This window comes from Microtus pennsylvanicus, chromosome 22, assembly GCF_037038515.1.
Source record: "Microtus pennsylvanicus isolate mMicPen1 chromosome 22, mMicPen1.hap1, whole genome shotgun sequence".
NCBI classification, from domain to species: Eukaryota; Metazoa; Chordata; class Mammalia; order Rodentia; family Cricetidae; genus Microtus; species Microtus pennsylvanicus.
In genome coordinates, this window is record NC_134600.1 from 35524868 (window position 1) to 36040212 (window position 515345).

Genomic DNA, 515345 nt, shown 5'->3' on the forward strand with positions numbered 1-515345 from the left:
CTCCTTATGAAGGTTACAGGACACCTATGTAACACTTTCAGATGTAACATTCTCCTTATGAAGGCTACAGGACACTAATGTAACACTTTCAGATGTAACATTCTCCTTATGAAGGCTACAGGATACCTAGGCAGGTCTATTCTTGTGCTCTGATGAATGGTTTCGGGGAATGGACCACCTAGAACTCTCCTAGAGGGTGTGGTAAGTTAGTGCTCACTCGCCCATGTTTCTCTCCCTTGCTGCAGTTTACCAGAGAACTGAAGAGTATCCCTACCGCCCCACCAAACTCCAACTTACAGAATTTTGTACTACACATTTAAAAATTGCTTGTTCTAATGATTAACACAATAGACTAGGAACAGGATAAAATGCCTGCTATTCATGGTACATGTCTGTGAATGGTAAACACTGAGACTCCGAAGTCCTGACCCATGGAGTCATCAGGCTACTGACCTGGTTTGCTTGTATTGGTCTCACATAGAGACAGCAAAGAAAGCACATTCTTTTCCTTAATTTAATCAATATTTTTTCTTGATATTGACTGATTAAATCCCTATAGATAATACTCATAAAAATTTCTGCCTAATGTATACACACAAACAAGATATAAAAAGTTGGTGCATTGAATTATATTACTGAAAGTAGATTCATTATAACAAAAATCTGTAGAAAAACATGACTTATCTGTATATTTTATGATGTAATTATTTGACCTTCCTTGAACTGAGAATTTCAAGGACTCTAAAAGCCAGAGGAAAATCGGCTTAGTTTTACTGAAGGCTTTCTAAGGCTGTTTTAAAAATCAGGCATGGACTCAGTGCTCAAGGCGATTATTTTTTAGTGAGTCAGAGCAGGTTTGTGGCCACTGACATCAATACTATGCCAAGCACACTGCTTTCACTAGGCTTGACATAGCAAAGACCACAAGCAGTCTTCAGTCTTGTCTTTGAACAAGGCTGATGATTCTCAGAGCTGCCATATAAGTACATATATAAACTTACCTTTAATGGGCAATGCTTCCCAACAATTACCCCTTAATTATAATTTGAAACCATCTTCAGCACTTTACTAATAGAGGTGGGAATGGCAGGTACGACATTGTCTCATATCTTCTTTCCTAGTTCATAAAATGCCCATGCAGTTTGTCACTTCTGCAGTAGATGGCAGTGTTTCAAGACTTCCGCCTTTTGCAACTAGGATGACTGGATGATTATCTGAAGCCCGGCTATTTATATCACATATAGATTAATCTGGATACACCAGGCAGGCTTTGCTTTCTTTACCTGTTACTTACGTTTGCTGGCTTCATGTGTGTTTGAGAGTTGCCAGATATTAGAGAGGAGTTCATGAGAGACTTGAGAGCTGGGAAGGTCAAGCTTCGTGAGACTAACAGGGTCCAGAAAGCATAGAATAATAGAACTCAGGCATCACTGTGTTTTTAAAAGAACCCAATACTGAAAAACAGTACAATACAAATTAAATTTAATTTAAGTACTGGATATTTATTAGACCCCTAAAAGGCGAACTTATCCTACTTATTGAAAGGTAATTCTAACACTCAGCTTTGCACTAAAAATCTCTAAGGCATGTTTTTAGCTGAGTATTGTGTGTAACTGGTCATATTTTATTTATTTTCATTGATTCCAATAGATAAATGTGCCCCTCCTTTCTTCATTTGCACTTAAAAGCAATAAAATACTTTTTTAAAAAACAAATCTTTCCTTATTTATTTATTTATTATGTATACAATATTCTGTCTGTGTGTATGCCTGCAGCCCAGAAGAGGACACCAGACCCCACCATAGATGGCTGTGAGCCGCCATGTGGTTGTTGGGAACTGAACTCAGGACCCTTGGAAGAGCGGGTAATGCTCTCAACCTCTGAGCCATCTCTCCAGCCCCCTGAAATACTTTTCTTTTACCACCATGTCTGTTTTCTAAAGCACATAGCTATAATAAAAAAAAATAAATTTTACATTGTTTCCATAAATATTTGAAAGGCTCTATAAAGGAGGGAAACTTTCTGCATGTTTGTAGTAAACCAGCATGCCTCTCAATTAGACATTAGTTGTTTATTTTGGCAGAGGAAGTTTCTTTTATCATTTAAGGATTCAAACATGTATGTAGCATGTTATGATCAACTCCACCCCCATTTCCTCCCTCCCACCAATTAAGTATTTTGTGGAATCCATCTTTCTCAAATCTGGCATTTTATTCTTCTAGTACTGCCTGCATGCACAATAATAAACATTTGGTAAGGATCCCAAGTGGGGAATTCTGCAAAATGCTTTATTCAGACTCGAATTTTTTTCCTGGTTTAAAATCAGTTCCTATGTAGGCTCTTGATACTTCTTCCTACTGATTTGGGAGATCTCTGCTTCCTAAATTGTCCTTTCTACTTTTATTTCAAGCTCTTGCTCATTGGTATCTCATCCTTGAAATACTCACCTTGCCAATGTTAAATAACAATTAAAAATAAAAGCCCATTTCTTGATATATAATCTCAGTTTGGTTGTTGTCTATATTGAGCTTTGACTGTTATAACAAAAGGTCACACACTGGAGGTCCACATTTTTGTAACATCAGTTTTGTCTGCCTGCGTGTGTGTGTGTGTGTGTGTGTGTGTGTGTGTGTGTGTGTGTGTGTGTGTGTGTGGCGGGGGAGCGGCATAAATATGCATGTGTCATACTGTGTGTATACAACTTAGGGGAATTGGCTCTCTCCTTCCACCATTTGGATTCCAATGACTGAACTGGGGTTTTCAGGCTGGGCAGCAGGCTCTCTACCAGCTCAGGTGTCTCTCAATCTCTGACTGAATGGTTTAAATAAAAGAATCTCCAGAGCTCTGGAGTCCAGAGGCCTGAGACCCACCTCACAGCTTGATTTGTTTCTGATGAAGACACACTTCCTTGCTTGTTGATTCCCTTTCCTTTTTAAAATTAGATTATTCAAGACATGGCCTCATTATAATAGATCTCCTACTGCCTTCAAACTCTTGATCCCTTGTGTCAGACTCCCAAATGTATGAGCCACCACTTCTGACTCAATCTTTTGTTTTATTTAAGTTAATTTTATTTTTAACTGATGTATAAAAACAGAGAACCTATATATACTACATGACAGGAATGCTTCAGTGTGAATAATCATTGTGTCATTTGGCTGAGCATGCCTATGCCTTCAAAAATTGATTATTTCTTTATAGCAAATACATTTTTAAAAAAATGCCTCCTCTTTTAGCTCTTTGAGATGTATCATGTGCAAGCATTATTTGGTCACCCCATCTTGCAATAGCACACCAGAACTTTTTACTCAGGTCTAAATACAACTTAGCCCCGGCTGGGCAGCCAGCAACCTCGTTCTCATTCTGTAAGGTCAGCACTCCTACCACAATCGTTCTGTGATCATGGACTGATTTAACTTTAATTTTCTCACTAACCTTCTGCCTCTGAATACCATGGCACAGTAGCTTAGGCCTTCAGCATGGTGTTGGAGTTGGGAGAGGCATAAATGTTAAGGTCACAACATTACCTCTGTTTTTCTTCCCCTGGAGGTTTGCAGATAATAATTTGGAATAAAAATAACTTTCACAGATACTATTTCTCAACTCTCATTTCCTCATAACCCTCCACATGGGTCGGTGTGTTTATGAATTTCTAATCACCAATGTCCTTGTATTTGTCAAGGTTGCAGTCTGGGGTTCTTATCTTTTTTGGCCACTCAAGCGTCCAGCGCTGCTCAACATTTTATTCTGTCTTGGTATCTTTTTCTGACTTCTAGAAATGATGCTGTCTGTTTTCCTTCCTTCCTCCCTCCCTCTCTGTTTCTTGCTCTCTCTTTCTATCTCCTCATTCTAAATATTGTTTCTCTCAGTCTCTTCTTAGTCTTCCTCCTTCTTAATCTTCCTCTGAGGTCAAGAGTCTGTCCTCAGAGATCCTTTTTTAATCTATGCCCTTGACTTCAAGTCAGGTCTTGGGACTGCACACAGGATGTTGCAGTAGCCATTTCTTATCTCTGAGATGCAAAGAAATGCCTTCCCTTCCTGGACATCCCTATCAACTGCCTGCTAGTCCAATATTTCCTCAGATGGAACTGAAGTTAGCCCATTCTTGATTCACTTCTTTTCTTATTAATGGCAATACAAAAAAAAAATCTGTAGTCTCCCACTCTGTAGGAAAACTACTCAATTGTATATTTTTTGCTGTTGCTGTTTTGTTTTGATTGGAAACAAAGTCTGTCTCTAGAGCTCAGACTGGCCTGGAACTCACTTCAAACTCCATGCAAGTCTCTAAATCATGATATTCCTCCTGCATCTACCTCCCAAATGTTGGGTTTACAGGCATAAACCACTATGTATGTTTTAAGATACCTGTAATGGGTGTTCGTAGTTTCCCCTACACTAAACAATGTTTGCTTTCTGACAGTTTTAGTTAAATATAATTTACAGTATATTCCAATAATAACTGAATACTTCACTATTTATCGGTCTTTTTTAGAATGTGGTGTTAATGAAAAAAAAAACAAAAACAAAAAAAGAAAAATGTGATGTTAAAACAGCAATGTACCATATTTTAGATCTATACTCCTTAGCCTAAAAGTCAAGACACTATTGGTCTCATGACTATGATACTCAGCTGTGCATGTCATGCCCCCACTGTGTTAGGTATGTAGGTAGTGTGTATTCATGATTGCTTACAATGGTCAAGTAATGTCCAAAATACAGCATCTCAAAGCACTTTTCTCTGTGTTGTGATCCTTACAATCTTTCTGCTTTCTTTTATTTTCCAAAAACAGATTGATGACCTGTGAGATGTTTCAGGTCATAGTCATTTAGTCATAATGCTTAAAGCTCACTCACGTGAAGGGTTCTCCTGAATGCTAAATGGCCTTCTTCCAGGTCATACTTCTAAGGAATGTTTTTAAATGATAAATACGGGAACCACCTCTTATTTGTATTACATTTCACCATTGGGTGGGAAGCTAATATTATAGTTTATGTTGAGATATTGAATTGTAGCAATGTAAATATTTCACAATTATCTTCTGTTGCATGAGTCAATATTCTTAATTATAACATTTGAAATAGAAAAGCTTTTAATTTCTGGAACTTTGCTAAAGATTTTGTTTGTTTATTTCTACTGGGTAATAAACCAAGTGTCCCAGACATAAAACCAATGGTAGACAAATACGCTACCACTGACCATCTCCAGCTCCAAACTCTTGAACTGGATGAAATAAAGGGTTTTTTTTTCCCCACATTACTGAAGGGGCCATCCCATCACAATGTGGTGTGGGAAGTCCTTTCTGTATATGTGTTGCTTTTATTGGTTAATAAAGAAGCTGCTTTCAGCCAATGGCTTAACAGAATATAGCCAGTCTGGAAGAGATAAATATAGAGAAAGAAGGCTGAGTCAGTGAGAACACGTATAGCCACCATTGGGGACAGATGCCTCTGTTGGTGCCTGCTAAAAGTTTGCCAGTAAGCCACAACCTCATGGTGATGCACAGATTAGTGGAGATGGGTTAGTTTAAGATATAAGAGCTAGCTAGCAATATGCTTAAGCTATTGGCCAAACAATATTGCAAATAATATAGTTTTTGAGTGATTGTTTCAGGTTGTAGTGGCTGGGAAATGAATGAGCAGCCTTCCCAAAGAGATTGGTGCCCAAATGACAGGGGCACCACGTGGCCAGGGTGATTGTATGCCTGTTCAGGATTAAAAGGAAAGTAGCTGAAAGCGTGCCTGCCACTCAACACCTCCGCCTGAGCAAGCTGGCCTGATCTTGTCTGCTAGGAGTGCACAGGCAGAAGAGCATGGTATATTCCTGCCACATAGACAGACCTATTTCCAGGCTACATAGTACACTGCATGACAGATTTATATATATGTATGTATGTATGAGAGAGAGAGAGAGAGAGAGAGAGAGAGAGAGAGAGAGAGAGAGAGAGAAAGAGTAGACAGGGTGAGTGAGAAAATATATAGCCCCCTTTGGGGACAGATGCCTCTGCTGGAGTCTGCCAAAACTTTGCCCATCGCCTACGACCTTTTGGTGGTACACAGGTAAATGCAAATGGGTTAGTGTAAGATACAAGAGATAGCTAGCAATATGCTTAATCTATTGGCCAAAAAGTATTGCAAGTGATATAGTTTCTGAGCCATTACTTCATGTCTAAGCAGCAGGGAAATGAATGAGCAGCTTCCCCCAACAACAACACCGTGTCTTAAGAATCTCTCAGGGAGTGGACTGGCCCACATGATGTCACTCTTGGCACCAACCGTGGTTGCATGATCTCCTATGACTCACCATTATTGTTGTCCCATCAACAATCTACCCATGAGGCTGTTATGGAAAAAAAATTTCATCAAATACTTATTTAAAACCCAGTGCCACCAATATAAATATATAGTGTTTCCATGTTCCACCAGACTCTGTTTAATACAAAAAGTGTATTTTAATATAACCACTCTTTATTGAACTCAATTTTGTATCCAATCACCATTACAGTTCCCAATGAATATTCTATTTTATTGTATGTTCCGCATTTTCTCCTTTATCTTGATTTTCAGATAAATTATAGTTTATTTTTCTCTTCTCTTTCCATTTTCCTTTGTAGGTGTATTGTAATAGGCTAGGCCACTGGCTAAGATGATTTCTTTGATAGGAATAATTTTCTTCTGGAGTACTGCGCTGATTTTTGTACAGTTTTTTTTTCTTTTGGTATAGTTCTTCAGCATGGTTCATGATATGATGAGAAACTTTCTATAGTCAAATTGACAAAGATTCCTCTTGTGTTAATCTTACTACCATGTTACTTGAGTGTCCCCATGATCAACACCCAGAAACAGCTGCAGCTGAACTGTCTTAAACAACAAAGTATATGTTAGCCCCTGGTTTACAACTGTGAAAACTTTGACCCCCGTGAAATAAATTTCAAATGGTAGTCAACAAGCAGGGATGAATTTTACATTTTGCAGGAGTTTTATCCTTTTTCTTAGTCAGATTTTATATAACGATGTACCAGAATCTAAACTAGAGTATCTGAGTATAAAGGGGTGCTTGCTCAGAACAGACAGTGGAAACTCTGGGCCAGGCCCTTGGACAGATGAAAAGAGAAATAAAGATACCATCTGCCCTACAACATTGGTATATGTAGCAATTTATCTGACCAGTTATTTTATTTTGGGGTTGACAGTCATATAAATTAGAAGGGCCCGACAGAAGGAATAATAAAATATGTCCAGGAGGGAGAAAATTGAAGTTACTTTTCGATGTCTAAGAGAAAGAATCAGATGGCAGATACTCCTTTCATGAATTAGAGATCCCTGCTCTTTAGGCCCTGTACTGAAATTCTCCTTTTGTTCTACACAGCAGTGGGTGTAATGACCTGGTGGGTAGTGCTGTGAGCCACAGCAGCTGAAGTTGTTGCTATGAACCCGAGGGGAAAAAAATTAAGCCTCACACAAGATCACTTCGGGTAAGACAATCAAGTTGTAGTTCTCAGTGAGGCTGGTTGAGACAGAACGATATTGGTTTTCCTGATAAGTAGCCTTGCTGAAGCTCAAGAGATGACCTACAGCCCCTAACAATGGTTCGATTACACTATGGTATATGATAAGCCACTGGTGATTCCCTGTGCAAGCTTGTTCCTCAATCTTACTGAGGAATGAACACCTAAGAGATATGGAAATCATCTTTCTTTTTTAAAAATGAAACTCAAGTCATAAAAAAATGCAGCATTTCATCTTGGAAAATCAAATTAAACCTTTAACATCGACATGTTAGAGGCGTGTCACATGAATAAGACTGCCCGAAGAGGAAGCAGATACACCTCTCTCAGTTTCTCAGTTGTAAAACCAAAAGCAAGAGGGCCATATAAATATTAGAATAGATTTTTTATGATACAGCAAGTACCCATGGTTATTACAATGTCTAAGCAAGGTGAGCAACTTGAACTACAGCACATTCTTATGGGAATAACTGGGAAGTTTATGTTCGGTTCATTCATTATTGGTAATAAGACAAACTCAAGATGCTGGTATTTCTGTGGCTCTCACAAAATAGTCTATTCAGATATGTGTAGGCTTTCCTAGGGTTGTAGGGAGACAGTGTGTACACAAATATACTCCTCTCCATTCATTTATACTGGCAGATTTTCAAAGGGAATTGAAACCAGAAAGAGGCATGAAACCCATTATGTAAATAAACAAGTCCAGTTTTCAGTGAAGTTGGCTTTCTGTCAGGGAATTGTCAAGTTGCCAAAAGCAAGTGAATGAATGATTTACTAAAACACTTGGTTCCACTTACAGAAAAGTGCATGGTCTTAGATCCCTCAATATACAACTGCAAGCTAGTCTTGGAATGTGCTATGCTGGGGAATATTATTTTAAGATGTGTGACTTTTGTTTATACAGCATTTGCTTAACTCTGTGAAGCTGTGATTTTTTTTTTTGGCCTGTCTTAAACATCTGATCATTTAATAAAGACCTTAATGGCCAATAGTGAGGCAGGAGCAAGGGTAGGCGGGACTGGCAGGCAGAGAGGATAAATAGAAGGAGAAATGAGAAAGAAGGAGAGGCAAGAGAACAAGGAGAGGAGGACGTCAGGGGCCAGTCACCCAGTCACCCAACCAACCATGGAGTAAGAGTGAAAGCAAGACCTAAAGAAGTAAGAAAAGGAAAATACGCAGAGGCAATAGGTAGTTGGCATAATTTAAGAAAAGCTGGCTAGAAACAAGCCAAGCTAAGGCCAGGTATTTATAATTAAGAATAAGCCTCTGTGTTTGATTTATGTTGGGGCCTGGGTGGTGGGCCCCTTAAAAAAAGCCAAAAGAATAAAACGTCACACAACAGTGTTATCCATTACTACACAGGCAAGCAAGTTTAATTGGGTAGAGAGTTGCAGGTGCCACACACATTAGAGAACTCTGTATTGGCAGAATCAGGATTTGGAATATGGAGATCCTTTAATCTTAAACTTGGTGATGAAAATGCTTATCGTTTGGCCTGTCTCACAGAGTGACAAGAGCAGAAAGTGCTGGCTCAGCTTAAGAATTTTTACTGTCAAGCCAGGAGGTGGTGGCAAATGTTTTTAATTTCAGCACTTGGGAGGCAGAGGCAGGAGGATCTCTATGAGATTGAAGCCAGCCTGGTCTACGAAGTAAGTTCCAGGACAGCCAGAGCCATCTCAAAAAAACAAAACAAGAACAACCAAGTTTTTCATTCTCTTCACACAAAAGCGGTAGCTTATTGGAAAAGAGCACCAGGAACCATAAAGTGAGTGGCAATTAGAAGATTTTAGTGTTTAGTAAAGATAGATCATGTGGCAAGGAACATGGTTCAACCTCTCCAAAGAGCAGCTTCTGTCGCGTACACTGGATCAAAAGAACATTCTCAGCCAGAGCTAGATACAGGCATGGAGGATACAGCAACTGCAGAAGCCAGCGGCACTACTGTAAACATTTGTGTTTAGATGCTGGTGCCTATAATGTGTTCCTTAAACTTATAAAGAGGTGGATTTCAAGAGGTATGTGTGTTTACGGTGACGTTACAGGAATATTTTATCTTTAAGCAATCTGTAGACTATTGCTTTTTAAAATAAGCTCATATTCTCAGCAAAGATCCATGTTTGTTCTGGGGAAAGCTGAATTTACATTGGGAGTTTGTTCAAAATACAAGACCACATGGTAGATGATGAGGGAAAAATAGATCGAGATGTTCTATAACTCCCAAAGTTATGGAAATGGAAATCAACCTCTTTGCTCCTCAAAATTATAAAAGAAAGAGTATATATATACATATAAATATATATATATTTGTATATAAATATGTATTCAGCAATGTCCCAGCATTTGCTATTAATTTTACCTTAACCCACTTGCATATTGAATAGCCATTACAGTCCTTCAAGATTTATGCAACACTTACAGCAGTATGATTTATTTACAAAGAGCTTCTTTGATGTTCTTTTTTTAAGACAGCCCAATGAAGTTGTATGTCTTCCATCCAAATACTGTTTAATTTAAATTACAAATTCAGGCCTGCAGATGAATGCGAACACTCAGTTGCATTTCCCTTGGGTTTGAGACATGTATAGATCCCATGTCAACTGACCGCTTAAGAATCCCCATAGCTGTCTTCCTCATTACCATGGTTCACTGAAGGCTGAGATGCTATGGTACTTCTCTACCATAGCATCTGTCCAGGTCCAGACATTATTCCATCAACTATGCCCCAGTTTTGCTCTAGAGCAGTGGTTCTCAACCTGTGGGTTGTCACTCCTTTGGGGAGAGGTTATATATCCGATATCCTGTATATCAGCTATTATATTACAATTTAGAACAGTAGCAAAATTACAATTATGAAGCAGCAGCAAGATAATTTCATGGTTGTGGTCACCACAGCATGAGGAAGTGTGTTAAAGGGCCACAGCATTACGAAGGTTGAGAGCTGCTGCTCTAGAGTATTCTACCCCTCTCACTGGGCACAGGCTTGTTGGGTAGAATAATTAAGACATCCTGCAATTCCTTAGCAAAAAGGATATCCTGATGTCCGTGGGGTAACTCAGCCTAGGCCACCAGAGACTAACATGAACCAAGACATGATGGATCTGGACTAGTACGGTGATAGCCCTTTGAAGAACACTGATATCCTCACTGTACACTCTTACTTCAGTCTGTAAATCAACCAATCATTACTGCTCTCTCTCTTCCTTCCTTGACACCTTCTTTTTTGTATGTATGGGTGTTTTGCCTGCATGGATGTCTATGTACTATGTGCATACCAGGTCATCACTGAAGTCAGAAGACTGTAGTTGCCTGCATTTGGGAGCTGCCATGGGTGGGGGCAGTGAACTGAACTTGGGTCCTCTGCACGAGCAGCTTAGTTGCTGAGCTGCCATTCAAGCCACTCCAGCCCTTCTTTATTCTTTTCCTGATTAAGTTACTATTTTACTCTCACTTTGTAAACCAAGAGCCCCAACAGCTGTGTTGTGCCTCAGGGCCTGTAGAACCTTTCTTTCTGGAAAATCTGCCTCAAGGACTGCTGGAATGGCTGGCAGATAGCACAGTGGCAGAGCCAATTCTGCTCATCTCTCCTTGGGGCTGAGTGGGATGGTGAGTGTCACTGTCCCAGACCTCCCCCCTGGCCACCAGAGAGAAACACATTGAGTCTGTAGTCTGTCAATGCAGGATCTCGTTTTATTGTATCAGGCAGGAACTTATATAGGGTTGTGATGGGGTGGGAGTCTTGGGACAGGGTGAGGAGGAGAGGGGAAACAAGGGCCAATAATATTTTACCATGTTAGCAGTGGCTGGGCAGAGGCAGTCTTAGATTGGATCATGCTGAGTCATTCATATGCTGAAGTTATGGCCAAAGACAGGTCCTCAAACTTGAGCTAGGCTCAGGAAGTTACACTGGGCTTCACTTCCTGTCCCATGAGGCCCAACAAAGGCCAACACTCTCTACTCTCTCTTAGGTCTTCATCTCTTGATGGACGGCCTGAGGACAGAATGAGATCCTTCAGAAGAATACAGTAAGGACAGGAATCAGGATGAATGAAGAGCTTCATAGCAGATGTTTAATACTTTAAGGAACATGTATTCTTTTCTCCCAAGACGGACTTCTTTAAACCTCTGAACTCCTGACATACCAAAATTAGATCCGACCTCATCAGTAATTCAAATAAGATGTTCATCAGGGACCATCAGCAATTCAAATAAGCACCTGGCACAATACCAACGGACCACATGCCCCTGCTGCTTTCAGAAGTAATCCCTACTTAATTTATTCCAGCAACGTGACTGTGTGATGGTCAGGCTTGGGTGAGAGCTACCCTATCAGAGATGGTCTGGAACCACCTTTGTGTCCCCTTTAAAGCTTTCTCCTTCCCTACTTTCCTTCCTATACTCCCTTGCTTATTAAATTCTTTCTTTTCTTACCCTCTAGACTGTAGGCTTGGGGAGTGGAGCTGATGTGAAGCTGTTTGTTCAGAGATTGTTTTTCCTTAATCTTTCAGTTGGTTTATTCTTTACCATCAGACTCATTGCTGTCCAGCATGTTCTCTGGGGATATCAGAGCACAATAAAACTTCGCCATACTTCAAGAGTATGTGAATCACTGCAAAACCTAAAGAACATTCTTTAAACTTAAGAGATCAAAACCCATTAGTGGGTTGTGAAACCAATGTAGTAATTGTATTCAGAATTTTGAGAGTGGGCCACACTGCTGAGGAGGACAACATTCGGGTGCCCAGGTCCAGCAGAATGATGGAAAATCCCTTTAGTATCTATTGGTTGATTCCTCAGATAATTGTTACCAAGATGATACTGTTAACATACTTTCTGAAGGAGAGTTTTGGCATGATGGGCTCTAAATTCACCTCAAGGTTATGTAATTTTTAAGAATATCTGTATCATTTTTTATTCAAACTCCCCCACTATAGCCTTCTCCACCTCTCCAAGGGCTCAGCAGCCCTTTGATGTTATTTTAGGGTTTACTTCTTTGACTAGTGACTAAACTGCACTTTTCACAGTATTTTCTTCCTGGTAGAAAAATTGTCCTAAGTAATTTTCTGTCCTTAAAATGATTCAATGCTCTATGTACCAACCCTCAATTCTTCTTTCAAAGGCCCCACAGCTAATGGGACAAATTAATCCTTGGTTTTCTTTCTTCTTGATTCCCTTTAGCTAGTCTTCCCTTTCCTTACATTGCCTTTATTGAGTGCCAACCTCCCAGAATTCATCAGCCTTGCATCCTACAGGACACACTGCCTCTCGTCTACCCACAAACACTGTAGTAACCAAAGTGCCATCCTTTCTGTATTTAAAGCGCAGCTGCTGTCTTTTCTCCGCTCCCAGTTTCCTGAATAGACTGTTTGTATTATTCCCACGGTCTCCAGTTTCCTGACATAGACTGTTTGTATTATTCCCATGGTCTCCAGTTTCCTGACATAGACTGTTTGTATTATTCCCACGGTCTCCAGTTTCCTGACATAGACTGTTTGTATTATTCCCACGGTCTCCAGTTTCCTGACATAGACTGTTTGTATTATTCCCACTGTCTCCAGTTTCCTGACATAGACTGTTTGTATTATTCCCACTGTCTCCAGTTTCCTGACATAGACTGTTTGTATTATTCCCACTGTCTCCAGTTTCCTGACATAGACTGTTTGTATTATTCCCACTGTCTCCAGTTTCCTGACATAGACTGTTTGTATTATTCCCACTGTCTCCAGTTTCCTGACATAGACTGTTTGTATTATTCCCACTGTCTCCAGTTTCCTGACATAGACTGTTTGTATTATTCCCACTGTCTCCAATTTCCTGACATAGACTGTTTGTATTATGCCCATGGTCTCCAGTTTCCTGACATAGACCATTTGTGTTATTCCCCACTGTCTCCTTGATTTAGAATATAACCCATGGGTGCCTGTAAGATCACATGACAGTTTAGAAATTCTTTCAAGACATAAATGTACAGTTCAAGGGATCTTGAATTTTACCAGGGAGACTTTCGATAGAAGAATGTTTGGTATTCCCAACCTGTCTCCATTTTCTGTTTTTGTTTGTTTGTTTGTTTTGTTTTTTTTTATCTTACCACTTACCTTTCTGGGGAAGGTCTGACCTCTTGTGGGAAAACCTTGTGTAGTGTCTCTTTACGAGAAGCCTGAATCCCAATCTGCACAGCAGGTGTTAAGAACATACTCACTGACTGACTGTATTGTTAATTGAAGTCTCTTGGTTTTGTAAAGAAGAGCACTAATATGAACCCTTTATTGTTTTATTAGTCTCAATTTTTCCAAAATATCTTGTAAGAAAAGTATATCCCCCAAACATCTTTCCAAAATGTAATTATTGTGTTTTGATATTTATATGAATCTCTTTATCCAAATAGACTTGAAAGCATTTTGCAAGCAGGTTTAGACCTATGTAGTACGTTCAAGTCAATTAAAGTAAAATTCAATTAAAAAACAGCCACCTCCAAAGCAGGGCTCCGAGGCTGTTTAGCGGCTCACAGCATCACCTCACAGCAGTACAACTTAAGCAGCAGTTGACGAGCAAAAATGAAGAATTCAATTTTCTTTTTAAGCCACAAGAGCAACAGAGAGAAGCAGAATGTAATTATCCAAATTAGAACTTTGCTGTGACACGGAGGTCACCATCTCTGCTATTCATGGAAGGGCCGAGGGATATTTATTGATCGTAGGCAGCCAAGACTGCTGCTTTATGTCTCTGCTGATGGACAATCCCCTCAGGCACGCAGCCTCTAAATACTATAGCAACAAAAATTTACAACGTAGCAAAAATGTTCCTCAGGGCTTCTCAGATGCAGCCCTCATCCCTCATGCTCCTGACTTAGGCTTGAGAGGACTTGTCTATCTACCCAGTGACAAAAGTAGAAGAGAGTGTGAAGGATGTCTCTCATAGTGTATCTTTTAGTCCAGGGCAGCAGGAATCTTACAGTTATTTAATCTGATCCTGAATCTAAATGCTCAGCAAACCTTCTGACCACGTCATTCTTTGATGTTTGTATTCATGGCTCCCAAAGACTAAGGGATACCCAAGACAAAAGCAGTTTCTTTAGGGGTGGAGATGCTGTAGCTACCCAATAGAAAGCAGCTGTACCAAGTCATAAATGAAAAGAAATAACTCCATCACTATACCAAAACATGCTTATGTGGATAACTGAATATGCCTTTCTGCTCTCCTGCTGTGAGCTTCCTCTGTATTCTCAAGCTGGCTCGATCATCCTATACATGCGGACTGTATGCCTATTATATCATTTTAAAATTTAAACAGTAGATTAGGTCTCCAGACAGAGATGAAAATAGGAAAGCTAGGGTTCAGTTTATGCTGAGCTGAAATATCGTTTTACTCACAGCTGCTCTCATCTGATAGAATTCTAAAATTAGAAACACATTAACGGATTTATCTCCGGGTCAAATTTCTTGATCAGTTTGCCATCACAATGTTATTATTTAATTTCATTCCTTTCGGTAATGACTGATTACAAATAACTTTCTGATACAAACAGAATTGAAAACGACCCTGGTCCTCCACGCTGATAAAAAGCACATCTCCGAAGCCTGAAGAAGAGAAGATCCAGGAATTTCTTCTAGAGATACTGTTTATGCCTAAATCACAGCCTGTTCAGATGTCACTATAACCATTTTACAAGATAGAAATCCAATAAAGGATTTCTTGATATAACGGTGCAGTCTCACTCATAGGATGGAGATCGCAGGGATTAAATACAAAGTTAGAGTGTTTCCTCTTCTGTCAGAAAAATAAGTCTTCATCAAGAGGATTATAGAGACCTGTACATTAGCACATTTATTATATACTCACTAGGTGAACAGACATGCCGAGTGCTAGGCAGACATGAACAGGAACATGATCATCTCTACATTCCTAATATCTCTGGGTGGAAGAAAACAGGAAAGAGCTAAAACTCAGCAGAGGGGAGGGCTGTAGAGATGTTCGGATACATGATGTAATTAGGGCTTCTTTTGAAATGTTACCAGCCTGTTGGATGATGTTTTACTCTTTTGTCTTTTGGGGAAACCCACCACCCAGCTACCAAATAAATCACTTCTGGAGGCTTATTCATAGTTATGAATGCCTGGCCTTAGCTTGTCTTGTTTCTTCTCTTTTTAATTAATCTTTAATTAACCTTTAGCCTCTAGACTTTTATCTTTATTTCTGCATACCTTCTTTACTTCTTTCTCTGTGTCTTGCTATGTAACTGGATAGCTGGCCCCTGATGTTCTCCTCTTCTTATTCTCTTGCTCATCTGTTCTTCTGCTTCGTCGTTACTCCTAGTATTTATTCTCTCTGCCTGCCAGCCCCACCTATCCTTGCTCCTGCCTTGCTGTTGGCTGCTCAGCTCTTTATTAGACCATCAGGTGTTTTAGACAGGCAAAGGATCACAGTTTCACAGAGTTAAACAAATGCAGCATAAATAAAAGCAACACACCTTAAAATAATATTCCCCAACACCAGCCCTTCGGGAGCAAAGTTTTAAACAGAGTTTAGAGATATCAAATCTGCAAGAACATAAGGAATAATAGAACCAAAAATGTAAATACCTTTCAGACAGTAAAAGCAGAATCATCACTAGTCGCATAGAGAAGATACTAAATTTGGAGAATGTGGTAGGGGCATTCATAGCTCATAAAACTGAGTGTTCTCCTGTAATCTAACCCACTTCCTCCCTTCAACAATGGCTCCTGTTCAGAATCTATCCCCTGCTTCTGAGCACTGGGTATCCTCACGCATCTCTCCATCTTTCTTTTTCTTTTCATAGCAACATTTTTTGGGAAGGAGTTGACTAAATCGATTGCTCAACTATTGCCCCAAGAATTACCAACTTAGTACCACATTATTGCCTTCTCTTCAGATGTTGCCAATCTCCACTCTTCTCTCTCAATCCCATTGCTGTGGGGTCTATCCTGATAGCTTCCTCCATCTTGAAGCTCTATCTCCTGCTTCTGGGGCACCAACTCCTTCAGATCTCCATCTTACATGACTCATGGTCCACTTCTTTCTCTACCGACCCAGCACTTTGAGTTTCCTTTTTTTTTTTTGCCTAGGATTCCATCATCATCCTCTTTGGTTATTTACTCAGGACACTATGGGAAGTAGAAATAGGGTAGGGTTGGGACAAGCACTTTGGTTTACTTGTTGGTTTTACTTCTTCTTAACAGTGTGACCCCAGACGCCTTCTCTGGCCCTCTGCTTCCTTGTCCTCAATAAGATAAGGCTGATTTAGTATAACTCCTCATAAGAAATGAATGTGAGGCCATAAGTTTAGAGATGCTCTCAGGCTTGCTACAAGGCATGTGCTTATCAAATGCTCACTCTTCCTTACTTCTCACCTTTGTGTTGAAAGTGCCTTAATTCACATCTCTAGCTCAACCCTTATCCTGTTTCTATGAAAACATAGCATCCCTCAAGTCCTGTAAGTCACCCAGGAAATAAACCTTGTCCTTACTATCACCAGGGGTCTCATTGTCCTAGAATAGTTTAAATCAACTGCCTCCTGAATTTTCTGCCTTCTTCATGGTAGTTTGGGCTGTCTCAATCTATTCTCTATAATTTTTATTAGTCTTCTAATTAGTGGGTCTGCCTCCAGTCATTTCCCTTCCCACCTCCATCCCGTCTTCCTCTGTAGCTATCACTGGTGCATCCTCAGTACTGGAGAGCCTTCTCTGCTCCCCGCTGTGTAGAGAGCAAAGCTCTCAGCATGCTCCCCTCACTCTGGTGACTCACCTTTTCTCCATCTTCCTTTCGTAAAAGACTTGCGTAGCAATCTGCTGGTAAATTTCTAGCTCACCTGTCTTAGCATTCACCCCACCTTGCACACAGATTTCTTTGTCGAGTGTACTTTATTTATCTTGTTCATTCCTTAGCTCACAGCTCGTACACTTCCGTTTCCATGGAGAATTTCCCAGCATTTCTCCTCATCATTATCCCATGTCTGTCTTTTACGTATTCTTAAAATGTCAACACATCTTTACTGGATAACAAATTAGTTATCTACGACTCCATAACAAATCACCCACAAACTTAATGGCTTGAACAAACATTTATCCAAGTGTGACAACTCCCAAAGGTCATGAGTTTATGGAGCTTATCTAGTTCTCACTGGCTAAATTAAGGCGTTTTCAGCCCTGTAGCCAACTTTAGATTTCACTGGGGAAATCTGTCTTCACACTCACTCAGGGTGTCAAAATTGACTTGCTGTCGGGGACTTGGGCTGAGAGACTCGTGGCCTTCTTGACACATTAAATTCCTTCATCTTCACCAGATTAGATCAGACTGTGAAAGTCTGTTTCATCAGAGAACGCAGGTGGAAGAGGGATGGGGTGAGGAGGAACAAAAAACTTAGTTTATTTGGATTGCATCAACAAAAATACCATAAACTAGGTGATTTCAGTAAGTAGTGATTGGTCATAGTTTTAGAGGCTGGAAACTCTAGTTCTTGCTCATAGTTTTAAAAGCTGGAAACAGGTCAGAATGCTGGCATGGTTAGCATCTTGGACAGGGTCCTACCCAACCCCCAGGCCTTTTTTGGATAGTCTTCTTATATCTACACCGAACATACAGCAAAGAAAACAAAGTTAAATTTATGTTTCCTATAAGGACATTAATCCCATTTCCGTGGGCTACATCCTCATAGCCCGATAGCTTCTTAAGGACTCACCTCCTAATACCACATAATATTCGGGACTGAGATTCTAAAACATGAAAATTAGTGGGGAAACATAAAAATTGAGCAGCAAGATGGATAATACAATCATTAATAACCTGATCCCAAAAATTATAACCTCTCATTTTTTAAAAAAAAAACTGGAATTTGTTTTTCTTGACATTAATGAACCCTCAGCTTATTGAAAGAAAAGAGATGAACATAAATGAGTACTCTTAATAGAGCCACAACAGAACATAATCCAAGCATACTGACTAGAAAGGTACTATTTTCCTGATATAATAAGGAATCTGGGGCCAGGTTATTGCTTCCCTTGGCTCTGTGACACTAAATCAGAAGGCCGGTTGTATTTCTTCCTCTTTGTTTGTCTTTTTTCCAACCCCATGGTGACAACTCCACTTCCTGATACTCTCTTTGTTTTAAGGCAAGAAGAAAGAAATAGCACATTTCTTTCTTGTCAGTTTTTCATCTCCTGGGGTTGGATGGGTGCCTGACCCTGCTAAGATCAAGAGATGCCACCTTCCCCCTGAATAAGTTCTCTTATCAAGGACCAAGGTGGCTCTTGGGGAGGCTAAGATGACTAAGAAACTGGTAGGCAGAGAACTCTCAAGTATGTCAGTGTCTAAATCCCCAGAACCTATACATACACTTCCTTATCATGGCAAGAAGTCTTTGTAGATGCTATTAAATTACCAATGTTGAGATGGGAAATTACCTTGTACTTTTCAAAGGCGTTCGGTATAAAAAAAAACTTTATAAATGAAAGGGGAGGCAAGATAGATAAAATCAAAGAGAGAAGCAGGGACAGATATTGGAACACTGTGATGGCTGGCTTTGAAGATGAAAGGGGGTCAAGAGCCTAGGAATGCTGAAAATTCTGGAAACTGAAACAGACAAGAAAATCGGTCCTTCCCTGGACTTCTAGATGGCATGCAAGCAAGCTTGTTAACACTTTGATTTTTGTTTAAGTTTTCAGTTTTTCTGTGACCAGATACCCCAGAAAATAACTCAAAAAAGAGAAATTATTTCTTTCAGCTCTTGTTTTCAGAGGGTTTGACCCATGGTCAGTTAGTTCTGATTTGGGGCCCACAGTGAGTTATAATATAACAGTGGTGTGATGTGAGACGGGAAGTAGGAAAGAGGAAGGAATTTTCAAGCACTGAGGATTTTCCTCAGTGACCTATGTTCTGGAGCTGGGCTCCCCCACTTAAAGTTTCAGAACCTCCTGGCATAGACCTAACAGCTGGGGACCAAGCCTTCAATGCATGAACCTGTGGGGGTAGTTCATATTCAACCCCCAGACAACTCTAGTCCAGTAAGAGTCATGTTACAAGTTTCTCCTTCATAATTACAAGGCAAATTGTGCTGCTCTGAGCCACCAAGTTTGTGCTAGCTTGTGGTTGAAGCACCAGGGAAGCAAAGCAAGTTGGGAAGATGGAGTTCCAAATCTTCTAATTTCTCTTTTCACCTGGTCCCTGGGGATTGCTTCTGCCGTAGTACCAACCCTCAACAAACCAGCACCTTTGAAGGCAAGACTATTTTCCTTTCTTTTGTGAAATTTAAGCTGGATTTATTTTTAGCTGGCTTATAAAAGCATAAGAATTGTGCGTATCAACATGGTAGCATGTGATGCTTCAAAACATGTTTCTCCTGTGCGGATATTAAAACCAGGTTAAACTTACCTATGTCCTCAAAAGTTGTCAGTTTGTATGCTGAGTTTTAAGTTCTTTTTAATCTCCCTTTTGTGGCCTAGAGCAGCAGACACACAAACATTTTCAAGCAGACAGAGAACCAGATTTAAGTGTGGTAAGTTAGATATATCATGGTATAGTGTATACATTATTGTGTGCATATATTCTTTTTCATGGATAACACACATAATGAGAGCTGGGGAGTGGGGGGCAGCACAGACGATGAAGAAAGGAAAAGCACATAGGCTCTTAGGTTCCTGAGTCATGTTTTAACAGAGCAATCAACAAGATCAGAGACATTTATGTTCAGATCATTAGGTGTTTCACTAGGCTGAACTAACACAGAGGGATTTAAAATGCTGACTGCATGACAAATATTGCTGTGTTAAACAAATTACAGGTAGTTTCTATGGACTGGAGGCATATTAATGGCCTCCAGTTTTCAGGGGCCAGTTCTTTGAAAAAAGAATTACTAAAGTGGTGAGTTCATTCCTTCAAGTATCAGGCTGCCTAGAAACTACTGGCTTTCGGAACTGTTATTAATAGCAATTTTTAAAAAGAACTGTAACCCTTAGCACTACCGAGCCTGAAATCTCAAAGTCTGACTTCCATCTGCTGTGCATTTAATTCATTTACTGAAACCACTTTCATTTTGCTGAAAATCTAGAATAATTACAATTAAAGGAAATAACCCTCTAATTATTTCTAAAGAGCGTGATCATAGACTCACATTGCTTCTGATTTTATTACTCTGAAAGAACATTTGGCTAACCCAATTTTAATTGGATGTTAGTGGGTCAGGAGGAGAAGTTTTTAAAAAGCTTTATGTAACACGAACAGAAACTTTTACTACTTTTGAAGAATGGTTTTGATTTTTTATTTTTGAGCTCAGACACTGAAAGAATTTGGCTTGGGTTTTTTTTTTCTTCTCTGTCTTCAGCTTTTTAAACTTTTTTACAGGTGTGTATCCCACATTTGGATATAGATTATACAATTGTCACTTCTAGTCATGAAAGATCCAATTTCATATCACCTCGGGAATGCTTTCTTTAGACCACGAGACTTCTAAACCATGGACATGAAAACTTCCCACTGTTTACAGCTCAGAGTGTAAGATCCTAGGCACTGTACTCTGGCCTGCTGCAAAGTTATTTGCTGAATGGTTACACTTTTTTGTGTCTCATGTTTCTTGTCTATAACGTAGAAAGCTATGATAATTCAAATAGAGTATTTGTCATATGGTTGTCGTTACTTTTAAATGCATTGATAAAGTCCTTAACACATCTATCTATAGTGGCTTTATAGCAAGAAGCTAACTCTTATCATAATCTATGGCTGTTTTGAATGGCGTTCTGGTTATTTGTGAAAAATAAATGTGGTTTTTCTCATTAAATCATGGAATATTTGTGCTGGGATGAGAATCTTAAAAATCAAATGATCTTATCTAATCAAGCTCACTCTACAATCTGTTTTTCAAACTTGATACAGTAATTATTCAAAAATGCCAATGTGGTGAATGATTCATCATCCACAGAATGAACACCAGTCTGCTATTATCTGATTTTGACTCTAGCTATTCCCTCCCCAACATGAGCCATTGTCTTAGTTAGAGTTTCTGTTGTTGTGAAGAGACACCATGACCATGGCAAATCTTACAAAGAAAAACATTTAGTAGTGGTTGACATAGACAAGAATTATGGGTTAATGAAGGATGAAAGAGTTAGTCAGAAGTCTGAGCTAATAGGCCAACCATTTTATGATTAATGTAGACCTCTGTGTGTTTCTTTGGGACTGAACGGCTGTGGGACTTGGCAAAACAGAAATCTGTCAACACTGTCAGCCCAAAATTCCTTCATGGTTTCCATTTCAAATTTCTGGGTGAGCGCACGCTGACTTTGTTCAGTAATGGCCTGTGATGTAAGCAGAAACAACCCCTTCCTCCCTAGTGATGACCTAGGTATGATGTGTAATCAGAAACAGTCCCTTCCTCCCCAGTGGTGGCCTGTGATGTAAGTGGAAGCAACCCTCGTTTCTTCCTTAAACACTCAGTGATGGCCTGGGATGTGTAAGTGGAGACAAATTCTTTCCTCCCTAAGCTCTTTTGATCAGAGTTCTTTACCGTAGCAAGACAGGGAAACTTTGATGAAGAGAAGTATATACCCCCAGTTCTTGGCTGTTGTGAGAAAGAGAGTAGAGTTGTTCACCTGCCTCTATCAATGCTCTAAGAGACTTACGTGAAGACAGCTTTTCTCTCTGTGAGACTGAAGAGGTGGTCTCAGAGCTTTCAGTTTCTGGTGAGTGCATTGAAACACTCATTGGCACAGTTCTCAACATCTACTTTTGCAAAAAGGAAATGGTGCCTACCCAGCATTCTGAACGTTCCAGACAACGTTCGTATTCATCCTCTTATCTTCAGCCCTCTTCATCTCAGGTATATCTTCTCCAGCCTGCCCAGCCTTTGTAATCCCAGGGCTAACTTCTTTACCCCTCTCTTCTTTAGCATCCAGTAGTTCAGGATGCTACTTTCCAACATGGCCTTTCCACTCCTCTAACACCCAAGCCACCTGAAGCTCTATCTCATTACTTTGTTGGGAGGCCTTGATGATCAGTGGTCTCAGATATAACTCCATGACAGACCATCTACCATGGCAGGTGTTAGTGATACTGAAGCCACAGCCAGGCTGAGTTAGCAGATTTGAGGGTCTGGAGGGAAAGGTAGACACAAACAAACAACTCAACTTGTAAAGAAGTTGAAGAAAACAGAGGAATCGACCCAACACACCGTAGGTAAACTTTTGAAAACTTTTGAGTAGAACAGTGACTTGATTAAAGCAGGAACTCATGACAACAATATCCCAAACATGGAACGAATAGAACATGACAAAGTTCTGGCCCTAGATGACAGAAAAAAAAAACCAGGCATGAAGTAAAAGGATCATGAACCAAAATGGCAGCTATGGCAATTGGAATGATGAAATAGTAAGACACATTAAAAATAAAAAATGATTGGAAACATCTTGGTCACATTAGAATCTGGACTCATGGAAAGAGAAAGGTATCTGTCAGAGCTGAATCTACCCTTGAATGATAGAAAAAGAGTTGTCTCTTTCAGGCAACTCAGAAATGGACAGAGGGAGCGGGGAAGAAACCGGAGACATTTAGGATGCAGAAGAGTGAATATGATTTGGCTGTATCTAATGTGAGCTGATGGTAGGTGAGCATATTGGAGTTGTCCCTTACCACTTGTAAATGTGAAATTAGAGACTCGGATGAGCATTCAACAAAACTCTAAAACTTTAAACCTGGAAAGAATTTCTTTTAAGAGACCAATTAGAACCCATTCAGGTGCTTCAGTGAAGGGTGACAGCGGCGATTTTCAGGAAGTCCTGGAGTGTTTGTGAAGTTTACGCTTGAGTGATATTTGGAGATGTTAACGCATACCTCTCCCATAGCATTTTCCTCTCCATTTCCTTCTATTAACTCAGCAGCAGATTCTGTGCTTCATTGTCTGTGAGAGAGAACAAAAGGCAGGAAAAATGCCCTTCTGGGCAATCATTAGGCTCTAGTATCACTACAGCACATGCCCACTGGAAGAGGTATAAGGAAAAGACAATGGATTTCAAGAGGCAAAAAGGAAAGAGGCCCCTTCCAGTAAAACAGAGCTCCAAAATTCTGGAGTAGAAAAAAAAAAATGTCCTTTAGTGCCTCAGAGAAGAGACAGCCAAATCTCTCTCACACAAAAAAAAATTGCTACAAGCAGGGTGTTCCACCATGACTGTACATCAGATGGAGCTGGTTTTTTTTTTTTTTTTTTTTTTTTTTTGGTTTTTTGAGACAGGGTTTCTCTGTGGCTTTGCAGCCTGTCCTGGAACTAGCTCTGTAGACCAGGCTGGTCTCGAACTCACAGAGTTCTCTGTCTGTGTTCTGCCTTCTGCTTGTGGGTTGAGAGGTGAGCTCTCAGCTGTTTCTGTTGCCATGTGTTAGCCATCACGGACTCTGACCTCTGAAACCATAAGCTCAATTCAATGTTTTACTTCTAAGTTTCCTGGTCACAGTGTTTTATCACAACATCAAAATAAATAATGCAGCCTCCAAATATTTTGGGGTGGAATTATTTGGGTTGTCCACAGTAATACACATTCCTCCAACAGCTTCTCTAGATGGTTTGTAGGGTAGCCAGGTTCACTTGCTTAGAGCAGTGTTTCTCAACATTGTCAGTGTTAATATTTGGGTGAGTAATTGTTTGTTTGGCATTAGGAGCTGAAAATGGGAAAAATGCCTGTTTGCATTCATATTTCAGCAAAATTTTTGGCCTCTAACCACCGGATTCTAGAAACTTCTCACTTTTAATTGCAGCACTAAAAAAAATGCCAAGCATGCCTTGAGGAGGGCCTGGACACAAAATTCCTCCAATTATAAAGAAGTGGTCTAGATAAACCATAGGGTTAAAATTTGCTGGCTTTTGTCCTATATGACAAAGAAGCAGCTGAGAGTGTTTGAGCTTTGAAAATGAGAGAAAATGTCTGAACACGGTGATTACATAAACCATGACTGACAATCCTCCTCTGTACTTCTCAAACTTGAGGTCACGCACTCTGACGGCTTTTGAGGTCTCAGTACCCTTTAAGGGTAAAGGTATGATGTATGAGGGAGGGTCTGTGGGGAAGTTCCTCGGTAGCTGTTGGAACTTCCTGCGAGCATAGTGGTGTGGGCCTTAGAATTAAGAATGAAAGCTTAAGAGGGGCAGAAGACTGGCATTTCTTACATAACTGTGTATGAAGCCTGGTGTTCAAGCGTTATACATGCTCATATTGTTTCACCCCATGTTATCAGAAATGCATTCTAAAATGCACCCCATGCATGTCCTTATGAATTATGTAGTAGAAGACCAAAGTGTATCGACTGAAAGAGAAACAGAGTAAAAAGTTCAGAGGTGACATACGAATTTTGATGTTAGATACTTGAAATGACATTGTAAAATAAGTTTGAGGGAGATTTGTAGGCTTCTGCAGTAGCTACAGCAACCCACTTTGTCTTTCTGGGAACATTTATATTCTCCCAATGCCTAGAAGGTCAATAACTTCAGGTGGAGGGTTTGAAGTTCAAGTAGACAACTGGTTGAGGTATTCACTTTCCTTTGAACAGAACAGTTGTTTTATGCAAAATTCATAACTTGGACATAAATATCTAACTCAAATGAAAAATATCTATTCATTCATCTTTGGCTTTTATAAGTGGATGTGTTATTCCAGTTGCATTGATAACTTACTATAATTCAATAAAATCCTAAGAGTTTCCTTGATAAGGGGTGAGAACTATACTTCTCTGTGGATATAAAGACAAAAATTTAGAATGTAGTTAGAGATTTTACTGGTCTAGTAAAATGGTGGTTCTAGGCTCTTCTCAAAGATTCATGATGGCCCTAGGTCTGGGTATTTGGCCACTGGGAGTTTCCAGTACAGGATGGAGGACATTACACAAATCTACTAACAATCAAAATGCAGAACTGTGGAGCCCAGTTCCAAGGGACACATCTGCAAAAGAAATCCCACACCCGAGGCTAGGGGAACCTTATGAAAGAGAGGGCAGAAGATTGCACAAGCCACATAATCAGGGAATTCATGCGAGATTGCATCTTCTAGTAGTGTCAGGAGCTACACTGAAAGTCTCACTGCTTAAGTCCGGTCTGAACAAGTTCAACAGCAATAGATGAGCCAAAGCGGGTAGATGCAAGCCGAGAGGCCCCAATCCTACACACACACACACACACACACACACACACACACACACACACACACACACACGAAACCTAGGAATGCTAAGAGTAGAAAGAATAGTGTTCTTCAGGGAAGAGCACACCAACTGGTCATCCAATGCAAAATGGTTAGCCCTGAAAACGTACATACAAGTAACATCATACAGATTGAGCAAAGAAATATACATGTATCTATGTATATGATTGCAACAACAATTAATAAAAAAGAGGCCATGAATTTGAAAGAGAGCAAGGAGGAATATAAGAGAAGAATATAAGTAAGAATACAAAACCCTTTGGGAGTATAGGGTTTGTTTGATTACAGTATAATCCAAGGTATGAACTCAAATATACAAGAGATGATGCAGAGGCCATGGAGGAGTGCTGCTTCCTGACTTACTCCCCATCGCTTGCTCAGATGATTTTCCTGTAAAACTCAGAGCCATTAGCCCAGGAATGGTATTACCCTCCCACATCAACCACTAATTAAGAAAATGCCCTACAACATCGCCTACAGCCCAAGCTTCTGGAAGCATTTTCTCAATTGTTAATTTGACATGAAACTAGCCAGAAAACCCTTAAATTGACTCCACAACATTGTCTCCTGACCTCCACTGGAGAGTCATGGCTTGTATGCCTCTCTCCCCACATCATGGGTATACAAATATATCCACAATAATGAATAAACCAACAAATAAACCGACAAACAATTGAAAACTCATGGGTTTCCATGTCTAGGACATGATGCCCCATGCCCTCCTTCAAAGCATAGAATGGTTTCTGTGGCGGTCTTCTACAGACCTAGCATCATGTGATGATTCTTCAAGCTGTGATGCTTGAATCCTTCCAAGGACTTACGGCTTTTGAAGTGAAATCTCTCTATCCCTTTCTGTTTGAGGATCAGATGTAAGCACTCAGCTACTGCTCCAGTGCCATGCTATGATATAGACATGAATAATTTGCATTAGTATAGATTTTGCTTTATTGATAGAGATTTACGGTCAATTTTGTTATATGTATAAATGTTTCTGATGTAACTTTTACTTGATAACTGTTTTGTTATATGTAATTTTGCTATGTTAAAGTTAAAGCCTTTTTTTGTTTAAACCGAAAAAGGGGAAATGATGGAGGAAGGTCATTGGTTAAAATAAAAGCTGCCCGGATAGCTTTACCCGAAATAATTACACGGACACTGTATTCATTTAAACACTGCTTGGCTCATTTCTACCTAGCATCTTCTAGGCTAACTCTCCCACCTGGACTAGCCCATTTCTTATCATCTGTATAGCACCGGTCTTACCGGGAAGATTCTAGCCTAAGTCCATCCTGGGTCGGAGTGTCTTCCCTGGAGCAGGTAGCATGGCGTCTCTCTCTGAGGTGTCTGCTCCGGAGAGGAGAGCTGTCGAGTCTCACCTCACTTCCTCTTCCTCCCGGCATTCTGTTCTGTTTACTCCTCCCACCTATCTCCTAACCAATGAGAGCCAAGCAGCTTCTTTTATTTTAACCAATGACCTTCCTCCATCAATGCTAGCTGGCTGCCACCGTACTCCCTGCCATGATGATCATGGACTTCAAATCTCTAGAATCACCAGCTCAAGTCATCCTTTCTTCTATGTTGCCTTGTTCGTGGTGTCTAGTTGCAAGATATTTGGTTACACAGTGTAGAGATAAGCCACTGTGATTGGTTCAACAAGCTAAATGGCCAATATCTAGGCAGGAGGAGGCATAGGCATGACTTCTAAAACAGAAAGAGTTCTGGGAAGAAGAAAAGGGGCGTCACCACTGGATGCAGACAAAACAGGACACGCAGGAGCAGAGGTAAAAGCCACGAGTCACATGAGAGCCCATAGATCAATAGAAATGGGTTAATTTAAGTTATAAGAACTAGTTTGAAACATACCTAAGCTGAGGCTGAACTTTTATAATTAATAATAAGTTTCTGTATCATTATTTGATTGCTAGCAGTCCTGTGAAAAAGTACTACTACAGCATCTCTTCACAGCAGTAGAAAAGTATTTAGGATAAGGTGATATCTGAAAAATTCTAAAGACAAGCAAGGACGTCATATCTATAGAAATCTAAAGTACTGTTAGCTATAGGAAGAGTGAGGCCTGCTGCGAATTGTGAATTGTATTGCTCACGTGAAGAAGTTTTGTTTGATTTCTTTCACTGTACACATCTAAATAGGTATCATGTTTTCCACCAGTTTTTCACAAGCAGAAATCTCTCAGTAGTCATAGGAACTGAACTCGAGGAGTGGCATTTGTGGCAAGTATCAGAGGAGGTGACTTTTAGTGAGGTGGGAAGGCCTGTAGTCCCTCCTTCCAGTCTCCACATCCAGGTCTTTACTCTGCCACTCAGATAGGTAACCTTGCCCTCCATACTGGATCTTAAAAAACGAGAAAGTTTTGATCTGGGCCATGCTACAGTTTGTTGATTTTGCTGTAATATTTCAGAACCAACCAATATTATGATCAGTTCAACCAAAACCCAGCATAAATTTAAATTAGAAGCACCATAATTATTTTTCTGTGTTAAAAAAAACCTGAATTACACAAACTAAAGAATCTGATTCCAACACAGCTAAGATGATTATTCATGCCATGTAGTTTTCTGGGCCATGAGTCTTAAATATAAGAAGTAAAAAAAAAAACCCTGCAAAAGTCAGTGACAGAGTTTAAATGAAAAATACACTATTTTTTGAACGATAGTTTATGGCTCATGAGAGCCTGGAGTTGCCATGGCAACAGTAATACAGGAAAATAAGCCTCTAGTATCTCTCTCTCTCTCTCTCTCTCTCTCTCTCTCTCTCTCTCTCTCTCTCTCTCCTCTTTCCTAGTCTTGGCACTCAGTAATAGAAAATGGTTTCAGATGATGTTTAAAAGCTATAATGTTCACAAATTAGTCTCAGTTAACACATACAGAAACCTTGAGTTTCTAAACAAATGATAGGTTGATGGATGTTAAGAGGATAAAGACATCTTTGGTGATTGTACAACAGATCCAGATTCCATAAAAATAAAATAATACAGTATATGCCTGATTTTACTAGTGGCCTTTCCTCATCAAGCCTGAATGTCATCATGTGCAATACCATCTTTGAATTCTGAACCATCATCATGATACTTCTCTAAAGTATTATGTCACTACAGTCACAGTGTGTACTGGACAATAATTGGGAAGTATAATATACTAATAAGAACGGTGGATCAAAATAGGATCTGATCAAATTCAAATTCCAGCTCTGTTCTGTTTATTTAATAGTCCAAGTTTCAATTGTATAAGCTATAAAATAGAGAGAAGTATAATATCTGATATAAAGTTGCTACAAATTATAAATAAGATATGAATTTAAAAGTACTTCACATAGCACCTAGTATATATTAGACACTCCAAATAGTAATTTATTAATATTATAATCTATATACTGCCCATGGCCTGTGATCATAGATATCTCAAGTAATTTTTGAAAACAGAAAAATTAGAGTTCTCACTATTATAATTTCCAGGCACTTTATTCCACTTGTGTTTCTAGTTTAATTAGTATATTTTAGTTCTCAGTTAGTATTTGGAGACTGTAACCATTTCTAGAATGTTAAAAGTTATTTACAATGTGTTTCTTGTTTACTTAGGTATTATTATATCCTTCTGGGGTCTTTGATGGAGTTAAAGACTAGATAGTTATAATTTTCCTTAGTTATGATAAAAGATAAATTAAATACAAAACTTTAGACTCACAAAGATAGGATATATGATAGAGTATTTTCCTTAATTTGTCAAATGTAAATGGACTAAATATTATAACTATAATTCTTGCTTAAAACTGTTTTGTTTATGTAATTTTGCTATGTTGAAGTTAAAGCCTTCCTCTTTAATTATACAGAAAAGGGGAGATGATATAGGATATCCTTCTGTATATGTTTATTTTATTGGTTAATAAATAAAACTGTTTTGGACAATGCCTTATCAGAGTAAAGTCAGGAGGTAAATCTGAGCAGAGATATATATTTAGAGAGTAGGTGGAGTCAATCAGATGACAGCTAGTTGCCAAGGAAACAAGACATATAGAAAATGAGGTAAAACCATGGTCATGTGGCAATACATAGACTAATAGAAATGGGTTAATTTAAGATGTAAGAGCTAGCTAGAAATATGCCTGAGCCATCAGCCAAACAGTGTTGTGATTAATATAGTTTCTGTGTGATTTTTCAGGTCTGGGTGGCCAGGAAATGAAATGCAGACTCTGACTATCATAACCAAAAACCACTATGCCTTCCTCCACTTAGTCCTCTATAGGTTTTATCCTGCTTCTGCCTAGAGCCCAATTTCATTCACAGTCAAAATTGGCAGGCTCTGAATGCTGAAGTGCAGCTCAATCTCTGTTTTGGCTTCAGTTTAGTAAGTCAGATAAATAGAGTATATTATTATGGAAGTCTAGGAATATAAAAACAGGAGATTGAGAAAGAGGTGCTCAGAAGCTCAGTCAATAACAAGAGTATATGATAACCCCCAAAGAACTTGTTGAAAGTGCAAACAAAACCTGGAAAGGTCTGAGTAGAGATAGGATTGTGTCTACTTATTCAGAAAAGTGAATAAATGTCTTTCTTAGTTGCCCTGGTACTCTACTTGGTCCCTGGTCTCTCAGAGTACCACTGAGATGGATATGAAGAACTGAAGATGTTCTCTTGATCCTAAAGTATACACCTGTTGCCTTAGCTTGTAGACTGGAGCCAAGTTGCTTGCTCTTTTTCTCCCCTGAGTTGAAAGACTGATAAACACAGAGGAAATCTGTATATAAAGAATAGATTTCCTCCAAGTGAACATATTTGTGTATCTTCTCCTTGGATTAAGAAATAAAATACAGCCGGGCAGTGGTGGCACACGCCTTTAATCCCAGCACGCGGGAGGCAGAGGCAGGCGGATCTCTGTGAGTTCGAGGCCAGCCTGGTCTACAAGAGCTAGTTCCGGGACAGGCACCAAAGCTACAGAGAAACCCTGTCTCGAAAAAAAAAAAAAAAAAAAAAAAAAAAAGAAAAGAAAATACAGTCAATACCATGGAAACCACTTTGTCCTTTTGTAGACATAACTACTTTCAATGTCAATCATTTTCTTATCTATTATTGATCAATTTAGCCTCTTAACTTTATTAGGATAATTATTATAACATGTATTCCTATTAACTTTCTACTGAACAACAATATGCTTGTGAGGGGCTAGAGAGGTGGCCCTGTGGTTAGGAGTGTGTACTACTTTTGTGGATGACCCATGTTTGAGCCTGAACAATCATATTAGAAGCCTCAGAACATTGCCAAGACATGTAAGATGGTTTAAAATTTTTCCTGACTCTGAAAATGATCTGCCAACCAGAGTTGGTTGCTCCAAATTTGCAAATGAGACTTTGGGTGATTTGTCTCTGTCATTCATTGCACATTTTGGAAGTTGCTTGATTGCATGTCCTGTTCACTCACGTAATATTATTTCCTTTCTCAGGTCTTTGATGGGGTTGAAGAATAGGTAGTCATAGTTACTTTCCTCTCATGACTTAGCCAAGCCATTTCTAATACAAGACTCAGACATTTTAGGATAGGATAACTATTAAAACATTTAGCATGTGTTTCTTGCTTGATATTGTTAATGCTGGTTGTAATTCTAACTTTTTACTTGATATTTGTCCTTATTGTATGTATATAGCTTTGTATTAGGTTTAGAAAAGTCTTATTTAGACAAAAGTGGGAGTTGTTGTGGTAATTCCTTCAGCCAATAGTCAATTGTTGACAATACCAGTCAACATGGGTGTGGTCTCTTGTACGACAAATGCAGACAAATGCAGGCGTAAGGCTTGGGTGTCCCCTCTCTCTCTCAGCTGCTGGGTTTGATTCCTGTTCCTTGCTAATGGACTGTGATTTGTTATTCTACCCTTAAATATTTTAACCTTTTATTATACTCAATTCTGACCTAGTGTAGTATTACACTATTGTGTCCATCTACAGTAAAGGAAATATACTACATTGTTTTCCTTTTTACCTCACTAGGAAGTAATTCTTGTGATCACATTTAAGTACTTCACCATATAGATAGACCTGAAGTTTTATTAACCGATTCTCTTTTTAGAGAATTGCTTTTGCAAAGTGTGAGTTCTCTGAAATTGGTTGAAAATTCTATGTTACTATTCAATGCTCTAAATATTTAATTAGTGATATCACAGTTCCTCAAGCTATACTCCAATTTATCAACGTCCTTTTGGGTCCAGCCCAAGGTCACTTTTAGAGTTCAGACAGGATACTACAGCAAGTGAAAGGAACTGTTTTCTTAGGATATCTAGGGTGAATGAATTCTCTCATACACATGCTGTTCTGAACAAGTCTTTTTATTCTTCTGCCTTTATTTTAATTCTCCTGTCCTAAATCTAATTCCTCCTAGCTTCTTCTTCTCTAGCCTAAAAACTCTTCTTATAAGAGCCTTAAAGCAATAAAAAAAAATTACAAGAGTTACCTCTCACTGGTCAAAAGCACATTCCTAGAGTAAACAAAAAAGACTTAAGCCACTGTCATGGAGACACAAGTTTCCAAGTTTAAAGGAGTAAGACATTGACCAGACCAGGGTGGGGGGCATAGTCCCCAGAGACAAACTTTGAGTCATAGGTCTACTGCCAGCAGACTGACAAGCAAAGGATTGTGCTTTTCTTAGGGCTCTTTATGTAGCAATCTAGGTTGGATATTTGGGACTCTGACCTTGGGTATAGGTGCAAAGTTTTAAACTTATGATCAATGTATAAAAAGCTTCTAGTCTAGTTTGAACTTGCTCTAAGATGATTGTGAGATCATTATGTATAGTCAATCTGAACAAAAAGAAAACAAAACAGGCTTTTATGTGTCTGTAATCCTTGTGGGACAAATAGATCTAGTTATGAAGCATGTCCTAGCATATACTCTATATATCAAAATCATGCAGTTTAATGGACAGTCATCTTCCTGATCATCCACAGATATATGTGCCCATAAGATTGAGACATAATCATGAGATTGCATATATGTGCCACATGAGATTATACAATACAATGCAGGTATTGGGGAGACAAAAAGCTGCTTAGCAAAAGTGAGCCACAGTTTCTAGATGATCCTGCATGCCTTTCCTAGACTGGATTAACCTCCATCAAAGAGACACTCATCTGATGGGTTGATATCTTTATTATCAATTGCCATATGGTGCATATTTCCACAGCTTCCAACACAAATTAACTGAGAGAGTTGTCTTCTGGCAAGTGAATTTGTCATAAAATTACAACAAACATGAAGACACCAATAGAGGGAGAAAAGAAAGTAGAGGGTTTAACAAGATGAAAGATTTAAAACTTTTAAACTTACTTGCTTGTTTTGAAGTAGTCTCACCATTTCTTGAACTAAAGGTCATGCAAATATTGACCATTGACAATCTGCAGTGAAATTGTCAGTAATGAGCCATAAGTTGGTAGGGTTTTTTTCTCTTAGGTCTTTGGTCTTTTGGGGGCCAGCCACCCAGCTCCCATATAAATACATGTGTCAAACACAAGGGCACCCTCATATGTAAGAGAAACATTACTAAAGTTTAGATCACACATTAAGCCCCACACACTGATAGTGGGAGACTTCAGCACTTCACTCTCACCACTGAACAGGTCTGACAGACAGAATCTTTACAGAGAAATAAGAGAACTAACAGATTTTGTGACTCAAAGGGACTTAACAGACATTTATAGAACACTTCACCCAAATATAAAAAATATGTACCTAAAACAGTGACATCTTAGAATTTGCACGCAAATGGATGGAACTTAAAAAAAAAATCCTGAGTGTAGTAATCCAGATAGACAAATATGGTATGTACTTATTCATTAGTGGATATTAGATGTAAAGCAAAGGATAACCAGCTTCTAGTCCATGATCCCAAAGAAGCTAGGTAACAAGGAGAACCCTAAGAGAAACATACAAGGATTCCCTTGGGAAAAGGAAGCAGACAAGATCTCCTGAGAAAATTAGGAGGGGGAGAGAAGAGAGGATGGAAAGGAATGGGAAAGGGAGAAGGGGAAGAAGGGGTGAACATGAGGAAACAGGATGCTCAAGAAGTGGGTAGGACAGTGAGGGCGAGAAAGGGAAGGGATATCTGGATTGAGCGAGTCATTAAAGGGCACTAGGGAAATTGCCAGGAATCTACAAGGATAACCCCAGCTAAGACTCAAGGTAACAGTGGAGAGGATGCCTAAACTGGTCTTCCCCTGTAATCAGATTGATGACTACCTTAATTGTCATCATAGAACCTTCAACCAGCAATTAATGGAAGCAGATGCAGAGCTGTACAGCCAAGCACTGGATCAAGCTAGCAGCGACCAGCCCAAGAGAGGGAGGAGCGATAATATGAGCAAAGCGGTCAAGACCATGATAGAAACAGCTGACCTGAGCTACTGAGAGCTCACTGACTCTGGACTGATAGCGGGGGAACCTGCATAGGACCAAACTAGGCTCACTGAGTGTGTGGAACAGTTGTGAGGCTTGGGTAGTCTGTGGAACCACTGTCAGTGCGACCAGGATTTATCCTTAGTACTTGAACTGGCATCCAGGAGCACATTCTCTTTGGAGGGATACATTGCTCAGCATAGATATGGGGGGGTCTTGCCTTGAAGTAAAGTGTCAGACTTTGTTGATTCCCCATGGGAAGCCTTACCCATTCTGAGGAGTTGTTAATGGGTGGGGTGGGGGGAAATGTGGAGCAGAAAAAAAAACATACTGAGTGATATAATACAGACCCCTGAAAGAAAAATATAATATCTACTAACTCATAAGTGACTTTCAGACATAAAACAAAGAAAAACCAGCCTACGGTCCACAACCCCAGAGAATCTAGACAACAAAGAGGACCCTAAGAGAGACATTCAGGGATCTACATAGGAAGGAGAAAAAGACAAGATCTTCTGAATAAATTGGGAGCATGGGAGACATGAAAGAAGGTAGAAGGGGAGCAGGGAAGGGAGGGGAGTAGAAAAAAATATATAGCTCAATAAAAACAAAAAAAATCAAACAGATGCAACCATACAACATATGGTTATTTGTACCTGTCTCACTGTGCATACTGTTTTTAAGGCTTATCAGTTCTGCAACATGCAACAGTATCCCATTCCTTTTTTATGAATATTTTAAAAAAGCTAGATTCACATTCAAAAATGTAAATACCATGTCTTTAAAATGGGGTTTGGGGTATAAAATCTTTGAAGAATTCTCTGATAATTTTTGAAGTGGCAATGCACTACTTCACAAGGTTTATTCATTTGTGTTCTGTGTGTCTGAGTCCCAAATTCAGAACCAGCATTCTGAGGAGGATATTTTGCAATACAGCTAGTCTTCCCGAAAGGGCTGTCATGCCTCTGTTTGGGTGGAGTCGAGGCTGCTAGTGAGCAACCTTAATTTCCCCGTGTCCTTCCCTGGCGTGCTACTACCACACACATGTGCCTCTGCATTAGCATTAGGGGTGTTTTGTTGAATTTTCTGTTTTCCTCTGTATGATGTAGTAGTAAAAATCTCAGAATGAGAAAAATATTGAGAAGAGGGGTTCTCAACATAGAGCTAATTAGTAAAATGCCTTTCCCAATAGAATACCCTTCCCAATACCGCTAGTTTGTGCTTTTAATGAGGATATCAATGAAAAACGATTACTCACAGAGCTGAGAAACTCTACGCATGAAATGCAAATGGATTTAGGTCAGTGCTTCTTAAGCTGAGACCCACCTGGCACATGACGCTGCCAGGAGCCTACTGCAGTCTAGACATTAGAGTATTCTTGAAGCCAAAAACCTGTGCCAACTCACCAATGACCAAATTCAGTGACAAATGAGTCATGAGATAATCTTTATGACTATGATAGTTTCGAATGTTAATGTGGACCATTAGTGTAAGTGAATAAATAATTATGCAATAAAAAGGTGATACTTTGAATGCTAACAGTTATACTTTGTAACTATTTATCCAAATTTCATTAGTTTGGTAGCTAGACTTAATTTACCTTACACGTTTTGGCGATGGATGATAATTTCACAAATAGATAAGAGATATAAATACTAGTTTAATTTTAATTTGTAAGCAGTTTCGTTGATGTACAATTTGTCGTAAAATTAAACTGTTCTAAATGTGTAGCTTAGTGATACCTTAGCAAATGTGCACAGTTATAGAAACATTCTTGCACACTGGTTTTACAATAGAAGGGCCCTGTTGTGCCCCTCGAAGTCAATCTGTGCTCTGGCTCCAGGCATTCATTGATCCACTTTCTCTACAGGTTTTCCTAATTTCAGAAATGCCATAGAGCCCAGTCATAAAATTTGATTCTGGCATTGTTAACGTAGCACAATGCTTTGTTTGAACCACACTTTTATCATTTTCTTTTTGTTCTGGACCAATTGCATTGCACTCACGGATCAAGCACATTTTGTTTAACTATTTGCAAATGATGGATATTTTATATTGTTTTCCCTTGGCAGTTGGAAAATCTCTCTTTCCAGTTTAATGTATTTGGTTTATTCACTTCCTTGGAAAATCTGTAAACATTTTTTTGCTAATAAATATATATATTTTAGAGCTCAACTTTTTATTTTGGGATAATCATATATTCACATTAAATCATACAGAATAATATGCAGAGATTCATGGGTATCATTTACTCAGTTTCTTCTTTTCCAAAACTATAGTATTGCAGTAGAGCTGGGTGCAGACATTGATGCAGTCACCACACAGAATAGACCCACCAGTGCTAGGACATCTTTCATTTCACTCTTTTGTGGTCATTGCCACTGTCCTCCAAGCCTCACCACTTATTGGCCCTTGATAGCTTTTGGTTGATTATACATTTCTGTAATTTTGTTATTTCAATATTGTTGTTCTTAACAACACATCATCTACTAGGAGTGACTTTTTCATTCAGCATAAATAGAGATCCATCCAGGTTCTTCCTTGTAAGAATAGATGCGTGTGTGTGTGTATGTGTGCATGTGTGTGCGTGTGTACATATGCATGTATGTACATGTATATGTGTGCACATATGTGGATGTGTGCCTGTGTGTTACATGCATACATACACGTGTATACCTTTATGTCCCTTTTCTACATAGGAAAATTTCTGTTGATCCATCTTCCAGTTCATGATGTCTTCTTATACTACATCAAACCTTCAATTAAATACATCTGGTGAATTGTCATTTTATTTATTGGACCTTTTATCAATTACAGAATTTCTGTGGGTTTTGGGAGGGGTTTCATTTTCTCTACAGAGATTTTCTATTTGCTGAATGGGAGTTGCCACATTTTCGTTTTAAGCATGGTTTCTTTTATTTTTGAAAATATATCCTAAAATGCTGTTTCAGTTTTGCCTCAGAAAGTGATCTCAGTCTACTCAGAATCACTTCATATAGAATGAATTTTTTCTCCCAATGAAAGGTAACACATTCCTGATATTGGTGTTTGTCTCATAATGTTTTGTTGAAAAACTGAACGTTTTAAATAAGAAATGATAGTAACTCTAGAGTCTAATTTTCTCTCTTAAAGATTTTTTCCCCCAGAAAATTGATTGAACTTTAACCGATGGTGTGTGGTTGCTAATGTCTGTGCTCATTTTTATGAAGTTATTATTCTTATATTTTAGCCTGGCTTTTAAAGACTACGAGTCTTCATACCCTAGTGCTCAGGCAATTGTTTGTGCTCAAATATATCAAACGCATGAGCGCACTATCCTCTGACATCCTTGGGCATTTCCTTAAGTCCTCTTCAGTTTTTGTTTTGTTAAACCACCAAGCCCTCTTTTGTTTTCCGTTCTCAGATGGTCAGAGATATGCGGATGCTTGGCTAGCACTGAGCTCACAACTGAAGGCAATGACTCCCGTGTCCTTAAATCTTTCAGTAACCAATAGTTCAGCAGAGAGAAGTAGGGCCCCCTGAGCCTGTTAGGAAGGATGCTAGTTTAGGAAAGTACTGGCTGTAGGTTCTCCTCCAATATCCACAGCTTCACGAACACTCCTGGAAATTCTTAGGAAAACACATTCTTTTGTCACTTTGAAACTAAATTCTATTTAAAAGAATAAATTATCATTCCAGCGGAGAATTTGGATTTTGGACGTTCACCTCTGTCTTTCCTCCTTAAAATCCAGCGCCCCTGGCTCATCCCCAACTCAGGAGCACCTGCTGCACCCTTTCCTCCCTGCTTCCCCTATTTTCAGTGGATCAGACAGACCCCCCCAAACTTTCTTCTCCCTACTCCTTGATTTATCCCAGCCTCCAACTTCAGTACACACTCCCTGGGAACTTACAAGCCAAGGCTGCCAGAGAAGCAAGCAGGCCAGCCTCAAATCCTCACTCTCTCCCTTCTCCTCCATATCCAGTTTCTCAAGTTTCATCCCAAGATCTGTAGCTGATGACCTATTGTGGCCTTCCCTCATTCTCTGATGCTGTTCTCAGGGAACTGAGCAGATTTTGGGGTAATACCCTGCTGCTTACCACCTGTGGACTATCTAGGGACCCCTCTTCTAGCCCAAACCCATTCCTAAGTGTCAGTTCCCAATACTCAATATACTTAGAAACACACATGCCCTCCACAGACTGACCACAAGGACCTACTGCAGAAGGCAACATCTGTAGGAATCATTGAGGAAATCGAGCTGGAACTTTTATAGACCGTCACCCTTGCATTCTAGTTTCTTTGGTAGAGGAAGGTGCTCTGCAAGCCACCAGAGGAGAAGCATATCAGCTCAGCCACAGTGATCTACAGTGGGGTCCTGCTTGCGAGACAAGCATGCGCCATGGTGACACAAATCTTGTGGAGCCACCAAACAATATTCGATATGACTTCAGGCCCACTCCACAAGTTGCAACCCACAACCATCTCTTTTTTGGTGACCAAGAACCTGAGACTAGACAGTCCAGGAACCTAGAGTAAAACCAAAATACTACTGCTTTAAAAAAAGGAGCAATAAAATAATTCCTATTGGCATTCTGCTATACTCATAGATCAGTGCCTTCCTTAGCCATCATCAGAGAGACTTCCTCCTACAGCAAAGGGGAACAAATACAGAGACCTGATGGGCAGAGCTATCCGGCGCTTAAAAGAAATCTCACACTGGCTCAGAACTGAGAGATGGACAGTTATTTATTCAGGGGGAAAACTTACAAAACCAGGATTCTCTGCTTGAACGATGGATGAAGATCCGATCCAAAGCAAGCAGAACAAGCGAACGGGAACCAGGGGGATGAGAGAAGGGAGCTGGACGCGCTTCCGCATCCGGGTAAATAGTCTATGAGGCCATGGCCCAGTAGGCAGGTAGTTACTAGCTATAAACCTTCCCGCGGCAGAGAGCCACAGTCAGACTTTCCACAGAGAAACGAGAGACCTTGGAATACTCAGCCCTAAACAGGAGGTCTCCATCAAATCCCTCTCCTGAGGGCTCAGGGAACACTGAGATACAGGAGTTAGAGAGAATGTAAGAGCCTGAGTGGATGGGGACACCAAGAAACCAAGACCAAATCACCATGACCGGTGCACATAGGAACTCACAGAGCCCGAGGCAGCATGCACGGGGTCTACACAGGTCTGTACCACATGGGGCAGGCCCTGGAGCTCAAAGACGAAGCAGACGCATGTCCCCATCCTTAACGCAGAAGCTATCTCAATTGATAACCACTTGTAAATGAAATTTGAATTTTTGTTCAATAGAGTCTTACTGGAGACACAAACTACTCTTAACGTTATAAAACTAAGTCCACGGCATCATGGGAGCTCCCAGTATCTTAATGTCATGTCAAGGTTTTTTAATTTTTTAGTTTTATCTTAATCTTTATTCATATGGCTTTTCCTCTTTTTACACTACATGTCCTTCACACAGATATTATGGCTTCCAGTTGAGAGTTTTTATGTAGGAACACCCGAATGAGTGGGTTTCTGCATCTATGTCTGGTTCCCATGGTGTTTCCTGGACTTTTTCCCATTTGTTCATTTGTTTTACCCTATTTTGATGTATTAGCTTTTGTTTCATGTTATATTATGCTATTTTTATTTTATGATGATCCCTTAGAAGCCTGTTTTCTGATGAGAGGCAGAAAGGGGGGCTCAATCTTGGGTAGGGAAAATGGGGAAGGACTCTGAGGAGTAGACAGAGGAGAAACCATAATTAAATGTATTATGTGAGAAAAAAAACAAGCTAATTTCCTTTTTTAACTTTCTTTTCATTTATTCTTTCGTCCTTCACACCATGGCTCCCCATCATGTCTCACAATATTATTCTTCCCCCTCCCCTCCCCTCCCCAAAATAAAACAAAATAAGATTTAGAAGAAGAAAGCACAGGGAGGAAGAGAATCTCATTTTGGCAGCGGCAGTGTGACGTAGTGAGTCACACAGTAGCCCGTACATTTTTACATGCAGACTTTTGATGTGAGATTCCCCTTTGTATGCTGTGAATATCATTGGTTAATAAAGAAACTGCGTTGGCCTGCTGATAGGGCAGAACTTGGGTAGATGGGGAAAACTAAACTGAATGCTGGGAGAAAGGAGACAGAGTCAGAGAGAAGCCATGGGGCTGCCGCAGGAGACAGATGCCCTGAAACTTTGCTGGTTGGCCACAACCTCGTGGTGATGCACAGATTAATGGAGATAGGTTAAATTAAGATGTAACAGCAAGCCAATAAGAAGCTAGAGCTAATGGGCCAAACAGTGATTTAAATAATATAGTTTCTGTGTGGTTATTTTGGGTCTGAGCAGCTGGGAACCAACAAGTGGCCTTCCTGCAACAGACATTCATCCCAAAGAATCATTGTTCTGGTTCGTGGCCCCTGGTCTCTGCTATACCATTGATGCTGGGCCCTTACTAGGACTCTTCCTGGATATCCCGTTGCTGCCCTGTGTTGTGGAGATCTTTCAGCTCTGGGTTCGAAGGACCAACTCTCAACCCCCCATGCTCTAGAGGATCACAGATGGGGTGGATTTGGGGGTGGACCAACACATAACCCTGGTTCTGGGCCTGGATCGATGCATGGTTGACCAGTCTGCCAGCTCTCCTATCTTCATCACTAGGGTAAGCTCTCCAGCATTTCCCTGGCTTGTTCACCCCTCGCCATGATAAGGAACAGGCAGAGCCATTTCTCCCTCGTCTCCTCAGGGTTGGTCTCCCATACCTACATCTTCAGGGCCAGTTCTCTGTATTGCCCATGCAAGGTATAGGGGCCTCTTTCTCTAGTGCTGCAGCTGATGGGGGACAGGGACAGCTCTCCCGATCTTATGACCTCAGGCCCTGCTCTCCCCCCTGTCTCAGATGAGGGAGGACGATCTCTCCTCTGCCCCTACTACCACAAGACAGCTGACTGACTTATGGGATAGCTCTCCCATGCTCACCACTTCAGGGCTGATTCTTCCACACTTCCACCAACAGGGTCAGCTCTACTGTGCTGCCCAGGTGAGATGTGGGTCCACTTTCTGTAGGGCAAAAGCTGGTAAGGGGGGAGGGTCAGCTCTCTTGCCCACCACAGGTGGCAGAGGCAAGAGGATAAGAATTCCTTCCTTCCCCATCACCATCACATGACAGATTTGGGGGTGTGGCCAGCTCTCCCACAGGCAGGGCTCTCATCAGCAACTCTGCCAACAGGGTCACCTCTACTGTGCTGTCCAGGTGAGGAACAGAGCCTGCTCTCAGCTTCTCTGAGAGTTGCAGATGGTAAGGGGGAGGAGGAACAGCTCCTTCCTCTATGGCAGGTGGTGAGCGAGGGTAAAAGGGGGGTATCCCCCACACATACACGTTGCCCACACTGCTGTATGACAGATGAATGAATAACGGGGGCATCTTTCCCTTGCTCACAACTTCGGGGCTGTCTCACTGCATCTGCACCAACAGGGTTGACTTTATCGTGCTGCCTAGGTATTTAGGTCTTGATCTCAAGTATTGCAACTGGTAGGGGGCAGGAGCAGCTCCCAACCTGATGCAGGTGGGAGCTAATTTCAATAAAAAGAAAAATAAATTTATTCTTAACAGGCCTAATCATACAGCATGATGAGTATTGCCTTTTTTTCATTGAAAACCCCACTAAGGGGCACTTTCTCCTCATTCAGGTAGGCTATAATGACTAGTTGAAATGAAATAATCACAAGAGGGAAATCCCACATCACCAGCACACAGAGGGGAATCCACAACAATCAGGCCCCTTTATCTGCAGATTCATCTCACCTGGTATCTTAGTTATGGTTTCTATTGCTACAACGAAACACTATGAAAGAAAAAAGAAGTTGGGGAGGAAAGGGTTAGCTCACACTTCCACATTGCTGTTCATCAAGAAGGAAATCAGGACAGGAACTCAAACAGGGCAGGAACCTGGAGGCAGGAGCTGATGCAGAGGCCATGAGGGAGAGTGGCTTACTGGTTTGCTTCACATGGCTTGCTCAGCCCACCTTCTTATAGGAACTCAGGAGGACCAGCTGCCCAGGGATGGCACCACCCACCATGGGCTGGATTGATCCCTAATTGAGAAAATGCCTTACGGTTGGATTTCACAAAGGCATTTCCTCAGCTGAGGCTCTCTCCTCTCCGATGACTCTTGCTTGTGTCAAGTTGACATGAAACCAGTCAGTACACCTGGCTCTCAATTTTATCTTGATTTTTGAAAGTGCTGAAACATTCAGGCCATCTGATTACCTCTGGCAGACCAGGGATTGATTAACTAACTAAGTGGTAGTTCTTGATTTCTAAAATCTTACAAAAACCTGAATGTCTGAGGAGAGAGGGGAGGTCCTTCGGGGGTGAGAAGAGCTTAGCTGTTAGAATCTTCGTATTCCGAAGTGAGATCTAATAATGACCTCAGACATAACTCTAAAAATCAACTAAACAACAGAATTTAGAAATCCTCTCTTTTTCTATTATCTTACTCACAAGCAATGGCTCATCTGGAAATTCTAAACATCCATGGCTTGCAAAATTACATCTATGCAATTTCAGAAAAGACTTTCAATTTTGAATACAATGTCTACTTTGTCATAGTCTGATAAACCTTCTTTAGATTTTTTTCCTATTTTTTCAAATGCTAGATTGTTTCTCTCCTTTAAAATTTGTTAAAGAAGTCATCTTAGTCTTTGTAAAATAGAATTTTACTGTAGTGAGGAATCGTAGACTCATCTTCTCTCCTTTCTTCTTCACCAAATTCCAGAGAAGAGAAATGGAGCCCTTAAGAGCCTGGACTTCTAGTGGCAAGGAAAAGATAGTTAAGTCTAGGTCCCAAGGTTGTACCACCCAGTGCTATATCAGATGAGTTCAATGCAAGCATTAGTTCTTCATCTCACTTAGGACCTTAGGAGTGTTACACAACCCAATGATTGTTCAGTTTCTTTATATTTTATAGTCCCAAGTAGTACACACTGAACAGAGTGTGAAGATGGAGTTTCACTACTGATCCTATATGGCAGTAAGAGAAAAGGATTTTCAGTAGTGAGATTTGAGATTTGAGCATTCAAGTGTTTCTAATTCTATGCTGTCAACGACAGACTTCTACTAGTTACTTAGCACTTATGAATCATGTTATAATTTCAAAATACCTTTTCTATCAATAGCAACTTCGTAGCATGAATCAGACTAGTTTTTTTTTTATTTCCTCCTCTCCAAACAGCTGTCTTGGTCCCACAGAATGATTGCAGAGTTTCACATATGTTTAGCTGTTCGAACTTTTGAAGTCTATCTATATCACTTGTTCTCAACCTATGGGTGGCAACCCTTTGGGAGTCAAATGATGTCAGATAGCCGGCATAATGATATTTATATTATGATCCATAACAGTAACAAAATCAAGGTTATGGAGTAGCAACAAAATAATCTTATGGTTGGGGTCACCATAACAGGAGGAACTGTACTGAGGGGTCGCAGGTTGAGAGCCACTGACCTATAGGATGCAAGTCAAAAATTTTGCATGAAGGATGGGATCGGTCTTACCTTTGGAATTCCTGGTGGCAAAGGACAAGATTGGAGGGCTAGTAGCAAGGGAGTCTGAGGCATGGTGGAGAACTTCCTCTCTAAAGGCATAGCCTCCAATAGAATTTAGTGTGCTAGCTTATCCCTAGTTCTTAGAGCCTTGGAGAACCCTACTTCAGTCTGAAAATGTGCTGTAGTACAAGGCACTGTGGAAACGGAAGGTCTATTGACATGGTCCATTTCACGCCTTCCTGATCTTAACCTGAAGGAGGAAATGATGAATTCTTGGGGGAGCACAAGCACACTTTAACAGCCTGCTAACTCAGGGTTCTTCTTCTCATTGGTTATTGACAAGAGCAGACACCGCTGAATGCGCCTTCTGGTATAAGGATTCTGAGCACGAACCCAGAAGCAATTCCAAACCTGGACTAAGAATAAGGCTTTCCTTTGGCATGACTCAAATAGAAAAGCTCTTTGACTCACAACCTTTGAGTTGGAGTCACACGCCAGTCTTTTCTTTGTCACGCAAAGGCAATGTAAGCACCGAGATAAAACCAGACTCTTTGATTCTCCGCTTTCTCTCCTCAGCGACCTCCAAACTCAACCCCCACCCCAGGAACAGTAAGTTTTTCTTAAGGCATTGATTTCAAAGAAAGAGCACTTTATATAAGCAAGTTTAGGGATTCGAGGGCTTGGAAGAGGCACTAAAAATTACTGTCAGTTCTTGCCTTGAAACTCTCTCGCCATGGTACACAGTGCTTGCCAACTGGCCCTATAGATCTCATTACCTTCCTCTTTCCTTATCTTCCTTCCAAATTAAAATGCTAATTTAGCAACAGGCATAGGCAATTTCAGAATGAAATCTAACCGTCATTCTGACCCTTCACTGCCAACAATACACTGAAGATATGTCCCCTTGACTTAGATCTTTGAAGACATAGAGTGTTACATTGGGCTGGTGCGCATTTAGATTACCATCTCTCCTAAATTGCTTTGGTGTTTTAAAGGCTTTCTGAGTATTTGCAGCAACACCTGATAGGGATTCTGGCTCACCTCAGTCAACAATCCCCCGATCTGTTCAATGATGCTCTCGTTTCAAAATCCTGATGGATCTTGAACTGTAATGCCTCAACTCCATACCTATAGGAGACCTCAGTCACACTTCCAGATGGTTCACAGGTGCAGGAGAAGCCTGTTCCTGATCTTGTGTGGCCTTTACCCTAAGCCCTCTCCTTTTCCCGCCTCCACACAAATGCAAACCTTCAGGGTATCAGACAAAGAGCATAACCAGTCTCTATTACTTAGGCTTTGGGCCCGTTTTCATTGAAGGCCATTTACATAGTCCAGACTTCAGGATGGAAGTCTAAGGGGGCATTCTTCCTTTTGCTCAAAGAGTTAAGCAAGCACAGGGCTTAAAATGATTTCTAACAAAACACATTTCTGTTATTGAGCATTCTGGGTTCACAAAAGGAACCAAAAATTAAGCAATGGCAACAGAGAAACTCGTTTTGATAGATAGGACTGTTAAAAATTGCAACGGCAATGCTGGAGAAAGCAAATAAAACAAGGAAACGGTAAAAAGTTCACACCAGCTACCACAAGGCATTTGCAGACGATTAAGGAAAGTTAACCTGAAACAACCATCTCGTTAACTGGAACCTTGGGTTGTGGGGGAGGTGGGAATATTTCCACCGCTAAGATACCCATTGCCATCCTCTATATCTTTAGCACACACTGGCTGCCAATGAATATTTGTGCGATGAATGGAACACCTGCCAAACTCTCCGATGTTTCCAAACAAACTCTAAAATGCTGTAACAATCACTTCTGTGCACGCAGGCCCCATCTATTGCAAGCTCTGCGGATGAGAAATAGCTTGACTTAAGGTGAAGCGTGGGACTTCAGTTGACCATAGTTCGTTTGGTTGCACAGTGGGAAAGTGGGAAGGGAAACAGCTCCTTAGAAACAGAAGGTCAGCCTGCAGGCTTGACTTCTACATTATTGCTTGACAGGTTTCTACCCAACTTCTCCGTCCCCATCTGTGGATCTGAGGTACCCTAACAGTTAGCCAGGGGCAATTCTGTGGTTTTGACAGGGAAGCCCCTCCCTAGGGCGCCACGTCCACCTCCCTTTCTCGCCCGCACCTGCCATGCTGCCTCTTTCTTCTCTGACAAGAAGCAGAGGTCAAAGCTCTTTCCTGTGTGGTGATGGAAAGCTCCCAGGACTAGCCTCCTCCTGGATCCAGGGAATGCCTCTAGGATTCCTGTGGGCGCGCTCGCCCCCTTGATTCTCACAACTCCATAGCCGCTACTCTGGCTCTTGCCTGACACTTAAGAAGCATCTCAGGGTAGCCACCTTTGCGCCCCGGGGCACCAGCAGCTCCCGCTGGATAGGGAATCAGAGGCGGGAAAGGGAATGGGGGGCTTGAGGACTTCCTGGCTTCAGCTGCAGCAGCTGCAGCAGCGGGCAGAGGGGTGGAGGGTACTGAGCAGGGCTGGAGTCGGGGCCAGGAGGGAGGGAGGGAAGGCGGCGGGGAGTGTATGTGTGTGTGTCGGGGGGGGGGGGGGGGGAGGAAGGGGGGTGTTGAGGCTGTGCCAGGCGAGCCGGAGGGGTGCTCCGCGCTCCCCCGCCCTCCTTCCGGGAGCGAGGATGCAGACTCTAGAACTGGTGCTGCTGGGCTGAGGAGGAGGCAGGGGAGTTGCCACGCGAGTGTGTCTCCTGCGCGCCCAGAGGCGGGGGGAGGCGGAGGACCAGGAGGCGGAGGAGGAGGGGGAGAATGCCTGGAGCTGCCGCCGCCGCCGCCGCCGCGATGCTCCCGGCTCAGGAGGCTGCCAAGCTGTACCACACCAACTATGTGCGGAACTCGCGGGCCATCGGCGTGCTGTGGGCCATCTTCACCATCTGCTTTGCCATCGTCAACGTGGTGTGCTTCATCCAGCCCTACTGGATCGGCGACGGCGTGGACACCCCGCAAGCCGGCTATTTCGGGCTCTTTCACTACTGCATCGGCAACGGCTTCTCCCGGGAGCTGACCTGCAGGGGCAGCTTCACGGACTTCTCCACGCTGCCCTCGGGCGCCTTCAAAGCCGCCTCGTTCTTCATCGGCCTCTCCATGATGCTCATCATCGCCTGCATCGTTTGCTTTACCCTCTTCTTCTTCTGCAACACAGCCACCGTGTACAAGATCTGTGCTTGGATGCAGCTCACCTCCGGTGAGTGCGCGCTCACCTCCGCGGAGGCGGGGGACCCCTGGGTGTCCTAGCTCGGGAGGGGTTGGAGTGGGAGGGACCGCTCCCTGAGCTCTGCAGTCCGGACAACTTAATCCTCTCTCAGGCTGAGGGGTGTGGAAGGAGGAACCCCCGGGTTCCTCAGCCTTGGCACGGGTGCCAGGTCCCCAGGCTTTTCCGAACCTCCGGAGTGCTAGGGACGCCACCCAGAGGGACGCCCTGGAGGCTGAGCCCTTGTTGGGCAGAGTCCGCTCAGAACTAAAGATGGGATTGGGGGGCGGAGAAGTCGCCGCTTAGAGACAAGCTGTGTGTGTGTGTGTGTGTGTGTGTGTGTGTGTGTGTGTGTGTGTGTGTGTGTGACTAGGAAAGACTGGTACAAGCGTGTGAAAAGCGGATTTAGAGATGCTGTAGTCGAAGGATCAAGCCAGTCTGTTTAGTCCTTCCTGGGATTATTTCTGTCTTTGCTTCAGGATGTGTGTGTGAGGGGGGCGTGTAAAATTGTCTTGGGCAACCATAAATATTTTATCATCCATCTGGTGATGAGTAAAATCTAATTTTGCTAAGTCCGCCCCCCCCCCTCGGGTTTTCTTTAAAATAAAAAATGTAGCTTAGAGTGTTCCTTAGCAGTTCTTCAAAGCCACACCCCCAGAGTCTCCTTGTCAGCCAAGGTCCTTCCATCTTATCTCTAAACAGATTGGGAGGTCTTGAGGGAGTCGGGATTTCTCAAGATCTCATTTGGGGGAAGCCCTGTTGGGAAAGTGGATATGGGGAAAGGCGGTTCTTCAGCATGGCAGCACTCCTATCCATACAGGGTAGATTGTTGCCAACTGAGCAATAGGAAGTCCCCGTCTCCCCCAGCATCAAAGTTACTTTCAATCAAGAAATAATTATGAGTCCATTTTCTGGTGGCTTCGAAGAGTGCTGAACACACTGGTCTTCTGACACCTCCCTTGCTGCCACTGTATCTGCCTCCTCTTCTGAAATCCTTGAGTTCCTGACACATTGCTGAAATCCTTTGGATTGGAGGGACCTTGAAGGTCTCTGGCGGTTAAACGTCTTCATTTATGTGTTATTATTGTTTAAGTCACTGAGTTTTAAGATATTGTTTCTTCTATAGTGGAAGTCTCCCAGGAGAGGGGGGATTTAACCACTGAGTTCATCACAAACTGTGTGAGGAAAGAGTTAAAGGTGCTGGGCCATGCTAAAGTTGCTGTTATTTTGCGAGACTATTGCAGAGCCTGGCCTCGGTGCTCCTAAGAACTGGGATCACAGGCACTGTGTGTGTTTCCGGAAAGGTTCATAATCTTGTTAATTTCGTAGAAGAAGTGAAGCCTATGTGAGCCTAACGCATATTGGAGTGTCAGTTTTAGCTTTGTCTTGCTAATTTTGCTTTTAGTGTGAAAGCATGTGTGTGAAAAGCGAGGGATGAGCGTGCTGTCTTCTTCCTGTATGTAAATGAGGGTATTTGCCTTTTACCCCTCTACCTCCCCAACCTGAACGAATTGCTTGCTCTGTGTCTTTTTACTTTGTTAATTTGAGGGGTGTTTCAGAAGCAGAATGACTGAGATTTTCAGTAGACTCAGATATTCTACCTGTTCGCGATACTTTCCTCTGCTTTGACTTCAAAAAGAACAGTGCAAACAGGATGCATATGTTGACTTGACCCTACACTGCTAATTTTAATTCTTCTAAGTTAAATGACCTATTTAGACTAGTGATTCAAATTAGATTACTTCTCAGACCTCTGTAAGGTCTGAGAGTAGTTTTGTGGTACTTCTGCAAAAACACATAGTTAAAAGCTTTATTTTGGTGGAGTTTTATATTCTAAAACTACATTTTTAAATAAAAATAAAGAAAGAAAGCTATCTTTTGAGGGAAATCATCACTTTCAAAGTTAGCATACACTTCATTGTAGCCTTTTCCTTTTTCCTGAAACAGATTACGTAGAACATAATAAACGCTGGAGCAATGAAACATGATGTTAGGTATGCAGACACTTGTCAAAAATGTACTATTTTGATTTCCATTCCATTAAAATGTGATGATAGTGTTTGTACTGCAGTACATATGAGGGAATTTTCTCCATCCGGAGAATTTAGGATCCTTACAAGGTATGTTTTAAAAACCCTCTGAAATCTGTTATTTTACTCCTAGTTTCATTTATTAACTAACTATATTAATAAAATGATGGCTTATGACAAGAGATCAATTAAGAATCAAATCAGGTATATCTACAAATTTTAAAGGAATGAGATCTAAAAGATATTTATGAGGAATGCTATATTCAACATGGATTTTAGTTTTTATTAATTTGGGGGATGCAAGAAATGTAACATAGTATATGATGTACCAAACATTCTCTGGAAGTGATGATGTACTTTGGATGTCTTCTTTTTTAGTACTCTTTAATGTTCATAAAATTTTCATATTTATAATTTAATTACCCAGAATAATCTAAAGGAACATTTTCTAAATATGAAAGGTGAGGAAGTATTTTATTATTGGATACTCTTTAACCTTAATTTGAAGCTAAATAACGTGTGTGTGTGTGCGCGCGCGCTCGGGCATGCACAGGTGTGAGGTTATCTAATTATTTTTAACATGGTAGCATCGTAAGTCAAGTAAAGTATCAAGTCCTAAATGGGGTGATACATTAAGATGATGAATGTAGGTTGTTTTGTAACAATATGATATCAAGAATTTTTAATGAGCCTGGTGCAGTCATGTATGCCTTTAACCCAGTGCACAAGAGGCAGAGGCAAGTGAATCTCTGTAAGTATGAGGCCATCCTGGACTACATAGTATTTCCAGGACAGTTAGATCTATGAAGAGAAACCCTGTACCTCTGTCTTGGAGGCCAGCCTCCAGCAGCACAGGGCTTTGATAGGAATCCACTATCTGGGGGGTAGTTAGGGGGAAAGGCACTCACACAGGCTCTTGATGTGTTCCTTCTTTATTCTTTTTATTCTCTCTCTATCTCATGTTGTTATACAGCTTTTATACCCCAACAGAATCTTCCAGGCAGTACCAGAGTCAAAACAGCTGCATTCCATTTTTCAAGTGAATGATTATAGGGAAATCATGTTTTTCATCTCCCTCACATTATTAAACATTTTATGTATTACAGGTGAAAAACAAAGTATCCCAAGAACCCACATATATTCATACCCAAGCAACTTGTTATAGATTAACCATGTGGCAAGCAAGGTGTTCTTGTCAGATCTTTTACTGGGAAGCTGCATTTTGCAGTTACAAAGAAAGGGCCAATGACTTTATTACTTACCTTGAAAAGTAATCTTATAAGGAATCACAAACCTAAATGTTTATATAGGAAAAAGAATCAGTCAGCTCTGCTTTAAATCTTTAGGGTACATTTCCATTCATTAATAGTTTTAAATCAGGAGTTTGAGGGTAGAAGTGGGTATAAGGAATTAATTACATCACCCTTGGTCATCAACCAAAGCTAGCAAGGGCAGTATGTCAGCCAGTAGTAATTGGGCTGCTGTGCTCTTATACCCCAACCTTAAAGAGGTCTTCATTCAACTGTGTGCCTTTTTAAAACTTTAGATTGCCTTCTTGGGAATTTTGCCTCATAATTATTTAACAAAAACATCTTAGTCTAACTTTGTTATTTTCAAAGCTTTGTTTCAGCTGCGATGCACTCTGAGACCCATGAACACATCTTGCAGAATTAAGGTTAAAAGAATTTAAACTAGCTGGGCTACTGGGACTCAAATGTTAGTCATTAACTTGAGCTCCAATCCATGCAGTGCCTTAGGCAAGACTCACAAACCCTGGCTGTGAAACATATCCTTGTGTTTATTTTTATTCATCAAAACTCTGTGAAGTCTATCATTATTATTATCAAATTAGGCAGCACAGCTTAGGGAGGGGTCATCTTGATAATCCACAGGTAAAAATGTCTAGTAGAACAGGATGTTTCCAAGAGATAAACGCACTATATTACAAGCAGTGGAGATCTCCCCATGTCCACTCACACCATGCTAGATACTAGAGAAAGAGAGCCATAGCAAACATGTAAAGGCACACAGAAGCAAAAGACATTCCCGGGTCTACAGTCTCGTGGCCTTGCCTAAACCAGATTGTCTCATCAGAAGATTCCCTTCTGGTGTGCTGACACCTGAAACTTCAATTGAAACTCACTTCTCATTTGGCATGGCCAACAGCAACCCTGTCCCAAAACTAATCCCAGCAATCGGAAGGCAGAGGCAGGTGGATCTCTGTAAGTATGAGGCCAGCTTGGACTATATATTAAGTTCCAGGACAGTCATATCTGTGAAGAGAGACTCTGTCTCAAAAAAAAACAAGCAAACCAAAAAACCCCCAAACAAACAAAACAAAACAAAATGAAGAAGAGGAGGAGAAGGAGGAGGAGGAGGAGGAGGAGGAGGAGGAGGAGGAGGAGGAGGAGGGAGAAAGAAGGAGGAGGAAGAGAAGGGGAACTTTTTAGAAACTAATATGTCACTCTGCCTTTGGGAGTAAACACACACACACACGGACTATGCCTAGTATAGAGACTTGGGGAATAAAATAATGAATGGGATAAATAATGATGCAAACCTTTCTCATATCTTCAGACAGAAAACTCTTTGAAAGGAAAAGATAAACTTTTTTCTTTTGTGATTTCTGTAACACAAAGGGAAAATGCATCTGTAATTGTCAGGTGAGCTAATGAAGGCCCATTCCTTCCTTAAGTCAACAGCAAAGGGAACTTGACTACTCAAACACTTCATTCTCTATCACTGTCTCTCTGAAGAAATGTTCCAATCTCCAGGATTACATAATATCCCAATATTCCCAAGGTCCAGGAATAGCCAAACCCTACAGAGATGTTTTATTTGCTTGACTTACTCATTGTAGATCTTAAGTTGTTTCTAGAAATTACATGGCCAAGGAGATATTTTCTTTTTCATCGGTTAAGATATGGTAGAATTTAAGGCTTTGTCTCTGCTCCAGACTTCTTGGTGGAAGAGAGCTAACAAGGAAGTGTTCACTTTTATCTGTGAGTTGGAGGGGATCTTACACAGATTAGGTTTCTTATTCAGGAGGTAATAGAACAGAAGTGGATTTCATCTCAGGAGCCCATCCTCGGCTCCTGAGTGTGCCAGGAAGGAGGGGCGCCACAGAGGCAAGGCTATACAGTGAGGGCAGAGTACTGGTTTGCTTGCTCAGTGTCTCCCAGCATCTTTGTCTTAGTTTCCTCATAAGTTCTTTTAGCCAACTAACTTTCTTCATTTACTTAGAGTCACCAAAGGTCATTGCTATGGCTCTAAGTCTTTTATGCAGAACCTTTGCAGTGTTAAGCCATCCCCTCTCATGACACCCTGCTCTTTTCCATGAGCATTTGATATTACAGATTGCTCATGTGTTTATTAAAGGTCTGTTGTCCCCAAAACACTGATAGTTGGACCTCACGTTTTTCTTTATATGATAAAGAGGTCAAGAACATACATGTATGTTGGGGTTAAAAGATGCACTGTGCAAGTTCAGTGCTGGTGCTATTTTGTGAGCCCAGAAACTGCTTTCTATGCCTGAGTTGTTAGCCAGCAAATGGTTCTAATTACTTCGGGACATTTGTGCAGTGAAATGAACTAATGTATATATCGGGATCTGGGTCATGGTAAAACAAAATGAATACAAGACAACACTATGTGATGGTTAGGAGTGGTTGTTGTCATCTTACCAAGGTGCATAGTAGTATTATATAAATGGCACATAATATATATATATATATATATATATTCAATAAATTTCTGTTGAGCTAATTAGTAAAGAGAAAAAATGATTATCATATTGAAGAAATATGGAAGGAGTGTTAGATTTCTCATGTCCTGCCATGAGAAGGAAATAGCTGTGAGAGTCATAAGATTATCTTTGTGGTTCAGTTTTACTGAAGAAACACTTTCCTGTTCTTTGATGGCTATGGTTGTGACATGTTGGCCTGTTTCGTGATGAGATTTTTTCCGAATGGAGGGTTCTCTGATGTTCAAGTAATGATCTTTATTACAACACTAAGAAACAATCAATCATATCTCAGTCTCCAATGTATTTTTTTCTATTACCATTTAGTCTCTCACAAAGAAAAGACATCAGTAAAAACAACACCAACAAATAATGCTATTCAGAATGGTGCTTTGATGTGAGAACCACGAGTTTTGGCTGTCTTTGAAGAGTGGGACCTGTTCCAGGTTTTATTTTATTTTTTTAAATTTATTTTTTAATGAACTTCAGGGACATTCAGTACCAGAACAGAGAGTGTTTTCCAGGATTTTGGGTTTCTTCATTCAGGGCACTGGTGCAGATTTATTCACACTGACCTCCCAGAGAGCTTGTAGTGTCTGCTCAGAAGCGGTGTGTGCAGAGCTGGGAAGGGGAAGCTCCCAAGAGGGAACAAGCTTGGTGTCTACTCAAGTGCAAACTCAGTGTTCAGGACAATAAAAAAAAAACTATTTTTAGGAAGAAAGTTCTTACGTCAAGGAGAAGCCAACCTATCCTACACTATGTCAGGAAATACTTCGAGGGGAAGCTAATCCACCCTTTATCCAGTGTCTGAACTACCCCTAAACAAGCATCTTTCCCCACCAGACCATTGAAAATGTCCCTGCAGGTGCAGAGGGAAGGGTGTGTGGGGGTAGTGAAGGGTGTGTGGGGGTAGTGAAGGGTGTTTTCATTTCCTAACAGCATTGTACATAATGAGTTGTCAATTTAAAAAATTAATACACTTTCAAAGATCTTTCTATTCACCACCCCAAACAGGCAAGGAAATTATTTGAAATAATTTTAGAAACTGTTTCTTTTTCTTATATGTAGCATGACAAGGAAAGTGACAATTGAAGTGATGTTGTAAAATATGTTAGTGTAAATGACAAAACAAACAATTTTGCTAACGACAGGGTTTTAAGTGAAGATCTGAGAAACCTAACAGGACCCATATAAGCCATATGACAGACGTCTGTTATGAGTTCCATGCTCTTGGCACAAAACTGCATATTAGTTTTTATATAATAAAAATGTCAGCAATATGTTATTTATTCAAAAATAATTAATAAATATACTGAAAGCCTAACTAGAGTGTAGAGTAATAGAAGCTTCCTGTTAAAATACCTATCTAGCAGTTGCTTTTTGTAATGATGCTATGACCGAGGAAAGAGTCCAGATAGCCTGGTCAGCATTTATACTGCACCTACCTCAGGAATCTTTCAAAGTAAACAAACTTTTAAATGAAAAAAAAAACAGACACAGAATCTATGGCTGGTATGGTGGTACATGACTCAGACCACTTCTTAGTGTGTGTAAAGAGATAAGTGTGTGGAGAGAGAACTTGGAACACTTTGGCATGAAGCAACGAACACTCCAGGAGAATTCCAATTTGAGGGATTAATGGTATGATAATTAGAGCACTTTTAAAGTATAATTTCCATAATACAGTTGAACTTTGGGGGTCAGCACCATCTTTAATTAATGTGAGTTTTCCTTATCATAATGAGTCAACGAGAATTTTTATTTGACATGGGGACAGACAGAAAGGCTGACCTTTACTTTTAATAATAACAGGCAAGATATTAATGCTGACAGAAAGAGACTGCTTCAGATACAAATCGTAGATAAACTATTTAATGACTTAAAGACAGTGCTGTTATGAAAGTCACTGGAGCGTTTAGAAACTCAATAAGAACAACCCTCAACATCCTGGATGTTCACAGATGTAACATCATAATTAAACACAATTTGACATCATCACTGTGGCTCTGTTCTGTGATGTGCCAATGGCCCAGCATCTGACCATTAAAAGTTTTGATCACCCTAGGTGTCATCTTGATCATCTTTCTCATCTTTCCTGCTGAGATAAAATAGGAAAATGAGTGACTTATAAGAGGAAGGGCTTTATTTTTATTCCAGCAGAGACACAAACTCTGACCTCTTCCTAAAAGACTAAAGAAGGCAGACATTTTCTTAAAGATTATTTTTGTGTATATTCCTGCACACACATGTATGTTTACGTGTGTGTGTGCACGTGCCTGTGTGCGGCTCACATGCACGATCAAACCTATGGAGGTAGGAGAAGGTATCAGATACCTTGGAGCTGGACTTACAGGTGAGGATGAGCTGTCTGACATGGGTACCAAAAGCTGAACTTAAGTTATCTGGAAGAGCAGCAAGTGTTCTTAACCACCGAGTCATCTCTCTGGCATGAGAGGACACACTTTTCTGAAATAGATTTGCTGGTATGGAATTGGCCATAATCAATTTTGGCATCTTTCTTAGCCTAATGAAATCAAGACCTGTAATAGCAAAGAGGCTGCCTATGTATGTGTACAAAAGGAAGAAAGATACTGAAGATTAGTTTGAGTGAAGCTATTTATAGTAAGGGACTGTGGGCTGCGTTCCCGGTGCCCGGCTGCCCAGCCACTGGCTAGCTTTACCCGAAATAATTACACAGAAACTGTATTCACTTAAACACTGCTTGGCCCATTAGTTCTAGCCTCTTATTGGCTAATTCTCACATCTTGATTAACCCATTTCTATTAATGTGTTTAGCACCACGAGGTGGTGGCCAGAAAAAGGGGAAATGATGTAGGAGGGTCATCTGCCTTTTAATAGGGCAGAAAATTAGGTGGGCGGAGTAGACAGAACAGAATGTGGGAAGAAGGGAAGTGAATCAGATGCCATAGCTCGCCTCTTCAAGATGGACGTAGGCTAGACTCTTTCCTGGTAAGCCACCACCATGTTATGGTACACAGATTAAGAGGCTACAGATAATGGGCCAGGCAGTGTTTAAAAGAATACAGTTTCTGTGTAATTATTATGGGGCTAAGCTAGACGTGCGGAAGCTGGGTAGAATGCAGCCCGCTGTTCCTCACTACAGAAGTTAGTTTCCCAACTATCTATGATTTTGAGATTATGATTTATCAATGAATGGGCTAGTGGATGAGTAAGTAAGGATAGTAGAAATAGTTATATATTTGAAAAGTGCCCTTAACTCAGAAGTGGGCGTGCAGAATTTAACTAGTCAAGAGAATTCTTCCCATTATGTGCCCTATTAGAAAACAATATCCAAGAGTAATTGAAAGAGAGCCAAGGACTCTTGATTTAAAGGTATTTTGCAAACAGTCTGGGTGTAGAAAGAATGTTCTACATGGTTCTTAGTTGCTTTCAAAGAAAACAAAAATGGGGAGCTAAAAAAACTGAGATAGGAAATGTGTGTTACATTGACAGGAGATCCAATATTCAACAAATAGGAGAATTGATCAAGCTGTGGTGAACAACAGGGACATAGACAAAGGAAACCAAAGATTGGTGAACTGTCAGCAAAACAGGAAGGACGAGGCTCGAGATCCAATGGCCTATGGGATCTAACAACATCAGAGGCCTGTTAAGTTTGGCTTCTCAATGACTCAAAAAGACCTTGCACAGAAGAGAAAGTGGGAATGTACAATACAGAGCTGTGTGCAAGCGAGTGCTATTTATCAAGACATGTGGCTTTGCCCCTTGCACAGGGAGCTATGATAAACTGGAAGATCAAGCTGTCCAAGAGCAGAGATGGTCAGACTTCTTGTGCGGTGATGGAAATGCTGAATATCAAAGCAAGCCAATATAAGAAATGAAAACGTCTCTCTGGGATATAACTAGGTGCTCTTATATAGTCCTAGCTTATAAAGTCTTGGTAGACAATTGAAAAATTAAATTGATTTCTGTAATGTCTCCAAAGGGGAACTCAGAGAGTATTCAGATGAGTATATTTATAATACATTACAGAATATGTACAGTTATACTAGATTGATTTAATCAGTACAAGATTATCAATCACTGGTGATATTGTGAGCCTATGCATTTATTAACTTAGTTTTAACAAGATGATTAAACTTTTTAACCACTTATATTACAAAAACCTTCATAAAGAAAGGAATTCTGTACTTATTGTTTTAAAAGTCATAGATAGTGACCATTGGATGGTTATAACATCTGTTTAATAGATTAATGATCAGTGCTGACACTGGATTAAAACAGAATAAAAATTGCAGATAATAAGGGTCTTATAAAATGTATTTAAAATATTTACATGAGTACACATATATGTTTGCACTAGGCTGTACTGTGAAATGTAATGCTAACTGTTAGCTATCATCATCTTTCAAGACACTTCCAGGCACTTAGCCCATCTAAATATGTCTTCATTTTCTTGGGTTTATTTTTCTTAGGCTTATACAACTGTATAAGATCTCATAAGATTATGGAATATTTCAAAGTGTTATAGACATGAAAAATATATTACCCGCTGTTCATGTTTTGCCGTGCTTTTACCAAGAAATCAAATACAGGGAAAACTTCAAATGTAGGGTGAAATTAAAGCAGAACAAAACCAGGGAGCAACCTTAGCCGGGTGGATAAGTAGCAGAGCCAGGGCTTCACAATCTAAGAGACCGAACAGAAACATTTATCTTTTGTGTTCTCAGGGCTATTGAACTAATGCCCATGAGACACCAGACACTGAAAGAACCCTACAGTAGGCTTTGGGAAGCTTAGCCGTCCATGCTACTCTGATGTTAGTGCTATGGCTGAAGAGCTCAGACCTGGAGGAGTCTTTAGTAACCACAGAATTTAGTGTGCAGAAACAATTGCAATCACAATGTCTCCCCTAGCAGTGACAATTATGTCACATGTGTGACTAATCTACCCTGTTCTGAGGATTAAGGGAGAAAAGAGTGGATACATTGTACAGCATTGTAAAAATCATTGTGGTTCCTGGACTGAGTTCCGCACATTGCTAAAAAAGCACATTGAGTTAGGAGTTTAACTTGGTGTTAACAGGTGTAGTCACTGCCCCTTTTATTTGTCTGGAGTAACAACTCAAAGAAGGAGGAAACTATTTTTGTAACTTTGACTGCAGACTCTTGGAAAGGGGAGCTGTGTTTAAACCTTGTGGGGAGCATTTTTTTTTAACTGTTCAAGACCCAAGCACTTAGGTTCTCATATGAAGCTTTTCCAACTGATAAATACTTGTCACCATTATCAAGTCAAAATCGAATGCTTCTGTCTCTAATGGCATCATTTAACGAAAATATTTTAGAAGTAGAAAGCTTTTTGTTCTGTGCTATTTTTAATATAGTCATGATATAGGAAAACTGGGTTTTTCATTATTGTGTCTTATTTTTTCTAAGCAAAGAAGAAAAGATGGCCGAAAAGATCCAGTTATTTATAAACATGTTAATTCCTTGTATTTGTTTTGCTTTTTAAAAAGTAGGCTAGTTTTTCTTATTGATGTCTCTATTTTAATTTTAACCATCAGGTTATTGTGAAGTGAGTATGTAAGTTTGCTATGACTACGTGTCTGACTGTGATCCAAAGGATGGATGAACCACGGGAAAGTGAACGCTCTGTGCCTTACATAATGTCGAGATCCCTTGTGTAGGGACTATCCAGTGCTGTTGTTGACAAGGGAGTTGACCAAATAGGCCTGCTCTATCAACTCCATCAGATTTGACTTCTGGGGATGCCAGCAAGCACTGTTAAGGTGTCTTCCCTGTCCTTTCTAACTTCCAGTGAGAGGAGCTTACACAGGAGCTGGGCCAGCGTCCACGCAGCCCTAGTGCACAGGACTGAGGTCCCCTCTACTGACCACAGGATGGTCTCTAGGGGGAGCTCCATACCCGTCATCTCCTGTGTTTCAGAACTTTGCCATTCACAGGGTCATGTCCCGGGGGCACAATTTCTATTTGAAGTTATTCTCAAGATAACACTTGGGAGGATGGAGAGTGCAGAGTAACACGTGAAAGTTGAGAAAGAAAAGGAAAAAATTAATCAGATTATGTGCAGTAATAGAGGAAGTTTCTTCCTCTGAATACATCCCTTTAGATATTATTTTAGTTCCTTACTTTGGTGTTAAAATTCAGAGAAACTAGTTTCTCTGAAGTATTGGAACTTTGAGTTAACTGTTGTGACTTCCTGTTGACTATCTCTTTAAAGGTGTCCTTGGCAAAACCTTCCCCCTTCAGAACATTTGGCAAGACACTGCGTTAATGAATTCAGAACTACAATGCTCCAACCAGCCATTTAGTGTAAGTGGCCATAAGCTGGGCACTATGTTTGGATCTCTGCAGTAACCTTGACAGTGTTTTAGAAACTTAGAAAATAGAGGTTGAAATTCCATTTCCTAAGAAAAATTCAAGGCTTTCAAATTAAAAATAAATATTTTTCAGTAACACAGACCATGGGTCTTAGTCACAGGCAAAAAGAAAAAAAGATGCTTGCTTCACACATCCAAAATGAAACACTAATCATCTGATTTAACTACTGGCATTTATCTACTTATTACACTTTAATTTCTTAAGCAAGAGAAAATGAATGAGTTCTGTTCTCTCCTCTGGATGCAACTCAGAGAAGGCATAAATTCTATCCTGTTTTCCCTGCCCCAAAGCAGTTCCTGAATATTATCTCATTCCTGTTTTATCTCTTTGAGAACCTGGAGAGACAATTCTTTAGATGAAACCACCAAAAAGCACTCTTTCTGCACAATGCCAGGCCTTTCTTTTCCATCTCCTACTGGGAGAGTTCTTCTTGATCCTCTTCAGTATCCCCCTCGTTAGCCCTGGATGCCCTACCATAACCCCAGAGCCCCCCAGAACATCTACACCTGAACAAACCAAACTGAAAATCTGAAACCGCATGGATGTTCCAGCTGTGCATAGCACACCAGCACAGCAGTGGGAAACTTACTTTGTTGGGGAGGGGACAGGATTGAATGTGTAGGACACAGGGAGGAACTCTGCGGTCAGTGTAAGTCCTTGACAAGCACAGCTTTCCTTTGACTATTAAATAATTGAGTTTTTAAAATGAAGCAGCTCTAAAAAAAAAAAAACAACCTATAGATTACAAAGTAGACCTCTCAGTGCTGAAACTTTAATTGCAATAGATTTATTGAGAACACTGAATGAGGTTAAAATGCAGTTCTTCATCTCTAAGTCTATGCTAACAATAACAATTATTGCATTGGGTATTTATTCCCCAAATGTTGCCCATGTTTGCTGTAGAAATATGACTTTTAGGAAATCAAACGTGGGCTTAACATCATGAGAGGGTCTTAAGTTTTCTTTTGTAGATATGTTATTTAGCTTGCCCATCATTTTTGCTTTGGTTAGCATTTAATAAAATACTTGTTTCAGTTCATCAGCAAACACATTATGAAAAATGTGCTATCCATTTGTGTATAAGCACACATGTGGATGCATTTGCACACACATGCACACTCATGTTTGCTCTTGGTTATCTGTGTGTTTTTGTGTTAGCGTGTGGTTTTTGTTGGGCATCTTATGTAGGGCTTCACATTTGCTGGGAAGGGCTCTGCCTCTAAGCTGTATTATACTAGGGCTTTTATGTGTATGTTTTTTGTTGTTGTTGACTTTGTGTGTAGAATGGTGGTGCTGGGAATTGTAGTTCTTAACTCACACATACTAATCCAGTGCTCTACCACTGAGCTATGTTGCCAGCTTGTATGTGTAAGGAAGAACAAAGTGATCATTTTTCTACCTGCTAATCACTGTCTACTTTCTCCAATTTTGTGCTATTAAAACTCTAAGATGTCCTTTTATCACTACTACGCTTGCTCATAAAAAATTTTTGAATTTTATCTGTTTTTAAGGGAAATTATTTTAATATTTTAGTACTCACTATGACATATGCCATATATTTTTATTGTTACCGATGGCTATTTATTAGATTAAATGACTTCTTATATATTTCTTTGTTGAACAGAAATTGTGTATGTTGAACTTCATTGAATATATTTTCTGCTTTTATTGAGATGATTATGTTGCTTTATTTAATAGGTTCTGATGAGATGAGTCAAAAGGTTTTCTTTTGGAGGGGGCAGTTTCAAGACAAGGTTTCTTTGTAGCGTTGGAGCCTGTCCTGGAACTAGCTCTTGTAGACCAGTCTGGGCTGGAACTCACAGAGATCTGCCTGTCTCTGCTTCCCAAGTGCTGGGATTAAAGGTGTGTGCCCGGCTGACACTAGGTTTTTCAATGCTGAAGTGATCATAGATTTAAAAGTCAAATTCACTTTATTGTAAGAAATTCAGTGGCTAATGACTGACTATTTTTAAAGTGTCTCCCCAGGTAAAGTTGCTCTTTTTCTGCGTTTGTCAGACCGTCTTTATTTAGTATGAATGTCAAGGTTATACAAGACTCGCGGCTAAGGAATCTTTCTCTTCCTTCTTTGAAGGGACATTTGTGTGACCAGAGCAATCTGCCCTTGAATGTTTGAATACAGGTTTCATGAAGCTGTTTGGGCCACTGTTTCTTTGTTGTGAGGTTTCCAACCACTGCTCACATTTCTCCCATGGTTACAGAATCATTCAGACTTCTTAAATTTCATCTTATACAAATACATGTTTGTAAAATGTACAGATTTGTTTACATTTTCAAATGGATTGGTATAAAGCTTTCACAATCTAATCATCAGAAAGCCTGCGATGACTGTGTCTGGATTGTGTTTACCTCACTTTGTGCCAAGACTTGTTTGATTTCTCTCCTTGACACAATCAACTTCAACTTTCTTCTTCATTGCATTCTCTTTTATGACAATAGTTTTTGCTTCGGATTTTTTCTTTTCTTTTTCTGAACTTCCTTTGGATTTTGCCTCTAGTACCTTTTATGACTTCTTAATTTTGTTATTAAAGCGATTAACTGTGTAGTTCCTTCAATTTTTTTATTAGAGGAATAAAAAGACTCAGCTGCTTACCAGCTGTAATATTTGAGGAGGCCATCATAGAAATGTCCAGGGGTGGGGACTACACCCACGATGTCTCAAGAGCTTGGCTACCTGAACGAAACCTGAGCAAGGATGACACCAACAGGCTTGTTAATATGAACGGGAAATCTCACAGGGCTCCAGCCCTACATGAAGAACTACAGGTCAACTAAATAATGCAGAGAGCGGGAGAAAATAGTCATTTGAAAAGAAGAACCCTCCAGTTGATTGTCCAATATCAAATGGTCGACCCTGAAATCACATACAGATGAGTAAGTTTATACAGACCAAAAAAATAGAAATTGAGGAAAAGAGATCAAGAATTTGAGTACTTGTGAGGGGTTGAGGGGTCAAGGGGAAAATGATGTGATTATATTTTAATCTCAAAATATAATTTAAAATTAAGCTTTTATATGTATGGGTGTTTTGTCTGGATGTATGCCTATGCACCATGTACGTACCCACTTAAGCTAGAGGAGGATGTCAGATCCACTAGAACTGGAGTTACAGATGGGTGTGACCTGCCATGCGGATGCTGGGAATTTGATCCAGATCCTCTGGATGAGCAGAGGGCTTTAAACTGCTGAGTCATCTCTCCCGTCCCTAAACATTTTGACTAGGAATTATATAAAGTCATTTCAAGCAGAACATAAAGTAAAAGTGATATTTATAAAACCATTTATAAATGCATTAGTGGCATTATTTAGATAAATTAGACACGTTTACTATTAAATATGTGCCCACCATATTTAACACTGAGTGTATTCTGTACTTACGTCATGCAGAGTAAATACAATGCAAATTTTTACAGAGTTGTACATGAGTGCTCCCAAATATCATTCCATTTACGTGCTTCTTGTTGTAATATGATTTTCTATAAGAAAAAGTTGTGACAAACTCTTGACCATTAATAATCACTTATTAAGTTAATGTTAGCTTTAATGCTCAATTACCTCTCTAGAGTTAAAAACATTTCCCATTTCCCCTCTTATTCCTCATAATTTATCACATTAAAAAATAAAATTTGAATTTTTTTCCCTAGAAGCCTTCGATATTCTGTTTGACAGAAATTTGGGGCAATCATCTAGCCAAACTGCTTCCCAAAATACAAGCCCTGTGGCTTCTTGCACTTAGGGGAGTACTATGGCTGCAAAAACTCCAAACAATGGCACACAGCTCCCTGTTTGTGCCATTGCTGTAAGCAGAAAGAATGGGAGATAAGGGATGAAGCACAAACCAATTATAATATATGACGTCACTAGTCAGAACCACGAGGCTCCCATGGCCAATCAGCACCCTCCTTTTCTAAGATAAACTTTATTTTTAGTGTCATATGGGTAAGATATAGCAAATTTTTTGATTTACCACAAAAAATATCAAGTGAAATCAGAGAAAAACCACATCTGGGTTATCAGTCCTTCCTTCCTTCCTTCTTTCCTTCCTTCCTTCCTTCCTTCCTTCCTTCCTTCCTTCCTTCCTTCCTTCCTCCATTCACCCCTGTTTGATGCATATGTGTTATTAGATAGGTGGGAGGATTAAAACACTGCCTGATCTTTATGGTCTCTTTTTTTCCTCCTATTGTAAAGAATTTTGTTTTACTGAGAGAAATGTGGAGGCAGCCATCCGTGTTCATAAGTGAATAAGCTCTGATGCCACAGCACCTGGGCTGTGTGGTGGCTCTAGCTTCCTTTGCAAGCTCATTGTCTAAGTTTGGACCATTTTCTTTGTCTCTGCCTCAGTTTCTTCCTTTCCAAAGTGAAGATAAAAGTAGTGGCCATCCTGTGTTTGTCGCACATGAACTAGGGAAATGTCAACCGTCGTTATCACCGTCTCTATAATTGGCATGTTCACCATCACCCCAGGAAGGCAGTCCCAGAAGATTGTGATGCCAAAGCATCCTCTAGTTTGGTGTTCCACAAACTCCAGGTGACCTCAGGATTGTTTTTCATTTTTATTTTGAAAAGAAAATATTTTTTCTTAATCTTGTGTTCACTCTGGATTTATTCATTTAGTGACTGTGTTATAGTACTTTTAAAAATTGAATGAGGCCATTGCATTCCATTCTAGCCATTTAGGGGGTTTTGATGGTGATAATAGAAGACAGGAGGTGTGACTATCCGCCGGGTAGCTCCCCTCTTTGTCTTCTTTTGGAGTTGGAGTCCGTAACCACTGGGGCTCAGACAGGAAGTGCAGTCGTCAGAAATGGCAGTTCCTTGTGACTTTAATATTGTGGCCTCTCAAGGAGGGGATTTTGTGCCTGTTGAACAGGCCATTGTAACATTTAACAGTCAAGAATGCTTGTTTTTCAAAGTTTGCCTTACCTTCCCAAGTATGGAACATGCTACAGTCCAAAGCTAATCCCAAAACCTTTGCTTAGAGAAAAGGGCAACATAGTGGACTATCCCACAGACTCTGCAGCAGATCTTATGTTTGGAGGAGGTAAACCATGAGAAAGTAAGTCCTGTCTTCTTATTGTACTGTGTGTGTGTGTGTGTGTGTGTGTGTGTGTGTGTGTGTGTGTGTGTGTGTAGGGGGCACAGGTGTGCCATAGCACACATATAGGAATGAGGACCACTTGCAGGAGTTGGCTCATTGCTTCTACCATGTGGGGCCCAGTGATCAAACTTGACCTGGCAACAAATGCCTTGACCCTGAGGCATCCTGCAGGCTCCATAGCTCTATTTTCTTACTTAATGTTTCTAAATGATGAACCATGAAGCAGACTCAATTATGTTTTAACATTTTGTGTGCATGAATATGGAACGCTGTGTATGCTAAATGAACCACCTTAATCAGAAAAAAAAATGAGCTGGGAATAGGTATTTGTGTTAAAAATCAGATACGGTGTGTACGTTTGACCTTAATACAGAAAACCATTATAGAACCAAGTAAGCATTGATACATTTGAGCATAAACCTTGTCTTTGGATAGATGATTTTCCGGTAGAGATTCTTTTCTTAGCGTTCAGCCCAAGAGCCATCAAATCTGAGAGCTAAGAAGTGCAGGATGATCTAAAGGACAAAAGTAAAGGACAAAAAGGGCACAGAGTGTACAGTCTAAGGCACGGAGCAGATGCGACTATCCTGTGACCCAAGCGGCAGTGCCATTGAGCAGTCCCTCTGCCCCTGCTGCATCTGCAGACATTTATGTAATGGCTGTGGGAGAAGGGCTGATCAAGTACAGTGAAGCCAGGAGCCAAAGCACCTTGCGCTCACCGACCCCCTCTTTTTCCTCTGGCTTTCCTCTTCCTCCTCCTGCTGCCATTTTTCCCTCTCTTCTCCATCCCCCTTCTCTCCATCTCCCTCTTTTCCCTCTTGCTTTATCTTCTTAATGTGATTTGAAGTTCAAGTTTTTAGAAGACAAAGTAAAACAAAACCCAAAGGCAGTCAAAGTTTATAAACGAAAGAGAAAAAAAATTCTCTACAGTAAGGAAAGAGCATTCTGCTTAGACGTTAACCAAAAGATGACACAAAATCATAAAAATGTTAAGGGACCCTCAAAATAACATCAGTTTGTTGCTGCTTGGGGCAGTCATAAAATATAGCCATTGGGGGGCTTTGTAATCATTTTATTATACATTATTTGACTTTCTCACTGTTGTGAATTTTTAAAACAAAATATAATTTATAAATAAGAAGAGTGTATAGCATCTTGGGTATCCTTTTTAAAATTCTGTTTTATTCTATGTGTATGGGTGTTCTGCCTGCATGTGTGTCTGTGTATCATGTTCATGCCTGATACCCACAAAGGGCAGAAAAGGGTGACAGAGCCTCTGGAACCAGACTTGCAGGTGGCTATGAGCCACCATGTTGATGATGAGAGCTGATCCCTGGTCCTTTAGGACAAGCAGCCAGTATTCTCAACCACTGAGTCATCTCTCCTGTCCCGCTAGTGCAGTTTTAAGGTGACTATTGAAAGCTACAGAAAAATGTGGGGAAATAAATGCTTTTCTGTATAAAGCCTGGCATACAAGGCTGCCCTTTTATGATATTACACGAAGTGTTTTCATAATTTCTTTAAAAAGATAACCATTGTGTTTGATTTTGAAATGCTTTTTGCAGTGTCTGGCTACCGTACTGACTTCTTTATAATCAAAAAGCAGAATTATAGTCAATGCAAATTCCAACTTGTTGACCCATCTCCCTAAATTTCTCTTATATTTTCCCTGATTTCCAACTTATCACATGTTTGACGTAATCTTAGTTTTTGGCAGTGCTTATGTTTCTGGATGGTCTATTATATGTTAGATTAACATTATTATCACATCTAAGGAACTCAGTGTTACTGCAAACTAACTCTTTTTACCCTCCATAGTATGATTAGTGAGGCTCATGTTATACAAAGTACCCCCGGGTTTTACACATTGTCTGATTGGTTCCTAACAACATTATGAGGTACTATTATTACTCCCTTTCCACTGAAAAGGAAATACAGACATAGAGCGATTAAGACATGTTTCTCGGCATCGCTCAGCTAGATTGTGTTCTTGAGTACGGTATCATTAGGGACACGTGGCTGCTTTAAATTAATCCAAATGAAATTGAATTAAAAAATTCAAATTTATAGTTGCCCAGCCAACACTTGAAGTCCTCCATTGGTCCTTGTGGCGAATGTTGAGTAGTGTTGAACAGAATATCTCCATCTTTGCAGGAATTTCCATTGCACACAATTGTAGGAGAAATAGCAGAGCTGGGCTTGCGCCCAGTACCCTCTTTTACTCATAACTGAGGTATTACCTGTATGGAAAGTCTACACACTGATGTTAACTCACAGGATAAAAGGTAATTGGTTGGACAGAGAGTGGGTGAGAACTTTCTTTCTTCTTCCAGTTTACAAGCATTCATGGAGTGCATCGATGCTGCTGATACCGAAATGGACCCAAATCATTGGTTTTCTGACCTCACAGAGCTTGGATTTTACCCAGGATAGACTGACATCAACAAATCACCAATCATGCAATCTCTAAAGAAGTGACTCACCCCACAGAGAAAGGCGGTTAGAGTGTTATGTTAGGAAGCGCCAAGGCAAAGGTCTCCTTGATGAGACACAATGGGCCCAATTCACAGTCTCCGGTAGCAGAGATCAGTGAATCCAGTACCACAAAAATGGTAGGCGTGAAAGGATTGCCTCTCCTTTCTGACTGCAGACATATTCTGCTTGGGCTTCCTCTCTCTTCCTTGGTCTACCGTCATTTTTTATTTCAAAGCCTAGTACACCTCCATTGGCAACAATTGGTTCATTAATAAATATCAGTTTTGTAGTTTTCCAACTTGGTAACACAGTGTAAACATTGCCTCTTCCTGTGACTAAGCCTGACTTGAGATTGCAGAAAAGTCTCTCTTAAGGCTCCATCCAACAAATAGTGAAAAGCCTGTCAGGTCAGAGGTGACTGTATGCAAGGAGATGCAGATAAGTTTATTTTTAGAAGAAAAACAAGATGAAAATAAACCACCACTGTTGCAAGCAGTTCACTTGTTTGTTCCTAGCTGCTCAGCCCCCCGAAATAATCACACAGAAACTGTATTATTTAAATCACTGCTTGGCCTGTTAGCTCTCGCTTCTCATTTGCTAACTCTTACATCTTAATTTAACCCATTTCCATTAATCTGTGCATCACCACAAGGTCGTGGCCTACCGGCAAAGTTTTAGCACGTCTGTCTCTGGCATCAGCTCCATGGTATCTCTCTGCCTCTGCCTCCTTTCTCCCAGCATTCAGTTTAGTTTTTTCCTGCCTAGTTCTGTTCCCCTATAGCTCTGCTATAGGCCCAAATCAGTACCTTTATTAACCAATGATATTCACAGCATACAGAGGAGAATCCCACATCACACCACATTGTCTAAAAACACTCTGTGGAATTTAGTTTGTGGTTGTGAAGACTTTGAAGAAACAGAATCCTAAGATTTGGAGCTAAGTTAAAAGTTTTCAATATGACGACACATTGACACCCACAGAGATAAAGTCACCCTTTCATTTGCCAAGCATTATGAAAGATTGATGCTTAGGGTAGTCCTTAGAATACTGTATTGTGGACTTCCTTCCTGGCCATCACTGCTCAGTTTACACATTAGTCCAAGTCTGTGCTTCTGGCTCTATTTGTTGCTTTTGAAAAGAGAAAAATACATTGCTATATGTATAATATTATACTGATGGTCCAATATTTTACAAATAAAATGTTTTTGCACATAAGGTTTATAGAATAGAATCATGTATATTATAAGTATAGTGGTATTTTAATTGTTTAATAAATAAAGCTTACCTGAAGATGAGAAGGTAAAACTAAGCCATTAGATGCCAGGCAGTGGTCTCATACACCTTTAATCCCAGGATGTGAGAGACAGAGGCAAATAGATTTCTGTGAGTTCAAGGCCATCCTGGGCTATACAAGATCAATGCAGAAATAGATCCAGGTGGTGGTGGCTCACACCTTTAATCCCAGCACTAGAGAGGAATATGAGCCAAGATGAGACAGGAACTCATGCTATTTCAGTCTGAGGATTTCTTAGAGGTAAGAGCTCTCTAGTGGCTTGGCTGCTTTGCTTTTCTGATCTTCAGGTTGAACCACAATATCTATCTCTGGGTTTTATTATTCATGCTACAAATGGCACCTAAATGTTTGGCAAGAATTTCCACATAAAGCCTAAAAAAGCTTAAAAAAAGATTCAAGACAGACAAGAACAGAGTCAAGCTCAGCTTCTTAGTAACCATCTTTACTAGGTAGACACTGTTTGCTGGAAGCAAGCAGAGGCATGGATCCTTTGAGAAAGGCTTCCTGACTCGGCATTGGCAGCAGAAACCTCATGGGGGCACTTTTAAAAGACTCTGCTCCAAACAATTAAATGGTGTTTATGAGCAGCCTACATCAGGCTTCTTGGTGGTGGCATGGACCTAGAAACTCCACAGAGTTGTGGCCTAAATATGACTCCTTCCAGTACCTCTACCATGAAACTAGGCTCTTAGAAAGCTAAGGAATGGGCAGAACCACCCACCAAAGCCACGCTTTAATTCTAGCCATGCAGTTTAGCAGATTAAAGATTCATGTGGTCAGAAAAAGATTGAGATATATTGTAAAGACAGATTCAGATGGAAAAAAATCTTTCAAACAGTTTACAGTGTGTTTAAAAATATGCCCAAACTTGGGAGAGAAAAGAAAAAGGATAGAGAAAGTCTTTTAAAATATGAAATAGAGTAAGAAAAAAAAGGAGCAACAGATGCTAAAAGATGATGTGGGATTCCCCTCCGTATGCTATAAAAATGTTTTGCTACCATTGGTTAAAAAGGAAGTTGCTTTGGCCTGTAGCAGGGAAAAATATAGGTAGGCAAGGAAACTAAACTGAAACCAGGGAAAAAGAAGGTAGAGTCAGGTAGAAGGAGAAAAATGCTAGAATCTTACTGGTAAAACACAACCTCATGGCGATACACAGATTAATAGAAATTAACCTTAATTTAAGATGTAAGAACTAGGTAGGAATACACCTAAGCCACTGTCCAAACACTGTTGTAATTAATATAGTTTCTGTGTGATTATTCAGGCCTGGGAAACCAGGGACGAAAACACAGTCTCCACTTACAAAAAGACATTTGGTTATAAATGCTGCTGGATTAATCCAACCACCTTGACTTCAAAATTTAAGTCTTTAAACTTTGGAGAAGAGGTTTTGTTTCCACAGGAAATGAGAGGCTGTGGATTCATTCTGGGTTAAGAAAAATAAGGTTTGATCAAGGAAGACCCCCTGAAAAATCTCCAGTGGGAACAGATGGCCCAGATGAACCAACATTTCAGAGCACCTCTCTTGCAATTTCCTCTGGGTTCTACATCCAGAACTCAGGACAGCTGATTGAAATGATCCAGCCTCACAGAATACTCCAGTCAGGACTTGCCCATAATCCTAAATTTTCATCAGGTCCCCATAGGATTAGCAGTGCCCCCAATCAGCAGGGGGTCGCCTAAAAAACTATACCCACATTCCTTCCAAAAATGGATTACGGATGTTTGTCTTTGTTTAGAATGCTGGTTGCAAGTCATTAGGGATAATGGTCAAAAAAAAAAAAAAAGCTAAACAATGGAAATTTTATTCAGGGTTCTTCTTCTTTTGAAAAGAAAGAAAAGGAGAAATGATATTGCAATGCTCTTGTATATTATAAAGAATTGTCACCCGTATTGGTTTAATAAGATGCTGATTGGCCAGTAGCCAGTCAGGAGGGATAGGCAGGGCAATCAGAAAAGGAGAATTCTGGGAAGAGGAAAGGCAGAGACATAGTAGTCATGCAGAAGCAGGGGAAGCAAGATAAGAATGCCTCACTGAGAAAAGGTACCAAGCCACATGACTAAACATAGATAAGAATTATGAGCTAATTTAAGTTGTAAGAGATAGTTAATAATCAACTTGAGTTAATAGGTAAACAGTTTATAATTAATATAAGCCTCTGTGAGTTTCTTTGGGACTGAACAGGACCAGATGGGACAGAAGCTTCTGTCAACAGATAAGAACTTCAGAATTATTAGCTTTTATCATTTTTACTTTCAATGGTCTAATCTTTTATCTGCTTCGTTGAAGTATGTCTCTCCTGAACACACCATGCTCTCCCTCACTTTCTGTCTTCAAGCCCCATCTCTATCCTGCACAGCTCAAATACTGTGAGCATCTCATTTAGTGAGCACAGTTTCTTGTCCTGATACTCCCACTTCACTCTGCCAACTGGAGTTCCTGACACCACCTCCAAAGAAAATCAGTTTTACAACATTGCAGTAGGTGTACTGAAATTTCCTCTTCTCCACAAGCATTTTATACTTCATGGAAAGGACTCAAGTCAAAGGATAGTCAGTCTTTTTCTCCAGGGCCCTGAGGTTTCTCTATTCTTGCCCCTTAGTTTGGGAAAGATTTTGTGGGCCCTATTTCCAAGACTCAAGCCAAGCTTTCTGGGACCAGCAAGCATAGGATCCACATAGATGTAGTCATGCATTTTTGGCTTCTCTAACAGTAACAGTCAGGTTTCCCAATTCTACTTAAAAACGGTCCAGAAAAACAAAAAAACCTGGCAACTGAGAATAAGTATATATCCAACCGCACTGGGCAAGTGCCTGATTTTAGTGGGGAGCCTGCGGCAATTACCCAGAAAGGCAATTTTTCCTCTGCAGGCCTGGATGGCTGGCTCACAGGAGCCCTAAAGGAGTGAAATTCAGAAACTGAATTTTGTTTGGGATACTTTTGTGAGGAAGCATTAAATCCCAGAAATTGTCGTGAAACCAAGTATTTTGTCCATCTTATACTGTTTTAAAAAATAACACACCATGGACTAACCTGTGAAGGAAGAAATTTAGCCACTAATGGAGGATGGGCTTCATATCTCAAAACCACTCGTATTCATAGGCAGTTGCACAGAACAGACGTCATACAGGTATACCATGCTGCTGTGCTCTGACATCAGGTAAAAAGAGACTGGGGGTGCCGTGTGCAAGAGCTTGCCACTTCCTAAAAGTCCTTGATACTCTGTCCTTAAATCATATTAGTTCTTTTATTTATGCTTCTTTAGACTTTGGCTCAGGTCTGCGTTCCTGAAAGATGATAAGCCATTCATTTATATGTTACTAATGACATCAGATTCTGGATGCAAGAAATATTTGCTTATTTAGAGTAAGATAAAGAAAAGTCATTTCTGTACCTGAATCTGAATGGTGGCACTTTCTTTTTTCCATCAATGCTCTCAGTAGAGGCAAACACGTGATACCATGTGATTTTTATTTTTATAAATCTGCAGTACAATCTGAAATCAGGCACAGTGATACCTTAGTAGTTTTTTTATTATTCAGGATTGTTTTAGTGATTTATGAGTTTTTTGTTTTTCCACATGAAGTTCAGAATTGTCCTTTCAAGATCTGTAAAGAATAGTGATAGAATTTTGGTGGGGATTACATTGAATCTGGAGATTGCTTTTGGTAGGATGGCCATGTTTACTATGTCAATCCTATCAATCCATGAGTGTGGGAGAGCTTTTCATATTCTGATATATTCTTTAATTTCTTTCTTCAAAGACTTGCAGTTTTTATCAAATAGGTCTTTCCGTTGCTGGGTCACAGTTATTCCAAGATATTTTATATTATCTGAGGCTATTGTGCAAACTTCCCTGATTTCTTTCTCAGTTCATTTGTCATTTATAAATAGGAAAAGTACTGATTTTTGAGAATTTATTATTTATTCAGCCTTTGATGAAAATATTTATCAATTGTAGGAGTTCCCTGGTGGAATTTTTTTGGGTTACTTATGTATATGATAATATCATCTGCAAATAATGATACTTTGACTTCTTTTTTTCCAATTTGTGTCCCCTTGATCACCTTCAGCCTTATTGCTCTAGTTAAACTTCAAGTACAACCTTGTCTTATTTCTGAGTTTAATGGAACTGCTTTGAGTTTCTCTCAATTTAATTTGTTGTTGACTATAGGCCTGCTATAGTTTATATTATGTTGAGGTATGTTCATTGTATCTCTAATCTCTCTACAAATTTTATTATAAAAGGGTGTTGAATTTTATTAGAGGCCTTTTCTGCATCTAATGAGATAATCGTGTGCTTTTGTTTATTCAGTTTGTTTATGTGGTGAAGCACATTGACAGGTTTTCCTATATTCAACCATCTCTGCATCTCTGAAATGAAGCCTACTTGATCATGAGGGATAATCCTTTTAATGTGTTCTTGGATTTAGTTTGCATGTATTTTATTGAGTTACTTTTGCATCTCTGCTCATAAAGGAAATTGGTCTTTAACTTTTTTCTTTGTTGAGTTTTAACATGGTTTGGGTATAAGGATAATGGTGGCCTCATAAAATAAATTGAACAATGTTCCTTCTGTTTCTATTTTGTGGAATAATTTAAGGAGTGTTGGTGTTTACTCTTCTTTAGAAGTCTGATAAAACTCTCTGCTTAAACCATCTGGCCCTGGGCTTTTTGTTGTTGTTGTTGTCGAGAGACTTTTAGTAACTGCTTCTATTTCACTAGTGATAATAGGTCTATTTAAATTATTCATCCAATCTTGATTTAACTTTCATAAGAGGTATCTTTTGAAAAAGGGTTATGTCATTATTATTCTCTGGATTTCCTCAGCATCTGTTGTTCATTACCCTTTTCATTTTGATTTTGTTAATTTAGATATTCTTTCTCTGACTTTTAGTTTGTTTGGATAAGGGTTTGTCTATCTTTTTAAATTTCTGAAAGAACAAACTCTTTGTTTTATTGATTTTTTGTATTTTTCTTTTGTTTGAATTTTATTCATTTCAGCCTTCAGTTTGATTATTTCCTGCCATCCACTCCTCTTAGGTGTCCTTACTTCTTTTTGTTCTAGATTTTTCAGATGCACTGTTAATCTGCTAGCGTATGTAGGCTCTTAGTGCTATGAACTTTCTAACACCACTCTCATTGGATCCCACAAATTTGGGTATGTTGTATATTTATTTTCAAGAAATTCCATAAAGTCTTTAATTTCTTTCCTCATTTCTGTCTTGACCCATTTTTCCATTCAGCAGAGAGTTGTTCGGTTTCCTTGAGTTTGTAAGTTTTCTGTTCTTTCTGCTTTTGTTGATATTCACCTTTAATCTGTGGTGCTCTGATAAGATGCATGTAGTTACTTCTTTTTTTTTTCTGTTCAACAAATTTATTTTTAAATTTCATTTTTGTGTCTTAAAAGAGTAAATCATCAAACCCACCCCCATTCCTTTCCCCTCTGATTCACTCCTCAAAGTCTCCCACCAATATTCCTTCCTAGCTGAGTCTGCTTAGTGCTGTCAGTGTGTGCATGGACCATCTACTGGAGCATGAGTAGCCTCTCAGGGGCCACATCTCTTAAGTAAATGGACTCGCCAACTTCCAGCAGCTATCAGTGGCTATTGGCTCCTCAGCTAAGGAAGCTAATGATGGCTTCCTGACTGCCTCTGCACTCCATGCTGGGGTTTTGTCTGGCTTTATCTTATGCAGATTTTGTATGTGCTGTCACAATGACTGTGACTTCATGTATGCAATAGGACTGTCGTGTTCAGAAAATATTATTTCACTGTAGATATCCATGACATCTAGCTCTTACAATCTTTCCACTTCTTTTCCACTATGATCCCTGAACTGTGGGAGAAGAGGGAATAATACAGATATACCCATTAGAGCTGACCACACTATTTTCTTCTCTGCATGTTAACCACTTGTAGGTCTCTGCATTAATACCCATCTACTGCAAAAAGAAGCTTCTCTGTTGAAGGCTGAGAAGTGAACTAATCTATGGGCATAAAGATAAGAACTTAGGAGGTGGTTTGTTACTGTTGACTTAACAAACAGTAGTAAGTTCTCCCCCAGCTACAGGTTCTTGACCTAGTTCACAGTACCAAGCATGGATTTCATCTTACTGAGCTGACTTAAATGCAGCTGGGAAGTGGTGGGTTAATTGTATAATATTCAGAATCACAAGCTTCTTTAAACAGAAACTTGGAACGCAAAATTGTAATTTAGAGTCAGTTTTAAGTATTGTAAAGGTTTAAGTATTATAAATAGCTTAATAACTTGATTAAAGACATCAATGAAAGTACGTTAGGATATAGCTTTTACAAGAGAAAGGAACATATACTATAGCAAAGGCATGAAAACAATACATGATTGCCACTTGCAGCCATACTCCGAACTTGCTCAGTCCAGCCAAGACAAGATGAAAACAAATTCTTCCTTGTTTCTTTTTACTTTCTGGTGCTGTATTGAACCTGCCTCTGATGGTACACCGGAGAAAATTTAACCCATGATTTTGGTAAGGGTCCACATGAGAAATAAATGGTGGAAAGGAATAACCAGGGATGGGAAGTCAATATATATATAGGCCTAGAATCATTCTTTCTTGATCTTGCCTCCTTCTCTTTCTGACATTTCCAAGTATATCTACTTTGTGATTGTGGTGGTCAGAAATCTCTTAGCTTTAACACATCTAGGACTAGGGAGAGCAGACAGAAGATCAAAGAATTACATTAAAAGAACCAAATTCTCACCTTGGAAGATTAAAATTCACTCCAACAAATGATCTTCCAAATGATGCTGTGCTGATCCTATAGGACCCATGGATGAGGTATCCCCTCTGCAGTGTTACAGGGATGAGATTCTCCCACTCCGTGGATGAGGTAACCCTTCTGTAGTGCGACAGGATGAGACTCTCCCTCCCCACCAGTGAGGTATCCTCTCTGTAGTGTGATGGGGATGACATTGTCGCATCCAACAGATGAGGTGTCCCCTCTGCAGTGTAATAGGACAAAACTCTCCCTCTCTGTGGATAGTGGAAATCAAGCCTAGTATGCCAAGCAGTAATTCAAGGGAAAGACTCCACATTTATTTTGGGGATTTGCGGTGAACTATTGAGTGCCTTGGTTTTAAAGTGGACTTTAAAGAATGAGCTGTTGGAGCGCACAACACTGTCTGCGCTCTATGCGCTACCATACAGTTCGCGAGCTTCGGGCAAGGGGCTGGAGATTGAAACATACAGAGCCACACAGACAGAGACAGAGAGACAGGGGCACGGACCTCTAGTCACTGGTAAGAAGCCCTTTATTCAATAGCACCATGGAGGCTTGTATACCCAACCGTCAAGTGGGCCAGCAGGTGAAAACCTTATCCTCTGATCCTCAAGGCCAAGGCAACACGTGCTCGTGAAGCAGAGCTGGTAAACGACTTTGACACACACGTGGGGTTTTATTTTCCCAACACTTTTGCCAATAATTATTACATTATAAAATCAATGCTAAGAACAGAGAGTAACATGTCCAACTATCAAGAGACAGACCTTGCTTCAAACCCTCATGCTTTTCTCTCTTCATTGTTCCATGTGACAAGACTTGACAAGGGTGGTCAGCCACAAGGGGACTGGGCAGGTCACCTTGGGAAGTTAGCAGCAACAAGCCACGTCTAGTGTTTCCTGCTGTCTTACTCAGCTCAAGGATCACCTCCTCTTCGGATCCTAGCATTTTTGCTTATGTACAGCAGTTAGCTATGCACCCCTGTGCTCACTGTGTTCTATGTGCCTGTGGTCACACTTCCCATGCCTTATTGTGGCTAACACTGAATCTTAATGAGTCCAACAGGCAAAGACAACCAGGGGCATTTCAGAGGAATCTGCGTAGGTAATGGGGAGGCCAGGCAGGTGATGGGGAAACCAGGAGGGGGATGGGGAGGCCAGGCGGGCTATGTGGAGGTCAGATGGGTGGTCTGGAGGACAGGTAGGTGATGTGAAGGCCAGGTGGGTGATGGGGAGGCCAACCAGGTAATGTGGAGGCCAGGTGGGTGATGTGGAGGCCAGGTGGGTGATGTGGAGGCCAGGCGGGTGATGTGGAGGCCAGGTGGGTGATGTGGAGGTGGGGTGGGTTATGTGGAGGCCAGGTGGGTGGTCTGGAGGCAAGGTGGGTCATGTGAAGGCCACGTAGATGACTGGAGGCCAGGCGGGTGATCTGGAAGCCAGGTGGTTGCTAATTGGACTTAAGGATGAACTTCCTGTTTCTTTCTTCGCTTTAGGATAGACTTGATATACATGTGGATCAACAGGCATCTTGGTGCAAAAGCCCAAATTTCCCAGCCATTGTGTTTTCTATGTTAGCCAAACTGAAACTGGGTGGTTATTTTTTCTGAGAAAATGCTTTGTGTGAGTGTGTGTGTATGCATGTGTATATTTATAATATTTACATATTTATTTCCCAAAATGCAAGCAAAGAATTGAGAGGAAGACACTGGGGGAGAGTGAGATATAAGGGGATCTTGGCTGTAAAGGTTGAACAGCCCCCACTTCAGCATTTAAGGGATCAACAAATGACAGGCTAAATTCCCCTCACAACCTGTTTTTGCAAGTTCTTATATAAACTAAGCTGTGAACGATTTGTACATTTTTTAATTATCAAAAAAACGTCAAAAGAAAGATATTTCACGGAATTCAGAAATGAGGTATTCGCACAGCTGCTGAGGTGTGCCCTTCACTTAGTGCATTGCCTATCCTTGCTTCTCAGTCTCAGAAATGAAACTGTGCAGTTGCTGCAAAGGCAAGATGCCTACACAGCCTCTAACACTCTGGTTCCTCACAGAGAAAGCTGGCAAGCGCTGCTCTAAACAATGGTAGCCTCCCCCTTTGAGGCTGGTGAGAAAGCAAAGGGATTTGTTTCCATTGTTTCAGGATCCTCCAGGCAGCGTGTATTGATTACATTTATAGATTCCTGTTGAATTTTGCAGTTTCTTTCATCTGTGTTGGTTGAATAATTGTACCTTGTAAAGGCGTATTCTAAGTACTTTCTGGAAAAATCTCTCATGATTGATTTTTGTGAAGAAGTTTTAAATTTTAAATGGCCCCTGGCTTTTCCATCTCTGAGAGAACTTGAGGGGAAGAACACAGTGGTCAATAGTGGCCCCAGTTCTATGGTCCCTCATGGTTGCCCTGACGACTGATGAGGTAATAATGTACAGGGCAGCTTGTTGGGAAAGGGCTCTCCATAGTAGAAGACAACATTATCAGTAACACATCTTTGATCTCTGACTCACAAAATAATAGGTTTCCACAAAAATAATTTAGTCTTGATGATTAAATGCATGTTTGTTATGGGACCAAAGTAGTAAGAGGTTTGGAGCAAGGTAATCAAGAGATAATGAAAGACATCATTGTAGTTCCAAGATGTAACAGTCTATTTTTTAAAAAAGACAAATAAGATTTGACTCCATAAGCTCAAATGGAATTATTTTTCAGAAATCACTTGGGGGCCCCTCTTCTAAAGGGTTGGTCCTACACTGCCCATCAGCTAAGTTCTCTGGCAGTTAGAACATAAGAGGTCTAGAAGTGATCTTGGGTTTTGGCCTCTGCCAGACAGATGTGATCATTCCTGGGCATGTCCCTGGACTCTGGTGAGGGCTCTCCTCAGGACACATGCTGGGGCAGGGACTTTGATGTTTTTATTTTCTTTGGGAGAGGCTCCGCAGAGGAATACTTGAGTGAGCAAGGTAGGAAGGAGATGGAAGAAGAAAGCCAGGAAAGGGTGGGTTCCTTGGCTGGGTAACCTGTGTGCAAATCAGGCTCCATCTGCTGGGAATCCTGTGAGACACTGTGAGAAGATAATCCTCAGACTACCCTTGCTGTGGAAGCTGGCATTCATTAACTCACCCTATGATCTAAATAATCACTGTCAGGTTTTGCATCATGCATTGTACTAGGAACTCTACCTAATAAGTTTGTTTCATCAAAATAATGAAGACAGATATCTTTACTCACATTTTATACACAGGAAATGGAAGATGTTGGTACAACTTGAAGTATGTTATTAGTTCCATAAATGTTAGTCCTATGATATAGATACAGGTTGTTGTAGCAGAAAAGACATTGCTATTTCCTCTGTGCTATATATGGATGTGGTTTCCTCTTCATCAGACAATGGTTCAGACTTTTAAACGTTACTAATTTGTAATGTTGGCATATGGGTTAAAGTCACAATATTCAACTGCAGTAGTGAGTAACCTCAGAGCTATGCGGTTCAATCACCATTTCCTTCTCTCATTAGATAACGATGTAGGTGTCAAGATTGCTTTTTGTGGGTATAAATCTCTACTGAGAATCTGGGCTTAATGGACAGCTGTTGTCTGATGGTTTCCAGCTGCAGGAAGAGATAAGTTTGCAAGAACCAACCTTGAATTCATGTGGTCTTGGTAATGAATACTTGAGTAACCTCAGTTCAAACAACACTGTCACCTGGAGCAGTATCACCCCATCTGAGAGACAAGGACTCAATAATGCTTTAATCCATGGGTAACCTAATACTTCTGTTCACTTTTCATTAGAAAGGCACAAAGGAGCGAATATTGGTGAACAGGAACAGAGTCTCTCAGAGTAGGCTAGACTTAATGCGTTTTTACCAACTTCCTCCTCTTCCTGTAAATAGGTTAACAAGTTTCAACTAGAAAGCAAATCATCATAGCATGGAATATATTTCATTCAAATGTTGACTTTGCTGTGTAGCCTCATGGAATAGCCAGTGCTGTGGGTACAGCTTCTTCATTTGGGTATTAGAAATTGAATAAAAGGAGAATGATACCTAAAAAGGCCCACCTCATAATCAGCCTCCCAAAGCTCATCTTTTTTTTTTTAATTTAACATAATTTCCTTATTGAATTTTTAGGAATTTCACATCATGCACCCTAATTCTGCTGATCTCCCAGTCCCTCCATACCCAATGGTTGGGAGGTCCTTCTGTATATGAGGTCCTTCTGTATTTGTGTTGTTTTTATTGGTTAATGAATAAATAAGCTATTTTGATCAGTGGCTTAGCAGAATAAAGCTAGGCAGGGAAAACTAACCTGAATGCTAGGAGAAAAAAGGTGAAGTCAGGGAGATGCCATGTAGCCACCAGAGGGGAAAGACGTGAGCTGCCAGAGGGAGCCTTGCCTGTAAGCTACAGCCACATGACAATATATAGATTAATAGAAATGGGTTAAGTTAAGATGTAAGAGATAGCCAATAAGAAGCTAGAGCTGATAGACCAAGCAATGATTCAAATAATATAGTTTCTGAGTGGTTATTTTGGGGTTGAGTAGCCAGGAACAAGCAAGTAGCCACCAACAACACTCCCTTACCCCTGCAGCACCCTTATTAAAGAAAATTTTAAGAAATCAAAACAAAACAAAAATGAACAAACAAACAAAAAACCCTCTTTGTTTCTCCATCTTTCTGGCCTCTCCAACACCTCTTCCTTTGTTCTGGTGGGGAGCTTCAGTGTGTGTCTTGCAGTATATCCCCCCCCCTTTTTTTTGGACAATCAGCTTTACTTGAAAATGTTCATTATACTGAGTCATTGGTCTGGAACAAGGTCTCTAGTTTTTGATAAACCATCATCCCTGAATCTTCACCAAAATTCCTCTTGGCTATCCCACAGCCACCTTTATTCATAGAGATCCTGCAGGTATCTGTGCACAGGATCAGTCCCTTCATGAGCTCTAGCAGGTTTTAGATGGGATAGATGTTAGGGTGGGCCAACCCTAGGTGCAGCTGAGGGCCTTGGTGATAGCTGAGTTGGTCCATGTCACTGGGTCACCCCCTCAGGCAAGGGACAGAGCCAGATCCCTTATGGTCATGTCATCAGGGTCAGTTCTCCCTCACCGATGGTGAGGAGTGGGGCCAGCTATGTTGGGTCCAGTGAAAGGTGGAGCCATACCTGATTTCATCACACATGGTTCCTACAGTCCTGTAAAGTGATAGAGGCCACAGACATCAACACAGACCCCAGATGTAGCAGGACCTCAGAACCACACAGACCCCTCAGCAGCAGCTTGGGCCTGGGCGACATTCTGACTCTGGGTAGAAGCACCTTATAATCTTTGGTGGCAACACAGACCTCAGACTTCAACACAGACCCTGGCTGCAGTAGGACCATGGATCCAGACATGGTCCTCGGCAATAGCTGTCCAGATGTCACCATTACCACAGGTGGCAATGCAGGCCACTCAGATCAGCACAGCCCCTGTGGTAGTGTGGCCCTCAGACACCAACATGGCCCCAGAACTCATTTATCCACATGGCCTTTGATGGCAACGGGAACCTCAGATGTCATCATAGACCTGGCTGCAGTAGGGCCACGAAAGTTCATCTTAAGATTTAGCCATTTCTTGTATGGTGTGAGAGACCGAGCAAAAAACACACAATTATTACCCTAAGAGTTCATCTTGAATGCATAGTAAGAGCTTCTGGCCCTAGGCCCGGACTGAGGATAGTAACAACCTGGTGGTAGGAGTAATCTCATGGGTGGTTGTCCTTTGCAGCTGAAGGTCCAGCTGAATAAACAACCAAGAGTGTGTGTGAAGGGAGGATTAACTATTAACACACACATTTCAAATTGGAACTGCAAGAGGAAATGTGGCTTTGATTAATTAACAACAAATCTGGTAACGAATATCTGATATCAGATTTTAAATTTCATTCAGTCTTTTTCACCAGAACACTCCTTCCTCTCAGGGGTGAGTTTGGGGGACAGAGATTGGTGTACTGTGGTCAGGAGGGGTCAGGTTGTTAGGAGGTGAAGTCTAGTTGTTTCCTTGTGTCTTCTTCGATCTAATGTGAACCATATAACCCCGGGCATGTCATTTAAGCACACTTCCTTCATCTTTAAGAGGAAGTAGAAGACTCTAGATCTAAAAATAGCAACGAACAACTTTTAAAGATTATTTTTCAATTCAGAGACATAGAAAGATGGAGCAATTTTGGTTTTAGGTTATAAGAGACTCAAGAGTATTTGGACTTTAAGAAAAGAAGCCATTACCAGGAAGTACTAAAGATCCAGATGAAGTGTGGGATGCTTGGAGTCCTCTTGTTCCATGCTGCAGTTGTTAAGTTTTATCTAATTTTACCTTTACTGCATGATTAGGGATGACACATTTGATTGCCAGAGAGAAGCATTTAGGGACTGTGTTCCGAAGGCTTTATGTATCCTAAACATCAATATCACCCCTGTGCTTACAGACTGGGGCTCAGACATTGTTTCATTTGTAAGCTGGGGGAGTATCTTTTTTAGTCTCCTATTTTCAAATTATAAAATTGCTATGTTCAGCTAGGAACTTAGTATAATGTGCACACAAAAGATTAGGATTCAGCTTTTTCCGTTGCCTGGTATTGACATTGGTCAGATAAAATGGGCTGCCATGGCTTTGGGGTGTGCCTTACAAGGTGAGAAATGGATAAGATGGGGAGACTGGTTCTTTGTTGGTCATGACCACTGGGAAGAGAGGACCTGGAAATTGTCAGCACAGTACATATGTTTTCTGACTTGAAGTCTGGAGCTACTTATGCAGTAATAGGTATAAAAGATATGGGTATTTTGGTTTATTTGGCTGTGTTTCAGGAGTGTCCAAACAAATTAAATTTTGAGTTGCATAACTTAAAGGTGAAAATGGCTATTAAAAAAGACTTGCTAAGGCTTTAGGAAGGGAGAAGTATTTCACAGTGAATTTTGAGTTATTATTTTATCTGAAGGCACAAGGTGAAAATGAAGTCACTGCTCTGGGTCATTGCCTGGAAGGAACTGGGTCCCCAGACTTACCCTCCTCCACTTTTCAGTGTTAAGCCTTAGCCCAGAGCACTTAGAAATTTGCCAGAGTAAATGTTTGGCTGTCACGTCTTGCCCATAAGCCCAGTCCTCCTTGCACTGAGCACTGGGTCCTCTTGATGTATTTTCTATCTACAGAGAGAAGTACTGAACTAATTGGGCTCATTAGCCTTGAGATATGTGATATAACTTGAAGGTATCCTCAGCAGGCAGCCTTTGCTAGGAATCCGATACTTGGTTTTCTCAGTATGAAGTTTGGATTTGAATAACATTTCCTTGTGAATTAATTTCTGCCTGGTCTTTTCTTTGTGGTTATTGCAGTAGTGATAGGAACATTAATTTGAGATTCACTGTACAAACAAAATGTTTAAAGGAGGAGTTCAGGGGAAAGGAAAGAGAGGACCTACATATTTCAGTTTGTGGTTTTTAATACTGATTTTTGTTCCAGCGAGAAACTTCAGAACCTTGGACAAGGCAGTATGTTTGTAAATGCCCATCATCTGAACTTGGGGGGCCTTTTATATATTTTTCATGTTAGTTTTTATCAGCTATATAATTCACAGTTGTTTTCTCATAAGCAGTAGTTATACCTTTCACTAATTCTTTAAGCAGAGAGGATTTTAACTCAATGATTATCACGTTGCTATTCATGTCAACCATCTATTGGAAAACTGAAACATGAAGGATTCAGAAGTGTCGGGAGCTAGCCACTGCAGGAAGAGCTAAAGATCACTGCAGGAAGAGCTAAAGATCTAAGCATGGAGGGTCAGAAAGTAGGGGCTGAATGACAAAACTCAGGGTCTTGTACCCGGTTCTGACACTAGTCCACTGGCGAGGGGAAGCGTCCAACTGCCAAAGGCATCTCGGGGGTGGGTGAGACTGCTTTTGGAAAGGACTGTGGAGCGGTCAGTTGCTGCTCCTGGTGCTGACGGTCACTGATGGAGAAGAGCCTGAGGTCTGATGAAAAAGTCAATTCCGTTTCCTCCTGAACGTTTAAAAGAGCTTCCCCTGCTCTCCATTGATAAAGTATAACCAGAACTGGTGGCAAAGCAGAAATGTGACATTTGGTCCCAGGTCAACCACCAAAAATCTGAGTACAAGGGAAGAGAATTTGAAGTGAGAGACATTAGCCTAATTACAGGACAGGCAGATACGATGGTACCCTGCTTTAAAGATGAGAGACATTAGCCTAATTACAGTACAGGCAGATACGATGGTACCCCGCTTTAAAGATGAGGAAGTTAAGGCACCAAAAATTGTGTAATGTTTCCAGTATGTTAGCACATATAGTAGACGGAAGCTGAAGTCTGAACACACAGGTCTGGACACAGGGTTTGTTTTCTTACCTGCCATACTATTCTGCCTCTCTGGCCAAGCATAGGCTGAAACAAACATACAATTTGTAATTAATGGCATTTCCTGCTCTGTACTCTTGGATTGCCTACGGTGGTCATGTGATGTTACTTAAAAAGTGGCAGGGGCTACCACTGAGTTCTTGAGAACCTAGACAAATTCTAGAGTTGGAGCTATCCTAATCCTTAAAGAGGACCCAGACAGGGAACTCTTGCTTCAGGCTTCAAGGGAATCAACCCAGTTGGTTGACTCCAGCTTTATTTTATATTAAATGGGGCAGTTATCTACCTCCCTAAGGCTGTGACCCTAATACAGGTCCCCATGTTGTGGGGACCCCAGCCATAGAATGATTTTGTTGCCACTTCATAACTGTAATTTTGCTGCTGTTATAAATTGTAATGTAAACATCCAATATGTGACCCACAGGTTAAAACTTTAATTCCCATTTTTACCTCCTTACAACATTAGAAACTTGCCTGTAAAGGGCCACGTTTCTTCTCTGGTGGTCGGCTTTGTATGGGAATCATTTGAGCATGGCTCTGTCTTAGGGTGAGCTGCATGCCACTGCATGGATCTGGGGTTTTGTTGTTTGTTCCTTTTCCTGGCTACAGTGCTTTTAGTTCTAAATCTCTGAGTTTCACAGTATGGTTGGCTGTTTTCGTTTTGGATGTGAACTCGATGTTCTTATTGCTTAACTTGCAAATTCTGGAAGAGTGATATTGCCATGATTTTCCACAACTGAGAAGCAAGGCAAATTTGGAATTTTTTTTCTAGATGAGTCACCGTGTGAAAACTGCACATTGGTAATCAGGTCAGTCGGTTGTGTGGTACTCCGGTGCTTAGAATTGTGTAGTGACATTTTATAATATTTATAGCAGCATGGGTAAATAATTTGGCATAGACAAACAGTGACAGGATACAGTGAGCTGTCTCAGCTGTGTGCACAGCACACCAGTGTCCCCTCTTTTACAAATACAAGTGTATGGGATTTTTTTTCTTGATATATTTATCCAAACCAACTGTTCAAAATCAGAATTATCTCACCGCAGATAGAAAACACCAGGCAGGATAAAACTTTTGGAGAGAGGATTGTTAATGACTAATGAAGTAGCATTTCTTTCCGGTGGAAGTTACAGTCTATTTAAGAGCAACCTAGAACTTATGGAGCCATCATCCCTTTGGTGACAGTTTGTTAATATTCTTAACAGAAATTACAAACAGCATAGGAACCTTGTAAACATGTATAGCTTTATATGTGAATTTTAAAAAATTGCACAAATGCAGCCAGAATGGCTGCTACCTAAATATGTCTGTTTTCTTGTAGTTGGAGGTGTCCTATGTCAAACCATAACTAAAAATTCTATCACCTAGCAGCAGGGATGATCATGAGGAAGCTATTTTCTCATGTATATTTTGACTTTTAGACTTGTCCCTTCCTGATCAGAGAACCTGTGAAATCGAAATTCAGGGTCACAGTTCTAAATATATGGTGTGATTTGAGACCACGAGAAGCAAGTGATCTAATTTTCACTTTTAAGGATAAGCATATTTCTGGATCCATCATCAGTGGTTTCTGTTTGCAGCATGTTATACACACCCTGATGTATCTAAGATCACCTGGTTATGATTGGTATTGATGTGGGATTTGGTCTACAAGCTTGGCATGGTTTCTGATACATTGAGGAGGCAATGTTTTCCAACCATTTTAGGGCCAGGACCAGACAGTTTTAACACAGAATTCTACCAGATATTCAAAGAAGAACGAATACCAATACTCCTAAAATTATTCCACAAAATAGAAACAGAAGGAACATTGCCAAATTCTTTCTTTGAGACCACAGTCACCCCAATACCCAAACCACACAAAGACTCAACAACAACAACAAAAAAAAGAGAATTGCAGACCAATTTTATGCATGAACATTGATGCAAAACTACTCAATGAAATACTGGCAAACTGAATCCAAGAACACATCAAAAAGATCATCCACCATGGCCAAGTAGGCTTCATCCCAGAGATGTAGGGATAGTTCAACATGCAAAAATCTGTCCGTATAATACATCATATAAACAAAATGAAAGAAAAGAAAAACACATATGATCATCTCATTAGATGCAGGAAAAGCCTTTGAAAAAATCTAATCTTCATGATGAAAGTCTTGGAGAGATCAGGGATACAAGAAACACACATAAATATAATAAAAGCAAGCCCACAGCCAACATCAAATTAAGTAGAGAGAAGCTCAAAGCAAGCCCACTAAAATCAGGAACAAAACAAGGCTGTCCAATATTTCCATATCTATTCATTATAGTAATTGAAGTTCTAGCTAGAGCAATAAGACAACTAAAGGAAATGAAAGGGACACAAATTGGAAAGGAAGACACATATGGAACATGGAACATTGTTTTTGAATATTCAGTGATCTAGTAGAATGACAGAAGAATGTTTTGGTCCCATCAGTCTTCCAGAGTGTATTTATAAATACATGATATTCTCCTAATAATAACTGTAAACCTCATTTTGAATTAAGTTCACAATGAATCTCATCTATAGAAATAATAATTTGGAGAATCACATCGTACTAAACATTGTGCATGGTAGAATTTGGGGTGTTTCACAAGCTATCTGTAAAGTTAAATCTGTTTAGTAGAACGGACATCTGTATGGAATGACCCAGAAAAAGTTGGGCTTGTTGAAAAGTAATGAAAATAAAGTCAAACTAAAAGGCTCAAAATCACATGTGCGTATATTTCCTACTTGCTAGCAGCTGACAGAAGAATGACATCTTAACATTTAGATTTGCAAAACTTGACCCTAAAAATAAAGATTTATAAAAACACCGTGAGAACCTCACAGATCCTGCCCCCCATCTTTCAGTAAACAGTGGGTTTCTGAAGGCTGGAGGTGTCAGGATTTCTTTCTAGGAAAACCATTACTATAGTTCCCTGGCATTATCTGTTGCCTTACCTTACCTTAATCACAGGCATCTGCCTTTGTTTTCTGTACCAAACTATTTCACATTCATACATTCCCCACATCATTGTTTTAAGTACTCCGGCATCACCTGTGCTACCACCTAAATATCTGAATTCTGAGTGCCCACATACCTCTTAATATTTGGGCTAAGGATCTCCATCTTTAAGCATATCAAGATATTCTCATGAAAACTAACGTTTGGGAGGTATAGTTTGATGATGTAACGGAGTCGCAACTTTTAAAAAAAAATGAACTATTGGCATTTGATGCGGGGAGGGACACGCACAGTGCTATTGGTGGTGGGATGTCAGGGCAGCACAAAGTCCTGCATTCATCAGTTTGTTCAAGCATTCCACACACTTTGAGAGGACTGGTATGTGCCAAGCTCTGTTCGGGTTTCTGGGGAGTGATCAAGAAGATGGAAGCCCTGTCCTCACCAAGTTTATATTTGACTATGAAAGACTCATTAAGCACAACAAAAATTAATTACTTTCAGGTAGTTATCATTTTAATGAACAAAACCTAAGAAGGATTTCACACAGAGTTTTGTAATGTGTCATAAGAGCCATGAGCCCAAAAGAAGGTGGACGTCAATCATTCATCTTCCCAATAGGGGAAAATTCCCCTTCCTATTCTTCTGATAATATACTCTATACTTTTCATAGAACGTTGGTTTTCTTGGTGAAAGTTGGACTGAAATTGCAAATGGAATCCCGACCAAGATCACTCTAGGAAAGCATTTGTCAAAATATATTCCTTGGGTGGAGACCAAGAAGCAAATAAAGTTGTTGAATTATCTGCTGGCTCTGGGAAAGGAAGGAGGCCTTGGCCAACACTCTTCCTTATCCTTGCCAAAATATACTGGCAAATCACATTGACAATAATATTTATACATCTAAGATTTATCGCATGACTCTTTCCTTGAAAGTCCCAAGAGTCTTTCTGAGAAGGTCAGCGCCGTTGGGCTGCAGACTCCCTTGATTAGGACTTTAAAATTCTGATATGCAATGTACCCTGAAGCTTAGCCTTCTTGTTGGAATTTTTGCTTGGTAAGGACAAAAAGGTAACGTCTCAAATTGGCTGCATTTTCCTGAATATCTGGACAGTCTCCAGTTCCCAGTTCAGTTAGGGCTACAGGAAGGTTGAAAATAGTCCTGCTGTTGTGGACGGCAGAGGAGTGGACCGCATCCTGACAACTTGTAAAGTTTCATACTTTGTTTAATCACAGGACAGGGGGAGAGAATGTGCTGACTCACTCGCAATCACCACAGGTGTCTGGTTTAAAGATGACCAAGGAGGGGAGGGTGCTGGAGAAAGCCGAATTCCTCACAAAACACGCTGGCCTGGGAAAATGGGTTTTCCTCTTATTCATCATCGGAAGGGGGTTGACTTCTATTCTTTACAATGAAAGGGGAAACCAGACTTGGATGTGTCGCAAAGGCCTACTTGAGCAAGGAGAAAAGAGCGAGCTGAAGGAAAGCAGCATTTTCAACCGAGTCTCGTTATTATATTCTCTGTATTCTTTGGGATAGACTTTGAAAGAAACGACAAAAGCCTCGCTGTTTGGAGTACTTAAAACCATCTACACCTGTGAAGAATTAGGTCACCATTTTGTACCGATGTTGCCAGCACAGTGATTCCTTTGCAGCCCACTTTCCTTAGGCCAGATTACCACAGAAACCTCTCAGCTCTGCGGAACTCCTAAGAAGGTTGAATCTGCACATTTCCAAAATAAATAATGTTTTCTAAGTTTCCCTGTGCTTTCTCAACACGCATGGCCTTTGTTTGCCTTTCAACTAGAAATTTAGAGCTCACTTGCTTGTGGTTTCTTATTAAAAAAAAAAAACCCATCTGGGAAAAATAAAATATGTGTAGTTCTGCAATAGAATTTAGAATTATCCCAGCTGACAAATTCTTTTACCTTAATTTTTTAAAATTAACTCTAAAGAGGTGTGATTTATACACAAGGAAATGCCCCCATTTCATGCATGCGGATCACAGGTTTTGAGAAAGCAACGCATCTCTAGACACCATCATGATCAAGATGCAGAACATTTGTGGCATATTTAAAACATCTTGTCCTTTTACATCCCACCACCAACTCTAGGAAATCACCCATTCTCTGTCATAAATGAGTTTACTCTCCTCAGAGCCTCATAAGTGAAATGCACAGCATAAAGCATCAAGCCTCTTTTTTAGAACATGCTTTTCCCATGTGCTTTTGTGCTCTTTTCTTCTTTATTACCGAACAGCATTCCATTGGAGGGGTTCACCATATATGTCATTTTCAGATTTTATCTATTATGAATAAAACTGCTGGTCGCATTCCCTGTACAAACCTTTGTGTGGGCACATGTTTTCACCGTTCTTGGGCAAATACAGAGGAGGAGAATTCGTCGGACATATGGTAAAACGTTTTTTAGCTTTTAAGAAACTGCCACATTGTTTTCTAAAGTGACTGCACAGCTTTGCATTCCAACAAGTAGCAGAGACGAGCTGCACTTCCTCTGCATCTTTGAACACTAACTTGCTATTGCCTGTGCTTTGATGGGGCCGTTTGGTGATTATACAGTGCTATTTGATTGCTTTAATTTGCATTTCCCTGATAACTAATGATGTTAAGTATCTTTTCATGTGTTTAACAGTTTGGTGTGAAGCTTCCCGTGTCTTTAATACAGTCTTTGATAGATACGTAGGTCTGGAACGTTTTTCTCCCAGTCTAGATCCATTGAAAAAAATGGATATTTAAAAGCAAACTCAGTTTGCTACTTTTTTCCCCTTTGAAAATAACTCCCCTGTCACATAATATACCAAATACAGTTTCTCCACCTTCTATTCCTCCCACTTCCTCCCTACTTCCCCTCCCATCTGGATCCCTTTTTCTCTCCCATTAGAAAACAAATAGGTTTATAATGGATAATAATAAAACAAAATGGAATAAGATAAAAATAATACATTGGAATTGGAGAAAACAACAGAAAGAAAAGAGCCCAAGAAAAGGCACATGAAATAGGTGGAGATGTAGAGACCCACACTCAGGAATCCCATTAAAACACTGAAGAGAAAGTCATACCATGTACACAAAGGACTTGCAAGGTGTTCTTGGAAGAGCCTATCAGAATGGCATTAGAAGTCATTTTAATGGCTGGATTTGTTTTTGTTTTGTTTTGGTTGGTTGGTTTGGTTTTACCCTTATCTCTGGGCTATCTCTACTTTGGTTATTGCTCACCCAAGCAGTGTTTGATATGGGCTCCATCTTGTGGAATGGACCTTAAGTTACATCAGACATTGGTTGGTTATTCCACAGGCTTTGTGCTATCATTGCCTTTGCATATCTTCCAGGCAGAACATCATTGTGGATCACAGGATTTGTGGCTGGGTTGGAGCTTCTGTTTCTCCTTTGGTAGCATACAGAGTGACATCCTGTAACAAAGACTCTAGACTGTGGGGGTGAAGGCACCTGTGCAACCTCTCCGTAGTACAGGTGTTGTCTTCAGCCAGGGGCCCTTGTTGTGAGTTTGTGGAGAGCGACCTATAGCCGTGCCAATGGCCTGGGTTGCTTGGAGGTTCTCTGGCACCCTTTGACCAACCACTCAGTTAGATGTAACCCAATCCTGAAAGCATTATTTAGTGACAGGAAATGGCCAGTTGGGGCTCTTTCTTCACTGTTAGCTGGAGATTTCATTTAGGCCCCCCTTATATAAGTATATATTTTGGTAAGCTTCTACTATATCAGGTTTGCATACTATCCCTCAAATGAACTTTAATATTAGCTGTCTCTTCCTGTATTCCCTCTCTCATACCCCTCTTCTCTCCTCCTCTATACTTGATCCTCCCAGTTCAGGTGCCCCCATTCATCCACAATTATTCTATTCTATTTCGTTTCCCTGGGAAACTTTGTCCCCTACCCACAGATTGGTTTGCAGATTGTTTATCATTTACTTAACAGTTAACATTCACATAAAAGCAAATATAAGCCATGTTTGTTTTTCTGGGTCTCTGATATCTCATTTGGGATTTCTTTTCTAGTTTCATTCATTTAACTGTGAATTTAATAATGTCAGTTTTAATGACTGAGTAATATTTCATAGTATAAAAGTATCCTTTCATTCATTGAGGGACATCTATTTGTTTTCAGTTTTGACAACTATAAATAGAGCAGAAGGAACATGATGGAGTAAGTGTCTCTGTGTTAGGAAGGAGCATCCTTTGTGTATATACCCAAGAGTGGTATAGCTGGATATTAGGGTAGATCCAGTTTCATCTTCCTGAGGAATCTCCACACTCTCTTCCATAGTGGTTGTACCAGTTTGAACTCCCACCAGCAATGGAAGAGTGTTTTCCTTACTCCACAAACTCACCCATGAGCTGTTACTTGTATTGTTGATCTTACCCATTCTAACTGGTATATGATAACATCTCAGAGTAGTTTTGATTTGCATTTCTGTGATGACTAAGGCTCTTGGGCATGTCTTTAAATGTTTCTTAGCCTTTGAGTTTCCTCTTCTGAGAATTCCCTGTTTAGATCTGTAATTCATTTTTTAGTTGGATTATTTTTTCATGATTTCTAGCCTGTTGAGTACTCTATATACTTTATATATTAGCCATCTATTGGATATGCAGTCGGTAAAAATTCTTTTCCCATTCTGCAGGCTGCTGCTTTGTCCTAATGACAGTGATTTTTGCTGTGCAGAAGCTTTTCAGTTTCATGAGGTCCCATTTATTGATTGTCGATCTTAGTGCCTGATTATTCAATTAAGAAAGTCTTTTCCTATGCCAATGAGTACAGGGCTATTCCTCACTTTCTCTTCTATCAGGTTTAGTGAATCTGGTTTTATGTTGGTGTGATTAATTCATTTGGAGTTGACTTTTGTGCAGGGTGATAAGTATGGATTTATTTGCACTCTGCTACACGCAGACATTCAATTTAACCAGCGCCATTTTTTAAGGATGCTGTCTTTTTTCCATTATGTATTTCCTGCTTCTTAAAAAAAAAAGCCAGTTGATTTACGTGTGGTTCTTCAGTTCTACTCCATTGATCAATGTGTATACTTTTGTGCCAATACCATGTGGCTTTTATTACCATACCTCTGTAGTACAACTTGAAAACAGAGCTGCAGCTCTTTTTTTATTTAGGGAATTGTTTTAGTTATCCTGGGTTTTGTGTGTTTTCATGTTGTTGTAATGAGGCCGCTTGTTTGTTTCCTGGCTGTCCAGACTCCTGAAATAATCACACAGAAACTATATTATTTAAAACACTGCCTGGCCTATTAGCTCTAACTTCTTATTGGCTAACTCTTAAATCTTAATTTAACCCATCTCCATTAATATGTACAACACCATGAGGTCGTGACCTACCGGCAAGGTTTCAATCTGTCTGTCTCCAGCAGCAGCTCCATGGCTTCTCTCTGACTCTGCCTCCTTTCTCCCAGCATTCAGTTGTTTTCCCCACCTGCCTAAGTTCTGCCCTATCAACAGACCAAGGAAGCTTCTTTATTAACCAATGGTACTCACCACATACAGAGGGGAATCCCACATCACCATGTAAAGCTACAAATTGTCCTTTCAAGATCTGTAAAGAATAGTGATGGAATTTTGATGGGTATTACATTGAACCTGCAGATTGCTTTTGATAGAATGGACACTTTTACTTTGTGATCCTACCAATCCATGATTGTGGGAGATTTTTTCCATCTTCTGGTATCTTCTTCAATTTCTTTCTTCAAACACTTGCAGTTTTTATCATATAGGTCTTTCACCTGCTTGGTTAGGGTTATCCCAAGATATCTTATATTATCTGATGTTATTGTGAAGGTTTTGTTTCCCTGATTTTTTTCTCATTCCATTTGCTATTTGTGTATTGTAATGTTACTTATTTTGTGAGTTAATTATTTACCAGCCTCTTTGCTGTATGTGTTAAGATATCATCTGCAAATAAAGATTGGAAGGATGACTTCTTCCCTTCCAATTTGTGTCCCCTTGATCACTTTCAGTTGTCTTGTTACTTTAGCTCAGACTTCAAGTAATATATTGAATAGGTAGGGAGAGAGTAGACAGCCTTGTCTTATTCCTGAGATTAGTGGAATTGCTTTGAGCTTCTCTCCACTTAAGTTGATGTTGCCTATGAGGTTACTGGTCCGGTGCCCCCAAGATAAACTACTTTTCCCTCTCTAGACCAGTGTGGAGAATGGGAATAATTGACACACAGTTCACACAGCAATACTGGAAGGGAATCTCAGGGTTCATTTAAATCCTGAAGATCACCAGTGTTTATTATTCAAGCACCTTTCATTCCCCCAAAGTAAACTGAGGTAGAAGTTCATTAGCATCCTGTTTCTGGGGTAGCAGGACTAAAGTCACATAGGCAGCTCTGTCAGTAGCTTGGAATTGACACCTCTTCTCAGGTGATCTACATAATTACAAAGAAAGGAGCAGCAGATTCTGAGCTTTTGTTAGGGTAGCTGCAGCCTGTCTGGAAGGGTATGTGACTACTTCAGGTACTAACTATGGACTGAGCCTGACTGTCACACCATGTAGAAATATGGGCCTACTTTTACTGTAAACTGCCTTTATTAGGTTGTGGTGTGTCTCTTGTATCCCTATTCTCTCCAGTACTTTTTATCATGAAGGGGTGTTGGATTTTGCCAGAGATCTTTCCTAAATCCTTTAAGTCTTTCTTTATTTTTGTTTCCAAATAATTTTGTTTCCAAAATTATTATGCAGTGTGTTTCTCTTCAGTTATGAAACAGGAACCAATCACAAAAAGTGGATGTGTTTATATTTTATAAACACAGAAATTCTGAGGGAAATGGGGTCAAGCAATGTGAATATATAAACTTGGCTGTCCTCTGCTATGTCTAATCCAAGAGGGCCACAGTAAGGTAAGGATGGATATCTAGATTGTCTATATTGATCGATCAGCAGACCTTAGACAGGGTCAACCTGACAAATTAGCCTCCCAGGGAATTAAAAACAATTATTGGGGAAGAGCTCACATTTCTTGGGCCTTAGTCAGTGAAAATTGGTTTAAGTCAGAATAAACTAATTGCCAGCATTTGGGTGATCCCCTCATAAGTTTGTAACCTGCCTTTATATTTCTGGTAGTTTCTTGAACATTTCCTTTATTCTATTAGACCAGTAAACAATCTTCTTAAACATAATGATACATCTGAGAGAAACACTGAAGTGCTTCTCTTTTTCATGTCTTGGATATGACACATATTTTAATTGTACCAAGCTGGCTTCAAGGAATAAGAACATCTAAAAGGAAGAGCAGTCTAACAAATGTATTTGATAATGGGCTTCTTTGTGGGTGCACCAAGTAATTGTCCTAAGGCAATATCTAATAAGGCAGAGAGCCCCGAAACCATCTGAGTAGGAGCCACAAAGTTTAGAAATATTTAGACCCATTCTGTCATAGTCTATTTCCATCTGTCGTATAACATACTCCTATTAGGAATATGTTGCTTAACCTCACAGATTCTAAAAATCGAACTTTGTCTTTCCACTACTGCCTACTATTTAGAGTTATGCAATGCTGACAACATAATTGTATCTCTTATAAGCCTTAAGTTTCTCAACTACAAAATGGGAATATTACAGAAGCTAACTCACAAAGTCTTATGAAGATTCATTGAGATAACTCATCTTCCCAGCACATTGTGAATCCATAGTATGCGTTACTTTAAAATTCTATGTCAGATGGAAACAAGGGGAAATGATAACCCAGCACATGGCAGATAAAATATTTATAGATACAAATTAAAAAATTAAATATACAGACATCACCTTTCCAGGATTCAAATCAGATCTTAAGCTGCAGTTGGGAAGATGCTGAATGTTTTAGTAAAGTTAATGGGAACAGCTAGCATCTACACATATTCTGTTTAATATATTTAGATTTCAAAAGCAGAATTCTCACAGACATTTAGTAAGGCGGGGGCTCATTCACAGGTTCCTACGAAGCAAGGGCTACATTAGTCTTAGCTCCCCACAAGCTGGGAGCCATGAGGATGCTAGAAGAACCCTTAAGGATGAGGAACTGCTAATCCCTAAGCTCCAGAGTGGATCAGAAAGACATCTCCAGATCTGGAAGACCTTATATAACATGCCATTTGTAAACAAAGCTAAAAATTTACTTACATGCCTTCTCTAGCCCAGACAGAAATGAACAGCATCAAGAGAACGCAGGGAAGGGGACATCATAGTATGGAAGAAATTGTTATAAGATTGAAATCAGTTCTGTATCCTTAATATATAACTCTTGGACATTGTTTACCAGAGAGAATAAAACTATATTAGTTATTCCTAACAAAGGAAACAAATTCTGGTTTAGTATTTAGAAAGATAATTCTAAAGTAATAAATTTAAAGTACCATTTCACTCCTTCTGATAGCTAGTATCATAGTTTCAGTGTGTTTTTAAAGAAGAGAAATAATTAGAAAAGTTAGAATTTGAAATCAAATTATACCTTCCATATTGCACAGAAATAGAAAAAGGTATAATGTATATTAGGAGAGTTTAAGTCATATAAATTATATTTCAATAAAAGTGAGTTTTAAATTTTATTTTTTATTTACGTGTGTGTGTGTCCATGCCTATGAAGGTCAGAAGTGGTTGTCAGATTACCTGGAGCTGGAGTTATAGATATCTGTGAGCCATTCTTTTGGTGCTTGGACCAGTTCTATGATCTAACAGTAAGTTCTCTTATCTCCTGAGCCATATTTCCATCTTCTAAAGATGTTTTGTTTTGTTTTAAGTACAGAGAAAAGAAATATAATCCATGTTACAGAAGAAGTCCGTGCTCTTGACTACTGTGCCATTGCTGCCTTGTCTTGGGGACACGAATGTTGATCCTTTGCAGGAGTTGTGTGTCCTAGGTATGAGAATTCCTAGGAGTCCTTTAATAACTGCACCTCTTTCTTCCTTCCCTCCTGTGAATTATGCACGTTTTAGTGTCTGCTGGTGGAGACCGCTGTGCAACACCCTCCCTCTGAGATGGTGACTTCCAGCAATACAGAGAAAGACCATAGGCAATGTCTTGGGCCAAAGGAATATCAGCGACTCCTTCCTGTTCTCCTTAAATGTTACGCTCATCTTGTTAATCACCAGTAAGCTGATTTTTAACAAGATGCGTGCATGCTACTTGGCTCCTCTCAGCATATTTCTCTTAGTCATAGATTTCAACGAACCTGCATTTCAACATGGGCAGATTGACAGTTTTTGCTCAGCAATATTGGCATTGCGTCAGCAATCACTGAGTCCACAGCACCTGGCTGCTCCTTCAAAGTGTTGCAGTGAAAGAAACCGTCTTCTCTGCTAAGAAGCAATATATTCTCTGTGTAACAGTCCTGGCTGTCCTGGAACTCGCTTTGCACCGCAGACTACCACTGAACTCTGAGATCTACCTGCCTCTGCCTATAGTGCTGAGATTAAAGGCCTGGGCTGCCATGGGGAGCAGCATTTTTAATTTGCTTTATTTCTAGATAGTGAGGACTTTGCTGTTTCTTGATGCCTTTTTAAATGGTGTTTGTGAGTTGGTTGAAAGCATCAAAGACAGCCTGAGGACCCAAACTGTTGTCACATTAGTAAAGCTTTCAGCGTATCCACTTGGATTAGTTTGACCAAGAGTGAGCCCGAGGTTGAGACCTCTACTTGGCTTCCTAAATCTCCCATCTGTCTGTAGTTTATGGCTCTTGGTCAATCTGAAGGCTCTGTGACCTATTCTGATTGCCAGAGTGTTGTTTCTAACAGGGGGTTTGCTCTATATTTTTTGGACAACCCAGAAATTGTGGCATAGGAAATGAATGGGAGATACATTACAGAAATCTTTAACAGAGTTTTACGAGGGAATAAAGTTGCTGACCTCAAAGCACTGAGAACTACAAACATACCACTATCAAGCAATATCCATATAGTTTCCAGCATTTAAGGAGGATATTTGTTGTATACATTGCTTTTGACCTGCTTGCTGCTTTCACCAAATGGTTGCCTTAGCAAGCATACCTACACACATACGTTGCTGTCTGGGTCAGAGGATAGAATAATACATAATTTAAGATTACAGCAACGCCTTAGCTTAGGTTGTAAAGAAGGCCGGTTACATAGGAAATCCAGGGCAAATCGGTTGGTTACAGTGTTCTCTTAAAGGGAGGCTGAACGACCAGGCTAAGCACACAGAAAGACATCAGGCTAACTCATAAGGGATCTCCACATGTATTGTTCACATGGTAGTGAGGTCCAGAAGTTTCTGTCTCTTTGAATGTAAGAGTTACTTTTGCACAAATGCCTCACCACACACTTGAAGTCCAAAAGTAAGAAACCAGAAATCCTTGTCCTTCTTTAAACAGAAGGTAGGAAAGGCTACAGATTATAGAAAAGCTGTGGTGCCTTCCTCTCCCTTCTTTGTCTTGCTAGGAGGGAGAGGAGAGGGTCTTACAAACACGCATTAAAGGCGACTTCTGATTCTTGGTGGTCAGCAGAGATTCCATCTTGTACGCCTCCTGAGTTAACCACCGGCAGCTGACCTTGAGCAACAGCTGCATTTCGGAGAAAAGCGTGGCTTGTGAAGCCCCGGCTGCCTGAGTGCTATCGATCGACTTTTGTCTGTTTCACCTGCAACCTGCACTGGTGGAAGAAGTGAAAATGAGGAAAATGTTGACTAATTGGAGCAGAGTGGTCGGGAGAATAAGATAATAAAGGACTATGGTGATGGCTGGGGAAAGGAAAAGCAATTGCTAAGGAGCGTTGGCGGTGGGAGCAGGAAAAGGCATGCCAGAAATTGCTGTGAATTCCAGAGAGTGGGGAGGGGAAATAAAAGATTTCAGAATTAAAGGGAGCTACAAGAATATTGACTGGGAAACAGGAAAATGGGAGGATCTGGAGTGTTTTTGTGTCATCTGGGTATAAGATGTCACATAGCTAGTTTAACAAAAATGTACAAATATAAAAGGTGGTACCATGGCCTGAGTACTGAGATGACCCCAAAAAAGACATCTGGCTGATTTGAGGGGTTTGCAATCAAAGGTTTCAAAATACATTCACCAAAAGGTTCTGCCCGGGACCAGTCTGTACACATACAGACACCAGCAAAGGTTGTGTCCAGGATCAGCCTGTACACATAAAGACTTCAACAAGAACAACCCTGGTCAGATTCACCCAAGCCCTACAGGATGGAGACACTGCCTTATAAACAAGGAGCAATTGAAGAAATGAAAGTTCAGCCGTGTTTTTTTTTTTTTTATTGAGAAAAGGAAAAAAAAGTTTCCCCCTCCTCCCAGCCTCCCATTTCCCTCCCCCTCCTTCCACCCTTCTCCCCCTCCCCCCACTCCTCTCCCCCTCCCTCTCCAGTCCAACGAGCAGTCAGGGTTCCCTGTCCTGTGGAAAGTCCAAGGTCCTCCCCCCTCCGTCCATGTCTAGGAAGGTGAACATCCAAACTGGCTAGGCTCCCACAAAGCCAGAACATGAAGTAGGATCAAAACCCAGTGCCATTGTCCTTGGCTTCTCATCATTCCTCATTGTTCGCCATGATCAGAGAGTCAGGTTTTATCCCATGCTTTTTCAGTCATAGTCCAGCTGGCAAACAAAAAGCTGGTTCCTGGAGAAAATCAACAAGATTGATAAACCCCTATCCAAACTAATCAAATGGCAGAGAGAGAGAATATGCAAATTAATAGGATCAGAAATGAAAAGGGGGACATAACCACAGACACAGAGGAAATTCAGAGAATCGTTAGATCTTACTACAAAAGCCTGTATGCCACAAAACTGGAAAATGTAAAAGAAATGGACACTTTTTTAGATAAATACCATATACCAAAGTTAAACCAGGACAAAGTGAACGACCTAAATAGACCTGTTAGTCGCGAAGAATTAGAAGCTGTTATCAAAAACCTCCCTACCAAAAAAAGCCCAGGACTAGATGGTCTCAATGCCGAATTCTATCAGCCATGGTTTATAATGAGGAATCCTAATGTTCACTGTTCTGCCTGGGTCACGGGAGCCCCCCAAACAAGACCACCGTAGACCCGGTATCTGAGGCAAACACAGTCAGTGTGCAAAGAGTGGGAAGAAGATGGGCGCCCAGCTTTTAAAAACTGCCTAGTGTGGTGGCGACACTTGGGAGGCAGGGACAGGCAGATCTCTGTGAGTTTGAGGCCAGCCTGGTCCACAGAGCAAATTCCAGGACAGGTTCTAAAAGATTCCAAACCTACAGAGAAACCCTGTGTCAAAACATACACACACACACACACACACACACACACACACACGCGCGCGCGCGCGCACGAAGATGGCTAAAAATTCAGGAATTGAAAAGTCTGAAAACAGAAATTAAAATTTTACTAGAGAGACTTAAAAGCAGATTTGAGCAAGCAGAAGAAAAAGCCAGTAACACTAAAGATAGCTAAGTCATGATTAGCACAACAAAAGGATAAGTCGGCACAACAAAAAGGAAAAAAAAGAATAAAAATAAGGAATACCCTGCACAGTGGTACCCTGGAGGCCTCTGAGTATCACCGAGTACATCACAGTATCCACAGTGGTGCCCCGGAGGCCTCTGAGTATCACTGAGTATATTAGACTATGCATGGTGGTAACTTGGAGGCCTCTGAATATTGTCAAGTACACCAGAATTTTCATGGTAGTATACTAGGAGAAGAGGGGTGCGTGAAGAGAGAAAGAGACAGAAGGGGATTTGAAAAATACCAGCTAGAACTTTTTATAATTAGATGAAAGCCATAGATCTAAACACACAAGAAAAACAAACTAAGTTCATATGCTCTGCCTAGACACACAATAGAGCTATTGGAGAAAAGGGGACCTTAACGTGTCAAGAGAAGTCGGCCTAGTGTATATGAGGGAGCTCTAGTAAATCAGCTGTCTTTTCTGCAGAAACTCTTAAGGCAGAAAGGATGGGACATTCAAGGTGCCAAAGAAAAAAGAAGGCCGTGCCAGCTTTCATAAATTCCCTTAACAACAGAAAAGACGTGGGAAACTCCAAGCCACTCAATAAGACCAGTCTCAAGTTGATAGAAAAACCAAAAGAAAAGTCAAGAATGGCAAGAACGGCACAGCATTCTTTATAAACATAGACACAAAACAATCAAAAAAAGACTAGCAAACTGAGTAGTCACATACCAAATGATCATATAAACCATTCATCTCAGAAATGTGAAGTTTGATAGACATCAGAATATCTACATGCTATGTACCATATTCAAAGAAAATCAACAACAAATGTCATAACTGCATCAATAAACACAGGAAAAGCATTTGATAAAGTATGATCCCCATTTATCACAAACACACGCGCACACACACATGTGTGTGTCAAATTAATGCAAAAGAATTTCCTCAAACTTGATAAATGAAACCTATAAAAGTTTATTGATGGGACTAGAGAGATGGCTCAGTGATTAGGAGCATTGGCTGCTCTTCCAGAGGTTCTGAGTTCAATTCCCAGAAACCACATGGTGGCTCACAACCCTCTGTAATGAGATCTGGTGCATTCTTCTTGTCTGCCCTCAGACATACATGCAGGCAGAACACTGTATACATAATAAATAAATATGCTCATAATAAATAAATATGTTCATACGCTCTACCTAGACACACAGTAGAGCTATTTACTGGTGACGTCACCCTCAATCTGGGAAGACTCTAAAGCAAGGTGAGAGTGTCCAGCCCCAGTTAATGCTATTCAGCCCTGCCCTGGAGGCTCTGAGGCGCAGTTAATCAAGACATACAATAGAAGGCATCAAAGTTGGTCAGACAGAAACACAACTGCTTATTTACAGATGATATGTTTTTATACATAAAAATCACAAAGAATCCACACTGAAAAGGAAAAACAGTCATCAAAAATAATGAAGTTTTTCGGTGTGTAGGCTACAAAATCAGTAATAAATAATGAACTGGATTTCTGTATGAAAATAAAATCAGGAAAATAATTCTATTGGAAATAGAGAAAAGGAACTGTAAGGTTGACGCATTGAAAAACTGCAAAATATTGTTGAAAGAACTAAAAGACAACATTAAAGCTCGGTACAATCCTCATGATAAGTTTAGCTAGCTTCCTTGCGGAAACTGGCAAGATAGTCCTGACATTTCCATGACCCCCCCCCCCAAAAAAATGGAGTTGAAGAACATACACTTCCCCATTTCAAAACTTACGGCAGAACTGTGTTTTCCTGATGGTATGGTATTGTATAAGGATTTACTTACAGGTCAGCAGACAGAACTGAGAATCCAAATGTATGTCTTTGCCCAACAGAGTTTTCCACCACTGCCCAGATTATTCAATAGGGAAAAGTTGTCTTTTATAAAGTGCATTCACATGTAAGAGGAAGAAATTGTGACACACGCCTCACACTGTCTACCCACGCTGAATTGCTATCAGACATAGATATAATTGCCAGAATTTAAAGTTTTGAATTATAGAAGGAAATGCTACTAAATATTCCTGATTGAAAATCAGTAATAAAGTTATAAACTTAAGTAAGAGAATGTTTTTAATATAATGTCAAAAATACAAACAACAAAAGAGAGAAATTAGATCTCACCAAAGTTAAAATGTGCGTGCCTCAAAGGATATCAATAAGAAAATGAAAAGATAACTTAAAAAATGAGATGAATATCGTGCATTTCTAACAATGTCCTGTGGAATACTATCTGTAATTTTATTATGTTCTTCAAATTCTCAGACCAGCAAATCCAGAAAAATAATCTCAGAAAATTATCAACGATAAACATTGTGATAGAATTTCAATAATTTTAAATTTCTTTTTATACTCTAAAAGTTTTTCTTGAGATATTTTATAACACTCAAAAGTAACTAAATAATTTCTAAAAAGAGAAAAGAAACCCTCTGTGGACAAATTTTAAACTACTGTTAGCTTTCCGGTTCACATTCATCTTTATCTGAATTAATTTTTGTAAAGATATACTTTAATGTAATTGATTCTATATTTTCCTTTTTAATTATGCTGGATAGCCTTATGAGGCTATTGAGATAGTTAGTTATAATCACTAGCTGTAATTTCCCAAGGATCAACATTGCCATATGTTATAACTTGTTCATGCCCAACGAGCTTATGTTAGTCCCACAATTACCCACAGTTACATGCCTCATTGCCATGAATGGCACAAAATAAGGGGGATCCTAAATATCTGATTCACAGAAAAGCTTGTAATTACCAAGCATTGGATAGCTTGCTAAAATAACAAGACTTGATGTAACATAATTAATGGGAAGGATTTGTAATTCATTGAACTTTTCTCTGAATGCCTGTACCTGCAGGCAGTTGAAAAGCTCAGCCTGTGGTCTGTCATCCCAGAGAAGTCTGGTTGTCATTGTGGTGCTCCTCATCAGTTTTCCAAATCCCAAGGGCACAGTCTGTGCACTCTTTCCCAGTTTGACACTTACTGTCACTTGTAGCATTATAAGGAAAAAGGTATATATATTTTTCTGAATCTGACAGCCAGTGTCTTTGCCACTTACACTCAGACCGCATTCTCTCTTACCACAAGGCACTCTCCCCAGTTCTTATGTCCTTGGTTTTTGGAAGGATGCGTTGGCTGACAGGAAAAGCGGTGGGAGGCATCGTGGGAGTAATTGCGCAACAAGTGGAAGAAAATACATTTCTTCCCACAGAGACACTGCCTTTCTTCTGTGCCGTTCTGTGCCTGTGAGTTCCCCAAAATCCAATACTTTATGCAAATAAACTTTCTTAGCTTGGATTTTTCCAGGATATCAGAGTTCATATAATGGATGAAGTCATAATGACATTTATTTTTACTTTCTAACATTTTATGCTGTTAACTGGCTTTAGATTTCACCGCACTCTCAGAAATAAAGCCTTGCCCTTGTCTACTGTGCAGCAGTAGAGTTCGGAGAAAAGAAATGGCAGGTATAGACAAGCCTCAGCCCAGGAGGAGATGTGTGGAGGAACATCATGTCCCAGGTGCAAGAAGGCAGGTGGAGCCTGAGGAAACTCACTGGAGCCTCACCCTGCCTCCTCCTTTTTATCCTTTTCTGTCTGTAGAGAGCTTATCCTGATCTTATGCTCACATCTAGAGAACCATGGTCTTTCTCGGCATTCACAGACCAGGATGACCGGAGGAGGCATGCTCCTGACCTCCAGGGTCCGTGTCTCCAGCTCATGCTTACAGAGTAAGGGGGAAATGGTGTAACAGCCAGAAAGGAAGCTGGATGCGATGCCAGCCAAAGAGTGTGTCTTTTTCAAAAGGAAGTCACAACAGACTGTGATGGAAGGGTGGAAATCTGCACACGAGCGTTCCCTCAGAAAAGTAGCATAAGAGATGGAAAACAACAGATAGGGAGCCTTAATCTCACTTGTCTTTTAGAACAAGAAACTAATAAAACAAGTAAATACATACTATTTTAATTTTAGTTTAATTTAATCTCTATCATCATCTACCTGTCTGTCTATCATCTACCCATCTACCCCTAATTTTGGCCTTTCCTATTTGTCTACAGCTTTCTTTTAACATAAAGATCACAGCTACACAGCGTTCACCTAGGTTTATGAGCAGTTGGGTGTAGCATGAACTGATGGCATCAGTGTGTCTACCTTGTCTTGGATAAGGGTCACAGCACACTTTCCACGTGAGATGGGGCCACCTCTGGGGTTCTCTGGCCAGCTTCTGATTCAGCAAGGAACTCTACCTCAAAAAATACCGTAACAAGGGGTCATCGCACTGTTCTCTACAGAGTATGACTGTTCTCTACAGAGTGACCGGGATAGCACAGGGTTTGATTGATGAAAACTGAGCTCCTCATTCACAAACTTTAAGCACAGGAGGACATTGTTATTCAAGGCCTCTTCCCGATATTTATGCAAAATAACTTTATAAAAACACATGTGATTACTTGCAGAAAATAAAAACTGAGATAAAATACTATTTTGTGAATTTTACAAAAACTAGTCTTGTAAATAACAACTGAAATTTTTGTTTTTATAAAGCTTATTTATTTTTTAAAAAACAATCTTTTCTCATCTTACATATCAATCCCCATTTCCACACTGCCTCCACCTTTCCCCCACCCCACTCCTCTCCACTCCTTAGTGCGGGGAAGGTTTCCCATAGGCAGTCATCAAAGTTTAGCACATCCTTTTAAGGCAGGACCAAGGCTCTCCCCACTATATCTAGGCTGAGCAAGGTATCCCTCCTTAGAAAACAGGCTCCAAACAGCCAGTTCAAGCCATAGAGATAAATCCTGGTCTCACTGTCTGTGGCTCCATTGACTGCCCCAGTCATACAACTGTCACCCACATTCAGAAGGCCTAGTTTGTGGTCTTATGCTGGCTCCCCACATGTCAGTCCAGAGTCAGTGAGCATCCATTAGCTCAGGTAAGCTGTTTCAGAGGCTATCCCCATCATTATTCAATGTTAGTCTTGTAAACGACGACTGAATTTTTTTTTAAAAAAGTGTTTCAGTCCTTGTTTACACAAAATGAAAGCAGTCAAATCAACTTTAGTAGTGTTCATAAGACCAGGAAGTAATTTAAAAATTACCAAAATAAGAAGGACAAAGACTAACAGAGAGAGGAGGAAAATATGAGCATAACCTTTTGCATGACTTGGGATTTGAGAAATAAAAGCAGAAATTCTAAACTAAAATTTAATTTAAGGAAAGAAATGGTTCCCAATGCTAGATAACATTTCAAAAATTCAATTTACGAAAGAATATCGAGACTATACCAGCCAAGACAAAATAGATTTATTCTGAAAACAGCAAGAAAACATATTCATTATTGCTGCTATTTGGTAGCTCAACTGTGAACTTATTAAGGGAAATGGCTCAGAATATTAAAAAATGAATCCAAAGAAGAAAGACAATAATAAAAGCTATTAAGAGAGCAATAGAAATTCTGAGTAAAGATTGAAGTAGCAAAGAAAGCTCAACTTTGCTATACAGTCATCCTGGTAGTCACAATGATGCTCAAAAAGGACCAAGTAGGTATGAAACCCTGAGAAGGAAAAGGAGCTATCCAGCATTAGGCCACATGGGGGTAACTAACATTTACATAAGAAACTAAAAACGTGATCAGGAAAGATTCTAATCAATAAGTATTTTAGATGATGACTTATGCTCATTCATTGATCCGTGCATTGTCTATGCTACAACAGCTTAATTTAAGGATTATGGTCGAGATTATATCAGTCGGAAGTAAAATACATATGGTGCCAAACCCTGCTCTACACAAGTAAAAGCATTCCACCCCACTGTGGACAGAAGGATATTTAGTATCTTAGTCACCATGTTCAATCTTTAAATGGTTATCTTTCTAGAATCACTTGTAGGCATATCTGAGCTTTCCACACCTTTGTGGAAATATATATGTAATATAAAAGCAAATATTTGCATTTAATTAAGTGTCTCTGGGGCTAGAACTTTAGCCAAGTGAAGCAATGTTTTTCAATGCTTACATGATTCACTAAAGATCAATAATGACTTCAAGAAAAATCCATTTTTATTGGAGTAGAGTTTTTGAAAAATGGCAGGCATATTTTAGAGGCAATAATCTGAGAGGCAACATCTGGCTTCCAAACCAGTCAGTGAGTTTCAACTCAGACTCACAGCATTCAATCTTACTAGTCACTTCTCCACCCATCAGAGGGACCAGAGCTGAAGCAAATCTGTGCAAGTTCAATAGGGTCATTCTGCCTCCCTACCTGCTGTCCCTGTCATCCAAAACTATCATTTCTCCTCTGTGTATTCTTATTCATTAACGATGTACTACTGAGTGGAAATAAAACTGTTTTCAGTGCTGACTTAGTAATACATTTAATATTTACTTTGTCCAGTGACTGTCAAAGTACACTAAAATACAGATATTCCTGAGAGAATAGCATTTAATATGCAGATATATGCTTGGCATCTCAGCTATTTTACATAAATTTTCTCTTTTCACCCTTCCAATAATCCGGTGAGGCAGATACTATGATGACATGTGGGTTTTTTTATTTCTTTTTTTTAATTTAATTTATTTATTTATTAAAGATTTCTGCCTCCTCCCCTCCACCGCCTCCCATTTCCCTCCCCCTCCCCCAGTCAAGTCCTCCTCCCTCATCAGCTCGAAGAGCAATCAGGGTTCCCTGATGTGTGGGAAGTCCAAGGACCACCCATCTCCATCCAGGTCTAGTAAGGTGAGCATCCAAACTGCCTAGGCTCCCACAAAGCCAGTATGTTTTTTAAACCAAGGCAAAAGGGAAAAGATAAACTATCCCAAATCACATAGTAATAATGGTGGGCTCAGAATTCATATTCATACATGAGTCTATGTTTAATCATGACATCACACTGCTTCTCAGTCATTATCTTCCTGATAATCTTAAAATTATAAATTTTGATTTTAGAACTTTAGAACAAAGCATAACAAAGTATGAGTGTGTTGGAGAATATTGGCATTTAATACATATGTATAAATTGTTTATTTTGTGTTAAATAACACTTAGGGGCATTCTATTCCTATAACCCTGTTTAATTCTTATAATGGTGTTAAATACAGATTTGGTGGTCTTATTTTGTAAACCAGGAAATGGAAGCTGTAAGAGGTTATAGAATTTTCCTGTGTTAAACAGGCAAGATGTAGCTGCTAGAGTTCCTATTCAGAATAAATTGTTTCTGAATATATCTGCTCAAGAGACTCCTCTTTCCTGAATCATCCCCTAGACAGATCTCACAGCCTTTCACAAGAGTGCTGTCAAGTTGTCGTCACTCAGGCTAGTGGAGAGCTTTCCATTAATAACCCAGCTGCTCTGAGCCGGATCTCTGCTGGTTCAGGACATCCTGGTGAGCTGGGACATGGATGAGTGGAGCTGTAATTGTGCTGCAAGTGTGTTTCTATTTGTCTGCAATAGACAAGGAGTCTAAAAAGCATGGGTCTGGACCAGTGAGTATCTTTTCAGGGAACAGAACAAGCAACTGTGAGCTACAGGCTGGATTGAAAATGCTTGGGGAATAGTCTCGGAGCCTACATTAGCAGCTGTCATCCAAGAAAAGGTCAAAGAGTTAACTAATATACATTGCCTATCTAGTATGTGTGTTGAGAAATTATATAATTTATATAATTACTCAAAAATCACCCTATTTTGTTAAGATATGAATTAATGTTCTCAAAAGATGAATTGCGGGCCAATAGTTCCATGGTAAGACACAGATCCGGGTCTTCTGGCTCCAGAGCCCATGACTGTACTGAACAACTTTTCTTCTACAGAAAACCTTGGGTATAAGGAGAAAATGCAGATGTCAATGTCACTACACAAGAGTGGCTCTTTTCAAATTTCCTTGAATACTGACTACAAAATAAAATGAAGACAGTAGCTATTCATTGATCTTGTGGCCAAAGGCAGTGTCCTAAGATAGGTAGAATTAAAAAAAAAATAAGAGCTTCATTCTGCTTTGCAAAATTTGTAATCAAAGAACATCCCAGGGCACGTTTGTTTTTTTTTTTTTTTTTTTGGAGCCTTGCGGTTGGTGTTTGGTTTGGTTACGAGGCAGAAAGGAGCATAAAGCACAAGGTAGGAGTTGAGTTTCTACTTGGTTCATTACTGGTTGCTTGACCTTGGGTATTCTTGGGACAGCTCAAAGCACAGCTGTTCTGTTGTTCCATGGTGGTTACCTGACTTTCCTTGAAGACTGTGAGGTTGAATGAGTGAGAAGAATGGTTGCCAAAGTTCGTGGTACTGTTTCAGTGAAGAAGTGTATGGCAGGCTCCGGTCACGTATGGCAGATCTCAGCTGTGTTCTACTGGGCAAGCAGCTCTGACAATCTGATAAAAAGACTGTGTCAGGAATTGCCAACCACATACTATCTCAAAGATAACCTGATATCCATTTTCTTTAGGGAATTCATCAAGCTTGACTTTCAAATATTTCAACTCGCCTAATGCATTAGAAAGACCACATGAACCCAAACTAGAAGTTCCTGTTTCTATTTTTCATTAACCAGTTATGTGACTTGAACAAATGAAGTTTGCTGTGTTTCTTTTTTACTCATTGAAGAGTGTGTCTTTGTTATCCATTGGAATTGTTATGATGATCTTTTGACAATGTAAAATAATAAATTTGAAAATAGATTATATGACAATACAAATATAAATCTGTTAATAATTAAAAGGAACTGTAGCCCACACATCAAAATGTTTTACTATTCAATGACTCCACTAAGCCATCTTTGAGTTACAGTATATTTCATTAGTTGTTCAAATAAGTTAATTGACAAAAACTTAAATGTGCATAAATAGTAAATTATTTGCCATATTGAAGAGAAAATGTGCGTTAATGTTCTAACATCATATTGACCTATGTGGGTCATATAAAGATAATCAGCTAAATAATCAGCTGGGTTTTAATAACTCCAAAAGGTAGTAGCTAAAAAGAATATTAGTAAATATGCAAATTAAAACGTGAGAATGGGTTGGCAAAGCAATGTCTAATGCTGACGTATTCTGAGTGGGTCAATGTGATTAGGAGTGGTTTTCAGAAAGGCAATTCATTTCCTGAATTGCTCATAAAAACCAGAGTGCTATAGAATTCAATCAAAAATTACTTTAACTGCAAAAATACTTACATGATTTAAATACCATGGAATTAAAGAAGACATATCCCTTGTGCCTCCATGAAAACAGGCTTTTCTCTAAACAGATTAGGTTTCACAGTGGGTGTTTTAACTAAGTTAATATGGGCTTAATTTGATCTAATACATTAAAACTCTGTTTTCATTTTTGTTCATAATCTGTTGGTTCTGATATGTTAGCCTCTTGATTTATTACTTGTAAGTTCATTTCTAGGTTCTAGTAGCATTTTTAAAGATTTATTTTATTGTTATCTATGTGTGTGTCCATGGCAGTGTCTAATTCCCCAGAACCGGAGTTGCAGGTGGTTATGAGTTGCCCAGCAAGAATGTTGGGAACAGAACATGAATCCTCTAGAAGAGCAACAGGTCCTCTCTTAATCACTGGGCTATCTCTACAGCCACCTCGAGTAGTTTTTGTTTTGTGTTGCTTTATGCTTGTAATTGTCATATTGTTTACTCTTGATATATGAGAGTATCTTGAAGTCTTTTTTTAAAACAGCAGGCTAGTTGAGCTGGGTATATTGCAGTAGAACAACTAAAGGGTTTATTCGTATAGCTACTTGACTAAAAAATGCCAAAAAAAAACATTCTACACTTGTAGAGTTTTAAATCCTAATATTTGTTAAAATTATCTTTGACATACGGGCACCCTTTCTGAAAGGACCTTTCTTACTTTGCACTTAAAATCACCCATTTTTCATAATGGGAAAAGCTACCCAAATTCACCCTCAGGAAATAGAATCGCTCTTTATACTCCTTTAGTGTTTGTGAATTTGTTCTAGTGTCATTCTGAAGATCCTCAGCCCATCAGCAGCACAGCATACGTGAAGCTCAAACAAGGATGGCATGGGTAGTAGCCAAAGAAATAGGCTCGTTCAGAAGTTATATTGCAATTCAACGGCTAAACACTTGGTTTGGAACCACTCATTTAAATTGTTAGCAACGTGTAGAACTGGGTTTGCTAACTCCAGAGATCAGACAAGGCAAGGAAAAATAAAACTCAATGTGCTTCAGAAGGTGTAACTATAGTTCTTTGTGCAAATCTGTATGATTTTGTGTTCTCTAAGCAAGAACAGAATAAGGACATCAGCATACCTTTAGGCGTAAAGGGAAAAAGCTTTCTCGTTTTACTGCCTCTCTTTTTACACGTCACCAAATGTCATTTAGGTAAGACTCGGTCTGTTCTCCCTTCCATATTAGTGAGTGTGGTTCAGAAAGGACTTAGCACAGATTTAAGTTGTCTATGATGTCGTTTATGTTTACTATAGTGTTCACTGATCTTTATAACCGCCCTCTGAGGAGGCACGGTGGTCTGCACTTACAGGTGAGGAGTCTGTGGTAAAGGCAGCCAGAGAATGTGCTCTTCATCAGTCCCCTAACTTACCTTCATGTGGAATCACCTTGCTATTTTGTGAAGATTGTCACCAAGAGGGGAAAATGGAAACAGAAAGTGTTCACTCATTAAAACTAAGCCTTGATAATGCCCAAATACCAAGCAGTAAAGTCATAGTATACATTATAGAAATCATGCTCAGAATCAGCCATTGCCATTCATTTCCAGTCAAGAGGCACATCTTTAATCCCAGCACTTGGGAGGCAGAGGCAGGTACTCTGTGAGTTCGAGGCCAGCCTGGTCTAGTTCCAGGATAGGCACCAAAGCTACAGAGAGAAACCCTGTCTCTAAAAAATAAACAAACAAATAACAAAAGAAAACAAACAAACAAACAAAACATTCAATGGCATACTGTACAGAAACAAGACAAAGAATGGTTTAGGACAGCTAGTGTAGCACTCCAATGCTTCTCTTATTGCAGAAGGATCTACTCCAGTTCAAGAGAAATTCAGGAGCTCACAGGACTTGAAACAGAAAGAGAGTGCCCACATTTTTTTAGAAAAAGATTTGTTTGGGAAGAAAACAAAGACAAAGAAGGATGCTTTTAAAAAGTGGAATCACAAAATTGGGAAGAAAGATGGTGGAACAGAGCCTCACAATGGAGAGTGATGGATCTATATCCTTTGCCACAGCATCTCAGCCAGAAGACTCCAAACATGAAGGTCGTGCCTGACAATCCAAGGGGACGTCAGTACCAAATGGTAGGGAGATATGTGGCAGCTGGGAACTCTGGCAGAAGCAGATCCCTTCTGATTAGGGCCAGCTTCTAGCATGGAGCCCCCACAGCTCAGACTGCTTGCTCTGTTGAGCATCGATGCTGCCTGCAGCTTACAAGCACAGCAGTCCTCTTGGGGCGGCTGTGTGCTGCTTGCCCTAAGGGATGGGGGGATGCAATGGAGCTGCCTCTGCCTGGAGGCAACACACACAAACATGGAGCTTAACTAGCCTCAAGCAGCAGACATGGGGGGGGGTGAAGAGGTGCATTGTAGCCAGGAGCTTGCATGAAACCTAACCCCCAGATGTCTTGTTTAGATGCAACATCACCCTGATGTTGGGCAACAGCAGGATTTCCAAGACAAGTCTTGGGAACAGTTCAGTTTTTATGGTGCTTTTGAGAAACCAGAAAGTTTGAACCAGACCAATGACTCTGCAATGAACATTTGCATGTAAAGCTGTTTGGGGAAATGATATACACGCTGTGTGACCCACTGCAGTCTCCAGTGTCACTATGACAAGTGAATGTGGGATGGAGAGGTAGGACAGATGGAGGAACAGAGTGGTGTAGTAATAGGAGCGGGCCGTGTTCCTGTCACCCGGCTCCTGGCCGCCAGCTAGCTTATGTCCTGAAATAATTACATGGAAACTGTATTTTTTTAAACACTGTTTGGCCCATTAGTTTTAATCTCTTATTGGCTAGCTCTTATATATAGATCTAACCCATTTTTAATATTCTGTGTAGCACCTCGAGGTGGCTTACCAGGGAAGATCTTAACCTGTGTCTGTGTCTGGTCGGAGAATCATGGCGACTGTCTGACTTGGCCTTTTATTTTCTTTCAGCATTTTGTTCTGTCTACTCTACCTATCTAAGCTGTTGTTCTATCAAAAGGGCCAAGGCAGTTTCTTTATTTAACCAATGAAATTAACACAAAACAGAAGACTCTCCCCCAGGGGAAATGATGGAGGTGGGTCTTGTATCTATCTGTTGCTTTCATTGGTTAATTAATAAAAAAAAAAACTGCTTGGCCTGATAGGACAGAAAATTAGGTAGGCGGAGTAAACAAAACAAAATGCTAAAAAAAAAAAAGCCAAGGCAGGCAGTCGCCATGATAATCCCACCCGACACAGCCACAGGTAAAGATCTTCCCTGGTAAGCCACCTCGTGGGCTACACAAAATATTAAAAATGGGTTAGATCAATATGTAAAAACTAGCCAATAAGAGGCTAAAACTAATGGGCCAGACAGTGTTTAAAAAAATACAGTTTCCATGTAATTATTTCTGGTATAAAGCTAGCCGTGTGGAGCTGGGCGGGAACGCAGCCCACCGTAGCTCCTATTACTACAGAGTATTGAGTGAGCAGTAGAGAGAGGTGGAAATACAGACCCAACAGTGGTGGACAAGGGAACAAGCCATTGCTGAGTTTAGCTGGCAGGGCAGTGTGCAGCAGCTGCACTGACTCAGCCCCGGAACATGCTGCCCAGCTGCATGGTCACCCTGGTTCTAAGCAATGATAGAACATTCAAGATAAAGAGCAGTTCATTTTCTGAATTAGATCTCAAAAGACCTCTGTGGTCTTCTGCCCCAGGCCATGTTGAAACCTGAGGTGCATATGGATGTCTGCGGTCTGGGGTGCCCATGGAGACCCTGTGGATGTCTGAGGCCTGAACTACTGCCGAGTACCATGTTGGGGTCTGATGTCCTGCTGCGGGCAAGGCGTTGTTGATGTCTGTGTCCTATGTTTCCACCTAAGACTGTGGGATGTTCATGGTCTGTGCTGCTCTGCTACCAAGGGCCATGTTGGTGTGAGTAGGGCAGGCTAACACCAGAGACCACCACCATATCAGTGCCCATAGCCTGTGTTGTCCTGGAGGTCATGTTGATGTCCTTGGTATGCTGCCACCAAGGGCAATAATGGTGTCTGTGGCCTGTGTTTGGTAGAAGGCCATGTTGATGTCTGCGGTCTTTACTGAGACCATGTTGAAGTCTGTAGTGTGTACTGAAGCTGGAGACCATGTGTCTATAATGAATAGAGCAGCAATAAACATCTATGAGTGAATGTATATGTATGTTTAAAATGTGTATATACATGTATATTCATATATGTGTACACACACACACACACACGAATATAGACCTCTTTGGGAATGTGCCCAGGAGTTGTATATCCAGATCATATGGTGTATTTATTTCTGGGTTTTTGAGGGAAGCCTACACTGATTTTCATACTGGCTGCATAAATTTACACTCCCTCCAACAGAGAATAAGTGTGCAATGTTCCCCACACCCAGGCCTACATTTGTTGTCACTCTGGTTTGTTGTTTGTTTGTAGACGGAGACTAGTTGTTAATTCCCTGGCTGCCCAGACCTGAATGATGACATAGAAACTATATTAATTACAACACTGTTTGGCCAAAAGCTCATGCATGTTTCTAGATAAAGTCTTATATCTTGAATTAACACATTTCTATTACTCTTGGTGTCACCATGAGGCTGTGGCCTACCAGTAAGATTCCAGCAGGTGTCTTTCTCATTCAGCAGCTACTTGATATCACCCTGATGCTGCCTGCTCTCTCTCTCTCTCTCTATCCCTTCTAGCCTGGTTATATTCTGCCCTGCCATAGGCCAAATCAGCTTTGTTCATTAACCAATAAAAGCAAATCACATACAGAAGGACTTCCCACATCCTCTTCCCTTTTCTGTCTAAATAAAAAGGAAGGTTTTAACTTTAACATAGTAAAATTACATATACAAAACAGTTATCAAGCATGAATTATAGTTACAATATTTAGTCCATTTACATTTGGCAAATTATGGAAATACTCTATCATCTATCCTATCTCTGTGAGTCTAAAATTTTATATCTAATTTATCTTTTATAATTATAACTGTCCTTCTTCAATGTCATCAAACACTCCAGAAGGATATTTTACCTAAGTAAACAGGAAGTACATTGTAAGCAACTTCCAAAACTCTAGAATTGACAGAGACATATCACTACCTGGACAGTCACCCAAAGTTTTTTGTTACGTTAGGGCATCCATCTTCAGTCAAAAGGCCCATAGTATCTGGCAGGCTTTTTCATGAAGCAGGAAATTTGAAGATCTGTTTTCTCTCATACTGACAAAGTTTGTCAGTCACTTTCTTCTGTGTCCTTCAGAATGTCTGGCAGACTCACAAAGTAGGAATCCTGAAGGACTGTCTCACCTTTATGCAAGTTCAGCAGTCATTTTTCTGTGGGTCCTGCATGTCCAGTTCATACAGCATCACATTATGCAATCCAGGCAAGAGCAGTTTCTTGTCCAAATGTCTAGCAAACTCCATAAGGAGTCTCTTCAGTGTCCATCATCCTCTTTAAATAGATTGGTGTTGCCAGGAGCAGATGTGTCTCATTGTCATTAAAAGTCATAAGTTCCTAAAACATTTTAAATGCCATATTCTGTTAGTCTTGAAGAACATCTATTCATCTGAAATATATCTCTGTGCATCTAAAATGCCTAACTAACATGACTACAACCTTGATTATTACAGATGACTACCTATTAACCTATATTTCTTAATTGTACATTACATTTTTGAATGAGATACACAAACACAATGCCTTAATCAAGAACAGAGATATACATAAAACAAAATTGACCTTAAATTTCTATCAATAAACCAAGATCCATACCAATGCAAAGTATTCATCTCTATAGCATATCACCATTTAAATTTAGATAAATATTTATAAACAACTGTTTAGGGAGTTTGGGCATTGTTCTCTAGACTACTTCCTGCTGATTGGGGATGCTGTCAATCTGGTCTTTTATGGGATATCCTGTGTGGTAGGTCCATCTCAGCCAGCAGTCCTGAAGCTGTGATGGATGTTGTACCATCTGGACCATTGCTTCAGGTGGTCTCATTTGATCAAACCGTATTAGCCATTAAGGAATTCACAGATTTCTATCCTCTGTGAAAACAAAAGCAGAACCTCTTTTTCAAAGCAACATAGCCTTAGACTCATATTTTGAAGTCAAGATACCTTAAAAATGTTGGTTTAGCTTAGCAGCCCATACAATGAAATGTCTCTCTGTACTTAGCTCATTCACAGTCAAACATTCCAAAAACCACAATAATATACATAAGCCAGACTCTCTGTGTACTTCCCATCTTTGTGTGGCTTATTTTTTCTCTATTACTTTTTAATATTTGTTTTACTATCTTTACTCCTTTAATCTATGACCATTTGTACTCTGCCCCTTTAAAGACTTTGCTTTCTTTTTTAAAACTATTTCTTTTTATAACTGTCTATACTTTTTTTCTTCTCTCTCCCAAGCCTATGTACAATTTTAAACACATTATGACCCCTTCAGGGGTTTATTTCTGTCTGAATCTGTCTTTATTGCGTATCCGACTAGAAGCACTTTAAAATGGTAAGCAATGTGATTGCAGTGACCCTGGATGCTGGCTCCACCTCTCTCAGCTTTTCAACATGGTAGAGATACCTTTACAGTCAGCTCTGGGACACTCATGACCTCAGTTCTGGGAAGCACCAATGAGCACACAAACCCTTTTTGTCTGAGTAAAAGCTGAATCTGTTACGCAGCATACTGTGTGGCCTGGAAATATTTCTGTGTATGGTGGTGGAAAACCACCATGCTTCCCTGCCTGTGCACACCCAGCAAACCTGATCCAACTGCTTGCCCACGTAGAGGTGCTGAGCAGCAGGCAGACTCTCACTTCCCTCATAACCTCAGGTAGACATACAAGTACCCAGACCCAAAGTGAATGGCAGGTCAAGTGTGTTAGCCCAATGTTGGGCACCATTTTTTATTTGGAGGTAGTTTATTCTTTCCCAGCTGCCCAGACATTAATAATCACACAGAAACTATATTAATTACCATACTGCTTGGTCTATTAGCTCAGGATTTTTATTAGCTAATGCTTGTATCTTAAATTAATCTATTTCTATTAATCTGTGTATCTGCATGAGGCTGTGGCTTACTAGCAAGAGTCTGGCGTCTGTCTCCTTTGTCAGCTACCTGGCTTCTCCCTGACTCTGGCTACTCTCTATATCTCTTCCAGCCTGGTTATATTTTGCCCTGCCATAGGTCAAAGCAGCTTTACTCCATTAACCAATAAAAGCAACACATATACAGAAGGACATTTCATATTATTTGTTTGTTCATTCTTGATCTTAGTCATACTGGCTGGGATAAGATGAAATCCCAAAACAGTTTTAATTTGTATTTTAAGGATTTTATTTTCAGATACTCCTCAAAATTTTTTCCTAAATATTGTTTGGCTCATTTTATCCCTAGAATGGCCCTGATGGAGCTTGGAGCATTGATGTTCCTATATGCCCATGTGTTAAAGTCTAGGACCCTAGAACCTTTGCAGGTGGTAGAGCCTGTAGGAAGAAATGGGGCCTAAAAGGAGTTCTTCAAGTCACTGGGAATGTACCTCTGATGGAGATTTTGAGATTCTCCTTTTTTGTTTTATTCTCTGCCATGAGGTGAGGAAACTTAACTGTGAATTATAAACTCTGTCATTTATATACAGGAATACAGCTAATCATTGTTTTTTAGCAAACAGAGTCATTATTTATGATCCTTACATATTCTTGTAAGAGTCAAACAACTGATTAAACTTCCTAGATATAGAATGACCTGAGAGTTTTGTTAACCTTTTGCAGAAACTGTACCTCCTCTTTCCACTTGACCACCTGGCCAGACTACTTTGTTTTCAGCAGAAAATATGACTTAACATGTGAGTCTCTCATACAGCAGAAAATACAGGCTTCTCAATAAATATTATGTTATAATTGAGACCAAACATTTAATATTAATCCCGTCACCTCTTCAAAATGTCACACTGTATTTCCTGCCATTTCAGTGAAAGAGAAGCGCACCACACAGAAGAGTTCTTTTCCCTTTGAAACCTAAACATTGGCATTTGCTGTGAATAGCAGGGAGTCAAAGTCCTGTGGAAAATGAGTTGGTCAGTCACACATAAGAAACAGTGTTATAATTAGAATTCCCCTTTGCTTTTTAACAAACATGCAGTGTTTCAGGGATAAGAAGTTGTGGTTGAGTTGTTCAAGATCTCCACAAGAGCAGTTTCAGTGTGCACTCCTAAATGTGCTCTAGAAAAGGAGAATATTGCTAGGCTTTTCCTAGAGTTTCTTCAGAGCTGCTATATTCTGAGCACCACATGATCATGTCCAGATCTGAGGCCAGGGAATTCTGAAGTGAAACACAGCTGTCCTGATATTTTTAAGAAAATTGTTAGGGAGACACTATGTGCAATCAGTAAGATTGTTCTCTTTCTTACTCTGTTTCAGAAGACAGAAACAATTTGTAAATGCGGAGTTGGTGTTCAGAATATAAATTGGCTAGAGAATCTGTTTACACTGTTAGATTTATGCATAAACCGTAGATGCAGAAACAAGGTCTTATTGACCTCAGCAGCTAAGCAGTGATCCAAAACAGGCTCATTGCATTCAATTTCATGCTGCCACCCAGCAGTCTTACCATTTCAATTTTGAGGGTTGAATCTCTTACTGATTTAAAAAAAAAACGTTGAGAAATATGGATTATATCTCCCTCTAGAAACTTTAGCCAGCACTTAAATGGGTGTGGATCTAATGTTTAATGCTGGCATTGCTTAGAATGTAATGGTAGTTAGCATTTGTTTGTTTGTTTTTTTCATGGTCATCCTGAGAAGAAAATAAATTGCCCTGTATTACACTGCTAGTAAATGTTATCACCAATTAGCATATAATTGAGATCATGCTGGAACCAGTAAGTACACAAATGGATTTAAGAGCATGAAGAAAAATCATCAATTGATGTCCATCTGAGCAGAGCAAAGGATGGGGAAATAAAAACAGTAGGATGAGAAAATGAATTTTTTTAAGCCTCCCTGAAGGACACCTGCTTTTTCAAAGAATGGTTGATCATTTAACTGCTCAACGAGTACCTGCCCGCTGAGCATGTTCAGTTTGTGATTGATGCCTCTGCCCGGTACTAACAGCAGAAAGTATTCAGATGTAATTTTTTCCTTGAGAGCTTGGATAAGTGGCTGGAACTCTTAACCACACTATCAATGATGCTTGATTCTTTTTCTTTCTTACACCAAAATATTACATGAATCCTCTGTCTTGAAATACCAGTTTTCACACTCCTTTTAAGAAAATTACCACCAGTCATAAAATATCCTCCAACTTCTAGTTTGTGTTTTCATTTGCTGTAACAGCTGTTTTTATGCTTCTCAAGGCTGCGTAACATTTCTGGTTGAAAGAAATGGAGATATATTCAGTGTAAGTAGGAAAACTTATAACAAATTAGATTCACTTCTAGCATTTCTGTGAGGGCAAACAAACATGCCAGAGCATGAAGACTGTGAACATCCCACCACTGTCCCCAAGACCAAACAGTGACATTGCATCCTGCAGTGGACTTAGGGGCCCAGGTCAGTAGATACCATCTGCTATGCATTACATTTGGGTACAACATAAAGAACGTTGAAGCCCCAACACCAACATCTAAGAAGGTGACCTCGTTTGAAATTAGATGCAGATGAAACCATTCTTTATTTGAGTAGGTAGTTCTTCTTTCCTTTGATTTGTTTTGTGTGTATAAATGTTTTGTCTGTTGATATGCCTGTGCACTAAATGCCTGGTACCCAGGGAAGTGGTGAGACTCCATGTACGTGTTGGGGATTGAGCCTGTGTCTCTTGTAAGAACAAGTGCTCTGAACCATGGAGTCAACTCTCTACTCCCAGACTCATGCTGTCGGAGCTCCTTCCACTCCTTCAGCCAACAGCCTTTAAGATAGCAGTCCACTTGGGTGTGGTCTCTTATACTATAAATTCAGCTGTAAAGCATGCACTCATTTTCTTGCTTCCTGCTCTCATGTCTGGCTGCTAGACTCTGTTCCTGTTCCCCGTTCGTGTAGAGGATTATGATTTAGGAGAGAGATCTGTAAGTCTTCCCTAAATAAATACCCCTTTATTATATGTAATTCTGAACTAGTGTGGGATTATCTTGGCCCAATATTAACTAGTATTCTCTTACGAAGTAGAGAGAGCTGTGCATGGTGGCACATATCTTTTATCACTCAGTAGGCAGGGGCAGGCAGATCTCTACGAGTTTGAGGTCAGCCTGGTCTACATAATGAGTTTGAGGACAACAGAGACAAAACGTAGAGAGATAGTCTTTAGCCAAGAAAGTCCGAAGAATGCTGGCAAATACCAGAATCTAGAAGAGTCAGGAGATGAAGTCTTTCCTACGGGTCTCAAAAAACAATAGTTCTCTTAAAGCTTGACTGTGCTCATCTATGCAACACAACTGGATGGCAACAAACCTGTGTTGTTTAAGCCACTGAGTTTGTAGGAACTCATTAAGGTGACCAAAGGAAATGAATATCTGACCTACTACCATATTACTTACTCCAACCACTATAAAGAGAAACTTTCCCTGGCCCCTCCTTCTGAGTCATCAGTACTCCCGTGAAAGTGTGGAGAATCATTTGAATGGTGAATCTGATGTACATGTCTCTGTCCCAGCTGAAAAAAAAGGCTGGGGAGGAAGGATATGGCATTTTATAAAGTTTATAAGATAGGTAATTTTCATAGATGAGGAGGAGGCTCACATGCTGGACAAACAAAAGGAGTCGTACATGTCCAATAAATTCAGTGTTGAACTTATTAATGTAGGAGCCTGCCATGATAAGCTAAATATGAACAGATCACCCAAAGGAAGTTCTTTACTTCCAACAATTATTACCTGCCAGAGTAGGATTCAGCCATCGATAAATTTAATGGAGGCCTGAGTCTCAGTAGTTTATCCTGAAGCAATACCTGGTTGCAGAAAGAACCAAAAACTGAGATTACCTGAGCACCACCCAAGATCAGACCATCCAAAGGAAATGCCTAATGTTCCAACCGTTGTAGGTAGGATCACCTGCCAGCACACTCACCAAGATACTCCTAGACAAATGTCAGCCAATCAGGGGTCCTGAACCTCAGAAACCCCTCACCCCCACTTTTACTACTATAAAAACCCAACTCTAACTGAGCTCAGGGCTCTCCATTTATTTATTTATGCTGGACACGTGGAGAGACCGAGTTTGCAAACTTGCATAAAATAAAGGCTCTTTGCTTTTACATATAGGACTCAATGTTCTTGTTGGCGTTTGGGGAACTTCACGGATTTGGGCATAACAATGAACATTAAGAGAGGCATAAAAATCCATTGCATTAATATCACAATTAATGCTGTTTTCTATTTTTAAGGCATTTAATGAACAAATTGGTTTTGTATTGTATGGTGACATATATAGACCTGCAAATTTAACCCTTCACGGACTTATTAAGCTATGACTCATGTTTCAACCCAACTATTACAGCCTTTATACTTCCAGCTTCCTGTTCACAGAATTCCAAATATTTTGTGCAGGTTACAATTTTCCAGAAAGCCCATGTGAGTCATGCTCAAACCACCATAACCCCTGTGTCAGGTGACTTTTTAAAGTCTATTTGTAATTTGATGGATTAAATAAGTATAAAATTGTACCATTTGGGTTTATTTGATTGACATTTGTTTGATTTTTAGAAGAAAATACTATTTTTCCAACAGTGGTTCATAACATTCATTTTCTTGTTCTGTTTTGTTTGAGAGTCTCACTGTGTCCTAAAGTAGACAAAATTAACCAAGTATTTCTGGCTATCTTTAAAGGCACTAAGTCACCATTACCATTGATGCCAAAGATCAATAAAGAAAATGAAACATCCAAGAAAATAATCCTGGTGAAAGATTTTGTCCCTTCAAAATAGTTTCCTAAGTTACATTAACTGAGAAGCTATCTGAGGCAGTTCCATCCTCAGGCATGACTAATATGTAGTAGCCCATGGTGAGAACGTTGATGAATTCAACAAAATCAATGCTAACCTTCCATTGCTATCTTTTATTTTATTAGTATTTTCTATCGTTCTGCTTAAGAACGTGCAATCAAAGCTCCATTATGTCAATATTTCTTGAAGACAAGAGGCTGTACAAAGAACATCAGATAATCTATGAATCAAGGGCTTTACATCAAGTGAAGAAACAGAAAGTTTGCAGAGAACTGAGATACAATGAGATCAGCTTCCTAAAAGTAAGGGAGGTTTGTGAGAATTTAGGAGAAGAATTAAGCTACTTTAGAGGCTGTTGGATGCAGAAGACTCACATAGCCTTCAAGGAAAAGTATGATTTCAAGGAACAGAAATAGAGCAGAGTTATTCCAAAAAGCAGAAAAAGCATGAAAAAAAGGACAGATCGAGAAGCATGAATTGTGTTCACAGAGCTGTGAGTGTTCATAGTTATATTCTAAAGAAGTGAGCCCTTCTGGTGTGTCAGGGCTGTGCTAACCCTGTGTGTTCATTGTCGACAGCTGGAAGCAGGCCTGGAAAACAGGAACCATGTGATTTCACTTCATTGGTAAGAAAATAGGCTGCAAGAGGTCACACACTTTACCCAAACTCATAGAGCTCAAAGTGGTAGAGTTTACAGTTTGAATATTATTCAGATGTGAGGAAATTGTCTGATACATTAAAACTGGCAGATCTAATATTGTTGCAGTTTAAGTAACAACTTGAATGTTAAACAAGGAAAAGGATAATTGAAATCTATCGATAGTGCTTAGCTGTTGGGGCAAGAAAATTGAAGTTCATTTAGTTGAGGCAGTGGTGCATTTGTGTTGTTAGCAGAAGAAGGGCAAATTCAAAGGACTTCTTTGGAAGAATAATCTAATTTTGCATTGGAAAGAGACACTGGTGCCATGCTAAGGTAGAAAGAATCTGGAATCAACAAATCAAAGAAAGTTAGCTGACTTTGGCTATTTCAAAGAAATATATCCAGAATTTATTGTCCATGAGAAATTGAGAGAAGGAAATAAAAGGTATATTTTCCATCTTAGATTGGATGGGTAAGAATTGTGCCATGATATGAATAGTATTAGAGTAAATTAAAGGAGATTATAACGTTGATTTTAGACATGAATTTTGAAATTTGAATCAAATATCCTAAGGAACCAAGAGAAAAATGAAGCTAACATTGATTTGATATTCTCCTAAGTGGAGATAATAGTTTAAGTCTTAGATACATGCATATCCAAAGACAAAAGGATGAGATGGAACCTGCAAATGGGAAGGGAACTGGGCAGGGAGTTATACAAAGGTGTAGTATTGTGTTCCAGTGGTTTACTGGTGTAAGACTGAAAGAAGGGACCCAGAAATGATTAATTCTGTCCCAGACAAATGTATTCCCATCTGTAGATGACAAGTGTGAAATAATATACCAAAGGATCAAAGCAAGGGAGAGGAACAGTTCACTCCTTAAAGCTTTGGCTCTAACACCACAAATTCCATGAGGCCAGGACCAGGTCTGTGGATGACTCTTGCCTTCCTCAGCTGGATTAGCTAAGCAGCCTAGAGCCAATACAAAGTAGAGGCGTTTGTGTGGTCTTTTAAGACTGACAGTCAGGTGATCCTAGTGATTCTGTTATACAGAAGGTAGAGGGCCAGAAAGCTGCAGGGGGATCCTATCCATAGGACCCTATCTATAGGCATAGTGGTAGACATAGCAACCTTCCCTCCTCTCATTGGAGGAATGAGAAACTGGGATATAGAAAGGCTATAACTGTCGACTAGTTGCTTTTGCTTTATTATGAGAAGAATTTATGGAATAATGATGATTTATTGTGATGTACAGTTTCAGAGGGTCTCAATCAATTATGGCAGGGAAGGCTTGGCAGAATTTGTGGCAGCAAGATTGTGTGGTGGAGTTTCTTGGCATCATCACAGACCAGGAAGCAGACAGTAGTTAGAAGGAGAGATTGGGCAGTAACCTCCAAAGTTGAACATCTGCTGACTTACTTCTGTTGGTCATGCTCTAAAGGCTCCACATGCTCCCAAAACAGTGCCAGTGGACCAAGTGCTGAAATGCAACCACGTTTGGAGACATTGAGATTTAACCAAAGTAACTGTCGACTGCCCTGCATTGAAATAAGAGTCAGGATGGATAGGAAGGTGGGCAACAAGGAATATTATTTAAAGAAGGAGTTGGAAAGAAAGGTGGCTATAGGTTCTAAATTCATTGTAAAGGTGAAAATGGAGAATGCCAATTTTAATTAGGTTATAGTCTTTAGGCTGTGATGACTTTACACAGGGTGAGTCTAGTAGAGTAGTAAACTTAGAGCCAGTCAATAAGATCAAAGATGAAACAGAAGGCAAAGCGATTGGTATAGATTACACTCTTTGATGACTTGGGTTAAAAGTAATTAGAAATATGTGCCAAACTTCATGGGCATATTGAGCCTGAGAAGTTTATAGTTTCTGGTGTGGGAGTCCCTTCTGTGTGCTGTGATTACCATTAATGAATAAAGTAACTGCATTGGCCTGTTGATAGGGCAGAACTTAGGTAGGTGGGGAGGACTGGACTGAATGCTGGGTGAAAGAGGGTGGAGTCAAAGGGACTCCATTGGGCCAATACCAGAGTCAGACATGCTGAAACTTTGCTGATAAGCCACTGCCACGTGGTGATACACAGATTAATGGAGATGGGTCAAATTGTTATGTAAGAGTTAGCCAATAAGAAGTTAGAGCTAATGGACCAAGCAGTGATTTAATTAATATAGCTTCCATGTGGTTCTTTTGGTTTTGCGCATCTGGGATGAACTAGCGTATTTTTCCTCCTACAAGTTTCTGTAATTCATTTATTGGAAGATAAAGAAACTGAGAGGAAAGGATGCAGTCAAGCTAGTATAGTTATCCACGCAGAAGAGGAAAATCACAGATTCAATGAAGAAAGAACCTGAAGGTCAAGAGATAGGATGGTATTAAGAAATACTCCATCACCAAATTTTTCAAAAAAGAAGAAATGCTGAAACAGGATAAACATAACTATAACCTGGAAGGGCAGCTCTATTCCTATTAAAGGGGGAAAGGTAAGACAGACAGATTGAGAGTAACACAGACAAAAGGTTCTTGCCAGATGAGGAAATTTATGGCAAAAAGTTTTTTGTCATATTGCCACTGAATTTTAGAAGATGGTGCATAACAATTCAAGGTCCGAATGAACTCATTGGAATAGAGGAAATGGGTTCAAAGTGTGCTCTATGATTGATCATCCCATGGGATGGGAGAATGTCTTTGAGAAAGCCCTGAAGATGATTTTACTCATAGAATATTGAGCGGAGGAATTGAAGCCCTCTGTGGGTGCTGGAAAGCCTTAGCAAGGAGAGAAAGAGATGACTACAGCTGTCACCACTGAAAACTACTTACAGATCAGTAAATGGAAAGAAAAATAAATAGAAGAAGAAAGAATAAGAATAGTTTGCCAAAGTAGAAAGAAATGAATAGGGAATGACTGTAAAAGTCTGACGGTTTGTGTCTTTCTTTGCTTCCAAATTAATACATTGAACTGTTTGACTCCAATGTGATAGTTTTAGGAGGCGGAACCGTAAGAAGTGATTAAGTCATAAGAACAGGACCCTTCAAATAAGATTTAAACTCACCAAAACCTAACCATGCTTCCTCCTACAACAGACATCCAAGCTTCAGAACCGAGAGAAATGCTTCTGTTGTTTATACTCCGCCCACTCTATGGTTTCCACTGTAGCTTTAACCAACTAAAATGACTGTTTTGGCCGTCTTCTTAGCCATCTACCCCCAAGGAAATTACATCAGAGTGTGCACGGTTTATAGCAATCAGCTTACTTTGATTAACTTCTTTTACACAATGGCTACGTGTGAGTTCTGGTACTTTACTGTTTGAACTCAAGTCCCAGGCTTACTGTGCACAATCTTTGTTATAGAGGCAAGCATTCTTATTGTCCCTCAGCTGCAGATGCTTTATCTGTACAACAGGTATTAGTAATATAATCCCGACTTTGTCACTAATGGAGACCAAGTACATTTCATCAAGAAGGGTCATGGGATGACAGCTAGTACCCTTTTGCTAAATATTCTTAATTATGGCAATGATGATGCTAGTAATGTAATATATTGGAAATTCACAGGTGAATAAGATAAAGTGTGTATTCTCAAGGAACTCACAGGGTGTTATGATGGATGTTAATACATTTGAGAAAACTAACACAAAATAAAATTTACTATTTGAAAATTAGTTACTGTTTCTCATACAATATCTTAGACAGAGGGAACAAATTAAATAAGAAAGTAAAGAGATGTCCTGCCTTCATGGAACTCGGAGTCTAGTGAAAGAAGAGAAAAAATAAGGGATAAAGAAAGTAGGTGTAGTCTCTCCAGTGGTGATACCTGTTAGGACAAGAATAGAGACCAGCTATGAAATGAAGGAATGCTTGCCCAGATGGTGAGGTGGAGGGATGTGTGTTGAATAGAGCCATTCACATAAGCCCCTGAATAAGATGCTTGGTTATGAAGTCATCAGAAGAACTGCCGTAGCAACACAGAGGTGACGCAGCCAATGTTTCCTTGACATGGACTGGCCAACTTCTTCAGGCTTCCCAGACCTGCTAACAGAATTAAAAAGAGACAGCAGCCAATAAAAAAAATTCCACAAAAAAAGAAGAAAAAAACTAGAATGTGGAGAGAATGGCCAATGTAGGGCTTTAGCTTTTTTTTTTTTTTAAAGAAAGGAGCTATTGTGTTCCCTAACACACTCTCCTAAAACAAAACCTCATTTTAAAAAAAAAATTGGCAAAAATCACAAACAACAACAAAAAGGAACTGGTGTTTTGGATAAGAAATCAATATTTTTTTATATTCAGTGTCTTAAAACCATGGTTGCTTTACCAAGTGTGTGATATGTCAGTGTCATGCAGAAATTGGCTTTCTGATTGAGTCATCTTTTTATAGACACTTTCTGTGCAAGAGAGAGCAGAGCCCCAGTTGGCTCAAGGATCTTTTGCTGGGGAATCAGAGGGCTGTCTGTAGTAATTCACAAGAGTGTTACTGTGTGAGGCGCAGAAAGAAGAAAGGCTTTCCACTGAGGTACAGAGGGGCTCTTATGGGATCTGTTCTACAACTAGGCAGCTTTGAAATTTGTTTCAAAATGTTCCCGGATTTCTATCACAGAGACGGTGGAATAGGAAGACCACAGAAGGCCTACAAAAGATGATTAACTGAATATGCATACTGTGTCCCCACCCCCACATACAATATATCCAAATATTGCTTTATCCAGAAACGTTAACCAACCAGACCATTTTTAGTTGTTACATTTTTAGTTGTTCAGCTGGCTGGAGGAGGGGACAGAGAAGCTGCTGACCTATCTAAAATACACAGGGCTACCCCCTGCAAGAATTATCAGGTCCCCAAAAGTTCATTTTTCTGAGGTTAAGAAATGCTATGTATTGCACAGAATTGTATTTACAAAAAGAGAGGTACAAACATAGAGTAGGTAAGAGACAGAGAAAACTGGTACAAACAGTAGATAACAGTTCCCTTAAGGCACTGAAGGTCTTAAGGAAAAGCAATGCTTTTAACCTGGTAGAAACAATAGAAAACAAGTTTGGGAGCAGAAGGCAGGCATGCCTGGAGTTCGGATTGTACTAATGCAGTATGTTTACACAGGATCCACACAGACATGACTTGAGGGTTTTCATGTGTAGCCTTGTGACCTTGGCTAACCTAAATATATTAGTGATTTTTTTTTTCATGTCTGAGGCAGTAACTGATGAGAGGCAGCTTGCAGAGGGAGGATTTATCATGGCAGACAGGTATGACACATGCAGCTTCATCCTGGTGGGATTGTAAAGTGGGAAACACAGGTGCAGAGGAAGAAGCGTTGGCCAGATCCAGGGTGGACTGAAACCCATAAGCCACAAACCCAACTTCCTCTAGCTGGATGCAATGTCGAAAAGGCTCCCCAGCCTCCCAAAACAGATCCACCAACTGGGGACCCCAACTGGTGAAGCCTGAGCCAGCAGAAGACCATCTACATCCGGATTTTAGTGCTAATCTTGTTTTCTCGTTGTAAGATTTAGGAATTTCTTCCCTTGTCTACTAGAAAGGTTGAAGGGGTTAGTATCTTCAAATACTGCTGCTCAATGCACCCACCCTTTGCTCAACAAATGCTGGATGTATTTATCACCAGCTAGGTAATGACAAGACAAACAACTTTAGTGGTCTGCCGCTTTGATACTCAAGTGTAAGACAGGGTCAACAAATGAAAGAAAAATAGCAAAATTTATTTTAAATGCTTTTCTTAGAGATACAGCTTCTTTTTTTTTTTTTTTTTTTTTTAAGACTGCAAATTCCCTGAACCTGAACCAGGGAAGGAGTTGCCGATTCCCATGGTGCTGAGGCATTGGGGTTCTTTTATTTGTTTGGTTTTTGTTTTTGTTTTTTTGGGATAGGCTTTCTCTGTGTATCTCTCTGGCTGTTCTATGTTTGAGGCCAGCCTGGTCTACATAGAGAGTTCCAGAGATACAGCTTCTTGATCGGCATTAACTGTATTGCTAGTTTTCTGGCATTGATGATCCAGTTGTACTTATATTTCCAAATTCAAGAATATTTAAGGAACTTTTTTAACTCTAATAGAAGATGAATTGGTGGGGTGATTTCCTAGAAGACGCTCACGTGTGTGTGTGTGTATTTCTGTGTCTGTGTCTGTCTGTGTGTGTCTGTGTGTAAATATATGTAGAGAGAAAGAGAGGGAGGGATAGAGAGAGGAAAGACAGAGTGAGGGAGGGAAGGAGAGAAATAGAGAGACAGACACACAGAGAACTAAGGGAGGGGTTTCATCTTTTACTTTTATTTACAAAATGAACAGGCTCCCATTCCCTTCCAGCTGTCAATCATATTGCCCTGAGCATCTGAAGCTACACATGGAAGATAAAATTTCAGAGTCTATAACTGCTGTTCAATCAATACTACCTATTGCTTCTGTTCACGATGGCAAAATTATAGCTTCACCCCTGCAATGGAGCATGAACCACTAGCCTCCCTCCAAGGATGTGGTAGTTTCAGGGTATTTGCAATTTTATTGTGTACGATTTTCTACACTGTCATTTGAGACTGTTGTTAAAGTATCTGGTTCTGGTATATCGTAGAATTAGCATTTCTGGAGATTATTCTAAATAAAATTTTGACCTCGTGATCTATACAGTGTTCCCACATCAGTTTCAAAACACAGTGAAGCTCCTGAAAAAAAGAAAATTGGTATTGTAGAAAGGCCCAGATTGAGAGCAGATCAGAGAGTGTGAAAACAGGTGTGTGCCACAGGTAGCTTTTGCCTACAGCCCCACCTTGTATTTATTTTCTGAAGATTTATTTCCTCAAGGCATATTCTAGTCTTTGAACAAATCTAGTTTAATTTCCAATGAAAGTTAAAAAAAAACTCTTATTAATGTCCAGTTTGGGACTGAATCTCTATTTGGCCCCATAGCTGTGAGCTATGTATGATTCATCTCTCTTTTAGATGCAGTTCCTTGAAAGAGGGGGAGCTGCGTTTTATTAGTAGTCTCCTGTCACCCCTACATGGCACAATTTGTGGTACATAGTAAATACTCAAAACGTTTAATAACTGCAGTGGGACTAATGAATAATTATTACACGGGGTTCGAAGATTAAAAGAGTCTTTCAAAGATATTCAGTCTGCTGAACACAGAATATCATCAACACCCGGGGATGTGAGCTCTGTCTGCACTCAGTGAAGGCTATGAAGGCATAGAAGAAGGTTTGGAAAAAGGGAGGGAGCAATTGTACCATATTCTTTACTGGCTTCAAGGAGGCTAATCTAGTTTCCAAATGAAACCGTTGCAAATTTCCAAGTTAGCCTTGTGGATTAGTGTATTATTCTTCCTAAATCTAACATAAACATCATCGTCCACTCTACAGTAAACTGTAGAAATATATGTAAAGAATATAAAAGGGGCTGGAGAGATGGCTCAGAGGTTAAGAGCACTGACTGCTCTTCCAGAGGTCCTGAGTTCAATTCCCAGCAAGCACATGATGGTGGCTCACAAGTATCTGTAATGAGATCTGGCCTGCAGGTGTACATGCAGACCGAACACTGTGTACATAATACATAGGTAGACCGTTTTTGAAAAGAATATATAAAATACATAAATACTAAATATATATAAGCCATAGCATTAGCAGAGGCCATATGTAGTGCAGTAAGTCTCTTCAATGTCTCTTGTAATGACTTTATACGTTGACTTGTCCTTATGGTCCTTGGTAACCCCCACACCATCCTCTTCTATGGCTTTGACCATTTTACTTACCTCACGAAGTAGGAACTATGCAGTATTTGTCCTTCTGTCACTGGCTCGACTCGTTTAGCAAAAATAACATCTGGGTTCTCTCAAGTTGCTGCAAACGGTGGGATTTCCTTCTGCTTTAAAACCAAACCACGTTCTTCTGTATACACATCCACCGTGGGCATAGCTTGTTCTTTCGCTACTGGAAATAACGCTATAGTGAATGCAGACAGCAGCCATCTCTTCAAGACCCTCGTTTCAATTGTTTTAACACACGCCCAGTATATTAGTTAGGGTTTCTATTGCTGTGATGAAACATTGAGACCAAAAAGCAAGTTGGGGAGGAAAGGGATTATTTGGCTTATACTCAACATTGCTGTTCATCACTGAAGGAAGTCAGGACAGAAACTGGGGACAGGGTTCTGGAGGCAGGAGCTGATACAGCGACCATGGAGGGAAGCTAGTTACTGGCTTTTTTCCCTTGGCTTGCTCAATCTGCGTTCTTCTAGAATGCAGGACCACCAGCCCAGGGATGGAACCACCCACCATGGTCTGGGCCCTCTCCCATGGATCACTAATTGAGAAAATGCCTTATAGCTGGATCTCATGGAGGCATTTCCTCAGCTGAGGTTCTTTGTTTTCTGATGGCTGCAGCTTGCGTCAAGTTGACAAACAAAACCAGCCAGTACACCTAATAACAGAACTGTCAGATCCTATGAAAATTCTCCTTTTAAAATAATTTACACCGTTTTCCACAGCAGTAATAACTTTTCACATTCTGTCCCCAATGAACAAGTATCCTGGCTTTTTCGTGTCTTCACAAATCCTTGTTTTATTCCTTGAATATTACTAATGGTAGCCAGCCTAGCGAGGATGAAGGCATATACAGATACACGTGTGCAAGCTCTGAACTTTTGATTTGGATTTCCTTGATGACTGATAATCTTGTGGGCATTTTTTGCTATTGAATTTCAATTGTATGAGTTATTTATATATTTTAGACAGTAGCTCAATATCTATTTCAATCCTTCTTACAAAATTCTAGCTCCACTGTGATTCTCCATTTTAGCCTCCTTTGGCTTCCTGAGTGAAGTGGGAACTCTAGCTGTGTGCCACCAATCACATTTGGGACAAGATGTTGTCGTAGGTGGTGATTTTTGTTTGTTTAGCTTGGTTTTGGTTTCTTTTTTTTTTAATGATAAATGAACTGGTATGCTACATGTGTAATCGAATGGAGTGGAAATCTTACAGAATCAAAGGAAATCTGGAAGAGAAAATATACAAAAGGTTAGAACTCTGACATTTTATCAACTGTTATCATGAAAACGGGGCGATTTATATCTGAGAATCCGTATTTGTGGCCTACTGGGTAGAATCTGGGTTTTGAGGTTGATAATTCCCTGAACATGTCTCCAGCCAGATGGTTCTGCAGATGAGGTGCCATCTGACCAGGCAGTGTTTAGTTATACTATTTAATTCTGTGTTTATTAAAGCTTGTTCTCTCTGGCAACTTACCATACCTTTTTAAAGCATCCCTTGGCAAACTGCTGAGATTTGGATAGCGACTGACTTTTAAAGTAGTTCATTAGGGATTCCAGAGAGCACTCCTCCTTCTCCCAGCCTGTAGAGGGAGGCAAGCGTTGGGTTTCTGTTGCTTTGCCACACACTCCACCCCTTACATCAACATAGCTGCTTGTGATCTTTAAGCCTATGCCTGAATTGACACAGCACTGAGAGGTAATTTTGTAGTAATGATCATCAGTAATCTTGCAGTGAGTGACTGAGTCAGAGGTCCACTCTTTGGCTTGACTTATCTCAGGTGAGTAGCGATAATCAAGCTATGCCTGACCCTTGGTAATCATGTCAGGATTCCATTTCCAGGAAACACATTTGTCTTAACACAGAAGAGATAGGTCAATGTGCTTGGTAGACAGGGGGAGTTCTGTGGTCCTATAACCCACTGAAGAAAACAGAAAATAGACAAGATAGAGCCATAAGTCTTTTTCAAAGTCTTATCATCCACTAGCACCCCTGGATCAACACTGGGGGCACAGGTCAGAGAGAATGAGATGTCAGAAGACGTAGGAGTCAATGAAAGTTACTTCCAGTGCATGGATGTTTGGATGTTTGGCCCTCAAAGTTTGTGTTCTCCTGGGAACCTGACCACATTTTTGCTACTAAATGTCAAATACCTTTTTTTTTTTTTTTCAAGACAGTGTTTCTCTGTAGCTTTGGAGCCTGTCCTGGAACTTGCTTTGTAGACCAGGCTGGTCTCAAACTCACAGAGATCTGCCTGCCTCCCCTGAGTACTGGGATTAAAGGCATGCACCACTTAATTTTTTGACATGAAAACTCTGTTTATTAACACCACCCTGCCACGTCTACCACCAGAGATCACACACTTATATCAGAAATATCCAGAGTTATAAAGACCCCCTGAGGGACTGGAGAGATGGCTCAGAGGTTAAGAGCACTGGTTGCATTTCCACAGGTTCTGAGTTCAATTCCCAGCAACCACATGGTGGCTCACAACCATCTGTAGTGGGATCTGGTGCCCTCTTCTGGCCTCAGTGGACACCTGCAGGCATACATGCAGGCGGAACACTGCATACATAATAAATAAAATCTTTAAAAAATAAAATAAAGACCTCCTGACCATCTAACTAGAAAACCAAAAGACTTTAGACAAAATCAGAGAAAGTGGTTCTAACATGGGCTATGACATTTCCTCTCCAAGGGCATCTGAGTCTTGGTAGCTGGGAAGTGGTTGAAGCAAGGGGTCTGTGGTGCCCCTTCCCATTTCAGAGTGAAGCTGCATCCCAATGTTTTCTAAGTGCTGGTGGCTTACACTTCCTGCATGTTGGTCATGAAAGTAAACCTGGAGATGTTTTTCAGGGGCCATAAAAAGCAGAACACCAGCATTTATTTCAGATGCTGACAGTAATGGAGGGACATACAGAGAACAAGCCAGAAACTCTAGTAATAAAAGGAGTATTTATTGTAGCATCATCATAGACTTATTGAACTGAGAAGAGTAATACAGGAGCCATCTCCCAAAAGTCAATTGATCATCGCCATGCACTCTAGATTGTTTGGCCATTTTATGTAGGGAAGAAAACTGTCATCTAATCCACAGTTAAATACTCTATAATTGGTTCTTCCTGCTGTTCGTCTAAAGAGGCAACAAATGGGAGGTGGGCAGGACCCTTTTAAAAGTGAATGCGCACAGAAAGTGCTCTTAGTGATTGCAGCTGAGGATGCCTCCTCTCAGAAACCCAAGGGCAGGCCAGCACAGATGCCTGGATACTAACAGTAGCCACGGTTATTGGGCTACAATATGTACTGGCTTTCTATACTCTGTCTGGGCTTGGTTTGCGGGTAACTTGGTAACTTCTCAAAGGACTGTTTGTCATGAGTGTGGTGAACTCTCTGTTTATTTGAATATACTCTAATGCTAGCCCTGAGTTTTATAGTCAGGATCTTGTAGGGTTGCTTGTGATGGTGGGTCTTGCTGTCTTTAATGCCTTGTTGTTCATGCATGCCAAGCTGTATGTACGTAGTTGTCTTACATGTGTATTTATCCTCAATCACATGCACGTGTCTTACATTAGTCAAACATAGGTTGTTTTTTGTGGAATTTAAGATAATCAAGCTTCCAAACTTCCATCTTTAATGTAACAGTTAAGACCATGCGTTTTGAAATCTGAGTTCCTGTGTTCAACCACAACTTCCTTTTTAAACATGTGCCTTGGAGACCCACTTCATTTTTTTTTTTTGCTTTCTTCATTATTTTTATTTGCTTGTTTGCTTGTTTTGAGATAGGATCTCTCTGTTATGTAATCCTACCTGTCCTGGAACTTGCTATGCAGACCAGGCTGACCTTGAGTTCACAGAGATTCACCTACCTCTGCCTCCAACGTGCTGGGATTAAAGGCGTGCACCACCATACCCAGCATTCTTTACTGTTTTAATAGGTACACTGAGAACCTCTGCTGTTAGGGTTTTTGTGAAGATCAAGGGAAGTAATCCACTTAACACGGAACCTGGCATACAAGTCAGTGTTAAATCTTCCTTCATCATCTCATCTATGTGCATACTGGCAGTCCTGAGAGGACGTGTGTAACTCCCTGGCTATTTCTACCTTGTCTGACTACTAAATTTATGTGAAAGAAGGATAAGAAATTGTCCAGATTTCTAAGTGGGTGCCTCTTTTTCTTCGTTGATATCCAGCAAACTCCTGTCTAGGCAAAGCTGAAGGCAAGGCATGGGAAGTTGATTGTCTTCTCTCACACGAGTTTTAAGAGTAAAGCTGCAACTCCTTAAGTATTTTTCTGGGTATCCCTCCCGTATCTTGCTTAGCAGAGCAGAGTGATTCAGTGCAAGGCTCTTGTCCCTGATGTGTTTCATCTTCTGCAGAAGTGTCAGAAGACACTGTTCCCATAGTTAGGAAGGCTTACAGAACTATTGTTCAGAACTAGATATGGGTTTGACAGAATGTCTTGTGGATCAGTTTCTGTGAATTTTACCTAGCAGGGAAATATCCTAAAAATAAATGAGAAAGAAATCTTTGTATTGAGAAGTCATTTTCAGAAAAAAAAAATGGTAACTTGAGTTGAATTGACTTAAGGGGTAAGTTCCCCATGTGGGAAGGAGGAAAACATTCTGTGGAGTAAGGAGGTAAGTTACCTGTGTGATTTTTTGCCCTTTGCTCATCTGGAATGGTCTCTTATAGGAGGAAGTGTTATCTCAGGAGGGAAGGGACAGGTAGAAAATCAAAGATCCGAATGGTCCCAGAGGTGGTGCTTCCAGATCCTGCAGACTGCGCATGTTCTCTGCATGCTTATACACCCCTGAGACTGCAGACTGCGCATGTTCTCTGCATGCGTATACACCACTGAGAGAAAGTTTTCATCATAACCCAGCTTAGTCATGAGCACTGTTAGAATATTAAAACATACACACACACCACACACAAGCACCACACACAAGTACCACACACATACATATACACACATACCTCACACATATACACACATTCCACATACACACATACCACACATATACATACACACTCCACACACACATACATACACACATATCACACACCACACACATACACCACACATATGCACTATACACACCACACACATACATACACACAAACACTGCACACATATACACATACACACCATACACACATGTATACCACACAAACGCTACACACACTCATACACACATACCACACACATATACATACACATTCCACATACACCCACACATATACGCACCACATACATACATCTACCACACACATATACACACATACCACACACATATACCATACATATGCACTATACACACCATACACACATACACACCACACACACATACACACCACACACTATACACATACCACACCACCCACTACACCACACACACACACCCCACCACCACCACCAACAATAGCTACAGGAACACAGCAGACTTTATCAACTAAGGATCTTTAAACTGTCCCTCCCAAAGCAATGTGCTCACTCTGATGAATCCAGCGAACTCCTCAGGAGAATTTTCAGAAGCTCAGAAAACACCACCACGGCAGGCATAGTTCTAGAGCCTGTGGCTACTTCCACATTTGGGTCTTGGCTGCAGCCTTCTAACACCCTTTGCTCATTCCTGTACTTTACTTTTAGCCTCTTGTATGACCAGAGAGCAGATGATACACCACTTGGGTCTCAGGCTGCAGGTAATGCTCAGGGGCCCAGCTGTGTTCTTAAGGCAGATGTTAGGAAAAGGCCAGTGCTGTCTCTGAAACTTCTGATAAGTTCCATTATTCCTAGTTTATTTTTTTTAAAGAAAGTCATAAATATTCCTTCTCAGTGTTTTGGGAAGGGTTTTAAATTCACTTGTTGGTCAATTAAAGTATGTGTGGCTGCCAAATCTTGAGCTGAATGAGCCAGCTGGGTTCCTTATAAGTTGGTGCTTCCATCGGTCTTCAAGGGCGCTGGCATCTTCGTAGAGATTGTGTCTCTGTCTCTGTTTTGTGTTGTACTCGGTAGTGTTCGGTAAAGTGGCTTCTTCTTATTCCCAGATGTTACACCATAGGCAGGAATTCCTAGCATTTTAACTTCTATGTTCTCTAAAGGGAACCTTTCCCCAGGATCCCATCCTGACATTTAACTGTTTCCTATTCCATTTGAACATTTTGATTATTTACAGAAATGTTATTTTATATGTTATGTGTCTTTGTATTCATCAATTTAAATATATAGGGAAACCTACTTATATAAAAAACAAATAACCAGGACAAATATATATATACATATACATACACATTATCATACATACACACATACATGCATACTATATAAGCTGTACATGCATATATACATATGATATACACTGTATGTATATATACATGCCATACATATATGCTGTAAACACATATATGCGTAATATAAATTATATAAAGTAAATATATATTGTACTGTTTAGTTTTTGTCAATGTAATACAAACCAGACTCTTCTAGAAAAAAAGAGAACCTCAGTTGAGGAACTGCCTCCATCAAACTGGCCTGTAGGTATTGTCTGTGTGGCATTTTCTTTATTAATGACTGATACAGAAAGGCCCAGCCCACTGTGGTCTGTGCTATTCCTAGGCAGGTGATCCTCGATTGTATAAGGAAGTAGCATGATTAAGACTGAATAGTATTCCTCTCTCTGGTGTCTGGTCTCTGTTTCAGTTCCTGTCTGCGGGTTCCTGCCTCGGCTTTCCCTTGATGGTAGACTGTGTCCAAATAAATGCTTTTCTATCCAAGCAGCTTTTGGTCATTGTGTTTCTTACCATAGCAACAGAAGGATAACTGGGTGAATTCGGACCTTAGCACACCTGACTCCATGCTAGAGAAACCAATGCACCATTCGGACCTAAGAACCCAGCACATACCTACACCTGCCAAAATGAGAACAAAGTTTAATCCATCATAGTCCATAGCTCTGAGAAAGTCCCTAAATGTACCAACTTGCTGTCTGGTGTCTGTGACTCTGCTTACTGCTAACTCTTCTTGGTAATTGACATATGTAAACCAGGGATGGTTTTGTGCATAAAAAGTCAAGAATAATAAGAATTGTGGCTACAATTTTGGCAAGTTCCCATGTAACTCACTTTCTTTTGCGTTTAAGAGGCCATACGTTCTCTGAAGGAAATGCCTTTCAACAATCAAGTTGAAATTGTCAGCTTATTTATCCTTTATATCATTATTAACTTTCTCTCCTCTCACACAGGGAATCTTTTATGCAGTTTAAGTTGAAATAAGGTTTATCGTTAGACTTCCAAATACTTTTTGATGGAAAAGAATGTCATTTTCAATGAAATTTTTATTTGTCAAAGCTGTATGTTCCTCCTCGAGCCAATGGGGACACCGTCCGCCATCACTAACACCTGCGGCAGGGAATTACAGTTTAACTGGTGGATTCTTCGTCTGTGCTTAGGGGCTGTTCATTACGGATAAGCACAGGGATATCCCTCTCTTTCTTTTCTCTTTCTTCCACGTATCATTTGCTCATTCTTGTCTGCAGGGCTGGATTTAGAAATAACCGGAGCCAAATTTCAAGGTCTCACCCAGTAGCAGGTTCATCTTGTTCCTTGGCAGGCACAGGCAGCCCTTTATATGATGACTCTATAATTACCCAGTTTTGGTAAACACACATTATTTAACCAGTGCAGAAAAATGGCTCCTTCAGAGCCATCACATAGCAGTTCATCAAGTAAATAGTGATTTAGCCATTTTCATGAAAACTGTGTTATTTTGTTGATCGTTTGTCAATCCTCTGTGCTCAGCTAATTCCCTCTACTCCTTTCTGAGTGTTCGGAAGCCTCTTTCAGAAAACCATTACTGTGCTGTACAGAAACAGTTCGATGCTCTATTTCCATGTAAAACGCAGTTGGTGTGATTATTTTTATAGATATTTCTATTATGCACAGTCTCTCAGTGTTGGAGATAACAGGACACAGCACATGGACTATTAAATTAAATAGCTTTGATAGAAACAAAACTTCTTGATTGTATTTTTTAAAAAAGAATAGAAGAAAATGCTTAGGCTCTGGCAATATTTTTGTTTGATCACTTAAACTTGGAATAAATTAATGGCAAAATGGTAAAAAACCCATTTTAAACAATGCTCTTAGTCTTTCCCCACTGTCCACAAACAGGCTGGCGGAAGGAGACTGCACTCAGTGCCGACAGAGCTGTCTCCCAGAGGTGCTTTGGGGATTGAAGCTAAGATGGTGTTTTATTTACCTTTCAGATAGATTCATTTCCTTCAGGACGGTAGTGCAATAGGGGCTTGGGGTATATCTCCCTAGAAGCTAGCGCCAAGAAGTCGACTTTAGCCCTTGGAGACTCTGGTGAGGAACGTGGGCTTATTTGTTTCTATAGTGATAGGAATGCAGGGATGTCTAACAGAGCATGGGAGGTCGACGGCTTCCCCATCCTCAGCCTCACTGTGCTGCTGGTCCTGGATGGAAAATGTCATGTTGCTTCTTGTTTCTTCCCCTGGTGACGTGGTATGTATTAAGGATGGGTGTGATAATCTAGGTTTATTTAGCAAATCTCGGTAGAACACAGAGAAGCCCGAAATTAGAATGAAATCACTCAAGGATTTCACACACAGGACTGGACAGAGAACAACATTCCTACTGCTTTTTATGTATGAGCTGGCAGTGAATCATAAATCTTTCTGACTTCTATTAAGAAAGTTGTCTTAGCCCATTAAAATATCTAAAAAAATGATTGCATTCTATTTCACTAATCCATATACAATTTACTCAGATCAGAAGCCCGGCCTGGAGAACAACGTCTCCATGGGGCATTCCCATCATCCTTTGGGAGGTGGTTGTTATGCATGGATCGGCAAAGTGCCCCCAAAGCCAACAAAGACACCGAGTCCCGCACATAAAAGCAAAAAACCTTTATTTTATGCAAGTTTGCACACTCGGTCTCTCTGTGAGTCCAACGTATTGGAATAATGAGAGAGCCCCGAGCTCAGGTAGAGTTGGGTTTTTATAGTAGTAAAGTTGGGGTTTACTACGATAGAAGGTTCAGGACCCCTGATTGGCTGACATTTGTCTAGGGGTGTCCTAGTGAGTGTGCTGGCAGGTGATCCCATCTATAAAGGTTGGAGAGTTAGGAGTTTCCTTTGGATGGTCTGTTCTTAGGTGGTGCTCCTGTAATCTCAGTTTGTGGTCCTTCCTGCAACCAGGTATTGCCTCAGGGTAAACTACTGAGACTCAGGCCTCCATTAAACTTATCATTGCTAGGTTCTATGCTGGCAGGAATGGTTGGAAGTTAAGAACTTCCTTTGGGTGGTGTGTTTCTATTAAGCTTATCATGTCTTCTGCTGTGCTTGTAAGTGTTCAAATGGTAGTGAGGTTTCCATCTTGCATTTCTGTAGCTCGAATTCTAATTGGTCTTAATAACAAACACCCAGAGTCAGATATTAGGGGGTGAAAGCTGAATGACCAGAGAAGCAGAGCAGCCAGCCACTACTAGTTCTTACCTCTACCAAATCCTCAGGCCCCAGGGACAATCCTGTCTACACGAATCCTCAGACTGAATCCTGAGCGCATCTTCTCTTGTTATATTTCTCTCTCCATTCAGCCACATCACTTTCCATCTCCACCTTCCTAGTGCTGGGGTTAAGGTGTGAGCCACCACCATTTGGCTCTGTTTCTCTTCTAGACTGATTCAATCTTGTGTAGCCCAGGGTGGGCTTGAACTCATAGAGATTCCTCTGCCTCTGTCTCCTGAGTGCGGGATTTAAAGTGTGTGCTATCACTACCTGGCCTTTATGGTTGACTAGTGTGGCTAGCTCCACACTCTGATCTTATTTGTTAAAGCACGAACAAAATATCATCACATATTACTGCTTTATATGAAGCTTTATGCTATTTTCTCTAAGAACTACAACTCCCAGAATCCCAGGAAATTAACCTGGTCCTTGGGCAGGTGGGGCTTACAGGTTAATTTAGGGTCTAGCGTTGAACTACAATGCCCAGCATTCCTGGAAGTTACCTGGTCTTTGGGCAGATGTGATTTACAGGTTAACTGAGGTTCTAACAACAGGCAACCAGAAAGCTGAGCATCACACTGTGACTTCAGCTCCTTCATCTAAGCACAGCAGGATTCCCCTACAGTTTCTGCCCACTTTGTTCCTTTGTCTTGTTCTCTGGCATCTGAAGCTCTGCCAGTACCCATATAACCAATCCTCGGCTAGATCTTATAAGTGCCGAGAGTGGATTGTCCTTTCTGAAGAGTTATTAGTACAATATAATCAACCCTACATTTAAGTATCACTCAGTAATTGATAATGTGACCGAGTCCAGGATGTTAGTACTGTCTATGAATTTCCCTAAGACAACAGATTTCAACAGAAAACAAAATTAAAGGGTTAGGCACTTCACTACGAGCTTTCTTTAGAAAAGCAACTATAACGAAAGGGAAGAGATGGGGACAATCCTTTGCCGTCGACAATCCGGCTGCTGCTCTGGAAGAACCGGAAGGCAGAACTAGGGTGAGAGGGCTGTTTTTAGGCCTGGCTCCACTCCCGCCTTTCCCTGGGTGTCTCAGATCCCACGTAGACTGGCTCAGAGTGAAGGGCACTTACTCACAGGTGCCAGAGAGGAAACAAGAGAAATAAATGGGTAATGTATTTCTCTTCGTTTTCCATCTATTTTGTGTTTGTTTCTGGATTAATAATGAAATCTATTTTTTTGAACAAGGGGTATTTCCTTTGCGTAGTATTTCCCATGGCAGCATAAACCATAAAAAAATGTTATTTGATCAGATTTGCAAAAAAATTGTGCCAGTCACATTTTAACCAATAGTTTATAAATCTCAAAATTTACATTTCTTGAACTTCAAAAAAAGCAATATTGTTGGACTATGTAGAGATATTTCCGATTTTGGTTTTTTAAACGTGTGACTTTGGGAGTCCTGGCAGCGGCCAGTGGGCACCTCTGAATTGAAGGGGGGAACCAGGAAAATTCATCATGGAATATGGTCTCATTGCAATCAAATGTCAGCATGGGAAACAAAGGAAATGTATAATGATTGTTCTGTCTCTTTAAAAGACAAGAGATGCCCACTCCCTCCCCCATCCACTGAGGCAGGTAGGTCTTCCTTCCTGCTTGCAGCCTGTTCTCTCTCTTTTCCACCTCTCTCTCACAAAAGGCAGCTTCTGTCTCTTCTCTTCTCTTTCTCTTCTCTTCTTTCTCTTCTTTTCTCCCCTCCCCTCCCCCTTTTTTCTTCCCCCTCCATAACCCTCCTGAATAAATATCCAACCTCACTCTGCATGGTGTGCCTATCGGTCTGTCTCACCACTGACCAGGATGCCGCAGGGGACCAGCCACCTTTGGAGACCTGTGGCATGGTCTAGTGTTGCTGTCTTGTGTCTCCCTGCCCAGGACCAGCCACACTCAGGGACCTGCAGCTATCCCTACCTAGGACTGGCTGTTCTCAGGGCCCACTGCCACATGGCCTGCTGCCAGGGATCCCACGGCATTTTTAATTAATCCATTACAAAGTGACTCTACACTGTGGTGCTTCAGACAACTGCACATTTATGCTCCCACTAAAAATGTTTAGACAGTTTGAGAAAGACCAGTTCTCCCACCTCCAGCATGTGACCTTATGCGTCTGGGTCTGTCCCCACTTGGTCACCAGCTGGACTCATAGCCAAGGTTGTGTGTGCATGTTTATTAGGTTGGCCCAGTAGAAACAAACTGGCTTTTATTTGGCTGTTTATTTATTTCATTGGGCCAAGGCTTTTCAGATAAATAGAATGGGTGTTTGAACTAATTGTAATCCTTGCCTACGGTTTAAAGGGATTGTAGCTAGAGTTGATGTTTGTTAATAGGGATAAAGTGGTTGCATGTACATGTTCACACATGGCATCTGCACACACTCAGCATAGTAGGAAAAGCTTTGGTTTTGATTTCTTTTCTTCCTCGTGAACTGCATTTCTGATGCATTTCTTTAATTCGTTCTCACTTTCGACCTCCTTCCAAACCTCTCTGCACCAGGAGTAACTCAGTTTTCCAAGTTTCCATTTCTCCCTTAGTCTCATGTTGCTGGGTCTCTTTCCCAACATGCCCCCTCCAAGTATCCTTATGCTTGTACCTTATTGTACCTTCAAAAGTGAAGAAGGGTGTTTAAAAGAAATCCCACACTATCTCTGAATTGAGAATAATAGAGGGTTATTTATTTAGGGGTAGATTCACAAATCACCGCAGCTGGAAAAAGAGGCCGGATATGTACTTTACACCAGCATAAATAGTACAAGAGGCCATGCCCAAGCGGGCTGGTAACTTAAAGGCTACTGGCTGTAAGAATTCCTAAAGCACAAATAGTAGTGTCTAAAGGGCAGGACAAAAACACTAACCTTGACTTTATGTGTTCCTTGTGATGTTAATAAAGTTCAACTCCAAAAAAAAAAAGAGAGGGGAACAGTCCTTGCCCATCTGTACAGCCAACAAGAGGCAGCCTCGGATACTGAGGAGAACCACGAGACAGCAGAGGTTAGGAAGCTTTTGTTTAGCCATACAGTACTATACATATATATATATATATTCTCCCACAGTGTTCTTCCAACTAGGAAGCAGCAGTGGCAATAATTCTTACTCATCTCTTAAGGTATCTGGCGAGAAATTTAAATATGATACGTAAATGCAGTTAGCAGGCTGTAAAGATGTATAAAATTTGAGTTATAGGATCTTATTTCTGTTTAGGAAAACAATGGAAAATTAATTCCAGGGGATTATCCATTTTGTTAAGCATGCACTGGACTATGTTGCATGACAAATAGACCATGTTCTGCGATTTGGCAAACTGCATATAGCTGCATAATATCCAATTTAGTTATCACGCTTGGGTTGATTTCTCCACGTTCAGTCAAGAAATTAGATACATATGGACAAAGCTATGTTTGGGAATAAACTGAGAGCCTAGATTGGCAGGGTTTGAGGAATTGCATCCAAGTATTAATTTAAGTACCAAGTAATTTGGTTACCTTCTTTCCTCCTCCTCTGCCTGTGTCTTTCTTCCCCTCACTCCCTTCAAGATGTTTCCCAACTCCTTCACTGCTTGTGCCAATTCAGACATTTTCTTAGTGACTAAGTTCCCATGACATTAGTTATAGGGGTTAGGTTTTCTTTTTCCCTCTCTCTCTCTCTCTCTCTCTCTCTCTCTCTCTCTCTCTCTCTCTCTCCATGGTATAATTATTAGAAATACTGTGAGTCCCCTTCAGCTTGCTGCAGGATCCCAGAGGTGGCAGACAGTGGGTCCAGAGAGCAGCCAGTCCTAGGCAGGGACTGCACAGGAGACCATGCAGCAGGTCTCCAAAGATGGCTGGTCCCAGGCGGCAGCAAGCTATGTGGCTCTTGCGGGCAAGAGATAGACTGATAGGCACACCATGCAAAGTGAGGTTGGATATTTGTTAGGTGGGTTATGGAGGGGAAGGGGAAAGGGGAGAAGAACAGAGAGAGAGAAAGAGAGAGAAGAGAGAGAAAGAGGGGGGACAGAAGTGGGGGAAGGGGAGAAGTGAAGAGAGGTAGAAGCTGCCTCTTCGAGAGGGAGACAGAAAGAGATGAGAGGGAGGGACTAAGGCTGCAAGCAGGAAGGGAGTGGGCGTGGCTTGTCTCTTAAAGAGACAGAACATTACACATGGTAGTATGCACAAATGTGTATGCACGTGGACTCCATAACTGGAAACCAGGAGTCACCCTGCATCACGTCCCATCTTATTCACTGAGGCAGGGGCTCTCAATTACACCTAGGGCTCACCCATAGGGTTAATCTCACTAGCCATCTGGCTATGGGGATCTTCTGTCCCTCCCTTCCAAGGCTGAACTCACAGGGCACTTGCCACACCCACCCAGCATCAACGTGGATCTGAGGTCCTCACGTTTGCACGGCAAGGGCTTTAGCCAGGAACCCTCCTCCCAGTCAGGGTTCTTAACCAGCTCTCACTCAGAAAATACATACATGTCAGTCTTTGTGTGTGCCAGGCATTTTAAACAGAAGATTTAGCTCCCTGTATCAGATGCTTGTGAAATCACTGAGAGTGTTAAAGGAGAAGAAATCTCCAGAACTGTTGATTTCAAGGTCATAACCACCACCTGTAATGGGGGGTGGTGTTGGCTATGACTCCCTCCCTTCCTCCCACCACAGCCGGTTATTAACCTTTGACCCAGAGAGGGGACACAGTAACATGGACTCCGGCTTCTGAGACCGTAGCTACTTATCTTTCCAGTCAATCAGACATGTATATTTCATTGACAGCCAGAATGCCAGCTGCTAGGGAGCCTAGGAACACTGCTTTGATTTCCCACCCACAACTACGGAGTAAGAACGGAAGCCAGTGCTGTCTGCCGGTAGCTTCAACTGTGCCCCCTGTCTGGTTTCTGTGGTGAAGTCATGCTACAGTTCTCGGAAACAGAGGTGGAGAAAAACTGGATGCTTCCTTTGCTCCCTCATGAGGAGTTGCAAGGTCTGTCGTTGGGCTGAGAGTCGTGCAGACGTATTTCAGCACGGAGCAGTTTCCACGGAGTGCTGAGGACTTATGAAAATAACTCCTACCTTTGACCATAGAGATGCTTCCTGGGGAGAGCACTGTTCGTCTCAGTGTGAGCCATTCATTCCTCGGGAAGCTCTGTCATAACATGTTCACATCAGACTTGTGCCCTGGGGATAAGTGGACGTTTTGATCCAGCCCCTGCCAGTGAAGTAAATAATGTAGGTAACGGCAGCTTCGGAGTCCACCGACTCTCGACTGCAAAGGCTGTCTCGACGCAGCACAGATTTTCATGAATGAGCAGAAACACAGATGCTTGTTCTCTTCCCAGCTCACCAGACGCTGTTTAATGTGTGTGGGAAGAGGACTGGGCCACTTGAGTTCTCTGACGGTTTGTGTAAAAGACCCATAAAATCCAACACATTTTAGGATGTGATTTAGGAGTGCCGGCCAGGGACTCATTTCAGAACGATTTCCTAGGATATATTATTTGAGAGTTGTGTCAAATTGAACTTTATTTATGATTTTTCCCTTAATAAAAGCTTCCTTTCTAAAATGAAAGCCTATTACAACATTCTTAGGTTTATTTAGCAGGTTTAGCTAACATGCTGTAAATCTGATCCTAGGACAAAAGCAGCTAACTAAAATTTGCATTTAAAAAAAACACATGTTTCCTGTTTACCCTACAGAAATTTAGCTGCTGGGGATGTACAGGATTAAGGAAAACTTTCTATTATAAGTTCCATTCAGCAGTGGTCAGACCCAGTTTTCCCAAACAAGCAATAAAGTTTGTTGGTGGTTTCCTTAAATCCAAGAAAAAAACATTTATTTGAAAGAAAATTGAATCAAAATATTACTTTGCCTTTGTAGCAGAATTCCTGCTGGCCTGGCCAGAGGGTTAGAAACTGACCTAATACCACCCCACTGCACCCCACAGCACCTCTGCCCACTACCCCACCTCCCGCCTCCACCTTTGCCTCTGCAACCACCTGGTCACACCTGGCTTAGCCCCTGAGTTAACACCTGGCCTCAATCCTTCCTTTGTGTTACAGATACCTTTTGTCGCTCTGTGTGAATCTTGTCTGATAGATTCCCAAGGATAAAAAGCCTATTCAAAACTTGGTTGCTGGAGGTGGGACAGAAAACCTAATTAATCGAGAATTTGCACTTGGCATTGTATTTTTGGAAACTTCATTTAGGTTGTTTTGAATGAAATCAACTAGCCTAATTGTAAATATGAAAGAAAAATAAAAATGCCCTGGGCAAAGGGAAAGTGCTTCAATCCATTGATGCTAGAGACCCCTGCAGCCGCCTAAGGCTAAGTTCTTTCTCAAGGTGTCTCTGAGTTTTCTTTCAACAGATCTGCATGAACCCCACCCTTGTGCATTTTCACAAAGGCCATATTTCTTAAGTTCTAGAGTACAACAGAAGTAATATTGCTGTCCTAATTGTGAAATGGATTGTTGTAATGGGTTTGCTGCAAGCTGCTGGGGTCTGAAAGCAGCCAGTCCCAAGAAGGGACAGCACACGAGACCATGTGACAGGTCTCCAGGTCTCCAGGTGATGGTAGTGGGCGAGAGAGATAGAAAGGCACACCATGCAGAGTAAAGGTAGACATTTATTAGGTGGGTTATGTAGGGGAAGGGAAAAAAGGAGAAGGAGAGAGAGAGAGAGAGAGAGAGAGAGAGAGAGAGAGAGAGAGAGAGAGAACAGAGTGCTGCCTCTCCAAGAGGTGGACAGAGAGAGAGAGGAAGGAGGCTGAGGCTACAAGCAGGAAGGGAGTGGGCGTGGCTTATCCCTCAAAGAGACAAAGCAGACAAAGCATTACAACTGTGGGCTGACATCTAGACCTAGTTTAACTTCACTTCTGAGCACAATTAAACACAATTTCAGAAAAGTGAGAGGAAGTAAATGATTTGAAACACTGCTCTCTATGAATGCCAAAATGCGGGGGGGGGGGGGGGGGAGCCTGCTTTGTGAGGCTCACTTTGCTCACAACAGGCACTGCCTGGTGCTTCATTCTGAAGGAACAGCTAGCCACACGAGGATGAGGAAAGGGAGAATATGTTTTTGGTAGAGGTCTTCTTTTTTCTGTGTGTTCATTAGTAACTGGTCCCATATTTTCAAAAGGGAAAAGGAAAAAAGATTCAGCTAAATAGCCTTACCCAGAATTGGCTTTTCTTGATAATTCCATTCCTCTTTCTTTGGGGATAATTCTGAATGTGAGGGAGTGAGCTATTTAACCAGAAGATGTTAACTCCACTCACCCTCCTATTTTCAGTAACTGCTCATTCTTCATGAGCCCATGTCCCCCGTAGTCCCGTTCACACACTGTATGTAACAGAGTTTCAAGGTATTTGTAAGATCTCAATTCAAACCTAATTTGGCTAAGAGACAGAAAGATATGTCTACTGCCTGTGCCTGGGCCAGGAAGCATAGCAGCATATTGTTTGGTTGGGGGCTTCACCCCAACCCCTTGGCATCGATTTGGAATGTTGGGTGGAAAGTTCCCTTTCAAAGCTCCCTCCCCTGGGAGTTGCCTCAGTCCAAACTCCACCTCCAAGAAAGCCCGCAAAAAGGTGACCCCTTCCCAGGGAGGGTCAAGACCACCCACACAGGCTATTTAAACTGCCCCCCAAAGAACTAACACATGGTCTCCCTTTTTCCTCTCCTTGTTTATTTTTTTTGGGGGGGGGGAGATGCCGGGATCACTAGCATCCATTAGACTTGGGCTTTTTCTAATTTGGTCTGATTTGAATTATTGCATCAGCAGAGAGGCTTACTGGGCCAGAAAAAAACTTAGCACATATTTAACCAATTTTTGAACACTCAGTCTGCAAACACTAATGGCTTGAAAAATACAAACACAAATTCATGGACTCTGATAGCCACTCCACTTCTCCCTGCTATACAATTTGTAACTAGAAGATAAAGAACATAGGCAACTCAATGAGGTTACTTTTATGCCCAGTCTGAGAGGACCCCAGATGACCACTAGGGAGACCGACTCACCGAAATGCAAAAGCAAGGTTTATTTTGTACTTGACACAAACCAGCAGGGTCCTTGTCAGCACAGCAGAAGGAGGAGGTACCCCACCCTTCTAGAGGACATTATTTAAAGACAAAACCGCGCGGTTGCGGGGAGGAGGCAGAAATCCTTAATAAATAAATAAATAAATAAATAAAAAATAAAATAAATAAAAAAAAAATAAAGACAAAACCCAGAAAAGTTATATTAGTAGGGTGTGGGGTGACGGGTTCAATCCTGATTGGCTCATGTCTAGGGGCTTTTCAGAAATTTTATTTTCGAACCTCACCTGTTATTTGACAAGTTTTCTTATCAGTTAACCTTTGGGTGGGGACATTCTGCGATTATCTGTACTTTCCAAATGGCTACCTTGTTATTTTTGCCCCTAGCCTTTCTGAGGACTGGAAAGCTTTAGGGAAAATAACTAACACAAGACACAAGATGGAGGCGGAGGACAAAATGGAGGAACTTTGGCTCTTCAGTTACAAGGCTCAGGAGAGCCAGGTAGAAACCAAAATCCAGACACACTGATTGCCAGGCTATGTCCCCAAACATGTTGAAGTCCCATCAGAATGACACAAAGTCACACTTGCCTTTCTTTACTGCTGCTCCTTTGGTTTCTATATCTCATCCCTCTTAGTCCAACTCTAATTTATATAATCCAGATAGTGCCTTTGCTACATATATGTCACAGCGAGGGCACTGGCTTCCAGTACAGCTAACTGAGTGGTTATTTTTCAGTCCATTCCTTACCAAATTTACCATAGTTTCCCACAAGTCCCAGAAAACTAAGCTTTTCTCAAAAGATATTTTGGGCTTTAGGAAGACAATCATTCCTTACAAATATGAAACCCCCATGGTTTCTCTCATTTCTCATACGGCTAATGTATTAACAAGACAACTAGGTCTTTCTGCAAGACATGCCATTTGGCTTTAATGTGTCTCCTATGTGTTTCTGTTGATTGTCATTTAACCTTCAGAAGTCAGGAGCTGTATTTGCGATTCAGTTCAAAGCAATGCTCTGGCAATCATAACGGTTACTAGTGATGACAATACCAAGTTATGAAATGGGAGTGTGAGGATATTTTGTTGTCCCCGTTGAATCAAAGCAAAATGCCTTCCTTTATGTTGTTCTTTCTTTGTCACCCCATCTGCAGTTGTGACTGAGTGTTAGCAGTGAGCTAGCCACAGTCCTGGTAAATCTCCCATTTAATCTCAGCACCAATGTAAAGTGGATTTCACCCTTATGGTGTTACATGTGAAGACACATTCTAGGGACCTTATCCTAGCTTTTGCATGCCTGGTCATGTTACACATGAAGGAAGACACATTCTAGGGAGCTTGCCCTAGCTCTTGAATGCCAAACTCAGAGTTTAAAGCTGCAGCAACAACTCGAAGTCTCAAGTGTTGCCAACAAAGAAAACAGTTCATAGAAGCCTTGGGAAACGGTGGGCTAAAGGCTGTCTGCTGCACAGCCCTGAGCAAGTTATTCAACCTCTCTGTGTCCCATCTTCTTGGCTGCATCTTATTTTCACTAATAGACCCAGAAAGATGTGGAATGCAGTTTCATATTTAATACTTTGTTTGTATTTTCACCTTGAAATTGAATTCTATTGATGCATGTCTATAAATGCTATGGTTGAGAAGATAAATCATGAATACTTTGACCAAATATTTCAGTTTAATGTAAAATTTTTATTACTCAAAGTTAGTAAAAATAATCCTAGTTATTGCAATTAAAACAATAGGTATAAGTTTATATTATATACATATACAAGCCACCTGCCACCACAATGAATTTTATAGACCTTTAATAAACAAAGGTAAGATATGGAGAAAGCTGTATTTTGCTGCATTTTAAAGAACCTAATCTCCTTTTTCATCAAATAGATATTACGAAGTATAATCCTCAAGACTACTTTATTCTATTTTTAAAATAACCTTTAACAACTATATGTGCTCTATGAATTTTTAAAAATGTAGGAGGTAGATTAAAGAGGATAATGGAAGGTGAACATAACCAGCCTTACATGCAAGTGTGAAAACATCACAGTGAAACCCATCATTTTGAACAACTAGTATGTGCTAATGCACATGCAAGCCAAAAGATAAAATCAAAACATCACTTTCATGTTACTCAGAGATCATTGCTGTTGCATTTCCTCCTGAGCTGTATAATGTATTTTTATATACTATATGTATAAGTATTTGAATATTCATATTTAATTAGGCCATGTGTTACCCTTTTGTATTCATTATTATGTAACCTATAATTTCAACAAGTAATTTTTTTTTCTATTTAGAAAAAAATTCATCTTCCCTAAAACCAAGTCCATATTCCCATTTCTCCAATTAACGGGTATTTTTCTGTGTACTATCGTATTGAAATTAGTATCGTTACATACTCTTATCACTCTGTAAATCCCTTTTAACTTGACACAATCCTTCTTTAAAACAATTCAGTTTCTTGGGCCTGGAGTGATGGCGCAGACGTGAAAAGCAGTTACTGTTTTTGCAGAGGACCTGAGTTTGACTCCAAGTGATGGTAGCTCACAACTGATGGTAGCTTCAGTTCCAGGGAACATGATATCTTCTTCTTACCTTTGTGGGCACCAAACATAGCTGGTACATGTGAAGATATCAGGCAAAATACTCATACACATAAAATAAAAATAAATGATATGTTTTCAAAAATGCAATTTTAGGCTCTGCAAAATCAGGGAGCCTGTATGGGTCAGAGCTAGGTCCTCTGCATATACGTTATACAGGTTGTGAAGTTTCGTGCTCTTATGAAGGGAGTCCTAACAGTGGTAGTGGGAATGTCTCTGATTCTTTTGCCTGCTCTTGGAACCCTTTTCCTCTGCCCTGGTTGTCTTATCCTGTCTTAATGTGAGGCTATATGCCTAGACTTATTTAACTTGTTATGCTGTGTTTGGTTGTTTGATATCCCTGGGAAGCCTACTCTTTCCTTAAGGGCAATGGAGGAGAGTGGTGCGGGGGAGGGGAGGTTACGGGGGGAATTGGAGGGAGCAGAAACTGTAGTTGGGCTGTAATATAGAATAAATAATTGCATAAATAATAAATTAGTAAATACAATTTCAGATGAGGTCACAGCTTTGTGGGAGAACGCTTTCCTAGCATAGTATAAGACCTTGAGTCAGAGAGCATCACCAAACAAGGAGTAGAAAAATATTTTATTGTAAAATGTTACAAGTCTCATCCGTGACTAAGAAGTTCAAACTTATCAAGTAAAATCTGGTATGAAAGTACAGAAACCTCCCTTATTAGACCTTCCAGGAGACTGATACCAAACACAGCCCTAAATAATCATGCCCAATGTCCTTAAACCAGAAGCAATGAAACAGGGAATAGAGTCCCTGGGTCCAGTCTCTGACTTACATGTTCTACTTACATACTGTCTGTGAGAACAACTCCCTGAACCCTGCAGGGAAGAAATACTTCTTTCGTGTGCTTTTTAACTCATTAAAATATTTTCCTATGCAATTTCTGGTTGTCCTCTCTAACTTCTGCTCTCACAGATTCTCTTTGTTGGACTTCAGATAGGAAACCTGAGCACACTACAGTGTTTGTAGAACACCTGAGCACACTACAGTGTTTGTAAAACACCTGAGCACACTACAGTGTTTCCCTTGCATTTACCACTGAATGAGCAGCAAATGGCAGGGAAGCAACCTAACAACGTCACCTTCTGCACAGTTATGCCTGGTTCTTGTAATCCCCTTTCCATCACAAGAGTATTATTCTATTACTTGTCAAGAAAATAGATATGTGTCCAAGATAACCATTGACTTCTCTGTCCATCAACTGTGCTGATCTTGGGCTCGGAAATCAGAGGAACATGGCTTTCAGTCCCTTCTCTACTGTGATCTTGATCAAGTCCCACTCCCAGCAAGTCTCTAATTTTTTCCCCCAGCTGTAAAAATTAGAGTAAAATAACTTCAGTCTCATGATGTGAGTTAGATGTAATATCATATAAAGTATTTAGAACAGTACCTGGGACATAGCAATCAGTAAATTGACTTTAGAATAAATTTGTTTTTAAAAATGGAGTTTAACAAACTGCTTCTGAAAGCATTGGTCTACAAATGTTCTTTGATATTTTCTCTTCATTCTGAAATACAATTCAAGTAACAAGTAAAACACCTGCTTGGGGTTGAGTTTTATGTTGCTGTCTGGCATGCCCTTTTCTCCTAAGTAGGTGCTGGTACATTTGGTATTAGAAAAAAGCTTGCTCTCTTGCTCTAGTTGTGTGCCGTGGACCCTGACATTCACCTCCTTGCCCTTGAAGCTGTCATTCCCGTGAGGCAGGAAACTCCTCAAGTTGGGGCCAGGGCCAGGGCCAGGGCCAGGGCCACACCTGTGTTCTGCAGAGCCGGGAGAGCAAATCCAAAATTCTCCTGCCTTTACAGAATAAGATAATGACTTAAACCCCAGTTTAATCCTCCCTCTGCCTTCTGGAAGAAAGAGTTAAGTGAACCCTGAGCACTAGCCTTTGTTCTAACGCTTTTCAAAGGTCTGTTTGGAAGTCTAGTTCTTGTCAACCAGAAAACTATTTGTGTGTGGGGGTGTGTGTTGTTTTTGTTTGTTTGTTTATTCGTTCTTATGAAAATACTGTATTGGGTCCAGGGTAAACAAAAAGATTAAGGACGTGTAATCTTTGACCTCAACCCTATCAGAGCTACAGAGTGGGGACATAGATACCAGGCTGGTTTCAGGACTCCAGAGGGGTGTTTTCTTCTTCCTGAAGAACGAGGAGGAAGAACATCTCAGAGATAAAACCAGGGGAGAGGTCAGGGAAGTAAACACAGTGTATATTATACTGGAACTCATGGATGGTTGAGTACTTGTCTTTAAAAAAAAAGAAGAAGAAGAAGAAGTACACAGCCACAAAGGACAGATGATTACTGCACTATCTCCATCCACTGTGCAACAAGTCCTGGGATCTTTTGGAGGTTGCTGCAATGAAGAAAGATGAAAGAGAATCCACTTACCAATAGTTTTCTCTAAGAATTCTTAACACACACACACACACACACACACACACACACACACCTCTCTGTCAGGCTCTATCAGCTGTAAATTTTGTATCTTTAAGTTCTTAATACACACGGCAAATCCATTGCTTTCAATAACATTTAAATATTATTTCCAAGTTTTTATTCTCTGCTTAAAAATAGATGCTCATGAGGATAATGGTGTAGATAGAATTTTAAAAGATGGGGCCCATTAGCAAAAAAGAGAAATGTTAAATATTTCTCACGAACCATCTCTTAAATATTGTCACACTAGTGCTTAAAGACTCTGGTTCTTTGGTATGATAAAAGTTGTGTCTGAGAAGGTAGCAAGGTTATTGCTCAGGACTGGGAGTTGTGGGTGGAGTGAGCGACTGGACAGTGGCCATTCAGGAGGCACAGAATTTCAGAATTACAAATTTTTAAATATCTGGATATCTGTTGCATTAACGTGGGTATACTCAAAACTACTGACCTGGGTTTTGGAAATGGTTGAGATGCTAAGTCTTTATCTATTTATTTTTACTTTTATTATAAATAAAGGTATCTTTGGATTGGAGAGATGGCTTGGAGGTTAAGAGACTTGGCTACAGCTGGGCAGTGGTGGCACACGCCTTCAATCCCAGCACTCGGGAGGCAGAGGCAGGTGATCTCTGTGAGTTCGAGACCAGCCTGGTCTATAAGAGCTAGTTCCAGGACAGGCTCCAAAGCTACAGAGAAACCCTGATTTGAAAAAAGAAAACAAAAATAGACAAACAAAAACAAAACAAAAACTCCAGAGCATTGCTTGCTCTTCCAGAAGCCCTGAGTTCAATTCCCAATGCCTGTTTGTTGACTCACAACTTTCTGTAACTCCAGTTTTAGGGGATCCATCACCTTCTTCTTCTGACCTTCTTAGACACCAGGTACACACATGGTCACAGGTGTACATGCATGGAAAACACTCCCACCCACCAATAATAATAATAATAATAATAACAACAACAACAACAACAACAATAATAATAATAATAAAATTTGTAAAAAGACATGTCTTATGGGAAAGGTTTTCTGGTCAACTGTATCTGTGAAAATTTTCCTGCTGATAATTCCATTTTGGTGATTAGCAGCTCACAGAAACTTTGCCAAACTTTGCAATAAGCAAAACCATTTAACTTTGCTCATAGCTGAATTTCCAAAAAGCAGCAGTAACAGATGAAGACATCTTCATTTCCCCCAAAATCACCTTAAGAAATGTTCATCTAGGTCTTGGCTAGAGGAGGATGTTGATGTCTGGTTTCTACTCTTTCTTGAACAGAATGAGATGAAGTTCATCAAGCAAAGCTTTTTGCTAGCATTATTTGGTCTCCTAACCTTCAGTGAAAAGCTTTTTAACAGATTTTGTTTCCGACGTGGTCTATCTCAGAAGCAATCTTTTTATTTGTATGTAGTATGTCTTAAATTCATGCTTCCTGAGCTTAGAGAAACTGGTGTGACATTGTGTGTTTATTGTTGAAAACACTCCTCAGCTGTTGACCCAAGCATTTTTCATTGGCATATGTCTAGATACCTCTATCTAAAATTGATGCACTCAAAGAATATTATTTATCAGACATTATAGGAAAAGTGAAATGAGCACAAAATCTCATCACAGGTTTGTCTAATTGATGGACACAGTTTAATAAATGTAAAAGAGTAAAACATGTCAGTGGTGAACCATCCTTGTGAAAAGGTTGGAGGACGAAGCTGCACAAATCAAAGCCAACTGTTGATTTGTGCCTGAATTTTGTGACACTTTCACTTATAGATGACCCAGATACTGGAAGAAATGGGAAATTATAAAAGCCTCCTTCTAGGATGACAGACTTCTAAGAGGTCAATGTGCCATCACTTCTTTCAATTATGAAATGAGGAGCGATGGAGAAATTTATGACTCAAATATTTACATTAAATAAGTTATAAACTTTCCTAATAGTACACTTCCTAGGCACATGCAGCCTGAGAAATATTGTCTGCTTTGATATTTGAAGATAATGTGTCTGCAAATCTGAAACTTTTTTTTTAACTTTCTTGCAAATCAAGCATTTTGACCTTGTGACGTGATGTAACCTACAAAGTTCATGCTTAAGGATCATGCACTCAGCTCGCCGAAATATTCACAAAATGTCCTGGTGGTTTAAGTAAGCTTTTGGTTTTGCATTACAGCTGTCCTCAGCTTCATACAGCTGGCAGGCCTCAGACTAGACATGCCTGATGTGATTATTTGATGAATTGCTGTTGATCTGTGTTGAATATTTCATTGTGATGCCATTGTCTACAGAATACAGTAGATAGAAATTATTATTATTATTCATTCCTTCAGGAAGTATTTACCAAGTGTTTGGTACATGGCAGGCACTGGGCATAATGGTCCTCAACTATGAGCAAATCCAATACATTATCTGCTCTTATGCAGTCTACCCTTGTTAAGAGGGAAAGAAGATCATTAATCAAATCACGGGAATAAGTTGATGGTAATGGGCATGGTCGTGTGATTCAAGGAAAAGAGCATCATGCTGCAAGTGTAATGTTGACCTGATGAATCAAAGAGGGCTTCTCACAGGAAGCCGAACTCAAATAAGAGGAGGAAGTAACAACAATGTGGATCCAAAGAAGGAAATTACTCAAGACAGAGGGCTAGCTTTTGAAGAAGCGTAGGATTGATACACATGGAAGCTTGTCCTGGAAGAGTATTTACTGAAATCCCTGGAGTGTTGTCTACACTTCAAATGGAGAAAAGATCAGAAGAATCAGGACAATGACACCAAACGTGCTTCATATTTTCTTAGCCTTTATCTTGTAATCTTTTACAAGATAAAACCTTAAGAAAAACTCCGCAAATCAAGAACTTCTATTAGCTTGTCTCTTAGGAACCTTTTTGTGAGTTTCTTAACATCTTAGAAGTCTAATGCTCATAAAACTCTTGATTGGCTAAGAGTTGTTTTGCACTCTACAGAATTACTTGGGCAAGAATGGAAGAGATCTGTGGCTTCAGACACCCATGGCTCCTATGTGCTTCAGCTCCTGGGTGGGAGTGCTGGTCCCTCCTCTTCTCTTCTGCATTTTGCCACTCACTTGGATAATCCTACTACCTCTCTGCTATTCACTGATGACCATGAGGTGTCAAGAGAACGAGAACATAGGTTGCAGCTCTTCCTCCCCAGCTGATGTTAAATAGTCCAGTGTGGGAAATGTGCCCATTCCCTAGCCTTCCACATACTGGGGGATATGGAATCTTTAAGAAGTCCTCAGGTGAATTGGAGACCAGCACTGAGAAGAGCATATAGGATGCCAGCTTGTCTTGTCCCTTGCTTTTCTGCGTGATGTCTTTATCTTGCCTGTACTCCTGCCATTTACTATGAGATCTCTGCAGAGCTTAGCCAAGACCAGCACCTTTCCTTTGAATTATACAACGCTGGACCCCATTTCTTTATCAAGTTACTCAATCCCCAGTGTTTCATTAAAACAACGAAAATGGTCTAATGCATGGTGCTTAGTCAATACTGCACATAGACTAACATGTCCTGTTTGTGGTACAGGGTTTTCCTCCTGACACCCAGAGCTTTCCCAGTCATGGCATTTGATCTTCACAATTTGTATGTGCTATTCATAAGGCACTTTTTATTATTTTTAGAAAAATAAAGGGGATCACTTTAGGACCAAAGCTATCATGTTTTAAGCACTATCCATGTCTCACAGTCTTATACCAGATCAGACAGCTGGAAGTGGTTTTTATAGTCCCATCAAGCATCACTGCAGATGGAGAGACAAAAGGTTGTACAGTCACTACTTTGGGGACTTGGAGGACTACAAACTCCACTGTGACTCGGTGCTGCGGAAACTGTGTGCTTTACTGTCTGTCAATAAAAAACCCTTAATTCATAGACTTGTCCTTACTGAACTTATTACCATGTCCTGATTGAATTCCTTCTCTCCCATGTCACTCTCTCAGATCTGCTTACAGTAGAGAAGGCTTTAAAAAGTGCCAAGTTCATCAAGTCACTTTCTGATTTCAAGACTTTGTTGTTCCCAACATGAAGTATGTAGATGGTGTTTAAGGTCTTCATTCTCTTTCCTGCTTCATCTTTTCCGTACCTATAGTTTCAATCACACAGAATTACCTACATGTCTTCAACACACCCAGATAATTTATTCCTGCCTTTAAGGACCTTTGCTTATGACCCTTTCTGCCTGGACCTTCTGCTTGTGCGTGTTTTCCTAGACTAAACCCCCAAAGACAAGAACACTATCTAATAAATACCTCTGTCTCCAGTGGTAGGTGCTATGTCTCACATAACAAAACCCATTATATAGTGAAAAACAAATGATTTTCACTATATAGAAAGAATGATTGTAGTTCCAGTTGCAAACTCAACCTTTGCCAATGGTCTTTATGTTACACCCATAGACTACTCACACAGAAAGATAGTTCTACTTGAGGTTTTATCAACAATTCAAAACCCAGGTTTTGTTGAGATTACTTGTACAGAGAGGAAGCTTCTCTGACCACATTCTTCTCCTGTGGGGAGAAAATTCTAAGCTCCTGTGTGCACTTCTTTTTATAAAGTAGTAGATGCCGTTACTGGGAGCTATAATTGCAGGGCACTGGGAGCCTAGTGTATACAGAAAAGGGTAGTCCTGCTGAAAACTGGGTATCAGAAAAGAAGCTGATGAAAGTGAGGAAAATCTCTACCCACCATTGGTGGGAGTGCAAACTCATATGGCCATTATGGAAATCAGTGTGGGAGTTCCTAAGAAATTAAAAATAGAACTACTGTATCATACGGCAATACCACTGCTGGGCATGTACTCAGAGGGCTGTATGTCCTATCACAGAGCTACTCATAATATCCATGTACATTGCCACTGTAAACATACTAAGAAGGAAATACAACCTAGAAGTCTACTATCAAATAGATAATGAAAATAAGGTTCATATACACAGTGGAATTCTATTCATCTGTAAGGAAAGTAAATTATGAATTTTGCAGAAAAAATGGTTGGATCTGTAAAGTACAATGTTATGGAATCCAAACTCAGAAAGAAAAACCTGCATATTCTTTATCATATGCAGATCCTAGCCTGTAATGTATACGTGCATACGTGTGTGTGAGTGTATGTGTATGTGTGTGAGTGAGTGTGTGTGTGTGTGTGTGTGTAACCTGTAAACTGTAAAAGAAACTAACAGAGGATAAAAACAGGTGATGAGGAAGGACAAGGGTAGTGACCAGAAGAACACATGGGGCATGAAAGGAAAGGGACTGGGGAAAATTACAAAGGGGTGGAGGAGGGAGGGGAATTTACTAAACACACTTGGTTTTAAAATGCCATAATGTTTTCTAACACCTTGCATGATAATTTAAAATACAACAAGAAGATGACGAGGCTTTGGGACACACTGAAGAATCTAGAGCAGTCATGAAAGTGTCTTAAAGGAGGATATTGCTGTATAGAAGTGGAAACTTTTAAGCTTCTTTGAGACACTAGAGAGCATATCTGAGTGTTAATACAAAACACTGCTAGCACAGCTGTTTTGGAAAGGATATAGACTCGGGGACTAAGTGGTGGACTCTGAAGTCCATCAAATGCCAATGTCTAGTGGTGGTTACAAGAACCTCAATGGTACCTCTGATGCCACCCCCAGCCCTACTCCATATATGTTGCCTGGTAAGGGTTCATAGCTGTGCTTCACTGGTGGATGGCCCTGGTTGAAGGCGAATGACCTTGCCTGGATGATTCTACTTCATTTCATTTAGGGATGGGCGTGGCCTGCGAGTAACAGCTCATTGATACAAGCAGGTCTCAAAGTCCAGATCCTTCTCCCAGAGGTAAAACAACACACTGCTTGCTCCCCACATGCTCTCCTGGTGACCACACTGGCGTCAAAGCTCAGGGAAATTATCTTGTCTTTCTGCCAGCCTTGTCTCTTCCTTCATAAACCACTTCCAAATTCACTCTGCCTGAACTCCCCTTTTAGGAACGCAGTCTAAGACATGCTGGTGATTTGGAAACCTCTTCTGATAGCAAACGTTAAAGGATTTAGAGAGGGATGCTGTCCAATATTTGCTTCCCTAGATAGAGCTGTTTCCTAGCCATTGTTTTTACCCTAAACAGTCCCATCCATGACGTAGTTAGGAAGACTCTCCTTTGTGCCTGTCTTTCAGGACTTCTTGTACAGTCCTTGGGATTTCCCTACTCTTTTCGGTGTTCATAGTAGCTGGAATGAGAACAGTATTAGCCACAAACTGTCTCTCTGAACTCTGCAATCCCTGTTGTTTTACTCGCTGCCACCTCCTCAAATTCCAAAGCAGCGATTGCTTACATTCTCATGAACATCAAACAGATTTAGCACCTGAAAGGCAACTGGCAAGCCACCCAGGGTGCCGTAGGTCACATTTATCTACTGCAGGTGTTCTACCTCTTGACTGGCAGCTCATAGACTGGCAATGGTCCAGTCTGCGGAAGAGAGAAGCCTGGGAAGAAGCACTCAGTATAATTCCTCATGCGGTGAAATCTGCATATGGGTTTAGTTGATAGGGTAGTGATTAGCATCTACCCACACATAATTGTGGGAAGTATGTTGTTGGGCAAACTTTGGGTCCTTGTTAAACACATACTTGTAGTACCATTCTGAGGGCTACTCATGGCCTTTGGCTGCTCATGACCCCAGTTTTGCAGAGTTGGGTGTGACTGAAGAATTGAGGTGCTGACTCCGTAATAGACGGCCAGACGCTGTCAAGAGTTTTTCAGCACGGTTTGTTTTTTGAAGTCCCACATTTGAGTGATACTGAAGCAATGGGTCAAAGCAAAAGCCCCCGTCGCTTCCTGTGATCTTACTCCCCATTGGTTCCACAGGACCGATCTGTTCTTCTCAAAGTGACATGGAAAGAATTCTCAGCAATTAACAATGCTAGGTTAACTGTTTGGGATACTGAGCTTAAACAGGAAAAGTGTAGATCAGTATGCTAGCTCTAACCATTTCATAAGTTTTAAGTTCTCTTGTAATTTCCTTTTCTGTCTCGCCTAAAGAGTGGGGTTTTCAAATTGACCATCTATAAACTTTTAAAAGTAGTTTTTTTCACTAATAAGACTTTTTTCTTGGCTGCCACCAAAACATTCTGCTCCCTACAAGTGTGGCTTGTCTCTCTGGTGGAGTGTGTAAGACATGTCCAGTCCCTCTCTGGTTCTCAGGATTAAATTGATCAGTCTATTGCCAGTCTCACCCCTATGCTACTCATGGACCTTTGAACATCAGAAAATCTATCTTCCCTTTAGAGACCTCCCACAGCTGAATTCTTGCCATAGAGATCTGAACTTGGATCCTTTCCAGTTCCTCTATGCAACTCCTGAGTAAGCCCAGGTAATTTTGGAAGTGCTTACAAATATTTTGGAAGTTTTCCTCTTAGTTTTGCAAACAAACAAATAAGAAACCCCAAAAAGGTGTACTTTTGGGTGCTTTCCAAGAGACAGGGTTATACTGCGTTATAAAATCATGTATATATGAGAATTCTTTGTTGTTCCTTAGGGAACAATTTTCTTTTCATGGATTCCATTTACCTTGGGTAGTGATAAGCTGTTTAAGATGAAAAGGCCAGCAAGGCAGCCACACTGCTTTTCATCTGGTCCACATGCAGTTATAATCTTAGGATTTTTCTTTTCTAGGGCTATGGTTATGCAATGCCCTCCCCCGCCCCCCTGCGGTCACCTTCATCTCCAGAGCCTAGGAAATTAAAGGCATCCTACTTGAATTATATCTAGTCTTCTGCCCTCCTTGTCCGCTGGTCCAAGGACAGAAGAAAGTGCCCATGGTCATGAGAGGTCAGCACAGTCTGGCATCTAGAGCATCTCAACAGACAGCAGGTGAGGTCAGGTAACAATGAATGATATTCCACACTGAGAGAACTGGACATTTGATACTGTTCTCTGCAGGAGATAAAGTCAGCCAGCATTGGGTGAAATCCAGGTTCTGACACTAATAATGAACAGAAAGATAGTGGAAGAAACCGGGTTCTAAGTTTTCAGTAAACTGACTTTTAAGACAGGGCAGCCTTCGTGGGCACCCAACCTGGGCAGCGACAGCACCGCACCCTCAGAGGGAACTGCTGCCTAGGAGCTGCTTTACCGTGCCTCATTTATTGCAGGTAATGTGCATAACTCAGGACATAGCCCAAGGAAGACACGTTCTTCCTTTACATTTATGTTTAAATATGCTCATGACCTGTCTCCTTTCCACCCTCATCACTTAGGGCAACCAGAAGAAGAGGGCAGCGTCCGAGGAACTGATCTTGAGTTCTTCGAGTTCTCCTGTCAGGAATGAGAGCAAAGCAAAATGTGATTGAGTGAACCACAGGTTTCTCAACTCTAGGTACGGAAGTAGACACGGACATGCCACAAACCACTCATGGAAGATGCCAGTAGCATGACTCCTCTGGTCATCCTAAATCTAGGGAGCTGTGTCCCACAGGTTCATGGCAATAATGTAAAAACAAGCAGACTTGGGAGGGAATAGGCTAGGGTTCATTTTTGTGTGGTTAGATACAAACAGCTTTGCCACTTTTCTTGCCCCTCACAGCTGCCTCGGTAAACCTCCCCAGTCCACTGCAGGTCTGCTGTAGGTACCCATGAGAGAATCTGTCTGTACATACCAACCATCCAGAACTGACAGCAGAAGGACCAGACGGGACCTTCAACTAGAACACTAAGCCTGCCTCATTGTTATGCACTCATGAGGCAATTTTGTGGATAATTTTAAAGCAGTTTCTGGGGTTTGACCATTAACTCCACTTTTCCCCTTAGTATGCAGTCTGGATTTCATGTTTATTAGAATGCGCTCTTTCTTGTTCAACCATTATCAAAAAGGACACAACAAATAAAATCATAGATAAAAATCTCCAATGAACATAGATACAAAAGATACATAGATACATTGTAGCAGAATGCTAGCAAATCAAATCTGAGGGCATGTGAGAAAGCTTACATCACTACGAGTACCCTGGGGTGCTCAGGTACAGAAAAGCAGGCTGCAGAGGCCAGGAGCCATGGGCCTCATACAAACCATGACTTTGGGATATAAATTAGAGTTTCTATTGGGTCACACACTCTTACTAATTTCTGCCTTGACCCTCCTGTCAAGCGCACCAGAAACCAGATGAACAGGAATTCTGTGTGTACTTGATGTTCCTATAGGATACACAGTTTGGGGAAAATAAAATGGGAAATAAGTTTTGATCAAGACTTGGGGAGTTGCATCATGTGGGCATGTATTACCCTCTCACCCTGACAGAATCTAACTGAAGTGTCACACTGTCTTAGAGTTTCTATTGCTGCAACCAAACACCAGGACCAAAGAGCAAGTTGGGGAGCAAGGGGTTTATTTGGCTTACATTCAGCACTGATGTTCAACACTGAAGGAAGTGAGGACAGGAACTCACACAGGGCAGGATCCCAGAGGCAGGAGCTGATGCAGAGGCTACGGAAGGGAGCTGCTTTCTGGCTTGTTTCCCCTGGCTTGCTCAGCCCACCTTCTTATAGAACCCAGGACCAGCAGCCCAGGGATGGCACCACCCACTGTGGGCTGGGCCCTCCCTCACTGAGCACTAAATGAAAAAATGCCTTACAGCTGGATCTCAAAGAGGCATTTCCTCAGCTGAGGCTCCTTTCTCTGGTGACTCTAGCTTGTGTCAAGTTGGCACACAAAACCACCCAATATACACACTCACATCCCTTTCTGAACCTTTCTTTACTGTTAGAAGTGAAGAAACAGCTCCATCATCTTTGGTGAAATACCAAGAAATTTCCCATGTTGTAAAACAAAGCTATAGATGGTGTTGGGTCCTGAGCATAGAAACAACATCCCTCCCATCTCATGGTAGGTGGCAGGAATATCAGGGCTGAACTAGATGCTGGAGAGCAAATCAGATCAGTGGCGAAGATCAATTGGTCAGATGCACTGGGTTCTCCTTCCATCCTGCTTCTCATTGTAACTGCTAAGCAATGGGGCGAGAGGAGACATAAAGAACGCACTCCCCAAGTGCAGGCTTGTAATCCTTTACATTAGAAAGCGATTGCCAATGTGAAAACCTTCTATTTGGCCTTCCATTCTTCAAATTAAACATTTAACATATCTCCAACACAAAATTTCCTATCCAAATTACAGTGGCCAACACAAAAATTAATACGCATTTACCAATTAGACTTGGTCTTATGCTGCTTAATTCACAAGCCTCGGTTCCATCCTATCCTGTTTTTATCTCAAAATCGTCACTGAAGAGTCACGAAAAGGAAGGTTTCTGTTTCAAGAAAATGTGTGTATATATTGACGTGTGCGTGGGTATGTATGCGTTCACGCGTGCATTTGCGTGTATGTATTCACATGTGCATCCATTCCTACGCCAGTGTTAGAGTCTGTGTGGGGAACTCAGCCTGAGTCTCTCCCACAGAGCATGTGCTGATTTTACTAGAGGTTCCTTTACTTTGAAATTGCTAACGGAGTTTCTGTTCTAGGAAAATTCTCAGTAATAGACAAGTATTACAGAATTGCTCAAATAGCAATGTTTTGTGAATTGGGATTATTATGAGTTTTTTTTGTTTGTTTTTTGAGTTTGCTATTCCATGGAATGGTTGGTCCCCCTTTTTTACTTATAAGAAGTTAATAGAGGACAGAATCAAAATTTCCCCACTCCGTGTCCCCTCCTGCTTTCAGGCCTTTTGTCTTTTCTCCCACAGAGGAAACGCATTCCCTTAAGTTTCTTACTGAGTAGTTTCAGGGAGAATGGTTTAGGTTCTGTTGGCTGTCTCAAATGGACGTCTTTAGAGAGTGCTGGTGTTTAAGGTGAGACCTTACATGTAGACTGAAACCACACATGGTTCCCTGTGAGGCCTCAGAGGTCAATGTCTGCTGGTTTTCTCTGACACATTCTTACTGTTCTCTTCTCTGTGTTGCCATCTGGAGAGTCAAATAAATGTTGTGTAATAATAAATGTTCAAGGCATATGGTCCAGGAGTTTTATGTAAATTCTACATAAAATATATTCTGCTTCCACGTTCATTTGTAACTGCCATGCCTACTAAATATGAAAATGCTAAGGTGTCCTGCTTTCCAGCTGAGAATACCTGTCTGTATTTTTACCCATTCTCTCTTTTCCCTTTCTGCCTTATAAGAGGATGTAGATGCTTGCTTTGTTTCTTCCCATTGCTCCTTTGATCTGATTTGTCACTGCTGATTGAGGCTTGCAGCCACGCACCACCACTCCTGAAACACATCCCTCGTACTCTACCTGGCTGTCCTCCCGATTGTTTACAAAAGCTGGCTTTCTGTTCCTAGAACTTTCTCTTTTAAAAAAATCTTAGCCAAGCAGTGATAACACACGTCTTTAATCCCAGTACTTCAGAGGCAGATGAAGGTGGATCTCAGTGAGTTTGAGGCCAGCCTGGTCTACAGAGGAAGTTCCTGGACAGCCAGTGCTGTTACCTAAAGGAACCCTATCTCAAAAAACAAACAGACAAACAAACAAAAACGTGTCCCAAAAAATAAAATAAAACCCCACTGAAACAAAAAAAAAAATCTTACATCATATTTATTTGAGTTTCTAAAGAACAGTAATTGTTCACTGCTTACTGTACAGGTTTTAAGCCTGTCTTATTTGCTAGCCCAACATCCTCAAATCCCAGAGGTTGTTGATCACTTTTTAAAATCCCTCTCATCCTCCCACTCTTTCTTTAAACTATGACCACATACTCTCTTGAAGCGCGACCTCCTGCTGACGGTTCTACTTCTTTCATTGCTTTCTCTCCCTGACTTCTTTTTCTCCTTCACCCCAACCTCCAAGTGTAAGTAGCCATTGGCTCCTTACTGCTTTCTCTTTTTCCTCACAGGTCCCTCCCTGAAGTATCACGTGGTATCAGCATTCTAGTGTCTCCTTCACATGACGCCGTCCTTACCTAACTTCAATGCCTACCCTCTCTCTAAACCTCTTTCCTCACTATGCTTACTGACTCTTTTACCTAGGGATCCATCCAAACTTCACAACTGAATCCAAAGCCAAGTCGCCCCTCTCCCTCCCCATCCTCACTGGGCTTGTCCCTGGTACCATCTCTCCAGCCCCTTCCCCCAGCCCCCACTCCACTCCAGCCTGTCCCTGGTACCACTGAAGGCCTCTCCTTTCGGAACCCTGAAGTCAGAAGCATTAGTGTGCAATCCTCTTCCGCCGTTCATCATTCCAGTGCTGGCGATTTTACTTTTGCGGTAATTTTCGTAATTCTCTTTTGTTCTTTGCTCCCTCTACCACTGAATTTAGGTCAAGGCTCTTAGTCTCCTAAACTACTAAGTCTCCCGAACTTTACTTCATTCTATAGACTTGTACTAGCTAATGCGGAGCTATTCAGATGCAGGATGAATGTAAAATGCACAATGGCACTGGATACTTAGCGTGGAATTAATAATTTAAAATATCTCATAGTTTCCCATCGATTACATGTTGGAACAATTCATATAAACTGATTTTATTTTGTGACACCTGGATCCTTTTGAGTTACTCTCCGGGAACTTTAAATGCACCCTACTGAGGCTGGAGAAGCTCTCTTGCTTTCCTCAAACACTTGAACAGTTTCTCATTACCATGAAATAGCACTGATCTCAGATGCAACAGTTAACACACTTTATTTTACAAAAATGTTTTTAATATGTACCTCCTGTGGTCTCGGATCCAAATGCATTGGTTCCACATTCCGTGGCCTGAGCTGTCTCATCCCAGCCTGTCATGCCATTCACCGGGTCGATAGGTACCACATCCTCTGCCCCTTTGCCTATCCTCTGCATATCTGGAAACTGTGTCTCCAACACAATCCTCTCTCATGGGCTTGCAGTCCAATCATTGTCTTTGATTATAATGTTCCGTCTGCTTAGAGTTCTGCTTATTCTCATAAACTCACATCTTCTTTCCTTCACTGTAGAGTAAAACCGCCTTTCTCCTCCACGCCACAAAAAAATCTTCATTCCCAACACTCTTTTTGTAGAAATCAGCTCGATTTGGGAAATAATCAGGCTAGCTAAAGGATAGAACAATTATATTTTTATTGTTTTTATAAGGGGAAAACTCACGAAACAGGAACGAGAAGTCCAAGCTCAGCTGTGCCCCGCGGGGATCACACAGAGAGTGTACCTAGATAATACACCCGTTTCCTCCGGGTCCCAGAAAGCCAAGACTTAACTTGGATCCACGTCTTAAAGATAATTGGCTAACAAGGCTTCTCCGTCACTCTTTAACACTGCAGAGTGTGTAAATTGACCCGCCGTCCTCAGGAGTGCATGCATTTTGTTTATTTATTTATTCACTTGTCCTTCAATTCATAGCAAGCTTGGCTGCCACAAGTTTGCTGAATAGTCCCATCTCCTCGTCTTTTTCTCACTCCCTCCCCCACACACTTCACTAGAGGCTACAAAAACTCCAGAGCTCATACAGTTTCGGAGACATCAGAAAGGGCCTGCTTTCAGATTTTCAGAGCACATTCTCACGAAGGCCAACCCCCAAGGTAGGCTGCAGGTTTTGGTATCCAAGGGTCCCAACAGTACTCTGTGGTATTCATGCCTTCTGATCTGGCAATTCACCCCTTGGAAAAAAAAGCATGCCGAAACTTGATTTTCACACCCCTCCTTGTCAACCCTTCTCCTCTTGCAATATCAAAGGCAAGAAGTAGAAATCAAGACTGCAATTGGCTTTCAAATGTGCTGCCCCTTCCCGTTGTACCTTCACCTGGGGAGTTTCTGTGATCTGTGAGACTTCACAGAGGTGGCGCAACCCCTTGACTTCTGCGCCTTCTCTCAGGCTTCTGTACAGGACGGGCAGGAAGGGAACTTGGTGCCGACTATCTCTAGTTAACATTACTTAGAAACCAATTATGAGTGAGTACATCCCATGTTCTTCTTTTTGGGTCTGGGATACCTCACTCAGGATAGTGTTTTCTATTTCCATCCATTTGCATGCAAAATTCGAGAAGTCATTGTTTTTTACCGCAGCGTAGTACTCTAGTGTGTATATATTCCATACTTTCTTCATCCATTCTTCCATTGAAGGGCATCTAGGTTGTTTCCAGGTTCTGGCTATTACAAATAATACTGCTATGAACATAGTTGAACAAATGCTTTTGACATGTGATAGAGCATCTCTTGGGTAAATTCCCAAGAGTGGTATTGCTGGGTCGAGGGGTAGGTTGATCCCGAATTTCCTGAGAAACCGAAACACTGACTTCCACAGTGGTTGCACAAGATTGCATTCCCACCAGCAATGGATGAGGGTACCCCTTCCTCCACAGCCTCTCCAGCAAAGGCTATCCTTGGTGTTTTTGACTTTAGCCATTCTGACAGGTGTAAGATGGTATCTCAAAGTTGTTTTGATTTGCATTTCCCTGATTGCTAAGGAAGTTGAGCACGACCTTAAGTATCTTTTGGCCATTTGAAGTTCTTCTGTTGAGAATTCTCTGTTCAGTTCAGTGCCCCATTTTTTAATTGGGTTAATTAGCATTTTAAAGTCTAGTTTCTTGAGTTCTCTATATATTTTGGAGATCAGACCTTTGTCTGTTGCGGGGTTGGTGAAGATCTTCTCCCAGTCAGTAGGTTGCCTTTGTGTCTTAGTGACAGTGTCCTTTGCTTTACAGAAGCTTCTCAGTTTTAGTAGGTCCCATTTATTCAATGTTGCCCTTAATGCCTGTGCTTCTGGGGTTATACCTAAGAAGCGATCACCTGTGCCCATCTGTTGTAGGGTATTTCCCACTTTCTCTTCTATCAGGTTCAGTGTTTTCGGGCTGATAATGAGGTCTTTAATCCATTTGGACTTGAGTTTTGTGCACGGTGATAGATATGGGTCTATTTTCATTCTTCTACAGGTTGACATCCAGTTGTGCCAGCACCATTTGTTGAAGATGCTTTCTTTCTTCCATTGTATACTTTTAGCTCCTTTATCGAAAATGAGGTGTTCATAGGTTTGTGGGGTAAAATCCGGGTCTTCTATACGATTCCATTGGTCGACTTCTCTGTTTTTATGCCAGTACCACCCTGTTTTCATTACTGTAGCTCTGTAATAGAGTTTGAAGTCAGGGATGGTAATGCCTCCAGAAGATCCTTTATTGTATAGGATTGTTTTGGCTATCCTGGGTTTTTTGTTTTTCCATATAAAGTTGATTATTGTCCTCTCCAGATCTGTGAAGAATTTTGATGGGATCTTGATGGGGATTGCATTGAATCTATAAATTGCCTTAGGTAGAATTGCCATTTTTACTATGTTGATCCTCCCAATCCAAGAGCAAGGGATGTCCATCCATTTTTTGGTATCCTCATCAATTTCTTTCTTCAATGCCTTAAAGTTCTTGTCAAATAGATCTTTCACTTCCTTGGTTAGATTTACCCCAAGATATTTTATGCTGTTTGTGGCTATCGTGAATGGAGAAGCTTCTCTGATTTCCCTCTCTGCTTCCATATCCTTTGTGTATAAGAGGGCGACTGTGAACACAAGGAAAAACATATCGTTATCCTCTTGGATAAGGGAAGTAGACAAAATTGCCGGGGAGAAAAGTGGGATCTTGGGGGTGGGGTGGGAAGGGGGTAAGGGGAGATGGGGAGAGAAAAGGTAGAAGGGAAGGAGGGGGACTTGGGGAAATAGGAGGATCGGGATAAAGGAAGGTTGGATAGGGGAGCACGGAACCACAATCCTTAGTTAAGGGACCCACTTTAGGGTGGGCAGGAGAATTGACCCTAGAGGGCCTCCAGGAGCCCAAGCTGAGGTCCCCAGTTAGTTCCTTGGGCAGCTGAGGATAGGGAACCTGAAATGACCCCATCCTAGCGCAATACTGACGAATATCTTGCATATCATCTTAGAACTTTCATCTGGCGAGGGATGGAGATAGAGACAGAGACCCACACTGGAGCACTGGACTGAGCTCCCAAGGTCCCAATGAGGAGCAGAAGGAGGGAGAACATGAGCAAAGAAGTCGGGACCACAAGGGGTGCACCCACCCACTGAGACAGTGGAGCTGATCTACTGGGAGCTCACCAAGGCCAGCTGGACTATTACCAAAAAAAGCATGGGATAAAACTGAACTCTCTGATCATGACGAACAATGAGGGCTGATGAGACGCCAAGGACAATGGCACGCAGTTTTGATCCTACGCAATCTGCTGGCTTGGTGGGAGCCTAGCCAGTCTGGATGTTCACCTTCCTAGATATGGACGGAGGGGGGAGGACCTAGGACTTACCACAGGGCAGGGAACCCTGACTGCTCTTTGGACTGGAGAGAGAGGGGGAGAGGAGTGGGGGGAAGGGGAGAGGGGTGGGAGGAGGGGGAGAAGAGTGGGAGGAGAGGGAGAAGAGTGGGAGGAGGGGGAGGGAAAGGGGAGGCTGGGAGGAGGTGGAAATTTGTTTTTTTTCTCTTTATTCTTCTTTTATCAATAAAAAAATGTTAAAAAAAAAATTAAAAAAAAATATTAATAAATGCACATCAATAAGCTTAAAAAAAATATTAACATTACTTAGATAACTAATTGAGATAACACAGTTAGTAAACAGAAGCCAGGATTTTAAACAAAGTCCTCCTGGTTCCTAAATTCATGCTTAGCCATTAGCCTGAATTGATTTAACCTGTCTGTAATAGATAAACTTACCGCATTTCATTGTTTCCAGATGCTACTGAAGCTGCCCTTCCTGCACCTGGCATAGACTAGTGCATACAGGTTGTGAAAGCAAGATATGGAAAGAGAGAAAAGAAAAACTATCTAAACTTTCGTAAACTCTATCAAAGCCCCAAACTGATCTTCAATTGTCTTCGTGTACTATAAACTGAAATCCTCAAAGTGAAGATAGTGCCTTTTGGCTTTGCCAACCTTTCCTGTACCTGTTTCTGCATTAAGCTTCCTGACTGACAATTGACTTGCAAGGTAGCTGAGGTGCTGGGGATGCTACAGTGGACAAGCAGATAGTCTGATTACTATTAATCGTCATAAAAATGTGATTGATAAAGCAATACATAAAAATCTTTCTTCCCAGGGCATGCTTGGTGCATCATCAAGGTTTGCTTGCTTGCTAGAACAAACCATGGCGAATTAATAATTATTCTTAGAGTTCCACCCCCAAAATAAAATTTCCATTCGGACATTTTCAATGTAAACAAAAATACTCACATACACATATACTCAAATACGATGAGAAGAAACACATTTCAAAAGTGTTCCTTTCTACCCGATAAAGTGGTTTTAAGTCTCCAAATAAAATTTCCATTCAAACATTATTAACAAAAGACATACACGTGTGCATTATGTTAGCAAGGTAAGGACAGAATGACAATTAAATCCAAGTGGAAGCCGTATCAGATGTCTTTGTCTTCCTCTGGGAGAGCTGGCAAACCTTCCAGTTTCAGTAAATAGCCTGTATATGCATTTTGGGGGGGGGGGGTGAAAAATCTCATTTCTCTTGTTCTGCTGTTGCTATGGTTACCATCCTACAGAATCCCTGCACATACCAATGAGAAGAAAAAGGGAGGAAAGCAGAGGACAAGACTACCAACACTAATTTAAATATTTAACACACACTTCCCAAACTGTAGGGACCCTTTAAAAGAAATTGCCTAGCACAGGGTCAGGAACCTTTGGCACTCATATTCCTGGGATGTCCTTTAGTCTGATTTCCAGCGTCTCTAGGGAAGGCAGCAGATATTTTAAGGTAAAGGAGAGTCCATTGTGACTATGAACTTCTAGTTACAAGAGTCCTAGTCTGCCGTAGACTGACAGACATAATGTAAGAAGCCAGGGGCACAAAGGCATTAGCTTGGGGGAAGCAAGAAAACACTGGTATGGAAGTAGACCTTGTGTAGATCCCCAGGACCCAAACAAATCACAAGGAAACCTCTGTCTTCATTCCTGTACTTCGTTGTTTGCATACGGAAACAATTGATAGTGAGACTTCCTTTCTGGTTGGTAAGAAGCTTGATTGGAGATGCAGCCTCTTAGGATGAAAATGGGTCTGTAGGCAATTCAAAGCTAAAAGTTAGAACAGTAAAATTTTATTTAAAATTTTCTATTTCAAAATAGAAAGCAATGTATGTCCATTCATCCTTTGATAAATTCTGTAAACATTCCTTCCACGAGGACAATAGATCTAAGTTTTAGATAGAAGCTTTTCCAGCTAAAGTTACTCTTTTAAACTCAAGGAAAACGAGACACGACAGAAAACAATTTTTATTTCAGAAATAATGCACACCAATTGCCCTAGATCTTATTCCTGAGGGCAAGTGGGTCATCCTATCTGCGTTCTGATGTATGAAAAACATGGCTAAAGTGAGAGATTAGAAATCTAGCCTTACTATGCTGTCAGCTTGGCTGAGTGATGTCAAGAAAAGCCACCTCATCCATATTTGTCCATTTCTTTATTTGTAGATGAGCCACACTTTCCTCATCCATCCTGTAAGCCTTCTTACTGTGCGGCTCAGTGATTGATGCCAAGGTGCTTTGAGGTGAAAAACATTTAAGACTGTGCTATGTTTGTATCATTTGTACTTATGTTTGTGTTTGTTCATGGGAAAGAAAGGGTTAAGGCCATGAAGAATCAGCTGAGATCTTAGCCTGAAAGTGCCCTCAGGCCACCAGGGCACCAGCCTAACACCCGTCCTCTTCAGGGTCCTGCTCCAGGCTTTGGAGTATGGATTTGAAGAGGAAATGAAGGCATTTTTGCATTAGCTTTTGGTATACTGATATTGTATCATTAATTACAGTGTTTTCCCTTCCCAATGAGGCCTGGTGGGTGGTAATAAGATGAATTAGCTCAATCTATTGCATTAGTTTCCTTTTACTGGGAGGTTTAAATCCTTAAATTAATGATCTAGTCTATATTTTTATGCAAGTTAACAAAATTCGTGCAGTTACAGTTACACTTAGCCCCCAAACAATATAAATCTTAATAAATGGCCTTGGAAGAGTCTATCATATTTCAATAAATAAAAAAATTCTGTGAGAATTAAAAAGAATAAAGATTAGGGCAGCAGATTAAACGGATTTAAACTTTGATTTTTCCAGCTGTAATGAGTGTGTTATTTGTAAATAGAGTTGATTCACAAAGATACCTGCTGTAGGTAGACGGGTCCATGTGTGTGCTGATTATATGTCCCCTCCTGATTACATGGCTGTTTCAGTTCAAGAAGAGTTGGGATGCGGGTAGATACCGATGCCTTGGAGCATCACGGGTATCACAAGGCTTTCGTTGTTAGTGTCTCAGCTCGTTTGAGGTCTAGCCTTCTCAGAAACAGTTGAGAAGGACGGAAACTTTTGGAAACTATTTCAGCAGCCTGCTGATAGTATCAATATCCCAGTAGTGATTGACACAACCTATCACACAACAAAACTGAAAAAAAAATCTTAGTTTGTAATTTTATCAATAATCACTAAATATTGTTTCATAAAGCTGAAAATGTGAGCATTTCAGCTTCATAAAAATGGAGAGAGAGAGAGAGAGAGAGAGAGAGAGAGAGAGAGAGAGAGAGAGAGAGAGAGAGAGAGAAGAACCATAACTTGACCACTGGGGGACTTTTGGGCCTACAAGTCATAAAGTGCCCATGGATGATGCTGTGTTATATCCATGCCTCTGTCTTCCTGGTACCCTGAGCTACTTCTAACTTTTATCACTCTCTCCCCTAGGCCCCTGTAATTCATGGCCCCTTTGATCCTCTGCCTCGTATCTTTTCCCCTTCTTTTATTTTCCTTCCTTACAGAAGACTGATTGAATTTTCTAAACACAAATCAGATCACTCACCATCTAAAATTCTTGACCAAACCCTCACTTCTCTTCAAAGACGACCTTAACCTTTCCTCCATGTCTCATGGCTTCCTCCACAAGTAGAATCCTGACTGACCTCTAGAAGTCTGGTCTTCCTTCAAGTGTCACAGGTCTCTGAGCCCTGCCCCTCCTCCTCTGTGTGCAGAGTTAACTCACCTGTCTGCAGCTCTCTCTCGGCTGGCGTGGGCTTCAATCTTTTGTATTCCCAAAACTGAACTTAACTCATCTCTCCATCTTTATCATGAATTCATTCCACAGTTCATTATAGTCCCTGGCCAAAAAAAAATGCTTAATATAAATACTGATTGATTGAAGGAAGAAGAAACAAAGGAAAGATGAACCTGCATGGTTTGGTGTATAATTTTGAATTTTTAATATTAGTCCCCTTGATTACCATAGGAATATTTTCACAGGTTCCTTACAGTACAGCCGAGACCTTACAACACTTTTAATGCCACTTTCCTTTCAACATTTGTTCTTCTAATTTAAAAACTATTAAGTAAGACAAAGCCTTGAAACCCAGCCAGCTGAACTGCTACAGTCTCTTGGGAGCGGTTAGTGCTCTGTACAATTGCTAATACGGTTTAAATGGTAGATAAATATTTTTAGGTTTGAAGTAAAGAGCAAGTAAAATTAGGTGCTCCATCTAGCTACATTCTGTGCACGTGTTTTTATAGTGAAATGTAGAACTAAGGACACACTTGTGTGTCCCAAGCAGCGACATCTCTTTTGTGGGGCATCTAAGAGGGCCGTATTTTCAGACCCACTCTTCCAGTGTGCTCATCTTACAATGTCATAGATGCAAAAGTTCTGGGTCACTTGAACTGGAATAGTCTGGGATTTGATCATGTTTAAAAAAAAAGAAGAAGAAGAGCAAATTGTAGAAATGGTACGTTCCAATTTGAAATAGAGAGAAAAAGAATAACCCTAAATAAAACCAAATATATTTTTACTGAAGTTAAGATTCTCCTATTCAGTTGGATTTATCAGACAGAGTTGCTTTGATGTGAGATTGTTAGTGTGTATGTGTGTGCGTTTTCTTTTTCTTTTGGATGTAATAACTAGATATCTGAGCAATAAATTTGAGCAACTGTGTTCTTCTGGGAATCAAATTAACTGAAAGAAAATTCAGAGCAGATTATAGTCCACTTATTGTAAATGTATTTGAACAAAAGGGTGTAAATCAGGTTTGCAAAGACAGGTATAAGAAAATGATTTGGTGAAAATAGACATGAATTGTTTAGAGATAAAATTATTGAGATTTCATGATTATTGAAAGTTAATTCTGAACTTTTTATGTCCAAAGAACTATGCATGAGTCTCTCAACTACACAATGCTTTGCTTTTTACGTTATACACATATGCACGATGCAGTCAACTTGTTTTCACATGAAGTGGGAGGTGGCTGAAATTTTATGTCATCATCCTATGTTTGGGGGTTGGAAATGAATTACACTTCCTCCTAAACGAGTAAGAAAAGTCTGTGTGGTACTGCACTTCTAAAGGCAAATGTAGGGAAAGTGATAAGTCTGCTTAGTTGAAGGAAAAGGGATATGCAGGAAATTGATGAACCCAGAAATCATGTCTACATGTGGGCTAAGCCGTCTGAACTCCAACCATGTAAACAGCTAAAAGTTCCAATTCTGAAAACATTTATAGACAGTTCCGCTTTGCCAGGTGTGTGTGTGTGTGTGTGTGTGTGTGTGTGTGTGTGTGTGTGTGTGTGTGTGTGAAAAGACAGGGAAAATGGTTCGCCTTTGCTTGTGGAATTAATTATAGGCAACACACATACAGACACACATACACACACATACACACACATCACTCATTTTTTTTTTCATTTTTAAGTTTCCTGTAATGATGTCTATTAATTTATAAGATATAAAAGAAATGTTTTCATTGGCTCTCGGCAATGTTCTTGGGTTCCCTGCTTCATCCTCTGATCATTGTCAATCATGTGTTCACCCTATGTTTCTAAACAGTTAAAACTTTTCAAGGTTTTCCAATTTTTCCCCTAAACTCTCTTCATATATTTTGCTTCATTTTTTAACTTTCTGATATTAGATATTTGCACGAATGTTTTTGCATTTATATGCTTACCTTTTAGGACTTTTAATTACATTTTTGATAGAACGTTTTCTCAAAAATATCAAAGTCATTTGAATTCAATCAGTAGTACTAAAATCAAGGGTAAACCCTCTTGATTGAAAAATTCTTTGCAGATCTGGTGAGCGTATTCCTGATTCTGGGTCACGAGTGCTGAATATGAATACTTCAGGCTCAGAGCTTCTTTTCACAACCGCGCCGCCTCTCCTCCAGGAAACACCCTCAGTTGGCTGTCTGTTGGTGCGGCATCTGGCACTGGACACCTAACTGATGATATACGTGTGTATATAACATAATCAAACTTTCCAGAGCTCAGGATAAATTACTTAGGTCACTCTACTTCTGTTTTGCTGTGGCAATAGCATGAAAATAAGAACAGTAGATACAGCATGATGGAAATTCTACTTCTACTTACCATGGAGGCTTGTCTTCAACCATGATAATTATATCAACACAGTGTTGGCCGCCAAAATCAGTATTCCAAAAAATGAAGCTTTAGAGGAAACGCAAGCAGGGGGATTTTTGTCTCCTAACTGTATGATTATATTCAGCCATGAGCAGAGGAAAACATGGTATGTGTTCTGCACGATTTAAAAGGCAAACTTATTCAAATGAGATAGAGAAATGAAAAGAAGCTTCCACACAGCTGAAGCTGAAGAGCCAGTTAGAAGCGAATGATAATTGCAAAGGCCAACCAACCCTGTGTTCTCTTTGGGCCTAGAGAGCTTGAAGGGCGTGGGAAAGGGAAAGGCTGGAGCGGTAGAGATGGAGAGTTGTGAGCTGGCAATGCACTTCCAGCGATGAAGGCAGAACGATGGTGTCACCCACCTATGCTTCGTTGCATGGGAGAAATTGTCAGAGGGTGGATGGCTGAGGTGTTCTTTTTGAGAGGGAAAAAATTTTAACTAGTTGGGACTATCACAATCAGCTAATTACCATAAGCATAAAGAATATTTATATATCAAAATGAGATAAGCACAAGGTGAGAAATGAAAGATCATAGCAGAAGAACGCACTCAGATATGAACAAATGGAACAATTAATGGAATTAGTCGCTGTTAAAATTTCCACAGCTTGCATTTGTAAAAGCTAAGTTTTCTCAGATATGCGGATAAAAGTCTTTAAAAATTACTCTGCTCCATTTCTGAGCACTATAGCTATAGGGCAGAAGTTACACGGTGAAAGAACACCTTGGGCTCTCTCTTCCTTCAGGGGCACTGAGTCAATAATGGACTTGATCACTCACAATTCACATCTCCTTGGAAACGAATGTCATCAGCTCACTGAAGTAGCATGAACACTGGCTTTCTGCCCTCTGGTGCTTCAGCAAGTGCAACACTCCCCATCCGTTGCTCCATGCCTGAGCTGCTCTCTCTTCAGGAGCTGATTGACTCTGCACAGTCTTGCCCCAGTTCTCGGGCCCCTGAGTATTCTCACGACAAGGCTGTATCTAATGTGTTCCCGCTGTCCCCGTGCCTGCCAATTTACAGGTCTCCACCTGTAGACTGTGACAAGTCACTGAAGTTTTGCTAAACTCCCTGCTACATACTCAAAGTCTGACTCTGATTGGTGCTCATTAGATACATATAATCTTAGTTGGGCCTCAGTTCAACCGTAAAAAGCACAGGTCAAAAATTACAATCCTGGTTGTATAGTGAAGAAGATGAGGTTCTCAAAAGTTTTTTTTTGTTTTTTTTTGTTTTGTTTTGTTTTTGTACAAGGAGAAAGAGCTGTCATTAAAAACATTTTGTCATGAAAATCAAGGGAAAGAGAACTTTAACAGGACCAACTAAACAATTTCGACTGCAGTCGGCATTTTGATGTAGCTAAAAAAGTGGGGTTTGTGGATAACCGTAGTCCCTGTGAGCAGTCTCGGCAGTAGACAGAAGAAGGAAAGACATTTAGAGAAAATTTAAAACTACCAAGAAGTCACAGAAACCGCTAATTAATTGCCAAAGAAAAGACTAATTAATTGACAAAGTATTCCAATAGAAGGCACCAAAATGTAAACGATCATTTAAAAGGTATGCTAAGGAAACAATAATGATTAAACAAAAGAAGGTATCAACTTGAGATGGTAGGGATTTGAAGGGCAGTAGCTGGGAGGGACTGCAGGGAGCAGAGAGTAGAGAAAGTGAAGTAATTCTAGCTTAGTTAAAACCATACTAATAAAGAAGGAAACACTCTTTTTTTCAGAAGAGAAACAGTATACATTCGCAGCATGTTGCCCGTTTCTATGTCTGGGAAGTCTTCCCTATGAATCTTCAGCATTGCAAACAAAAACCCCAAGCAGACTGACTGTGGAGGAAAGAAGGAAGACAGGGAGGGAAATTCCTGCCTTAAAGGACAAAATTTAAGTTCTCTGTGTTTTCCCAAACTTGAACCTAAAAAGTCTAGGCATGTAAAAATGCTCGTGGACAAAACAACAGAAATGAACAGAAGCCAGTTTTTTGTCTGTTTGTTTGTTTTTTTTTCTGGCAACAGTCCAGTAAAAGGGAAGCTTAGCCCAGCAGAATACTCTCAGCGCTCAGTGGATAATTATTTTATTCTGCAGACAAACCCCTTCCTCACACCAGCAACTGCCAAGCAGGAAGAATCTTCTAACCCTCTCCTCTACTGATGGCGTCTCGAAACCGTATGAAGAACCTCGACGTCTATTCCTTCCTACATAATCGAAGCACTCCTTCTCCACTCAGGTTCAGTCAGGGAGGTCTACTACATATTCATAACATGATGCTGAGTGAAAATAAGAGCCTGTCTCGTGAAACTGTGCCCTGTATGACTTTATTTCTCTAGCATTCTTCAAATGCCAAAGCCACAGAATAGAAAACAGATTTTGGTTGCCAGCGGTGAGGTGGAGGATAGGGACTTAGAGCTACTGAAGGATTGTATGACATATCCTTGGGGTGACAAAATGCTCTTTATCCTGCATGCATTGATGTCAATATCCAAAATTTAATACTGTAGTGTAGTTATATACAATCTTAGCTTTGGGGGAACCTGGGAATACGGTTTCTTGGTTATTTCTTTCAACTACATATCCATCTACAGTGATCGCAATATGATTTTTTTTTCATTTAAAACCACAACCAATAAGAAAAGGAATGAGTAAAAACAAGGAAGAGAGAATCATAATTTTATGTTACATTTAAGAGGTCTTCCTTGCATCCCTGCAGTTTTAATTCTAATCCAGTTGTTAGGAAGAAGTGATAACACATAGTAAGTACTGATACCTCCACTGGAACAATTTTTAAAATTGCAGTGTGGCAGCTTCAAATATACTTGATCCCTTCACTCCCAGCATTTGCCTTAATGAAGCCTTCAGCCTAGAATAACCGTTTTTCTTGGCTGTCCATCAGGAGACCTTTAACAAATACTAGTGTTGGGATTTCACCTTTAAAGATTGGCGTCAGTCTGGGATATCACCAAGGAATCAATACGTCTAAAGGTCTCCAAGTAATTGGCAAATGCATTCCCCGTTGAGGACTCCTGACCAGAAAAAGACCTCCTGTCTGTTTGACACCCACTTGTGGGTGTATGTTTAAGATACAAAGAGAGGTCCATTTCATTGTGTTAGTGACGAGGTTGTGAAGCATGCGTTTGCGTGAAGAGTTGGTGTAGTTAATCTCCCAAGACTTCCCTGACTCATAAGCTTTTCATCTTCTCCCATGTTGCCCTGCCTCTCAGCACACACCATTCTCCTAAGTAGATCAAGGATGGTCTCCCTTGCCTACTGCCACCCAGCTCCCTGTCTCTCACCCTCTCCCTTGCCTTCTCTCTCTTCCTCTGCCCCCTCTTCTCTTCATCTTCTTCCTCTTTTCCATTTCTTGGTTCATCTTTTGTCTAAGACACTGACTTACCCTTCAGATCTCATTCAATCATCACTTCTTTGGAAAAATCATTTTTTTTATGAATGCTCTTACCCTGCACCAATTAAGGTTGTAATAATCTTCTCGCTACTCCGTTACTGCGTATCTTCTCCTTTAAGTCTGACTTCTATGGAGACAGAGATCTCCCTTGGTTTTGTTCACTATTTTATTCACGCTCCCAAGCCTAGTGCCTGATAAATTGTAGCTGATAGGTAAATGAATGAACTAAGCATCGTCCAGGAGAATTGGGAACTGTTTAGAACTAGAGATGGGTGAGGTGGTAAAAGCTCATGTCTAGAGATGCTTCTGCTGAAAAGTGAGAATGGCAAATTGCTAATGAGGCCTCGGGCAAGTCTCCCAGTCTTCCTGGAGTGCGTACATCTTGGGAAATGAGAATTAGAATCATTTGGAAAACCTTTAGAAATACCAGCGACTAGGATTTAACCCACACATTCTCATTTAACTGGCTTGACGGGACCCAGGCAGCTAGAAATTCTTCAGGGTGACTGAAGAGCAAAACCTGAGAGCCAGGGAATGAGGCTCGTGATGTCAACAGTGCCACAACTGCTAATTTTTGAGGTCATAGAGCATTGGGACCCTCCCCTCTTTGGTTACGGTCGTTTGCACTCACATCAAACAAGTCTACAATAACTTGAGGACAGACACTGGGTATGTGTCTGTGGCCACCCTGTCAATGCTTACTTTGGACATGGTGCTACGTGAGATGCAAGTAAATTGGAAAATGACTGTTGAAACAAAAATGAGCAAAAAATTGTCCTGTTGATGATCAACATTCTCACTTTCAAAACAGCAATTTAAAAACACATCTTTCTGCCCCAAATCCCAGAGGGGTTAGCCCTGGAGATATGTTATTTTTAACAGTCTCATCGCTGCATTTTAAATATTCAGTGTTATAAATAGTCTGGTGCCAAATTCATTTGCTGTCGCAAATTTCCAGTGGTTATTGACTTTTAGATAAAGGAACTCATTAGATGTTGACTTTTCATAGCTAACAGAGCCGTGTTCTGCTCAAAGACTGGGGATACCAAAATGAGAGAGCTTCATCTAGGAGATGTCGCTTCAGAAGAGGGGATCCTTCCTCGGGCTCCTCTGATTTGCATTGTTATTTTTATTGTCTGTTTCCTGGGTCGCGCCATAAACCATTTTATTTTATTATTTTGTTTTGTTTTATGACAAAATAACATTGGGTCTAACGTATCCAAGGTTGGTTGGTCCCGAACCCATTATATAGCCAAAGGATGACCTTGGGCTCCTGATCCTCCTGCTTCCTCCTTCAAGTGCTAGATTCCAAGTGTGCACCACTATCCCAGGATATATGGTACTGGAAATTGAACATCGTGTTTCAGACATACTAAACAAGCACTCTGCCAACTGAGTCCCTTGCCTACTCCCAACCTCAGTTTAATAATAGCGGAACTTGGCTTACAAAGGAATTGTACTTTGGTATATTGTTTTTCATCTTGACTAGAAAAGTTCATTGACGTGATAAACACAAACAATGTGAAAACAACATTGTTTCCACATCATTGCACCTGCTGAAATTCAATGCACTTCTACAGCAGCCCTAAAGCAACCTGGGAGTCCAGCTCCCAGGACTGCACCCAGGGTAGCTAAGAGAATGCCTAGAGAACAGTTGGAACTTCGAAGGAATTCTTATCTGAGGACTAGATAAGGAAGCACATGCTTTCTGTTGGTAACTTTCTCTTTTATTTCATCTTTCAAAATTCCTTTCCTAAAAACCTCTCCCTCCGTCTCCACACAGCTGCCTCTCTTTACACACAGCTACATAACAGTCCACTCTCCATCTCTCATATTTCCCCTTCTACAGCAAAGCCTCTGGATCAACAGCAATCTCACTTTTAGGGTCACACAGCACTTCTTGAGTAAACAATAAGAAACAGAGCCACACTGATCGCACAGTTTCTCTCACGCTAGAGATGTCACAGTGACCGGCCAGTGAGTAGCGCTTGGTCGTACACGGCACTCTAAGTAATCAGGGTTCCCAGACAGAAAGTGTCATTGAAATTCAGGACTTAAACAATGAGAAGTTAGTTGGCTGAACCTGGAAGTTAGGAGTACTTGCGGAAAGTCCTTTACTACAGGGGATGCTGACTACTGAAGTTACTTTGTGGGTGACCTTGATTCAGCAATAACCATTGGGAGTTTGTCCTTGTGTATTGTGGGGTGCCTGAAAGTTGCATGTGAACAATGCCAGAACTCTAAGTAGTGAGACAGTGAACACTGCTCAGAATAAGTTGTATCTGGTACAGACTGGTTCACATGAGCCTCTTCCTGGGCCGACGACATTGATTCTTAGAGGAGTGCCCAGACATTCTGTCCACTTCTTGAAATCACAATTGCATGAACCCATAATGTTGTGGTTTTGTTCCTTATATGGAATCCCCCTGAATGCCTGTTACTACTATCACACAGAATCTCAACATACCAGTAGCAGGCACAGAAAACTTGTATTTGTTGATGGAAGAAGGCAGATCAATTGCTGACCTAAAATAAAGAAGCTTTCTGTTCTTCATTTCCAGCATGCTCACACACACACCCATCCACACACACATAGAAACAAATACACACCCATTTACACATACAAAAAACACACTCCCATCTGCACACACATACAAACACACCCACCCACAGGCACACACAGACACGCAGACACACACCCATCCACACAATATACAAACAAATACACACCCATCCACACACACATAGAAGCAAACACACACCCATTCACACATACAAATAAACACACTCCCATCCACACACAAATACAAACACACCCACCCACAGGTACACACATACACACATAAATATACACACACATACAAACATACAAAAAGGGATTCAGGAACTCTGGGCAGTATCTACCATCAACTCCTCTTTTATAAAGAAGGCAACCTCAGAAGGCACGTCTTTAAACATTCCGATCATGACACCCTAGAACCTGTTAGGTTAAGTTAGAAAACAAGGCTGCTTTTCTTCTCAGAGGAGTTAGACATACAAATAAAAGGAATTATGGATAGGAAACAATGAAATATTGAGTTGCTTTCAGAGTAAAAAGAAGTGGGGGCCCTACTGTGGGAGAAGCTCATGAGCTGTAGAGTTGTCTGAGCTGCTGAAGGCTAAAGGAGTAAGAGTAAATTATTGATCATATCAGTCACGCCCCGCTTGAAACCATTTATTATTGATCATATCAGGCACGCCCCTCTTGAAACCATTTGGAACAAACATGCCTATCACCCAGAAATTGAGAGTTGCCATTTAGCTGTGAAACGGTAAAATTCATATTTTCTTTAAAAATATTACTTAATGCATATGAGTGTTTTGCCTGCATGTGTGTCTGTGCTCCACATGTGTGCCTGGTGCCCACAGGGTACAGAAGAGGGTGCGGGAATCCCTGAAACTGAAAGTGCAGATGATTTTGAACTTTCTTGGAGTTCTGGGGATTAAATCTAGAACCTCCGGAAGTACAACCAGTCTCTTCACTGCTGAGCCATCTCCCCAGCTCCAGCTTCTACTGGCTTTGTGCACCGTTGAAGGCAGATGTACTGTTTTATCTTCATAATGTAATAAATCGAGAAGCATGGCTGACCTTGGGAGAACTTGTGCCTGGCTGCAGGGTTCTAGCAGGCTCAACCGTGACACAGTACCAACAGATTTTGTTCTTTACCATTCTCTTCCTTTTAAACCATTAGACTACATTCCTAATGCTAACCCTCAAGGTCCATCCCCTTAGTTGGCCATTGTCTCATGCCTGAGGCTGAGCACCAAGATCCAACAATCAAAATTCATTCTTCGGCTAGTGTGTCCAATCAGGACTTAGCATCTCACCCTAGCACGGACTCGCCCCTTTCCCCTTTAAAAGGCAACCCTGTTGTTGCTGCTGCTATTTGCTGCCAGCTTTTGTCCAACTCAAAGGCAGCCTTGTTTCCCACTTGCTCCTGCAGGGTAATAAATCTCCTTCGTGCTGAGAACTTGATGTCTGGATGTGTTCTGTACCGACTTCAGCGGCTACTCTACCTTACGGTGGCCCAAGTGTAACCAACCCCTCTCAATCTTTCCCACTGTAGATGAGAGGATCTTAATGCTGCCTTCCATCTCCCATGATTCCTAAGGCTAGAAGATGGCACTCTAGGTTCCATATGACCCCAGATGAAGATGGAGTATGGCTGCAAAGAGCGAGAGAATCCATTTCCTGGCCTCCGCACCCTGAGAGGACTTGTGGCTACCACATGCAGGCATCCAGCAGCTTTTTCTTCTTTCTACCCTTTGACAGGCATGATTTCTGATTTGCAAAGGAATGTCCTCTTTCCCCTTCAGACATCTTATATCCCACCAGGGCACAAACTGAATGGTTTATGGAAGTTGGGAAGGGATCCCTAGAGCAAACCACTTTGGCATGGCACGGCTCAGGTCTCCGCTGCTCAGTCACAGCTCCTCCTGTCACAGACTATTCATGGTGTCAGGACACAGCCATGCAGGGCATTGTGGACAAACTCATTTTAAGAGTGATACCTTTCCAATGTAATGATTTTGTTTCTCACCACGCCCCTCACTTCTCATCAAAGAACGTGTTGCTTCTGAGCGAGAAGAGCAAAGATAAGCATTGAGGGCATCCGCACTTTATTTCATCCTTACAGCTTAACTTGGCAGAGCTCCCTGTCGCAAAGTGAGGGGGGGGCTGACACATTGCTGTGTATGAATACATCTATTAGGGCTAGAATGTGAGGTCAAACTGTTTCTACGGAAAACTGAGGCTGTCAAACCGATTGTTTGGCATCAGGGACTGGCTTGTTAATTATGCTACCTCGAGGACATCCTCCAGTCAACTGGACCTGAACCCCAAGGTTTTGAGAAAAATTGAATATGTTATAAAATTAGTATGGAAGTTAATGCTTTTACCATTTCTGGATAGAGGTTCTTATTTTAGAATAGTGATGCATTTTCTTTGTAACTGCTTAAATTTATAATAAAATTTAGGCATTTTCTTGAAAATGTGAAGGAAATGCATAATATTCCAAAAATTGGAGAAGGGGAAGTTTGAGCTTTTGACTTCATCAGCTCTCCCAGCAAAGCTCTACCTCAGATCCAAAAGCTGCTTTCTGACACACACCAGCTCTCTTCACTGAGGATGACTGTCAATCACACGCTTCCTGAAGATATTTCCCCTGTTGTAGGAGTTCCTGGAAACAACACTATAACCTAGGAATAGTGTTACGGGGAGTCTTCAGACGGGGACAGAGGCCCAAGAGAGAAGAGCGAACGTTCCAAAGCATACACTGAACACAAGGGGTTTGCAGAGCAGATGTGAGGAGCCAGCAGAGGAAGATGCAGGCAACTCAGTGAGTCACGTTCAATCTGTGAGCCTAGCTTATGATCGAAGGAATTCAGCTCACTGTAGATGTGCTGAATTTAATATTTCAAGACATTTCTGCGGTAGCTGCTCCAGTACTTTGATAGCTGTGCATAGGATTAAAAACAATTTAGGAGTGGAGGTGGGAAAATCAACATCCTAAAGAAAGAAATGTACAAGCCTGTATAGTGTTACCTGGCTGTATGTGACCTCAGGCTGACCACTTGGTATTAGATAACCACGTGATATGCCCTTCCCTGGGAAGACCAATTCTATACTCTTAGTATTCCCATAGTTGAACACAGTTCTTTGCCCAGGGTTGAGGTCCCTTGAGCTTTCTTCCTTTCATGCCAGCATTCAGGTGTTTGTGCGGGTGTTGCACGTTGCCAATTACATGTACATATAGACACACACACACAAACATACACTTGAGTTTAAGAAAGAGCAAATGGGTACATAGGAGGTTTGGAGCGAGTACAGGAAAGGAAGGGGTGGACAGGATATAATTATAATTTCAAAATATTATAAAAAATAAATAAAAGTGGAAAATGAAAGAACAAAAAGAAACACATCCTTTGAACTTGAGAATTGGTTTGTTTCGTGTTGTACTGACTCACAACTCCTTGTGTTTCTTATAAAATATGTAGGTTCTATGTCTTAAAGTGTTCTTATAGCCGTGAACAAATCTCAAACTATTTTTTTCTGTTTTTCATTCCTAGCAGTTTGCTTTAAAAAATTTTTTTTCATTTGTTTTGCCAGTTTGGCTTCTGTAGTGCTTCTGACAACAAAGAAATTATAACACATGTTCAAATACACACACACACACACACACACACACACACATGCTCGCAGACCCTCACACACAGGCACACACAGACCCAGGTACACACATGCACACACAGAGAGACCTGCATACATGCATACATAGATCCTCACACACAGGCACACACAGACCCAGGCACACACATGCACACACATAGAGACCTGCACACATGCGTACACAGACCCTCACACACACCTAGGATGTCTGTTGCAATGCTATCATGCTAGAGAAGCAGAATGAGTTGTCGTTGTTTTGTAGGAACTGAGAAGGTGGTACTGATGCCACAGTTCCTTCAATTTCTGCGGAATGTTCCCTTAAAGCTGTGGTGGGTGTGTTTGTTTCCCAGTGAAGACTTCAATGTGTATCACACATCTTAAAGCTCAATATGCTCCTTACTGCTTTAGCTCCCAAACCCAACAATTTCAAATTGTCCTGAGAAAGCAGCTTGTTAAAATGCCTGGCTCACCATTTCTGTTTGTGATTGTAATTGTCACTCATAATGGAATGGAGTGAAATCAAGATCTAAGATGACCAAGAGCAAGATATATATATATCTTGGCTCTAGGGTACTTTTGGTTATGAGTGACAAAAATTCAAGTCAATCCACTGAGCAAGCAAAACTAAGTCAGTTATGTAACAGACAGGGTGTTTAGAGAAGAATAAAGGAACGGGGCTTTAGGGATTAGTGCCAAGGAACCACCTCTAGGCCATCGTCTCTTGGCCCTTCTCCTGGGGAGGGTCGGCCCTCCCCACTTGATGAAGAGTGGCACTATTGGAAGACCCAGTCTCGATTTCTCTGCTTGCCAATCCTAAATCAAAGAAAGCATATTTCTCTGTGTGTCTGTCCAAGAAATGTAGAGTAGTCCCACAGAAGCCCTATCCCCAACCCAGTGAACAGAGTCTCATAGCTCTTATTACATATAAGAAATGGCTCGTGTGCTTTGGAAAATTCATATAACCAAATATACCATCAGGAATTTCTTTAGGAGTGAGCAAACCAGACACAGTGGGGGAAAGGATGATTTTTTAAACCAAAGAAAAAACAGCCAAATTAAAAATAAATGCATATAGAAGTTACATTTAGGATTTGTGGTTCTATGCAAATACCCACAAGTATCTGTGTGGCATGGTAAAGGTGCTGCAAAAATATAAATGTGGGCAGGATAGAATAGTTCATGTGGAGACTATCACAGATGCCCATCTCTTTACGTTTCAAATGATAGGTTCATTAGCTACTTAGATGAGCTGTGCCTTTTTATATGCATGACGAAGGGCCAGTGTCCGCTTAAAAATAAATATTTAGGTGATCATAGCAATATCAACTGGTAAATCGTATTTCTTTGTCACGTTGCTTAGGCATTTCTCTTTCTCTTTAAACTTAAAACCTTTTATTTTGTGTATATGAGTGGCTTTTTTCCTCCCAGTGAGTGTGTCTGTGTACCATGCAGGATTAGTGCCCCTGGAGCCCAGAAGAGGGTGTTTGATTCCCTGGACGCTGTGTGTTTCCATGTCAGTGCTGGAAATTGAACCCAAGTAATCTGCAAGAGCAGTCAGTGCTCTTAACCACTGAGCCTTCTCCCTAGCCCACTTAGTCATTCTTTAAAACACTAATGAGCAATCATATTGACAAACTTGGGAATGTTATTTAAACTTTCGTCAAACATGCAATTAGGGCTTTCTGGTAGACCAGCCACACAGGCAAGGGTGCACTTTGGAGATTTAAGGTTATAGCGCATAGTTTGATTTCACACACCCAGTACTAATTCCATGAAGTTCTTATTAGCAGAGATAAGGAACTGCTCTTCTATCAACTGTATCAGTTGCCCACTAAGTGTTGTAGGCTGTACCAGTGGTAAGGAAAACACCGATTATCCATCAGTGGGAGCTCACGCTCCTGGGAAAAGACAGAGTAGCATATATCTACCATATAAAATGTTCACGTGAAGGAAATAAAACTGGGTGAGAAGACTAACAGGAAATGCTTTGCAGACGAAGGCTGAGGAAGACTACACTGAGCAGATGACCCTGACTTAAATAAGGACTTAGTCAGAGACAGGACACAGGCATGAAGGCAAAGTCACTGCAGCAGGTGGTGGAGTGGGGGTGGGGCTACTGCAGCAGGTGGTGGGGTGGAGGTGGGGCTACTGTAGCAGGTAGTGGGGGTGGGGCTACTGTAGCAGGTGGTGGGGGTGGAGGTGGGGCTACTGTAGCAGGTAGTGGGGGTGGAGGTGGGGCTACTGTAGCAGGTGGTGGGGGTGGAGGTGGGGCTACTGTAGCAGGTAGTGGGGGTGGGGCTACTGCAGCAGGTGGTGGGGTGGAGGTGGGGCTACTGTAGCAGGTGGTGGGGGTGGAGGTGGGGCTACTGTAGCAGGTAGTGGGGGTGGGGCTACTGCAGCAGGTGGTGGGGTGGAGGTGGGGCTACTGTAGCAGGTGGTGGGGGTGGAGGTGGGGCTACTGTAGCAGGTGGTGGGGGTGGAGGTGGGGCTACTGTAGCAGGTGGTGGGGTGGAGGTGGGGCTACTGCAGCAGGTGGTGGGGTGGAGGTGGGGCTACTGTAGCAGGTGGTGGGGTGGAGGTGGGGCTACTGTAGCAGGTGGTGGGGGTGGGGCTACTGTAGCAGGTGGTGGGGGTGGGGCTACTGTAGCAGGTGGTGGGGGTGGAGGTGGGGCTACTGCAGCAGGTGGTGGGGTGGGGGTGTGGCTATTGCAGCAGGTGGTGGGGTGGAGGTGGGGCTACTGTAGCAGGTGGTGGGGTGGAGGTGGGGCTACTGTAGCAGGTGGTGGGGGTGGGGCTACTGTAGCAGGTGGTGGGGGTGGGGCTACTGTAGCAGGTGGTGGGGGTGGAGGTGGGGCTACTGCAGCAGGTGGTGGGGTGGAGGTGGGGCTACTGTAGCAGGTGGTGGGGGTGGAGGTGGGGCTACTGTAGCAGGTAGTGGGGGTGGGGCTACTGCAGCAGGTGGTGGGGTAAGACTGGAGCAGTAGACTGAGGTAAGACCCTACAGGGCCTTGTAATCAATGTCTAGGGCCTGGTTCTGTTTTCTAATTATAGTAAGATAGATATGACTTGAGGACATGACACCTGACTGGTGACAACCAGTTCTGAGACCTTCCTGATATCCCTGTTGGGTGTGGGCCGTGTGGATGAAGAATTGCTGAGTGGGTAGCTCGAGAAACCCTGATCTCAGCTGGCAGAGGCAGTGCATGAGGTAAGGTTTAAGTGTGTCTGGGATAAAGGTTGAAGGGCTGAGACAGGAACTTTTTTAAGAATTGAGAGTATTTCAGCTATTTTTAAATAGAAAACCACCATAGAGAACTTTAAAATGATGTAGAGAGAGCATTGGGGAGAGGCATGAACAACAGAGGAATAAAACAAAAGAAAGAGGCAGTAAGGAAGATCACACAGCAGACACCAGACCACTCCTCTGAAAGTCCTGGCCTCAACAAGATGTGACAATGTACATTTGTAAACCCAGCACTCTGGAGGCGGAAGCAGGATTTTGATATCTGGGCCAGCTTGGCTTACATAGTTATAGGTCAGCCTAGCTACATAGTGAGATCTTGTCTGAAGAGGAAGGAAGCAGGAGGGAAAGAAAGAAGGAGGAAGGAGGGAGGGAGGGAGAGAGGAAACCCCACGCCAGATAGATATGGCTGGGATAAACTACCAAAGTTAATCCTGAGACTTAAGACACGAATAAGTACAGTCATACTCTGAAGTGTGTCGACGAGGAAAGACATTCGATTACTGGATCCAAGACAAAACTGAACAAGCGATGTCCACCTGGAACATGATAGGTTGTGTTTTTATCTTTCCAGCCTACTTAGTGCTTGGTAAGCTGAAATGCTCACAGTAGCTTAGTAACAGAACAGGGTCGGGTCTTTTGGAAGCAAAAAGATACAGTAATCAGTGTGATTGTAGCTCAGGGATTTGACCTTATGTCTAGATCTAAGTCATTTCGCATCCCGTAGAGAGGAAAGAAGGATAGGTTCTATAGGCTTCTAGAGGAGATGTTGGATCTGCTTTCCAATGGCTCAAATATAGCCAAATGGGCTTTGCGCTGGAGGTTCTGGGCCCCTTTACAGCTATAAAACACAAACATAGTGCCGAAGAGTGCTTTCCTCCAGCAGTTTTATTTCCAGTACACGCAGGGCCCGGCATAGCCACAGCTGGAATTAGTGGGCAGAATGTAAGGCTGGCTGTTTGCTTGTCTTTGGAAAATTGAGCCTGGCAAAGCCAATGAGGGATGGAGCTGGACCTGTTGTCAATACGTGTGAGCACATACACACACACACACCACACGCACACACACACCAGTGTAGACCTGAGTTTTTTATTTGTGGAGCACGTGACTGTTCATCTATTTCCTAACCACAGTTCGTTAAATTTAACAAAAATGTAATGCTGAACTCGCAAGTGGCAACCACAACACGTTTTGTGTAATGAATTACTATCTGCTTTAAGAAACAGAACCGATTTCACATTGTGTTGTGGAATAGAAATAAAAGCACTAAAACCTGTCTTTCTGCCGCCAAGGGGTTTGTTTTAGGAGTTTATATTGAAACAATAAACATTCTCTAACCCTTCTCCTTGCAAGCAAGTCCACTTTCTGAGGCCTGGTAATAAACAATAATTTATGATATACAATATCAATTTACACCTGTGCTTTTTTTTCCATGGCGGGGGCATAATGCTCGGTGGTTGTTATAGTGTAAAGTGCTTTATAATTATCTCACATCTGAAACAAAAACAAACAAAATGTTGCTTCTATTTTAAAACAAACAAAGTTCTGCAAGTTGGAGCTGGGTCTGAGGTGGGACTGAGCTATGAAGTTCCAGTTAGCATCAGAGGCTAGCCTGGGGTAGGAGTGAGCTATGAAGTTCCAGTTAACACCCAAGGATGTCTAAATTTGCTTCTTGAGCTAAATGCCACCAATGTACATTTTTATGATGATTATTGCATCTCTTTTCACTTGATCCCATTTATATAAAAATCATGGTCTTTCCTTCTCCCCACATTGCTTTCTTGTCACCAGAGGCATCAAGACAGATTGGCTCTGCTGACTAAGCACATCAGAGAAGTATAGGATGCCAGTGAAGACGTAGCAGCCATTGAAAGCTGATAACCACAGCTTGCATCAGTCACCAAATAGAATAAGTGTTGGAAAGGGCCACTAGATCTGAATCGATTATTTTCTTAGCGGGAGGGTTAACTTTTTGCTAGGTAACACAATGAGAACCCCTATTAACTTTCTGTCTTGATGCTTTTACAATATCGACCTTGAAGTGGGAATCTTACTGTCAGTGGTTTTTCAAGATGTCATTTAGTTTGGTTCTAGACAACAAGACTCCACAGAGGCAGTAGGTGCTACTTGTTTGCAGACACCCTATTGTGCAGGACTTCCCAAGGGCCATATCCAGGTGTATCACAGAGGAATCCGTGTGGCAAAATGAAGCACAATTAATAAAAACTCAGGGTCAGAAACTGAGGTTCAACCTGAATATCTGAAAAGCAAAACAGCCAGTCACTGGCTCCTACCTCGACCTCAGTCTGGAATGGTGATCCTGCCTCCAGGAATCCCAGAATGAGACTGTCTGCTGAGAGTTGTTTCCTCCCATTTTATCATCCTCTCTAGGACTCGGATTAAAGGCATGCACCACTCAGTTTCTTTGCCACTAGTATGGCTACTGGGATTAAAGGTGTGAGTTAATCCTGGTCTGTAAGGCTGACCAGTAGGACTGTTTTACTCTCAGATCTTCAGGCAGTCTTTATTTATTAAAATACAATTGAAATGCCACTACATTTCCCCTTTTTTGTCTAAAATAAAAAAGAAGGCTTTAACTAATATAAGAAAACTATATACAATAAGTACAATGACTATATACAATATATACAGGCAATAAATATACCAACAAGGTCTAGTTCATTTGCATTTGACAAATTCAAAGAAAATATTTCATATCTAACCTATCTTGATGAGTATAAAGATCTATACCTAATTTACTTTTTATCATAACTTGCTTTCTGGGTCTAGTAAAAATTGTCCCTCACAGACCCAAGAATGAAGTAATATTAACTGAGTAAGTAGGAGTGCAAGCAAGCAACTTCCAAAAAATGTGAGTAATGCCAGAAACAGCTGGCTGCCTGGACAGTCACCCAAAGATCCTCTGCAAAATTGGGGTATCCATCTTCAGCCCACAGGCCTAGCATATTTAACAGACTTTTCTATGAAGCAGGGTATTTTGTGTCCTGCTTGTTTAATTAAGACAGTATAATGTCAGTAGTCAAGACAGGGGTATTTTCTTGCCCAGTGGCTTACTTTTGCCACAAAGAAATTAAACTCCATGTGGAGTTTCTTCAATGCCCATTATTGTCTCTGAAGTAGATTGGTGCTGCCAGGAGCAGACAGGTATCATTGTCATAAAAAAAAAGAACCTAGCTTATTAAAACATCTTAAATTCTGTAGATCTCTGGAGTGTTTGAAGATGACCTATCTAAATTATATCTATGTTTGACCTTGAAAAGATATCTAATGTGACTACATGTTTGATTATACTAGGTGATTAACTACTAACCTATATTTCTTTATTACCCTAAAGAGTCGATAATAATAATTTTTAAGGACTAGAAATTTGCATTTTATTGTTAAATGAGCTGTATAGGTACAATACCTTGAACAAGATTAGAAATGTATATATAATATGTTTTAACAAAAGTAATCTCAAATTTGAATTAATATACAAAATTTGCATACAATATACAAAAGTAAAACCAATGTAAAACATTTAAAACTAACAGTTGCCTTTAAAAAGTAGATCCAATAATCTACCTTTTTATCTTATCATATCTATATCCTCCCTTCTTCTTTTCAATAATCTACTTTGCTATCTTATATTTATATCCCTTTTTCTTTTCCTTTCTCTTCTCTCTCTCTCTTTTGGTTTATTGAGACAGGGTTTCTCAGAAGCCATAGAGCCTGTCCTGGAACTGTCTCTGTTGAGCAGGCTGACCTTGAACTCACAGTGATCTGCTTGCTTTTGTGCTTTTGCCTCCCAAGTTCTGGGATTAAAGGCGTGCACCACCACAACCACCTGGCTTTTTTTTTTTTCAAAACAAGAACCTTGAATCTAATTTCCTTTTCCTAATTTTTATCTAATTTTCCTGACCATTATCTATAGCAACTTGTAACCAATATATCAAACAAAAACAAATATCCATAATCCAGTTTTTGGAAATGTGTGTGTAGTTTTCTAGGCTAACCTTGTGGGGACCCAAGGGAAATTTAGGGTTATGGTCAAGTCCTTACTGGTGCTTTCTGTGAGGCTGGATCACTTCAATCAGCAGTCTTGAAGCTACTCTGGATGTAGACCCCATCCAGAGGAAACTGCAACAAATGTATTCTGAAACTCTGTGTCATCTGTTCCCACTGGAGATTTTTCAGGGGGTCTTCCCTGATCAAACCTTATTTTTCTAACCAAGAATAAATCCACAAACTCATTTCCTGTGGAAACAGAAGCAAAACCTCTTTTCCAAAGTAATATATCTTTTGAATTAAATTTTAAAGTCAAGGCATTTTCAAAATACATAAATTGGATTAATCCAGCAAAATTTATAATCAAAAATCATTTAGCAGCTATTGCTCCTTCCTCAGCAGTCAAATAATTCGAAGACAACACACTAATATACAGTATCCATATTTACATGTATGTTTCCATATTTACATGGAAGCTAAGTTGGGGAGGATGGGAGCTGGGAGGGCTATTTTTTCTTCTGAACCCAGGTGACTAGGTCTAGGTCCAGTTCCTAGAACTGGAATTCCAATCCCAACTCTGACCCAGACAGGTGACTAAAAAGCCTCAGGCAAATAGCATTTTTTTTTTTTTGTGAATTTGAACTCCAAAACGTTGGGCACTGGTTGCAAAGCTGTATGCAGTAAGTGTGGCCATGGAATTATAAATTCAGATGTACAGGAGGCATCATCTTTCTATATTTTTCTGTTAGTTGCTTATATCCAACTTTACAGTCAATGCATTTTTGACAAGTTGAAACATCAGCCTTCTGTCAATGGTGGTTTTGCTATGGTTTAGCGAGCTAGAACAGGCTACCTGAACACCAGGCATCTGTCCTTACATTAAGCCTGTGTCATCAATGTGCAGATTGGTGGCTTCAGGCACACAAGAAACCATCCCAAGACCAGGCATTTCTGGAGAGTGACATTCTTCTCCTTGGTGCTGTCACAGATGACCTTGTAGATTCTGCTGTTTACACACAGAGTGTCCCTGTCCCTTCTCAGTTTAGATAATCTTATTTGACTTTTACCAAATCTGTTCTCTTGCCTTTGTCTCTGTATTTCTGTCAAATGTATGCATAGAGATCTCCCTTTTATCTTGGGGAAACCCTTTTCTCTCTCCATGTTCCCTCTTGGGGATGACTACCTTTTTGAATATTGTGACTATGAGATTTTGCTTCTGGAAACAAAAATCAAGGAAGAAGTTTCTCTCTGTGTCAGTTTTCCTTCCCTGAGGAGTAAGAGAATATAGGATAAAAATTATTACTCTCACCACAAATTATCGTAGTATAGACATTAAAATACATTTTAAAACCAAGTGGCTAGGTGATTAATTTTGCACTGGGATTGTGTGAGGAGATAAAACACCCCACCAAAGGGACTATAGATCTTGTACATCGGGTCATTTGTGAATTTGACAAAATCTGCAAAATAAAAAAAACATATTTTGTTGAACTTACTAAATGTGTCGCAGAGAACATGAGTGAAGAGGAAGTCAGCTTCCTAGGACTCTTACAGGAAGCTTCCCCCAGACCACCTGTGTCTACATACACATAGGACTATATAACTTTGTTCCCATCTTGCATCCAGCAGCGTTAGCCAGATATTCTGCCCAAAATGGTTATATCAAGATTCATATTTATAAGCAGCAACAATAGCACCAACAGTTACCATCTTGACTTCTGTCTGCATTGTACGTTAGTGACCATTTTCCTTCCAATTCTATTCTTTCCTTACCCACAGAAATACTATCTCACAGTGATTCTCCAGCCCTCTGATCTCTCCTCTTTGAAATCTTCCCTGGTGCCTTTTCCTTTATCCTCGCCTGAATACTCATCCATAAGTAATGACAATCCATTATTTTTCTTCTTTCTCTCTCACAGGGTGACCTTCCCTGTTCTAGGAATTTAATCGTGAGCAGTCTGTTAGTGGCTCGTCCCTGCCCAGCTTCCTGGAGCATGGATCCATATATGTAAATATGTGCAAACACCTCTATTTGAATTTCCCGTGTCCCTCAATTCAAAGTGGAAGGTTTAACTTCTTTCCTGTCAATCTGTACTCCTCCTTATTGTCCCTTTTATTAATCACAGAGGTGTAAGTTCTACCTTGCTTCTTAAACAATCCTCTATGCACATAAAGATAATATCCGTTCTCAGTAGTTCCTTGAATTTCTGCAGATTTATTCCCAACAAGCTTGCCATTGCTTTTGTTCAGCTGTCTCTGAGACTCTAATGATTGTTCTGTTTGCACCTGGCCTGCCAGCATGGTACTCTTCAACCTTCCAGTCTGCTTCCTGGGCATCGGCTCCACTCTCATTGTTTGTCTTTTCCTGTCTCTTTGATTGTATGGTTTCTGGAAATCTTGGAAGAAAACTACCTTGAGCATCAAGGTTTATCGACGCGTCTCCACCCCAATGACAGATGAAATAGACATCTAACTTCCTACCACATCAATTTAACAACTGAGCCATCATTGAATCTGTCCATTCTACTTGATACACTTGCTGACATGATTTTAATGTAAGCTCTAATCTTCTCTTTCCTGGATTATTTAAACACTTTCCAAGTGCTCTCCAATCTCCTTCTCTGTTCCCCTCTTGGCAGCAAGAATGATTGTTCAAAACGTAATATTAATCATTTCTCTGCTTAAAATCTATCAGTGGATTTCTGTAATCTTGGTATCTCATAAGAACAAATAGAAACCCAGGAACTATTTAAAGGAGGTGGCTATTGGTTTTAATTCAAGAGGTAGTGACTCCAAAGAGGGCTAGAGCATTAGTAGATCTTCGGGTAACTGAGATGCTGGCTCCCTCACATGGCCTACCTCTACCCACATTTCTACCTCCAGAAAAACTGAAGCTCAGCTATACTAAAAACCACAGGACTCCTACATTTCAGACACAGAAATGTACCTTTCTGTATCCCTGGGCCTTTATAGAGCCTATTGTTCAATAGCATTAACTGGACAACCCTAGGATGAAAGCAAGTTTTATCAAAGAGCTAGAGGTGGTTTTGAGATTGTTAAAGACCCTGGAGCCATAGATAAAAAAATCCTTATGTAGTTGGTCACAGTATAATTCAGTATTTCTTTTCTTAATTATCTGTTCGGTGCTATTTCTGTAAAGTGCTATACAAAATAATTCCTCAACCTACTTGATATTTACACTTTTAAAGGATTTATAGATCGCTTTTATAGTCTAACTTAGTCATCACGTAAGTAAGCACTGTGCACTCAGGTTCTACACTATTACTTCAGGTATCTATCTCTCCAAAAGGCGCTAAGTTTTTCCTGGGTTGTTTCCCTTCTGTATGGCTCTTGAATTGTAGTTCTTCTGCTTGGAATAATAAATCGTAAAGGCCATTGAAGTTAACAATTCTAGCTTCACTGTATCTTCTACCATGTTTGACATGGCCATAAAATACAGAGGGGGAAAGAAAGAGATTTATGAGGAGTAAATAAAGCCTGTGATGAGTAATCTCATTTGTCAACTTGGTAAGATCCAGAACTACCTGAGAGACAGTTCTGGATATGCCTGTTGATGGTTATCTCCAGTCAACTGGCCTGCAGTTCTAGATGGCATTAAAAGGAGAAATAAACTGAGTATAGACATTCATTGCTCTCTTTTTCCTGGCTACTGATGTGTTGTGATTGATTGCTTCCAACTCCTGTCATCTTGACTTCCCCACAGTGATAGGCTGTGCCCTTCAAAGATGAGTCACAATTAACCCTTTCTCCCTCAAGTTGCTTGTGTAAAAATAGATTATCACAGTGACAGGAAAAATAACTAAATAGACAGTAATTTTTGACTCCTTTCCTGTCCTTTCTTTTTCATCTTCTATTAACCTGTGTAATGTAATCCTTACTGTTACATAGATGTTTTACCTATCTGCATTTTGGATCCATTAAGAAAATTAACCTAGTAGAACATGAAATCCTTACAAGGGACTTATCACATACCTCATATAACTTGATGAGAATTTGCCAAAATCCGAAATGACCCTTCCGTCAGGCTGTGAAAACTATTGTTCTGAATCTCTAATACAAGTTATATTTTGGTTACAATTCAATAAAGAGTATCCAGTGCAATTTCCAAGGCATTCAGAATTGTATCCTCCATTTGATTCTGCGCATAAATGTTCTGCAAAAAATGTTCATTAAGTGTCTGGATGACTTAAGTAACTGAATGAAAACCCAGGATATTATCCAGTAAATCCTAAATACTCTGTATACATTCTTCCTTTTCTACCAGCAGCCCTCAGACTCCATCATCCAGTTCTCTTCAGACATATATGAAAAAAACCAGTTTTGCCAGCAAAAGAGAAAGTTTTAAGCCTAGAATGGTGTGACCAGTTGTTTATGTGCTATGAAGAAAATCCCCACTGGTAATGGAAGATGGACATTAAGATCAATCTAGTCTTGGGGCTAGGGGCTTAGTCACTAAAGTACTAAGTTCTCTCCTGTGTTAGCTTGAATGTAATTGACCCCCATAAGCTCATAAGTAGTGGTACTATTAGGAGCTGAGGTTTACTGAAGTAGGTATGGTCTTGTTGGAGGAAATGCATCACTGTAGAGGTGGCTTTTAAGGTCTCATATATGCTCAAGCCATGCCCATTGTCTTAGTTCACTTCCTGTTGCCTGTGGATCAAGAAGTACAATTCTCAGCACCTTCTCCAGCATTATGTCTGCCTGCATGCCACCATGTCCCATCATGATGACAATAGACTAAATCTCTGAACTGCAAGACACCCAAATTAAATGTTTTCCTGTAGAAGAATTGGCATTGGTCGTGGTGTCTCTTTATAGGAATAGAAACCTTAACTAAAACATGTCCCTAGTTCATAAGATGCCAGGAATTGTGATGAACATTGTTGTTGAGGAGATGGAGAAAGAAATCTTTTGGCTCATTGACTAGCTAGTTTAAGCAAATATTTGAGCTCTGAGTTCACTTAGAACCCTGCCTCAAAGAACAAAATCAAAGAGCAATAGAGAAAGACAAGTGATGTCAACTTCTGGTTTTCTAGTACATCACAAACATGCTAATATGCACACATACACACAAGCACTCATAACATCATACCATTACAGGAAAGCAAAGAGAGAGGGGGGGAATCAGAACTAGTCTTGAAAGCTAAAGACATGAAAGAAATGTATATATCCAAAGAAACAAGAAAGAAAGAATATCCAAACAAGAGAATAGTGACTAGGAAAAAGAAGAGATAACAACCACAATTGTAAACCTAATACAAGCTGTGGAAAGGCAGAATAAAGAGTAGCTACACCCTGAGAAAGAAAGAAACATGTGGTGTCAGCTCATACCCCAGCCACTTATGCAGCCATGTGAATGAATGTTATCACAGCAAGGGCTGTTCTGCCACAAACTCACGTAGCTCAAGCCCTCAGTACCTACACCTATAGCCAGAGTTTATTCACAATTACCTGAGGAACCCAAATGCATATTATGAGAAAAAGACATGTAGATTTTCTCTGTTTAGTAAAGTATCAAAGTAAACACTATACATTAAACATTTCTAAATTTAAAATATTGAAGAAGACCCTTGACAAAGAAATCAAATTAAACCAACCCCTAGGACTTATAGAGTAATATTCCTATAGTCTAATACATCTCTCAACACTCAACAGAGGAACTTCTATTTGTAGAATGTGGAAGTTGACACAGAAACCCACAAGTAGTCAAGGTGCAGAGAATAAGAGACTGGAATGCTCACCCCTAAGTGGGCCATACTGTACTTCCTCCTCCCAAGGCTCAAGGATCATTGAGGAAGAGGGAACAGAGTGTTGAGAACCAGAGGCAGTGAGTGACTAAAGGAAACAGTGTCTTGTGCTCACAGCATGGGAGCTAAACTTAAGAACTCACAATTGTGACAAAAGGCTCAAGACAGAAAAAAATCTCATCATGACAAGGAGAGATGGTCAGACCCACTCCTAGTCCTCCAGAAGCTACTGGGAGAGTAGGTTTTCTTTAAGAATGTAGTCCCTGGTAGGTTGACTACAAGCCAGTAGAAAGCCACACATCTAAGAATGTATGAGCAGCACAAGTTGAATTTGAAGGAATTAAAGAAAAAAGACACAAGGTTAGGTGGTTAAGGAAAGAGAGAATGGTTCTGGGAAAAGTCGGGGGAGGCATTAAATATAATCAATAGATATTGGCACAAAATTTTAAAGAACTAATACAAATAAAAAATAGAGAATCAAGATTGAAATCTAACCATTTGATAAAACATCTGTAACCCAAAGATGTAAAAACTCAGGATGAAAAACATTTTGGGCCCGTTCTTATATTCCTCAGATGTTAATCCAACCTATATTCTTGGAGTATTCCAACTCCCCCAATACATATTATTTCATTTCCAGAGCCATTTAAAGTTTTTCTGAGTACAGTTCCCCAGACTGTTATCTCAAGCTGTCCTATAAAACAAGAATAAATGATTGACTCTTTCTTAATATTATTTGAAGTTATAGTTCTGTCAGGAAGCTATTGACCCAATCGTCTGTCTCTGGATCTCACTCAGCCCCCAGCAAATATAACCTTTGGCCCCTGATTCTCCAAGCTTCAGTCTCAGATTTTCTGGTTTCATTTACTACTTTCACAGTGATGATAAGATGTTTCTGCCTCTGCTCACTGGCTGTAGCTCTAGGTTGCCTAGTTCAGAATATTTATAAATTAAACTTTTAGTTCTTGTGTACGCAAAACTCTTCTACAAATTCCTTTCAAGACACCAAATTTGTTCTAGAAAATGACAAAAAAAGGTTGAAGCATGTCAGCAACAGGCAACAGCACAGAGTTGGATTCGTCCTCCTCCTACATTTTCCCCTATAGTCTTTGCCTATCGGAAGCAGTGACTATTCCATCTCCTTATTCCACCTTGACCTTCTCTAAGGTAGCATAAAAGGCTTCTGTCACTCCCAATGTGAAGATTAAAAGGTGTTCTAACCAGTAAACCCTTGCAGTTTCTTTAATGAGCCTGGCTGATCTTTAACCCAAAAAATAGGCAATCCATCTGTTCAAGGGAGCTCAATGCCTGCAAATGGTTAGCCCTTGTCACAGAAGGCTTTTCAACACACACCCTCCATCTGGTCGCTGCTACTTGCTAATCTAAAATGAGACTTGGGGATATGGGGGAGAGTGACATTTCCAGCTAACAATAATTATTTCTAAAAGCTCTCAGCTTCTTTGCACATTTTCTGCTCCTTCTAACACTTCTATTTCCCACACAGGGATTTCAGAAAATGAGGTTATTGTGGAATCTTTAGGCTATTTATGAATAAGATATTCTTCTGCCAAACCTTGCTTTAAATCGTTCTCCTATTTGTATGTCTATCCCTCATACTGGATTGTTTAGATTTCTGCCTTAGTTGGTTGATATTCCTAGTACTTTGTTCTTCCCTGTAACACGTGTGTTGAAACAGAGTAAGCCCGAATATGACCCATCAGTCAGATCCTTAATGATTTTATCTGCTCTGATGATTGCCAAAGGGTAGCACATGAAAACCCATGATGTAGCTGTCAGTTTTGCCCAACTTGACAAAAGCATTTGATTCCCTACTTGCGTAGCTCAGATGGTCTTATGTATCATGTGTGCATATCTTCTTCAGTCATGCTGATCTGCCGGCCTAATCAGAGGTAACGCTCTTTCCATGATGGCCTCTATCCATACGGACAAAAGAAGTTGAAGAAAAGCATCCAGGACAATTTGAACACAGTTCTCATTATCAAGAAATAATTCCTCTCCATTAAGTCTCTCCTTGGATAGGTAAATGTCTTCTGAAAGGAAGCTTAGGGTATTGTGTAATTGCTTCAACAGACTACAGATCAGACCAAAGAATAGCACAGGAAGAGTTCATCCTAAGACTCACTAAGGAAAATGAAACTTTAAACTTTGGGATTCAGTTCAGTGGAAATTCGTGATGAATTCTGCCACAAAGACATTACCTGCTACACTACAATGTCGATTAAGTCTTGAAGTACCCAAGGCCTGAGTCACCACTATTTAATCAGTCTAAATTTTCAAATAAAAATTGCCCTTTCTACTTTATCTCAGCTTTTCAGATTTGAACAGTGAGACAGCTGAAGAGGAGCTTTAGGGAAGCATGTACTCAGCACACAGCACAGAAGGTCTAGCTGTGAAGGTGTCAGTATGCTAGAAATTGCACAGGCACTTGGGAATGGGTGTTGCTCAGATTTGCAGAGCTGAGCTGATAAGAGGCAGAGCCCAGTTTAGAAAAATTTGTCTCTCATATGTTTTTGGTGGCTGTGAATGTTTTATTTGAATGCATGTTGAGGAAAGCATCAAAGAATATTCAGATACCATCAGGGAAGCATCTCATAGTTCTCAGAGTGGACTGCTATCATGGCCCCATTATCCGTTACATACGGTGGTCAGGGAAAATGTGTTTGCCATTGTTTTGTATAAAAATATTTTTAATATGACATATTTGATTCTTTTCCTTCCACACACCCAACTACATGTTCTTTTTCTGTATCCAAAAGGAAAAAAGAACAATCTAAAAACAAAAATCAAAACAAGCAAAATGATAAGACAAAAAAATCAAAACAAACACACACACACACACACAAATGGAGTTCATTTTGAGTTGATCAACTACTCTCAGGCATGGTGCCTGCCATGGTACGTGGTTGATATATCCAGTGACATTTCATTGAAAAAAATATTTCTCATTCCCAGGAGCTCTCAATTGCAAACAGCTTCTTGGTTAGAGGTGGAATTTTGTGTCCTTTTCTCCTTCTTAGTGCTGGGATGATGTCTGGTTTAAGCCTAGGCCGGTCTCGTGAGTTGCTGCCGCGGTCTTTGTGAGTTCATATATGTACCAGTCCTGTATCATGAAAGGATTGGGAAGTAGCTTCGCACTTACATAGACATGGCTGCAAAGCTTCGTTCTTTCATTTATGGTTTTTGTACTCATGAGTAAGTTCCTAATGATGGATGAGCTCTTAATGGAGATAAAGTTTATGTACAAATAAAGTACCAGCATGCTGATGTTGTCATAAATTACAGTACAGAAGCGTACTCTGTGCACGAATTCTCAGAGGAAAAAAAAAAAGCCAAAAGGAATGAATTCACTTAAATGTCAGTCCTATAAAGAAGCAACCCACATAAAGCATAGACAGTATTTAAACCATAGGAATCATCAGGGTCCTCTAGAGAGAAAGCCTAGCGAGCAGGAGGAGAGAATCTGGGGCCAAACCTAGAGGAACATCAAGCATTATAGGTGATGAAGAACAGAGGAGGTGCCCAGAGGGATATAGTGGAGAGACATCAACAGGTACCCGGGGTAAGTAGAGTGTTAGAAGACAGAGGGTATCTCAGTGAGGGCTTTTACTGTTGTGGTGAAACACCATGACCAAGTTAGGGAGAAATGGGTTGATTTGACTTACATTTAAGCATTGCTATTCATCACTGAATGAAGTAAGGACAGGAGGAGGAACTCAAGCAGGGCAGGATCCTGGAGGCAGGAGCTGATGCAGAGGTCATGGAGGGGAGCTGCTAATGTCCTTTTGGTGTTATTGTGGCTCTTTTTGTATATGCCCAAAAGAGGTATTTATTGCTGTTTCTTGAGGTAGATTGATTTCTAATTTTCTGAGAAGCTGCCATACTGATTTCCAAACTGGCTGTACAAGTTTGTACTCCCAGAAGCAATGGAGTAATATTCCCCTTTCTCCACATTTTCTCCCGTATGAGCTGTCATCAGAGTTTTTGAACTTGGCCACTCTGAGGGGAGCAAGATGGTATCTCAGAGTTGTTTTGATTTGCATTTCCCTTGAAGACCAAGGATATTCAGCAATTCCTTAAGTGTCTTTCAGCCATTTGAGCTCTGTCAGAGAGTAGCATTTCTAACAACCTAAGAGGCAGTCAGCAAAGAGCAGCCATAATGATCAGAAGCAAGCATGAGAACAGCTATTAAAGCAAAGCCCCAGCCACATCCTAGCCTATCTCAGGCTGCCTTCTTCTCAAACTAATCCTGTTCAGAATGTGCTCTGATAATGAAGACCATGACTCACCCTCTCCAGTGGAGGATCTCAGTTGAGACAGCATGGTTCTCAGTCAGAAACTATCTTTCCTCCTCTTAGGGGATGACATTGGGTCATGAAAAAATGATGTTGCATCCTTCTGTATCTTTTTTTCTCCAGTGGAGGTGCCTATAAATATTTTTTGGTGTCCAAAGTTTGTAATTCATTCAACCCACAGGTGTGGGTACTGTATTTTAATTCTCTAGCTAAGTCAAGTACCATTCAGAAAAACTAGAAATATAATAGAATAGAATATTATGTATTGAATATATATAATAGAAAATTATAATATAATAGAATCCACAAGCTTGGGATGGGGTGTCATAAAGTATTTGTAATAACTAGGTTTACAAGTCATTTTAGCTACAATTCCAAAAGATTTTAAGGTCCTATGTTTACAAGACTTGAAGTAACTCTAATAGTTAACTTACACTGGAAGGTTTGGAGGGAAATTTGTGTGGCAGTAGAAACATGTTAGGGTGTAAGCTATGTATCATGCAGCACAAACACTTTTTAATAAATGGTGATTAAATGAATCCCAGGCTCATCACTGGCCTCTTCTAAGACAGGAATTCAGAGTATCACAGGGTCAGAGACATTTCTACTGAACATCTGTTGTGTTCTCCCTTAGAAATGTTGCATCTTCTTTGCCCATTAACCTGGAGCCCTGATCATTTCCTTCCACTCTTTCTAGGACAAGCAGGACATCTAGCTGAGGCGTAATGGGTAAGCATCAGGGGCGGCCTCTTGAGAAAGATAGAAATGTTCTGTGGTAGGCCAGCTCCCACGCCTCTCAGTCTTGCACACTGGATTCCCGATGTGTCTGTAAAAACTATTTCAGAAAAAAGTAATGCACTTTTTAACATGGAAAATGATGACTAGAGACGAAGGAAATTTTGCAGTTGTGAACTCTTGGAAATCACAGCTTCTCCTCCAGCTCCTTACAGGAAGGAAGCAAGGCTAACTAAAGCAAGTCAAACTAAAGAAAGACTCCTTCTAGAAAGTGTACCTGACTTCATAAGGAAAGTGACATTTGTGTCAAATTTAGGATTTCTGAGTCCGATAAGACCTACCAGCTGTCCATTGAGATTTAAACCAAAATAGAAATCTCCTTGTGTTTTCAATTCAAGCCTTTATATCGTTTTTGCTCTTTAACTTGCTGTAAATAATTTTTTACATTTTGAGGTTATCCATTTATTTCTTTAGTTTGATTAGAGTCAGCTAAATAATGTTAAAGCCATCTCCCCTTTCACTATTCCCATAAAAGACATCCTTATCCACAATCACCCTCTTAGCCTTGCCTTTACTTGACTCTAGTTGTCTACACACAGGCAAAGACTGAACACCAAATGAGTCTCCCCAGACAGCAAGCACCTAGCTTGGCCTCCTGCATTTTTGCCTCTCTGTGGCTTGTTCTAGATCTACTTCATCATAAGATTCCCTCATACTCTTACTCTTGCCCCCAGCTGCCTGAGATTATACAAACCTTGTCAGTAATCAGTTCAGGTTCTCCAAAGCTTTGCCTGTTAAATTCCAAAAACAGTATGAAGGAGGGTCTTCATCTTCCAGTGCCTTTAGCAAGGTGGACTATGCTGGTTGGACTGAGGGCCTACCTTGCAACTCACCTCTTCTCCCACTACTATGAGCAGCCCTTTCAGACGCTCATGAGCTGGGGACAGGAGCTTAGTTTAGACATTTAAGCTTTCCAATCAACAGCTCCTGCTCCCTATCCTTTGATTGGAGTTTGCTGTTTCTACAAACCTATTTGAACTGTTTCAAAGTAAGGAAATAGTTCCTTCACAGGTCAGCCTCCTGCCTTCTACCCAGGCTGCTTCCCAGACAAACAAGGACTCTTGGTCCACAGCAACGCTTCTCTCTTCCATGAATCATCAGGCATCTTTCCGTTCTCTCCAGGCTCATGTGAAAATCATCAGACACATATTTGAAGGATTGTGGTACCCATGGGGCCACAGTGAGCTACAAACATTAGAATAGTTGAAAACAAAAAGCAAATGGAGGAAATAATTTGTCCAGATGTCAGCAAGCTAAGTTTTTATTTCAGAGACTGTTTCCAAGCTACTGGTCCATGTGATATGGCAGCATAAATCCTTTAGCTGTCTTTCTGACAAGAATGTATTTAATCGGTCTTTAGTGGATATACACTGTGTAGAACCTGACTTTGAAAGAAATAATGGACCGTGGGATCTGATTTAACACCTCATTTGTAGTTTGTACTTAATTGTGTATCACAATAGAAACCCACAGATCTATAACAAAATATTTAATCTAGCACCTTTGGATCAGTAAGCTAACTCATCTTGGAAAGTCCCTTGATATGTAGCCAAGACGATTGCCAACTGATTAGAAATATATCCTGTTAAGACACCAGCACTGTAGGAGGGGAAAGACGAAAACACATTCAAAAGAAAGGCAAATAGTTAAATGCATAACTAATATGAGGATTGTTCTCTTAACTGTGGGTCTATCACTATAATGTGACCATGGAGATTTCTTTGATTATAGCATAAATTCTCACTATGCTAATATTCTCGGTAACACTTTGGATGTCTAAGACACAGCAAGTGTAGGAAATCATGCAGAGAGCATCACTTACAGTAAGTGTTGGAGTCTTCCAGAGATGAGCTATAAGAGCCTGTGTTTTGGAATTGGAAAACAGAGCTCAGAGCAGGCATCATGGCCTGTTCATGACCACTCCTAGACAACGGTGTGAGCTTGCTCATTACTCCGAGTTTCAGTTTCTTTTTTCTAAAATGCGTATCTCTCTCTCCCAGCTGTTAAGGGTGCTTAGTGTCAAGTTTTAAGGTTGCTGAGTGAGGAAAATGTCAAGTTTTCTAGTATGTAGGTTTGACAAACTTTTTAAGTATAGTCCACATTAGTTAATCTCCTTGCTCCTAGTGAACTCCATCTTTTCATCTGACAGTCTAGAAGGTTACATTGGTTACTTCCAAACACTAAGAATATAGCACAATTACTTCACAATTGTGTATCCAGAGTTTGGAATTGGGCTTGGGAATATAGGGACCATAAAGAATATAAACTCTCAACTGTTCTGTGTTTATAGGGTGATCCTTATTGATGTCCCTTCAATCTAAAAGCAGCCTTCACACACGTGCATTCTGTATAAGTAATACATGATATCTGATTATGGTGATGTGGGCAGGGAGGGCTTGTTTCGCTCACCATCCCCAAGTTTATTATCAGACAACAAGCAGATCACCTGGCTGACTGTTTCTGAAAACACAGATTATAAAGAAAAGGAAGAAAATGAAATAAGAGATTTATCGGTCTCAAGTTCCAGTAACCTGAAGGGCCAGTGCTTTCCAGCTTTTATGTATATTGAATGTATCTAATGAAAAGTAGTATAACAACTTTCTACAGTCTCAAAGCTTTAGACTAAGAGATGTTTCATTTGTTCTTCCAGTAAATAGTAGATAAATCCCAGCTGTTTCAAGTCTGGAAAAGTGACACAATATGACTTTTCAGATGTCTGAGATGCAACCGAGCAAATGTAAAACTGTACGCAACTTACTAAAGCTTAAAACTTAAGAGATTTGTACATTTTAAAGTCTTACTTTGGTCCCAATCAGTATTTTCATTCTACATTTAAATGTAATATAAAGCAAAAAGTCCTTAGCCAATTTATTCATTTTGCAGCTTTTAGAAATATAATTGTCATTTACCCCTCCATTTCCTCCCTTCAATCCCCCTTATCCTGCTGTGATCCCTCTCAAAGTAATGACCTCTTTTCCTTCGCTGAATATATCCATTAATGCAAAAAATACTTAAGGGCTGGAGTTCAACACTGCCTGCTCTTCCAAAGGTCCTGAGTTCAACTCCCAGCAACCATATGGTGGCTCACAACCATCTCTAATGAGATCTGGTGCCCTCTTGAGGAAGAGACCTGGTCAATTGTCCTCATCAGCTTAGACCATGAAACCCAATATGGACAAGATCAATGGAACAGCCCGCCATATACAGGCTTCCCATGCATGCTCCAGCATTGCCAGGGCATAAAATAAAAAATAAATAATAAAAAAAATATATAAACAAAATCTGTTAATCCCATTTAGTGTTGCTTGTGTGTACATGATTTCAGATCTGATCACCTTGTATTGGGTAAATGATTAGGGGGCACCTTCCTGGGGAAGATTAATTCTTTCCTTTCCAGCAATTATTAGTTGTCAGAAGTTCTCTGTTTAATGATGAGTACCTGGGTGACTTCCCCACTCAATATAAGCATGCTCATTGCTGTCACCATGATTTACGTCTTATTTAGGCAGAGATATCGTGGCTGTAACTTCCCTGTCATTTCTAGGAGACACAATCTCACAGCAGATTTCTTGTTCCTCCAGCTCTTACAATCTTTCTGCCCTACATTCACAAAGTTCCCCGAGCCATAGGGGTAGGAGATGCATTGTAGATGTATCAGTTGTGACCAAACACGCCACACAGATATGTCTGAGTTGGCAAACTGTACTCCATGGTTTTACTTTATTGTTTTTCTAAGACAGAGTATATGAAGTTGGATGGGGAGGGATGCTGGTGAGAGTCTGAGAGGAGTTGGGGGAGGACATAATATAAGCAAAACATTCTGTATGAAATTCTTTTTTAATTATTTTTATTGAAAAAATTTCCGCCTCCTCCCTGCCTCCCATTTTCCTCCCCCTCCCCCCACTCCTCTCCCCCTCCCTCTCCAGTCCGAAGAGCAGTCAGGGTTCCCTGCCCTGTGGGAAGTCCAAGGTCCTCCCCCCTCCATCCAGGTCTAGGAAGGTGAGCATCCAAAATAATAAACAAAAACTTATTTTTTAAAATGACTGTGTGTTGGGAGTCATAGGAACCCACCAAGGATATTACTGTCAAAATTATATATATATAGCTGTGGGATAATATGAAGAAGTGATCAAATTAGGGAATAAGAAATCTTATAGTAATAGTATATAGTAATAGTAATCTTATAAATTTGTCTATTACAAATTATATAAGTTTTCTTGATTTCTGGGTTGGTTGGTTGATTGTGGGGTGATTTATTTCTATATCTATATGGTTCCTCAGCTGTTTATATTTCAAGTTCTTATGTTGGGTGGACACTGAGTGAGGAGGACACTAGAGAGTCATAATAAGTGACCCGAGCCTCGTGAAACATCCAGATGAAAACCAGAAGTGCTAACCAACACAACAAATACTGCAGATGTTCTGTCATAGGCCAATAAAGATATTTGCAAGATGACAAGTCCTTTGGGATTTACCGAGGAGTGAGTGGTATAGCTGGCTTTTATGGTATAGTCATTTTTATTGTTTTTGAGAATTCTCCACACTGATTTCCATAAAGATTACATCAGTTTGTAATTTCACCAACAATGAATGATGGTTCCCTTTCCCTACATCATTTCTAGGATTTGTTATTGGTTCATTTGTTGATATTTGATGTTTGGAATGGCTAAGATGAACTCTCAAAGTTGTTTGTATTTGCATTCCCCCATTGCCAGGGACAAGGAACATTTTAAAAGACATTTCTTAACCAGTTTTTTCTTCTTTAGAGAACATTCCCATTGCCATAGCCATGATTTTCCATGAACTCCACAATTGCTTCCCCTACTATGATAATCTGTACCCTCAAAGCACTAGCTGAAATTATTTTTTTCTCAAGTTTTATCTTTCTGGTATTTCATCACAGTGAGGAGAATATCAGTACATTTACAGAGAGAAATCAGCTTTTCTCAAAGTCGAACAACCTAAACCTTAATCTCGCTCCCAAATCCTCACAGAGATGTGCAAAATAATGTTGGACCAAACATCTTAACACCAATGCCCAGTTACGTTGACCCACAAAATGAACAAACACAGCAATTACTTTTGCCCTGGTAGGAAGAACAAAATGTCAGACAAGGCAATCAAGTGGTTAGAGGAAGTAAGAGCTCAAAGGAAAGAGTCTGCAGGCACTGAGGAAGGGGACATTGTTGAAAGGATGCACTTACACCACGGTCATGTGAATGACCACAGAAGAAGTAGAAAGAAGACAATGAAAGAGGATCTGAGGACATCAGCAGAGAGAAATGACAAACTGTGATTGCATGACACAGGGGTTGGTTTTCCATCCAAAGACCACTGTGAGTCACTGAGGATTTTAGTAAAACGTATCCCGGTCACCTGCTTGTGTTAGACAGGTCACGCTGACCTGCAGTCTCAGAAAGCAGCATAAAATTGCCAGCTACATTGAAACCTGTGAAAATGGCTTAAGTTCCTTAGAGAAAAGAGAGAACAGGGGAACATGGAAAGCATCATTTTCATGACTTTTTCAAAAAGGAAGAAATTATTATAGATTTCCCTTTAAAACTATTTGTCCAAGAAGTTATAGTTGGCCTTGATACCTCTTTTTTCAATTAAACATTTTATAATGAAAATGAAAGTTTTATAATAAAAAAGTGCTTATTTTCAAAATCACATGAAAGCCCCCCCCCCATAATTTTCCAGAGCTTTCCTTGCTTGCTTCCTTCCTCACCGGGTTATATTTAGCCTTGCTGTAGACCCTGGCCTTCTTAATAGACTGCAGAACACAGTGCACTAATCTAAGCATTTCTTAATAGGCTTAAATGAGGTGGATGAACCCCAACCCTGGCCTTGTGCACACAGAAACACATTTGTCCACACATCCTTTCCTGTTTGAAGACATTCTGGGATGTAACTGTTGAGTTAGAATCCAGAGGAAAACAGATGTTTTGTAATTATGCAAACAAAATTAACTTTAAAGAGGCTTTATATTCTTTGCGCTGCGAGAAAGCGTAGATTTGATTTCTCCCTTTCTTGGGAAGCCTTTCTTTCTGTTAGAATGATATTGGCATCTTTCCAGTTGCTGTCAATCTAATGTTGAATAGCTCTCTGTTGGTTTTCTTTCTTAGCTATGATTTGGTTTACCAGTGGGATCTGTATGCAGAGGCTGACCCTATAGAGAAGCACGAACACTCCGTTCTTTTATATCCCACAACAAAGCTCCCCACATCATCTAACTTTGCTTTGCTTAAATAGGCTTCAGTAATGCTGTCAATATATTTTTTAAGAATGTATTTATTTAGTTAGTTCTTTTTATGTATACAATGTTCTGTCTGCATATATACCTGCATGCCAGAAGCGGGCATCAGATCTCATTATAGATGGTTGTGAGCCACCATGTGGTTGCTGGGAATTGAACTCAGGACCTCTGAAAGAGCTTCCGGTGCTCTTAACCTCTGAGCCATCCCTCCAGCCCCAACTGTCAAAATATTTTTAATGTAGAAGCCACCATAGTATATTTTTATAGAATTAACAATAACACTAGTAATGGCATTGATGACAGAGTAGGGGACCAGGTATTCGCTCCATCTCTTGGCAACATAATTACTCAAAAAGATTATCTAAAATCAGGAAATCCTATTCTTAGAAGTAAATTCTCCCAGTGAAGAGAGTAAGAATGAGAAGGCAGTTTACTTTGAAGCTCATCCATTGCCACAAGGAGCTTCTTGCTAGCTATGGAGAGCTGGCCCTTTGCTGCCCTCACAGTGTTCACTGCTTCTCAGCCACCTTCTCCTCCCGAGAACTGCCCAGTTCCCGGTCACTTCCTCTCTCAGCCTCGGGAGCTTCCGTGCAGGGACTGTCGTGACTGGCACTAAGGAGCTGGACGTCTTGCCAATTTATTCATTCTCCCATGCCTCCTTTCCTCAGAACAGGGCGATTGCTTATCAGAACCACGGAACTTAATTCCACAGCTACATCAAAGATTTGACAGATAGCAATCTAGTGAACCCAGCCTTGCTTGTAGGAAAGGCAGAAAAGCAAGAGTCCAATCAGGACCCTGGACAGCGTAAAGAGAGCCAGCTGGTGTCCCAGGGCGGAACATTTGCTTTTTTTACTTACTCCTGTAGACATTTCCTTTTGATTGCTTAGGGCTCCCTGGACTTTCGAGGAGTTCAAAGCATCATTATGCATGAGATTGATGTGTTTGGGTCTCCTGATATGACTGAGATACCACTGGGGGTTCTGTGAAGTTGATGTAAGTATTTCCCAGAGGTCAAGTAAAAGTGGGAAGACATGTCTTCCTTCCTCGCAAAACAAATTTTGCTCTTGAATATTTCTATGCAGCCTATATACCACCTATAATTAATCCTTTTATGAAATTTGAATGTAAGTGTTGGAAGTATTTTACAAGCATCAGGTTTTATTTTTTTAATCTAGTTATAATGTCATGAATCTAATAAAGAAAATGGCTGTCTCCTAATTTTCGTCTTTTCTAGTCTCTTTTTAAAATCATGACTTTTATTTTATGAAAATATAAAGTAGAAATAAAGCTCCCATTCCAGCACCTTCTCTTGCTTTTTCTTGGCTCGTGACCTTGCTTTCTCTCTGCTCTAACATTCCCCCCTGTAAATGGGGTAAGAATGGCACATATTTTATAATGCTATTTTGAAGGGTTGGTGGGTTAATATTCAGAACATACTTTGGCTGCTGTGTCATTGAATATTAATCTGTGTATAATTTTGATTATATATTTGTATCATTTCTTTGTTATAAGGTGCTTTTCCATTCCCACAGTTCAGTATATAGTGCATTTTTATCACGTTGTTTTGATACTGAATTTGAAATAAGAACCAGATCGTGTTTTATAGATGTTTTTGCAGTATCTTTCCCCAAGAGGAGTCGGTATTTTTAGGTTCTGTGAGTTTTCTCCCTTTGAATTGAAGTCAGACTCTGGTCCTTGGTATAGAAGACAGCCACCAAAAATCTACTAAAAACACACAGACTTGTTCTCTCTTGTTATTTTGCCTTGCTTTAAAGTTATAAAATATTTTATGTTTTCAGCCTAAATAGACTTAAGTTTTTCTATCATCTCTCATGGAAAGTGATGGGTTGGGATCATAAACCACATCCTAATCTCTAAGCAGCATTCAAAAAATGTTCTCACCCTAGGCCTCCTGTGTACTTAGGAATACAAATCTGCACAGAAGCAATAAGCTTCAATCAAACTTTCCCCTGGTTGAGCCTTACTGATTCACATCACACTCCTTGGCAGTCATGGGTTGGCTTACAAATGAAGAGTCCAGCGCATCAAAATCATTGCACGTTCTACAAGGAAGCAAGTGCATTTATGCTGTGCTAGCGTCTGCTGTCACTGATGCTACGGGCTAAGGAGCAAACACAAGAGCTTAGCTCACCAGGCCAATAGGAAAGCTCTCCTTCCCAGAAACTCTAGGGGATCTGGGCTGGCTGTGTGAGTGTGAGCCGCTGTAGACCTGTGCTGATGCTCTCTCTCTCTCTCTCTCTCTCTCTCTCTCTCTCTCTCTCTCTCTCTCTTTCTCTGGGTTCTGTCCCAAAACCCTTCATAGATGATGCTGAGATTCCTCATGGTGTGACGTTCTCTGGCTGACAAAAAATAATCAGTAATAAATTTCTGAGCCTTTACACACTCTTCTAGACTGCCTATTGATCTTATAATAGATTGTTTTTGTCATTTTCACATTAACACACAGTTTAATACTTTAAGAGCCAAGGCTGATTTTGTCTGTTTTTGTTTTGTTTTGTTTGTTTGTATGGAGTTTTGGGTTTTTTTGTATTTTGTTTGGGGGGGAAGGGTGACTTTTAGTGTGTTCTCTCTAATCTAACTTGATTTACTCTAGCTGAATTTCTAGCTAAAAATCTGATTGGAAGATTCCTGTGATGTGTTTCAGCCCCCTGAACACAGCATTCTGTATACAAGACTGAATCAGTAGAAATGAAGTCAGCTAGTGATAGAGAATAAAAGCTTGTCTACCCCTAAAATTCACATCTGGAAACACTAAACCCCAACATCTGATTGATAGGGTTATTAAGAGAGAGGGTCAACAGACTAGACAGATAGTCAGCAGATGGAAGGAAGGAAGGGAGGGAGAGAGGGAGGGAGGGAGGAGGAAGGAAGGAGGAAGGGAGAGAAGGAGGAAAGAAGGGAAGGATGGACGGAGGGAGGGAGGGAGGAAATCTGTAGCATAGTTCTTTCTGCATCCAAAGTCCTTGAAACCAGGGAAACAGTGTTCTTACTTTAACCAGTACAAGGAAAAAGGCCCAAGAAAAGTGAGTATCACAGACCAAATCCAGATGTCTAAGAACAGTATAGTAAGGGCACTCGGGTTCCTGCAGAGAGATAAGCAAACAGGGAATGGATTAGCTTTTCATTCGCTTTCTCATCCTACCTGGGCCTGTGGTTGACTGTATGACGCACAGCCTCAGTGAGGGTAGATTTTCCCCTCGGTTATCTCACCTGACAAGTCTCCTCTGGAGATACTCTAACAACTACACCTGGAAGCAATGCTTTACTAAGTGTGTGGACTTGTTAATTCAGTCAAGTTGACAACCAAATTGAGTCCCGGCAGGTGGTTAGGTTACAGGAATGGAGCCGTCTGAACTGAGTTTATACCCTTACCCAATACTTCAGAAAGTCTTCTTGGACCTTCCATCGCTGAAGGACATACAGGGGACTATATTCCATAATAACCAGAATACAGGGGCTTACCATACACCAAATCTACAAGCCCACAGTTTTCTACCATAGCAGTCTGGATAGACAAAGGTAACAGAGTAAATAAAAATACTAAATTTTTTATTCAGAGGAGAAATTTATATTTTGGTGGTAAGAAAATGTGGTGGCATTGACGGAGCTTCTAACCACAAAATGTCCAATCATAATGACAATAGCTACCATTTGCTTATTGTGTGTCATGCATAAACACTTCATATCTTATTTGATCCTTTAAAAACATATGGCATGACCACACTTATTTTACAGCAGAGATTACCTGTGAATATCAGGATTTATAATATCACTAAACATCTTCCCCATCTCATCATGTTATGGGTTTCTGACTGGTGTTCAGAGGTCTGAGTTAGGACTACAGCTTGGCTTAGTAGGCTCTAGACTCAGTGGCTCTTGACGGAGTGACACCACTTCTGGAAAATTCTTCTGTGGATTATATTGCATTCCGTCACAGTAAGTGGAGCAGCCAGTACGTAGGATGTGGATTATAACACATGTCATCACAGTAAGTGGGATGTGGATTATAACACATGCCATCGTAGTAAGTGAGATGTGGATTATAATTCATGTTATTGCAGTAAGTGGGATGTGGATTATAATTCATGTCACCACAGTAAGTGGGATGTGGATTATAACACATGTCATCGCAGTAAGTGAGATGTGGATTATAACACATGTCATCGCAGTAAGTGGGATGTGGATTATAATTCATGTCATCGCAGTAAGTGAGATGTGGATTATAACACATGTCATCGCAGTAAGTGGGATGTGGATTATAACACATGTCATCACAGTAAGTGGGATGTGGATTATAATTCATGTCACCACAGTAAGTGGGATGTGGATTATAACACATGTCATCACAGTAAGTGGGATGTGGATTATAACACATGTTATCACAGTAAGTGGGATGTGGATTATAATTCATGTCATCACAGTAAGTGGGATGTGGATTATAACACATGCCATCGTAGTAAGTGAGATGTGGATTATAATTCATGTTATCGCAGTAAGTGGGATGTGGATTATAACACATGTCATCGCAGTAAGTGGGATGTAGATTATTACACATGCCATCACAGTAAGTGGGATGTGGATTATAATTCATGTCATCGCAGTAAGTGGGATGTGGATTATTACACATGCCATCACAGTAAGTGGGATGTGGATTATAATTCATGTCATCGCAGTAAGTGGGATGTGGATTATAACACATGTCATCGCAGTAAGTGGGATGTGGATTATAACACATGTCATCACAGTAAGTGGGATGTGGATTATAACACACGCCATCACAGTAAGTGGGATGTGGATTATAACACATGTCATCGCAGTAAGTGAGATGTGGATTATAACACATGTCATCGCAGTAAGTGGGATGTGGATTATAACACATGTCATCGCAGTAAGTGGGATGTGGATTATAATTCATGTCACCACAGTAAGTGAGATGTGGATTATAACACATGTCATCGCAGTAAGTGGGATGTGGATTATAATTCATGTTATCGCAGTAAGTGAGATGTGGATTATAATTCATGTTATCGCAGTAAGTGGGATGTGGATTATAACACATGTCATCGCAGTAAGTGGGATGTGGATTATAACACATGTCATCGTAGTAAGTGGGATGTGGATTATAATTCATGTCACCACAGTAAGTGGGATGTGGATTATAATTCATGTCACCACAGTAAGTGGGATGTGGATTATAACACATGCCATCGTAGTAAGTGAGATGTGGATTATAATTCATGTTATCGCAGTAAGTGGGATGTGGATTATAACACATGTCATCGCAGTAAGTGGGATGTGGATTATTACACATGCCATCACAGTAAGTGGGATGTGGATTATAATTCATGTCATCGCAGTAAGTGGGATGTGGATTATTACACATGTCACCACAGTAAGTGGGATGTGGATTATAATTCATGTCATCGCAGTAAGTGGGATGTGGATTATTACACATGCCATCGTAGTAAGTGAGATGTGGATTATAATTCATGTTATCGCAGTAAGTGGGATGTGGATTATAACACATGTCATCGAGTAAGTGGGATGTGGATTATAATTCATGTCACCACAGTAAGTGGGATGTGGATTATAATTCATGTCACCACAGTAAATGCAACAGCCAGTAAGTGGGATCTGATAGGACTGATTTCATTCGGTTTTGACCCCAAAGCTACAAATCATTGCTGATATGACTGGTTCTGAAACTTAAGAGTCATACTCCAAGACATTGGTCATGGCTCTGGGTACAAAGATTATAATTTTGTTATTGATAGAAAATTCTGCTAATGAACTAAAATTATAATTGAACAGTAGTCTTGAGAAAAGTAAAAACAGATCTTGGAAATCATTAAACATTCAAACATATTGGATGGTAGAGACACTGTAAAACATTAAGTCCTGTGGAGATGTTTTAGTCAATGCAATGGGTCATGGATATTTTGAAAGAAACTGAAGCCCTCCAGAAAATAATCATTTTGAGTCTACTTTTATTAATAAATCTCTGTGGTTTAGATATTAATAAATGATAAGGGATTAATTAATAAGATAAAATGTCATTTATCTGATCACTATCTAAAGCAAATGTGTTTAAGAATTGGGATCAAATTTGACTATTAGTTAAAGTATTGTGTTAAGAGCGAATGAGAAGGAGGAATTTGCAGAAAGCAGAAGTGGAAAAAATTAAAGCTATGTGAATGCTAAATCTTAGAAAAATACTAATTTCAAATACAAAATTCCTTATGGCTTGGCTCAGTAAAAAAAAAATCCTTTCTACAAAGGAGTGCACTTCTTTCAATTAGATAATGGCTACTCCCCCTTCTGTCCACAGCTTCCTGTTGACAAAACTGTCTCCTCTTTTTCATTGGCTATCTATATGTGCTTCTCAGCAATTTTTCTATAAAAGCTTCCAAAAGACCAATTCCAGGGCAACTGTAACCACAGACATTGCTCCTGTAGCGTTGTGATTGACAATATAATCAGAAAATAAAATAAGTGACTTCTATATAGATATGGAGCCCATATAGGTATGGACCCATATAGGTATGGAAAATCCCATAAAGGTGTGGAAGAATTTTTACAAGTGTGGAAGACTGTGCAGGTATGGAAGAACACCATACAGGTGTGGAGGAACCTGTACAGGTGTGAAAGAGTCCTTAAAGCTGTGGAAAAACCCATACAGGTGTGAAAGACCCATACAGATGTGGAAGAACCCTGTAGAGATGTGGAAGACCCCATACAGGTGTAGAAGAACCTGTACAGGTGTGGAAAAACCTGTACAGGTGCGTAAGACCCTGCACAGGTATAGAAGACCCCATACAGGTATGGAAGACTGTTTCAAGACTCTTCCCTGTTGGTACCCATTAAAGTTTTCATCAACAACTACTCTAGGCGCCCATCCTAAGATAACATGATTGAGTGATGGCTGTTTGTGACTACATATGACAGAACCAACAATCATGATGTGCTATTAATATTAAGGCCCAATGCGATCCACTCACCAGAGGAAAGGCATGTTTCCCACTGGAGGAACCAAACTGAAACTGGAAGATCACCTCTAAAAAGCCCAGTGACTCTGACAGCATCTTCCTCCCACACTTCTCCACATCTCCACTCTGACTTCTCACAACAAGCTACTAATGTTGGAAATTGAGCTGCGAATAATGAATATTTGTACAGGAGATTTAGGGATTTATTTTTAATATTAAGAAAGAAAAACAGGAAAATGAATTTTCAGGTAAGAACCCAAGACTACTCATGTTGCTAAGACTGGTGGCTGTGAAGACATCTGTAGCAGGGGCCAGAAGTCTCATGAGTCAGTTGAGTTCATGGAGAGTTCCAACAATGAATCTGAAGCAGTTGCTTTGCCTAATTAATGAAGATTAATTGCACTTTTAAAAGATTCAAAGGCTATGTAAATACTACACAAAGCTGACCCAGTTCTATCTGTGCTATTTCTCTGGCTGTCTGAGCCCCAGGGGAACATACTATTTCTCTCTCACAGTTGAGTCCCCATTCTATAGCTGCTTTGTACAGGAACTTGTGAGGAGAAAAGGTACAGCCTATCAAATGAACCAAAAATTCTCACTTGCCTTCAGTTAGGGTTTCTATTCTTTAAGCAATGAATGTAGCTAATTCTTAGATCCCCTCTGTGCCCCAGTGATTATTATAACTCTTCTCAAACTTGATTTCATTTGCATAGTTTCTTTAGTGCAACTATAATTTTTATGCAAAACAGTCACTTTTATATCATACTAAGTTTGGAGTTGATGTTGTCTTTTTAATCACTTTGATTTTTATGAAAGCAAGTTTCCAAAGCAATATCTACCAGTTGAGAGACCATCTATACGTTAAATGATTCTGTTTTCTTTATCAAGAGGTCCAGTGATTAATTTTCACTAACTATATTTAAAAGGACACATATGCCAAGGATGATGTTTAGTCATAGAGATTTTTTGACCCCATAAACATTGACCATTCTCAGGAGATGTCAATGTGGCTTGTGGGAGGATCCTGTTCATCCTTATACTCCTCTTCCTCACCCCACACCCTCTCCCCAGTATTTCATTATATAGCCTGACTGGCCTGAGATGCATTATATAGACAAGGATAACTTTGAGCTCACAAAATCTGCCTGCCAGTGCCTTCCAAGTTCTGGGGTTAAAGGCATGTGCCATTATACCCCACCACTTTTTTGTTGAGGAATCTTTCTTTAGGGTGTCCAGGAGGCTTTCATTCACCTGGTTATGCCCAAACAGTCTGAGGAGATGTAGATGTTTCTATAGTCTTCTCTTTTAATATATTGGCATCCCCAAAGCAGGTGTGCTGACCCTCTGAGACATCACATGAACACCTGGATGAGTTCCAGGGTCTGAACCAAATCAACACAGGATAAAGACAAAGGTGTTTGCTGCTCACAAAGCTCATTAACCCAGTTCCCTTTGTGGGTATATTTTCCTTTTAGATGGTATGAGAAAGCTGCCTTCATTTAACTGTATACCTTAAATGTGTGGATTTGTAGTGCGCTGATTGTATGTCAACAAAATGGACGTAAGGAAGAAAGCAAGATAGAGAAGGAGGTGAGGAAATGGAAATTTCTCTGGATTTGTTTGTGGTGTTTCCAAAGACAACTTAACCTTACATCTGTACTTTCTGATCTTTCCTCAGTCTGTAAGGGGCATGCCTTTAAGACAGACTAAACAAGCACTGCTGAACACAGGGTCTCATTGGCACCACCATCCTGTAGATCTTCCCTCCTCTTCCAAAACTGTGGTTCTTCACCTTTTATCATGCACAGCTTTAGCCGTTAGTCAAGTTGCAAAACACAAACTATGGCTCCCCTGGGAAGCTGTGCTTGACTATTCTGTAGGCTTAAAGGTGTCAGAGCTGGGCCTGAGAGTACAAATCTAATTCCTTTCTTAGAATTGCCCTTCCTTTCCACCATATCTTGTTATGGACCTTCAAGAAATCTTGGAGACCAAATATTTACAACATGACTCAATACATAGATGCTTGAGAATCACCTCGGGGAATTTTCAGATTCTTCAAATTCAGGCTCCATGTGAAGAAACTAACTTGGTAGCCATGGGAGTAGAATTCCAAGGGTGATTCTGATGCGAGTCCTGACTAAGCTTCTTTTAACCTAGCATGCTGACAGTCTTCCTCCTCTGCCAAAGGGCTTATTTGTTCATTTTCCTCACCAAACTGTGAGCTGCTTAAAGGCAGAGACCACACTCTGATCTTCATTGATCTTCCTAGTACTGTCACCTTCTGGAAGCTTCTCAGTGTTTACAGAAGAAGGCCAATCTCTTACACTAATGAAGCCAAAGCTGGCAAGCAGCAACCAATCACAAATGATGACTGTGTCCCAAAGTGGACACCAACGGTTCAGATCATCCCATTGTCGATCCATCCCATTGTCATCTTTATCACTCTGAAACAACCAATCTAGCCTTATCCTGGAGCCTTGTAGTGTCTGTTCAGCTTCGCTCTGTTCACAGGGAGAGTCACACAGACCATTCATTGGCCTTCCTGTTCTCTCCTTGCATCTACTCCTATCACTCAAAGCATGATGAAGATGTTTGTCTCCCCCAGACTCACTGCTAGTATTCCTCTCAGAAGTCAAAGAAATCAGGGAAGAAATCAGTATTTGTTCCCCTCAAGTATCATAAAATAATAATAAGAGATTGAATAAGTTTCTCAAATTTCAGTCAAATTTCCAATCACCTGTAAAAAATATTATGTTAATCATTGAAATCTGAAGAATCCTTTCATTTATTTTTTGAATGTTTTTTTCTTTTTTAATTATTATTATTAAAAATTTCCTCCTCCTCCCCTCCTCCCATTTTCCTCCCCCTCCCCCACTCCTTTTTATTTTTAAATTCTAGAATACTTGGGTAAAACCTTTTTTTTTAAATTGTTGCTTTGAATTGTATGAATAGAAAAAGATTTGCGAGAACCAAATGTTTGACCGTGTTGGACGCACATGGTAGTAACACCCTAACACAGATTAGTGTTCACCTGGGGGAAAAGTGCCTTTGGAGAACTCAGCAAATGTGAGTGGGAGAAATACGTGAGTTAAATGTTAATTTGATCATATTTCACACTCCACTTAAACTCCTCTTGCTTCAGTGTTATAAAAGCTCTTATAAATCTTTTCAGCAACTTCACCCTAAATGGTTTATGATGTCAGTAATTCATACTTCTCAAAACCCATTTTTACATGATGTCCCAAAGTGTCTACGAAAGAATTGAATAATGAAAGGGGCAGCAAAATTAAAAATATTTTATTTTATTCTGTCAAAAGACCAAAAATGATGTTTCCATTAAACCAAACTGTCTCTTATGTATCTTCAATCTGCACTCAGTGGCAGGGGATGAGATGTGGAACGTGGGTACCACCGTCTCCACCCATGGTCCACTCTTTCATTCGGAAGACCTGCAGCCTTCAGTCCCGTCTTTCTCCTTACTGCAGCAATTAGTGTCCAGCAAGCGTTTCCCAAGCTTTCCATGAACACATCAGTAAAATAAAGGAATCTACATATTTAAAAACACAGATGGGTGTCTCATCCTATAAGAAAAAGTCTTTTGAATGGACGCAAGAAGCCACTCCCCTGCTTTGTCCCTCAGCACTGTACTCAGAAGAAATATACACACAGCAATCTCTTTGCCTCTCCTATCCCCAGCACCCTGTAGGTGCTTGCAGACCACCAAGGATTCGCAAAGTTAGTTATTTTTATAGTCTTCCCCCACTTGCAGGCATCCTCTACATACTGAAATAAAAACTACTCTAATCCCTTAGGCAGACAGATATGCTAGCTAGAAGGTTATCTTAATAATGTGAAGTTTACAAGGGAATAATTCCATTCCCTTCGAAATATGTGCCATTTCAATTTAGAAAGAACAAGATTTCCACATTAAGAAGTGTGTTAGCATTGTGTATGATTCTCTTGTATTTTAATGCTTCTTGTTATTTAAAATGTTATTTGGGGGGCTTTTTAAGACAGGGTTTCTCTGTATAGCCTTGGCTGTCCTGGAACTCACTTTGCAGACCAGACTGGCCTCAGACTCACACAGATCTGCCTTTCTCTGCCTCCCAAGTGCTGGGATTAAATGCACTTGGCATTAAAGTGCAACACCACTGCCCGACTAAAATACTAATTTTTAAAATTAACTTACAACTAAATTTTTAAGTGCACGAGTGGTCAATCTTTTGGAAATGTGACTTTGGACTAAAAGAGAGATATGGATTAAAGTTAGACAAATGACCAAGTCCTTTTTAGCCAAGATAATTGATAAGTTGCTTAGGAAGAGGAAGAATTCTATTTATTCACGGTCTTGATCAGGTGTGCTTGTCGGTTCTCCGCTACTGTGACTAAACACCCATGATGGTCAATTTAAAAAGAAAGGAGCTTGATTTGAGCTCATGGTCTCAGAGACTAGTCCATGATCACTTGTCTTGTTACTCGTTACTCTGTTACTTTGTGCCTCTGACTGCATAGTACATCACAGTAGCCAAGAGGTGAAGGAGAAGGGCAAGTTTACCATACAGCCTTCAAGAACATATTTTTAGTAACCTAACTCCATCTACTGGACCCTATCTCCTAGGATTCCAGCACCTGCCAGTGATGTCATGAATTATGACCAAGTCTTTAACAGAGGTCTTCAGGAGGCAGGCCCATACCATAGCCGTGACAGTGCTAAAATCAAGCCTTTGGGGAGGAGAGCCTCCTTTGTTGAAAGACTAGGAACATTCATAATAACTTCCAAGTGCCTTTGTATAACCCACGTCCTTAAATTACATTTTCTATTTCTCTGAAAAATTTCATTTACCGTGTTTTATTTACTCAAGAATTTTGTAAAGGAGAAAAAGAGCGTCTGCACTACGGAATTAATCAGCAATCCCCTACTAGCATGCAATGCCCAGCAGTGTTCTTCTTAGGATCGGTCCTCAGTGTGGATTGAAACAGATCAATATTTTACAACTCTGGAACTTCATCACAGAACAGGCATTTTAGGCTGAATAACATTGAATCTTAGGTGGAAACGGTATTCGGTCCTGTTAATTAAGAATAACATGCTGCCACACTATTCTGCCTTAGAATCCTCTATAACATTGGCAGCTCCTCTTTGTATAAAATGATCAGGTCTATTCAGCCACGGTCTTTGCCCAGTTACAAGATTTATCTGGAATTAAGTAGAGTTATTTTCCTCACACTGCACTTGCATGAATAATCTCTGCATTCATGGCAGTTGATATTTGCTTCCCATTAAAGGTGATAAAGGACTAGAAGACATTTCCTTTAAGTCAACCCATTTGGAGAAGAAATGTGAGATAATTTTTAAAAATCACTATTAAGTGCCATACAGCTCACCTTAGAAAATTGAGGAATAAATGAGGTATTGACCAGAATGAGATCATTTCCCCCCTGGAAATTGGATCATTGTAATTTTGTCTTTCATGTTCACAGACACATCCACACCTGGTAAGTTATTGAAGCAATACTTTCCTGCCAACAGCGATGGTCTAAGCGAGAGCCAGGGAAAAGCCTTTGCTGCTTGGACAGCGGTTATATGAAGGCATCAGCTTCCGGTCAAGCACCATCGTCCGTGCTGCCTGCACAAATGCATGTCTCACGTTCCTCTTCTTTTTATAACTTGCCCATTATGTTTTCCCTTTTGTCTTTGAGACTACAAAACTTCAGTGTTTTGTGTCAGTGAAGATGAACCCCATCCTCAAAAGAACACAAATTGGGGTTGGCTGAGAGTAGAAGGGTTGACATATGGGGTCAAAGATTATCGTGTGGAAATTATTTACTACTAGATTAGATCTAGTGACTGTGTCCAAGTAGTACAAGTGGAGTCGAGAAATTGGTGACTGTGAAAAAGTAAAACCGAATGACGAAATTATGCAAGTCCCCAATACTGCAAGTGTTCTATCAAGGGAGCCTGGATGTATTCAGCGCTTCTGGTTGTCGACTTAAGGAAGCCCAACCAAGAGAGATGGTTAAGTTGTCTGTGCCGAATGCCACTACTTTAATTCTAATTGATCAGCCCATCAGCACACACCCTATTGTGTTATACTGAGAATTATACTAAGAGTTATGATTAGGAACAGGGATAGGAACAAGTTATGCTAGCAAAGGAATAAAACTGTTTTAATACTGACTCATTGAGTTTTAGAGAACTAGAGTAAATCAAAATATACTTAGCATGTAATTATACAGAAAGCATACCTATCATCTTTTCATTCAGAGAAAGCCTCTTTGTATTTTAAAGATTGACTTGTGTACTTTTATGTATATGTATGTGTTCCTGCACTAGTTTTTGTGCACCATATCAACACAGCAGCTCATGAAGGTCAGAGGGGGCATTAGGTTCCCTGAAATTGAAGTTCTAGGCATTTGTGAACTGCCGTGTGGGTGCTGGAAACTGAACACAGGCTCTCCGCAAGAATAAGCACGCTTCATTGCTGAGCCATCTCTCCAGCTCCTTCTTTACATTATTGAAGTGAAATTTTTGGCAAATACTAAATCTATAAAAAGCCTTCCCATAGCAGACAGGACATAGAGCGCTCAGTTCTAATAGAGATTTCAAGGAGCCCACAAGAACTTAGGAGATGTCCCACCGAAGAAAACAGAAAACGGAAGGTGCAGGAATAATTTGAGAGTGACAAGCACACACTGTGGAAATCCTTACATTTTCTTCGTAAGTAGGAGTACACCTAAATCCTCTCAAATAGTACATGATAAGGAATCTTTATGTCATTATAAATCTTATTATTTTACTTAAGAGATTATATGCTTTTTCTCTTTGTCTTGCAAAACTCTTAAGGTTTTGCCACCAGTAATGTTTTCACACATTGTGTTCACATGCTGAAAGGCAACATTGGGGTGAAAAGAAAAGGGGAGTGGGGAGTCCAGCAGAAAATAGGACACACCACCCATGAAAGAAGAGTGAGAACGGGTCCCTGGGTATTGTGCTCATAACATAACCTTTGAGAGTGCATGAGAAAAGAGTCACTGCTTCTGGTGTAGCTTCCTAAATGCCTGTTACATCCATAAATCAGTCATCCATTTGCCCCAGAGAATGTGAAGGCAGCACATACAACAGAAGGCTTCCTTTTACGAGAAATTAATGCTGGGCACCGTGGTGCACACCTGTAATCTCAACTACTCGGGGAGGTGAAACAGTTGGATTACAAATTCAAGGACAGCCTGGGTGACTTAGCAAGAACCTGTCTTCAAATTGATGGCACCCTGAGAGGATGAAGAAAAGAGAAACAACCGGCTTCCCTGAGTCTGCATAGTGGGTTAGGAAGAGGAAACCTGCCTCTCTCCTCGCCTTTGCAAAATGGGTTGTTGGTTGGTTTGTGACCAGGGCTGGCTCGGCTTGTCCTCACTCTGTGGTCCAAGTTGGTCTAAAAGTTGTTGAGTTCTTCCAGCCTCTGCCTCTCGAGGGGGCCCCTGCTGGTTTCTCGAAAGCCTTGAACTCGAGTGTCTAAAACTTCAGTGCAGAAGGAACTGAAGGAAGCAATCATTTGGAGAAGAGCTATTAGGGAACATAACTTACAGCTGATGTTCCGAATGCATTGTATGTATTCATTTATTAATCTTAAGGGATTTGGAGGGAGAACTGGTGGTGATTATAATTGAGCCTGAATCCTAATGACCCCTCCTAGCCACCGGGGGTGATCAATACAGGATAAGCTTGCCTATCTCAGTGTTGTAGTGAACACAGGCCTTCCTATCTGTTCTCTATCCCTTTGGAGAGTGTGTTCTTCCTGCCATGGCATACACTAATTCATAGACTATGAATTAGTGCCTTCAATCGCCAGTCTTACACCTTCACATCTCAGCCCCATGTTTTGAAAATAAAGAAATTAGTTCCAAAAATCTCTAAAGCCATCAGTCCTGTCTGCCGTTGCTCCCCCAGACACCTTTCCAAATGTATTAGACTTCCTGAGAGTCCTACATGGGGTTCTTGTCCACAAAGAAACTTTCCTCCTCAAAGGTTCTGCTCATATCTTCCTTGGGCTTCCAGGGAATCTCATCATTGTAAAATACTCCAAAATCAGAAAACTCCTGTATTAATATCCTGTATTGTAAGAAAAGCACCCAATCTTCCTTTGATTTATATTCTGGATAAACTTTACTGAATAACAAATATAAATCGGGCACTGTAATTCTAAGGATTTAAAGACCCCATTGTTGCCCTTAAGAAAGAGACATATGGGGGACTAGAGAGAGGGTTCAGCAGTGAAGAGCAGGGACTATTCTGGCAGAGGACCCAACTTTGGTTTCCAGCACCCACATAAGGCAGCTCACTGTAGTGCACCGCACCCGTCTGCACGCTATGCACCACCATACAGTTTGTGAACCGGGCAAGGGGCTGGAGATTTCATTCTCCACACAAAGACTCACAGACAGAGAGAGAGAGAGAGAGACGGGTCGTCCTTGATGCCAGAATGCCCCAAGAATGCCCCCTTTATTGTGTTCCAGGGCAGGTTATATAGGGATCCTTAACTAATAGCCACGCCCCAGCCAATCCCACCAGAAACCACTCCCCTGCCATGAGGAACTCCTGAGGGTCTCGTGCTCAGAGCAGCTGTAGGCACTCAGATCAGGGAAAACAAGTTGTTCCAGGATCTGGGGGCTCACTGCTCCGAACAGTTCACAACTACCTGTAACTCCAATTCCAGGGTTTCTGACACCCTTTCCTGGGTTCCATAAGCACTATACTTACATGCACAAACCCATATTTACACACACACACAACAAAAATTACTAAAATTATAATCTGGGGGGGGGTGATTGGGAGAATGGCTCAACGCTAGCATAAGGACCTGAGTTCGGATTCCCAAAACCTTTGTAAAAGCCAGGCTTGGCAGCACGCATCGGTAACCCCAGCACTGAGCAGGTAGAGGGCAGACAAGTTGGTTCCCAGAGCTCCCCGATCAAGCAGTCTAGTCAGATCTGAAGAATCTGATTCAATGAGAGAGCCTGTCTCAAACACACACACACACACACACACACACACACACACACACACACACACACACACTTAAAAATGTGAAAAAAACACATTTACACACAAAAAAATCGAAACAATGTGAAAAGAAAGGTAGTTATTAGTCAGGAAAGTGCAATGCCTGTGTCAACCGGATAACAAGGACTACGCACTGGGAGACGCACAATATTTGTTTGCAGATGTTAAGAGAAACAGGAGGAACGTGATTAAATCTTAAAAAATATTTTCTGGGAGAAGTCAATCATAAGAAATCAACATGAGACAAATTATAGAGAGAAATATTGATTTTAGCAAAGGCTTGGATGCAAGAACCAGCCAAGAGCATATGGAAATTTTGGAAGCGTGTTTGGGAGGGCACAGTGCTGGGAGGACTGGGAGGTCAGCACTGGGGAGTTGGAGGATGAGAGTACATCAGCCTGGTTTGTGAAAAGAGCTTCCTCTAAAGAATGGAGAATGGTTCAAATGTGCAGTGCTGGAAGGAAAGAAGTGAGGAGGCTGTGGACACAATCTGGAAATAAATAACCAAAAGGTTACACAGGTCTGAACTGGACCAGGGGCAAAGATGTTTTAGAGCTACGTAAAAACCAAGGAGAACTTTGAGATTAGCTGGCCTTGGGGTATACGAGGAAGAGGCAGAAGTCAAATTTGCATTAGAAACTAGTGTGAAGGTTGGGTGGATAAGGGTGACTCCTGGCCAGAGTAGGCAATAAAAGAGCTTTGCAAAAAAAGAATAATAACTTTGTGTCTGAAAGTAGGGGACACTCGAATATATAAGTGCAGTGCACAATAAGAAATGCAGACAAGTAACTTGAAAATACTTGAGTAATACTGTCAGAAAAAGAATCGAGAGAGAGAGAGAGAGAGAGAGAGAGAGAGAGAGAGAGAGAGAGAGAGGAGGAGGAGCAGTAGGAGGAGGAGGAAAAGAGGAGGAGGAGGAGGAAAAGAGGAGGAGGAGGAGGAGGAAAAGAGAAAAGGAGGGAGGGGAAGAGGGAGGGAAGCAGAAAGTAAAAAGAAATGGAAAAGGAAGGTTTATCCAGCTTTGATTCCAGCACACTGGAGGCAGAGGCAAGGTGATCATTACAAGTTAATGGCCAGTCTGGGCTAAATAAAAAGTGGGTTCCAGGCCAAGAGCTATACATCAAAAAATTCTATTTCAAAAAACAAACAAAAAAGAAAGAAAGTCAGCCTACAAACCACAATCCCAGAGAACTTAGACAGCAATGCGGACACTAAGACAGGCTTACATAGATATAATCTACATAGGAAGTAGAAAGTAGAAAAAAACAAGATCTCCTGAGTAAATTGTGAGCAGGGGAGGATTGAAAGGGGAAGGGGAGAGGCAGGGAGGGGAGCAGAGAAAAACATTGAGCTCAATAAATATCAATAAAAAATGTTTAGAAAATTACTTTTGTTGCTACTTTGCAACTATAAATTTGCTACTATTGTGAATTGCCATGTAAATTCTGATATGCAAGATTAAGTGACCCCTGTGAAAGGGTAGTGATCCACAGCTTGAGAATCCCTGATTTAGACTCTATTTCCTTTAATTTGCCAACTTCTCCTTGAAATATCTAGTTTATTTATTCATTGACATTTACATAAATACATACAATGTATCTTGATCATATCCACTCATAACTTCCCCTAGTACTCCCTGTTATATCTATCTCTACTAATTTCCTTTATTAACATTTGTTTGTTTGTTTATTATTTATTTATAACAAGCTGAGTCCAATTAGTGTTTCCCATATTACATGGGCATTGGTTCATCCAGTGGCACATGGAAAACCCTCCAGTGCCCCACCCCTAAAGAGGAGACTCTCCCTCCCCAGCTCCCATCAACTATTCATAGATGCTCAGCTAGGGGCAAAGTCTAGGGTGCCGCTTCCCTATCCATTCCGAAATTTTTAATTGGCTTCTTCTTGTGCCGGTCTTACGCAGGTAGTCATGGCTACTGTAACTTTGTGTGCACCATAACTGTGTTATGTCCATATTAGAACATTTCGCGGCATTCTTCCCCAAACTCAAGCCCTTACAGTCTTCCTACACTACCTTTCATGATGTTCCCTGAACCTCCTGGGATCTGATGTACAACCTTCCACTCACAGTCTCTTGTTCTCAGTACTTTGATCAGCAACATGTCTTTTCATTAACCACAATCTAGTGCAGTAAGAAGTTTCTCTGACCAAGGTTTGGATCAGCACCAATCTATAGGTATAAATGTAAATATTTAGAAGACAACTTGACAACATAATCCTTTAGCAACATCAATAAGCTTTCCCATGGGGCCAATTAATTTGCCAACCACAGTTTCTGGCCCTGTTTACAATATGAAGCATGAATTCTCTTCTGTGGAGCAGGCCTTGATTCCAATCAAAAGAACAGTTGGTTACTCCCATAAACGGTGCCACTATTGCACTCATGGGCACAGTTTGCCTGGCAAGTAAGTATTGTGGTGTGCAGGGTGCTGTACTGAATAATATCATTGACGTATTTCTCCCCTACTAGCTTGTATAGTGCCAACTAGCACCATAAAAACTAGCCAGCAGGTAGAAGGTTTAGTCAGTTCAAGATTGATTTCTCTCATTCCTACAACCAAAGTATGTTGCGTCTTCAGCAACAGGGTCAACATCCAAGTCCGGTGGACAAATAAGAGCAATGGTAGCAGGTTGTACAACATGTTAGCAAGTCTGTGGTTTCTATCATTCAATAAAAATTCATGAGCACCTAACATGTGCCCTATCTGTATGCTACATGCAAGCCATTCACAGTGGAAGCAGACACAGAGTGCGCCATCATTGCGGCATCTTGTGGTGACCTCTGTCATAGGAGGTTACTTTTACCTGTGTCAGACTAGGCAGAGAGATTTCTGCTTTGGAAAGCACAGTCATTCTTGAGGATTTAAACAGTTCAGAGCCAGCAGTCATCAGCAATATTATCCAGCAGCAATTAGTATCTCCCCAAGTCCAGAAATAGCAATGAAAACAAATGCAAGAGTTCAAAATTTCTTTGCACTTACTGAGAGAATTACTTATACAAATTGCATTTTTCTCTGGTTGTTTCAGTTGACAGAATATCCACAGAACCTAGAAATTGTTTTTATTTCCAACACACCACTGATGGAAGCTAGAAGGTCAGGCCTGAAATTTCCGTGTACCTCAGTTTCCCTACTATGTAAGATTGGGACTCCCACTCTCGTATCCTCGAGGGGATCCCCTACCCCCCATCTCCCCTGGGACGGGTGTGTATACTCCCTACACATTCTGCATCTTGTTCCATAGCTCAGACACCTCACACCAACCACTCCCTACCACTGTTCCTTGAAGTGACACCAAGTTGTTCCTTCTTCACCTCCTTTTGACATTGAAAGCCTAGCTTCTGCTTAGAGTTCTCTTGATGTGTGAGAGGAAAGTAATCACTTCCTTCTGCCTTGTACTTTAACCTTTGTATATGCGGGGGCTTCAAATGGGGGCCACCGCATTTCACTTTAAGATCGCGTGTAATTTGTTTTCTATCAAGGTTCTCAAATATTTAACCTTTTCCACAGATTCTCCCTCTGTCCAGTAATTGCAAATTGAATTATCTATTCCCCCTGCCCTAGAAGCCAGTGCTGCCTGCTGTGTTACTAAGTGCCTGCTGAAAGAGAAACTATTAAAAATTTTAAATTAAGATTTTTTTACATCACTTTAGCTGTGCCAGAAAATTTCTTATTATATTTCTGAGTGGTATTTTTGTTAGTAAAAATCTACTCTTTACTCTGAATAGACTGTGACCAGTAATGGGCAATTTAGGTGAGCGTGAGGTGAGGGCAATTTTCCACATGAGTGTGTCCTTCTGAGGTATTTAGAAGAGAAAAAAAAAAAGCTGTCAAGCCAGAGAAACAACATAACAACATCCCTTTACCTGAAAATAACTGAAGAGCCCATCAGGGAGACATGGTGGTCAGATGTGTGGTTATGTAAGGCCTTGAAGCCATATGCTTGTCATGAAACCACGTTTGATGGGATTTGGGACTCACACCTTGATACATTGAATATTTGGAATTGACAAGAGTTAGAAATGAGTACATGAGGACTCTCTGACCTTGACTTGTGAAATGCTCTTGTGAGAGGTGTCTTCCTTATTCTCAGAGGAAAGGGGCAATTCAGTGGCAGGATGCTGGGAGGAAGATTCTAACGGGTCTGTGGCTAAATCTCCCCCAGGCAGAACGCTTAACTTATAACCATTTGTTTTCTTGTACCTTTCCATTTGCCAAGCCTCGCATGAAGATGCTGAATTGTGTCCACCTCGCCAGGCCTCCATTTCCTTGTTGTGTGTCAGCTCTCCATTATGGCAATACATGCCAAAGACAATCAACTGAAAAAGAGGAAATGATTTGTTTTGGTTCCTAGCTTCAACAGTTTTAACTCATGCTTGTTTTACCATGTTTCTTTAGGATTGTAGCTACACATATATCATAGTCAGGAAGCGGAGAGAGGAGTGGGGACTGGGGTTCCTATAGTTCTTTCAAGGATATGTCCCCAATGGCCAAATTTCCTTCCACTAGTCACACTTCCTAAAGATTTCACAATCTTCCGGGGCTAGAGAACAAACTTTCTTTACATTGGCCTCTGGGGACATTTAAGATCCAGCTCTAATATTTATGAAGGCTTTAATGTCGCAGAAAATTTATATGAACTGTATTTATGTATTCTCTTATTTTAGGCATCCAATCAAGCAAGCAGAAAATGTAGATGCAAATGATATATTTTCTTGTCCTATACATTTAATCACCTAAAATCAGTATGGCTCTCTATCTGAAGAACCTATTTTTTGTTAGAAGTCTAACTTCTTATCAAAGAGAATATTTTGTGTGAAGCTTACCTTTGAAAGAGATTTTTTGGATGGTCTGAGGGATGATCTTTTGAAGTCCCTTTGAGGGTAGAAGGAGGCTCTCCTTTAGTCATCCTTGTGATTTCCTGTGTCAAAGACAGTCTTTGTTTTAAAGAATCCACATTAAGACTGCAGAACATCTTTGTGCTCACCTGGTTCCAATCTCCTCGTAGATGAAAGCGGCTGAAGCTGGACGCAGAAGGGACTCAATCCTGAATTCGCAGTTTGTGCTTTGGTGTCTTGTCCTGCAAGACATCATCTATGTGGCAGGACCTCAGGCAGGAATTAGCTGCCCAAACCAAGTAGAGTATTTTATCTAGTTCTATATCTAAAATAGAGCCATTTGACACTACATTTTCTCCTTCATAATAACTTTAGAAGAAGCTGTTAAGTTTCGTTCAGCAAATGTTTACCAAATACATCATCTACATTAGGCACTGTGTTTGAGGCTTTGTTTACTCTTACTAAATAATGCTGAAGCATACATTGGGTTTTAATCAATGGCTTAACTCAGCATCTTATTAAAAACACAAAGTTTACAAGAACTCTTTCTTTTGTATTCTTTTCATTTAAGTTACTTAGATGTCAATTATCTATAATATCTATAACTGTTGTGAGGCTTAACAGGACAGGTGCCATAGATGAAAACTTGTACCATGAATCACCGATCTGTGGGTATGAGACTCCCCATGGCCAAGAGACCAGCACCAGGCCAAAGATATTCACACTTGGGAGTGGAGTGAGGAAATTCAATTCAAGCAATATCTAAGTAGGAGCATGATTAGTTCATATAACATATATGTGTGTGCAGATTGGTGTGAATGTGTTCCCCCTGCACAGACTAGATTCTTATTTCTTATGAAGGGCTTAAACCTGTAAGTGGAACCTTAGTGTCCACTGATACTAACTGTTTGGCAGGAATTCTCTTGTCTCATAAACCATAACTTGTAGAGGCCGGAGAGGTGGCTCAGGGGTTAAAAGCACTGACTACTCTTCCAGAGGGTTGGGGTTCAATTCTCAGCATCCACATGATGGTTTCTGTAACTCTAGTTCCAGGAGACCCAATGCCTTCTTCTTGACTCCTCGGGCACTATGTGTGCATGGTGCACACAAAGACATGAAGGCAAAATACCCATACACCTAAAATAATAAAAAACTTTAAAAACTCATACCTTCTATACCTATCAATGATCAAGCAGATGGCAGAGTTTATTCTTAATAATGTGAGGTACATTGAGCCTTGGCTTAAGTGGTCATAAGCGGTCACTCTTTTTACGATCTGCGCTTTCTATAAAAGGAGCACTGTGCCCATCTTCCCAAAGTTCCTAATGTTCTGTCTTTAATCAGTGCCTAAAATGTTCCCACAATCATATAGGTTCTCTTCGTTTCCTCAGCCATAGGAAAGTGAGAAAAATATATCGGGGTCTGTTTCTCTGTGAAGGAAAAAAATAAATTGTACATGAAAATTCTTTCAGCCCATCATCTTTTGTTGTGGCATATATAGACTATCTGGAAAATTGTATTGTTGGTAAAGAAATGCGATAGAAAACATTATTTAAAATAGTTTTTTTCCAAGCTACTTACATTGGGTTTTTTTTGTTTTGTTTTGTTTTGTTTTGTTTTTTTCCATGTCTCAAGAAAAGGTTAAGGGCCCCAAGCATGTCTAGGAAAGAGATTTTTGGGACCTGTGATTAATGTTTAGAATTCATAGTTATAGACTCATTCTGAAAGGCTTCCTGCAGCAAAGGTGATTCTCAGCAAGCAGCAGGAGCACAGATGGATTGGCAGGGCTTGATAGCAGCAGGGAGTTGAGCCACGCATTGGGGAAGGCAGGTAGTGGAGGAGGGGTAGTGGTGGTGCTCAGGCGTGGGGAGGGGGGAGGAGGGAGATGGGGGGCCTCAGGCCAAGTGGACTTTGGGTGCCAGAATTTTGGGTAATTAAAGGAGGTCCACAAGACCCCGTGATAAAGGATAACAAATGTTTATTGGAGAATCACTCACAGTAGAAAGCCGCTGTGTTCCTCTGCTCTGTGGCGTTATAATCAAGCTCTGACACCAAACAAGCAAAAGGAAAAAGAAGGGTGAGGGACACTTCCTGTCTGTGCCTCAGATCGTGTCCCAATGGGTTGGTATTTAAAAGGTTATTGGCTGAATAAATTCCCACAAGTTACAAGTCATCTTTAGGGAAAATAAGGTCCAAGAACGTTATCATAGGAAATTCCTTTCAGTTGACAATTCAGTTCTCCCTTGAGAGCTGATGTATGTAAAATATTAGGAACTATTGGTGGTGAGCCAGGAGTATAGTCAATCACAAGTGTCAACTGAAGTGCATGCTAGTCTTTCCTTTTTCCAAACATGTCGTCGTGAAAATTATCACACACAAGAGAAGTTGAGAGACTTGTAGCTGTGTGCTTACCATCTAGATTGTAGGTTGACAAGTTCGTCCTTCATCACATATCTGGTCATCCATCCACCTATCAATTTGTCTTATTTCTTTTACATGTGTCAAAGTGAGCTGAGACACAGTGACTTTCACACTGAAGCACTTCGGCATTCATACAATTAACTGGAGCTCAGTACTCCATTTTATATGTAATGTATGAATCTTAAGCGTTCTCTTGACAAATACATTACATATAAAGTGGATATATCTGGTTTATGAATCTATTCTGTTGCTTATGGGCATGTAAGTTATATCTAATTTATACTTTAATAGATAAAGTTATTGTGCACATTCTTGTGAATATGCCTTACTTCCTTGAGGTAAAAAGCTAAGACACGGGGTCAAAAGGAAGGTGTATGTTTAGTTGCAGAAGAAATTTGAATAGTTTCTCAAAAGTCATCAAAATGAAAGAATTATTAGAATAAGAAGAGAATATAGAATAAGAATTCATGGGTGATAGTGGGCCACAAAATAAATAGGAAGCAATAGGAGTCAGCAAATCAGAGCAACCCGAGTCAGTCATAAGTGCAAAATAGAACAGCAAGGGTGGCAGTTATTACATGGCATTTTTATTTTTGTATGCACACATTTATTTATACATGAAAGCCTCATGCATTATATGAGGAAGATATTTTGTTTCACTGTGTTGCCTCTGTATTGCGGATCCTGTGGCTCTCTGTTATAATCAACACTCCCTCTCGTTAACACCTAGCCTAGCCTCGATTCTTCCTTTTACTGTCTGCTCTCTGTATCACCATCTACCACAGCTTATCGTGGTACCCGGGATCTCACAGGTGTCAGTTCACCTGGAGAGACGCTGGGATCTCACAGGTGTCACTTCACCTGGAGAGACGCTGGGATCTCACAGGTGACACTTCACGCAGAGAGATGCTGGGATCTCACAGGTGTCAGTTCACCTGAAGAGATGCTGGGATCTCACAGGTGTCACTTCACCTGGAGAGACGCTGGGATCTCACAGGTGACACTTCACCTGGAGAGACGCTGGGATTTCACAGGTGTCAGTTCACCTGAAGAGATGCTGGGATCTCACAGGTGACACTTCACCTGGAGAGACGCTGGGATCTCACAGGTGTCAGTTCACCTGGAAAGACGCTGGGATCTCACAGGTGTCAGTTCACCTGAAGATATGCTGGGATCTCACAGGTGTCACTTCACCTGGAGAGATGCTGGGATCTCACAGGTGACACTTCACGCAGAGAGACGCTGGGATCTCACAAGTGTCACTTCACCTGGAGAGATGCTGGGATCTCACAGGTGACACTTCACCTGGAGAGACGCTGAGATCTCACAGGTGTCAGTTCACCTGGAGAGATGCTGGGATCTCACAGGTGTCCTGGAGAGATGCTGGGATCTCACAGGTGTGACTTCACCTGGAGAGATGCTGGGATCTCACAGGTGTGACTTCACCTGGAGAGATGCTGGGATCTCACAGGTGTCAGTTCACCTGGAGAGATGCTGGGATCTCACAGGTGTCACTTCACCTGGAGAGATGCTGGGATCTCACAGGTGACACTTCACGCAGAGAGACGCTGGGATCTCACAAGTGTCACTTCACCTGGAGAGATGCTGGGATCTCACAGGTGTCCTGGAGAGATGCTGGGATCTCACAGGTGTGACTTCACCTGGAGAGATGCTGGGATCTCACAGGTGTGACTTCACCTGGAGAGATGCTGGGATCTCACAGGTGTCAGTTCACCTGGAGAGATGCTGGGATCTCACAGGTGTCACTTCACCTGGAGAGATGCTGGGATCTCACAGGTGACACTTCACGCAGAGAGACGCTGGGATCTCACAAGTGTCACTTCACCTGGAGAGATGCTGGGATCTCACAGGTGACACTTCACCTGGAGAGACGCTGGGATCTCACAGGTGTCACTTCACCTGGAGAGATGCTGAGATCTCACAGGTGTCAGTTCACCTGGAGAGATGCTGGGATCTCACAGGTGTCCTGGAGAGATGCTGGGATCTCACAGGTGTGACTTCACCTGGAGAGACGCTGGGATCTCACAGGTGTGACTTCACCTGGAGAGATGCTGGGATCTCACAGGTGTCAGTTCACCTGGAGAGATGCTGGGATCTCACAGGTGTCAGTTCATTCACCTGTAGAGACGCTGGGATCTCACAGGTGTCACTTCACCTGGAGAGACGCTGGGATCTCACAGATGTCACTTCACCTGAATAGATGCTGGGATCTCACAGGTGTCAATTCACCTGGAGAGATGCTAGGATCTCACAGATGTCAGTTCATTTCACCTGGAGAGACGCTGGGATCTCACAGGTGTCGCTTCACCTGGAGAGATGGCTAATCCTCAAAGGAGAGTTCTAACCAATTCTTTGATCCTTCAAAGGAGAAAGTTAATAATTATCTAAAGCAAACACCCCATATCTTCCTCAGCATTTTTATCCGGTCACTGTATTCTAAGATGATCAACTGGTAGAGAAAGCAGAACAAACTACTCCCTCTCTCTTCCACTTTCCTCTCTCTGTTCTCCACTTTTCCCTCCAGATCCCAGCTTTGCCCGATATGTGTGTCAAAGAGAACAGGAACCTTGGCATGTTGTAGGCTTGGGAAGGCCATATTGCTCTACAATTTACTTCTTGATAACTCTTCCTATTGCAGAGTCCTTATATTTTCCCGAAAGACAAATGTTTAGCAAGTGCTGGGCATATACAGGCTCTACGAAAATTAAGTTACTGAACCAAGACTATATAGAAATGTAGATGAATGCTCTGCTTGCAATTCAGGGGAAAATAATTTAGAACACGCTTTTGAAAGCTTACTTAAAATTTTACCCGGAAATAAACAGAATTTCAAAATCCCCTCTCCAAAGATTTCATTTATCTGTTAGGTCTAGTTGATGCAAAATAGTTCATGCAAAAATTCTTCAAGTTGTGAAAGTCTGTATCTACTAGTGCCTTGCCAAATTAATTAAATCACCTTAACGTTACTGCATTTGGTGAGAAAAATTAGATACATTCAAAGCTTTTGTGGTAATAATTATAGATGAAGAGGGTCAGTCAGTTGAAAATTAAATGAAAAGTGAGAGTCTGAAGTAAGATATCAGCGTGCATAAATGATGGAGAAAGTGAACCATGGAAATAAAATTTATTTGTGTTCATTTGGGAGGAAATGATTTTAAAAAGTATGTAAAATTAGAACTTAGGGGAAACTTAAGAATCAGGCAACTCTGGTAGAATAAAAAAGATGATATAAGGGTGATTGGGAAAACAAGTGAAAAATTATAGGGCATTATTTATTTTTATGCCTGTCTCTCACTTTTGGGTGTAAAAACAGCTGTTATGAGGCAGATCCCCCCACATTTCCACTCCCCAATGTTAACAACGTACAAACCTTTCATTTCTTCTCCCATAGCTTTTTTCATAATTTTTATTGATTCTTTGTGAATTTCACACCACGCACCCCAATCCCACTACTTCCTAGTTCTTCTATACCTGCTCTCCAACCTTGTAACCTGTTCCCCATAAAAAAAACAAAACTAACATAAAGACATCTTGCCACAGAAGCTGCACTGTGTCGTGGTGTGTCACACAGCATCTCCTTTTGTCCAAACGGCTATACTTGCAAATATTCATCACAGTGCGGCCTTGGTCTGGTTTGAGGCCTCTGGTTTCTGCTACTCTATCAATACTGGAGCCTCACCAAGACTCCTCTTGGATATCCTGCTGTTGCCCTGAGTCATGGAGATCCTGCAGCTTTGTTTCTGCAGGACTGTCCACGTCACACACCCCAGCAGGTCATAGGTAGGGTAGACGTTAGGGTAGGCCAACTCAAAGCCCTGGATCTGTGCCTGGGGATTGCTGAGTTGATCAACTCTCCCATATCCATGCCACCAGGGCCAGCTCTCCCAAGCTGCCCAGGAAAGGAGCAAGGCCAGTTCTCCCCCAACTCATGCCATCAGGGCCAACTCTTCTTAGCTTCCCAGGTGAGGGGCTCAGTCCTTCACTGGGTCATCAACATGTGCTCATATGGCATCCCAGACCACCATATCCGCATGGTCTTTGATGGTAACACAGGCCACAGACATCAATACAGACCCCTGCCGCTGTAAGACCATGGACTGAGACATGGCCATTGGAGGCAGCATGAGCCTAGACAACACCATGACCTCCGTTGGCAGTTCATGCCTCTCATATTAGGCTGTTTCTCACTGTCACTGAGTCTCCAGATCCACCTCTCTTCCTAGGGCACAAACCACCCTGCTTCTCTTTCTCTCCCCACCACACATTGGCTCATAGTAGTGATGCTGGCATGGTGGCCATCTGGGCCTGTGTTCTAGCTTCCTCCATAGTCTCAAATGAAGGGATAGTGCTATCAATTATGTTAATGTCTCAAGAATGTTGGGTTGCACAGAGCTTTATAAAATAGAAAGTTGAGCTGCCAAATGAGATTTTTTTCTATTTCCTATCGCATTCCCTAAGTCTCCTTTCCTAAAGGTATGGATGGGTTTCTTTTAAATGAAGTTACTTTAAGTGTGTTTTAATGATTTCCAATGGTTGAAAGCATCATTTATACTTCACAGCTAGTGTTACATACTGGCTACATTTCCACAGAAGACAGCTACAACAGTGTAGTAACTATAAACATAAAACTTATTGACTCTCTGAACAGCTATGTGTCTTCTCTGTGAAGTGTTATCAAAGGTTTTTATTAACTTTCTTTTTTATTTATTCCTTGTGCCTTTCACATCATGAATATCCATACCATTCACCTTCCCATCCCTTCATATCCACTTACTGCTCTTGCAACCTCCTGCCACCCATAAAATAAAAAAAAGTTTAAGAGAAAAAAAGGAAACGGAAAATCAGGCTCATCACAGAAGCTGTAGTGTGACACAGTGAGTCACACAGTAAACTGTTTATCCATGTATCGGCACTTGAAAATGTTCATTGGAAAGAGTCATTGGTCTGGTTTGAGGGCTCTGGTTTCTGCTACACTACAGATGCTGGGCACTCACTAGGACTTCTCTTGAATATCCTGTTGTTGCCCTGTGTCATGAAGACCCTACAGTTTTGGGTTTGCAAGACGGGTTCCTTCACGTGCTCCAGAAGAACACAGATGGGGTGGATATTGGGATGGGCCAACTCATAAGCCTGGTTCTGGGCCTGCGTAGTTGCAGGGTTGGTCAGCAGCCAGAGCTCCTTTGTCCTCACCACCAGGGTGAGCTCTCGGTCATTGACCTGGCTAGTTTACCCATTACAGCAATGAGTAAGGTCCAGGGCCAGTTCTGCTTTCATGTCCTCATGACCAGTTCTCCCACACCGACACCTTCAGGGCCAGCTCTACCGTGTTGCCCAGAGGAGGTGTAGGAGCCGCTCTCCCAAGTTCCACAGCTATGAGGGGGACAGCTGTCCTGACTAGCAAAGGTTTGACAAAACGTTTTCTCACAAAACATAGTAAAACAACTCTTTGTTACCCCATAGTCAACTAGGGATGGCAAAAAGCAATAGACATTTCTGGGCACATGAACCATTGCAATGGTCCTTCAAAAATATACCTGCTGAAAAATTGTGTACCAGTGCTTTCCACCTCACAGACTTAAGGTGGAAAACTTCCACAAGTAAGTGTGAAATAAAGAGACAGAAATATTGCCCCCTTTTAATGCCATAAGAAATCAAGAGGTGAACACATTGAATTATTCATTCATTTGATCTCTCTCTTCCCCCCACCTCTCTCTCTCTCTCTCTCTCTCTCTCTCTCTCTCTCTCTCTCTCTCTCTCTCTGTGTGTGTGTGTGTGTGTGTGTGTGTATGTGTGTGTGTGTGTGTGTGTGTGTGTGTGTTTCGTTTGTTATAGGCATTATTGTCAGGACTTGAGAGAAAGAAATAAGTGTGAAAGCATGGTCCTGCAGCTATCAGAAAGATCTCTGTCTAGAAGACAGACTTGTGCAAGCCAACAAGGTGCAGTGATTGTTATGGGTGCTGTGATAGAAGGATATAGAAAAGCATAAAGAAATTGTGAAGTTGCCAAAGAACAAAATTTGTTTATAAATACAAAAATAGTTCTTTGGCATTTTCACACCTTTATATAATATATTCTGGCTATATCTTGACAGTTGCTAGAAAGGTACGGTGGGATGGTTGACAAAGAGAACCCTTGGTGGTCTCCTCTTGCGTCAGAACATCACACAGCAGCTAAAACACTAAAAAAGGTAACTGCTGTCTACAAGGGCACTGTGCACAAATTTATGATGTTTCTGCATATATCACTCTGTCACTGAAGGATTCAAAACTTCCAGATGCTGGTGATGGACTAGTGGATTAATAAGTTGTGCTGGATTCTTTGTGTCAAGTAGACACAGCTAGAGTTATCTGAGAGGAGGAAAGATGCCTCCATAATATCAGGGTATAGGCATTTTCTTAATTAGTGACTGATAAGGGAGAGCCAATCCATTGTGAATGGTACCATCCCTGGGATGGTGATTCTGGGTTCTATAAGAAAGCAGTCTGGGCAAGCCAGGAGAAGCAAGCCAGCACCCCTCCATCTGCATCAGTTCCTGCCTCCAGGAGCCTGTCCTGTTTGAGTTCCTTTCCTGATTTCCTTCAGTGATGGACATCAACGCTGAAGTGAAAGCCAAATAAACACTTTTCTCCCCAACTTGCTTTTTGGTCTTGGTTTTCATCACAGAAATAGAAACCCCAACTAAGACTCATGTTTATTATTGTGTTTTAGTTAAATCTCCCTCTCAATCACACCTCAGAGCATAGACATTACACAGCCACTGCCTCATTTAGATTGTAGGAAAAATAAAACTCATAAGGTATGTGAAAAGAAGAGAATGACTTAACCCAAAGAAGTGCCATTTTTTTTTTCATGGTTTGCTGTTTTAAGCCTTGTATAGAGAGTATCAAGCTATTTCTGGAAGACTTTGATTTTCTAGCAAACATTTCATAATTGGCATTTTGTTTTCAAAAATAAGAAAAGAATATCTATACACTACAAGGAATATGAATATGGGCCACTTACCTTGACCTTCAACTGTAGCCTGCATAATATGTGACTAAATTTGTACCCAACAGTGCAGCCTTGCCCTTGTAAGACCTTGGTTTCAGGGAAATATTCAGGATCTCTACCGACTCCCTGAAGCTGAGTTGTTCTAGAGGCATGATCCCATAGAAATTGACTATTACCGGTGAATAGTGGTTCTCAAAAGGTTTTCTGTTGCCCTTCATAATAAGTGGAAATTTCTCTTTGAAAATGTCATGATCTCACAGCAGAGCTTCCAGCAATGAAAATGTTGTAGTCATAACCTTGAAGGTGCGTGGCAACCTTGCCAGTTTTGGCAAAGGGCCATGAAGAATGTGCTGTTATATCATTAACTGAACAAACTTTTATGGAGAGCCTACTGTGTGGCATGCCCTATCCTGTGTGTGTTTTTCTGAGCCTGAACACCTCTATGACCCCATCCTACGTCACCATTCTTCAGGTCTCTGCCAAACACTAAGAATGACTCCTCTATCCCAAGAAGCAATGGATGTCCTTTGCACCTGCCTATCTCTGCTCGGCTCCCAACGTCCTGTTAGTGGTCAGGCCTTAACCTTTCTGAGGGTCCCAAGGATGGCGTTTGACTTTCTATGAAGGCTTTGCCTATCAACTCTAGCTCAACATGAATCTTGCCACACTTGCTTTTGTGTATCTGATTAGATCCTGTTTGGTGTTCTTGTCCCTCCTCTTCTCTTGATTACTTCAGCGCTTTATTTGCTGGACTTACATCCTTCTAAATTATTTAGATCTGCCAAAGCCCCTCTTATCTTGTATGTAATGATCCACTCTACAAGGTCACTGAAGTCCCACACCAGCTCCAAGGTCCCTGCAGAACTGGTCTTGTCCATAACTCTTCTGTGAATATAGTCCTGTCAGGGCCTGAGAACTGATAGTCAAATATTGTGTCCCTTGTGCCCAATTCCCTCAGCAATGCCTTTCCTTCCTCTATTGTCTTCTAGTCCCTGATGCTGTATCATCTAGCTATCCCTTCCTAGTGCAGTCACCCAGAATTGGCTGAGCAGTTTGGACTGTGCACAGCTCTGGGAATAAAAAGAGGAGTGGAACACTCTCTGAAGAGGGAAATAGCAGATAGTTCATGCTCACATGCAATTGAGGAAGACACGAACATTTACCAGGTATTAGGGACACTTCCTAAGCCAGGAATGTTTGTCTTCATGGCAGCGGGGGTATAGAGAGCTCACGGGGCCTGGTCTCTCTTGTTTTCCTGTCCATCCGACTAAAGTGCTTCTGCCAACCACATTTCACCAGCGGCTCATGTGAGACCACTTGGTAATCAGCAAGTCTGGGCAGGTAGGCATAGCTAGGCTGCTCTCACTTAAAACTTGGTAAAAAGCTCCAGGTTTCTTATCTTCAGATACCACTAAGGACTTTCCTAACTTTTCAACTCCTTCCCTTGGCCGGCCCTGTAGACTCACCATCCTACACCTTCATCAGCTACACAAGAAGCCTTTGACAAGAAATGCTGCCACTTTACCCCCTTCCCCCGTATGAGGTCTGTGGCCACTAACCATCCAGAATCCTTACCACACTTTCAGGTTGTGTTTAACCCTTGGGTTTGTAACCTGGTACACCAAAGAGGCATGCTTGGAAGTGAGGGGCAGAGAAGGGGTCCAAATTCACAATCATAGGATCTCTGAGAAACAGACTTTATCATTATAATACTTCCCACTCTTGAGAACTTTCTGCCAGGCAGTGGTAGCACACACTTTTAATCCCAGAACTTGGGGGGGGGGGGCAGAGACAGAGGAAGCAATGAGTTTAAGGCAAGTCTGGTTTACAAAGTGAGTTCCACGACAGCCAGAGAAACCTTGTCTCAAAAAACCAAAACCAAACCAAACAAACAAACAAAAAGACCATGTACTATTTTATCCTTCAGAATTCATAGGGCCCTCTTATGGAGTGACTATCATTTACAGATAAGGAAATCAAAGTAAACAGAGATATTGTTGGTCTCTCAGGTCTTGAATAGTCACAGTTACATAAGAAGTATTAAGCATCTACTTTTGACCAGGCACTCTGCTGGGTACACCCATCTATAATGTCCCATTTAGTAACATCAAAGTCTCTGAATGAAGTAAAATTATTCATATTTGGTGGAAGAGCTAGCCAATGAATTGCTTCAGGTCTCCTTTTTCCAGTCTTGGAACCAGTTCCTAAAACTCCTCTCTAATGCTTTCTAGTTTAAACCAGAGACCCTCGGTCTTGTTCCTGCTTCCATTTATTAACTCAGAACATAGTTACTGGTAATGCCTCTCCTTCTACTGAAGAGATGACTCAGAAGACTTCTGTCCCCTTGGGAGATTTATCAGAGTCTTCTGGGAAAAGGAAGGAGAGACAGAAAGAGGGACTTTGACAAGAAAATTAGTGTTCTTCCCTCACTGATGACTAAACTATATCATTTAATAAAAAAGTCCTTTTTAAAGATCTAATTTGTCTCCGTTTTATCCTGCCAACAAAATATGTTGAGTCTCTGCATGGACCAAAGGTATTCTAGGTGCTATGCATTCATCAGTGAACAACATCTGTGATGCCCTACACTCAAGAAGCATCCCTTGCAGGTGGGGTCAGGAGCCTATTCATGATTAATCATAACTACTGAAGAAAGTCCTCTGGAGAGACACAAGATTTGAGCATCTCATTGCCCACACACCGTGTTGCCTACCATAAACTCAGACTATTCATCTTCCACCTCCAGTGCTCTGCTTGGTGCTCAAAGCACCTGCCAGGCTTCGTCTTCACCAGCCTTTCTAATGGCAAAGTTTAAACTGACTCTGCTCACATGCCCTGGGACCACAGCCAGGCCTATGTTTTGAACCAAAGCTTTAGGTGCATCTATTCCATTTTTAGCCAGGGTGGGCCCCTGACTCACATAATGATTGGCTTTAGAATGTCAGAATTTTGCAGAGCAGAGAAGCTCTTCTATCAGTCATAAAAGGCTTGTGTTCATTAAAGACACAGATCCCTTTCCACCCCATCCTCATGGGAGGCTAAAAGAGTCTCCAAAGCAACTTAGCTTAGGATCCCTTGGCTGGAGCACATATGATCCAAGCAAACATCTACTGTGATTAGCAAATATGTTCTCCCCAGTGTTGATTACAGAAAGAGGTGATGTGGTAATCCTCCCTGTAACTAAACTGCAAAGACATGGATTCAACAGTTCATTCAGTCTTACTTAGTAGATGAGTTTCATGCAAACCAATTCCTGAAGTCTGGGTCTAGGAGTCTAGGTCTAGGAGTCTAAAACTTGCAAATGCAAAGCAAGTTCATGTTTCTATAAGTTACTCTTTAAACCCTCTCCTAAAAGCATCAGCAACACAGTAAAAGAAAGGTATCTCCTTAGTGAAATCTTTCAACTTAGCGTTACTTTCTCTGCCTGTAGGAAGGAAAAGAAACTGTAACTGACCTGGGTGTATCCTTTGACACACCCTTAACAAAAGTCATTAGGCTCAGTTCTGCTAATCATGGTCTATATTGGAATAGAGAGAAAATTCTTGAACCTATTAGAGAGATTTTCTGATCCTGTAGCTAGTCTTTCACAAAGCCAAACTTACAAAGCACACATACCTACAACATACAAAAGCTACCTGTTTTAGTTGCCTTTCTATTGCTGTGATTAAACACCATGACCAAGGTAACTTACAAAAGAAATTTGGCTTACAGTTTTAGAGGGTTAGAGTCCATGATGACAGAGGGAAGGAACACTTGAGAATGCCTTCTTCATCCACATTCATGAGACGAAGTAAGGCATAGGGAAGTGAATGAGTCTGTTGAAACCTAAAAGCCCACCCCAAATGACACATTTCCTCTGACAAGGTCACACTTCCTAATCCTTCCCAAACAGTTCCACCAGGTATTTAATATTTAATAATTTAAATCAAGTTTTTAAATATATGAGCCAAAGGGGTCAATCTTCATTAAATCTACCATACTGTGTTCCTGGAGTGAAGGTTTGCACACATCTTCTTGCTGACCCAAAGTGGAAATTAACCAATTTCTACTCTTCTGAGATATATGGTATATCTATAAAGACTACACAGTTATAATTCATTGCACTTTTGTGTTTTAAAACTTGAAATTTAGTCTTTTTATCTCATTGTAATGGCAGGGGGCTGTTTTTCTCCATCATAGTTCCCACAGTGTCTTGTACACAGACAGTAAAGATTTTTCGTGTAAAATTTATTTTATTCAGATCAACTCTGAAATTTCCATTCTTTGTATTGATACATCTTGACAAATTGACTTTCCTTTTATACTTGAAAGTGTCCTTTTTTTCCTTCATTTTTTATTTGTTAAAGAAAGCTATCTTTTTTTCATTTTGCATACCAATTCCAACTCCCAATCCCTCCCCTACTCCCTATCCTCCCACTCCACCCCCATCCACTTCTCAGAGGGTAAGGCACATTGCTTTGGGGAAGGTTGAAGCCCCTCCCTACTATATCTAGGCTGAGCAAGGTATCCCTCCAAAGGGAATGGCTTCCAAAAAGCCAGTACAAGCAGTAGGGATAAATCCTAGTCCCATTGCCATTGACCCCACAGTCTTCCCCAGTCATGCAGCTATCACTCACATGGAGAGGACCTAGTTTGGTTCTATACTGGTTCCTTCACAGTCCTGTCAGAGTTGCTGAACTTCCATTAGGACAAACTGAATTTCTAAGATAAGTTCTCTCTGGGGACTTGGACTGTCTGTTATCATGAAAGTATGCTGCTCACATGAGTTTTTCTTACTTGGGGGGCTTGAAAATGAGAGATGCCAGTTTTTAAATCCACAGAATTCCAGATGATTTCACCTTGAGGGTCTTTTGTTTAAATGTGTGTGTCTCATTTGAATCCCTCCAGGTTGGCATAAACTCCAAAACCAGGACCTCTTGAATGACCAAGTAAACTGTCCCTGTCACTATGATAATACTCTTTTTGCAACTTTGGGGGAAAGCAAAGAGCAGAAAGGTCAAATTCCTCAAATAATGGATTTTTCCACTTGATTATTCAGCTGCCGGAGCTGCTAGGTCATTCAGAGCTGCTCCAGGACTGCGCCACTGTAGGATGAAGTTATCAGGATTGTCAGTCCCCAGGGAGCCCAGGGAATGTTTCAAAGTGGCCCCCAAGAACATCAGAATTAAATGTCCTTTGCTGGGGATAGTAGTCATTTTCCTGCTGGGATTTCCCATCCATATCCTTCACCATTCAAGGTCCTGGAATGACTTTTAATGAATGTGATTCTGTTTTCTTCAACTGCCTAATCCATGTATCTGCGGTGAAATAAAATCTAGGTTTGGGTAGCCTGAAGAAAAACACCTTTTTCAAAATTCACAGGAAGAACTCTACATTATCAAATAAAGGTCTTACTTAAATATTTGTCATTTTTCATCAAAATAATGACTTTATTTGATTTCACATTGTCAATACTTTAACTTTCCTTTTCTTTTCAACTATCTGATTATCCAAAGGGCCACTGAAGGACTAGAGAAGTAAAGACACCCTGTTAGCAGGATGTTAGCATGCCAGCACTTCCAGATCTCAGAGGCTGAAACAGCAGGAGCTGGAGTCTGAGCCTAATGTATCTCAAAAATAAAATAAAGGGGAAAAGGAAGGAAGAAATAAAATGAAATGAAAGGAGAGAGAGAGAGAGAGAGAAAGAGAGAAAGACAAAGAGACCTTTTCTGTGCCAATGAGCTCGAGCCTATTCTCCACTTTTTCTTCTATCGAATCATGGTATCTGTTCTTATGCTGAGATCCTTGATCCATTTGGAGTTCAGTTTCATGCAGGGTGATAAATATAGATCTGCTTTCATTCTTCTCCACACAGCTATCCAATTTGATCAGCCTTATTTGCTGAGGATGTTGTCTTTTCTCCAGTGTGTAATTTTTGCTTCTCAGTCAAAAATCAGATGTCTATGAAGTTATGTCTGGGTCTCTAATTCCACTTAGCAGAATTTCTGTTTTATGACGATATTGTGCTGTTTCCATTGCTACAGTTGTATACAACTTGAAATGGAGACACCTCCGGCAGTTCTTTAATTATTCATGATTGTTTAAGATTTCCTGGGTTTTCCCTTGTTTTCATATGAAGATGAAGATTGCTTTTCAGTTTCAGTAAAGAATTACACTGGAATTACATATCAAGGTATATTGTATGAAAAACCTTTTAATCAAAACACTCTTGCTTTGAGGTAGTTTAAGGTAGATGCGTGTATTACTGATATACCAATTGTGTGTGAGAATAATGAGACCATAAGGCTAACACTTGTGCTATATAATAGCTATCAAAATAATAAACATGTATTAGTATTTTCATAAATATACTTGAGCATTACAGCAGCTATGGAAGACATTCATTGCTATTCCCAACACTTTTGTGATCCTGTATGATTTATCTTACAAAGATCTAGATTTGAATACCTTGTTACTTACAAGCAATGTAATCTTTGACACATTTCTTAGTATTACTGAATCTCAGTTTTTATGTCATGTTGCTTTTATCAAACAAAGACAATATTATATCCAGTGGAAGGGGGGGGATAAAGAGAGGGAAATAATCAATTCCCTGATCTCAAGTGACCTACTGACAACAAGAGGCATTTATTAATTTTCTTAATGCCTAGTTTAATTGATTTTGTCCTTGCACTGACAATAGTAAACTTGGCTTTATATGAAATGTAGGTTTAAAAAATTATCTACAAACTGTAATGTTACATGATTTAAGTCTTATTGAATAAAGAATCTTTCTTTCTTTCTTTCTTTCTTTCTGGCTTTCTTTCTTTCTTCTAGAAACTGTGTAGCCCTGGCTATCCTGGAACTAACTCTGTAGACCAGGCTGGCCTTAAACTCACAGAGATCGTCCTGCCTCTGTCTCCTGAATACTAGGATTAAGGACGTATGCCACCACCACCTGGCTAAAAATTCTTTTATGAGAAATATTTGTGAGTTTACAATTTTGTAATTGGCTTTTCCAAGTCAGAGTAGACTTTGGATTTTTGTGTGTGACTCCATATGCACAAGTGTGATCAGCTAGAACATGATAATAAATCTTTCACTCATTGCTCTGTGGTAAGTATTCTTAAGCTGTTACACTGCTTGGCAGTTACAGGGATGTTGGGTGCTCCTTAAAAATTGTCTTCCCTCCCTTCCCTGTTTCTTCCATTTGTTTGTTTGATTTGGAGACAGGGTAGCGCAGGTTGGGTCCCAATGTTCTGTTTATCCAAGAATGAGCCTGAAACCCCTCATCCTTTTGCTGGTACTTAACCAGTGCCACTATTATAAACATTATAATAAACCAAGTCTGGTCTAGAAAGTATGGTTCTAAAAGGCTCAATCACCACTATAACTCTGGTGAGTTATCTATGCTCCGGTGGATAGCTGTACATCCAGAGCCACACAGGTGGTTCAGGTTCAGCTCAGTGGCTCACACTACAAAAACAAAACAAAAACACGTGACAGTGGACGAAGGACTTGGGCTCATGGGAAAGGAATAAAAGTGTGGGGTGGTGAATATGACCAAAATATATTACATGCATGCATGATACTGTCAAAGAGTAAACCAGGCTTCATATTAAGAGGGTATAAAATTCAGCTCCTTTTTTGAAGCTGTTCAGAATTAAAATGAAAGAGATACTTTAAGAATAAGGCAAAACTGACTATGGCAGACTGATGTGGGAGTGTCATCTATCTGTTACTTTCATTGGTTAATAAAGAAACTACCTTGGCCCTTTGATAGGACAGAAAATTAGGTAGGCGGAGTAAACAGAACAGAATGCTGGGAAGAAGGGAAGTGAGGCAGATGCCATTGCTCTCCTCTCCGAGATGGATGCAGGCTAGAATCTTTTCCGGTAAGCCACCACCTCGTGGTGCTACAAGATTACAGACTTTGACAGGCATTTGTCATTAGATACATGCAAAGGTACTTGACTGGTTAGCATACACACCGCAGAAACACATTCAGGTGACAGCCTTGGTGCTGACAATGGCTTTCAATACAAACAACTTCCCTATCCGTATTTCCACCTGCCTTAGTAAGGAAGTAGTGAGAGAAACTGGGAAACAGGAAACTACAAATACCCAAAGCTCCTATTCCTTTTGTCATTTTTCTGTAACTTCATCCTTTGGTAATGCCTACAAACAACACCTGTCTTGGCTATTTTAAACAACTGACCAGGGATATCAAGAATAACTGTATTTACGAACATTGATGCAAAAAAAAATAAAACCCTGGCAAATCGAATCCAAGAATACATCAGAAAAATCATCCCACCATATTCAAGTCAGCTGCATTCCAGAGATTCAGGGAAGGTTCAACATACAAAAATCTGTCAATGCAATTCTTCATATAGACAAACTGAAAAATAAAAACCACATCTTCGTCTCATTAGTTGCTGAAAAAGCTGCCTCAAGGGGTTTCGAAAAGAATCGTGTGAGATCTTAAATGATAAGGGTCTTTGAAACCCGTGAATCCCCGTACAGTTTTATTTTCATGGTTTCCAAAGTGCTGTCTATCCCAAAATACACCAAGCCATCCTGAACCCTTAACTCCCCGAGGAGTCATGTGTTCAGATCAATCAATTCTATGTCCACCAAAGACTGTGCAAAACTTCTGGCATGATATATTTCCTCTACAAAACATCACCATGGTCAGTCTAGCAAGAGTAAGGATTCAGGGATCATAGACACTCTCCCACCACTGGCAGCCTGAGGCTGCAGGAGCTACACCTAGTGGTTATCTGGGACACCCTTCCTTAAAGTGGGAATGAACTATACATAAATATGTCAGATGTAAGTCAGCCTGGTAAGTAGTATTCATTCATTCATTCATTTATGGGGCTGGAGAGAAAACTCTGGGCACCCCTGATGTGGGATCCCCTCTGTATTCTGTGAATAATAAAGAAACTGCTTTGAGCCTATAGCAGAGCAGGGCAGAACTTAGCTAGGCAGGGAAAACTAAACTGAACAGTGGGAGAAAAAAAGGCTGAGTCAAGGGAGAGAAGCCATGTAGCCCTGCCAGAGACAGATGCTGGAACTCTAGCTGGTAAGACACAGCCTTGTGGCGACACACAGATTAATGGAGGTGGGCTAGTTTAGGATGTAAGACCTAGCCAATAAAAAAAACTAGAGCTAATAGGCCAAGCAATGATATAATTAATACAGTTTCTGTGTGATTATTTGGGGTCAGGGAAGCCAGAAATGAACAAGTGGCCTCTTACAACACACCCCAGTCTCTATACCATAGGACACGTGAGAAACTCTCTCTATGCCTCTTAGTCTTCACAAAAGAGAGGCAATGATAATGCATGTCTACTGAGCTGTTTAAAGTACAGAATGGTATAAAAGAGTATCAAGCAATGCCCAAAAAACAAGTCATAACCTCTTCTATTTTATCATCTTCCATCTTTTATTTATCTTTTTATCTTTCTCTTTAATTATCCTAAACTCCTTCACCTCTGTCTCCTGTTTGTAACATAAGTGAGTTTCCTGGAAGGATAGAATCCTCACTTTCTGTGGCCTAGGTGCATCTTGTGAATACATGCATAGACACTTCTTCTTTGGAAGGAAATACTTTTAATAGAGGCACCAAAAGTGCAAGAGATTGGACACTCTAAGAAACCTCTGCTTAAATGAGAGAAAAATCAAGCTTGGCTGGGAATGGAAATGGTTCAGAGAACATAAAATCCCAGAAGAAGAATTAAACACATTTAAAACGACAATATGGGCATCACACGGTGCCCAGGAAAAAGTCAAACACACAGTTTCTGCCAAGCTCATTTGCTTCTTAAATTTGGCTGGGAAGCAAAGAAGACATCTGGAAAAATAGTTAAAACAAAACAGTGTCTAATTAGTTTTAAAATATTTTGATTTAAAAGTGCTGTAATTAAATAATGCAATTCCAGTGGGATAAAGGGAAGCAGCTATTCTGGGAGGACGCAGTATTGCATTCCCAGACATTTCCAATAAAGACATTTGGAGCTTTAAAGAGGAAACATGGCTATTTCTCCTTTAATTTCTAATTATGAGACTATTCAAACTATCACAAGTCCCTAAAGTAACAAAATAACTTATTACCACAGTTAAGTTTAAATAAACACCAATATCTGGTCTTACAACCATTGCAAAAACCAAAATTATATTTAAGCATCTTTTTGGCTGGTTCCCATTATAGTACTACCAATGACTGTGCAACTGTTTTTCTGTGGCTAAAGATTCAATACAATAAAACTAAACCATGGGGGAAATGTTGGGTTCTGAGATATAAATAAGTCTTTCCTTGAATCTCCTAAGAGGCTCATTAAGTATTTGGGCAACTTAGTCAACCATCTTGTTTGCTGTTTGGGTTTTTGTTTGGTTTTTCATTGGTTAAAGCAATGCCAACCCTCTACATTAGCACACTTCATGAGCCATATATACTGTTTTATCTTAGTCAGTTAGAAGGAAAATGTTAGAACATCTAAAAGTTATGGGCAAACCAAGAAATAAGTTCCCAAAGTTCAACACAGAAAAGTTGGCAGAGAGGATAGTTTATGCTGTGAAAGAAAAAAAAGGGCAAGAGCATAAGAAAAGCAGATTATTCTACTTAATCTTTCCATTACTGTAGTTGAAATTAATTATAGGGAAGAAAAGAAGGAACAGAATTTGAAAAATGAGGCATTTGAGAAAAAGGCAGAAAATTCTAGCAGAATTTCGGGGAGTTTTTGTGTAGGGACAATAGAATCAAAGCAGCTACAAATTGTATGAATTGCATTTCTTTTAGTTCACTTGAAATAAGAAAACAGATGCTTGCCCTCTCTCAAGATGGCAGAATTCTTTGCTTCGGACTGCACCAAGGTTGTTGAGTCACATGTTTCTGTGTGCACCGTGTGCCTAACGACAAGACTCAATGACACACAGTGATTCTTCAGCGCTGAGCTAGATGATCACACCTTTCCATCAGTAGGTCAAAGTCTACGTTGTCTTCATTCAGAGTCACATGGTGTATGAAATATTAAGACTGTTAACTACTTAAATGTATTTGGAAATGTAAGACCAGAAATAAAGAATATGGACTATATAATAAAACGCTAGTTTCTCTTTAATCCCAGGCCCCCGGCCTATTAACTCTATAATGTTAGATATGTTGCTCAATCTCTCTAAACCTCAGTTGTTTTTATTTATAAACAAGTGTTTAAAGCCACCTCTAGTTATTGTAAACGTTGAATGAAAAAAAACATGAGTTGGACATTATCATGACTCTTTGGTAAAAGGGAAACAATAAAGAGGTGGATGATGGAAAGCAAGTGGAATATAGAAGCCCCAAAAATAAACAAATGGATTTGAGAACATCCAAGACTGACCCTGAAGAGAAGTCGCATAACTTCCTAGAGGACACCACCATCTCCCCAATACGTGTTGGTAGTATTATAAGTATTTGAAAGGCAACATGATGTGTTTGACTTCTGAAATATGATCATGAATTAGAAACTTTGCAAAGAACTTTTAAGGACAGATGTAAAGGTGCCTGTGCTGAGATCTGAGATCTCCCTGAGCTTCACGTGATTAACTGTGGAACTCTGGGCCACTATGGGGAGGTTGGCACCTGGGTAGGAAAGTGGCACTGCTTACCCCGAGGGACTGGCATTTCACTTTCCTATCTGCCTAGATAAATGATTCCTTTGTTCTCCTACAACCTGTAGTGTCAATCATTGCTTGTATACTACAGAACTTTTCATATCAGTGTTTCCCCTTGCTAGACCCAGCCTTCATATTCACTTCCAGAGGTGGAAGTGGAACAATCCATTTAAAAATAAATATGCAAATAATTGTATTTGACAATTACAGCACTTACAATGGAAGTCCCTCCTGACTACAACTGGGAGCTAGATAAGAGAGCAGCTAACTGCTGTAGGTTGGATGTTTTCAGATATGAAAATGATCAGCAAAGGCATGCCCTTTTGAAGCGTTGCCCTGCTCTTTGGTGTCACCTTCAAAGACAGCTGCTTACCTTCTTTATGAGAATCTATTCAAAATGATGTCATAGACTCAGAACTTCCTAAAGCTCATTACCCCGGTGCAGGTGCCTGATCGATTCCAGGTGCTTCCACTCAGAAGCATCTGCCTGTAGGTCAAGAACTTAATTTCCTTGAATCTTTTCTTCTTTTGATTTTTGGCTTTTGGTTTTGGGGGCCTTTGCTTTATTTTTGTTCTGTTTTTAAGACAGGATCTCTCTTTTAACTCTGACTGTCCTGGAACTTGTTATATACACCGGGTTGGCTTTGAATGGACAGGGATTGGCCTGCCTCTGCTTCCTGCATCCTGGGATTAAAGGACATGCGCCCTCCTGACTTATTTCTTGATTGTTACCCTTCAAATGAATGCTGGCTCTTTGTCTGAAGGTCTGAAGGAGGCACCTGTGTTTTAGAGCTGACAAGGGATTGACTGGAAAGTTTATACCTCAAAGGGGAAGAGAAACAATTGACAAGATTTCTAAACCAAGAAGAAGGTCAAGGGCCACACTCAGGAAGAAACAGGTTTAGTCAAACTGTAGGAACTATTAGACAACCCATGCATCCTCCTACCCATTAGTTGACCCTTGTCATTTTTATCATGTTGTTTAGGATTGTAATTGTATACTGTGTCTCTAAAGGCATGAGAATTTACAAGCTTAAGGAGTGGTCTTGATGAAGAGTCACAGGGTCTGTGCTGACACTGTAACCAGCTTGTTGAACACCTGTCCTTTGTGATGGAGATAATGTCTTATTTTACTTACCAGAGTATCCATCTTATAGACAAGACTAGAGAGTGCTTGGTATATAATCTGTATGCACCACTTATGGAATGATACAAAGTTCTGAAAAAAAATCATTTTTTTTCTGACTTTCTCCTGTTTTCTTGGCTTTAGAGGGTTAAAGGTTTCATTTGAAACCTAGCAGAGTAGGGCCTTCCTTCCATTCCAACACTTGAGACGTTGAGCTGGAGGATGAGGGGTTTAAGATCATACTCAGATTTACAGGGAGTCCAAGACTATTCTGCTCTATGTGAGGCCCTTTCTCAAAGAAAGAAAACAAGATTTATTGGACTATTGAGTGGATGTGAACCTGTCTAGTTAGTATCCCTAACATTGTACCAGAATCTATACACATAGGTGGGAAACAGTCTCACATGGATGAGTGGGCTCAGAGAATTGTGACTTCTTTTTGCATACTTTTTCAGATAAAAAGAGGATTTAGGGGAATCATCAGTATGTCCTAGCCATGCAACCGTCAACCACATTCAGAGGGACTAGTTTCATCTTATGCTTTCTCCTTCCCATTCATTGTCAAGTGGAGCACATTTTCCTTGTTTTGACTATTTACCTCTGTATGACGGTCTCCACTTTCCTCTTCCCGTTTGCGATTCATTGAATATTTTCATAAATCAGCATCCACTCCACTTTGTAGGCACTTTGTAGCACAAATAATAAAAACCCAGAGACAGGTATTGGGATTCAACCTGAAGGTCAGAAAAGCAAAGCATCCAAGCCACCAGAGAGCTCTTACCTCTCAGAAATGCTCACACTGAAAGACAGCTATAACCCAGCCCATGACCTTGTAAATCCTCTGCCTTGGCTCTTTGTTATGTGCAGTACCCCTGGACAAAAAGAAATATGTAGGCTTTTTATCCACAGTGTCACATTTTTTCTGGAGATTTTCTACTTCTAGGTGCGTATCTGCCCAGAATTCTACCTCACCATTGAGAATCTTGAAATAGCAACAGTTCCCATGTGTAGGAGTCCAGTTTGGAGGATTAATGTTCAAAGAAAAGACTAAATTAGATACCCAGACATTTTCTTGGAAACCAGAGTACTAATGAGACAAAAAAAGCCATGAGACCATGAATGAGGGACCCTTTTCCTGTCTTGTTTCCATCTCCACAGAGACAGCTTGTTTAAAGCCCTGTTAGTAATCTGTATTACTCTAGGAAAATCCTCTCCCTTGTTCACAGGAGTTGGCCTTGTGGACACTTATTATGATTTAGGAGCAGACTGTTCCCCATAAACTCATGTGTTTTGAAACTTGTTCCCCAGCTGGAGGGTTTTTCAAGAACGTTGTGGTACGTTTTTAGGAGGTGGGACCTCTCCAGAAGAAATAGGTACTGGGGGATGCGCACTCTGCTTCCTCCTTCACCGAGATGTGATAAAACTACCTTTGTGACCACATCCACAGAGCCACCTGCAGTATGCCCCCTCCACTGGGTCCCTGAAATCATAATCCAGAATAAATCCATCTTCCCTGAAGGTGCTTGTGTTGGTATTTGGCAACAGGGAGAAAATGTATCAAATAGAAGCACAGCGTTTGTCCCACTCACCTCTTAGAACTTCAGGCATTTTTACGGAGCACAATGAGGGCTCAGGTTCTGAAAATTTTCTTCACCTACTAACTTTTGGACCAAGCCCTGAATCTCTAATTTTCATTCTCTATCCTTGGTCTCCTATGAGTCCCCTTCCACCAATCCAAATTTAAATAAGACCCTATCCTGACAATTAATTCTACGGCTCTTGAGGTTTGCCAGCATTGAGTTTTACTTTAATGCATTAGCAGAATCGTGTAGCTAAGGCTTTTTGAGTGAAATTTTGCTAAAAGTGTTTGCCACCTCAGAAACAGCCTTCCAGGCTGTCCCAGCCCTTTCCTACACACGGGATGTTAACGTGTGATCTCCCAGAGTTAACCCATTGCACGCTAAGTTACTGCCCACTGTACTGGACTCATTCGAAGAAACAATTGCTGCGGAATAAATGACAAGGAGGGACAAAGAGTGTGCACATCAGGAGAAGGGGCACACAGTTTCTACCAGAGCTTCCAAACAGTTGCTGACATCAACACCTCTCCCTCCAGGGAGCTGGTAGATTACCTCATCTTGTCATCTGTGGGGATAATGACAGACTAGGAAATTGTTATGTGTCTTGCAAGGGGGTTGTAATGGTCCTTTATGTTGTACCTGGAACTAGAAAAGGGTTCAGCAATGTGCACACTCCAATTTCAGTCCTTTTTTTTTTGGTGCATACTTGTTAAAAGGAAGAAGGCTGGCAGAAATGACCACTTTGCAGACAGAACCCAAAAACCCTAGCTGTATAACAACTCTGATCTCAAAGGCCTTGCTTACTCCACCTTCTGGCTTTTAATAACTCTGACAGAAAGTATTATTTCCCCCCCAAAAAAGCAACCTCTCAGCACTTCATAATTGCTCTAGTATGACAACTATAAATGTCGCTCAGGATACATAGTAGGCTGTCACTAGAGATGGCTACAACAATATTCTTCATCTTACTCTTTTCTTTCCTGGGATATCACTCACACCTTTGAAATTTACCCATCTAAAATATATCCTCCAGTGTTTTTAATATATTCGAAAACTGTAGAATCATATCATGATTGGTTTACACTTGGAATATTTTCATTGGATTCTTCAAAAAAAATCCTCATGTCTATTGATGGTGTCCTCTCTTCCCCGTCCCTCTCAGCACCACAGCCCTGAGCGACTACTAATTTTTCTGTGTTTATAGATTTTCCTGTTCTGGACATTTTATGTAAACAGAATCATGTAAATATGTAGTAAGTACTGACTTATTTCTTCTGGTTATCATATTTTTAAGAGCCATCACATTCTCACACACAGTTGTATTCAGTGTCGAGGAAGATTCCAGTGTGCAGATATAACACATTTTCCTCAGTCACGTATGTGTCGATGGCCCCATAGGCTGTTTGCTTTAGGCAGTCCTTATGAACAACACTGCTGTGAAAATTCACTTCCATGTTTCTCTTGGGTATTCACCTAGAGGCGCAAAACTGGGGAACTTTATCTCCAGCACCTCTTCTGTTTGCACTCTTGAGGAACCACCCCAGCACCCAACCATTGCATATTTCCACCCATGGTGGAAATGGGCTTTAAATTTCTTCATAGCCTTGCCAACACTTGTTAATATCTGTACTGTTTATTATACCCTTCGTGGAGAGTGTGAAGTGTTAATTCACTGTGGCTTTGTCCACATTTCCTTGGTGGCTAATGATAGCGACTATCTTTCCACACATTACTGAAAGCAAAAGATGCCTCTTCAAGACCCTGGCCCAATGTTTTCAATGTGAGTGATTTACTATTGAGGTTTAAGAGTTCTTTATATATTCAAAGTTCAAATCAGGCATAATATGCCCAACTAGTGAAAATAAAAGACTTTCCAATTAATTTCTGTGCCTTAGAAATACAGAAAAATATGTGGCAAATTAGGAAACATCTGTGAATTCCGGCGGCTGTAATCATTTGTCCGTCATCAACAAGTGACTCTACTGAAAGCTCATTCTCCTCCTGAGTTCCAGAGTTTACCGGGGTTCATGGAGATGCTGAGCTCCACCTCTGGCTGGTTTATAGGGATGGAATAGAGCCAGTGACTCGGTTTCCTTATCCCCATCCCTCAGCCACAGCAACTCTGCTTCCATATGGGGTATATAAGAAACAAAGAAGTCCCATCTCAAATAAAGAAAATGATGGGTGGGTGGAAAGGAACAGAGGAAGAGCAATTTTCTTAGAGGGACTGCCTAATGATATGCTTGTAGCTAAGGGGCGAAGGTAACAGAGAAAGCAGGAGAGCAAGACCGGTAGGTTGTCATGTCTTTCTTTGCCTATTGGAAAATTTGAGATAGATCTTTAGTTTGCTATGTATAAGATCTAATTATTTCCAAGGAATTTATTAAACAAGAAGAGTAGGAAAAAAGCTTCAGTTCAGGTTTTAAAAAGAACCTCCTATTTTTGTATATATTAATTAGCGAGATGGCTTTTTGTATAATCAGCATTGTGTTTTTAACCTCCTTAAGGATTATGAGGCCAATAGGTTACCTGTAAAGGGCCCTTCACATCCCAATGTATGAAAACATCACTAGAAATCATTTATGGTCAGAGAATCTCTTCATTAGCACTGTCTTTACACTAAGTCTCTACCTGGATAGTTTTAAGGGCTGTGCATTTATTGAAAAGACAATAATAACATTGAATAGCTCATCGTTCTTCATGGAATAAAACTGAAGGCACCTCTTCAGTCTGAATTAATTATGACATTCATTCAAAAAATAATGACTGTAATTACATTTGGCTTTAAGGGCTTCTTATCACAGAAAACAGTCAGTTTGAGCAGCAAACACCACCTTTTTGTTCTGCGACTAAAATGCTGTGCAGCTTAGCTCCACGGTGTTGGAGACAAAGAGTCTCCCAATCATGGGCACAAAACCAACAAGGGACAGCAGAAAGAGAGATTAGTACTTGGCATTCTCTATCATCTAGTGTCTCCCATACTCCTCTTGATTTTGCACCTCTATATTTTAGCCTTAAGGGAGGGAAAGACCATATTATAGTTTTCCAGCCTTAGTCTTTGAGACTCAACTAGTCATTCTCAATGACCATTTGTGCATCTGTGAAGCCGAATCTTTTTCCCCCACCTACACATCATAAACACTTCTCCATCGCCAACAGGTCAGCTTGGAAGCTAAAGGACATGTTTTTGCCAGTTCTTAGACTCTTTCATTCAATGAATATGGTCCTGCTAACTAAATACAATCAAGGTTACCGCACAAAGGGGCCAGAGTTTTAAATGTTCACACGGCACACACATCAGGGAAGTACTTTAGAGCTTCCAAAACAACATTCTAGCCATCCAGCCAGCTGTAATCTTCCTGCCCATGTCCCTGCCACAGTCAAATCACCTGACAAAGCTTAATAGGCTCCATGGTTACCCTTGGCATATGTTCAGGAAGAATAAACAGCACAATATACTGTAGTCTCCTGTCCTCTAAATAAGACAGCACTGTTTTGGAGGAAACATCTCTGAACCTGTGCACTTTTCCAGTTTGAGCAAAAATATGTACTATCCGGAGGGCCTAACATTTAGACATGAGAGCCTGCTTCCTTACCACCTATATGATCAGAAGATATGATGTGTGTGTCTCATTATCAACCTCTAGGAGACTTAGTGACAGGACCCTGAGCACCATCTTTTTGCGTCCTTTAGAGTTACAAGCACAACTGTCATGGGCTTTAGATTGGCTCTTTATTGCTTTAGTTCTCTAAACATAATTCTATAAATAAGCAGATTTTTCTCTGTTTGGCCTATCTGTTTTTTGTTGCTATTTTCCCAGCTAAGCATTTTCTGACACTTACCTTCGTTCCTGTCTTTCCTTTCCATGGAAACCTGGGATTCCCACCCAGTCCAGTACACAAAACTATGTAGTTTAGAATATTGCAAGGGCATAAATAATTTTTGATATCAAATGCCAGGAAGGCCTTGTTTAGTAACATCCAGAAACAAAGTTAACTTATTGATAAGTACAGAGCCTTTCGTGCTCCTTTTGGAGACAGCTGTGGAGCATGAGCCAAAATGGTTGGGAAATCCTTAAGGAGAAGTTGCAGACACTGTAATATTAGACGGAATTGTAGCGAGCAGACTTATTCACAGCCATTTCGTAGGCGTCTCCTTTTCTTCAGTTCAGAAGGCTTGTTCTGTTGCTTTACATCTTGAGATCCATCACATCGCCCACGATTTCATGTTTTTCTGTTGACATGCAAGGATCATCCATGGTGATTTAATGCAGCATATTGTTCTAATATGTCATGGATGGTTAACTGATGTTGACCTGTTAGCTACCAGAAGCTATCTCTGGTGGTAGACAGGTCCCAGCAGAAGAGTAAGAGGAATAAGGAGTTGATGGAGGTAGGAATGAGTAAGGCATGATGATGGTGAGAATCTTGACGACTGACTGACCAGTGGCCAAAGTGCTTCTTTACTTATACAGAATTTAGTAAGCGGGGATACATTCATGTTGTTCCAAAACATAGATCATATCATTTCTGTTTGGGAACATGTGTTTCACTTCCTCTTGCTCATCTTTTTAGTCACCATTAATAAACTCTGCCAGCGTAGAGCTATCATTTCCAATCATTTTGCCTCAAGTTTTGATATCATTAATAAACAGTTATCATTTTTAATAGTTCTTACTCATTAACCTCATAACCCAATTTTTAAAAATCTAGAGGTATATGACAGCCTGTTCTATAGCTTTTGTGGCTACAAGAACACCCGATCAAAATAAAATCTTCAAGCCATCCCATGCATACTGCCCGGTCCCAACCAATGTATTAACTCTTAATGGTCAGAGTGCCCAAGAAAAATTCTCAAGCCAAACTGCTGCAGTTTTTATTCAAATTCTGACATAATACTGACATAAAACAATGTTTATATTTATACCTTTATAGAATTTTGTCTATATGTCTCTTGACAGAGGCCACTCATTCGTTCCCAACTGCTTAGACCTGAAATAATCACACAGAAACTCTTTTATTTGCAATTCTGTTTGGCCAATAGCTTAAGCATATTTCTAGCTAGCTCTTATATCCTAAACTAACCCAGCTCCATTAATCTGTGTATCGCCATGAGCTTGTAGCCTACCGGCAAAATTTAAGTGAGCCCCAAAAGAGGGGTCTGTCTCCTGTGGTGGCTACATGGCTTCTCTTTGACTCTCCCTACGATCTCTCGACATCTCTGTTTGGATTTCCTGCCTGGCTTTATTCTGCTAAACCACTGGCAAAAACAGATTTATTTATTAACCCATAAAAGCAACACATATACAGAAGAACTTCCCAAACCATGTGTCTAATCCTGGCATTCTGTTGTTCCTTGGTCATATGGCCCCACAATGGCTCTGCATGAGCTAACTTCTCTAAGAAAAGGAGATCCTGACATCTCATTCGTCTATCATCTTTCTACATCACTCTTTGCTCATCAATGTGAGTCTCATTTTAGGGCAGAGGTAACTTCAGCTAATCTAACTTTGTTGTTGTCTATGCCATGTAACTCCCTGAGTGTATGGTGGAAAGAGGCTTGCAATCTGATCTGTGGCCAACTCCTCCTGCCAACCAAATCTATTGACCTTTTCAAGTTTACTTTGTTTTGACTATCTTGTTCCTGTGTAAGTATAGGGACTTACTTATACTTTTTAAGATGTTTCAAGAATGCCTCATAGCTTCATAAAGAGATCTCTGGCTTCTTTATATGTGTCACAACCTCCAAGGTGTAAGGAAGACCTTCAAGGAGATAAGGATATGTCCCTAAAAGCAGGAGCGTAGTATGTTCAGGACTGTACTGGAGAAGCTTAGAAACAGCATTCCTGAAGAAGGCATAAATGATTCATAAGAAAATTTCCATCAATCCAATATCCGCAAATTGTACAAATATTAAAAGCCCCCCAAATATACAATAGGTAGAAATGAAAACCAAAGGTGGCCCAGCAGCCATCATGAGGCTTAACTTTGCTGTATCTTTGTCAAGCAGCTGTGCTGGTTTGGTGACTTTTGCTGTTCCCATCAGATATGACTGGGTCAATTAACATCCTTTACCTTATTTGCTTACTTTCTTATGATGAGAGCATTTCTTAGAAATTTTCAAGTGAACATGTTGTTATTAACTATAACCTCTGGGTTACTTTCCTCAATATTATAACCAAATACCAGACAAGAAGCAGGTTCAGGAAGGCAAGCTTTTCTTCACTCGTGGTTCAGAGGGCACAATCCATCAGAGTAGGCAAGACATGGTGGCAGAACCAGCTCATCATTGCAGTAGTGGGAAACTTTGCTCAAACCCCAGGGGATTGGTAAACAGAGAACAAAGAATGCTGGGCTTCGCTTACTTTTCTCCTTTCCCCCATTTTATTCAGTCCAGGACACCCACCTTCCCACATTCAAGGGGGTGTCTTATCCACTCAGCTAATTCTCTGTGTAACCGCCCTCATGGACACACCAAAGTGCATGCCTCACACATGCTTAAATAGTTCACAATCCAACCAAAATTAAAACCAAACAATAAACTTCTAGAATTTATTGTTCATTTCTAATTAAATTTTTGTAGCTTTTGAGCAAATACCCCCAGTCCACAATTCATCATTCCCTAACATCCACTCTTCTCTTTGCTTCTATTAATTAATCTTTTATAGGTAACACATACAAGTATGGTTGTGGAGTATTGTTGTTGCCTATAATCACTGCACTACTTTTTCTGTGTTGTGACCAAGTACCTGACAAGAAACCATTGCAGGAAAGAAAGGTTTGTTTGTTTCCCTGTCATGTGTTTGAAAGGAAACAGCTCATCAAGACAGAGAAGACATGGGAGAAGGTTCCTCTGTCCTCAGTTTATTTTATTTACTATGATGTCTAGGTTTATCCATGCTGTTGAACATGAAAATTCCCATTTTTAATACTAAGTAGTAAATATTCTATAGTGTGCACATATCACAATTACTTCATCCACTCTTCTATTGGATACTTAGACTGATGTCATACCATGACTGTTGAAATTTCCTGCTATTATTTTAAATAAATTGAATTTTCTTGCTTATTATTTTGATTCTAAAGCGTTTGAAAATGCTCTACTTTCATTACTTGTGCTCAAGGATCTCTACATGAAAAACTAGGGGAAATTCAGTACCTAGGACAGGTCCTGCTTTGAACTTTTATTAGAATTCTAACCTAAATTTTACCAATGACCACACTTCCAAATCACACCATACTTCCTCCAGAATAAACTCTTTTAAAGGGCACTTCAGTTACATTTTGTGGAGAAATGGAAGGACGGATGGAGGGAGGGTAATCTCCCAAAAGAGAGGAGGGGTGTTTGTGAGGAATTACTGTAAATGGCCAAAACTAGCTGTGAGTGCCCCATTAAATACAGTAAATGAAGTGCCCTTTCATTTGGAAGGTGTTGAGGAACATACATCAAAGCTCAAGGAAGATGCTCCAAGTAACTCTTGAATGGGCTTGGAAAATAGGGAGAGGGGACAACAAGTCTGAGGTGGTGTATGACAGAGACGACCATTCTCACACTCACTGAAAATTAGGTTTATACTCCTCCTCTTCATCTGTGCTGGTAGTCATGGGCACGCGTGCATGCATACGTGTGTGTGTGTGTGTGTGTGTGTGTGTGTGTGTGTGTGTGTGAGAGAGAGAGAGAGAGAGAGAGAGAGAGAGAGAGAGAGAGAGAGATCTCATTGCAATGGTGTATGAGGTACATTGCCGATCCAGACAAATTGTTCTCTAAATCACCACCAGTGCTGCCAAACAAAACACCAGGACTCAAAGCAACACATCTCTAGCATACGTAGTCCTCAGACACTGGGAAATAAAGTTGTTGAGTTTGACAAGTGAAAGAAAAATCAAATGCTCAATGGGTTTGTATCTAATGATGTAACAAAGCTATTTATCAGGTATCTCTTGGAGATTTGCCAGTGATAGCATAAATAACATTTGCTTTGAGTCTCTGTTGCTGGGATGCTAAATATGGTTAATAAATCTTCCCTATTAGTCTCAGGGGCAGTTGTCAAGGATCTCATTGTGTGTGCAGAATTGTTAGATTATTTGCAGTAAGTAGCATTGTTTTGCAAGCGCGGTGAGTAAGTAGCAGTATTATATGAAAGAAAGATAGACAGATATAGTTCTATTATTGAGATTTCCTCAGAGATAAATTTTGGCTTTCCCAAATTAAATATAACATTTTTGCAGGATTTTCCAATGTAATTTTAGCTGAAGATTAGTTCTGTTTCTAAGGACATTAAATGAAGGCTCCAATTCTACTCTCATTGATTAATGATGACATCTTTGGCCATTTAGGTCATCAATTTTAGGAGAAATTCCTTATGTGGTAGTTTTCTGATCTTGAGTGTGAAACACGACTCTCAAATCCAAGGGATCAATGTCTGTCTTCAGCAGTATCTATAGCTTAACTTAAGATATTCTAAAAGTATCATTTAGCTAAGTGTCTGAAATATTGCTTAAAAATATCACCTTGCTTTCTGTAAAAACACATCTTGTTTGAGGTTTATTCCTCTTATTCCTTTTGTGTAAATGTAATACAGCCATTTATGGAGCCAAAAATATCTTATTCATGTTACCAGCTGGTAGCTGGCAAAGTCCTCTCTTGTGTGTTCCTTATTTCCTATCAGAGTGGCCTCTCTCACTTAGTCCTTGATATTCAAAGGTCGCTGATGATGTCACTGAGATCAGTGTGGCTCAGCACGCGGTGTGAAGAAGCAATCTGTTCTTCATATCTATGGGAAACCATTTAATAATTCTTTTTCTTTTACTTCCTAGAATTGGGGGAATCCCCATAGTTCAAAATCATTTAATCTGCTTCAGAGGGCAACAAGCCAATGTTGTTCACCTTGAAGTACTTACTGAGCTGTTATCAGCAACTCATCTTCTACAGGGCTCCTCATCACATCTGTCCTGCCCCCTCTCTACTTGGAAGCTTGTGCACAAGCCTTCTGTTACCTGTCATTGTCCATGTCCAACCCTGCAGAGTCAGTGAGACAGCAGGGCTGGCTTCCGTGCTGATGGGCTGGCTATGTTCCAGCTCACCACTCATGCCTCAGACTTGCCAACTGATACTTAAAAGTTGCTGAGAAAACGATTTTAAAATCTGTTTGTGGTAACTTCTGCATCCCAGCTAGACTGTGGAAATGGCACTGGTGCATCCGCCTTTAGTTGACGCCTCTGTTGAATGTAATGCTGATTCTCCACTGGACAAGTTAGGAAACTTTTCAAATGGACCATGTATATTTTTGACGTTGCATATGCTTCAAGAGTATTACGCTGCTTTTTGCATTATTTTTCTCCCACAGCAGCTGTCAGCACATTATTTTTCAAAGAACCAACAAACAAAAATTCCACCTGTTCTCTTTATTCTATTAGATCCAATTCATCAAAAAGTATCCAATGGGCAAAGTACCAGGTCACTCAAGGAAGAAATAAAAAAGAAAGAAAAGATAAAGTCCCTGATTTGGTCTATGGTGACTTAAGAGATGTCTAAAGTAGAATTCAAAAAGTTACATTCATATTTTATATTGAATGTTACATTAGTGTTCCCACAAATATATTTGTAGGGCCTTGGTAGATTGGTTCACATGACCACAGAGGTTGCAAAGTTGCATAATAGCCATAGGCAGGTTAGACAGCAGGGTTTCTGTGAGCAGCTGAAAGTCCTAGAAGTGAGTGTCACAACCTTAAGATGAGACTAAATGTACACCAGCCCTCAAGTGCTTAGCTGGCTGCTTAGAGTCTGAAAACAATAATAGAAAATTGCACCCATTGAGAGAAAGCATGGATAAGAGACACCATTTTCTGTTCTCTGAAGCCCTCTGTACACAAGCAGCTTAAAGAGAGAAAGTTTAAATGGTTGAGCCCTTAATCAGAATGCAAAAGACCCTAAATTTAGTGTCCAGCAATGAGAAGAAGGAGAGGAAGAAACAAAGGAAGGATAAAAGATTAGCTAAATGTGACCTACCCTGTCTAAAAGCTATTTCTGTCTCCTGAAGGTTTTCAGAACTTTAAAGACATGAGTATTCAAAGAAAAGCCCTTTCTCTATCTCCCAGGACTATGACCCAGGGGTTTTTGGAGAGGATAAAGCTTTGACTCATTGACTGGCATCTGGTGCTGTGCTATGCTGGTAGAGATTTCTGGAAACCTGCCCTTGACTGCCTGGAAAATTTGCTAACAAGGGATCTTCTCCTCCCCATCCAGAGTCTCTGCAAAATAATTTATGTTGCTTACCACCACCCTTGCTGGCAAAGAGAAGCACTTAAAAGGTCCACGTAATTTTTTTCTGAGCCAGCAGAGACATGATTTTACAATTGATAAGTGAGACACCATGCCTGTCATTCCCAAGTTTATCAATATCCACTCTCAATGTCATACTTGGTGTGCTTTTTAAATGACTCAACTATATCCTATCCACCCAACCCCACCTCTTTCAAAACTCCCAAATTAGTCTTTAGAAGGACAAGGACACCTAGTCAAGAGTCAGTGATCTAAACTGATAGGATTCAGCAAGACTATGACCATCCTGCACACAAAGGATAGAGGGATATCAGGACTAATCATTTTATGAAAAGGGATGAATTGGAAGGGTAGCTGTTTGCTTTTAGCAAATAATGAGCTCACAGTTTGATGTGACTCCTAGAAAGGTTTTCATTTAGGCTTTCTTTTGCTGTGAAGAGACACCATGACCTTGGCAACTCTTTGAAAGGAAAACATTTAATTATAGCAGCTTACAGTTCAGAGAATTAGTTCATTATGATCACGGTGGGACATGGAGGTGTGCGGGCTCACATGATACTGGAGAATGAATGAGAATTCCACATCTTGATCCAAAGGCTTCCTAAATCTTGACTCAGGAAGTGAACTGAAACAGTGGGTGTATCTTGAATACATATGAGACCTCAAAGCCTGCCCCCACACAATGACGTACTTCCTCCAAGAAAGTCATACCTACATACCTTTTAATAGGGTCATTCCCCATGAGTTTATGAGGGCCTGTTACACTCAAACCACCACAACAAAGATTCATTGGTGAGGTTCAAACTAAGAAGTTCTCAACCTTAACAGTGCCGTAAAAATATCTCATATTGCTTCAGGAGACAAAAATAATTTTTGGACAGGATGGAACACATTCTTTTGAATGCTCTTCTTTCATGACCATTTTTTGGGGGTTCTTTGAGTAGGCCAAGGTAAATTTGCTTATTCTAACACTTCTGCAAAGATAAAAGGCTCAGGTTTTACATCTCATGTGTCCTCTAAAAAATCTTGTCCCTTTGAGGCCATGTCTCCTTTAGGAAGAAAATAATGACGAGACCTCTAAAATCAACTTTTTCAACTTAGACTTACAATCATCCTTGAACCAGGAGTAATTTTCTTTCAATGGAGAACTAGTTATTGGTGCAATCGCTAACAACTTCCCCAAGTAATTAAATTCCATCATAAATTAAATATCATAGGATCATTATTAATACAGCCATCCGAATGTATCCTTTAAGATATAGACACTGTTGTTGCTGTTAAAGGTGAGAAATTGATGGATCATTTTAAACTATTATATGAGTTTTTAGTCTAAAGACTATTATAGTCTGATAGTGCAGACACATTTTAATATGTAACTATTAGAAAATAATTTGGTTATATTTTTAAAAGTGAGTAATGTCTATTTTATAAATGCTTTCCATAAAGTATGATTCAATTCTGCTTTTCCATACAGATTATCCTTTTAAATGGGGTACCCAGTTGGATGTCAAATGAAGAAGGAAATATCATTGCAAACTATGATTCCTATGCAAGAAATCAGTTGGTTTCAGCAATGCTTTTTGCTGCTCAGAATAAGGAACTTTCCCAATAGTGCAAAGGAAGATGCTGATGACGGCAATGAGAGTGGAGAAATCCAGAGATAATTTCCAGTTCTGTGAAAGGCTTTAGGAACCTTTGAACCCTGACCAAGGCTGTCTGCATATTGTTTAACCTCTCAGTGTCACATACCTCACCCTCTATGCACATCCATCAATCCTGAGACCAGTTCTGCAGCCAAGAGACTAGAATGTAGGGGCAAGGACTCCATGTAGGACCCACCTTGACTTCTTCATGTCCAATGAGTTGTGTGGGTGTTGTCCTTGGCAGTGGGACCAGATCGCAGAAAGAATCTTTTTCTCTTAACACACAGTCTGGATTGTTTGAGGATATCCATGGGACCTCCTTTACCAACTCAATTGAATTTTAACCTAATTCCACCATTGGAAGCCTCACCTGGATACAAAAGACAGCCAGCTGGGCGTCCATATCCCCATTACTAGGAGTCCTCATTAAGGTCACCTTCATAGATTCCAGGAAGTTTCCACGGCACTAGGTTTCCACAGCACCCAATCCCACACCACCATCAGCTCCAGTTTCTAGCCATCTCTCCCCAAACTTTCTCCCTCCACCCCATCTCCTCCCATCCCTGACTCCCCCACTCCCATCACTACCCACCCTCATCCACTTATAAAATCATTGTATTTCCCCATCCCAGGGAAATCCCTGTATCACCACTAGACCCCTCTTTATTTAACCTTTTGGGTTCTACAGATTACAGCTTGACTGTCATTTTACTTCATGGAAAATATCCCCTTATGACTGAATATATACTATATTTATCTTTCTGGCTCTGGGTTACCTCACTCAGATTTTTTTCTCTAGTTCTAACCATTTGCCTGCAAATTTCATGATGTCATTTCACTCCCACCAGTAATGAAATGAGGGAGAGCTCCCCCTCTTCGTGTCCTCATCAGCATTAGCTGTCACTTGTGCTGTTGGTCTTAGCCATTTTGACAGGTGTAAGATGGAATCTCAAAATAGTATTGATTTGCTTTTCCCCAATCGCTAGGGATATTGGACATTTTCTTTAAGTCTTTCTCAGCCGTTTTAGATTCCTCTGTTGGGAATTCTTTGTTTAGATCTGCACCCCATTTTTAATTGAATTATTTGTTTTTTTAATATCTGATTTCTTCAGTTCTTTGTATATTTTGGATATTAGTCCTCTATTGGATGCGGTGTTAGTACAAATCTTTTCCCATTATGTAGGCTACTTACTGCTTTGTTCTTTGACCTTATAGAAGCTTTTCAGATTCATGACGTCCCATTTATAGTGCCCGTGCCATTGGTGTTTCTGTTCAGGAAATTGTTTCCTGTGTCAATCTGTAAATGTTATCCCCCACTTTTTCTTCCATCAAGTTCAGTATATCTGATTTTATGTTGAGGTCCAGGATTCTGTTTGTATTGAGTTTTAGGCAGAGTGATAGATATGGATTTTTTGCATTCTTTTCTTTCTTTCTTTCTTTCTTCTCCTTTTTCTTCTTCTTCTTTTGTTTGAGACAGCATTTCTCTGTGTAGCTTTGGTGCCTGTCCTGGAACTAACTCTTGTAGACCAGGCTGGGCTCGAACTCACAGAGATCCGCCTGCCTCTGCCTCCTGAGAGCTGGGATTAAAGGCGTATGCCACCACCACCTAGCCTATTTACATTCTTTTACATGCAGACATCAAGTTTGACCAGTGCCACGTGTTGAAGGTACTGCCTTACTTCCACTGTGTATTTCTAACTTCTTTTTAAAAAAAAACAGTTGTCACAGTTGTCCATAAGTGTTTGGATTTATGTCTTGGTCTTCAACCCAACACCATTGATCCATGTGTTTCTTTTTATGCCAATACCATAGGATTTTTGTTACTATAGCTCTGTAGTACAATTTTAAATCAGGGATTGTGATACCACCTGCAGTCCTTTCATTGTTCAGGATTGTTTTAGCTGTCCTAGGTTTTTGTTTTTCTGTATGAAGTTGAAAGTTGTTAGTTTAAGGTCTCTAAAAAACTGTGTTGGAATTTTGATGAAAATCACATTAAATCTGTAGATTGCTTTTGGTAGGATGGCCATTTTTACTATGTTAATACTACCAATCCATGAGCATCAGAGATCTTTTCATCTTCTGATATCTTCAGCAATTTCTTTCTTTAATATCTTAAAGTTTATGTTATACAAGTCTTCAAGTCTTTCATTTGCTTGGTTAGAGTTATCAAAAATATTTTATATTATTTGAAGATATTGTAAAAGGTATTATTTCCCTGATTTCTTTCTTGGTCAATTTGTCATTTGTATATAGGAGGATTACTTTTTTATTTATTTTTTAGTTGGTTTTAGTTAGTGACTTGTTTACAGTCACTTTTGCTAAAAGTATTTATCAACTTTAAGAGTTCCCTGGTGAAATTTTTAGGATCACATACACATGCTATCCTATCATCTGAAAATGATACTTTGACTTCCTCCTTTCCAATTTATATCCCCTTAATCTCCTTCAGTTTTTTATTGCTATAGTTAAAACTATATTGAATAGCTATGGAAGGAATGGACAACCTTGTCTTGTTCCCAATTTTAGTGGAATTGCTTTGAGTTCCTCTCCATTTAATTTGATGTTGACTGTAGGCTTGCTGTAAATTCCCTTTACTGTGTTTAAGTATGTCCCCTTGTATCCCTAATCTCTCTAGGACTTTTATCATAGAGGGCATTTTGTCAAAAGGCCTTTTCAGCACCTAACAAGATGGTCATGTGGTTTTTGTCTTTCAGTTTGTTTATATGGTGGATTACATTTATTGATTTATGTATGTTGAACCATCCGTACATCTCTAGAATGAAGACTACTTGATCTTGGTGGGCAATGGGGAAGGAAGGGTTCAGCTGGTGCTCTATTGAAGACTTCAGGATTGTATCTGGGGGAACAGAGAGACAGGAGAAAGTCTGTGGGCAGCCTGCCTGGTTTTCTGGCAGGTATGGCCCATGATTTAGCAGGGCAGTCAGTTTGTTTTAAGGTGTTGAGGAAAATAGTTTGATGGCAAAACAATGCTCCATCAGACAACCCACACCAGACTCCTCTGCGGCACAGGTGGACAGCTGTCACGTAGAAATGGCGCAGGCCTTTCAACAGAATCAGAATTCTTGAGAAACCCATAAACTGTATGGTTTCTGGAAAAGGCATTATACCCTAAATTAGGATAATCTGTGTAGTCATCTTGGTGCAACACAGCTGGACACCTGCCACATAGAAATGGCACAGGCCTTTCAACAGATCAGAATTCTTGGGAAAATTGGGTGTATGGTTTCTGGAAAAGACTTTATTCCCTAAATTAGGATAATCTGTGTAGTCATCTTGGACATTTGACTGTTAACTCTTAATTAACTTTACTCAAGAAGGGCCTTGCACAGATCATCTGAAACACTGAATTAAAAATACCTATGCTTGATATTGACATATTTCTTCACCTCTGATGTATATTTGCCATTACATAACCTTTACTTAGGAAAACCAATGTTAAAGGCAGGCTTTTATTTTCTAAGAGAACACATCTTAAGAACGAGAGACCCAGAGAAATTAAGAATGAGTGGACTCTGATACTGGGTGTGTTAAACATTTTAATTAAGCACCAATTCCTGGACCACCTATCTCCCAAGTTGGATGGCAAATAACTTACGAATAACCAACAGCAATAAAGTTTGAATGTTCAAATATATCAGATAAGTGATACGGCAGGAAAAGCTGACAAGGCCTGATTTTATCTCGTCAACCAATGAGTCAACTTAGAATTCTGAGTCCCTCCGTTGAATAGAAGTGTGCTTAGCTTAGCACAACAATGGGGAGCACTTAGGACACCCTGTACACAGAGAGGCACATGCATGAGCTGATGTGGGGTTTAAGGATGACTTGGCCAATTGTTATGGAATAACCGTAAGGAGTAACTATATACTAGTACATCTCTCACTCAACAGCCCTCATTTCTTCCTTTTTCATTTGAGGTACTCTAGAAACCAAAACTGATTTCTTCTGGGGAGACAGTCTCCGAGGAAATAATTCTTTTCCTGAGAAATTTCCCATAAGTTTCGAAAGAATCAGGGTTTCCTTGGTGGCTAGCAAAAATGCAGTTTTAGTGACATTTTCCTTCTTATATTGACTGACTCAAGCACGGGCTGAAAGGAGAGGCAAATAGTAGCAATCAGAAAGCGCTGTGCCAGAATACCGCCAGGACTCTCCACTCACATCCTCTGGGGACGAGGTTCTGCCTGGAACAAAGCCTTGCTGTTGTTGTTGTTGTTGTTGTTGTTGTTGTTGTTGCTGTTGTTGTTGTTTCAGAAAGAGGAAAGGCAAAACAAAGCATTCTTGTGGGTTTGGTGGCCGTCTGTCCTCTACTCCTTACTATATTCGCTAATGCTTTAGAAGAATACATCAATGATTAAAAGCAACCCCAGTTTTATGCCCAGCCGCAGTAACACAAAGGTTAAAATAGTGATTTTGGCTTCGCTCTTTGAAATTTCTCAGGAACAGTACTAAAATTGCTTGGCAGTGGGATTTTCCATTCCTTCCCTGGAGTAATCTGGTTGTTCCAAAAATAAATATGATAGAAAAAAAATGCAAGTGAAAGTGTTCCAGTTGAAAATTTTTGTTTTAGTCTCTGCTTCAATTTCCAGAATCCATTATGTCTCATGTTTGCAAAACAGTGGCTCTTGAGAATTTTCTTTTCCCTTTCTGTTCTTTGCAAAAACCCTTCTGTGTAAAAAACAAACGAAGGCCCCACCTCCCCTAGGAGTGACATGAGAGAATCAGCATGCTCAGTTTCCATGTGCTCGAGATCTGATTTTAATGCATCAGCTGCAAGTCTCAGCTTCTGAGGGCTCCCTTTACCAGTTGGCACTCTGAATGCCGAGAGGTCATTGAACTACAGCCCAACCCTTGGATCTGAGCTGCTGTCCCCTTAGGAATTCTTTTAATCTTGCAGAGTTTGGTGGTTTTCTTCAGTCTTGTGTAGTTAAAAGTTTATGCCTTTTCATTTCTAACATCAGTTATATTGAACCAAGGGTTTGAAATTTCTTATTTACTTCTTTTGTTCCAAGCATTTTCCATACAGACTCAGTTTTGTGTTTGCTCTGCAGAGGTGGCAGAAATACCTACAGGAAGTTGCCTTCTAAACTTGTGTGACATCTCATCAAGAAGGCATCGACCCACCAACTCTCCCCAAATTGTTCTTCCTGTTAAACCTTTGATGTGTTCTTCTGCCTCTTCTACAAGAAGACAGCCTTTCTGGGTATTGTTTCCTTTCAGCCCCTTGTTTGACATGGAACTATTTAAAGGAATACAATAAAGAAAGTTTTCTCTGAAATCTCTTAGAGATCCCCACAACCTACATGAAGCTCAGTTTTTGCACATTTGAAAAAACAATAATAGTATCTACTTTGGGGTTTTCTTATGATGAATGAGATCATCTATAATGTTAGAATTATTATCTTGCTACTTTCAACTGCCACCTCGATCGCCATGATAGCCCGTCATAATGCACCTCCATTATAGTTTTTCATATGGATTTTCTTAAAATTTCTATCTTTACCTTGAATCTTCCAGAGTAAAACTTGAGCAGAAAAGAAATAGTAAGCACCCCATAAAGGGCTGTAGGTGAGTAGAGCTTCATCCTGGCTGCATGTCAGAATAATATATAGAGAGAGAAACTGTATAAACAATTGGTACCTGAACTCTGCCCCACAAAGGTGTTAAACTATTTGATGTGGAATGCAGTCTGGACCCTACAAAATTTCCTGATGTGATTATAGTGGGTAACCATGGCTGGGAGCTGCTGTTTCTGTTTACAGTCAGGTTCATTTGAGTCATGGTATGCTACATTTTTTAATTATTTTAGCTTCCAAGGATACCAATACATAGTCAGTTCAAAAGAAATTATTCTCACTTCTGTTATGAACTGCCCTGTCTTTTGGTAGAGGATAGTAATCACAGAACCATGATCTTCTCTCTGGAAAATTTTGGAGAAATCAGTTAAAGGCCTGGGAAGCTAAAGTGACTCAAACCCAAGCATCATTAGTGAACATCTTCTTTGTGGAATATTACTATAGCCACTGATAGAATATTTCACAGTTCGGAATCGTCAGTAGTCAAAATAGCTTGTTGCTGATGTCATAAGCTGGTTAAAAGACACCCTAAAGTAAACATGAGCCTCTGCCCACTCCTGAGAAAGCAACATCTAGAATCTGTCCTAAGACATCAGTGCTAACATCTTCATGTACTAAACTGAACATGTTACGATGCTCAGGACTGTGGAAAGATTCCTTGAGTTTGAACCTTAACTTTCTCAAAACAGTGAGCAGGCAACTTATTGAAGCTACCATTGCCCAGTGTCCACATCCATAAAGCAAGATTGGCTTGGTGTGCCTACTGAATGAGACACTATGTACAATGCTAAACCTCAGTACCGATAACCGTGCAATGGATATTCATTGTTACTATTTTTAAGAGTTTAACAGACTTTTTCAATTCAAAGGAATTTCCTTTTTTAGTTTATTCATATTGGATAATTAGGATTGATCATTTTACATGGCAGCATTAACTGGCTAAGTTAATCAGCTCACTGAAGCTGCCTGACTTTCCCTAGAACATCCCAAGATACTCAATAGTAGTAAGAAGAAAGCATGCAGTCTAGGGAGGACGAGAACATGAATAAACTATCACACCAAAGAAAGCGAATAACCAATTCAACAATAGAACCCATATATATGGCATTTATATACAGAACAATAACATTGTACATCAATAAAATGGACTAGTCAACAAATGATTTTATAAATGTGCAATTATTATGTGTCAACAAAAACACTAAGTATTTATTGTTGTTATTGTCCTTTTGTTTTTCAAGACAGGGCTTCTCTGTAACTTTGAAGCCTGCCCTGGAACTCTTTCCTGGTCTACAGACCAGGCTGGCCTCAAATTCACAAAGACCCACCTGCCTCTCCTTCCTGACTGCTGGGATTAATGGTGTGTGTCACTACCACCTGGCTACACTAAGTACTTAAGAAGATGGAAATGTTTGATCATTCCATATCATATCCATGCCTTAAAATATTACACTGTGCCTTATAAATTTGTATAACTAAAGTAATAATTATTTTAAGTGGTGTTAAAACAATTCAGTGCAATTTTGAATGAAGAGCAAATTTAACTCCTGTCGTACCATGCATATTAATAAGCTCAAATGTACAAGATTATACCAAAAGTGGTACAGGGCTGGGAAATGGCTGAGTAATCAGAGCATCTACTGTGCACATAGGAGAACCTAAGTTCAAATCCCTAGAACTCACACAAATACCAGGCAAAACAGGGAGCAAACGTTTGTGATCCCAGTGTCTCTCAGCAAGACAGGAGGTCAAGACAGGAAAATCCTGAGGCTAACATCCCAGCTAGTTAGGCATGCACAGCAGAGATCTTAAGTATAGTAAAAGGTGGATTTTCACAACTGAGATATTTTCTGCCTTCCACGTGTGTGCCATGGTAAACACTCACCAGAACACGCACATGTAACTTAAACACCCATCATACACAAAAAAATAGTGTACAGCATATTATAATTTTAATTGTAAGAAACATTTATAAATAAACAGATATAGAAGTACCCATACCTGAATCATAAGTTAGTGAGTGGTTTCTTGTTTTTATTTTCTGCAACGAATAGTATCTTTTGTTTAAGGGGAAAAATAAAGTTGGGCCATTTGGGTGCACAGCTGGAACCCCAGGATTTAGGAAGTAGAAGGAAGAGAATGTTGAGTTGGAAGTAGAAGGAGGAGAATATTGAGTTGGAAGTATAAGGAGGAGAATATTGAGTTCAAGGTCACGCTGAGATACATAGAAGACTTGACTAGGGAAGAAAGAAAGAGAGGAGGTGTATGAAGAAATTTTAAAGGGAGGACCAAAAGCATCATCAAAGGGAGAAGCCTTGAAACTTGAGAAACCAACTTGGCTTCTTCCTTAAGACAAAGATAATTTTAAAGTAACAGAGTAAAAAAGATATTCTACATTGTTAGTTAAAAATCAATGAGTAGTGGATAGAAGATTGGTATTTTCAAATAAATGAAACTTGGAAAACTTCTGAGAAAAGTATCTTCAGCAAAATCAAATTTTGGTCAAGGAAACAGGGGAAATGTCTGTAACTTAATCCACAGACAAAAGTCTAAACTTTTCAATTATATGAAGAACTCCTAGAAATAGACAAGGAAAACCAGGAAAATGTTGATGAAAAGAATACAAAAAATAATTAGTAGTGACTTAAAATGAATAGCATTCTTTACAATAAGAAGCAAATTTAAATTGCTCTGGGAAAACATTTTTCTCATATCAGATTAGTAAGAATTCACAACTGTGATAATTGATGAGTACTTGGGGAAATATTTTCATGTGTAGCTGATGCAGAGAAAATTAGCTCAATTTCAATGAATACCCTTGCCTAGTAGACTGCAAATACACACAGCCATTGACCTTACAATTGAAGTTCTAGGAATTCATCCTACAGAGAGACTAGAACATCTACAAAATATATTTACTAGGTTAGTTGTTGCAACTTTAAGATATTATAAACTAAACTTCCATCAGGTGGGAGTAGTTGTGTTATGATGCATTTGGACACTAGAATATAGGGCATCTATGAGTGGCTAGACAGGGAATGAATGAAGTATGTTGAATGCTTAAAGAATGTGTGTGTGTGCGTGTGTGTGTCTCTGTGTGTGTCTGTGTGTGTCTGTTTGTGTGTTTGTATGTGTGTCTGACACTCCATTTGAAGCTTGTTTTCTTCTTGGCAAAACTGGCCTTTAAGCAAAAAAAAACTGCCCATGCCTTGACCACTGACAAAATGCATTGTGTCCGGACTGGACAAGCCTGACTTTAAAAAAAAAGACTGCCAAACCTTTCCAAGACAGAATAATATGATTTTGACAATTTTCCTGCCTCTAAAAATGGTAGCCAGTTGTCTCTGTCATTTACTGCACATTTTTGAAAGCTGCTTGATTGCACTTGCTACCTTGCTGTCTACTCAAGTAATATCATCTCCCTTCTCGGGTCTTCGATGGTGTTAAAAACAAGACAGTCGTGGTTACTTTCTTCTTATGACTTAGCCAAGCCATTTCTAATACCAGACTTAGACTCCTTAGGACAGATGATTGTGTCTGCATTAGGTGAACATTTTCCCATTTTCCAGACTTACCCATCTTCAGTACATGTATTCCAGTCATGAGCGCCCTTGTCTTAGATGCCTCGGGGAGGGAGGATCAAACCTGTCTCTGACTGCCAACCTCAGTAAGCAAAGGATTAAGGGGGAAAGTACCTCTGGGCTCTGTGTCTCTGAGCCAAGTTTCTGTCAAGAGAGTTTACCAAAAGCTAAATAATCACGTGCAAACAGATAATGCTTTGCAATATACATGATCCCATGCTGCCAGCTTACTCAGGAGCTCTTCTCTTTTTTCTACTTCCCATGAGGATTAGATCATGTATCTCTCAGAGCCCTCTTTGCTGTCCAGGTTCTCTAGGGTCGTGAATTATAGGCTGGTGTTTCTTTGCTTTATGTCTAAAAACACTTATGATTGAGTACATATGATATTTGTCTTTCTGGATCTGGGTTACCTCACTTAATATGATGTTTTCTAGGTCCATCAATTTGCCTGCAAATTTCAAGATGACATAATTTTTTCCACTGTGTAGTACTCTATTATGTAAATGTATCACATCATCTTTGTACATTCTTTGGTCAAGGGGCGTTTAGGTTGTTTCCAGGTTCTGGCTATAGCAAACAATGCTGCGATGAACATAGTTGAGCACATGTCCTTGTGGTACGATTGAGCATCCTTTGGGTCTATACCCAAAAGTAGTATTACTGGGTCTTGAGGAAGGTAGTTTCCTAATTTTCTGAGAAATTGCCTTACTGATATCCAAAGGGGCTGTACCAGCTTGCATTCCCACCAGCAATGCAGGAGTGTTCCCTTTACCCCGCAATCTCTCCAGTATAAGTTGTCATCAGTGTTTTTGATCTTGGCCATTCTTAACGCTTGTAAGATGGAATCTCAGAGTTGTTTTGATTTTTATTTCTCTGATGGCTAAGGATGTTGAGCATTTCCTTAAGCGTCTTTCAGCCATTTTCAATTCCTTTGTTGAGAGTTCTCTGTTTATGTCTGTACCCCATTTTTAAATGTGGTTATTTGTTCTTTTGATGACCAATTTCTTGAGTTCTTTCTATATTTTAGAGATCAGACCTCTAAGCCATACTGACCACCCTCAGTTCTGAGAAACAGCTCTCAGGTTACGTGCTCAATTGACATTCTACACAAAAGAAAGTCTGCCCAGTATATCAGTGAAGAACATTTCACAGGTGACATCAGAGAGTTAAAAAACTGAGGTAGTTATTCCTATCTGAGGTTGTAAAGATGAAAAGGTATGGTTTGCTAACTTTTCTTGTGTGGCTCCAGCTGGAGACCAAGCTTGTTTTATTAGTCATCCCCAGGAGCATGGTAACAGGCATCACGATAGCTGTAATAAGGATGGTGCTCACCTTGTGCCAGCCCTGACATAAATTCTGGTCATGCATAAACCTACTAAATCTCTGGCCAGCTGCCTGTGTGGTGAGTTCTATCAGGTAAATGGGTCTTACAATCAGCTTTGCCTGATCAGACTCAGCCAGCCAATCTGATTTATGGTGCCTTTCTCTTCATGGCAATGTAGCACCACCCTTTAGGAAACATGTAGGAATATGTCATTCTGCTGCATCTGACATTTTTCTAAGTACCCAGCCCCAAACGCACAGGATCTGTGTAGACAGATTCTGCTTGGGCCTCCCAAATTCCTTACTATTTGTCTTCATTCCTCAGCTACCTATCCATTGGGCTGACGGACAGTATCGCTGGATAGTGCCTTGTACCTTGCAGTCTAAGTGTCGAGAGATTGTCACTGTGCTGAGGATCCATGCATTTGAAGGCACAAATTCCTTTATTTCGTTAAATTGAAGAGCAGAGAAAGGCACTGGCTTGCTTTCTAGGGGTGACTATTGAGGACCCCAAAGAACATACAAGCTGCAGGGTACATGTGGAAGAATGAAACAGGTGAATGAAGGAAATAAATCAGATCTGTCAGGAATCGTTGGAAGAGCAGAAGATTCAACAAGCTTTCGGAGAAGATGCCGTGGATCTTCTGCACTCAGTGCTGGGTGAAGAAGACTCCAGTATGTACAATATCCCCAAGGAGTGAAGGAACGTGGGTGTTCCTGGTACCAAAAGATGGAAGCTGGGCCATAGCGAGCTCTCAGTTCACTATTGGTTTCTAGGAGTGTGGGTGTGATGAGGGTGTGACAAGGGATGAAAGTGGTAGTCAGTTCAGAAAGGTAAGGGATCAAACGATAATGTTTTGACAAACTAACTGCCATTTCCTGTTGGGAAGCCACCAGTCACAAGAAAGGCTAGGAGAGGAAGTAGAAAGATCATGACGGGGAGGGGCAGATCTTAGGGGGATGGGAAATGGTGTAATGAAATATGTATAGCGAAAGAAGGAGGAAAGGGTCTCTCTTACAAGATGAAAGGAAATCAACTGGAAATGAGAGGGCATGGGGGCAGACAACACACACACACACACACAAGCACTCGGTACTCTCATGTGCACACTAAATAAATTAAGTGATTCTTTTAAGTTAAGCGTCTAAGTAAACAGCTTCAAGGAGAAGTAGGGTAGGACAGTGGGTACAAGGAAAGCACCTCTTTGTTCTAAATTGCAACCTGGACTTTCCTCGAGGAGCTCTTCTTAAAATGCTTTCAATGGTGTCACGGTGTCATTGAACCCACGACCTTAAGTTCAGAAGTGTAGTCATTGGTCCACATAGACACAGCTGAAGTGTGTTTAAGAAAGCAGACTCTCAGTCCCGCCTGGGAGACCTGCTGAGTCTCTCAGTAGGATGCTCACGTAACTTCAATGAGCGTAATGACTAGATCTAGGAGCATCTCTCCAGCACCCAGGGGCAAGGGAGAAAGCCTTGTCACGGTGCCTTCTTTAATCCCCACCAAGCAGTTACTTCCAGTAGAAAGCTTACATGGGGAAAACACACACCTACAGTTGCCCATAAAAAGGGCAAGGGTTGTGATCAGATGCCCCGTGATACGGGGCAATGAAAGGCAGAAGCAGCCTATAATTAGAGCCTATCATTAAGCCACCGTAATGTGACCCTGGCTTTCTCAGGGACAGATGGTGCAGTTCTCTGGGCTGAGTGTCCACATTCCCAGCAGCCTCAGAAAATGCTGGAGAACCCATAGTTGTGGCTCCACGAGAGAAGAGGCACATTAGTAGACAACTCCCATGCAAAGAGTGTAAGGGTAGAAGGAACTACTGTTTCTCTATGCTTCCTTTTCTTCCGCGTACAACCATTCTAGAAGAGCTCACTAATTCTCTGCTTACTAGATCTGCAAGCATTTTTTGCAGTGAAAGCAATGACAGTAATGGCTATCACCAAGCAAAATTAAAGTACCATTAAAATTAATGGATCATGTTGAAAGCATTGCTTTCGTTGCTTCTCAACACTAGAGCCTGTGAGTTTCAGAAGGCTTTTTTCAGCCTAATGAAGGAGAATATTCATACTATAAGTTACTCACTGGCTACCTTTTGCTTTAAAAAAAAAAAGTCTGATGAGTACAGACTCATAACATGTAAGGAACAAATGGCACCCTGGAAATCATGGGGTTAATGAAAAAGAAACCAACGGCAGGAGAAAGGGGAGAGGTTGTAAAACAAAATGAAACAGGCAACCACTTAGAGTGATTCGAGAATTCTATGGAGCATCACAATGGAATATGTAAAATGAATGATTCATGCTGTCAGAGAGTTGCTTTAAAAAAAAAATACCAGAGTCATCGGTGACTTGCTTCAGTATGAGTCTGTTTCCATCCCAAAGGACTCTGAAGAGTCTAACGAACCATCTTCATGTGGCAGCAGGGTCACTTTATAGAGTAGCAGTTGGGTAAGGGAGCGGCCACTGCAGGAATAAGTCAGCCTGCCTAACCCAGCAGGCGTTATGGGATGAGCGAATTTGAGACAAGCCATAGAGAGTTTATCAGATCTTTGAGTAGAGGGAACCAGGATGGAGTTTAATGGACCACACTGAGAAAAACATTCTATGGAGATACGATTTCTTTCTAAAAGCTAAAATTTCAAGCTTCCTTGAGCTCTAAAACTGGTAGACATTTAAACAAAGATTCGATTGTCTGGACTGCTTGTGGCCAGGATTTTGAAAAGATCTTCAGGAATAGGACAGCGGACCGCTGATGAGAGTGCTCTGTGGTCTGTGAACCCCAGGTGCTCAAAGGATTGAGAACCCCACCCCAGGAAACAAGACCATGTTCAGTCCTGTACCCTGGGGCCTTGGCACCTGCTCCATGGACCACTGGGCCTGGCAAGAAATCAAATCCCTACCTTAGCTCTTGCCCTTGGCTTTCAGTGTATAAAGGGAAGGGAGCAGGTACCTCCTTTGTTTTCCATGTAGGCATGGCAGAGTTTCTGAGAGCCTCAGCAGTATAACTATTTCATAGACATATACAAAAGAGATAAAGGGGTTAGGGCCAGGTATTCCCATGTTTGTCCCCAAGTCCCTGTTATAATAATGACACATTTCTGTTTCCACATTCTACACTTCCAGTTTATATGATCACTTTGATCTTGCCCCTGGAGCACATGCAAGCACACACGCTGGAGTACCCCTGTCCCTAACTAGTGGTGATCTTGGAAAAGTAATCATCCCATCTGAGCCTGAATTGGTTGATTTATAAAATGGCAAACACAGGAGTTGTTGTGAGGATGATGACATACATTACATTATATGTAAACTATAGAGCATGGTAAAGGGTCAATGGAGTTGGTTATCCATATTCACCATAAGATTTAGGGGATTTTATTATAAAATATGGGAGAGGTGGGATAGTTTGAGCTTTTAAGTGTCTGAATATCACGGATTGGCTACTAGTTTAATGAGATGTTCTCAGCTGATGAGAGAAGTTCAAGAGGATGAGGTTTGGGGATGAGGGTGTTTGGTTCGATGCACAGCAACTTTGACAGAACAAGATGTTCACATACTTAAAAAATGAATTGGTGCCATAAAGATATAGGCAATGTTGCTTGAAACCATTGGTAAAGGTGTGGAGCATGTGGAAAGAGGCTCAGGATAGTCCTAAGCAGCACCAATGTTGGAAGGTGTATGTAGAAAAGAGAACCAAATTATCAGAGAATAAGGTATAAACCCAGATGATGAACACTCAGGGAGATTCACAGAAGGAATTCTGAGCACTGGTGCCAGTGATACATGGTCCAGGAATATGTGCATAACATAGCGGCTTCAGAGATTAGGGTGTTCTTAAGATTTCTCTTATTGCTGGTGATTTGTGGGGTGTGTAGTAAAAGAACAAAGGCCACTGCCAAACCAAAGATGCAATAGCTGTGTCGGAGAGAAGCAAAGATAGATACAGGCTACAGGTAGTAAAAACAGATTTTGCTCATCACTACGTTTGGATGAAAATCCAATGAGAAGTAATCCCAGCTATGCAGGGCTGACAAGGCATCTTGAGAGGGTGAGAAAGTAGCCATCAGGACCAGCAGAAGTTGGAGCAGAGCTAGCCAAGCGGAAATCACAGACGTCAGGGAGATAGGCTGGCTGATGAGGTTGGCCATCTGAGTGTGTTAACTGCTGCTTCTCAGAGCTGGGCTCCTACAGGACCCTAGGGTACTTGTCCAGTGTTGTTTGGGCTGACAGTCATCCCAGCCATGTGACCTTGAGCTACTAAAAACCAAGGATGGAGCCACTCAGTGTGTGGTCTTTACTGGCCAACGTGGAATCCTAGTACAGAAATAAAGCCTGAGCGAGGACAAGGAGAGAGTTTATCACAGACAGCCGAATCATAAAAGATTGACACAGGAATTGATGTCAGGTTTTAAAACGTGCTCACATACCCAGAATGAGGCCAGAGAGGGACCACAGAAGCAAGATTCAAAACCAGAGACCCCTGAAGTTCTCTCTAAAATGCTGGATAGTAAATATTCTAGGCCATATACAATCTTTTTTTATAATCTTTCTCTTCTTTTACCAGCCCTTTAAAAATGTACACATTACACTAGGAAGATGGTTCAGCAGTTAAAACATCTCCACACCAGGGAGAGGACTGTGGTTTGGAATCCCAGAACCCATGTCTAGAGTGTGCCTGTAATTCCAGCCTCAGAAGCAGAGACAGGAGGTCATTAGATCCTTAAAGTGACTAGCAAAGCTGACATAAAGAAGAGGGTTGAAGAGATCTTGAGGAAGATTCCTGCTCCCAGACTTGGGCCCAAACACACACACACACACACACACACACACACACACACACACACGCCAGTGCACTTGCACAGGTATACACACATGTGAATGCACATATACACACACACACACGCCAGTGCACATACATAGGTATACACACATGTGAATGCACATATACACACAAATGGACGCCACACACACACACACACACGCCAGTGCATTTGCACAGGTATACACACATGTGAATGCACATATACACACAAATGGACACCACACACACACACACACGCCAGTGCACATACACAGGTATACACACATGTGAATGCACATATACACACACACACACGCCAGTGCACATACATAGGTATACACACATGTGAATGCACATATACACACAAATGGACACCACACACACACACACATGCCAGTGCACATACACAGGTATACACACATGTGAATGCACATATACACACAAATGGACGCCGCATACACAAGCACGAAAAGAACAAAAGAAGTGTAAAAACTGCTGAGCAGAGAAATAATCCCAGCACTCAGGAAGCTGAGATAGGAAAATGGTTGTGAGAGTGAGAGACTAGCCTGGGCTATAGTGTAAGACTAGCCTGAGCTATAGTGTGAGACTAGCCTGGGCAATAGTGTGAGACTAGCCTGGGCTATAGTGTGAGACTAGCCTGGGCTACAGTGTGAGACTAGCCTGGGCTATAGTGTGAGACTAGCCTGGGCTATAGTGTGAGACTAGCCTGGGCTACAGTGTGAGACTAGCCTGCGCTATAGTGTGAGACTAGCCTGGGCTATAGTGTGAGACTAGCCTGGGCTATAGTGTGAGACTAGCCTGGGCTACAGTGTGAGACTAGCCTGGGCTACAGTGTGAGACTAGCCTGCGCTATAGTGTGAGACTAGCCTGGGCTATAGTGTGAGACTAGCCTGGGCTATAGTGTGAGACTAGCCTGGGCTACAGTGTGAGACCCTGCCCGAAGGTCCTTATTAGCCTATAGGTTGGGCTTCACCAAGAAAGACTGCAGCTGTGTTTAATTGCCCACTTTGCCCATCTCAGATCCGTCTGACCCAGTGTACATATCGTCTCACTCTTTCCGTTCCTCAGACTTACACAGAACACTCTGGCATCCCACCTGCCTATGAGGATGTCTCAGAATGTCTGCCCATATAAGTTCACTCCCTTCCTCCAGCCAAGAAAAAGAAATTACAGCCTCATCTACTCGATGCAGAACTAATTTGTTGCTTGGCATGGCCCCAAGTTCACAGGCCTGATTCATTCTGTCAAGCTGTATGCCAGCAGTCTCTCTTCAAAGCCGGGTGATTCCGTGTCCCTGGAGACAGTGCCTTTTGCCCACGACTTAAGCTTCACTGGAAGGAACTTCATGCATGACGATGCTCACTTTAAAAAATACCTTAGGATGGCACCTAAGGTCTGCCCATTCACTCCGCGCCAAGAAATTCCTGACTTGATTCCAAACAGGAACCACAGGTAGGCAGCTCCAGGTCCCCTTGGGTTGTAGTCCACGTGTGCTATAATTAATGGGCTTCTTGGTTGTATCGTCTAAGAACGGAACTGGGAAGGCAGAGCGGGCATTGTGCTGGCATTGGCTTTGCAGCGGTAGTGGAAATTCAGCGCCTGGTTCCTCCCTGGTGACGAGAATGTCCGATGTTTCTTTGTTTTTGTTTGGTTTGCTTTGGTTGTTTGTTTTTATTTTCTGTTGCTATTGTTGATTTGTTCTTGTTGTTGTTGTTTGAAATATACAGACATGTCTCCAGGACCGAAGGAATGAAAATGCTGACATGACCAAATGACTTTTTGAAATCTGGAGGCTCTAAAATGAGTTTCCCAGGAAAATGGTGTCTTATAGAAGGTATTGAAGCTTGAATGAGAATGTCCCTCATTGGCTCATATATTTAAACACTTGGTTCCCAGTTGGTGGAATTGTTTTGGAAGAATTAAGCCCTTTTGGAGGAAGTGTGTCACTGGGAGTCATTCCATATCAGTTCTCCTTCCCAGTTACTGTCTCACGGTGTTAGCTCTCAGTTACTGCTCCAGAACTACACCTGCCTACCGCCATGCTCCCCACCGTGATGACAATGGACTATAACTCTCTTTTTTGTAGCTCAAAAAAAAACCCCACTTTCTTGAATAAGTTGCCTTGGTCATGATGTCTTATCACAGCAATAGAGAAGTAACTAAATCGGAAGGAACAGCCTTGCTCGAGCATTGAACCTCTTCCTGCAGCCCTGTATCAGGCCCCTCTGACCCTGGGCAAGTCAGCTGACTTCTCTAAAACCTTGCTTCTCATCTGTAATATGGAGATATGTAGTAATAAGGGCGGCGGTGGGACTGCGTCCCCAAACACCCCAGCCGCCTGCCCTGCCCGGCTAGTTTATGCCCCGAAATGATTACACGGACACTGTATTCTTTTAAACACTGCTCTGGCCCATTTCTAATCATCTGTGTAGCGCCCCTAGGTGCGCTTACCGGGAAGATTCTAGCCTAAGTCCATCCTGGGTTGGAGCTTCATAGCGTGCGTCTTCCCTGGAGCAGGTAGCATGGCGTCTCTCTTGTGTCTGCTCCGGAGAGCAGAGCTGTGGAGTCTGACCTCACTTCCTCTTCCTCGCAGCGTTCTGTTCTGTTTACTCCACCCACCTAAGGGTGGGCCTATCAAATGGGCCTAGCAGTTTCTTTATTGCTTAGCCAAAGAAATCAACAGATTGATATATGACACTCCCACATCAGAGATAGTTGCATCTGCCTTGTGAGATATAAAGTCAAGGCAAACTATTCATAGCCTTCTGGATGCGGTTCTTAGCACCCCAAAAGCATTTATTAAATGTTGTAATGAGAATATATGTAGTATTATAGAATCTCATCTCAGAAAACAGAAAAATGAATGAGGTGACATTATATACAGTGGTTTGGATAGTTGTCTGCCTGGAAATGAAGGGCTGATTTTTCTTCATGACCCCTTTCATTCTGATTCTATAAACATCTGACTTCTCATCACATGCTCTTACCCACCAACCCTTGCCCACAGTTCAAATTATGCTGCATGAAAAGCTAGAGCAAGCCTTGCAGCACACACGCACGTATGTGCACGTGCATGCACAACACATACTTGTGCACTCATTCCCTTGCCTCAAGCACCAACTGTTGACACTTACTGCTGAGAAATCGCACCTGACATACTTTCCATAATAGAATCTTCTTGCAGCTGCTTCCAGTCTTTCTTTCTTCCCTTTCTCCTTCAACACCTTGGGGAGGCTGCCCAAGCAGATGCCAACTCTTGTTCCGCTTAAAAGCTATCCACACACTGTGTGCAGCTAGTTGGAAAGGCACAGTGCCTACTTTCTGTTCTTTTTCCAAGTCAATTGCTTTTAAACCCCACTGCATGTTTGCTATGTCTCTCAAGTGTTGATCCTGGGCCCACAGTTCTGTTTCCTCTTCTCTATTTTCCTACTCAGTGGACAGTTGGCATACTGTGACTACTTTCGACTGGTTATTCAAATGAATCGAGAGAGCTGTGTGTATAGGCGGTTGGATCTGCGTCTTAAATTAGCGTGATTGACAGTGTTATACTCAAGAAGTGGTGATTTGGCCATCTCAAAAGCAAGTCAGCATTTAAGCAGTGAATAGCATTTGGGTATACACGCTAGAATGGCAATCCTTGAGTATAAAACTGGGGATCCCTAAAGGGCCACAGACAGAATGAAATACCAGATTGGCTTTATTATCAACAGAACTTCAACACTTGAAGATAGGTGTTCTTTGTGCCGTGTTGCTAGTAACTGTGGATTTAATCTGAGGACTCGGCAAGTGTAGCTTATACTGGCACTTCCTCAATCCTGCACCAGCGCGGCTTTCCTTGCCATGGGATTCAACCCATGTTGCATTATCTTCCTCCTACCCCTTCTCATCTTGCTTTGAATGAGTTCCGGTGACACTCAGCCACTCGACGTTAGTTTCCTTGGTTACCGATGACTTTCAGATTTTTTTTTATTTGTAGGTTTCTGGTGTTAAACAAAATATCTTTCCTCTTTTGTGTGCTGGACTGAAAAAGGTTAGAACAAGTGATGGTGCTTTTGTCTCCAGAAATGCATTGCATTTTGTTCCTTCAATAAAAGGCCCATGGCAGTCTTCCTTGCTGGAGAGATTCATTTATCTTGTCATAGATTTCAGAATTTCAGCATTTGATTTAACTCTATATAATCAATCTGATTGTACCAGAAAGAGCAATTTGAATATCTCTGACTAAATAAAATATATAAGATTACCACTGCTAATATGTTTTTTAATGCAACATCCTTGAAAGGGCTAAATATGCTTTATGTTGATTCCAGGGGAAGCAGGTGAAATGGAAATCAAGGAGTGTGGATAAAGAGCCTGTTCCTTACAGGCATCTATTTTGATGTGATTGCTAAGTACCAGTCTACCCAACAGCAAGCTTAAATGAACTTTGAGTGAGGCCTGGCAAGAGCCACAGGGCAGGGAAATAGGAACTGGAACGGCTCTGGCTGGCATGTAAGTGTCTTGGGGTTTGGGAACTGCTTTCCGGAGTGTGGCATTGCTGACTGACAGACCCAAAACCTGCTGACCAGAGTTCCCAGAAGAGGCTGATGCGCAGCTCTGGGGGTAGTGGGGATAGGTGACCCCCTCGTGCTTCCAGAGATGATACAAAGGGTGTCCTTTCAGACACAGGTCAACATGAGGAGGGTCCGCCCAGAGGAAATCCATAACCTGTGATCACAAATTTATTCAGACCTTGGAAAATTCTTCCTTTGGACTCCCCTGAAGGACTCTCAATAAGAGGTTTGGACCTATCTGGCTAGGTGTCTTCTAAGACCATTCACAACCATGTTTTATTTATCTTTAAAGATGCCATATAGCTAGCATGACTATTGTTCTAAAAACCAGTAAAACAGTAAACACTGGTGATAAAGGGGGCCCTTCAACTCTGCCGAAATGTAAATAAATACAGTTACTATGGAAACAGTATACAGATTCTTCAAAAAAAACTTAAAATTAAATTGCCATGTTCTTTAGCTATAGTACCCGAGGTGTAGATCTAAAAGAAATGAAATCAACATATTAAAGATTTAGCTGTGTGTTGATGCACTATTTGCAACAGCCAAAATATGAAATCAAGCTAAGCACTCATCAAACAATGAATAAGATACAAAAACTGAAAGTTACATACACATGATGGAGTATTATCCAACTACAAAAAAATGAATAAAATTCTATCACTTGCAACAAAATAGAACTGGTGAGCATCATTTTAAACAAATTAACACAGACCCAGAGGACAAATGGTTGTGGTTTGAATACACAAAGTCTTCCATAGGCTCTTATGTTTGAAGACTTGAGCCCAAGACTCTTTTAAGACTAAAACATGAGGCCTATTGAGGGAAGTGGGTAACTGGAAAGCAAGCCTTGTGAGCTACAGCATGGTCCAAGTCTTCCTACATTTCTTGTCCATTGAAATGTGAGTTCTTGCTGCCATGAGTTCTGCACCCCCCATGATGCACTGAACTGTCTTCACCTGTGAACCAGAATACACTCTTCTTCCCTTAAATCGGTTCTGCCAGGTCTTTTGTCACAGCAATAAGAGGACTAGTGAACACACCAGTGTCATCGTGGTCTCTCTTATATGTGGAAATGTAAACACTAAGAAAAGGAGAAGAAGAGAAGAGAGGTGGAGAGACAAAAAGGAAAGGAACCTGGTGGAAGAGTGGCTACTAAGGAACGGGAAAGGTGTCGGGGTTGGGAGTGGAGAAGATAAGGAACAGGTGGACATGATCGATACCGTGGGTCCTGCTGGGTACCATAACTGACCTGTTTGAACAGTAGCAGTTAAGGTTTAAGGACACCGCACAGATGAGTTTTTATGGGATGTGATAGCCCATCGCTCTTTTAAAGAATCACAATGGACATCACTTCCCTTTGGAGCCCAAGTCACATTTTCTAAACTTTTGAATACCTGTAAGTCCATACATGAAAAAAACGTGTCTAGCTAGAAATTCCTGGCTTCTTGTCTACCTTTTTCAAAAATAATTTCCCTGCTTTAGCTTTGTGAATGCTGAAGTTACAGACATGATCCCCAAGCCTGACCTTGCCGATGCTGGAAGCTCAGTTTCTCCATATATCCCCTTTTATTTGTTTGTAATCATGCAGTTATATAAGAAGTCTATATTATATTATATTATATTATATTATATTATATTATATTATATTATATTATATGTTCTGTGTGCATACTAACTGGTGTTTTGAATCCCTGCAAGTGGTCTTTAAGCAAAAAATTATTGTCACCAACATATTTTACAGCCAGGTATACTTTAAATAGTAGCAGTTTATACAACCAGTCTTTGAAATTTTCAGAATAAATTGGGAGGCTGCCCATAGAAGCTCTGCCTCTAAAAGCATGCCCTGGTACCTGTCTGTCCGTTATATCAACTCTTCTGAAGCTTATGAAATTGGGAAGGTTAAGTTCAAGTTTGATTCTTTGGGCAGAAAGTCACTGGTTGACATTCACCCCGGGTATCAAAAAATAAAACCCAGTTTTTTAAAAGGTTTCTGTTGCATGCATAGGATCTAGTTTAATCACTACCCTTTCTTTAATGTGCACAAACTACAGATTGGATGCTCAGAGCAGCCCTGTAAGGCAAACAATGTTCCTATTGTAGAAACTGGCATTCCACGAAATGCATGAGGCGCCTGAATGACAATACTGCATTGCTCCCAACCCCACAACCTTTCAAAACTGACGTATGACCCGATTTTCTCCTCTCTTCCTCTTCCCACCCCTCCTCCTCCCTCCCTTCTCTCTGGCTTTACACACAGAGAGAGACATACTGTCACACACACGCGCGCGCACACACACACACACACACTCCTCTCCTGTCCCCTCCACCTACCGCCTTCCTCTTCCCTCTCACCGTCCGCCACTCTCATTCACACTCCATCCCTCCTCTTCCTTCGCTAGAGCTTCTGTCTCAATCTACTGCAAGCCTCCCCTTCCTTGATCAGAGAGGCCACCGCTTTCAACTCTTCCCACTGCAATGACACTGTCCACAATCACGCTCCACTTGAACTACTGTAACAAATGTAAATCCTCGGTTCTGACAAGTGAATAATATCCCGTTTTATTTGCCTAGTAACTTGCCAGTAGAGCGCAATTACAGTGATATGTGGGCCACTTAATCAAATACTTTTCCAGAGATTCTAATACAGTTTTTTTCAATACTAAGATTTTGGCAGAAAAAATAATTTAAGGACATAATATTAAATCATAAAGTGTTCACTAGAAGAAAATAATACATGATTTCAAGTAAAACTACAGAGAACTCTCAAACTTCTTGCTTCCCTACAGTTGGAATTGCTTAGTATTTAGTGCTGACTTATATAATATTTATATAACACTTTATACATCATTAAATATAGATGCATACACATATATATTTACTCTGCAAGTTCTCAGTTCTGACGACTTTTAATATAATGTGCACTTTTTTCAGTTGGAGCAGAAAGGAATTCTCACGGGAAATACCTTTTCCTAATATTGTACAATGCGTCTTTCTATATTTTTTTGTTCCAGTATAACTTTTAAAACATACTGATCCAGTGTTTCAACTATAGAGTGAGTCTGTGAAATCAGATTGGCTCATCTCTGAATTGCTCAGGATCTGCATGGATGGCCCTCAGTGGTCCCCCATCTTTAATACCTGGAATATGTATTTAAGGGGCAACCCACAGGGCCGTAGCCTGGATTCAAAATCAATGTACCGATATTGGACTCAAGAGTCTGGATTTCTTACAAGAGCTCTAAGCAACTCTGGCACCAGTGAGCCCCAGATGTAACCTCAAAGAAAGCTAACGAGATGAGAGGTCAAATCAGAAAACCCTACTTACTGGATTAAAGGCAAGTATATGAGGTGATTCACTGAGGCTCAAACAAGTCCTCCTCCTCCACCAGTGGTCCAGAGCATGCCTGCACTACAGTTGTGTGCCTTTCTACGTGACCTTCCCGTGTTGAAACCCGCTTCTTCTCCTCTGCCTGGTAGGAAACTTAAACACCCCCAGAGCCAACCGGGGCTAGGCAGAACGTAGCATCCTTTCACTACTCAGAGCATCTTCCTTGTTCTGAGAGTGGACATGTGCCACATTGAAAATACACCTAGTTCTAGATCCGTTCATGCCCTCATTAACTAGTTGTTCCTCTAGAGTGGGCTTCATCTCATACACACCGTGAGCCTCTAACCCCAGTGCCTGGAACTCCGAAGCTGTCTCCTACATATGACACTCTGGCTGTAGAGCCGTCATCTGGTCCTCTACCATCTTTCGGTTGCTCAGTGCTCCTCCTCTGACAATACAGGCCCTGGTTTCCACAGTAGAGCCTGGGCTTGCAGAAGTCCTCTAGGAAAGTGCATGACATACAGGTTAGACGTGAGTCTTTTCTCTGAACACTTGTGGTGACCTAAATACACAGACGTAGGGGAATTTCTTAGACAAATTAGGGGAGTTATTTGAGAATCCCAAACAGACCCCTTTTCGGCACAGAAATGAAGCCATTAGCATAACTACCCTAGTGCAGTGCTTTAAATGAGCAACTGAGCCGAATACTAAATGGCCTGCTTCTCAAAACCCCAGGCCGCACCATCAGGGTGCTTTGGCCTGGCTTAGCCACAGCCAGATAGTGCGTCTATTTAGAGGTAAAATTTGGAAATAGCCCCCTAATGTGTTTGCTCTTTCCTCCTTGTCGCTCTTTTCCGTGATTATAATGAGTTGTTTACGCCTCCTTCTAGGCCTTGTGTTTCTTATCTTTTTATGTAATTGGAGCTGATACACAGCAAGTGATCAGCTCACCATCTGCTTTGTCAGCACCAGCAGCCCTACCCCTCCTTCTCCGATTCCTGGCCGGGATCCCTTCTGAATCAATCCTGACTGGAAGAAATAATGAATTTTTCCCTTCACCGGGATTGGGAGATTATTAGTCACGCAGGACTGCCTGTTTGTACGATGCCAAACTGTCTCTTCCTATCAGCTGGATGAAAATTTAGCAGAAGGTACATGGCTTGAGTGTCAGAGTGGGTTAGAAAATTGCTATATAAACGCTGCAGTGTGAAATTCCTATTTGCCTTCTGTTGTACGTGAAGGGAGAAGTCACTCATTAGTCAATGTCAATTAAATCATCCTTGAAGAGTTTCGTCTTGGCCTTGAAGGTTCTATTTATAAACACATTGGCAGGGATTTTTTTTTTTTCAAAAACTGCTACATTTGGCTTCGCAACGTGGCCTTTTGGACATCCATAGTCATCTCGTTTTGCATAACCTAGAAGTCAAATGGCTTCCCCAGTACTCTAGCGTATACCTTTATTCTTCCCTTCTTTTCACAGCACGAGACCATCTTCTCTAAAAGAACATGCCACACTTATTCACAGTATACTAAGAACAGAAGCTTAGGTGGCCTGGATCTTAAAACTTGAGCCGTTGCTTGCTAGCGGCGGAGTCACGGGTGTACCTCCTGTCTATTAGTAGTACAGCTGTTTTTCTTGTTGGAGACCGTGTCTCAGTATGTGGTCATGTGAGCACTGGCATTTGTAAGGCTTGGCATGTGCTGCAGCAATGGTCCACGGGTTTCTGAGCCTCTGGTTCAGGGGGAGTAAGATGATGTCAAAGGAAATTTGGGTTCTTGTGAGGAAGCAAGGACAGCTGGAGATGCGGTTGTAAACAACACCGCATCCGAAAAACACATCTGATAAGTGTTATTTGCGTGATTTTCTATCAAAAACTGCTACACTCGGCCTCAGAGCACAGCCCTCTGGTATTCATAGTTACCCCCATCATGCCGAGGTCAAATGGTTTCCCAAGTATTCCATTGTATACTTTTACTCTGCTCCTCTTTCCTGCGGGGTGGGAAGGCGGCTGCCCTACCTGTCCCACTCAAGCGTGTTCTTTGTTAGAGGCATTTTCATAAATAAGTGCAGTGCCAATATTGCAACAAAATGCCCCGACTCACTTTAGACAAAGTGAGAACACTGAACCATCTTCCTGTAGGATTCTCCCATGAACTACAGACAGTGGAATCAGAAGCAAAAATACCTAACTCCAACTCTCTTATCTCAGTTTACTTTGTTGAGAGAGGAGAAAAAGGTACTCCTGTGTTACTTGGAGATGAAGACACAGAACAGTAGTTGGTTTCCTTTTTAACATGAATAACACCTTGAGAGCAGGTCACAGCTTGCGGCTGGTGTGTGCGTAGTTCTGATGAGGTGCTCAAACTGATGATAATTGCAGAAGGTTATTATTACTTGGTGTGCCTTTTATTGGTCCAGGTGTTTTTCAAAGATTATTTTAGTTAATCCTTCCAAGGACACAATGATGTAGATGGTGTTACTGCTAATTTCTATTTTCCAGATGAAGACAGGGTGCACAAGAACTTTTGATAACATTCAGAACTTTACAGAGCTAATAAATGAAGTACCTAGAGTTGAATTCAGGCAGTGTATCTTCTAAGGCAGCTATTTCTGTGCCCATGTGTCCCACAGGAAATGCGCATAGCAATGTCCAAGCTCCCAGAACAATGTCCAGACTTTAAAAGCATTTGGTAGACTGTTGTCAGATGGTTGATGCAAAGAGTAAACAAATAAAGCACATTGGACTAGATTGGACTAGCTTACAGAGAGGGCTTAGCTGACAGAGGGAAAGTGAGCATCCTGAGTTTGTGGGGGTCTTTTGATTTACACTTTGTGAATTTGGGGAAAGGATCTTCCCAAATATTGGCTCAACTTAACTTAATAAAGACAGAAACCTATATGTGGTTGTTACTAAATAACTGATTTTTTTTAACATTTTGAATCAAACAAATATATCATTTTCTAGAAACACTTTCAGAACTGACAGTCTCACCGTCATCTCAACTGCTTAAAAACGCTTTTCTCTTTATTGCGGTTTACTTAAGATCAACAGCCTACTGATGCGTTCTCTTTCTAACTTGGCAACAACTGACATTATATAATAGTATTTATTTGACTGCTGGTTCTACCAAAGTTAACACAGAATGTAAAATAAAGTAGTAATTTTGACCAAATTCAGGAACTTGAAAGTTTTCTAGTTTATCTTGTGCTTCTAGGTAAATTCATTTAGAGTATATATAATCCATTGTATAGTTTTTAAAACAGTTATTTAACTGCGCACTACAGATAAGACCCACTCATAAATCCAAACAAACGAAAGGAAGCAAAAGTCCTACTAAGATCTAAAGTAACAAACACAGGAAAGAGAGTCCCTTTTCCCCAGCACGTTTGGGTAATACATGTTAGCATTCAAACCTAGAAGGAACTAAACATTTTTCTAGAGGTACCTAGCTAACACCAAGCCCCAGTGCTGTGTGGAATGCCTCAACTTAAGAAAGACCACTATTCACTCACCTGCCACTCGGCGTTGATCCAACCTAGTGATCACAAATGAAGCATGGCCACACATTCTGGTAGAAGACTCCCTATTCAACATGCACAGCAGTAACAAATAAGATGCTCTAACAGCAGCCTCCCTCTCAAGGGCCAAATTTTCCAGGTGGAAAAATTTAGGAAACAACATAGAGAGATTGTGTGTGTGTGTGTGTGTGTTATTTTAATTAAAATTGAATTTATTTTAACTAATACATAAAACCTAAAAATTATATTGTAAATATTAGTGACCACATGATGTTTACCATGTAAACATTACATGAAGCTTTAAGTTAGTTCGAGCATACCTGTCTCCTTAAACATCATCTCTATATGGTGAAAATAGTCAAAATCCTTTCTTCTAAGTACATACCATACACAGAAACACAACAGCCTAAAAGCTAGAGATCTGAGATCTTACACATCACAAAAACAGATAGATCTACTGCTACAGAATATCAGTATTCTAGTTAGGTCTGTGCGAAGAAGAGGTCACTAGAGGTGAGTGCTCGGAATTCGGTTATTCACGCCATTTTTGTTCACTGTGTTCATAAGACCATCCAAACTTTAAAATACACAGAAGACTTTGTTTTGTGTGTTTTAGGTCATGATGGACATAGAGCAGCAGATCCTCCTGGGGTTATCTCTTCTCTAGCTGTACATTCCTTGGTTTGACCTGCTATTTACTGTAAACCAAGACAGATACTGCCATTCAGAAGACTGATCATGATAAAAATCATTCTAGTGCGAAACTATCACAATGAATTTTGTTCAGTACAGATAGAAAAAAAACTGTGTCTTTTAGTCTGTCCCATAGAAAAGATAACCAAAATGTCATATTTTTACTATCCTGGGACGTTAGCCAGTTGGGTACCGATGCAGTTTTACTCAGTGTTTTCTTTAGGTCACGATAAAGATCTCCACTGTAGGGACTAGCGAGATGGCTTCTGAAGTCTGTAGCCCTAACCCAGGAGGTAGCCATAGACAATGACAGAGTGTTGTTGGTTCCAGTAAAACAAGTAGCTTGCTGCGTTCCGCCCACATGCTATGGTCTGCTGACCCCTGCCTTTTGAATCTTGTTGAAAATGTGAGCGGAGATATACATGCTCTCTCTACTGACACCACCTTGCCCCCAAAGTGTCACAGATACTTGTGCATCTCATGACTGCATCGTTATGCCCTGGTTCCTGTGAAATGTAGTGTGTAGACAAAAAGCCACTTCCCAGCCACAGCTCCGCGTCATGAAGGGGAAACAGACATTTGGATATCTCAGCCACAGAAATACGCATACATGGCGATGGCTCTCCAGGTCCTGAGAGCAGTGCTTGCCAACTTGCAGATCTCTACACAGCTACACAGCAGTGCCCTATTTTAGCTCTTAATTGGAGTGGAACAATGTCTGAATTCTGTCAATTTATATTTTAAATAAACGCTGATTGCCCAGTAGCCAGGCAGGAAGTATAGGCGGGACAACAAGACAGGAAGTAGAGGTGGGGCAAGGAGAACAGGAGAATTCTGGGAATAGGACGCAGAAGAAGAAGCAAGATGTGACTGCCCCGCCGAAAAAGGAACTGAGCCACGTGGCTAACATAGACAAGAAAAAAATGGGCTAATATAAGTTATAAGAGTTAATAAGAAGCCTGAGCTAATGGGCCAATCAGTTTATGATTAATGTAGATCTCTGTATGATTTCTTTGGGACTTGATGATTGCGGGAACAGGATAGAACAGAAAACTCAGTCAACACTTAATCACTAGTTTGCTGGTTTTAATTGGAAGATTGTTATTAATCCATGAACGTAGTATAAAATAAAAAGTGTTATTAGTTATTGTGATAAAATACCATGACCAAGAGCAACTTTAAAGATAAAATGGTTTGTTTTACCTTATATCTCAGCAGTGAAGGAGTAGTTGCAGCTCAGGGGTTGACCTCGGATTTTGGAAGCAGCTATTACACTTATCTACTCAGAAAGGTGGAGAGAGGTAACATGAAGTGGGGCTGGGCTATAAAACCTCAAAGCCTGCTTCCAGTGATGACGTTCTCTGTCTCCCAGAGGTTCCATAACCTCTAAAGCAGCAAGAGCTGTGATGTATAGTCAGTTCACACAAATGCTTCAGTCAGAGCTTGTTGGGCATGAAACAGGACCTTTTGGTGATGGTTTGCATGTGTCTTCTCTACTGAAAGCTGAGTTTCTCTAGATATGTGAGAAAGGAATGGCCTGTCTCTAGTGGACCGAGGGAAGAGAGGATCTGTTTTGTCTGACTTTTCCTCCTCACTAGCAGCGAAGACTTCCTGCCTCCGTGCCCTGTTGTGACTTCTAGCTGCTAAACTCCTGCTCAGAGTTCTCCCTCAGACCTAGAACTATAAATCCAAACTCACTGCAGGTTTTCCTTGCTTTATCTTTAGGAATCTGATTCAAAGCATTGAAATCATTTCTGATGGAAGTTTATAAAGGTGCAGGTTTGCTGTAGCAGATTAGGAGGGGGATTTCCTAACTGACTTGCGTGATACCGGTTACCTCAGAGCACATAAGACGTTCTGTGGTGGCGGTGCCTACATTCCTGTCATCACAAATCACTTTCACGCTCACTGCCTGTACTAAACACCACATGCCATGGGTCACTGCTGTCACTTTATAGATTTGACTCTTCAAGGCTCACATTCCTGCAGCTGCTTTCATTCCCCTGGGTGTTTATGCCTGTGATTTAGATTAGCTGCCTCAGTAGAATCAAAACTATCTGGGTGATGAACCCGTGGCTGCATTAACTTGTCTTCCTGTAAGGCCTCCATAACAGTTGAAATTGCTAATGTTCGTTTTTTCATCCAGGGCACAACACTGAACTTGTCCCCACAGCCAAGGATAACAGTAACTCAGGTTAACATGGCATGATATTTGCATTTTACAACTTATGGAAATATGTTTTAATGTGAAGGGAATGTGTAGACCTTCAATTACATAGTGGTATACTGACATCAGTCTGGCTCCAACATTACCTGCTAGCCAGTTTTGTGGGCTTCCCTGTTTCAGCGTTGGTTTTCTTATCTGAAAGAGAAAAACATGAACAGGACCTTCAGGGACTAAGCATGGGAGATGTCTTTCCTTAGTCATTATTTAATGTCTTTCTAATGATCTACCAAGACATTATTATACCAGCTTTATAATTTATGTGGAAAATTGATGTTTGTCTTTCTCTTTCTCTTCTAGTTTTGGCGTCATACTTTATTTATAGCAATTTTTATAACCTCCCATTACCTTAATAGATTATAATGGGCATACTCAAGAGTTGTTGGTGCAATAACGTAGGAAAAGGTTTATTTTTAAATATCATTTAATTTTTGACTTTAATATTCAACTTCTTTTATTGGGAGTGCAATAGTTGCTTATGAAAAATTCGAGAGCAAAACTTCATGTCGGCTGTGTGGAGGATTGCCACACATCCAGGCAGGAAGCAGAGGATGGATGAGAAGCTTGATGAACAGTTTAGTTTTTCACAGCTGTATCCCTCATCAGTACCATGCCAACCAAAGTGTCAGCTAGGATAAATGATCTTAACTCACCAACTCCTCTCTTGTAGCTACACTAACCATCTTACTTTATAACTGTTAAGGTTTATGTTGGGGTTAAGCCACACTAAACATCTCCGGATTCAGAAGGATTGCTATAACGTGTGAAAATCTGACTAATAAGGTCTGAGACTAAATGAAATAAATTAGTTCATACGTCTTTTTATCATATTCCATTTATTCTTCCTAGGCTCTCTCTAATGTTGTCTTGGATGTTTCCCTTTTGATGTTCCTCACAGTTCCTCCCATCCCACAAGGTTTCCAGTTTATATAAATACACATAGTTGACAATTTTCTGGTAAATAACAATGACCCCACGCAATAATTTCTTAAGGGCTTTCAGAATGGATAAAAGACTGAGAAGGTAGGCACCTTATGTCTCAAAGGGGGTGTGGCTGTGAAGCTCCCCAACAAGGCAGATACCAGGGTTATTAGAATGGAGCTTGGCACCCCAAGTTAAGCATCAGGATGCTGTATCCACTGGCACCCAGGTGAGAAAGAATTTCTTTCTCTGGCTCTGGTTTAGCGACCTAAGCTTTTTGCCTGTATATTTTAGGGGTAAAAGTACAAACAGTTAATTTCCTAGACTAAGACCTTGTGTCAACAGAAAGTATAGAATATTAATAGCTTGTTAGGGTAGAGCAAAGGCCAGTAGGTTTTACTCTCCTGAGTTTGCTATTAGAGAATTCAGGGCCACCCAGACCTGTTCATCAATAAGAGCAGACATTCTGTCACTACTGTTCAGTGCCTCCTCCTCAGGGCTCCCTTCTTAAAAGTAAGTCCTATGGAGGACTACTACTAGCTTTATGTAGATTTGAGCATGAGAACAAAAGTTAGGCTGAGTAAATGCTTCACCCCAGTGCCCCATGATGCGGGAAGTTGCCCATACAGGAAGAAGTTATCTCATCAAATGATTTATAGACTGCTGGGATACTTTGGGATGAATCCCATTATGGGATAGAGAAGAGCCATGACTTCACAAGATTGCTACAGAGTTGAAAGTGACTATTCAAAAGACAGGTGTTTCCAAAGCTCTGCCCATCAGGTTCCTCACTACTCCCGTGAGTCTGCCTACTAATCTGTCAGCCGTACTGTTACTGTATAATGCTTGTGGCTCACAGCTACTGGAGGGAGTGTCTAGATAGTTGGGGGAGCTCTGGAGGCCGGAGTTCATATCCTCCTTCATGCTAACACAGCGAATGTGTTTAGTAAAAGTTTGAGTGGGTGAGAAATGACCGAAAAGTGACAAGAAGCCAAGGCTGAGAGCAAAGAATAATCTCTCTTCAAGGTCACCTTCTAGAAAGTGACAAAGAAGACTGAGGCTCCTCTTCTTTGTCTTATACCAGCGATGAGGGGATGTGCACTGTAAGACCGTGACTCTGCCGGACACATAGGTAGCCCGAGTGCCAGTGATAGACTCTTGTCCTCTCAGCCAAGTGGAGTCACGCATCTTGCGCCTGAACACAACTTAATGCAGTCATGGCGTAGGAGGACACCTTGCCCGGTCACCCTGAACTCTCAAGGAGCTTGTTCCGTTTTCTTTCACCTGCGTCTTTCCTCCCCACCATTACTCTGCCCCTGAGGTCATTAAATGTATATAAAGAGATGGTTGCATATTATTACCCTGTTTCTGAGAGCAACCACCCTCCTCTCGGGATTCCTGCGTCTTTTCCTCTGCCTAGTCAAAAACAGAATACATGCCCCTTCTCGGCTATCTTAGTCTTCAAAGTAGTGCTCCCCTCTTAACCTTTTCAGCTGTGACTCGCTTACTGATTAAGTTATATTTATGTGTGAATCTCATTATGCTAGCCAAGAGAACCCCCCCCCCATGAATTCATAGCTTGCCCTTCAAATGAGGCTTTATAGCTTAAAAATCCTGGGAATGCCTTGAAATCAAATGTAAATCATATTTTTTTAACTCTAGGAAAATAGGAAAGATTTTATACAAAAGTCCAGAGTGACTTAACTACACATTTGTGAAGTTTTTGTTTGACTATGAAGTTCCATAGCTAGAATACTAAATATCAGATAACCTGCTTTTGTCTCTGTCGTGTGTTCTTGTCTAACACTTTTCGAAGGGCCGTAGACTTTATAGTCTTATGCTTGAAATGTCTGGTGCATGATCAGAGATCTTTATAATAAAAGGCAACATTCAGGGACCCTTTTGACTGGTGGTTGCCACCCATCTCTACCCTTTGCCCCATGCGCTGCATGAACTCTGAGCTCAGTGAAGTCCGGCGTGAGGCTTTTCTGATGTTTTTCAAAGGCACTGTATATTGGACGGGAAGGGGAACTTTTGTTTTCCTTTGGGGAATGGACATCGCATGGGGAATAAAGAGACCACATCCTAGGGAACGGTTCAGTGATTATCCGTTAGAGACTGTGACTACCACATAAGCTAGAAGGCACTGCCCGTAAAAAGCTGTGGGTCTTTTGGGTTGAAGCCAGATCACTGTCATGTGGTATCAAAGCTCCACAGGTCAAGAAAATGATAAAGACAAATATTTGTTTGTGTTTTGAAGTCAGAGCGGCCATTGTCCCTGGGAATGACAGCAAGAGTAGGCATGGAGTACCTGCAGCCCTTCTGTGTTAGAATTATGTTTGTGTGTCTGTGCGGCTCATCTGTGTATCTAGTTCACCAAACAGTGTTGCCTGTCTCAGCAAACAATCCAGAAACTGGATTGTTGAAGAAGACTTTCAGGTCTATTACAGTCCCTGGGGAAGGAGGCAGATGGCACATGCTCAGCTTTCAGCAAGACTTTCTTGCAGTGGAGGTTTTTCTAGGACAGGAGAGCCCAGCAACAGATACTAGAACACTGCCTATGCACCATGAGGAAAAGCTCAGTATGCGTTCTAGCATTCCAGAATCAATCATGTGTGTAATATTAAGTTGGGAGTATCACCCCAGCCCTTGGCCTGGGAGTTGCATTGGTCCAGACTCCAACTCCCAGCCTGCACTAGTTCTCAAGTGCCTTACAGATCTGAGATTATGGCATTTTATCAAAGAGCTTCTAACACAGACATGCAGCTCCTGCAGCATCCTATAGCTCTTCCAAGAAGATGCGTGGTTACAGAAGGACTTTTTGCCTCCAGGCTTGCCCTTGGTCTTGGCAAAGCCATTCACAGCAAAAAGCAGTCTTTCACCTCTTCAGCTTGCTGGATGCTTCCTCGATCTCCTCATCCTGCCAAGACAGGTAGACTAAATTTTTCCCACACAGAAAAAAAATCTTTGGGCCTCTTGTACTCAGCAGCTAATGGCATCTCTGCTTCTAAGACTAGTGTTCTCCAAGGATTGGGAGAGATTTTAGGATTGCCTGCATAGCTAAAAAGCTGTCTCATTTTTGCTCACTTATCCCTCCCAGATCTGTCTACTGGAATTTGATGATTTAAGGTACTGTTAACTTATTACTTCATCCATGACATTTAATGAAGTTTCCTGCTAAAATACAGACAGGTGTGACTCTTTAACAGGCTTCATAGTCCAGGATTAACAGGTTTCAGGTGTATCTTCAGAGGTTCAGAGTTCCCGGTTTCTTTTAAAATCTGTTCCAGTTCTCTTACAGCTACTACACAGGTTCTGGAGAAGCTCTACTAACAGTCTCCAGAGACTACGTTAGCCCCAGCCAGTTTTAAGCATATTTTACAGGTCACTCCTGCTGCCTGGGCCAAGACCAACCTACAGAGCACTCCCCAAAACCGGCTTTTGGGACTTCACCATTGGTAACAACTCTTTTGGATCAAGGACACCTGCCAACTTAAATCTTGTTTTATCTACTATTGTGTCCCATGCCATGGCTAGCCCCATTTCACAGGGCCAATAATAACAATATTTTTCTTCTAGCCCCCTGCCTTCTCATACTCCAGGATGACAGCAAACCAGATGCCACCCCAGCCACTCTTCTCGCTAAGCATGAGCATGCCAACTCTCGCTCTCTCCTCTCCCACATCGCCCCATGCCCACAGAAAGTACCCAGACTTGAGCCAATGCCCCTTTATTCAAAGAGAGCCTAAAATGTTGGTCGTAAATATCATCTCAGCTCCTTGTCACACCCCTATATCCATAGAGTCTGGAATGTAATATTAAATTGGGAGCATCACCCCAGCCCCTGGCCTGGGAGTTACGTTGGTCTGGACTCCAACTCCCAGCCTGCCAAGCGCTGACCCCGCCCCAAGGGGAGGGGTCAGGACTACTCCCACAGGGTATTTAGGTGGCTTCCCAGAGAAGGAACACATGGTTTGGGGTTTTGCCTGTGTTCTCCCTCTGTCTTCCCTCCACCATGCTCCCAGACACCCAGGACTGCTGCATTTATTAAATGCGGGCAGTTTTAATTTGCTCTAATCTGGTCTGATTGGAGTTATTTGTGTTGGCGGAGTGACTTTTCTTAAGATTAAACCAAACAATGTGTTCTGAAATCCCTGGCTTCTCCACTCACTCAGTCAGTCAGTTCTCAGATACCAGGCACACTGCCAGTCACATTGTACAGCAAATGAAGTCCCAGACAGGGTATTTCTTCTTTAAGCTCAAAATTTAAAAAGAAAAAAAATTCTTGAAAAAAAATGTGTTTATTTGATTCACTTTGACATGGTAGTTTGTTATAGTCTAGAAGTCAACAGTTGAATTATGGCAAAAAAAAATGGCTAAGTGAAATTTTAGTGTCTCCGTACTTCAGAGAATATCATAAAGAAAATTTGAATTAAAAAACCAATTTTAACACTGTAGAACAGCTGGAGAGATGGCTCAGAAGTTAAAAACACTGGTTGGTGTTGCTCTTCCAGAGGTCCTAAATTCAATCCCCAGCAACCACATGCTGGCTCACAACCATCTATCGTGAGATCTGGTGCCCCCTTCTGGCCTGCAGGAATATATGCAGACAGAACACTATACATAATAAATAAATCTTTAAAAAAAAAAAAACACTGTAGAACAGTAGGAAAGATTTTATTTACAAGTCCAGGATGACTTAGCCACACATGATATGAAGTTTTTACTTGACTTAAGAAGTTCCAAAACTAGAATATTTAATATAACTTGAAGAGATCTCTGCCATGTGTTCCTACATACATAGCTTAAATAACACTAGAATGTCCTATGATAAAATGATATACAGTAGTTCAAAGTGGTATCACAGAATCAATGGCATAAAAATATCCTAATCATTATATATAATCTATTTATATATACCTAGAATATAGAAGCCAAAATGGTATGCCCATGTCTGAGTGAGAAAAGATAAATGATCTTAAGTTTAAAATTCATTGTTCTGATTTTTATTGATTAAGAATTCAGTACATACATATAATGTGTTCTGCTCTGATTTGGCTTCCATATTATTAATTACATTTGCCTTTGGGGCAATTACAGAGAAGTCTAGAGATTTTATGCAGATGACACACAGGCAACATTTAGGGTCGTGTTGTCTGTTAGATTGCTCTTCAGTGAAGGAAATACTCTAGGTCTGTGCTGTCCACAGCTGGAGCTACCACCCCATGTGCCTACTGGGTGTGCTGTGTTCTATTCAGCTAAAAAAAATGGATTTTTTTCTAATGAACAAGAATAAAAATTCCTTTTGTTTCTCATGGACAGCATGGGCTTACATGTTTGCATCAAAATGATATTTAGTGAACATTCTTCTTTGTTTATGCAGAAGATGATTTTATTGATTTAAGTTTGATTTATTGATTTATGTTTCTGGAGCCACATAGAGAAAGTAGCTACAGCACTGGACATTGCTTTTCTAGAGTGAATTGGCCTGGAGCACAGAGAAAAGAATAAGCAGATCTGGTTTCTGTTGTCTAAGATTTATTTGTTTGTTATTTTTGTGTGATAGATGTGTGCCTATATGAGTTTATGTGCACCATGTTTATGCAAGAGCCTACCCATTGAAGGTCAGAAGACAACATCAGGATCCCTGGATCTGGGGCTACAGAAGGTTGTTAGCTGTGCTGGGAACCAAGCCTGGGCCCTCGGCAAGAGCACTAATTCCCCTTCACCACCAAGCTGTCTCTCCAGTCCTGAAAAGTCTGGTTTGATGTTAGGAGTCCAAAGTAGGACAAGATCTGAGAGCATCAGTCCACTGAGCTTCAGCTCCTGACCAGATGCCTAAGAAAAGTTAGAAGTTTATTTACAAAGTCTAGTGTGTAGACTTCAGAGATGCATGTGATGTAGGTATTCACAAAAACCCCCACTCTAGAATGTAGATTTTTTCTTAGTTTGCATATTTGATTGTTATCATGTTTTAATTTTCTAATTATAGAACTTTTTCAGATCTTTGTATGAAAAGAATTCTGGATAGGGTGAATGCTACCAAAACAGTACAGACAACCTTATGATGTGTTCAATAAGAGACTAGCACACTTAACCAAATGCTACTTTTATTTTATTTGCTGTTTGTTTTTCTTTTTTAGAATCTTACTATGTAAGCCTTTAACTCTGGCAATATTCTTGTCTGTCCTCCAGGCAGTGGGATTACCTGAGCTCAGGTATGCTGTTGCTTTTTATTAAATGCCTGAGCAATAATGAGAGAAAGTGACATATGAAGAACCACCTCGTAGTGACACTTAAAAAAAATGTTCCCTTTCCTGGTCCCTATGCTGCAGCTTGTGCTTCAAAAGCTATATTTCCCCAGGTCAAATTTAATGTATTTAGGAGCTTTAAGATGTACATGCTCTCTTTTTGTTTTTCACTAGAAAAAAAGACCCAATTCTTAATTCTTCTTAACCGAGATTATTAGATTTTATAGCACTTAAGATAATATAACTATTATACTCTAATGGGAGAATAATGTTTTAGAAGTAATGAAATTATGGCAGAAGCATTTAGGCATAATTATATAGCAAGCATAAAATTTTCAATTAAGCTTCCGTTATATTGCAATTAACTCTGCATTTGAACACTAACATTAGTGTGGCTAGTTTTACTTATTTCTTGCTTGGTAAAAACAGTACTTTTGTTCTTTTTGTTCATATTAGTCTGAGGAAGTGCCTGGAAAATTAAATTAAAATATCAGTGATCTCATGAAGAAAATGTAAAAGAAAACATGCTTCAAATTACTCGATTGATTTTGTGTTATATGAATTATCTGTTGCTGTCTGATAAATTTCTCTAGAACCTCTGAGTTGTCAGCCTGTGTCTTTAATCTGCCTCCTACTTGATGAATAGTTTCCCTGGGTATAAAAGCCTACATTGAGAACATTCTTTCCTTAGAATATTAAGGAACTGTTGCGTTGTTTTCCGATTTTCTGACACTGTATATGTGTTTTTGTTCCCCTTTTCCACACACTGTGACTTTTTCAACCTAAGGTTTCACATCTTTCTTCTCTGACAAGTTTGTGTTTCCGGAAACTGCTTTTGTTTTAGAGTCTGTGACATCTTTGACTCTTTTTAAGATCTTAATCAGAAATTGCTCTGTGTGTCAAAGAGAACAGGTTGAGTTCTAGTCTATTGTGGTTTTAGATTATCTCCTGTTTGCTGTGTTATTTCTCATTCTTTCCCTGCCTTCTTTTTCTTTTTCACGCTCTTACTCATGACACAAGATTTCCTCAAATAGCTTCTAATTTTTAATTTTGCCATAAAAACTCATAATAGGAGGAAAATTAATCCATAATGAACCCTAGGTAGGGCTTACTAATTGCTGGGCTTCTCTATAGAATAAGCAAACAGTATGCTGCATTGGGCTAAGGAACAAAATTGCCCCAACAGAGACATTTTCCCTTTAAGGTCAGGACTCTTAATGTTCGTCTCAGTTCTCAAACTATTTGCACAATTTCTAAGAGAAAACTCCAATTTTTTTCCTGAGATATAAACTCCTGATCGGCTATAACCATGGAAGTGGGAAAGGAATGGGTCAGGAGCTCCTATAGACACCTTTAATTAAGCCAAGCTTTCTACCACAGTCTATGTGGGTTTCCTGGTGTCTGGGTCTGGCCTCACAACTGATCACCTGTCTCATGTGCTAAGCTGCGGTCTCTTCCTTGCTTTCATCATTTGCCATTGTGAGAACATTCTGGATGTTCTCAGCTGCCAATGACAACCCTCCTTTCCCATCCACTTCCCTATTTATTGTGAGAGTATATCTTTTCTCTGGTATTGTCAATTTAATTAGTGTCTCAGGGGAACAATGAAGTAAACATTTCATTTTGTCTATTTAATTTTCACTTCAAGTGTCTATTTAATTTCCAAGTAGTTTTTGGTCATCTTTCTATTGTTAATTTCTTATCTTTTCAAATCAAGATGTAGCTTTTTAAATCCCAACTGTGATGAATTTATTAGGACCCTTTATGCTAAATGATGTTTATAAGTATTCTATGGGCTCGGATTATCCTTTTTGTAGGATAGAAATTCTTAACAGAATGTCAATTAATTTCACTTTGTTGATTATCTTCTTCAAGTCTTTTGGAATGTTTAGTCTGTTTATCTTACAAATTATGAAAGAAGTTTATTAAAAATCCCACTGTGGATTTGACATCTTCCTTTCAAACTTCTTAGAAATTTTACCTTCTGTGTTTGTGCATGAAAGTTTTTCATTTGTGGAAACCATCTTTATCAGCACCGGAACTACTTCACCCCACTCATGGTTTTTATTCTGAATTCTTCTACTCTCAGTCATTTGCCAGGTTTTCTTTGTACACTTATTTTCAATCTTACTTCGTTACAGTTCTAACGCTGAGTCTCATTTAACACTTAAGTAAAAATTTTTCACTGGTTATAAATATTTTGGTGAAGGAAATTCAAGAGTTTTGCTTTTACTGTGGTAACTGATTTTTGAGCTATTTCTTCTGTGTACTTTAGATTTACTGTTCAGCATACTTTGTTCTTTTTACCTCTCCTAATCAGCTCTCTCCTTGTTCTGTTTTGCCCTGTTAATTTGGAAATTCTAATCAATTGACTTCAGTTTTCCAAGGGCTTCCTTTTAGTTCCCACGGATGTAATCATATCAGCCTTTCTCTACTGTATATAAAAGTTAACACTGTCACCCAATTCCTTGGGCTCTTATAATCTTTCTGCTTGCTCTTCTGCAATTATCCCTGAGTCTCAATAACAGGACATGTGATATAAAATCCTACTTGAAGCTGAACGTTCTCTATTCCTTGACCACCAGTTGTAGGTGGATTAATCCTCATGTACTGTAAAAAGAAGTTTCTCTGGTGAGGGGAACAGGATGTTCCAACTGATGGGAATGTCAATAATTCATTAGAAAAAAGTTCAATACTATGTCCATTTAGCAAAATAATAATAATACGTTCTTCCCTAGAGGGTTACTCCAATTCTCTTCTATTTGTGGAGGTTCGTTTTGTCATAATGTTTCTTTTACATATGTGGATGCTCTTGTATTTGGGGCCTAGATGTTCAGGATTGAGACTTACTGGATTAAGTAAAAAAACTTACTGGATTAGGCTAGTTAGAAACCTACAAGTTAGTTACTGACTAGAAGTCAGTTTTCAGGTTAAAGGAGAAAGGATATTTACAAAGCACCCAACGACAACTTCCTCTGTACATTAGCTCTAAAATAGAAATAAGGTCTCCACTGAACAACTATATGTTCTTTATTATTGCACTTTAATGACAGTATTAATACTAATTAGCATTGCAGATTAAGCAGCCCTTTCAGCTCTTCATTAGACCAATCAGGTGTTTTAGACAGGCAAAGTAACACAGTTTCCACAGAGTTAAACAAGAGCAATATAAAAGAATGCAAAACATCTTTGAACAAATATTCCACAGCATAAACAAATGTAACACATCTTAAACTAATATTCCACAACAGGCGAATTCTAATGTACATCAAGAGAGGCCCAAAGACGTAAAACATATCATGAACAAAGAAAGGATAAGAAGAAGGCAGGCATATTTGTGTCTAGAATTCTTTTCCCTTCTTCTCAAGGACAGGCTTAGCTGGTTGATAGAAACTGAATACTTGTAACTGTACGGTAGGCCCAAGGGCAAGGTCCTTGGTAGTTTCTGCTATCCGTGAATCACTTGAGGTTTCTAAGCAGCATTCTGTGACCTGACACTAGAAAAATATATTTGATTTCCTCAATCAAATCCAAGAATGGAAAATCATTTTTTTCTTGTTATCTGGAGGACTCTACCCAGGACAAATATCCTGACTAGAGATAGCCACTTCTGGTATTTGTTATACATCCATGTGACGAGATGAATTAACACTTCCGGTGATGTAGGGAGATGGAATTCAAATATTATTGTGTAATGTCCGTCCCTAGATCTCCTCAGTTTGGGGCTAGTAGTAAGAGTTCATTTCCTTTGCTTTAATTATTAGCATTTAAAAGCTATCTGTTTTGTCTCCCCTTAAGATGGCCAACTATCCTGTATACTTTGGTTGATGCTGGATATCTTTCTATTCATAATAAATATATTCACAACTGTATTTTAATATTTACATGCTCTAATTAAACAACTATGCCCCCCCACATTCACATACTGTTTTTTTTTCCCCTTTTGTAACTCACAGTCCCTAAGCCTCATCCCCCCTTCCAGCTCTTGGTTCTGATTGAAAGAATAATGAGACCAATCTGTTGGCCTTATGATGGAGAGTTTATAACATCTGAGTGGGCCCTTACAGTGGAAGAAGAGGTAAAAGAGAGAGAGAGATGCTACGTCAGACGAACTAAACTCATGTTCTTTTTTCATTTGATTATAATAAGAAAGTACCTTATACTGAACACCGTCAATCACTGAAATATGTTTCTCATGAGTCTAGAGGTGCCAGTAAATCTAGTGGTCAGTGGGGTGATGGAGGAAGGTCATTGGTTAATTAATAAAGAAACTGCTTGGCCCGATAGGTTAGAACATAGGTGGGTGGAGTAAACAGAACAGAATGCTGGGAGGAAGAGGAAGTGAGCTCAGACGCCATGCCACTGCTCTCCAGGGAAGACGTGATGAAGCTCCGACCCAGGATGGATGTAGGCTAGAATCTTCCTGGTAAGCGCAGCTCGTGGTGGTGCTACACACATTAATAGAAATGGGCCAAGCAGTGTTTATATGAATACATTTTGTGTGTCGTTATTTGGAGGCATAAGCTAGCCAGGTGGCCGGGAGCTGGGTGGCAGGAACGCAGCCCACAGCTCCTCACTACAATTTATTAATTAACCAATGACCTTCCTCCATCATGGGGGTAGTCTGAAGATCACTGTCTTCTCATTATGGCCTTGTGTGGCTTCTTATAATAAAGGAATTAACTCCATTCATGAGAACCCCACCCTCATAATTTAATTATGTTCTGAACATTTCACCTCCAGATACCATTGCATGGAGGATGGGGGTCCTGTGTTTGGTTTCAGAAGAGATACGAGCATTTGTTTGTCATAGCTACCAGTGCTGGTCTTGAAGATGGAAATAAATGCTCTTGTGACCTGAGAAAGGTTTGAGAACAAATCATTTAAAAGCTGGAAAATGAGAGGAATGGATTGTACCACAGAACTTCCAGAAAGGAATATAGTCCTACCAACACATTGATTTTGTCTCTGAGGTGCATGTGGGAATTCTAATCTCTAAAGCAATCAGCTAATAAGTGTATATCGTTCTAAACAACAAATGTTCTGTGTGTACAAATTAATAGATTTCATCACAGCATTTTTCTACATAAATTTTTGTGATCTTTCTTCTTTGATTTCTCTGTAGCCTTTTGTTCCATTCAGCCCCTAATAGTTGACTTCCTGCTTAATATCCTGCCTATCCTCCCTCAAAACTTGCTTCCCTTCATGTGATATCATTTTCAATTTCATTTCCTATACCCACGCTTACACTCACGTGCACAAATATTAAAAACTAGTATCTGCATATGACAGATAACATGCAGTATTGTCTTTGCAAGTCTGAGTCACTTCATTTGGTAATTTCCAGATTGAATTCTTTTCCTGTGAACCTTAAGCTTATTTTCCTTATTATTGAATAAAATGTTATTGTGAATATTAGCTGCATTTTCATTGTCTCTTCATATATTGATGTGCGTCTAGGTTAATCCCATTCCCTTGGTATTGTGACTAGAACTTTAGTGAATATGGATATGCAGTGCAAATATCTTTGTGGTAAAAATCTTTTGAGTATGTCTATTCCCAGGAATGGTATAACTGAATCAGATGGTAGTTTTATTTTTAATGTTTTTAGAAGACTTTACATGATTTCCATAGTGTCTGTGCCAATTTATAGTCAAATCAGTTCTTCTTTCCCCATGTTCTTATCAGCATTTGTTGGTTTCGTTTTCTTCATGATAACCGTCCTAACTATGTCAAAATGAAATCTCAAAGTGGTTTAATCTGACATTTTCCTGATGACTAAGTGTTGGGCCTCATAAGGTCCAGGCGTGAGGTCCAATATATCTTCCTGAACCTAGCTCGAGTTTGGAGGCCTGTCTTTGGCCATGACTTTCACATATGAGTGACTCAGCACAGACCAACCTAAACCCGCCTTTGCCCAGCCACTGCTAACGTGGCAGAATATTATTGGTCCTTATTCCTTACTCCGCCTCACCCCATCCCAAGACTCCCACCCCCATCACAACCCTATATAAGTTCCTGCCTAATACAATTAAATGAGATCCTGCTTCGACAGACTCCTGACTCAGTGTGTGTGTGTGTTTCTCCCCAGTGGCCACTGGGGAGGTCTGGGTCACTGACACTCACCATCCAGCTCAGCCTCAGGGAGAGACTGGCGGGATTAGATTGGTTCTGCCACTGCCCTATCTGCCAGAGAACCCAATAATTAAGGATGTTTAACACTTTAAAAACTATTTATTGGTCATTTATGTTTCTTATTCTAGAATTGTCTGTTGAGGTCACTAGCCTACTCTTTAATTGGAAGTTTTGTTCTTTGATGTCTAATTTTCAAAATTATTTATGTGATTTAAATGTTAGTCTCTTTTCTGGAGTAAAAGTATAGCATGATTAATAAAAACTCAGAGACAAACATTGGGGTTCAACCTGAAGGTCAGAAAAGCAAAACAGTCAGTCACTGGCTTTTACCTCTACCTCAGTCTGAAATGGCGATCCTGCCTCCAGGAATCTCAGAATGATACTGTGTGTGAGAGCTGTCTCCTCCTGTCTAGGGCTGGGATTAAAGACGTGTACCACTTTTGCCTGGTTTCTATGGGAAACTAGTGTGGCTACTGGAATTAAAGGTGTGTGTTACCACTGCCTGGTCTGTAAGGCTAACCAATGGCATTGTTCTACTCTCTTATCTTCAGGCAAGCTTTCTTTATTAAAATACAAACCAAATATCACTACATAGAAGTATGGCTGGCAAAGATTTTCTCCTATTATGTAAATTAAGCCATTGTTTTTTCAGTGGTTTTTATCTCAGCAACAGAAAATCAATACATATCACAGGTTAGAAAATGTTTAACCTATGTGTGTTTGATGCTTTGGAATCAACAAAATCATATTTTTTTGTATATAAAACTGAACTTCCAGAGCTGAAGAGATGGCTCCCAGTAAAATTCCTGCCATGCAAGCAACCTGACCTGAATTCAGATTCCTAGGACCTAGAAAAAACTGGGAGTGGCAGCAGATATCTGTAGCTCCAGTACTGGCAGATTTGACCATCCCACCCAGCCAAATCAATTAACTTTAGATTCAGCGAGAGACCCTGTCTCAAAAACTAAAGGTGGAATCAAGGAAAGACACTTGACATCAGCCTCTGGCTTACACACACACACACACACACACACACACACACACACCAGTATTGACAAGTACATAAACCACACATGAACACAGAAATCAACTTCCCTTTGAAGAATACAAACAGTACCTTGGAGAGAGGGAATGGGCAGTAAGAAACGACAGAATATACATGTTTTTCTATCAGTGTGGTGAGGTAATGAGGAATCAAGACCAGCTATTGCTGTTCTAGGTGTTCTCGGTTTTCAATTTTAAAAAGAAGTAGAAACTCTAAGAGCTACTCATGATCATATGTTGATCTCCTGTAAGAATTAATGCCTCTGAGATTGCCAGTAATTCACATAAGGGCATTCCAGAATTTAAAATGCTTCAGAGCATCAAAGTCTATAATTCTACAGCATAACCCAGTCTCATGAGAGTGATGAAGGAATCACAGTAGATTTTCAAATGGCAAGAAGGACCCTGGGAGCAATGGTTAAAGGACAAAAGTAACAAGCACTAAGGGAATGAGGATCACCCAAGGCAGGATACAAATCTTAGCTCCCTGTACATCTTCCATAACCTCCTGTCTGCCCTACCCAGAGTCATTCAGTACCTATCTTCAAAGACAAATCACCTCTGGACATTTCACTGGCCACTTAAGAATGACTTGGTTAAATTCCGTTCCAGTCAAAGAAAGGCATTGTTCTGACTCAGGCATTCTTCTTCAAACATCACACAGGCAGAGGTTCTATCTATAAACTTTTGACTACTGCTGATAAAATATGAAGTTGAAAAATACGTGAAAATTTTTTGACAGAACATTTAGCATGCTGACTTACTCTCTTTTGTGGTTTTTATTCAATATTTTTTATGCTATTTTCTTTCCAATTCCATTTCTTCCAGGGACAGTTTCTTCTCCTAAAGTAGCAGCATTTTCAACACAGAAGTTACTGGAATATAGCTGTACATCTTACTTATGTTTAGTTTCCCAATAAATAGTTGATAAAAGGCAGTAAAAGTATATAAACAAAAAGTAACAATAATGAGGCAACTCGAGGTTTTGTTTTAAATGTGACAAATGAATCAGCCCCTTGGACTCCTCATAGCCTTTATCTCTAAGCACAGATGAGATGAGATTGTAGAACTGAAGACAAGAAAATCACAGGGAACAATCCACTCAACGTTTTGGTGTCTGAAACACACCTTGGTGTTCTACCCTTTTCTGGTGAAAAATCAGTGCCTAGACAGAATTGTGTCTATCCTGAATGACTTAACTAACTCTCTCTGTAGGGAGATTGACAGCTTCTGCACAGATTCTGCAGTTCTCAAACTGTATAAAGACAAGCACTTAAATGTGAGAAGAATATATATATATATATATATTATATATATATTATATGTATATATATTCATTATTGGTATGGGGGAGGCTAGGAAGGTGCGGGAGGGTAAGGCACTGTGAGTGAGTGTGGAGGTGAGGTGAAGGAATGAATGGGGGTGGTGTAAGAGAAGGGTTTGATGTGGGATTCCCCTCTGTATGTTGTGAATACCATTGGTTAATAAAGAAACTGGTTTGGCCTGACAGGGTAGATAGGTGGGGAAAACTAAACTGAATGCTGGGAGAAAAAAGGCGGTGTCAGGGAGAAGCCATGTTGCCCTGCTGGAGACAGATACCAGAACTTTGCCTGGTAAGCCACAGGCACGTGGCAATACACAGATTACTAGAAATGGGTTAAATTAAGATATAAGTGTTAGCCAATAAGAAGCTAGAGCTAATGGGCCAGGCGGTATTTTAAATAGTACAATTTCTGTGTGATTATTTCGGTTCTGGGTGGCCAGGATGAACAAGCAGCCTCTTACAACAGGGGCTGGCTAGCTGGTAGGTATTTGTGGGGGAGGGAAGGGAGAAAGACTGAACTGTGTGAAGAAGCATCACCTAGGTATCTGTTGAAGGAGACACCTCCACCCCACCCCGCACAATGTGGGCTTCCTCCTGGACCTCAGATTAGGCACAAACCATACCTAAACACCTGTTTTTACAGAGAGAGCCTTTATTAAGTGTGGAAGAAAAGCTAAAGTGGCTGCTTTCTGACTCAGGCAGAAAACAGCAGCAAACAACCTTGCAGGTGTCATCCTTCAGAAGAAAAAAAGGGGGTGAGCTGTGTTCAAGTGGGCTAGGAGGCCAAGGTAGACTTTGGTTGGACATGTTAATTAGGTGAGTCAAAGGGGCCTTCTGATTGTTGGACTTCAATACTTTGACAGCTGGACCTTGGTAGTCAGCCTTGGAATGAGGAAATGGCCAAATAAGGGAATACACATTGGAGGCTAGCTTCAGGAATGTAATCTAGTGGTTTTTAAGAAGGCAGAGGGGATGGGGAAGAAGGGCAAGGCCTGGCAGAGCCGTGTTTCACCACTTGAGCTGGCCAGAGTCCCTTCACCTGTTATGATGTGTGTGTATATTAATGGGGTGTCCCCCAGAGTGTGGTCCTTTCTAGTGAAGGGTGATGAGACAGTCTCTTCTCTTATTCTTAGTTACATTTCCATAGCTTTAGTACACAAGATTTAAGTTTTCAGGTACTGTATTTAAACAATTTTTGATCTTTTAAGTTTTAAAAACATTAGAATGTTACTTTTAAATAGTATGTTGACTTGAAATAGTAAGAGGAAGCATCCATGCCTTGTGATCTTGGACGCTTTCAAGTTTTCACCGTGAGTATACTGTGGATTGTGCATTCTCGTGGTTGACTTTTACTGTTTATGTCATTTGCTTCTATTCTTAATTTATTGAGAATTGTTGTCATGGAAAGTTGTTGGTAAGTACATGTGTTGGAGACTTGGTACCATTTAGAAAGGTGGTTCCCAGTTGCAGCCCTTGGAAGAGCTGGCCCTGTACCAAGCCTGAGTAGTACTGTAGAACTGACACCATTGGCTGGGGAGTGTGTGTGAGCCAGCACTGAAGGTGTAAGAGTAGGAGAGCCCGCATTATCCCTCTGTCATGTGGTGGTGGTGGTGGTGGTGGTGGTGGTGTGGGAGGTCCTTTTGTCTATGTGTTACTTGTATTGGTTAATGAATAAAGAAACTGGCTTGGCCTATAGCATGGTAGGAGGAAGGCGGAGTTAGGGAGAAGCCATGGAGCCACCACAGCCGCTGGGAACTTTACCGGATGAGCCACAGCCACATGGCGATATACAGATTAATAGAAATGGGTTAAATTAATTTAAGAGTTAGCCAATAAGAAGCTAAAACTAATGGGCCAAGCAGTGGTTTAATTAATATAGTTTCTGTGTGGTTATTTCAGGGCTGAGCAGTCAGGAACAAACTAGTGGCTCCTCCAACAGTGGTGTAAGGAAGAGATAATCCCCTTGCCCCTTGCCCCTTGCCACCTATGCAAGCCAGAAAGCTGGTCCCCAGCCATGAGATGGGAAACTTGGGCTTGCCAGTCACAGGCTGGAGCACTTGGGAGAGCCAGCTCTGCACCCACCTTGGCATCAGAATAGAGCTGACTCTGTTGGTCGGTGTGCATGTGATCTGGCTTCACGAAGATGCATGGGAGATATTAGACCACCTCTCATCTACCATAAGGTGAAGTGGGCAAGGCAGAGATGCCCTTCCCCACTCCCCATCCCTTGCTGCCTGTGCTGGGTGGGAGAGGGTGGGAGAGATGGTCCTGCCCCTCAGTGGATGCAGGGCTCGGGAGAGTGGTACCTGAATCTCCCCCAGCAAAGCAATAGAGCTGACCCTGGTGATGTAGATAAGGCTGAATTACCTGAAGGCATGAGAACAGGAGAACTGCCCCCCACACCTGCTACCTGCTGCAGTATGTGACTATTTAACCCTCAAGACCTAGATGGATTTGAACCGATATCAATCAAGCATTTGTGCTTTTATTTGGCATCCTATTCTAGAAAAGCTTTTTCCCTACTCACTATAGAACTTGTATCTGCAGGTGTCAGTGGATGCCTAATCATCTATATACAGTCCAGGTTCTCACAGCAACATGAATATTATATTCTGGGCCCCTTTATTTAGGAAAATTGGGGCCAAATGTCTGGGCAGGGAATAGCAGCTTTTCTCATCAGTGGACGCGACTTTCTCTTGTCTTCTGACAGCCTAGGGTCTGTTTATATTCTCTCTTAACCAAAACCATTCTACAGGCTATTATGTCTTTCATGTTATGACACCAAATTAAATGGTCATAAAAATATATTGTATTTGAAACCATAATCTTCCAGGATACGATTTGTTTTCTCAGCTGCACTTGAAACCACAGTAGTTCATGTTCTGTGTCACCAAGTAACTGCAGAAGTAAACTGAGCTGTAAATATTAATTTTTCTCCAGCAGTATAAATACCCTAACTGGACGTGGCTGACTATGAACTGATGGAGGAGCTGTGGGAGCGAGACATCTCTCTACACCAGGTGTTCAGTGACAGCCCCAGTGTGAAAGTTTGCCCTCCATGCCCTAGAAGCTGCTGCCAGCATCCATTTCTCCAGCTACCGTATGCCCAAATAATTTCCCATGTTCCCCTTGAGTGCCTCAGCGAGGTGAGGCAATTTATCTTGCTTTGGTGCAGCAGTGCATAGATTTCTTTAAAGAGAGAATTTAGCTTTCTCTTTCTGTTCAGATATAGGCAGTTCTCAGTTCTCAGTCTATAGCATTCAAAGCCCTAGTGAGGCAGTTAGACCAGCCACAGAAGCAGGCCCAAGAAACTGCCCTGTCCGCTAATTTTCCCATTGTCTTTCCCTTTGGAGACAGAGCCTATTGCAAAGGCTTGTGGGTTTGTCTAAGGATGTTTCCTCTACAGAGAGTACATTCAGCTCTTTAACAAGAAAAATGCGACTGTAATTAGTGGCTCTCGGGAACCATTCTGAGCTATTTCAGAACTCACTGTGGCATCAGCAGCCTTGACACAGTGTCCTTGTAGAATGTGAGCACTTTTAACCACTTGGAACACAATTAACATGGAAAGCAACTGAAACACCCTCACAAGGACACCTTGTATTAATCTAGATTAGAAGGACCCATGGCACCGTATAACTGGGCTGTGAGTTTCTTTCCACTTTTGCATGCTTACCTCCAACTTGTGAGATTCCATTTCTCCTGAACATTCAAGAACATTCTCTAGTATACACCTAGTAAACCGGTTTAAAAAAAAAAAATGGTTGAATACCTAGTTGCATGGAAGTTAGGCATTCTAATAAGAAGGCCAATTTTTTTTATAATTTTCCAATATATTTATTCTCTGTTATCCATTGTGGTCAAGATATAATGTGTGAATTAATCAGATATTCTTGACCCTTATTTACTGCAGAGATGATACTGTATCTTAGGGTTGATTGACTTACAAATAGTTAATAGTTAAAGTTAAAGCCAAGAAGAACACTATTTCTTCTATTGCCAACAAAGGCAGCTAGGGACCTTGGAGGTACATCCTACACAGGACTGAGAACAGCTGTTCGTGTCTATTGACTGCAAATCAAGCTGATTAGGAAAGTCTGACTAATAGAATGCCAGGAAGCAGGATTTATCACAGCACCCAAGTGTTACAAGGAGGGACTGCTTGTTTGTTCCGGCCGCCTGGCTAGCTTAGCCCTGAAATAACCACACAGAAACTGTATTAATTTAATCACTGAATCATTGATTCAAAGAAGTCAACAGAGCCTCCTCTGTTTTTGTGACAAGTTCAATACAATAAAATTGGGGGGTGGGGCTTCCCTTTCAAAACCAAAAAAGCTAAGTAGGAAGAGAAAGAAAAAAGACATACGCTTTGGTAATATATTGTTGGGGAACCTATCTTAAGCTGTAAAAGCATTTAAACACATCTGTGGTCTTTAATCCTGCTTTGCAGTGATTTACATTTCAAAACAGATAAACTAGAAAATATCAAGAAGTTCATATTAAGAAAAGGTTGACAAAAACAAGTTGGAAAACTGGGTATATATCAGGGAGCTACCTTGTATGACACCAGGGTGTCCTTTCCAGGTAAACCTAAATAGTTTCCTAGAGGAGCCAAAACCCTAACCTTCTGCTCGGTGTTTTATAATTTTTCTAAACCCTCAACTCCTTTAGATTATTAAAAATAAAATTAAGGTCTCAGAGCTTTGCAATCACAGCTTTTCAAGAAGTTGTTTATTGCACAAAGAAGAGTTACACGTGGTTCCATCTTTTTGCCTAATCTTCTGAGAACATAATGTAAGGATACCCTTTGAGAACAGGATTGCCCATGTCTAGTCAGTTCTCTAGTGGCTTGGGTCTGAGGGTATCCACCGCTACATTTGAGAACAGAGGATTGTGGATGTCCAGTCAGTTCTGTGGCAGCTTCAGTCTGGGGTATTTCCGCCTCTACACTTTCATCAGTTGCAAGTTGTAACCCAGAATTCACAGAAATACAAACTTAAAATAGAGTTGAATCTACCATAGAGGCAGGAAGAGATTGAAGGAGAAAAGGTCTTTTGATGACAACGTCCCCCAAAACTACAGTCTAGCAGGCTATCTATTTGTGACTGTGAACCCCTCTGACACTTGTCCTTCCCATGATGACCACATGTGTTAACTCAATTCTGTAAAGACTACCTTATTTTGAAACTGCTGAAATGCACCTTGAAATCTCTCAGTATGTTCCCTACTAGCCCCAGGTCCTACTTATCCTAAAGTGTCCAGGTGTCCAGCTGCAGCTCATCATGTTTGGAGTCAGGCACATTGGTCTTCCCTGTGGAGGCACTCAGGGTGGGGAGCCTGGAAACCTATCCTAGGCTTATCTGGGTCCAGAGTGTCTCTCTGGGTGAGTAGCTGCTCTGACACATTGGGAGATTGGTTGTATAAGCAAAGGACATGGATTTAACTGATCTAAGAAACAAAACACAAAATCCCTTACTGTGCTGTGATTGCCAAGCTGAGAGTCCTGGTTGTTCTCCTGTATTCTGGGTGGAGAAATGAAGTACACAAGACTTTAAATGAGTGGTTTTTTTTTTTCATCTGTGCCCTGATGTGTTCATTGTTCTGAGCTGTATCAGGGCAGTCAGGTGTTAGGAAACCTTTGGTGGCTTGTGACTGTGTAGGTGTCTCTACATGGTCAGTTTTATTCTTTTATGTTCATATAAGCACTTTATTTACATCATTTCTATCCCTCCTTCTCCTTCAACTCCTCCCATGCTCCCACTCACTCTTAAATTCAAAACCCTTTCTTCATAATTACATTAACATGCATATATTCATACATACATATATATATATACATATATACATATATATTCCCAGATTTATTTTGGGGTTGCTTCTATGTATGTATCTCAATTGGGGTTTCTATTGCTGTGGTAAAACACCATGACCAAAAACAACTTGGAGAGGAAATTATTTATTTTACCTTACAACTCTCAAGTTCCACTTTATCACTAAGGGAAGTCAGGACAAGAACTCAAAGCAGGAATCTAGAGGTAGACATTGACACAGAGGCCATGGAAGGGTGTAGCTTTCTGGCTTGCTCCTCAGATCTTTCTCAGTTTGCCTTTTATAATGGTTGGTTGTGTGTGTCAACTTGACACAAGCTGGGGTGATCAGAGAAGAAGGAGCCTCCGAAACGTCTTCATGAGATCCAGCTGTAAGGCATTTTCTCAATTAGTCATCAATGGGGGAGGGCTTTGCCCATGGTGGGTAGTACCATTCCTGGTCTGGTGGTCCTGGGTTCTATAAGAAATCAGGCTGAGCAAGCCATGTGAGGCAAGTCAGTAAGCAGCACCCACACATACACACACAGCATCTATATTAGCTTCTGCCTCCAAGATCCTGCTCTATTTGAGTTCCTGTCCTCACTTCCTTCAGTGATGAACAGCAATGCTGAAGTGTAAGCCAAATAAATCCTTTCTTCCCCAACTTGCATTTAGTCGTGGTGTTTTGTTGTAGCAATAGAAACTCTAAAGCATCTTCTTACACCATCCAGGACCACTTTCCCAAGGGTGGCACCGTCCCCAGTGAGCTGGGCCCACATCAATCAATCTGGTAGAGCCATTTTTCTCAGTTGAGGTACTCTCTTCCAAAATTATTCCTGCCTGTGTTAGTTGACACAAAACTAGTCAGCACAACTAGTATTGTCATTGTACACATCTTGTTTAGGCAACTTTGTTGTTGAGATTTCAAGGAACAACTTCCCCGTCATGTCTAGAACCCAGTACCTCAGAAATCCTGATCTTCTGGCCCTAATAATCAAGCTGCCCCATCTTCCACAATGTTCCCTAAGCCATGGATGTAGAGGCTGTGTTGTAGATGTACTAACAGGAGATGGGAAAACCACAGTAACATAGGCAGGACTATTGATTGTATTCCGACCTTGACAGCTTACATAGCACCTTCTGACTCTATGAGAGTTAGACCTCCAGGTCAGTTCTGGATCAGTTCATTCCAAACCCTGTGCTCTATGTGTGTGGTGTCTTCAGCAGTGGAATCTTATCTTCAAGGTCTGGGAGACAATTGAGGCAATTATAACAACCTCTCTTTGCAGGGAGTCTCTCGGGTCCCCATGACCAACAATTCAAAGAGAAGTTTCCTATGGCTGGCACTAGGATTCTTGTTAAATAATTTATTGCTGTTGCAGAAGGAGTATCATCACTCTGTGTGGTGTAATTCTATTTAAACTCTGTGTGTGTGTGTGCATGTATGGTGTGTGCATGTTTATGTATTCATATGTACACACATATATACTATATGTGTCCTTTAAGTAAGCTCCTAAAAGAATGTTTCCCTATGGCTTTAGCAAGCATGCTTATTTTTATTTATCTCTGCTTCTCTCCTCTCTCTTTGTTAAAGTTTCCCCGCCCTGTTTTCCTCTTAGTGTCCTAATATCCCCAACTCTAGAGTTTGTGCACACCACACACACACACACACACACACACACACACATACACACGACAGTCTCTATCTATGTTCCTGGTTTCTTCAGTTACTGCAAGTTATTGAATCAAATTTGTGCTAGAATGCACAAATAAGAGAAAACCATGAGGCATTTGCCTTTCTTGGTCTGGGTTGCTTTACTCAATATAATGTTTTCCATTTCTATCCATTTATCTTCAGATTTCATGATGTCATTTTTCTTTAAAGCTGAATAGATTCCATTGTGTATGTGTACCACATTTTCTTGGCATGTACCCTAAGGACTCAATAGCCTCCTACAGAGTTCCCTACTCAGTCACGTTCAATACTGTTCTAGTCACAATATCTGGAAAATGGAAAAAAAAAACTTCAGTGTCCTTCAACTGATAAATATATAGAGATTAAATATTTTTAAACATTCAAAGTAATTTAGAAATTTTTCAAATATAGTTTTAGACTCAAAGATCTTCTGCATTGTCCAAAATAAATTAATTCTGTTTGTGAAAACTGCATTTTTGGATTACAGATAATCTGTTGTAAATTATGAAGAGCATGCTGTGTGCTGTGCTGAGAGAGCCAACATGTGAAAACATCTTCAAATCACCAGCTCACTGCAGCTAAATCCACCCCAAGTACTTGTAATCTGTTGTATAGTCGCAACAAAATTGGCTCTGATTACCACCTGATTTGAATCTCTCTTTAACTAAATTTGTGCCATTGACTAATGGTGGTGGTATTGACTGCCACTAGTGTGGCTTCTGGGATTAAACGTGTGTCATTGCTGCCTGATCTATAAAACTGGCCAGTGGGGCTGTTTTACTTTTCTAATCTTCAGGCAAGCTTTATTTATTAAAATACAAATGAATACCACTACAGTTTCCTAACTCTTAATTTTCATTAAAACTCTGCATTGACACACTGTACTACTGTGGTTTACAACCTTTTTCTTTTTTAAACATAGTCACCCTAACATAACCTGAACAAGGACAACACCAATAGATATGCTAACATGGATGGAGACAGCTCAGGAGACCTCAGCCCTACAAAGAGAGCTACAGGCAGCTAAAGAACACTGATAATATGAGAAAGAGTCTTCCCCAGGGAAGAACTCAGCAATTGGTTATCCAATACCAAATGGTCAACCCTGAAATTGTGTGTGTGTGCACACGTGTGCATGTGTGTGTGTGTGCAAACGTGTGTGTGTATGTGTAGCATTATGCATACTAAGTGGGTTGTATTTATGTGTTTAGGAATATATATATATATATATATATAGAGAGAGAGAGAGAGAGAGAGAGAGAGAGAGAGAGAGAGCGCTTTAAATAGAACACAGATATAAGTATATATATATAAGTGTGTATATAAATATATATAAACAAAAAGAAAAAGAACTGAGGAATTTAAGTGAGAACAAGAGAGTTTGGCGGGATTAAAGAAAAGGGGAATATGATATACTTATTGCAATGCATATGTATATATACATATATCCCAAAAACTAAACAGAATGAATACTAGAATAGAAAGTATCAATGAGAGGTACACATGATAAGAATTTCAAGGAATGTCTGAACACTGGGGCAGGGATCGCAATGTTACTTTTCCCAGAGATTCAAAGTCAATAAACACGCTGGTATTTCCCATGTGATCCCAACCCTTTTGTGACTGTTGTCCTTGCTCTTAAAGACAGCATTGAACTGTCATTATGCAGTGTGATGATTCCTTCTGGGCTATTTGCAATGGAAGCCTTTTTGCAAGCGTGCACAAAAATTTAATTTCTTAATATTTCCTCGTAGCTAAATCTTCCTTAACCTCTCTCAGTGTGGGCTCCCTCTAAAGTACAATCCCTGAATTTCTCTGCTGCAGAGTTCAGGGCCTGCTTTTCTGTTAAGCAGGAGGAGAGGGACAAGAAACGATACTGAGCCTTGCTACTCTCAAAATCAATCATTTGGAATGTTTGACAAACAATAGAAATACCTTGTAAAATAAAATGCTCAATTTCTCCTTCCGTCTTTCTCTCTCAGCTGCCTGTCTTGTGCTCGGCTGCATGATTTTCCCCGATGGCTGGGATTCAGATGAAGTAAAACGGATGTGTGGGGAAAAGACAGACAAGTACACTCTTGGGGCCTGCTCCGTCCGCTGGGCGTACATCCTGGCTATCATTGGAATATTGGATGCCCTGATCCTCTCATTTCTCGCGTTTGTGCTCGGGAACCGACAAGACAGCTTGATGGCAGAGGAACTGAAGGCAGAAAACAAAGGTAAGATTACGGGACTCTCAGTGGATACCTCGAGCACAAAAAATAACCCCAAACAGCAGCCCTCTCACTCCTGCCCACCAAGTCCCTTTCCCTGCAACCTTTAATGCTCAGGATTCTAGACTTCACAGACAAAGGTGTCTGCAAGACTGAAGTATAACATTGCATCTCCTTATCCCGCTGAGGCAATCTCTAAGTCCATGGTGACTGTTTAAGTATTTTTCCAGTTTCTTCTTCCCTCTTTCTCTAACACCTTAGCTGTCAAGAGTAAATGACTAAGAGGCAGCATTGGGGAAGGGGTATCTATATGATTGGATGGAATGTGCTTCCTCTCTATGGATATGGCTGTTTTCCCAGACTGAAATGAAAACCTAAGAAATCTCTCACAACCATTGCAATCACTGGATTTGAATGCAAACTCATCCTGTCAGAGATGGAGGAGAGAGAGAGAGAGAGAGAGAGAGAGAGAGAGAGAGAGAGAGAGAGAGAGAGAGAGATTATTACCACCCCCAGTTGGCTGGACTTTTCAGTGTATTATCTGGATAACCAACTGCTCAGATTTCTTCTCAAAAGGAACTTGTCTACTGCAATACAAGGAAATTGAGAGAAAGGACAGGACATTGATTGGTGTCCTAATGTACCGACGTATATTAGAGTAGGCGACTAAGTGTTAGTGTGTCATTATTCAAGGCGAATCTTGTAATTTTTCTTCCACACTGCTAGACCTATTTTTTTGGGTAGAACTTTAATGATAAGAATTTGTTATAGTCTTAGATATGTTTGGTGTGATTAATCTCTATGAGGTTGGGGGTTCCTTTTGTTGGTGGTTGGTTGATTTTTGAGATAAGGTCTTGCTCTGTAGCCTAGACTGACCTCACACCCCTGATCTTCCTTCCTGACACAGTCTCCTCAGTCCCTAGACTGAGCCATGTGCCACCGTGCCTGACTTTGCGTGTTATCTTTAATCTCCAAGTTTTACAGTTATATTATCACCTTCAGGTGGGTGGCTTCTTTTAGCTTTTTGTCCCTAACAAGAAGCTAAATCCATCCTTGAATTATAAAATTTAGATATTACTTCAAGTAGGTGATAATTTGAAGCATCCTTCACTATTTTTGACAAGGTCTCTAATGTAAGCATATATTATCCGGTACATGAACATCTCAGGTAACGGCTACACAGCGAGCTTCACAGGCAGCCATCACCGCCTATGCTTGTAAAGTAGGAACATGAAAAAGCAAATGGAGTCATTGTGCCTAAGAATGCAGCAGACACCCAGGAACGCTCACCCCCTGGCTGGTAGACACAGCATGCATTCTTTACTCAATCCTACCAAACATGCTCTAAGCACAAAAATAACTTCCACAGGAAATGCTTTTAAAACTTCCCAAAACAAAACTACTAGGGTTGGAGAGATGGCTCAACAGTTAAGAGCACTGGCTGCTCTCCCAGAGGACCCAGGTTCAATTCCCAGCACCCGCATGGCAACTCACGACTGTCTGTAGCTTCAGTTCCAGCGAATCTGACATCTTCACACAGAGTATACACAGGCAAAACACCAATGCACATTAAATAAAGAAATCTTAAAAAAAAAAAACTTTCCCTCAGACTTACCCCTTCTATATTTAAAAAACATTCAATATGAATATAACAGTTACAATTTTGTTTATACTACAGATTTAGTCCTTTCTGCGCATTCATTAGTCACTTTTATAAACTTAATTATTTTTTAAAAAACTTTGCAAATAAAGAAAAATATCACACACCAAAATTAAGCAGACCCAAAGCCTATACAACATAATGAATTCATATACAGTTAGAATTAGCACTCTAGCCAGGCGGTGGTAGTGCACGCCTTTAATCCCGGCACTCGGGAGGCAGAGGCAGGCGGATCTCTGTGAGTTCGAGGCCAGCCTGGTCTACAAGAGCTAGTTCCAGGATAGGCACCAAAGCTACAGAGAAACCCTGTCTCAAAAAATAAAAAAAAAATTAAAAAAAAAAAGAATTAGCACTCTAAATAGAAGTTGTGATACATCACATCAGATTTAACACATTCAGTTTTGAATATATTTTATGTGTTTACCCAACACCAAAAACCAAAAAAAAATCCATGATAAAATTAAAACTAGAAAAAAATAACTTTGTATTCTCTCTCATAACTTGTATCCAATGGTCAAACGTCTCCCTTTTCTTCCCATCATGCTGTGCTCTCATTGTTTTCACATGTACAAACATACTCGTCACGCACTCGCTGCGTGGCACTCTTGTCTGTCTCTGTGTCTGTCAGATACACCCGGTTTTGTCTTCTTTCGCTTCATATTTAGTGGTAAGTGTAGCTCAGATCTGCCAAATTACCTTTCTGGAAGGAGTGAGTTATGGCTACTCTGTTCTGCAGATACTCGAATTCCTCCAGCCTCTAGTAATAGGCCAGAATGCTCTGTGTTCCTTTAACGTTCAAAGTTACATTGAAAACTTTTGACTTCTCAGATCTTCTTTGACCACAATACAAGAGAATTCAGAAAAAAAAATATAGTTTAAAGTCGGCAGCCATTCATAGGCCACAGATCAGAGAGATCCACAGAAGTACAGAAAACATCAAACCGTATGATGGAACATTTCAATTTCTCAACCCAAAGTCCTTAATGCGAGACTCTGGAAAGATAATCAAAGCTTTGCTATGCAATGGATTTCTATAAATCAGGTCAAGATTTCTAAGCTTTGTGTAAAATTTAAACAAACCTACATGTTTCTGAGATATGATATAAGATTTGCTGTTCCTGTACAACCTTTGTTGTTTGTTATTATTTAATAATTTGTTCAAAGTTCAAACTTCTGAACTCAGATTATCTGAGACCAGTCAATGAATCTATAATTAGATATGCATGTACCTAATTTACAATCATGAATAGACATCCTTACAATTGCATGGATATATTAATATTACTGTTGACTAATTAAAATATTTTCCAGTATTAGTTGTTACTGATACAAATACCAAAACGTCTGTTGAGGGGATAAATCTTTGTTTTGGTTCCATGGTAATACAGTGAATTGGTGACAAACGTAGTCCTGGCTCAGAATTTTAGAAGAATGTACATACCCCAGGATTATTTTGGGGTCTAAGGAGCCAGGCAGTGCTATATGTGAAGGCATGACTCAAAAGAGTAAAAAAATTATACATTTTATATCAATATCACTACACATTGTAACATCTTCTATGGTCTCTCAGTGTTATAGTTCACCAGCCATACCAAAATGCATCTTACAGGCAACAGATGCATAACAAGGAACAAGATGCGCCCAGGAGATGAGATAGACCACTAAGGACCTTGTCTTCTTTGGGGCTGCTGTAATTCACTCTGCAACCCATCCCCTGCAGTATGTGGAAAAGTCACCAGATAGATCCCGGTTCTTTGTGTATCATTATAGCAAGGATATTTTGCTTAGATTTATAAATCCTTCTTAGCAGCTACCCTAATAGGAAAAAACAAATCACTGCTACATCAAGTACAGAATCAACAGGAAAAAAGGAACTTGGTTCTAATTGCTGACCATACTCCACTCATAGGATCTTAAGATAAAAGGGAATAAAAGATGCTACTGAATCATAAATTAATCACCACAAAGACGTTATTCCATGAGAAAACAAGGAGGGAGCAAGTAACTAGAAGTCCCCACCTCAGTCACATCTCCAGTGTCCTTGTCCCAGGCCCACTTCAACACATCCTCCAGTATTTCTTGAGGCTCTTTTTTTCGAGGGGCAGCAAAAAGACTGAAAGATACCTCAACTGAAACAGAGTGTAAATAGTGGGATGGGACGAAATGAAAGCAAAGGCGTTTTCCCCTACCTCTAACCAAACTACAGCAGCTGCGTTGCTCTGTCTCTGCCTTTAGACAGAGATCAAGCAGTGTCTCACAGCTTGAAAGATCCATGTGTTCTAACAGCTTTGGAGCTCAGTGGAAGTGACAGAGGAATTTTTAAAGGGAAAAAAAAGGTTCCACTGAAAAACAAAAGGAAATAAAACCAGTTAAATCCAGTTAACCTTGTACCAGATTTGGCCTACGAGTGGGGGATGGGGGGACAAAACCAACAAACCACCAACCTCTCCTCCTGCTCTGACCAGAGGACACAGCCCTGCAGGCTGTGTGGTCCCTGCACAGGGACGACAGCGCTAGGCAGGTGTTCCTTCTTGTTTGGCAGTGCAGCAGTGTGATTTCCAAGTGAGCCAACTGCGGTCGCCATTTAACCTTGATATGCCGTTTAATTGCATATTTTAACACACTGAACTGTGAAGTCAATTTAATTATGTAAAATTAAAGTTTCACCCACATAAAAAGGATTCGAAATGAGAGCTTCAATTTCAATTTCTTTCATTAGCTATGAAAGGATAAATAATTATATTTTCCAGAGCTATTATGCCACAAATATCTCTTTCCTTGTCAGGCATCATTTATGAAGGTCTGTTTGTGTGTGTGTGTGTGTGTGTGTGTGTGTGTGTGTGTGTGTGTGTAAAATCCCTTCTCAGATGATCGAGTCCTCTCTTAGGCAGCCTTGAAGTCACTTTGTCTTTCAGTACTTAAACTGCAGATAAGGAAACTTGATCTAGAGGTGACTCAAGCTATCGTTTATTTATTAAGTGCTTTAAGCCCTTTTTAATGCTATAATAGGGAAGAGAGAATAAATATAGCTTGCTTACTTAATTGAGCAATCCTTTGGGATTTTGATGTTAGATGCTCTATTATGCTATGACCACACTGTAAGTGACAGTGTTGTATAGTGTGGTAAAAAAAAAAAAAAAAAGAGCTGTAGGAGGCTTCAAGCTGCCCAGCAGTGGTACTTTTCCCAGGCGCTAGCTGAGACCAACACCTTAACCCTCCTAGTCCATAAAATTCAGGGTTTATACAAATAGTATCTGAGGTTCTTCCCAGGACTCAGAGATCTGGGTGGTAAAAGCTCCCGCCCTTACAGCCATGAACACAGTAGATGCTTTCTGGAACTTGTTGGGAAGCAGGGGTAAGTCTAGGAAAAGGAAAACTCAAGAGGTCAAGGGATGCGGCTCTGTGTACCTTGAGTCTTCTTGTCTCACGTGCAGTCCCAGCGACCTACTAATAATAAACCTTAGCATTTGTTACTTAATGAATTTAATAAAAATATTTACGGAAATTGTTAATGTTTCCACTTATCTCTTTCATACAAGAAACAGCTTATCCCTTCATTAACTGCAAAGGAATAAACTCAACTGTAGATTACCTGTTAGCAATATGTATGTTTTTTAAAGACTCTTCATTCTATTTGCTCGGAATACCTTTTCTATCCTTTTACCCTAAAGTTGTGTTTATTGTTGATGGTTTGATGTGTTTCTTGGAGGCAGGAAAAGGACAAATCTTGTTTTATAATCTGGTCTACTAATCTGTGTCTTTTTCCTAAAAAAAAATAGTAAAATATTTTTTTAAAAGATACCACAGGTAGATGGTAGATTAGAACAACATACAACTCCACATTTTTAACTAAGTCATCTCACTTCTTAGACCCTTATTTTAAGAACCAAAGTGCACATTGTATTTATTCCATGCAAGGGGCAACAAACAGTATTCAACTGGACCCCACCAAACACTTCCTATATACAGAATGCATGCATATATGTTGAGTGTACCTGGAGGTTTCAAAATTGAGTTAGACAGGGCTTATCCTAAGTCTCTTTGATGAGAGCATTTAGTACTGAGTAGAGTTCTGAAATCCAGTCCTCTTCTGACATTCACAGACTCATAAAGACACCTTGTAGGGCGATTTCTGTGTAAAATGAGCTAATGCCCAATGCTGAGAGCTGATGTGCACCAGCATCAGTGAAAAATTATGGTTTGATAAGGAGAGATTACTTCCCAAGGACAAATGAACATAGAAATATCCATCATCTGTGAGGCTTTTGAAAAATTAGCTTGTAGAAAACATGAGAGTAGAAAACGTAAGTATCAAACAAAGCAAAGGAGGGAAAAATTATAGACATGTTGTGAACAGAAAACACAAGAAGTGGGAAGTCTTTTACTTGCATTAATTTCACAATAAACAGCTTAGCATTTTATATCTATAAACGTCACTGGACAAAGTGCCTTGTAATTACATGACTTTTGTGCACACCTTTGAAGACAGCCAGCAATAGGTACAGGCAGGTGCAGTATCCATGCCCTGTACTAGCTTTACTGGACAAACCATTGCCTCAAATTCACCAGCATGGAATTGTAGCTTGACTTGAGTTGATACATTCTCTCAGCTTAACTTGACCTTAGGTGATACACCTAGAACAATCAAGATGTGACAGGAGAAAGCTAGCAACTACTCTGAGATGTATCTGCAAAGTGATGTACTGTCAGTATCCACAGAGCAGGAGTGATAACCCTGTTAAGAGACGGGGAAGGCAGAATTCACCCACATCTGGGAATGAAAGCCGCTGTGATGTGCATGTCAACAACCCTGACAAGTGTTCTCATGGAGCAGTTAGACAAATAGCTTCCTGGAGAGAAGCCCAAATGGAGGAGGCCACAGGCAGGCTCACTAAAATCCAGAACCCTGTAAAGACAGGGTAGGTCTTCTCCAAAGAAAGTCTAAAATAACTATCTCTTGCACAAGAGAAGGTGGTAAGTACAGAAGTTCCATAATGCAAACTCCATCTCCTAACTTGACATCTCCTCACCAGAGGCTGGCCTTTTGGTGCCAACATACAACACCTCAGATATTCTGTTAGGTAGGAGAGATGCAGTTGATGGTGATCCCAGACCCAAGGGATGCATCACAAAGAGCCTGTGTGTGTTGACCCTAGTAATAGATGAAGCTGATTTTCCCTCTTTCAGGAAAATGCTCTAAACGTGTGAGCCGCTCTAGTATCTTGGTACTTTGTAGATTTTAAAGCATTTCTGATGTAGCATTAAAGTTCAGCACTCTTCTCACTTCTATTGGGAATCAAGCTAAAGGTATGTTGATGAAAACAGGAGAACATTTAGACACTGAAAGCCCTAGTTCTTTACAATCATCTGGGAAGGTTTCAAAGTTTTCCCAGTTCAGGGTCTCAACCTGTAAATCCTTATTCATTTGGCAGTAAGTGGGTCCAGGTATGAGAGAGAACTCTTTAGATGATACTGATATACAGTCAGAGTTGAGGAAAATTGGGTTCACCACATTCCTTCCCCTGTAGTCAGATGTTTTTTCTTCTACCTATCTCTTCTCAAATACCTGGTAGTTGCTTCCCAAGCAATTGACTTGGAGGTTTAATATTACTTATAAATGCTCAATCGATAGCTCAGGTTTATTACTAAGGAGCTCCTACATTTTATTCCTTATTCCTTATTTATGCTCTGCCACATGGCAGTGTCTTTATTAGCATGATTAACACTCATCCTCTGCTTCCTCTGCATCTGGCTGGTGACTCTTGACCCTGCCCTTCTCCTTCCCATCATTCTTAGTTTGGTCACACCACCAGCTTAATAAAACCAGTGTTTTATTAAACCAATTTGAGTGACAAATCTTTGCAGTATACAAGAAGATTATTAAAAAAGCATTTCCCCCTTTTTTCTAATTAAAAAAGAAGGTTTTAACCTTAATATATTAAAACTACCAAAGAACAGTTATGTAAGAATTGTGGTATAAATATTTAACTTGTTTGCATTTGGCAAAAATAAAGAAAACATTTATCTATCCTGTCTTGGTGAGTCTACTGCTTTTTATCTAATTTGTTTTCTATTGTAACTAAAGAAAACTATACTCATAACTACTTAGACTTCGACTCCATGCAAGAAGTGTGAAATCTTACCTAATGTCAGGGACATCAGGCTACCTGGACAGTTACCCTAAATTCTTCTGCGATGTTGGAGCATTCAACTCTGGCCTGCAGGTCTAGCATGTCTGACAGATTTTCCTGTGAAGCAGAGGATTTTGAAAGACGATTATGTCTTGTCTTGGCAAAGTTCAGCAGTTACCTTTCTTGTGTCCTCTTGGTCCAGTTTGGACAGTAACTGTCAGCAATTGAGACAAGGGTAGTTTCTTTGTCCAGATACCTAGCTTTTGTCATGAAGAAAACAAATTATACATGGAGTTTCTTCAATACCCATCATCTTCTCTGAAGTAGATTGGTGCTGCCAGGAGCATTCCCCTATAGAAGACACTGAGGTTGAGGAAGAGGAAATGAAGAACATCTCTCAATAGGAATTACTATAATTGAGATCATTTGGGGGGCTGTGACCTAGGTAAGCTTTATTCAGTAATAAGCTAAAACATTCACCTCTCTAAAGAGTTCATTGCAGGATTTTTGGGAAATAGTTCTCTTCTAGACTAGGGATTTGTCACCTACTAGCTCTGAAAACTTGGAAAAGTCTAACTCTTTTCAACTCTAAAAAACATAAAAAGAACCTGACTTATAGGAATTCTGTGGGGGGAAATTGAGGAAAAGTGTATAAAGTGTCGTAATGTCTAGTGTCTAATGGGTATTGTTATTATTTGTCCTTTATATTTCACAAATAGTGCTTGGTTTGTGTCGTGGAGCCCATGACTCTAACTACTTTGCCCTCCTGTTTCTCTTTGCTCCCAACTACTCTTATTTTTAATGGAGACCCTTTAATATATGAGATTTGCTTCTTCCACTTGCTTAAATATGATTTTATCATCTTGTAGCTTTGTGGGGTTTTTTTTGATATTGTTGTTGGTGGTGGTGTTTTTGTTTTTACTCTGTATTGTTCTGTGTTTGTTTTACCAGAAGTACTTGGTTTTACTCTAGGACTCTGGGCTATCTAGACTCTGGTTCTTGATCACCCAAGCAGTGTCAAGTGTAGGTTCCACTTCACGGAGTGGGCCTTGAGTCAAATCAAACAACAGTTGGTTACTCCAACAAGGTTTGTACCACCATTGGCCTAGCATAATTTTCAGGCAGGACAGATTACAGATCAAAGGTTTTGTGGCTGGGTTGGTGTTTACTTTTCTAGTTTAGTAGCCTGCAGGGTACCTTACAGTGTCATAGATATTGCATAGCTTTAGATGGAGACTAATTAGGTTGATTAGCTGTTTTTCTGTGCAGTCTTCTCCCATATGCCTGTATCTATAGAAAAAGGGGACCACAAGGGTACTCTTTGGCAACATTTATTCCCCTACAGCCTTTGCTATCCACAGAACTCAAACCATGTAATTATTTTGGTGAGTTCAATGACAGTCCCCAAGGAGAACACTTATTTCCCAGATAAAAACGTGGCTTCTCAAAATGTTACTCATTTTCAACCCAGCTGAAAATTCCTTTGCAGTCTAGCCAGACAGATGAGGACAAAGTCAAACATTAAAAATATCTAAAAAGGTGTCTTTCAGAAGAAGTTTAGAGGAGAGGTTCTTCCCACTAAGAAGCAGCAGAAAAGACAAAACCTTCTAAGGCAGGGAATCTATCACTTTATCCCATCCACTGAACAATCAAAATTTAATGTCAACCTGTCTATTAGGTCTCTGTGTTTGGGGTCAAAACACATCTTTGTTTTTTCACCATAAACATTTCATATAAAAAAAGCTGCATGGAATGCAAGTAATAAAAGTTTTTTTTATTTTTTTATTAAATTTTTTAATTAAAAATTTCCGCCTCCTCTCCGCCTCCCTTTTCCCTCCCCCTCCCTCCATTCCCCACGCTCCACTCCCCTCCCCCTCCCTCTCCAGTCCAAAGAGCAGTCAGGGTTCCCTGCCCTGTGGGCAGTCCAAGGTCCTCCCCACTCCATTCAGGTCTAGGAAGGTGAGCATCCAAACAGGCTAGGCTCCCACAACACTCATCCATTGCTGGTGGGAATGCAAACCTGTGCAACCACTATGGAAAACAGTGTGGCGGTTTCTCAGGAAATTTGGGATCAACCTACCCCAGGACCCAGCAATAAAAGTTTTATTAGAAGTTAAATCCTAGGAGAGTCTACCTCTCCAAAACTTCTTTCTCCTTGGCTATCTCTCAGGAGTATAATCTACCACAATTCTAGGCAGTTTGCATCCACTCAGTAGCATCTACAGCAAGCCATGTGATTATCATCATTATGATTACGATAATAAATTTCAAGTAGTGGCTATCACATTTCTTTATGTTCAACATTTATCAGGGATGCTTATTTTATAACACAGATTTTGCCTGGACTTTTGAAATCCAAGATCTCTTTAGTCAGACACAGGAGGAGTGGAAGTTCAAAGCCAGACTATGTCACATAGAAAGACCCTTCACAGCCAGCAACAGTGTGGTCCAATCTTACAAGTGAAGAACCAATGTCACCTCAAGTTAGGCATGTTTAATCATGACTCTGTATTATGAATTCTATGGGTGTTGTTTTTGCTTATTTGTTTTGTGGGTTTTGGGGGAGGTGGATTTGCCGGGGATAGGGAGGTAGTTGAAATGGAGTCTCTCTATAGCCTAGGCTGTCCTTTGTAAGCAGCGGCTGTGTTCTGTATCCTGCCTGCCCAGACCCAAATAATCACACAGAAGCAATATTAATTACAACACTGTTTGGCCTATTAGCTCAGGTATCTTACTAAGTAGCTCTTATATCTTAAATTAACCCATTTCTATTCATCTGTGTATCACCATGAGGCTGTGACTTACCAGTAAGGTTCTGTTCTGGCATCCTTCTCCTTCAGCAGTTACAAGGCATCTCTCTGACTCTGCCTACTTCCTCTCTATATCTCTGTTTGAATTCCCCATCTGGCTTTGCTCTGCTAAGCCATTGGCTGAAACAGCTTTATTCATTAACCAGTGGTAATAAAACATATTCACAACATACAGAGAGGAATCCCACATCAGTCCTTAATGGGTGTAATGGTATGCATTACCATACCCAGCTTGCTAAATGAGTTTTGACAAGTGATATCTTCATTTTCATCAAATACATTAAGAAATGTGATACAATTCATTTTAGGACCATACTTCAAACAATAGTGCTGTAGGTCATATATAATCCTATAAATACTGTGATTATAATATAAAGATGCTGAAACCAGTGGCAGGCCAGTGTTATTACTTTAGAGTTCCTCCTTAGAAATATTCAGGCAACCTTCAATTTGTAAATGGGCTATACTCCAAATCCCACTTCTAAACTGATGTTTGGTAAGTCAGAGCACATTTTTTTTTCTAGAAACTATTAACATACAAAAACTCAAGTTCTTGTGCCTTATCATACTGCATCTCTTGATACTTACAATGGCACAGAAATAAGGCTACTTTAGCAATCACAATTTTTTTAAATGTTCATTTATTTATTATGTATACAATATTCTGTCTGTGTGTATGCCTGCAGGCCAGAAGAGGGCACCAGACCCCATTACAGATGGCTGTGAGCCACCATGTGGTTGCTGGGAATTGAACTCAGGACCTTTGGAAGAGCAGGCAATGCTCCTAACCTCTGAGCCATCTCTCCAGCCCAAGCAATCACAGAGCAATTAAAAAGGTAAACCCAATCTCAGTCGAATGGGCTGGAGATATAGCTCAGGAGTTAAGAGCACTGGCTGCTCTTCCAGAGGACCTGGATTCAATTCCCAGTACCCACATGGCAGCTCACAACTATCTATAACTTCTGTTTCAGGGGACCCAACACCCTCACAGGCATACATGCAGGCAAATACCAATGTACATAAAATAAAATAAATTATTTTTTAAAATATAAACCTAAGAAGCTTACAGACAAAATATAAAAGCCATACATATGTACCCACCCATTCACCCACCCCTGAAAAAAAAAAAAAGAAAATCTTTAAGAATTAAGGGCAGGGAAGACTTTTAAACCAAGTTTCCAAGCTGTAAACTATAAGGCAGGCAAAAATGTACATTTGGTGAATGACACCAAAATACATGCCATGTCCTAAAAAAACAACAAAGTGCTGATGGATTTTATTTAGAAGTTTTCAAATTGAAAAGTACTTACAATAATCAAAGAATTCCTTCAAACCAATAGGAAGGAAAAACTTACTTATAAATTACAAAATGAGCAAATTATGAAGGGGTAATTTGTAAAAGAGGAAACTCAAAAATCAGCACATGATATAAATTATCCTAAAGCATTCATTATTACAAAAATGCAAATCAAAGCAACAACGAGTCATCAATTCACACCTGCTATGCCGGCAGAGTTTAGACAAGGTGACAGGCAGGGATTTGCCTTCTTGTAGTGCTAGAGGAATACAGACCATGGGAACCAAAATACAGTCCAACTGATAAATGGGATCCAGCTTCCAGGAATCTCAGAATGAGACTGTATCTATGAGCTATCTCCTCCCATTTTATAGTCTTCTTAATTAAAGACATGCACTGCCTGGTTTCCATGGCAAATTAGTGTGGCTTCTGGATTAAAGATGTATGTTACCACTGCCTGGTTTCTAAGACTGACCAGTGGGGCTATTTTATTCTCTGATCTTCAGGCAAACTTTATTTATTAAAATACAAATTAAATATCACTACATTTTCCCTTTTTGTCTAGAATAAAAAAGAAGTCTACAACTAATATACATACTAATATAAGACTATAATTAATATAAGCACATTGTATATAATGTACTTATTATATACAATAAGTACTATGACCATATACAATATATACAGGCAATAAATACATCAACAATGTCTAGTCCATTTGCATTTGACAAATTCAGAGAAAATACTCCATATCTATCCTATCTTGGTGAGTCCAAAGTCTTGTACCTAATTTACTTTCTATCATAGCTTGCTTTCTGCATCTGGTAAACTATAGCTATCTAATCTTCAACTCCTCCAGAGACCCAAGAAGGAAATAATAGCAACTGAGTAAGCAGGAAGTACAAGCAAAATGACTTCCAAAAACTGTAAGAATGACAGAAACAGCTGGCTGCCCAAAGTTCTTCTGCAATGCTGAGGCATCTATCTTTGGCCTACAGGCCTAGCATATCTGAGAGACTTTTTTATCAGATATTATAAAGATATTATGAGGATATTATGAAGGGCTGTCCCTCCTTATGTTGACAATGTTTGGAAGTCACTTTCTTCTGTGTCCTGCTTGTCCAATTAGGTCAGCAGTCGAGACAAAGACATTCTCTTTTGCCACAAAGAAAATAAACTCCATGTGGAGTTTCTTCAATGCCCATTATCTTCTCTGAAGTAGATTGATACTGCCAGGAGCAGACCTTTCTCATTGTCATAAAAATGAGCCTAGGTTATTAAAAACATCTTAAATGCCATATTCTTTAGATCTCTGAAGTGTTTGAAGATGACTTGTCTATCTTTTAAAAAGTAGATTCAGTAATTTACCTTTTTATCTTATCATATCTATATCCTCCCTTTTTTTCTTCACAGAGTAAATTCAATAATCTACCATTTTACCCTATCATATCTATATCCCCCCGTTTTTCTTTTCAGAACAAGGACCTTGAATCTAATTTCCTTTTTTAAACTTTTTTCCTGACTATTATCAATAATAATTTGCAGCTAGCTCTCTAAACAATGACAAACATCCATAATCCATTGAACAACCAAAGTGATGTCTGAAGGTCAGAAAAGGTTATGGAATGGCAGTTTTGGAAGCAAGAGAAACAATGGGACAGTGACCTTCTGTGACCTCATGATTGGCATTATCATGGTCTTCTCTTCTTTACTCTTGTTTCTTCCCCTCATTTTCCTCTCCCAGTTAAAGAAATTGTGACTTTTGGCTATCCAATGTTAGGGCAGAATGAAGTAACAAAGAATATAAGTATAAACTATATTTAAAACTATGTATTTTATATACAGTGTAAACTATACATAAGAGAAATCTGAAAGTGGAAATTTGTGAAAAGAGAGTATGTTGGATGTTGTGTATATCATTCCAACACCCCCAAGTCTTTGCCTGGGACTTAGAGCATTTGGACTGGACACACCTTGGAGAGGGGAATCTAGCACCACCTGTGCCTCCCAGACTCTTCCTAAAATTTCCTGTGCCTTGTCCCACTGATAACAGAGACATAGAACAATCAACCAAACCACCCAATCACTTGCGAAGTCTCTGTTGCATTCCCACGTTCTGTTTGTCAACTTGTTATAGTCATGGAATCCACACATAGAGGTAAAAGGCACAGGGGATGGGGTAGAACTGAGGACACCCATGCAGTCAACTCAGGAGCCACAGTCTTCTTAGGAAGACAGGAAAAGAGAAACACACACAGCTGAGAAGTAGGAAGCTGTTTTAAAGACAATTATCACAAAAAGAAGACCAAAGAACCCCCATGCTGGCTCTCTCTATCTCTGCCCTGGGCATGCACATTAGAGAGAGGGAGAGAGAGAGAGAGTAGGGGTCAGTCAGAAAGTGAGAGAGTGAGTCAGAGAGAAAGAAAGAAAAATATACACATTGTGATAGAAATGTAGTGATAGCTTGGTTACTGAAGTTAGGACAGAGTTGAGATAGGACCAGAGGCTGGAATGGTGCAAAGATGTCCTAGAGGAAGTAGACAATTGAATATAGCGTACTGTTTGGAAATAATAATAATAATAATTCTTTATAGAATACAAAATGAGTAATGTGAAGGACCAAGACAAGTTTACAAATATTAGACTTTTTCCTGACTTCTAATTAACCATCCTTCACTCCCACCTTTGATAGTTTTATTATCAAAACCTGATGTTGTTTGTACTAATGTCAACAGCTACAGCCTGGCACATACAAAATATGAATACAAATTTGCCAGCTTCTCATGAGTGAATAAGTATTCACAGCTTACAGCTTCTTCAGGGAAAAAAAAAAACAACAACAATCCTTTGCCCCAAGGTGAGGACATCTTAAACAGTCTGAAATGTGGACCCATATAAAATAAAATACTCAGTTTTACCATCCAAGGAAACACTTATTCATACAAAAAAAAGTATTTCTGGTTTGAATGCCAAATCCAGACTGTGATGAATGTTTTCCTCTGGTGTGTGCAAAATATATATTTTTTCTGCTGTGAAATTTTAATTTAAATATGGCTTTTAACTTTTAAAAACGTAGCACTTTTGATTCAACATGGTTCCATCCAAGTTAAAAGAAGAGAGAACCGTGAGCACTGTCAGTGAAACCCAGTCACCTATGATGAAAGTCGTCATCGAGCTGTGTAAAGACATCTAGTCCTGTTTTAATCCAGACTGGAATGGGGCTATGTGTCGTTCTGGTCTGCTTCCACTATACTAAGATCTGGCAAAACCCTGTGTTTACTTGAATTTAACTAACTGGAAACTTTCTGTACCAACCACCCCCACCCCCAGTAAAACCTGGAGTATAGGAGTTATGAACTATTTCTCATGCTCTTTTCATGAATGGAATCATCTGTCTGTACCATGGTCATGTAGCAAACTGCTTATCACAGTGTAGTATTCCCCAGGAAAGCCATGAAGCAGGTTCTTGTGATCAGCCCCACATTCCCCACTTGGAGAGGGCTTGTTTTTGTTATTGGAATGCTCCTGTGTTTCCTCTAAGAGTGAGTCTGTAAAATAGACTACCTACTTAAAAGACAGACTGCAGGTTCCTGTCACCCTAAAATCTTTTTAAAGATCACAGCAGGTCTGTGTTGTCTTGAATAATTGAAGCAGTGTAAAGAAGAAATTGTCATCTGAAACATCGCAAACTAGGTAATTCCTGTTTCTCTCTGTAATGTATTTGATTGACAGATAATCTCACAGCCAATGTTTAAATCAAGCAAGGACAGACAGATATCTAGGAGAACCGCTATTTCTTTGCCTTTCATTAAGTAAGGGAAGAGAGAGTAGGCTTTAAAAAAAAGCACTTCTAAATGTCTGAAGAACTAATCACATCTCTAGAGTCTGCTTGCAGGAAAGCACCATGGAAGGGGCAGGGCACGATGCAAGAAGTTTGTCAGTCAGTGAACAGTGTTAAGAGCTGGCATTGTTAGCAGCCTTAGGTACCATAGGGCAGCTTCATTCTGCATTTGCTTCCCACCCCCAGCCTCTGGTCTGTAGTTCTTCAAAGATAGTTCCCTTGTTCTGTGACCTAATGGTGTGTGTGCGCACACGTGCAAACGCTTGCGCGTGTGTATGCACACATGCATGTTCCCACACTCACACGCACATCCACTGGACTTCGAACAATAAAGATTTCTCCAGTAGAGTTCTGAATTCAGCATCTACCACATAGGTGTATCATGAATAATAATTGATGCAAACACTCTGGAACTCTTCGCTACAAAATACCACAAAGATCATAATGAGGAAAAGCTGTGTGGAGATCTGCGGCCAAGAAACTAGCAATTCTTGTCCAACGGTTCTTCCTTTGCCGTGGGGTCTGCCAACAGAGCAATGCAGTGACACATACCCCATAAGGCACATTGACCAGAGTCACCCAACAAACATATGGTGACCACATGTTCCCGTTTCCTAGTATACAAATTTTTAAAGTCTCAAGAAGATGATGTATTTAGCCTGTTGTTATCCCAAATTTCACTTGAATGTGTATTCAGTGTATTAGTGAAACTTTGTATTCTGTTACCAAAAACCCTGAGGGGAAAAAAAAGAAAGGATTTGTTTTGTCTGTGTCTCCATAGGATTTGGCCATCATGGCAGAACAGCTCACATGGCATCTAGAAAGCAGAAAATACAATTAGAGGGATCTAGAGAGAACATATATCCCCCCAAAGACCCAACCCCAGGTTTCTAGTTCTTTAGCCAGGTCCCACCTCTTGGAGTTTCTAGAAGATCTTAAATTATCACCAACAACTGGAAACAAATCTCCCAAGACATGTGTTTGTAGATAGTACAGCCTACTCAAATAGTAACAGTCTGCCCAGTCATGAACATCTTGTAATCCAGGATTCCTTCAGTCCATCTCCAAAAATACGCAAATACTAAGAGTCCTAATGTGGTTCAAGAACTCAAATTTAAAGTCTCTTCTGAGACTCAAGGCAAACTCTTAGCTTGAGCCCTTACAAAAGTAAAAGGAAAGTTACCTATTTCCAAGATAGCATAGAATAAATGATCCCATTACAAAGAGGCAGAACAAAGGCTTAGACTCCATAGCTCCATGCCTGGCATCTGGGGTATGTGAGCACCCTACATACCCCAACCCACAATGGGTTGGGCATTACTGCCCCTGTGACCTCGACATTTGCTTCCTCTCCTGAGTTGGTTCTGCTTCCTACCTGAGGCTTTCAGCAAAGATTCTAGATTCCTGTATATCTATCTAACTTCCTGAGTTCTCACTGGCAGCTTGAGCTTCAAACCTCACAGCTTCACACAATGGCCTCTCAAGGCCTGACTACGGTGTTTAACCTACCGTGCCTTTCTTTGAAATCTGAGTGGAAGGCACTCTTATTAACCCAAACCCTTGTATTCTGCATGCCTGCAAACCCAACATCACATGACCAACACTATTTCCTACTCTCAGCTCCAGCAGTAGCCATGCATCCTTTGGCCACAATTGCAGCAGCCTCTGAGTTCCTGGTTGACTGAATATTGCAAGGTAATAACTTTCTAGATGGCCCTGCATAAGGGAAACACTTAAGAAGCACTCTTTCCCAAGGGGGTTTGTTCGTTTGTTTGTTTTAGACCTATAAACCCAGAATGCATGAGCACCAATTCCTGCAGGACCTTCAAAGCAACTTTTCCACTGTTCTGATGCAAAGTCTTGACTTCTCTTCCATGGCACTAAACTCTTTAGAAGCCGCCTTCCTTGTCCCAGCTTTTACACCACCTTTCCTATATAAATTGCAATCCTTTCGAGTCTTTCTGGTTTTCTTTTTATTCCCAATTGTTACTATACATTTGTCTAAAAGCTGCCAACAGAAACAATTCCAAAACTCAAATGTTGGTCAACTATAAAATCCCCTCTACCATATGAACTAGTCTGTCACCTTTAAATTCAACTCCATACAAAGTCTCAGGACACTGACAAAATTTGAACAAGTTCTTGGCCAGAAAGTAATCTGGGTGGCCTGTAGTCAATTTCCAATAAAGGCTTATTCCCATCTGAAACATCAAAAGATTGACCTTCAGAGAAAAATGTATGCTCAATAAAATCAATAAAAAGAATATTGGCACTAAGCGCACAAAAAAAATTGACCTTCTCTGTTCTTATTCTCTTATTCCCACTGGCACTCTAATTGTCTGGTCTTCTAGCAGAGCTGCCCGTATAACTCTGCTTATAGCATTTTAGTCTTTCTCTTGCCTGCTTCTCTGAATTCATCCAAATTTCGCCTACAAATGATTTCTAAATGTATAATCAGACTTAATCACAACAAGACCCCACTTCTCTGGTATTCATTTTCTGTCTAACTTTTCATTTGCTACAGCCAAAATACTTGCAATAACAACTTAAAGGAAAAAAAAAGATTTGTTGTGCTAATAGCTTCAGACGACTCTGTCAATCATGGAAAGGAAAGCAGTTCATGTCAGAGCACACAGAAAGGAACTAGAAACAGGATACCCAAGAACCTACCTCCAGTCACAAGCTTCTTTCAACGAGACTCTATTTCCTAGGTTTCCAGAACCTCCCAAAATAATGTCATTGCCTAAGGAACAAGATCCCAACACAAGAAACATAAAACAATATATAAACTTAAAAGCTAATGTTTTCATATTATCCTTATCCAATGTGCGTTTTATACTTTAGTTTGTCTCAATCCAGGAATGGCTAGTAGTTCTGTATAGTACAGCACAGGCACAATAAACAGATGACACAGGAATTGAGAAATATTCACAAGCCTGCAAAAGTACTCTTAATTATCTATAAATATTGGTAACTAACTCCTATATGTTTTCAGCAGGAATTCAGCTTCAAGTAAAGGAAAAAGAAAATAGTGTAATTTGAGAGCTAGTGTGAAAACAAGGACTTACGTCATCTTATTTGCCCAACAGCATAGTGTATCTAGGAGCACAAAAGATGACCCATATTTTGCAGAGAAGAACGTTAAGGTTTGTAGACTCAAGGACTTGCCAAAGTCATTCAGTCAATGGTAGCAAAGCCAAGAGGAAACTCAAGCCTGGTGGCCGAGCCCTGGTACTTCTCACCCTTCTCATACACTGCTGGGTAATGGGGTTCTCAGACTGGGAGGCATCTAAACCAAGAGAAAGATATCTGTAAAAGAATTGGTTGTTGGACCACCCAGCCGGTTTCTGATCCAGCAAATCAGAATGGAGCTTGGACATCTGTATTTCTACCAAATCCCTGGGAGATGTTAATGCTAAGAGCCCACAGGTCATAGTGAAAGTCAGCTGTAGATACTGGATCTGATTACTTACATAGGAGTCAATATGCTTTAATAATTACCTGCACTTTGGAAAACCAAACTTGGATTTGTTGATCTATTCCACTGTTGTTCCCCTTTGTCAGGCCAAGCTGGCTGTCAAATAGAGCATGTGGAATGGGGGCACCCATTAGGAACCCCCTTTTTTCATTTACAATTAATCATTGAACTAAAGTCCTTTATTGCAATAAGGAAGCATTTGCCTCTTCACTCAGTTCCCTCAAAGAAGAAGAAATGACTCATGGGGATGTCTTGTACCATGTGGACATTTGGTAGTCTTTCTCAAACTATACACACTTTCAAGTCATTACTTTTGGAAAGTTGATTTAGCATTTCTTCGAGGGTATAGTTACATCATAAATAATTTCCTGGTAAGGTTTTTATTACAAATAAATGACAGTCACTGTGCAGTGCCATAGTTTATAAAAATCCTATCTGAGTGTTAAATTTTACGTATCATATTTTAACTACCCCTGCTGTGCCAGAAAAGCAACAAATTTCACCTAACTATAAGTTCTCCCTCTTCTCGATTTATTAAGTGGCTTGGAGACAATTTCAATCTTCCTAGCCATTGACCTCTGGCCCTTTACATTTCTGCAAGAGCCATCCTTTTCATTCCTCATATTTATTTCTAATAACTGTAAGTCTTTTCTTTTAGCACAACTGCCAAGCCTTGTCAAAAAAAAATAGATTACTTGCACCTAACGTGAAGCCCATCGTAGTATAAGATGACGAAGGACCTAGGTGTACTACTGGGACAGGATCGGGTCAAGCTGATATTGACACCAATAATGGAAGTCATCTTTAATAGAGGGTGCATCAGAAAGACGGGGAGCATCATTGTGTCCAAAGCTGAAAAGAAGAGACAGGCTGTGTAGGGTTTTCAATCATCTAATTAACAATGTAAATGGGAATGAAGGGTGAGCACCAGCCGCAGAGACCACCTGGGAGTCTCGTTCACAGTGTGGATCTGCCTTTCACAGCTCATGCTTTAAGACTTTCTTCATCAGAATGGGATGTAACTGATGTTAAAGGAGAAGGGTTAAGATTTTTATGATAATTCATTCTTGTAGCTCTCGCTGCTATGATGAAAAGGGCAGGGTTTGGGTGTGCTTGGTTACTTTTGTGACAGAAGTAATTTAAGGAGAAATATATATTTATGTGTGTTGGTGTGTGTGTGTGTATATATATATATTGGATTATGGTTCCAAAGAATTTTAGTCCATCAAGACAGAGAAGGCCTGGTGGGACACACATCGCATGAGACAAGGAGGCAGAAAATGAGTGAGACCAGAATTAGAAGCCAGGTATAACCCTCAAAGGCCCACCACCAGTGACCTAATTCTGCCATCTAGGCTCAGCCTCCAAAAGTAATGGCATCTGCTAAAGAACAGGAAGTCAGAATGTGATTCCTATAGGAGCATTTCAGGTTCAAACTGAAGCAGGATGCACCTGAATAAAAGACACAAAATGAGAGTGGGAATACCTTGTCTCAAAAACATTTTGAGCCAAAACTTTAAAAGAAAGGGCCAGCAGCTCAAACATGTCTCTCAAGATCCTTGACACTTGTTCTCAAAACCTTATCCCATAATTTGCCCATAACCACTGTGTTCTGCTGTGTGTCTGGGTTTCCTTCCAGGGGAACTTACAGAAAGAAAGTTTGGAAATGAAAAAAAAAAGGAAACATGATAGATTTAAAAATTGGATATCAAGAGTTCTTCCTCTTCATTACACAGTTCAAAAATACATAATCCCTTCATTTGATTCAAAAGCAGGTGGAGGAGTCTTAGAATGAATTTCCTCAGGTCACCAGCCTGCCAGAATTTCCATTTAATTCCACCTTGACACAGCTTTCTCAGCCACTGAGCACAAAGCCTAAGCCCCGGATGAAAAGACATAGAATAATGCATTCCAGCCCTTTTGCAAGCCGTATTAGGAAGCAGCCATTTGTAGAGCATCATGAGATGTGCTTTATAATCTAGCTGCAGGTCTTTGCTTATGGCAAAGAACTTAGCACACTTTCATGCCTGTCAACCACCTTGAGATCTTGTGAAATGCAGGCAGTGGCTCGGGAGATTCTTCGTGTCTAATATGCTCCAAGGATACAAATACAGACAAACAATTCTGTTTCATATCTAAGAATATCAGCTGGAGTGAGATGGTTAGGATCCAGGATCTAACACTTGATATGGTCACTGGAATAGAAGAGGAGGATAAGGAATTCAGGTAAGAGGAGGAAAAGTAAGGATCCAACCACAAGAGACAAGGGGAAAGCAGTAAGACTTGGCATCCTGACAACAGTGTGATAGGTAGTAGCCCATGCAAGCAGTAGAAACTTAGATGCCCTGGTCATTGAAGAAATGGTGCATGCCTTGGACAGCTGTGCCAACAGACAGCTGGGAAACCTAACTCTGAGTAGCAGTTATTTAATCACATAAGAGAAGAAGTGATAAAGGAGGAAATGGGGAGGACAGAGAAGAGACACGGATTCTGATCAGGACAAATGGATGTTAAGGAATTGAGATAAACATCAGAGCAAAGATAACCACATAAGGATTCGGTTCCAAAGCCAGAGCTTCCAAAAAGTAGTAGAGCTCAGAGATATGGAAATTCAGACTTAAAGAAATTCACATCAGTATGCATGCGCTGTTCTGCAAGCCTCTGTTACGAAGGCTGCTGTATGCATTGTTTCATATCATTTTCAAGATTTGTACAGAAGATATGTCTGTTCTATTTTAATGATATATCAAGATTCAGAAAGATCTCTTGTCTGACCTAAAGTCCTTACCTAGTAATAGACAGAACCAATGATTCATTGGTTGTGCTCTTTCCCAAGTCCCCGAACCAGCTCAGCAACCATAGACAGAATCAGCTGGATACCATGCCTCTCCCCAACCCAAGTCAAGAAGGTGAATGAATAGATTAGTGCAGCTCACAGACCTCATCAGAGAAGTCTGTACAGTGGGTGGTAGTTAACACAGAAATTTACAACTCATCAAAGGGAAGAGAATAACCATCTGTAGAGTGCTCAGCCACAAAAGGAATATTTCTATCACACCCTCTCCCCCAGGGCTCAGGGACTTCGGAAAACTGCCCCAACTGCTGTCCTCCAGCCACTTCCTCTCCCTGCAAACAACTTTGTTAATAACCTAATTTCTGGATTAAATCTCTGTTCAAACTGGCTAGAGTAGAGCCTGTCATGTGCAGCTGAACCTTAACTTTGAGTAATTCAGAAGGAATTTACAGTAAGGCTATGCAGAGAGGACACCTAGAAATGGACCTCCTAAGGAAGTCTGCATCTGTGTGCCTCTTTCTATGTGAAGGGGTGCATGTTCGTGTGTATCTGGGTGCACATAAATGTGTACATGTAGGTATACACATGTGTGTAGAGGCTGAAGATCAGTCTCAAGTGTTATTGCTTGCATGTTGTCTACCTTGTGTTTGAGACATGGTCTCCCACTGAGGCCCAAGGCTCACCAATTGGGCCAGCGTAGCTGCCCAAAGAGCCTCAGTCTTTGGGTCTTGAGTCTCCGACTCCACAGCATTGGAATTACAAGAATGCCACTGCAACCAGCTCTTGGAAGGGTAGGAAATATCAAAGTCTTCACGCTTGCACACCAATCACTCACTGACTCACCGAACCCAGCAGCCACTTGTGTGTATCTCCTCCAGCCATCCTCATTCCTCTCTAGCAGTACCTGCTTTCTCCACCAACCAGTTCTTTAGATGATTAACTTTAGGTTCCTCTCTATTTGACACATACTTGTCCAAAAATAATAGATAGTACTTTAGAGGGAACTCTGATTAGCTTACTTTGGGAACAGGTAACCACTCTGGTTCAATTATTTAAGTTGTAAAACCCTGTGAGACTTTTTAGTAGTTTAATAACACACACTTGCAATTAAGTAAATTAGCTTTCATACAGTTTATCTAACTTGTCTTAAGCCAGACACTGTTAAGTAGATGATTCAAAAATTAAAATCTTGTCACCTGACCTCAAATCCCAGTTCTCATTTTGCTGAGTCATTGCTGCTTTTCGGTATTCATAATTTTAAGTTTATAACGTGTTTTCGTAGTCCCAGTCTTATTTGGTCCTTCCAAGACTCCCATTATCATTGCTCTCCCATTTGTAGACAAGAGAATGGATGTTCACAGAAGTTGGGTGAGTTTTCCAGATCGCATATTTTATTCAAGCTCACACCAAGTTTAAATCTCCATCTTTTAGTTCTTAGATAAATCCGTGTCAGGGTGACCATGGGAGAAGTTAAAATAAAAGTGGAGTTTGATCGCACAGGGTAATAGATCAGAATTCAAATCCATTCCCAATAAGAAGAAAATGGGATGACGCCTCATTTGAGTTTGGTTTGGTTTTGATGAAATGGTTAGGGAAAATTCTGTTGGACATTTATAGTCCCATAAATCTAAAGAAACAGTGATGAAGTGGGGGGTATACCTCCTCCCAGCTATAAGCAAGATTTTCCTTAGCATGATAAGAAAGATTATCACTCTAACAAACTACTAAGAAGGCTACCAATAAGTATATCAGAAATAGTGATTAGATGGCTTTTTCCCCCAGAGTTTAAGGCCCAGTACAGACTGTATCTGTTGATTCACCATTTGGCCAAAAGCTTTATGGTAGTTTTGCTAATCTATGAAGAAATAGCTAGATGATCTCCAATGTTAATATACCTTAGAAATTGCTTCTACTGGTTAGGGAGTACATTAGCACAAAGCACTCATTCTTGCTTCTTGCTATCTTTTCAAACTAACTATCTTAAAGAAAGTCATTTCCCTGAAGAGACGACAACATTTCCTGCCTCATCTTTACCTAATGGCTGTTGAGCTGTTAGCATGAATAAAGTGTAAAACCAAATGTACAAAGGAACTCCCCATTGGTATTCAAGGGGACTATTTGTGAAAGACTGAAGCAGATATCCAAACACATTTCTGATTCCTCTAATTTGGAAATGTTTCAAATAGGAGAAAGGAGTAGGGGTAGGGAAGGAGAAGAGAAGGAGGGGAGAAAAGGGAGAGGCGGAAATGAATGAGATAGAAGCATTACTTCCGTCTTCTTTCCTCCTGGTACTATCTCATTTCTTCACTCTGATCTCTATTTTCCTGTGTTGTCGCTGCACTCAGCTGACTTAGTCTTAGAAGTTGCTGGAAATGCTTTCCTCTTCAGTGAGAAAAAGTGGAGGTAAGCGGTCAAGATCTCATTGGCCTTTTGTGAACTGACGTCACACTGCACTCTCTGGGGACTGAAAACAGCTCTCATAGCCCGTGTTTTCATAGCGAAATCGGCAGACCTGGGCTTAGGCCTCCTTCAGCACACAGCTGAGGTGTTCTGCGTTACGCTGTATGAGATAGCAATGCAAAGAATTCCCAAGGCACAGGGCAATGGCAGGATAACCAAAAGGAGTCCCAGTGGGGGCCCAGCATCAATAGTGTAGCAGAAACCAGAGGCCTCCAACCAGATCAATGACTCTTTACAATGAACACTTGCAAGTACAGAATTATGGACAAAAGGGTCTACTATGTGACTCAACGATGTCACACTCTAGCTTCTATGACAAGCTCCCCCCTTTTCTTTCTTATTTCTTTTTAATTTTATGGGGGGAGGGAGCTGTAAGGGCAGAGGGCAGATACTCAGGGATGGGAAAGAAATGGAATAAAGATGCATGCTGTGAAAGATACAAAGAATAAACAAAAAGAAGTTTAGAAAATTCCCAAGGGCCCTTCGGGTCTCCTTGTCATCCATCCATACTTCCCAGCAAGCAGAGTCTGTCCTAATTAGGTGGCTGGTTGAATTCCCACAACTGGCAATTGTCAGATGAAAAGAAATGGGTCTAGCAAAGCCCCTGGCACAAAGCAACTGGGTTAACTTGTTTCCATGAAAAGAACAGCAGACCCTCCTTTTAGAAGACAAGTTTGCTGCCAATTTCTGTCAAGCTGAAAAGTCCTTTTCCAGATAGTGTAGTGTGTGGCGCTCTGCATTTGACTGCAGCACTTCATACAAATGTGAATCAACCAAAGCAGCCTGTGTGTTGATATTCACACACACACACACACACACACACACACACACACACACACACGTGTGTCAATATTCACCTGCACATGTGTGCCAGGGCAAAACATCCAGCATGCTCTTCCTGAAGAATCTGCAAACTATCAAACACAATATTATTATTTTATTAGTCAATAATCAACATAGAATGAAAATGTTCTTTGTCATTTCAGAAAGAAGTAGATATATGGATATCATTTTAAATATTCCAAGAATTTCTCATTAAATACTTTTACTATCCAACGAGCAAATGCAACTGAGACTTCATGTTGCTTTAAAGCTAAGTTGAAGGATGTCCATGAGTGCTCCCCATGTGAGAGGAAAGAGGTCAACAAGCATATATTCTTGCTCTCATTAGGGACTGACCAGAAAGTAAAGCCCTGTTTCAAAAAAGGAACAAGCAAAATCAGCTACTTTTATTTTGTTAAAACTGTTTCTTTGCAATATTTCTGTAACAATTATAAAGATTGAAAAAATTGACTAATGACACTGATACTTAAAATATCTAAGTAATTTCTACGTTCACATGAATGCTATACTTTATAAGTACTTCTCCCTTGTTGAGCTTTATAACACTGTCTAAAGACTGAAAGAAAACATACTGGAATGGCACAGATGTAGCCGGGGACCAGAACTGGCAACTATGTAGCACACATGCTTCAATTCTCCACTTTCACAACCACAGCAGACATAATTAATCAATCCTGATAAGGCTTTCACCTGAGCCAGAAGAAAGATTCAAAACCGTCCTCAATGTGAGAGCCACTTGCATATACTCTGAAGAAAAGGTAGAGGTGCAGCCTGTTTTCTATGCTGCTGCTAGATCCCCTCCTGTGTTAAAGCTATTATCTCCTTCTCAATAAAATTCCTTTGCCTTTGCAACTATTAATTGTATGGTATGTCTCTCTCAACTTTTCCCTCTTCTGTTGTAGCGAGTTCTTTAAATGTGAATGATCTTCTTTGTGCTCACTGATGAACTCCCAAGGATTTAGAACTGTGACTGCCAAGGACTTGGAGCTCAACAAATACTCACAGGATGAATAAATGTTAATTTAATATTTTTAAATATTTTGTTTGTATAGAATTTTCAGTAAACCATCTTCTCTGTAACAAAATTCCCCCAATCCTTGATGTGGGATTTCCCCTCTGCATGCTGTGAAAACCATTGGTTAAAAAAGAATCTGCTTTGGGCCTATTACAGGGCAGAATAGGGCAAGGTGGGAATTCCAAGGAGATAGAGGAGGAGAGAGTAGGCAGAGTCAAATGAGATGCCATGTAGCCGCCACTGGAGACAGATGCTGGACACTGGATGGAAACTTACCGGTAGGCCACAACCACATAGCAATAGACAGATTAATAGAAATAGGTTAATTTAAGACATAAGAGCTAACCAATAAGAAGCTTCAGCTAATAGGCCAAGTAGAGTTGCAATAATACAATTTATGTGTGATTATTTTGCATCTGGGTGGCCGGGAAACAAATGAGCAGCCTCTGTCTGCAAATCCTCCCTAGAAGGTGAAGTAGAGAGAAGCCATGTAGCCCTGCCAGAGACAAATGCCAGAACCTTGTTGGTAGGCCACAAACCTCGTGGTACAATATAAAATACTGGAAATGGATTAATATTAGCTGTAAGAGTTAGCTGATAAGAAGCTAGAGCTAATGGACCAATCAGTGATTTAGGTAATATGGTCAATTTTGCTCTTGAATAAGGTATTGTGATTGTGCAGCTCATTTAAAAAATGTAATGTATAATTAAGAAATATAGGCAAATAGAGAATCATTTATAATAGTCAAGCTTGTAGTCGTGTTAGTTAGATTTTCTAGATGTACAGAGATGTATTTCAGATGGATAGGCACTCTTCAAAGTCTTTCAAAGACTACAGAATATGGCATTTAAAATGTTTTAAGAAGGTAGGACTTTTCATGACAGTGAGATACATCTGCTCCTGGCAGCACCAATTACTTCAAGAAGATGATAGGCACTGAAGAGGCTCCTTATGGTGTTGGTTAGACATTTCAGCAAGAAACTGCTTATGCCTGAACTGCTTGATGGTATGCTGTATGAACTGGACATGCAGGACCCACAGAAAAATGACTTCTGAACTTACCTAAAGATGAGACAGCCCTTCAGGGTTCCTATTTCATGAAAGAGTCTGCCAGACATTCTGCAGGACACAAAGGAAAGTGACTGACAAACTGATAATATGGGCAGAACTGTCTTTGAAATTTCCTGCTTCATGGAAAAGTCTGCCAGATGCTATGGTCTACAGGCTGAAGATGGTTGCCTAGAACAAAATTACAAAAGAACTTTGGAGCTGGGCGGTGGTGGCGCACACCTTTAATCCCAGCACTTGGGAGGCAGAGGCAGGCAGATCTCTGTGAGTTCGAGGCCAGCCTGATCTAGAAGAGCTAGTTCAGGACAGGAACCAAAAGCTAAAGAGAAACCCTGTCTCGAAAATCAAAATAAATAAATAAATAAATAAATAAATAAAACAAAACAAAAGAACTTTGGGTGACTGTCCAGGCAGTGAAATTTTAGTTTTGGAAGTTGCTTACAATGTACTTCCTGTTTACTTAGGTAATATTATATCCTTCTGGGGTCTTTGATGGAGTTGAAGAATAGATAGCTATAGTTGTCCTTAGATATGATAAAAGATAAATATAAATATTATAACCATAATTCTTGCTTGGTACCTGTTTTGTTGTATGTAATTTTACTGTGGTAAAGTTAAAACCTTCCTTTTTATTTAAAGAGAAAAGGGAGGTGATGTCTGATTTCCCTCTATATGCTATGAATACCATTGCTTAATAAAGGACTGCTTTGGACCTATAGCAGGGCAGAACTTAGCTAGGCGGGTGGGGAGGGCATGGGGGGGGAACTAAACTGAATGTAGGAAGGAAGAAGGCGGAGTAGAGAGAAGCCATGTAGCCCTGCCAGAGACAGACAGGCCACAAACCTCGTGGTAAACTATAAAATACTAGAAATGGGTTAACACTAGATGTAAGAGTTAACCAATAAGAAGTTAGAGCTAATGGGCAAAGCAGTGATTTAAATAATACAGTTTTTGTGTGATTAATCCAGGTCTGAGCTGCCGGGAAGCCGGGAACACACTAGCGGCCTTATTCCAACAGGTTAATTTAAGATATAAGAGCTAGTCAATAAAAAGCTCAGCTAATAGGCCAAGCAGTGTTATAATAATGCAGTTTATGTGTGATTATTTTGGGTCTAGGTGGCCGGGAAACAAACGAGCAACCTCTGTCTGTAAATCCTCCCTATAGAAAGCTACTTTCTAAAAGTATGTGTATTAATTTTTTGAGAACTCCATATGATGTGTTTTTATCATATTTATTTCTGCTTCTCCCTTTTACCTTCACTCACCTTTTTAGCCCCAACTTCATGTCTTCTCTCTTTTTAAACAATCTATGGAGTACAACTTTGTGCCGGCCACATACTTCTGGGTACGGGGGTCATCTACTGAAGTATGAACAGCCTATCGGGGCCACTACCTTAAAGAAAACTAGCTCTCACTCCTTGAGACTCCATCAATCATCCATAGCTCCTCTGCTGGGGCGCAAGCTAAGGAACTCTTTCCCACTCTGTGTTAGAGTCTTGACTGGTTTGCTCCTGTACAAATCTTAAGCAGGCAACCATAGCTGCTGTGAGCTCCTAAGTGTAGCGGTGCTGTCATGTGCGGAAGACAACGTTTCACTCCAATCCTTCTCCTCTCCCATTCCATCCAATCCTTCTCCTCTCCCCTTCCATGATAGTCCCTGAGCCTTGAGAAAGGAGGTGATGCAAATGTCCCATTTATAGCTGAGCACTCCACTGGCACTTCTTCTCTGTGCTTTAACCTGTTGTAGGTTATTATATTAACCACCATCCACAAAACAATCTCTTATGATGTCTGCCTTAATCACTATTAGAACCTGTTAGAATCCAGGCCACCAGGACGAGAACACACTCCTGCCCCCTAGCGGCAGAAAGCAGCCTAGCTACTTTCACGTCCCACAAGTCCCAATGTCCTGTTCAGAGAGTGAGCCTGTGATGCAGCCTAGGTCACATATTAACTAAACATGATTTTTCATGAGGAAATCCTGCCCCCTTCATTTCCATGTCCTAAGAAACCTCAGAAGAAGACACCTTGCCTTGTTTCTGTGGCCTGAAACCCCAACCTCAGATCCTAACTTCCACTGCCGTTATTAAAAGACTTTAACCTAAAGGAAACCCGTTATTCAGCATCATCCTCTTGGACCCTACATCCTAAAAGAGGGTCTTTTGTCCCAGTTTTTCATGCTTTCTGCTTAAACCTCATGCCCTGCGTGTGTTGTCTGGTAGCCATGAAGCTCTCAGATTACAGAGCTCAGATTGCCTCCTCATGACTTCAACCTTACAAGGACCCAGGATCCTGCAGGCAGAGCCGTTTCTGGTTCCATCCTCTCAGCTCACTCCCCACAGGAGTGGACTGTATGAGACAGCCCAACCACACTGCAAAGAGAAGGGAAACATCGGGAGAGATAAGGAAGAAAGCAGAAATCTTATTCCCCTGTTGCCTAGAGGTAAAGAAGAAAGCATTCTTGGGGCTCCTCCTCCTGGGAGTGGGTTCACCTTGAGAATTTTAATGGCAGCTTCTTCTGTCATGCTGTTTCCCACTCTCAGAGAGGCAGATTACAATGTTTGGTGGATAAGACTCTGGCTTCCATCCTGTAATCAGACATATTTTTAATTTAAGTTCTGTGCAATTTGGCTAATATTAATACTTTATTGGATACTCACCTCATTTAGAGTGCTTTTAACATCGCTGTTGACAAGGATGTCAGCTTATAAGAGATGTGCTTTCTGACAGCAATACAAAGAGAAGCTGAGGCAGGATTTGCTTTTAACATATTATTAAAATTTTATAAGCCATTTTCACCTCGTGGGTTCTTCTTTGTACTTTGCAAGGGGCCTCGGCAGTTAGAATGAAAATGCAGCCACCCAGGCTCCCTGTCTTCTAGGCCAGAGAAATTCCATAAGGCCCTCTCGTCCACCCAGGAATTGTCACGGCAGTGAGGCGTCTTCGTCTGACAAACTAACAGAGGACATCAGGGTACCACTGGGGAAGAGCATGGGTGAGTTCTGCCCTGAGACAGAAGACGGACTACCTGTGTCTGGCTAGTCAGCCCTGATTGTCCGTCATTCATGATCAGCAGCCCCCAAGAGGGCATACGATATTAGCATGAAACCTCCAGGATTCTGCACTTGAGTAAATATTCTTTTGTTAGGTAAATTTGAGAATGCATGAGGTAGATTTTATGCTTCTCTTAAAGAACTATGAGACACAGCCACATGCATAGGATTCTGCCTTTTGCTGCTACTGATTAGTGTCTCCCCAAGCCTCAGAATTTGACCTTATCTGAGAATAAGGCTTCTGCGTGTGAAATCAGTTAAGATTGCAGTGCTGCTGTGTGAGATCTTAATCCATGCCTTATAAAAAGAGGAAACGTAAGCCAGACATGGTAGTTCATGGTTGTGTCCCCAGCAGTCAGGAGACGGGGATAGAATTGTCACAAGTCTGAGGGCACCTGGGATGTGTAGCGAGTTCCAGACAACTGGAGCCACAATGCAAAACCCTTTCTCATACAAGGAAATATAGACAGAGATGCCCACACAGGGGGAACACTGTGTGAACTTGAAGGCAAAGATCAGGATGAAGCTTCGCCAAAATGGAGTGTCCCACAGTTTGCCAGCAGAACAAATAAGCTAGGGCACAGAGTATAACAGCCTCTTCTTGGAAGCCTTCAGAATGAACCAAATCCTAGTTCAGACCTCTAACCTCCAGAGCCATGAGACAATTCAACTGCTGTTGTTTAATTCACCAGGTTATGGTGTTTTGTGACAACCTGCCTTAGGAAACCAGCCAGAAGGTCAGACAGCTTCCCTGCATAAAGCGGCTAGTTATCAGTGAAGCCAGGGAGAGACAGAAATCAAGCCTCTGTCCGGGGCCCAGGCTCTGTTCACCAAACATACCCAATGTCAGCTCATCTTCAGAACCCTCTGGCAGGTGGCTGAGAAATGACATGGGAAGAGAAAAGGGAGGCTGGAGGAAAGGATGAGAGAGGACATAATATACTCTCTTATTTTCTATAGAACTCTCATAGATGGAAATTTAAAGGATATTGGCAAAATAAACTGCTAAATTTGTTAAACATATGCCATGTGACCCACCCATCACCTGACCTTAACGGCGAGTCTTCAATATACTGACGAGGAAGCTAACACAGACACTTACAAAACACATCCAATTCACCCACATGAAACTCAGTGTGGCCACTGGCAGCCAATTCGGAATCCAATTGTAACCCCTTCACTATCTATTCCCAAGCCTTCGCGGGGGGGGGAGGGGGGATGAAAGTCTCCTGCAGCAAGGTCAAACCCCTCAGGTTTTCCAGTGATTATACCTCAGTGGAGTCTAAACAAATGCTGATCACTGTGCTTCAGTGTTTTTCTGAAACACCAACTTTTTAGGGGAAAAAAAAGAGTACTTTGATTAAATAGAATCTGGACATCAAGGTACTATCCAATTTATTCAAGTACGTTTAAATAGCTGATTCTTTCTGATCATGTTTCTTTTATGGCGTTTGTGCTAAGGACCTCTGCAATGAAAAGATCGTGCAGGATTAAAGACCTCTTCAGGATGGAAGTCTTTGTGTCTTCATACATTAAAGCAAATGTGCCCTCCCCACTGATTCAAGGCCAACAGTGAGCCTTCAGCACTGGGGTTAAACCATCAGCAAACGGTTGGCTTCTCTGGGGTGAGTTTGATTCCAAGGGTCCTGCCCCTTGTGAGCATACAAGTCAGAGGTTCCATGCCACCGAGGCTCAAACATCAGGTTAACTATCACATGCTGCACATCAGGCAGTTAAATGCAGCTATCAATTTCACAGCCTACTAACCAGATAATATTCCCAAGAGAACCGAAGCCTCTTCTATCTCTCAGCATTATAAATTTGTGCCCCAATACAAAAATATCATTTGTGCGAGAATCAGGAGTCAGCTAGAGAAAAGCTAGGGAAGGCAACTTTATATAATGTTAGAACAGGTTTGCAGGAGTTTGAAATATCCCCTCATGCTAGACTGAAAAACGTCTAAGATTTAATTTAAAACCTCAAAGATTTTTTTTTTTGCTTGCCCTGAAGCAAGCGGCTACTGTAATAATTTAACTGGAACCTTTTATTACATTAGTCACTGACTTTAAAAATGCAAATCTTTTGAATATAACCAACATAAAAGGCTTATTCTTTGGGATTGCTTCTTCTGGAGTCTCTGGACTTTTTCTGACATCTTTTTTTCTCAGCTCATCGGAACATGGAGATCCACGCTCAATGTTCCTTTTGGCTCTTCACCGTCCATGTGCGTTCTAAAGGGTGTCTCGCTTACATCAGAATTTGGAAAAGCATTGTTTGAAAGGAAGAAAAACTGATTCTGAAATAACCTATACCTGTATTTTCAAGTTTGGGCATAGAGACTGGTTGATACTAGACCTTAAAAATAAAAAATGATGACTATAAATGTCGTTGAGTTTTTAATTGACTGAATGCTGAACATGTCCTAGATATAAGAAGGAGTATGTCCCTCAAGGAGCCCAGAGTTGTTTAGGCTGCCACTAAAACTATATGCCCATATTGATAAGAAAAGTGCATTTGAAAATACGATGTGTTAGCCTGGTGCACAAAGTTTTAGTGGCACATAGAATGGTTTCTTTAGACCACGAGGATGCAGCATGGAAGAAACATCTCATGTCTGAAACACTGTGGAATCTTAGTCCAGAATGGAGCAGGATTTCTCACTGATCCTTCCTTATTCATGTCTGTCTAAGCCAGCGGTCCTCACAGATCAGCATGCTTGAGAATCACCCACCTCCGCCGATAAACACTGGGAGTTTCTGGTTCTGCAAGTCCAGAGTGAGATCCCTGGGTATGCACTTCTAACAGGGGCGGAGTTGGCAGTGTCTGCTGTTGCCAGAGCCACACTGAGAACCTCCAGTCCTAAAAGACTAGAGAGCACCATTCCAATAACCACAAAAGTAACTAGAGTGGGATTTAGTTGTTTTATTGTTGCTGTGTGTTTCTATTACGTTTCCTTTCCCACAGACAGGATGGACGATGTTATCAGGGTCATGTTGCAAGTCACCCAGACAGGCTTTTACAGTAAGAAAAACAGATAACCACCAGCCCCTCATCCCACCACAATTTAACTACGAAACCCCCACTTGGAAATCGAAATGGTGTTCAGTTTCGCAAACTCTCTCTGGGTCCCTTCACCTAAAGAATGTTGTTCCCATGCCATCTCTGGTAGTCTCAGTGTGCCCAGGCCAAGGGGAAGAGATGCCATGAGTTTGTATATATCATTGTAGGTTGTCTTGTGTTCTTAGAGATTATGCTCACCTATGTGTCCATTCGCGTGAATGTAAGATCACAAATCTTTGCTTTCCTCACTTTCACAGCCTCCTCTCCATCCTGGCTACTTTTTCTGGACGCTGGACACTATCATTACCCCCCCAAAAAAACACCCTAAATGTCCACTTTCTGTCCTTCAACCTGGTCAAGACTTTCATTTCTCAAACTGGACTTCATACCCTGTCATCACTTGCTCTCTGATCATGGACCCCCCTTTCTTCCCACTCACCTTATCAATACCCTCAAACCTTTCTCCGTATATCTTGTTGGACACTAGCAAGTTTCTACCCTGCCTTCTGTAGTTCTACACCTGAAATATTAAGTAGCAAAGGAAAAATCAAATAACCACAGAACTAGGTACTGTTCCCAAAGATGTATATATCCTGTTCCTTGGCATGGTCCCCCGATACTTATTGGCTATCTCGTGTTCCCATTATCCTAAGAGTCCTAAACACAGAACTCCCCCCCCCCCCAGTCTCAGTACCTAACCTTTATTCCTAGCTCTTGGAAAAGTAAGCACTGTAGACAAAGGGTCCACCCACGGACACACTGACGTTTCTCTTCTTCTGCATCATCTTTCCCCTATCGCCTCCCAACCACAAAAAGGATTCTCCTATGTCAGACAGTTCCTTTCCTTGCACACTGTTTGTTGATCAATTTCTCATTGGTCTCAATAGTAAAATCCTGGAGTCGGATATTAGGGGCTGGAAGCTGAAAGGTCAGAGAAGTCACTCGCTAGTTCATACCTCTATGAAATCCTCAACCCAAATGGGGTGTCCTGTTTCTACAAGTCCTCAGACTGAATGCCTTAAGCTGCTGTCTCGTCCTCTCTCAGCTCAGCCGTATCCCTTCCTCTCTCCACCTCCCTAGTACTGGGATTAAATGTGTGAGCCATCACCACCTGGCTCTGTTTCTCTTTTATATGGGATCAATCTCAAGTAGCCCAAGGTGGCCTTGAACTCACAGAGATCAACCTGCCTCAGCCTCCTGAGTGCTGGGGTTAGAGGTGTGTGCCATTACTGCCTGGCCTCTAAGGCTAACTAGTGGCCTAGCTCTGCACTCTGATCTTCAGGCAAGCTTTATTTGTTATAGCAAAAACAAAATATCACCACAACTATTCCTTCTGACTTCTGCAAAATCATTACAAAATTTGCCACTGGGACTTTTCTCACACTTTGGGATCTCTGCAAATGCCACAGCAATCCTGAACAATAACAGTGACCAGGTACAATGCAGACACCAAGCTGAAGACGGGAGGCTCAGTGTGGTACCAACCCAGAGTGCTATCAACGATGAGTAGGAAAGAATTGCCTCTGCCTTCTGCTTAGGCACACAGGACTATTAAGAATTGGAGGTTAGAACAGGGCAGTGGTGGTGCACACCTTTAATCCCAGCAGAGACGGAGACAGGCGAATCTCTGAGTTCAAGGCCAACCTGGTCCATAGATTAAGTTCCAGGACAGCCAGGATTGTTACATAGAAAAACCCTGTCTTAGATAAATTGGGAGAATGGGGACCATGGGAGAGGGTAGAAGGGGAGGGGAGAGGAGAGAAGGGAAGCAGAGAAAAATGTATAGCTCAATAAAAAGAAAAGAAAAAGAAAAACCCTGTCTTGAAAAAACAAAACAAAAAAGAAGTCTTAAGAATTGGAGGTTAGATTCATCAGTGTAGTGACTCAATTACTGGTTCTCCGTGTTCTTAAATATAACCTTATTGTTCACTAGTGCTCTGCAAATCATAAAAAAAAAATTCATTAATTGTTTGGGAACTTGGAAGAATGACCCCTTCTCCAATAGAAATGAAATGCCAAATTGACTACTGAAAATCATGAAAATGAGTGTTGAATACGAGTCTCAGACAGTAACTACGTGACCAAGTGAGCATTTCTGTTCTTTGACTTCAAAGTACAATAATCCAAGCTCTTCTGAGTGCTGTCTGTAGCATAAATGAGACATCATGCATCCTTTGACCAGTGTGTAGCTAATATGCAGAATCTTCCTGTTCTTCCCAATCAGAACTAGACAGTGACATAATTAAAAAGTACCAACTGGACAGCAGGCATAGTGACTTCTGCACTTGAGAGACAGAGTCAAGAATCAGGGATTCAAAGCCAGCCCCAGCTATATAACAAGTTCAAGGCCTGCCTGGGTTCTATAAAGCCCTGTCTCAAAAAAAGAATTCAATTAAAACACAGACACACACACATGCATACACACACACAGAAAGACACACTCATACACACAGAAAGACACACACACATACACACACACACAGAAAGACACACACATACACAGAGAGACACACATACACAGAGAGAGAGACACACACATACACACACACACAGAGGAAGACACACACACACATACAGAGAGACACACATACACACACAGAAAGACACACACACAGAAATACAAACACACATACACAGAGAGAGACAGACATACACAGAGAGAGACACACACACACTCTGGAGAACAACATGGCAGTTTCAGAAACTGAAATAGAGTTGCTATATAATTCAGCCATTGTATTTCTAATTGTATACATTTAAAATCATCCAAGAGGTTATTTTAATCTCAAGGAGATGTGTACACACTTATTCATAATAGCCAAGAAATAAAGGTAATCCAAATGCCTACTGGCAGATGAAAGGATAAACAATGAATTACATATATATAATACAATGTTTTTCAGCTTTAGAGAAAGGAAACAGTCACCTGCTACAATATGGAGTTAACCAGAAAATATCTTGCTAAGTGAAAAATGTAGCCACAAAAAGTCAAATACTGTATGATGTCACATATATCTAAAATCGTTAAACTTGTGAAAGAAGATATAATGATAATTACCCGATAGGGAACAGGGTAGGAAGCTATTCAATGAGTACAGAGCTCCAGTTTTACAAAATAAAAAAAGCTTGAGAAATTCACTGGATAATGTGTGTAGATACCACTTAAACATATCACCTAAAAAAATAATTAAAATGTGGGGGGACTTCGTGGGCTTTTGTCACCACGTTTTTAAAATATAATTTAAAAAGAAGAAAGTAGACTCAGTCTTTCTTATGTGTTCCCTCTGGTATCATGTGATCTGCCCCCCCCCACTCTCTCAGCCCTTCCACCCGCTGGTGAGTCGCTGAGTCTCACCCTGGGCCTTCCTCTCCTTATTTTCTCACACCTGGTCCAGCTAATTACGCAGCTCTCTCTGCCCTTGCATGCAGATGACTATGGCTCACTGCTCTGCCCCAGTCTAGGCTGGGATCTGTGCGTGTGCTGGGTAGACAAACAGCTGACTCCCCATTCTCTACCCAGATCAGCCACTTTCGGCCCCCCTCCATCTGACTGCACATAGGTCCACTTCCATCTGACCGTCCATAGGTCCACCTCCATCTGACCGTCCATAGGTCCACCTCCATCTGACTACACATAGGTCCACCTCCATCTGACCGTCCATAGGTCCACCTCCATCTGACCTTCCATAGGTCCACCTCCATCTGACCGTCCATAGGTCCACTTCCATCTGACTGTCCATAGGTCCACCTCCATCTGACCGTCCATAGGTCCACCTCCATCTGACTGTCCATAAGTCCACCTCCATCTGACCGTCCATAGGCCCACCTCCATCTGACTGTCCATAGAACCCCCTCCATCTGACCGTCCATAGGCCCACCTCCATCTGACCATCCATAGGTCCACCTCCAACTGACTGTCCATAGTCCCTCTCCATATGACCGTCCATAGGTCCCCCAAGTGTTATCCTAACACTAATATGTTTAACTGCTAGGAGTAAGCTCCTTCTCTTGCTCTTGGTGACATTTTCCTCAGTCTTTCAGTCTGCGTTCACCAGGTATATAAACCTTGTTGCTCTTACCCTAGAAACACCTTGCAGATATGGCCACCTCTCCTCCAAGTTCATCATTTCTCCTCTGGGCAATTCCAGCAACATTCTCCTTAATCTCTGTTTGCTCCTCCAAGCTCATTCCCCAGTCAAGATTGGTTTCCCTTTCCTTTCTCATTATGTAGACAGTAAGTCCAATCATAGGTTCCCATCTGTACAGAGTCAATTCAACACTCATTGAAGCTTTAAAAACCCTATTTTGCCCCCCACCTTTTCCAGATGCCTGCCTTCCACTACTACGCCCTTCTGTAATTCCATGTACACTACAGAGAGGCTCCCTACTGCCTCAGCCTTCTCTCCCTGCTCATGCTGCACAAGCATTGGATAAACACCCACCAGTGAGTCATAAAGCTATGATGGAAGCGATCCTATTTGGAAAATTGTTCCTCCTTAGCATAGTGGTCCAGCCACCCTACCTCCTGACAGACTGAAATGTTTTTGCAAAATTCAGCTATCACAAAGAAAACACAAAAGGATGTGGATCAGAGGTGTGAAATGGCAGTTTTTTATTAATATAATAATCAACTGTATCAATGTAGCATGCTTCTCATGATGCAGAACATTCCCAACACCTGTAACAGAGTAGCCCACGTCTATGTTGTTAGTGATTACAGAGTGGTCCACCCTACACCCGGTGTAGTGTGACCTTCATAAATGACGGTTGTTGTTATTATTATCACCGAATCAGCCCTCTCAATCTACTGTTGTTATCATTGGCAGACCTCATTATCATCTCTAGTGCCATTGTGTAATCACTTGTAGGCAAGGGAGTAAGAGTGCTGGAAATAACAGGTGCCACCTTAAATATGCTAAGATGAAGATTTAAGATACAATAAGGCAAAATGGAATCACATCCATGTAGGCATGTATATTTCATTTAAATACTGAAGCTTTATATAATTAATCATCCTGTTAAATATGGTTAGTTCAAACCTAATTCTCTTCATTGTTTTAATTACATAATTAATTCAATTGCCCAGATCATATGGAGGCATTTGTATTATTATTAGAAAAATGGCCTTTAAAGAAATAAAATTATCTATTTACTAAAATTCCAAAGTTGTTCAGAAACAGCCAGACAATTCTAGAAAATTCTCTGATTAAACTGATAGTGTTGGTGCATGCCACTAACAGCGGTACTAAGGAAGCTGAGGCAGGAGGATTGCTATGAGTTCCCAGTCAACCTGGGAACTAAGCCCCGGCCATTCTGAGTCACAGAAGAGGGGTGGGCAGGAGAAGGAAGAAAGGAAAGAAAGTCAGGCTAGCAAGTAGCTCATCAGGTAAAGGGGCTTGCTGCCCAGACTGGTGGCCTGAGTTCAGTCCTCAGAACACACGTGCAGGAAAGAGAGAGCTGGCTCCTGCAAGCTGCCCTCTGCACCCATCCCGGCCACACACACACACACACACACAGAGGCTATGGCAGGAGCACACAGAGAAATTGACTCCTGCAAGGTGCCCTCTGCCCCCACCCCTGCCACACACACACACACACACACACACACACACACACACATGCATATGCCATAGCAGGAACACATGGAGAGAGACACAAATAAATAAGCTAAGCAGCTGGAGAGATGGCTCAGCAGTTAAGGCTGATCTTGCAAAAAACTCAGCACCCACATGGCCGCAGCTCCAGGTCCAGGGGATCTTAGGCTCTCTCCTGGCCTCCATGAGAACTGCATACATATAGTCCACTTACATATATGCCAGCCAAAAACACTCACCCTAGGAGATCTGCTAAGTAAAAGAAAAATAAAAAAAAATCTTTTAAAAGGCATTTAAAATTTTAAAGAACTACAAAAGAGTAGGGGGAGAAAAGGAAATGAAAATAAAATGATATTATTTGTCTGTGTCTTGAGTACAGTCTGTCTTGTTTGCAATTTGAAAATATTGTGGCACACCCTGCTACTGCAGCCCACTTCCACGTATGGATTAGTCTTAATTATTTTTTTTTTACCACCAGTCTTTACAACACACAGTTTCCCAATCCCGAAACAAGCGGTTCTCACCACACTGGTATTGGGAGCGTCTGGGGCAGGGGGAATCATAGTTGAAGCCAAGTTATTCTGCACATGTTCTCAGCCCCTGAGTGCAGAAAATCCTTGCCATTGCCGTGAATATAATTCAGGTGACTTGAGGACACCAAGCAGCTGTGTGGCAGGAAATTAATGTCATCTTATTCTCAAGGCAGTTGGGAGTTCTGGAACTATAAGAAGAATGAAAACTGCAGATTGGGGTAGTTTTAGTTTTAGTCTAGATGCTATAACAAAAGAATGCGGCTTAAAATAAAAAAATTAATTTCTCACAATTCTAGAGACCGGGAGGTCCAGGGGAAGCTGCCAACAGAGTCAGTGTCTGATGAGAACCCACTTCCTGACTCACAGATGACCGTCTGCCTTTGCATCCTCATATGCATGGGTCTCTTATTATGCCATTATTACCATCTATAAGACACCCCCAGTCCTACCTGAACCACCCCAAAAGTCTCCACCATAGCCTTGAGGGTTCAGAATTTAATGTATGTTTTAGGTACACGAGCATTCAAGTCTGTAACAATCACCCCCCTTGAGTTCCTTCTCATTGAGTTTCTAAGCTCTGAAACCCAATCCAGCTTTGAGATACTTGTACAAATTGTACATCATGACTTGGGAGAGTGGAAACCATTTCTTACTGCTCACACTTGGGAAGAATTGTAGTTCCTTTATGGAAGTATTCTTAGCGGATTTCCTAGTTCTATTCCTAGAATCTCTGGCACGCAATTTAGATCAAGTAATTTGTGGTCTAATTACTAAAGCAGATTCACCTCCCACACGACCACAAGAGCTCAGGACATGAGTGTCAAGGGCTCCAGATGGGTTTCCCAGACTGTTCCTGGGAAAGGCACCAATGAGGCGCCATCCTGATTAACCCAGCTCATTCTGGGAACACTTCATTTTACACCTCATCTTCTCCATCAGTCATAAGGCTTCATCCAGCAGAACCATAAGACCAGTTTTTCTCCTATCATTTTTCTCCTATGCTTGAGAAAGTTGCCTATTTTGATCTTAAATTACACATGTGAGAAGAAAAACTGAGTCTGGAGTAAAAGTTTTTTTCATGCCGCCTTAGAGACCAAGGCCGGTCAGAAGCAGTCATTACTTCCTTTGCTTAGTGGGAATAAGCCGCCTTCTCCCTGCCTTCCTCTGGAGAAAGGTTGTAAGAACTGTTGAAAGCTGCAGATTCTCACAGCAGAGGCCCACTGGGGCAGATGACCCCAAAGGAAGGGTCTTCTGCAATGTGAGGGAGAGTTACCCAGTCGCACTGGAAGCTTCCATGGTCTACGGCAGTTCATCCATTCCTTGCCCCATTCTTCCACAAGGCTACATTTACACAAGGCTTGTGGAGGTGAAACTGAAGTAAACAAACAAGGGAAACATTGTACACTGTTGAAACCACATTTGAAACCCCCGTTAGATGTCACTGGCGTTTCTAAGTTTAACATTGCAAGCCTGTCTTTCTGCTGACACTAAAAGTAATTGCTGCTTTTTGGAAGAGCATCCTTCTTATACTCATGGGCTGTTTCCTTTTAAGTAAACAAACAGTAAACAAATACCTTCAAATTTAAAAATCACATATCACAGCAAGACACACTAGAAAAGCGCAGAAGAACTGAGATGGGCTGAAAAAGAGCAGAACACACAATTCTTTCAGATGCTCACCAATAGCATTATTGTCCACAAACAGACCTCCCTCCCCTCCTCCCTCTTTCCTGCTCTCCCTGTTTCCCCACCCCTACCCACTTTCTTGATAAATACCTGGTGTTTGAGAACTTCACTCTTCGGAGGTATAATCCCAGTTCATGTGACTCCTGTCTGTTCTCTGCCGTTATCCTGCCCCAAACTGTTCTTCCCTCTCATCTTCTCCTCCCCTCTCTCATTTTACAGAATCCTGTCTCAGGACCCTTCTGCTCATCTTGATTGTGAATCACATCTTATTCTCATTTGAAGCCCATGGAGCCTACAGCAGTCCAGAGTCACCTCAATTATTATTTAAGTCTTGTCAGGATGCCAAGACCATTAAAGAATTCCCCCTTCTAAAACATGTTGAACAGGAAAGCCTTGGCCATCCTATCACACTGAAATTTACACCTGCTAATTGCCGGATGACAGATATCTGGTCGTTGATAATTAAGGACAAATCGTAATAACTCTTTCTAGCTCAGCTTCCCTGATCTACAAGTGTGAAGAGTGCGCCATTCTATTTCCCAGGCTTACATAAAAACATCAAATAAGAAGAACAATAATAAGGGATTCATGCCTATAAAATATGGTTAAAGTTAAGTCATCTGTCTTTCTCTACAGTCTTGGCATAAAGACATAAAATCATGAGCTTTTCAGGACATCTTCCACAAATTCTAGCCTTTATTCTTGTTTTTATGTTTCATATTCTAAAGTTTCTCCAACCTTTTCTTTTGTACTTCCTGATGTTGTAACTTGTGCCCTTTTGCTGAACTGATTTTCTCCAGTAGCCAAGTAATGACTACCATATGCTCTGGTCTGAGAAGGCTCAGCTGCCTTGACTTCAGGGAAACTTTCTGATTGCTCGCAAAACAAATACAGAAGTACAAAGAAAATTTTAAAGGGCTTAGAACAAAGCCTGTGGGCAGCCTTTCTATTGACAGAGATAATTCTGGCATAATTAAAGGAGTTTAATTAATCATAGAATTAAGTATAGCGAAAGGGCTCCTGCCAGCTTTACATTCTCAGGGTGAGATCATTAGAACCCTGCGAGAAACGGATTCTCCTTCATGACCATAAGCTTCTCGGTATTTTTAGCCTTCAACTGGGTGGTCTCTCAACACTGCAGTCGAGGGTCCTTCTACTATGTCTTCTTTGAAAGGTGGCCTGCACTGCTGGTGATCTTGTCACCTTGAGAGTCGTGATTTCTTTGGACTACTGTCATTTCTGCCAAAGAATTTTTTATTATTATTTTTAGTAGTCTGGGGGCTAGAGAAAAGTTTAGTGATTAAGAGCCCTTGCTGCTCTTACACATGACCAAGGTTCAATTCCTGCCACCAATGTCAAGCAGTTCTCAAGTACAGATTCAGGGTATCCGACATCTTCTTCTGCCTTCCTTGGGCACCCCATATATGTAACATGTACTGACACAGACATACATGCATACACATAAAGTTTTTTAAAAAAATTAATGAAAACTAATTTTTAAGGCCCTTGAAGGTAGAATCCCTGATTGAAAGTATTATGACCCACAAGCACAGGATTTGTATCCTGAGTGTGTCTTGATTCCAATCGTCTATCTGACTGTAGGGCACCTAAGCTTTAAGAGATCTTCTGGGCTAGGTATGGTAATACATGCCTACAAGTCTCTCACTCTGGAGACTGCAACAGAAGGATTGTTCCAAATTCAGTAATACAGTGAATAGCAAATCAACCAGGGCTACATAGAAAAAAAAACTTGTTTCAAAAAATCAGAAAGGGGAAAAAGAGGTAAGAAGGAAGAAAGAGAGAAGAGAATTCCTTTGTTCGGGCTACAAGACAATTTTAGGTTTTTCTTCTTTGGATACTATGTTTGCAAGATTCTGAGTTTGTCTGAATGAATTTAGCCACGCTGGAGATGTCTATGAATTATGGAGGTACTTTGTCTTTTAAAAGTTCAGAACAGCAAATACTCAGTAGCAGCATTGGAAGGAAAGCCTCACATTCCTTCTCAAAGTCCAAGACACAGACTGTACCCACCAGCACCATCCTGTTATCCTCCTTGCTCTTCTCTCTTCCTCTCCCCTCCTCCCCCATGACAGAGGATTGCTGCCTCTAGCCATCCAACTAATAAAAAGATGTCCAGGTTCTTGAGAAAGAAAATGGAAAACAGAAGCCAGGCAGTGGTGTTGTACACCTTTAATCCCAGCACTCAGGAGACAGAGGCAGGCAGATAGATCTCTGGGAGTTCGAGGTCAGCCTGGGCTGCAAGAGCTAGTTTCAGGACAGGCACTAAAGCTACAGAGAAATCCTGTCTCAAGAAAAAGAGGAAGGAAGGAAGGAAGGAAGGAAGGAAGGAAGGAAGGAAGGAAGGAAGGAAGGAAGGAAGGAAGGAAGGAGAGAGAGAAAGAAAGAAAGAAAGAAAGAAAGAAAGAAAGAAAGAAAGAAGAAAATGTAAAACTGTGTATTTCTAGTCTCCTCCTCAGCTAAACTGCTGACAGCTCTTCAAAACACAAATAAACATTCCAAATAAATAACCCATTCTAGGCAGTACCTGGACCAGAAGTCACATGTCTCCCTCTCCCATTTAAATCTACCATAATTCTCTGTGAGTCTAAACTCGGTTACAGATTAACTAATTTCCTTTGCCATCACTGCTTATGGGAGTTCAGTCCCGGACAGGACAATTCATGACTATAAACATTGTTTCCCTATTGTCTCTTACTGTTCCTCCAGCTCCGATTCTGCTGCTTCTGGGGAAGAAGGCACATGGCTGTACACACACACACTCTGGATAGTCTCTAGACACTTTGTTTCCTGCCCTTGTTTTCCTGCTGCCACTTCACCCTTAATTCACTAGACCTAGACAGTCTCTTGTGTTTTCCCATCTTCAGTAACTTATAGAGCAAAATCAATGAGACTTTGGGCAGCTGGTAAACCTACTCCTGCATCCACGTATCTTTTAGCATATTCTAATGCCTCTGTGTATAACTTGAGGAGCACTAGAAGACCCCGCTATCTTAAAATAAGTTCCATCATTCATTCAAAAAATAAGATTAAATCTCCACGATTTATATAGGATCTGCTTCCCTGTGGGCTATGCCAGGCTTGTGATCATCAGCTACGAAGTGTAGAGCAGATAAGGTTTAAACTATGTAAGATGAGCAGTGAAGTTGGTAAAACATCTCCTTTGATTTTAAATGCTGTGGAGAAGTCAAGGATGCTCACGTAATGTTGCTGCCACTCACTTGCAATCTGATGTACTTTCTTGAGCACAAAGGAAGAGAAATTATCCCAGGGCTGCAGATAATTGGGCATAACCCTGAGTGCGTTGATGGGCTTCCATACTAAAAGACTTGGAAACTCTGAAGTTAAAATCAGCATTCTCTTCTGCTGTGAAAATAGTATGCATTCGAATATTAAATAAATAATTTAAATACATAATTAGAAAAAAATCTTCCTTGGGAAGTAAGTATCTCACCGCACAGAGAGATGTGTGAACAAAAGTAGCGAATCTGACACTTACTCTGTGCGCTGACCATGGAGCTGGATCTGATCCTATTTGCTGTCATGTGTAAGATGTAATGAGAACCACCACACACTGGGCGGCAGATAAAGCGTGTAGATTTATGATAGCTCCTAGGTGTTGAGCGTACCAGATAGAGGAGAGGTGGGGAATGTCTGTAATAAAAAAAAAACAACTAGGTGCTTAAATCAAAATCAAAATGGCAAGCATCACATTACAGAGAATAAGATGCAGAAAGTGGGCTATTCATTGTGCAGAAAATTTGAAAGCCATCCAGTGGTATTTCTGTCTCTGATTCTAATAAGATGTCAGTGATGAAAAAGCAATATTGTTAAAAAAAATAGTAATATGTCAGAGTGAGAATCAATATCAGCCACAAAAAAAAGCAATCAATTTTTCTGAAGAATGACTTGATCTCACCCTAATAGAATTAGAACTGTCAACAAAATAGCCAGGCAGCACTAAGTTGGACTCACTCTTGCCACGGCCCACACAGGAGCTGAGTAGTGTTGATCTGGGGGTTTTCAGCATTCTGACTCTAATGAAGCAGTCCTGACAAGAGGCTGCTGCACCGCCAAGCATTATGGAAATGTGAAACCAAGACTGAGTTTGCTGATCCCCAGTCTCTTTTTAGGAACTCTTTCGTGCTGTTTCCCTTAGGATAATGTGGAACCCAAAAATATTAAAAGCAAAATTAGCGGAAGGTAACGGGAGTATGGCAGAGAAGAGACCGTAAAGTTCCTGGTTCTGGTTTCCGCTGATGGAAAGGGCGTTCCATATAGAAGTATGTTGGTACATTAGGCTTCAGTTATTTACCTTAGAAGTAGTTTGCATTCTTTCTCCAGATCTTATCCAAATAGCCCAGATAGATGTAGGGGCAGTCACTTGAATCCTAACATGTGTTCCAAAATGAGAAGGTAGACAAGACGACCCAGCCCTGGAGCTGCTTCTCAGCACCATCCTTATTGGCACATGATAAATAGCACTGGTGTTCCTGCCATCAGTGACTGGACTAGTAATCAGAGTATGGGCCAAGCTGCTACAGGGCTCCGAGAAAAGGCCGGGAACTGTAGACTGTGTGACTTTGCCACAAGGAGAACGATCCGGAGTCGCTGGCACTGCAGGCTTGGTGCTGGTGATAGCAAAGGAGAAGGAAGGAGGCTCTCAGTGTGCTCAAACATTAGAAGCTGGTGCTTATCAAGAAGCTGGTGATGTGTCATTCCTTAAATTCAATAGCCAGTATTTCTCTGATGGTTTCTTCTCAAAAAAATGCTTACGGTCCTGTTAAAACAGATTGTAAAGACTTCCCACCAACCTTCAGTTACTCATATTAAGCAGTTATTTTTCTTTCTTGTTTAATATAATGTGAACTTAAATATAGTAACTGGCTGGCAGCTACGGACAACCAGTGAGAAGCTGCCAATCACATCTCACAATAAATAAGAAAAGGCCAGAATCCTGACCCAAAGGGTATTTGTGAAAGTGACAGGAGAAATTACTGTGACCTCCATTTGATAAATAAATGAACTGCACATCTCCTTAGGACTTTTTCCTACCGTGTGAGTCTCTCAGCAAGCAAAATATCTAGTAGGAGATAAGAAGAAAAATAAATGACGTTGGCCACTGCACAAACAAGGTGGTCAGCACCTGGATAATAAATCCACAGGGAAGTGTTACAATCTTACGATCTTTTTCTGAGGTCTCTGAAGTTCCCTGGAAACAAGTCACCTGGTTCTGTCCAGCCACCTGCCTCCACTCCACTGAGAACAATTCGGGTAAAAGACAGTCCCAGTGAGCACAGATGACCCTTCCTTTTGGAATCCCAAGAGAAATCCTCGGGTACAAACATAGAAGTGTATTATTTAGTCTTCCAGCAAACGTGAAGAGAAACAATGGAGTGAAGGATATGCAAATCACGAGCTGCCACTTAAGATCCTAATTACCATAATTTGACCCTCCTCCCTTCCTCCCTGCCGGAAAGTCAGCCTTCTGCATGAGAGGGAGCCAAACAGAGAAGATAACAGCCTTCTGTTCTTTCTCTCCCAGCTTGCTTCTTCCTTTCTTCCCCTGCTCTGTAAATGATGTTGATTAAGGCAGTGATTCTTCCAACCATTTGCAAGCCCCAGTTTTATCAGTGAAAGCTTCGCATGACTTGATAAAATGAGCTCAAAGAAGGCAAAGTGGGGGCGGGAGGGGGTAGTAGGCACATGCTGTCTTTTTGTTCCCTAAAGCAACTGTCAATTTCAGAATGACTTCATAGAACCTGCCAGAAACCTCTCTGGAACAGTCCTTGTTGAATGCAAGGACAGTAAATCTGAAAGGCCCAAGTGTTCTGTGGTGTGATTAATAATTCAGGAAAGACGAATTCAACTCCATCTGTCCAGTCACGTCAGAAGCATCACTGTCTCTCTACCTGCTTGTTTCTCTTCCCTAGAATTCTCTGAGCATCACCTTGTCTCTGACTTTTCCCAAACTGTTTGAGACACGTTACCTTGGCATAGCTTCTTACATTTATGGTGGTAAATGAGCCAGACTGGGAGATGTACAAAATGTGTGTTTGAATTCATCTAAAATGTGCTCATTAGAATCTACATCTAAAAAGTATGTCCTTGCCCACATTCGTGCCAGGGCTTATCTCTTTTGCTGTGACAAGTACCATAAAAATCAGATCCCCTGTCACTCTTCAGCTCCTGCATGGGATTGACGGAATGTGTCAATGGTAACTCCAGTCAGCTAAATGAGGTCTCAATAATACAGCCCCAAGTTAGGGCTCAAGAGAGCAAGTCATTAAGCCAGTGACAGTGCATGCAGCCAAGATGGTAGAGGGTCAACTCTATTGACCTGCGTGCCTCGTAGCATTTGCCACAGTAGGCTTGAACCAGTGCACAGGGGAAATTCAGTTTTGCAAGAAAAAAAAATGGCATTTCTTTAAGAAGCAAAAAGCCTGTCTCCTTGTTACGGAAGCAGCCATGGAAGGTCAGGAGTGGTCCAAGTGGCCGGAGGAAGCTGGCAGAGGGAGATGATTATTGGGTCATTTTTGAAGGTAATGAAGTGAGGAGTAAAGGGGAGGGATGCATGTGTTCCCAGGCCTTTGAAGTCCATATTCTATTTCCAAGTTCACGGTGACAAGAGAAAAAGGCAGCCAGGGAGGTTCTTACAGTGAGGCCAACTGGGACTTGGAGGCTGCAAAGCAGAGGAAAGATGACAGGCATCTAGCTAAGAGAGCCTAGAAATGCAGATGTCTTTGGCTGCAAGCTGACAGAAACTTCCCTTCAAAGAACCTGAAGCCCTGAGCACAGGTGGGGGCTAAGGGAACATGGCTCATAACAATAGTCTATAGTTTATCAAGAGCCTTTCTTCTGTTGTAGCCTGATGTCAGCTTCATCGTATGGCTGGGTCTCTTCTTGGTCAGAAAATGGCTACTGGTCTCAGTTGAATTTCCATCTTTGTCATTGGCATTGAGGGAATAAGGGGTTGGAGCAGAGGGGTGGGCTCTCCTAGGAGAATCTCATTGAAGAATGAGTAGGAACATTCTTACAACACACTATTGGCCTGAATTATACATTGTGCCCCTTTCTAAACCAATCACAAGAGCAGGCTTGGTTTTATGATTTCCACGTGTCTATTCTTGGAACAGAAAATGGAGTCAGAAAATGAGCATCTTCTCCCCAGATAACCCCTTCTACTTTCATGCTGTGTGTGTGTGTGTCTGTGTCTGTGCATGTGTGTCTGTGTCTGTGTGTGTATTTGTGTGGGTGTGTCTGCCTGTATATGTCTGTGTGTGTGTGTTTGTCTGTCTGTCATCTGTCTGTGCCTTTCTGTATCTCTGTGTGTCTCTGTATGTGTCTGTCTGTCTGTATGGGCGTGTGTGTGTGTGTGCATGTGTGTCTGTGTCTGTGTGTGTATTTGTGTAGGTGTGTCGTGTCTGCATATGTGTATCTGCATGTGTATGTCTGTGTGTGTGTCTGTCTGTCTGTATCTCTGTGTGTCTCTGTATGTGTCTGTCTGTCTTGTGTGTGTGTTCATCCCCACAAATTATTGGGATTTCTTACAGGAGTGGATGAGAGTCTGTTTGCAGGAGCATGGGCAAATTGCCAGAGGCTATATCAGTAAAGAAAGTCCGATATCATTCCCCTAACCCCATCCCCACCCACTTCCCCATTCTTACCTGCATATATGTCCTCAGAGAAGGTTAGGATATTATGAGCCCCTCCCCCAGCCAAGATAGGGTGTTAACAGGCTCAGTCTTGTATAGATCTTTTACAGTAATCACAACTGTTTTGAGTTCAACAATCACATCATGCCCACAAGTCAGTGTCACACCCCTGTTCCCCCATCTTCCTCCAGCTCTTAGATTCTTTCATGTCTTTTACATTTACTTATTGTGCATACACACGCATGCACAGAAATGCATGCACACACACACGACAACAAGTATATGCATTGTGCACACACATGCGTGCACACACATGCGCATACACGCACACACAAACACAATGCGATACAATGTATACAATGTGATCATAATTCCCTACTTGCATGACATTTTTACTATTCTCACTTCAGAGATGAAATACAAAGGCATAAAATTGTTACTGAATGCAGGTTTTTGCAAAGGTTCTGACCTAGGAACTAATACTCACTCGGGCCCTGGATTGGAGTCCTAGGCTGGGCGGGGTGAATGGATGGAAACAAAATCTCTGAGACTTGCTGCTAAGAAAACTGTGTAGCTTTACATTTGGGAACTGCCTCTTCTTGGGAAGAGGTTATCTGTCCTTTGACAAATGACCATCATGGGTCTATTCGGTCAAAGGGAGGCACCAGCATTACCCATGCCTTGCTGAGTTCTCTCCTGACAGCCTAGGAGGAAAAACTTCAGTGTTCCCAACCCTGGTCTCCTCCTACTTCATGGCACAGTTGGGGGAGCAGCATCCCTGCCAGGATCAGCCTGGGACTGATAATCCCACCACAGGAGCTGAAAGCAGAAACCCTACTGACAAAAGAGCTTTCTGGACAGGGAAGGTGTGGGCATCTCTCCTAACAATTTCCATCATACGGCTGCTACCCACACACTGTACCCCGAAGCATCTCATTTTCCTTTGGCTTTTACCATGATTAATGCCTTTCATAAGTTTACCTTCCCACAACTCCATCCTCTTGTCGCTGCTCAGGCATGCACTGAGCTCTTATGATCTCTGAGAGTTGCTTCGCATTTTTCTTCTCAGCATCTGCACAGCAGTTTCTTCCTCTGGACCCACAGCCATCAAAGGGGCTGGAGGCTCTTTCTTCGCCTTCCTAAGCAATCTTCTTTCTAGCCAGTGCAAGGTGCCGGGACTAGCTTTCTCTTAGCCATGATAGGAGCTGAAATAATTACAAGTGCAGGCCTGTAAAATTTGCTGTCCCCAAACAAAAGACTTCTTTAAAACTAAGGCTGAACAGAAGGAGGGAGAACATGAGCAAGGAAGTCAAGACCGCGAGGGGTGCACCCACCCACTGAGACTGTGGGGCTAATCTATTGGGAGCTCACCAAGGCCAGCTGGACTGGGACTGAAAAAGCATGGGATAAAACCAGACTCTCTGAGTATGGTGGACAATGAGAGCTGCTGAGAAGCCAAGGACAATGGCACTGAGTTTCTGTTAGCTGGACACACCATGCTTACGATTCAGTTGGGAACCTATCTAATGCTCTGTAAAATAACCAACTGTGATTATCCATAGCTTTTCAAACCTTCTAGTGTCTTGATGCCAACTGTTAACTGTAGTCAGAAAGCTGCTGTTAGTTCATTCCCAGCTGTTCAGCCCTGAAATAATCACACAGAAACCATATTATCTGCAATACTGTTTAGATAATAGTTTAAGCATGTATCTAGCTAGCTCTTATATCCTAAACTAACCAATCTCCATTAATCTGTGCCTAGGTCGTGGCCTAACAGCAAAATTTCAGTGGGTTCCAATGGAGGCGTCTGTCCCCAGTGGCAGCTACTTGGCTTCTCCCTGACCCCGCCTTCTTTCTCCCAGCATTCAATTTAGTTTTCCCACCTAGTTTGATTTTGCTAAGCCACTGGTCAAAACAACTTTATTCATTAACCAACAAAAGCAACTCACATACAAAAGGACTTCCCACACCAGTTAACCTAAGAGTCTTTAATACACAAATAAAAGCATCTTCTTTATATTTAAAAAAATTAAGAACTATCAAAAATAATTAGCCAACCAATAATAGACAGTTTTTAAAAAGTTATTCATTTGTCCCAACTCAAGTTGTAGTAAAATGATTTTGACATTGTTATACCTAAAGTGTCACAGCTATTCTCTCTCCCTGACTCCCTCTTTACCCAAAATTTAAATGTTAGAACATAATCTCCAGTGATAATATTAAGAGGTAGATACTTTAGGACATGATTAAACTATAAGAGTTGTATCCTTATAATAGAAGGTAAAACTATCTACCCCCACTGCTCCATCACATGAGGAAAGAGAGAAGACACCATCCATTCAGAACAGCTCCTGATCAAACACTAAATTACCAGTGCCAATGAGAAATAAATTTCTGTTACTATTGTTCCAGTATAAGGTATTTTGTTATGGCAGCCCCTGTGTTCTAAGACAACCTTTATCTAGCACAGATCGTATCTCTGAACTAGTTCACACTCATGTTTACTTCTTTCCATTCCCAATATCGAGATTCACCCTGGGCACTTCTTACTTGTATGGTGTAACCCTGAATGGTATCCAGACTCCAGTTCCTCTTCAGTTCATCTTTGTCCACATTGCTAGATCTGATGTGGGATTCCCCTCTGTATGCTGTGAATATGTTTCATTGCCATTGGTTAATGAATAAAGTTGTTTCAACCAATGGCTTAGCAGAGCAAAGCCAGGTGTGAATCCAAACAGAGATAGAGAAAGAAAGTAGGCAAAATCAGAGAGACACCGTGCAGTTGCTGAAGGAGAAAGACACCCACCGGGACCTTACCTGACTGGTAGGTTACAACCTTGTGGTGATACACAGATTAATAAAAATGGGTTAATTCAAGATGTAAGAGCTAGCTAGAAACGGGCCTGAGTCATTGGCCAGTGTTGTAATTAATAAAGTTTCTATGTGATTATTTAGGTCTGAGCAGTCAGGAATGGAACAAGCAGTCTCTGCCTACACGGACCTTTCTAAAAATAAGTTATGCTCCTGTTTTAAAGTCTAAATAAATGTCTAGAACAAATATGTCACTTCATTGAAATCTGTAATGCCATGCATTTCTCCATATTCGTCACCAATTCCTTTGTTCCCTTATTTAAATCTATGATAATCAGAAAGAGCCACCAATTTCAAATATTCTGTTTCATTCATAAATTAGAAAGGGAAATATCTGTGAGCTGTATTCTTCAACTTGTAGTTCTAGCATATTCAACATGTTCCAGGATGATTATTGGCCATTATCATGTTTTTATCATGATCTTGAGTTGGCACATATAACACTGCACTATAATGAAACTCCTGAGTCATGTATGTTTCTCTTTGCAGCTACACTTTTCTATTCTGCTCACTCCTTCCACACTCAGCTAAGTAAGAGATCACATGATCAACTGCCAAATTAGAAACACCTCATCCTGCCCCAAAATGATCTACTCTAGCAGTAGGACAAAAGGTTGGCTTACCTTCTTGGGTGTGTACCTATGTGCAGTGCCAAAAGTACTTAGCTATTAGGAAACAGCCGTACAGTATTCTTTAATATGCCATTGATAAATTACTGTTTTTCTTAGCCACAGAGAGTTACTGTGCAATGATATTTACAGCGTGATTGAAAAACTTATGTAGCATACACTCAGCACAGGTATCCAATGTGTCTATTAAATATAACCAGAGCTAATATTTGAAACTGTACTGCAATTCCTTTAATAATTTTAATATAAGTGTCAGCCCTGCCTTGTTACTGAAAATAAGTGAGCCATATTCAAGGACTGAATTTTAGGTCCTAATTGACTGTATCATAAAAATAACAGCTTAAATATTTGTGGCTTATTAAACTATACGTCTACTTGTTTCTTGCTAATGGCTCTAAAACCCAATCAGTGTGTGTGTGTGTGTGTGTATGTGTGTGTGTGTGTGTGTCCACTCCTTATACAACTTGTTCACTCATTCAGCATATAACACCTACGCAAAGCCAACAAAAGACTGACCCAAGTTGAAATAAAGTAAAATGTTAACATTACCCCCTTCATTAATATTATAAAAATCAAAAGGAAGGTTTCAGGTCCTATAAAGGACACAATGTACATCAATAAAGGCATTGTACTATAGTATCACTTTGTATTAATATTTTTATTTATTCTCAAGAATATATATATATATATATATATATATATATATATATCACAATCTTGTCCTCCTGCTATTTCCCTCCAAATCCTTCTATTCCACCCCAAGCTTTATATCTTTGATAACCCACTAAGTCCAGGTAGTCCTGCCAATATATGCAAGAGCATTGCCATAGGGCCACCCCCTGGAGCACAGGAAAACCTACCAGTGGCCACACTCTCAAAGAAGAGTGAGTCTTCCTCCCACAACAGTTACCACTTGACATTAACTCCTCAGTAAAGAGTAGAACTGGAGAGTACCTCCCTATTTGTTCAGGAATTTTGAGTGGCTTTATCTTGTATAGATTTTGTGCAAGAAACCACAGCTGGTTTGAGTATCACTTTTTAAAAGTATATTCACTCTAAAACGAGCAAATTAACATCTACAGAATCCTTTGTATGAAATACAATTATATAACTCTAGTATCCAGGGCCCTTATATTTCTTCACACTACTGAAAATACAAGAAAATCAAAAGAAAACTGGAATAAAGTTGGCAATTACAGAAGCAATGTAATAACTGATGAGACATAATAACTGTGTCATAAACTAGATGAAACATTATTTGCTTCACCTTAGAAAATTTTTCTATAGGTTAAATATATCATCCTTGATAAAAATAATGTACATTATCACTAAATAAAATTGTGGATGATATGACTAGTGCAGTATTGGTACTCATATCATGGAGAAAGCCAACAGCTGCCTAACTGGACATAACACCCACTGAATGGGAGAGAACTCATGACTGGTACTGTAAGCCTAGCCAAGAAACCCATGACTCTAGAGGAGAATATACCTACCATTTTTCCAAATCAATATAGCTTTTGTTTACTCAATTCTTATCCTTATATTCATAAATAAGTGTAGTTCTCACTCCTCAACAAAGAAACTTTTTAAAAACAGATTAAAGCTACTAAAGATATTCACAATTGGTTAACATACAGAAATACAGACCACAATACGCCCAATAACAATTGAGACATCAACAGTATAACCTATACATCTAAGGCTCAGAAAACATCATAAAAGAGGGCGTGGAAAGATTCTAAGAGTCTGGGTGAGGGAGTCCAGCATGGGAAACGGGTTCCCAAAAGCCAGCTAAGCACCAGAGACAGGTCCTGGTCTCTCTGCTAGGAGTTTTACACACAGACAAGGCTACACAACTGTCACACACATGCAGAGGGCCTAGGTTGGTCCCATGAAGGCTCCCTAACTGTTTCCTTGCCCAGCCTTGATGCCAAGGGAGGAGCTCGGTCCTACCTCAACTTGATGGGCCAGGCTTTGTTCAAGTCCATGGGAGGTCTGCCCCTTTCTGAATGGAGACGGAGGATGAATGGAAGGGGAAGAGAATAGATGAAAGGTTGGGGAAGGGAATGGGAAGAGAAGAGGGAGGGGAAACTGAGGTCAATATGTAAAATAAGTAGAAAATGTTAAATAAAACTAAAAAACATAAATTTAAAAAAAGAAAGATCATAAGAGTCAACAGATCAGGACATTTGCTGCTAGATAATATCTTCAAGCCATGACAGAGATGCTGTACTCATAAAATCTCAGCAACATACAAGACCTACACAATGTCCACAGCAGCTGACATGCCAACATAGATATGGGAAAATTTCAGAGCCTCACCCCTGTGTGAAGATCTGTAGACAGTCAGTGGCTTTTGACGGAGGGATAGCCAGTTTTCTTCAGAGATGTGCTCCCTGACTGATTACCCAATCCAAAGAACATGTACATACAGACAACATTAATTGGACTCAGTAGGGTGTGTGTGTATGTGTGTGTGTGCGCGCACACACACACATGAGCTCACCTGTGGAAAGCAGAAGAGGGCATTGGATATCCTGGTGCTTATATGTATATGATTTCAGGACTGACCACTTGGTATTGGATGACCAATTAGGGGCTCATCTGTGGGGAGGGCCAATTCTCTCTCTCTCAGCCATCATTAGTTGTCTGTAGGTCTTTGTCTAGGGGTGGAGCCTGAGACATTTTCTCCTTCCTTGTAAGCCTGTCTATTAGTGTTGTCACTGTTAGGGGCTTGTTAGGAAGCTACCTGCTGATGTCATGGGTCTAGCTTCTTTGTCATTTCTAGAAGATATAGTCTCACAGGATTCTTTCCAGCTCTCTGGCTCTTACCAGTCTTTCCGTTATGTTCCCTAAGCCTTAGGTGTAGAAGTTGTGTTCATGTTATCTACCAAGGCTGGGCATCCAGCAACAGTTTTCTATATTTTCACCAGTTGTGGTTTCTGTGATAACGACCCATATTTTACCATATTTTATATTTGTTAAAGCTTTCCTTTCTTCTTCTTCTTCTTCTTCTTCTTCTTCTTCTTCTTCTTCTTCTTCTTCTTCTTTTCTTCTTCTTCTTCTTCTTCTTCTTCTTCTCCTCCTCCTCCTCCTCCTCCTCCTTCTTATTCTTATTCTTCTTCTTCTTGATATATTTTATTTATATTTAAGTGTGTGCTTATGTGAATGTATGCTACCATGGGAATGTCCGTGAAGATTAGAAGAACTGAAGTTGCCGGCAGCTGTGAGTAACCGGACACTGGTTCTGGGAACCAAACTTGGGCCTTCTGAAAGAATAAGGAATATTCTTAACTATTGAGCCATCTCTCAAGAACCACAAAATACTCACTGATTACCAGGAATGGTAGCAGAGGCAGGTGGATCTCTTTGGCCAAGTCATGAGAGAAAGTAACTACATTTATATAGTCTTCAACCCCATCAAAGATCTGAGAAGGGAAATAATGTTACCTGGGTAATTAGGAAGTTCAGTAAAACAACTTCCAAAACATGCAACAAATCACAGAGACAACTAGCTACCTGGGCATCTTAAAGTAACCCACTTTTATTTATCTGTGTATCACCATGAGGCTGTGGCCTACCAGTAAGATTCTGACTGGCTGTTGTCTTTGGCAGATACATGGTATCTATCTATCTATCTATCTATCTATCTATCTATCTATCTATCATCTATCTCTATCTTTGTTCTGATTTCCCATCTGGCTTTACTCTGCTAAGCCATTTGCCAAAACAGCTTCTTTATTAACCAATGGGAGTAAAACATATTCACAGCATACAGAGGGGAATCTCACATCGTCTCCACTTTTCTGTTTAATAAAAAGGGAAGGCTTTAACTTTAACATAGTAAAATTATATGTACAAAATAGTTATAAAGCAAGAATTATAGCTACACTCTGCAAAATAAAGTAAAATACCCTATCATCTATCCTATCTTTGTGAGTCTAAAGTTTTATATCTTTATCTCTTATCATAACTATGGGAAACTATAGCTATCTGACTTCAACTCTTCAAAGACCCCAGAAGGATATAATATTACCTAAGAAAGGGCATTGTAAGCAACTTCTAAAACTTTAGAATTTACAGAGACATCTTGCTGCCTGGACAGTCACCCATCAACTTGCATCTCTGAAGTAATTGGTGTTGCCAGGAGCAGATGTGTCTAATTGTCATGAAAAGTCCTAAGTTCTTCAAACATTTTAAATGCCATATTCTGTAAGTCTTAGAAGGGTTTGAAGTATACCTATCCATCTGAAATGTATCTCTGTACATCTAGAAAACCTAACTAACATGACTATAAGCTTAACTATTGCAGATGACTATCTATTAACCTGTATTTCTTAATTATGCATTACACTTTTAAATGAGCTGCACAAACACATAATACCTTAAATAAGAGCAGAAATATATATATACACAGTGTAACAAAATCAATTTTAAATCTGTGTCAACAGACCAAAACCCATACCAATGAAAAGTATTCCTTTCTATGGCATATTCCCCTTATTTTTTCCTTTAGAAATTAACTGTGACCATTAATCACTTAAAATCGACCCCCTTTAAATGAAAACAAATACTTATAAACCATCATTTTGGAAATTTGGGCATTATTCTGTTCAAACTGCTTCCTGCTATTTGTTGGGTAAAGTATTTTAGGATTCATGGAGACCTTTCAGTGGGTCTGTTCCATCAAACCACATTTTCTTGGAAGGAACCCACAGGCGCTGTGCAGGGCACAAAGAAAAGTGACTGACAAATGGCCAATAGAGGTGAAATAGTCTTTCAAATTTCCTGCTTCGTGGAAAAGTCTGGCAGATACTACAAGCCTGTAGACTGAAGTTGGTTGCCCCAAAGTTGCAAATGAGACTTTGGGTGATTGTCCAGGTAGCAGATTGTCTGTCATTTTTTCCACCTTTTGGAAGTTGCTTGATTGCACTTCATGTTTACTCAGGTAATATTATTTCCCTTCTCAGATCTTTGATGGGGTTGAAGACTAGATAGTCATAGTTACTTTCCTCTCATGACTTTGTCAAGACATTTCTAATATAAGACTTTGACTCCTTAGGATAGAATAATTATTGAAACATTTAGAGTATATTTCTTGCTTAATGTTGTTCATGCTGGTTATTTTCATTTTTATACTATATATTTGATCTTATTGTATATAGTTTTGTATTGGGCTTGGAACTCTCTTATTTAGACAAAAGGGGGAGGTGCTGTGGGAACTCCTTCAGCCAATGGCCTTTGGGATGCTAGCACACTTTGAGCATGGTTTCATGTACTATATATGGAGATGTAGGGGTGTGCGGGAGCCCCTTTGGCTGCTAGATTCAGTTCTAGTTTCCACACACACAGAGGACTGTGGATTGCTACCAATTCTGTGAGTTTACCCCCTCATAAATAAACCTTTATTATACTCCATTCTAGGCTAGTGAGGAAATATTTCATAATGCAATAGTTTTCCACTAGAAAAGTCTTGAAGCCCTGACCAGGGGCTGCTGCATTTACCAATTCAGTTTGATTCTTAAGCTGAGTTACTGGTACTCTTGGAATAGTAAACTTTGAATTATTTACATTTTTCCTATAAATAATGTTTTGTCATATATCAAATGAAATTAATAATATATGTATATTATGTATATATGTTTTGTTATATTATATATATATATATTGAATAGACTAAAGACTTTACTGTGAAAACAAGAGAAGTCTGATCCAACAGCACAACGGGAACTCCCTTGCTGTCAAAGTTCAGGTATCCTGTATTAAATGTTAATCATTTAATACAGGTGAATCTTTTCTGAGCAGTAGAAATGCGTTGTACAGTGTGAGATACTGGGATGCAAAGATGAGCAATGGGACATAGCTCTACCAAAGAGTATAGTATACACAAAAGCAATTCAGGTAAGTGGTAATAAATGCTCCAATAGCAAAGAAACAGATCATGTCGGGACGTGGTAATTCCTGAGGAACCCAGTGCCTACAAGAGCAAGGATACCACGAGGATGTCAAGAGAATGGGCAGAGGCTATCCATGATATGCCCTGTAGAAGAAGGACTTCAAGGGCAACTAGAAATAATTTCAGGGATTAAATTGAGGTGGTATGGCCCCACTGAGGCTCAGGAAAATAAAAGCCAAGATGCAGAGAACAAGACTAAATGTAAAGCACTCAAAGGGAGGCTACATTGAGTACCCCAGGCAGGAGAGGATGATGTGTAGAGATGTAGCAGGAAGGACAGAGAGAGAAGAGCTTCCTTGAAGAGAGGGTTCTGAGATAGACAATACAGGCTTGATGGGAGCAGCTCATTCATCTCCTATAGTTTGAACCACTGCAGAGATGATTTGGTGGTGACTGAGAAAAGGAGGATCCATGGAGCAGTAAGTTTAGGGAAGGCTACATCAAGAAAGGCATGAGTTCCTTTGGGGTGAGATTACTCCATCATTTTTGTCCAAATGGGCACATATTTAGAAATAAAATATAATATTGGTGCTGCAAGGACAACACAAATTAAATCAATCGCTAGCAAACGAGACACATGATCATTTTAGCAGAGAGACCAATGAGATAGCCCCAGAAAGGACAATCAAATGAAGATGCCAAGCAGACAGTAGATACATGGCTCTGAGTTAAGGAGAAATTACTGAAGTGTTTTCCACCAGAAACCCATTTAAGGAAACTGTTTCCAATTGCTTTGTGATGTTCAATTAAGGCACATTTATGGATGTTGTCATGATAAATGCCAATGAGAACTGGAAGCTGAAGATTTTTCTCTGTCCTTTCCTTATAGCACATCTTATATTCAATGGCTCAAAATATCCTGTATGTGCCCAAGGCAACTATCTTTATATTGAATCTAGAGTCAGGATAAAATCTTATATAAAAAAAAGGCACCTTGCCTCCTTTTAATGAAGGCTTACCAAGAAAGCAAAGACTGATACATACACACATTCACTCTCAATCATGAAAAGAAAAAACATGGTCAAAAAAAGACAGGGTACTGACTCTGCAGTGGTGGCATCATTTTCTGTCTAGATGACAGCATGTTTTGCTGTGGCTGTTACAGTCATTAGCAATTATCGTTATTATTATGACAGATGCCACGCTGGTGCTAAGCATCAGTCTTTGCCGGTGCTAGCATAAATGAATGCATACATTAAAATTCTTTCCACTTTTAGTTCACGATCCTCTGAAATAAAATGAAGGTACTTAATGCTGTCACCTCTTGGAGGATTATATCACTGTAAGAGAAAGCAGTGCATACAAGGATGAAGGGTTTTTACAGTGAGTCTTCAGAATCAATATGCTCTACCTAATAGAATTTGTTAACCTGAGTGCAATAATACAAAGGATTGTTTCTACAATGGGACAATGGCGGGTATTCAAGAGTGGCCATCACAGCCACTTGGGCTTCTCTTCATGACTCACCATGAACCTCCTTCCTGTTTTAGTTGCTGTCTTATTTGGAGAGGGACTAATAATGCTTTCTTGGTAATTGATCTTCATTGTGATCTAGAATGCTTACATCTGAACTTCAGTTTATTCTTTTGTCAGTATGACCACCACTTACAGTCAGAAGCTACTGAGAATGGCATGATCTCAAAAGGAAAGAGAAACTACTACAATGGCATTGTACCGTAGAACAGAAGAAATAAAGGAACCATAGATATCTACACTAATGTGGGTGAATGAACACTGCCTAGTGAAAAAAAATGCAAAGAATACATACAGATCAAAATTGGACTTTCTGTGTTTGGGGGCTACGGACATGGCTGACCCACCCCACAGGGAAATATAATATTCAGGATAATGTCTACTTCAGGAGAAAAATATGACCTGTAAGTGGTACTTTCATACATATACACAAATTCTCAGAAAGATAAGAAGACCACATGGCTAGTGACACCTATTCTGTCTCCTCAGATTTTAAGTCATCACCTTTGATCTTAATTTTCATCCTCTATAGTGATATGGTTTCCAAATCCTTCTTTCAATTGCTCTGGGCAGTTAGTTGCATAAAGATGTTGGGTTAATCTCTTAATGTCTGAAATGTTGCTCTGATTTGGGGAGAAACTCACATATAAAATGAAAGTCAGAGCCAGCCCTCAAAGGCACACAGTAGCTGTCAGAACCACTGTGGCAATGACATAAACAGTCTTTTCCCAGGTGTGGAGAGAACTCGCCTTGCCCCTCAGGCCCCTTGGGACTGTTCTAACACCACCATACTTGTCAAGAAAATCGATTTTCTAAGCCTGTCCCGCCATATCTTCTGCCTTCTCCTCATCTTCTGGCTCAAGCTTCATTTCTGATCATGACCTAATTTTCAAATGACCAGCTCCTCCTGTCATCCTGGGGATCTGTTTTCTTTCCTCTCTTCCACTTTCTACTCAGCCCAAGCCCCATCATATCCTGGTCACCATGGCCCACAAGGATCCTTCCCTGATATGAGGCTGATACCTCTCTGTCTCTACCTCTCTAGGCACTTCACTCAATTTCTTTAGATCATTATTTTTTCGTTGCTATTTATACCAACTAGGACAAGTTTGCCAGTCCTTGTACCAAGTACCAGATACCAATTATTTTTTAACTTCAACCCAGGAAGAGTTTCTCCTCCTTACTTGGTTGATCTGCCTGCCGCCTTGATCCTGCCCACCCAAATCAAAAAAGAGCAGGACTTCCTTTCTCATGTAAACAGCCTCCTTTTATTTCAGTGATCTTACCTCTCAACCGTCTCTGAAACCCATCTTTTTCTGAATCTTCTATAACACTTGAGTGCTTGTCTTTAGGTGAATAGAATACTCTATACTATCTTGTTCCCCATTCTCGATGTTTAGAGATCCCTGAGGAAAATAATAATGGTATATATGTGTATCCATGTGTGTGTGTAAATGCACATGTGCACATGCATGTATGGCGTGTGTGTGTGTATGTGTTCCTGACACTCTCACTGACAGCATTCACAGAAGCCTCCTCCCTCAGAACATTTTGTTCAGTCTCATCCCATGAACACTCCTCCAAACAGTCCCTCCTTGTACCACGCTGTCAACTGTCCTTAAAATCCTCCTTTGGTTGACTCATCTTAGATATTTAGTTAAAACTCTGTTCCAATATCAAGCACTTAGACCAAGGACTGGCTATTTGAATTCAAATTTACCAAGCTGAAGTATGGTTCATTTTCAAAGCAGTCATCCTGGCTACATTTCAAGTACACTATAGGCACATGTCACTAGTGACTTGCCATTGCATGTTCACCAACACTTTTTTAAGAAAGAATCAGAGATCTGGCTTAGAAGGCAAAGAGGATTGCCACCAAATCTAATGGTCTGAGTTTGGTCCCTGGGACCCACATGGTAGGAGAGAACTAACCTCCACAAGTTATCTTCTGACCTTTGCACAGACATTGTGACCCACGCATATACACAAATAAAAATTTAACTTTAATTGTTTAAAAAGGGAGGTAGAATAATGACAATGACAAGAACCAAGCAAGAAACAGAGCGAGGGAATAGCAAGAAACTTATATTGAGCCAGTAAAGACAACACAACTCATTACAACGCTTCTAGGGTTGGGTGTACCTAATGTCCTCAGAGACGTAAGGTGGGTCCTTTTCCCGTTCTACCACTTTCAACAAGAGTCCTCTTACCATCCTCTGTGGAATCTACCAGAACTGTTGCAATCAACATGGGCAAGACGCTGTGCCTGGAATCCAAGACTTGCTTATAGAATTCCTTGCCTACAGAGAGCAGCTGCCTGAGTTATCCAAATATCTGTGCATCTGTGATTTCAAACCAGGTGCTGCACATCGGTTACTTGTTACCTCACAGATATTTTTAAACACATGAGCCAGAGGTGAGAGTGTCATCATAGCACTCTGTTTATAAAGTATTCAGTGGCCTAAATTTCAGATATTCAAAAGGACTTAAGAGAAAAGCCTGTATCAAAGCCAGAAGAACAAAGAAGACATCCCACATCCTCTATAATGTTGGCTCTTTGTGTGTTGGTTTGAGAATTTGTTTGCTTTGGGCTTGTTTGTGTGTTTTTAAAGATGATAATGCCATTTAAAAAGCCCCCCTCACTCTCTCTCTCACTCTTTCTCTGCTATGCTACCTATACTAACAAAAAAGCAAGACCCTACACAAACTAAGATCTTTGCAATTCAACTTTAACCATCCACTTTTTGGCTTTCTTCTCTTTTCCTGTCTCAGGTCATACCAATACCAACTTTAAGATTCTTCCTCTCATCATAAGCTAGGTGCATTGAAGAAGTTGCCTTTATAATTTATAGTAATATAGAAATCGAAGAAAAATATGTCATGGCTCCCTGCCATCATTCATGATGTTTATTTTGCATGACTCCAAGCATTAAGTAAAGCCCAAATCATTCCTAGCGTTACTAAATGGATTTAAAATCAACTTAATTTGATCCCTGTAAATGCAACCAAAAATCTTTCTTCTTGATCCTGCTTTAAAAAAATAGTAAATCACATAAATGATAAGAGATATGTTTTCATTTCTATTAACAATGCTAAATGGCGCCTATTTACAACCATTGAAATTATCATTTCGCCACTAGGAATTCACCAATGCACCCTACAGTTCACTTCCACGCAAATGTGCTCTGCCCTTATCTGTCTTTAAGAGAATGTATTCCAGGGCTGCGGAGACGGCATGGTGACAACATGCTTGCTGTGCAGGCATCTTCCCTTGAGTTCAGATCCCCAGCAACCACATAAAAATTGAGTGAGTGTGGAGGGGTGAGTCTGTAACCCCAGTACTGAGAGGGTCAAGTAGAGACCAGCAGATTCCAGGGATTCTCTGACCAGACTGTCTGGGTGAATCTGTGCATCCCAGGTTTGCTGGGAGATCAAAACTACACAGGAGAATGACTGAGGAAGATGTCCAAGGTTAGCCATGTGCTTCCATATGTGCCCATATAGGTGAGCATGCCTGAAATCACACACACACTCACACTTTCACACCCCTCACACTCACACACTCTTACACACACACACACACACACACACAATGTTCTTCTTGACCATTTAGATTTAGAGAAGAAAATGCCTTTCTCTCAACCACCTACATTCATCCTTGCTCAGCAGCCTCCCACCAGATTATACAGACAAGTTCTGACCTTACCTTCTGAATTATGTTTCAATATCCCAAGAGTAAAAAGCCTGTGCCTTTGCCTTCTCAAAGAAAAAAAAAAGCACAAGATACCAGCAGGAGAATCATTCTTATAATGTATGTGTCTCAGCTCTCAAGTCCTAGCAGCCAGATCAATCACTTTAAATGCCATTCACAGGGAAGGCCTTACTGAAAAGCAATCACAACAGTCAAGATTCCAGTCAATTATGGTGGTGCTTGCTGATGTTTATATACTTTAATAGGGATTCGGGCCACGTTTATAAACCCATCACAGCAACCTGTATTTTTAAGGGCATTCAGACAATTCCTCAAGGAACAAACATTTGTAAACATTATAGAGATCCACACGGCTTAGCTACCAAACAGTTCCTACTTCCACCAGGGTTAAAATAATGTTGTTGTTGTTGTTGTTGTTTTTTAATGAACAAATTGTGACTTATTATTTAATGAGCGAGAAAGTTCCATCTCTACTCTCTTGCCTATATATCCCTCAATTTGAGCACTATGTGTCTTGCAGAATTCTCTCCAGGGATGCTGAGCTCATTGGGACGTGTGTACCTCCTCATTCGCACACATCTGGACTTGTTATATCTGAAAATTGGAAAATGAAAGTGCTATCACAGAGCATGCAAAATCCAGAAGTGGGAAACGCCAAGCCCATTTATCACACTCAGTGAAAAACAAATGTGCAGGCAGTGTCTTTGGGGGGAGGGGAAAAGCGAATGAATGAGGAGGGTGAGCCAAGCACTAATAATGTACCATGGTTCCAGATTAAAGTGTCGGAGCTTCTGCTCAGCCTCAGAATGGCTGCAACGCCTCTCCAAGTTTTGATTAGAGAAAGGGAGATGCATAAAGATATATGAGCTGCATGCCAAGGATATGTTTTCACAAGCCAACAACCACGTCTTGTCAAACCAAACAGATTACGCTGGTGGGGTGTCCAGCTGGGCTGAAGCCTGTGGCACAAATAATAAGCTAATGGCTGGGTGTTTCCCAGGATCCTAAGCAGCTCACCTCAAGTTCCCTTCCTTCAGTTCCTAAGAAAAGCACAAAGGTCCAGCATGGAGAGAAATATAGCAGAAGCATGCCCCCACAGATATGGAGAATTCTGCTCCCTCCACCAAGCAGCTCCCCTTACACCCAGCCAGGCTGAGCATCCCTGCCTCAGTGATCACAGTTGGAGGGGGACACCTTAAACCCCACCCCAGGTAAAGAAGCAAAGGCTTTCAGGTTATAAGGTCCTTGCTGCACGCACTCCAGAGGATAGAGGAAATACCTTCCATCCTTTAGAATAATCCCACTGTTTAGGAAAACAAACCATTAACTTTGTAACCAATCTCTCCTGACATTGATCTTAAGATTCTCCAGGATCTGGTCCCAGAAGAGGCACCTAAAAAGATACATCCAGTGTTTCTCCTTAAACTGTTTCCGTTTCCCTGAGAATTTCAAACACCTGACAGGTTTCCTGTCTCTGTGCTAACTCTGCAGTGCTCATTCTGAGACTCATCTCGATTCCATGTTTTCTGCTTTTAAAACCTCCCATCATTATTGTGCTCACTTGTTTTTATGTGACATGAAGCAATTGCCTGAGAAAGTCCAAGCCATGGGTTTTAACACATGTCTCTAAGTGGTAAGGACAAGGGTAGGCTGTGTCTCCTCCTCAGGCTCTGAATCCCTTTGGAATAGCACCGCCCACCACCCTGTAGAGCCTCCACCCTAAGATACTGTCTGTGCTCAGGAACACAAGCAGAGATGCCAAGGGCTCCCATTCAGCAGTACTTAGATTCGCTCTGAGGTTAAAGGCTGAGTACAGAAGTTTGTTGTTCTCAAGTGCCCTTCAAGTACATTTACCTGTGTCTGCTACTCTCCAGCAAGAACAAAACCTTCAAGTCCCAGGAAATAGAAACATATGTGCCCAAAGTTCTAGAAAATGAAGACTGGCCCCTTTTAAACGCATCCATGTAAGTGGAATGTTGAAGTATGGAAATCCACCATAACCTGTGATCCATCTCAGCTCACTGCCCTCACTGCCTCTGCTGTCTTTAGAAGCCCAAAGGGACAAGGACAGCACTTCCAGAGTTGGGAAAGCCGGGGATGACAGATACTGAGCAAAATCACCAGTTCTTCCGGGTCCAAGTGAAACATATTTCAATGCAAGAAGCTGCCCAAGAGAAGATGTAGTTAGGACACTTCACAAACACAGATTAAGTTTGCAATCAAAGGCTAGTAAACTCACCAAGGCTGTTAAGAGCTACTCAGCTGCCTACACTGTAGGATGATGATAGCTGCCTGATTATATTGAGAAATTTAATTGGGAGTGTAAAGATGGCTCAGTAGTTAAGAAACACCAAATGCTCTTCCAGAGGACCTGGGTTAGATTCCCAGAACCCACATATCAGCTCACAACCATCTGGAATTCAGTCCCAGCATCCAACACACTCTTTTGGCCTCCACGGGCAACTCATATATGTGGTGCACAAGTATACATGAAGGCGAAACACCTGCACATATAAAGGAAATATTTTTTGAAAAAAGAAACATCAACCTCTGGGAGAAAAGAGGGTTATTTCATAAAGCTTAAGGATTTAGAACTTGGAACTTGGATAGAATGTCTCCTGGAAGAAGAAAAGGGCAGCAGGGGGCCTTTGAATGTAATGGTGTGTTGAGCTATATCACTATATCCTTGTAGGCAGAAGGCAGGGGTTCCTGCGAGACTAGTGATTGAACCTGGTCTCACTGTGTAAGCCCCCGTTCATACTGTGTAGACCCCCACTCATGCTGTGTAGACCCCCACTCATTCTGTGTAGACCCCCACTCATCTGTGTAGACCCCCACTCATGCTGTGTAGACCCCCACTCATGCTGTATAGACCCCAATTCATCTGTGTAGACCCCCACTCATCTGTGTAGACCCCCACTCATCTGTGTAGACCCCCACTCATCTGTGTAGACCCCCACTCATGCTGTGTAGACCCCCGCTCATTCTGTGTAGACCCCCACTCATGCTGTGTAGACCCCCACTCATGCTGTATAGACCCCAATTCATCTGTGTAGACCCCCACTCATCTGTGTAGACCCCCACTCATCTGTGTAGACCCCCACTCATCTGTGTAGACCCCCACTCATGCTGTGTAGACCCCCGCTCATTCTGTGTAGACCCCCACTCATCTGTGTAGACCCCCACTCATTCTGTGTAGACCCCCGCTCATGCTGTGTAGACCCCCGCTCATGCTGTGTAGACCCCCGCTCATGCTGTGTAGACCCCCGCTCATTCTGTGTAGACCCCCACTCATTCTGTGTAGACCCCCGCTCATTCTGTGTAGACCCCCGCTCATGCTGTGTAGACCCCCACTCATCTGTGTAGACCCCCGCTCATGCTGTGTAGACCCCCGCTCATTCTGTGTAGACCCCCGCTCATTCTGTGTAGACCCCCACTCATGCTGTGTAGACCCCCACTCATGCTGTGTAGACCCCCGTTCATGCTGTGTAGACCCCCACTCATTCTGTGTAGACCCCCACTCATGCTGTGTAGACCCCCACTCATGCTGTGTAGACCCCCACTCATTCTGTGTAGACCCCCACTCATGCTGTGTAGACCCCCACTCATGCTATGATCCAGAGTGAAACTGTTAGAAGGGTTTATCTCAAAGGTGGGAAATGCATAGCTGTTGACAAATCCAGAGTCATGATGTTGATACATTAAATATATATTTAATGTATATATATATAGAAAACAGAACCGGGCAGCAGCGGTGCCCGCCTTTAATCCCAGCACTCAGGAGTCAGAGGCAGGAAGATCTCTGTGAGTTCGAGGCCAGCCTGGTCTACAGAGGGAGTTCCAGGACAGCCAAGGCTACACAGAAAAACCTTATCTTGGCTGTGGTATAAGTGGGTATCTGATGCGGGACATGCCAACTTACTATAATATGTTTTGTCAGGTATTTACAAATCCATGAAATTTACCCCAGCTTTACTCTGGGTTTGTGCTGCAAGGCTTTTCATCCAGCTCATTCCTCCACGAGAGGTTTTCCCTATGCACTGTAAGACATTAAATAGCATCCTTGTCCTCTGGCCGCCAGTAGCAATTATCAATTACACCAACACAAAAGGTCCCTAGTTACTGCCTAGTGTCCCTCTAAAGTTTCTCCTGGCTTATAACCAGGACAAAGTCATTCTTTTTCAAAGAAGGGGTGGCTTTTTCTAACATACATGAAGATGCTATCTGCCTACCAGAACTCTTATGATACCCCAAAACCAAGTAGACCGTATCAGCCTGGAGGAATCCCAGATGGACCAGTGTTTCAAAGTAACTATTGTCTTCAGCAAAGGGTTAAGGCAAACAGAACAGATGGATAGAGAGAGGGCTGTCAGTGTGAAGGTGATATTTAAAAGCAGGATAATAATATAGGTTTACACCTATACCTGGGTTCATTCCAATTGTTCATTATCCCAGTATCTACCATGTGACTGACTTTGAGTTATACCATGTGACAAACACAAAACCAGAGTGAAATTGAGTCCTCAACCCAGAAAACCACAGTCTACGTGAGGAAGTCATGTTAGACATGGCCAACAATAGCATTAGAGTCCACAGGGTGTGCACCAGTGTGCACTTGGGACATAGGTAAGGCCCTGAGCACAGTGTGAAGAACGCTACTAGTAATGCCCAAGCTTGATAGTTATTTCAGAGAAAGAAGAAATGGTTCGTTGTAAATTTTGTTTACTACTACAGGTATCTGGTGCGGGAGGTCCTTCTGTCTGTGTGTTGCTTTTATTGGTTAATGAATAAGGAACTGCTTTGAGCCAATGGCAGGGAAAAAAACAGAACTAGGTGGAGAAAGCTAGGCTCTATGCTGGGAGAAAGAAAGGCAAAGTCAGAGAGATGCCAAGGAGCTGCCCCCAAAGTCATGCCAAAACTTTGCCAGTAAGCCACTGCCACGTGGTGATACACAGATTAATGGAGATGGGTTAAATTAAAATGTAAGAGCTAGCTGATAAGAAGTTAGAGCTAATAGGCCACGAAGTGTTTTAAATAATGTAGTTTCTGAGTGATTATTTTAGGTCTAAGCTAGCCGGGCAGCCAGGAACCAAACGAGTGGCCTCCTTACTACAGGTATCTTCTGCATAAAGCGTTTGAGGGCCCAGGGTCTGGGCTTAGTACAGCCCTCATCCTCATGTCAATTACCTGCTCTAGACCTCAGCACTTCCATTTCTAAATTTCTAACTGCTAAGGTCTTTCCAGCTGACTTAGGACTCTGAGAACTTCGGATGACATCAAATGATTGCATTTAGTGTAATAAGTAGAATGAGATTTCCTCAATTCTAAGATTCATTTCCCACCCTATGATGTAGTTAATCCCAGAATGACTTGTATAAAATTATATTTCCCAGTGTGTAATGGCTTTGGCTTGAAATAGACATTCTATCATAAAGATCACTACAAATTTATAAAGCAAAACTCAAAACATAAAAGAGCCCATAAATGCTTTAAAATTAATTTGGTCTTGAGTGTGTCTGTAAATGAATGGGCTTGACATACGCTTTTCAATTTTTCACTCCGTTTCAAAGAGCACACAAGTACAAACTGTAAATCTACCTACATGGTTGCTGACGTGACCACTAAGCTGAAAGGAGAGGTGGAGGGGAGAGATAAAGAGACCCTAATGAACTGTTCACACAAGATTTAAGAGCTGGAAAAGCACAGGCACCCAAGAGATGACTTGTCTCTTGTCTTCTTTGAATTATTCTAGCTTTATGACTAGGGTAGCATGTAGTTTATCCCCTTCCAGCAGACATATATGGATCTGAGAGAGGAAGAAAGGCATGGGGGAAGATAGACAGGCAGATTAAGCACAGAGAGACCTGGGACTGGGGTCAGAAGGGTACAAATACCTTTTCTTCTCCCCACTCAAGATGGCTTCGAGCATCCAGCAACAGTGAACCAATAAACTAAAGCATGTTTGGACAGCAAGAGTGTATGCAAGAACTGATAGAGAATTGGCAGTCAAATATTAGCTGCTCTTGAACTTGGGGTCCGAATGACCAAGGATCAAAGCTTAGATTGGTCCCCTTTTGTTCAGTGGTCCTAGACAAGCTATTTAACCCACTAGAAGCTGCAAAGATGTGTAATTTGGAATTTCTGGTGGTTAAGTGAAATAACTTGAGTGTTTTGAGATGGAATGAGCTATGTATATCGCAAAAGTCTAACACAGTAGAGATTGTTATTCTTTCATATTATGTGCAATCTAATGAGAGATTTGGCAGAAGGCCCCACAGTATCAGAAATGCCTCTGTTGCCTTTGATAGTTTCCTCTATTGCCTGTAATAGCTGTCAATCTCAAGACCACTTTCTTAATCTTAAAACAGTGAACAAATACAACATTAGCATTCCAGACAGAAAAAAAAAGGGAAACAAAAATAAGCCTGTCTCTCAGGTAAGTGAGCATCCTTTAAAGAGTCTTTCTGGGTCTCCCCACTCAACAGTCTTTTATTTATAACTCTCTGGACACACCTGTCTTCAAAGGGAACTAGAAAAATTTTTAGCTTGACATATTAGTGACCCCCCCCCAACACTATAGGGAGAAGAAAATAGGATTTTAGAACATTGATTAGTAGTCTCTTTGGTGGTGTACAACATGCCTAGTAAAAAGAAAAATACTTGGAGCATGATAACTATAATGGTTTAACTTATTTTTAAAGCTATTTTGAAAACACTTGAATTACCTCACTATGCTGATTCCCCCAAATGGAAAATGAACAAAAGGAAGTGAGACCCCTTTCCATGCAGTAGCTTTTGCAAATGTTAGAGAAGCTGTCCTGGACTCATCAGATCTCTCAACCTCAGACGGACAGGTCCTCTATTGTAACAAGTCTTGAACAATCTTCTTAGGACTAGAACTTCCTTGGGATGTAGCTCCCACAAAGACCATAATAACATAGATCTGGGGACCTAGGGGATGCAGATGGCCTGACAATTCCATAGTTAAGTACTCTTCCCTTACAGTTTCCTCCTTCTGTAGCTGGCTCATGGATCAGTCCTAAAGAACTCCCATCAAAAGGTTGGAGATAATCAAGCCTTCTCTTTTGTCCAACTTTGAGGGCTCTTTGACCTCACAGCACAGAAACAGAGGCCCGGCCCTGGGTCACAGTGCCACCATATTCAATTAGATTCTGCTCCCTGAATTAGCAACTAAGAGGGTCAAAAGCCCAGGCTCACAGAATGGGCAGGGGGAATACTACTACCCTAGCAAGTGCCCTCATACCTTAAACCAAGAACTACCCAATGCCCTTCCAGCAAAGGACCAATGTTCCCAGGGCACAGAACCAGGAAACCATGTTCTGATAGTCCTTCCCCGCAGGTGGCACATCCAGAACTCCTTAGGAGGACACAACCAGTTGGTTCTCCTGTCTCCCAACTGCTGTGTGTGACGATTCTTCAAAACCCAGAGCAGTAGAGAAGTCACTAGATAAACAGAGGACACGGGAAAGCATGATTGCTGCAGAGGCCCCTTCTCAGACTCAAGATTCAGACCATGGTTTAGCTCAATCCTGGTGCCAACGAGTAAGCCTAGTTCTCATTCCGAAGGCAGATGACACAGCCTCACTACGAGACTCACAAAGAGATGTCACTAAGGGTCTACCACCAAAAGGAGGCAAAATTGTTGACTCTAAAGGAAGAAAGCAGAGAAAAAGGACCTGTTTCTACCATGGGGAGTGCTAATGGGCCAGAAATTGTGGATTTCTGGCTTCCCATAAAGTATAGAGGAGAATAGGTGGCTTTCCTTTGCATAGATTGGATATTTATCCTCCTTCACCTAGGACAGCTGGGATCTGGTATGAGTATTAATAACACCCACCTTATTCTCAAAAGCAACTCTATTGAACAACAAATGACGTAGAGAATCTATTTTACTAAAACACTAGGAAGAATAAAAAGTTGATTTTTTTAAAAATTTTCTCCTGTAACTCATATCAAGAAAAGTTTAAGTTTATACTCTTATCTAAGTCCAGATAGTATACCGTTGAGCTGTGCTTTTATTCTTAGTGAAAAATGAATTATCCATGCATAATGTGAAACTGAAATTAGTTAGAGACTCTTTCCATGAAAGTGTGGTCTGTACAGTTCTTCATTCTCCCAGTTGCTAGAAATTTTGATTCACTCCATTCCAACACGTGCAAAGAAATTTTGGAGAGGGGCTGGAGAGATGGCTCAGTGGTTAAGAGCACTGCCTGCTCTTCCAAAGGTCCTGAGTTCAATTCCCAGCAACCACATGGTGGCTCACAACCATCTGTAAAGAGGTCTGGCGCCCTCTTCTGGCCTTCAGGCATTCAGACAGAATATTGTATACATAATAAATAAATAAATAAGAAACTTTGGAGAGAATGTGATCAGTCATGCACTTGCAAGTAAAGATGTATGAACTAAAGGGTGTACTGTGTGACTCACTCGGCCACACTACAACTTCCATGATGAGATTTTTTTTCTTTTTATTTTTTGGGATGGTTGGGGGAAGGTTGCAAGGGCAAATAACAGATACAAAGGGATGGAGAGATAAATGGGATTGGATGCATGATGTGAAATCCGCAAAGAATCAATGAAAAGTATTAAAATTAAATTAAAAATCTAAGGCTACTTTTATTGGCCATCATTCAATGAGGAAATGTGAATGGCCTTCACAGGGCACCATCCATTGAAAAGAAACAACTGTAAAAGGCCAAATTTTGGTGACAAGAACACACTCTGAGACCTTAGTTTATAGAGATTGAGTGAACAGATTGAAGGAGATGGACTTCTCCACAAACAGTGGTCATTCTGTTCAAAGGCAACATAGAGTAACCTCCCTGTAAAATATGCTTACCTAGTGAATTGAGACCTAAAGCATTTTCTTCTCTGTTATCCCTTGTATAAAAAAAACAACAGCTCAGACAGCTCTTTCCCTCCTGTGGGCCACCATTTTGCCTTAGGATCTTTCTGTTCAGTGTTTCATGGTGAAAAGGTCAAACAAGACAGTAGGGATAACTCAATTAGCAACCTGTCCTGACTCTAACAGATCCCAGCCTCCAACTCCTTCTGAATCATCCCTCTCTTTCGACTCCCAGCCTCTGGCTCCTGACATCCATATTCCATGGCATCATTTACATCTTGGAATTGTTTGTCTAGCTCTTTTAGACATTACTGGGGTCTACCTGAGCAGGGAGGACCAAGATAGCAAATCCAACTGCCAGGAAATAAACAAACCCTTGTCATTGAACACAGGGTAGGTAAACAAAAGCCGGCTCACAGCCTCCACCACTCCACTGACTTTTATCAGTCAAGTCACATGTACATAATCCATTCAGCAAGTCCTGCCTGGCCCTGCATGCAGAGAGGACAGCTTAATTCTGATGATAAATTAGATAGAACATGCCCAAGGAATTCCTGTATTAGAATTCTAGTGCTACAAAGTGTGTTCATCTTTATTGATGTTTTCAGGTCACTGAAGCCTTGGGAAGATAGAGATAGATACCTTTTAATTTGATGCAAATAGGAGATACTTATAGCCTAATTTGTATCCTTACATTTTCAATAAACATTCAGACATTTTTATTTTCCTTTAGCCATTTGGCCTACCTTGTATTTATTTTTCACTATTACAGTTCCCACTATGATTTCATATAGCAGTTAACAGTGTAGTCTCTGGAGCCAGATACCCTAGGTTCAAAGCCTGGCCCTTCAATTTATTTGCTATGTGCATTTAGGCACTTAACCGTTTAGACACCAGCTTACTGATTCTCACCAACTAGAATGAGAACAGCTACCCCTTAAACATTGTCTAATTTACCCACATATTTTTCTGTGTGCTCTATCAGTAAAAGGACTTTTAGGTTTTCTCTCTTGATGCCTCACGTGTTACTAAAGTGTCTGAGAGTCTATATAGACATGAACAGCACCAGCAAGAAGGTAAGCACAGACTAGGTATGATCCCAGAGGGGAACCCACACATTCACACATGAGTTCATTCATTCGGGTCAATTCAGTGAACACTAAACACTTACTATGTGCTAGACATGATTCTAGAAAATGAGAAGTAGGGAACCAAATAAGCAAAAATCTTGTTCTATAGAAGTTTGTTGTATAATGAGAGAGACAGACAATGAAAATGTTTTAATGGCAAGGACATTTCTGAGAATGAAAAGTGTTGTGCAAAGAGTTTAAGGGAGGTCACATGCTAGACAGCAACCAAGTAACTGCCCTGGATCTCATTCAGAGAAGACATTTGATGTAGCCTCCTTCGTCTGCAATGTTGAGAAGCTGGTTTGACAACATGAATTCCAGGTGGATGGAAGAGCAAGTTCAACAACCAATTGATCAATCGATCAATCACAGATAAGGAGGAGGAATGGGGAAAGAACAATTTGACTGAACTTGGTGCTGAGTAGGAGGGAGAGGAGTGTGTAAAGCTGCCAGAGCTGGATAAGAACTATTCACTTTGAGACCGTGTCTCAAAGGATGGCAGTATGGTACCTCAGGACAAATGAAAATCGTACCAGTTCTGATATTTGGGTTCTGAAAATGTGTTTGGAATAATCCCACAGTTCAACAATAGCAAGGTGAACAAACATCTCTCCCAATATTTCATGATAGTGAAGATTTCTGTTTTCTGGAGAAATGTACACAATGAACACTAGATGTGTAATCAGGGACCCTTGGTTCTGACCTCAGTTTCTTAAACAGTTGGTTTGGTTTAAAGTTTGGAAAAGTACTTCAGCTCTGGCAGCCTACTCCTCTATGAATGAAAGCCCTTGGGTATCATCATGTGTCATTCTTAACCATCAAAGCTGGTTGTCCATATACTGTCACTCTGATTTCTCAATTGTCATTTGTAGGATGGCAGAGCTACAGACAGGGACATCTGGTCTACCCATAGCTGCTCAAACCACACAGAGGTTAAATGTACACCCCTGGTTTCCTGTAACTTCACTTTATTGCCAGTCAAATAAGTTCTTTCTACGGTGAGAAGTGTAAATTAAATGGATTTATCTTCTTCATTAAGTTACATGTTTTTATTTATGATATTAGGGATTAAACCCAGGTTCTCGTGCCAGCTAAGTAAGTGAAATACACCCCATCCCCAAATATTCTTCAGTAATTCTGTAGTCACTAAAACTGACGGTATTTTACATTGCATTCTATGTCATTTAATCCTCATAATAATCATATGAAGTAAGTACTAACATTATCTCCAATTGAATACAAGAAACTGAACCTTACTGGCATTAAATAATTTGGCTTAGGACACACAGAAAAAAAAATACCAAATTTAAACTAAGGCTGACTACAATGCCTATGTAAGATTTCAGTTGCCACACTCTGAAACATGTATCATATCATTTGACAGGCATTATTTGGAAACAAAGCAAGAGATATTTTTTGAGACAGTGTCTCACTTTGTAGCCCTAACTGGCCTAGAATTCACTATATAGACCAGGTTAGCCTTGAGCTCACAGAAATCCACCTGTCTCTGCTTCCCAAGTGCTGAAATCAAAGGTATGTACCACCATGCCCAGCTATGTAAGTGACTTTTTAATATACAGAATTTTGCCATGCAGCCCAGGCTAGTCTTAATCTCATAATCTTTCTGCTTCTAAATAAGTGATGTTTGAATAAATGAATGTTTACTCCTCACTAGCCTTCAGTACTTACCGTACTGCTTTGGAGAATCTATGCAACCTTACTAAATAGAAGTGTTACCCATTCTATCAGCATGGTGTAGAACTGTTCTTAAAACTTATCCAAGAAATCAGGGCTTAACCTATATAAAGTATTAAGTTATTAACCTACATAAATACTTCTTGTCTTTCTTCAAGGAGCTATCTTTTGATTCTTAAATGAGGCGAAGGGAGAGATGATGCATGCATAAGCTCCTCATGTCAGACCTTTGTTCCCCAAGGAATCTCAGTCTTATGTAGATAGGAGAAGACATCCAGTTTGGCAAAGTTCCCAGGCATCCGAAACACATACGCACCTCTATTGAAAGGAACCTCTACTTTAGTGTAAGTCAGTTCTTTCTTTTAATTTAAAGGTTGGTCTCTAAGTCTCTCAATTAAGTGATGAGGCTCAGTAGAGATGACATAAAGATACACAGAATCCTAAACATTGTTCTTGAAATAATTATCTTTTGCATTTTATGAATGAATTGTGGCATGTTCCTATTTCATTGCTTCTTTTTCAGACTCGGTTCGTAAGAATAGTATTTAGTTTGTATTCTGATTTTATTAAAGTGCAATCAGTATCTAAGAACAGCACTGCCCTGCAGACAATGATGAAAATCTATATGTAGTCTTTCTAATATCATACCCAAGACAAAAGTGACCCTTTGTTGTCGTACAAAAGATTTCCACATTAGCCCAGAATGGAGTATAATAAAGGTTTATTTATTAGGGGGTAAACTCACATAAAGAATAGCGATCCACAGTCCTCTGTGTGTGCAAGGAACTGGAACTGATTCCATCAGCTAAGAGGCCCATGCATGTTTTATATCTGCATATATAGTACATGAGACCACGCCCAAAGTGGGCCAGTGTCTTAAAGGCTATTGGCTAAAGGAGTTCCCCAAGCACGCCTTGAGAAAATGGCATGAGAAAAAGTCTAGAGAAACTTAGGAGCTGAGGTTTAAATTCACATGTGTGACTGCTGCCTTCACTATTAAAAAGTACTCATGCAGAGGAACATCCTTTCTGTTTTTAATAAAAATCATATAGCGCATTCTCTTTCTTTCAAAATTGTTTTTGAAAACAGCAACAATGCTGCAACAGCCAAGAAGAAGTTCTAACACACTTGTATTTCTACCAGGGGATGAATTCTGACCACAAGAGAGGATTCTGACCTGGGAGGAGAAGGAAGCAGTTAGCAGGGGAAGGGTCATTCCTTCAGGGAGTTCCCAGCAAGTTTCTAGTCTGTGAGACACAGAACAGAGAGAGACTGTCAAGGAGAGAGAAATATCCCCACAGAGAAAGGTCTAAGTGTGCTTTTAGTTACATGTCACCCCAGAGAAAGGACAGTGTGGCAGCGTTAAACTGGTGAGGTTGTCAAACAAGGGAGTTAACTACCTGGAGCCTGGTGAGATGTTTCAGGTGTATTTTAAGTGCACAATTTCATTCCTGAAACCAGAGGGTGGTTCATGCCACATATATGATAGGCTCTAAGCCCAGATTTTTGTTTTATCAAGCTAACAGTTTCATTAAAAACACCACTTCATAAAAGCAGATTTATCCTGAATTTTTATTGTCAGTTAAATATTATGAGAAACACAACATAACCCAATATTCGGAGAGAAATGGCAGATACGGACATAGGCCAATAAGATGGCTCAGCAGGTAAAGGCATTTGCCTCACAGCCTGACTTCCATCTGAAAGATAGAAGCAATGCCTGCAAGCTGTGTTCTGATCCTGACACATGTGTCATGGCACATGTACCACAAACACACTCATACATGCAAAAATAAATAAATAATAAATAAACGTAATTTTTTATCTTCCTTCTTTAAAAAGATTTCATACAGTATATCTCAATCATGTTTTTCTGAGTAATTGTCCTGTGGGTTGTCTGTGCATCGTGTGCATGCCTGGTCAGAGAAAGTGTCAAATCCCCGGGACTGCAGTTACAGATTTGTATGAGCCACCTTGTGGGTGGTAAGAATCAAATCCAGTTCTTCTGAAAGAGCAACAAGTGCACTCAACCACTGACTGTACTATCTAACAGAAGCCTTCAAATATGTAGGAAATGGGCTTCATTAATAAAAATGTGCTAAACACATCCATCCCATGTAAGAGAGTTACCAGCTAAAAAAGTGGAGGTGGAAGACAATATAAACTAAGGGGAGAAGTTCACAGACAAGAGAAGACACCAGAAACACATTCTAGCTAGACCAATTCTTGGATTAAACTTCAAGGATGTGCTCTGGGGAATGCTGTGGGATTCCCCCCTGTATGCTGTGAATACCACTTCTTTATTAAGAAGCTGCTCTGACCCATCAGCAGGGCAGATTAGAGTAAGGCAGGAATTCCAAGCAAATAGAGGAGGAAAAAAGGCAGAGTCGGGAAGACTCCACGTAGCCGCCGCAGGAGAAAGACGCTGGATGGAATCTTATCAGTAGGCCACAACCACATGGCAATACACAGATTAATAGAAATGAGATCATTTAAGATGTAAGAGCTAGCTAGGAATTTGCTAGAGTCATTGGTCAAGCAGTGTTGGGCAATTAATATAGCTTCCGTGTGATTATTTCAAGTCTGGGCAGCTGGGAATCAAATAAGCAGTCTCCGCTAACAGGAGGATTCTTGGCTCAATAAGAATGTTTTTTTGTTTTGTTTTACTGATTATAAGAATAAAATATAACGTTTTTCTGGTAAAAATTCTCAGTTGAAAGTTATGTAGATAATAAGACTAGATTTCTAAAGAAAGTGTTTTCCAAATACAAGTTGAGAAAACTTACTAGAGGATTTTAAAGGTGTCTGGGTTTTGTTCAAATTTTGAGTATAGAGATATGAATGGAGGGAACGCCATTCCTCTTTATTTTATTGGAGAAGTTAAGTTTTCTAACTTTACTCTTAGCTTCCTTACAAAGAGATGAAATCTCTGTAAATTCTGCGGGCAAGCGTGGTATATACATACTAAACAAGTTGAACACCTTAGTGTAAATATCTCAAATCCTCCCAAATCTGTTACTTTTGAGCATCAGCTTGTGAAAAGTGGAAAATTTCAGACCAGGGCTCATGAGATGAGTCACAATCCAAACAGGCAGACTAAAAATATAGAGCCGCCAAACCTCAGCTTATATGTACATGAAAACAATAAATTTGTGTTAGAATTAGGTTCCGTACTCAAGATATCTCATTATGTACATAGACATATTCCAAAATACAAGATACAAGCATTTCGGATACAGATACTCAACCTAGTCACCTGATGGGCACCATTGACTTTAAATGTTCTTCTACTGAAAAATGGGAAACATGTGATAGGGAATCCTAGACCCTAAATTAAGAAATCTACCACTCTACCCAGAGTTTCTGCTTCCCACTCCATGAAAATAAGAAAGTTGGCAGGACAACTGACGGCCAAGACCTTGTCAAGCCCTAGGAAGACTTCTTTGATTCCAACATTAACTTATAGTGTCCCCCTGGATTTCTTCCCTGAGGGGCCTCTCAACCATTTCCTGTCTGTTCCTTTCATGGCTCCCTTCCACCAGTGAACACTGAAGGCTGGGAGGCAAGACATTTGAGGGAAAAAAAAAATTGGTCAACCGTCAGGATTTCACCTATTATCTACTACCACCTGGGAAGTAAGAAATTAAACCATAGACCCCACACTCCCAGGAAATACTGTAACTCACCCAGATGCAAAAAATAAATAAATAAAAAATAAAAATACTCAGAGGGTTTGGACTGGAGAAGGAGGGGGAGAGAAGTGGGGGGAGGGGGAGGCGAGTGGGGGAGGGAGAGGGAAATGGGAGGCGGGGAGGAGGCGGAAATTTTTTCAATTAAAAATAAATAAATAATAATAAAATTTTAAAAAGTACTCAGAGGGACATTTAGGTACTTTTTCTAAAGTTTCAAGTAAAAAGGATAGCTGCTTACTCAAGCTCATGTTAAATCAGTGGAAACATAACAACTGTCTTCTTAATACCCTGGGTACTACAAACGATGCCATTTAATAAACAGAATTCCAGCCTGTTAACTGACCCACAGCAGTAAGAGTAACTATTATGTTTAGTGAATCCTTTGACTAGCAAAAAGCCCTTCCTGTTAGATAAACAAGAAAGACAGCTTTGGGTTGGGGTAACACTATGCCTTTTCTAAGAACAAATGAACAAAAACCACCATCTCCCATTTTCCATACGGTGGAAAGACAGACACACTCTATGCACCGTTGCCTTTGTCTTGGCTGGAAAGAAAGAAATGTGTATTGTTTTACCTTACCAATGATAAAAATAAAAGCTGTTCTTTTCCAGTGAGAATTCTCAGAGGTCCATGGTCTGAGGAATCGTTTTCAAAGCCTACAGGGACAGAGAAGTTTATTTTGAGGCTGACCACATAGCTAAGGTGGAATCTTTCTCGGAGTCTCTCCATCTACACTCAGCATAAGCTGGATCTGAGTCAATTAGCCAGAGTCAGCCTGTGTCTCAGGAGCACACTTTCTTGTGCCTCTCCGTGTGAATGTGCAGCAAAGAACTTTAAAAGAAATTGGGGAAAGTAGATGAGACCAACAGGGACAGTGATTGATGTCTTTTTTTTTTCTTCTTAACGTGATAGTGGGGATCGAGTCCAAGACCTCCCATCTGCTATCTAAGCACTGAGCTCCAGCCCCATCCTCTCTGAAGTCTAATATGTTGTAGGGATAAGTCCCGCCCCTTAGGGGGCGTGTTCGCCTCGGGCTAATGTTTACCTATAAATCTGGCGAGCATGCTCACCAAGCTCACTTCTGCTTTCCTGGTCTCGGCAGGAACGGTGGTTCTGTAAGTCTATTTCTCCATTAAAGCTATATATATTTTTTTACAATCTGTCTGCATTCGTTTACACCGTTACAATATGTATTGTGTTTTATGCGGGCTTGTGCTGACATCAGCTATTCCTGAACTCTGAGGAATCTCCCTTCCCACCCGTCTCTTCCTGTATGCAGGCCTGTCATGTTACCTTTCTCTGCCTAGTCCATGAATCTCAGTGACCACTAGCCTGATACGCTTTCCACCTGCCTCTTATTATTAGCGCTACTATAAAAGTGAAAGTATCTTCAAAATAATTCCTGCAACAACTAACTTCGTGTCCTATTATAATTCAAAAAGGCACTCAACATGGAGAATTACACTTTCTTGATGAGAGCCTCATGTTCCTTCCCAATGCTATCATTATATCACAGGAAAACAACCTCACCATTCCTGGTGTCAGAGAAAGCAAGATTGGAGATGAGGAAGGGCAGGGAGGGCCCCATCCATCATCCAGCACAGGCAGAGAGATTGCTCTGCCTTTCCCACACTGATCCTCCCTCTGTTGGGGGAGGGGGCTGTTCATTGGTCTTGGCCACCCAGCCACAAAATAATCGCACAGAAACTATATTATTTGCAATGCTGTTTGGCCAATAGCTTAAGCATATTTCTGGCTAATCCATATCATAAACTAACCCATCTCTACTAATCTGTGTATCTCCACATGGCAGTGGCTTACTGCCACTCACTCCGTCATGTCTAACTCTGGCGGCGGCCCCATGGCATCTCTCTTACTCTGCCCTTCTTCCTCCCAGCATTCAGTTCAGTTTTCCCTATCTACTTAAGTTCTGCCCTATCAACAGGCCATGGCAGTTTCTTTATTCATTAATGGTAATCACAACACACAGAGGGGACTCCCACATCATCCCTCTTTCCTCATCTCCCCACTTCTCCTCCTCTTCTGCACCACGAATACTTCATCTTTCCTACACTACCTTTACAGGGGGCTAAGAGTGATTCTTTATTGCTCCCAACCGCCACCAAGCAGCAGTCCTCCTGGATCAGTCTGTGCACCCCTTACAAGGTTTTTATGGACCTGGAGAAAAGCCCCAGAGGTCTAGAGCACTTGCTGCTCTTGCAAAGGATCCAAGTTCAGTTTCCAGCACCCATATGGCAGTTCCTAATTGTCCTTAACTCCAGTTCTAGGGGATCTAATGTCCCCTTAGCATGGGGCATGCATGTGATGTATATACACGCATGCAGGCAAAACAGGTATACACATAAAATAAAATAAAACTTTAAAAATAAAAAAGTCAACCACTGTGACGAGATGAGCATAGGACACAGAAAGACTCTCCTGGCTACCCAGGCATCAGCCCTCCTCTGGTGGTGAAACCTGTTCTATTATTTCCTCCATAGAAACAGCCAATGCCTGCTGCTGTGGTTTCTCTTCCTGTTGCTGTAATGGTAACATGTAAAATTACCCTGACAAAAGTATCTTAAGGGGTAAAGGGTTTGTTTCATCTAACTGCTCCATCACAGAGGGAAAGTCACACTTGCAGGGGCTTAAGAGAGCTGTTCACATTGTATCCACCAGGAAATGGCAACAATCCATGCAAGGATGCTTCTTCTCAGTTCCCCTATTCACTTATTCAGTCCAGGGTCCCAGTAAGAACACAGTGCCACCCCAACTAATGTATGACAGCCCCCCAAGAGGCCCATCTCCCATGTGACTCTGGGTTCTGTCAGATTGACAGTTAATACCTGGGGAGACCTCTGACTTGCCTTAGGAATGGACTGCACCCCAGAACAGAACTCAGAAGTGACTACCACCGGACACTTTACTAAAATGTATCCTGCATTTGATGATGCTGCCAAGGGTTGTCTTCCCTGCATCAATGGTTACAGACCTCCAGGTGTGCCCTGTGAGCTAAGAAGCTCACTAATACTCCAAGAGACGTAGCTTCTTTGTGCCATCCACAAACAAAAACCTACCTGCCTCTATCTCACTGGCCAAAATAATGACCTTCATTTGATGTAGAAGAAAATGCAGGATAATGATGCAAGATGAAAATGGCAAAGCACAATAAGAGCTTTCTCTTAACGATTCCCTTTGAAATCACCTATTTCCCATCCTAACTATAATTTGACTAATTGCTCAATAATCCTGTTTAAAAGTCATTATTTCTAAAAACGTCAATTCATTATTAGACCTGGGTTTTTTTTTTTTCAAGTTGAAAAGTCCCTCTGCTTCTTTGAGTCACCCCTGTCTCTTCTTCCTGTCTGTCTGCTGCCTGAGCCACGTTCTAATGGCACAAATAGAATCCCTTCAGAAAGGTGTCAAGCAAATCAAGGTGTTTCTTTGTGTTCCGCAGCCTGAGTAATGTAATCCATGTCCTTGACACAGTGCCTGTGACTGGGAAGATCTAAGACCGTGTCTTTTAAAAGCCAGCTTCTGTGCTGTACCCACGAAGCTGTGATCACAGCCACCCTAGGCCCCTCCCACAGCAAGAGGCACGCTATGCCTAACATCGTGAGAGGCTGCATCAGAAATGAGAGCATGGACTTGGGAGTCCACAATTGCCTAGAAAAAAAACAAAAACGGGGGGCTGGAGAGATGGCTCAGTGGTTAAGAGCATTGCCTGCTCTTCCAAAGGTCCTGAGTTCAATTCTCAGCAACCACATGGTGGCTCACAACCATCTGTAATGGGGTCTGGTGTCCTCTTCTGGCCTGCAGACATACACACAGACAGAATATTGTATGCATAATAAATAAATATTAAAAAAAACAAGACTCAAACCCTGCTCGAAGCAGTGGTCTTCTTAGGCATCACAGTATAGGCACAGACCCTGTACGGTTTTATTAATGTTGAACAAGATAGCCGTGTCTGTTTCAGGGCGCAAGTTGGCTTCCTGAGACACAGCTTGCAGTTCACCTGTTCTGTCTGGTATGTTCTCCATTATCCTTTCCTTCTATAGTACACTAGCTGAAAATTTACAGTTCCTTTTCATTTCATGTGAAGGACGAGCGTCCAACTTTAAAAAGTCAAGTCTCTTTGCCCAAATGCTCATATACCAAAAAATGAGCCAGCACAGGAATCCCATGCTTTCTTTCACTGCAAAAAAAAACTTGGAGAACAGCCTAGATCTTCTATCCTGAAAACTTCCTTCGACCAGTGATATGTAAAATAACAATGAGAAAAGAATCAAGAAGATGACCGCATGCAAAGTTAGGGTGTTGGGAGTCTGTAAAACCAGAGACACTGAAGAGGGAGGAACACATGGGACAGAGAGCTCATTACTGGGGGATCCTCGCTATTTCCATTAGGTGTTTTACAAGACCTAGTTTTGAAGGGAACATATACAAGCACACCACTGGGAGGTGGGGGAGTGGGGATCACTTAAAAAGTGAAGGACGAATCGTACACCAGGACTGCCTAACTAGCACTGGTTCTGTGAGTTATGGGAGTCTATCTGCTTACCCCAGCTAGACAGAGAATGACAAACTAGAGAAATGCTTCCCCCCAAGTTTAGCTCAGCGAGCCAGTTTGACTGAAGCACATCAATGTACCAATTGCTACAACCTATGGATCTTCTCTCCCTCCCCTAAACAGTGCATCCTGGTGACTCCTCCCTTCCTCCTGTGAGGGAATGTTACTGAGCCCAGTCTTTTGTGAGGGTGATCACGGTTGTTCTGAATTCAACACAGCCATGCCACGCTCATAGGTCAAAGATCCACACCATGGCTGCCGGGGGTGGTGAGCAGGGTCACACTTCATCAAGGTCATTCAAGGGCGTTTTGCTTGAAAGTTTCCTTTAATCTAAGATGTTACCTCCCTCTCAGAGTCCCTTTCTTTCTCTTTGGTCTGCATACCCTGCCAAGTTAGGTGAATGTTAGTTAGATGGCTCCCAGAGCTTGGAGACAGAGGCTGCCCTCCTGTTTGCCTGGACCAGCAAGAGGTGCTCATTGCCTCTGCAGGCACCTTTCAGCAGCTCTCTGAAAGGCACGGGATTCAAGCAACTGAACATGCAGAAACCGCATCTCCTCTGTCCAGAGCACAGAGCCTGAAGGTGTAGATAGAGCTCGAATTACTGGGTGTGAACCAGGTTTTCAGGTTAATTGATCTATGTGTATACAATTGGTTTTCAGTTATCATTCCTCAGATCCCACTCTGAATTGCTTAGGGATAATCAAGAATGTGAAGTAATGCCCTCAACGAACTCTAACAACACACAACTATTTCTCACCCCACACCATTCTTACTCTGTCCTCTCCTGAGTGGGTTTTCTTACTGAATAACTAAAATTCTCTGAGTCAATTGGCTTTCTGTGTATTTTTATTCCTTTAGTCTCAACTGTGTTGCCTAAGGAAGCCAAAGACGCAGTTGGCAATGATATCATTGTTTTGAATACTTAGAGGATTCTGGGTATGGACTAGGACTGTCCTGAGGGTTTTATGGGTGTCACTCAAGGGCGTCCTCCCCTCACAAGGTAAGTGCTACCTTTTACCAATAAGAAAATGAAAATACAGAAAGATAAAACAATTGTCTAAGGTCGAACAGCTAGCAAGGATCAGGGCCAATGAATGACTCCCGCGTCTGGTTCTCAGGATAGAGCCTTCTCTAGGTACAAACCTCTCCCCCATAATACGTGTGAATGGGATTCTGAACAGGAATGTTGCCTTTTGTCTTCAAGAAGACGGCGCTGAGCTCTTAACGTACTTTACTTTTAACTACTCTGTTTTTCCCTCCCACACTCTCAGATGACGGGAATGCTTAAGGCAAACTAAGGTAGTGTAAGACCACACCATGTAAGTGTGAGCATGGCTCCTTGTGGGTACAGCTATGTTTCGTGTGCTTCTGCCTTCCGCCCCGCATGTTCGCTCCGCTGTTCTCCAATTCCCGCTTCCGGCGCTTTGCACTCGGGCCGCATGAGCTGTTTTTAAAGCATAGATCCTGGGTCTTTGTTCCTGATTCTATACCTGGGCTTTACCCACACACACACAGTCCGGCACAGGGTAAGAACCAGAGAACACAGGACCGTCTGCCTGCTATCTTCCCAGCAAGCTGGGAGTCCCGGGGAATGCAGTGAATTACTGTTTTCGGGCACTGAGTCTGGGATTGTAAGCTTGAAGAATAGAGGTGCTTATCCATACCTAACTGGAAAAGACCCCTCCAAGGCGGAGAACTACAAAGGCTGCTCTAGACAGGTCATGACCGTCACCAAGTACCGGACCTGTCTGGTGTTTTCAGAGCCGGGAGTCTTCAATGGACTTCCACTCTGTTCATGGGAGTTCATTGCACCAGGTAGTAGGAGCTATGGAGAGAGGTTGGAGTCTTCTCGCTTATTTATTTCCTTTCTGTACATAGGCATATGATGTACAAATATGCACATTTGGAGGATAAAACATTATAAAAGATAATGGCTTTAAAAGTTAGAAATGAGGTGCTGGAGAGATGGCTCAGCGGTTAAGAGCATTGCCTGCTTTTTCAAAGGTCCTGAGTTCAATTCCCAGCAACCACATGGTGACTCACAACCATCTGTAATGGGGTCTGGTGCCCTCTTCTGGCCTGCAGGCACACACACAGACAGAATATTGTATACATAATAAATAAATATTTTTAAAAAGTTAGAAATGAGCTAACTCAGGCCTTCACTGTATACACACTTACACAAACTCTCACTACTCCTCGTGGGGTCTCTTGATCCTACATAAACCATGTCTGCACTCTGAATGAATTTAGTATAGCACAAATTGAAATCTCTAGAATAAGACAATTGATGAGGGGAGATTGTTGTCCCTAACAGGAGTATATCTGGAACATTTCAAATACAGTTTTGGGGGCTGGAGAGATGGCACAGTGGTTAAGAACATTGGCTGCTCTTCCAAAGGACCCAGGTACAATTCCTAGCACTCACATGGTAGCTCACAACTGTCTGTAACTCCAGTTCCATGGGATACAATGCACATAAAAATTAAAATGAAAAAATTTTTTAAAAGGCCAGGTGGTGGTGGTGGTGCATGCTTTTAATTCCAATACTCAGGAGGTGGAGGCAGGTGGATCTTTGTGAGTTCATGGTCTACAGAGCAATCTCCAGGACAGCCAGGGATACACAGAGAAACCCTGTCTCAAAGAACAAAAATAATTAATTAAATAAATAAGGTACAGCTCTGGGGCTGGAGATATAGTCCTGTGGTAAAGAGCTTGCCTAGCTTGAATAAGGTCCCAGGTTCAATCCCCAATACCCCAAATAAAATACAACCCTTAGTTGTTCCCCACCACGCACCTGCACACTGGCATGTATGCACATACCACACTCCTGCACACTTGCGTGTGTGCACATACCACACAACAGCACACTTGCGTGTGTTGAAGTTATTGAGCTATAGATTCTGAAATGATAACAATTTTAAATTTTTTTCTTGACATCTGATCAAGTTTTTGCCCAGTGTTTGAGATTCAAAGTGTGCAGTACTGAGAACCCAACCCACCATTTAGACATGCAGAAAGCCCAAAGTTATTAGGGGTGGATCTTTTGCTCCCACCCCTTAGCTGTGTTTGTCCCAGATGGAGTGGAGGCAGATTAAAACCTCATCCTCCTCTTTCCACCAAAGCACCCTATCAGTCCAGGGTCAGAGCTCCTTTCTCCCTGGACAGAGAGAGACACAGAGCTCCAGGGCAACTCTAAAAATAAAAGCAGATGAGTCTGCATCCCCAGAAGGGATCCCAGGTTCTTCCACGGCTATGTCGCTGGAGATCCACGTGCATTTTCCAAGCAAGTCACAGGGAAAGTCAGTTAGGCTGTGCAAATAGGGACAGCCTACAAAAACAAGCGTTGCATCTGTTGTTCACTGAAGAAAAGGCCGGAGGAGGAAAAAGTGCAAGAGAGAAGTTAGCATGGGTTTGCTTTGCCCGGTCCCCACACACTCACGTGGACATGCATGACTTAGGACTAGCTGTCTGATGGCTGACATCTGGAAACAATTCAGGAAATGGGCAAATCAGCTGGTGTCCATTTCCCAGAATGCTGCTCATTAACTGAGCTTTGGACCCCAGTAGGTGAAGGTCACAGACTCTCTTTTCCGATGTGTTGTTAAAGTAAGGAGGCCAGGAACTCTGCAATAAAGAATAACCGAAAAGTCAAAAAGACAACTACAGAGGAACCCATTTCAGTGTCCCCCTTAATTCTCAGCTACATCCATCCACGTACACACAGCTATGAAAATGCCAATGTCGGCTAGATACGCAATGCTTTCACCACAGAGGTTGCTTTTCCAAGCCGAATGCACGTCAACTTTCGGTAAACTTTTTTTTAGAGGACAAAGGATCATCACTGAATTTAACAATTTGGCCTATTTTACTTTTTAACACAACTTTTCCAATAGTAGTCTATAGGAACCTTGCACAGATCCCGCAGCCATTCCCAGCTGACTGGGAGGAGAGGGCCAGCTGAGGAACGGTGCTTACGTCTTAGGCTCAGAAGCCACTTGGTAAAATAGAGCAGAGAAAAACCACTGTGACCTAGGGAAGCATTGCCAGGATGGGATTTGAGCTCAACAATTTTGGTCAAGAAAAGGGCTTGGAAGTAATCCATCTGGCAGGGAAGTGTGGAGGGATTCTTAAAGCTACATGCATCTAGGCATTTTGCTTAAGACTGACAAGTACAACCGTCAGGTGGAGACCACAGCAACCAGAAATTGGAGAAATCACGTGGCAGCCTCTTCTCGGGTCCCATTAATGTTCTAGTGTTACCCGTCTTCCACTTAGGAGAGCTATAACACTGTCAGGAAAAGAAAATGGCACCTTCAGGAAGCCACACAAGGCCAGTCGTTGCATTAAGGATGCTGAGTAGGTGCCAGCTCTTTGCCCAATACTTCTTTTCCCAGGGAGCGCCCTGAACAAATCAGCCAGCAAGGAGTTAGGAAGGGGTAGGAGTATTTTGTTTTGTCTTTGTTAGACTTGTTCCAAAAATCTAGCCTAAATGGGAGGTCTAAGAAAATCACTGTCCTATTGAGACCTCAAGTGGCGAAATTGGGAACTGCAGTTGAAGAAAGAGAAAAGGAATGGGAATAAGAAAGGGAGAGAGGGAGGAAAGATGAGCTCCTTTGAGAGCCTATCCCGACCCACAGTCTCACCTTGAAATTCTTACTAGATGGAAGAAAGGGTGCACTGTGCCTGAGACTTCTGAATAGCAGCCAGGGCTTGGTGACCCTTTCACCGTGTGAATATGACCAACCATCATTTCAGAAAGAGATCCTCCAAAAGCTAGCCACGCCACAGAGAACTCTGCCTACCTTAGCGTGTACAGTTACTCCAAAACAGTTCTGGAACCTACTGAGAAGGTTCTAGATTTGTCCAATCCTTTGCTTCTTTTTCCTAAGGGAAGCCTAAAACCAAACTGTGTCTTCAAGAGTCACAAGAGACCTCCCAGAGAACCTTGGGAACAGACAACACACTCAGACTTTCCCACCTGATCCTAGAGAGTCCGGCAGGCTGGCCTGATGCCCAAGGGCCAGTGACCTTGCACTACAGTCTCTTGTTCTTGCCCTTCCTTATAGACAGGTAGCAAACGTGCCACCGCCACTGCCTTCAGCGCAGCCGAGGAGACTAAATTGTTTTAGTTGTTCTCCAAATTCAGCCCCCAGACAAGCAACAGCATCATTCAGAAGCTATTGGAAAGGTAAATTATTGAGCTCCAGATCTAGGAATTAAATAAACATGCTGGCAGTCTGTCCCAGATGCTGTCCTAGTGACAGTGTGAGGCCACTGCCACACACTGATTTGCAAAAGTCCAAGATAGAAGGCAGCAAGTCTGTTTATTTCAAACATGATTTCTGGCCCCGCCCCCACAGAGACGCAGCTTGAAATCCGTTCTTTTTTTTTTTTAATGTATACAATATTCTGTCTGTGTGTATGCCTGAAGGCCAGAAGAGGGCACCAGACCTCATTACAAATGGCTGTGAGCCACCATGTGGTTTCTGAGAATTGAACTCAGGACCTTTGGAAGAGCAGGCGATGCTCTTAACCGCTGAGCCAGCGGCTCCAGCCCCTGAAATCCGTTCTTAACTAAGCTTCTGGTGTGGTTCTGGAAAGGGCAATCCACAAGCCTCCACTTAGACAAACTTTGCTCTGGTCTTTAGCCTTCTCTCAGAAGTTGGAAATAAGTATTCTAGCTTCTTACCAGGCCTGGAAGAGTCTGAAGAACCCCAGGTTCTCCGGGCCTGTAGATGGGTCTATTGTCCCTTTGAAAAAAATTAGTCCTTTTTTGCTGCCCCTGTAGAGAAAATCACAGTGAAGTGTGCCTCTGAGGCCAAAGATGGGGAGGGGTGGAAGGTGCCATGCTGGGAGAGCAGAAAGTCTATGGCACTGACCCACAGGGATTTCTAGGCAGATGGCCAGCTCCCACAGAGTCTGAATCTCTGGGCTGATACTGAGAGCCATGATAGCCTGGAAGTCACACTGAGCAAGGCTGCCCTTACTTCTCCTCACAGGTGCTTTCCAGTAGGCTCCAAGAGGAAAGTTTATTGTAATGCCACTAAAAGAATTAAATAAATAAATCTAATTAGTTTTTTGACTCTGAAGTTATAGGCTGAGATGTAGCTCATGTATATCCAGCATACGTGAAGGCCCAGGTTCAATCCCTAACACAGGATAATCTCAGGTAGTGGTAAAGGAATCAGCAGTTTGCTGGGTGGTGGTGGCGCATGCCTTTAATCCCAGCACTCGGGAGGCAGAGGCAGGCGGATCTCTGTGAGTTCGAGGACAGCCTGATCTATAAGAGCTAGTTCCAAGAGAGGCTCCAAAGCAACAGAGAAACCTTGTCTCAAAAGCTGCATATTGAGTTGGAGGCCAACCTGGACTACATGATCAACGCTTTAAAAAGGGAGGGGTATAAATACTCTTAGCTTTTGAGTATTTGTTTATGTGGCATTAGTCACCCTGCAGAAAAGATCCCTTTGACAATGAGGACTACTGAGAACTCAAGAACAATGGCAATGGGTTTTTTATTCTGCTGCACATACTGGCTTTGGGGGAGCCTAGGCAGTTTGGATGCTCACCTTACTAGACCTGGATGGAGGTGGGTGGTCCTTGGACTTCCCACAGGTCAGGGAACCCTGATTGCTCTTCGAGCTGATGAGGGAGGGGGACTTGATCAGGGGAGGGGGAGGGAAATGGGAGGCGGTGGTGGGGAAGAGGCAGAAATCCTTAATAAATAAATAAATAAATAAATAAATAAATTCAAACATTAAAAAGAAAGAAAGAAAGAAAAGATCCCTTTGTGATGATCTTGGGAAGGCCTCCTGGGAGGAAGTCCTGAAGTGGAACTCACCAGTGGTCTCCGTTCCATGGGACTCCATCTAAGCCCACCTTCAACTTCACCCCAGTTCTTTTCAGGCACCCACACCCACTCAGAGTGCTAGTTTGTCAGGGGCGGGGCTCAGAATGTGTAGCCACAGTTTTAAACACCCAATGGGGCACAAGAAGACTTGAGGTCACTTGACACCCAGAGACTCCCACTGTGACCAGCCAGAACTATGAAGAGCCCTTGTTTGCAACAAAGCCTGCTGGGACAGCAAGGAGAAGCTGACTCCTATACCGCTTCCTCCCTTCTCTCCTCCCTTCCACTTCCTCTCCTCTCTCTGTTCTCCCACACTTCCTTCCCGGCTCTAACTTTTGTCCTTCTTCTGCCTTCTCCCTGTGGGTCCCCCTGCAGTCCTGGGAAGTGAGCACTCCACACATACACACACACACACACACACACACAGAGAGAGAGAGAGAGAGAGAGAAAGAGAGAGAGAGAGAGAGAGAGAGAGAGAGAGAGAGAGAGAGAGAGAGAGAAATCTCCACACACCGAGTGCTGAGACCACTGCATCCAGCCAGGAAAGGAGAACTCCTTAATTAGCTATAAATAAATAATTAAAAGGCAGAGATGGAGAAAGGGACAAAGGAAAGGAGAAAAAAAGTGGGGTCCGGAGAAGCTATAAATGTAGGATGGAGAAAATTCATTGTGGGAAATTTATCTTTGTATCCAGAAAAGCACTGAAACCTCTACACATACACATACACACACACACACACACACACACACACACAGAGAGAGAGAGAGAGAGAGAGAGAGAGAGAGAGAGAGAGAGAGAGAGGGCTGTTATGATGAAATGCTATGCTGAAAATGATGAGTCAGCAAGGAAGGAAGGGAGGGAGGGAAGGAGGGAGGGAGAAAGGAAGAAAGGGAGGAGAAGGAAGGAAAGGAGGGAGGGAGGAAAGAAGGGAGGGGAGAGGGAGGAGGGAGGGGAGGAAGGAGGGAGGGGAGAGGGAGGGGAGGAGGGAGGGGAGAGGAAGAGAGGGAACAGAATAGTCCCATGGTAAAATTAAGGCTTCCTCTCCCTCTTGGTCCTTTTCCCACCTCCCCTCCTACTGCAGTAGGTTCCCGCCTACTGCCCTGTACTCCAACCATCAGAACCTTCCTGGCCTCTCTTACCCCCTTCCCTATGCTTGCCCAGGAGCCATTGGCACCCATGGCCTCAGGTAGGAGTCTGGCAGCTATGGACGCTAGACCTATCCTGCAGCACCTCAGGACAGGACTGACAGCAACGTGGCCATCCCTACCTGGTGCTGGCTGTGCAGCAGTAAGTCCACGGCTCACCTCTGACCCAATGACCCAGTAAGGGAGTCGCCAATGCCCTTGAGGGAACCTATCTGCTATGGGTTAGAGATATCCCCAGTGGGGAGGAACCTTCCAAAACAGAGGACAATGTGTTGGGCCAATGGCTCAACAGGAAGGTGAATTTGAAAAGCCAAAAGGCCTGAGCAACAACCTATGAGGGTCTCCTCTATCCTAAACCATGTAGAGCACTCCTGACCAGCTTCTTGGTGCCCCTCTGCCCCTCCTCCTGACCCCACTGAATCTGGTTTTTTTTCCTTAGCTAGTTCAAGACACCGTGAAGGGACCAAATACAGACCACACCACGTAGATTTTAGGGACTATACCAATGAGTTGAGTGCACCTGCACTTGAAGCAGGTGATGTCCACTATAAAGATGAGCAACAAAATGATGCTAACAGTTTCTATTTTTATTTACTTAAAATGGCGTTAAATATAAAGAGTAACAATCTGTGACGAGGTTCGAGAGTACATGAGAAGGGAGGGAAAGGGTCTGTAGTTCCTGAGCACCTTTTCCTGCTCTCTGAAGTTTTCATTTAGTGCTGGGTCAGCAAATTTTGTAGCTGGTTCACAGGTCCAGGCTATGCCCAGGCTTCTGAGCTGGGATGACCACATGTGCCCCCTACACAGCGCTAGGGATGAGATTCTCATCCTGGAGGGGAAGAGCTTCAGGTCTCAGGTCTAGGAACTGCAGTCATTCCCACCTTTTGAGGCTTTGTCTGTCTTGTTTTGATTTGTTGAGGTTTTTGTTTTGTTGCTGAGGGGGGATTACTTCGTTGTTTTTAAAAAAAAAAAAAGAGGGCTGGAGAGGTGGCTCAGTGGTTAAGAGCATTGCTTGCTCTTCCAAAGGTCCTGAGTTCAATTCCCAGCAACCACATGGTGGCTCACAACCATCTATAGTGAGGTATGGCACCCTCTTCTGGTCTGCAGGCATACACACAGACAGAACATTGTATACATAATAAATAAATAAATAAATATTTTTTTGAAAAAACAAGGTCTAACTAGGTTTCTCTTACTGACCTCAAACTCACTGTAAAGCTAACTTAAAATCCTCCTGTCTCAGCTTCCCAGGCACCGGGACTACAGGAAGGTGCCACCACACCTAGCATATGTTACTGAAAAATGGCATTAAGTTTTAGTGTCTTACCTACTCACCTACAGATACAAAGAAAAATAAAGGGGGAAAACTAGAAAGGACAGAACAAGGAGGCATCGGCATTTGGAAAGCTATAAAGGAAGAGGAATAATTCCTTTTATTATCTTGAATTCTTCGCTGAGATTCACCTGCAAATAAAAAGACAAATTAACAAAGAAAACATAAACAGTTTTATTAATGCTTACACCTGTGTATATGTGGGAACTGACTCAGACAGAGACCTGAGAAAAATCTCAAAGACGTGGTGGTGATGAGTTCAGTCTTAGCATTTTAAACTGGAAAACAGTGATGAGGAGATGACCAGAAACTCGGTAAAGAATTACACAATGATTTCTGTGTAGTTGTTAGTGTTGCCATTGATGTCTCTAGTGTTCAGATGCGTCTTTCTCTTCCTGCTGCAGAGAGGAGATTCTTTAACCACATAAACTACTCTTACAAAAGATGCCTTCTACTCTCCAGAGCTTCTCCTACATCTTAAGTGTCAAAATAATTAACTCAACACCTCCCTCCATCTCTATGCCTAGCTATCTATCTCTCTATCCATCCCCAGCCTCGAACTCAGAGATCCCCCTGCCTCTGTCTCCCTAATACTGGGATTAAAGGTGTGCACCACCACTACCCAGCCATTCAAAAACCTCTCTTATGCCAAAGAGATATATTTGGAGTTGTCTACCCAAGTCATCTGCAGCACCCACTGTTTAGTCAAAAGTGAGACCCCAACTTTCTACCACCCCTATATCCAAGGAGTCTGAGATGATTGAAAGCATCACCCCAGCCTCCGGCAATAACACTTGGGGTGCCAATGGAGCCCTTATGGAACAAAAAGCTCCATCTCAAACTCCCTCCCTTTGGGAGTTGCCTTGGGCCTGACTCCACCTCCGGGAAAGCCTGCCAAACGCTGACCCCTTCCCAGGGAGGGTCAGGACCACTCCCACAGGCTATTTAGGCTCCCGCCAAAAAATGAACACGTGGTTTCGGGTTTTGTGTGTCTCCCCCTGATTGTTCCCACACACACACTGCCATGCTCCTGTTCCACCTGGGAGCACTGCATTTATTAAGTGTGGGCATCTTTAATTCGGTCTAATCTGGTCTGACTGAAATTATTTTGCGGGGCTGGAGAGATGGCTCGGTGGTTAAGAGCACTGGCTGCTCTTCCAGAGGTCCTGAGTTCAATTCCCAGCAACCACATAGTGCTCACAACCATCTATAGTGGGATCTGATGCCCTCTACTGGCATAAAGCTGTACTTGCAGATAATAGTACCAATTTACATAAAATAAACAATAAATATTTAAAAAGAAAGAAAGAGAGAGAGAGAGAGAGAGAGAGAGAGAGAGAGAGAGAGAGAGAGAAATTATTTTGCATCAGCAGTGAGGCTCGTCTTAAGATTCTTCCTAACACCCACCTCTTTCTTAATGCACCCACCTCCTTCATGCAGAGGAAGCACCCCTTTTCCGTTGTGAGCTCAGTTCATCAATCATGAAAGGCTCCTTCAACGATGTAGTTCTGAGATTTGGAGTTATTGGGTTTTTGGTTTGGTTGGTTTGGTTTGGCTTGGCTTGGCTTGGCTTTGGTTTTTTGATTCTGTTTTGTCCTGTTTATTGTTGTTGATGATGTTGTGATTTGGGGTTTTGCGGGGGGGGGTTGTTTGTAATTTTTGTTTTTATTTGTTTGTTTGGTATTTTGAGGCAAGGTCTTTCTCTGGAGCCCTGACTGTCCTGGAACTCGCTAACAAAAAAGATTATTATACTTAATATAAATTGTATATTTCCAGCATCTCACAAATGATTTAGGTCATTTGTCACCCTCACATCTGAAGTCTGGTACCTCAGAAGACAATTAATCCTCCCAGATGTCCATAGCTCGGCGGGGGAGGGGAGAATTAAATGTGTAGAACATCATTTCCATTATATACTTATCAAGAGCTGTTTGCTAAAACTGCACAGGGCTACATTCTAAATGAGATTTTGAAGAAAAAAAAAAGAAAGAAAGAAAGCAAAGTGATTTAGCCTTTCTTTCCAGGTCAAGAAATTTTCATTTAAAGTGAACTCGCTATGGTTTATAAATTCCTCTTAATTATTCTCCACTGCCTAATAATGCATCCACCTAAACACACCTTTCTCTGCACTCAGCTAAGCCTCCCTAAGCTCTTTAGACTGTGAGAGAGGCTTAATGTATTTCCTATGAAACTGTGCCATTCTCCTTGGTCAGCTTATCCCAGCTTTGCAAATTCATTCCTGGCATCCACGGCCTAAATGGGTTCTGATTAATAATTGAATCTTAAGACCCTTTCAAGACATTTGCAAGGACATCATAGGGGAGAGAGGGAGCTGTGTCGTGCACCACCGTGTCACGACTTAGTAGACTGATGACCTCAACTGGAGGTTAAATGCAGAGTCCAGACTCTCGGGAAGTTTAAATCCTTTAAAATTCTGTCATAAGAATGCATAGGAATGGCTCCCCCGCTGACTGATGGGTCTCCCATTTATTTCCTGGTAATACATGATCTAGATGCATTTTTCTTGTACTTGGTGAGTGACTGCAGGTCACATTCTTAATGGTTTGCAGTAAGCTCTCTTAGGTTTTGAATTATTTATGACAGTACTGAGGAATATTTTTTTTCATTTAATCCTGAAACAGAAAACAGTGTCCTCCTGAAATGTCACACTGAGAAGCAAGAGAGGTCCCAAGTTTACCAATCCAAAAGAATATTCCTTCTGAATATTTTTTTCAAACAAATGTGTATCTAAATAATTTAAGTTTTTACAGAATGATCAAGTGTGTCTGTCCTGCATCATACCAGACATGCCTGTTTGCCACTGTAGTTCATTATAATTTTAATTATAATTCTGTCATTCTTCTACTCATAGAAGGAAAAAGAAAAGATAAAAATGATATTTAGATGAGTGGATGCCCCACTTTTAAACAACCCATAGCATTTCTCAGAAGCTGTCTGGAGGCATCCCTGAAGTGTGTAACTACAGCTATCTAGGGAATGTGGTTAAGTGGTGGTGCCTGCACCCAACCCAGGGCTACTGATTCTGACCCCTTGGGGATTTCTGAGTTAAACAGGAGCCTGTTAATTCAGCCTAATTTGAGAAACAACAAACTACCAGACAGTCTCATTAATTTCAGTGAAAATTGTATTTGCAAAAAAAAACCTAAGAATCTAAACATTGCATTCGTTACATTTGTGAGATCTTTAAGGAATTTGCATGCCTCAAAATAGCCAGAACTTGAAAGCATTTTTTTTTCAACAGTTCTCTTTGTAGTTGTCAAAGATAGAGGACCCATTACAAACCCAAAACTGTGCTAGCTAACTAACTACGGTCTCTCTGTGAATAGTGGAATCCTATATGCATGATGTATACAGGCCAACCTCAGACAGAACTGAAGGGAAGAAAAGATTTAATAAGATAAAAAAAAAAGTGAGCCTGGAGAAGTGGCTGATGGTTTCAGAGCACTGACTGTTCTTGCAGAGGACCAAGGTTCACATGGCAATTCACAACTATTCCAGAGAAGTCAATGTCTTCTTATGAACTCTGTGGGCACTAGGCATGCTCATGACATACAGCTAGACATATATTCAGAAAACCACTCACGCACATAAGCATTCTTTAAAGACAAAAGGATGTTTTCCGCTGGGAGACTCCCAGCTCTCTCACGTTACTCTGGATTCTACTACCCTCAGAATAACACGTGAAGGACCCACTATCATAGAATATTATTTAAGATGTGCTACATTTGCTTATGCTGTGGAACATTTGTTTTAATGATGCAAAGCTGTGTTGCATTATTTTATGCTGCATTTGTTTAACGCTGTGAAGCTGTGATTCTTTGCCTGTCTAAAACTCTTGATGGTCTAATAAAGAGCAGGTCGACCAATAGCAAGGCAGGAGAAAGGATAGGCGGGGCTGGAAGGCAGAGAGAACAGATAAAAGGAGAAGAGAATGAGCAGAAAGAGGAGGGAGGATGCCAGGGACCAGTCACACAGCCAGCCACAGCATAAGAGTGAAGGTCGGATATACAGAAGTAAGAAAAGGAAAAACCCCAGAGGCAAAAGATAGACAGGATAAGTTAAGAAAAGCTGGTTAGGAACAAGCCAAGATAAGGCTGGGCATTCATAACTAAGAATAAGCCTCTGTATGTGTGATTTATTTGAGAGCTGGGCAGCAAGCCTCCCAAAAAAAAAGTCAAAAGTTAAAAGAATAAAACAGCCAACAACATTTTGGCACCAACATGGAGCCAGAATAAAAGAAAATCCAAGAACATTTTGGTGTATCAACATGAGGCTTAAATATCCATCTAGAGCCTGAGAAAGCTGGAAAAAAAATGGCTCCTTAAAGAAACCCTGCTGTACAGCAGAGAACTTAACCAGCATTTTTCACAATAAATAGAAACAAAAAAAAAACAAGTAAAAAAATGACTGCCACAGTACAGGGCACTGGCATTCCATAGATGGGGGTTTAAGGTGGTTCCAGGTCAAACAAACCTCCAACCAGGCCACAATTTAGGCTTGGCTCTCACGAATCTAGATGCCAGCAGAGCCAGCAAAAGAGCCATGTGGAGGATCCAGGTAACTTAGCAGTGTAGCTTCACAGTCTAAAGTTTGCTTGTGCAGTCGAAAAGGCTAAAAGATACACAGAAAAGAGGTCCAGATGGGAAAACCTCTAAACAGGTTCCAGTGTGTTACACAATGTGTGTGGGCTTAAGAAAGAAAAAAAAATGGGTATAGACAGTCATATAAAAAGAAAAACAAATAGGTTAAAAAATTTAAAAAAAAATCCAACAACAACCTACAAGGCCCTTGTCGTTGTCTCTCAGACACCCGACACCTGTGGCTGCTGCACATGACTCCCTAGTTTGACAGGAACTGGGACAGCACCTGCAATGGAGAAGCAGTGTATAGACCGCCCCAAGCGGTCTTTGTGGACACAGCACAAAGAGATGCTGTCACTTGCTCTTCATCTTCTATAGTTACAGATGGAGTCCCAATCTCCACCCCCAAAAGACATCAGAACATCACAGGCTTCATGAACTGATTCCCGAATATACATTTTCTGTTGTTTTCTCCTGCCTTCATTGACTTCCTTTCTTCATCTCAAAACCCTGAAAAGAGAATTGTGCCTTTGGTATGGACATTAGGATTTAATTTTACGAGTGTATTCAACTTTATTCTAAATAAATAAAACTGATTCATGAAGGGAGAAGGCAAATAGTACATAGTTTACCTTGTTTGTGGATTCTAGATTTAAATATGTCTGCAAATACATATTATATGCCTATCTGTATATGTATGTGATATGAAACAAATAAGAACTCTTTGGACTAGGAGGTAAAGCAGTAGAATAAGCTTGAGGGTGAAGGGATATAATGGGGGTGAATGTAAGCAAAGACAGCGATTTATACAAAACCCACTATCTTAGGTACTGTGGTGGTTTGAAAGAAAATTACCCCCAAAGGGTGTGAAGTAGGTGTGACCTGGTTGAAGGAGGAAGTGTGTGATGGTTGGGGCAGACTTTAAGGTCTCTTCTACTCAAGTTTTTCTCAAGTTTTGTGACACACAGTCCAATTCCTGATGCCTTGACGTCAGATGATAGGGTGAAGTCTGATTTGCTCTGTGGGAGGAATTGTGGGAGCATGTGAGAACCCTGAAGAGAACTCCATGTACGCTGCCTTCCCAAGATGAACACTGCTGTTGGGGTGAGCAGGAGGAGAGCACAGATGTGGCCAGTCCCCCCAAAAACAGTCAGGAGCTGCTCTAGCCTCATTTCTCTGATTCTCTCATTAGAATGTTTAAATGTTAATCTGACTCTGGACATTAAATCAATTTGTACAAATTACAATTGATACCAATTAACCGCATTGAAGAGCATTTCATCTTGAAACTACAATTTCAATCTAACTTATTTGCTTTGGTGTTAATATTTGACTTATATAAAAGGACATGGGAGAGACTGGGGCCATCTTTCTGCTGGCAGTGGTTTCATCCAAAAGGAAGCCTTCTACATAAAGTATTCATTCCCGTGTCCAGTGGATTGGGTACAAAGCGTCTCCCAGAAGCGCAGCATGTGAGACACAAGTTTATAATCTTGGTTCTTATGAGGAAGAGGCAAAAGTATCAACTCAAGGCCAGCCTGGAAGGTTAGGGCATACTGAGACCTTGTCTCAAAACTCAAGATGTAAGTGCCTGGATTCCCTGTGCTTGTGGGGTAGGAGTATAAAAATCATATAAGGTCATCCTAAGGTGTATGGTAAATTCAGGACCAACATGGACTACATGAGAGCCCGTCTCAAAAAACTAAAAATAGGTCTAGGGACATAGCTGAGTGGTGGTGTGTTTCCCAGAGTATGTACCTAGAGTACGTAACAATATGGGTTTCCTAGAGTATGTAATGATATGGGTTTCCCAGAGTATGTACCTAGAGTGTGTAACAATATGGGTTTAGAGAGTATGTAACAATATGGGTTTCCCAGAGTATGTAACAATATGGGTTTAGAGAGTATGTAACAATATGGGTTTCCCAGAGTATGTAACAATATGGGTTTAGAGAGTATATAACAATATGGGTTTCCCAGAGTATGTAACAATATGGGTTTAGAGAGTATGTAACAATATGGGTTTCCCAGAGTATGTAACAATATGGGTTTAGAGAGTATGTAACAATATGGGTTTCCCAGAGTATGTAACAATATGGGTTTAGAGAGTATGTAACAATATGGGTTTAGAGAGTATGTAACAATATGGGTTTCCCAGAGTATGTAACAATATGGGTTTGATCTCTGCCCCCTCAGAGAGGGAGTGTGTCTCAGGGCCACAAGATAGGCATGTAAATTTCTGGTCACTTCACAACATAGCCATGTGAATTGTCCTCTGTTTTACAAAGCAAATGCTCATTCCACATGAACACAGCAAGTTTCAGGCACAACTGTAAAGTCAAAATCTGTCTGTGGTGCCCCTTCTTGGTTTCTTTCCTCAACCTCATCAGTGTCTCTCTGTCCCCACTCCCAAATGTTCACACCTCTGTCCCCTTCCCTCCATCCAGTCACAAAACAGTGATGCCTGTTACACTCAGAACATCTAAGTGGATCTGTTCATAGTAAAATGCCAGTAACAACTAACTGCTTGTGAATTCCTCCCAAGTAATTCCAGACAAAACAGTCTTTCATTAACCAAGACCTTTGAAGTCTGAGACATATTTAATGGTGACGTCAATGCCACTTACAACAGAGCTCCCCACCCCATTTTAACAAGCCTCTTAGAAGTCTTCCATTCACACGATGTACACAAATAAATAACATCATACTCGACAACCCGCACGTGGACTCCTGGGTTGGTCAGGTATTGGCTCAGTCTTTATTTCAAATATTACCTCCACTGTGATGATGGAGCAGCTGAGTGTTAAAGACACAGACACAGTTTACATTCACTGCACACTGGAAACGAGAAGGACCCAGAAAAATCTAAGGTGAGACGAAAGCTGGGAAGATTGTAATAATAAGCGTCGCGAGGTTGAACTTGGATCCCATGGCAGGGGACAAGCGCACCATCAGACAGACTTACCTGGGAAGGAAGTTTATCCGGGAAGGGAAGAGAGTGGGGGGGGGAGATGAGAGAAAGAGACAGAGACATAGAGAAACAGAGACAGAGAGTTGCCTCCTCGGAGAAACAACACAAAGAGAGCAGCAGTGGGCCGAGTTTTCCCCTAAAGGGACCTTGGCACCTGCATACAGAGTCAGGGTGCTGCCTGTCATGCATGCAGGGGCGGTCACTCTGCCTCTCAGGTCCCCAAGGAGAGGGGCCAGGTTTGCATTTACCTGAATGATTGTTAGAAATATTCTTAACACTCTCCGCCAACGCAAATACTTCCAATCAGACCAAATTAAACTGAAGAAAAAAATGCCCACGTTTAATAAATGCAGCGCTCCTGGGTGGTGAGCATGGGGGGAGGAGGGGCGGGGATAGAGAGAGGGGCCATGCAAAACTCAAAGACCCTTTTCTGGGTGGCAGCCTAAATAGCCTGTAGGAGTGGTCCTGACCCTCCCTGGGGAAGGTCAGTGCTTGGTGGGCTTTTCCGGAGGTGGAGTTCAGACCAAGGCAACTCCCAAGGGAAAGGGACTTAAGATGGAGCTTCTGGCTCCATTGGTGCCCCAAGGATGAATGCCAGGGGCTGGGGTAATGCTTCCAGCTCAAACACCCCAGAGTCTTGGATATAGGGGTTTCAGGGGGCTAGGGTCTCACTTAGGACAAAACATCCCAGAGTCCTTGGATATGGGGGTGTCAGGGGGCTGGGGTCTCACTTTTGACAAAACATCCCAGAGTCCTTGGATATAAGCATGTCAGGAGGCTGGGGTCTCACTTTTGACCAAATACCCCAGAGTCCTTGGATATGGGGGTGTCAGGGAACTGGAGTCTCACTTTTTCCAAACAGTGATGACAAAGGTGATTAACTTGAGTTGGGCATCTGGGTACCAGGCAAAGAGAATCAATTTCTGATGATACACACCACACACACACAGTTTAAAAGAGCATTCTCAAAGCTTTCGCTAAGACTGTGACCTAATTTTAGACAACTTTATAGCATTCTCTCCTTGCCAGAGCTCGTGTTAGAGAACTCAGACAAACCGACTTTAACAGTCACTTGAAATAATGTGTTTCTTAAAGATACTTCATCGTAGATAAACTGAAATTATCCCGGCAGTGGGTACACGCTGAATGGTTTTACAACCGTTCTATTATTTTTAGATCGCTGTTTCTGCAGCCGGGCTGTTAAAAATAGAAGGCAGCCTAGCAGAGGACAGGGGGCCTGAATGTTTTCCTTACTCATGAATGAAAATGAAGTGGTTCTCAGGCCTTAACTGGAAGAAAGTTGTGTGCAGCAATGCTCAGGTTACCAGGCTGTGTCTTGTACTTTGGAAATTCCAATAAAAAGAGTGCCGGCGAGGCAGAGCTCCAGTGGAAGCTTCCTGCCATTGTTTAGGTCCCCGAGGTGATATCCCTGGTGAAAAAAATCTTTCCTGTGTCCTTCCTCAGAACTGTGACTCAGTTCCTCCTTGAGTATTCTCGCCAGGACCGCTTTGCGCCCCAGACTAGTGACCACCAGGGGGCGCCAAAACAGCCCATGGAGTGGGGAGCGCCAGTTTGGCTGAATCACCCACCTCTCTCCCTGTCCGTCCCTTGGCTGTACTGTGTCTACAGCGCACACAGTGGCTGAGCTGAGAACTGGATTCCAGGGCTGTCTTCTCTAGTATGCAAACACCGATAAGGACCTCCTTTGGTCAGAGAGCTGCCTGGATGGCTTATTCTCCAATACTATACCGGTTGTGTTTAGCTGCTCGGTTCTGCAGGGTACCCACAAAACCTGGAGCTGTAGTGGGCTCATGGTGAGCCAGCTGTTACTGTTTGTTTTATTCTTTGGCTTTTGGGGGTGTGGCCTGCCACCCAGCTCCCAAATAAACCACACTTAGAGTTTTATTCTATCAGCTTGGCTTGTTTGTAGCCAGCTTTTCTTATCTTAAATTATCCTATCTATCCTTTGCCTCTGTGCTGTTTCTTGTTCTTAGTTCTGTGTATCTTACTTTCACTCTTACGTGGCTGGCTGGGTGGCTGTCCCCCTCCCCCGTTCTCTTCTTGTTCCTACTTCTCCCAGAGTCCTCCTTTTTATTCTCTCTGCCTGCCAGCCCTGTCTATCCTTTCTCCTGCCTTGCTGTTGGGCATTTAGCTCTTTATTAGACCATCAGGTGTTTTAGGCAGGCAAAGAATCACAGCTTCACGGAGTTAAACAAATGCAACATAAAAGAATGCAACACATCTTTGCATCATTAAAACAAATGTTCCAAAGCATAAACAAATGGAAAACATCTTAAAATAATATTCTATAGCAGCCAGCCCCACATCAGAGAAGCTACTTGATTCCACTCCTTTCTGTGGCCTCACAGTTCCTCCCTCCTTTCTTGGGATCATCTTAAGACCTACTTGTCCATTGGAAAGTCATTGTTTGGGCACTTTCTCATCCAGGTCCTTCCTACACAAATGCCCCGAGTTCTGTCTGTTTCTCCCTTCCTCAACATCCCCCAGTGAGGTTCACAAGCCCCTCTGTGTCAGAAGCATCTAGGAATCTATGCTTAATGGGTCTTCCTTAAAACCCATTTCTAAGTGAATCTTACACATGGTAAAGCTTGAGAATCTCTGCTGTTTCTATAGTGTGAGTTTTTTATCTTTCATATGTTTATTTGTGTTCAAGAGTGTGGGTGTATGTGGCTAGCACACGTCCCAAGTACAGAACATTTGAAGACCAAAGGATCACTTGGAGAAGGCATATCTCCCCTTCCACTGTGTGAGCCCCAGAGAGCTCACCAAATTCGGTTTGGTGCCTTTTGCCCACCCAGCCACCTCATGGGCACCATAATAAGATTTTTTAAAAATAGAAAGCAGCGTAGGCTGACTCCAACCAGCTGTTAGCTGGGATTAACTGATTAAAGTAATTCACACTGAACTTTGAACAAATATAACTCCACCGTTAGTTTTCATTTTGACATTTTGCAAGTTGTAATGAATTTCTAATTAGAAAAATGTGTGGGATAGATGTTTGAAAAATAAAAAACCCTTATCTCCTCTCTCTCTCTCCTCTCTCTCTCTTTTCTCTCCCTCACTCCTCTCTCCCTCCCTCTCTCTCCTCTCTCTCTCCTCTCTCTCGCCTCTTTCTCTCCTCTCTCCTCTCTTCTCTCTCTTTCCTCTTTCTCTCCTCTCTCCCTCTCTCTCTCCCTCTTTCTCTCCCTCTTTCTCTCCTCTCTCCTCTCTCCTCTCTCTCTCCTCTCCTCTTCTCTCTCTCTCCCTCTCTCTCTTTCTCTCCTCTCTCCTCTCCTCTCTCTCTCCCTCTTTCTCTCCTCTCTCTCTTCTCTCCTCCTCCTTCTCTCTCTCTCTCTCTCTCTCTCTCTCTCTCTCTCTCTCTCTCTCTCTCTCTCCCAAGCTTGAACAGTCTGTAGATGCATCACCATACACAAGGTTGCCCTTTAGTTATGCCCAGTTTTCAGAGTGGCTAGTTTTCAGAGTAGCTCCAAAATCACTTGCTTAGGAACCAGACCCAATCCACGAAGACTCTGAAGACATTGGATGTTTCATTCCACCTTCTATTTTCTTTCCGAAGCACAGAATTTTGAAATGAATGGCGGTGGTGCACATTTTCCTAGTTATGAAAGTAACACGTACTCAGAGGGGGGAAAAACAATTTCTCACATTTCAACTGCTGTATATTGAAGGATAACATTTTATCGTCTAATGTGTGTATGAATATAAATATATTTGATTTTCAAAAGCAGTATTACATACATGTTATTTCATATTCTTTTCCCATTTAATGTCATGGATATCACTCTATTTTATTCTTACTTATTTTAAAATATTGTTGTTATAGGGATTGAACCCAGGACCTTGCACATCGTAGGCAACTGCTACCATTTAGCTATAACAACAGCCCTACAAGCTCTTTTATTTTGGTTAATATTATGAAGTAGATCTTGCCACATGGCCCACACTAGCCTCATCCTCCTGCCTCAGGTTCCTATGCCACCATACACCAGCTTTCACATATGCTTTAAAAGCTACATAAAACTCCCACAGATTATTTAACCAATTTATTACTTGAGCAATTAAAGTTATTTTTAATTTTTTGGCTGTGATAAGTAATCTTGTGTTTACAACTGTGCTGTGTTTTGTCATGAGAATTATCTCTGCTGTTTTTTTTAATTTATCAAATATTTCAAGCTGATACTTAGTATTAATTAGAACCCCAGCTTTCATGTGTGTGAAGAAGAGACAGCATGTGTGTAGGCAAGGTCACATTCATCCAAAACATCTGGGGTCAAATCATTTAAGAGCTCAAGAACCCAGCAAATCCAGAGCTTGTCTGCTTTGTTGTCTTATTCCTTGGCTTCATCATCCTTAAATGCTTTTCTCATTGATAAAATGGGATTACTAGGACCAGGCTGGCGCACGATGCTAGCTAGAGCTCTTTCCTAAGAGATACAAAGCACTGTACTCAGCTCCCAGCACCATAAAAATAATAGATAAATAAATAATAAAAATAAAATAATTAATGATATCACCAGACACCTAGAAGTTGTTTATAGGGATTGAATGTCATAACATATGTAAGTCGTCTAGCATGGCACCTGGCTATGGACCAGTGCTTAGCAAAAGACAGAAAGCATCACCACAAAGAAACCTGAGAAATCTTCCTGATTTCTCAACTGAGACATGGCCTGACTCGGGATGGTTCTATCCATAAAAATAGAATTCTCTAGATGTACAGAAAAAAGAAAAAGAAAAACAAACAGAAAATAAGCTGGGCGGGCAGTGGTGGTACAGGCCTTAATGCCAGCACTCGGGAGGCAGAGGCAGGCAGGTCTCTGTGAGTCTGAGGACAGCCTGGTCTACAAAGCAAGTCCCAGGACAGACTCCAAAGCTACAGAGAAACCCTGTCTTGAAAAAAAAAGAAAAGAAAGGAAGGAAGAAAAGAAGAAAGGGAAAAAGACAAGCTGGGTATGGTAATCAATTCACACCTGGAATTCTAGAACTTGGGAAGCTGAGACGTGAGGATCACCAGTTCCAGGCCGTCTTTGGGTGCAGAGTGAGACCCTGTCTCAAAAAAATGAAAGATAACACTCCCCACTGAGGTAAAATGTGTCCCACCTGAATTCCACTTCTAACAAGAGGTTTGCCCTCATGGAGGTGTGTCTCTAGCCCTAGGATACCATGACATCATCCTAGAAAGTCCTCAAGAGTTATTTTTAGGTACTTCATTTCAAACAATCCTGAGTTACTTGAGAGATTTTGTCATTTGCTGGAATAAAGACTTCCCAGGGAAGACCAATGCAGGTGCTCCCAGTTCTATACTTTTGTTTCCTCCCCGTCTCTTTTTACCAGAAAATATTCCAAATGCTAACTTTGGTTCCTTAAATGGTGCCATGTCTGTTTTCCAATTGAGAAAACCGAAGCTGTGGTAAGCAAAGCACCATGGCCAACCCAGAATCCAAATCTCCATCAAATTTTCTAAACTCAAAGCACTATAAATATTGAACTCGAATGAGCATTCTCCAGGGCGTTTGGTGTTGACTCTGAGGTCCGCGTATTTACAAGTACCCATGCAACTAAGAGCTAAGAAGGTACAGGGGCCACAATTAGAAAAGCATTTCTTTGGGCATAGGTCAAGTTTCTGAGAAAAGTTCCCTAACACCTAGGATTTTTTTTAAGATCATTATCATCAAAGAAACTTTTCAAAAATTTTAATATAGCTCAGGATACATGTGTTTTGGATCGCTGCTAACTTACAAAAACATTCAGGATCAGGATTGAGTCATCCCTGGCTTCTAGATGATTCTACTAGGTCTTGTTTGGTTTTAGTTTTTGTTTGGGTTTTTTTTTTTTCCTTTGTCATACCAGAGATCCAAGACTTGGCAAGCATTCCACATCCAAACGGCATGAGCAGCCTGCACTACCCTCAGGATAGAGTAAATTCCATAGCAGTGCCCTTGTTTCTCTGAAGCGTTAATCATTCATCCCAATCCAGCTTGCCTTATCTAACTAACACGGTTGGTCTTGCTACTTCTCCACAGGTTTCCGATGCCCTGAGTCAGTGTGAGAACAAGTAATGGGGAAACCTGTGAACCTGTACTAAAGACACAGCATGGGGCAAGGGAGCTTTTCTCAAATCATTCTATCAGATGCAATGCAGCAGCTACTAAATGCCTTCATTCTTGGTTACATCGCTAGTGGGGCCCGTGTGGTAGGTTTCACTAGGTTTTGATTATGATTTGCCTCTAGACTTGTCAGTCCACTTCTCTTTGGTCCAGAGGGAAGGCATACGTCATACTTGAAAGACTTATTTCATTACAGCAAAGACTCATACAGGCAATTAAGACCAGGACTATTAAATTTGTGTAATAAAGACATATAAAGCCTGAACTCTCTGCCCACTTTGACTTGTTCAAGACCACAGTTCTATGAACTGAGAAACCTTCCAGTTTCCTGGAGAAATGAGTGTGGGTTTTTCTTAATATATTTTTTATTCAAGCAGAATTATACATGACTGCTGGGTGGTGGTGGCGCGGGCTTTAATACCAGCACTCAGGAGGCAAAGGCAGGTGGGTCTCTGTGAGCTCGAGACCATGTACACACCTGTTAGTCTTTCTGGGTTTGGGTTACGTCACTCAAAAAGATCTTTTCTAGTTCCATCCATTTGCCTACAAAATTCATAATGCCAATCTTAACAGCTGAGTGACACACTGTTGTGCAAATGTAGCACATTTTCTTTATCAGCCAGGAACTGAAGAGTTGAGGGACATCTAGGCTGTTTCTAGTTCCTGGCTATTATGAATAATGCCCCAGTGAACATAGCCGAGCAAATGCCCTTGTGGTATAAAGGAGCATCCTTTGGGCATATGCCCAGGAGTGGTATAGTTAGGTCATGAGGCAGATCAATTCCCAGTTTTCTGAGAAACTGTCATATTTATGTAAGCCATATAAGATGTAAGATGGAATCTCAGAGTAGTTTTGATTTGTGTTTCCCTGATGGCTAAGGATGTTGAACAGTTGTTTCTCAGCCATTTTGAATTTCCTCCATTGAGAGACTTCTCTCTTTAGAACTGTACCCTCCTCTTTTTTTCTGGGGGGGGGGTTGTTTTTTCGAGACCTGTTTCTCTGTGTTACAGTCTGTCTGTCTATATGAGTCTGTATGTGTGTCTGTGTGTGTGTGTCCATGTGTGTATGTGCCTGTGTCTGTGTGTCTATTTGTCTACGTATGTCCGTATCTCTGTGTGTGTGAGAGCCTGTGTGTGTTTGTCTACATGTCTGTATCTGTCTCCGTGTGTGTGCCTGTGTGTATGTGCCTGTGCCTGTCTGTCTACATCTGTGTCTGTGTGTGTGTGTGTGTGTGTGCCTGTGACTGTCTGTCTACATATGTCTGTATCTGTCTGTGTGTCTCTGTGTTTGTGTGTGTGTCTGTCTCTTTGAGTCTGTATACGTATGTGTGTGTGTGTGTGTCTGTGTGTGTATGTGCCTGTGTCTGTCTGTGTCTGTCTGTCTGTCTACTTATGTCTGTATCTGTGTGTGTGTGTGTGTGCCTGTGACTGTCTGTCTACATATGTCTGTATCTGTCTGTGTGTCTCTGTGTTTGTGTGTGTGTGTCTGTCTGTCTGTCTCTTTGAGTCTGTATGTGTATGTGTGTGTGTGTCTGTGTGTGTATGTGCCTGTGTCTGTCTGTGTCTGTCTGTCTACGTATGTCTGTATCTGTGTGTGTGTGTGTGTGTGTGTGTGTGTGTGTGTGTGTGTTACACTTGAGGAGAAGACAAAAGGAGGGATATAACAAAAGAACACAGGCCAAGAGAGTAGTATGAGCAACGGAGAAATGACACAAAATCAGTGTCCTCAGAAAGAGAGGAAGAATAGGAGTAGAGAGGGAGATGTGTGAGGCTGATTATTCAATGGCAACAGAGACAGATTATAAGAGAATCCAGTTCGGATCTGGACTCCATATGTGGTAACACTGAATTTGGGGTTAGTTTTACTTACATTTCTGAAGGATGGCCACAGACATGGTGGAGTGTTTGTGTGTGGTTTAGATCTCCATATGGGAAGACAAAGGGGTTACAGAAATAGCAAGGGAGTTTCTAGTGTTCCCTGATGGAGGCATAGGTGGTGCACATTAGATCATCTGAACACATCCTGAAAACTGAGGATTCTGTCCTCTCACCTTGCCTTAGGCCTTTCTTGTGGGCATTGTAAGGAGAACCTTTTGACCTACGTTAAAAAATGGAGTAACTTCAGGTCAAACTGGACAGAGATTATCATCCAGACTCTCAAGTCAGCAACAAATCCACTCAGTATGCAAAGGGAAGGTTTACCAAATAAGAGGACCTGTTTTGTCACATTAATACATTCTACAGACATCCCTAATGCAGATGAGGGAAAAAAAGAAAGAGCTTCGTTGGTTAACCCCTTCTCGTGAGTTACTTTGTGAGAAAAGATCACGTGAAGAAACCCTGTGCCTAACACCCAAGTCTCCTTGTCCATCACATTACATAACAACCCACAGTGAACCAGGTCCCCTTTCCCGGTGGCCAGAAGATTATTTAGCACAGGCTGTGCTTCTGCTAACATCAGTGCCTCAGATTCAATGGAAATTAGGAGACAAAGAAACTGACAATGAAGGGGCAAGAAAAATAAAGATTTTTGAGAAAGAAGATGGGGCTGGTAAAAGGCATCAGTGAATAAGACTCTTAACTCTGGCTGGAGTTTCAACCCCAGGACTCACATGGGGAAGGAGAGAACCAACTCCCACAAGCTGCCCTCTGACCTGTACACCCATGCCATGGCATGCACTAACCCACACCCTCAAAACAAATGAATACAACATTTTTTAATTAAAAAATAAACCTTTGGGAAGAAAGAAATGTCATAGGACTGTCCCGGGTCAAACACTTTTAGCCCATTTCTTCAATGCCTGTTTATATACATTGGAGAAAAGTTAGTGTTGAAAGCATAGGAGAAAAGATCTTCCCATGTAGACCTAGGAAGAGAGAACACCCACCCACTCTGCTCCCTTGGCTCAGGGCATTAATGTTTGTGGATGAAATTAAAACAAAGTTCCAAAAGTTCTGGAACAGCAGGTCTCTACCAATTGCTGAAGGTTTTCATCACCAGATTGTTGTAAACATCTGTGCATTCACAGATACCTTTTTGGAGTTTTTTTGGGGTGGGGAGGGAGTGGTTGTTGTTGTTGGTTGGTTGGTTGGTTGGTTTGGTTTTGGATTTTTGATTTTGTTTGTTTAGAGACAGGACCTTACTGTGTATCCTTGGCTAGCTTGGCGCTCACATGTAAACCAGGCTGGCCTCAAACACAGAGCTCTTCCTGCCTCTGCTTGCCGAGCAGTAGGATTACAGGTGTGGGTCACCTCAACAGATACATTTGGAGCACCTGTTGTGTATCGAGTACCTTATTAGGATGGGAGCTCGTTCTGCCTTAGAGCTAAGTCTAACACCTCACTTCTCAGAGCATGGTACTTGACCAACAGCATCAGCTACACCTGGGAGAGTATTAGCAATCCAAAGTCTTGGTCCTGCTCCAGACAGACCAAGTCAAAATCTGCACACTTTGCAAGGTATCCCACCATAGGGAATGGGATCCAAAAAGCCAGTTCATGCACCCAGGATAAGTTCTGGTCCCACTGCCAGAGGCCCATCCAACAGATCAAGCCACATAACTGTCACCTACATTCAGAGGGCTTAGTTTAGTCACATACAAGATCCCTAGCTGTCAGTCCAGAATCCGCAAGCTCCCACTGGCTTGGGTCAGCTGTGGTTTTCCCAATTATGATCTTGACCCCTCTTGTTCATATGGTCCCTCTTCCCTCTTTTCAACTAAGTTCCAGGAGTTCAGTCTAGTGCTTGGCTGTGGATCACTGCATCTGCTTCCATCAGTTACTGGATGTAGGTTCTATGATGACAATTAGCTACTAATCTGATTATAGGGTAAGGCCAGTTCAGGCACCCTCTCCAATATTGCTAGGAGTCTTAGCTGGGGACATCCTTGTGGATTCCTGGGAATTTTCCTAGCACCTGGTTTCTCCCTAACCCCATAATGCCTCCCTCTATCAAGATATATCTTTCATTGTTTCCCCCACCTAGGCCTTCTCGAGCCCTCAAGTTCCCATCCCTCATCCCCTCCCTTCTACTCTCCTTACCAGTTTTCCCAGAAGATCTTAACTTTCCCTTTCCTGGGGCCTTCATGTGACCTGCATTTTACCTGGCTTCTCTAGGGTTGTGGATTGTAGCCTGGTTATTCTTTGCTTTACATCTAATATCAACTTTATGGGTGAGTATGTGTTTGTCTTTCTGGGTCTGGGTTACCATCACAAAGGATTTTTTTTTCTAATTACATCCATGTGCCTGCAAATTTCAAGATGTCATTGTTTTTTACTACTGAGTAATACATCATTGTGTACCACATTTGCATCAAAAAACACTGATGACATCTTATGCTGGAGAGGATGTGGAGTAAGGGGAACACCCCTCCACTGCTGGTGGGAGTGCAAACTGGTACAGCCGCTTTGGAAATCAGTATGGCGGTCTCTCAGAAAATTGGGACTCAATCTACCTCAAGACCAAGCAATACCACTCCTAGGCATAGACCCAAAGGGTGTACAATTATACCACAAAGGCATTTGCTCAACTATGTTAACTATGTTCATAGCAGTATTGTCCATAATAGCCAGAACCTTAAAACAACCTAGACACTCCTCAAAGAATGGAGGAGGAAAATGTGGTACATTTACACAAGGGAGTATTGCTTAGCAGTAAAAACAATGACATCTTACAATTTGCAGGCAAAAGGACAGAACTAGGAAAAAAAACCATCCTGAGTGAGATAACCCAGACCCAGAAAGACAAACACAATATGTACTCACTCATAAGTGGATATTAGACACAAAACAAAGGATAAGCAGGCTACAGTCCACAATCCTAGAGAAAATGGACAACAAAGAGGACCCTAAGAGAGACACACATGGATTTACCTAGGAAGGGGAAAAAGACAAGATCTCCTGAGTAAATTGGGAATGTGGGGGGCAGGCAGGAGGAGGGTGGAAGAGGATGGGGGGGAAGGAATGGGAGTAGGGAAAATGTATAGCTCAATAAAAACAATAGGAAAATAAAATTTACTATTTCTGTCATTTAAAAAAAACTCTACACACTTTTACAGGATACGCAGATAATTCTCATGCATACTGAGACATGAAAAGCACTAACTTAATGGGCTCTGTGTTGACAGAGGTTTTCAGTCCTTCCAGGTCCCTCAGCCATTCGGTGCCAAAGAAACACACAGAAGCCTATATTAATTATAAACTGATTGGCCTATTAGCTCAGGCTTTTCTTATTAACTAACTCTTAAATCTTACATTAACCAATAATTTTTGTCTGTGTTAGACACATGGCTTGGTACCTTTATCAGTGAGGCATTTTCATCTTGTGTCCTCTGCATCTGAGTGACGAATGCAGACTGAGCCTTTCCTCTTCCCAGAATTCTCCTGTTCTGGTCCCCCTGCCTATACTTCCTGTCTGCTGGCTGGCCAATCAACATTTTATTAACCAATACAAGTGGCAAATCTTTACAGGGTACAAGACCATAGTCCCACAGCAGCTCTGACTGATGGAAAGAGTCTCCTATTTCTATTTTCCTCCATTTGTTCAGCAAGCACTTAAAGATCAAGCTGACTTAGAGCTGGGGAACTGGAGCATAGAAGACCTTGACAGAGAGAGCAAATTCTGCTAGCGGAAAAAGAGAAAACAAGTGAGATTTTACAGATCATAAGGGACTGCAATCCACCTCCCAGAGATGAAGGGAATCATAGGTCCCTGTCAGAAGTGGACACAGTTCCAAACACTAGAGTGTGAGAAAATGGCAAAAATGGTTGATGAGAAAAAGGCTGGATTCCCTCTCTACTCATTTTCACAACCTCAGTTCATTAGCCATTGTCCCAGAAAACCTGGCCTTTCTCACTACTCAGACAGTACCTGCCCCCCCCCCACTTCTCGCTGTCCTGATTGAGGGGGCTCCAGGACCCTAACCGGTTAGATAGGAACAATCAGCAGAAAGCAGCCACCAGGAGACCGTACTGTCAGCATTGGTAAACACGTAGAAAATTCAACAAGGCAGCATTTAAATGGCCTGGACAGTCTGGCTATTGTACCTGTGACTCTCACGAGCAGTTACTCAAACGACAGCTTCAGAAAGACTTGCAAAGAGCCCCTTGACAATGGAACATGGGCAACTCAGAGCCCACGACAGGCTACAAGGTCAAACCCGACAGAACAAAGATCCCAAGCAGCATTAAATGACTTAATTATTCCTCCCTGCTCTGTACAAACTTGGGGAAATGTGACATCTTTTAAATTACCTCCCTGATAGGTAATATCCATGGTGCATGAAAAATGTTAGCAAAAGTCTTAAAAAGAGCAGGATGTTTTACAAGGCAAGGATTACAGAATAGCCACACTAAGATTCCCAGTTAGTTCTGCAAACAGCCCTGATAGCTGGTACTCTTAAGACAGAAGAAGAAATAGTCACATGAGGAAAGGAAAGTCTTGCCTTTTCTTACTCCCTTCTTCCTGTTGCCCTTGATAAACTTGTGTGTATGCACAGGTTGGCCAGGCTTTCAGGTGGGAACACCTACCTCTCTGTTTACGTGGTGTGAGCACAAGTAATAACAGTCTAATATTACTCCCCAAGTACAGTGGTTTCCTGATAATATGTGGGGACTGTTTGTGTTCCGAGCCCCAATGGAACCAATATTCTTGTTGTTTTCAGCCTAGTGAGCTACAGAACTCTCACATGCCCAAGATTGTCATTGCACGGTGCTCCCATACACTAGGAAGAAAAAAATACCAGGCATAACAATGTCTAAGTAATTCAGACTCAGGCAAACACGGTCAGAAAGCCTTGTAATGAGCAGCCTGCAGAGAGAAGCCGGGCCAGGACCAATGATGGGCAAGTAAAACACCCGATATACAAACCATGAGGATGTCCTTCCCTTGACTGACATGCGCCAACACTCAGAATACAGTTCCTTACATTTGAAATGTAGGCACTGAACCTGCTTTGTCCCCAATAGAAACCCAGTTCACAGGCTTCCTGGCACAATTTTCCCATTCGTTCCTCAACTCCTTGACACCCTGGGTGAGGAGACCCAGTGTCCATCAAAGAGAAAAAAAGAGACCATTCAGGAGAAAAAGCTTGAGTGATTAATAATGAGCTTACAGCGAGGGGTCGGGTGAGAGGGTAACCAAGTGAAAATCATAGGTGACTCAAGAAAAAGAGACTAGGGATCACTGATGAGTGACCTGGCCGGGCCCTGGAGTGTGGGCCCAGATAGCAGGGAGATGAGATTGACCACAGTGTTCTGTTCCCATTGGAAGTCGGGATCTTCACGAAGAGAAGCCTACCCTGCAGCAGCTCCCTTCTCTTCTAGTATACACACACTTCTCTGGGGAGTAAACAAATTCTTTCCACCACCCTTCCTCCCAGTCCAGTCCACTGAGATTGGATCTTACCCTATCCATTTCCTCCCTGATAATCTCATAGTTTTGCTTCATCCCGTGACACCGTATACATAACACACATGCAAGCAAAACATTGATGTACATAAAATAAAAATAAATAAATTATAAAGTTGTCAGGCTTGGCAGCAAGTATATTTTTCTTCAAAAAAAAAGTAGAATGGACTCTTATACCGCCATTAGATGCTGATATAATGATATAGAGTGTTTAATGTCATGTTAAAGATTTTAGACAGTGCCATCTACACTGTGATTCCCACTTTATAAAATTAGAGTACATTTATGTAAGAAATATGAAGAAACATGGGAAGAAAAAGGTTGGTATTTAAAGGTGATTGGATTTGTGAATGATTCATATATAGTCATTTTTTTCACCTGTTATGACATCTTGTAAAATAAATAAAACAGAAAGAAAGGGAGAAGAATTGGAACATAGAAAACCTTCTATATGCCAGGCAAGACAGTGAGGTTTGGAATAGCTCTTCATTCCCTGCCTTCCTCCTCATTCCTTTAAAGCAGTCTGCAGTCTCAACTCCAGAGGATATTTGGATTTCACGAAGCCCCCTGTTGAGAATACTGTATTGTGTGTATAATGGAACAGATCACACAAAGTCTTTGGTAATAAATCCAAAGTGCATTTGAACTTTTTTTTTTTTTGCATGAGAAGGGTATTTAGTTTTGAAGACTTGGCCTCATGCAACCAAGGCTGGCCTTGAACTTGCTATGAACATAAAGATGACCTAGAATTTCTGATCCTCTTCCCCCCAACACCCAAGTTCTGGGATGACAGGCATGCACCATCACTCCTGCGCATGCTAAGCAGGCCCTCTGCCTAGGCCCAGCTGTGGTATTATTGTCATGACGAACATGTGAAAATCTTGTTGACAAGAAATCATGTTTATTTTTCTCTTCCCCTAACCCTTTCTCTCTCTCCTCCTTCTCTCTGCAGTTCTGCTAAGCCAATATTCTCTAGAATGAGCACAAAACAAGTCAAACAACAGCTAAACAAACAGCTTTGTACATCAACATCAAGAAGGAAGACACTTGGGAGAGACCAGAGTCCAGAGACGAATATGCACAAAGTCTACTTGTCGACGCACCTGCTAATCTAGGTCAGCAGAGCTGCGGGTGGTTTTCCGAGCGGAGCTACGACCACGGATTAAACACCAGCTCACTGGAAACTGTCATTAAATAAGATCAGATAACATTCATGAAAATCATAATCAGGAAATAGTTTAAGAAAGAAGAACACACAACTGCTAGAATTAACATGTAAAATACGTATTACTGAGGTTTATAAGCTGTCCTTTTTAAATCAAACTGAAAACAAAAAAAAAGCTTTAATCTTTCAATATCACTAAAAGAAACACAAGGGCAGTTAGTTCTAGATTATTCCTGTCTCAGTAGCCAAGAAGCTGATTAAGGGTCATTTATTGAGGAATGCCCCTGATCTTTGGTTCCTCAACATTATTGTCCACTCATTTCACTGTGCAATTAGGTACAACCACTTGGTTATTAAGAGGTGTAGCCCCTCAGACTTCCTGCCAAGTGTGTGTTCAGTTTAATCTGTCTGAGTCATCGCCAAGGAAATGTTTCTGCCGTGTGCTATGACTCCATCAAACTGTGAATCCTAGGAAGTACACCGTCACATGATAGGTTCCCGTAGATGCCCCTGTCATTGATGAAACAGCATCGAGGAACTCTGAACAGTAAAGAAAGTTTCTTTTTGCCTGGATGCTCTCTCATGTAATATACAGGCTGCTATCAAATAGACACCTTTTCTAGTTCCCCTAGAATATGCATAGGAATTTAATATACTTTACTAGTAGATACCTAAAATATGAGTTCTCTATTTCTTTATTCTGTATGTCATTAGAAACCCATATCCTTTAATTCCTTTACTGACATATACTCATTTTTGTTTTGATAAAAGAAATCGTTCCATTAAATCTACTTCTAAATAATAGTAAGTGGTACTAACAAAATAAATAAAAACAACTTTATAGCCTTAGAAGTAAATAACTCTATACTTATACATGTCAAAAGGACTTGATAGAAATAAGTTACCTTTTGTTTATTAATGTTGATTTGGAAAGTTCTCATATGTTTTCTTTCCTTTGGGTTAGCCAGTGATTGGTAGTAGTTACAACTCACCACCTGTCTTCAAGGATCTTTTCCCCCAGGTACCCCCAACCATTGCCCTCATAACATCTCCTGCTTAAATCCAACACCAGAGAAACGCTTAATATTGAAGTAGTTCTTTGTCTGAGGGTAAACACAAGCTGAGGTGCACATGAAGGGGGCTCTGTGGAAGAGCCCAGAATATATACCTGAGCACAAACACACACACACATAGAATGTCTTCACTCACGGGCTCAGATAAGGTTGAATTTGCATCTGTCGCTAGAACGTCAGGTGGAGCCTAACGTAGAATCAGGGTTTCCCTCTTTTGTGCTCACATAAAACCACATTCGTATTTTTAGCCATGTTTTCACCATGAGCCAAAGGTTTCAAATGGCTAAAAGTACATTACAGATACACTCAAGTGCTCAAGGATGTAAAACCCAGTTCACAGAGGTGTGACTTTCCTAAAGAACTATATTAAGGGAACACTTGGTCTCTATAACCACAGTATAAGTCATTCTGGGGGCTCTTTGTTGTCCGGATGCATTCAAAATATCCTACTTACTAATTGAATTACACACAACTTTTACTTTGTTTCACTTTTCGAGACAGAGTTTCTCTGTGTAGCCCTGGCTATTCGGGAACTCTCTGTAGACCAGGCTGGCCTCAAACTACACACAACTTCTTTTAAAATATCATCTTTTATTTAAGGGGAGACATCTCATAATCTACACTAAAAACAGAAGGTTTTAGACTCCCCTAACCCATGTAAACTATGGTTCTGTCTCGAGTCTTACATCACTAGCAGTAATGTTTAAAAAAATTAAAAGTTCTTCCTCGCCACATGAGAATTTCTTTAAGAGAGTTTTGCCATGAAACCTAAGTGTAATTTAGCATACCACCGAGCTATGAAGATGGGTCATTGATGATATACCATTTGTACATAGATAATATACATGTAAATCACTAAATGTTAAGTATAAGAAGTATGTTTTTACCTTTCAAAAAAAAAAAGACTCCCTTTCTCATTCTGTTCCGTTATATTATGTCCAAAAGTTGTGTGCAATTTTTTTAAGGTCCAGGAAATGTAAAGAAATTTATTGGAATATCTGAATTTCTGTAAAAAAAAAATAAAAAATAAGATTTTGTTACTTAAAAAAATTGGTAGCATGTGCACATTCATTTTCCATTTTTGCCCCGTGATCCAGTGTTTTGTTTCTTCTTCTCGTTGCTGTTATCAAATACTTGGCTAACAGCAACTTAAGGGAGGATGGTTTTATTTTGGTTTACAATTAAAAAGGAACACGTTCAATCGTGGAAGGTAAGTCATAGGACAGGAATTTCTCTGCTGGTCACATTGTATCTACAGTTGGGAAGCAGAGAGCAGGAAGGAAGTAGAGATACTACAACAGCCTCACAGCCGACATAACCCCCTTCCTCTAGCAAATCTCTTCCTCCTAAAGGCTTCTAAATGGTGGCAAGAGCTGGAGACCAAGCCTTTGAACATGTAAGCCTACAAGGGACATTTCAAATCCAAACCAGTGTGAATTAATGTCTTGTCCCGGGAAACTTCCTCTGCAAGTCTCCTACTCTTGGAAGTAAGCAGCTCTCCTCCACCTCATGTTCCCTGCCACGAGCTTCTTTCTTTCCACCTAGAAACAGTGGAACACAGCTGACCATGGCCTAAAACCTCCGGAACCATGAGGCAAAATAATTTTTTTTCCTTTTAAGTTGCTTATTTCAGATATTTGGCACAGTGGCCAAAACATTAAACATGGAAGAAATTACTTGTAACATAAGTTTCACCAATCAACCTCAGCAAGACATGCACTCGTGATTTCAAAATTGCTAAATACATCAATAAATCATAAGAAATAATTGATAGAAATAGCTAATAACAGGTGGATGGCCCCAAAGATTTTAGATGCTGGAATTGCCAGGTAGTGGATATAAAGTAGTCATAGTTGGTGCACTAAGAAAATAAAAATGGCATCTGGAAGAAGCTGATAATACACCCAATAACACAGGTATCTGGTGTACATAAAGCTACACATATACCCCACTCAAAACAATGGAGTAAAATTTTCCTCTCCCAACAATCATTAATAACTCCCATTTTGTAATCAGTTTCCATTCTAACACACTACAGAGCAAAGCTAGGTATGGAAGCCAGGTGGGCTATCGAGGTTTAGTTTGGGGTTAAGCCCATTAAACCTCTCAGAGTTCATAAAGCTTCACTATCTCAGGTGAAAACTGGCTAACTTGATTTGAAGGTAAATGCAGTTAATTAACTCACTGTTACCTCTACATGTTCTTTATTCCTTGGGTGAAGAAGCAGAGTGAAGGGGCAATCTCCACCAGGTTTTTAGTTTTTACAGACGTGGTCAAAAGAATTCCATAGGCAAAAACAGTGGTATCAACATGCACTTCAGAATCACACACACACACACACACACAAAAAAAAAAAAAAAAAAAAACCGGTAGAACCTGACAAGGCAGTGCCCCAGGAAAAGTGATCCAGGAAGGGCCGGCACCCAAAGGGAGACAGGACAGTCCAAACCATTAGATAAGGTTACTAAACCTCCCTGGACCCTGGGCTCACCCAAATTCAGACCTGTTTGTCGCTAAGGGCGGTAAGGGCGCTGTCTTCCTCTCTTTTTGGAATTCCTACCTGGTCTGTTAGCAAAGGTAATTGTGGGACACTGACTTTATGTAGATTTGTTTGTTAGAACCAAGAGTGAATGTTACCCACGAGAAGGTCATTTCATTGCCCATACAGTAGGAAGTCACACTGCTGAGGTATTTCGGGAATGAGTCCCATTTTGAAGGGAGGAAACGCCATGATTTCACAAAACTTTTACAGAATTGACAGTGACTATCCAAAAGACGAGTGTTCCGGCAGCTCGGCTAAATGGGCTCTCCATGTGGAGTGTCCATAAACACACCCTGTGGATCTGTCTATTGGTCTGACAGTTGTACATTCGCTGTATAATACTTGTGGGCTCGCTACAGGGGGTTATTTGGTGACACTGGTTTGGAGCACATGCATAAAAATGCCAACTGTGTATTCCGAATGAACTCTTAGGGAAAACACCTATTTACATCTTAAGCCTATGCATTGATCAAGCATGCATCTGAAAAAAACAGATGCATCATGGGAAGGGACATGTACAGCGAGAAAAGGCTTATACAATTCAAGCCTGTCAATCATAACAAAGACCCACTCGTGAAAACCCTTTATTAAGCAAACTCCTCCTCAGCTTCATCGGCAATCAAAATATGAATTACATGTATAAAATAATAGTATCATTTGATTAGCATAAATTAAAGGTCTGACAACACCCAGCACTGGTGGCTTGTAATACTGAACATCTGGAGCTGGAGAAATGGCTCAGCAGATAAAAGAACTGACGGTCTCCAGCCTGAAACTGAGTTCAGATGACCAGAACCCACATGAAAGCCAGACATGGTCACACATATCTGCAATTCCAACAGTCCAGGGGTGAAACTGTGGGCAGAGACAGGAGAGTTCCTCCAGAAGCTCACAGGCCAGCTAGTCTGGAATACCCAGACGGTGGCAAATAACAGAGATTCTTCCTCAAATGAGATGAAAGCCAAGGGCTGGTATCCAAGTGTCCTCTGACCTCCACAGCATGCCATGGACTACATATACCCCCCACACAAACACATACTCACCTGTACACACATCACGTGCACACAAATTTATGTAAAAAATAAATGAATGAATTTTTAAATCTCCAGAACCCTTATTAAAAAACAATCATGGCTCCACACAGCTGTGACTCCAGTTCTGTAGTGACAAGATCACTGGCCTAACTCCAGGTTCAGTGAGAGACCCTATCTCTAAGGAATAAGCACTAAGGAATAGAGTGGCAACCACCAACCTGCTCTAGCGTCTGCATGTACACACAGACCTACACGCATATATCTATGAACACACAAATATATACCACACATATGAACACACAAACACACACCCATGCACCACAAAAATAAAAATATTGAACATTTGCTAAATTCTTCTGCTCTCTGTAGTTAGAGATACTGAAGAAGTTCTTACAAATGAACACCAAAAACTTGTAAAGAAGGAAAGAAAAACCAGATGCTCATTAACAAGGCAAAGATAAATTACAGATTTTCATATAATTTAATATAATTTCATATAATTAATTTATTCAATACTGCCATGAGAAAACCTCAGTTAAAAACATCAATATAACTAATTATATTAGGTTCATAATATAATGCTGAATGAAAAAAATAGTCATTCTTAGAAAGTAAATATGGGTTGCAATCAGAGGAAGTTATATAGGTAACTCGGGACTTACACAGCTTAAAGAGATGTCAGGATTCATAAGTTCACTGATTTTATGAAATTACACACACACACACACAATTCATTTCAAATTCAAATATAGCTAGGGATGTTCTCTCGTTGGTAGAGCGCTTGCCTCAATGCATGAAGCACTGTGTTTGATCCCCAGAAACAAAAGTAAACTAAGTGTGGTGTTGTACATCTGTAGTCTAGCACTTAAGGAAGGAGAAGCAGAAAGGTAAGAAGTTCAAGGTCGTCTTTGGAATTAAATAAGGCCTTATCTAAAAAAAAAACAAATCAAATGAAATAAGATAAAATAAATTGAGCTGAATATTATGCTAGGCATGGTGGCACACGCCTTTAGTCCCAGCACTTAGACTGCAGAGACAGGCAGGCAGTTTGAGGTCAGCCTGCTCTGTAGAGTGAGTTCCAAGAGAGCCAGGGCCACACAGAGAACCCTTATCTCAAGAAACCAAAATAAATAAATAAGTTGAGCTGAACATTATGACAAGAAATTGAATATTGATAATTATGAATAAAAGAGGTATTATGGGCCAAAAAAAAAAAAAGCATCCGGGAGTCTGGGGGAAGCTGCTTCAGAGGCCAAGGTGAGAGGGTGATTGTGATATACTAGCATTGCAGCAGCAGAGCCAAGAAAGAGATGACTGGTTTGGGATGGTTTTACAAGTTGGATTTCCTGGGATGTTGACCCTGAGGACTAGGTTGATAGTTGGGGGTTAAGATCTTAAATGTCCCCCAAAGCCTTTGTGACCAGCTTGTGTCACTACTGGGAAAATATAGACCCTTTAAGAAAAGAAGGACCCAGTGGAAGGAAGCTATGCCACTGGGGAAATCAGGTTGCCCTTGAAGAACCCAGCTCCTTCCTCTAGCTCTTTGCTTCCAAGATACTCTTTGGTGAACAGATTCCTCCCCCTCCATCCCCAGCATACTGTGCTGTGATACCACATGCCCAAAGCCAAGACACCAAACCACCATAGCCTAGAATTCTGGAATCATGAGCCAAAATAAATTCTCCTTTTACGTTATCTTAAGCAGTATGTCCTACTGACAAATAGGTTGCTAACACCAGGGCAGGAATGTCCACTGTACAGGATTCTCAGGATCAACAACTGTGAAAGAGGAAGAAAAGGAAGGGAGAAAAGACATAAAAGGAACTGGACAGCGAGAAGTCTCAGAGATGCTCAGCTGATTCTACAGCAGCTCTAAAGCCAGAGTAATATTTCAGAGCTGTCTGTGCACAAGAGGGGTCATGTCTATACAGTCTAATATCAATCAGTTTTGTAAGTAGGATGCTAGCAACCAGGAAGAGGTTGTGTATTTCAGAGCTGACTGTGCACAAGAGGGGTCATGTCTATACAGTCTAATATCAATCAGTTTTGTAAGTAGGGTGCTAGCAACCAGGAAGAGGTTGTGTATTGTGGGGTAGTCGATCACACTATGAACACCGAGTTTGCATTTACATTGATTAAATAAAATTAACCTTTGGTCATAAGACTGAGTTAGCAATTAACTGACAAAAGAATAATCAAAAAGCATCAGGAGGCAACCAGGAGAGACAGAGAGACACAGGAAGTAGTAGGGAGGGATTTGGAGCAGCATGACTTTTTCTGGTTTGGCAGAGCAAAAGTGCAGGGCTTTTGGAGATGGCATCAAGGAGACAGGGTTAGCTTTTCTGTTGCAGTGATAAAATGCCATGACCAAGGAAATTCAGAGAAGCCAGGAGTTTATTTTGGCTTACAGTTCCATAGGGTTAAAGTCCGTGATGGCAGGGCCAGTGTGGTAGTAAGCAGCAAGTAGAGCAGCTGGAACAGAGAGCTGAGAGTTCATATCTTGAACTATATATGAAGTAGAGAGTGTGAAGTGGGAGCAGCGTGAGGTCTAGAGATCTCAAAGACTACCCCCAGTGATGTACTTCCTCCAGAAGGGTTGCACCTTCCAAAACAGAACCACCAACTGGGGACCAGTTCAATATCAACTTTCTGCAGCTAGCATTCATGAAGCCTTTAGTTCCAACCCCAGCACTAGAAAAAAAAGAAAATAGAAAAAAAAATGGAGTTCTAGGGAAATGTGTAGACCAGAAACCCAGCCTTAATCGTCTCAGCAAATAGGTAGTTTTTAAAGATTAGGGGTTCAATATAAACATCTAGGAAGAATATCACTACAAAAAGAAATTCAGATCAAGCCCGGGAGACTGACTTTAGAAGTGAACCAAACAACGGGATCAACAAAGGAGGCCAAGAAGGACCCACAAAGTGGGAATCCTGAAGAGAGAGAAGGATTTCCAAAGGTACAGTAGTTGTCAAATGCTGCTGTCCAGCCAGGTGTGGTGACTCTTGCACTTGCAAGACTGAGGCAGGAGGATTGTCATAAGCTACAGGCCACCCTAGGCTACTAGAGAAATAGTGAGTGCCATATCAGCCTCAATTACAAACTGAAATCTTGGCCAAGGGAAAAAAAAAAGAAAAGAAAAAGGTGCCCTGAAAGCAAGACAGGGAAAAAGACCATTGGGAGGTTCTTAGTGATAAGGTACGCCTTCCTGAACTAGTTGAACTAACAATAGAAGCAGTGATCTGGAAAATGGTGGAGATTAGGATTGGAGAGGTGGTTCAGTGGTTAGGTTCAGTTGCCAGCATTTACAACAGGTAGTTCACAACTGCCTGTTACTCCAGTTTCAGCACTCTGACGTGCTTTTCTGACCCCCACAGGCACATGTATGCATGTGATGTGCATACATACACTCAAGTGTACATACATAGAAATAATTTTTAATTTATTTTTATTTTACATGTATGGGTATTTTGCCTGTATGCATGTCTGTGCACCACATGTATTCATGGTACCCTTAGCAGCCCAATGAGGGAGTCAGATACCCTGGAACTAAAGTTACAGACAGTTGTGAGCCCCCATGTTGATTCTGGGAATCAAACCTCAGGCTTCTGGAAGAGCTCTTAACTGCTGACCCATCTCTCCAGCTCCAAATAAATCCTTTTTTTAAAAAAATAGCAAAGAGCCGGGCAGTGGTGGTACATGCCTTTAATCCCAGCACTTGGGAGGCAGAGGCAGGCAGATCTCTGTGAGTTCAAGGCCAGCCTGGTCTACAAGAGCTAGTTCCAGGACAGAAACCAAAAAGCAACAGAGAAACCCTGTCTCGAAAATCAAAAAAAAAAAGCAAAATAGACAACTTTTACAATAAGTCAGTTGTGTCTGTTTGGATCTGAAAGACTCGGCCTGCTGACTTTCAAGTTTCTCACTGTGAGCTGTGACCACAGTGATTTTGGTCACTGGTGTCCTCTGTGAAAAGGAACTAGTCAATGCTTGTATGCCTTTCAAAAGCAACGTCCTGAAACTTCTGCTCCTTGGGGGGATTAGCTAGCTTCTGTTTCCCGGATGATGGTGGCCTGTGGATCTAGAAGGGTCTAGAAGAGACTGATATGATGTGGAATTCCCCTTTGTATGAATACATATGAATACCATATAAATAAATAAATAAACTGCCTTGGCCTGTTGATAGGGCGGAACCTAGCCATGTGGGGAAAACTAGGCTGAATGCTGGGAGAAAGGAGGCGGAGTCAGAGAGAAGCCATGGAGCTGCCTCCGGAGACAGACATGCTGAAACTTTGCTGGTAGGCCACAACCTCGTGCCGATGCACAGATTAATGGAGATGGGTTAAATTAAGATGTAAGAGTTAGCCAATAGGGGCTGGAGAGATGGCTCAGCAGTTAAGAGGATTGCCTGCTTTTCCAAAGGTCCTGAGTTCAATTCCCAGCAACCACATGGTAGCTCACAACCATCTGTAATGAGGTCTGGTGCCCTCTTCTGGCCTGCAGACATACACACAGACAGAATATTGTACACATAATAAATAAATAAATAAATATTAAAAAATTGTTAAAAAAAAGAGTTAGCCAATAAAGAAGCTAGAACTAATGGACCAAGCAGAGATTTAATTAATATGGTTCCTGTGTGATTATTTCGGCTGCTGGGTGGGCGGGGAAACAAACAAGGGGCTCTCCCTACAACACTAATAACATCACATGGCTGATGGAGCAAAAACAATGTGACTAGGGATGAGCCTCTGCAGTTCGAGGAAGACATGGTCGGCTACCCACCAGTTCCGTACAATGTGACTGTAGGTGAAGCCGGCCCCTAGGGATGAGCCTCTGCAGTTCGAGGAAGACATGGTCGGCTACCCACCAGTTCCGTACAATGTGACTGTAGGTGAAGCCGGCCCCTCGGGATGAGCCTCTGCAGTTCGAGGAAGACATGGTCGGCTACCCACCAGTTCCGTACATGCATGTCTGCTGCCACCATGCCACCATGCTTCCCCAAATCTTCTGAACTAGGAACCCAGATTAATCCCCCTTCTCTTCAACTGATGAACAGATATTTTAATCCCACCATCTAGAAAAGTTGCTAATACAGACATTCATATTGTCCTAAGACTGTCAGACATTGGTGTTCCCATGTAACGTCCAAGAGTCATTCTACGAGAGGCGGGTAAGTCCATTACTTTTATTCTCACTCGGGCCTTAAGTTTCCCTCACCAATTTCAGCTATGGGGGTAGACGGGACCCGTTTCTCCACACTTAAAACTTTTCCACTGCCCTACCATCTTGCAGAACATTTTTTTTCTCATTCTTTCTTAGCGATACCAGCTTGCCCAGCACATTTACTGGGTGGAGATATCCTTAGCTGCTTCCCCAAAGCTTTGTTCCGCTTCTTGGAGCCCCTTTTAACCCCACCCATCTCCAAGATTCTATTTTACAGGTTCCCTGCTCCTGCCAGATGTGTGCCCAGGCCAACCCACAAGGAGCTCTCCACATTGGACACCAACTGGGCAAAGACTGGCAGGTTAATTTTACCCATATGCCTACTCATAAAAAACTTTGTTATCTCTTAACACTTGTGGACACTTGTAGAGGATGGATAGAAGTGTTTCCGGTCTCCAGGGAAACAGCAGGTATGATGGAGCTCATGTCAGAAGCTCGCAACATCTCCTGGACAATGGGACTCATCAAACAACAACTAACCAAGCTCTCCACTGAACTCAGGTTATCTTGGCCCTCCCTTCTCCCCATTGCCCCGACTCGTCTCAGGGCCACGGCATGTTCCCCTTTGGGCCTGAGCCCCTTTGAGTTGCTTTATGGCAGGCCCTTTCTCCTTAACCATCACTTTCCAGTCCAAATTCCTCCACTGGCGGGGTACCTACCCTACCTCTCCCTCCTAAGGTCCCTTCTCCATTCACATGCTAACAGTTGTCTTCCTGCCCCCACACCTGTGGACCCTAATGGCCCTAAGCCTGCCTTGCTCTCCCCAGGGGACAGAGTACTCCTCAAACAGTTAACTCCTAGGTCTTTCCAACCTTGATGGACAGGACCTCACAGGGTAATGCTCACCATCCCCTCAGCTGCCAAGCTCTTGGGACACCCATGCTGGTACCATCTCTCCAGGCTCATGTGGGCACCTAATCAAGACACTTGGTCTGTCCAGCAGACAGGACCTTCCACCCTCCGGTTTTCCAGGATGCCACATTGAAGGGTCTACCTGCTTTTCATTCTGGCACACTCATCTTTAGCAATAACAATTTTTTTCCCAGACACCTGCCTTCTCATCTCCCCCAAGGAACAGCTGTCTGCCTTCTCTGGGATGACAGTTCATGGGATGCCTTTCCAGCCACACCTCTCGCTAAAGGTGAACACCTGGATCTTCCCTTCCCCACGCCGCCCCGTGCCCGCAGGAAGTAGCCAGATTTGAGTCTACGCCCTTTTTCCAAAGAGAGCCCAAGTGTTTGTCATAATTGCCATTCCAATTTTCTGTCACCCCTATATTCAAAGAGTCTGGAATGTTAGGTTGGGAACGTAGGTCCCAGTCCCTCGCATCTATCCCAGCCCTCAGGCCTGGTCTGGACTCCAAATCCCAGCAGGCCAGGTCCTGACCCCTCCCTGGGTGTGGGGTCAGGACGAATCCCCAGAGTACTTAAGTGATCCCTCAAAAGAGGAACATGTGGTTTCCCTTTCTTCCTGGGGTGGGGGTGTCACATTTTCGTGGCTTCCTAGTTCCCTCCTCAGGGCCATCCAAGAGTGCAGATCTCCCATTAAACCAGGATATTTCTTAATTTGGCTTGTTTTGATTTGGCTTGATTGGGAATTTTGCATCAGCAGAGAACTCGCATTAGGAAATATTCCTAACACTACTAAGGGTACTACAGTACTGTAGCGCCTGTACTATGTGTACTACGGTACTACGCCTGTAGACTGTATTACAGTCCTTTTGCGAGCCGGCCAAGAAACCTGGAGATTGAAATACACACAGAGACAGAGACATGGGGACACGGGTCATCCTTGAAACAAGAACACCCCCTTTATTGTGTTCCAGGGCAGATATATAGGGATCCTTAACTGATAGCCACGCCCCAGCCAAACCCACCAGAAACCACTTCCCTGCCATCAGGAGCTCCTGAGGGTCTCGTGCTCAGAGCAGCTGCAAGCATAGCAAGTTGTTTACAGAAAATTCAGGGTCTGGGGTCCCACAGCCCCCAACATTCTGAGATCAATCCATTTACCTTCACTTTCACTGCCTGCTACCTACTTTCTAATAATGATGATGATAATACCCATAATAAAAATAATAATAATAAATAATGGGATTTCCTTCTGATAGAAAAATCTATTTCATTACCTCAACCAAAAGTTTTAAACAGGTCCAGATGTCAAAACAACCTACTGTAAGCCAATCTTAAATTCTCTAATTACTTAAACATTGATTTCGCCCATCATCAACCAAAAGGAACTCCCCAAGAACTAAACTGGATGCTTTATTAGCAGTTTGGAACTAAATACCGATTCTTAGCCAAACAAGGCAAATGAATCAAAGAATCCAAAAAGTGGATAGATAATGCATCATCGTAGTTGCGAGAGTTCCCAAGTCCCTATATTTGTGTCACGGTTCTTACCTCCCAGCCCCATAAAGGGCATCAGGACACAGCCTTACACTCTGACTGCCACAAACTAGGGACCAGCCTGGTCTACAGAGTAACTACAGGCTAACCTAGACTATAAAACGAGATTGTGTCTCAAAAAGCAACAGCAAATATGAAGTAGCAAAACAACAAATACCTACATTTTCCTTCAAAGTATGTATTTTTAAAAACATCTGTCTGTGGTAGTGGTGGTGACAGCGGCGGTGCCTTTAATCCCAGCACTCAGAAGACAGAGGCAAGAGGATACTGAGTCTCAGGACAGCCAGGGCTAGTGAAACCCTCTTGGGAAAGAAAACTAAAGCTGTATACTTCTGCCTCTGCCTAACAAAATCCGAGATTCCTGTAATTCATTAAAATTTAAAGAATGAATTTGCCCTGATGTTAAAAAAAAGTCAATTTCCTCAACTTACTACAGTTTTGAAAGCAGATGGATGGTTTAAAATTTGATTTGTACTGCCATCTAGTGACATATTTCAATAAAATGTTTTGTTTTGTTTTTTAGATTTGGCTTTATTTTTTGAGACATATTCTTAATTCTAGGCTGGCCTTAAATTCACAATAATTCCTACTGTCTCTGCCTCCAAGATTAAATAAAAATTTTAACACACCGCATTTAGGCTACCCTTAAGAACAGCAAAACATTGCATTTTAAACAGCAGGTTTATAGTATGGAAGTCTCCCAAAGAACTAAAAAATAGAACTAGCTACACCATTCTTGAGTACGGCTCAAAGAACTCCGAGTCCTCCCAGAAACTCACTGTGCGTCCACGTTCACGACTGCACTAAGTCACGAGAGCTCAGCAATGGAAACAGTCTCAATGTCCATTAACAGACGGATGGATAATGAAAACGTGATGCATATACACTGTGGAATTTTAGTCACCCATAAAGAAAAATGGAATCGTGACATTTATAGAAAAATGGAGGGAGCTTACTAATGTGCTAAAAGAAGTACTACAGATTCAAAAATACAAATACTGAACATTTTTCTCATATGTAGGTTTTAATTATATATGCATGTTATAAATACATGCACAACTCTCAAGAGAGCAGGTCCTGCACCTCACCTGGGCAGCACAATAAAGCCATCCCCATTGGCAGAGGTGTGGGTGAGCCAGCCCCAAAGTTGTGAGCATGGGAGAGCTGTCCCCATTACTCATCTGTCCTGTGGCAACATGGCCATGGGAAGGGATGCCCTCTCCCACCACCACCCCCAACAACCCCTGGGAATGGGAGAGATGCCCATCAACCCCTGGGGCAGGTGGGAGAGCTGGCCCTAATGTCATAAGAGATGGAGAGCTGTCTGTGCCCCCCCCCCCGCCCCATCAACTGCAGCACTCAGGAGAGCAGCCCCTACACCATGCCTGGATAGCGTAGTAGAGCTGGCCCTGAGGTTTGGTGTGGGAGAACCAACCCTGAGTGTGGGAAAACAGGAGAACTAGCCCCACCCCTTGTCCATTGGTGTAAGGGGTGAACTAGTCAGAGCAATCGAGGAGAGCTCCCCCTGGTGGTGAGGACAGGGCAGAGCTGGCAGGCTAAGAAAGTGCGGGCAGCAGTTGGAGCAGTTTACGAGGCTGGACCACCTAGGAACAGCTGCCTGGAAGCTGTCTCGGATGCAGATTTGAGGGAACACCTGGGGCTGGCAGAATACTGGAATAGATATATGTTAGGGGCAGAAAAAAGTTAAGAAGTTTAGGGGGAATTTTTTTTTCTTTGGTGTACATTTTAAACTTTTAGTCACATGGTCATGGTACTTGAGAGAGGGAAATCCCAACACCCGGAAAAAAGAGGAGAAATCCCACCTTCCGGAATAAGTAGAATAGGCAGGTGGGAAACAGGCTGTTGACAGAAATACTTATCTGGAGCCCATGTGATCCGTGAGAAGTGGATTCAAGCCAATTCCCTGAAACTTACAAAAAAAAAAAACTTAAGTTTACAAAAAGAGACAAATTTTAGCTATGTTAGCATTACCATTGTTTGTGATCTGTGTTGAAATCCACACTGTAGAAAAGGCAGTAGACTCAAAGCCTTTGCGTCATAGTAGAAGCTTGAGGAAATTGGATTAAAAGCATTAACTCTCTTTAAGGCAAGCTCAGAAAGGACAGAAACCTCCCATGGAGTGGAAGAGCAAAAGCTGGATTGATTTTCTCAGTATAAATATAGACCATGAAAGAGGGGCTTCTTCCCCGTCCAGAAGACTAGATGTTTATAGAATAGACAGACATTTTTAGCACAATGAGAATCACTTTTAAGTCTAAACTTAGAAGACAACCACAGGAAATTTAAAATCTTGAGCTTGTGACTATGAAAATAGTAGTCAAAGTTTACCAGAACTAAATTAATAGCTTATCAGAACTCCATTGGTTAATATTAAAACTCTGAACTTTTGAAGCCTTAGTTTAAAAAGAGCATAGAGGGAGAAAGAAATCTGAAGGATTTTTCATTTTTTAATACCTACGTTACCTTCTCTCTCTCTATCTCTTCCTCCCTCTATTCCCCCCCCTCTCATTTTTTAATGTTTTTTTGAGACAGGGTTTCTTCAAGTAGCCCTGGCTATCCTAGAACTCATCACAATGATCCGCCTGCCTCTGCTTCCCGAGTGCTGGGACTAACGGCAGGCATTAAGTCACTGTCTTATACTATTACAAATTGCATTTACACTCCTTAAGTCACTTTCTTAGCACCACCTAGGCTTTCACATTCTCAGACCTTAAACAAACTTTTTGTATCCAATCATTCACCAAAAGATACAAGATTACTGAGTGCAATCATTGTAAAGTGGATTTCTTTAAATAGAGGAACAGTAAAAAGTTACTTTGCATCTCTTTTGTGAGTTTATCTCTTTTTGGGGTCTTGTAGCAAGGTAAATTGTATCTAGACCTAGTAGTTGCTCTAGGAAAGTGAGGCCTGAGGCCTGATTTTTTTTTTGTTTTGTTTTTCGAGACAGGGTTTCTCTGTAGCTTTTTGGTTCCTGTCCTGGAACTAGCTCTTGTAGACCAGGCTGGCCTCGAACTCAACTCACAGAGATCCGCCTGCCTCTGCCTCCCGAGTGCTGGGATTAAAGGTGTGCGCCACCACTGCTGAGGCCTGATTTTTACACACAAAGGGGACTAAGGAGGCAGCTGAAGCCTTGGTTGTGGCTGTGAGACCACAAAGCTGTCACTAACCTAGCCATCAACACCATCAGAGATCTGAGAAGGATACATTCTACCTGCGTAAGCAGGAAGGACAAGCCAAGCAGTTTCTGTATCTATTAAAACTATGACAGAGACTCACTGGCTACCTGGACGGTCACACAAGGTTCCCCCATGGTCGTTGGAGACAGAAGTGCCAGGGTAGTATCAGTCTTCAGCTGCCTGGCCTAGAAGAGCCAACAGACTTTCCTGTGGGGTAAGATCTTGATGGGACTTGTCCGCTGTGTCTAGGCAGAATGAGGCCAGCAGCTCCCCACTGTCCTGCTTGTCCACAGGTAGGACAGGGTCCTGGTGGTGGGTGAGGTGAAGAGCAGGTTTTTCATCCAGTGGCTGACTTTGCCACATTTAAAACAGATGGAGGTCTGTGCCCCGTCATCTTTGGAGAAGATTAGGGGTGCTTCCGGGAGCTGACACTTCTCAGTATCACAAAGAAAAGCTTTTTTATTAGACATTTTTAAATGCCGTATTCAGCAGACCTTTAAAGCATTTGAGGACCATCTATCTACTAAGTGTATCTAAACCAAGCAAACTTTTCTTGTTTCTAGCTACTTGTTCTAAGCTTAACTTTGAGAACATATACAGGAGTCTATATAAAGCTTATGCCTGTGATTAATTATATTAGTCTAAACACATTAAAAATTTTGATCATTTATAAAGTGACTGACCATTAACTTGAATGTCTTAATTATTCTTAACAGTTTACAATAAGCTAGTAGCTTTTATAAGACCAGGACTTTACATTCCGTCCCTAATAGGTTTAGCTTTAAAAATAACAGTTTTTTAATTGAAGCTCTTCTAGTATCAAAATAAACTTTTATTTATACATACAGTCCATGGAGAGACAGGCAATCTTGCTGATCCTTTTATAGTGCACCAGTATGGAATATTTCACGTATTTTCTGTATGGCTTACTTTATCCAAATAGCTAGCACTTAACAAAATGAACAAAGATAAAGAAGCTAGACCAATATTGCTGTGAACCTTAGAAATTTATAAACCTTGATTATCAATATGCCTTATTTATCAAATGTATGTTGTTACTTATATAAATTTTCTAACAGCTTGGTGTTGACCAGTTATCAAAGACATAAGTAGCTAGACATACATCTTAAATCAGTGTTTGTTAATCTGAGTAGACCTTAATAACCTTAAAGTTTTATTATCATATACAGTATATTGTTAACCATAACACACAATAGCATGTTATAGTAAATTAAACTTTTATCATCATATGAAAAGTCCATACCAATCCAAAATATGTGAGACTTGTTGCTTCCTCAGTCTAAAAAGAGGTACAGTTATGAATAGAGAATTCATTAGAACTAAGAAATTTTACAATTGTTGCTCTATGCCACAGGATTATCTGAAGATAGTGGTTAAGTCACATGACACATAATCTTTGAGCTTAGTACAAATGGTTGCTTGCCAAGTGGCTGCTTATATCTTAATGAGGACATCAATGTACATAAAATAAGAAAAAAATTAATTATTTTTTCAAAAAAAATCTGCAAGGGAAAAAGGCCAACTAACATATAAAGACAGACCTATCATAATTACACCTGACTCCTCAATGGAGACTCTAAAAGCCAGAAGGGCCTGGACAGTCTGTGCTGCTGGCCCTAAGAGACCACAGATGCAAGCCCAGACTACTATACCTAGAAAAACTTTCAATTACTATAGATGGAGAAAACAAGATACTCCATGACAAAGCCAAATTTAAACAATATTTATCTACAAATCCCTAAAGAAGGTGCTAGAAAGAAAACTCCAACCGAAAGAGATTAAGTACACCCATAAAAACATAGGAAATAAATAATATCACACCAGCAAATCAAAAGAAGGAAAACACACACACAAACCAGCAACAACAATCACAACAAATTAATGGGAATTAATAATAATTTGTCTTTGATATCTCTCAACATCAACAAATTCAATTCCCCCAATTAAAAAGACACAGGCTAACAGAACAAATATGAAAAGAGGATCCATCCTTCTGCTACATACAAGAAACATACCTCTATATCAAAGATAGACATTACCTCAGAGTAAAGGGCTGGAAAAAAAGATTTTCCAAGTAAGTGGATCCAAAAAGCTAGCTGATGTAGCTATTCTAATATCTAACAAATTAGACTTCAAACCAAAATTAATCAAAAGTGATAGAGAAGGATATTTCATATTCACCAAAGGAAAAATCTACCAAAATGACATCCCAATTCTTAACATCTATGCTACAAGCCAGGCATAGTGGTGCATGCATTTAATCCCAGCACTTGAGAGGCAGAGGCAGGCAGATCTCTGTAAGTTCAAGGCCAGCCTGGTCTACAGATCGAGTGCCAGGACAGGCTCTAAAGCTACAGAGAAACCTTGTCTCGAAAAAAATCTATGCTACATACTTAAGGGTACCCACATTTGTAATAGTGCAAGCCTTCAATACCCTACTCTCACTAAGGGACAGGTCATCCAGATAAAAACTACGATGCTTGTTGGGCTTCACTTTCCTCTGTGCTTGCTGGGATTTTTGTCTTACACATTAATGAACAGCAGCTGGATGGTGGTGGTCCACACCTTTAATCCCAGCACTCGGGAAGCAGAGGCAGATGAATCTCTGTGTGTTTGAGGCCAGCCTGGTCTACAAGAGCTAGTTGCAGGACAGGCTCCAAAGCTACAGAGAAGCCCTGTCTTGAAAAACAAAACAAAGGAAGAAAAAAAAGTTTGGCATAGAGGTATATGCCTTTAATCCCAGCACTCAGGAGGTGGAGCTAGGCAGAACTCTGCAAATTCCAGGCCAGCCAGAGCTACACAGGGAGACACTGCTTCAGACAAACAGAAAAGGTTAATAAGATATGGGAGATAGGATGGTTAGGTCTCAAAGAAGCTCAGGACAAATGGCTAACTGAGATGCCTATTTAACATAACCAAAGCTGATGCTGATTGGCAGTTTCCCTCAGCTCTCACTTCACAGAGTCGTCCTGGAGGGCACACCCTGCCACCCTCCCCTCAGTCTCCCCAGAGCTTCCCTTCCCTCCCCTGCTTCTCTTCCCTAGATAACTCAGCCTTCTTGAGTCCACACCCTCTTGGAGCTCTTGGTTTCTTGGTTCCCATCCAGTCTTCCCCACCCCCCTTTTCTATTCCTCTTTTTTTCCATTTCTCTCCTCTCATGGCTCAGTTCAGTCCGGACCCTTCCAGATGCCTCTGACTGTACTCTCCCTTGAATCTACAATAAACCTTCTCCTCAACCATACCTAGGAGCAATGTCCTCATTTTCATTCAAGGATACGCTGGAGAGAAATAGTGCAGCTTATGGGGACTGGGGAGTTGACTCAGCATTTGTTGGTCCTGCAGAAGACTCAAGTTCAGTTCCCAGTCCCACCATCTGCACCTCCAGTTCTGGAAGACCTTATGCTCAGTTCTGACTTCTGCAGGCACTAAGCACATATGTGGTACACATACTTACATGAAGACAAAGAACTCATGCACATAAGAAAGTAAAATAAGTTTTTAAACAGAATCTAGCTTATATAAGCCCCATAAATAATCTTTATTTACATGAATTAATAATTACTATTTAGCAAAATTTTAAAATGTAATTGCTATTAAAGTAAAATGTAACCATATTCAATTATTGATTGATTATTCACCCCTCCTCTCCTTACACAGCCTCTCTCTGGAAGGAAACTCCTCACAATCCAGCCAGTCATCAGTGGCTCAGTGCCCAGCACCCACAGGTCCTCTGGAATCTGCTGTGCACAGTCTTGACCTTTCACCTAAAGAGAAGGATGCTGCATCTGCTCTAACGAGCTTTTCAAGTTCGTCTCATTATGATCCCAGCACTGCCATCTCCGTTCCTTGTGATACATGACCTCACAGCAGAGCCAAACCATGTACTGTAAATATTTCCTTTCACATATGAGGAAACTGGGGCTCAGAGACACTAACAAGCCCAAAGTCACAGCAGTGGAAGAGCAAAGTTCCCAATCACAGCTCAGCATTCTGCAGCCTCACCCCTCGCCCACAGAAGTCCTTATCTTCAGAAGAGAATGCAGTCCAGGGTTCTGGAGTGTCTGGGGGTTCTCAGAGCTCCTCTTTGATCCTGGGTAAGACGCTGAACTTACCACCAGCAAGCAGTCCAGCTACTAAACACAGCTGCTTCAGGAGCTTCCGGCCGTCCAAAACCCCGTGAAGGGCATGTCAGGTCTGATTACGGACTCACCTCAAAGGTTAATCTTCACTGTCAGCTTTACGAGATTGAAGATCTCACCTTCTGAGTGTATTAATGTTCCTAAGGAGGTCTAACTGAGGAGAAAAATATACCCTGAATATGGGCGACGCCACCCCTTGGGTGGGGTCACAGACTAAATGAAAGGGGGGAGAGGAGAAAGTGACCCGAGAACCAGCATTCCCCGTTTCCTAACTATAGACATGTGACCAGTCACCCCATGCTCCTGCTGCCACAGATAGAGCTTACTGTCGCTGCCACGCTTTCTTCCCATGTCAGACTGTACACTCAACGTATAAGCCAAAATAAACCGTTCCTTCATCGAGGTGCCTGTCAGGTGACTGATACACCATTCAAACATCTCAGACCTTTCTAAGGCAGAGGCCACAGTCTGTCGGCTCTCAGATGAACACCTGAGCTCTCCTGCACATCACAGACATTGAAGGTTTGACTGGAAGAATTTGGCAGCCCACCTTGCCTGGCCCCGCCAGTTCAGACCGTATACATTCAGGGAGGCCCATCTCTTTTTCACCCTAGCCCTGTTCTCTGACTTTCTCTTAATATTTTTAAATCTTTCCTGTGATTTTTGACTGCTTGTGACCTAAAGGATCTGTAATCCTAAAAACCAGTACTGCTAGCCAGCTGCCCGGCACAATAGCACTGGGAAGGAAAAGCCATGGGACTGGAACCAGAAGAAAATCTATTCATGAGAGGAGCAGCTGGCAACTGGGAACAGAACAAAGGCGGTAGGCCAGTCCCTTCCTCCTACAGGGCAGCCTGAGAGATTTCAAAGCCAATCTCAGCTGCCTAAGACCTCTTGCCCTCTCTCCTAAAAAGGCTGCTGTGCTTATGACAGCTCCACCCTTCGCTGTGGGTGATCTTCTGACAGAAGCTTAGAGATAGAGCAACCAGGAGGGGAAGGAGCCAGGCCCTCAGTCAAGAGTGGTCATCACGTAATTCCACTTTCCAATTAAATACCAGAGAATACACCTAAGGGTTATATGTTTTTATGAAATGATTTTATTGCTTTGGGGATGGCGCAAGGAGAGCATATATTTTCATTGAAAGAATAGAAATCCCTTTATTCTAATACCACATATTCTAATGCACATACAGAATTAGTATACATATATAACAGGCACATAATTCTGATACATATATAGAATACATACTGTAGTTTAATAACATCACATAATTCTGATACATATACAGAATATATTCTATAATAGGCACATAATCACTTTCAGCATTTTATTAAATGTTTTGTAAAATGGCACAAGAGAGACCTTGGCGGGCCAAGGGGCCACGCAGTGTGTGAGAGAGAGCCAGAGGCCTCATGGCAGGATATGCCATGCGGGCAGAGCTTAAGTGAGGAGTTTATTGAGAGAAGGATAAAAGGGAAGTGAGAGGGAAAGAGAGATACAGAGAGAAAGAAGAGGCAAGGGCCAGCCTTCCTCTTCAGAGGAGCAGCTGGAAAAGAACAGGAGTGGGCAGAGCTTGTCTCTCCTTTTTTTTTTTTTTTTTAAGGAACGGTTAGCACTCTTTTTTGGTTTTTTTTTCTTTTTTTTAAGATTTATTTATTTATTATGTATACAGTGTTCTGTCTGTCTGTATGCTTGCTGGCCAGAAGAGGGCACCAGATCTCATTAGAGATGGCAGTGAGCCACCATGTGGTTGCTGGGAACTGAACTCAGGACCTCTGGAAGAGCAGTCAGTGCTCTTGACCTCTGAACCATCTCTCCAGCCCCCCAGAGCTTGTCTCTTAAAGGGACCTTTGCACCTACATAGTGACTTAGCAGCCATAGGACCCTAGGCTGGCTAGGGTACTGCCTGGGTTCATCCTACCAGGTGACAGGGGCCAGTATAAGGACTGACTCCTAACAAATAGTGCAAATACATCTTTTTTCTCATCAACAAATTCACTATTTAATTATTCTAAATCGGGAAGACATACTTCATAATATGCACAAAAGATAAAAGTTTAAATCAATTCCCTGTCTCTATGCATTTAGATTGCTTGTAAAAAAAAAAAAAAAAACACTTAAATTCAGCCAGGTGGTGGTGCACGCCTTTACTCCCAGCACTCGGGAAGCAGAGGCAGGTGGATCTCTGTGAGTTCGAAGCCAGCCTGGTCTACAGAGCAAGTTCTAGGACAGGCTCCAAAGCTACAGAGAAACCCTGTCTCAAAAAAAACAAAAAAAGAAAGGAAGGAAGGAAGGAAGGAAGGTTAAATTCTTTTTGGAGTATCAAGCAGAGACTGAAAAGTTTCTGCACCCCGATAAGCCTCTCTGCCAACACAGCAATCCAAATCAGACCAAATCAAACTGAATTAGAAAAAGCTCAGGTTTAATGGATAAAACACTCCCAGATGATTTTCCAGCCCTCCAGTGAGGAGATGGGAAAGAAAGATCATAAAACCAAGCATCTGTTTTCTAAGGGACAATTTAAATACCCTGTGGGAATGGTCTTGAGCATCGCTGGGGGAGGGTCATCATTTGGCAGGCCTTTCGAGATGCAGCAGGGTTTGGAGAGAGAGATGGAGGAAGGAGTTTGGGGTGGAGTTTCCACTTGAACATTCCAGACTCTTTGGGTATATGAATGCCAGGGACTGGGGTGAAACTTCCAGCAGAACCAGACTTTGGAGGTGATACCCCACCCTATGTAACAGTCCTCAACCCTATCATCCTGCCCCCCAACCCACCGACTCACGCCACTTCCGCTATTCCACATTTCTCGGTAAGTTTGCTTAGACTCAGCCTGGAGGGATTTCACTTGTTTCATTTTGTGTTCTCCATCCAGAAACGTATTACAGGGCATGTCTTACCTTACTTGCTCTTCCTCTTTTTATCTCTCTCTCTTTTTTTTTATTTTATTTATTATGTATACAATATTCTGTCTGTGTGTATGTCTGCAGGCCAGAAGAGGGCACCAGATCTCATTACAGATGGTTGTGAGCCACCATGTGGTTGCTGGGAATTGAACTCAGGACCTTTGGAAGAACAGGCAATGCTCTTAACCTCTGAGCCACCTCTCCAGGCCCCTCTTTTTATCTCTTAAAATAGATCATAGGTGAAGGCAAAACAGGTGGCTTCATGTGGAGTGTGTTTGCAGCATGTGGTATTGGATAGAGGAACTCAACTCCCCTATTACCCTGTGAACACACATACACACACATACAAATACTCACACACACATACACATCAAACCTTGGAATTTCCTGCCAGTTAGACTAGGGACTCCGGAACTGGCAAACAGGGAGTTGAAACACCTCTCAGTGAGAGGGGGAAAGACAGGGGTAGAGAGGAAAACACGCTAAGAACATGAACATATACACATAGTGCAAGCCTGCTCCAGAACCTTTACACTGGGGGTGAAAGGTGTCCACAAAGAAACAAAATCATATCTGATACTTTTCAGAGGAAGAACAGTTGAGACCTGAAGGCTGAACACGATGAGTCTAATTGCCCCGTTTGACACGGCATGACAATGTCAAAGGAGTTGGAGAACATGGCTGCTGATACTTTTTCATAGTTTGGGTATTGCTGCTGTTGCTGTTTTGTTTTGTTAATTAGATGAGATTTTATGTAGCTCAGGCAGGCCTCACACTATATAGTGCAGGAGGAAAAACTGGTGAGCTTCTGAGGTTTCTGCCTCATTTCCTGAGTTCTGAGATTATAGGGATGTGCCACCAGGCGCAGAATATGTAGGACTGTGGATTAAATTATGTTCTACCACTGACTACATCCCCAGTTCAAGCACAGCTTCTGTGTGTGTGTGTGTGTGTGTGTGTGTGTGTGTGTGTGTGTGTGTGTGTTTGTAGTTGCAAAAGAAATAGACAATTTTACATTGATCCAAATAACCAAAATTAAACCAAGAAGAGATCAACAACATAAAACAGACCCAAAACAAATGAGATTTAAACAGTAATAAAAAGTCTCCTGACTTTAAAAAAAAAATGTATCCAGAGGAACTCAGAGAAGAATTCTACCAGAATTTTTCTTTTTTAAATAGAAAGCAGAAGGAACACCCTCCTTTTATGAGGTCAGTATCATTCCAATACCCAAAACAGGCAAGGAAAAAAACCAGAAAAGAAAACTACAGGCCCATATCCCCCATAAACATAGATTCAAAAGTTCTCAATAAAATATTTGCAAATCAAATGCAGACATACATCAAAAAGACTATCCACCATGACCAAACTAGCTTAGCTCAGGGACACAAGAATAGGTCACCATATATCAACAAATGTAATAAACCAAATAAACTTAAAAGCAAAATTACACGATCATCTCAATAGATGTTGAAAAGTCCTTTTAGCATGTCTAACAAAATCTAACATGTTTTCCTGATAAAAGTCTTAAAGAGAGTATGCTGGAGGGAGTAGGCCTCAATATAATAAAAGACATGCTTGAGAAACCCACAGCCAACATTATCCTAGAGGGAAAACTTGAAACAATTCCACTGAAACCAATGAGGCAGGGTTGTCCACTATCCGCTTTTCAATATTGTGTTTCAAGTACTAGCTGGAGCATCGAAAGGAAGAGAAGGAAATGAAAGGGACACAAAATAGGAAAAGAAGAAATCGGACTATCCTTATTTACAGATACGTGACCCCTTCAGTCCTGGGCCTTCAACTGACACTGAGGCGCACATTTACGCACAGCCTCTTCTGACTTCTCCTCGCAATGCTAAGATTTAGCTGATCTCCTCACTTCCTGCCTTCAAGGCCACTACCACCTGGGTGACTCTTACTTTTCCTAGTGTGACCGCCAGCGTAAGATACAATCTCTGCCAGTTCCGGAAGACAGCTTCTGTGTTCTGACTCCGAGGGAACATTTCCCAGAAGTTTACACCTCAAGGATGCTGGTCTCTTCTTTATCACACTAATTTCTTAGCCCCAGTTGAACAGCATCAATTGTTCCAGTAACGCTTGCTTTCACTTCTATAGTGCTGGTCTCTTATTACTAGAGCTGGGTGCTTAGCCCCAGCTGACCAGATCCACGGAATCTTAATTCAAAATAGTATATGGCACTAATAGAGTCTTTAAATTTCCCTCTGAAACTTCACAAGCCAGGCTTCTTTTTTTTGGGGGGGGGGTTGTTTGTTTGTTTGTTTGTTTGTTTTTTGAGACAGGATTTCTCTGTAGCTTTGGAGCTTGTCCTGGCACTAGCTCTTGTAGACTAGGCTGGCCTCCAACTCACAGAGATTCACCTGCCTCTGCCTCCCGAGTGCTGGGATTAAAGGTGTGAGCCACCACCGCCCGACTGCTCTCAACTTTCTTATCTTTCAAACTATTATAGAACATCCCACTGAACTTACTAATACTCAGTGATTTTTCTAGCCCAAAGTTCCAAAATCCTTCTACCATCCTCCCCAAAACAGGCTCAAGTCTGTCAGAGCAATACCCCACTCCCCGGTACCAACTTGAGCTAGTTAGGATTTCTATTGCTTCAAGAAAATACCATGACCAAAAAACAAGCTGGGAAGGAAAGGACTTTATTTTTCTTACACTATTCCAGATCTCAAGATCTATTACAGAATCATGGTAATTTAAAAAAAAAAAACAGCATAATACTGGCACAAGAACAGACATACAAACCAATGGAACAAAATCAAAGACCCAAACATGAATATATGTAACTCGAGCCACCTAATATTCAACAAAGAGGCCAAAACCATGCACTGGATGAAAAGACAGCACCTTCAACAAATGGTGCTGGGGAAACTGGATATCCACACATAGAAGGATGAGGTCAGATTCGTATTTATCACCTTGCATAAAATCTAACTCCGAATGGATCGAGACCTACATTTGAAACCTGAAACATTGGAAGTTTCAGGAGAAAACAAAGGCAGTACCCAACAGGATATAAGTGTAGGAAAGGACTTTCTGAATAAGATCCCATTTGCCCTGGTATTAAGGCCAACAGCTGACAAGGGAGACCTCATAAAACTAAAAAGCTTCTACACAGGTAAAGAAACAATTAAGTGAGGATAAAGTCCACAGTATGGGAGAGAATCTTTGCCAGTTATACATCCGACAGAGGGTTAATACATAGACTATATAAAGAGCTCAAAAAAGGTCACAAAATCAAGAGACCCATTCAAAAAATCAGCTACAGATCTGATAAGCAAAACAAACAACAAATGTTGGAGAGGATGTGGGGGGAAGGGAGCCTTCATTCACTATTGTTGGGATTACAAACTGGCCTAGTCACTCTGGAAATCAGTACGGAGAGTCCTCAAAAAGCTAAAAATAAATCCACCATATGACGAAACGGTACCCCTCCTCCGCATATGCCCAGAAGACTCCACCTCCTACTCCACCAATACTTGGCTCTATTCAATTCGGCTCTATTCACAGTAGTTAGGAAATTGGAGAAAAATAAATGTCTTCCAACTGATAAACTGTAATGAAAGTTTGGTACATATACACTATGGAATACTATTCAGCTGTAACAGATTGTAGGTAAATAGATGGAACATATTAAGTCAAGTAACCCAGACCCAGAAAGACAAGCATACATGTTCTCTCTTATCCGTGGTTCATAGCTCTGACTCTTCAGATGTGAATATACTATCTGGAGTAACTGCCTAAAACAGGAAAATAAAAAGAAACGGGGGGAGGGAGCAGTACAGAAGTGAATAGCAAGGTACAAGTGACTTGAAGGGGAAAAGGGGGAAAAAGGGGTACTTTAACTAGAGAAGGTGAGAGGTCAGTACAGACCGAGAGGAAACATCTGAAAAAGTCATAGGAATCATATTATTATCTGTTTACTTAAATTACATATTATAGACACACACACACACAGTTTAAATGAAAATTCCCCACCTGGGCTGACAATGCTTTCTCCAAGATCCATAGATTATCTAACAAAAACCCCAATCCAGGCAAGAGAAGCCCATTTTTGAAATTAGTGATGGCTGAGACTCCCAAAATAAGCTGTTGTTGTTACTCTTGGTCACTTCCGAGAGACTGGAAGTAACACACGCCTATAGCTGAAAACACCATAGGGTCCAGGAGCTGAGCTGGATCTGACCTGAAAACCTCCTTCCTGAGGACTAGTTCCCATGGTAACAAAGAGTGCCAAGTAAGCTTCCAAGGGAGAGAAACAACCAATAGTCCTAGCTAGCTATGCTGTCTAGGGACCACACAATTGACCACCACCATACAGTAACCCAGCAGTGGCAGAAATATCCTGAAGGTAACCAGCAGCTCTCTAAGTGGACTTAAGACTTACTCAACAGGAGGGAAATCATGCCTGGAACTAGAAACCAAGCCAACTGCTTGGGCTGGTGAAGTCATGGACCTAAAAGGAGAACCTACAACGGCCTTACTAAATCAGCATCTTTCCCAACCACATTCTAAGTATTTGTCCTCACCCAAAGCCAAGCGTAACTCTGACCTTCGTTAGAGAACTTCTCTCTGCAACAGACAGAAACCATTCAGAAAAGCACAGCTGATCAAAATGCACCATTGTGTGGTGCCCAGTCCCAACCTGTATGTACATCTACAATACAACTCCTACATGTAAGGCTCAGGGAACATCTAGGAAGAGGGGACAGAAAGGCTGAAAAGTCAGAGGAACAGGAAGTCCACTGTGAGACTGTGTCTCCTAGAAATGTCATAAGCTACACATGTAGCCTCAACATGGCTGCCTAAATAAGACCCGAACAAGGACAACAATTAAGACAAAAGGCCATGGGGCTGGAGGGGTGGTGCAGTGGTTAAGAGCATTAACCGCTCTTGTAGAGGACCCAGCACCTCCAAGGCAGCTCACAAACATCTGTAACTCTAGTTGCAAAGGATCCATGGTCCTCTTCTGGCCTCTGTGGGCTTGCAAGCATGCGGTGCACATAAACTCACAAAGGTTCATGTGTGTGTGTGTGTGTGTGTGTGTGTATTTAAAAAGTAAATAAATATGCATTTCATGGGCTTACGGAAGCTGGCTCCGCCCCTTCACCAGAGGTTGGTGGCCCCAGTGGCCTTGACTGACAAACTCAGCAACTACCCTTGCCTATAGCCTAGACTTGGGTTGGCCCACCATCTACCCCATCTAGACCTGTTGGAGGAACAATACCCTGTGGAACAATACCCACAGGATGTCCATGACTTGGTGTCCACAGAATATCCCAGAGAAGTTTCGGTGAGAACTTTGTTTCTTGTGAGAGTGAACAAGGAACCAGAGGCCGTGAACAGGCCAGTGACTCCTTGCCATGAAGAATTGCTAGTAGAGTTGATTGGACAAAAGGATAGACCATATGAAACGCTACAGCTCCCAGTACCACAAGGATGAAAGAAGAGGTGTTGGAGAAGTGGGAAGGAAGGAGAAGTGAAGAGAGTTTGGGGGGTTGGTTTGTTTGTTTTCTTCTTTTTGTTTGCTTTTCTTTGTTTTAATTTGATTTTCTAAAAATTTTCTTTTGTGGGGTCATTGCAGGGGTGAGGGAAAATATAGGGGGACTTAGAAGTGAGCAGAATAAGAGTATCTGATGTGAAATTCTCAAAGACTCTATTTTTTAAAATTATGTTAAAAAGAGAAATGAAAAGAAAAAAGAGAAAAAAGACCACGAATTTGAAAGAGGGGCCATACATGGGAGTGTTTGGAGTCAAGGGCAATTTGACTACTAACCACATAAAAAGGGAACTTGGGACACAAAGCCATACATTGATGGGACAGAGACCAACACACACAGTCATCTGTATTCCAAGGAATACATAAACTTGAGGAGAATCCTGAAGCGTATTTTCCTTCAACCCTTCTCAAAGTTTGGTTTTCAGTCTTAGCCTCCAGAACCATGAGACGAGACATTTCTGTTGTTCTGTGCCTCCCAAGTTGCATTGTATTTTGCTTTTTGTCTTTTGTTTTTTATGAGGCCATGTCTTGCTATAGTCGCCACATTAACCCAAACCCCTTACCTCAAGCCATTCTCCTGTCCCAGTCTCCCTGGTAGCTGGGGCTACAGATGTGCACTACCCACCTGCCTTGTGATTCTTTCTGCAAGCAGCCAAAGCTGGAGCCCTGAGAATCACAAGGGCCTCCAAAGGGAGGTCAGTACAAATCAGAAGCCACAGTTTCCAAGGGCAAAACCTCTGAGACTCCCTGGCCAGGAGGATAGGAACCACAGCTACGCAGAGTGACCGGTCAGCCATGTGGTGTTGGCCAGGAGTTGGCCCATCCGAGACTGAAAACATCTCCAGGAAAAGTTTTAGTTCTGCGTTAGGAAGAGGAAGGCAGCGGTGGAAATGCTGCAGGAAGCCCTTCCGAAGGACAGACCCAGACTCTTTAAAGAAATGCAAAGAAGCCATCAAATTCCCTAGAACTGCCACTTTCTCCTTTGTCTAAAAGAAACAAGGGAAGAAGAGTTGAGTTCTTTGGGAAGCTCTGCTTTTGGACTGATACAGGATTTTAGGGGCTCAAATGCCTTCAACTCAGAATGATCATCAGACCACAGAAGCTTCTCCCAGACCTGATTGGGTGACCCCACTCCAGATGCAGCATCCTACCCCTTGGTACAACCCAACGCATGATGATCCTCTCTACAACACTCAAACCCACAGAGGTTAACACACCTATCGGAGGTCCTGCAGACATAAGCAGAGAAAAGTTAGTGGGGCTAGAGATGGCTCTGCAGTGAAAAGCAGTTACGACTGTATCAGAGACCTGGAGTTTGGACCTCAGCATCCATATCAGGTGTCTCACAAATGCCTCAGTGTCCACAGTGTCCAATGTCCCCTCCGGCCTTAATAGGCGTCTGTGCGTGAGTACGCGTGCATATGTGCACATGCACACACACACACACACACACACACACACATAAATAAAAGTAAATCTTTTCTAAAAAGAATAATTAAGGGTGGGGAACTGGAAAGGTAGTTAACTGTTTAAGAGTACTGGCTGCTCCTGCAAAGGCCTTAGCACCCACAGAGTGGCTCACAGCCATCTGTAACGTCAGTGCGAGGGAATTTGATGCTCTCATCTGACCTCCATGGGCACTAGGTACAGATGTAGTGCACAGATATACAAGTGAGCAAAACACTCATACACATAAATAAATAAAAAATTAAATTTTCCCAAGATGTATCCATTTTTATTTTATGTGTATTTATTATTATGTATACTTATTTATTATGTGCACTTATTAATCTTTATTGTATGTGTATGAGTTTTGCAAGCTCTATGTCTATGAGTCACATTTGTCCATTACCCAAGGAGACCAGAAGAGGGCAACAGATTCCCTCAAACCGAATTACGACTTCTTGTTAGCCATTTTGTGGGGTGCTGGTATTTAAATTGATAGAGCAGTTGGATCCCGGCTTTTAAAAGAAAAAGAAAAAAACATCTGACACACATATTGGTAACAGGCAGGGGGCCAAGCCTACTGTTTCAAAGTTTCCATGAGCCTCGGGGGAGAAGGGCTTGAAGTCTGTGGTCTGGTTATCAGAGGTGTAAAGGTTTCTAAATAACCAGAACCTTGGCCTTTAATATGATTGCCAAAACCCACATTTTCTATTCTGGGCGCAATGCCACTAAGAGCCTCAGCCACCCTCCCCCACCTTGGTGAGAAAGTGTATGCCCGCTGCCGGTGCTGGCAGGTTCTATGAGGTCAAGCATCAGAAGGAAAAGGAGTTCTTACCCTGGCTAGCCTGTCTTTTCCCTCTGGTACACTGTGACATGCTCCTTCAAACTTACTCTTCTTCCTCTTCTTCCTCTGCCCCTCATTGGCCAAAGACAACCACATCTCTGTCCTTTGCTATTCTGGAACTGTTCCACAACTACATTGCAAGAGATTCTTAGCTAGGCAGAGCGGCACGGGGCATGCCTGAAAGGGCGTTTAGGAGGTAGACAGGAGGATCAGACAAGTTCAAAGTCATCCTCAGCTGTGTGGCTGAGTAATCAGGCTAGCTTGGCTTACAGGGAGCCAGCCTCAAAAAAATAAAAACGAAAAGTTTGCTTGCCCTGGCTCTGACCTCCCTTCCTCCAGGCACTGGGCAAGCTGTTTCTTTTCTGAGGCGTGTAAACGAGAACGGGAGATTTTGTTATGGTGACAGGAAGATGCGCTCTTCTGACACCAGATTCAGCAGCGGCAAAGGCGCTCTGGGTACATACCATCTGGGAATAGTCCCTAGAAGGGTAGACATTTGTGCTAATTTGAATGATGTTATGCAGGAGTGCAGGTGAGCGGAAAGCAGTTTCCATTAGGTAGAAATGTTTTTCGACTTCCTGTTTCTTGTGTGTTTTGCAGTGTTCAGGTGTGAAACCGCTGCGTTTCAGAAGCAGATGAAAACTCACCAAAGGCCTGCCCCATGCTTTGTCAACTCAGGTTGCCTGGTGCAAGCAGACAAACCGGCTCGAACACACCACTCACTGCCCTGAATCAATATTGAGCCTGAGTGATTTCCCGATGGCGACTTAGGCGAAATGGGAAAATATTTTTCCGCCGCAACTCCCGGTAGTGACTGGCGTTTCCCTCTCCCCTGGTCCTTGTGAGGCAGCAAGGGCAGACAGAGCCAAGGCAGCCTCGCTGCAGCGTCCGCTGAGGAACAGGAGATGGGTGGGGTGCTGCGTTGCCATGCAACCAAAGACAACACAGCTGCAGACCTCTGCCAGCTGGGCTAGCCCATTCAAACCACAGAGAGTTTCAAGTGGCTGTGTTCCCTAAGGACTGGGCCTAGCTCTAACGGGGGAAATGTCAACATTTAAATGAAGTCGATGACGCATAGGAAGCCAAGTGGACGCTGACAATGTCTAGTCATCCTTGATTCTTAGTCAGAATGTTTGAGCTTTTCCTGCAGACACCAGACACCCCACACATACCCCTCCATCCCCCATCCCCACGCCTATCAATCTCCTCCAACCCTGCCCGTCTTCTTTTAAACTTTAAGAAGTCTATTCTTAAAAAAAAAATTAGTTGCTTTTTTTTTTTTTTTTTTTTTTTTTGGTTTTTCGAGACAGGGTTTCTCTGTAGCTTTGGAGCCTGTCCTGGAACTCGCTCTGTAGACCAGGCTGGTCTCGAACTCACAGAGATCCGCCTGCCTCTGCCTCCTGAGTGCTGGGATTAAAGGCGTGCGCCACCATCGCCCGGCAATTAGTTGCTTTTTAAACAGCTATACAAAGTTCTTCATGTTTCATTGGCAACGGAATATACTGAAATTAAACAACTATGTAAAAAGTTACCTTTGCCTAAGAAACAGTATCTGCCCATGTGTCTACCGTACAGCTGTTTACCATAAAGTGCTCTAATTGTTGAAATAAACGGCCTCGTATTATAGGATCTACAAAAGGGAAGTGAAAGACACAGATATAGGCATGCGTGTGCTCACACAACCTTCTGTGGCTCAAAACCACAGTTTCACAGTCCATCTGCCGGCAGCTCACAGAAACTGCCAAATACTGTTAGTGGTAAGAAAACTCCTTTCGGTGATAGCAGTTAGCATTTCCACCCAGCTCGCTTTGGCTCAACTCTACGCTACTCTAACACAGCCTTTGGCCGCTTCACATATGATCTATGCTCATGCTTTAAGATGAGCCTTCCTGCTCCCAAAGCAACTGCAGTGTAGCTTTACATAAAGGGGAAAACAGACAGGAAGCATCCGGTGCTGGGGACAGACAGACAGCAACTTCACCTCCTCCTTCTTCACAAAGACTGAAGCACCTTGAAGTGCTAGGTGTCACCGTTTTCTGTCGACTATACGGTGACATTATTATCTTTCCTGTATTCAAAATCTGCACATTCTTTGCCCCTGTGACCCTCTCTGAATCCACTTCGAGGACAGTGGCAGTCCCTTCGTGGCTTCTACCATTTCCTCTGCCGCCACAGAACCCGAGGCCTCTTCTGTCTTTGTAGCCACTGTCCCCAGGTAAGCCCCCCGGGGCCACCATTTGGACAAACTGGGGTTTCAAATGAGTCAGTATACATCCTTTCTTCAGCCCAGGTTGATCTCCTTTCTCTATTATCACAAGGATTACTGTCAAAGAATAATCTCATTTTGTCATAATAGTAGTTGGGTCTGAGCAGATCTTCAGCATTTCCTTTTCTGCTTTTAAGAATCAACCCCTGAGACTCCTTTATCTTCACCATTTACAAATGGTCTCTTGTTGCTCAAGTTTCTCTTCTTTCTTCTGTCCTTCCTTTCTTTATTATTTTGTTTAAATAACACCTTTTCATTTATTTTATATACCAAAACAGTTTCCCCTCCCTCCTCTCCTCCCAGTTCTCCCCACACACTTCACCCTCTCCTCTCTTTTACTCCTCTTCTGTCAACAGGCAGAAAGGGACAAGCCTCCCGTGGACTTGAACAAAGCCAGGCACAGCAAGCTGAGGCAGGACCAAACTCCTCCCCTGTGTCAAGGCTGAGCAAGGTAACCTAGCGTGAGGAACAGGTTTCCTAAAGCTAACTAAGCACCAGGGACAAGTCCTGATCTCACTGCTAGCAGCTTTTCAAAGAGAAGTTTCTCTTCTTTTAATTTAAGTTTATTATGAAACTCTGTGGCCCTGTCAGCTTCCTCCTTGTTAAATTGTGCGTTTGCACTTTGAAAGTCAAAATCTTTCTCGGACTTCCTCAGACCCTCTTGATGGCTGGTCTTGAAAGACCTGGTACTCACCTCTTGTTATAATTTCTGAGTTGTTCCTTTTCTGCCCTTGGGATTTTGTATACTTCAGGTTTCTCTCTCCCCTTCTCTACCTCTCCCCTTCTCTCCCTCCCCACTTTCTAGGGACTAATCTTATCATTTTGCTGACCTTCCCTGTCAGCCTGGTACCCTGTTTCTTTAAAAGACAAGCTCCGCCCACTCCCAATCTCCCCCCCCCCCACAGAGGTAAGCAGAGCTCAACTGCTTTCCATTTCCTCTCTCTCTCTCTCTCTCTCTCTCTCTCTCTCTCTCTCTCTCTCTCTCTCTCCTCCCTCCCTCTCCCTCTCCCTCTCCCTCTCCCTCTCCTCTCCTCTCCTCTCCTCTCCCTCCTCTCTCCAGCCCTCTTCTGAAGAGGTGACTACTGCCTCCCTTTCCCTCCCCTCTCCCTCCCTCCCTCCCTCCCTCCCTCCCTCCCTCCCTCCCTCCCTCTACCTCTTTCCTCCATAATCCTCTTACCCTTATACCCTTTCCAATACCCCATTAAATAAACTATACCCAAGCTGTCTCCGCATGGCCTATCTGTCTGTCTCCCACCCACCAGGGGACCTGCCAGGGTCGCACTACCATGAACTTTTCAACTTATCTGTAGGCTAGGTGGAACAGTCTGGCTGTCATTTGATAGAAAAAGTCTGAGCTACATACTCCCAGGTCTCTCCTCAAATCACCATTATGAAATTGTTCCTGGCCATTCGACTCAGGTGGTGGAAAGATTCCCACGGGGCAGCCTGGGTCCTGAAGGCATCTACTTGCCTTGTGGCACTGGATGCATAGGTGGCATTATGATAAGCAAGCATATGGTGGAGAAATGGGAGCGAAAGAGAGGCGAAATGGTTCGTACGCTGTGGTAAGGGGCAGAACAGAAGAATCAAAGGTGAGGAGGAATGGGCGGATATTGGCCTTGTGCTTGCCACCCGGGCCCGGCGCTTGTCATTTATGCCAGCGCTGCTTCTGAGGGCCAGGTCTGCTGAGTCTGTGGCCCAACTGCAGCCAGGGTCTGTGTTGATATCTGTGGCTCCTGATACCATTAAATGCCAGGGGTTCAGGGGTCACACTACCACAGGGGCCATGCTGATCTGTGTGGCCTGCACTGGGGCCATCATGACATCTGGGCCTGGGCTGCTACTAAGGACCATGTCTGGGTGGCCTGTGATGCCACTGGGATAATGATGAAGTCTGGGCCTGAGCTACTGCCAAGGGCCATGTATGGGTCCACGTTCCTGCTGCAGCCGGGGTCTGTGTTGATATCTATGGCCCATGTTGCCACCGGGGGTCATAGGAACCACACAAGATGAAATCTGAGGACTGTGCCCAGCCAGCTCTGCCCCTCACTAACCCTGGGTTATCTAGCCCTGCCCCTTGCTGGACACTGCATCAGGAGAACTGGCCCATCTCCCATGGGAGAGGAGTCTCCCACCCAAATACACACACACACACACTCGGGAGAGATGGCCCCACACCTCGCCATGGGCGTCAGAGAGCTGGCCTCAATGTCATGGGCCTAGGAGATCTGGCTCTGCCCCTCATCTGAGGGGGCCAGTTCCAGTGGCCCAAACTGACCAGTACATTCTGGGCATTGGGCTGACCCACCCTAGCATCTGCTCCATCTAGGACCTGAGTAAGTGAAGGGACTGGTCCTATGGAAAGATCAACACAGGATCCCTATGACTCAGGGCGACAGCCAGATACCAGAGAGGAATTTAGGTGAAGATGGTTTGCCAGAGGACTTCAACCAAACCAGCGACTCATTGCAATGAACACTTGGTGGGTGGGGCTGACTGGACAAAAGGTACTATGTGTGACTTACCCAGTGCCACTAGGGTGGATGAAGAGTTATTGGAAAGAGGAATGAGGTGTTTTTTTGTTTGTTTTGCTTTGTTTTTTGGTGGTTTTTTTGGGTTTTTTGGGGGGTTTTTTTTTTTTTTTTTTTGGTTTTTCGAGACAGGGTTTCTCTGTAGCTTTGGTGCCTGTCCTGGAACTAGCTCTTGTAGACCAGGCTGGCCTCAAACTGCCAGAGATCCGCCTGCCTCTGCCTCCCGAGTGCTGGGATTAAAGGCGTGTGCCACCACCGCCCGATGTTGCTTTGTTTTTAATTGAGTTTTTTTTTGGGGGGGGGGGGGTTCTTCTGAGGGGCATGGTGCAGGAGTAAGGGAGGATATAGAGGGACTGAGAGGTGAGTGGGATTGGGGTGCATGATGTGAAATTCCTAAAGAATCAATAAAGAATTACGTTATTGAAGAAGAAGAGGAGGAGGAAGAGGAAGAATTTGTTGCTCCTCTCTCAATCCCACTCCACCCACCACCATTACCACCTCACCTCCACCTCACCTCCACCTCCACCATCACCTCTCTTCCTGGGGAGAAACAAATCAGACTGGGTGCTCCTTCCACATGGAGGAACTGTAGGGGGTGAGGGAGAATCTTTGCAGACCCTAATAAATAAATATGCATACAACACTTAATGTCTGGCACAAAAATAAACGCTCAATAAAAGGTGTTAGTTATTACTCTAGCTGTGACTTAGTAATCATATCAGAGACTTCTACCTTCACCATTGTGATATCTCAACTGTATCTGCCCTTGCTAAATGTGCAACCCTGGGCATACTATTCCACTCCTCTAAGCCTACATGTAATCCTCCTTACAACATACAGTAGCATTTGCCCTATATTAAGAAGGGTTGCATGAGTTTTGTCTACAGGATTGGCATGGTACCTGGAACTCAGGAAAGATTTAGTGCATAGTGATTGTGATCATCAAAAGAGCTTGGGAGTTCAAAGCAAAATAAATGTAAAAGAATGAGACATAATTGATGTAGAGAGGTGTGTAAAGGGTGATTTCTGTCTGAGGGTTACTATGGTTAAAATGAAACACTACAGCCACCCGTTGGGGGGAAGGTTTACACTTCCATATCACAGTTCACTGAAGGAAGTTGGGACAGGAAAAAAAATAAATAACAGCAGGAAGTTGGAGGCAGAAGCATAGCCTCCTAGAAGTGTGTTGCTTACTGGCTTGCTCAAACTGCTTTCTTACAATAGAACCCAGGACCATCAGCCCAGGGTGGCACCAGCCACAATGGGCTGGTTTCTCCCCCATCAGTCACTAATTAAGAAAAAACCCTGCAGGCTTGCCTGTAGCCTAATCTTAGGGAGGTGTTTTCTCAACCGAGGCTCCCTCCTCCCTGATAATGCTAGCTTGTATCGAATTGACATAAAGCTAGCCAGCACAGTTACTGTTCCTTAGAATCAGAGTCATGGACTCCTTTGGATCCACACTCTAGATAGCTGGAAAGCAGGCAGGTAGGGGGGGGGGGTTCGGCGAGGGGGGTCTCCAGTTTATTCTTAGGAGTGAAGTCCTATCTGAAAGTACTAAAACTATAGAGCCCTTTTCATTACCTTCCAAGAAATGAAGAGAAACGATATGATGCTCACCTCAGGAAGATGGCAATGTAATGCCATTTTAAAAAAAAATTAGGGACCAGGCAGTGGTGGTGCATGTCTTTAATCCCAGTACTTGGGAGGCAGAGGCAGGCGGATCTCTGAGTTTGAGGCCAGCCTGGTCTACAGAGTGAGTTAGTTCCAGGACAACCCGGGTTACACAGAAAAAACCTTGTCTCAAAAGAAAGGAAGGAAGGAAGGAAGGAAGGAAGGAAGGAAGGAAGGAAGGAAGGAAGGAAGGAAGGAAGGAAGGAAGGAAAAGGGGAACGGGAAGGAAAAGAAGAGAAAAAAAACAGAAAAAGAGAGAGAGAAACTGATATTTCATGTGTTGATTGAAATGGCTGAGCCAGTCATGGTGTCTCGGAGTTACTGTCGAAGATCTAGAATAGACAGTGAGTGTGAGCCTCAGTCACTACTTTGTACATGGTACACAGCATGGAGCTTAGCACACACTACATATTTCTAGATTGTTGAAGTTAGTGGGGCAGGTGGCTTTCCACACCACCATGGGGCAAAGCACTTAAGGTAGTGTGGTCTCACTCTTGTAGATTGAATGAGGCAAATCTAAGACTGTTGAACCAAGGCCTTTGTATAATCCTGACTGGTTGTCCTTAGCAAAGTGAAGAAAGAGAGGAGAACTATAGACTGCTGGTTTGCCACCTTCCAAACAGACTCCGTGGGTTGTCTGAATATAATAGCCGTGTTCTTCGTGCCATATTTCCTATGCAAAGTAAGATAACCCAAAGTGAAACATGGCAACATTCTAGCAATCGAGTTTGCACTATAAACACAGCCGGCTTTAAAACAGGGATGAGTGGGGGGTCCTGGCAGAGTTAGTTAAATCCTCTCTTTTGTGCATCAAAGTTACAAGCACACTTTATGCAACAGAAAAAGACTGGAAACAGCACGATTGTCCAGCTGTAAAAGACAGGCATAATGGAATATTGGGCAGCCGGAAAAAGCAATGACAGGTTGCTTTGTGTGTTAGTAATGATCCCTGGAATATATTAGGGCTTGTTGCTTGTCTGATTAAATTAATTTTAGTTGGAACAAAAGCATAAAAACTGGATATATTAAGAGATACCCCCGGGTGTTGGTGGTGCACACTGTTAGTCCGGGCACTCAGGAGGTGGGGGCAGGCAGCCTGCCAGCAACACGGCAGCCACCGGAAGGTCTTTTTTTTTTATTTATTTAATTAAAATTTTTCACCTCCTCCCATTTCCCTCCTGCTCCCCATATCCCCCTTCCCCTCCCTCTCCAGTCCAAAGAGCAATCAGGGTTCCCTGCCCTGTGGGACCACCAGAAGGTCTTGCTCCTACCGATTGTAACCTAGTACCTAGGGATTCAGCCATGTGTCACCGCACTCTCCTCTCGGTGCCCCTGAGAACCACCATGTTTCCAGACTCCATGTGTGGGTGAGATGACCTGATGCCTGTCTTTCTGGGCCTGGTTTCCATTAGTTGGTGGATATTTGGGTTGTTTTCTGCCTTTTCTTGGTTTTTAGCAACAGTGCTCAATGAACCTGGAATGCAGATGTTTCATTAATAAACTGATTTTATTTGTTTTCACATTGTATTTCCTTTTGCTTCCTGTAGAGGGACTGCTAGGGCAAATTGTAGTTCTGTTTTCATCTTTTTTTCCCCCCTTTTAGCTTTTTTTCTGTAGGGTCTCACTTTGTAGCCCAAGATAGCCTGAACTCACTCCACAGACCAAGCTGGCCTCAAACCCATGATCCTCCTGCCTCCATCCTGAGTGCTAAAATCACATTTGTGCACAGTATGTTTAGTTTTCTGAGGAACTGCCCTATTGTTTCCAAAAGGACCTGTATTCATGTACATTTCTATCAACCCATGTGGGCAAGGGCTGTTTTTTTCTCCATGTCCTCTCCAATACTTACTATCTTTTATCTTTTTGATGAGTTATTCTTATCTGGGTGAGGTGGCATTTTGCATTTTTCTGATAGTGATACAGAAATGTCGTATGTGTGTCTGTCCATGAGTGAGTGTGCAGGTGTGGTTATCACCATGGTCTGATTTCTCATTTTACTAGGACTTACGTTTGTCTACAAGATTGATTGACTAATTAGTGATTTGCTTTCACCATTTCCCTTTGTTTGAGAAAGCAGTCTGGATCTTTTCAGGGACTGTGAAATAACTATATTTATGTTTAGGACAGAGAAGAGAGGGTTGCCCATAGAGCCTTCTGCACAGGTCTCAGACATCACTGAAGCATTTTACGGAGAGTGGATTTCATATCTTGGGACAAGCCACTGTCAGGGACATTCTCTACCCTTCTCTCCTTCCTCTCACTTCAGTCACTGCTCATGCATTAATTCAGTCACTCCTTCCCTTCAATTTAAACCCCATGTAACTGAACAGTTCCTCTTCCTTATGAGGCATTCTTCAAGAAATCTCTATACTGGAAAGTCTATAGTGAGCCTTGTTACAGATGTAGGTCCTCGATTGGTTGCTGGAACTTACCAAAGGACTCTTAAACTCTCAAGTGACATTAATTTATAGCAGCATTTGTTCACTTATTTGTGTGTGTATGTATGTGGACCGCATGCAGGTAGGAGCCATCAGCAGTTGGAAGAGGAGACAGATTCCTGGAAACTGGAGCTGCAGATGGGTTCTGGGAATCGCTGAAACCAGGTCCCCTGCAAAAGCGACAAATGCTCTTAACCATCAACCCGCAAGATACTTTATATTATTTGTGATTATTGTAAAGGGTTTCTCTGATTTTTTTTATTTTTATTTGTTTGTTTGTTTGTTTGTTTTTGATTTTTTGAGACAGGTTTTCTTTGGGTAGCTTTGATGCCTGTCCTGGCACTCACTCTGTAGTCCAGGCTGGCCTCAAACTCACAGAGATCCACCTGCCTCTGCCTCCCGAGTGCTGGGATTAAAGGAGTGCGCCACCCCTGCCCAGTTCTCTAATTTCTTTCTCAGGCCATTTCATTTGTGTATAGGAGGACTACTGTTTTTTTGTTGTTGTTGTTTTGGTTTTTTTTTTTTTTTTGAGTTAATCTCGTATCCCGCCATATTGCTGAAGTTGTTTATCAGCTGCTGGAGTTCCCTGGCAAAATTTTTTGGGGTCTTTCATCTGAAAATAGCGAAAGTTTGACTTTTTTTTTTTCCAATTGTATCTCCTCGATTTCCTCTCGTTGCCTTATAACTCTAGCTAGAACTTCAAGCACTATACTGAACAGCTATGGAGAGAGTGGAAGTCTTGTCTTGAGCCTGATTTTAGTGGAACTCCTTTGAGTTTCTCTTCATTTAATTTGATGGTGGCTGTCAGCTTGCTGTATGTTGCCTTTATTGTGTTTAGGTATGTTTCTTGCATCTCTGATATCTCCAGAACCTTTATCATGAAGTGGTGTTGAATTTTGTCGAAGGCTTTTCAGCATTTAATTAGATAATTGTGTGTTTATTTCTTTCAGTTTATCTATATGGTAGATTACATTGATAGATTTTCATATGTTGAGCTATCCCTGTGTCTCTGGGATGAAGCCTACTTGGTTATGATAAATGGTTTTTTTTTTTTTGATGAGTTCTTACATTCAGTTTGTCAGTATTTTACTGAGTAGTTTTGCTTCAAAGTTCATGAGAAAAATTAATCTGTAATTCTCTTCCTTTGTTGTGTCTCTGTATAGTTTGGGTATCAGAGTAACTGTGGACTCATAAAAAAATTGAAAATATTTCTTCTGTTTCTATTTTGTGGTATTGGTACTAGCTCTTCTTTGAAATTCTGATAGAATTCTGTGCTGAAACCATCTGGCCCTGAATTTTTTCAGGGAGACTTTTAATCACTGTTTCTATTTCCTTAACGTTTATTGGTCTATTTAAATGTTTATTTGGTCTTGATTTAATTTTGGTATGTCATACCTATCAATAAAACTAATCATTCCTTTATAGATTTTTCTAATTTTGTGGAGTACAGCTATTTGAAGTACGACCTAATAATTCTCTGAATTTCCTCAGTGTCTGTTGTTATGTCCCACTTTCTGCTTCTGATTTTATTAATTTGGTTGTTTTCTCTCTGCCTTTTGGTTAGTTTGGATAACAGTTTGTCTATCTTGTTAATTTTCTCAAAGAACCAACTTTATTTTATTGATTCTTTATACTATTCTGTTAGTTTCTATCTTGTTGATTTCTGCCTGGAGTTTGATTACTTACTGCCGCCTGCTCATCCTGGGTAAGTTTGCTTCTTTTTGTTCTAGAGCTTTCAGGTGTGCTGTTAAAGTCACATTGTGAGATCTCTCCAAATTCCTTATGTAGACACTTAGTGCTACAAACTTTCCTCTTAGCAATGTTTTCATAGTGTCCCATAGATTAGTTATGTCGTGCATAAAATTACATTGAATTCTAGGAAGACTTTAATTTCTTTCTTTATTTCTTCCTTGACCCAGGGGTGGTTCAGTTGAGAGTTGTGCAGCTTTCATGAGTTTGTAGGCTTTCCGTAGTTTGTGTCGTTCTTGAACTCTTTAACCCATGGTGATCCAATAAAATACAGGTGGTTGTTACCATGGTTTTTGTATCTGCTGAGATTTGCTTTATGACTGAATATGTGGTCAGTTTTAGAGAAGGTTCCCTGCAGTGCTGAGAGGAAGGAATATTCTTTTGTGTTTTGATGAAATGTTCTATAGATGTCCCTCAAGTCATAACATCTGCTAGTTCCCTTGTTTCTCTGTTTAGTTTCTATCTGGTAAACCTGTCCATTGATGAGAGTGGGGTACTAAAGTCCCCCACTATTAATGTTTGGGGTTTGTTGTGTGATTTAAGCTTTAGTAATGTTTCTTTTACAAATGTAGGTGCCCTAGTATTTGGGGGTATAGAAGTTCAGAATTGAGACTTCATCTTAATGGATTTTTCCTGTGATGAGTATGAAGTTCCCTCTCTATCTCTTTTGATTAATTTGAATTTGAAGTCCATTTTGTTAGATATTAGGATAGCTACCCCAGCTTGCTTCTTAGGTCCATTTGACTGGAAAATCTTTTCCCAATCCTTTACTCTGAGGAAATGTCTCTCTTTGAAGTGGAGGTGTATTTCTTGTATGCAGCAGAAGAATGGATCCTGTTTTCATATCTATTCTGTTTGCCTGTCTTTTTATTGGTGAATTGAGGCCAATGATATTAAGAGATATTAATGGCCAGTTGATGTGGGATTTCCTTCTGGTATGCTGTGATTACCATTAATGAATAAAGAACTGCTTTGACGCTGGGAACTTTACCCAGTAAGCCACAGCCATATGCCAATATACAGATTAATATAAATGAGTTAAATTAATATAAGAGTTAGCCAATAAGAAGCTAAAGCTAATGAGCCAAGCAGCAATTTAATTAAATAGTTTCTGTGTGATTATTTCGGATCTAAGCTAGCCAGGCAGTCAGGAACCAACAAGCGACCTTCCTACAACAAATTGGCACCCACATGGCCAACTAAAATCCACTTAAAACCTGAGAAGGCTTAAAAGGAATCCTAGACACAAAAGATCAGAGTTAATCACGGTTTGGTAGTGGCATTTTCTTGGGTGGGCTCTGTTTGCTAGAAGCAAGCAGAGGCATGGTGATTGAAAGTTTTGCTGGATATAGTAGACTGGGCTGGCATCCGTGGTCTCTTAATATCTGCATAACACTTGACCATGACGACCTTCTGGCTTTCATTGTCTCCAATAAGAAGTCAGATGTAATTCTGATAGGTTTACCTTTATATGTTACTTGGCCTTTTTCCTTTGCAGCTCTTAATATTCTTTCTTTACTCTGTATGTTTAGTGTTTTGATTTTATTTATTTATTTATTATGTATATGATATTCTTTCTGTGTGTATGCCTGCAGGCCAGAAGAGGGCATCAGACCTCATTACAGATGGTTGTGAGCCACTATGTGGTTGCCAGGAATTGAACTCAGGACCATTGGAAGAGCAGGCAATGCTCTTAACCACTGAGCCATCTCTCTAGCCCTAGTGTTTTGATTATTATGTGGCGAGAGGACTTTTTATTTGGATCCAGTCTATTTGGTGTTCTGTAAGCTGCTTGTATTTTCATAGACATATCTTTTTTTAGGTTGGGAAAGTTTTCTTCTATGATTTTGGTTTTTTTCAGAGATAATTATTTTAAATTTCTTTTAATTATTGTTATTTCATCTTACTATTTAAAATATATTTTTTAATTTATTTATTTATTAAAGATTTCTGTCTCTTCCCCGCCACCGCCTCCCATTTCCCTCTCCCTCCCCCAGTCAAGTCCCCCTCCCTCCTCAGCCCGAAGAGCAATCAGGGTTCCCTGCCCTGTGGGAAGTCCAAGGAACCCCCACCTCCATCCAGTTCTAGTAAGGTGAGCATCCAAACTGCCTAGGCTCCTACAAAGCCAGTACGTGCAGTAGGATCAGTAAAACCGGACTCGCTGAACATAGCGGACAATAAGGACTACTGAGAACTCTTCTATGATTTTGTTAAATATACTTTCTGTGCTTTTGAGTTGAACTTCTCCTTCTTCTATACCTATTATTCTTAGATCTGGCCTTTTCATGGTGTCCCATATTTTCTGGATATCTTTGGTTAAGCTTTTGTTAGATTTAATGTTTTCTTTAACTGATGAGTCTATTTCCTCTATTGTATCTTCAGCACTTGAGATTCTCTCTTCCATCTCTTGTATTCTGCTGTTCATGCTTGCGTTTGTGGTTCCTGATCATTTTCTCATGATTTTGGTTTCTATAATTCCCTCAGCTTATGTTTTCTTTATTGTCTCTATTTCAGTTTTCAAGTCCTGAATAGTTTCTTTTATATGTTTGATTTCTTTTTCTTGGTTTTCTTTAAGTGATTTGATGATGTCTTCTAATTTTTTTGTCTTTTCCTCCCTTTTCTTTAAGGGAATTTCTCATTTCCTCTTTAAGAGTTTCAAACACTCTCTTGAAGTTATTTTTTAGGTAATTTTCTTCTGCTTCATTCATATTTGATTGTTCAGGTCTTGCTGTTGTAGGGTTTTTAGGTTTTACTGGTGTTGTTTACTTTGTGGTGTTGCATTGTTCTTACCTTTTCTACTCATTTCTTCCTCTAATAGGTGTGGTTGGGGCTGTCTGAGATTCTGTTGAATAATCTTCTAGGTGCCAGTGAATCCAAAGCTCAGGTGGTTGTTCCTCATGGTACAGTCAATGTCACAGTTCTAGTAACCCCCTTGAAAGAATACTGCAAATAGTTACAGAATTAATCTCCCTCAAAAACCACACTTTAAAGAGTACAGCTGGCCTGTAGGAAACTGGACAAACACACAGATGGCCACACTGAATGTCCAGTAGATCTTCACATGCAAATGCCTGGCTCACTAGAGTCCTCTTGAGTCCTTCTTTGGTTGTAAGTCAGATTTACCTGGCATCCCCAGTTTCATCTGCTTTTCTTGATTTTGTAATAAGAGCTAAGCATATTTTGCCTTTATAAGAAAAAAAAAACCTGTTAAAACCAGATACTATCTGATCCCATTTATAGAAAATGTTCTGGAATGATGGGCTGGAGAGATGACTCGGTAGTTAAGAGCACTTGCTCTTGCATAGGACCCAGGTTCAGTTCCCAGCATTTACATGGTTCACAATTCTCTGTAACACCCAGTCTAGAGGATACAATGCCTTCTTCTGACTTCCCTTGGCACCAGGTATGCATACTGTGCACATACATACATGCAGGAAAAATACTCATATACTTGTTAAAATAAATGAGTCTAAACAATTTTATTAAGGAAGTAAAGTGTCTAGAATTAACGTCTGCCTAAGGTATGGGGAGTTTGGAGGGATATGGGTGTAAAGGCTTCTGGATATATGGTTTCTTTGGAAGCTGGTCAAAATATCCTAAGATGTTTGTAGGGATGGTTCTACAGTTTAGTGACTAAAGCCACGTAAGTGTACATTTTAAATGGGCGATTTGTATGAAGTGTGAATTGCGGCCTTGAACTAGATGTGTGGCCAAGGAGACCTTGGGTTCCTGGTCGTCCTGTCACCATCTCCCATGTGGGGATTAGAGGAATGTAGCAACACTCCGAGTTCCATGCGATGTTGGGGCTTTTCATGCTAATCAACCAGGAGTCTATCAACTGAGCTACTCTGTGGGTGGGTAGGTGGGTGTCTGTGTGCCCCAGTGCTCACCACTTGCAGAGGCCTGGAGAGGACTTCAGCTGTCTTCTTCTCTCAGTGGCTGCCTTATTCTCTCACTGAACCTGGAACTTGCTGCTTCATACAGACTGGTAGTCAGCAAGCCCTAGTAATCCTCCTGCCTCAGCCTCTCACAGCCCTGGGGTTACGGCTGCCTGGGTGGCCATGCCTCATTTTTCATATGGTTCTGGATTGCACACATATGGAGCGTTCCGATCCTCTGAGCCATTCCTCGGGCCTAGCTTTGTTGTTTTCCTGGACTGAGTCTGGTGACAAATGCTTATAACCTTACCATTTGGGAGACCAAGGCAAGATGATTATCGGTTCAGGGTCAGCCTGGACTGTACAGTGAGTTTGATGTCAGGCTGGGCTAAATATCAAAACCCAATGTTAAAAACAAAACAAAAGAATATTTATGTGAAATTGAGTAAGACACGTGTGAGGCTTCACTGTACTAAAGGAGAAAAAACATTTTTTTTTTTACTACCTACAGTGAAGAGTCTAGTCTCTCATGCTATCTACTTTTACTGTATACGTAGTGACTATTTTGGTTCATTTTCACTGTCTTGTTATAGTTAGTGAGCAACTATGAAGTCAGAAACCACAGCGAGGCCTTGGCTACCACGTATCCTGGTTTTCAGTCAACAACAAACATGACTAATGTCACCGTGGGTCAATTCAACCACACACGGACTCAGGAAGTTTGGGACATGTCCTAGGGTCTGGCAGGCTGATGACCTAGAGGGACAGTGCTTGGCTGAACTTGGTTTTTATGGCTGAGGTGTTGGTGGAGCCTGAAAAAAAGGTCTTTCCAGACCCTGGAGTGGAAAGTTACTGTGGAAGTAACTGAGGGAAAAAAGGAATTTTCTAGTTTGGCCTGAAGATAGATACCAGCTGGGAACTTGTGAGAACAGATGTAAGCCCAGCACTTCCTAAATAACTTCCAAACCAGAATTCCTTTTCTACCCCACTCCTCTTGTGCATAATTTTGCTGTTATGACTGAGACAAGCTCTCACACAGCCCAAGCTGACCTCAACTCAGCCTTCTGGGTCTTCTGCCCCTTCCCCTTGAGTATCAGGATTACAGACATATGTTTCTGTTCCCTGAAGAGTCCAGGAATAAGAATAGAAAAATGTAAATTTCAGAAATGAGAATGTGGAAATAGAGAAATATAAAGTTGTATATAGGAGAAAGAGAGCAGACTGTCAGCAGCTTTCTGGGCAGCTTAAGGATTAACTGTTAACGGTGGTTTGCTTTGTTTTTACAAATAGCTCTATTTGCAACGCTGAAGCAGCCCTCTGCAAACTGAGGGTCAGCTTTTAGATAACACTCTGGCCACTCAACACCAGCAACTGACGTGAGCTGAGTTAACTTTTACATGATGGGATGTATGTGACTTATGAATCTTTTGGTTTTATGTTGTTCCATACGCCAAAGTGGCAGTATTGGGGGAATACAGAGCCTTGGTAAACACCATCAGCAAGTATCAGAGAGAAACAAATGCAAACACTAGCCGGATGAAAATCGCAAAGAAGGGCAATTTGTATCTGCATTTCACCTTGAGATTGTAAAAATTCTTTTGTTATTGCCTAATGCTTGCTATAAAAAGGGAGGTTCGGAAGCTGCCCTTTGCCACAGTTTCAGAAGCCCAAACTCTGGCTGTGTGGTCTCAGCAGACTGATAAGATTTTTGTGCTCCATGGAGATTTTTTTTTCCTGAAATAAAGTTTGCTTCTAGTTTACTAGACTTTGGGAGGTCTGTCCCCATCCTTGTGTGACCCCATGGACCCAACATTCCCGGTCTGCGGGATGGTGGAGATCAAACCAGCATCTTGCGCGCGTGCCAGACGGGCAGTCTAGTGTTGAGCTTCATCCTCCATATAAGGGCAGGGGAGAGGCTACCTGGAAGAGAGACCTGTGAGGAAGTAACTGCTCCTGAGGCAAGTGGGGCCAAGAGCACAAGAACATGAGATAATCTCCCCCTGAATATGAGTGACTTGCATAACCATAACTGTGAGGAAGTCTGGGAAATGTAGTTTTAAAATGCTCAGCCTCCTCCACACAGAAGGATAGCCCCAGAAAGGGGTGGGAATGGATGCTGAGTGCCAGTCAATTCCAGAACAAGCAATGGTTAATACTTGTCTTTGTCTGGGTTCAGGGGTAACCTTGACTTGGTTCTTTTCAGACTCAGTACCCTCCTCTTCCCCCACTATAACATCAGGAGCACACACACACACACACACACACACACACACACACACACTTTCTTTCCTAAGAGCTAATAAACAGGACTGGCAAAGAAAGATCCTCCATAAGGGATAGTGAGGACTCAGACACAGCATCTTCTTCTGCCTGTCAGACAACAGAAAACTTGATGTTAGTTAGCAAGCGTAAGCCCTCTGCAGACTTGCCAGGAGGTAACCAGCATAGCTATTTAGCACAGGCAGGAGTTAGAGCTTCCTTAGATATAGGTTGGCACTCAGATTTAGCCCTCTCCACCTGCCCCTGTATCTGCATTATTACCTCCCTCTGAGTCAGTCCTCAGCCTTTTCCTAAACATCTTTGCTGATGTCCTCTCCGGTCCACTAAGGACCTAGAACAATGGCTTTAAAACTTTAGGCCTCTCTCTTTAACCCCCTGCTCTTTCCTGGTTTCCCTCTGTGTCTTCTTGGCATCCGTCATCCGTGCCTGTCCAACTTTCTCTGCTTTCAACAGTCTGCTGAGCAGTGCAGAGATAAATACAGCCATTGTTTGTACTGGAAATAGATTGACACTCAACATGCATCTCCACCTCCTTCTAGGGTATAAACACAATACCTCCTTAACCCTCATAAAAATTCCACAGAATGGTACTTTGCTTCTTGTTTATGGATAAGAGGTAGAGGTTCAGGAGGGGGTCACACCACTAGAACCTGTTAATCCTGGGATCCGAGCTCCGTTTTGTTCAGTTCTTGATCCCGGGTCCTTCCCACATCTTCGTGACCTGGTCTCATCTTGTGTTACCAGCCCATAGAATAGAAATCCTCAATCCGACACCCATAACAGCCATGAGCACACCAAAGAAACTCCATTTCAGATGCTGATCCCTGGGCTAAAGTTTCCTGGGTCCTTATGTCTGAGACATTAAAAAAAAACAAAACTGTGGTCTCATGTTGAAAAATCCTAGCAAATTTCCAGCAAATGCAAAATTGTGTAGATTGTAGGAGAGAACGATTAATTTTGGAAGGAGTGGTCTAAGTCTGGCAGTAAACTTCTGGAAACATAATGATGAAAGTGCTTTTTAACATCCTGTTTTTTACTCTTTTGTTGATTTTTGAGCATTTCTTCCCAAGCAAGGAGTTACGCAACCGAAATGAAAATTGTCAGAGTTTATTGTTAGTTTCATTTGGTTCCTTTCCCATGTTTCTCTGCATCTTGTGTGCTCTAAGTCTTAAACTTGGGAATGTAAATGATTATCGGGCACTCCGAGAGTGGCCTGGAAACCACACGGGGCACAGTGATCTGTTCTGAAGAGTTCATGCAGGACCACAAGGTCCATACTCAGTGACTGGGTTAGCTGGGGAGCTAGGAGTGTTTGCTCTTCTGCCAAGACAAAACGGTTTCAGATCCTTCTATCTTTCTGAGCATCTTCAAATCTCCCGTGCCCATTTCCTAGGAAAGCTCATCCGGAGTAAGAGTTAGGTTTACGGAGCCTCGAAGTAGATAGCTTCATCTAAATCCTGGTCTGTGTCTCTCTGTCTGTGTAGTCTTGGATACATTTTTTAAATTTATATTTATTTATTTATGTATTGTTTTTTAGAGACACGGTTTCCCTGTGTAACAGTCCTAGCTGTCCTGGAACTAACTAGCTCTTTTAGACCAGGCTGGCCTCGAACTCACAGGGATTCACCTGCCTCTGCCTCCCGAGTGCTGGGATTAAAGGCGTGCGCCACCACCACCTGGTTTTTATTTTCTTTAATGCTTAGTGTTCTGCCTGCACGTATGCCTGCAGGCCAGAAGGGGGCATCGAATCTCATTGCAGATGGCTATGAGACACCATGTGGGTGCTGAGAATCTAATCCTAATCCGCTAGAAGGGCTTTCAACTGTTGAACTATTTCTCCGGGTCTTGACTTCAAATTCTTGGTCCTCCTGCCTCAACTTCCTGAATGCTGCTGGGATTACAGGCATGAGACATCATATCTGGTTCTCAAAGGTTGCTTTTCTTATGAATTGATTTTGTCTTGTGGTATAAATGAGATGGTTAGACAAATATACTTGTCAGCATTTGTCTGCATTCTAGGCTGGTATACAGACTCAGAAGGTCCTAGTCTTTGCCAGAGAGAGAGATGGTATCAGCAATTACTCCCCAATAAACTGCATTAACTATCATTTTAGTTAGCTCCCTCTTTGCTGTTCCATGTCAAAGATTAAAACTCAGAGGCGGAGGCCATCTCCTTCTCCCACTGGAGACAGGTTTGTTTTTTTTTTCCTGTGTAGCTTTGGCTGGGTTGTCCTGGAACCTGCTTTGTAGACCAGGCTGGCCTCGAACTCTTAGAGATCCAACTGCTTCTGCCTCCTAAGTGCTGGGGTTAAAGGTGTGCTCCACTGCCTGGCTGACAGAGGAGATGTTTTTAAAAGAATCTGAGCATGCCTAGAAGATATCTGTATTGTGTCAGCCTTTGGGCAAGCCTGTGAGAGATTATATCTGGATTGGATTGAGAAAGGAAAGAGTCACCTTAAATGTGGCTAGCACAGTCCGATGGGCTGGAGTCCTGGACCGCAGGCATTCATGTCTCTTTCTGCTTCTGACTGTAGGTGCAGTGTAAACAGCTGCCTCGAAACCGCAAAGTCATGGCCCCCACCCCTACCCTAGACACCCCGCGGTCCCACCCTGCTTTTATCATATATATATTTCATGGTAGCAGTGGAACAAGTTACTAAGAAGGCAGTAAAACGTAAAACAAATTACTTCTCCAGCTTCAGTTCTCAGTGCTGAAAGAGAAGACTTGATCCAGAACCTCGTGATTCGGGGCATCCGAGATACTAGGGAAACTTGCACTCACGTCAGAGGTCTGACAAAATGACTGCATTAAACAATAAAATTTGATAGTTGACAATAAAGCATTTCTGTTGGCAGTTGTCCTGGTTAGTTTTCATTGTCTACCTGATGCAACCGAAAGTGACCTGGGAAGAAGGAACCTCAGTCACAGAGTTGCCTCAAATCAGATTGTCCTGTGGCCATGTCTGTGAGAGATTGTCTTGATTGATGATTAATGCGAGAGGGCCTTGCCCATTGTGGGTGGCGCCATCCCTAGGCAGGTAGGGTCTAGGCTGCCTGAGAAAGCTAGGTGAGCATGAGTCGAATGTTCCTCTATGGTTCCTGCCTCCAGGTTTCTGCCTTGAGTTCCTGCCCTGAGTACCCTCAACCCTAGATTATGACCTGGAAGTGTAAGCGAGATAATCTCGTTCTCCAAGCTGCTTTGGGTCATAGGGTTTTACCACAGCACAGCAAGAGGAAAGTAACTGAGACAATATTGAAGCCATCTAAAGTAGGAGAAATGTCAGAGGTGGAAATAGCAAACTCTGTACACCCATTGGTGATATATAGGGCCTTTGTAGGAGACACCCCTCAACAACTGTGATATATATAGGAATACTGCAAAGCAAAGTGGATGTGGAGAGCCTTTATCCTGTGCTTGGGAGTGTTTACTTGGCGTCTCAAGTCTAGGAACAAGTCCTGGCTGTGCTTCTTATTTGGGTGAGCTTGAGCAATCCAACCTACTTCTTCCAACTTCGGTTTCTCATTGTATTATAGTCATAACGAAAGGAATTTAAATACATCAAGTACCCAAGACAGTTCTTGACAAAGCTCTTAATTAGCATTAATTGCTGCCATCGTCAACATTTTAACAACACCTGCTGATGGGAGGGGGTGGATCCGGGATCAGGTGATAGGTTACTACAAGGAGCCTTACCTGGCTGGAAAGACCGGTTTGGGACAATTATAGGATCCTTACAGAACAAAGTAACCAGCCGAAATGATTGGGATAGTCTGGGTGGTATACTAACATCTTAAAGAAGTTCTTACTCTAAGCAGAGTCCCAGCCAGATGGAGGCTGCTGGAAGATCAATAGGAAGGCAGTCGAGGGGCAAGGCTCCAGCCCTGAGGAGATAGACTGAGGCAGGGGGATGGTCTGATGAGCTAGGTTCCTGCATGGTGGAAGGTTGACTACAAGGAAGGGAAGAAAAGCCGACTGGAGAGATCTGCCAGACTAATTACAAGCCTGGTGGGGTCGAGCCTCCTAGGTCCTTGCTAAAGCAGCTGTAGCCTCAGTGACTCAGTGCGAGCTGTCCCTCTGCCAGAACACAGCTCCTGATAGTACAATAATCTGGTGTTCTGGGAGGCACAAGTGGACAGTGTATGACAATGTGCAGCAGACAGGAACATGGAAAACATTTCTCAACGGTAACAACGGCCTGAATGTGGAAGAGAAAGACGTTTCTTATCTGCCTAGGATGTGCGTGTTGCCTGTTCTTAGAGAAGACAGTGCCTAGGTTTATACCAGCTGTTTCCTTGGTTTTATGACAATAGCCGAAAACAAAACTAAATCAGAAGGTTGGAGTGTGAGAGTAAACAAAGCTACTTGGCCTGCAGATTCTGTGAACTTCTCCAAATAGCTTACCAAATATGAGAAACTCTGGGCTCAATGGTTTTGGTTTTTTTGTTTTGTTTTAATTTAGAGGCAGCTCTGAATATGTGAGTCTATCACAAGCTGTGTTAGCAGTAGCCTGGAAGTCTGTATTTCAAATTTCCTGTCATTTTCTTTCTTCTACGTATTTGTTTTAGAGGCATGATACACTCCTACGGAGAAAAAAAAAATCTCAGATAGATTACAGTTTTTCTATATTTCAGAGATTTTTCTAACTGCTTATGAGATTCTTTGGTTTGTTTTAAAGGCTATAGTTTAAAATATCTTACCTATACCTGTGTCTTTTTTAACCTTATGGGCTTTTGATTGATGTTGTCTAGGAGTCAAATGTCTGTTTAAGTCACCTGACTTAAAATGTGTCATGGGAATTTAGTTACAGCTAAACTTTGAAATGAGCGTCCTAAATGGACGAAAGTGAGGCTATAACCACTCCGAGGTATGGTTGAGAAGGCTTTTATTGTAGGTATGAAGGAGAGCACAGCTAGAGGCATCTGGAAGAGTTCAGATTGAACTGGGCACTGAGAGGAGAGAGAGGAAGAGAAGAGAGAGCCAGCAGACTAAGAGGGAAGAGCCCAAGACCAAGAAATGACAGGTTTATATAGAAGTGAAGCCCAGTCCCCAGGCAGGGGTGGGGTAAGAAGTCCTGGGAGGAGCCACAGGTACTATATGAACCTTGTCCCAGATTTCTTTGGGACCTGACACTAAAAGAAGCATTTCTATTGATCTTCTCCTAAGTCAGTAATTAAAAGCAGCAATAACCACTTACCATTTTTTCTAATATGAAATGCTTCATCCAGGAATATATAGTGAGATGTTGCCTCAGCTATCAAACAAAAGAAATGCTTAAAATAGTTTCTGGCTTGGAAAATGGAGAGATTCTGGCTTACAGCTTTATGGAGCAAAATCCTTCGGGTGCAGATGACAGATTTGTTTCTATGAAGTGTTCATGGTTACTGTCTAAAGACTTCAAAATAGTCTACTGTACTTCTGTAATATAATTATATATAAAATACCTTTCAACTTCCTCCTGCATGAAAGTTTCATCTTAGACACAAAATCTGAGAAGACAGTTTAGGGACAAAGGAGTTAAGATTATTTTTTGGGGGGGGGTTATCAAAACTTGCTTCAAAAACACTGTGTCATCAGGCTGGTATCATTGGAGGAATGAGAGCAATGCAAGCCTAAATGCTCTATATAAGTAAGTAGAATTTATGGTTTTTATCCAGTGGCACATAAATTTTATTTCATTACTATTAATGGAACACAGGGTGTTTGCGGTGCTTGGCTTCAAGATGCTTTTCTATCTTCATGATCTTTATTAGGTTTAACTGGCCCAAAATCAGTTAGAAAAGACTCCATGATGACTTTAATATATTGGCTTTATATTCTTTGAACCAGAACTTTTCATATAGGTCTATTCTATTGGGTTCTTAAAGCCTTGTTAAACATCTTGGCCTGCTGAGGCCATTTTTGCTGTCCTACCATAAGTAATTATCACTGGAAACGAATTCCAGTTGGATTCAGTTAGAAATAAAGCTAGTTAGGAAGTAAATATTGGTAGGTGTGTTCTTTGATATTAAGTTCTACTTATAGGTGATAAAAAACAAGTGAGAAAGAAATGTGTTCAAATTGTACTTTTATTATCATTGTTCATTCAGCTTTTAGCTGTCGTTTTGTATTGCCAGGGGAGGAGCCCAAGGTCTTGCCAATGCTAGGTAAATATTCAGTCCTTGGGTTTTTGAGAGTTTCCCTGTGAAGTTTAAATTGGTCTTGAATTTGCTATGTAGTGCAGGATGTCCTCAAACTTTCCATCCTCTTTCTTCTGTCTTCTGTGTAGCTGGGCTATTTTTTTAAAAAAAAAGAGTTCACTGTATCTGAAATACATATATATATATATTTTAAAATATTGGAGAGTAAAACCAGGAATGGCTGTACACACCTGTAATACCAACACTTGGGAGATTGGATGGAGACAACCTTGGCTGCAATGCAAGTTCAGGGCCATTCTGGGTTGGACGAGAGAGACGATCTCATAAAATCAAAAGGTAAAGCCATTCAGCTGGGTGTGGATATCGAGTTATAGCACCAATGTTGTAGTTTAGCAGCCATGAGACTGAACCATAATGTACGACAAACCCACATGGAAGTTTATTGATAAGGGGTGAAAAGAGGAGTCGTGGAAGCCTGTCTCGGAAAGGGACGTGGGAGAAGAGAGAGCAGGAATGGGCAGCACTTGTTTTTAACGGGTCTTTAGGGCATGCGTACAGAGGCTTACACAATCACACAGAGCGCATGCTCAGATTACAGTAGTGGTGTTCCGCGGTAGGCCCCTGGGGCTGGCTAGGTATTTACTGAAGTACGGATAAGCACGACCTGCCAGGTGCCAGGGAGCAGGCCAGCATAATGCCTGAACGCCAACAGTGGGAGCGCATGCCTTTAATCCCAGCACTTAAGAGGTGGACAGATCTCTGTGAGTTCCAGGACAGCTAGGGATGTACGGTGAAATGCTGGGAAAACAAACAAACAAACAAACAAAAAAAAAAACGCTAACTGCTTTCTGCTTCCCAAATATAAACAAGAGGTCAACAGATGTCTCCTGCTTCTGCTGCCCTGCCATCTCTGACAGGCTGGACTGAACTTCTTGGAACTTTAAACCAAAATAAACTCCTTTCTTTAAGTTGCTTTCGTTGGGTATTTTTATCACAGCAACAAGACAAATACCTAGCTTTTTTTTAAAAAAAAAAAAAAAACTGGCATAGAGAAATGGGACTGCCGCCATGATAAACCTGGCCATGTGGGTGCTAGACCTTTGTGACTGGTTTGAAGGATGAATAAGGAAGAGTTTAAACATGGACTAGAAAAGCCCTTGAATTCTGCAAACAGAACTTAATGGGCCAGAGGATCGGGAGAAAGTAGAAAATAGAGGCCTGGTTCATGAAGTTTCAGGGTGGGGAACAAGGACTCCATTGGGAACTGGGCTAGAGATCGTTTGTGTGAATACAAGGAATCTTGCTGCGTTCTGGCCATGTCATAGAAACTCAGGTGAGGTTCATGGGGTGATGAACTACTTTGTATGATGGAGGAAATTCAAGGCAGGATTGGCAATGGTTCAATTGTTCACCAAGCTCTCCGCCCCCCCCCCCCCGCCCCCACCCCCTGGGGTTTCTCTGTGGCTTTGGAGCCTGTCCTGGAACTCCCTCTGTAGATCAGGCTGTCCTCAAACTCGCAGCGGTCTGCCGGCCTCTGCCTCCTGAATGCTGGGATTAAAGGTGTGCACCACCACCTAGCCAATGGCTCACCATTCTTGTTCAAAACTACAGTGAAAAACACAAGTCGGGCAGGGAGATATAGAAAGTGTGTCGTTTCTCCTGGAAAAGAGCTCAAGTATGTTTAAAGTTACAGAAAAAGAGGCTGTGACCTAAGAGATATTAGGTAAGACCTTACCCATCGAAATCTGAAAAATGTAAATTCACTTGAAAGGAGAGCTCCAGAACTGATAATGCTGCCGCCCTCTTCTTGGAAAGCAACTACCTAAGGAAGTGGCTACAGTAAACCGTGATCCAAAAGGGTCAGGTTCCACTCAAGCTGACTACAGTGTCACCCAAATGGTGCTGGTTATGCAGCTCTGAGAGATGCAACAATGAGGGGATCATGAGAATCTTGGACCAGGCTTTCAGAGGGCTGTTGAGGTCAGGCAAAGTGTGGCAAAGCTGCAATTCCTGCAAGGAGGCTTTGCATGGCCATTGTATGAAACCATAAAGATGAAGCCCAAGTTGCAGTGAAGACCCCAAGATACTGGAGATGCCAGAACAGTGGGGCATTTGCCAAGGAGAGCCGCATGATGCAGCACAGCTGGCTAGAGAGGCTGAGTGTGCCAAAGGAGCAGAGTTGGCGGGCTGGGCTACTTACACCCTTTGGTGCCCAGATGATTCCACCACAAGCTCCAGATCCTATACACGCTGCTGCAGAGTGTCATTTACCCTGTAGGCTTTCAGCCTTACTTTGGTCCCAGCATTCCTTGCTGTGCCTCAGTTCTCTATTTTGGAATGGGAACGTTTGCTCTGTGCCATTGTATACTGGAAGAATGTAACTTGTTTGTAATTGCATAGGTATGTTTAAGAGAGTGCCTTGAGTGTCAGAAGAGACCTTGGGTGTAAGAAATATTTCATGTATAATATGTGTGTTTGAGCGTTGGTGCATGCATGCCATGGTGCAGATGTGGAGGTCAGAGGACAGCTTGTGGGAGTCAGTGCTCTCCTTCTGTCACAGCTTCTAAGAGATCAAACTCAGGCTTGCATAACAAAGTGCTTTTACCCATTGAGCCATTGCAGAGACCCAAGACTTTGGACTTTTAAACAATGTTGAAATTGTCAAAGATCATAGCAACTTTTTTTTTTTTTTAAAAAACAAAACAGTTTTTCAAGACAGAGTTTCTCTGTTTAGGCCTAGCTGTCCTAGAACTCACTGTAGAATTGTTCCTCTACAGTTCCAGGCTAGCCTTGAACCAACAAAGATCTGCCTGTCTAGGCGTGCACCACCACGCCCAGTCATGGAAACTTTTGAAATTGGACTGAATTCATTTTGCATTATGAAGCAGCCGTGGGCTTATCAGGGTAGGTGACTGAGGCTACTGCCTAAAAGTGATGTACTTGGGTGTTGACAAAGGATGGGATTATGTTAATATTACCAACTTTACAGGATCTAGAATCACTGAAAAGAAATATCTGGGCATATCTGTGATGATTATCTAGATTTTATCTCTAGATTGTGTTCATTGAGGGAAGACCCACCCTAAAGATGGGCAGTACTAGGCTTGAGTCCCTGACTGAATGAAAATAGAAAGGGGGCCACGTTTGGTGTCCAAAAGCTTTAATCCCAGCACTCGGGAGGCAAATGCAGGCAAGTGTTTGTGTCTTTGAGGACAGCCTGAGCTAAATAACAAGTTTCAAACCAGTAAGGGTTGTACATTAAGGTCCTGTATCTCCAACAAAAAAAAAATTTTTTTTTTGAAAAATCATTCATTTATGTCTTTTATTTATGTTCTGTTTGCATGTACATCTGCATCTCAGAAGAGAATATCAGATCCTATAGACAACTGTGAGCTGCCATGTGGGTGCTGGGAATTGAACTCAGGACCTCTGGAAGAGCGGCCAGTGCTCTTAACCATTGAGTCATCTCTCCAGCCCCTCAAAAATATATTTAAAGGTGGTGAGATTTAATTAAATATATATTGACTTCAGTTATCAAAAAACATTTTTAAAAGATTTATTCTAGGGGCTGGAAAGAGATGACCCAACAGTACTGGCTGGTGAGGTGGTGGTTTTCATGGGGCTAAAGAGATGGCCCAGCATCTAAGAGCTCATATTTCTTTTGTAGAGGGCCCAAGTTTGATTCCTAGCATCCACATTTATTGGCTCACAGCCATGTATAATTCCAGCTCCGTGGGATCAGTCAGCTCTGGCCTCTGATGTCTGTGGGCACCTACACACATATACACATCAGTAAAAGTAGAATATTTTTAACTCTATGTGTGCAGTTGTTTTATCTGCATATGTCTGTGCACCATGAGTGTGTAGAGCCCACAAGACCAGAAGAGGGTGTCATTTTGCTTGGAACTGGAGTTACAGAGGGTATAAGCCACAGGAATGGAACCCTGGTCCTCTAGAACAGTCAGTATTCTTTATATTTTGTTTTTTGTTTGTTTGTTTGCTTATTTTTTAGTTTTTTTGAGATAGGGTTTAACTGCTTAGATATGGCTGTCCTAGAACTTGTTTTGTAGCCCAGGCTGGCCTCGAACTCAGAGATCTGCCTGCCTCTGCCTCCCAAGTGTTGGGATTAAAGACGTGCACCACCACTGCCGGGCCTAAAGTAGAGAATTCTAACTTGTGTGAATATACTGAGTGCCCCTCTGCATGTTCATGACAGTTATGAAGTATTATTTTGGACACCTCAAATCTGGAAAATCTCTAAGGCATAAAATTTTACCAGAGATGCCCCTCCCCAAAAAAGGAAAAAAAATCAACAAACAAACAAACTTGATACTGGGATTTTGTGTTCTGTGTTGATAAAATGTTGAAAAGAAGTCTTCATTACATACAACTAAAAGAGACCCGATTAAAGTGTAGAAAAGGCATTCCTTTGCAGTCAAATGCTAGACAGAGTGAGATAATGCATCAGAAAAAGACTACAGCAGATTTCAGGGAAGGGATGCAGGACAACACAGCCTTGCTAACCCAATACTGGTTTATTCAGCTTTTAATTCAAAGCCAATTGCTGTTCCCCAAACAGGAATTTACATTTGCCACATTCGAAGGGTGATACTGTGTTGTTTCGAGGGGAAATCAGAGCTGGGGAGGGCCTCCTGGCTGGAGAGCCTCGTGTGTCCCCAAACAGCCGGCCAAATGAAACAAAGCAGTGAGAACCACTCTGGGAGGTTAAGACTGCTTTGAACTCATCTGTATTTCCTTTATTCTCCTGCCGTTTCAGTGAATGGCAGAATGTCCCCAAAGCAAGTCTAAGACCTGGTGAAGGGTTTCTAACTGTCCCGACACAGGCACTGACGTTCATTCGCGAGCCTTGTCACACAATGGTATGATGGGACTGATGAGATGAACACAGGGCATCTCCCTGGCATCCGCCAACAGTCAAACACGAGTCCAACTGCAAGAGGAAGCTTGAGTCAGTTTTCAACAATTTGGTGAGCAATCCTTCAGGATGTCTTGTTTTTTTTCTTTTCTTTTGTTTTGTTTTTTAATTCTGAGAATTTCAGATATGTGTACAACAGGTTTTGGTATCTCCCCCCTCAATTACTCTCAACCCCCAACACATTTCCCTCCTGACTGTATCTCCATTCTTTATCTTTAATCCCTGAGTCTGGTGATGCCTATCTGTGCATGTGTCATGCTTCAGTTTAAAATATTTTATTTCTTGCATGAGGGAGCATGTGCGCATATGGAGATCAGAGAAGACTTCATGGAGTCACTTCTCTACTTCCACCTTTACCTGGTGAACCATCTCATTGATACCACTACTCTTTAGTTTTATGATGTTTTTGTTTGTTTGTTTTGCTTTGATTTTTCATGACAGGGTTTCCCTGTGTAGCCCTGGCTATCCTGGAATTGTCTAGAAACCAGGGTGGCCTCAAACTCACAGAGATCCGCTTGCCTCTGCCTCACTGAGTGCATTCGCCACCACTGCCTGGCTGCTATCATTATTTTAATGTTAAATATGGACAGTTTTCTGTTTTCTTTGCGATGGTCTTTCTCTCCAGTCCGGGCTGGCCTCACACTCATAGGACGAGTATGTGCAGCTTCTGTCTCAGCCTCCTGAGTGCTGGATTATAGACATGTGCCACCATAAAACAAACACACATACATACTACCTTTGATTCCAGCTACTAATCAATATACTTTCAGGGACAACAAGCTATGTCAGACCTGCACTGAGCTGCTAGTTCCCCTGGGGCAGTAAATTAGGTTACAACAACACAACAGAATAGAATTGCTCATGGACCTTTCCATAGAACTCACCCCCAAGCGGGGTAGACTACTTTTCACCTGAGCACCCGAGGCCTGCCTATTAAGATGCTTGGAGAATAGTTCAGAGTCTTAGGTAAGACAGAGATGATCTGATCACTGCTGCTATAACATGTCCGAGCAAGCGTGCTGCATTAAAATGTTGTAGAAGAAGCACCGTCCTCCCCACCCCACGTTAAATATGATGTGGTCCCTCTCCCTGTTTGTTTGTTTCAGCCACTAAGACAGAAACATCAATTCTAGGCTGAGGCACAGAGAAGCATATATGAATTTTCTTCCTCCACCGTCAGGATGGTGGAGGCCAAAGGTTCCACCGATGCAGCTACAAAGTACCAGGACTGTAACCAGGGCTCTTGGCTGGCATTTCTCTGTCACTGACCTCACCCTACCATCGGTGGGTCAGAATGGGGCACAAAACGAAAGCAAGATAGATACAAACTTGTGAGGAGCCAAACTTCTGGTCCTACAGGAAAGAGTAGGCTAAACCAGCAGCTTTCCTACATCTTTTGAAAAACGGAAACCCCACCTGGAGAAAGCATGGACAATTTGAGCCGCACAGTTTCTAAGTGAGGCTTTGCCTGGTTACCTTTCCAGACTGTCCTAAATACTCATCTGCTTCTGGACCTGTCACTGTCCCTTTGGGGAGTGGCAGAGGGGGAACGGAAGTCGGTGGTCTGTATCTCAAGTCTTCCCTTCTTATCCGCCACATTTCTCTTGGGATTTAAGTCTTGCTAAACACACAGAACACATCAGTGAAACTATTTATTGTGGTTTTCTTTTGAGAGCGCCAGTTTCCGCTCCTAAGAAGGGCCTTAACAAAACAGGAAGTTTTTCTTGGATCTTGAAATGGAACAGTGGCTTTTAACAATAGGTTTTTTTTTTTTTTTTTTTTTAAATAATGACTTCTGCAAATCTGTTTTCCTACTTCCCAGTTAGAGGTTACAACAAATAGAAGGGACAAGATAAAACCAGGCAATGCTGATTGGCATAGTAGCAGAGGGAGAGCTGACAGGGCTGTCAGTGAATAGAGAGAAAACAGTAGTAGTTCAGGCTAGACACTATATTCCCACCTGACAATGTGGTCTCCTACTTCCTCCCTCACACTAGCCAGAGAAGATGATGGGAGATCTGGAAGACTTGGGAATGTTATGGATAGTTTGGTAGGCCCTGCTTGACAGTAACCATCTATCTATCTATCTATCTATCTATCTATCTATCTATCTATCTATCTATCTATTCTAGCCGCTAGTGCTCAGATTCCCATTTATTTATTTATGTTTTGGTTTCTCGAGACAAGAGTTTCACTGTGTAGTGATGGCTGTCCTGGAACTCATTCTGTTGACCAGGCTAGCCTCAAACTAAGAGATCTGCCTGCCTCTGCCTCCTGGGTGCTGGAATTAAAGGTGTGTGCCACCACAACCCCCTGGCTGTGCTCAGATTTTGATATAGACTGCACATTAGTATAGACCCCATGAGACAGAGAACTTTTTGTATCTTGTTCTCGATGCTCATATTTTAGGGGGTACCCAAGAGTACTTGAAGAGATATAAAAAGGAGTAACTGATTTTCCTAAGTACCTTAAAATGAGGGCAAGGGTTGGAAATAGCAAATGTAATTTTGTTTTGTTTCTCAAGACTGGTTTCTCTGTATGCTCAGGGTCAGGCTAAGAGGTGGAATCCAAAATCTAAATTTTCCAATTTCTTTCTTTCAATTATACGACAGGTTAAAAGTCATATCCCTACTCTAGGCACATCACAATAATACTGACTGTTTATCATAGCCATATAATGGAAATCACCACTGCTGTTTTGGATGTCTATGTTAGCAAAGACACGGAAATCCTAATATCATTATCACTAGGTGATAAGAATTTCAGAATTCTTTTATTTTTCATTTTTATTTTCATGTTTATGTGTGTATATACATCGTATGTGTGCAGGTGCCCAAAGAGACCAGATGAAGGCATTGGAGCCCCTGGGACTGGATTTACAGGCGGTTATGACCCATCTGGTGTAGGGGCTGGGAGTCAAACAAAGGTCCTCTGTAAGAGCAACTGAAAAGTTTCTGCATCCCAATAATCCTCCCCGCTGACACAATAATCCAAATCAAACCAAATTTTTAAAAAGCCCAGGTTTAATGGATACAAACAATCCCAGATGGCTTTCCAGCCCCACAGAGAGGAGACGGGAAAGGAAGACTGGAAAGCCACATATTTTTCCTCTGGGGGCAGTTTAAATGCCCTGTGGGAGTGGTCTTAAGCATCTCTGGGGAGGGGATCATCGTTTGGTGGATTTTCTCAGGGGTGGAGTCTGGACTGAGGTAACTCCAGGGAAGGGGGCTTGGAATGGAACTTCCACCAGAACATTCCAGACTCTTTGGATAGATATGTGGATACCAGGGACTGGAGCGAAGCTTCCATCTGAACATCCCAGACTCTTTGAATATATGGATGCTTGGGGCTGGGGTGAAGCTTCCATCCAAAGAGCAACAAGTGCTTTTGACCACTACACCATATAGTCCCTCATGACAAGATTTCTTTTTTTTGGTTTTTCGAGACAGGGTTTCTCTGTGGTTTTTGGAGCCTGTCCTGGAACTAGCTCTGTAGACCAGGCTGGTCTCGAACTCACAGAGATCCGCCTGCCTCTGCCTCCCGAGTGCTGGGATTAAAGGCGTGCGCCACCACCGCCCGGCTATGACAAGATTTCTTAAAGACACCTAGTTTCGATGCTATCCAAAAACAGAGGGAATAAGATGACTTCCTGTTTTTAACATTTTTCTTTATGCAAGGAACACAATGGGCTTCTAACTCAGCACTTTGAATTATTAATTAGAATGTCTGAAGTGGTAAACCACAAGAAGGAAACTGTGGCTCCTCTCCAATATATCTGTCTTGCTTTCTTTTGGGTTCTCTGTTACTCAGGCTGGTCAACAAGTGATCTTGCCTCACCCTCGCTAGTATCTGGAACTACGAGGGGGCAATGCCACTCTAAGCCCATTCTCTTCTCTTCTTCAATAGACTTTCTACGTGGGCACATGGTCATGCAATTTCTCCACCTCCCTTGTGGCTAGATATGGTCAGGTGGGAGTAGAAGCAAGAATCTAATATGGAGTCCATTACCAAGAGGGCAGGAGTGTCTTCATTCTCCCCCTTTCTGACCTGTCTTGAAGTGCAAAATGAGAGCCATCTGTCGAGAAGCGAGCTCAAAGTCGGACATTGCTGAATTGGTGCTGTATTATGGCACCTGTTTCAACACATATCCAAAGTAATACCAGACCTGAACATTTAACAGATCAGGGAGTGCTCTGACTTCCTGACCTAAAACAAATGTTTTGGAAACAAAATTTTTGGAAAGAATGTATATTTCAGTTAATCAAAGTTTCATTATGGGCACAAGAACCCATTTAGTAATGGAATGTCTCCTGAGTCCATGATGTGTGATGCAATCAGGCGGGGAAGGACACAGCAGAATGTATCTCACATTTTCCAAATCATACACACGTGAGCACTTAGTTTCCAGTTCTTCCTGATTTTAACTACCACAGCCCCCTCCAGACACAATGTATCTGGAACCAAGAGGTTTACTTAGGAAAGCTGCTCAAGTTAATCATCTTGCCACCTGGCCTCTTAGGTAATGTGAACTCAAGACACATATGCTCTGATAACAATTCAAATGAATTTGGTGGCTGTAATTGTTCAGGCCTTAGCACACAGATAAGACTATGGAGCAGCAACATTTTAAAAGCTGCCTTGAAACTCTTAGCCCAGTTTCTGTGGGTGAGGAATCTGGGTGCCTACACCTAGGCGCTACTCAGCAGCCTGTGGGCCAAGGTGTTGAACCTTGGTTTTTGTTTTGTTTTTTAACCTAAGTAGCTATTAGAAGACCAGGTCCTCCAGCCAATAGCAATGTTATTAACAGCAATTTTCAGTTTGGGGGCTGGGTCTTAGGAGTACAAAATCTATTTGCTTCAGCTCAGTGCTATAACTTAAAGATGGGTTGACCTCAAGCTCTCCCCTTAGTAACTACGGTCTACTCATGGTTGTTTCCCAATGGATTACAAATTGGATGACAAATACACTTCATGGCTTAGAGAAGTCCCTCAAAATCTCTGAGGGCATTCTTTGATTCCAAGGGAAAGTACTTGCTGTTGTTTCCTTTACTCTATTTTAAAAGGAGAGATCTGAAAGTTGAGAGGCATCAGGGTTTTAAGCTCCATGTGAAGCCAAAGCTTATTTTGTTTCTAGACCTGAGTTGGTCCAGAGACTGGAAAAATCATTAGATAGCATTCCAGCCCAGTCAGCATCTTCAATGGGTAGCTTTGTTATTTGCTGGAAACAGCTGTAAATTTCCAGAACCACAGGCACACCCATATTAAAATGTTCATTACCAAAGTGTCTCATAACCCCAAGTGCAAATGAACAGTGAATTAAAGGCCCCGTGGGATTTTGTCTCTGGATTTCCTCCACTAGCACACATAACTGAACATTCTCAAGATCTGATTTTCCTAAAAAGACATTCAATCATCTCAAACTTGAGCCCATCCATCATCCTGCGAAACTTCCAGATTGTGAAGATAACAACAGCCATTTCATGCTGTGCTTTAGGCTGCTTTGAAAATGCCAAACCTAGTCTGCTGGGAGAAACTAAGACTTAAAAACCCAAAACCACCACCGGTGGTGGTTTAAACTCAGGCAGAAACAGGTGGATCTCTGTGAGCTCGAGGCCAGCCTGGTCTACAGAGTGAGTTCCAGGGATACACATAGAAACTCTGTTTCGAAAAACCAAAACCAACCAACCAACTAAAAAAACCAATCAATGCCACCCCTCCCCCACCCAAACCTCCAAAAAACAAAAACAAAAAAACCACAGGCTTTCCTTGGACACGCAAGTTTTGCTGAAACTGTTTAGAGATGGGAAGCTAGTTCCTGCTTGAAAATTCTTTCTAAAAGTTCCAGAAACTCTACTCCCTGCCAAAACAGCAGACCTTAAAAGTCCACAAAAGTCTTACTGGGATTATGAAAGAGGCTTATTTGTTTTCAAACTGTGGTCCCTCCGCCCCGAGGAGTTCCACCCCCACGCCTGTGTCTGCGGCTTGGATTGGTAATCATCCACCCACAGAAACTCTAACACTGACTGGGATCCTTTAGAGACTAAGGTGCAAAAAAGCAGGGAAAAGCTTTCAAGACCTAGAGTGTTAGGAGTCAAGGGCTGAGCATCAGAGAGAAAAGGCAATTAAAAGAAATCACGTGCTTAGCCTAGGAGAAAGGGAACAGGGGTATGGAAGCCTCCCCCGACCCCCACACCCCAAAGACTACAGAATTTGTAGCGGTCAAGGCAGAGCTTTTGGTTCTGTGGTACAGCTTGCCTCGGAGAGCTCATTGCCCAAAACACTGTAACCAGGATGGTTAGCGTGTGAACTCACTCCCGCTGTCTAGATTCCTTTTATATGCTTGCACAGCCAGAACGCAGTTTTCCCAGCTGTATGGCTTGGGATTTGCTGCTTATCCCCTGAGGGATAAATAATAGCAGCTGCAGTATTCTGCCAGAAAAGAACTTGCTTCCCCAGCTTAGAGGATGACAAACGCAAAAGGCTCCCAAGAAAAGAAAATGTCAGAACTTGTATGCCAGCCTTCCAAAACTGTGAGATGTGGCTAAATCATGAGCCACAATTACCATTACAGCAGGGTCAGACAAGTGGGCTTCCTTGGAATCAAAAAAGTTAAAAAAAAAAAAATTGCTGGCCTTAGTGCTTCAATAAAGCTCCAAGATTCTCACACTTCCCCCCACATCGCTTTTACTCAAAATTCTCTTTGCAACGTTTCTGATAGCTGTGGCTGCTGACTTTAAATGAAGGCAACTTGAGGCTACAAGTCTGACTCTGCCACCTAACAGAGCCACGAGAAGTTTTGTGTGGAAAACAGGGACCACACCCAGTATCACCACTGTGAAAGTTGTCATGCACATAAAAAGGCTTAGCATATATAATCTTAACATTAACAGGGGTTCAGTTAAAGGTTAACCAGTTCGTGAGAAAACTAATTTGAGTTAGCACTGATCCAAAGGCAACAGAAGGGAAACCGAGACAATAGTTACATGTCTAACACATGGTACCCAGGAATAATAAGACACAGGAACACTCAGCTTTGCCCAAGACTGAGCACTCACAAAGTCGTAAGCAGCTAATCCTTTCCTGAGGTTCACGAGTTTCTGGGGGACCAGGAGGTCGTAGTGTTAAATATCAAAGGAAAAGAACAACAGAGAAGGTATCTTGTGGGCTGGTTCAGAATAAATCCTGGAGTTTAGCGGTGTTGAACGTGGGTGAAAACGGCAGCCAGTGACCAAGGGTTGATTTGTAAATCGGAGCTCACCTGGGCTCCTGTTTATTGTGCTGCTTCTGCGTGGCACAAGCTAACAAACCCTGCTCACAGCTTCTCAGAAGTTACCGACTACAAAAGCCTCTGGCTTGGAAAATGGAATCCAAATAGTCAAGTAATTATTATTGTTTCGAGATAGGGTCTCACTTTGTAGTCTAGACTGGTGTGGACCTTGCTGGGTAGAACCGGCAAGGCTTCAAACTTGCTATTCTTCTGTGTGATTACAGGCATGTTGTTACTGCACTCAGCACCATTTTATGTTCTGTTTTCTTTCTTTCTTTCTTTTTTTTTTTTGGTTTTTTGAGACAGGGTTTCTCTGTAGCTTTGGTGCCTGTCCCGGAACTAGCTCTTGTAGACCAGGCTGGCCTCAAACTTCCAGAGATCCACCTGCCTCTGCCTCCCGAGTGCTGGGATTAAAGGCATGCGCCACCACCGCCCGGCTTATGTTCTGTTTTCTAAGATCTACTATATAGTCAATTTTAACATTAAAAGACAAATTTAGTTGCTGAGCATGTGCAATTATAGGCACTGTGACAGATGCAAATAAAACCAATATGCTCCCAGACTGTAGAAACGGTACAAACTGTCTCAGTAATAAAGAACCCGCTTGTGACATGGCTCAGTAGGTAAAAAGTTTGCCTTGCAAGCCTGAGTTTGATCCCCAGAATTCACATCGAGGTGGGAGAGAATAGATTCCACAAAGTTGTCCTCTGACTCCCCCCCACAGCTTAAGAAAGACGGTACTAGAGAAATTAGAATTATATCTAGGATTTATTTTTACTGTTCCCGTTCTCTCAACTAGCAGGATTAGGACACCTGATTCTATCTTCATTGACTGGATCTATTTATATGCAAAATTGGGTCTTGAAAATGGTATTACACACAAGACCTTGGATATGATCTTCAGTGCTGCAAAAAAATATTTTTAAAAAAAGTATTGTTGGGTGGCGGTGGCACATTCCTTTAATTCCAGCACTCAGGAGGCACAGCCAGGTGTACCTGAGTTCAAGGCCAGACTGATCTCCAAAGTGAGTTTGTCTAAGGGTCAGGCTCATACCTTACAGTTCCTTTAATTCTTAGACAAACCCAACCTGGCACTTCATTTACAGAAAGAAACTGAAAACTCTAAAGATTGAGAAGCGTAGCACAAAGGGGTCTCTTTGGATGGAGTGAAAAGTAAAACAAGCCACGCTAGGATGGCAAACCAATTCCCATTTCTTTTAGCTAAGGCTTAGTAAGAATAGACAGTGCTTTTGTGGCAATAGATCGCTAGAGGGCGCTAAACACATAAGCTGTGACAACTGTTTTGCTAATGCAGTTACCATAGTGGCACAAGAAATATTATCAGCAAGAGATTCAAGTCCAAAAAGGCCCTCCCCCAAAAGAGTATGATGCTCTTATCCCTCCAACAAAGTTAGAAAACAAAAACAAAAAACAAGGCCTCATGCTGTACGCTGGAGCAATTCACAATTTGTCTCTACTTCGCACTGATGCTGTTCAAGGTGCCTTTCACTTAGGCATTTTCTCTGCTCTGCATGTTAAGTGGCAAAGAGAAAGCACAAGCGATTTGGATGAAAATAACTTTAGATTATTCAATTAAGTTCGCACCATGGTTTCTTTATTTAGTGCGTAGCACCGGGGAAAGCACTTACTCTGTTACTGAGCTACAATTCTAGCCCTGAGAACAAATTCTAAGAATTAGATATACACACACTTCAACTTTTAAATTTTATTTTAGACAAGTAGAACATACATACTTTAAACAAGCAAACAGACATTCATACCTAATTAAATCTAGAGAAAACATGTACCCAGAATTCCAGATTTCTGAATATTTTTATTTTTTGATTTATCAAAGTTCCCTCAACAAACAGAATACTCATCTTTTGCAAGTAACCAGATTTATAAAATATATTTTATTATTTTTCATTGTTACAAGACAGCATCAGCACAGAACATTTAAAGATCAGAAATAGTCTCCACCATAATACATGCACACAAATATATAAACTGGATTTTGCAAAAATAGGATTACCTTATAAATATTTCATTAGCCTATATATGACAGCTGTCTTTCCACATAATATTCTTAAATGTCTTTTCTCGCAGGGCTGCCAGCAGTGCTGCTGAGCCACAGTTCTCCATGACCTGTAGTGAATTGTGGTTGTTGATTGCATCATTCAATATCTCATGGGCCATTGAGAATAGTGTCTGAAGGGACCAGGGTTTGGACCTCTGTAGAGCCTGAAACGGAAATGTTCAAATTGTTCCTAAGTATATTAAGCCTCAGTGAATCAGGGATAAGTCACAAGTTTTGGGTCATTTATTTTTGGTGGTATACAATAATCTCTTCTACTGTTTAAATCTTCATCATTGCCTTGTAAGTTATGACAAGTACAGATAGCTGCTATATCATCAGTGCACCTAAAAAAACACTTCTCTCTTGCTTTTGTCCCTAAGCCATACCTGGTGCGAAACCAGCTAGTTATATGATAAAGCAGCACCATAAAGATAAAAGGATGTGTGTGTGTGGCGGGGGAAAGGGTAGTGCAGCCTGCTATCAACTAAAACCTACAATGTACTTTAAATTCATCTTTAATACTTTGCTTTTTTCCTGTAAAGTAGAACCATGAAAGGGACTACCAAACTTTGACTTATCCATCACCCTACCGTATATTCACTCAGTATAAACCTGAGAAACAGGCGTAAGTCAGGCAAAAAGAAGGATCCTTAGAAAACAGAAATCAGTAAAGACTGCTTTGGATAGGTCAGCCATTTCGAAGACCTGTCAAAATACACACTGTTGTATTACTGGTCAGAGGCCACAGCTTATTTCTCCGTAGCCTTTCCTCATCCTCCTCATCTTTAGGTGGTCAAACACAGAAACGCTCTACATACGTCCCCCAGTCTCCCTGGTTTACTCTGTCAAGTACTATTGAATGTCTGATACATTGTATGGGCTTTGCATGCATTACCTCATTTAATACATCTAACTTAAGTGAGAAAAGACTGTCCTGGATTAATTGCCTTTTCAAACTGTATAAAAATTGTTAAGAGGGCATTCAAGTAACAGGCCAGACCCACAGCAAGGCAACAACTTCTGCTTCCCTAAACTGAACATCATGAAACAAACCAGACATGATGTATGTCTATAAGCCTAGTGCTCCAGAGAGTTGGGCTAAATGACCTCAAAACAAAACAAAAAAATAAAAAAAACAGTCATTTCCACTGGGCACACAGGACAACTAATAGACTATCAGCATTTCCGGAAGACGGCTGCAGCAGGGAGCTCAAAATGTGAGCAGAAAGCAGCGGAGACCGGGGAAAGGCGGGACTGGCACCGCAATGCTTTCCTGTAAGGTAGAAGGGGTAAGCTCCAGGCCTTGTCAGCTTGCCAGCTCCGCTCGGAGAAGCAGCTGGGAGGCTCCCCGGGAAATGCGGCCAGGGGTCGGGCTCCGCCCCACCCCCCAGCCGCTCCCCGGTGACGCCCCTTCCAGGGGCGGAAGGACAACCCTCCTGACGCAGAGCGGGGGAACGCCCTGCTCCGTGGCACAAGCCCAGTCTGCTCAGCCAAGAGGTGTTTTTCCTTAGGTGTAAAGCGGCTGGCAGGCTCAACAGGGGACTTTGGGTTTGTTCACGGTTAGAATACGCCCGTTATAGTGTACGTAAAAGCGTTATTTGCCACAAAGAGTATTGAAAAAAAAATCTAAGCTACAGAACTTCTCACTTGTCGGTGAAACCGGATTCAAGAGGATTTTTTACTAAAGAAAAATCCCGCCCAGCACCTTTTTCTCTACAGCCACTTTTACTGGACTAGTTTCTAATATGTCAGTTGAGGGAAAGGGTCAGTCCAGGTGAAAACTAAAATAACAATAAAGCTAGATTAGCGGTTGCGTATGGTGGTACATGCCCCATATCTCAGCACTGGAGACGCCACTATTAGGATCAGGAGTTCAAAGCCATCCTTGACTATAAAGTGATTTCGAGGCCAGCCTAGGTTACACCTATCACGCCTCACCTTAAAAAATGAAATTACTTTTGACCCATATAGGGTGTAGAACAACATTCTGTCTAAGCTTCATTATTGATTAGCCTTCTCTTAGAATCTCAACACACTGCAGGAGTGTTCTGCTAGAATTTAAGAGGAGTGCACTACTCATGCACACCAGCAGCATCCTGAGCAGGCATCCACATTTCAGAAGCATCAATGAAGATGAATTTCCAGCTATGAAATGCCGCAGTGCTGTATGCTGTGGTAAGCTCTGGGGCAGTAGTGAGTTGGTGGTCAGTCTGAGTTAACTACTGAGACTATCTTTGCAGAGCAGCCCACACTGAGGTCATACAAACATATTTTCTGTGGACTGTGGACCAAGCTTATTAAAAGGCACACTCTGTAAATGCTAAGCCGCCAACTCCCCCTTCTTGAGTGCTGAGACTGCCACATGCCTAATTTCCTATTAGGACGACTTTTCAGTTACAGCTGGGTTCAGAGAGTACTACCCTACCCTACATATGGTTAACTTCTTTTTTCCGGTGCTGGTGGTAGAAGCCAGTGCTTTAGCTACACCTCAGCACCTACTCCCTCCCTCAGTCCTCTTTAAACCCACGCCAGGCATGATGGAGAATACATTTAAACCTAGTACTCAAAGGCATGTGATCTCTGATTGAGGCAGCCAGGGACTACACAGTGATAGCTTTTTCCCCCCAAACAAAACAAAAAGTCAGGAATCAAACCCATGACCTGAAGCATACTAAGCAAGTGCTCTACCAAAAAGCTACAACCAAATCCCAACAACTAACCATTTCAGTTAACACTGAATTGAACTATGTAGAAAAGGCACTTTCTTTTAATCTACTAATTCATTTGGCGGGATGAATCCCCTCCCTAAATAATCTTTACGAGTGGCAGGCAGTCTCTGACCTTTACTAATAATTAATGAGTTTAAAGCATTCATTCTTTTTCATTCAAAGGCAGAGAAGAGGGCCCCTAGAGGTCAGTGACTGCAAAGATGCTCCTCTTCATTAGTTTATACCATGCACTGCACTACCTGTATCTGTGGTCTTCTCATAGGAAAATCTGTATCACAATATACTCCAAATCTAAAAAATAAATTTAAGTTCACCACTTATTCATCATTAAAATAAAAAAAAATTGGTGTGTGGGGGGGTTTAAAACGGAGACAGAGTTTCACTGCAGCTCAGGCCATTTAGGAACTCACTGTGTAGATCAGATTCCTCTGCCTCCCAAATGCTGGGATTAAAGGTGTGTGCCACTACCCTGGTTTAAAATGTACTACTTTCGCCGGGCGGTGGTGGCGCACTCCTGTAATCCCAGCACTTGGGAGGCAGAGACAGGCGGATCTCTGTGAGTTCGAGGCCAGCCTGGTCTACCAAGGGAGTTCCAGGACAGGCTCCAAAGCTACAGAGAAACCCTGTCTCGAAAAACCAAAAAATAAAAAAAAATAAAAAAAAATAAAATGTACTACTTTCAATAATTCTGACTTGGGGCCTACGTTGAGTTAACACACTAAAGTCAGGAGGAAAGGCTTTTCAGGATAAAGGAGGACGGGAATAAAAACAAGATTATGTACCTTCAATAAAATTAGCTGGCTAAATCCAGTGAGATGGTCCCCAAATATAAAACTGATATTCACATATGGCAGTGTCCCACTGTGACACCTATTAGGCCTGTAACCACATGGTAGAACAGATATTTGCTTCTTCTGAGTACATATAAAAATACACTTGCTAAATTTGTATACTGCCCTCAACTGCTAAAATATTCTGCCTAAGGCTTTTTAATCAACCTTTCCTCCTTCCCATCTGTGGAAGCAACCGTGTGAGACTGTGTGTGTAGGAGTGGACTGTGCAGGTCTCTGAAAGAGTAAGTGCCTTTTTACCATTAAGCCAACCCTCCAGTACTATTTTTACAACTTAAACATAAGCATCAGTCTCGCCTGTGAAGCTATCAGTAAACACACATTGCTCTGATTTTTGAGGACCATGATCAAACATAAAACCTTTGTCCCACACTTTCCTGAGACAGGGTCTTACTGTGTTAGTTCTGGCCAACCTGGAACTCACTATGTAGACCTTGAGGGCTTTGAATTTAAGAGATCCACCTGCCCCTGCCTTTAGAGTGCTGGGATTAATACGGTGTGTGTTACCAGCTCTGGCTGACATAGTCTCTACTTCTAAATTTTAAAATCACTGTCAAAGGCTGTCCAAGGAGGGAAGATGCACGTAGGGAATGCACTTATGGCCAATTTTTAAATCTAATGTAGCTTTGATAATTACTTTATAAAAGGCCTCAGAAAAGTAAAGCCTTTTATGAGGCTTATACCATCCTATAGGAAAATCTTTACTGTGTTTGTTATGTCCAATTTAACTTTAGTAGTAGCCTGTTAAGTAAGAGTATTCATAGTAATTAGTAATCCCATTGCATTAAACTTTAACTCTGTAGTCTTGTTTTTAAAGGTCAAATCTTCTCAGTGAGACACCAAATTGTTTTTACATAAATGTCAGTTACCTAATTTACCAAGCCTATTTTAGCTTCCATTTCCTTAAAAATAAGGAAGGATATTGGTAACACCCTGGAGAATGTTGTTGTACTACCAACTATCTAGGAATGAGGTTACAGGGACCCTGCTAGAGAGGTACTAAAGCTAGCATACCTGTATTTTCTAGTTGTTGTGACAGTGTATCTTTTATTGATAATACAGTTTAACCTTACTGTTTGGGTGTTTTAGAGACAGAGTCTCACATACCCCAAGTTGGCCTTGAACTCCTGACTTTTCTTCTTGCAACCTCTCAGGTGCTGGGATTATCACAAGTGGCTACCCCCAATCATGATGATAAAATCTCCTTTTTTTTTTTGTGGTGCTACAACTGAAATCTCCTGTCTCATACAGAAGAGGCAATTGTCCTACCACTGAGCAATAAACTTAACGACTGCATATTATTCCATCTAATGGCCAGAACATAAAGTAATTATCACCTACCCATTAACCAGTTCTGAACATTTGTATTCTGTATCCCAGAGAAAGTTACCCCTCATTTCTACTAATGGATCTCTGATATACATTCCTTCTATCCCTTAACTTCTGCTTTTAACAATCCATAAAAATATTCAATCCTAGTCTGCGCTTACTGTAGTTTTCTTATTCCTATTCTACATAGCTAACATGAATTATAAAAGAAATGGTTACAACCATTTCTCCACCCTTCTTAAGTTGGAAAAGTCAAATATAGCAGTACTCCACCAGAAAGAAATGGAAGAGTATCTTTGCACTGGTCTTTACACCTTGTGTGGTGTGCCATGCTCCTTTAGAGGCCAGAGGTCGACAGGTGTCTACCTCTCTCACTCTCTCCCTTATTTGTTGAGATAAGGGCTCACTGAGCCTGGAGTTCAATGACTGGCTGACCAGTGAGCCCGATTCTCCTGTTCCTACCGTCTACACTGCCAGGTGTAGCTTTTCAGGTGGGCACTGGGCTCTGATCTCAGGCTCCCACGATCATACAGCAAGGTCTTTACCCACTGAGCCACCTCCTTAGCCCCTACATAGCATTTTAACGAAACTCTTAATTCTACTGATCTGTTTATTGAAGTAGTGTGTCCTATTTACCTTTAACTATCAGCTTGACACAACACAGCCTGGAGACACCCCAAAACAGAGTCTCATTTTCTTAATCCCTATAGGATAGCCCAGTACCATTCCTTGGGCAGGTGGTCCTTCAAGGTATAAGAAGGTTAAGCATGGGCCTGAGAGAACCAGCAAGCTTCATGGTTCCTTCCTTAATTCTACTTAAAGTTCCTATCCTGACTTCCCTCAATGATAGATTATGACTGCTAATTGTAAGCTGAAATAAGCCCTTTCCACCATTCAGTTGTTCTGGTTAGTGTTTTATCAACAATAAAAGCAATCTTGAACATAGTGTTTATATACAGAGCCTATGAATGAGAAGACTTAACCATGTATCCTACATGTAGTAGAAAGGCTCCTATGAAAAACAAGACCTAGAGTATGAAGTCAAAGGGCCCTTGATTCAGTAGGAACAAATCTAACTTGTCAAGACGCTACCAAGGTACTAATTACTACTAATGAATAAGACAATTATGTAACTTGACAAATACTGTGTATTATGATTAATAAAGTACCCATTAGTTATATAAGCACTTTCCACTCAAGCAGCTCAAAAATTCTCTAATCCACAATACTTTCCATGATAACTACCAATTATCAAAATAAACAAGATCAGTTCCTCCAGAGAAGCTGCAAGGTTTACAATCAAAGTATACCCTCACAATGTCAAAACTATCTAAAAATGAACAAGGAAAAGAAGATGAAGATACAGATGAGGGATGGAGGAAAGAGAGCGGAACATGACAATGGAGTGCTATGATCCTAGCACCTACCCTGCCTACAGGAGACCTCCATTCAACCGAAACTCCTATTTGGCCTGCACCTTTAGCTGAAAGTTCCAGAGCCTCAAATTTAGTAAGCCTGCTGGTATGATGATAATTATTGAGCTCTAAAACATCAGCTGCTGTTATCTCTCTTCCCAGGTGTGGTACAAGCCTTTTGATCCCAGCACTCAGGTCATAAGACAAGAACCTTTACCTCTGAGCTATCTTGCCCAACACCCTTCAGTAAGAGAATAGGATGAATAATAAGATCAGTAAGAAAATCAGTTGATAGACATTTTCTGATAAAGAAGCAAAGTTTATGGGTAAGTTCTGGCTTTTGCTAAATATATATACTTGTTACACAGATTCTCAGGATGGAATTTAAAATGCCAGAACTCATGTATATGGAGCTCAGACTGGCCTGTAACTCCATCCTCCACGGAGGTAGGAATATACCCACCCACCACCACCAATCTAGGCTCATGTTTATTTAGAATCCCTCTTTACATATACCTCTCAAGAAAAAGGCAGTAGGAAATCAGTACTTCTCACTATTCCTAACCTTAATTCCTCCCAGTCCTGGGGGTGGGGTGGGGATTAGCAATGAATAAAATCTATAACCCAGAACACTATAAATTTTACAGGCAGCCCTGTTTTCTATGTGGATTAGAACAGCACGTTTGTTTTTCTGACGTCCAAGCCTGGCTTTTTACTCATTACCTGACTGAGATTCTAGTCAGCCATTTTCCTACTAGAAACTATGCAAAAGAAGTCAGTTTCTGTCTTTTCACTATTGAAACCCCCAAAGTATGAAGCATTTAACTAATTATTCATTACCAATAAAAATTGAGGAGTCAAGATATTGGGGTAAAAACCCGAATGATCGGAGAAGCTATACAGAAGCCTCCTTCTGTATACAGTGACCTCCTACCTCTTTCATCCCTCCAAAAGGGGAGAGATCCTCTCTGAGCCCTGCCTTACCTCTTTCTCAGTCCTCCAAATCCACTATGGTTAATTCTGGTCAGTTAGTGGTTAGCTCTGCCCTCTAATTCAAACCAAACTTTGTCAGAATACAACCAAAATATCACACAACAAAAGTGAGGTGAAGATGTAGTTTGGTGGTAGAGCACTTGCTCGTAAGATGACCTTGGAGTTGAGCCTCAGCAGGGCAAAAGAAAAAGGATTTAAGGTATCTTTAATTCTTTTTACTTCATTTGCTCTTCCAACAGCCAAAGTGGGTGCACAGAAACAAAGTAACATTAACAGACCACCTACTAGATAGGTGTGAGCAGATACCTAGACACCTACCATGTTACTGTTATTATATAAATCAGAGATTAGTTATTTTTGATGGCCTTTTCTAATTTCCGTTACAGAATGAAAAACAAAAACAATCCAACAAACTAATTTGATGTTTCATGTTTTTCTCTGGAGTGAGCTGTCACCTAAGCCCAGTCTTTTCATGAGAAAATTTAACAAAGATAATGCTAACCTTGAAAAACAGTTTATTTTTTGTCAGAAATACAGCAGGAGTTTGACATTTGGCATTATATGTAAGAGGATGTATGATAGAGGGTTATAAATGGTTTATAAAGAAAACGTTTTAAATGTAAATGGAGAGGTTTGTCTCTGACATTAGTTGCTAAATTCTGGCCTGTAAAACTAAAGAATTAAGACTACTCACTAAACCACCATCATAACCTGGGTGACCCACCTAAAAAAAAACAAACAACCTCAAAGTCTCATTACACATTCTTTCTTCAAATTAAAAGACTCATTAACCAGTGACCATTCCTTTAATTTTGCTGTTGTTAGCAACATAACAAACAATTCATTAGGAAATGCAAATGGCACAAAAACTGAGCTAAATTTCAACAGACAAAACAAAGAATGGAAGGAAATGACAAACATTTAGATAGGAAAGTTCGAAGTTCTAATTACTTAGCTTTTAATCAACCTAAGATGTAAAGACAGGAATTTGGTTATCTGATGGCTGAAATCAGGGCCACAATGGCCATTTTCCTCAGGAATAGAGAAACAATAAAGAGGAAGAAAACCAGAAGATAGTTTTGACACTAATACTGATATCCTTGGGAAAGACAACTTAAAATAAAATCTCAAGAACGACGAGTATTAAAATCACAATCTCTAGGAATTCCTATAATCATTAAACAATTTGGGTTAACTTGTACAAAACAACATTTACTATAGGTTATATTCAACTCAGTTTATTATATAAAAACTGCTATACATAACAGTTATTGGGGATAGAGATAGAAGTTGGTAAGGCATTGCCTTAAAAGTACCTGAATTTGATCCTCAGAACCAGAGTATATGGGGGTGTTGGACAGAGACAGGAAAATCCTTGGGGCTTGGAGGCCAGCCAGTCGAGCCCAACTAAGGGAGTAAGAAGCTGTCTCAAAAATTAAACAAGTTTAGAAAGAGCTAGTGCCAGGACAGGAACCAAAAGCTACGGAGAAACCCTGTCTCGAAAAAAAAACCAAAAAACAAAAAAACAAGTAGATGCTGTTGCCCTCTGCACATATTTATGGCTCCTCTGTGTGCACAAACACATAAACATACATGAAGGAAATTATGTTTTGAGTAAAAAAAAAAAATCAAAAATTTTTATAATACATAAACTGCATAATTTGTAACACTTATGCAACATGATGCAAGGAAAATTCCAAGAAATACAAAATCAGAAACTGCCAGGCGGTGGTGGCACAAGCCTTTAGTCCCAGCATTAGGGAGGCAGAGGCAGAACTCTTTGTGAGTTCAAGGCCAGCCTGGTCTACAAGCACTAGTTGCAGGACAGGCTCCAAAGCTACAGAGAAACCCTGTCTAGAAAAAAACCAAAAACGAAACAAGAAAATCAGAAACAACCTAATCATATCTCTAATAGGACAAATATTCACAAACTTAGCACATTAGAAATTTTATTTGAAGTACTGTTCACTTCTCCAACAAGTGTTCTTCCTCACTAGCTGCTATTTCAGAACTCAAAGTTTACAATTTTATACTGGATATCCAAAGAATCCCCGTCTTTTTTTTTTTTTTTTTTTTTTGAGACAGGTTTCCGTGTAGCCCTGGCTGTCCTGGAACTCACTTTTTAGACCAGGCTGGCCTCAAACTCAAGAGATCTGCCTCTGCTGGGATTAAAGGAGTGTGCCACCACTGCCTGGTTCCCCTCCCTCTTTGCAACTACATATATGGTTAACACATTTAGAGTCATTTTACGACACTAGCTCACCTAAAAATTTCAGAGAACTATAGGTCTTGTAGCCCAGTCTAGCCTTGAACCTCTAGATCCTCCTCCTGCCACTTCTCTGCTGGGTTACAATTTCATTACAAAACAAACAACTAGATTCAAATTATCTACAACTCAGTAAATATTTAGAATCTTCAGAGCCCTATCTGCAAACATGGAGTTGGGTATTTTTACTATTCAAAAAAAAATTATTCAGGAACAGGCAGGTGATATCAAATTCTAAAGACAAACTCAACAGACCATGTGCATATTTAACTGTAAACTTTTTAACAGTCTCAAGTAGCTCAAACTGGCCTTGAACTTGTGACTCCCGTTACTCCACCTCCTAAGCACTGTCATTACAGGCCCAACAAACCATAACATCCTTTATTTACTTATTTTTGGTTTTTTGAGATAGGGTTTCTCTGTAGCTATGGAGCCTGTCTGGGAACTAGCTCTGTAGACCAGGCTGGCCTCAAACTCACAGAGACCCATCTGCCTCTGCCTTCCAAGTGCTGGGATTAAAGGCATGAGCCACCACTGCCCAGCCAAACCATAACATCTTATTCGTCTCTCAAATGATTTCAGTTACAACCATTTTCAGTATGATTTTTTATATAGTTTTTTATATTCTCAAGAGGACACTAAATGTCAGGGGCATGGGTAAAACATATAGGGGAATTTCAAATAAAGACCAGTTCTAAGTTAAAGTGGAAGGCCTTCTCACTCTGAATGTCTCACTTATTTTGGGAAATATGTCAAATGACATACCCACAATGTTCTAAGAGCAGACAATGAACAGCAACATTCAGCTTGACTGAATGAGTTCTGAGTTTCTTTCTCATTATCTATCATGTTAATAAGCCCTCTTACTGGACCACAAATCTTCTGTTCACTAAAACCCATAGCTACTAGAAGCTGTCAGTGACATAATTTCAGCAACAGAATTAAACAAGGCCACTGCAAATTGAATCTAATATCTGAGTAAACAATATCTTGATAAACTTGCAAATACATCAAAAGGTTGTAAGTCCATCCATGTTTTTGTTTTTATATATTACTGCCAAGTCTATAGGGGAAACACATTTAATAAGAACATCCCAAAAAGCCAGGTGGTGGGTGGTGGCACACGCCATTAATCCCAGCACTGGGAAGGCAGAGGCAGGTAGATGGATCTCTAACAGGCCAGCCTGGTCTACAAAGTGAGTTCCAGGACAGCCAGGGCTACACAGAGAAACCCTGTCTCGAAAAAACAAAACAACCAGAAGACAAATACACACAGACACACAAAAAAGACCACCCCACAATAATTTTTCTTCTCTGCTTTTTGCAGAATTATCTCTGTCCTATCAGCTGCTCTCAGCCCTACCCTCACACTATCTTTTCCTCTCATCTAAACTCTGGTCAAAACAGTTTTTTGAAAAGTTTGAAAGCCAGTATGTTTACCCAAACGCTTATCAACTATCTGTTAGTGGGCTTGGTCACTAATATGAACAAAAGCCCTAAGCATTTGGAAGTAGAGACGTTAAAAAATAAAAAAAAAAAAAAGCTGTGTTATCTGGAAGTGGGAATGTTTATTCCAGACAGTGGAACAAATGCACAGGTATATTTTGACACGGTGTTTTAGTACATCAGCAAATTTGTTATGTGTCACCCCAGTTAAGATTACAAGTAAGCAAGAGACAATCGTTTAAATAAAAATAAATGTTGGGTATAATTTGGCAATTTCTTTGAGATTACTAGAAAATTCTTACAATTCAAGAAACAAGCTTGGGATTTTTATCAATTTAGAAAGTCTCCAGTCCCTGAAGCTTTAACAATGAATCGCTACAACTCTAAAACTAGAACTACAACAGAAATGAATAAAAAATAGTCACAAATTAAAGAATTTATACAAATGAAAAGTAATTACAAGGTGTTGACAGGGTCTCATGCAATGGAGGTTGACCCTCCAACACAATGTGTAGGAAACGATGGCCTCCAATCTCAGGACTCTCTTACTCCCCCCTGCCTCCCCAAAACTAGGATTAAGCTTGTGCAACCACGAGTGTATTTCACCAAGAGTGAAAATGCCATTTTAGAAAAATTAAAGAGTTTATGAACTTTACGGAGTCAACAACAGGAAAGAATAGGAGCAACCAGCACAAAGGATTCGTTTCCATTAGCCTAGAAAATGGCTTCTCTTCCTTATTAAGAAGAAAATTTGAGAACCCTTTGAAAATTATAGTCTGTCTTCATATTTAATTTTTTCCTAAGAAAAATGACCTAAAGGAGCAATGGGATTCACACACAGAAAACAAAAGGCTGTTAAATTATTACACAAAATATCCATTTTAAATAGATAAGGGGAAAAGCTTTGTATTTATTGAACTTTGTAATACGTAACTATTCACATTTAAAATACTGCTTTAGTTCACTCCCATTGTTACTTAACAAAAAAAATCCACAAAACAATGCTACAAACCAAATCTTATTTTCCAACTATAAAAAGGCCCTACAACTAAAAATAAATAACATAACCATGGCTCAGGTTAAAGCTGTTACTAGGACCAGTAAGCATTCATTTTCTCTTAGCACCAAACACTTTTTTCAAAAAAAAAAAAAAAAAAGTACCCAGGTATTTAGAGCCTGTAATCCTAGAAATAGGAGTGGGTAGGCACGAGTTCCAGTCCAGTCCAGGATATTAGAAACCAAAACCCAATTTCACCCTCATTCCCTCAATCCCACTAAAATATATCTTATGCTATTACAAATGTGCTTTAAAGGCGCAGGTTCAAGAATTTAACGAATAATATTTACCAGAAGCAATTGTAATTCCATCTTTTATTTTTTTAAAAAAGGACGACATAAATGCAACGTCGAGTATTGAAAAACGACCTTTTAGTTTCATACAGAACAAAATACCAGCAGCTGTATTCTCTATCACCAAGGATACCTATATTTGACAAGGCAACCCTCACCAGTAAGAGAGTCCATATTCTCAGGGGATATCCAAGCAGGGAGGGTAATGGATACAAAGTATATAAGGAAAAGAAAGTTTGAAAGGGCCCTTAATTCAGACTGAGATACAGTCCTTAACTGCTTGCCTGTTCTACTAAACTTAAGTGTTCCTGGGTGTTATTCACTTGCTTCCAAACTGTGGGTACACTGTATGGTTAATATTCAGATCTGAGAACTTTTGTGTTTTGCCTGAAATAATCAAGTCTTCCAGCCTGTCCTTGTTACCCAGCCCAGTGACCCTCAGGGCTTCCTAGCTGGAACGCAGGATGGAACTGCCGCCTTACATAATGTAAGTACATTTAGCAAGGAGAAAGGCAGATGAGAAAATAGGGCGTCAAACCTTCTCCTCCACGAACAGCTGGCACACCCCGAAAGGAGTGTCCCTCGGGGGCTTTCCCCCGGGAGGTGCAGCTGTCCTGCTGCGTGGGGGAGGGGAAGCGCTTTCAAACAGTCATCTCTTCCTCTTCAGGCAGCCAACGCCGACCACACCACCGTCCCCTCCCCCGCCCCAGCCTGGGTCGCAGCCAAACCCCACAGGAATGCAGCCGGTCACATGCGTTGCGGCGGCGGTGGACGTGCCTCTCCCCCCGCGCCCCAAGGAGACCCAGCGCCATCTTGCCCTGACGCAGTTACAAAAGTCATAGGAGAAATCGCGCCTCCACGGCCGCGCTAGCGCCCCCAAAGTCTCGCAGAGGCCGAGCCGGGGCCCTCACCTCGCGCAGGGAGAGGAGCAAATGACCAGGGAAGAGCCTTGCGCCTTCCTTCGCCGCCGCTTGGGTTCCAAAGAGGCCGCGACGACAACGATCGCCGTCATCACTTCTCCCTCTCTGCCTTTGCTACAGACTCCCCCGACGACTCTGGCCCCACCCGCTGCTGCAGCATGAGGTCATCGCCAGCCAATCCCGACGCGCCCGGCCGAGCTCACCAGGCGCCGATTGGCTGCCGACACCGCTCGGCCTCTCCCCACTCTTCTAACAGAGCACCCAAGGTCGTGCTGGGGGCCAAGAAGACGGAAACCGCCATTTCGGGGGAAAAGGCCCCCTAAAGCAAGATCCGTAATCGCTGTGTGATTTCTTTTCTTTTCTTTTCTTTTTTTTAGTGGGGAAGCCCGTTTCAGTCCTTGGTCTCCCCTTTCCGCTTCGAGAAACTAGTTCTGTTCTGCCCTCCCCCTCGTTTAATCACCGCCACACAAACGAACTCCCGCTCCCTCCCAGCACACTGTCCCGCGGCGGGGAAGTATAGGAGGCAGCGGCGGCGACTGCACCGGCGGCGGCCACGGCAGCTTTTACCCCTTACACGGTGGCAGGGAGGCGGCGCTGACGAGGCTGGCATTTTTTTGTCTGCGGCTTCTCCCCCCGACCTCTTCCGTTTCTTGCTCCTCCAT

The 515345-nt window shown here is 41.3% G+C and overlaps 1 protein-coding gene and 1 pseudogene across 3 annotated transcripts; one reads left to right on the forward strand and one right to left on the reverse strand.

Annotated features, from left to right (window-relative positions):
* The first annotated feature begins 46152 nt into the window (after nucleotides 1-46152).
* On the forward strand, nucleotides 46153-435921 carry Lhfpl3 (LHFPL tetraspan subfamily member 3). Of its 3 annotated transcripts, none has more exons than XM_075956231.1 (4): nucleotides 46153-46807; nucleotides 318368-318604; nucleotides 403468-403515; nucleotides 433586-435921. In XM_075956231.1, the coding sequence occupies exons 1-3, from the start codon at nucleotides 46372-46374 to the stop codon at nucleotides 403482-403484; spliced, it is 690 nt and encodes a 229-aa protein (XP_075812346.1). In that variant the 5' UTR covers nucleotides 46153-46371; the 3' UTR covers nucleotides 403485-403515; nucleotides 433586-435921. The 3 variants fall into 3 exon arrangements, with proteins under 3 accessions (XP_075812346.1, XP_075812345.1, XP_075812347.1); XM_075956232.1 differs by having other exon boundaries at nucleotides 46192-46807; nucleotides 403468-403495; XM_075956230.1 differs by lacking the exon at nucleotides 403468-403515 and having other exon boundaries at nucleotides 46171-46807.
* Nucleotides 435922-466197: 30276 nt separating this feature from the next.
* On the reverse strand, nucleotides 466198-468166 carry LOC142839848 (protein LSM14 homolog A-like; annotated as a pseudogene).
* Between the last annotated feature and the right edge of the window lie 47179 nt (nucleotides 468167-515345).

What these genes read in the sequence shown, in the direction of transcription:
- Lhfpl3 (XM_075956230.1), top strand. Translation starts at nt 46,372, where the DNA reads ATGCCTGGAGCTGCCGCCGCCGCCGCCGCCGCGATGCTCCCGGCTCAG. An exon ending in TTGGATGCAGCTCACCTCCG is followed by an intron (nt 46,808 to 318,367) that starts GTGAGTGCGCGC and finishes TTTCTCTCTCAG; the next exon opens with CTGCCTGTCTTGTGCTCGGC. An exon ending in ACTGAAGGCAGAAAACAAAG is followed by an intron (nt 318,605 to 433,585) that starts GTAAGATTACGG and finishes TTCTCTCTGCAG; the next exon opens with TTCTGCTAAGCCAATATTCT.